The 576,716-nt window shown below is 36.3% G+C and overlaps 1 protein-coding gene and 1 pseudogene across 1 annotated transcript; both read left to right on the top strand.

Annotated features, from left to right (window-relative positions):
* Positions 1–116,888: 116,888 nt before the first annotated feature.
* Positions 116,889–384,319, top strand: GBE1 (1,4-alpha-glucan branching enzyme 1). Its single transcript, XM_041734884.1, has 16 exons — positions 116,889–117,360; positions 166,430–166,599; positions 198,805–198,920; positions 242,025–242,150; positions 242,957–243,092; positions 245,037–245,127; positions 248,560–248,769; positions 293,248–293,363; positions 297,857–297,984; positions 302,552–302,650; positions 307,025–307,135; positions 310,163–310,334; positions 346,302–346,486; positions 348,067–348,197; positions 372,907–373,024; positions 381,669–384,319. The coding sequence occupies exons 1-16, from the start codon at positions 117,227–117,229 to the stop codon at positions 381,723–381,725; spliced, it is 2,100 nt and encodes a 699-aa protein (XP_041590818.1). The 5' UTR covers positions 116,889–117,226; the 3' UTR covers positions 381,726–384,319.
* Positions 384,320–384,453: 134 nt separating this feature from the next.
* On the top strand, positions 384,454–392,995 carry LOC121479330 (annotated as a pseudogene).
* The last annotated feature ends 183,721 nt before the right edge of the window (positions 392,996–576,716 follow it).

Below are 576,716 nucleotides of genomic sequence, written 5' to 3'. Positions count from 1 at the left end.
TGCCAGGTGCGCCTAATTCTTTACTTTTTAATGAGAAGCTAAACTATACGTTATATGCTCTAAGCAATTATCCCCCAAACCACAAACTGCCTATGGAAATTGGAATGTGGCTCTCTTCCTCTTCGGAGGCGGAGAGCCCGTTTGCGCAAACGTCCAATAAACCCTCTTGCTAATTGCATCTGCCTGTCTGGGGTCTGAGTCTCTGGGGCGTCCGCCGGGACACGTTGGCACCCGTGAGCCAGGGTCCAACATTTGGGGGCTCGTCCGGGATCCAAGACGCCCCAGGCTCAATCCTAAGACCGGTAGGAGGTAAGACCGAGCTCGCTAAATGTCATATCTGTCTCGTCCGTCTGTCTGACTGGCCGGGTCTGTGCCGGGTCTGTATTGTGCCTGCAGGACGCTGTACTCTGTATTATTTGGACCAGCGGGGGAGGCAGACGTGCCCTGAGACCCCTGGTCCCCCTCTGGAGTCGGACTCCGGAGTGGTCTGGAAGAGGAACGGAGCCCCGGCACTCCCTCCTCTTCGGGACGGTCGTTGTTCGCGACCGCTCCCATCTGAATCCGCCGCGCCAGTCCTGTCATTCGTGTGCGTCTGTTCGTTCTGTGTCTTTCTGGTCCCGCTCCGGAGTCAGACTCCCGAGTGTTCTGGAAGAGGGAGGGAGCCCGGCACTCCCTCCTCTTCGGGGAGGGTCGCTGTTGGCGACCGCTCCCGTCTGAATCCGCCGAGCCGATCCTGTCATCTGTGTGCATCTGTCTGTTCTGGGTCTTTCTTCCTGTCCTCTTCCTCCCTGCTCACCTCTTTTCTACACGCGCGGGGCAAACTGTAACCACCCCTTTAAGCCTCGCTCTAGATCACTGGAAAGAAGTCGCCGGCCGGGCACACAACCTGTCGGTGGAAGTCAGAAGACGAAGATGGGTCACCTTCTGCTCCTCAGAGTGGCCGACTCTCAATGTCCGGTGGCCCAGGAATGGAACTTTTAATATTGATATTATCTTGCAGGTGAAGGCCCCGGTCTTTCAGCCAGGACCCCATGGGCACCCTGATCAGCTCCTGCAGACTCTCCTCACCACGGAGGAGAGACCCCGCGTCTACAGAAAAACGTCCCGGGGCGGATGGGAGGCCGCCCCAGCTGCCTGATGAAATTGAGGACGTTTCCCCCTTGGTTCGCCCGACCTGGGACTACGACACTGCTGCTGGGAGGGAGCAGCTCCGTCTCTATCGCCAGGTACTCCTAGCGGGTCTCAAAGGGGCAGGGTGACGCCCCACCAATTTGGCAAAGGTACGTGCTATAGTGCAGGGAAAAGATGAGACGCTGGCAGGTTTTCTGGAAAGATTAATGGAGGGCTACCGTATGTATACTTAGAGAGAGAGAGAGAGAGGAAACGCAGTAAAGAACTGACTGGGATACTGGCCACCGTAGTACAGAGCTCAGGGCAGAGTAAGTCAGGACAGAGTAAGGACCTGGGAGACAAAAGAAGACCACAGGTTGAACGAGACCAGTGTGCCTACTGCAAGGAAAGAGGACATTGGGTTAAAGATTGTCCAAAGAAGGGCCAAACGCAGGGACCTAAGAAGCCCATTCCCGTACTGTCCCTAGACGATGAAGATTGGGGGTGTCAGGGCCAGGAGCCCCCCCCCCCGAGCCTCAGATAACCCTTAAAGTGGGGGGGTCAACCAGTGACCTTCCTGGTTGCTACGGGAGCTCAACATTCAGTTTTAACTGAGGCAGAAGGACCCTTGAGCTCTATCTAAAGATGCATTCTTTTGCCTAAAGTTAAGCTCTCAAAGCCAGCCTATTTTTGTCTTTGAATGGAAAGATCCTGAGACGGGATTCTCAGGACAACTCACTTGGACAAGGCTACCACAGGGATTCAAAAACTCCCCCACCTTGTTCAACGAAGCCTTGCTGAGGACTTGGCAGAATTTGGAGTTGGCCATCCGGACCTCGTTCTCCTGCAGTACGTGGATGATTTGCTCATAGCGGCTAAGACAGAACAGGATTGTGTAAAAGGTACGGGGGCCCTGCTCGAGAGACTGGGAGGACTGGGGTATAGGGCCTCCGCCAAAAAGGCCCAAATAGGCCAGAGACGAGTGACCTATCTGGGATATCTCCTGGAAGGAGGCCAGAGGTGGCTGACAGAGAGCCGCAAAAAGGCTGTAGCCCTGATCCCAGCACCCACTGATGCCAGAGGGCTACGAGAGTTCCTCGGCAGTGCTGGGTTCTGCTGCCTCTGGGTACCCGGGTTTGCAGACCTGGCGGCTCCCCTATATCCTCTCACGAAATCCAACACCCCCTACCACTGGGGAAAGGAGCAACAATTGGCTTTTGACAAAATAAAAAGGGCCTTATTGACTGCCCCTGCCCTGAGCCTCCCAGATGTAACCAAGCCATTTGCGCTATATGCTGATGAACGCTGAGGAATAGCCAAACGGGTCCTAACTCAGAAACTGGGACCCTGGAAAAGGCCCGTGGCATATTTTTCAAAAAAATTAGAGTGGCATCAGGATGGCCCCCATGTCTCCGAATAATAGCGGCTGTGGCAGTCCTGGTAAAAGACTCAGATAAGTTGGCCTTCAGCCAACCCCTCACTGTGGTGGCCCCCCCATGCCATAGAGACAGTCATCCGCCAGCCCCCTGATCGATGGCTCTCAAACGCTCGGGCCACCCATTATCAGGCCATGTTACTGAATTCCGAGCGGATACGGTTCGGAACGGCTACATCCCTAAACCCGGCCACCTTGCTTCCAGAAGCCGAGTCCCCCTCCCTGGTAATGCATGATTGCCACCAGATCCTAGCCGAGGTCCATGGCACCAGAGGGGACTTGACGGACCAGCCTTTGCCAGGTGCTGAAGCAACCTGGTACACCGAGGGGAGTAGCTTTCTACGAAATGGTGAACGTAAAGCTGGGGTGGCCGTGGTAGATAATTCACTGTCCGGGGCATCAGCGAGGCAACGACCCAGTAGCAGAGGGGGACAGGATGGCCGATGAAACGGCACGAGCCGCTGCACTAGGCCCACAGGAGGATGGACAGAAGCCTTCCCCACCAAACGAGAAACTGCCCAGGTGGTTGTCAAGAAAACCCTAGAAGAAAATTTCCCCTGGTTTGGACTGCCCAAGGTAATAGGGTCGGACAACGGCCCCACCTTCGTCTCCCAGGTAAGTCAGTTGGTGGCCAGATTACTGGGGATAAATTAAAAATTACATTATGCATACAGACCCCAGAGCTCAGGGCAGGTAGAAAGAATAAATAGAACAATTAAAGAGACCCTAACCAAATTGACATTGGAGACTGGCACTAGAGACTGGGTCCAACTCCTCCCTATGGTTCTGTTCCGAGTCCGGAACACTCCCGCGCGCCATGGGCTAACTCCTTACGAGCTTCTCTATGGAGGTCCCCCACCAGTAACAGACTTACTAGATTCTGCTATTGACCCTCTTGCTAACACTCCTGGTTTACAGGACAGGCTAAAGGCGCTCCAGATTATCCAGCGCCAGATCTGGAAACCCCTTGTGGCTGTCTACCGCCCCGGAGACAACCCGTTCCAGATCGGTGACTCCGTCTACATCAGGAAACATCAGTCCAGGACGCTTGAGCCCTGCTGGAAGGGCCCATACACTGTACTACTGACCACCCCAACCGCCTTAAAGCTAGACGGCATTGCTGCTTGGGTCCACGCCTCACACGTGAAGCGCGCCCCATCAACGAGCACCGCTGACGCCAGCCAGGACGGACGGGGCAAGCCACCCCAATGGAAGCTCCACCGCACCCAAAACCCGCTCAAGATAAGACTTTCAAAAATTGTTCAATGACAGTTGTTATATTCCTACCTCTCCTAGCGCTCTTCATCTCCGCCAAAGGTGACCCTCATGCCCTCAAAAGGTTAACCTGGCAGGTACTAACGTCTGGGGGTGACGAGGTCTGGTCTATAACTAAGACCGCCCCTATGGGAACCTGGTGGCCTAACCTATATCCTGACCTATGCAAGCTAACCATAGGGGCCCCTAGCCCATGGGACCTAGCGGGATACTTCGACACCTCTAGAGCCCCTAACCGAGAAAGCCCTCCAGGGCGACTGGGATTAGACCCATGGGGAGGATGTGGCACGCCTGACAGAAGGGCCATGCTCAGCACTCTTCCCTTTTATGTCTGTCCCGGGTACCACAGAGATCGCAGGCTAAATCCCACCTGTGGAGGGGGGAACACTTCTATTGTAAAAATTGGGGGTGCGAGACTACGGGGGACACAGAATGGAGGCCCTCCTCCTCCTGGGATTACATCACTGTCAAGGCTAACTATACTCACCCGGGGTTACCAGGGACTCTGCAATACTACCGCCCCGATTTTAGGGACTGACTCTTACCTGGAGCCCCAGCCGGGAACTTGGTGGGCATGCAAGAAAGGCCTCACCCCGTGTGTCAGCTAAGGTTCTAAATAGCTCAAACGACTTCTGTGTCATGGTGCAGATCATACCCAGGGCGTTCTGTCACCCTGCTGAAACTCTAGAAAATCAGTATGATGAACATCCCACCCGTTTTCGGCGCGAACCTGTCTCCCTAACCCTAGCCGTTATGTTGGGACTAGGGGTCGCTACTGGGGTGGGTACTGGCGCAGCTGCACTGATCCAGGGCTCACGACGTTATATAGAACTCCAGGCAGCTGTAGAGGAGGATCTACGGGCACTGGAGCAGTCCGTTTCTAAGTTAGAACAGTCCCTCACCTCACTCTCAGAAGTAGGACTTCAAAACAGGAGAGGCTTGGATTTACTACTCCTGAAAGAGGGAGGCCTGTGTGCGGCCCTGGGAGAGGAATGCTGTTTCTGTGCAGGCCATTCTGGAGTCATCAGGGACTCCATGGCCAAACTCAGGGATAGGCTAAATAAAAGACAAAGGGACCGGGAGGCCCAGCAGGGCTGGTTTGAAAGCTGGTTTAACCAGTCTCCCTGGATGACCACCCTAATCTCTACCATTATGGGCCCTCTAGTTCTCCTGCTCCTGCTGCTGACTTTCGGCCCCTGCGTCCTCAACCGGCTGCTCCATTTCGTCCGAGAAAGATTGTCTATTACCCAAGCTCTGGTATTAACTCAACAATGTCGGGCCCTCCAAACTGAAAAAAATAAATGTTCCCTAAGATTTTAAGATTAAAATCAGCCCAAACAAGAGGAGGGAATGAAGAAACCTCCCCCCTTGTAAGTAGGGCCAGCCCTAATCCAGAGGCAGCCCATCCAGGCGCCTTCCTGAAATTTTAGCAACTAAAAGCATTCTGTTTACAATAAGAAAACCATTTCCCCCCACACCCTGATTGGAATGTCCCTGAATAGGTTCATGTTGACCCTCTGTGAAATCGATAACCTGAATGCTATGCGACTCCCGAGGTTCTTTTGTCTTTAAGCGTTTTTTTTCTTTTCCTTTTGCCTTTAAAAGATACCTGTAATTGCTAATCGGGGCTCTCTTCCTCTTCGGAGGCGGAGAGCCCATTTGCGCAAACGTCCAATAAACCCTCTTGCTAATTGCAAAAAAAAAAAAAAAAAAAAAAAAAGGAAATTGGAATGTTTGTTTTGTTTCTTTTTTCTTTTCTCTCTCTCTCTCTTTTTTTTTTTTTAATGAACTTGGTACCTAAATTTGGCTTTTTTCATCAATTTAAATGTTTTCAGGTAAGTCTTGTCTACCTAAAACACAGTTTGCTCTACGAGATCACCTTGTTTTAAAGACCACACTTACAATACTAAGTCACATTTTATTGCATTCAAGAAAAACTATCTCTTGCTCAGCCATGATACACAAAAGATTCTGAAATGAAGCAACTGGTGTTTTGTTTCATTTTTTTTAAGTTTTTATATAAATTCCCATTAGTTAACACACGGTGTGATATTAGTTTCAGGTGTACAATATAGTGATTCAGCACTTCCATACAACACCTGGTGCTCATCACAAGTGCCCTCCTTAATCCGCATCACCTATTTAACCCTCCCCCACCTCCTTTCTGGTTGCCTTCCCCTCTCTTTTGTTTCCCCCTGTGCTCCTGTTTTGTTTTTTTGAATTCCACATATGAGTGAAATCACATGCTTTTTTTCTTGCCCTGACTTATTCCACTTGGCGTAATACTCTCTATCTACATCCAAGTCATTGGAAATGGCAAGATTTCATTCATTTTTATGTCTCAGTAAGATTCCATTATATATACCACCTCTTCTTTATCCATTTGGCATATGATGAACACAGGCTGTTTCCATAGTTTGGCTATTGTAAATAATACTGCCATAAACATCTGGGTGCATGTATCCCTTTTAATCCGTATTTTTGTATTCTTAGGGTAAATACCTAGTAGTGCAACAGCTGGATCCTAGGGTAGTTGTACTTTCACTCCACTGGTTTGCATTCCCATCAACAGGGCAAGAGGTTTCCCATTTCTCCACATCCTCGCCAGCACCTATTGTTTCTTGTGTTGTGGATTTCAGCCATTCTGACAAGTGTGAGGTGATATCTCATTGTAATTTTGACCTGCAGTTCCCTGATGGTAAGTGATGTTGAGCATCTTTACATATTTCTGTTGGCCATCTGTATGTCTTCTTTGGAAAAAATATCTACTCATGTCTTCTGCCCATTTTTAATTAGATTATTCATTTTTTGAGTGTTGAGTTTTATAAATTCTTTGTATATTTTGAACACTAACTCTTTATCAGGTATGTCATTTGCAAATATCTTCTCCCATTCCGTAGGTTGTCTTTCTGTTTTGTTCACTGTTTCCTTTGCTGTGCAGAAGCATTTTATTTTGATGTAGTCCCAATAGTTTGTGCTTTTGTTTCCCAGGCCTCAGGAGACATATCTAGAAAGAAGTTGCTATGGCCAATGTTAAAGAGATTACTGCCTGTGTTTTCCTCTAATCTTAGTGGTTTCCTGTCTCACATTTAGGTCTTTCACCCATTTTGAATTTATTTTTGTATATGGTGTAAGAAAGTGGTCCAGGTTCATTCTCTTGTATTTAGCTGTCCAGTTTTCCCAAAACCATTTGTGGAAGAGCTATTCTTTTTTCCCATTGGGTAATCTTTCCTGTTTTATCAAGGATTAACTGACTATTTAGTTGTGGGAGAAGCAAGTGGTTTTAAATATTATAATACTATCTATTCTTTTTTAATTAAAAAAAGAAGAAAGAAGGAAAAACTTTAACATACAACAAATTTCTTAGGACTATTCCAATGTCAACCAAAAAGTGGTATCTTGTTTTCTTCTTCTTTCAATTTTCAAAATGTGCTTCTTTAAGTATTTCATTTTTTACTGTGATTGCTTAGAATAAAATTGACATTTCCCTTAAAGTTTATATTAATTTTACCATTCCAGAAAGCCTCCTGAACTTTATAGATGACCTTAGATTTCTGCAGTATACGTTTGGTTTCCGATGTTAAAAGTGCAGTTAAAATTTGAATCATTTAATAATAAATGATGACATAATATGGAAGAACTGTGTTGTATTTTTAGCTTAAAATACCAAATATAGTTACATAAAGAGAAATGCTAAGAGAGATGTGATTGTACAGAAAGAAAATCCTTAATTATCACCAGAATGTTAAATGTTTTTAAAAATCTACCCCCCTCTCTCTCTCATAAATAAATAAATAAATAAAATCTTTAAAAAAAAAAAAAAAAAGAGGGGCTCATGAGCGGCTCAGCGGTTGAGCGTCTGCCTTCAGCTCAGGACGTGATCCTGGAGTCCCAGGATTGAGTCCTACATCAGGCTCCCCGCAAGAAACCTGCTTCTCCCTCTGCCTATGTCTCTGCCTCTCTGTCTCTCTGTCTCTCATGAATAAATAAATAAAGTCTTTTAAAAAAATGTTTTTAAAAATCATCAGTCTGGTCAAGATTTTTCAGTAATAAAATCCAGGGTATTTTCCCTTTTATTGTTTCTTAATAAGAATGATTATTAATGCTATCTTCAGGAAATGTCCTATTTGAGAAAGGTAGAGAGACTATAGTAAAGTACACAGGAATCAGGATACAATGAATATTGTGCCTACAAATCATAGCTGACAGAAAATGTTTAACTCTCATTATCTGTAGGAGAGAACAATAATTAGAAAATTCAAAAATTATTCTTCTGCATGTTAATTCTAAAAATGAATTGTTTATTTAAAAGGGTTATGCTTTGATTATCAGCCATTATAGTGAGCAATAAATAAAACGGTATCTAAGTATCTAAGTATTTTAGAATCTCATGTCTTACAGGTTGCGGGAGGAGCCAAAGATCAGTCATCACTTTAATATGCTATGCTTATGATAAAGGCGTAAGGCTTTGTTTAAACAAAATTAGATTATGGAATTCAATTATAAACAGAAGGATAATTTATTCATTTACTAATCTGTCCTCTTTCTTTCTGACACAGGACCATTGGCCTTAAGGCATAGCTTATACATCTATCAAACAAGATCTGAAGTATCACCACAAGGATCTAGGGAGATTGACTGGCTCAGCCCTAGCTATCTTATATGACAGAACTAAAACAGGATTTATGAGAGAGGTTTAAATAGTTGAACATGCAATAATTAAAAAACAAAAGACAGTGAGTGATCACATGCCTGTAACAAATATAGTAGTGCCAACATAAAGTATCAAGAACAAAAAGTGTTAATGTTGTAATGTAATGTTCATGAAGTCAAATATTTGAATCTAAAATAAAGTTGTAATTCAAAGAAGGCAACATTGGAAATAAATCAACCAAAAATCACAACTTCAGAGTAATGGTAAAATTTTAAATTAACCATAGCTTTTAAAATAAGTTATGAACTTTAGAATAAAAAGGAGAGAGAGATTAAACTGGTACACAAAAGTTCAAAGCAGCTTTATTCATAATAGCCAAATATTGGAAACAGCCCAAAAGTCCATCAACATGTGAATGGATAAATAAATTATTGTATACTTTTGTATAAATAAACTACTGATGCACACAACATAAATAGCTAAAGCATTATGCCAAGTGAAAGCATAATTATATGAAATTCTAGAAAAGGAAAGAAACTATAGAGACAAAGCCTATCAGTAGTCATCAGAAGCAAGAGATCACAAGGATAGTTTAGTGATAAGAGGCTGAGTTAAATTACTGAGGTAGTAAAAATATTCTATTTATGATATATGACTATATTTTTCAGTATGTACATGCATTTTTCAAAACTCATCAGATCACTCAAAATTGATAAATGTTGTTATATATAAATTGTCTTAATAGAGTTTTTTAAAAAGATTTATTTATTTTTTGAGAAAGAGAGTAGGGGGAGGGGCAGAGGGAGAGAGACTTTAAAGCGGATTCCCCACTGAGCATGGAGTGGGGCTTGACCCCACGACCCTGAGATCATGACCTGAGCTGAAATCAAGAGTCCAACACTTAACTGACAGCCACCTAGGCGTCCCAAGTTTATTTTTTAAAAAAATAAATAAATAAATAAATAAATAAATAAATAAATAAATAAATAAATAACTTTTTTATTTTTGAAAAAAAAATTTAAAGAAATTTTTTAAAAGACTAGCAATCATTGTGACTAATGAAGAAGGATAAATGACAATACTTTATATTCAGCTTTACTATTCATTAAGACTGGAGTTAGAGAAGCATGGTAATAAGGCAAAGATCACATATTTAAATATAGGCTAATTGTTTTCATCTATTAAAACAAACAAAAGCAAACAATTGTAATCCATTTTGAGAAATTACACCTAAGGCTTATTAGATTTTTATGAGTGATACTCTGTACAACTATATACCAACTCTATAGTAAATAATGATGTGGCCTCTGAGACCATAATGGCTTTTTTCCTTGTTTAATCCTTTCCAGCTGTGTGACCTTGATCACAGTCAGTGACCTTTCTTTGTCACAGATTCATCATCTGTAAAATTGGGATGGTGGTAGTACCTATTTCAGAGGGTTGTAGTTGGAAGGATTGCTTGTGTGTGTGTGTGTGTGTGTGTGTGTTTCAGTATGGTTTGGTTTTACTTTCCTTGAAACATAGCATAGCAACCCACCACATATCATAATGATGATGATAAACTAAAAATTCCAATTAATAACTATGAAACATGCACTCTGCTAAGCACTTCACATACACTGTGATCTTATTCTTTACCATGCTACTACTAATACAATAGTGGATGCTCATACACCATTTCTATGTTCCAGTCACTGTTACATATATTAACTTATTTAATTCTGACAAGAAGACTTTGTTTTTTTTTTTTAAACTATTTTTTCTAATTTTTATTTATTTATGATAGTCACAGAGAGAGAGAGAGAGAAGCAGAGACACAGGCAGAGGGAGAAGCAGGCTCCATGCACCGGGAGCCCTATGTGGGATTCGATCCCGGGTCTCCAGGATCACGCCCTGGGCCAAAGGCAGGCGCCAAACCGCTGCGCCACCCAGGGATCCAATTCTGACAAGAAGACTTTGAAGTACATATATGTTATTATCATCACTAATTATATCACTATAAGTAATATATATTATATACCTGATAGAAAGTTCTAGTAATTTGCCCAAAGTTACTCAACTTTTAACAAGTTGAGATGTAAACTAATGCAGTATAGACAGAGGCAATATTCAAAATTAATACATTATACTGGCTCTCAATCCTACATCTGATATTTTTTATGCATTGCTAGTCTTATATTTACATGACCTTCAATTTATTTGCCATGAACTTTCTTATACAATAGTTGAACTAAAGACATGTTCTATTCTGATATTAAGTCCCTTGAGAACATGGCATATGATGCTTATTTTTGTATTCTCACAATTAACACAATGCCATTATATTAAGGTACTTGATAATTAAGGTCTTTAAATTGATTAGCAAATTGTGCTCACATTGCAAAAATATTCCAAAGTAGGGGTTGCCATTGAGATGGATGCTCTCCATGGAGGATAAAGGATTGCATCACGGGGGCAATTAGTGCTGAAAGTTACCACAAGTTATTGAAATTTGATCAGTAAATCCCAATTTATCAACAGGAGACTCCCCAAAAGCATCACAGTTTAATAGTTGAGACAATATAATAGTGTCAATATTTGAACCAGAAAACCACCTCATTATTTTTGCCATTATAACCAAATTAGACTACTTGGTGATTCAATTAAGTGTTTGATCACTAATGATAATTTCTGAAAAGAGAAAATCTATCTCATGTCTGCCTACCCCAAAGGATCTATACAATGAAAAAGTAACAGTTGAATTAATTCAGATATGATAGATGATTTGAGTCAAAGACTCAAAGGGCAAAATTTTAAATTTATTTAAATATACATGTTGCATAAACTTTTAAGGAAGTAAAACTTTTCCCCATATTTTTCTGACAGTTATAATTTTAGACTTATAATTGTTATTTCTAATTAGATACATTATTACTTTATCATATATACACTTATTGCCAGAAATGTTATCTATAAATACTTGATTGCAATCATCAACTCCCCTAAAGAACTAAATTAAAGAATGGCTATAGAACACCAAGTATCGTTTATAGATACGACCTCTCAAGACTAATATGAGGGTAAAAAATATAAGTGCTTAAACATTACATTAACCTAAATGAGGTCTTGTATAACAATAGTTCTTAACTTATAAATTGTACTGCTTTTAAAAGTTCCAACTAAATAATATATTCTTAGTATTGGCATTAGCAATTTATAAGACATCCAGAGGAACTAGACAGACTTCTATTTTAAGATGGATTTAAAAGTATGTTAGAAGTGTGTGCTGAATGAACCTCCTACAAGCAGAATTTTTTTAATAACATCTCAAAACAGAAATGATGCTTTTTATCCTTTGAAGCACAAAAATTTAACTCACAGCTTCTCTAGACACTAATAGGTTGGCACAGCCAATATGATCTTTTGATCAAAATGAAGGAAGGGCTGAATTTTGGGCTCAGCCATTGGCTGCAGAATGAATTAGACAAAATTCTGATGGTATATGAGCTTTCTTTTCTCTAACTGTATATACAATTAGCAAGGCATACTGAGAACCTTGGGTGAAAGGAAAAAAATAGGTGCCATTATTCTTATTTCCTGTGTTAATGCACTTACTAGTATGGTAAAATGGAAGGACATTGATTGGGAATCAATCCTAAGCCTGTGTCCTAGCTCTGGCTTTATATCTGAACTTGTCCTAATAATCTCTCTGAGCATTAGTTTCTTAATATATGAAGTGAATTTATTAGTCCCTGATCTATCTTATAATTATCACTTTTAGGAAATAATTCAGATTAAATTTTGTTTAATTATGTAATTTTCTCCCTATTATGTACTTTTGTATTATATACACACATATAAATACAGACATACATACACATAGATTTGTATGTTTGCATGCATATGTATACACATACATTATATGTGTACATATATGATCAATTTATTTTTTGAAAAGATTTATATATATACATGTATACCTATGTGTTTTATGAAGAGATTTATTTCATTTACTCTACAAAAGTTCATTGGATGACTTATTTAAATCTGATTTTGTGTTAGGCTTTACCTACACAGAGAATAAAAACTCTAGCTTTAGGAGGTACTACTATTCTAGTTAAGTTAGAACATTTAAACAAATAAGAAAGACCAAAATGTTTCAAGATCTATGACAGAATTATGTATAGACTAAAGAAAGGCACAAGAGAAAAAACTAAATTTACCATTTGACAGATCTGTGCTGGACACCATCCAAGACCTTTGTAAACCTAAACCATGGTTGTGAAAAGGACCTTGTAACAAGACTGTCTTATCTGTACAGCCAACACACAAAATAGAGACTCCAGTTTACTATAACTCACATCTAATGATCGTCCATTTTCCTTTATCTCTTCACTGAATCTAGAAACTACTTTCATCTTAATTACTTGTAGCATATATTTGTTTATACATTTATTTTCCCCAATTCCCAGTTGCTAGACACAGAGACTTCCTCATTCATCATCAGCACCTCGCAGAATGTATGAGTGATGAATAAATGAACAAATATTATTTATGACTATAGAAATCCAAAGACACAACAGGAACAATTAAGATAGGAATCCTCGATATGTAATTCTTAACATGGTATTAATCAACTAAGAGAAATACTTTGTGCTTAAAAAGTTTCCCAAACCTGTTAGAAAAACTAAGCCTCTCTGTGTGTGCACACTTGTGTGTGCACATGTCTGTGTAGGTGTATGTGTGTGTACCTGTGCATGCATGCATAATTGACAGGTTAATTTTAAGATGGTAAACTGGAAAAGAATATGGGCTTTGAAGTCAAATAGAATGGGAGCTGGAGTCCAGGTGATATACCTTGAATGAGAGAGCTCTCAGAACTCGTTTTATCTTGGAATTTAATGAAACCAAAATTGGAAATCAGAGGCTTTTGTTCTTGTCTCAATTATAGGGCTTATCCAGGACAGTGCAAGAGTCTTGAAATATTGCCCATTTCCATAGAAATAATTTACTTTTCATTAAATTTTATAAATGAAGGCCTTTACCACTATTTTTCTCCAATTGCTGGCCTTTGGACTTTTTAACTGCCAAAGCAAAGGTAGCAGTAAATTTGACTGCAATACTCCCATATCCCTAATTGGAGCTCTTTGTAACTTTAAAACTTCACATAACAAAATGAGCATGACTTCTTATTAGAAAGTATGGTCGTGCAATGAAGAAATAAAGGGGCAGTCTTATTCTCAAACTAGTATTGGTGATATGTTCACATATACATGTGCCAAGGGAAGCACTATCTCAGAGAATTAAATGAGTTCAAAATGTTAAAATTGCAAGGAATATTATTTAATTCCACCCAGATACCTGCGAATTTCCTTGATAATACTATTTAAGTTGGTCACATCCTTTTTTGGAATTTTTCCAGCTCTTAATGTCTATATTCTTTTATGAATGAGCCTTAAAATGATAATCAATTGCTCCTCACAATCCCAGGGCAGCTCTTCCCATGGGTCCTGTCCCCATGCTTTAATGAAAACATATAATGAATGAGCTTTGGGTACGCAGCTATGCAGCTTGTCTCTATAAACAGATTGTAAATGCTTTGAGGGAAAGTGCCACAAAACACCCCATATACAGGATACTTCTTACATCCAAACATTTGCTGATAATGATGTTGAGTCACATTGAGAAAAAAATCTCACAAATTTTCCTCTCAAAATTAGTTTCCTCTCAACCAAATTTGCCTTAGTATCCCCAAAGCACTGCACTATATATGTGGAACACAAAGAGATAGAATACATATTTCTTTCTCTAAAGAAAACAAAATTTAGTTAGGAAAATGGAAAACTTCATAAAAAAGTAGACTCATAGTAAAATCTAATTGTGAAGTGAGGGCTTAAAAAGAAAATTAAACCTAAAAAGGAAAATTTGTATTAAAAAGATATATGTGGAATTTAAGAATATGGACTTTTTCTTTTTATAACTTAGCAATTTGCACACGGGATATTTTAGTTTCACTGAGCCCTTAGCTAAGAAGAGTGTTTTCTGATATCAAAAAGGAAATTTTCGCTCATTCAGTTTAGAACAGAACATTAAAAGATAAATTGATCTTAGAGACAGGAATTCACCAACTATCAAATCTGATAAATTACTCTACTTACAGATACAATAATCTTATTTTTGTAAATCTCATAGGTATAGAATTATTAATATTTTATTTAAAATATATAAGGTATTCAAATGTAATCTTAATAACTGAAATCTAGTTACTTGTGACTCTCTTCCACTCTAAAAGTTAACATGTTAGTAAAAAATGTACATGACCATGAAATTTAAATTATGAAGTTCTAATCTTAGTTCCTAAGAAGTTTAGCAACTATGTCCTAGATCCATATTTCAAATTCTATTCTTTTGCCAGAATTATAAACTGAATGGCTGCCAATAATATAACAATGCCTGTTAAAGAGATTCCTGAAAATATGGGATCCCTGGGTGGCGCAGCGGTTTGGCGCCTGCCTTTGGCCCAGGGCGCGATCCTGGAGACCCAGGATAGAATCCCACATCAGGCTCCCGGTGCATGGAGCCTGCTTCTCCCTCTCCTGTGTCTCTGCCTCTCTCTCTCTCACTGTGTGCCTATCATAAATAAATAAAATTAAATTTAAAAAAAATAAAGAAGCAACGAAAGTTAGACCCATCAGTGAAAGTTCGAGGGAGTTCTAGAAGTTTCCTTGGGACTCTGGAGTTTTAGTAGACTGAAAAGTTTACATTGACAATTAAAAAAAAAAAAAAAAAAAAAGAGATTCCTGAAAATGTATGGAAGATTCATGGATAGAACTAACCTTAGCTAAACTGTGAGGTTATTGTTCTCCAGGCCTCTAGCCTATCGTATTCTTTTTTTTTTTTTAAGACTTTATTTGTTTATTCATGAGAGACACAGAGAGAGACAGAGAGAGGCAGAGGGAGAAGCAAGTTCCCTGCACGGAGCCCGATGTGGGACTTGAACCTGGGACTCTGGGATCACGCCCTGAGCCGAAGGCAGACACTCAACTGCTGAGCCACCCAGGCACCCAAATGGCCTCTCCTATTCTTATATGTTCCTCCTCCCAGAAAATTCTCCTCTCCAGTGTAATTTGTATTATTTCCCCATCAGAAACAGATATGACTGAGGAAGGAGCAGATAATTAGTTTGACCAGAACTATGGATACCAAATGGAGGAATCTGAACTTATCCTAGAGTCCAATGGATTTTTTTTTAATTTTTTTTTTTTTTAATTTTTTTATTTATTTATGATAGTCACAGAGAGAGAGAGAGAGAGAGGCAGAGACACAGGCAGAGGAAGAAGCAGGCTCCATGCACCGGGAGCCCGACGTGGGATTCGATCCCGGGTCTCCAGGATCGCGCCCTGGGCCAAAGGCAGGCGCCAAAGCGCTGCGCCACCCAGGGATCCCTGGATTTTTAAACTTTAGTGTATTGACATCCTATTATATCAGTATTGGTTAATAATAACAATGAATTAAAGTCGCAAATTATTCTTTAAAAAAAAAAAGCTTACCCTTTTACTTTCCCTTTTAGACCCTTGCATTTTAACACGCTTTTTTTGAGTGAGTGGGAAGAAAACCAGCAGAGCAAATAGCTAATGAGACTGAAGCTAATTGTTTCCAAGCTAGTGTGTCTTCCCTATGAATATGTACATTAAGACATTTTTTAAAAAATGATAAGTACTCCTTGAGGAAATAGGAGACCAACTATTTATTTCGACAATGAAGGAATGTTAACAGATTTTCATTAAAAGATAACCTGTCAGGACACTGGCATGGCTCAGTTGGTTAAGGGGTTGGACTCTTGGTTTCAGCTCAGGTCATGACCTCAGGGTTGTGAGATGGAGCCCCAGGTTGGGCTCCACGTTCAGGGGGTGTCTGCTTGAGATTCTCCCTCTCCCTCTGCTCTGCCTCTGCCCTTCCCCTGCTTGTGCTCTTGTACTCCCTATCTCTCTAAAAATAGGTAAATAAACTCTATTTTAAAAAATCTGTCTACACAGTGGAAGGTCCATGAGAGGAAAGCAACATTGAAGTACAGAAAGTGATGGAAAAAGAAGGGATTGTCAAACTCCAGTTGGAAGATGGAAGGTCTGATCTGATCTACAGTGTGAATAAAAAATGACAGATTCAAAACCAGATTCACTTGTCATTTTTCTAAGCTCTAAATCAATCCTGAAAATAACTTCAAAAAAAACCAAAATAATACAAGTTTCATAAGTAACTATTTGTACAGATGTTATTTACTGACCAAAGATTGCACAGAACCACTTTTTTGAAACTGTTCTTTGCAGCTCGAGCCTTATCCATCTCTTTGCTACTATTTCAATAACATAACATCGTCTTTTGTCTGAGGCTTTGATCTCTAAAGCAAAAAACTAGAAACTCAGTTTTCTGCTGAGGCAAGGCAGCTAATTAATAGACTCAAAGTGTGTTACTGCCCAAACTGATTCCAATAAACGAAATCTATTTGAGTCAGAAAAAAGTTGATGTTTGACGGATCATGGCAGAGAAATTTCAGTTGATTTCAAGTTTACAACCAAAACAACATGGCAGCACTAGTAAATATTTAGGTTTCCACGAATAGATGATGTCTACCTACTAATGTCTGCATTTAAGATTCAGACAAATAGAGACCCTGGATGCCTTTGTCAAGGGAGGCAGCCAGCCAGCCTTGCCATATACCACAATATGGTATATCTTCTATTTGAACCATTAGATAGTGGCGGCCATGTCTCCATTCTAATGAAAAACTTACATTGGTCTAAGATATAATTCTGTATTTCTAATAAATGAAGGTAGTCTTAAAATAGTTACTATGTATTGCTATGATTGGTCTTTTAATTATTGGTTTTTCATTGAATAATTGGCCTTTTAGGTACAATCATAAATAGGTGAACTTTTTTGCTTATTACATTTTAAGATAAAGCTGAAAGACTTGGTGAGGTTTTTATTCAACTGCTCTCTCTGAGTTTTATTTTATTTTTATTTATTTATTTATTTATTTTTAATTTTTTTTATTTATGATAGTCACAGAGAGAGAGAGAGAGAGAGAGGCAGAGACACAGGCAGAGGGAGAAGCAGGCTCCATGCACCGGGAGCCTGACGTGGGATTCGATCCCAGGTCTCCAGGATCGCGCCCTGGGCCAAAGGCAGGCGCTAAACCGCTGCGCCACCCAGGGATCCCCTCTCTGAGTTTTAAAATCATATTTTAACTTTAAAGAATAATAAGTTTCTGTCCTCTGGTGACAAATTTGATTACTTAGCAAAATGACAGATATGTCTCATTTTTAATCAGTTATGACTCATGGGGCAAACTGAAAACAAAACTGTATCTTTTCATGCCACTATTTTTTCTTTCCTATTGGGATTAGTTTTCACTTGATACTGGATGAAACATTTGAAGTTCTCATGATTCTTTTGTTAGTTCTAGATAATTGTAGGTTATACAGTCTATGTCACAATCACAGTCTTGCGTCAGAAGTCACACTGTTCAGTCCCCAGTGATCCAAACTCTGACTTTGGTATATCCTATCTTCTCTCTTCAGCCAGAGCCTGGCTATCAACTGGCCATATGGAGGGTAGAGTGTAACTGGTCTTTGTGTCTCACTCATCTCATCCTCTACTCACCTGAGATGATACACGTGGAGGCCAAATGGGGGAAGGGAAGTTCTTACTTTGACAGGTAGCATCACAAGATGACATTGCAGGAACTTGGCCTGGCATATGTTTAAAGCTTCTGTGGACTTTTTGGAGGCAAGCCACCTCTGACTACAATGCCTGTGACTACTTATGCAATAGCTTTTCTTCAGATGCCTGCATCTCCCATATCCCAAATCCCTCAGGTGTCTACTTTATACAGAGACTAGCAGTTAAAGTCCTATTGCCTATCCTGGAATTACAACTGAACAGAATTCAAAACAACTTCCAGGATGGCTCCACCCTTGTCATCTACATCTGACCTACAGGAAAAGCTCAGGAATTTTTTCTCTTCTCCTAGTAAGAATGCAGTTATTTCACAAACGAACCCTCTTCTTTCTCTCAACCCCACCACCTCAGAGAGCCATGACCTGAAGAATGTCAGGGCATTCGTCAGATGGCAGACCAAAGGATCCCTCAAATTGTGAGGGCATATCCAAGCTCTCCAAACACTTCCACTGAAGCTCCTCATTCTAGGTTTCAGGTAGAGAAAGGAGAAGTTCCACTCCTTATCCATGCAATGGGTGGTGGGACGAAGAATACAGAATTAGCTCTTAAAGAAAATCTCTACACAAATATTCTCTCCTTACTCTGCTTTCTTTTTCAATCCTTTCATTATGGGTTTTAGAGCCTTCTAACCAGATATTTTTCTTGGATGGTTTGCATTTCAATCTGGCATCTCACTTTAGAATTTTATATCTGTGGAATCACAGTGCTTCCAATTTTCACGTGCTATTATGTTAATATTGGTCATCTTGATAATAACATACCAGTTAAATTTATGTTAAATAACAAATGAAAACAAAGATCCTCCTTTATTATACAAACTGTTCTCCTTCAAATTTTACTTGTACTATAAGTCCTTTTGTAAAGAAATGCATACACATTTGAAGCATGCATTCTGTAGTTTTATTCAGATTTAAGAAAGATGTATCTTTTATACTCTCTGCTTCCCTTCATACAAACCAGAAATCTATATGCAGATGCTAGATTTACAGACTCTCTTAGGATGACAGATCAATAAAGAACCCCATTGAAAAATGCTTGCCTGGAGGAGGAGAATATAAACTTTTTTCTTAATCTCTATAAGGCTTTGCTCCCAGGACCAAGCACTTCTCGTCTGCTGTTAATAGTACTGAATTTTCTTACTGCTTTTTCATGTCAAAGGCACTCTTCAAATATGTACTTAATTAAGCTTCTCTCTTAACAGAGGTGGCCCTGTTCTCATCCCCTAGCCTCCCTTTTCTATCTCCTGTGTGGAGAGTTCTCTTTGAAGTCATGCAGGAGAGATGTGCAGGGATGAAGGGATGAGAACAGAGCCAAGGGCGCTTGTAATGAACTTTTGATGGAAAAGAAGTTTAGATTAATGTAGCTCTTCTAGCTACCCTTTATTTAGAATTCTTCTAAGTGGAAATACTAAATTACAGAAAGATAATGAGTCAGATTTTATATTAGCTTTGAAAGTCTTGCCCTCTAAATACATTTATGGACATCCTATGGATTTTTGAGGATTTAGAACTCGGCAGATTTCCAGTTTTATAGGACTTACTTATTTTGTATTTATGTTTATCTCTTATGATTGTCTTGAAGTTCACAGCTGGAACGTGACTTATTAAAAGTTATCTGTCTGTCTGAATACTGCTCCTTAGATTGATTCTTGAAGGAGGTCCATGATGATTTGTAACTATGCATATTACCCGTAACTACACTTTTGGAAATAGATGTTGATGATTTGAGAAAGTGTTTTCTAACTGCTTATAATACAGAAGCAATTTCAATAGTAGAACTAAATCTAATGTTATTATACAGTAGCTGCCAAATAATTCATTTTAATTTCTCATCTGTGGTTATCTCAGTCATTTCCCAGAAAATTATTTTCTTAGATTGCTTATTTAAAAGTTTACAAGAAGATGCAGCAAATATATACAGCATAAATAACTTAATGGTCATAAGGTTCATAATTATAGTAACTTTTTCTTCATTGTATTCTTGTGCAGGCATGCTGAATCTTCTTTGGGACATTAAATTTCATAGATTGGCTCATGTTGTATTATGGCAAATATTATTTTGATTTTTTTGTGCATTTCAGGCAGGATAGAGGTAAAGTAAGAGCCATCTTGCATGCTTGATTTCCAATTTACCTGAACTTATTAAAAGAACTATTGGAAATCATTTTTTTTAATCCTTATACTGTTTTCTAGGTCACAAACACTGTACTCAGCAGTGTAATTGTCCTTACTAGTTTCTGCAAGATACTGATTGCATTTCTTGTGATATGTTAATAGGTTTATGATTAGAAGTGTTAAAGTTCAGGTTTTGTAGTTTTTATGGAAAAATAGTTTGCATATCTCCAATATTTTTCAACAATTCCTAATATGTCAAGAGACACCTCAGATTTTCTACCTTTTGCTAAATTACTGCTATTTAATTATATTTATATCTATTAGATTTTTCATCTAAATTCAGACCTCTTCAACCTATTATGCAATCATTACAGCCATTTTTTGTACATGAAATTAAAAATGAAGTTGCAATTAACAAGATTTTATTAAGTTTTATTTATTTATGGGACATATGTGTGGCCCAGTCAGTTAAGTGGCTGACTCTTGATTTCAGCGCAGGTCCTGATCCTAGGGTCCTGGGATCCAGTCTCGCCTGGGTCTCCCTATCCAGCAGAAAGTCTGTTTGTCTCCCTCTCTGCCTGCTCCTCTCCCTGCCCACTCATGCGCACATGCACTCTCTCCCTCTCTCAAATAAATAAGCAAATCTTTTAAAATTTTTTGTTTTTATTTTATTAGTTAGTTAAAGGCAGTTGCATACCAATCATACCTATCAAACCTCATAAAATAATACTTCATAATGACTGGATTTTGCATGAAAAATAATATTAAAAAATAAACTCTGCTGAACAAGATCCTTTGTTTAAATATCATCATCTAAAATGAATTTTTTTAATTTTATTTATTTATTTGAGAGAGAGCAAGTGAGAGAGAACAGGAGGAAGGTGAGAGGTAGAGGGAGAAGCAGACTCCCCTCTGAGCAGGAAGCCTGACCCAGGACTCAATCCCAGGACCCCGAGATCATACCCTGGCCTAAATGCAGACGCTTAACTAACTGAGCCACTCAGGAGCCCTTAAAATTAAAAATTTTAAATGTTAACTCTTTGCCAGCAGTTATAAACCCTGTATACCTGATTCACACAACATCCAATATTAAACAAACTAAAGTTCTGTATATTTTAATTTAGGCTCTCTGTAGAACTATTGATTCTTTTGCTCTGTACTTTTATAACACTCATATGCTTGTTATTGTTATACAATAATTAGATAGATATCACATACATAACATCAACACTGAATTTGAATCCACTCAAAGACTTAGCACCTTTTGTTCTTCCTAGGCTCTTCAGCCAGTTCTCTAATGCCTGCCTTTACTTACCATCTAGATCTCAGCTTCGTATGACCTTTCCAGAGAGGAATTTGGGGGCATCCTATCTGAAGAACCCTCCTCCTGAGTCACTCCCTATTATAGCAGCCTGCTTTTTATCTCCTTCATAGTATTTATTGATATCTGAATATATTTATTTGTTTACTCATATATTTTGCTTTTGCCCGTTGAAATCCAAGCTCCATGAGGGCAGCAACTTTGTCTCTTTCATTAATCATTGAATCTCATCATAGAATAGTGCCTGACTCATGGTAAACTCTCAGTAAATATCTGTTCATTCATTCACTTAATATACATCTGCTGAATAAATGCATACATCATTAAATGAACCTGCTATCAGTTCACTTAAAGTCAAGGAAGAGATCATCCATACAACTGCCCAAAGCCAGGTGGACTTGAGAGATGATGTTAAGATTTTGAAGCCTGGTGGTCATGTAGAGTAGTATAAATGCAGCAAAGATCATGAAAAGTGTCAAGTGTCACTGGTAGAGAGCAGTGCTGTGTAAAACTAAGGAATTCCCAGTATCCTATAAAATGGAATTCGCATCTACACAGCACCTGATGATTGATTGTTCAATGTCCTAAATATTTTCACTCCAACTCGGCCTGAAATTCTCTCCAACAGTCACTCCAAAGTGGGATATTGTTTTTATATGGCTACTATTTAAGTGAATATATTACCTCCAAAATTATTCACCTTTCAGTAGATAAAATTAAATGTTCTGAGGGTCGTTTTCAAAGGAAAGATGTTCTATATCTAGAACAATGGGTTATAGTTTGGTTTCATTTGGGACTACGGTGAGTTAAAACTGTTGCTGGGCCCAACTGGGGAGACGCCGAAGCTGCTCTAGTAAGCTACTCCAGGATACAGAGGCTTCAAAATACAAATGCAAATTTTACTCTTATTAGAATCCCAAAAGTGATGCTACTGCAACTCACGGGAAGGGGAAAGTATAAAGAATTCACATGGCCAATATTTCAAGGCCCATAGCTGAAAGCATCCCTTTCAGTTCTAGTAACATTACATTTGTGAAAATGTACCTGAAGGACCGCATCTGGCTAGGAGGGAGTCCAAGAAATACAGTCTCTGGATGAGCAACCACAGGCCCAGCAACAAATCTACAATGGAAGAATGGGAGAAATATTTTTTTGACAGCTAGCTATTTCTACCATCAGCTAAAGGGAGCATGGGAATGGTGGCCCATGAGGAAAGTATTGGATGATTACTAAGGGCATGTCAAAATAAGAGACAAACGCACAAACAAACAAAAAATCAGAAGTTTTCAGTAACATAATGCACTATCGATGCCAATTTTATATTTGGCTTCTATCAATATTGAGATGGCAACTTATGCAGTGGTTAGCTACTTAAGGCCTTTTTGTAACTACATCAGAGAATCAAATTGAGAAACCGTGCCACAATGTCATGTACAAAAAGGCCTTTTTGTTTGTTCTATATAAAGGAGGTATAAGGCAAGGCATTGTAGAGCAAAAAGTCAGCTCCCATATGTGAAGTGTGTTCCTTAATACATACCATGTCAGGAACTGTCATATTTTAAGTCTACTTCTAAATATAACTTTCTATTACTCTACAAATTCAGTGGCACTTGATCTTTTAAAAAATGTAGGGGCCTAGCATCCCCTGATTTTTTCCTGTGACCCTCTCTTAGCTCTTCGAATTAAAATATTTAGTCATTTGAATTTTTCATTCAATTACTTCTGCCTTTATAATTGTATTTAAAACGACAGGGGAGGGATCCCTGGGTGGCGCAGCGGTTTGGCGCCTGCCTTTGGCCCAGGGCGCGATCCTGGGAACCCGGGATCGAATCCCGCATCGGGCTCCCGGTGCATGGAGCCTGCTTCTCCCTCTGCCTGTGTCTCTGCCTCTCTCTCTCTCTCTCTCTCTCTCTGTGACTCATTAAAAAAAAATAAATAATAAATAAATAATAAATAAATAAAACCACAGGGGAGTGCTAGATTAGAGTTTATGTATTTTTACAAATATTTGCCCTCCTACCATTTACAAGCTAGCTCTATTACAGGCACAGAATTAGAAATATATATATTGGATGATTTAGGAATCCTGCCTTTATTTATTTATTTATTTATTTATTTATTTATTTATTCATTTATTTACTTATTTTAGGATTCCTGCCTTTAGTGAAATCATGGTCACGGTCTTTTTAGTGGGGAAAGCAAAGAAGGTCTACTTGTCTAACATGCCAACTGAAGAAAAGAGAAGTTCTCTAGTTAGCAATCCCGACTATAAAGTTCCTAAAATTAGATTTCTTATTCTTGACCCTCTCTGTTTTGTATCAGACAAAAATAAATTCTGAAACGTATCTATATGGTGGCATTTTCCCTATTGTAAGTGTTTTATAACGTGTCACCGTTTAAGTAGCAGGTCGTATGCAGGCTGAGTGGCGTCGGGGTGCCCAGGAGGACGCACGTCCGCGGCAGATGCACGAGGCATAAAGCACAGAGTCAAAGTACACCGGGAGCTTCTGCTTCTGCCGTGAGAACCGACCATCCTTCATGCCAAAGACGGTCCTCGCAGGCGAGTGCATGGAAGTTCGCGGAGTGGGTCCCCGCACTTTTCGCAGGGGTCCCGGGGCCGCCCCCGCGGGGGACCCTGCACCTGCGCCCCCGAGCAGCGGCCGGATCCAGGCCAGGCTCGGCGCGGGGCGGCGGCCGGGACCCGGTGAGCGGGACGGGAGCGACAAGGACGCGCCCTGCGCTGTGCCTGTGGGTGCCTGTGGGGGCCTGTGGGGGCCTGTGGGGGCCCCTGCAGCGGGGCAGTCGGCCTGCGTGCGCCTGGGGCCACACGACTTCGTTTCCCGCCGGGGTGGTGCGGGCCCGGGGCCGGGGCGGGGGCGGGGGCGGGGCGGGGCGGGGGCGGGGGCGGGGCCGGGGGTGGGGCCGGGGCGGGGGCGGGGCCTGGGCGGGGGCGGGGCGGGGCCGGGGCGGGGGCGGGCCCGGGACGGGGGCGGGGCGGGGGCGGGGCCGGGCGGGGGCGGGGGCGGGGCGGGGGCGGGGGCGGGGCGGGGGCGGGGCGGGGGCAGGGCGGGGGCGGGGCCGGGGCAGGGGCAGGGCGGGGGCGGGGCCGGGGTGGGGCCGGGGCGGGGCGGGGGCAGGGCGGGGGCGGGGCCGGGGGTGGGGCCGGGGCGGGGGCGGGGCCGGGGGTGGGGCCGGGGCGGGGGCGGGGCCGGGCGGGGGCGGGGCCGGGGCGGGGGCGGGGCGGGGGCAGGGGCAGGGCGGGGGCGGGGCCGGGGCAGGGGCGGGGCGGGGGGGCGGGGCCGGGGGGGCGGGGCGGGGCGGGGGCGGGGGCGGGGGCGGGGCGGGGCGGGGGCAGGGGCAGGGCGGGGGCGGGGCCGGGGGTGGGGCGGGGGCGGGGCGGGGGCGGGGCCGGGGGTGGGGGCGGGGGCGGGGGCGGGGGCGGGGCCGGGGGTGGGGGCGGGGGGGCGGGGGCGGGGCGGGGCGGGGCTCCCAGCTGCGCGCTCGCTGCTGGAGGGGGGTGGAACCGCGCGGCCCCCGGGGAGGGGAGGGGGAGGGCGGGGGCGGGGCCGGGGCCGGGCCGGGGTTGGCCGGGCCGGGGCTGCCCCCGCGTGGCCCCGGAGCTCCCCCGCCGTCTCCGAGCCCGTCTCCGCACCTGCTCTTTGTCCCGCGTCCGCGCCATCCGCCATCCGCCATCCGCTGTCCGGACGCCGCCAATAGGGCGTCCACATAGTGGGGGGAAAGGTCAATCTTGAAAATGATTCTAATGGCACGTGACTCTTACCGAAAGAAATAAAACATAAAGAAGGATCAGTTTAGAGCAGTTCCTTAAAGGCCATCGGCCTTACTAGGCCTGGACTTCACCCAGGAGTCGCTTAAACGTCTCTGATGGGCCCCCGGGGGCGCAGCCGCCTTCGGCTCAGGTCGCGACCCCCGCCCCGGACGAGCCCCGCGTCGGGCTCCCTGCAGGGAGCCTGCTTCTCCCCCTGCCCGCGTCTCAGCCTCTCATGAATAAGTAAATAAGATATTTGAATACTTAGAGATTCCTGTGGACATCTCTTCAACATTTTCCTGTCTTAGGATTTTCCATGTCCTCAGCACCTAGCACTATCCTTCTCCTCGATGGCCTGGTTCCAGATATGCCTTATAGGATAATCTTAAGTTCAGTCCCAAACCATGACACACAAAAGCACTATGACATCATGGGTTCATTCCAAATACATGACTAACATGGCTGTCAACGTCAAAATTGTCTCGAAAGAAAGACAAGATGACATGAGCCTGCCTCATTTTGTCCCAAAATATTTGCTGAAGGTAAAAAGGAAAAAAACAAAACAAAACACATGATTGTCAAGTTAATAACATGCTGAAAATGCTACAGTTAGAGAAACCAGCTCTGTTGTCCCTGAGTAAACCGTGGAACCTAGAACAGCCTAATGACAGATGTTTGTTATTAACACAGCGGGAGTGAAGCCTTTAAAGTTCTACTTAGCTTCCTCTGTAAGAAGAGCCTGTCTAAATCCTGAAACCACACGGAAACAGATGCCTTGAAATGTTCCAGCCTATTTGACCATATAGGGTATATGGACGCTCCTCTGTCACCAGGACCTACCATGTAAACAACTGGTAGTTGACAGACTGTATCATCCATTTCCACCTGGAGAAAAAGGTCTCCTGGCTATTTTCAGATAGTCTCTTACATAAGGTGCTAAAATATACCCTATAAAATAAGTTAACACACATATCAAAATGCTCTTTTATTTCCATGGAGAAAATTAAATCCTCTGGATTTTGTGACTAAGAATCTCATGTTTCCCAGAGCATCTTTATTGTTCCCACTTCTAAGTATTTTTTCTCATCCTCACTTCCCCACCCCTCCCTCAACAGTTAAGACTAAAAACCTGAAGCACTTTTTTTTTATTCTGGCCTTCATCTTGGAAGACCATTTCTTTGCACCAAGCTGATAATTAAAAGTTTTGGGATATTTTCTGGTTGGCATACTGGGTGATTACATTGAACTGTGTTTCCACAGCCTTCTTTTGTAGTTCTCTGTTGCTATGCATCTTTTTTTTTTTTTTTTTTTTTTTTAATGTTTGTCTGAATTGAACTATATTTACCATCTGCGTTTCAGGCTCTCAAATGATCTGAAACCTTTGAATTTTGTTAAATCATTCCTCATTATTTTTTTTTCATTCCTCATTATTGCTTTTTTAGTAGTATCTATAAAGTCTATCTATTTCCCTCCTAAGGATTTCCTTAATCTCTATCATTTACATAATCTAGTCACTAAAATAGTGAGGCACCAAACAACTAGTTTCAAATGGAAAATCCTCAGCTAAACTACAATTGATCCTCTATTTTGAAGGAAGCTTTCTCTATCACTTTGCCATATTCTGTGCTTTGTCTTTATTCACAGGATGCTGATAAGAAGTCCTTGAATGACATTTTGATTGTTTCAGTGTATTAGATCCTTTGAATTTGTTTTAGCTGTTGTCCTACAATTACTTTTCTCCCACATGTCTTTTCTTTGATTGAGGGTAGGTTTTCCTAACTCGTTTTTGAAATAAATTCAAGATTTGGTAGAAATAAAGTTTTGTTCTGTTTTGCTTTTGTAGTTTGTTTGTTTTTAGTAATGGGCATGATATTGCCCTGAAAAGGGGCAGAAAAAAAGAAAGCTGTTCTGATCTGAACTTTTGAGGGCAACTCAACACTTTTTTTTCTCACTTTTATCTCAACACATGCAAGGATTCAGAACCTTTCTGCTGTCCATTGGTGTCCATAGGCAATCACAGGTGTAAAGGTAACACCTTTGTGATAACACACCCAGTGATATCCCAGGTAACATAATCTATTTCCATTTACAGAGGCTTTTGCTCTAATCATTCACTCCTTCGTTCTTTCATTGATTTATTTTTTTTTTATGTCTTTCGTTTTCAATTACTACGTGACAAATTACCCCAAAGTTGGTGGCTCAAAACAGGAACAATTTATTATTTCTCACAATTCTGTGGATTGACTGGAATCATCTAGGCTGTTTTTTCTGCTCCATCTGGTTTGGGTCACTCATGAAGCTTCATTCTGCCAGGGACTTTGCTGGGATTGGAATCTCCTGGATGACCTCATTCTCATATTTACTGAGATGATTGGAATAGCTTACCTCTCCAGAAGAGTAATAAGATGTCTTACACAGTGGTTCAGGGTTCTAAGAAAGCAAAAGAGAAACTGCAGGCCCATTAAAGGATAGGTCCAAAACTGGCACAGCATTATTTCTTCTGTACCCTCTTAACTGGAGGTAACAAATCCAGCCGAGATTCAAGAAGGTAATAGATTCCACTTCTTGATGAGAGGAGTGGCAAGTCTAGGCTTGGGAGGAATTTTTTTTCCTAGCCAAAATTCACATTCCTAACATAGGCAAAATGCATTCATCTCCAAATAAGAGCCCCAAAGTTTTATTCAACCGTGGCATCAGATGGCTCAAAGTACAAGATTTCATCATTTAAATTAGGTCCAAATATGGATGAGGCTTATCAGATACACCTTTTAACCTTAAAAACCTTTGAACTTAAAAATACAAGTTATCTGACCATTGCACAACCAACATGCACTGGTGAGACAGGGATGGCACAACTATAACAGACACTTCTATTCACAAAGGAAAAGAATGGAAATCATAGTCCTGAGTTCATAGCAATTTCAAAACTACAGCTGGGCAAACAAGGAAAGAAGGAAAGAATGAGCAAGCAGAGATGAAAGAGGCAAGAAAAGGGAAGGAAGGGAAAGAAAAAGAAGAGGGGAGGAGAGAAATGAGAAATGAATAGAGTAAAATAGACTAAAAACATGTTTTCAGATCTCCCAATCTCACTAGGAGCAGAGAACATTTCTTGATTAGTCCCATATTTGCTCTCTGGCAATGGTTCCCTAATCCATTATTCTCAGCTGGCTTCACTCTCTGGTGACTTGGCACCTCCCTCTGAAATACTTTACCTTCCCCCACCCCCCGCCCAAAAAAAGTCCATATTTTAATCTGAGAAGTTCTCTCAGCCTGCTTTCTGCTTATAGAAATTTGGAGCCTACAGCCCTTTTTCAGCTTAAAATGTCCTTTTTGGATCTGACTACATGGTATGTTTTCTAGTTAAAGCCTCTTTAAAACTTTGTGAGTTTTCTATAAATAGTTTTGAATTGGGGTGTGTGGGTGGCTTAATCAGTGGAGCATCCTACTCTTGGTTTGGGTTCAGATCATGATCTCATGGATTGTGGGATCAAGCCCCCTGTCAGGCTTCATGTAGGCCTCTTGAATTCTCTCCCTCTGCCCCTCACCCTGCCTCTCTCTCTCTAAAATTAATAAATCAATTTTTAAAAAAATTGAGTCTCACTCCATGCCCCCAAACTCTTATGGTTTCAGGTTTTGTTATGTTAGCACCTACTCTCAGACACTAATTTCTGTATCACTCAACATTAGATAAGGTGAGCAGAATTACACCTCACACAAATATAGGGAACATACTGCGGGACTTCTCAGCCTTCAGCATTGCTTAATCTCTCTTTTTCTCTCTCTCTCCAAAGTCTATAAAAGTGTACAATGCAACCATTGAGCAGGAAAACATAGGTTTGCATGCAGGCCTGGTAACTGTGTGAACCTTGGCAGTTCACTTGATCACACTTAGAATCTATTTCCTCATCTAAAAAATACAAAAAATATAATGCCTGGCTTTCAGTATTGAGATGAAATTTATATCATACACTTGGTTCATAAGCCCTCAATAAATGTTTTTTAGAACTAATAAATTCAACCACCCTCCTAATAAGGAGGCAGAGGCCTGAGGTCCTAGAAGCATCAACATAAATGTTTCTGCAAAAAATATTTCCTGATATAATTCATGAGCAAATTTGACATCTGATACCAAGTAGTACTGATGATTGTAGAACCCTAAATGCTGAATCCTCAGGCTCCGAACCAAGGCAGTAGTTGTTCCTTCCCTTCCCAATACAAGACAGATCTGAGGGGACATCCCAGCTTTAGAGCTACCATGAGACTCACTGAGGCGTCTATTAGGACTATTTTCTAGTTCAACTTCTCCTTCTGTCCAGTCTTGCTTTTTCTTTCTTCAATGGCTATTTAACCAGAGCACATCGTCCAATAAAATCACTCCATTAAAATTCTGCATCTCAAAGTCCTTTCCCAGAACAATCAGCCTGTGTCTGATGTTACTTTATAAAGTATTGGGGGTGCAGAGAGAGGAGAGAGAATGGGAGTTGGGGAGTCTTCCAACTTCAGATAAGTCAAGTATATATCTATAGAACTTTCCAGAGAATGCTCAAGACAAAGATATAGCATGTGGCATTTACAAAATAGTTTGCTTGGAGCAATGTTTAGATTAGACTACCCTATGGTAGAAATGGGTATCATTAATAACATAGAGATTAAAAACCAGATTGAGTCTCACGCCTCTGCTTCCGTTCTTTCTATGTCCATACCTAGGGACTCTGCCATCCTAGTTCACTTCCACTTCATCTTGGACCAAAATTGGAACCGGCAGTGGCATGTTACGGCAGACATAAGACGGCGTGGACGCTGGCCCCCACCCAAGCACCCCCACCGCAATAGAAAATGAGATGTGTTTCTCAAGGTGCTGCAGACTGGTTAAAAGCAAAGATTGTGCCGATGGTGCAGTGAAATGTACGTCTAGCCAAGAACAAAAGCCAATGTGCTGAGCAAGATGTTTATCTATAGAAAGTAAACACTATTATTCTCTGAGACATCTGCCCAGATATTTGATTAGTAGGTTTTTTAAACAACAACCTGCTAAAAAGTTGAGTCAGCCTAGATTAAAGGTGATCCCAGTTGAAATAACGGACAGGGCCCCTATGGCTGGCCAACATGGAGAAAGGTGAAGAACTACAATATTTTCACTACTCTGAGAGGTACCTCTACCCTTTGCCCACTCCTTTTTAATTACTTGTGTTGCTAAGAAGTGGTGTGATCCAAATATTAGGGAGTTATTGCTGAAAATCTTATAGGAATATCCTGAGGGAAGCTCAGGCAGAAATACATATTTAAGCAATTTTTTAAACTAGTATGTTTACACTTTAGAAATGATTCATCATATTCTATTGTGTAAATACATACTTAGACTAGTAAAACTCTTTAGAAAGCTATGAATTAAAGCCAAATGTAAGGATTGGAGTTAATCTTTTTTGCCTGCTTTGAGCGCCATTTTGGATGAGTGGGGTGAAATTGGACATTGTGTGTGTATAATGATGAAAAATGGTAGGCTACAATAAGGAATAATTATTTTGATTTCCAGAGCATAATGGCCTATGAATTATGTTTAAAATTAATGAAAGAGAGGATAGAGAATGATTTGAATCTCATCAGTAGCTATTTTTCTCTTTCTCTGAGGCAGCAATGAGCCATTTTCTAAGGGATTTGAACTTTTGTGAGCAAGTCCCTCTAAGCTTCTAAAAGGTCTTAATTTGAAGCTGAACCTTTTTAATGATGATTTGTTTCGCTTGAAAGAACAAACAAATAAGGAGTTGGACTTCCTGAGAGGTTTTCATTGTATAAAGACAATTTCTTTGCAAATCTAAATAAGTTTTTAACATTTGGAAGGACATGTACATTCCAGCATATCTTTTTGCCAAAAAAAAAAATCCCTTCTTTCCTCAACATTACAAACAGCTATAAAAAGAGAGGTTATTTTCCTGCAGAAAGCAACTTGGATTTAAAAAGGGAAAAGAGGTGTTTTTCAAAAAATTTTCTTTTACTCTAATTGCATCCTTTAACATTAAATAGAGAAAACCATTGTCTTTCAATACGGTTGTGTCAAATCTAGAACTATTGCTTGGCCCTATGTTTACCTGTTTCATCCTTTGTTGGAACATGCTTTTATTTCTTAGTCTTTTTAGGAAGAAACATGTCCCAGTGGAGATGGAAAGTAATGTTATTAAAGATACAACTGCATGGAATGCAAAACTGCAACACGTTTGAAAGGTGAAAGTTACCATCTCTCAGATGCTCTAATGTAAATATCCAAATTCCAGCTTAAGCATCAGAAACACTTAGGTTTTGTCGCTCATAGTTGCATCCTCCATTCTCTATACTGCAGCTAACCTCAAGGACAAGCTGATATATTCAGTCTGCTCACAGACTATCGATTCTCCTGAATCTGATTCTTTTCCTCAAACCTGAACTCCTTCAAGTCTTTAATATATATATATATATATATATATAGAGAGAGAGAGAGAGAGAGAGAGAGACAGAATGGCTTTTCTTAGTCTGTATTCCCTGAAATATAGTGTATAAACCACTGGGTCTCCAAACGTCAGTTTTCAGTGATATATAATATTCTCTTATTAGGTTTAGTAGTTTTCTATTTATTTTATAATTACCTTCTATGAATTTTTTCCATTTACAACAATAATACACAGTATTTTAAAGTGAGTCTAAATTATCAATTCAAAATGTGAATTAAGGTGATATGGCATATTTATGAAGAAGCTTATGCACAATACTGTTTGAAAATATAAGGCATCCCGGGTGGCTCAGCGGTTTAGTGCCGCCTTTAGCCCAGGGCCTGATCCTGGACACCCAGAATCAAGTCCCACGTTGGGCTCCCTGCATGGAGCCTGCTTCTCCCTCTGCCTATGTCTCTGCCTCTCTCTCTCTCTCTCTCTCTCTTTCTGTATGTCTCTCATGAATAAATAAAATCTAAAAAAAAAATGTGTTACTCTGCTTCTCACTCACAATATTTGACATTATAGACTCTCTTCTTGAATTTGTTTTTCTTTTCACCCTACCCTAAGATTCTGATGAAAGTATATTTTCTTTATACTTACTACTCCCTTGGCGGTTTTGCTTATTACGTGTTTATGTTTTATGGCTTTAGCTACTACCCCTGTGTAGATTGCCAAATCTGCCTTTTTCTCTTTCACCTTCCACTGGCACTCCTCAAAACATCTCTACAACTTGATCTGACTATGGCATTGTCATCCACTTATTACTGGCCATGTTGCCTTTCAGTTTCTCTCTTCCCCAATACAGTTCACAACATTGCCCGTGTTAACTTGTAAAATACCATTGCTTAAACTGCTACACAGTTTTTTAAAATGTCTTTAGTGACTCCTCCTACATAAAAAGTGTGTTCTCTAATCTTTAATAATAAATAGGATATCTTCACTAAGCTCATCCTTCACAGCCTTTGCAACCTCATCCTCCAATTCCCAGTACCTTTTGCCTTATCTTTTTCATTTCATTTCTGCCCCCCCAGTTCCATGTCTCTATCTTTCCTTAATATATTAATCTAGTTTGTTGCACATCACACAATTTCCTCTGTTTATATTGCTTTATCATATTTACTTGGTTGTATTCATTACATAAGATGACACTTCAAAGAATAGGTTTTGATGTTTCCTATTCTGCTACCAAAAGTTTGAATTTCCACCCTTATAAAAGATTGTAGTTTTCTTTCTTGTTCTGAAAATATGGAGGATTATCTTAAGAATGTGAAGATGGAAACTAACTTAATTTTAGGAATGCTTTACCTATACTATCTATTTTTTTTAATTGGTAAAAGTCAGCTTATAATAGAATCCATTCTCAGTTATCAATGGGTGTATTATCTAATTATGATATAATATTTAATAATTTTAGTGAATCACTTCACGATATAAACAAATATTAGTATTTGTTTAATCCAAAAATAGTTAAAAACTTAAGCCTATAGTAGAATAACAAAATCAAAGCTGAATTCCTTACCATTCTGGGTACCCTACAAAGGATTTAATTTATCCACATTGTTATTAAAATGAGGCAGTGAGACTGAGAATACTGTTTGACATTTGTTCTGACCATTGAAGCTTACAGTCGCTATATTACTTCTGTGGCCTGTGCCATCAGTAAAGTCTAATTTTTTTTTAGATTTCTGTAACACACTATGTTTTTTCATGATTCTTTTTTATTTATATTATGGGAGCCCCTCAAAAATTGTGTTGTAAGTGGGACAACTTGTAATTTTGGCCTTTTTTGTGTGGAAAATGCATTTTGAATTTTGTGTTTAGGTTCTGGGTACTAATAGAAACTAATGGACACCTGGAAGGAGGTATGCAGGAAGTAGAGCTGCTCATAAAATTATACAGAAATTAATTTTGAAAGGTTATAAGATGATAAAAGGAATTGCATTAAATGTTCATGATAGATCAGAGATGAGGCCATGATGTAGAGTAAATTTATGATCAGCAGCTCTCTAAAAAAGAGAGAGAAAAGCCTTATTTTTAGCATTTGTTAATTTCTATAGTATAAATACTCTCACCATGGCCAATTTCAAACTACCAATATGCTATCATTTAATGCAGGATTGGGAAGAGATATGCAGTAGCACAACAATATATAGTATTTCTATCATGCAACTATAGGTATAAATAACCTCAATCATAGATAAGAGTAAACTAATTAGGAGGTGATGAGCTGTATGTTATCTTTTAAATATAATTTATTTAAGTTTGTATAATTTAATTTTTAATAATGGCTAGTTTTAACTACCAGTTTGTAAACTTCCTAAAAATTTAAAAGATTAGCTCTTGTAACCTGGTATATGCCAGGTCTAGCAAACCACTAGATTAATAGAAGATATGATTTCTTCAAATATTTGAAATACACCATGAAGAAGGATAAGACTATTTATTTCAGAGAACATTACCAGAAGCAGTTGATACAAAATATAAAATGGCAGATTTGGAATTAATTTTAAGGCCACACTTTTTAACAGTGAAATATGCCAATGTGATTGTCCATTTGGGGCAATGAATTTTTGCTAAAAGTATTTAAAGTGACACTTTTTACTGAAAATATCCAAGAGGCTGAATGACCTTAGATAGCAATTTTGTAGGAGGCATCCAGAACCACTGTGGTTGGACCTGAATGATGCCTTCCAACTCTAACGTTTGAATGATTATTTTGATTATCAGGTATTTGCTTTTATAGGTTCCTGATTCATAATTTCAAATCAAGTATGCCAAAATTCATTCATGAAATTATTTTTGCTGAGTCACATGGGTAGAGAGAGGACTGCTTAAAAATGAACTGGGCAGGACAGTACACATCTCAATGTTTTTTACTCTTGGCAAAAAGTAGAAATATCAGGACTGGCTTATTATATTCCATTAGTCTGATGTTTCCCACAGATATAAAAGGAAAGCTACAGGAGAATCAATCTTTTTCCCCAGCAGTCTCTAAAGAGAAATAGGATAAGCAAGAAAAATAATGTGCCCACTCACCTCTCAGAGTCTATCCCTGGCCCTGGCTTGGACTTAAATGGTAGGGATGCTTACTGAGGGGAAAAAAGGTATGAAGTTAACAAGTGGAGCTGTATTTACAGATTTTTCTTTTTTTCTTTTTTTTTTCTTCTTCAGATTTTTCTATTTGTAAAGATCTCTAAAAGAGACACCAGAAATGGAAAAAATTGCCGGAATTCATGGCTCTGTCTATCTAGGTTTTGATAGAAAATTGAGAGGCATCCATAAATGAAAATTAACTAAAAATAAAACTGTCATTTCAGTAATTTGAATATGCATGCATTTTATCTCAAATTTCTTCATGATTTCCAGGGTATTTTAATACCATCTAGAGAGTCAGATTTGAAAGCCTTGAGATGATAACTTAGAGATTCACAAAAAAGAGAGTCTGAGTACAATCAAAGTGGAGAAGATGAGCTGGGCTGGTGCTAGGCTGGTAACTAACCATGCACAGCATAATCTATAAAGGTTCTAAGGACAATTTTGCATGTTTGATGCATTTTTGGTATTTAACTGTCAATCAGATGGTAATGCTTGAAACTCTCAAAATAACTAATAAATTTAAAAAAGAGATATAGATATGATCATGAGGCTGGTATATTACCCTTTTATCAAGTTGTAAAAAGATCAAGTTCTAATCTGCTACTCTCAAAGCAAAATTTTATTGAATCTAGATACATTTACCACTACTATTAAAAAAACATTGTTACTCAAGCTGTGATAATAACATGGCAGTGAAACCACTATTTCAGGCCATACATTTTACCTGCATAGAAGCCCTGAGACCATTGACATCAAGGTATGGGAAAAGAGAGTGAATGAGTGCCCCTGGAGAGGCACTGGGGGACCAATCCAAAGTTGTCTGAAATTCTTTTGAACTTACATCTTATTTATTAATTAATGAAACAATTTGTGATTCCTATTCCATAATATATCCATGTTTATTATACTAAAAATAAAATTGAAAATCAAAATGTATGTCTCTAATATATTTAGCATTATTGACAGGACAAGAAGACAGACCATGTGCATAACCCAGCTTCAGATATATCCTGGCATAGCACTCCGTATCCTTGGGGTCATGCACCTCCCAGTTTGAAAGGCACAGACCTCCAGGATTAACAAGCTATCTCTTATCCTATAAACCCATTTGCATATGCACAGGGTAATTTCATGTGCATTTGGCATTTTCACAAACACTGCACTTGGTGCAGATGATGAGATTGAATTGTGCACAGGTCACAGGATTGAAAGGGACCGTACATAGGAGGCTACTTTGTCTAGTCTCTGGACTTCAAGGATAATCACATTTAAATTACCAAAGACAGAGGAGGACACATTGTTCCATAACCTCTCCAGAAAAGGATTTCCATAAACAATCTTGGAAACTCATCCCATTTTAATCTCAGGAAGTTCCTTCTTCAAAATAGGCAAAATATATTTTAACTCTACATGTCTTGGGAAACCTATAAAAAATAAATTCTGATAATTTAATTTAAAAACTGTCACTTGTATTAGGGCCATCAGTTATATCCTATATGATGACAACAATTTTATTACATGGTATTAATGGTGAAATTAAAACCTGTTATATTTGAATTTTGTGTTATATTTGAAGCTTGATAGTTAATCTTAAATATTCTTTTCAATTGCTAGGTTAGAATGAAGATTTTTATCTAATAAAGCAAAATTTTTAAAACAAAAACTAAACATATGCTACGCTAACAGTTTAAATAAGCAAAAAAGTAAAGACAAATCCCCTCTTCTCATGGGCAAAAATAAAGAAAACCTGTTCTGCATTTACAGAAAAGAAGTGGAGTTCTCTGTTAGTGAGGCTTTGTCCAGATTTCTTCATCATCTTGTATCTATGATGTGCTTAACAAATATCTGATGAATGAATGAATACATAAATAATGCATATTCAACTCTGAAGAAGAATTTCTTCTGTTGAAGAACTTAACCAGTACAAAAGTTAAGAAATAAAACTCTTGGGTGGTTATAGTCAAATATGTTTGAAAAGGAGAATGAGAACAGTTCTCATTGTGACCATGTATGGACTCAAAAACATGATCTTAAAAAGACATAAATCTTTTAAAGTTACCCATTTCAAGATAAGGAGTTTACCTCTCCCTGTCTCCACCCCCCCCCCCCCCAAAATATCCTATTGGAGAGAAAGAAGCAATTAGAAAAGTATAATAAACTCATAGTATTGACCAGAAAGTTAAAGAACTTCTGATAATACAAAATATTTGGAGATAGATGAGAAAATTTAAAAGACCTAGTAACCATTAGTAGGATATAGGAAAAATACAGACTTGCTCCTATGTGACTATTTCCCTCAGAACTCCAGAATAATCTAGTCTGAGAAACAGACCCTGGGGCAATTTGTGATGTAAATTAATCGAGGGGCTATGGAGCAGCCCTGTGAGCTCCTTGCTCTCAGATTTGCCATAGCATTTGTCTCAAGGGTAAAGCCTTAGGAGGGGTTTCTAAAAAGAAAGGAATCTGGCATTGCTACTGGAGATACCAGAGTGGGTGCTGGAGGTTTATTCCAGGTTACTATTTGCTAATAGAACAGTACTTGAGGTACAATGACAACCTCTTTATGGGTCTTAAAACACAACCATCAGCTATGAACCTCTTCCATCCTTACCTCTGTGAGGCCCCTACAGTCTGAACCAATGTTCATAAGGATTTTCACATGTGCCAGTGATTATTAGACTGATGAAATAGAAACTGAAAGTGGAAGAAAGTGTTAATATAAGAGGCAGAAAATTTTAAAATGAGACAATTAATATACTTGATATTATTCCTGAGACCATCAAAAATATAAAATAAAACGAGGCAAAAAGATAGTTTAGAACTTTAAAAGCACAACTGCTAAAATTCAAATCCCATACAAGAGCTAAGGAACAATGAGCATGCAAAAGGACACAGAGAAGAAATATGAAAGAAATATCTGAGGAAAGATTCTCATACAGATGTGTTCCATAGATTAGATATTTTGTTTTATTCTTTGCAATATAAATTGAAATTTAACTGCATCATTTAGAGTTGTTTTAGTAAAGATGTTTTAGTAAAGATGTTTGTTTCTAACTTTTTTTTAGACTTTTATTTATTTGTTTTAGAGAGAGGTAGTGTGAGCAGTGAGAGGAGGGAGGGAGAGAGAGAATCCTCAAGTAGACTCCCCATTAGCAAGGAGCCAGAGCCCTGAGGCTCAATCTCAAGACCCTGAGATCACTACCCGCGCCAAAATCCAAAGTCAGCTGCTTACCCACTTAACCACCTGACTGAGCCACCCAGGCACCCCTGTTTCTAATTTTTAAAAACCGGGAATTGGGATCCCTGGGTGGCGCAGTGGTTTGGCGCTTGCCTTTGGCCCAGGGCGCGATCCTGGAGACCCGGGATCGAGTCCCACGTCGGGCTCCCGGTGCATGGAGCCTGCTTCTCCCTCTGCCTGTGTCTCTGCCTCTCTCTCTCTCTCTCTGTGACTATAATAAATAAAAAATTAAAATAAAAACCGGGAATTTGTGGTCTACTAATTCCCACTGCTATGAACATCTTCATTTAAATAGAGGAATGCTTGACTTTTTATTATCATTCAAAAGTATCATAGTTGCGTGTCAATTGCTTTCATCTAATGATTTCCTTCTTTGTACTTTCCAAATATTCTAGAAGGTAGATGTTACTATCCCGACTTTATATATAAGAAAACTAAGGCTGGAGAAGTATATAAATTGTAAAGATCACAAAACAAGTGGCTTTTAGGGTTTAAATCCAAGATTTACTGACTACTTAAGCTATTTCTCTAATACTCACATACTTTTTAGGTATTACTAAAATTAATGCAAAAATAACATTACAGTTTTCACAGAGCTTCAGTTTAAGCCATACTAAGAAAATTCCAGAGTAAAAATTCCTTGAAGGAGGCAAAATAGCATCAAGTTATGTTTTAAACATAAAGCTAAGAAGTATAGCTAGCATCCTCTGAGCCTGTGGGCTCAAAAAGATTTTTTATTTGTCTTGTTTTTGTTTGTTTATTTTAGAGAATCAGATAGGAAATTTTCTCAGAACACAAATCAGTAAAATTCAGATCCCAGATTACTGTCTACTGTTACACCTAAAATTTTAACAGCTTACGTTTGAATAGCATTTTAGTGACTAGAGTAAAAGTTCCCAAAATGTTTCCATGGGAGAACACTTTTCCAAGTAGTTGTGCTGTTTGAGGGCCAAACAAGTTTAAGGAACACATACGTCTTCTTGGAGGGTCACAAAACATGTTTTTTCCCATGGTCACATCTACCAACATCCATCAGATATAGTGTGGGGATTACTGATTATTTTATTTAGTCCTCAAATCCTGTAAAAGGGATGACCTTATCCTTACATTTTTTGAGACCTATCAGGGTACCAGGTATTAAGTAGCAGAGCAAGGATTTGTACTCAGATCTTCAGAGTAAGTCCAGAGATCTTTTCCCTTTCCACTTGGCTACAGTTCTTTTTTTATCCCAACCAGTACCTTTATGCTCTGTTTATTTTTAACCCATGTGTCCCACGCTGAAGGAAATTGCTTTTGCTGTCACTTCATGCAGCACTTTAGGATTTTGTTCCAATTTTAAGAGAGAATTCTTGATAACAGAATTGCTGTGTTGAGTATTTGTTTAAAGCTAAAGCAGAAAACCACTCGTGAGTGACACAGGCAGTTAAATGGTACCATCTGGAGCAAGAGGCATCTGTAAGTATCCTTATTTAAGAACCAGTTTACAAATAATAACAGACCCCTGGAATTAAGCAGTTAGCTCCTTTGTCGTGAGTAACAGCATTCAAGGGAAATATCTTGCTTCATTGCTTTTGAATCTTCACAAACAGAAATACCAGGATATTTTGGCTCTTTCCTTAGAAATACCAAGATGACGATCTCCAAAATCAATAATATTAAGAGTAACAGATAATCCAGTCTCATAGACATGAACCAGAATAAAGTCTCATATTTCGAAAGCAGGTGAAACTGCTTAAAAGAATGAAGAACAGAAATCAAAATGGCTCCACTAATGTTTCAGCGAAGCTCGATTTTGAAGTAACATTTTTCCTCTCTTCGGTGCACCTCCTCCCCTCTCTTCCTAGCCTTTTGTTTCAGTGAATCTTTTTTTTTTTTTTTTTTTTTCTGAAAACCCTGAAAATGACTAATTGATGAGGCTGGCAGCACATACACAATTCCTGTCAAAACTGGCTAGATCCATATTTCTCTATGAAGCCCTGCAGCCCCTTTCTCTGGAGGGCTTGAAGTTTTTTGAAGGCCGTAGCCTGCTGAAGCGTCCTTTGCCAGGCAAAGCAACAAAGCTATTGTTCCTCTTTATCCCAAACTCTGTCTTCAGGTTATATTTTGGCTCTGAAGCACAGAGGTTGATTTTCAACAATGCCAGGATATTAACCTTACCTAGGTTATGGCACAAGAAAGATGGGATGCATTTTTTTTAAATCAAAAATTCACTTTATAATAGAAATATTGTATAAATTAGACAAAGTGTCTAGTCATTATTGGTTGCAGATTGTGTTTTCACTTTATGTATTGCTTGTCTGCATTGCATTCATCAAAATCAGATTTTGATTATTTTATACTGTGGATGGCATATTGTGTGAGCTCAAGAAATATCTGTAGAAGAGATATAGATAAGAATATAGACCTAGACATAGGCATAGATACAGCAGGGAGTACAATCAAAGACTATTCCTTTCCAGAAAGAAATGCAAAGCAGTTCTCAGACCCAGGAAGTCATGGCTCCTTAGGGCAATGCTTTCCTATCTTAAAATGGTAATACATGTACTGCATACCACACTCTGAGGTAAACAGATACAGCTTAAGACCAAAGAAGACTGGCCAAGGGCAGTTGGGGAAGGGGGGTTGCTCTGGCCACTGGTGGGCTTGCTCAGCCATACCCAGGCCTGTGGGCATTAAGATCTCTGCAAGCTAGGCCCCAGAGACCAAAATTTTTCTCTTCCATTTGCTTTCTATCTGTCAGTTGTATAGACCTTATTGAAAACAGATTTTTTTGTTATAAATTTGCACATCTCCCGTAGGTTAGCATGAACAAGTGTACGACTGAAGAACCCAGGCTCACTTGTAAAACTCAAGTTACGCCATACCTAGTATCCGTTTTCATCTTCAAATGCTTTTTCTCTGTAGGCAAAAACAAAACAAAACAACAACAACAAAAACTTTTTAAGGCACAATTAGTTTCAAACATTTATAGTATCACTGTTAAACTATATACTGAAATCATACATATGCAGGGTCTGTAAAAAAACAAAACATTCTGAAGCTCCATCAGTGATTTGTTTATGATTTTGTATTTTTTTTTCACTATCACAGTATTCCCAAGTACAGTGTAAATCATATTCCGAACTTAAATATTTTCCTCTCATGCTTTTCTCAAAAGAAGACCTCATCAGAGTTAAAGGAGGTGAGGTAATGAGTAGCAGAAGTGATATGAGAACTCCAAGGGAGTGTAGAAATGTAAATACTGTCGAGCAAATGAACAAACCACACAGGACAATAAACTATGAAAAAAAATAGATATACACACACATATATATAACATGGATAAATGAAAGACTATTGAATATTAGATTGTTCCTTAATCTCCTTGCCTCCATAAATAGTCCATGTTTCTCTTTTTTCTCTTAATTTATATTGAGATGTATATTAAATCTAATTTAAATTAAATTCAGCTAGGGGATCCCTGGGTGGCGCAGCGGTTTGGCGCCTGCCTTTGGCCCAGGGCGTGATCCTGGAGGCCCAGGATCGAATCCCACATCAGGCTCCCGGTGCATGGAGCCTGCTTCTCCCTCTGCCTATGTCTCTGCCTCTCTCTCTCTCTCTGTGTGACTATCATAAATAAATAAAAAATAAAAATAAATCACCCAGTTATTAAAAAATAAAATAAAATAAAATAAATTAAATTCAGCTAGAAGTGCATTTTTATTTTAGTAATAGCCATCAGACAATGCTTCTTATGTGTTTTCTCTTAAATATTTTCTGTATCTGTACAGTGTATAAGTATCTGAGAGTATCTTGACTCAACAAAAGCACCTTTAAGTGGACAACGCTTTAGTATAGATAACATAATCTAAGCTCCTTTTCCTCTTAAATTCTTAAAAGATTTTTTTTTCTTTTCTGCACTCAGCTCTCTTGTGTTTTCTCCCTGATTCTTTGGCCCTGTGCAAACTTCCTCCCTCTACATGAATAACACAAAGCACTTTTCAAGTCCTTTTTTTTTTCTTAATTTTCTGTTTGCTAAATATGGTGGCATAAGACCAAAGATACAGAAACATCTTAGCTCTATCATATCCATCTCTACTCCTCAGAGCCTGTCCTATCACTGGGATTTTTGTGATGTCCTATGCAAGTAATTATTAAAATACAACTAACAGAATGAAGGGAACAGAGGAGAGAGGATTGGTGGATCAATAATAGTTCAAAAATAGTGACAGAATTGTCTGGAATATCCAAGCAACTCAGCTTTACTATATTTCCTCTGCTCTGTTTCTGAGAATCTGTTCCAACAAGTCTCTTGCCCCACCTTAGAAGACCCCAGGGAATCTGAAATGCCAACAGTTACTTTTGGAGCAAGTAAAGAGTAGGAATGGGAAAAAATCCCCAAAGCCTAGTTTCATCAAACTTCCCTCACATTAGTAGTTGGGCTTCAACGATTAAGTGCCTCTAGGTGACTTTTCCATGACATTCATGTTATTGTGCTTTTAACTTTTTCACAGTGCTTTCATTTTTTTTTCCATCTTATAGTTTCACATCTCTTTGGGTGTCTTGAGTGACTATACCATAAATTGTGCTTATCATAGCTTACACAAAACTCTCTATTTTGGTAACATTTAAGATGTCCTTTGTTGTGACACATTTTGGCAATTTGGGCAAAGAAAAAGAAAGCATTCACTAATATAGTGTATTTGCAAATGGGTACAATAAGCTGGCTTTGCATAATGCTACTCGGAATCAAAAGGTTTAATTTACAGAATGAATGACTGCATAATGTAGTCTTTAAATATATAGAGAAAAAAGCCCTCTAAAAATGAAAAGCAACTTGGACACCTTTTTTTTTGCATAAATTCCTTAGAAGCTTTCATGAACTCATCTTTCTTTCTCAAGGTAATTATGTTTAAAAGAAACCTGCAAAAAGCTAAATAATTGATCTGTATAGGCTTAAATGGAAACATGTACCTTTTCATCAGTGGGGGATGGGGAGAAGCTAGGTTTTAAAGGCATAAATACGATTGAAGCATTTATTATACTTAGAAGGGCAATGTTGATGGAGAGACTTCCTGATGTTCATGTGATTTGCTTTTGCAGAACAACATACACGCTTTGTATGAATTCAGATTATTGAATGATTGATTTGCGGGGTTGTTTGATTCTGATTCGACATTTTTAGTTCCAGCACTAACTCAAATTTTAGTACTAAGTTGGGAAATAGAGTTCTAAACTTGTGACATGAAAATAAACTTTATCAGAATAAAAATATTATCAAAACCAATACCAGATTCCTCCTGTGAACATATAATTTCCATAGGAGAGTGGAATGTGCAAATAAATAGGCATATATATATACAGAGACACACTGGCCTTAGAAGTCCTTACATAATTATGTGAGTGGGGAACAGGTTATATCATACCATTTTATTTCTAAATTATGTCTGGTTTAAATTCAAATTTACTTGAAAAACCTTAGTCTTTTTAATTTTATGAAGAAGATACATTCATATTAGTTCATAAGAATCACTTACATAACAATTATTATGTGCCAGGCTCTGCACTAAATATTTTATGTGAAAAATTAATTTAATTATCTCAGAAACTGAATGAGGGGTGTTCTATCACTATACCCACCGTGAAGATGAGGAAATAAGGTACAGAAAGTTTAAGGATTTAAACCTTGTTGGTCTCAGAGTCCACACTCTGAACACTACTTTATACTGTGTCTAGGTATGCCTTGGAGGTATGTTTTATAGCAGAAGTGGTTTATGTAGCTGAAAGATGGAAAACATGCTTGTTTATCTCCATGGTAGATGAATGCCAGAATAGGACCCAGCCAAAATAAGAGTTTGTCTTATTTACTCATTGTTGTTTCCTATCACCTAGACGTAGAACACCACAGTGAACAAAGTAAGCATTTAGTCAATTTTGGTGAATGAATAAATCCCACCAGTTAATTATCGGTGCCTCTCAGCAGAGTCCCAAGTTTTTAGTTTTGATCATGCTGGATCCACTGGTGACAAAAACAGAAATTACCAGTTCATTTTATGAATATAAATACCTGCTTGGTTGGGCCAACCAAATTAAAAGGAACAGAAAAGATCCCCTCTCCAAAAAAAAGTTTCAGACAGTGTTCTTTTGCCTAAATATTATTGATCTAAGCTTCCCTCTAAATCTAACATTCTAGGATTTTAGGGAGGATAAAATAAGAAAACTTTCTCTCGGTTCATTCTCTCCTCTCCCTCGTAACTTCCCTTGCCACTAGCCACGCTTTTTTTGGACTAAATAACTCATATCAACTTGTTTTTCTTATTTTTGTCATTTTTTTCTGTAGAAGTGGAAAGCAATAGAAATTCCAACTGAGAGTTCCATTTATTCAGATAGGCAAGCACAAATATCTAACCTCCTACATTCCCAATTTTAACTCACAATTAAACCAAACATCTTGAGAAACTAGATGCAATTGACAAAATCACCTCATTTTTCCAGATTCATCAGTCTAACTGCCTATGTCTCATGTATCTGGCCTCTTCTCTGCTTTTGCTTCTACTGAGGGATAGCCTCTTCGGTTCATCCTGATTTATCCATCTTGCCTATATAAAGACAATTGTCCTTCAATTATTTATTTGATCTCCCACACCATTAATTTCTCCCTCACTCTAAAACCATTTCTATCAGCATCCACACAGGCCTTAATTGTACCTATTTGTAAAAAGAAAAAAAAAAATCACTTGACCCTGTATCTTCTCCTCTGTCACAACAGAACTTCTCAATTAAGTGTATCAAGAAGACTCATTTCCTTTACTAGCATTCTAACCTCACATCACTAGCAGGACTAAAACATTTTGATAACTCCTACTGCACTTAGAAAAAAATCAAAATTCCTTATCAGGACCTATAATATTTTAAAGAATTTGACTTTTGACTTCCACTTATCTCTCCCTACTTCTTCCTTCTTTGATTCCACTCATTATGCTCTGCACACACTCACATTTCTTCTGTCCCTTGGAAAGTCAAGTTCTCCCTTACCTTGTGGTCATTATCTGCTACTGCTTCTGCCTGAAAGACTTAGCTTCCTAAGTGTCAAATAGCTGGTAACTACTCTTTGTTCAGATCCTACCAAATATGTCTTTAGAGACGCTTTCCTGGCCTCACTACAAAAGAAGCTTCTGTTACTGACCTACAGCTGTGCGACTAATCACTTCAAAATGAAGTGGTTCAAAATATCAACAATCATGTATTTCTCCTTCCATTTCTGTCAGGAATTCAGAAAAGGTTGGGTTGGGTGTTCCAGCTCAGACTCTTTAGGTTGCAGTCAGATGTCTGCTGGTGCTACAGTTACCCGAAGGCCCGGCTAGAGCTGCTGATGTACCTCCCCAGTGGCTCACTTACATCATAGCAAGTTGATGTGGGCAAATTGGTTCCTCTCCAAACAGCATTCTCCATGGAACTGCCTGTGCGCCTTCACAACATGGAGGTTGATTTTCTCCAGAGCAAGAAGTCCAAAAGATCAAGGCAGAAAGGGCAATGCTATTTATCGTATAGGCTCAGAAGTCACAAGCCATATTCTGTTGATCTTATCGACCAGTTATGATTAAATTTTCTTTGTTTTGTTTTGTTATCTCTTTACTTAAATTGTGTCATACTTTCCTCCTTTTTGTATAAGGATTCTTTGCTATTCTACTAACTCCAGTAGAGTGATAGAATATAACAGTGCACCTTGATCAACACTTGTTGAGATTCCTAGCAAGCAGAGGCTGGGAGAATAGGAAAAAAACAATATTTCCCAGATTCCCTTGTAGCTAAGCTTCAAGATATGATTTAGGTTTACCTATCCGGGTGTACCGTCTTAAGTCTCTAATTTAGAATTTAGTCACAGGTAGTATGATATCTGTATTACTGATCTGCCATGTTACTGATACAGTTTCTTGGCAGAGGTGGCTATTCTGGAGCAAGTACTTATAAGAGCAGCTTCCTGATTCAGCAAATTTCTGATCTTAGCAGAGGGTACTCTCCATTTCCACGGCATGGTTTTGGGAGTTGTCATAGCATTCAGTATTCAGCTCTCCCACTGATTTAGGAGCTACCATGTCTTTCCATAAATCACTTTCTGCTTTCATTAGCTAGAGTTCTGTTGTCTGTAACTAGAAACTCTGATTGTAATAAGTTGCATTAGCTGTATCAGCCAAAAGGTACGTAGGCAGTTTTAACTGGGCTTGTGCATGCGTGCGCATGCATGTGTGTATGTTACATTCTTATATGTAATGGCTTTTTATAAAAACAGCTATCCTATCTGTGAAGAGTGATGCCTACAGGAAATTTTATGCCCCCCCTTTTTCTCTGTTGTGGCTTTGAGATTTCTCTCTTGATTTCCTTTTCTGCTCCACTCGATTAATACTTCCTGAGACTATCTCTTATGCCCAAGTTCAGCCAGTAATAGGAAGATTAACGGTAGCTAGGAAGACCACAATTAACAACTGTGTCCATTCAATATACCCTAGACACTCAGTTCTAGTACAGAGATCTTATAAGGACAGGGATGGCATCCCCAACTCGACACATGTCCTACTTTTCTATCCTTTTTTCTTCACCTCAAGGTACCAGGTCCTTTCCTCTGTTGTATTAACATTTCCTGGAAGGTATTAGTCAAGATATATTCTGAAATATAAACTCTTCTAACTTCAGCACTCAAAAGTTATCACAGCATTCATATGCTCATAGATTTAAATAGAGAAAAATAGACACCTAAATTTTAGATATTCATGGGTTTTCAGGGAGAGGCATAAGTAGAAAGCAAAGTATAAATAGCAAAGACCAGAAAAATTTTTTTAGCCAACTTCCACTTCTTACTTCTTTATTCTTAGCTATTAAAGGCTCTAGAAAAGTCTCAAGTCCCATGTACTTGTATAACCATATTGGGACTATGTGAAAAAGTTAACCTGTAACACCAGAAATAACATGCTGCATAAGAAATGCCATGGCCTCTTTGTTTCTGCCCAGAGGGGCAGTTGTTTTCAGTTGGGACTTTTCCCAAAAACAGGACCTTAAAACACTAGTCCTATAGCCACAACATGCATTAGAGAAAGCAATGGAGATGCAATGACAAAATTGTAGCATCTAGCCAGCATTTGGCAGCATAATGAAGAAGAGTAAAACCTCCCATAGAATTCAAGTGATAAAGACTCAGTACTTAAAGACTGCTTCAAAGATGTATATAATAAAATACCAGTGTAATGCAGTGCCTGGAATGCCTAGTGAGGCAGGGCTTTAATTTGTTTTACTGAGCACAGTACCAGCTGCTCCTCTGTTTAGGCAGAGGTAAAAAAGTCATCTTAAAGCCATTCTTCTCTATTCTGTGCAGTTATGCAGCTATACAGACATAAGACAAAGTCGTTTCTCACTGAATAAATCTTTTGTTAGATTTAGCAGGGCTGCACCTAACTCTTGGTAATCAGAGCATCAGAAGTGGGTACACCAATTTACATTAGGAACCCTTGGTAAACAAAGGATGCAAAATCTCAACCACTTCTCCCTGATGATAGAAATTAAGGAAAACTATTTAATGAAGGGACATAGCCCTGTCTAAACTCTGAGAGCCCATTGGCACCCTAATATCCCTAAGGTGAATTCACTGGGAGGAAAGAGAAAAATATGTTTGATCTGGGCTCAGTGGGATTCCTTAAGGAGGCAAGGCTATAATTGTCCTGGTTTATGATTGTAAAAACAGTGACAGAAAGCTATAAACTTTGGGCTCCTGCATAGTTTACACAAGAATCTAAACCACCTAATACACCATCACTAGAAAACCAATCATATTCAATAGTAACTCTACAGTGGTAGAAGTACAATGAACTGATTAGACCCTTGGAGTAATCCCTCTCTCTACCTGGCTTTCAGGAGCAGGGCTGACTTTACTCTGGAAAACAGTATGGAGGTTCCTCAAAAAGTTAAAAACAGAACTACTCTACCACCGAGCAATTGCACTGCTAGTATCCAAAGGATATTTTGTACTATTTGTATCCAAAGGATACAAAAATAGTAATTCAAAGAGGCAAGTGCACCCCAATGTTTATAGCTGCAATGTCCACAATAACCAAAATATGGAAAGAGCCCAGATATCCATCAATCAGTGAATGGATAAAGAGGTGGTATGTATATGTGTATATATATATATATATATATATATATATATATATATACATATATATATATATAATATTATTCAGCCATCAAAAAGAATGAAATCTGGCCATTTGCAATAATGTGGATAGAACTACAGTGTGTTATGCTAAGCAAAATAAGTCAGAGAAAGACAAATACCATATGATTTCACGTGTATGCAGAATTTAAGAAACAAAACTGATAAGCATAGGGGAAGAGAAGGAAAAATAAAATAAGATAAAAACAGACTAGGAGGGAAACCATAAGAGACTCTTAACTAGGTGGAACAAAATGAGGGTTGCTGGAGGGGAGATAGGTGGGGGGATGAGGTAATTGGGTAATAGGCATTAAGGAGGCCACTGGATGTTATTATCACTGGGTGGTATATGCAACCGATGAATGACTAAATTCCACCCCTAAAACTAATAATAGAGTTAACTAACTTGAATTTAAATAAAATCTAATTTTTTGATTAAAAAAATAAAATGAAACAAATAAGAAAAGAAAAGAGAAAAGAAAGAAAAGAAAAGAAAAGAAAAGAAAAAAAAGAAAAGGAAAAGAAAAGAAAAGAAAAGAAAAGAAAAGAAAAGAAAGAAAGAAAAGAAAAGAAAAGAAAAGAAAAGAAAAGAAAAGAAAAGAAAAGAAAAGAAAAGAAAAAAAAGAAAAGAAAAGAAAAGCAGGGCTGACCTGTGGAACCTAGCAAAGCATTGCATGTCTAATGTCTTCTTGGCCTAATTTGTATTTGTGTACAGACTGCTCAGGATTATGTTGTTGAAATATGATGGTACAAGATGATGCTAATGACATAGTAAGAAATTGAGCCCAGAATCCAGATCTAGGATATGGGCTAAAGACAATTTTTACAGTCATATACTGCAATTATTTCAGAGTTTTAGGGTATAGTTGAGGTTTATTAATCTTGACATGGTAAATAGACTCTAAGATGATCCCTCAAAAATTTCCACTTCCTGATGTCTCCTTCTGTCCAGGCCTTTATATAAGCCCCCATCCTTGAATGTGGGTGGGACCTGTGACTTGCTTCTAGCCAGTAGAATATCACAAAGGTGACAGGAGGTCACTCTCATGATTATATTACATTACACAAGACTCAGTTTTAGCAGACTAGAGAGAGAAGGGATGTCTCATTGCTAGCTTAATGAAGTAAGCAATCATGTTGAGGAAGTATATGTGGCAAGGAACTGAGGGTATCCTGTAGGAACTCCAAGTGTCCTCTAGGATCTGAGGGTGGCCTCCAGATGAGAGCCAGCAAAACCAGCCTCAGTCATATAGCTATAAGCAAATCAATTCTTCCAACAAGGTAAATGAGCTTCAAAGTGAGTATTTCTCCAAATGAGGACATAGCCCAGTGGACACTTTGCAGCCTTGTGAAGCCTTAAGCGGGGGGCCCATTAAAAGTTGCCCAGACCCCTGATTCACAGATACTATGAATTAAGAAATATGTTTGTTTTAAGCCGCTAAGTTTGAAGTAATTTGTTACACAGCAATAGACAATTATTTCACTATTACACTTGGTAAACCTCATTGAGGCAGATGACCCTTGCTGGGATCCAAATATATTTCCTATGAAAAATAAGATCCTGGAGAAGCCTCACTGGGGACTTTCCCCAGCCTAATATATTCTCACTTACTTTTTGTGAGGATGTATTTCTTGAGCTTATTGTATAAAGCATAATTTTGCAAGATGTAATTGTAAGACTGCTTTTTTCATCAGTTCTCAGAATTCTAAGGAACTAATTCATGTCTCTTTCTTTAGTAGCTCCTGGAGTTAAGGATGTAGTATCCCCCAAAATCCATATGTTGAAATTCTGCCCTCCAATGTGATAAGTATTAGGGGGTGAAGCCTTTGAGAGGTGATAAAGATTAAGTCATGACAGAAGAACCTTCATGATTAAGATTAGATTAAGATTATAAAAATCATGAGACCATGTCTTTCTTCTCTATATTTCATCATGTAAGGATACAACAAGAAATTGGCAGTCTGCAACCCAGAGGAGAGCTGTCACCAGAATCTGACCATGCTGGTACTTCCAGTCTTCAGAACTGTGAGAAATAAATTTTGGTTGTTATTAAGCCACCCAGTCTATGGTATTTGTGTTACAGCAGCCTGGACAGGTTAAGACGTAGAAATAGAAGTGAAGGTCTAAGCAAAAGGAAATAGTGTTAAAATAGCAAAAAAAAAGGAATCATTTGCCTAATCCCTACTTCCTACTTTTTGTGGTTATTATCCGTTAAAAATCTCTAGCAATTCTCGAAGGAGCTGTGTGCATAAGAAATCCATATGATATTGGGTTTTGCATAAAAGAGACATTAAGTGCAGTATAGTAGAAATCATGTTCATATTCACAGGACTTGGTGAAAATTGGAAAAAAGCAGAGAATTCCTCAGATACATAAAGACATATAACCTTTTATATATTATTTATGTGTGATCAACTGTATATATTATTATAATCATTTTTATTGCCTATCACAAGAACTAAACTCCACTGCTCCCTACCCCATCTGGACATATCTTAAGTGTTCAGAGTAGGAACAGGCTTCAGATTTCTGTCAATGAATGCACCCTCTTATATCTTCATTCATGTCCTAAGCTTCTGAGAAAACTTCTGGAAAGCCAATCTCCCCCCCAGTTTGTCTACCTTCTCTTCTACAAATTTAGGCTTAGAGAGAACACAAATAAACAAAGACAAGAGTGGGAGTTGCCTTCAGCTCTTGGCCCTGCCATATAAGAGTGGTCAAGAAATCCACAAGCAAGAAGTTCATAACTCAGAACACAAAACCTAGCACGCTTCTTGAGTCTTAGGGAGAAGCAACCAACAGAATTCTCTCACCTTTCCAGTTCATTGTTTTGAACAAAACAGAAATTAATTTACTATTGGTAGAATGCCTTGCCACTTGATCCCAAGTTAAATATCCTCCCCCATAGCTCTACTTATATATAGATACCTTAGGTAGTGGACAATTTCTCACCATTAGCATGTAGGATCTGGTGTTCAGAGTGACAAAATCAAATGCAATATTAACATGACACTCTTAATTCTGCCTGAATGTGCCACAAGTTATTAATACTTCAGAGAAAAGAAAAGAAGATAATTGCTTTATTAGAAACAGTAGGTAAGGTTATTTGTTGCAATTCTGTGATATAAGTTGATGGTATTTCAATAAGGATGGCATTGAATGCATAGATTGCTCTAGGTAGCATAGGCATTTTAACAATATTTGTTCTTCCAATCCATAAGCATGGAACGTTTTTCCATTTCTTTGTGCCTTCCTCAACTTCTTTCATGAGTGTTCTATTGTATTCCGAGTACAGATCTTTTGCCTCTTTGATTAGATTTATTGCTAAGTGTCTTAAGGTTTTGGGTGCAATTGTAAATGGGATTGGCTCCTTAATTTCTCTCTCTTCTGTCTCTTTGTTAGTGTATAGAAATGCAACTGATTTCTGTGTGTTGATTTTATACTCTGCCACTTTGCTGAATTTCTGTATCAGTTCTAGCAATCTTGGGGTGGAGTCTTTTGGGTTTTCCACAGACAGAATCATGTCATCTACAAAGAGTGAGAGTTTGACTTCTTCTTTGCCAATTCAGATGCCTTTTATTCTTTTATTCTTTTTATTTTTTTTACGTCTGACCGCTGAGGCTAAGACTTCTTGTACTATCTTGAACAACAGTAGTGATAGTGGAACAAATAATCCTAAAACTTGTATGGAACCAGAAAAGACCCTGAATAACCAAAGGAATGTTCAAAAAGAAAACTGAAACTGGTAGCATCACAATCCCGGACTTCACGCTCTATTAACAAAGCTGTGATCATCAAGACAGTGTGATCCTGGCATAAAACAGACACATAGATCAATGGAATACAATAGAGAACCCAGAAATGGACCCTCAACTCTACGGTCAGCTAATCTTCACAAAGCAGGAAAGAATATCCAATGGAAAAAAGACAGTCTCTTCAACAAATGGTGTTGGGAAAATTGGACAGCCACGTGCAGAAAAATGAAACTGGAAAATTTCTTCTCCTTCACATCATACACAAAAATAGACTCAAAATGGATGAAAGACCTAAATGTGAAACAGGACTCTATCAAAATCTTAGAGGAGGGACACCTGGGTAGCTCAGCGGTTGAGCGTCTGCTGTGGGCTCAGGGCGTGATCCCGGGATCCGGGATCGAGTCCCGCATCGGGCTCCTTGCATGGAGCCTGCTTCTCCCTCTGCCTGTGTCTCTGTCTCTCTCTTATTGTCTCTCATGAATAAATAAATAAAATCTTAAAAAAAAAAATCTTAGAGGAGAACAGGAAGCCCAGGTATTTGACTTCAGCCCAGCTACTTCTTACTAGACACATCTCCAAAGGCAATGGAAACAGGCAAAATGAACTATTTGGACTTCTTCAATGGCAGAAGACATGAACAGACATTTCTCCAAAGAAGACATACACATGGCCAACAGACACATGAAAAAATGGGAAAAAATGTTCAACATCACTCGGCATCAAGGAAATACAAGTCAAAATCACAATGAGATAACACCTCACAACCTATCAGAATGGCTAAAATTAACATGTCAGGAACAACAGATTTTGGCAGGCATGAGAGAAAGGGGAACCCTCTTACACTATTGGTAGCAATGCAAGCTGGTACAGCCACTCTGGAAAACAGTATGGAGGTCCCTCAAAAAGTTGAAAATAAAGCAACTGCACTACTAGGTATCAATGTTCACAGCAGCAATTTTTACAATAGCCAAACTATGGAAAGACCCCAGATGTCCATCGACAGATGAATGGATAAAGATGTGGTATATATTTATACAATAGAATTCTACTCAGCCATCAAAACAATGAAATCTTGACATTTGCAATAACGTGGATGGAACTAGAGGGTACTAAGTGAAATAAGTCAATAAGAGAAAGACAATTATCATTTAATCTCATTCATATGTGGAATTTAAGAAACAAAAGGAGGATCATAGGAGAAGAGAGGAAAAAATAAAACAAGATGAAATCAGAGAGGGATACAAACCCTAAGAGACTCTTAATCATAGGAAACAAACTGAGGGTCACTGGACGGTAAGGGGATGGGGGATGGGGTCTCTGGGTTATGGACATTAAGGAGGGCACATGATGTAATGAGCACTGGGTATTATGTAAGACTGATGAATTACTAAACTCTACCTCTGAAACCAATAGTACATTATATGTTAGTTGAATTTAAATAAAATCTTTAAAATGCAGAAAGAAAATCATAGAACTGCAAAACAAAAGACAAAGAAAAAGTAGAGGTAGTAGCAAAGAAATAGAAACAGGCAGGTAAATTCCTGAAACTAAGGGTAGAGAGGAAAGAAAGCATTTAACCCTTCCCCTTGCCAAGCTTCTACCCTGCTCCTGTATGATGGCTAGCCTTTGACCCCTCTCAGACTGACTTTCAGGCAACAGAGGCCTTTTGAGATATGGGTTAATAACTGTCCCACTGACCAATCCTTAGCAAAGACAAGTCCTCAGTTTTATTGCTGTTGGGGTGATGATTTTCTGTTTGCCAAGCTAGATCTCTGAATTCATTTTTTTTTCCTGAATTCCTTTTCGTCCCAAAGGAAACATTGTTTTTCAAGGTGATTCAGTTCTCCTAGACTGTACAGATTTTGTGGCATTATTGGATTAAATAGGCCTTATGGGTTTACCTTGGGAACCTGGACACCATTTATAACATTTCTATGGGGAAATACATTTCAAGCTCTAAATGACCACATCCACAAAAAGCTCATTAGTAAACCAGTTATACCCTTTCTTCTTTGCCTCGCCTTTGCCTGTGAGAAAAGCAACCACACTGGTATGAACTGCATTCTTTTAACTTACTTCTTTTATCAGTTGGAATGCTTTAGTCTGTAAGTAACAGAAGACCCCACTAAATGTGGCTTAAACAATAAAGACATTTATTATGACATTCAGAAGAAGTCCAGAGAGAAGGATATCTAAGAATTGACTCCCCAGCCTAATAATGCCTTAAAATATCTATGCTCTTTCTAACCTTCGGCTTTGCATGCTCTGCATGTCCTCAATCTCCCTCATCCCCAACCCCTTAGGCAGCAGTAACTCTATGCATTAAATCCTCATAACAACATCCAAAGGCTGGAAAGGAAAGGGAATCGAGGTGTTTGTTCCTTACGTATATTTCTTTTATCGGGAAAAATACTTTTTCCAGAAGCCTTGCAACAGACTTTCATGTCCTATTGGCCACAGTTCAGTTACTCACAAATCCCAAGTGAATCCCTGGTTGAAAGGGGAATGATATTATGGCTGAGCTCCTTCATATGCCATACCTGGGCTAGAAGTGAGCTCTTCCTGGAGCACATTTTTCCTAAACTTGAACAAAATTAGGGGTTGATTAGGGAAGAAGAGAGGACTGGTTGTTGGTAGATAACCAATAGCATATGTCACACTGTAATTTTACTCCTTTTTATTTCCTCTTGCTTAAGAGGTTTACTCTAGACCAGTAACATATGGCACTGGGCTGTGAAGATGAGACTTTAACGGGATACAAAGCACATTAACAAAATGTGTGCTAAATTGCAATGCTATGGTTGTGCTGCAACTCCATGTTGTGAAATTATATTCCTGATTAGACAGTATAAACAGTGCAATGCCAGTTTGGATGTTAGAATGATTCATTGAATTTAAAGACATAAAGTGTAGAAAGCTCCCCTAGTGCTAGCTATGCTTGCTTTTCACTGACCTATGTCCAATAAGCCAAAAGATAAAACATGTGAAATTCACATACAAACAAGAATGTAAGTTATATGCCACTTACTATACAGATGGTCCCCTACTTATGATGGTTTGACTTATGATTTTTCAACTTTATGATTGTCTGAAAGTGCTACACATTTAGTAAAAACCTTATTTTGAATTTCGAATTTTGATATTTCCCCACGCTAGCAATATGCAGCCCAATCCTCCTGATGTGGGGCAATGGCAGTGAATTGCAGCTCCATCAGCCATGAAATCATGAGAGTAAAGAACTGATATACTAACAACCATTCTGTGCCCATAAAACTACTCCGTTTTTCATTTGCAGTACAGGATTCAATAAATTACATGATATATTCAACATCTAATTATGAAATAGACTTCGTGTTAGATGATTTTGCCCAACCTCAGGTTAATGTATGTGTTCTGAGTATACCTAAATAGGCAAGGCTAAGCTATGATGTTCAGCAGGTTAGGTATATTAAATGCATTTTTGACTAATGGTATTTTCAGCTTACAACATTTATCAGGGTTTTATCAGGACATAACCCTATCATAAGTCAAGGAAGACATGTACATTGAAATCATGGCAGCTTTTCCATGGTTAGTGATACAGAAAATGTCACTAACAGTCTAGGCGCTATTTTCTCAAAGCAATATCTCCTGAATTAGAGTCAGATATAACCAACAACACAATCACCCAAGATGACCTTCTCCAGTAATACTTTTAGACATCAGGTTAAATAAAGACCATTGCTCCTTTTGCAAAGATCTTACTCCTTTCCACAAGATTGTATAAAAATAATTCACAACTTGGAAACATATCTTAGGTCATTTTCTTTGTCTCCACAAGGGGGTCCACCATAGGCTCACTGTTGGACCCAAGGAAAGGAGCACTGAGTTCAAAACCCATAATCTGACACAGACTGGGTTATAATCAAATTCAATTACTTATGTCAAACACAAAGCTATGAATCTTATATATATACAGAACCACAAAGTCAATAGTCTATACTAGAATTTTCCTATGAATCCAATATGGTCCATAGGAGAGAGGATTATCCTTCCATAACCATATCCCTGTTTGGAGCTCTGTGATAAGATCTGAGTCTGAGAGAGGGCATACCCACTGTATCACCTCTCTCTCCTCTAACTTTGAAATGTCACATAGTAATGAAAACTGAGTGTCCTTATGACTTCCTTTAGCTCAACTTCCTTCCTATGTGGGATGAGGAGAAGAGAAGGCTGGGGTTCCCATAATTCTTTATTGAATGTAAATAATTGTTTTCTTCCCAAACGTTAGTGAGAGGGTGAAGATGAAAGGGTTGTTAAAATGGTAGTCTACTTCCTCCATCAGATTATAATGTGTGTCTGAAAGAGATGAAAGAAATTCTTATGTATCTTTCCTTTTTGCACAAAACCAAAGGAAGAAGAAAAGATAGTAAAAAGAAACACACAGACCACATTTACATGGAAAGAAATATTTTTTAACTAGAGTGAAAATTGTCTTATAAATTCTAGTCAGTAGCAATTAAGCAAGAGCAGTCTTAAAATTAGAAATAAATAATGTTGAGGTGACCTAAAGCTATTCACCTCAGCTTGAATTCCTAACAGATGTGTTTTTTGCAATCAATAATCTAAAGCTGCACTGCCCTATCAAATCTGAATTATGACCTTAATCAATTTATCAATAATTATTTATTGGATGTTCAGCAGTAGGCTTGGCTTGTATTAAAGAATACAAGGGGACTATAAAACATAAAGTCTGCTTCAAGGAGTTTACCTCATAGTCAAGGAAATGACTATCACGTTTGAAACAATACAGAACAATGCAGCAATTATATAATTTAAATGCCAAGTTGACGTGCAATCTGAAATATACACTTGTTCATACATTTCTAATATTTTATTTCTCATCTGCTTTCTTCCTTTGAATTTCTGTACATACAGTCTCTCTCCATTAGTGTGGCTATTAATCTTTTTAATGTGGGTGAAGCACCAGGCCTAATACTGTACATTTTGTCTAAAGCTGGTGTTTGTGACAGTTCCCGTCTGCCTTTACAAAGCCCAAAATAAAACTAAGTTAAAGTATTCTTGAACTTTTTATAATGTGCACAACTTTCTGCTTGCTTAAGAATTGTTTGGAATTACTTTTCAGGAAAGAACAGACGTTAGTAAAGCTGAAGAGCTAATTGGGTTTTGCTCAGTTCTGTCAATACCTGGGAAAGCTTCTGTCTATCTAGATAACTGCCAAAAAATAACAAAAGGTTTTTACTGACATGTAAAGCAAGAGTTTATTTAATTTTTCAGAATTCTATTTTTCAACACTATGTTCATTAGCTAAGTCTATCTTCCTTGTCCCTAATTATGTTGTTTTAAGTACTGAAATTTTTACTTAAAAAAATATATGTATAACTATTTACAAAACTATGTGTCTGTGTTTAATTGGAGGATGGATAGAGATAGCATATTATGATCTTGCAAAAAGAAAAAACAAAGTAACCATGATGTTCAAAATCCAAGAAAACCATATATGTTTAAAAAAGTGAAGTGTCTAACTATAATTACTTCCTTTTCCATCCAAGAATTAACCAACTAACTAAATATAGCCTTTATTAAATCAGTTCTATATCATAACCATAACTTTAAAGTGGAAATCTTAATAAACAAAAATATTTCACTAAGAACCTATTCAAAATATTTTCAGAAGATTTCTTCCTGAAACTGAGAAATTTGAATTACAGATGCACTATAGGAAAACATCTACTTGATGAGTTTATTATGTATTGATAGATAAATATGTAGAAAATGGTTTTAGTCTTCTTGAAAGGAAATGGTCCTAATGTCCTTGAACTTACTATTTCACATTTTATTGTGAAATAATATTTTAATTGTGCAACAATTACTATCTTACCCATGAAAGGAAATTGCCTCCTTAAAAAAGTAGGCCATATAAAATAGGCCAACTTGATTATGAAGCAAACTATTTTCATCCACTTACTCATAGTTCTTGGCTTTTGACAAGATGCCTTTGACATCTGAAATGAAAATATTCACCGTACAATACAACTTTATATATTTTTTTCCTGCTTAAAAAATTAAATGAGCTTATTTGAATTGTGTAGGCCATCCATTAAAATTGAGGAATTTATTTGATTAGGTCTATAATTCCTAAGTATATCCTCATATGACATTGGAACTTTTTCTTGCCAAATATTTGTACATAGTTACAAAGTCATAAAATTTTTATATGTAGTTACATCTTTTGGCCACTTATTCCAAATCCCCATTAGAACAAAGATAATTTATGGTCTGCATCATGATACCTAACAACTAAATTATAAAGAAATTACAATGCTCAATGATGAATTATCTAAATAGATAAGCAATTTTTTATGCTGTGCTTTAATTTAAGAAGGGGAAATGTATAAAATGTTAATTTGAAGAGTAGAAACTTTTAAATGATTTACAGCTTTCCCATGTAAATACTGTGTAGCCTAATCTCTTTTTCAGTTTCTACTTTCTTGTGGGGCCCATAAGAATAAAAATGGGTTCCAGAGGGGACGACTGGGTGGCTCATTTGGTTAAGTAACAGACGTTTGGTTTCTACTGGGTTTTGATCTTGGGGTCATGATCTTAGTGTCATGAGATCAAGCCCCTTTGGTTCTGCACTCTGCTCAGAGTCTGCTTGGCATTCTTTCTCTCCCTTTCTCTCTGCCCTCCCCCTCTCATGCTCTCTCTTTCTAAATAAATAAATAAATTTTTAAAAATGGTTTCCAGAGAAGACTGCATTTTTAGTTATCAAAATTGTATTACCTTTACTGAAACATATTTATTTTGAGGTACTTAATTAACATATGACTTCTTATAACAAATCTCATGTGCCTAACACCCCATTTATATTTACCATTATTTAGGAAACATAGGTATCAAAATTCCACAAAATAATACATGTATTAGTCAATGACAGCCACACTATGCTGAATAATAAGCAAGCCCCATATCTGTGATTTAAAAAAACAATCATTCCTCCCCCACCCCCCACCCCCACTGATCAGTCTGTGGATTGACTGCAGATCTACCAATCTCAGCTGGGCTTATCAGGGCTCAGGCTTGATTAAACTCCAGGCTTCAGGTAGGAAACAAGTCTGTTTCACTTGTCCTCATCACTCTAGGACTAGATGTTATCAGGGTATATTTTTCTCATGATAAATAGAAGACCAAAAGCTCAAGCTTAAACATACTGTTCATGTTATGGCTGCTGACATTCTATTGGTTAAAGCAGGTCCCATGTTTCCCAATATCAGAGTGGTAGGAAAATATACTCTACCTATCCTGGTAGGAGATAGTGAAAAATTACTTTGCAAAGGGCTTCAGTATATAATTCTATAACAGGGAAGGAATGAGAAATTGGGAGCAATAATATTCCATAATATCCCCATAATATTTTATAGTAGGCATTCATTGCTTTAAATTTCATAAATATATTTGCAGAGCTTGAGGAATGAACTCTTGATCACTAAGGTAAAATGACCCACTTGTAATAAGAATTTAAAGTTGAAATCTGAGCCAGAATTTATGCAGTTCAGAGTAAGAGTTTAGGTTAAACTCACATTTAACATGTGGTTGGATTGTTAATATATGTATGCATTTAGATTGTATCCACCAGAACCAAATGAATACAACATCCAACATCATTTGAAAAATTAAACTAATTAATGAGGGTGGCTCAGTGGTTTGGTGCCTGCTTTGGGCCCAGGGCATGATCCTGGAGTCCCGGGATCAAGAAGCACATCGGGCTCCCTGCATGGAGCCTGCTTCTCCCTCTTCCTGTGTCTCCGCCTCTCTCTCTCTCTCTCTCTCTCTCTCTCTGTCTCTCATGAATAAATAAATAAAATCTTAAAAAAAAAAATAAACTATTTAATGATAAATGCCATTCTTTGAAAATGTACTTTTCTTTCTTGACAAATGGAAATAACATTTTTTCTAAAATAAATTTGAGGCAAGAAGTGGCCAATAATAGAATCCTAATAGAAATCCTTCTCTTGTGTGTTAAGAAAAAATACCTTGCTAATATAATTTATAGTATGTTCTATTATAAAATTTTGTTACATAGGCCTGTTTTATTTTTTTAATGATAATGAATCTAATGTCAATAGAAATTCAAATACACTGGAATGTGATGTCCAGTACAATCACCATATACAGTCCCTTTGAGGGCTGAATGAAAACTTCAATAAATTATCCATTTGATTCTTTTTTTTTTTTAAGATTTATTTATTTTAGAGAGGGAGAGTGCACGTGTGAGTGGAAGGAGGGGAAGGAAAACAAAATCTTCAAGCAGACTCCCGTTGAGCGCGGAGCACCACATGGGACTTGATCTCATGAGGCATTAGATCATGGCCTGAGACAAAACCAAGTGTCCCGTGTGTACCCAACTGAGCCACCCAGCCAGCCCCTAATCCATTTGATATTAACAATGTTGCCGAGAGTGATAAGAAATGAAAAGGCTGATAAATCATTTTTTTTTATTTTGGTTTTGGTTTTGATTTATGTTTTCAGGGCATGAATTTCTAAGCCTTAAAGAATCACCCAATGTACCTGTGTACATTAAAGTGTAGTGGCTAGAAGAGAAAGCAAGATCTTATATTGTACTTTGAAGTAAAAAATGTTTGATGACTCCCAAATTGCCTATAGAATGAAGAACATTTTAACCGTTTACCTTTCTAAATTTATTTTTTACTGTTCTCCTATCCAATTGTCAAATTAAGCCATTGCCTATTTCTAAAATTTACTCTAAGCTCTCCTTCCTTTAATTTTTTTTCTGGAATCTTCCTCTCCTGTTATCTATAACCCTGTTGACCCTCCAGCGTTTACTTCTAGTAGGAACATAACTTCAAGGCCCAAATACAATTTGCCTGACAAACTTTTTCTGATAATCCTAAGACATTGAGTTCCCATTGCTTTTTTGCATCTCTCTAGTAGTACATATCATCATCTATCTTTTGCCCTATTTGACTTGTCAAGGCATTTATGAAATACCTGCCATGCTTCATTCTTTCAGAAACTCTGTCTTGTTTGCATGTTTTATGCATCCTCAGCAAAGAATGAGCTCTCTCAGATCAAAGGCTATCTTAACTCATCCTTGCCTTCTCTGTGGGGCCAAGCACATCTCCTTCACACAGTAGGTGCTCAATAATATTCAAATAAAAAATAGTTTTGTAGGAAAGAGTCTCAGTAATTTTTATTCATTTTGTCCAGGAGTTTTCACAAAATGATATAAAATTTTAATCTACGCTTCAGCAAAAGCACCTGTATTACTCAATAAACTGTAACAGGGTCATTAGAGGTAATTGGATCTATTTGAGCTGGGAAAAGACTGTGCCATTTGCCTTGAGGTATTTAAAATCAAAGATAGAACCTCATTTGTCTGGGATAATTTGAGTGTTGGTCTGCATAACAGTTGTGACCCCTCCAGACTATTATGGTTCTAAATTAAGGATTTTCAACATTCAAATAGTAAATAATAAACTGACAAAAATTAGGATACACACTCACTAACCGGTAACACTTTATTTATATGATTACAGATATCTACAGAGTTGTTAAATATTCTACTTATATAAAATAATAAAGTAGCTAAAATATATTTATAAAGTTTTTTATCTTCATTGATCTTTTTTCTATCTTCCTTAAGTATAGATTTTATATGCCATTAATTGCCCCAAAACATACTGTAGCCCATTATTTCTTTATAGGCTAAGGAAATTTAAATTTTAAAGCTAGAAGAGACTAGAAACCATTGAATCTTTTCTGTTAATTTCACAGAATAGCCAATAATTTCACTGAGGCCAATAAAATCATTATTGAAGTCTCATAACATATCAGAATTTAAACTGTGACTGGTCTCCTGATTCCTGATGTAATGTTTTTACTTTATCATCTTTTACCTTTTTAAACTATTCTGTTTTTCAAGATCTCTACAATAAGACACCTTTATAAGTACATGAATTTATTTCCAACTTTACCCTCAACACAAATCATTACTCAGGGTAAATTGCCTTCCATTATACAAACTTTTGTCATGAAAAGTCTTCCCTTAAATTCTCTTCTGCCCAAACTCAAAAGACTGTCTTCCTTCATGAAGCAAACTCTGCTGTTCCAAATCACAGGCATCTCTTGAGCTGTCAAAAGAAATATTCTGTATCTACATGTTTAAAACTTAGCTAACCTAGGTGCTTTACCAGATACCGTTAAAGAAGTTTATAATACTCAGCTGGGTATTACATATGAAACATATTCATGTAAGCAGGGCAAAAGATTATGAGTGTTTTATTTTTTTATTTTATTTTTTTAAGATTTTATTTATTTATTTGAGAGAGAGAGAGCACAAGCATGGGGGGAGGGGGCAGGGAGAAGGAGAAGCAGACTCTCTGCTGAGCAGTAAGCCCAATGTAGACTCCATGTGGGGCTCAATCTCACCACCCTGGGATCGTGTCCTGAGCCACAGGAAGATGCTAAACCAACCTCAGCTGGCACCCCAGATTGAATGTTTTTAAATGCCCACAATGAGTTATAAGAGCACAAATGAGAGAGAGGCATTTGGGAAATACCTGGTGGAAGCAATTAAAGATGGCAAAAATTCTAGAAAGAGGGAAGGACAATTTGAGATGATAGGCAAGCATTGCTCAGAGATGAGAATTGTAAAGTTCAAAAGGAAAGAAAGCAGCAAATATCACATTTGGCAGGGCCTTAGAGTTTGTTAAGCAGGGCAGTGAAGAGTAAGACAGGAGTAAGTCAGGGTGAAGTTTCATCTAGATGATATTAATTTCCAAGAAAAGGTACTTGGACTTCATTCCAGAACATGAAAAAGTAAGAAATAATTGAGAGTATTTGATAAAGGCAATTTCCTGGTCAGAATTCTGCTTAAGAAGATTAAACCAGCTGGAGTCTATAGTATGAACTGAAGAAGGACATAACTTGTGTCAAATAGACCAGTTTGGGAATGGAATGCTATAGTCTAGGAAGGAGTTAACAAGGGCCTGGATTAGAGCTGTTAAGTGGAAGAGAAAATAGGGTATCAAATGTGCAACAGCACTGGTGTATAATCAATAAGATTTGGTAATTGATTGGATAGAGAGAAGAGACAGTGGGGGTAGTTAGCAGACATGTCCATAAACAGAGAAAGGAAAAAAAATGAACTTCCAAGTGTCACAGAGGAACATTATTACATTTTTGAAAAGCATTGGGTTCTAAGTTAAATGTACAACATGCATACTATAATCTGTCCCACAAATCAACATGTATATTTAGATATAGTAGCAATTAAATGCTTAATTACGTACAGACATATTGTTCATTAATTATTTCAATCATTTCCATCTTCAAGGATAGGAGATACTTTTTGAGGAAGGGAAAAAAGGGGAGTGGGTGGAATGAGCCAACATGTACAAACTCTTAGCATGTTTTTCATTCAAGCATATACATATGCTGCCATTCCTGTTTTACAGATAAGGAAACTAAAGCTCAAAACTATCAGCTAGATTGTCTGTATTGCCAGAGGTGTATAATATGTCCCTGGTTTTACTGAATCCTAGAACTTAGACACTTTCAAGGTTACTAATGAGTTAAGGTTATCAGTGAGTTGAGGTTCTGGGAAGCAGATTTTGGCCAAATATAAGAAAAAAAACCTTTTCAACAATTACAACTGTGAAGCTCAAGAAGAGAACGGAGATCTACAGGGACATCCTAATAAGTTTATGCAGGTATGCAATCTATAAGCAAGGGAAATTCCAGAAGTTTTTGTCCCAAATTGTTTCAATTTATAATTGATATGTGAGCAAGGCACCCAAAAACAAAGATCAGTGTTTATGGACATATACTATATATTTGTTGAAGAATAAAAAAATTCAGAGATCCACGGAGAAAAGTAAATATATATTTTTTATTTTTTTAAAGATTTTATTTATTTATTTGAGAGAGAGTGAGAGGGAGAACATGAGTGCAGGGGAGAGCAAGGAGGAGAAGCAGACTCCCCACTGAGCACAGAGCCCTGCCTACAGGACTCAATCCCAGGACCCTGGGATCCCTCAGGACCTGAGCCAAAGACAGATGCTTATCCAACTGAGCGACCCAGGTGCCCCAACAAATAAATATTTAAAATACTGCTTGCCAAAGGAAAAATCTAAGAATATATTTTCCATTTGGGCAGCTTTCTTCTGATCATTTCCAAATCAGTGCACCAAAATTAGAAAGGATAATTTTTGTCTGAAACAATCTGTGATTTGTGGTCATTTGTGGTCAACCTGGTCATTTGAGATTAGAGTGGGCTATTTAGAAAGAGATTTCTCTGTTCATTTAGACTATTAACCTCTACACACACACACACACACACACACACACACACACACACCTCAAAATACATACACAAAAGCCAAGTATAAATTACTTTTTAATACGTGTCCATGTGATTCTGCATATTTGAATGACTCAGAGTACACTGTACCAGGTAAAACAGACTTTAGATTCTAAACTGAACTTTTTCCCTATTAACAGAAGGCCTGGAGAAGTTAGAAGTTAGTAATAACCTTGTGCCTCAGTTTTCTTATCTGTAAAGCAAAGGAGTTGGGATGGATAATTTTTAAAGTCATTTCCAGCTATATGATTATATATGATTCTCAGACAAGTGAGATGAGAAAATCTATGTGGTTGTATTGAATTGCCTTTGTCCTTGGTCATGAACAGCTTCAGACTTTAGGGCTGATTCATTACAGCCAGGAAGGAACATTTCCATTTCAATTTCTAAGATAATCATTGCCAGGTTTAACCCTTTCAGATTAAATGTTAATTTTCTTATTTTTCATAGACTCCTGTATTTGTTATCCTAGGACTTTCCTATAATTAGATGTCAGTCTTTTGATTAATTCTGTATTTGCTTCAGGAAAGTGCCTACTTTTAGGCCTTAGATTATTTCCAATGTGTGTGCTCTCTGCCCTATCCGTACTTGCTTTCATGTTTTTATGCCTTTTTCCTTACACCTAAGAAGCACTTTACTTCAGCTGATAACTCTCTTTAAGAGCCTGATCTTGCCCTTTAAGATTCAATAATTATGTCCCCAAAATACACACAATGATGCATTTCTAGTTTTTCTGTTTTAAACCAAAAACATTTTATCTCAAATATAGAAAATCTTGTTATTGCTTAATGTTCCCAACATTATGATTGTTCCCAAACATCTATGATTTCCCTAAAATAATGGTAATTAAAATTTCCATAAAATGTTTTCCAAAATTTTAATTAGATAGGCAAGAATCAATATGTTCCACTTATATAACTTAAAGATCATATCATGCTCCATAACTCAAAATTAGGAAAGTGTAGTAAATCAGCTTATACACACATAAGAATCACTTTGCCAGACTGTGAATTTAGTCATGAAGTAACTTAATTTAAAGGTTGAAATGGCTGACTCAGGTGGTAATTTATTAATGTGTTTTTACCACTCAAACACATGTAGTGATATATTGTTTTAATTAGTAAAAGGGATATAAAAACAAAAAAGAATACCTTCTATCTTCTTACTCTTTCTTGTTTTATCATCTAGAAGTTGTCTCTAGCCTGAAGGAGAAAAGGGTAGATGGAATAGCAAATCTTTACTGTATAGAAATTTAAATATGAAATACTTATCCTAACTAAAAGTCTCTGAATTTCTGCACTGATTCATTCAAAATAATCTAAATAACCTTACATTTAATTTATTCCATAATGTCTAATGTAAAGTCCCAAGCTCCTGGCACTAGACAAAGACACAAGCTGAGAATAGAATCAGAAACTGACTTTGTCAGGGAATGCTTAAATAGGCACTATCATATAATAAGCATGTAAACACCAATTATTGCAAAAACAGATGAGGATGACTGTGCCATTTTATATCTGCTTTCTACACACACTTCTGGAGAAATAGTTTTATTTCTTATTTTTTAAATTTTATTTATTTATACATGAGAGACACAGAGAGAAAGGCAGAGACACAGACAGAGGGAGAAGTGGGGTCCCTGTGGGGAGTCCAATGCAGGACTCAATCCCAGGACCCCGGGATCATGCCCTGAGCTAAAGGAAGACACTCAATAACTAAGCCACTGAGGTGCCCCTGAAGAAATAGTCTTAGTTCTTTTCTGAATTGTTTTACCCTTCAAGGCTATCCTTTGGGAGTATAAAGGTAAAGGTACAAAGAAAAAGGAAGTTAACATCATTAAGAAACACTTCCCTAGAGTTTCTCAACTAAAGCCTTTAATGCAACTCTTACAGTTACATACCTCAGTTGTTAATTCTATAAAAAATTTTCTCAAATTTTAGTGCTTTTCTAGAGTTTAGTGAATGACTTTAAGTATTTCCATTTGCTATATGTGAAAATGAAATGAGATTATAAGTTTCACTGGATAGTTTTTTAAAGTGATGTAAACCAGCAGATTCACCTTCCATTCCCAGTATTCTCTAAGCAAATTATTGGTTGCCTAGTGTAATTTATGTTTACTATGATTAGCTAATAGTTTGTAATATGTTAAATTTGATTGTTATTAATAATATAATATTTAATATTATATTAGATTGTAATATATTAAATTGTGATTTTTTTGCTATATATAGTTTATTACACACTAAGTCCCTTTTAAATAATTATTATGTAGAGTAAGTGTATCTATACTCATATTATGCCTTCATAACAACACTACATTTAAATTTCTCTAGTGTCATGAGTGCTTTTTGAATTTACTAAAAATATTTATGAGAAACTGGTAAATGTCAAACACTCTCAATGTGTCAGTAATATAGTGATGAATAAATCTTGATTTTAATGATTATTGTTGGTAAATAATATTCAAACTGTTTGAAATAGTTATTGTTCTCTTTAATATGGTATATAGGAATATACTGCAATGAAACAATTATTTTTTATAATTCATTTATGATAAAGCAGTTATTTTAATAGACAACCATTACTATTGCTAAATAATAGCCTCATAACCAATTACTTTTATAACATCTTGTCAGTGAGTTGTGTTGAAAATTCAGGTTCCACACGACCATTAATGCTCTAAATTTTATTGCTTTCATTTTATACATGATGGTTATGGAAAATTCTGCACAACCTGTTGAATCTTGCAGTTCCACAAGATGGTTCATCTTTTCACTTTACTGTGACTGGATAATATCCTTTCCATACACCATGTGATTGTTCTTTAAGCTCATCTCTTTATATTTTATTTCCTGTCCTCCCTCTTGAGTTTCCTATCATTCTTCTTTACCCTCCCCCCACCCCCAACAAACTTTCCAGCAAATGTGACTCCAGGGTTCCTTTGTCCCATCCTGAAGAGAAAACTGTATGTGAAATATATTCTAATAGCATGCCTTTACTGCCTATATAAAGAAACACTATAGGTAAAGTAATGTTGCATTTTTCTGACATATTGCCATTTGCAACAGGGTTGCCAAGCAACTGTAACTTTATTCTATTTTTTCAGTACCTTTACATGAAGCATTTAATAGCAAATTTCTCTATAAGCATATCAATGGAAAAATTGTTTATTATTCTTGATAAACTGGAAATGTCCCTATCATAAGCATTGTGAGATCAACTACATTTTTCTTTAATTTCCAAAAAACTTAAAGCCAGAAATCTATCCAAGCTTTGTGGATGGGACCTCAGATATATATAATTTAGGGAACCCTATTTAAGAAAAAGAATCATGAATACAAAATTAGGTACAGCGTTGTGGAAGAGTGTCATCCAAATTCAGAGATTTTAAAGCTTAGGCTTTATTAGCTACATGACAAATCCATGTCTGCTTGGAACTAAGTTTATACCCAAATGCTATTATTTTCCTCTATCACCATTCTTAATGCACTAGCCACCCTCTTCTCCTTACACAATTGGAATCTAATTGGTTGGTTAACTGAAATTTCTGGAAAATATGGAAATTATAAAAAATTACATACACATAAGTAAACATATGCTTTAATATAACACATAAATATTCATTTGTCAATCTTTTGATATCCAAGGATTTTGATTTGTGTAAAGAATTATGTGGAAGTTATTTAACAGATTTTTTTTCTTTAATTTCCCCCATCCTCACCTTTTACAATTTAATTTGTATATTTTAATTTTGGACTAATGGTTTAACATTTCCTATAAATGTGCTTATATAATAAACTCCCTCAAAATTGTTTCAAAATACATGGATTAGGGCAGCCCGGGTGGCTCAGTGGTTTAGCGCTGCCTTCGGTCCAGGGCCTGATCCTGGAGACCCGGGATCAAGTCCCACGTTGGGTTCCCTGCATGGAGCCTGCTTTTCCCTCTGCCTCTGTCCCTGCCTCTCTCTCTGTGTCTCTCATGAATAAATAAATAAAATATTTTTAAAAATAGAGAGGAGGGGTAAGACGGCAGAAGAGTAGGGTCCCCAGGTCACCTGTCCCCACCAAAGTACCTAGATAACCTTCAAATCATCATGAAAATCTACGAATTCGGCCTGAGATTTAAAGAGAGACCAGCTGGAATGCTGCAGTGAGAAGAGTTCGCGCTTCTATCAGGTAGGAAGACGGGGAAAAAGAAATAAAGACACAAAAGGCCTCCAAGGGGGAGGGGCCGCGAGGAGCCGGGCTGAGGCCGGGGCGAGTGTCCCCAGGACAGGAGAGCCCCGTCCCGGAGGAGCAGGAGCTGCACCAACCTTCCCCCCGGAAAGGGGCCCGCAGGGAGGTGGAGCAGGACCCAGGAGGGCAGGGGATGCCCTCGGGCTCCCGGGGACACTAACAGGCACCTGCGCCCCGGGAGATGCGCCGAGCTCCCTAAGGGCTGCAGCGCGCACGGCGGGACCCGGAGCAGCTCGGAGGGGCTCGGGCGGCGGCTCCGCGGAGGGGGCTGCGGGGCGGGAGCGAATCCAACAGCGGAGGCCCCGGAGCACAGGGCGCCGGGACACAGCCCAGGATCCGGCCTCCCCCGGGACAGGCAGAGGCCGGGAGGGCCCAGGACAGCGAGGACGCTCCTGCCCTGAGCTGAGCAGATCAGCGGCCCCGCCCGGAGCCTCCAGGCCCTGCAGACGGAGAGCCCCGGAGCTACTGCAGGAGCTGACTCCAGGGTCCCAGAGCTGGCCCCGCCACTGCGGTTGTTCCTCCCGGGGCCTCACGGGGTGAACAGCCCCACTGAGCCCTGCACCAGGCAGGGGCAGAGCAGCTCCCCCAAGTGCTCACACCTGAAAATCAGCACAGCAGGCCCCTCCCCCAGAACACCAGCTGTACGGACAAGTTCCAGGGGAAGCCAAGGGACTTAAAGTATACAGGATCAGAGGATAATCCCCCATGGTTTTTGTTTTTTGTGTTTGTTTTTTGCTTTTTGATTTGTTTGCTTCCCCCATCCCCTTTTTTTCTTTTTCTTTCGCTTTTTCTTCTCTTTTTTTCTTTTTTCTTCCTTTTTTCTTTTTTCTTTTTCTCTTTTCTTTCCTTCTTTCTCTCCTCTCTTTTTCTCCTTTTCCCAATACAACTTTTTTTTTGGCCACTCTGCACTGAGCAAAATGACTAGAAAGAAAACCTCACCTCAAAAGAAAGAATCAAAATCAGTCCTCTCTCCCACGGAGTTACAAAATTTGGATTACAATTCAATATCAGAAAGCCAATGCAGAAGCACTATTATACAGCTCCTGGTGGCTCTAGAAAAAAAGCATAAAGGACTCAAGAGACTTCATGACTGCAGAATTCAGATCCAAACAGGCAGAAATTAAAAATCAATTGAATGAGATGCAATCCAAACTAGAAGTCCTAACGACGAGGGTTAATGAGGTGGAAGAACGAGTGAGTGACATACAAGACAAATTGATGACAAAGAGGGAAACTGAGGAAAAAAGAAATTTTCTTTTTCTTTGTTTTAATTTAAAACAATTAAAAGACCATGAAGATAGATTAAGGGAAATAAACGACAGCCTGAGGAGAAAAACCTGCGTTTAATTGGGGTTCCCGAGGGTGCCAAAAGGGACAAAGGAACAGAATATGTATTTGAACAAATCATAGCTGAAAACTTTCCTAATCTGGGAAGGGAAACAGGCATTCAGATCCAGGAAATAGAGCAATTCCCCCCCTAAAATCAATAAAAACCATTCAACACCTCGACATTTAATAGTGAAGCTTGCAAATTCCAAAGATAAATCAGCAAAGATAAAGAGAAGATCTTTAAAGCAGCAAGAGACAAGAAATCCCTGACTTTTATGGGGAGGAGTATTAGGGTAACAGCAGACCTCTCCACAGAGACCTGGCAGGCCAGAAAGGGCTGGTAGGATATATTCAGGGTCCTAAATGAGAAGAACATGCAACCAAGAATACTTTATCCAGCAAGGCTCTCATTCAAAATGGAAGGAGAGATAAAGAGCTTCTGAGACAAGCAGGAACTGAAAGAATATGTGACCTCCAAACCAGCTCTGCAAGAAATTTTAAGGGGGAATCTTAAAATTCCCCTTTAAGAAGAAGTTCAGTGGAACAATCCACAAAAACAAGGACTGAATAGGTATCATGATGACACTAAACTCATACCTTTCAATAGCAACTCTGAACATGAACGGGCTTAATGACCCCATCAAATGGTGCAGGGTTTCAGACAATCAGACAAATAAAAAAGCAGGACCCATCTATTTTTTGTTTACATGAGACTCATTTTAGACAGAAGCACACCTACAGCCTGAAAATAAAAGGTTGGAGAACCATTTACCATTCAAATGGTCCTCAAAAGAAAGCAGGGGTAGCCATCCTTATATCAGATAAACTAAAATTTGCCCCGAAGACTGTAGTGAGAGATGAAGAGGGGAATTGTATCATACTTAAAGGATCTATCCAACAAGAGGACTTAACAATCCTCAATATATATGCCCCGAATGTGGGAGCTGCCAAATATATCATTCAATTAATAACCAAAGTGAAGAAATACTTAGATAATAATACACTTATATTTGGTGACTTCAATCTAGCGCTTTCTATACTCAATAGGTCTTCTAAGCACATCTCCAAAGAAATGAGAGCTTTAAATGATACACTGGACCAGATGGATTTCACAGATATCTACAGAACTTTACATCCAAACTCAACTGAATACACATTCTTCTCAAGTGCACATGGAACTTTCTCCAGAATAGACCACATACTGGGTCACAAATCGGGTCTGAACTGACACCAAAAGATTGGAATCTTCCCCTGCATATTCTCAGACCATAATGCCTTGAGATTAGAACTAAATCACAACAAGAAGTTTGGAAGGACCTCAAACATGTGGAGGTTAAGGACCATCCTGCTAAAAGATGAAAGGGTCAACCAGGAAATTAAGGAAGAATTAAAAAGATTCATGGAAACTATGAGAATGAAGATACAACCGTTCAAAATCTTTGGATGCAGCAAAAGCAGTCCTAAGGGGCAAATACATCGCAATACAAGCATCCATTCAAAAACTAGAAAGAACTCAAGTACAAAAGCTAGCCTTACACATAAAGGAGCTAGAGAAAAAAACAGCAAAGAAATCCTACACCCAGCAGAAGAAGAGAGTTAATAAAGTTTCAAGCAGAACTCAACAGAATCGAGACCAGAAGAACAGTGGAACAGATCAACAGAACCAGGAGTTGGTTCTTTGAAAGAATTAGTAAGATAGATAAACCATTAGCCAGCCTTATTAAAAAGAAGAGAGACAAGACTCAAATTAATAAAATCATGAATGAGAAAGGAGAGATAACTCCCAACACCAAGGAAATACAAACGATTTTAAAAACATATTATGAACAGCTATACGCCAATAAATTAGGCAATCTAGAAGAAATGGACGCATTCCTGGAAAGCCACAAACTACCAAAACCGGAACAGGAAGAAATAGAAAACCTGAGCAGGCCGATAACCAGGGATGAAATTGAAGCAGTCATCAAAAACCTCCCAAGACACAAAAGTCCAGGGCCAGATGGCTTCCCAGGGGAATTCTATCAAACGTTTAAAGAAGAAACCATACCTATTCTACTAAAGCTGTTCTGAAAAATAGAAAGGGATGGAATACGTCCAAACTCATTCTATGAGGCCAGCATCACCTTAATTCCAAAACCAAAGACCCCACCAAAAAGGAGAATTATAGACCAATATCCCTGATGAACACAGATGCTAAAATTCTCACCAAGATACTAGCCAATAGGATCCAACAGTACATGAAGAAGATTATTCACTACGACCAAGTAGGATTTATTCCCGGGACACAAGGCTGGTTCAACACTCGTAAAACAATCAATGTGATTCATCGTTATCAGCAAGAGAAAAGCCAAGAACCATATGATCCTCTCATTAGATGCAGAGAAAGCATTTGACAAAATACAGCATCCATTCCTGATCAAAACTCTTCAGAGTGTAGGGATAGAGGGAACATTCTGCAACTTCTTAAAAGCCATCTACGAAAAGCCCACAGCAAATATCATTCTCAATGGGGAAGCACTGGGAGCCTTTCCCCTAAGATCAGGAACAAGACAGGGATGTCCACTCTCACCACTGCTGTTCAACATAGTACTGGAATTCCTCGCCTCAGCAATCAGACAACAAAAAGACATTAAAGGCATTCAAATTGGCAAAGAAGAAGTCAAACTCTCCCTCTTTGCCAATGACATGATACTCTACATAGAAAACCCAAAAGCCTCCACCCCAAGATTGCTAGAACTCATACAGCAATTTGGCAGCATGGCAGGATACAAAATCAATGCCCAGAAATCAGTGGCATTTCTATACACTAACAATGAGATTGAAGGAAGAGAGATTAAGAAGTCAATCCCAATTACAATTGCACCCAAAAGCATAAGATACCTAGGAATAAACCTAACCAAAGAGGTAAAGGATCTATATCCTAAAAACTACAGAACACTTCTGAAAGAAATTGAGGCAGACACAAAGAGATGGAAAAATATTCTATGCTCATGGATTGGCAGAATTAATATTGTGAAAATGTCAATGTTACCCAGGGCAATTTACACGTTTAATGCAATCCCTATCAAAATACCATGGACTTTCTTTAGAGAGTTAGAACATATTATTTTAAGATTTGTGTGGAATTAGAAAAGACCCCGAATAGCCAGGGGCATTTTAAAAAAGAAAACCATAGCTGGGGGCATCACAATGCCAGATTTCAGGTTGTACTACAAAGCTGTTGTCATCAAGACGGTGTGGTACTGGCACAAAAACAGACACATAGATCAATGAAGCAGAATAGAGAATCCAGAAGTGGACCCTAAACTTTATGGTCAACTAATATTCGATAAAGGAGGAAAGACTATCCACTGGAAGAAAGACAGTCTCTTCAATAAATGGTGCTGGGAAAATTGGACATCCACATGCAGAAGAATGAAACTAGACCACTCTCTTGCACCAGACACAAAGATAAACTCAAAATGGATGAAAGATCTAAATGTGAGACAAGAGTCCATCAAAATCCTAGAGGAGAACACAGGCAACACCCTTTTTGAACTCGGCCACAGTAACTTCTTGCAAGATACATCCACAAAGGCAAAACAAACAAAAGCAAAAATGAACTATTGGGACTTCATCAAGATAAGAAGCTTTTGCACAGCAAAGGATACAGTCAACAAAACTAAAAGACAACCTACAGAATGGGAGAAGATATTTGCAAATGACGTATCAGATAAAGGGCTAGTTTCCAAGATCTATAAAGAACTTATTAAACTCAACACTGAAGAAACAAACAATCCAATCATGAAATGGGCAAAAGACATGAAGAGAAATCTCACAGAGGAAGGACATAGACATGGCCGACATGCACATGAGAAAATCCTCTGCATCACTGGCCATCAGGGAAATACACATCAAAACCACAATGAGATCCCACCTCACACCAGTGAGAATGGGGAAAATTAACAAGGCAGGAAACCACAAATGTTGGAGAGGATGCGGAGAAAAGGGAACCCTCTTACACTGTTGGTGGGAATGTGAACTGGTGCAGCCACTCTGGAAAACTGTGTGGAGGTTCCTCAAAGAGTTAAAAATAGACCTGCCCCACGACCCAGCAATTGCACTGTTGGGGATTTACCCCAAAGATACAGATGCAGTGAAACGCCGGGACACCTGCACCCCGATGTTTCTATCAGCAATGGCCACAATAGCCAAACTGTGGAAGGAGCCTCGGTGTCCATTGAAAGATGATGGATAAAGAAGATGTGGTCTATGTATACGATGGAATATTCCTCAGCCATTAGAAACGACAAATACCCACCATGTGCTTCAACATGGATGGAACTGGAGGGTATTATGCTGAGTGAAGTAAGTCAATCGGAGAAGGACAAACAGTGTATGTTCTCATTCATTTGGGGAATATAGATAATAGTGAAAGGGAATATAAGGGAAGGGAGAAGAAATGTGTGGGAAATATCAGGAAGGGATACAGAACATAAAGACTCCTAACTCTGGGAAACGAACTAGGGGTGGTGGAAGGGGGGAGGAGGGCTGGGGGTGGGGGTGAATGGGTGATGGGTACTGAGGGGGGCACTTGATGGGATGAGCACTGGGTGTTATTCTGTATGTTGGTAAATTGAACACCAATAAAAAATAAATTTATTTTAAAAATAGATGGATTAAACTTATCATTTACTTAACTTATCATTTATCATTTACTCTTTGTACATAGATCCTTTATTTTGTAGGTTGTCCATGGCAATTTTGTAATGTGTGGCTGATTACCTTGGACTTTTCTGATCTGTCCCCTTTGGTTCCATTTGGCATATGCTATGTAAATAAAATGCAGTTCATTCCACTCAAAACATATGATAAAATTTTTATTTTATATAATTTTGAACTACCTATGTTGCTTCAACTTTCCAAAATCCTAGGTAGTTGATAACTAAATACACATTAGGTATCATTTCTTATTCATATGGATTATTTAATCATATTGAAAAATAGCAGAGGTGGGAGATTACTTTTTAAACAGCAGGCAAAAGTAGAAATGAGTTTGTGTTGACACAGCTTTTGTGTTGTGATTAACATTTGTTTTAAATTTGCATAAAATAAATTGTAGAAATATTAGCTATTGCCAATCTGTCTTGTCACATAACAGCAAACAGCAAATGGTCACTGGTATTTTCATTTGACCTTGTGGTATGGAATTTTAAGAACATGTATCAGCACACAGTGTGTACTACCCTTTGAAATCTGCATCTTATCTTATAGGCTGTTACAGAACCCAGGGCTAGCATCTAAAACAAAATAGTTTTGGGTTGCTTTTGGTTTTTTTTTTTTCCATCTGTGCAACATCACAGAAGAATTTTAATCAAAGTCAGGTATGTATTCTGAAGGAAATCACTGTCTACCCTCCCATGAAAAAACTAAATTTCAGTACCTTACTTCAAATTTGAGTTGTGCAATAAATTAATTTCACACATCTTATGTTGACTCACCCAAGATAGAGTGATTTCATTTCTTAACAACCAAAAGATGGTTTGTTTCATGGTGTGTACTTTGCTATGCGTTATAGTAATTTTTGAAGCCCATTAATTCAGGAAATTTGATTTTATACCATTTTGCAGACAAATATAGCATGTTATTGCATGGATGAGAAAGAACAATTAAATACTTGAAGATATTTTCTGAGGGAAAGTGTTAGTTCAGGTTATATTGAAAATACTGCCTAAGTAATAGGCCTTATAAAACTATAAAATTAAAAAATTTGAGTTCTTTTAGAATTGACAATCTTAGTTTCTCTTCTGAACATAACATAATCCCACATTATTATAAGCTGTCATTTATGATACTTTGTCATTGTTTGAATGTGTGATAGCACAATAGTCTTAAAAGGATAATGAAACGGATGAAAGATTAAGAGTGATGCCATAATAGAGGGGCAGTCGGTTAGGAGTTTGCTTTCCCCTCAGGTCATGATATGGGGTCTTGGAGTCCAGCCCCATGCAGCGGGCTTCCTGCTCAGTCGGGAATCTGCTTCTCCCTCTCTCTCTGCCCCTCTGTCCCCCACCCCTGACCTCCATCATTCATGTTCTCTCTCTCTAATAAATAAATAAAATCTTTTTAAAAAAAAAGTGATGCCATAATAGAATGGACTAAAATAGTTGATGCTGCTAAGCCTGCAAAACCTAGAATAAAGAGGAAATGATACTGAAATAAATTAAAATATGGGAGATATTAATAGGCTGAACTGGGGAGGGGCGGGTAAGATGGTGGGGGAATAGGGTCCCCAAGTCACCTGTCCCCAACAATTTGCCTAGATAACTTTCAAATCATCCTGGAAGCCTATGAATTTGACCTGAGATTTAAAGAGAGAACAGCTGGAATGCTACAGAGAGAAGAGTTTGCGCTTCTAACAACGTAGGAAGGTGGAAAAAAATAAACTAAAAAAGAATCCAGTGGCAAGGGGCCCCCGCAAGGAGCGGGGCTAAGGCTGGGCAACAAAAGCATCCAGGAGAGGGAAGCCCAGCCTGGAGAAGCAGGAACTTTAAAAATCCTCATGGGATTCTTCCCGGACAGAAAGGCTCTCAGCAGAGAACATGGACAGAACCACAGGAGGGGCAGTAGAGTCTCCAGGTTCTCAGGATCATTAGGAGAGGAGGGCGGGGCAGCCCAGGTGGCTCAGCAGCTTAGCACCGCCTTCAGCCCAGGGCATGATCCTGGAGACCCGTGATTGAGTCCCACCTCAGGCTTCCTGCATGGAGACTGCTTCTCTCTCTGCCTGTGTCTCTGCCTCTCTTTCTCTCCTCTCTGTGTATTCTCATGGATAAATAAATAAAATCTTAAAAAAAAAAAAAAAAGGTATGAAAAAAAAAAAAGGAGAAGGCGCCCCGGGGAGAGCCCACAAGAGACAGACCAAGATTGGTGAAGGGCTGGAGGGGGCACTCGGTGGGGCCTCGGGAGAAGTTCAAGCGGCAGCTCTGGGTAGAGGGGGCTGTGCCCTGCTGTTTTGGGGAGCTGCGGCCCCAGGAGCACGATTCCACCAGCATAGGCCTCAAAGCCCAGGGCACCGGGGGACCCAGCCCCCAGCCTGTGGTTCCCCCCAGGGACAGGCTGAGTCGGGGAGGGCGCAGGACAGTGAGGATCCTCCTGCTGCCAGGCGCCCCAAAATTGTGCAAGTCAGCACCCCCTGCCCCCTGGGAGCATCCAGGCCAGTGCCCCCTGGGAGACTGTGGTAGTTACTGCAGGAGCTGACTCCAGGGTTGGAGAACTGGCCCCCGCCAGGGTGGTTGTTCCTCCTGGTGTCATCCTGTGCCTGGGAGGAGCAGGACCACCAGGAACAAGGTCCTCACAGGATAAAACGCTCCCACTGAGCCCTGCACCTGGCAGGTGCACTCACCTGAGAGTCAGCACAGCAGGGCCCTCCCCCAGAAGACCAGCTGGAAGGACAGGGGAAGAGCAAATTGTTGGCTGAGCAGCACTGGAAAGCTCCAGGGGAAGTCTAGGGACTTACAGTATATAGAACCAAAGGATACCCCTCCTTGTTTTTGCTTTTGTTTTAATTTTTTTTCTGTTTTTCTTTTTCTTCCTTTTTCAAACACAACTCGTTTTTAGCCACTCTGCACTGAGCAAAATGACTAGAAAGAAGAATTCACCATAAAAGAAAGAATCAGAAACAGTACTCTCTGCTACAGAGTTACAGAATTTGGATTACCATTCAGTGTCAGAAAGCCAATTCAGAAGCACAATTATAAAACTACTGGTGGCTCTGGAAAAAAGCATAAAGGATTCAAGAGACTTCATGACTGCAGAATTTAGATCTCATCAGGCTGAAATTAAACATCAATTAAATGAGATGCAATCCAAACTGGAGGTCCTAATGACGAGGGATAATTAGGTAGAAGAAAGAGTAAGTGACATAGAAGACAAGTTGATGGCAAGGAAGGAAGCTGAGAAAAAAAGAGAGAAGCAACTAAAAGACCATGAGGAAAGGTTAAGGGAAATAAATGACAGCCTCAGAAGGAAAAATCTATGTTTAATTGGGGTTCCAGAGGTTGCCGAAAGGGACAGAGGACAAGAAAGTGTATTTGAACAAATCATACCTGAGAACTTCCCTAATTTGGGGAGGGAAACAGGCATTCAGATGCAGGAGATAGAGAGATCCCCCCTTAAAATCAATAAAAAACGTTCAACACCTTGGCATTTAATAGCGAAACTTGAAAATTCCAAAGATAAAGAGAAAATCCTTAAAACAGCAAGAGACAAGAGATCCCTAGCTTATATTGGGAGAAATATTAGGTTAACAGCAGATCTCTCCACAGAAACCTGGCAGGCCAGAAAGGGCTGGCATGATATGTTCAGGGTCCTAAATGAGAAGAACATGCAGCCAAGAATACTTTATCCAGCAAGGCTCTCATTCAGAATAGAAGGAGAGATAAAGAACTTCCAGGATAGGCAGAAACTGAAAGAATATGTGACCATGAAGCCAGCTCTGCAAGAAATTTTAAGGGAGACTCTGTAAAAGAAAGAGGATGCCCAAATAAATAATCCACAAAAACATGGACTGAATAGGTATTATGATGACACTAAATTCATATCTTTCAATAGTTTACTCTGAACTTGAATAGGCTTAATAATCCATCAAAAGACACAGGGTTTCAGACTGGAAAAAAAGCAAGACCCATCTATTTGCTGTCTACAAGAGACTCATTAGAGATGTAAGGACATCAACAGCCTGAAAATAAAAGGTTGGGGAACCATTTACCATTCAAATGGTCCTCAAAAGAAAGCAAGGGTAGCCATCCTCATATCAGGTAACTTAAAGTTTATCCCAAAGACTGTAGTAAGAGATGAAGAGGGACAATATATCATAAGGATCTATCCAACAAGAGGACCTAACAATCATGAATATTTATGCCCCAAATATGGGAGCTGCCAAGTATATCACACAATTAATAACCAAAGTAAAGACATACTTAGATAATAATACACTAATACTGGGAGACTTCAACACAGTACTTTCTGCAAATGACATATATTCTAAGCACAACATCTCCAAAGAAACAAGAGCTTTAAATGATGCACTGGACCAGATGGATTTCACAGATATTTACAGAACTTTACATCCAAACACAACTGAATGCACATTCTTCTCAAGTGCACATGGAACTTTCTCCAGAATAGACCACATATAGGGTCACAAATCAGGTCTTAACCAATACTAAAAGATTGGGATTGTCCCCTGCATATTTTCAGACCATAATACTTTGAAACTTGAACTCAATCACAAGAAATTTGGAAGAAACTCAAACACATGGAGGTTAAAGAGCATCCTGCTTAAGATGAAAGGGTCAACCAGGAAATTAGAGAATAATTAAAAAGATTTATGGAAACTAATGAGAATAAAGACACAACCATTCAAAATCTTTGGGATACAGCAAACGCAGTCCGAGGGGGAAATACATCACAATACAAGCATCCCTCAAAACATTGGAAAAACCCCAAATACAGAAGCTAACCTTGCACCTAAAGGAACTGGAGAAAGAACAGCTAATAAAACCTACACCAAGCATAAGAAGAGAGTTAATAAAGATTTGAGCAGAACTCAATGAAATCGAGACCAGAAGAACTGTGGAACAGATCAGCAAAACCCGGAGTTGGTTCTTTGAAAGAATTAATAACATAGATAAAACGTTAGTCAGCCTTATTAAAAACAAAAGAGAAAAGACTTTAATTAATAAAATCATGAATGAAAAAGGAGAGCTCACAACCAATACTAAGGAAATACAAACGATTTTAAAAACATAATATGAGCAGCTATACGCCAATAAATTAGGCAATCTAGAAGAAATGGACACATTAATGGAAAACCACAAACTACCAAAACTGGTACAGGAAGAAATAGAAAACCTGAACAGACCAATATCCAGGGAGGAAATTGAAGCAGTCATCAAAAACCTCCCAAGACACAAAAGTCCAGGGCCAGATGGCTTCCCAGGGCAATTCTATCAAACGTTTAAAGAAGAAACCATACCTATTCTACTAAAGCTGTTCTGAAAAATAGAAAGGGATGGAATACATCCAAACTCGTTCTATGAGGCCAGCATCACCTTAGTTCCAAAACCAGACAAAGACCTCACCAAAAAGGAGAATTATAGACCAATATCCCTGATGAACACAGATGCTAAAATTCTCACCAAGATACTAGCCAATAGGATCCAACAGTACATTAAGAAGATTATTCATTATGACCAAGTGGGATTTATCTCCGGGATGCAAGGCTGGTTCAACACTCATGAAACAATCAACGTGATAGATCATATCAACAAGAGAAAAAACAGGAACCATATGATCTTCTCAATAGATGCAGAAAAAGCATTTGACAAAATACAGCATCCATTCCTGATCAAAACTCTTCAGAGTGTAGGGATAGAGGGAACATTCCTCAGCATCTTAAAAGCCATCTATGAAAAGCCCACAGTGAATATCATTCTCCATGGGGAAAAACTGAGAGCCTTTCCCCAATATCAGAAACAAGACAGGGATGTCCACTCTCACCACTGCTATTGAACGTAGAACCAGAAGTCCTAGCCTCAGCAATCAGGCAACAAAAAGAAATAAAAAGGTATTCAAATCGGCAAAGAAGAAGTGAAACTCTCCCTCTTTGCAGATGACTTGATGCTGTACATAGAAAACCCAAAAGACTCCACCGCAAGATTGCCAGAACTCATACAGCAATTCAACAGTGTGGCAGGATACAAAATCAATGCCCAGAAATCAGTGGCATTTCTATACACTAACAATGAGATTGAAGGAAGAGAGATTAAGGAGTCAATCCCATTTACAATTGCACTCAAAAGCATAAGATACCTAGGAATAAACCTAACCAAAGAAGTAAAGGATCTATACCCTAAAAACTACAGAACACTTCTGAAAGAAATTGAGGAAGACACAAAGTGATGGAAAAATATTCCATGCTCATAGATTGTAAGAATTAATATTGTGAAAATGTTGATGTTACCCAGGGAAATGTACACATTTAATGCAATCCCTATCAAAATACCATGGACTTTCTTTAGAGAGTTAGAACAAATCATCTTAAGATTTGTGTGGAATCAGAAAAGACCCCAAATAGCCAGGGGAATTCTGAAAGAAAACCAGAGCCAGGGGCATCACAATGTCAGATTTCAGGTTGTACTACAAAGCTGTGATCAAGACAGTGTGGTACTGGCACAAAAGCAGGCACATAGATCAATGGAACAGAATAGAGAACCCAGAAGTGGACCCTCACATCTATGGTCAACTAATATGCAACAAAGCAGGAAAGACTCTCCACTGGAAAAAGACAGTCTCTTTAATAAATGGTGCTGGGAGAAGTGGACATCCACACGCAGAAGAATGAAACTAGACCATTCCCTTACACCATTCACAAAGATAAACTCAAAATGGATGAAAGATCTAAATGTGAGACAAGAGTCCATCAAAATCTTAGAGGAGAACACAGGCAACACCCTTTTTGAACTTGGCCACAGTAACTTCTTGCAAGATACATCTATGAAGGCAAGGGAAACAAAAGCAAAAATGAACTATTGGGACTTCATCAAGATAAAAACTTCTGCACAGCAAAGGATACAGTCAACAAAACTAAAAGACAACCTACAGAATGGGAGAAGATATTTGCAAATGACGTATCAGATAAAGGGCTAGGATCCAAGATCTATAGAGAACTTATTAAACTCAACAGCAAAGAAACAAACAATCCAATCATGGAATGGGCAGAAGACATGAACAGAAATTTCACAGAGGGAGACATAGACATGGCCAACATGCACGTGGGAAAATGCTCCTCATCACTGGCCATCAGGGAAATACAAATCAAAGCCACAATGAGATCCCACCTCACACCAGTGAGAATGGTGAAAAGTAACAAGACAGGAAACAATAAACGTTGGAGAGGATGCGGAGAAAGGGGAACCCTCTTGTACTGTTGGTGGGAATGTGAACTGGTGCAGCCACTCTGGAAAACTGTGTGGAGGTTCCTCAAAGAGTTAAAAATAGACCTGCCCTACGACCCATCAATTGCCCTGCTGGGGATTTACCCCAAAGATACAGATGCAGTGAAATGGCAGGATACCTGCACCCCAATGTTTATAGCAGCAATGTCCACAATAGCCAAACTGTGGAAGGTACCTTGGTGTCCATCGAAAAATGAATGGATAAAGAAGATGTGGTTTATGTATACAATGGAATATTACTCAGCCGTTAGAAAGGACAAATACCCACCATTTGTTCAACATGGTTGGAACTGGAGGGTATTATGCTGAGTGAAGTACAATCGGAGAAGGATAAACAATATATGGTCTCACTTATTTGTGGAATATAAAAAATACTGAAAGGGAATAAAGGGGAAAAGAGAGAAAATGAGTGGAGAATATCAGAGAAGGTGACAGAACATGAGAGACTCCTAACTCTGGGAAACGTACAAGATGTAGTGAAAGAAGAGGTAAGGGGATGGGGTGACTAGGTGATGGGCACTGAATGGTCACTTGGTAGGATGAGCATGGGTGTTATGCTATATGTCGGCATATCGAACTCCAATAAAAAAATACATACAAAAGAATAATAGGCTGAGCTGTGACTTTTCTACTAACCTCAGTGTTGGAAGATGTTTAGAAAAAAAAATTAAGAATTATTTTTTTAAGCATTTTGTTTCATAATAAGTTCTAAACATAGGTGATTTGTGAACCTTAGGAGATGATATATAGTAAAAACACAAAACAATTCCTGCCAAATTTAGATATGTATGGATAATGGTGTATAATTTGGTTACTATTAGGAAATAAGCTTGGGAGAAGTACTTCAGGTCAAAGCAAGGAAAGCAACCATACCTTGGTGCCCCTGTGCAAATAACAATTTGTCTATAATTATTTTTTAAGATTTTATTTATTTGAGAGAGATGGAGAGTGAGCACAAGCAGCGGGGAGGGGCAGAGGAAGAGAGAGAAGCAGGCCCCCCCCCACTGAGTGGGGAGCCTGACATGAAGCTTATGAAGCTCATTCCCAGGACCCCGAGATCATGACCGGAATCAATGACAGATGCTTAACTGACTGAGCCATCCAGTGTCCCTGTCTGTAATTATTCCGTTTCTTTTTTTTTTTTTCACTGTGACTTCCGTAATACAGACTATCACAAAAAATGAATGATCCAAAGAAATATTATTTTGAATGAGTTTAAGGAATAATTGATTTATAAGACAATTCACTCTGGTTCTTCACTCTAAGTAAAAAAAAAAAGAAAGAAAAGATTATAATCATGCATACATTTACAATAAAGTTTAAGATAGTACAAAAATTCATTGTTATTGCTTGCTTCATAATGACTACTATGGTATTAGGTATTGACTTCATAAGTCATGGATGTGATTTTAGGATTTAAGTTCATCTGAAACAAAATTGGCAGCCTTATTATGCAATAAGCCAAAGTTGTCATTGAAGGCTAAAAATGAAATCTAAACCTGCCTGCTTGCTTTATCCAGCTTGCCCTTTAAAGGGCCACAAATTTTCATTTGTAATTCTTGTGCTCATGTGTCAGGGGTAGGCTTAGTTATCCTATAGTAACAAACAGCCCTAAACATCTCAGTGCTTAACACAACAGATGTTCATCTTTTGACTCCCTCTGCAGTTGGGGGGGGGGGGTTGCTCTTCATTGTCTTTTAATTTTTTTTTTAAGATTCCATTTATTCATCTATGAGAGACACACAGAGAGAGAGAGAGGCAGAGACACAGGCAGAGGGAGAAGCAGGCTCCCTGCAGAAGTCTAACGTGGGACTCGGTCCCAGGACCATGCTCTGAGCCAAAGGCAGATGCTCAACCACTAACCACTAACCCCTCTTCATTGTCTTTCAGAGCTCAGGTTGTAGCTGGTACCTGGAATCCTGGGGCAGCGCACAAAGGACAATTGGTGAGGATCTCACTCTGCCAATTAAATGCTCTCGCCCTAATGTGGCCCGTGTAACTTCTGTTCTTGCCTCCTTTGGCCAGGACTAGTCACATGGACTCCCCCTGAGGAAGCCAAGTCAAAAGGAAATCTGGAAAGAAAAGCCCCCCAGGCAGCCAGCACAGAAAGAGCTGGTGCAGAGTATAACGATTTCCACACTACTTACAGTGCCAACCTCACTGAGGTAAAGGCAACTGTTTTTTTTTTTTTTTTAGGGCAACTGTTATTGATTGAATAACCCATTTAAGAGTTGACCTCTTTAAAACACAACCGTAACTAAAAAAGTAATATTCATAGGACACTTTTTCTGGCCTGCAAAGGTAAAAGAAGGTCTCTCAAGATCCACCTCCTGCTGAGGAGCCTGGCTAAAGTTCCAGTGCACTTCAAAAGCCTTCTGCTAATTGTAAGCTTGGATAAAACTGCTATTTTGAGAGGTTGAGTGATGTCAGCTACAAAAACACTTCAGCAGGAGTGGTCAGCTCTTGGCAAGCAAGCTGCCTCGCTGGGAAACAAAGGTCTGTAACAGGGAATAACAGGTAAATACTGTTATCGTTCCTTTAAGCTAAGACTCATTTCAGTCTTTAAAGTTCTTTCATCAAGGCATTGTTGAAAACAGCCATTTTAAGGATAGGTGTTTTGCCTAAATACCTTTTGACTGGCCACTACCAGACAATGTGTAACTAATCAATTGAGAAATAGACTGAAGTCTCCAATACAGGAACCATATTCCGGTCCACGAAGGATATGAGAGAAAAGAATTTTAGGGATGGTTTAAAAAATAGGGACCCCCTGAGTGGTTCAGTAGGTTGAGCATCTGCCTTCAGCTCAGGTCATGATCTCTGGGTCCTGGGATCGAGTTCTGAGAAGGGCTTCCTACTCGGTGAGAAGTCTGTTTCTCCCTTTCTCTCTCTCCCCTGCCTCTCCCCCACTGCTCATTATCTCTGTCTCTCAAATAAATAAATAAAATATTTTTAAAAAATAAAATAAAAAATCCATCAGTGTCCGAATCTCAAAACATTATCTGTGTGATGCAAACAACTAACAGCATAGTTAGTTTCACACAGTGTCTTACGTTCAATTTCTTATTTTCTCTGGGATGATGAACATTTTAAAAATGAAATAGTGGTTTGAAGATCAAATAGCAAAGCATTTAGTGGATGTTGCTTTTGAAATATTGTGATCTGTGACATGCTGATTTTACATAATAGGTCACAGAAACCCAAAATATTACATTTGTTAAATAATACTTAGCATAAATATTTCAAACTTAACTATTTTAAGGTACTGGGAAGTTAGAATAAAAGGAGAATTTCAAAAAATTTTAGCGCTTTGCATTTTTAATACTATAATAAGGTAAAAATATAAAGAAAAAACCACTATCTTTTAGAATATAACAACCTAATAACTATTGTTATCATTAAACAAAAACACTAACAGCTCTCTTGGATGTTTATCATGTGCCAGGCATTATCAATATAAAACCTATATTCACTAATTTTATCCTCATAACAATCCTCTAGTGTAGGTATTATTATTGTTAGTAATTCACAAATGAAGACATATTAAGCAGTCTGAATCCAAAACCCTTGTATTGACATTCTTTTGAGAATATGGGTCTGGAAAGAAAGAAACTCAGGTTCCGATCTTGTGCCATTTAGTAAAAGTAGCAGTCACTTTGAATCAGTTATTAAACTTTTGTAAACCATTTTTTTCATTTGTAAAAATCATTAGCTTTAGGTGAGGAAAAGGTATAAGTAGGAGTGGCAATTGCTTTGTATACTGTCTTTCCCCCAGCAAATTGTCCAAAAAACATTAGCTATTATTCTTATTGTAATCACTAGATATAAAGGGAAGTATCAAGCACAATCTCAGGTCTACAGTAGATACTTAATAAACAATGGTTTTCTTTCTTGTGTGCTCAAAAATCTTAATAGACTGAAAAATAAAAGACTATACCACACGTGAAATGGAATCCAACTGGGATGGAATTCCACAGGATTATGAGAATGTGTCTGTGAATGACCTTGAAATGAAAACTCAGGGGCTATTTTGAATTCTGCTTCTAAATTTAACTGTGTCATCGTCTCATATTATTCCTCTCATTGCCAGGGAGTTTGGTGTTCATTTAATATACACTGGGTACATTCTTCAAAGTATCAGCTTTCAAATCCTGGCATTGAACCAGTTTCAATGACTATTCATATTTCCTACAGAGGCATAGTGGTATTTAATAAAAGAGATGTGGATTGGAGGGGGAATAGGGTGTGAGGGTATGAGAGATTTGTGACGGCTCTGATGTATTTCTTTACTCTTTTTAAAAGCAAAATTCACAAAGTGCTTCAAGATTACTGACAAAATTACAATGGAATATTAGCACTCTTTAAATACAAGCGTCACCACGGACTATTAATATAAATGTAGTGCTAAAGTGTATTTGAGGTTCAGTGCTCTAAAAAAGTTCTCTGGGAACCAAAGGTAGCTCCTGTACTGTCTGATTAAAGATACCTGTCTGCAAAACTAAATGAGGCATCAACATTGCAAGCTCAAATCAATTTAATTGATGTGTATGTATCATTATCCTATCTGTTATGTTTATGTTTTCAATTGTCAAAAGCAGACTTTGCCGATTAAGGGCTATGTCACAGATATAGCAGTTAAAGGATGGAGAGTCCAATCATTAGTCTATATCATACAGAACTGGCCAAGAACATTACTCTTCAAAAATGGAAAAATAACAGTTTGAGGAATAAGTCCAATGACACATTAACTCAACAAATCCAGGAAGCTAATGCAGAGGTAGTACCACACTTAAAAGCCTAGTTTGGTTTCCAGAACTACCAAGTAAAACTTCCAAAAGTTGACTGAAGTTAAATTTCACCCTATTAAGTTAGCTTTAGCAAGTTGAAAAGTGATGCCATATTAATTCTATTTTGAATTAGCTAATGTTTTTGTTTTAATAATTGCCATTAAAATTGATTGTTCAAGTAAAACTGAAAGTATGTGTGATCTTGCTTATTTCAAATAATAATTAGCCACCTACTATATTGTTTTTTTGTTTAGCATTTGTACTACGTTTTGGCTAGAATAAAACCAAACTACAAAATTTAATAACATTTAATCTCTGTATTGATGCTAACAGATTTGAAATTTAAAATTTCCAACTGTATAGGGGATATTTAAAATTATTTGAGGGAATCCCTGGGTGGCGCAGCGGTTTGGCGCCTGCCTTTGGCCCTGGGCGCGATCCTGGAGACCCGGGATCGAATCCCACGTCAGGCTCCCGGTGCATGGAGCCTGCTTCTCCCTCTGCCTGTGTCTCTGCCTCTTTCTCTCTCTCTCTCTCTCTCTCTCTCTCTCTGTGACTATCATAAATAAATAAAAATTTAAAAAATATATATTTAAAATTATTTGATACTATCTCAATGATGGACATGAGGAAAGGAGAATATATATATATGCCAAGCTATTATGGATGAAAAGCATTTTGATTAAAAAAAAAAAGACAAAGTAACAATCTTGTATAGGTTGGGTACTGCTGATTACAACAAATGTTTTATTTTCTAGTACTGCTAAATTTCATTTCATTTCAAGGCAACAAATAAAATTAAAATCTCCATGCTCAGCAAGTGTAACTTAAAAGGAAATAAGCCAATCCAGAAATCCCCCCTCCTCCCCGTTTCTCATCTTAAACATTCTGGAAAATTGATTTTTGAAGAGCAGCTCATTCTTCCAATGACAAAAATTAGGGTTGAAACTATATACAGAAGTTGAATTCTGCTACCTGGATCACAAAGTGCTATTCTTACAGGGTGATCCTACTCTTCTGAAACATAGTTAGAAAAAAGCAAATAAGCTGCACAGAAGCACTAGATCCAAAGTCCAGGAAGCGTCAGGACCAGCCAAGTAATAATCTGCCACCTCCACTGTGAAGTACAGAACCATATCTTGACAGTGTTAAAAATTAAAACCAAAGCTGGAACATTAGGGATAATGAGCACCATCACTCTTTTTTTGGTGCCACATAATGCTAACACACTGTCTCCTTCTAAAGCTTATTTGGTCAAAATCAACGGGAGGCTTTTTTACAGAACTAAAATAAATAATACTAAAATTCATCTGGAACCACAAAAGACTCTGATTAGCCAAAGCAATCTTGAGAAAGAAAACAAAGCTGGAAGTATCACAATCTCAGATTTGAAGATATACTACACAAAAGTATAGTAATCAAACAGTATGATAATGGCACAAATATAGATACAAAGATCAATGGAACAGAATGGACCCCTGCCATATACCCATGTTTATATGGTCAATCAATCTATGACAAAGGAGGCAAGAATATACAATGGGGAAGAGATACTGTCTCCAATAAATGCTGCTGGGATAACTGGACAGCTACATGGAAAATAATGAATTTGGACTTTTATACACCATACACAAAAATAAACTCAAAATGGATTAAAAACCTAAATGTGAGGCCTGAAACTATAAAAGTCATAAAAGAAAACATGGACAGTAATCTCCTTGGCATTGGCCTTAGCACATTTTTCTAAATATGTTTTCTTAGCAAGGGAAACAAAAGCAAAATAAACTATTGGGATCACATCAAAATAAAAAGCTTTTACACAGTGAAGGAAGCAATCAACAAAACAAAACAAAAAAGCAATAATCGGGGTGCCTGGGTGGCTCAGTTGATTAAATGTCTGCCTTCATCTCAGGTCATGATCCCAGGGTCCTGGCTTTGAGCCCTGTGTTGGACTCCCTGCTTAGTGGGAGTCTGCTTATCCCACTCCCTCTGCATCTCCCTCAGCTTGTGCTCTCAATTGCTTTCTCTGTATCTTTCTCTCTCTCAAATAAATAAATAAATAAATAAATAAATAAATAAATAAATAAGTCTTTAAAAAAAAAACAAGGGCAATCTACTGAATGGGAGAAGATATTTGTAAATGATATATCCAATAAGGGTTTAATATCCAAAATATGTAAATAACTCAAAACTCAAATAATCTGGTTAAAAATGGGCAGAGGACATAAATAGACATTTTTCCAAAGAAGACATATAGATGGTCAGCAGACACATGAATAGACACATACTTTACATCCCAAATCATCATGGAAATACAAATAAAAACCTCAAGATATCACTTTACATCTGTCAAAATGGCTAGAATCAGAAAGAAAGAAGGAAAGAAAAAGAGAGAACAAGAATGAGAGAGAGATAGAGGAGACGAAAGGAAGAAAAGAATGAACAAGTGTTGGTGAAGATGTGGAGAAAAAGGAACCCTCATGGCACTGTTGGTGGGAATGTAACCTGTGAAATAAGTGGAACAGAGAAAGACAAATACCATATGATTTCACTTATATGTGGAATTTCAAAAACAAAATAAACAAATAAATAAAAACAGCCTTAAATACACAGAACAAATTGATGGTTGCTAGAAAGGAGGTTGGTGGGAGGTTGGTGGGAGGTGAGGAGGTGAAACAGATAAAGGGGATTAAGAGATAGAAACTTCCAGTTATAAAATAATAAAGTAAAATAAATAAGTCATAGAGCTGAAAAGTACAGTATAGGGAATATAGTGAATAATATTGTAATAAAGTTGTGTAGTGACAGGTGGTGACTACACTTGTCATGGTGAGCTTTGAATAATGTATAGAATTGTTTAGTCAATATGTTGTACATCTGAAACTAATAAAACATTGTGTGTTAACTATACTTAACAAAAACAACAACAACAAAAAGTTTATAGTCAGTTCTTAATCTGAGATGGTTGGGAAGAAGGAAGAGGAGGAAGAGGAAGAGAAGAGGGGATGGGTGGGGGAAGGATGAGTAGCAGCAGCAGCTGTTTCTACCTGCTCTCAATTCTGATGTACTCAGGAGCTTTTTGTAACATGCAAGAGCATGCCATATTTTTAAAATCTTCATATCTTTGCAGGAAAAATACACACACATAATCAAGAGTCCACTGGGATAAGCCATTTGCCAGTCATAGCCATACCTTACTGAAAGTAACTTTTAATTGATAGTGACTTGTAAAATAGTGCACTGTGCTGTAAATAACATTTGTGGGAAGACAATGCTGAGGTTTCTTTGTGATTATTTCTTGCTCTTTGTACACTAAAGGATTGTTTTGTTTTGTTTTTTAATATTGTGCTCTTCTACTTTTCTCTGCTGTTCTTGAGCACAGCTGAGTATATTTTGATTATTTTTGGTGCTACCAGTTTGATAGTCATCTTTCTTTAAGTACAGTTCACAGATAAACACTGCTTGACAAGAAAAAAATCTACAAGAATTTCCTCTGAAGACACTCATATGCAGCATGTGTTAGATTTTTCATTTCATTTGGCATTTTCCAACTCAACTAATTATGTTATCACTCAATGTAAACTTTAAAAAAGAAAGTCCTGAGTAAGAAAAAAAAAGTCTTTCTTGCTGCCTAACTTCTTTCCTGTCATCTTTAAATAGAAGAAAACTATATTGGTGCTTTTATAAATCCGTGTATCATGTGCGTGCCCTCCCCCTTCACCCCCTTCCATCTCTCTACCTTCACCCCCTCACTTACCCTCCTTTCTCTATGTATCTCTAATGATTTATTTCTCTAGAATACAGGGTCTTTACTGATCCATTCAAATTCAAGAATTTATTTCCCTTTCTGGATTGCTGCTATCTGTGGAAGTTGTGTCATGTTATAACTCTCCATCAGATATATCTATTACATAAGTTTCTCATTCTCTTTCACAGGCTATAATTCATGTGAAAATTCTGCCAAAAATAAAAATGAGATGATCGATTATGACATGAACTGAAAATATGGCAGTGAACATATGGTACCAGTATATATATATATGTGTGTATATATATATATGAAAATACCTTATTTCAATAAATCATTCTAAGATGTCATTGAGTATAAGGCACATCATTATATGCACCACTAAGAAAGAACACATATTCCCATGTAAATTTGACATATTGTCAATTATAAGAAACACCCCTATTTCATAGATGAGAAACATGGAAAAGGGTGTAACCATAGAGTTGATGAAACGTGGTAAGCTTATGTACATTGGTGTGCCTTTTTTCCCTTGTAGTACTTCTAGTTCCAACGACTGAACACAGTATATTTTACTTACCTGCCTCTTTCATTTTTCTTTTTTTCATATCATATTTATGTGCAAGTTATTTTGCTGATTTGGCCTTGATTTTAAGATGCAATTTAAAGCCTGTGCTTGGGTGCCCTCCAACCTATATCATGGAACTTGGCACCATTTATTCCTGCAGAGTTAATTTCATTTATTCTGCCTTCAGTTGGCCAGTGACATAGATATCAGGGAAAGTTGGCACAAGGGTGCAGTGTCTGGGCACTACTCTTATTCCATATTAAAAGGATTACTCCAAAATATATATCCATTTCAAAGGCATTTGGGCTAGTTCTACAAAACTGTGAGGGAGGAAAAGTTAGTCATCAGTGCCATCCTTCATTCTGATTGCCAATTTTCTTACTTAGCCTTCCAAAACATAAAGGTCAGAGGGTGCCCTATTGTTCTGGGCTAAACTTACAGCCCCTAGTAATAGCTATGTATTCTCTCTCTCTCATATCCTCAAGGGTAGCATTTAGCAATTAGCGAATCTGAAAATTCTTCCAACTGGCCAGAGAAAGAGAAGTGGGATTCTGCCCCCAGAAAAAAATTGATACGCATTTAACACTGACCTTTTGGAAAACAATTAATATTTTGTCCCATAATTAAGAATTCCAAATGAGTATGATTGGAAACAGGGCAGTTTTAAAACAAATAGTAAGGAAGAGAGATGTAATAGGTTACCAGGTAAGATATTTTGGGGTGAATGGACCTTTCATCTATCCACAGAAGATAGATAGAACTTTAAACCATTAATGCCAAGCACCAACCTATGTTTAGGGAAAGCATTTGCTTCATCTCAAGGAAAAGTTTACAGTATTGTTTGCAAATATAATACAGTTTATCCTCACACAATAAATTCTGGAAAAAAATTCATTCGTTCATTTAATATTTTTAAACATCTGTTATCAGCCTGGCATAGGCTAGGTTTTAGAGACAGGGCAATAAGGTAGTTTCGGTTTTTGCCTTTATGGAGTTTATAATATAGAAGAAAAATGTAGGTATTAAATAAGTGTGTGCAATAGATGTTATAAAAGAGATGTGCAGGACTCAGCCAGTGTTTGGCAAGAGCCAAAGAGATGACAACTTACTTAAGACTTCAAGGATGGGTGCATATTAAACTTGGTGAGAGTAGGGAATGGGGAAGCCTGGGTGGCTCAGCGGTTTAGTGCCACCTTCAGCTCAGGTTGTGATCCTGGGGTCCGGGATCGAGTCCTGCATCAGGCTCCCTGCAACTGGCCAACAGAGCCTGCTTCTCCCTCTTCCTCTGCCTGTATCTCTGCCTCTCTCTCTCTGTCTCTCATGAATAAATAAATAAAATCTTAAAAAAAAAAGAAAGAAAGTAGGGAATGGTTTATCCAGGCTTGAGGAAGTACGTCTCTTTGGGGGCCCGTAAGCCAGAGAGCTTAATACCTTGCTAGAGCCGAAGGAAACAAAATATCTAAAGGAAGCATGTAAGGGATGAGATCGGAGATAATAGGTGGGGACCATCCACACCGTGGGAAGCCCTGTAAGTCATTTTAAAAGTTTGGACTTTATTCTAAAACCGTTAGAAAGTTGTTGAAGTGTCTTAAGCAAGAATTAATTCATTAATTCTTTAAAAATTTTTTTTAAAAATTTAGGGATCCCTGGGTGGCGCAGCGGTTTGGCGCCTGCCTTTGGCCCAGGGCGCGATCCTGGAGACCCAGGATCGAATCCCACGTCGGGCTCCCGGTGCATGGAGCCTGCTTCTCCCTCTGCCTGTGTCTCTGCCTCTCTCTCTATCTCTCTGTGACTATCATAAATAAATAAAAATTAAAAAAAAAAAAAAATTTTTTTAAATTTTTTTTAAAAATTTAAAATTTTTTTAAATTAAAATTTTTTAATTCTTTAAATTTTTAAAAAATCATTAAAATTTTTAAATTTTTAAAAAATTCTTCAAAAATTTTAAAAAATCATTCTTTAAAAGTTTTTTTTAAAATTATAACTGAGATTAAAGAATAGTTTAGAGAAAGAATCAAATGAATGGAGAACACTTAAAGATCACTGCAATAAGTCCAGGTGGGACCGTGATGATGAGAATCAGAGCAGTGAAGCTAAAGAAAAATAGATAAATCTGAGAGCAGTTTGCAGGTAGACTCAAGATTTATAAGGGCAGTAAAGAAAAAGAAACCATCAAGGATGACTACAGGACTGCATGAGTCCCAGTCTTCTCTCTTGAGTAACTGGGTATGTGGTGATAACATTTCTGAAAAAAAGAAAAGTAAAGGAAAAGAAAGAAAAGAAAAGAAAACCAGAGAGAAAAAAAAAAAGAAGAAGAAAAAGAAAACAGAAGGAGGGGAGGAAATTCCAGAGGAACTTTGACATTTAAGGTCAGAGAAGAATGAAAGTGTGACAAAGGAGATCAACAAGCTACAGCTGAATCAATACACAAAAAAATCTGGGAAAAAATTATTAAATAAGCCAAGGAAAGAATTTCTAAAGTGAGGATTAACAATTTCAAATGCTGCTGAAAAATCAAGCTAGACAAAAACTGGAATCATTCTTTCAGATTTACTGACTTGGAACTGACTGACAAGTGTGGTTAGACTGTTTTGGCAGCAGAGTACCAGTAGAAACCACTAGGATGACTGCAAAGGGAGGTAATGAAATTACAGAATAGAAAGAGAAAGAGAAGATATGAAACATGCATATGGGAAGGTGCCAGATATGAGAGTGTATGTTAGTCAACATCTTTTTGAAAACAAGTAATAAAAACTCACCTTAAATAATTTAAATAAGATGAGAGGAAATAAAAGCATAAAAAAGAAATCTCAATGAACCCAAGGGCAGGCAGGGAACACAATTTGCCAGAATCCAATCCGCTAACTTACTAATTTCTAAATTTATTTGTTTGACTATTTAGTTTTAGTTGACCAGATTTTATTGTGATTACATAAAGTATTTGTGGGAATATTTATTTATGTCTCTGCCCCAATTCTTTATTGCTAGAATAGAAGACCAGGGTAGAGAAGTTTGAAGGGCATAAGATAGTATAATCACAGAATGAATATATTTTTGGTACACATATTTTTATGAATATTTTTATAAATATAACAAAAAATTATGATTCTTGACATTGATACAATTTAAGAATATTTATTTATTTATTTATTTATTTATTTATTTATTTTATTTTTATTTATGATAGTCAGAGAGAGAGAGAGAGGCAGAGACACAGGCAGAGGGAGAAGCAGGCTCCATGCACCGGGAGCCTGATGTGGGATTCGATCCCGGGTCTCCAGGATCGCGCCCTGGGCCAAAGGTAGGCGCCAAACCGCTGCGCCACCCAGGGATCCCAATTTAAGAATATTTATATTCAAATTACACTCTTGTTAGTAGAGCCTTCTTACACCCTTCATTGTGTGACTTCATGTTAGTGGGCAGACATTAGGAGAATCAGTGGCACCCATGTGGAAGAAGAAAGAGGATAGGGCTGGGAACAGCAGGGGTAGCCAAGAGATGAGACATTTAAGAAACAGGACTACTGAGAAATATCTTCTGATATAGGAGTTAAGGGCAGAAAGCAAGGAAGGCTGATGGAGTTCTAATCTCAATTTAAAAAAAAAAAAAGCATTTCTGGGGGATCCTTGGGTAGCTCAGTGGTTTAGCACCTGCCTTTGGCCCAGGGCGTTATCCTGGAGTCCTAAGATCGAGTCCCATGTCGAGCTCCCTGCATGGAGCCTGCTTCTCCCTCTGCCTGTGTCTCTGCCTCTCTCTCTCTCTCTCTCTCTCTTATGAATAAATAAAGTCTTTAAAAAATAAAAATAAAATAAAAAATAAAAAAATAAAAAAAACATTTCTGATCTAGGATGAGATATCGCCTATTCTAGTAAGATAGATCGTTAATTTTCTCTATAACTGGTATGATCCAAAAAAAAAAAAAAAAAGGAGAAATGTACCTATTTATCTTCTGCCTTTCATAGCCAAACTCCTCAAATAAATATATGGTTTTAATAGCTAGTTTTACTGAACACTCACTAATGACAAGGCTTTTACTTGTCTTGACAACTTATGATGTAATTACAATTATATTATCCTCATTTCACTGGGACAGAAGGATTAAACAACTTGGCCAAAGTTGCAGCATTTTTAAAGGAGGAAATCAGTATTTAAACCTGAAAAACCTTAATCCAGAACTAGTTTGTCTCCATAGCATCAATTCTCTATCTGACCTCTCTACTAGTACTATGTTCTTACAGGTCACAAATAATAATCTATTCATCAACTCTTAATGTCCCCTTCTTGACTTCACTAAAATTTTTAATGAAGTCTGTTTTGAATCTTTTTTGTTCCTTGATATCTGTAAATATCCTGTTTTTTACTTTTTTTTTTTTTTTTTAACATCTCTGTCCCTGTTCTCTCTCTTTTTGGCTCTTCTGCATCTGCCCTCTAAGGATGTATTTGTCTCAAGTCTTCGACTGTGAGTACAAATATATATATATAGTGCTTTAGCTTCCTTTAGGAATAAGGCCCTTAAAGGAAATTTTCTGAACAAAGACCTCAGTACCCTAGTAGAACCACATACTGGCACAGCCACCTGTAGACCTTGTGCTTTGATCAGCCTTGCTAACTGGTCAAAGCTATGTCCATAATCTAATGAGATCGGTCCCCAGTGCCATGCTCCTGCATTGCTTTACTCTGCCATTTCCAATGATATTTCCTAGCTCCAGAATGCCTTGTGCTTTAACTTAATATTACACTTAGTATTGCAGGGTAGTTTCCATCTATGACTTTATTACCGCAGCCTAGATGGTCTGTGGATAATTCCATAACACTCTTTGTACTGTCCAGGAGACTATAGAGCTGAGAGTGTGTTCAGAAGTCAAACCACCTTATCATTGTTTTTTGTAAGTTCTATGTATTCTGGTTATAGTAATTTTTCAGATAAATACTTTGTAAATATTTTCTTTCAGTCAGTGTCCCATCATTTTAGTCTTTTAAGAGTATCTTTCAAAGATCAGAAAAGTTTAATTTTATTAGGTTAAATTTACCAATATATTTACTGACGGACCATGCTTTTCCTTTGAGTCAAAGAAATCTTTGTCTAACCCAAGGTCAGAAGCATTTGCCCTATGTTTTCTTCTACACTTTTAATAGTTTTAGGTGTAACATTTAGTTTTATGATTCTCCTTGATGAAATTTGTGTTTATCTAGTGATATGAATCATATGGAATACATATAAAAATCCAGGTATTTTGTATCAAAGATTATCCCTTCTGTACCAAAGAGCCTTAAAATCTTTGTCAAAAACCAAATGATTACTTGGTGTGGGTCTATTAGTAGATTTTCAATTCTGTCCCAACAGTCCATTTATGTCTTTGCTCCAAGGCACATTGTCATTATATTACAGAATTATAATAAGTATTGTAAATCAGGTAGTATGTATTATTTTCAATGTTTGTTTTGGTTAGTCCAAATCTTGTGAATTTCCTTACGAATTTTTAAGAATCAATTTAGAAATTTCTAAAAAAACTTTACCAGGATTTTCACTGGGATCTCATTGATTCTATAGATTAGCATGGGGAGAACGATCATCTTAATATTGATTCTTCTTTTTTTTTTTTTTTTTAAATTTTTTAATTTTTATTTATTTATGATAGTCACAGAGAGAGAGAGAGAGAGAGAGGCAGAGACACAGGCGGAGGGAGAAGCAGGCTCCATGCACCGGGAGCCCGACGTGGGATTCGATCCCAGGTCTCCAGGATCGCGCCCTGGGCCAAAGGCAGGAGCCAAACCGCTGCGCCACCCAGGGATCCCCTTCTTTTTTTTTTTAATATTGATTCTTCTTATCATTTTTTTTTTAATTTTTATTTATTTATGATAGGAACACAGTGAGAGAGAGAGGCAGAGACACAGGCAGAGGGAGAAGCAGGCTCCAGGCACCGGGAGCCTGACGTGGGATTCGATCCCGGGTCTCCAGGATCGCGCCCTGGGCCAAAGGCAGGCGCCAAACCGCTGCGCCACCCAGAGATCCCGATTCTTCTTATCATTGAACGTGTTGTGTCTCAAAAACCAAATGATTACTTGGTGTGGGTCTATTAGTAGATTTTCAATCCTGTCCCATCAGTCCATTTATGTCTTTGCTCCAAGGCACATTGTCATTATATTACAGAATTATAATAAGTATTGTAAATCAGGTAGTATGTATTATTTTCAATGTTTGTTTTGGTTAGTCCAAATCTTGTGAATTCCTTACGAATTTTTAAGAATCAATTTAGAAATTTCTAAAAAAACTTTACCAGGATTTTCACTGGGATCTCATTGATTCTATAGATTAGCATGGGGAGAACGATCATCTTAACAATATTGATTCTTCTTTTTTTTTTAATATTGATTCTTCTTATCATTGAACGTGTTGTGTCTCTATATTTAAGTGTCTGGAAACATTATTTTGTAGCTTTCAGTGTACAGAACGTGAACATCTTTTATCAGATTTATTCTGAAGTATTTCATATTTTATTTTTAAAGATTTTATTTATTTATTTGACAATGAGAGCACAAATGGGGGATAGGAGCAGGAGAGGGAGAGGGAGGAGCAGACTCCCCACTGAGCAGGGAGCTGACACAAGATTCCATCTGAGGACCCCAAGATCATGACCTGAGCCAAAGACAGACACTTAACTGACTGAGCCATCCAGGCACCCCTAAAGTACTTCATATTAAATGTTCTTGCAGTTGCAATATTTTAAAAATTTCAATTACCTCTCATTAATTGTTAATGTACAGAAACAATTGATTTTTGTATTTTGATCTCATATTCTGTAACTTCATTAAACTCACTAGTTCTAACAGGTTTTTTCCAGGTTTCCTTATAGATAATCACATAATTTGCAAATAAGTACTTTCTTTCCAATTTAGATGACATATTTATGTCCCAAACTGCACTGTCCAGAACTTTCAGTACGATACTGAATGGAAGTGAAAGAATGGATATCCTTGTGTTGTCCCTGATTTTAGAAAGAAATCATTTAGTCTTTTACCATTATGTTAGCAGAAGAACTTTTGTAAATGACCTTCATCAGGTTGAGGAAGGTCCCTTCTTTTCATACTTTGATGAGAATTATGATCAGAAATGGATGTTGGATTTTGTCAAATTCTTTTCCTGTGCTTATGGAAATTATCAAATGATTTTTCATATGGTGAATTATATTGGTTAATTTATAAGTGTTAAACCAACCTTGCATTCCTTAGATAACCTTACATGTTCATGATATGCTATCCCTTTTAAATATGATTAAAATTTATTTACTAATTTTCTAAAGAACTATTTTTTGCATATAGGTTTATAAAGGATATTGGTGTGTAGTCTTCTTTTTTTTGTAATATCTCTGTCTGATTTTGTTATAATGGTAATGATGGCTTTATAGAATGAGCTGGGAAGTATTCCCCACTCTTCAATTTTCTGGAAGAGTTTGTGCTGCATTGTTATTCTTTCTTCCTTAAAAGTTTGCTAAAATTAATCAGTGACATCACCTGGGCTTTCTTCACAGGAAATTTATTAGTACAAATTTGATGTCATATATGTACATATACATATTTGTGTGTGTGCATGTATATACATATATATTTATAAATTTTTTCTTCTTGAATAAGCTTTAGTAGTTTGTGTCTTTCAAGGACTTTTTCTATTTTGTTTCAATTATTGAATTTATAGGCATAAAGTTTCTCATAACAACCCTTTAATGCCTTTTTAATATTTGCAAAATCCATAGTGATGTTCTTGCCTCCATTCTTGATATTGGGATATTGGTAACTTGTGTTTATCCTCCCTCCTTTCCTTTTTCCCCTCCCTCCCTTTAATCAATCTGGCTATCGGATTACCAATTTTATCAATCTTTTCAACAAATTCGGTTTTGATTTCTTTGGTTTATTGATTTTTTTTCCATTTCATTGGTTTCTGTCTTCATCTTTTCATTTCTTCTACTCATTTTCGTTTAGTTAGCCTTTCTTTTTCTAATGTCTTAGTGTAGAAGCTGAGATCTCTGATTTGAGATCTTTCTTCTCCAACAGGTGTTTAATGCTATACATTTCCTCCTAAGTACTACTTTAGTGGCATCCCAGAAACTCTGTTATATTGCGTTTTCATTGCAATTTATTATAAAAAGTTTTCCAATTCTATTACTTCGTATTTAATTCACATGTTATTCAGAAGTGTGTTATTTATTACCAATTATTCGTGTATTTTCCAGATATGTTACTCTTGTTGTTTTCTCATTTAATTATAGTCACAGAATACACTCCTTATAATTTTAATCCTTTAAAGTTATTGAGACTTGTCTTATCCATAATAATCTATCTTGGTAAATTTTCCATGTGCACTGGAAGAGTATGAATTCTACTTAAATTGGAGGGAGTGTTATAGCAGTGCCCATTAGGTTAGTGCATTGAAAATGTTATACAAATATTCTATACTGTTACTGATCTTGTCTATTTATTCTATTGTATACTGAGAGAACAGTATTGAAATCTCTACTGATAATACTGTATTTGTCTATTTCTTCTTTTGCTTCTATTAGTTTTTGCTTTATTTATTTCAAAAATCTGTTATTAGATGCAGAAAGATTTATAATTACTGTGTCTTTTTGATAAATAAATCCCTTTATCATTATGAAATTATCTTCTTTATTCCTGATAATATTATTTGCCTTGAAATACTTGGTCTGATATTAGTTTGGATGCTCCAACTTCATTTTGAACAGTAATAGCATAGCATCTCTTTTGTATATTTATATTTAAAGTGAATTTATTATAGGCAAAATTGAGTTGGGTCTTCTAATCTGACAATCTCTTTTTCATTGGAATGTCTGCACCTATTAAAGTTAATATGATCATTGCTATATTAGATATAAGTTTATCATCTCCTATTTGTTTTCTTTTTGTCCTTTCTGTTCTTTGTTCCATTTTCCTGCCTTTTCTACCTTCTTTTGGACTCAGTATTTTTTGGTGATTCTGTTTCATCTTCTTTGTTGGATCATTAGTTATAATTCTTTGTTTTTTTTTAATGATTGTAGTAAGGTTCATAGTATATATCTTTAGCTTACCACATTCCACTTAAAGTGATTTTTTATATCACTACATGTACACAGAAGATGACAACAGTTTACTTTCTAGTCTTTACTATTTTTTCATTTATTTCACTTACACGTTATAAAACACACAGTAATTTTAAATGGTGAATTGTCTTCTGAAGAATTGTAAATTATAAGCAAAAACTCTTTTTTTCCCCCACTCATCTAGTTACCTTTCCCAGTGTTCCTCATTCCTTTAGATGTATATTTTCATCTGGCATCATTTTTCATCTGTTTGATAAATTTCTTTTCAGTTTATTGTAGCATAAGTCCCCTCAAAATTATTTTTTTCAGCTTTTATATGTCTGAGCTATTATTTTTTGCATTTATTTTTGAAAAATATATTCACTGGGTAATAAATTCTAGGTTGTCCTTTCTTTCACATTTTTTAAGATGTCCCTCATTGTTTGAATTTTTCCAATGAGAAATTTGCTGTCTTCCTTATTTTTGTTTGTGTACATATCCTTTTTGGCTGCTTTTAAGATTTTTCCTTTTGTAACTGGTTTTAAGCAATTTCATTATGAAGTGTGTTGATGTGATTTTCTTCACTTTTTTTGGGCTTAAAGCTCATTTAGCTTCTTGGAATGTGGGTGTTTAATTTTTATGAAATTTGAAAAAAATGGCCATTGTTTCCTTAAATTTTTTGTTTGCTTCTTCTCTTTTTACTACGTCAGGGATCCAATTACGTATTTAAAAGGTTGCTTGAAGTTGTTCCAGAACTCACTTGATGTGCCTGCATTCTTTTAAAAAAAATTGTATTTTCTCATTAATTTTTGAGAGAGAAAGAACGTGCTTGTGTAGTGGTGGTAGGGGGTGCAGACAAAGAGAGATTGAGAGAGAGAGAGAGAGAGAGAGAGAGAGAATCTTAAGCAGGTTCCACACTCAGCGCAGAGTCCAGTGTGGGGCTTAATCCCATGAACCTGAGATCATGACCTGATCTGAAATCAAGAGTTGGATGCTCAACTGACTGAGCCACCCAGGCACCCCATATTTTCTGTTTTAAATTTTGCATAGTTTCTATTTCTTTCTTCAGTACCCTAAATTCTCACTTCAGATGTAGCTTTCACTTCTACCAGTTTGATGTGGGTCTTTTTCATATCTTCAGTATTTCTATTTAACTTTTGGATACATGTATTCAAGGCAAAATAACCCATGTTTATTTCTTGGGTCTGCTAATTCTAACATTGATGTCAGTTTTAAGTCAGTTTGATTGATTGATTATTCTCTTCAGTATGAATCATATCTGCCTGCTTCATTGCATGTCTCCAAAGCTTTCATTGGGTGCCAGACCTTGTGGATTTTACTTTCTGAGTTTTCTTATTCATGTAAATATTCTTAAGCTTTGTTCTTCTATGCAGTTAAAGGATCTTGGGATTAGATCCTTTATAGTCTTGCTTTTATGACTTGTTAGGTAGCCCCAGAAAAGTACTCAGCACAGGGCTAATTATCCCCCATTACTAAGCCAAGGCTTTTCTGAGTACTCTACCCAATGCTACATGAATTATGAGTTTTTCTGGCATGGATATATGGAACAGGTAGTTTTCCTGGCCTGTGTGAATGTTGTGCACTGTTTGCTTTAATTCTTTTGGATGGTTTTCACTGCCTCCGGCAATCTTCTCAAAAGCAAATGCTATCAGTACTCTGGGGAATATTCATCAGAGACCTTCTACATGACTCTGGGTTATTTGTCTATACAGGTCTCTCTTTTGTGGTGTTGTCCTGTGAACTCTAGGCTGCTTTTCTCTCTGGATCTCCACTCCTCCAGGCCAGGTTCTGCCTGTATTCTTCTTCTCTGAACCATAGCTTAGAAATTCTCTCATGGCAGTAGCTAGGACATTTGTAGGCATTACCTCAGATATTTTCTCTCTCCTGGGATCACTGTCTTTGGTTGCCTGATGCCCAGCATCGTGATTTGATACTGTTGTTGTTTCCTTCAGGAGGGTAAATCAAGTCCTTGTTACTCTGTCTGATTTGAAACTGAAGTCCCAGCTGATCTTAATAATGGAAGTGGGACATTGGAAGATTAAGAAATCTATATATAGTTCTACTGCAGAAAATCCAGCTTATGGTAAAATATTGAATCCAAGTTTCTTTCTACATACACATACATATGTATATCTTTTTTATTTAAACTACATTATCCTACTCTGGGGAAGTATCAAGTTTAATGAGCATGAAATTCAATTCTAAATACTGTTTTCTTAAAGAATAAGAAGCAAACAAACAAACAAACAAACAAACAAAAACCTGATACTGCCAGAGTGTCTGTCATTTAATAGGTAGTGATAACTTCATAGAAATGTATACCTCAAATCCCTCCTCTACAATCCTTTTATATTAGAACTATTCTTAGATCTTAAAGAATTTTCTGACCTCATCCCACTAAGGAAAAATTTCAACCTTTACCTGTCAAATACTTTTTTTAGGATCAAAAGTATGGTATAACTAGTAGACTACTGAGTCAGGTGAAATGATAAACTCTCTCATGAAATAATTTAATAAGTTTGGCCTAGGAAATGTTACCTTCCTACACAAGAGTTAATTTAGGAGATGTTCATGAATGCAGATAATGCAGAGATATCTGCAAGATTAATTATCTCCGAAGAAGTTCCCCAAAGAAGTTTTAATATAGGTAAATTCATACTTAGATTATTAATTTCATGTAAAGACAGAATGTTTGTCTAAAAAAATCCTTAGTATTAAAACCAATATCAAATAAATAACCTTGGTTTCACTGTAATATCTTTGAACACTAGAAGTCTTTTCAAGTTTAAAAGGCATTGTTACAGGGTCACCAGGGTGGTGCAGTTAGTCTCAATTTAGGCTCCAGCAGTGATCTCTGGGTCCTGAGATCAAGCCCCGCCCCAGGCTCCACGCTCAGTAGGAGTCTGGGACTCTCTCTCCTTCTGTCCCTTTCTCCCCAATCTGCTCTTTTTCTAAAATAAAAAATTTTAAGGCATTACTGCAACTGCTAATAAAAAAAAAATGAAAATTTTGGAAATAGGATACATTTCCAGAAAAGCAGGAAACATTTGAATAAAAATTGATGGAAGCAAAGTGGAAGAATTAAATTAGAAAGAAACTTCAAAGTGTTCAATAGCTTAAGTGACTCAGTGTTATGAAAATTTTGTATTTGAAAAAGGGATTTTATTAAAATTGTTTTGAGAATCAAATAGTCTAAGGAAAATAAATGACCTTAAAGTAAGAAAAATAAATTCTTAAAATCTAGGTCATTTACCTTTCTTGTAGTTTTGTGCTTTAAACTTTTTGATGCCTCACCTAGAGACAGTCACTTTTTTTTTTTTTCACTGAAGATCAAGTTATCGGCAAAGTACAAAATGGTAATTAAAAATTTCTAGTTCAGTACCAGGCACACATTGTTCTTTTAATGAATCAGATTATCTCAACTTTGTAAGGATTAATTAGGCACTTGTAGCAGTTCCTTTAAATTTCTCAGAGCACTATGCCACCAGATAACTAAGCAGCAGCCTTGTAAACTCAGAGTTAACAGAAGCTCAAAAAATCCATTACACTTAATTCACTAGAAGAGTCAGAAGTTTTTTATTATGACGTTCTTAATATTATCATGTTTTCATTTAATATTAAAGCTTGTGTAAGCACTAAATACCATTAGCAAAGAGGGTAAAATTAATATTGCAATATTTTTCTTTTAGAAAAAAATTAAAATTATAGAAAAATACATATAACAATAGTTTTTGAAAACTGCATATTTTCTCTCTCCAAAACTAATAAATAGTAAGATTTTAGAAATATAGGTATTAGAAGTTTAAGAAGAATTATTTTGGAATAATTTCAGATTTATAGAAAAATTGCAAAGACAGTATAAAGAGTTTCTATATACCTTCACTGAACTTTCTCAATGCTAACATCTTTTACAAATGCATATATTAAAATTAAGATACTAACACTGGCACAATGCTATTAACTAAGCTGCAGATTTTATTAATACTTAACCTTTTTTAAATTCTAAGATCCATTCCAGAACATCACTTTACCTGTATGTATGTACATATGTATGCATGTATGTACTTTTATTTTCTATCAAACACAACTTTAAACTTTGTCAGAACTATACATATATTTTTTCTTTCCATTAATCTTTATTTTATTTATTTATTTATTTATTTGAGACTCATTTATTTATTTGAGAGAGAGAGAGAGAATGAGTGTGCAGGGGGGAGGGGCAGAGAGAGAGAGAGAGAGAGAGAGTCTTAGGCAGACTCCACACTCAGCTTGGAGCCCCACACAGGACTGGGTCTCATGACACTCAGATCACAGTCTGAGCCAAAACCAAGAATCAGACACTTAACCAACTACACCATCCAGGTGCCCCTATTTTATTTATTTTTAAATTGAATTAAATTAATATACAATATTACATTAGTTTTAAGTGTAAAAGATAGTGACGTTATTTTTATTCATTATGAAATGATTACCATGGTAGGTCTAGTTACTATCTGTCACCACACAAGGTTCTTACACAGTATTGATTATATTCTCTCTGCTGTATATTATATCCCTGTGACTTATGTATTTTATAACTAAGTTATTTTATAACTGGAAGTTTGTACCTCTTAATCCTTCACTGATTTTGTGCATCTCTCCACCAACCTGCCCTCTGGCAACCACTAGTTTATTCTATCTATGAGTCCGTTTCAGTTTTGTTTTGCTAGTCCATTTGTTTTGTTTTTTATATTCCACATATAAGTAGAATCATACAGTTTTTGTCTTCCTCTAAGTTATTTGACTTAATACAACAGCCTCTTAGATCCATCTACATTGTCATAAATGGAAAGGTTCAATTCTTTTTTATGGCTAAATAACATCTATATATGTTATCCATTTATCTATCAATAAGCACAGGTTACTTTCATATCTTGGCTGTTATAAATAATGCTGCAGTGAACATAGAGGTATATATATATTTTTTCTTTTTTAAAAGATTTTTTTTAATTTATTTATTCATGACAGAGAGAGAGAGAGAGACAGAGACAGAGAAATAGAGGCACAGACAGAGGGCATGCAAAGATCCTGATGTGGGACTTGATCCCAGGACTTGGGGATCACACCCTGAGCCAAAGGTAGATACTCAACAGCTGAGCCACCCAGGCATCCCATATATATATATATATCTTTTAAAATTAGTCTTTTCATTTTTTTCTTTATCTAAATACCCAGAAGTGGAATGGCTGGGTTGCAATAATTTTTTAAGGAATCTCCATACTGTTGTGCATATTGGTGGCACCGATTTACATTTCCACCCATAGTGCACCAGGGTTCCCTTTTCTCCATATGCTCACCAACACTTATTATTTCTTATCTTTTTGTTAATAGCCATTTTGATATGTCTGAGATAGTATCTCATTTTGGTTTTGATTTACATTTCTCTGATGGTTACTGATGTTCAGCACTTTTTATATCTCCGTTGGCCATCTGTATGTCTTGTTTGGAAAAATGTCTCTTCAGGTCCTCTATTTTTTCAATCAGGTTCTTTGTTGTTGTTGTCACCTAATTGTATGAATTCTCTTTTTGTTTTAGCTAACAACTCCTTATCAGATATATCATTTGCAGGTATCTTCTCCCATTCAATAGGGTGCTTTTTTGTTTTGTTGATGGTTTCCTTTACTGTGCAAGAGCTTTTCAGATTGATGTAGTCCCATTTGTTCGTCTTTTCTTTTTTCTTGCCTGAGAAGACATATCAAACAAACAAAAATCGCCAAGAGGAATGTCAAAGAACTTATTGTGTATGTTTTATTCTAGGAGTCTTATAGTTTCAGGTTTTACATTAAAGTCATTCATTAATCCATTTTGAGTTTATTTTGTATATGGTATAAGAAAATGGTCCAGTTTCAGTCTTTTGCATGTAGCTGTCCAATTTTCCCAACACCATTTGTCAGAAAGACTGTCTTTTTTTTCAATAATCTTCAAACATCTTCACTGGGAGTAGATTCCATTTGAAGAAACCACTTTCTTTGCTTATCCATAACTCTCCATCCGTTCAAGTTTTATCATAAGACTGCAGCCATTCAGTCACATCTTCAGGCTCCACTTGTAATTTTAGTTTTCTTGCTATTTCCACCACATCTCCAATTACTTTCTTCACTGAAGCCTTAAACCCCTCAAAGTCATCCATGAAGATTGGAATGAACTTCTAAAATTGATATTTTGACCTCTTCCACTGAGTCACAAATGTTCTTAATGGCATCTAGAATGGTGAATCCTTTCCAGAAAGTTTCCAATTGACTATTTCCAGATCCATTAGAAGAATCACTATCTCTGGCAGCTATAGCCTTATAAAAATGCACTCTTGGGGCACATGGGTGGCTCAGTCAGTTAAACTTCTGCCTTCAGCTCAGGTTGTGATCCTAGAGTCCTGAGATAGAGACTTGCATTGGGCAGAAAGTCTGTTGCTCCCTCTTCCCCTCCCCCTGCTTGTGCTTGCTCACTCTCTCTCTCTTAAATAAATAAATTAAATTAATTTTTTTTTTAAAGCATTTCTTATAGTTGCAGATTGGATGTTGAATTGACAGGCATTAATCTCCTTGTACATCTCCATCAGAGCTCTTAGCTGACTAGGTACATTGTTAATGAGTAATGTTTCGAAAGAAATCTTTTTTTCTTTTTCTGAGCAGTTGGTCTCAACACTAGTCTTAAAATATTTGGTAAACCACATTGTAAAGAGATGTGTTGTCATCCAAGCCTTGGTTTTCCATTTATAGGTCACAGACAGAGTAGACTTAGTATAACCCTTAAGAACCCTAGGATTTTCAGAATGGTAAATGAGCATTGGCTTCAATTTCAAGTCATCAGCTGCATTAGCACCCTAACAAGAGTCAGCCTTTGAAGCCAGGCATTTACTTCTCCTCTCTAACTACAAAAGACCTAGATTGCATCTCCTTCCAATAGAAGGCTATTCTACCTACACTAAAAATCTATTGTTTAGAGTAGTCATCTTCATTGATTACTCCAGCTAGAACTCCCGGATGATGTGCTGCAGTTTCTACATGAGTATTTGGTGCTTTACCTTGTACTTAATGTTAAGGAAAAAGCTCCTTTCCTTAAAGTTCAGGAACCTGCCTTAGGTATCTTCAAACTTTCCTTCTGTGGCTTCTGCTTTCTCAGCCTTTATAAATTTAAAGAAAGTTAGGGACTTGCTCTTGATTAGGCTTCAGCTTAAAGGAACACTGGCTGGCTTGATCTTCTATCCAGATGACTAAAGCATTCTCCAAATCAGCAATAAAGCTGTTTGTTTTGCTTTATTATTTGTGTGTTCACAGAGGTATCACTTTACATTTCCTTCAAGAACTTTTCCTTTGCATTCATAAACTGGCTATTTGGCACAAGAAACCTTGCTTTTGGCCTAGTTCAGCTTTTGATATGCCTTCCTCACAATGCTTAATCATTTCTAGCTTTTGATTTAAAGTGAGAGACATGTGACTCTTACTTTCACTTGACTCCTTAGAGGCCATTGTAGAGTCATTTATTGTCCTGATTTCAGTATGGTTGGGTCTCAAGAAATGGGGGGAGGGGAGGCGAGAGAGAGAGAGAGAGAGAGAGAGAGAGAGAGAGAGAGAATGGCCAGTCAGTAGAGAAGTCAGAACATATACACTTACCTATTAGGTTCACCATTTTATATGAGTGTGGTTCATGGCACCCCAAATTACAATAGTAAATCAAAGATCACTGATCACACAGATCACTATAACAAATATAATAAGAAAAAAAAATTGAGTTATTGTGAGAATTACCCAAATGTGACACAGAGACATGAAGTGAGCAAATGCTATTGGAAAAATGTCACCAATAAATTTGCTTGATGCAGGGTTGCCACAGACTTTCAATTTGCAAAAATGCAGTATCTGTGAAGTACAATAAAATGAGGTATGCGTGTACTACTAAGAGTCCAATACTACTATTATTTATTTTGTCACTCAAATGATTCCTTCTCTATCTGGGACTCTTTCTGGTTGGTTCCTCTGTCCTTCTGACTTATCCCCCTGTTGTTTCTATCTCCTCCCCCTCCTTTTCTTCTTCTTCTTCTTAACACTCTCTTTCTGGCACTCTTAAAATGCTCCAGGTTATCTTACATTTTCTCTACCAAGCCCTAGAATCCCAATTTTTTTTAAGGAGTTCTGGTTCTTTTTGTTGGAGAATGGTGTTCAGAAACTAAGATCTCAGTGCTGGGTATGTTTGTTGTTACTGTGATGTCACTGCTTCCATGTCCTCTCAGCAGGCAGAGCTAAGAAATATCCGTGTTATAAAATGCATATACACACATTTATCTCTTTGTAGGTGTGTATAGGGGGGTAGGTGAGCTCATATCACTACCTCTGACTCTGAATTCAGAACTGCAGTGTTTATTCTATCACTCATTTGTAACTTCTATCTCTGATGGCATGAAATCTGGCTCAAGTTATCCACAACTTATTTGCTCAACCAATTGTGGTATGCATGCAGAGGAGCCTTAGAATTCCTGGTCCACACTACTGTGAAAGATAAATTTACCAACTAGAATATAGTGTTTATGTACAGTTCATTTTGTTTTTAGCCTTAACGTAGCCAGTCAAAACAATATTTCCTGAATTTAATTTCGTTTAGCTTCTTTTTCTTCAATAACGTGGTTTCAAAAAGAATTATCTTGAGTAAAAAACATAATATGGGCAATATGGAATTTAGAAATGTAATGTTGCAAAAGTTCATCTTGAAGTTGTCATTAATTTTTACAGAACGGTACTCTAAAGCATTATAATCCATCAGATTATAACTCACTTCAATATCAGAGCTTTTTACCTTTTAAGTGGACCAATTACAGCATTGTACCAAGTTCTACAAGAGTGAAGGCAGACTTGGGGAAGACTACCTGCCGTTACTTTTATTAGATACAGCCACGATAGCACAACTCTGCCTCCTCCCCTCTAAATTAATTGAGTTGCTTTGGTCTGCTACCCTTCTTGTCATGGTCTTGATATAATATTTTAATGTCACGTCTTCCCAATGACGTGCTTTACTATATATTCTAGAAAATGAAACTGAGGTTCTAAAAGTGACTTGTCCAAGGTCATATGGTTTATAAATAATAGAGCTGAAGCTAGAATTCAGTTGTATCCAAAGTCTAAATATATGAAAAATTATATAAGTGTTAGAACTTCATGTACTGCAGAGTAATACAGTATGGTTGGGTGCATGATTAAGACACCCAGATATTTTGCTTTAGTAAATGGGCATTTTTTATAGTCTTTGAGTCATCTATTGTCTATTTCTTCACTGTCAGTTGGCTCAAACTCTGCAACTCTAGAGACGTTTCTACCTGAAGAATATAAACAGGGTCCTATTCTAGTCAATTTTGTAATAGTTTATAATTTGTCTTTTGTCTCTAGGTAACTTGGCATGGTTATCTTACAATATAATTTGAATAGATTGGCACTACTTGAATAATTTAGCTTTTACTTTGAACATGTGAAATAAAAGTGTAATTTCATTAAAATGTTTGAAGTTGCTCTAATTCCTATTCCATTTTTGTTTTGTTTTATGAGGATTTGGGAGCATCTAGCATGTACTCATTGGGACATTTGCACAGATAAATAATTTTCTGAGAATAGTTCTGGTTCTATCTAGCACCAAGCTTATCAAAGAAAAGCTTTTGTTTTCTTTTACCCGTATGAATAGTAATGGATTGATGGCTTCTTAAAATAAAATTAAAATATTTTTCCAAAGAAATAAAAAATTTAAAATGCCAAACACAAGATCCAATTTTGAATTGGTTATATTTTATATTTTTCAAATTGATATAGAATTTTTTCATTTTTTTTCTCAATATCTGTATTTTTCTGTTTGTGAAATGGTCCCAAGCATTTGTTTACCAGCATTGATCTATGGACCATATTGGTCACTGGTTAGAGGATTCCTTTAGAAGACCTCAGCTCAGTGTTAGTGCCCATCACATTCTAAGTCAGGTTTCACTGACATATTTTTTTTTTTTTTCACCTGGAGATGTGTTAACAATCCTCAAATCTTAACGCTTTCTTACTTTTGTACTAATCCAAGCTATTGAAAAGCATCCTATATGGAAGATATTTCTCTTCTTTCCTTAGTATTGCCTTTACAGAAATATAAATGCTACCATTTTATTAAATCATTATTATATGTTACATACAGTTTTAAATACCTTACACGTATTAAGTCATTTAATCCTCTCAATATGAAAGCAGGTACTATTATCATTCCTACTTTATAAAAAATGGAAACTGAGGCACAAAGAGATGGACTTCCCATGATCACATAGTGAGTAGCAGAGTTGAGATACAAGCTCAGGCAGCCTGGCTCCTAAGTCCGTGTCCTTGCCTTGTCACACTGCTATCCACAAGAAGAAACTATTTGGAAAGGTCATTGTGTTTATATAAAATAGGCTTCCGAGTACATGGTTCAAAACGTTTCTCAATACTTATCACTTACCGAGCCATTTTTTTTCTTATTCAAGTTTTTAAAATTTCAGTTAATTAACATATGGTGTAGTAGTAGTTTCAGTAATAGAACTTTGATTCATCACTTACATGTAACACCCAGTGCTCAATACAAAAAGCACACTCCTTAATACCCATCACCCATTTAACTCATCTCCCTGCGACCACCCCTCCAGCAACCTGTTTGTTCCCTATAGTTAATAGTCTCTTATGGTTTGCCTCACTCTCTGTTTTTATTTTCCTTCCCCTCCCTTATGTTCATCAGTTTTATTTCTTAAATTCTACAAATGAATAAAATCATGTGGTATCTTTCTCTGACATCTTTTGCTCAGCATAATGCCTTCTAGTTCCATCTATGTTATTGCAAATGGCAAGATTTCATTATTTTTGATAGCTAATATTCCATTATATATGTGTATATATTATATATATATATATATATATATATACATACATATATATGTGTGTATACACACACACACCATCTCTTCTTCATCAGCTGATTGATGTTTGGGCTCTTTCGATAATTTGGCTATTGTCAATGCTGCTTTATTTATTTATTTAAATATCTAAATATTTATTTATTTATTTATTATATATATATATATAGAGAGAGAGAGAGAGAGAGGGAGAGAGAGAGAGAGGCAGAGACATAGGCAGAGGGAGAAGCAGGCTCCATGCAGGGAGTCCGATATGGGATTTGATCCTGAGGATCTAGGATCACACCCTGAACCGAAGGCAGATGCTCAACCACTGAGCCACCCAGACATCCCTAGAAGGGACAATTTAAAGCTTATAGACGTATAAAAATTTAAACTGTCTTTTTAGCTTTTGCTCCTGGGAACCAGAGAACTAAGGTCTGAACTCAAATGCCCTAGACTTTCTCTAAGATTTTTTTTTTTTTTAATTTTTATTTATTTATGATAGTCACAGAGAGATAGAGAGAGAGGCAGAGACACAGGCAGAGGGAGAAGCAGGCTCCATGCACCGGGAGCCCGACGTGGGATTCGATCCCGGGTCTCCAGGATCGCGCCCTGGGCCAAAGGCAGGCGCCAAACCGCTGCGCCACCCAGGGATCCCCAAGATTTTGTTTTGTTATTTGCTTTTGTCATGTATTGTTTTACTCATTTCATGTATTTTAAAAAGATTTTATTTATTTATTTATTTGAGAGAGAGAGAGAGAGAAAGAGAACATGAGAGAAGGGGCAGAGGGAGCTGGAGAAGCAGACTCCCTGCTGAGCAAGGGGCCTGATGTGGGGAGCCATCCCAGGACCCTGGGATCATGACCTGAGTGGAAGGCAGACACTTAACTGAATGAGCCACCCAGGCACCCCCAAGTATTGTTATTAGCCACCTCAAATTACTTTTGCTAAATAGGTGGTATCCAGACATGCCAACTAGTGTCCTACAGCAGTTTTGTGTGTTTTAAATAACAAAAATCTATTCACTAATAGTTTTGGAGATCAGTCATCTGAAATCAATGTGTCAGCAGAGCCACATTTCCTCTGGAGACTCTAGGGAGAATTCATTCTTTGCCTCTTCCAGTTTCTGGTGCTTATTGACATTCTTTGACTTGTGTCTGTATCACTCCAATCTCTGTCTTCACAGTCACTTTATTTCCTCCTCTTGTGTCTGTTTGCTCTGCATGTCTCTTCTAAGGACAATGTCATTGGATTTAGGAACCAGCTAATCTAGATAATCCAGGATGATCTCCTCATCTCAAGATCCTTAACTTAATTATATCTGCAAAGCACCTTTTTCCAAATAAGCTAACGTTTACAGATTCTGGGGATTAGGACATGGGCATATCTTTTGGGGAGTCACCACTCAAGCCACCAGAATAGGTGATGGTAGTTGCATGAGGTTTTAATCCATGGGCTTTGTGACTTAAACATTTTTTTTTTCCAAAAGACTTTATTTATTTACTCATGAGAGACACACAGAGAGAGGCAGAGACATAGAGGGAGAAGCAGGGTCCCTGTGGGGAGCCCGATGCAGAACTTGATCCTAGGACCCCAGGATCATGCTCTGAGCTGAAGGCAGATGCTCAACCACTGAGCCATCCAGGTGTCCTGTGACTTAAATTTTACTTGTAAAAAGTCTTTTTATTTTCCATCTACTTCCTGGCTCTTTTGTTGTGGACCAGTTAAGTTTGCTGGGGACCTGGGTTTCATTCAGGTAAAGTTCATAGATATGTGGTGTTTTAAATTTTGTCCAGTTCTTGTCTTGAAGTCTTAAAAAAAAAAAAAAAAAAAAAACCTTTTACTTATTTGTCTTCATATTCATCTTTCTGAGAGGCAGGATAAAATAGTTCTTAAAATCATTGACTGTAAAAAAGGTATCTGGATTCAAATTCTGACTGCCTCTTCCTAGCTATATTAAGCAATTTTCTTCATCTTTAAGTACATTTGACAAATGTAGGGTTAACTAAGGATTTTACACGCACAGACATCCCACCATACAATGGTTAAAACAGTGCCTAGACTGTGGAAAGCAGTGTTATTATTATTAGCTATTATTGTAAAGAAGCACTAGAGTCTTCTTTCAGAATAAATCCACTATAAGTCCATTTACAAGGTTTTATGCCTAAAATGTTTGTAAAATTTTCAAATAAGGAACAGTTGAAGAATACTGAAAATTTCATACATAAAAAATAATCACTAGAGATAACATAAAGGCATAAAGGAAGTCTGTAACTCTGAGTTAAATAAAAACTGCCATTTTGCTTGGGTAGGTCTGAGACCAAAGAAAATTGTTTAAGTTTTAATGGAGAGGACAAAAAGTTCAGAGGATTTGTCACAAAAGTTAGAGCCTTTCACCTTTAGGTCACTGATTCTCCTCCAATTTGCGACCAAAGTAATTGAAAATCATTATCATCTAAAAAGTATTAAGTACTCTGAAAAAAAAGTCGTTTGCCTCATATTGACTTCCAGGTGGTGACAATTACCATCACATTGAACACCCACCACTTGGCCATCTAGAGAGAGGTTAGGGGGTGAACAAGTCTGATGATAAAATGACAATCTGTTCCTCCCGGGTCCTCTGAGAGGTGTGGCAGGTAGGTGTAGAGAGGAACTTTAGCTGATATTGCCTCTGCTGAATTTAATCCAAAAATAAATGGTTATCATTTGGAGACTGGGATATCAAAACTTTGTAGCCATTATGTACACTGTGAGTCTTACAGTCTTACATAAGAGAAAATTTTAAACTAGCTTCATAGAGTATACTTTACACTATAAAATTCACCTGTTTTAAATGTATAATTCAATGACTTTTGGTAATCTTATAGAATTGTGTACTTTCCCTCATCCAGTTTAAGCACATTTTTATAGACAAATTTATTTATTTTTTAAAGTTTTTATTTATTTATTCATGAGAGACAGAGAGAGGGGCAGAGATGTAGGCAGAGGGAGAAGCAGACTCCCTGTGGGGAGTCTAATGCGGGACTCGATCCCAGGACCCCGGGATCACGTCCTGAGCCAAAGGCAGATGCTCAACTGCTGAGCCACCCAGGCGTCCCTTTATAGAGGAATTTAAAGGAATACATATCCAATTAGGCATTGTAGTGTCATCCTAATAGTCTCTTTGCTCTCATTTTTGTAAACCTATAATCCATTTTCCATAAAGAAAACCTTTTTTTTTAAATGTAAATCAAATTAAATCAGTTTTCTGCCCAAACTCTTCAACAGCATCGTTATTATACTAAAATTAGAGGTCCTATATGATCAAACAGCTGCCTAGCTCACATCGTACTTCCATACTTCCTGGTATTCTCCTTCTCACTATCTAGCAGGTACACAAAAATTCTTTTTCTGTGACTAAATCAACTCATTCCCATTGCACAAACTCTTTACTTGCAATGCTCTTCCTCTCATGGTTTGTTCCTTGTCATTACACTTCAGTTTAAATGTCAGTTCTGAGAAGCCTTCCTTTATTACCAGAACTAAGCAGGCATATTAGCTTAATTTTAATTCTCTACATTTATTATTATTGCATTTATTTACAACTGGGCATTTGTGGGTTTTGAGAAGCATTTCTTATATGTTATTTGACATTCTCTCCCCTCCCACCCTCTATGTGAGCTTTGTAACAACTGAGGCTTGTCTTACCATTTAATCCCAGTTCCTAGGAAACTGAACTGGCTGTCACATAGGACTTCAGTAAGTACTTCTCAATAGTGAGTAACAGAGAATAGGTCCTAGCTCTCTTGGAGTTTACATTCTAAAGGGGGAGATCAATACATAAAAGAATAAAGGAGAGAGAAAAAATAACCACCTCAATCTTGTTAATTGTTGCATAGGAGAGAACATGCTGTAATAGATACTGGAGAATCTTATTTAAGTAGTAAAAGCAGAGGCTTCTCTAGATGAGTTGACATTTATGTGGAGACCTCAAGGAATGCTGGGAAGAAACCAGCCAAGGAGAGCTGAGTCATGAAGACAATTCCCAACAGAGAAGGGCAAATAGAAAGTCTCCAAGGCTACAAACTGCTGAGTCCCAAGAAAGTCAGTATTCTTAAAGAATGGTAAAGTCAGATAAGAAGAGAAAAAGTAGAGAGAAGTGGTGTAAAGATAGTTGGGGACTAGATTATACAAGCACTGTTAGGGAATGGTGAGAAGTTTAACTCTGGGTGAACCAGTATGTCATCTAAGTTGTATGATTTATTCCTTGTGGAGATCCTAACTGTTCAAACTGTGCCCCTACCCCGCAACAGCAGCAAACTCTTCAACAGCATCGTTATTATACTAAAATTAAATTAAAGCCCCTTAAACAGAGCTTGTTTAAATTGCAGAATCTGAGGTACCACCCAGAACTAAATTGGAGAAGCGCTTCTAATGACATCATCAGGTGATTCATATGCAGATTAGTTTGAGAAAACACCCTGACACAGGGTTAGAGATGAGAATGTAAAAAGGAAACCAGTTAGGTACGTTAGTCCAAATGAGACTACTTGTATGAGGGACAGCACACATAAGACTGATTTAGGATGTATTTTGGAGATAGCTGGTTTAGGTCTACTAGCCGGCTATAGGGGGAGATCACAGTTGGCACATAGTGAAACTGGATTTGTGAGAAAAGTTGAGGATTGGAGATACAGATTTGTGGTTTTACTGGGTATCCTGTTTCTGAGTGTCAATGTTGTTTTACAGGGTTTTATATTTTACTGACATTTGCGTGTTGTCATGTACATGGAAAATAGACTCGTCTTCCCGAGAGTTGTTCAAGTCCTCCACTCTCTCACCGGAGGTCCTCTGTTGCTAGGTGTTTCTCATCAAGTGCTTTATGAACCCTTTCACAAAAAGTGTTTTCAAGGCCAAGTTTAATCAATACTCTTTCTTTTCCACAGCCCCTAGGTTCTCCATACCCAAGTCTTAACGGGGAAAGAGACTTGAGTCCAGTTCCGAGGTTCAAAGCAATTTGGAGACTCCTGGGTGGGGGGCCCCATTCTCCCCACGTACACACGACTCTGCATTTTCCAAAAAAGAATAGTTGAGCTGGCAGCAGTGAGTGGGAATCCGAGAGCCGGGTAAGTTCCAATCGGGAGGCGTGCAGAGGGTCCTCTCTTAGGCCCAGGGCAAGAGGGATTTCCGGCGGGGGCATTGCATTAGGAAGCGGTGCGGCTCAGGATGATGCTCGTCCCTAGAGCATCTGCCTTGCCGAGGATACTTCACTTTAATCGTTGAAAAACGTTTCTTACAATCATAGACAAAGGCAAAAAGGTGTTTTGCTTTTTACCCCTTCGTGTCTCTTGGAGGTTTGGGAAACGGTGGTCAGTTCTCGCCACGGTCTCCGCTGTCTGCGCCGGCAACACAGGGTCGTGCCGGGCCGTGCGCTTCCGCGGGGCCCTTCCAGCGCCCTGACTTCGCCGGCCGAGCCGCGCGGCGGACAAGCCCGCAGGAGTTCCCGGCGGGGACGTGTCCCAGGGAGCCACGACCCCGCAGCCGCCCGCGCCCCTCAGTCAAAGGGGCTGCTCGTCCGCAGCGGCGCCCTGGGCCTCCGAACTCTCGGAAGGTCCCGGCCAGGAACCACACACCCGCCCGGCCGCGGCGCCACGAGCGGGAGGGGTGCGAAGGGAGGGGCGGGGGGGTGCGAAGGGAGGGGCGGGGGGGCACGGCCCGGCCCCGCGGCCGGACCAACCCGCCGCTCCCCGGCCCCGGCCCCGGCCCCCGCCCCGGGCCCGCCGCCTCAGTGGGCGGAGGGCCGGCGCCTCGCCCCCTCCCCGCCTCGGGACGCGCGTCCGGGAATCGCCCCGGGCCCCGCTCCGCCCCGCCGCGGGGAGGCGGGGGACAAGGGGGCCGACGGCCGCGCTCTGCGGCTATAAAGGGCCCAGGGCCGCCGAGGCTCGCCTCAGCGTCCTCCGGCTCCGCCCTCGCCGCCTTCCCTCCGGCGAGCGCTCAGGGTCCCGCTCAGGCTCCCATCGACCCGCTCGGGCTCGGCTACTCGGGCTGCAGCAGAAGATGGCGGCTTCGGCGGCTCGGGCCGACTGCTCCGAGGAGGCGCTGGCGGCAGCCCTGGCGGACGTGCCGGAGCTAGCCCGACTTCTGGAGGTCGACCCGTACCTGAAACCCTTCGCCCCGGACTTCCAGCGCAGGTACGGCCCGACGCCACCTCGGGGTTCTCCTCCCCATCCCCCCATCCTTCACCAGGGGAAAGGCGGCGGCGTTTCCAGGCGCGGGCCCCGCCCCCCGCCGGCCCCGCCCCCCGCCCCTCGCCGGCCCCGCCCCTCGCCGGCCCCACCCCTCGCCGGCCCCGCCCCCGCCGGCCCCGCCCGCCCCGCCGGCCCCGGCCCCGCCCCCGCCGGCCCCGCCCCCCCGCCGGCCCCGCCCGGCCCCGCCCCCGCCGGCCCCGCCCCCCGCCGGCCCCGCCCGGCCCCGCCGCCCGACCTTGCAGGGCTGCAGCGGCTCGAGGTTGGCGCCGGGTGGGCTCCGCGAGCTGGGTTCAGGGGCTGCGGGAGCGCGGGGGTGCTGGCTCTGGCCCCCGGACTAGACGTGGCAGCTCTGAATAAACTCTCCTCCTCCCCCTCCCCTGCTTCCGAATCAGCGGAGTTGCGCCGTGGCTCCCGCGCGGGCCTCCTGGGGGGTTGGGGGGTGGGGGGATGCCCACGAGCTTTCCCGGCGTGTGTGATCGCGCCTTTACGACTTCCGTGTATTTCATTGCAAATATTGTGATCTTGACATCCAACTGGATCCTTTCAGGCAGTTTCGTTCTTCCCTTGTTGCTAGTTCCCCTCCTGGGGAACAGCAAGTGTATCTTGGCCGCTCTGTTTCCCACCTCCGTGGGCCAACCTTGAGTCGCCGTTTGTCAGCAGCATCTGCCTGCGTTGGGCCTGACTTCCAGAGGTCGACGAGGCGCCTTTAGCTTTGTTTTGTCTCCTGTCGTGCTGCAATAAATTGGTTTAGGATAGGGGATCCCTGGGTGGCGCAGCGGTTTGGCGCCTGCCTTTGGCCCAGGGCGCGATCCTGGAGACCCGGGATCGAATCCCACGTCGGGCTCCCGGTGCATGGAGCCTGCTTCTCCCTCTGCCTGTGTCTCTGCCTCTCTCTCTCTCTGTGACTATCATAAATAAATAAAAAAAAATTAAAAAAATATATTAAATTGGTTTAGGACAATTAAGTCGCTAGGATAATTTTAGTCGTGTGCTCAACTTCCAAAAGTATAGTTTTTGAGATTACAATAGTTGTTATATTAGTGAAAGTAGTTAGATTTATGAGATAAGCGCATTATGACTTTATGGTTTCTGCCCTTTTAGCCACGTGACTCCAGCACAAAAACGTCCGTGGTAACAGAACACGCATGATCAAATTTGCAAGTAATAGAAGATGGCTAGTGAGGTATTGGCCAGACGCAGTATTGGGGGTAATGAAACAGGATTCATTTGGAATTTGGAAAAAAAAAATCTTAAGTTCATGTCTTGGCATTGTCCCTTACTACCTGCATTTAATCCATCAACTGTTTAGATCTTATTTATTTGAGAGAGAGAGAGAGAGAGAGAGAGAGAGCATGAGCAGGGGAGGGGTATGGGGACAGGGAAAGCAGACTCCCCGCTCAGCAGGGCACCGGATGCTGGGCTCAATCTCAGGACCCTGGAATCAGGGGCCAGGCTGAATGCAGATGCTTGACCCACTGAACCCCCGGGTGCTCCCCCCCCCCAGCAACCATTTAGTAAGGATTCCCTATGAACAAAAAAGGAACACAAAGTTCAATGTAAGATCTCATTGCAGAGTCTGTATATCCTGTTGAAAGAGCCCTTCTCAGAGTAGTCTGCTTGAGCTGTTGCTGGGCTCATCAGGTTGGGCCCTTCTACAGCTTTGTGAGATTGCTCTCAGTATTTACAGTTTATGCTTTCAAAGTGCATAATCTTCATAGTTCAGAATTGGATTTGATTTACAAATAGTCAAAAATCTTAGAGCGAAAGATGGTGGACAAACTTTAATGTGCTTATTTATGATGGTACTAATTTATTTCCATGCTTTGTAAATGATACTTAAGACGTTTCTAAAAGAAGAATTGTGAAATATTTTGTTTACATTTCCCCACCCCATAAAAAAAAAAAAAAAAGGTGACAGCTGGACAACCCTTGGTAAGTGTTTCTTTCATGTAATTCACTTCAGCTCCATTGGGATTGAAGCAGTTACGATCCTCTTTCATGTCAAAACTAATGAGAGGGACAAAGGCCAGGATAAAGATGGGGCAATCCAGTGTTCTTGGTGAAAAGGCTGGTCCAGTGGGCTCTTGTGCCTCATTCTGACCTGGATTCTACTTCTGGCCTTGGTTCTGAGTAGTTGCCATTTTCCAGCACACATGTTGCGTTTGTTTAGGCATATCAGATAGTAACTTGGCATTTGGCAGCGGCAACTTTTACTGTTAACATTTAAAGAATAAAAAATTCTTCCCTCATAAAGTTTGGTCCTGGTTACTTTTTAAATTTTTTTTTTTTAATTTTTATTTATTTATGATAGTCACACAGATAGAGAGAGAGGCAGAGACACAGGCAGAGGGAGAAGCAGGCTCCATGCACCGGGAGCCCGACGTGGGATTCGATCCCGGATCTCCAGGATCGCGCCCTGGGCCAAAGGCAGGCGCCAAACCTCTGCGCCACCCAGGGATCCCGGTCCTGGTTACTTTTTATATTTTCTGTTTATTTCTAATAAACCACTGAGGTGTTGTGTCTTCAGCCTAACACAAATATACAACCAGTCATTCAGGGGCAGAGTAGAGCTAACTAAGGAGTAAAAAAAAATTAGAGCACAAACAACGGTATTTAAGAATGATGATGAGGGAGACAGTTTCTTGTCATTGATGGACTGTCTCATTCTTTCCCAACGAAGGTATCTTTATTAGAAACTCTGTTAAGTACATTTGTTTACCTTTTCTGTAACTGTAAGACTGTTGAATCAAGTGTGAGGACTAATGAATTACTCTGAGAAATAAAAATTAGTACATAAGGGCATTGTGATAGCCCTTATGTCTCATTGATTACCTTCTAAGATGGGATTTTCCTTTTGGCTGTCCTTTTATCATCTGTTATTTATACTGCAATTAGCTGCTGTGATCATAATTTCAAAATCTTAGTGTTTTAAAACAGTAACATTTAATTTAATTGTCCCTGTATTACATGTCATCGTGAGTTAGGCTCTTCTCATGGCCATCACTCAAGGATTTAGGATGGTGAAGGCTTCAGTTCATCTTCTATAATGTTAGCTTTAGGGAACACAGAGCATGTTAAACTATACACTGTTTCTTACAGCTTTTGTTTAGGAGTGAGTCACTTCTGCTGACGCATTATATTGGCCAGTGAAAGTCAAATGTGACTTCTGAGCCATGGGTGTGAAGACAGAGAATTGACATTTGTGAATGGCTTGAAGAACAGCACAGTTGCAATAACACTTGTCTCTACCCCCTGTTTAAAGTTTACATAGTATTTTTAGATTTTGATTTAATCCTGATAACAAAACCATGAGGTAGGAAGGGTTTTTGTTTTTCATGACTTACAGATGAAGAATCTGAGATTTGGTCAAATGCTTAAGTTCACATAGTTAGTAGTACTGAGGCTGGGGTTGATCTTTCTTTCTAGAACTATTTTCAACAAGTTTACAAACAATGACTTCTTGGTAATTTAATGAATCCTCTTTATCTCTCGCATTGGACATTTTGTGCCAGTTTGTGGATCCCTGGAGCCATGAAAATCTTTTGCTTTTCTTCTATTTTCTCTAATGGTTTTTCCTCTATTTCTTTCTGACCGTTTAACTTGAGAGATTCTCAGGGCTCTTCCCTATGTCCTTTTTTGTATTTCTACTTTGTATACTTTCCCTGGGCATTCTCCCCTATCCTATGGATTCCATCTATCTACTGAGGCTGCCCATGTCTTATCTTCAACCCCAAATCTCCTTGTCTTGATCATATTTATAAATAGCTTCATTTTCTGATGTCCTAGTGGTACAAAATTCAACACGTATAAACCAAACTTAAGGTTTTTCATCCCAAACCTGTTTGTCCCTTTATACCCTATCTCTGTGTGTGGTATTCTTATTTACCAACTACTCAAGCCTAAAAACTTAACACTTATCCCTAATTATCACCTCTTCTTTCTTCTTATCTCCAAGTCTAGTCAATTATAGCTCCCGTTTTTCAACTACATGCCATTTTATATTTCTGCTGCTTTCATCCTACTCAAGTTTCTAGCATCTCTAGCCTGGTTTGCACAGTCCCATAGTTGCTCCCTCTTTTCAAATTTTCTCAATAATTCCCCATGGTTTTTAAGGTATTACAGACTATTTCTCATGATGTGCAAGAGTCTGTATTATCTGGTCTCTGTCTACCTTTATAGCCTCATCTTTGGACCTTCCTTCTCACTCTGTACCATCTAACCAGAGGGAGCCTATGGGTCTGGAGAGGTAGCTGAGATGTCTGAGAGCCATTTTATAAGGGGCACTAAATATCACTAGAATAAATTGGAAACATGATATCCATTTTACACATGCACTTTTAAAATATTGAAAGTTTTCATTTCTTAGTTTGTGTGGGCTCACAAGAAGTTAGGGGTCTAGAAAAATCACTGAAAAAAAGGCAAAAGATTAAGCACTGGATACATTTTTGATCTTTATCAAAAGTGACTCCTTTAGCTTAGTGGAAATGAATGAACAAGTGAATCCTTTTATATACTTTTTACTAATATAATTTTCCTCTACCCCATTAAATAGATTTTAAAAAATATTTATTTATTCATGAGAGACACAGAGAGAGAGAGAGGCAGAGGGAGAAGCAGGCTCCTGGAGGGGAGCCTGATGCGGGACTCAATCCTGGGGCTCCAGGACTATGCCCTGAGCTGAAGGTGGATGCTCAACTGCTGAGCCACTCAGTCGTCCTTAAATAGTTCTTTAACAAATGTTGAAGGAATATCAGTTGAAAGTGTACCAGAATATTCTGTGTTGGAGGCCACATGTTTTGGTCTAGATAATGGTTCTAGCTGTGCTTTTGTACATGCTGTTTGTTCTGTTTTACGCATACTTTGCTTATCTTGTATGTCCCTATACATGCTTCTGGAAACAGCTTAGAGACATAGACCTTTCTTGATTTCTCCCCATCCTATACCTTCTTCCAGGCTGGATGAGGAGCCTGACTTCTTAAGTATCACTTTGAACACCCCCATCCTATGGATGTTCATCCACTGTAATGTAATTATCTTTTTGCCTTTTTGTATCCCCTACTAGATTGTTTGCTCCCACGGGTGGGCACTTTTTCTGTATTGTTTGTTTAGTATACCTGGTTTATAGGGAACAGTATAGTATTTGAATGAATGTGTTCTGAGTCTGTTTATTTTTCTCTTTTTTCATAGCAATGAGTCAACTTACCTTAAGCTAAAAATGTTGGGAATGCTTGGATGAACAGAAAAGAAGCAGTAGTTACCAGGGGATGATGTATGACAGTCTAGGGAAGGGAAATATATGTCTGAGTAAAGAGTTGAAGATAACTAGAGAAAATCAAGAAAACCATTATTAATTAGATACTTTCACAGAGCCTAAAGGTTTAATCACTGAAGGGTATTCAGTTTTAGAGAGCCTGATGTCAGATTGTGTGCCCAAGAATGGGAGGAGAGGTTTCTGTGACCCCAAGTACACTATATGTTACAATTACAGTGAACATCTCTATTTTGTTAGAGATGAAAATAGCTTTTGCATTGGTAGCTAATCAGAGTGGGAAAGTACTTTGGATTTGGTGTATCAGCAGCCACACCAAAAATTGATTCTCACAGCATAGAAGTTTTATATCAAAGCCGCATGGTGCACTTTTTTCTCAGTACCTGGCCAAGTTGTTGGCTCTGAGGAAAGTCAAATGTCAGTGATTCTAGAAGGCAGGGAAAAATCTGAAGATTACAAGATGTATCTTGCCCAGTCTTCTGTACTAGTAGATTTATTTGCCCTTTGCAGCTGAGATCTGTACCAATTCCAGTTACTCCTGAATTTTCTACAGTGGTGGGCAAGAGGCTCTGACCTCTTTTCATTTTCAAAGTGCCTTAAAATGACTTGATGGAGCATTTTGGTTTAGTTTAGGCTCTGGTGCCTGCTGTACCACCTCCTGAGAAATGACTCTTTATGTGATAACTTCTTAGAGGATTCAGTTCAGCTCCCACCAAGCTGGCCCTAGTTAGTCAGCGAGATGTTAATATAGTCCCTGTGAAATGTGCTATAGTTTTAGACTGATAAGAATATCATGCTGCTGTTATTTGAAAGCATGGATTAAACTTCAATTATACACTTATAGATATTAAAGGAAAACATGAAAGTGTTTTCATTGGAGAGAATCGCTGCTACCAGTTCATTCTGAAGTAAGTTTATTTTTTACTGAAGAGTACATTCTCCTCTTATGATGTCTACCCATCAGTAGATGCTTACCACTGTTTTGAACCCAGGGTTCTTTTGTGCTTAACATCCCAAAGCAGCAGATTCTGTTTTGTGTTTAGAGTAACAGGAACTAAGTACATTAATAAAAGGTAAAGCCACATTAAACATATGTTATTATACAATCTGCAGTCATTAATTTATTATATAATTATGTTGCATCTTATTTGATGTTATTTAAGTTATAGTGACTAATTTGTAAAACTTGTGTTTTTGATGTTTAAGTAATTAGAATAATTTAGGTTCTAGATTTAGTTTCCTAACATGTAAAATGGGAAAATGTATACAAATATTGCTGTGTGTGTGTTGCAAAGTATAAGAGTCAGATGAAGCTTGAATTTGAGCTCTCATGTGTGCTAATAGCTTTGAATCTGAGAGCAAATTCACCAAACTCTGTGAGCCTCAGTTTCTTCTGGAAAGAATTGGGTGGGACCTATCTTCTAGGAGTGTCTTGGGGACTAGGGATATAATAAAGATGCTCAGTGAATAAATAATAGTTATTTGATGATGATAATAATATAAGCAACATAGCCTTCCATCATAAATATTCACTAAGATATTATTTTCAAAAGATTTTATTACTGTTAGCTTCTTTAATGCTATATCATAAAATCAAGCATCAGATAAATAACATGACCAGGAATTTTCCACAACTCTTCATTTTGTTGGATGGTGTCTTTACTTTTAGGGGTTCTTTCTCTTTCCTAGTAGAGCATTGTGTGAATGAGGTGAGGAGGTGGTAATTTTTTTTTTTTTTGGAAGTAGTAATTTTAATTATAGTCTAGTATACAAGGAAAAGAATATGTTTAAACTTTGATCCTTTAATTTGGGGAGGAAATGATAAGGCAATTGCCTGTTTACTATAAGCTGAAGGCAAGATGAGCCCTGGATATAATGAGCACAAAACTCCCTTTAGAGAGAGAGGTAAATGCTAGCCTGCAGAAGCTTACAATCACTCTTCTTTTGATCTTCCTTTTCTGTGTTTTCTCGTCTTTGATCTGACTGCTAACTGTTCATATTCTTGGGCATCAAACAGCTACTGGGATTTTCTTTCTCCTGAACTCTGGATGGTTGGAGGAATGGTTATATCAGGTTTATTGATAAACAGGAATAACTTTGAAAATAAGAGAAAATATGTAACAGCAGCTTAAAAGTTTGAAAATGAAAGAATTGTCCAGTGGAATCGGAACATATAATCTATTAGTAAGAATGAAACTTAAATCCTATATTTTGCCTTGTCTTTTCTCTCTCTTTACTTGATGAGTTCAGCTATTTTTGATATGTTTATTTTGCAATGAGATAAAAAACAGAAAAATGGAATATTCATGTATGTTTTAGTTGATCTGTTGAACAGAAATTACAATGAGTCACAGTCTATGGGTATGTACTCTAGGTCTGTAATCTATAATATGAGAATCAGAAACCAAGTCTACAGGTACACTTCTTGTATAGGTAACCTTGAAGTTTTCCAAATATTTAGCAAGTGAGAATTAAATATTTCTTTTACCAGTGAAATCATGTTACTCAATATCATATCTAATTTATTTTCATTTTCATAAATTGTAAACAACAGCCACAGGTTACATTTAATTATGAATAACTGCATTATACAGGTACGTTCTCTGTTGCAGAAGCATAATAAAATCAGTTATTTATGTAGGTCTCTATAACAGAAAACCCTATGTACCCTCAATAAACAGAAAATCCCACAAACTGAGTTATTAAAGTAGAACTTCGTATTTCTCACTAAGAAGGTGAAGGTGAATGGTTTGGGCTTTAGCACTGAGCCCTTTATCTTTCTGCTCTACTCTCCTTTGCCCACGGTCTTTATTCTTATGCTTAGAAGATGGTGTGGCACATCTAAACCTCACATCTGTCTTCCCAGTAGGAGCATGTTCATGCCAGCTTACTTTGTCCATTTTAGCCAAGCATACATTAGATTTCCTGTAAACTCCATCTAGGTCTTTCGCTTTAAAAATTATTGACCGGAACTGTCTCATGGTCATTGTTAGCTGAAAGTGAGCCTCAGTAGTCAAGGCTTTTAGTTATTCACATCTTTCTGAGAAAAGTCCTTTGGCCTTACCTAATGAGAGCATGCCAGAACTCTTTCCTTTTCTCCATAAAGGACACTCCTTCTGCCTAAGATGAAAAGCCCTGGGGAGAATATATGTTGTAGTTCTCTAATCTCACATCTGTATACAAAACCTTCTGAGCAGAACTCAGGTGTTTTCATTTATCTCAGGAGAAGTCTAGAGCCACATCCCTCAATATTATCAGTCCCTGAGTCATGGCTTTCATTTCTCTAAAACTTATCAGTATTTTTTTCTGGATTATTTTCTTAGGGGAATATAGAGACTTTGGACTGCTCTGGTCCAAAATAAGCTGATTGGGTCTCCTCAGCTACCTGGCTCCAAGACTTGGGCACATCACTATCTTTTCCTTTTAATTTCACAGATATTTTACTCTTTAAAATATGAGAATATTTTGGGAGGAAATGAATTTGTCAATTACTAGCACTTTTTCATGTATTCTTGGGTTCATTAAAAATGATCTGATTTATCTTCAAGTTATATTGTATTTGTGAGGTTAGAAAGAAGAACTAAAAGATGTCAGTTAATTTATGCTCAATCTTTAAACACAGATTGTGTTTCGTTATGTAATGACCTGTATGTTTCTGGGGCTTTAACAATATACCTTCATATGTTTTTCTTTTGAAAGCTTCAGATGTGTAACTGTCATTCTTACAACATACCTAGCACAGACTTTTTATATAAATATAGGATTTTATCATTATAGGCAAGTTTAGTGTTTTGTTTGTGATAATAGGATGAAAGAGCAATTTGTGGAAGAGTACAACAATTCTTTGATGTCAGAGTAGAAGATCATTGCTGTGTCTAGTGTCGTATTAGTTTTCTTTCCTAAGGGGCACCTGGGTGGCACAGTCATTTAAGCATCCAACTCTTGGTTTCAGCTCAGGTCATGATCTCAGGGTCCTGGAATCAAGCCCCACATTGGGCTCCATGCTCAGTGTGGAGTCTGTGTAAGATTCACTCTCTCCCTTTCCTTCTGCTCTTCCTGTTTGTGCTGGTTCTCTCTCTCTCTCTCGAAGAAATAAAATCTTTTTATTTTTTAAAAGATTTTATTTATTTATTCATGAGAGACACGGAGAGAGAGGCAGAGACACAGGCAGAGGGAGAAGCAGTCTCCCTGCGGGTATCCTGATGTGGGACTGGGTCCTGGAACTCCAGGATCACGCCCTGAGCCGAACGCAGATGCTTAACCGCTGAGCTGCCTGGCGTCCCAATAAATAAAATCTTAAAAAAAAAAAAAAAAAGTTTTCTCTCCTAAGAGATTATGATCTTACTACCCATGATTATTGTGTACCATTATTTAGATCATGAGTAATTATCTCTAACTTACTATTGCTTTTTAATTGCTTTATAGTCTTCTCTCCAGAGGGTTAGTTATTATTCCAGGATTTGGAGTTTCACGAATGAGTTCATGTTTGTCAATTCCATGTTTTTTCCAGCTCTCATCTTTCTGCATTAAAAATCTCTGAGACTTTTGTTATTTGTATATTTTTGTTGTTGTTGTTATTTACACATGGGAGTCTTCAATCCTCTTGACCGTTTCAGTTGGCAGTGTTATGCTGGTTGTTTAAAATTGTGCTTGCTAGCGATAAGAATGTAATGAAACTAACAGATCTTTTTTTGCTTCACTTCCCCAAGGTGCCCTTTATTGAAAACTATATGCTATTCATGCAGTAATAGGTAAACCTCTACTCATAAATACAATGGAGAAGCAGGAAGTACATAGAAGCAAGTGTATTAAAATAACTGAAGTTTTGTTGTAGCAGGTCCAGAGTACCTTTAGTGCTAGAAGACATTAAAAACAAACAAAAAACAATAAGCCAAAAGAAAAGAAAAAAAAAGGTTAGAGGACATTTAAAAATAGAGTGAATTTTGAGAACTGAAAATTGTGTTAGGCTGGATTTAAAAAATAAATATTTTGAAATAATTATAGACTAATAGGAAGTTGCAAAATAGTTCAAAGAAGGCTCCTGTACCCTTTCTCAAGCTTGCCCCCATGGCAGTATTCTTGCATAACTATATTGCAGTCTCAAAACCAAGAAGTGAACATTGATACAATCTGCAGACCTCTTTCAGATTTCATGAGTTTTTTTTTTTTTTACATGCACTTATTTGTGTGTATCTACTTCTTTGCAATTTAATCACAAGTATATATTAATGTAACCACCACCATGATGATGATGATATGGAACTATTACATCTGCAGTTAGAAAGGAACTCCCTCGTTCTTTTTTACTCACACTACCCTCTTACCCCATCTCTAACCTTTGGCAACCAGTGGTTTGTTTTCCATCTCTGTAACATTTCTTTTCCTTTTTTTAAATCCTACAGTATGTAATCTTTGGTCATTGACTTTTTTTCACTTAGCATAATGCTCTTGAGATCTATCCAAGTTGCATAGATCACTAGTTTGTTCCTTTTTGTCACTGAATAGTATTTTACTGTGTGTATATGTATCACAGCTTAACTGTTTACCTATTGAAGGACATATGGATTATTTCTAGTTTTTGGCTATTAAAAATATTTCAATAAATTTGAAATATTAATATTTACATACGGGTTTTACTTTTCTGGGAGAAATGCCTATGAGTGTGATTGTTGATTCATATGGCAAGAATATGTTAGTGTTATAAGAAATTGCCAAACTATTCCATAGTGTCTGTGCCATTCTGCATTCCAACCTGATATATGTGCAAGATCTAGTTCGTCTGCATCCTTGTTAACATTTGGTTTTAGTCACATTTTTTAATAGTAGAAGTTCTGTTAGTTGTATAGGGATAGATCATTATGGTTTTAATTAGCATTTTTCTAAGAGCTAATTATGTTGAAAATCTTTTTAAATGTTACTTGCTAATTATAGGTCTTGTTTGGGGAAATGTTTTCTTATGCTGTTTGTCCATTTTCTAATTGGGTTGATTATTATTATTATTTTTAACCTTTGAGTTTGAGACTTTTAAAAAAATGTATTCTAGATATAAGTTCTTTGTCAGATATTCGTTTTGTAACTATTTATCTTTGCATCTTCTAAAGAGGGTCTTTAACAGAAATGTTTTTAATTTTCATAAAGTCCAATTTATTGATTTTAATTGTTGTTGCTGTCTGGGTTGTGCTTTTGTTCTCATGTGTAAGAGCTCTTTGCCTAGCTCTAGAATCTGAAGATTTCCTCTAACATTTCTCCTAGAAGTTTTATTGGTTTACATTTTACATGCAAATATATGACCCATCTCGAGTAAATTTTTATGTAAGGCTTGAGGTTTGGGTTGAGGTTTATTTTATTGCCTATGGTTATTTGATTCTTTTTGAAGATCATAAACTGACAGACTTGTATTAGGAAGTCACTTGGCCCAAAAATAAATTAGCATTTAGCTAGGTATCACTGAAATATATGAATGATGACAATTGTTATCTTGTGTTACAGTTTTTTCAATATTTACTTTTCATATTTTTTCTTATACCATAACATTACTTGATATGTATTATAAATGTATGTAGATTGAATTTTAATTTGACATTTTAAGGTTTTTCTTATTTCATATCTTAGAACCGCTTGTCAGTATTACATATTGTTCAGCTCTATATTGTAAAAATGTTGCTTTAAAAAACAAGTTTCAAAGAAAAAGAACAAATTTCATTCATTTTGTGTTTACTTGGCTTAAATAAGAAGCAAATCTTCAAAAAAATTTTGCTATACTTTTACTTGTAGGAATGAATGTGTTAAATCTTAGCTAAGATAATGTTAATATTCCTTAAGATGAGCTGCTTTTTATCTAACTGAAATTAGCCTTTGGTTTACTTCAATCTTAATATTTACTTTGATGTTTGTCAGATTCATTGTGCTATTAATATAATAGAAATCAGAGCATGTCAACTTCCAGACAGAAATTGCTTAGATGTTGAGAGATGAAAGTTCTTAGCACATTTATTTGGCGAAATTTGTAGAATTTATGAGTGTGATAGCTAAAAATTTACCCATTTTTAAGCAGAAAAGTAAGTGGAACTTTTGAGGATTGTTCATTCTACATTCATTACTCACTGTGATGAATATGAGGCGCTGAGCATCTAAGAGATGTCTGCCAATTCTACTGATAATAAGTTGTCATCATCACAATAATAATAATAATAATTATGATTTATGTATGCATCATTTTATGTGCACTGGGTCTGAGATCTGCATTTCGAAGGAGCTCTCAGGTGGTGCTGATGCTGCTGTTTCACAGATATTATGATTAGCAAGGCACAGCATGACCCCAATCTCAATTTAAAACTGAGTTAGTAGTGGACCAAATTTTATTCTATAAATATTTAAGCTATATGCTCTAATTTTTTGAAAATGTATAGTCTATATATATCCATGTAGTTAACCAGATTATTTAATTTTTTAATGGTCAAAATGATTTTTCTACTTACTATTGGTAAAGGGAATTTTAGTTTATCACTATCAAAGTTACTTTTTCTTAACACCTGCATTGTGAGTTTCAATGTTGCATATAGGTCTTTAGGATAAGGTACAGAAGGTGCCTACATATAGAAAATTATTCCCCACACTGGTGTTCCAGGATATTTGTGTGCATCTGGGTCATAGGCTTCTTCATTAATTTGCTTATTTAACCTGTTTTCAATATCTTTATTGTCTTAGGCATTTCTCTATGTTATAGTAAGGCAATTTTGAGTAAAGTAGGCTTCCTCCCTGTTGGGAGCTTGGACTGGGGAGATGAACGAATAAATGCAGTTATAGTAGATATTTGTGTGTAAAATTCAGTATAAGACAGATGAAAGCATACCCTATTCTGTTAAGGAAGGGGAGTATGTGCCACATAGAAGTTCATTTGAGTTGCCTGAAATTCTTAAAACCATTTCTCTATAAAAGAGGGACTGAGGGATCTCTGGGTGGCGCTGCGGTTTGGCGCCTGCCTTTGGCCCAGGGCGCCATCCTGGAGACCCAGGATCGAATCCCACATCGGGCTCCCGGTGCATGGAGCCTGCTTCTCCCTCTGCCTGTGTCTCTGCCTCTCTCTCTCTGTGTGACTATCATCAGTAAATAAACATTAAAAAAAAAATTAATAAAAGAGGGACTGAGTCTTGACAAGTGTGGACAACGTCTGAGACTTTTTTGGAAGGAGTCAAAGTATATGATAGTTAAAACAATCTTCATTAAAACTATAATGAAGTTATCATATGACCTCTATACAGTTTTTGTTGCTTTTAAGTGAAAGTTGCAAAAATTGTTCAGTTGCAAAATATGCTTGTGTAAGAATTGCATGAAAGAACCGAAGCCTTTAAAATAGTTCATAAATCATATTTGATAACCTATCAGCATATTTCTTTAACAGATAAACCCATTTTGGAAGGGATTGCGGACTCTTTTTAGAGGCACTGAAGCAATTCCTAAGTAAGTTAAGGGCACCCATTCCTGAATTAGGGAGATATTTTGATGATTGTCACCCAGTCAGAAAGGTCTCAGAAATGCACATGAATGCTGAGGGCCTCCTCCTGCCCCTACCCTAAGTGTCTCATCTAGATCAGCACTACTGAAAGGAAATATAATATCAGCCACATATGTAATTTCAAATTGTCTAGTAACCTCATGGAAAAAGATAAAAAGAAATGTATAAAATGAATTCTTATAATATGTATTGTTTAACTCCATGTATTCAAAATATTGTATTAGGAGGAAGAGTTTTTCTAGAAAGAGGTGGTATGACTGATGAAGATAATGAAAGGGAAGACTAAGGAGGGAGAGAGGTTCAGTCAGCTTTGTGTTCTTGATAACAGAGGAAAGTATTCCCATAGTGATTCTGATTTTGCCTAAGAGAGGGAGTTAGCAATTATTGACTGGTGACTTTTGTTTTTTTAAATACTGAATACTTGAAGAGAAATATAAATGGATGATGTTGTAAACGTTAACATGGAGATATGCCACGTACTTAATTAACTGGGCCCAACTAGGTAGCCATGTCTTCCCCAAGTGATTTGACACGGCTTGTCCACAGTGCCCTTTTCATTTGGGTGATTCTTAGTTATGTCATATTTTCATATGCTAAATGCATTTAATCTGTCCCATAAGGCAAAAACAAACACAAAATGAAACTAAACAGCCAAAGTAAATCCGGTTTTTCTTGATAAAGTGAAATTAGGTAGCACCTCTGTGCTGTAATGGCCCAAGACCTTTCAGGATGTGCCAGCCTTACTTTGACTCAGCCTATGACAGCTGTTCCTAACTTTGTTGTCCTAAGAATCTAGCTTATTTGCACTGACTCATTATGACTTGCATTATTCCTGAGTTGGTCTCTGCTTGTAAGAGAGAAGGGTTGGAAGGATTATTCCTGGACCACCTTCAAACTATTGACAGACTTGTGGATGGGTGTGTGTGAATGAACACGAGTGTTTTATATTTTATGACTTGCTTTTCTTATTTCCTCTATATGCTAGTTTCTTCAGTGTTTATACTATACTGTTTATTTCTTTTGCTCCTGCTTACTTTGCATACTTAATAGTTACCCTTGTAATAATAAAAATGAGTTTATAAAAGTATTTGTGGTCATGAAGAAGTGCTAATCAAATTCTTCCAATGAAATGCTGTTTTCCTTCTCTCTTCAGTATTATGTTCTCCACCTTATAGCTGCTCCGTACATGCTGACTCACTGTGCATCTCTGAGATGCTGAAAGTGTGTCTTGAGTTTAAGAAGAGAAGAATATATTTAGGGAACACATTATGCCTTTTAGGTGTTTTCCAGAGAGCTTAGAATTAGAGGCTTTTATTCAGGGGGTGCTTTGCAAGTAGATATTGATGGGGGGTCTGGTCCTGCTTGTTCTATAATATTAGAAATACAGAAATATTTATTACCATAGTTGTTGGAAGGTCCCTGGAAATGCTTGAAAGTAATTCTTCTATCATGTAGTGGCCTGTGGTGGGCAAAACCTCTCTCACATACAGCTTAACCTTTCTCATGTCTAATACTACTTGTGAAGAAGATTGTAATTTGTGCATTGTGCTTTTATCAGGTTGCTGTTCCCAATGCAGTTAGTGTAATTTTTCATTTCCTAACCGTCCTCAGGCAATTCTATTTAACATGCTTTCTATTTCAGAACATTCTCCTATTTAAAAGACTTCTTTTGCCTCAGGCCCAACATGCTTTTCCAGCCAGGCCAGTAGTAATTTCTATCCTTGCTGGCTTCATTCACCTTCACTGTTAAAATTTTATAAAGATTTCCTAGGAACGTCTTTATTATTATTATTATTTTTTATGGCATAGCAAATGCTAGGATGTGTAAGCCTTCTATTTGCTGATATTACTTTGGTTTACCAAAATATCATTTCGTTTTTATTACTAAGGGGAAGGCGTGTGTAGTTTTTATTTTCTGTTTCAAATCAATGTTATTTAGATTGTAAACCAGACTTTGTTTTCTTAATGAATTAGAATTTTAACTTGTTACGTGAGCTGTTAAAGTCATCTACAAAATGTTCTTGAATAACAGTATTAACACTAGCACATGAAGCTGTTTCACTAACTTTAAAAAAGGGGTTATTCAAGTTCACTTAATAGGTAGCACATTCCTTTTTAAGGTGGTCTCTTAAAAGTGAGTGAAATAGATTATCTGGATTGCCATCCCAAATGATCACAATTCAGGCTTGATTTTGGCTTGAGATAAAGCAGCATTGTAAATTGAGGTTCTTGAGGGTGATTTTGGGTCTGAATTCAGTAATAATTATATCCTCTACAAGCACTGATTTAGGTTTTTCATGGGGTAAGTCTGGTAAACAGGCATTCAAAAGAAAACCTCTGGCTATGCTGTAAATACGTATTATATATTTGTGTATACATACATATTATATGTGTGTCTGTGTGTACATAAATGGCTTTTATATCGTGTCTCATCCGAGTCAGAATAAATGTTTTCCTATTCAGTGTGCTAATATCTGTGTAAAAACGGGGCAGAAAATGGGGATTTTCTTCTTTGGGGATAGTCATCATAGTGTTATAAAGGAGAAAGGAAGAGTACTTCTTTTTTTGGGTTATAGTTTGCATTTTAAATTTCATTGCTGTTCCTCTCAACTTCCATCTGTGTTGACATTTGGGAATTTTGTCGTTGCTCTTTCTCAAGTAGAGTGGAAAAGCTTAAAACAGAATTTACACTTTAAAATACAATGGAGGCTCTGTCACATCGTGATTCACTCCAGGTCTGAGTATTTTTTCTTTGGCCACCCCCCCCAAAACAAACAAACAAACAACAACAACAAAAACTGTTGAACAAAATATTTCTCAAGCTTATAACACTACTCATTATTATATATTATTAACAACAATTTTCATAAATGGAAAGTTAAGGATGAAAACACAATGATAAATATTAAAATTTTAGGCACTTAATATTTTACATCTAAGAGATGTGTTCATATGGATGTACCATGAACTGATTGCTATTTATTAATGACATGGTGGGATGCCTGGGTAGCCCAGTGGTTGAGTGTCTGCCTTTGGCTCAGGGTGTGATCCTGGATTCAGGATCAAGTCCCACATCAGGCTCCTTGTATGGAGCCTGCTCTCCTCCCTCTGCCTGTGTCTCTGCCTCTCTTTCTGTGTCTCTCATGAATAAATAAATAAATCTTGAAAAAAAATATTAATGACATTGTGGTTTTATTTTATTTTACTTTATTTTTTAATTAAAGTTCACTTGTAACCTTGGAATTGATAAAAAACGTGGATAAGCTGCGAATAGCCACAAATAGATTGGGTGCTGTATGATTTTTTTCCTTTAAACTTTCTAAATCCCAGAGCATTGGCATTCATTCATTCTTCCCCACACCTTGCACATGCATGTGTGTGTGTGTGTGTGTGTGTGTATGTGAAGGAAAGAGAGACTCTCTTGGCTGAATAATTAGTGGCCTACACCTCCGTTTAATTACTGACAGGTTTGGGTGATGGATTCCTGTTTTAGTCAGTTTGAACTGCTATAACAACACCAAAATGGCTTGAACAACAAAAATTTATTTCTCAATGTGGTGAACCCTGAGAAGTCTGAGATAAAGGCATTGGTAGAAGGAGTGTCTGGTCAGGGCACTCTTCCTGGTTTGCTGATTTCTGTCTTCTACTCATTTCTTCACTTGACAGGAGAGAGAGAAAAGCAGTAAGTTCTCTCCAACCTGTTTTCGTAAGGCCACTCCTGTTCATGAGGCCTCCGTTGTCGTGACCTACTCTTCTCCCAAACACCCTGCCTTCTACTACCATCACATTGGGGTTAGGGTTTCAACAAATGAATTTCAGGGGCACGCAAGCATACAGTTCATAACAATTCCCCAAGGCTTTCTAGCTCTTAATGTTTGTGATCGATATTGTGGATAAAATTAGTTTTTAGATTTTAAACAGTGTGTACGTTTATGCATGCATGTGTATTTTCTGGCACTTTTAGGCAATACAGCAGAAGGTCATTGTCATTGTCATGAGGCTAGTGATAATTTAATAATCACTTTTAATAATGAAGGCTACATGATTGAAATTAAGGAGTGGTAGGTTTTGGAGGCCATTCATTTTAAGTACTGTGAAAGGCAAAAAAAGAATAGTGCAGGCCCCCCAAAATTTGTTACCGTCAAATTGGAAAGACTGGGACCATTAAATGTTCCAGGGTTCGTGGGAAGCGAGGCAGAGGTCTGGTTATAGGTGGACGTAATTCATTCATCTGGTAGCTTGGGAAGGAATAGTTAAGCTATTTATTTCCTTAAGTTGAAAAAATTATAATGAAATTCTTTTGGAGAAAAATAAGAACGATGCAAATGAGGTTTATGTAAGTTCTGAGAAGGAACAGATATTTTAAGAGCATTTACTGCATTTTAGATTTTCTAACAAAAAGTAACAATAAATATAGTGCTAACTCTGTACTAAACAGATACAAGTGGTTGTCATACCAACAATTAAGCATTCATTTAATGTTTTTTGAACAAGATCCTTAAGGTACTTCTTTTCACCTTCCTCCTTGCCGAGTCCTTAGAAATCTGTAGGCGCATTTAACTTATAAAGAAGGAAAGGATGCAAATAATTTATACTAGATTTCTTTGTGTCTTATTTTGATGTTTCTGCATAGTGCAGTGTGGTAGGATTGGGATATGTTTTTGAATGTATTAAATAGGGAAGTATTTGCCTTTTTGGTGGATGTAGAGATGAAAGGTGGAGACCCTACTACATAATTTCTCAATGACCAATGACAGCTAATTACTAATTTCAGAGACAAATAAGCATTCATTAGATATTAGACATATTTTTGTGGTTAACTGAACCTTTTATTCTGTTTCCTTTCCTCCTGTTTGCTTTCCTTTGGTTCCATTTCTTTTTTGTGACCTTTAGTTGATTTTTTGGCTGATCAGCCAATTAGAGGTAAAGTGATAATAGCTGTTAATAACTTAATATTATATCGTTATATATTACATACATTTAAATGATGGTGTTTGCAGGCTAATTCAAGATCAGCCATTTGAGAATTGTTGAACTTTCAGCCAGGGAGCATTTTTTGTTTTTAAACTGGTGTTCACTTTTGTGTAATGCTGACCCTTTTGAAAAGCCAAAACAATACAAAAAGCCCAAAACAAAACAATCATGAACTGCACTATTGCTATTACATGTTGGAGACTACGTAAGTTCTGATTACTTTTTCCTAGTAAGCATACGAGACTGAATGGTAAGGAAGGGAAATTGCTCGCACTAACAAACCAAAGGCCACAAGATAAGGCCTGGAATTGAAAATGGGGAGTATGAGATAGCTAGAGCCATAATGAGATTTTGCTTTCTCTCCCTAACTATGCAGATAGCTAAGAATGGTGCCTCCGGATAACCTGTGGTGGGTTTTGTTAGATTGAAAATACAGTAGGCTTGGGCAGGGGCTGGCAAGTTTGCATTTGGACAAGTTCACAGGTGATGCTGTTGGACCACCCTTTGAGTGGCAAGGTCAAGGAGTGCATGAAGTTGTTGATTGTATTGACTGTCCATTCTGCACCCCTCCCCCCAAATTATTACTTATTCTTTTCTTCTTTTAGTTAACCAAAACATATTTACCTATGTTTCAATGAAATCCTAGTCTTTTAATTTATTATAAGAATCTAAAGTTTTCTCTTTTCCCTTTTTTCTTGTAGTGCTAGTAATGCATACAAATACATTGCTGCAAAATTCTTATAGATCTTTGGATTAAAGTTGATTTTATGCCTTTATCGCTATTCTATAATTAAGGAGCCAGTGCTATTGCCACTTGGAGTAGCCCATCTAAGAGGGTAGAATTTCTCTCTATAAGGGTTGAAACTTACTCTAGTAATCTTTACATTGTGCTAAAATATCTCATATTAAAACCAACAGAAATGTTCTAGTGATCATTCCTGTAGAAATTGCATTACTTCAGATCATATTCCTGATGTCTTTCAGAGAGTTTTTGCATGTGGAACAGACTTAACAGGTCAGGATTTCATCACAAATGAATCATAATTCAGATTTTTAATTAGAAAATCATCCACTTTTCCACCTGACTTTTTAAAAAAAATTATCCAGTATCCAGTATATGCCCACAAATCTAGAGTAGGAAATGTTTGTATTATAATCTGTTGGGGGAAATTAATGCAAGAAAATATATGTTAGCAAACTTCTCTGTAGAAGTGGTCATCCAGTGGGAGTTTGTGTTCTAAAGGGGGAAGATATGTATATAAGATTAAGAACATGGACTTTGGGATGAGATTGGGTATGAATTTTGGCTCTACCTTGGGACTTTTTTTTGTTTCACTGAACCACAGTTTTTTCACATGTGAAAATGAGGCAAAAAAAACAAAACAAAACAAAACAAAACAAAAAAACTTATGTGCCAGACTTGCTCCAGGAATTAACTTTAGTGGGAAGATGTATTAAAGGCATGCAGCATGTTGCCTGGTAGATACTAAACACTGAAATAAGTAGTAGTCATTGCTAATATTACTTAATATTATATTTTCTTGGAGCTAAGAAAAAATTCAAGTGTGAGACAAAAATGGAAAAAGTATAGGTTAAATAAAAGCACTATAATATATAATGTTTAATTTTTATTTTTAATTATTTATAATGGGCTGTAGTAAGGTATTCTTGAAAATTAGGCAAAAGCCATGCCTAATTTATATAAAGTTCGATATGTGTTTATGTTTTAAAATAAAAATAAAACTAGCAGAGATATTTTCTAAAGGAGTAGATTTATGAGTCAGTTCTTAAAGGGTGATGAGCCAGGGTAAAATTGGCCTAACCCATTTGGGAAACCTAATGGAAAGGATTCGAGTCAATAATGAGAACACTCTCAATAAAATCAAGTCACCTAGAGAACCAGTGTGATCACATTATTGTGTTGCCTAAGTAGATGAATAGATTAAACTATTTTTCTGTGAGGAAAAGTTAGCTTCTTAGATCCAAACTCTCCTGAAATATGCATTAATTCACTCAATGTTTACTAGGTAGTATGTTAGGTTCTAGAACATGTGGTTTTTTTTTTCTTTCTGAGCAATTATTGCCTACTTGGAAGTACTAAGAGTAATCCAGTGATAAATGCCAGTATACAAAAACTTTCCTGATAACCAAGATGTAAATAAAACCAAGATATAAATAAATTCCTAGTTCTGGAAGAAATGTATGCAGGTGTTTTTGCTGAGCTTCATGCAATATATATTTTTTAAATACATAAACTGTCTGATTGGTAAGTTGACAATATAATCATCCCCAATCCCTAAAAGGTAGGGTTTCTCTCTAGATTTCTTTCCTTAAATGATTGCATCTACTACCATAGCTTTAAATCAGTGTTTTCCAACCCATGGAGAAAGATTGGTCTTTTATATAAATTTTTTTTATTTAAAAAAATTTCTAATGTAATAAAGACTAATACTTTTATAAAATTCAACAAAAGTTATTAGAAAAATTAAATATAAAATGAAAGCGCTCTTTTAAAAATTACAATTACAATATATGAATTACTTTGTGCATTTGCTATAACAGTTTCTAGATGCTTATTCTCAAGTTCTGCACTTATGTCATCATGGACCAGTGATACATAGTTGGCGTCTCAGCACTGGTCCCTGGATCACACGTTTGAGTAGTATTGCTTTAATGTATATATTGATTTACTTTCAAATTTATATCTATACCCAGATATCTTTTCTCTGATCTTTAGATGCACACTTGGTGATGACCATCTCTTTTAAGTAAATTGTACTATTCAGTAGAAATCTACCTACCATTATTGATTCTTTTCTTTCCTCTCTGCTCCTCTCCCAACCAGCTCATTTCTGTCCTATTGAATCTCACCATTGTTTCTAATCTCTAGTGTTAACACTCAAGTTCACCCCACCATCAATGAGCCAATTTGGAACTTGCCTTTATGTTTCTTGTTCACCTCCCACCCTTATGTCTACAAGAATGATTTATCTTGGAAATAGTAAATCTTTTTATAAACTTCTGATGTCTTTATATTTTAATTATAATCTCCTTGGCTGAGTGGTATGTAACAATTACATTTTCAAAGGGTTAGGAGGAAATTGCAGCATTCTAGGCAAGTGATTATGATAGCTTAGATTGGGGTGGTATTTGTGTAAGTGGAAAAAAAATTACTGATTTAAAAGATTTCCAGGTATTAAAATCAATATAAATAAACCAGAGGTATGGAGACCATTTTTGCTTCTATAGAGAAAAGAATACAGTTCTTCTCAAGATCTATGTATGCCTCTTGGTTACTTCAGGCCCATAATGGAGTCCGATCCTAGCCTTTCACAGGGAAGATTGGCATTTTAGGTAGCAAGCTTATTTATATTAGGAGCAACCTGGAAATAGTGTACTGGGTTGAATTCTAAGAAATGTAGACCAAGGAGGAAGGAACATACTGATATGTGTATACTTAATTTAGATTGAGCCAAATTTATCTAATATGAGTATTCTTTTTTTAAAAATTTTATTTTATTTATTCATGAGAGACACAGAGAGGCAGAGACATAGGGAAAAGGAGAAGCAGGCTCCTTGCAGGGAGCATGATGTAGGACTGGATCCCAGGACTGCGGGATCACAACCTGAGCCAAAGGCAGATGCTCAACCACTGAGTCACCCAGGTGCCCCTCTATATGAATATTCTTAAGAATCTGGATTTAATGTAGATTTAATTTAATGACTCCAGCAGTTTTCTTGATTATTTGACTGGAACTTGAGCTCAACAACAGCTAACATTTAATGAGGTTGAGATGCCTGGCCATTCCTAGGCTGTGAAAGAGGAGAGAGGCATGGGAAGATGAAAATGGTAGACTGTATCCTGTACAGTCTCATCTACCATGTCACTCTGTCCTCGATAAAGGCACACCGTTGATCAATAATTTAAAAATGTAGTGATGAGAGGAATAGACCTCTGTGGTAGTAGCTACAGATTTCGAAATGTCATTGTGATATGCTGCCTTTGAACTGGATTCATTGATTTTAGTGGGGATTATGGGATCTGGTAGCAAAATGCTTTGACAGTGCTTAGGCTTCACTGATTAACTATAATTAGCATAATAGGCTTCAAGTGTAGAGTAGCAGTCATTGTTTTGAAATGTAGGGTTGTGTGGTGTGGGTAATAGATCATAGTGTCTTCAGGAATATGATATATTGGTAGATTACTAAATTGGTACCTGACCCATATAACTGGGGAAATTCTAGATATGTTGAGAAGAAGCTTGACTTGAAATAGGAAGAATCACTTCTCTTGAAGTCATTTGACTAAAAGAAAGGCTGATTTCCCTTGAGAAAGAACGTAAGATACCACCATATATATCTCAACCTCAAATGTACATATGTGTATAGATTTTACGTATAAAATATGCTGTATACACAAATATATAAATATTTTATATACAAATATATAAAATATATAATACATATGCAAATATATGTAAAGTACATATTTTATATACAAATATATAGAAAACATATATATTTAAAATCTTTCAACGCTTTCCCAAGGAGACCTGCTATTTACCAGGAAAAAGCTCAGACTTTTGAGAATTAATAAACACAGGATCTAGAGTAATCCTAGGGATATAAATGCCACAGTGTCATATCAGTTAAACTTAAAGCTTCTGTAGGTCACTTGATCTTTATCACTGTAGGTCCAAATGGCTTGGGAGACAGATATTGTAGTTAGTTTCCTGAGTGCATAGTTGGAACAGACTTGGGAATTGACACAGTTTTCACACTGACCTCTTATGGAGTTAGGACTGTTTAGGAAGAACCAGGTGGAAGCCTCTAGAATTGCCCCTCACTAACAAAAAAGAAAGATCCTAAGCAGTATTACATCTCTGGAAACATTGTAGCAAGTAGGGTCACTTTCAAAGACTTGAATGGTACAGCAAAGATACAAGAGTCCTATAACATTCTCTTGATTTTCTGATTTGATGAATGATCTCAGAACAACTGTGGACTAAATAAAGTAAACCTAATTAGACTGGCTCCAATTGTTTTGCTTTCTAAAATAGGTATCAGTACAGTCCTTGATACCTCATATGCAGCAATTGACCTGGGATTTTTTTTTTTTCTCTATGCCAATTATTAAGGACAGTCACAGACAGATGGCCTCTTCAACTTGCAGGAAGAGCTGAAAAACCTTTATATTTTTAGGATAGTGCAATGATGGTGTTCTTGATCTCTGTCATGATATGGCCCATAGTGATTTTATGATGGTTAATTTTATGTGTCAACCTAACTGGAACACAGGGTGCTCATGTATTCAGTTAAATCTTACCCTACAGGTTCTATAAGGGAAATTGTAAATGAAATTAACATTTGAGTTTGTAGACTGAGTAAAGCTGACTGCCATCACCATTCTGGGTTGGCTTAATCCAATCCATTGAAGGCCTGAATTAGGCAAAAAGATGTGGACTAAGGGAGAATTCTCTTTCTCCCTGCCTGTCTTTGAGCTGAAACATAGGTCTTCTTCTGCTTTCGGACTTGGACTTGGACCAGAATTTACACCATGAGCTCTAATTCTTAGGCCTTTGAGCTCTGATTGGAACTATACCATTAGCTCTCTTGGTTCTCAGGCCTTCATAGTTGAACTGGCAGAACTAAACCATTGGCTTTCCTGGTTCTTTAGCTTGTCCACTGGAGATCTTGTGACTTCTCAGTCTCCATAGCACATGAACCAATTCCTTATAATAAATCTCCTTAATAAATACCTATAATTTCTTATTGGTTCTGTATCTCTGAAGAACTCAGACTAATACAGATTTTAATCATTTGTGTCTCTAGAAAACATCATCATGTGCCAGTACAGTAGAGATATCATACTTTTTGAATCTGATGAGTAGGGAGTAGCAAGCAGGTTAGATGCCTTAGTAGGATTCACACATGCCAGATGGTAGATGTTAAACTCTGTGCTTTAAACTGGTAATCCTGCACAATTTAACTTAATATACTTTTCAAATATTGGTTTAACATTTCTGAGTCTATAAAGTTTATTCCTAAATGACTGGCATTAATTAAACATAGAAAAATGAAGTTTTACATTAATTTGGAAAGAGGGTACTCACTTTCAACAACTTATATAGTATTAAACCTCTGAAACATAAAAAGTTCTAGAGCCTTTTGACTTGTTTTATCTTTGTTTTTAAAGATTTTATTTATTCATGAGAGATAACAGAAAGAGAGGCAGAGACATAAGCAGGGGTAGAAGCAGGCTGCCTGAAGGAAGCCTGATGTGGAACTCCATCCCAGTACCCCGGGATCATGACCTGAGCGAAAGACTCAACCATTGAGCCACCCAGGTGTCCCTCAAGTTTTTTTTTTTTTTTTAATTGATTATATATATACTTATTAAGCAAGTAAAATTTCAGTTTTATTTAGTAAAATAACAAATGTCTAGGTAAGAGAGGCAAATCTTTCCATGTCCCACCCTCTGTTCATGTAAAGGAATGGAATTTATTTCAGCAGTTTTTTTAGTGTCTACTATGGGCTAAGTGCTGTTATTGGCATTTGTAATACGAGTGAACAGAAACAGACTAAAATCTGTACATTTGAGGAGCTTACTTTATAAGGAGGAGATAGGTGATACACAATAAATGTAACAAATATTGTATGATAAATACTATGGCAAAAGGAAAACATAGAAAAGTATAAAGGATACAGGAATGGGGCAGTAGTTTTATATAGGCTTTTTAAAAATTATTTATTTATTTATTTTTTAAGATACTCACTGCAAAGATGTGAAGGGAAATTGGTTATGTAGATATTGGGTGTAAGAATGTTGTAGACAGAGGAAATGGCTAGTGCAAAAGCCCTTAGGGGTTTGCCTAAAGTATTTAAGAAACTGTAGTAGAATAGTCTGCTTGGGACATAGTGAGCTAGGTAGGAGCAGAGCACTAAGAGATGGCATAGAAAGATAAATTGAGTAAGGCTCAGATTATACAAGTATTTGTAGATTACTGAAAAATTGGTTGGTTCTTACTGTTCGGACAACTTGAAAGTCCTGAGCAGAGAAATGACATGATTTTATGGTTACTGTATTAGGGTTCTCCAGAGAAACATCAATAATCTCCTTCTCTCTCATCCAACAAATAAATGAAAGTTTTATTATGAGGAATTTGCTTATGTGATTATGTACACTGAAAAGTCTTTGATCTGCTGTGTACAAGCTGCAGGCCCAGGAAAGCCGGTGGTATAGTGCCAGTAAATGTTCAAAGGCCTAAGAACCAGGAGAATGGATGGTGTGAATTTTAGTCTGACTCTGAAGGCCTGACCAGGCATCCACAAGTACAGATGTTATAAATCAGTCTGAGAGCAGGAGAAGGTGTAGCTCAATAGTTTGGCAGAGATATTTTTTTTATTTCTCACCTTTTTTTTCTGTTTAGGACTTCAGTGGATTGGATGATACCTAGTCGCATTGGGGAGAACATACTTCTTTACTCAGTGTAGTGGTTCAAATGCTAATCTCCTCTGGAAACATCCTCACAGACATACCCAGAAATAATGTTTAGCCAAATATCTGGGTAATAATAGATCTTAGGAGTCAGAAAATAGATTGTGGGAGACTAGGATGCAAGCAGGAAGACTAATTATGGCTGTTACATAATCCAGGTGAGCAAGAGGATGGTGGTTTGGACTCGTAATTTAGCAGTGGAGGTGATAAAATGTGTTTGAATTATGGATCTGTTACAAAATTTGAATCAAAAGGACCTCCTGATGGATTGGATATGAGAAAGAGAAGGGAATCAAGGATAACTCCAAGGTTTTTGTTACGAACAAGAGGAAAGAATTTAAGTGACTACATTTGTCAGTTTTTTTTTTATATAATTGAATCTCAGATTTTACTTCTATTATATGGAAATGGACTGGCTGTATATGTTTGCCTGATACAAAAGGTACTATATTATAGTCTAATGTCCTACTTTTGAGTGTTAATTATCTTCATTAATCGTAGGTTTCTATTTTATTTTACATACTGACCTGGCTCAATGCATTTCTCATGTGTTATGTATATTCATTGATTTTAACAACTATATTTCAATAGTTATTATGTCTCAGGCATCATGTTAGGTCTGGGCTAAAGAATAAACATGAAGTAGACAGTTGTCTTAATAGTGTTATAATCAGTATGTCTAAAGATTTTTTTGTTATCACTTTGTTTTTGTTTTTCCCATTATTTCCTATAGAATTGGATACAAAAATTAATGTTTATTTGGAGAATAAATATAAGTTTTTAGACATATCTGTCAGGGCTTCTACAGGAAATAGATGTCAATCAAAGCAGTATAATTTAAGCCTGATTTACTTATTAAGTGAATATTTATGAAGATTGGTGGTAGGGAAGCCTCAGTGGATAATACAAGGGCTTAGCTTCTGAGTTGCTTACATGGGTAGTCTGAAGGAATAAGGGAAAGGGAGTCAATATAACTCTAGGAGAATATAATATAGAGACATCCATTTTGAGAAGGGCAGTGATCTTAGGTCAGGGGACATGGTAAACTCAATTGCAGGGAGGGAGCTGGGAGCTGATATCCACCTCCTGATATCCACCCCCATGCCCCTTCTTGGATCTCTCTAGTGGCCAAACCCTATTGGCAGCCAGAAATCTGATAATATAGTCCATATGGGTTGGTATTGGAACAGAGAACAGTGTGCAGAATGGTGGAGAATGGGCCTGGAGGAGCAAATGAAAGATGTTTGGACAGTTTGCCCCTTTTGCCTCAGCCTACACTCAGCCTTTTTCAAGGTGAAATGTTTGTGATCCTAATGTAGGCAGTGCACAAAGTCCCATCAACTGTGCTACCATCAGGTGATGTCAGAGTGGTCCTATCCTCACTGAAATATAAAACATTGGCTACCGATAGTATTCTTCAGAGAAAAAAAAAAGGAGAGAAAATGACTAAGTAATATAAAACATAATTGCTACAGGCTATTGTAATCACCCTCCATCTTGGCTGAATGGCGTTCTTTGCAAGGTGAACCTTTATGGTGAACCTTTTCAAGGTTCTTTTCTATGGGAGTCCTTGGTAGCTTTGTTTTGATTGGGCTGTATCTTGCTGGGACTGTAAGGCATCCCAGTATTTCCCTTGATTTTAAACATTGTCTTCTTGGCCTCCATTGTGAAACTACAACTCATTTTCCTCCTAGTCTTCCCATGGTTCAATGGCAAATGGGGTATGAAATGGCCAGAGGGTAGTCTTAGCTTTCAGTAATCAAAAATATGACCATATTTTTTGTTGGAAGAATTCTTCCTCCCTTGGGAACTGGGACCTCCACACCCACAAAGCCCAAGTTGGTATATAGCAAAATTCTTCCTGTATCTGTTATCAGATATGATAATGAGAGGGGCTACGCCCATATCCTCTATTTGATTCCTGGACCTATATTCTGGAGAGAGAGAATACCATATGTTAACTGCAAATTTGAAACATGTACTGAATCCTCTAAGACCATACCTCAACCTCTCAGGCTGTTGCCTACCAGATGTCATAATTTATCCTTCAGTAGGCCATTCTACTATTTTATAAAGCCAGCTGTTTCCGGGTGACAGAACATGTAGTAGTACTAGTAAATTGCCTAAGAATTAGCTCATTATCTATATTATATATCTTGTTGTCAGAAGCACTGTTGTTTCATCCAACATGACAACTGATAAATTATAAGGTAAATCAAAGGTGGATCTATACCCAGAATATGTTTATCCTTATAAGGACAAAATACTGCCCCTCCGTGAATCCCTCCTTGAGTCCCTCCTTGATGTGATGTATCTAATGTAATCAGCCCACTACCAAGTACTTGATCAGGCCAGAAAATGGTAATTTTCTTGGATTTTTGTTGGGACAGCCTGCTCTTGGCTGGCTGCATACTCAGCTTGAGTAGTAGCTGGATTAGCCTTGGGGAGGGGAAGATGAATGCAGGCATCCATCACTACCACCCTAGCAACTTTGTACATGAGCATGGGATGAGGACGATGGCTGACTGGCATGAATATCATCATATTCTGTACTTACTCCTAGAAATCAATCAACATACCTGTTTGTCACTGATTTTTAAATTTGTTTCCAAATTGATGTCTTACTGGCTAGGCCCTGTAGTTACTAGCCTGTAAGTCAGTGTCAGACTGTACTTATATTTACTTCTAATTCCACTCAAAGTAGAAAACCAGATGTACAACTTAGTTTTGCTCACTGGGAAGGTTACTGCTGAATGGAATGATAGTACCCTCCTAGCTTATACAGGCATATTATGCACGTGCATTCATTATCCAAGCTCAAGCTTTTTCTTCCTGTTTCCTGGCCATTTGGGATCTTGGCCTGAGGCCAGATGTGCAGGTTGAGGGAGAGGCAGCAATGTAGTAGGAGCAAGTGCCTTGGGAGTCTGAGCCTCTTGTTTTGTATGGTTTGGTTTACTTGTATGTACTGCTTCAGTTTTGTAATGGAATCCCATCCTGTATGTCCAGAATGGAAGGTTTGGTGGATCAGATAATACCTACTTCAACATGAGCAATTATTATTATTATTGTTTTAAGATTTTATTTATTTATTCATGAGAGACACAGAGAGAGAGGCAGAGACACAGGCAGAGGGAGAAGCAGGCTCCGTGTAGGTAGCCCAATGCAGGACTGGATCCTGGGACTCCAGGGTCACGCCCTGGGCCAAAGGCAGACGCTCAACTGCTGAGCCACCCAGGTATCCCTTAACATGAGCAATTCAAATCTCATAGTCACTAGATGTTAGTGGGAAGGTGGTTAATCTCCACTAGCACCTAGTAGTAGTAAGCCAGGAGCTGCTTTTCAATTTAGAGCACTTGTCTGCAGAGAATGACATGAGTTTCCTTTGATGCAAACCACAAATATTAGCTTCTTGAGGTGAGAGGGCAAGGTAGAAAAGGTTGGACCGTGAATTTGGAGGGGCAAAGGGAAGATATCTGGCGTACTTTGAACTCTTTAAAGAATTTCCTCACCTTTTTAATGATAAATATTTAATCAGCACTTCTGTTGTATCTTTTTGTATGAGAGGACATTGGTAATGATTTGATTTGATATTAGAATTTAGACTTAATTTCAAAGGAGTCTTTTTTCTCTTGTGCCTTTTTTTTTTGTCAGAGACTCTTACTTCTTTTTCTTTCCTCCCTGCCCCCCACATGGCCAAATAATAATTAGGATGTATTTCAATTGTATATTCCATTGCAATATATGGCTAAACTAAAGCAGTGAGCTCAGACTAGACTGCTGATTCCCAGCTGGCAGATTTACCATTTCTTGTTTCCTTTCTGCTAATACCTGCCTGTTTCTGCTGTTCTGAGGGAAAAGTGAATGAGGTAGTTTCATATTATTTTCATTATCTATCTACATGGAGGTAGGTCTATGGGCAAGGTAATTAGAAATCCTATAGCTGGAATAAATCAGTTTCCCTAACACTATTGTAGTTCTTCCTCACTCCCAACTATAGAGCTCCTACTTCATTATTACTAAATTTTTTTTTTACAAAGTTCAAATCACTTTCAACACATTTAGCTATATTTAGGATGGCAGATGTTTTTATTTCTATAATATATGTGTGTGCGTGTGTATATATACACACACATATATATATAGGCAGATTTTTGCTCAGTGAGACCTTTTAAATTCAGAAAGTTTTCATATCATCCTTTTTTTCTCCTCAGTACTTTATCTTTTGATTCATTTTCAATGTTTTATAATGTTTATGATTTAACAGTCCCAAGCTGTACATAAAATAGGTATTGCCAAGAAACTAATTTTTACTGGTAACTCTGTGGTAATTAGGAGGTAATTGATAATTCTGCTATATAATTAGTTAATATGATTCTAAATAATCATAATATGAGCATCTTTAAAAATAATCTTTTTCTTGACAATTCTGGCTAGCTGTCAGGTTTCGTGAAAAAAGGCTACATTTAAGAATCTGTTACTTTGGAGGCCATCCGGACAGGCTAGAATTATGAGAAACCAAATGTCACTTCAATTTATTCAGCACGAATTTATCTTCCAAAAGAAGCTTAAAAATATACTGCCTACTTTTTCCCCACTATTTTTGCTGAGAGTCTTACTTTATAATGACATTCATATTCTCTTTTATATTTTAGCTTGAAAATTGTTGTTAAAGTTACTTATCGTAGGAAGAATTGCACTGAGATATTTAGCTTTATATTATGTGAAGATTGCTCAGTGGCAGGGGATTAAAAATTACTTATTTATAAACATTTAAGTATAGGAAGTTAACATGTCTGGTTTGATAATACTTCATAAAAAGTAGTTTGTTGTTCTGGGAATGCTTGATCAAATTCCCATCTATTGGCTTAAAGATCTCAACACCACACGATTGATGATTTTTTTCCTGTTCTCATAATAGATTAGTAATTTGTGACTTTTGATTTCAAATAAAGATATGATCTGTTAGCCTCTTTTCAGAAGATGCTACACATATTCCATCAAGGGAAGAGAATTATGATGATTACAAAATTCCTGTTAGAAGGGAATTTTGCCTAGGAATTAATAAGCAAGTTTACATTTTCATATTTTCATTAAAAAAATACCAAGTATCTTGCCCATTACCAAATTGTCTCAGTTTGGTAATTTGGTTGATTTGGATATCACCATGGGCATCATTTCTGCTTTAGGAATGAGAGCAGAAGGGACCAGAAACCTCTCACTCATATCCCTTCTCCTCCCTTGCCACCGCTCTCTGAAGTCACCAAGATAAGGCCATCTTTTCAGCTGGGCAACATCACTTTGTTTGGTGCCCAAGGTAAGTGCACATCATAAGCTCTGGGAAGTATTGCTGGGGCATTTAGAGTAATCCCTCTGTTGGTACAGACTTCAAACACAATTCATATAAAGCCAATGTTGCCTAGCAACTTCTATATATAACACTTTGAGTGATCTCTGCCTCTTCCTGTCCAGAATTGAACATCTCATTGTACTTAAAAAGAAACTGAAGGCCTACTTTGGAGAAGAGATATTTCTAATATCAATATTCTCAATGCTGATGTGTCTCAGGAGAGTCCCAAAGTAATTTTTAGTACAAAAAAAAAATATCCTGAGAGGGGATGAATTGAGACTCTTACCCTGAAAGGAGAAATATGATCTTGTGAAAAATAAATGTATTTGGATTTTACCAAAATTGGGACATTGGGTAAAATTGGGTTATTGATGTTTCATCTTATTCTTTTAAGAGGCAAAAAAAAAAAAAAAAAAATTCATTGTCAGTTAAAGTAGCCTTATTTGAGAAACAATCAACCTACCCATTAGTAAGCATTTAAAACTGATTGATGTAGTAGTAATGTGGAAAAGTTTTGTTTATAAGGCTGTTTGTGAGCCTCATCTCCAGAAATCACTTCTAGGAGCAGGCATTTTGGCAGTCATCTCAAAAATCTTGATTCTGGTAAGCACCCCATTTAAGTTGGATGCAGGAAGGACAGCACTTACAGGAACACGGGTTTTAGGAATTTTATGGAAGTTAAAATGCATTCATTGGCTGTAAATGATTTGTATGATGTAAATATCTAAAATTGGCATTAGTATTTAGTTTTAGAGTGTTTGGATATGAAGACGTTTTCTTTTTTCCCCATATTTAATATTTGTATTTTATACTTTCAGAAAAATTAATTTTTGCTTCCGATGAATGAGTTTTTTACCCCCCCCCCCCCCCCCCCCCCCCCCCGTTGGAAGACACTACATTTTCATGTGTGCATATTAAAGCACTATTTGCTAACCTAAGGTGTTATGACTACAAAGGGGTTTTCAAATTCTGTAGAGGAGTTGTGGAAACTGGACATTGAACTTTGGAATACTTATTTTGTAACTGGTTGAGACTTTTAGCTTTTTTTTTTTTTTCTCCTCGAACAACAGAAAACATTTTTTTCTGTCCTGAAAATCTGTCTGTGATTCTTTTTATTGACTAAAATGATCTTGGAGAGTGGGAGATTTTGGTTAAAGATGTTAATTTTAAGTCCCATCTTGATACCATAGAACTGTAGGAAATAATTAGTGAACAGTATCATAATTCACTTATGATCATACTTGGAAGCATTTTGATCTTTTATATTTAGAAAGTTAATATGAAAATGCTGGCAAATCTATTTTTAGTTTGAATTTGGAAACAAATCTAGTTTCATTTAAAGTGGGTTGTATAAAATATTTTAAAGATATACATATATATTTCCTGTAAAATGAATCTTTCTTTGCATTTGGACTTCTCTCAATTATAGCCATGTTCACTGAACCAGTACAGGACCCAAGGATGGAGTCTTGTGGAGAAAAATGTCAAACATACTTTTCTCAGCAGTTGTTGAGCTGCCCGGTTCTTGATGGGGTGCAATTATTGTTTAGGTGTTCATTCTAGTAGCAAGTTAAAGGGAAGGAATTTGAAACCCAGTGTTTTCCAGGGATGAAAAATAAAACAAAGCAAAACAAGCAAACACACAACCAGAGCTCAGGCTTTGACTTTGGGTTGATTTGTGAGATGGAATGACTAATGCCTTTCCTAGTACTGCATACTGTCTGTAAAGCAGGAGGCAGGGCAGATAGCAGGGCTGCAGATACATAATTACATGGCTGCCTCCGTCTTCTCTGGGGTTTTAAAATAGAAATAATGTTACTCTAGAGGGTGCAGAGCTGGACTTTTGTGCTCTGGTGGTAACCAGTCTTAGAAGAGAATGAGTATGTCATGCTTCAGTGCCACTGCTTTCAGTATTTATTGTTTGTAACCGTGGTTTTGAGAATGTTGCTGGAAGTAAGAAGAAAGGAGGGAAATAGGTATTGAAGGAAACAATAATAAAATAGATCTATCACTGGAACTGTCTGTGCAACAAGCAGTGAAGTAATTTAAGATGTATTGCAGTGTTTTTAAAGAAAAAAATATATGGTGAAAAAATTGAATGGTTCATTCTACTGTTCTTCGGGTGGTAGTCTTTATTTAAACATGGCACCTTTGATATTGCAGTCTTCTTTTTAAAAAAGTCATTAATTCGATTTAATAGGATGTGTGTCAGTTTCTGCTGTGGGGTGAGTTTGACATTTTGAGAGCAAGTAAGGAAGAATCAGGAATATTGTGGTAGGTTATATACTTCAGGAAGTGAGGCTATAAGCAAATAATACTGGAAGCCCTACCAAACTGAATTTTCTTGAAGACAGGCATTACATTTTATTTTATTTTTTTCTTTTTAGCTCAAGAGATATCTTCTTCAGGAGCACCTGCTGTTGTTAGGCACCTGATTAGGAGTTGGAGATTGAAAGTAGGAGAATTAATACATGGGTAAAGGGGGTGGAGAAATGTGTATAGGCAGAATCAATATCATAAATATTAATATCATATATTAATATAAATATCATCAGTATCATAAATACCACAGATCACTGTGCTGAAATGCAACGCACAAGCATAGTGCACAAGCTTTAAGGCTTTTAAAGGGCCTTGTGCATTCCATTTCAGCACAGTGATCTGTGGTAGCAGATCATATTATTGACTTAGGAGAATTATGCCTTCTATTACAATGATTTGAATAGTAGAAGAGCTAAAGAGATGGCAAGTTTTCATTATTTGGTTGTCTTCCCAGTATCTTCCTCATTTGCTTTTCAATAAGTTGCCTTTCAAACTTTTGTTAAATTAGACAATTAGATGAAATATACTCTACCTTAGAACTTTTAAATTGTTTTTTAGACAATACGCTTTAAAATCATAATTGTAGGTCCTTTCATAATTTATTTCATGTTCTGTTGTGTTTGCATTTTTATGACAGGAACAAATAGAAAAATAAACACAAAAATACAGTAAAGTTATTCATAACTTCATTATCTTGAGATGATAGTTAACATTTTGATGTATATAATTGAGATACTTTTCTATGTATTTATAATTAAATAACAAAAGACCTATTAACCTTTATTATTTTTCACATAACAGTGTGCTACAAACATCTTTTTATGTCAGTAAATACAGATTTAAAATGTATATTTTAGGGCAGCCCCGGTGGCCCAGCGGTATAGCACCGCCTTCAGCCCAGGGCGTGATCCTGAGTCCCGGGATCGAGTCCCACATTGGGATCCCTGCATGGGGCCTGCTTCTCCCTCTGCCTGTGTCTCAGCCTCTCTCTCTCTGTGTCTGTCATGAATAAATAAATAAAATCTTTAAAAAAATGTATATTTTATATGTGACATAGCATACATATTCAATAAAATCATACCTGTGATTTGCATGGGGGTGCTAAAAATTTTGAAGGTATTATGTATGAATATTAATCCCAATGGCCAAATTATTCCACATGAACTTTGGGAATTCTTTTTTTTTTTTTTAATTTTTATTTATTTACAAGAGTCACACAGAGAGAGAGAGAGAGAAAGAGAGAGAGAGAGAGAGAGAGAGGCAGAGACACAGGCAGAGGGAGAAGCAGGCTCCATGCACCAAGAGCCCGACGTGGGATTCGATCCCGAGTCTCCAGGATCACGCCCTGAGCCAAAGGCAGGCGCTAAACCGCTGCGCCACCCAGGGATCCCAGAACTTTGGGAATTCTTAAAAAGAATTTGAAATTGAATTGAATGTCCAGCCAAAAAATTAACCACTGTTATACATCATTACAGTTGTCCACCTTTTTCTGCTGGGGATATGTTCTAAGAACCCCAGTGGATGCCTAAAGCTACAGATAGTACCAAACTATATATATAGATTTATATATATTTAAATATATATTTACATATTTTTCCTATATATACATACCAATGATAAAGCTTCATTTATAAATTAGGCACAGTAAGAGATTAACAACAATAGCTAACGATAAAATAGAACAATTATAACAATATACCTTAATATAAGTTATGTGAATGTGGTCTCTTAAAATATTTTATTGTACTGTTCTCACTCTTCTTCTTATTATATGGGATAATAAAATGCCTACATGATGAGATGAAGTGAGGTGAATGACAGGCATTGTAACATAACATTAGGCTACTGTTCACTTTCTGAAGTCAGAAAGAGCATCATCTGATTCTGGACCATGGTTGACAATAGTTTACTGAAACCAGTGAGCAACAGAACAGTATATAAGGGGGGCTACTGTATTACAATGATGACTATTTTTAAGATAACATAGAATTAAAGAAATCTTTTAAAATCCTGTTTCTGATACAAATACTGTAAAATTTCATTTATTTTTGGAACTTAGGGAACAAAACAAATGAGAAAAGGAAGAAAAAGAAAAACAAACCAAAAAACAGACTCTTAACTAGAGAGAACAAACTGATGGTTAGCAGAGGGGAGCTGGATGGGGGTGAGTGAAATCAGTGATGGGGAATAAAGAGTACACTTATGGTGAGCACTGAGTAATGTATTAAGAGTGTTGAATCTGAGTAATGTATTAAGAGTGCTGTATTATATGCCTGAAACTACCATAACACTGTATGTTAACTATACTGGAATTAAAGAAATTAAAAAAAAATTGGTTCTGACAAGAACTTGCTGAGTGATCTTGATCAAGTTGCTTAGTCTCTGATGCTTGAGTTCTTCCTCATTTTTGTGTAATATAGAGTTTCCAGCACATAGAATTTAGAGAATTAAATGAAATATTGCTTGTAGAGAACTTGGCACAATGCTAGGTACATGGTAAGTGTTCAGGAATAATTAACAGTTACTGTTGAAATCTCCCCAGGCTACTAAGACAATTGTCTGTGATTGTAAATGCCTCATGGTGAAATTTACTGAGGGAACCATTTATTCAGTCAGTATACCTTAATGGATGCTGTACTAGATGTTGAGGATGTAAAATTAAACAAAAGATGATCGTTGGCTTTATGGTACCCATAATCTAGTGGAGAAAAACGTCAGCAGGGAAATTTGTAAAACTGTATAATTATACCATTGGGACAGTTTGGCCAGAGCTCTTTGTGAACTCTGCCTTGGAAATGGTTGGCCCATGAGCAATGAGAAATCTATGAGTTCACAATTCCAGTAGTTTTGATTATGAGTAGGCCATATTAATTATAAGTACCACTGTGTGATCTGGCCACAGCATTTTGGGAGCATCAAATTAGGAAACAGTGGCCCATAAGCAATAAGAGTTCTAGATGAATTTGAAGCTTCCATTTTACTGATGTTGAATAAGCTACCAAATTAAGCTTCAGGGTGGCATTATTAAACAGATTTGCTTGCACTTAAATGGAATTTAACGTTGGGTTTTCTTGCAGATCTGCTTATAGCAGTATGGTCTTGGTTATAGTAGTTTAATTTGGTGCAGGGTCTCTTGGTAATATGGTAAGTCAAATTTATAAATGTTCTTTTACATCCATACTTTATTATAAACTTACAGAGTAATATAGCTCAATAATAGTGAAGTACTTTAATCTCAATCTCAGTTTGGAAATATTTAAAAGAATAAAATATGTAATTTGGGAGAAATAGTTAACTGGGACACATAAACAATATAGCAGACCACCCTACACAAACTATACAATGGTTGCAGATCTATCCTGTTCAGTCTGTTTTAGGTCATTGAATGTAAAAAAAGAAATTTTCATGTGTGTGTATTTTTTATATATGATTTTATATAAATGCATAATATATATGTATATATAAGCATACATGATGCACACAATATATTTATAGTATGGATATATGGATGGATAGAAAGAAACTTGGATTTTTTTTTTTTTAACTTAAAAGAGATCTTGCTAATATGTTGGAAGTCACTGTGAAAGCTCTTTGATCTTTTGGTTTTGTAGCTGACAGAATTTTGAAACCTTTGTCTCCCTCAGTAAAGGCAAAGAACTGTCAGGGTATTTGATAGACCTTTGATATTTCACGGCTATTTAGTGCAAAAGATGTGGATTTTTTTGTTGGAGATATATATATATATCTCCTTGGATTCTTTGATATATATTAGTATAGTGTGTTCTATGCCATTGTCAAAATGAAAATTGATTCATTTATCCTGTTTCAAATATTAAAAACATTCACAAGGATAAAGTTCATGGCTATCTGGCTATATTTAATAAATTCAAGACTGATTGGATTTGTTAATTTGTTTTCAAGTGCCAGTATCTGATCTTTAGCAATTTTTAAGCTTAAAAAAAAAGTGTTAGTTTTTATCTTACAATTGATATAATTACCATCCAGTTTGAAACATATATATCAGAGGTATAAATAGTATCTGTTTGCATATTTTACTTTAGTAAATGAATTCAGATTCATTGTGACAGATACATCCACTCCCCAAATAAAAATTTCCAGGCATTTAGAATCCAGGACCAATGTAATTTCTGCTCTTTTTAGGCTTTAAAAAATAAATTTAAAAAATGCTTTCTAGATTTATTCAGTGTAAAGATGATGAGTTTTATTTTTTTTAAGTGAGTTTTCTGATGATTTTATTTTTTGACCATTTATACCACACTTAGAACAAAAGGATTTTTTTTCCTTCAGAAGTTTAGCATATTAAAATTATTTAGCAAATATTAAATAACAAATTCAAATTTAGTACAAAGTCCTAATCAACTGGGAAACTGTAAACTGCAAAATGTATTGGGTAGTATTATGGCTAATGGTTAAGGTCAGATACTCTGGAAACAAAATCTTGGATTTACATTTCAGCTTCACCCGCTTTATAGCTGTGTAACCTTGGCAAAATTATTTAACCTCTTGTTTCTTCATCTGTATCATGAGACTGACAGTAGTTTCCCTCATACTGGATTATTGTGAGAGTTTAAGTAAGTTACTACTTAATAGAACCTAGAACATAGTATAAATACTACACGAGGTTAGGGATTATCATTTATGATTTGTGATATTTATAATTTATTATAATTTTTTTCTGTTGACAGACTTTTTCTTGTTTTATTTGCTGTATGTTTTACATTTCATAGATGGCTTATATGCTGCTTAAAATATTTTAAGAAAAAAATATAGGGACACCTGGGTGGCTCAGTGGTTGAGTGTCTGCCTTCAGCTCAGGGTGTGATCCTGGGTTTAGGGATCCAGTCCCACATGGAGCTCCTTGCAAGGAGCCGGTTTCTCGCTCTGCCTATGTCTCTGCTGTTCTCTCTGTCTCTCATGAATAAATAAATAAAATCTCTAAAAATATATATATATATTTATATCACTTGCACAATGGTAAAATATACCCTTTTTGGCATATGTGGGTGATGCCTAAAATAGCCTTTGTATTGAAATGTGTTTTTTACTTTCTTGGTTGGAATTAGGACCCAACTTTGAATCAGAGAAGATTAGAGTATGAATTCCAGTTTCTTAGCCCTGGATGGAACTTTTCAATTCAGCTTCCTCAGTTTTACCAGAGGAAGTTGAAGCTTTGGGTGGTTATCTTAACTGAAGTTCATATGTCAAATGCTGTAGATTCCGTCTAGAACCTGTGTCTTTTGACTTCTTAACCTCCCTCTCTGTTTTGGTGAGTAAAGAACTTTTGACAGTGTTTGAGTAACAATGACATTCATATTAAGAGATGAAAAGACTTAACCATCATTGATTTTAACCTGTTGATACGGTGAGTCATGTTAGGAAGAAGATTCTGGTGGTGATTGGGAAGATTGGAATTGCTTCCCAGCAGATTAGTTGCCCATATGTTCTCAGTAACATAGTTTTTTGTGTAGGTTGTGGTCTCCATCATCATCTAAAGCCCCTCTCTAACCCAAACCTGTGGTCTTTGCCATATCATTTTTCCAAAAAGAGAAAGCTGACCACAGAACAGAATGCTATTTGAGCCAGGAGCTGTTGAAACATTAAGTTAGATTTCTTCCTAGAAATCAGTAGACTAAGACTGTGTTAGCTCATGTTTCATATTACACGAGAGAAAATAAACTGAAAGGTCAGTTGAACAGTTACAGCATTGCCCTTTTCCAAGGTAATCAGCAGAGCATGTAGCAAAGACGTGAACAGGAGCGTGACTGGAAAGAGAGTGGCTGATAAAGAGGCTGGCTGCTCAAAGTGCTTGGGACAATACTTGACACTTCCAGGCCTGACCAGATGGGCCGTCTCACAGGGCTTACCTTCAGTAATTCTGATTTATTACATTCACATGATATTTTTTCCTAGTTAGGCAGTCAGGTTTTCACGTTGCCAGAAGACCCCAGAAATTTTAATATTGACCATTAATCATACCTTGGTAAAATGCAAGGGCAATATATTATTAATTTGTTTGCAACCAAGAGACAAGGCACAGTGATTAAAATTAATTTCTAGCTACATTTTGTTAATTTATTCTAATTAATTAATCTGTTAAGAAGTGAAAATATGTTTACATTAATGGCTATATTGTAGGCTTTTTAAATTGTGTCATTAAATATCATTTCCATTATCTTAAATGTAGGATTCTAGAAATAAGTATTTTATTATTAAAATAAATAGGGTATTGCATATGGCTCAGTAACACCACTGAGCAGAGTATTTCTAGTTTTTCATTGATTAAGAATATTTCATGTTTTTGGTTTTGTAGGATTTAGAACTGGCAGGATCTCAGCAATAACTTCACCTCGACCCCTTCACCTCTATGATTGAGAGCCAGAATTAGGAAAGAACATTTAATAAATAACAACCACTATTTACTTTCAGGACCATATTTTAAATAGTAGCAACTAACTTTTAAGAGTTAATTTTTAACTCCAGCAGAAGTTTTGAAATGACCTCATTCCCTCTCTCCCCAAAAAAGAAGGGGTTAATGATTTCTATATAATCATGATTTCTACATCTATTTTATTAATTTGAAACTCAAAGTAGTCAAAATTACACTTAACTTTAGGTCAAGTAAGAATAAAGTTACTTAATTTAAATAGCTTTAAATTTAAACAGCTTTTATTCTATAACATCATAAATAAGAGATCAACTATTTGTTCTTAAATGTGATCTGATGATATATTTATCGGATTGGCTCAGTGCATTTGATTGTGTTGTAGATATGATACAAAATGCATAAGGTTTCTTTGAAAAGGTTAAAATTAATACACTTAATGCTTGCTTTAATTGAATTAATATTTAGATTTTAGTATTGCACTATAATTAGCATGATAGAACTATTTGATTTTTTGAATGTTTCTTTGATTTTCTAATTAGAAATCTCTTAATTTCTTTTTTCTTTTTTAAAGAAATATGCCATAAGTAATTTATTTTTAATAAATTTATAAATAATTAATCCAGTTAACCCTTGAATAATGACGAGGTTAGGGGAACTAAATCCCTGCACAGTCAAAAATCAGCATCTAACTTTTGACTCCCATAGCCTACTACTATTGACTGAAAGCCTTACCAATAGTATAAGCAATCTATTAACACGTATCCTGTATTGTATATATTATGTATTGTATTCTTACAATAAGGTAAGCCAGTGAAATAAATATTAAGAAAATTGTAAAGATGAGAAAATACATTTATAGCATTGTACTGAATATATAAAATATAAATATATAAATATATAAATAGCAGTATAAGTGGACCCACACAGTTCAAACCTATGTTGTTCAAAGGTTAACAGTAAGCACCATCCTGCCATCAGTGGGTGCTTTATTCTCTTTCTGCTTTATTACTGGGCAAGCTCTTCTCTCTTTATTCTCTTTCTGCTTTATTACTGGGCAAGCTGAACCTCTGAGATCATTAAGTAAAAAAAGCTAAGGGCAATTTGCTAATCAACTGAACCCTATTTTTTATTTTTTTAGTTTCTTTTTAAAGATTTTATTTATTCATGAGAGACACAGAGAGGCAGAGACATAGGCAGAGAGAGAAGCAGGCTCCCTCTGGGGAGCCTGATGTGGGATTTGATCCCGGGGCCCCAGGATCATGCCCTGAGTGGAAGCCAGACACTCAACCTCTGAACCACCCAGGTGTCCCGAACCTAATCTTTTATTTCTAAAGTCTGTTCTTTCTAGTATGCCAGCATGCCTGGCACATAGTAGGTGGTCCATACCATTTAGTCTTAGGCTCATTCCATATGTGAAATCATTATTTTAATTAACATCAAGTCCCAGTTGCATAAACAGAGGTATTGGTAAGAATTGTAATAGACAAACTACTTGAATAAAAACCACATATCTCATACCTGTGTATGTTGATTAGTTCTAAAGCACAGAATGGTTTGCATTCATCTTTAAAAGTACTAACTGCTGAGGAGGTTGGCTCCTGGCAGTAGTTGCTGTCTTTATTGGGTCAAAACATCCTCCGGGTTGCTGTTCACTTTTATGATTCTGTATATTGATCTTGATACAGCATCAAGTTGATGAATCGGCTTCTTATGCGAGATCATGTATTTCTTTACAAAGATGGTTGTTTGGTCACACAGGACCTTTAGGAAGAAGGGGAAAGGATTTCTCTGAGGACTCCTTCCCATTTTCTAGATCTTATTGGTCAAAGTTTGTCCCGTGAAGCCTTTATTCCTCCACACATCCGTGTTGTAGAATGTGACCTCCACTGGCAGTTGCTTGCAAGCCACAATCTCCATCAATCCAATAAAAGGAGTGCACGAAGCCTGGATGGCCAGTGGGACAGAGTGAGTCCATGAGTGTAGTCCAGTTACAGTGCATTGTAACTCTCTTATATTTTAAGAGACTCTTTCTTTATGTTGATCTCAAATGCAGCAGTCCTATTTAATACTTTAATTGTCCAAGTGGTGTTTATTCATTTCATGCAAAGGTATCATACTAAGCATTTTTAGATGTAGTATCTTATTTGATTATCAAAGCAACCTTATGTGAAGTGGGTTCTGTTATTATTCTTAGATTAGGACATTTATTAGTCTTAGTTATAGCTGGTAAGAGGTAGGATTGGGATTCAAATGCCAGCATAATAATTCTAATTTTAAACCTAAATCTAACCATTGTATCACTGTTACTGAGCCACAATCTGAATGTGTTAAGTGCTCACCAAAAATTTTTCATTGAGTACTTACTATGTGCTAATACTTTAGATGTTTGGTTACATCAGCATGCAAAACAGATAGTTTTTCCTTTCTTTGTTGAATTTATATATTAGCTACTTCTGTTTTCTGGTTAAAAGCCTTTACCAATGCCCTACGTAATGCTTTCCCACTTTGCTTTTTGTTTTACTGTCTTCTACACATTATGAAGAATGTCTTGAAGCCGTGGATGTTTTAATGTCTTTCATCTCTATGTTTGCAGTGCTTAGCATGGCAGTGGATCTATAGTAGATGTTCAGATGTTCAGTTCAGACATATGGAATAAATGGATGGATTTTGCCACTCCTTGTTCATCTCCTTTACTTAAATGGTCGCATCTCTGGTGTTTCCTGATAGGTGAAGTTGTGTATACACTTAATTGAATAGAGATTAGGAGAGTGATAGAGATTTTTAAATGGAAGCATGGAAATGCATATATTTGTTGATTATGACATTTAAACATTTAAAAATAAGGAAAAGCATTCAAAAATAAGAAACCACATGTAGTATGATACCAATCTTAAAATTCTTTTAATTGATCAATCTTGTATAGCAGAAGAGTCTACAGTTCCCTGTGCTTTTAATATTGAGTCTATTTTTTTTAAAGATAGATTTATTTATTTATTTATTTATTTATTTATTTATTTATTTATGAACGATAGACATAGAGAGAGAGAGAGACAGATAGGAGGAGGGAGAAGCAGGCTCCATGCTGGGAGCCCGACGCGGGACTCGATCCCGGGACTCCAGGTTCGCGCCCTGGGCCAAAGGCAGCTGTTAAACCGCTGAGCCACCCAGGGATCCCCTATTGAGTCTATTTTAATAAACATTTCATTAAATATGGACTCTGCCTACCAAATTTCATCCTTCATATTGCTCCCTTTAAAGCTTGTCTTTGATCGTATCAATTGTCTCCTTTTTAAAGTCTTTAAGGGTTTTGTTTTTTGTTTTATTGTCTAGTTGAAAACTGTCTTTTCCATCCTGATTGGCTTCTAGATTCCTACCTGTTCTCTTGCTCTGGTTACACACAGCTTCTTGTCATGTCAACAAGAACCTCCCAGTTTTTACACATGTAATGTTCTTCTCCGTCTTTAGCTTTCAAAATATACTACTTATCCTTCAAGATACAGTATAAAGCCTTTTCAACCTCCTCTTCTCTCACTAATTCCTTCTGGTGTCTTGCTTACTCTCTAGTTAATGCTTACTTATCCCAGCCGTCTTCTGTGGTGAATTGAACACTCTTCCATTGCACTAATGAGCTTCTAAAGGGAAGGATTTTTATTTTATGTAACTGAATTATTTGTACACAATAAATACTTTTGTTCTGTAATAAATATTTCGCATTTTTGTTGTAGAATATTTACCCTTAATTAAGAGACATAAACTGTTTACTTTAAAGTTTCAAATACCTAAATCTTCACTTGACAGTTTTAATATGTGGATAATTTTGCATATTCTGCATAGTTTTCCCCTGAGAGGAAAGTTTCTATGAGAAATCTTGAAGTCTTTTTAAAGACTGATTTAAAAAGCTATTTTTTTCTTTCAAAAATCCCATTCACCCCTCTTTTAACCATATTTTCCTTTTTTAGCTATTAAAAATTCCTGTTGAGCTTTTGCTTCTGTGCTTTTTCTTGCCTCTAACCCAAGTCTCCCTGGGGAAGCAAATGACAATATAAAATCTTGAAAACTAAGCTAGCAGGAATGGAATTTCCCCCATGGGTTCCTTAGGTTTCAAGACCACTCAGAAACACTTGAGAAAGGATTCTACATCCTAGACATTTCTAGATAATGTATGATCCATCTTCTTTGACTTATCTCCTGTGTTCTCAACTCTGCCTGAAATTAGAAATTCAGTACTGATCTAAGATGAACTATCTTCCAGGAAAGCACAGATTTCAGTTTGTTTCATTTTTTTCCCCACAATTTATCTCTTGCTACTTCTGTAAAATAACCATTTTTTCCCCAGTCAACCCAATCTATTTAGTTTTTTCCCCAAACTTTCCATAATCCACACATTAAAGTCAATATAGAGTACTTAGTAAGTGTTCTGTGTTAGTATGCCTTTATTTGTAATTTCCATAGCAGGAAAAAAGATGGTAAGATTCTCAAACACTTTTGGAATTAAGGGGAAAAATCCTTAATGTTTGCTGATAATTAACAGGTGTATTAAAATCTAAATAAGTGCTATAAATTATAAAGCATTTTACAGCATTGTTTCTTACTGAAGTAGAGAAAAGTTGTAGCCAACAATTACTGAGCACTTGCTGGCTACTGTGGGGATGGCTCCCAGTGTGATTTTATTAATTCCTTAGAGTCTATAATGTTTTCTCTGTTTAACAGGGGAAGAAAGTAAGGAAAAGGGAGATAAGTGACTTGTTCGAAATCACATATAGTATATAACAGTGTTAGGATATAGCCTACACTTTATTTCTAAAGACTAAGCTGATTCTCTTAATTAAAAGATTAATAGCTTTATGAATGAAACTTTAAGGACTTTCTTTAAATAGAAAATGTGACATTTAATTTGAGATTTTGGTCTCCTGACTCACTTCAAGTATACCTTTTGTAATGAATGATGCTTCACTCTCTATTGCTTTTTACCTTCTCGACCTTGGACAACTTAACATATTTATCTGTACCTCCGTTTCTTCCTTTGTAAAAAGGATTAAAAACATCAATGTAGAGATCAAATCTGATGATATTTATAGCATTTTATATCTGCACAAAATGCTAGTTGCTGTACTAACTTCATTTTATGTTCTTTGGTTACTAAGAATTTGACCTAGTTTTTAAATATCCTATAAATTCATAGCAAAATATTAAGAGAGATGACTGTAGTAGGAGAGGGCACAGGCATGATGAGCTTGCTGTATCCTCAGGCATTTTCTTTTTTCAGACACAGTGATTTCAAAGTGGAATGTGTATTTCTGTATCAGAAGCTATAGGGCTGACCTTGAGGGAAGTCAAGATATTTAGTTAAAGTAATATAATGCTATAATCCTGTTTCTGTTGAAATTTTGGTAAATGAGACATTTGTACATATTTTATGAAGGTTCTTATGAATGATTTTTTTAACTTAAACCTTAAATCTGAAGTGTGTTTTTAAGATATTAGTCTCATATTAACAATAAAATTATTGCCACATTTGTTTAATCTCCCAGAGTTGTATCTTTTTTTATCACTAATTTTCCTTGTATTATGTATATATGTGTTTGTATTCTTTTCACCCTAAGTCCAACTTAATTTTGTTGATTGGTCCTTACTGTTTATCATTTTTTTGAATGTTGTTACTATGTTGTTTAATATGGGTTAGAGTTTTCATACACTCAAGAATTATAGCTGAATGATAAATTTGTAACAAGTAAAAACAAAACAAAAAAACAAAAAATGCATTTTCTCATAGAACTCTGAGAATATGAGAGGGTTTGCATATTAGTATCTCATATCTATAGACCTTTTTTGTTTTGTTTTTTGTTTGTTTGTTTTTGGTCCAGGTCAGTATTTTAAGGATTTTTGAAACATTGCCAGTATTTAAATTTGGAGGGTTCATAGAAAAATCTCAGGTTTTTTTTTTTTTTTTTTTTTTTGGTTCTTGAATACTTTGATCTGGCAAATTACGCTTGGTAACAATGGGCTCAGGTATTAAGTAGAAGCTTTTGTTTTCCATGGGGTTTGTACTTACCATCTTACCAGAGTTCCTTTCTATATTATTTTCCATACTCTAAGGCCAACCTCATCTTTTCTCATCAGGCTTGCACTTTTGTGTTTCTTATGTGGGGCAGCTTCTCATATATGTGATACCTGTCTGGTTCCTGTGGATGGTTTAGTTTGTGTCCCTGGGAGTAAGGACTGCTAGTGAAACTGGGGTTATGCCACTTTGTTAAAAATCTAATTTGTTTTAGTTCATGGATTAAATATAATTTTTATACTTATAAAACCATGGATGTGCACATATGTGTGGATGTGAGTGCACTTGTATGTATTGGGTATATATACAATACAAAAGGGCAACTCAATACCAAAGACCCCCAAATAATCTGATTGAAAATGTGCAGAGGACATGAATAGACATTTTTCTAAAGAAGACATACAGATAGCCAACAGGTTATGAAAAGATGCTCATGAAAAGATGCTCAACATCACTAATCATCAGGGAAGTGCAAATCAAAACCATGAGATTTCTTACACCTGTCAGAATGGCTAGTATCAAAAAGACATATAACAAGTGTTGACAGTGATGTGAAGAAAAAGGAAGCCTTGTGTACTATTGGTGAGAATGTAAATTGGTGCAGCTACTGTGGAAAATAGTATGGAGGGTCCTCAAAAAATTAAAAATAGAAACAACATGATTCATTAATTCTACCACTGGATATTATACAAAGAAAACAGAAAGACCAATTCAAAAAAATATATGCACCCTATGTTTACTACAGTGTTATTTACAGTACCTGAACTATGGAAGCAACCTAATTGTCCATCAGTAGGTAAATGAACAAGGAAAAAGTGATGTGTACATACATCCACAATGGAATATTAGTCAGTCCTGAAAAGAGAATATAAGATCTTGCCATTTGTGACAACATGGATAGACCTGAGGGTATTAGCTACTAATGAAATAAGTCAGAGAAAGACAAATACCTTATGATTTCATTTATATGTGAAATATAAAAAAATAAATGAACAAACAGAAATAGACATAAAAATACAGAGAAATACAAAAGGGGGTCAAAATATTTCACCCACGCCTACCACTCCTATAGGCCACCTCACTCCATTGATCTGATTATGTGGTACATTTCTTACTGTCATTGAAGCAAATGTGACTGTGGTGGTGGTAGGAAGTCTTAAGGCCCCCGTCTACCTCAGGCCATTGGAACCCCACCCCTCAAGCTGAGAAAAAAGCCCTGTGAAAATGGATCTGTATCTGTATCATAACTATATCTATATTTTCTTTATGCAAATATATGCTTTTCAGAATACTATTTTATAACTTCTTTCTCTAAAAGCAATCTGTTTTTGGCATCTTTGCATATCAGCCCACTTCTCTCTACCTCTTCCTCCTCCTCCTCCTTCTTCCTCCTCTTCTTCCTTCTCCTCCACTTCCTCCTCCTCCTCTCTTCTTCTTCTTCTTCGATTTTATTTATTTATCTGATAGCACAAATAGGGGGATCAGGAGGGAAAGAGAGGAACAGGCTCCCTGCTGAGCAGGGAGCCCAATGTGGGGCTCCATCCCAGGGCCCTGGGATCGTGACCTGAGCTGAAGGCAGATGGTTAACTGACTGAGGCACTCAGGGGCCCCTCTATCTCATTCTTAATGACTCATGTAATTTATTGTTTGAATGTTCCACAATTTATTCAGCTAGTCTTCCATTTGCTGATCTGGTAGGTTATTTCCCATGGTTTGGTGTTGTAAATAGTGCCATAATGATTATCACTGTGTACATAAATGTCATTGCTTCCTTGTTCTAATCTGTTGGTATTAGTGACAATAGTAACATTTTTTAAGTGTAGCTGTATGGACTCTCTGGATCTGGGAGAGGGCCAGGAACAACTATGTGCTACTTTTGGTCCTACTTGGGAAGGAATCTTCGATTTCTTCTCATGGCCACTAGCTTTTACAGTTTGACATGATGTAGCATATTCTTCCCATGCTTAGTTGCTATATGCAGAACTTGGCAGAGTACAGCCTATAGACCAAATTTGGCCAATAACTGTTTCAAAAATAATATGTTATTGGCATCAGTCATACTCATTCATTTACATGTTTTCTACAGCAGTTTTCATGCTTCAGAGAGATAGTTGAGTATTTGTGAAATGGACCAACTATATACCCTTTAACAGGAAAAGTGTGCCAAACCCTGTTGTAGGGTAATTTTATTTATCTTGCTGGCTTTTGACTATTTTTCTTTTATTTTCTTAGGGTTTAGAAGAGAGAGACACATAGGGAGACACATAGGGAGGCTCCTTCATTATACTATTTTGACATAGAAGTTGCTATAATGCTGATTTTTAAAATTTCATGGAACATATAGAACAATCATATTTTCTCTCTTATACCAAAATGCATGAAATTGCCAAAAAATGTTAGATTGGTTCAGTTTAAGAATGGTTTTATTCTATGAGGTAACTGCTACCTATATGTGAACTTTTTCACATTATTCCTCTTTAATATCTTTTTTTCTTTCTTTTTCTGAATAAGAGTAAATAAAGCATTTCTTTTCCTGAATAAGAGTAAATAAAGCATTAATTACAGTAGCTTTCCTGGAATACAATTTTATTTTCTAACTTCCTTCTTCTGCACTTTTTCAAAGGTATAAGCGGTTTAATGAGACTTTGAACAACATTGGAGAGAACGAAGGTGGTATTGATAAATTTTCCAGAGGTTATGAATCATTTGGTGTCCACAGATGTGCTGATGGCGGTTTATATTGCAAAGAATGGGCCCCAGGAGCAGAAGGAGTTTTTCTTACTGGAGACTTTAGTAAGTGTTTGAAAGATTTAAAGTTGGTTATACTATTTTCATTTAAAAACATAGATTTGTTATATTTCATATATTTATATGAAAATTAATGATTACAAATATCTGACTTTTCAGATAGAGCTATATGATTTGTTAAGTCTTTACGTTCACGTGGTACTGGTGTTCCTGCTGAAATGTAATGCATGTGTTCCTGAAAAACTTTTATGTTCCATAAAATCATATACTAAAAGTAAGAGTTTATGAGAAAAATAGTGCGAGGCAGACTGCTCGAAATTTATCCGACTTTGTTAGGAAGCCCTGACAAAATCAATAACAGTCTGGTAAAAATACTGGTATAAGGTAAATCTGCACTAGCATTTGCACCTGGTTAGCTGACATTGTAGGTCTTAGAACCTTTAGAGCCTAATATCCTTTTTTGAGACCTCAGTAAAAGTAGTCATCTAAACTAAAGGGTAAACTTCTTCATCACTCCGTTCTTTTTGTTTTTGTTTTCCGTTTTTTATAATATAATCTCAATTTTTTTTTTGTAACAAGTATCTTCTCAGCCTTCTTATTGGCCCCATCAGTTTCATTAGGCAGGTAACCCTATGGAAAGCATAGTTGATCTAGACAGCAGGGTTCTAGCTTACAGTCCAGTGGGAAGAGGGACTTGTATGTAAATAACTATAATATAATTTGCTCAGTTTTATTCTAGTGGGTATAAATAAATTATTATAATAGTGACAAGGAAGAAAACTCAGTTTTATCAGAATAATTATCATCCTTTGGTGTTAGAGTACTGTAGTATTTAAAAGTTGATTTTATCAGCTTTAAGGGGCGATATGCTAGTATATTCGATTTATATAACATTCTAGAATTGGCAAAGCTTTAAGGACAGAAGACAGAGTTTTCAGGATTTGGAGGTAGGAGTTGTGAGTTGATTACAAAGGATCACTTCTTGGGGTGATGAAAATATTTTATGTCCCAGTTATGCTGGTTGTTACATGACTGCATACATTTATCAAAATTTATAGACCTATACACTTAAAAGACTATATTTTATGCATGCAAATTATACCTTAAAAAAAGCTGACTTTTAAAAAGTTTTGATTTTATATATGTTGCCTAAAAGTGTACTAATAGAAATATAATGTAAGCCACATATGTAATTCAGAACTTTTAGTAGCCATATTAAAAAAGTAAAAGGATGGGACACCTGGATGGTTCAGTGGTTGAGCGTCTGCCTTTGGCTCAGGGCATGATCCCGGAGTCCCAGGATCGAGTCCTGCATCAGGCTTCCTGAATGGAGCCTGCTTCTCCCTCTGCCTGTGTCTCTGCCTCTCTCTCTGTGTCTCTCATGAGTAAATAAATAAAATCTTAAAAAAAAAAAAAAAGTTAAAAAGTAAAAGGACAGTTGAATGAATTTTAATAATGAAAAATTTTATTTAATCCAGCATATCAAAATATTTTAATATTAATATAATCGGTATAAAATTCATTGTGCTATTTTTGTTCTTTTGCATTCGTTTAGCTCTGATATTTTTTCATTGGCAATACTTGATCTATATTTAGATTTAATAAAATTTTCAGTTTAACAATACAAACCCAAGTTTTTTCCAACATTATTAAAAGTGCTAGTAACGGAGTTGAATAATAGTTTTAAAATTTAAATTTAATAAAGTAAATTTAAATAAAATTTAAAATTCAGTTTCTCAGTTGCACTAACCTTATTTCAGGTGCTCAATGGCCACATGTGTCTACTGGCTCCTCTATTGGAAAACACAAGTCTAAGGACTTTAGTACCCCAAATTAGATGAGGCCTGTTTCTTCAGAGTTATTGAAAACTTCAGGGAAAGTTTTGAGAAAGACCATGTGATCTGCTGACTTAGATTGTTTTGTTTGCCTGATGAAAATTTTGAAATTATATAAAATTATGGGGATAAGAGACTTCTTAAATTATTGTTAAAATAGTCATTAATAATTTTTTTCTTACACACAGACATTAATATTTCTTCATCTTCTTTATACAGTTGCTTTGACTAGTATTTTTTTGTTAAAAGACTATTTAGATATCAACCTATCTTTAAGGCACTTTTTGGCATTCTATTTTATTACTTCTTTTTCCGGCCATTTATAAGACTGAGAAGTATTGATTGAGAATGTGCACAAGTTAATTTTTACATAGAGATACCAAAAGAACCTCAGTTAAAATTTGGTACCTGCGTCAGGTACCCCCTCTCACATAAAACACGTAGGTAGGTTTTAGAAACATAAAAATATGGGAAAGGAACTATATGAAAATTAGATTTAGGAACTAGCATAGGGATTACTGCTGATTTATTACAAATTGTGCCTTGTAATTATAGTTGGGCCATATGTGCATTTGGAGAACTGCATTTTGAAATTTTATTTAGGATTTTTTTTTTTTAATTTTTATTTATTTATTTATTTATGATAGTCAGAGAGAGAGAGAGAGAGAGGGGCAGAGGCACAGGCAGAGGGAGAAGCAGGCTCCATGCACCAGGAGCCTGACATGGGATTCGATCCTGGGTCTCCAGGATCGCGCCCTGGGCCAAAGGCAGGCGCCAAACTGCTGCGCCACCCAGGGATCCCCCTTTATTTAGGATTTAATGCTTATATATTAAAAGTATAATAATTAAAAAATTTTGTAAACAGAAAATTAAAAATTATCTGCTTATTTTAATGTTAAAATGCCCTCTATTAAAAAAAAATCTACCCTTTGTGAAGGTATATCACATAATTTAAAATCTCTCCATACTTGGGATAGCATTTGGTAAATTATTTTCATCAGCAAATGTATACTTCATGTCCAAGAACATGAAGAACATCAGATTTAATCAATGAGCCTTTATTTTTACTGGAGAGCTGGGAAAAACTAAGATACATGAAATTGTGATAGAAAATTGGAACAGGCAGTATGCTGGGAAAATTTAAGTGACTAATCTCTTTTCTTATCTAGATGAAAGAATAGCTTTTCTGCCTAAAGTTACAGGGTCTGAGAGTCTCTGTATACATAAGATCTCACCTTGTTCTCACTAAGGAGTTTTCACTTGAAAAAGTTTGAAAATTAAGAGTAGAGTCAAGCTTTTAGGTTAATAATGCATTTAAAAGAATGTCTTTGGAAAAAAGTGTACCTGTGAGTAGTGAGCATTAATTTGTTATGATTGTGTAGAGCACAGAATTTTGATGATGATACTTAGCTGAAAATGTACCCTAACATAACTGAGCTAACCATGCTTTAACACAAGGAATTCTATATTTTGCTTTTCCCTATTTACATTTTCTTTCCTTTTTTTTTTTCTTTAAGGAGCATTGAACAAGAAAAAAGTCATTTTTCTTTGTTGAGCTTTTTCTCAGGATCAAAAATAGATGACATAATTTTATTGTTAAGTCTTCTAATGCATAAATTTGTACTAAACCAAAAGGAAAAGAAAATGGATATTAATTAGCTAAACAGTTGCAGTATCTTTTTTCATTACAAAATGCATATGAAGATTAATTAGAATCTTGTTCTTGGTAGTTTTGCTGATCATATTAAAATGTTCTGAAAAAACATTTAAAAAATTTAAAACATTTAACTATATTCAGGACTGTATTCACATTTATCAACCGATAGGTTGACAACAATAAACTTAAAAGGTTCTATAGAATTAATCTCCAACTATAACACTGATCAGTTTTTAGAATTCTTTTTCCTTTAACACAGTTTTACTTTATATGTACTTGAAATACTGCTTTAAATAAAAACAATTGGTTCACCTACTGGCAGAGATTTAAAAAGTAACATAATTTTATTTATATTTTTACCATCAAAGTGTACTATAATTTAAAATATTCCCGGGATGGCTGGGTGGCTAAGCAGTTGAGCATCTGCCTTTGGCTCAGGGCTAGGATCCTGGGGTCCTAGGATCGAGTCCCACATTGGGTTCCCTGAGTGGAGCCTGCTTCTCCCTCTGCCTTCGTCTCTGCCATTCTCTCTGTGTCTCTCACGAATAAATACATAAAATCTGTAAAAAAAAATAAAAAAATAAAATACTGCTTTTGTGGCTACCTCTTCTCTCAACCCCCAAAGATAATAATATAAAATAGATCTTCAGACACCAGTAACAAAAACTTTATTTCTGCTAATAGTTAAATTGACTATTACTAATATATACCTGAAAATGGATTCTTAATTGAGTTTTTACCTACATGATTAGACATTTGTGGTATTTTTTCAGGAGAATTTAAAGAATGTCTAGACTTTAATTTTGTATTATGAAAAATTATAGTTGTAATCGAAATACTTTAGCTTACTGTGATGTCTTTCTCTTCTAATCATTTTAGAAAAGGACTGCACTCTGTGTTCTTTCTCTGGGCTTGTTCATAATATTGCTAGTAAATTCTTGTTGTTCTTTTTTTTTTTTTTTTTTTTTTAATTCTTGTTGTTCTATTGTATTTTTTTGCCAGCTGATTTGAAGATATTTTAGGTACAACTACTTAGAGCAGTTAAATACAAATGATCTTTAAGGAGGAAATTGCCACGATTTGATATGTAAAAAAAAAAAAAAAAAAAGTTTGAGATCATAGTTGAACTGTTGAAACACAGTTCTTCCTTTGGCTCAGTGAGGATAAAGTAATGATATTTATCTTACTTGTCTAAACTGGGTTGTTGGATACATTAATTAGATTGTAAATGTGAAAACATTTTTTATACCTATTCAGTGCTAAAGAAATTTTAGTTGACAAGATTGAAAAACTTCTCTCATTTTAAAGGCCTTTTTTTCGTATTAAATAAATTACTATTAACTTCAAAAGACAGTTGACTCTTGCTTGAGTCCAGTGGTTTAGTCTGTGTTGTCCAAACCGAAGTAGATCTAGCTTTTGCCATCCACATTTTTAAAACTTGGAAAACAACTTCACTTTAAATATATTACATATATTTTTATTTATTTGAGAGAAAATGAAACAATCATTTCTTTTCCTTTCAGTCATTTTGTTTAAAACTAGCTTTTTAAGCAGCTACAGCTGCTACAGCAACCCAGGACAGTGGATGGATAATGACACTCATCAGGATTGGAGTCTTACCACCCAAAAGTATTTCTGGGCGAGCTAGAAACTACTTAAAGTTTGGAGATGAATTTCTAAAACTTTGAATCATCTTCAATGCAGCAAAGATTCATTCTTTAGAAAATTAAATGTGATTTAAATTATTCTTGGAGTTTTGGAAGTAAACTGTGTTTATTGCAGGTTGCTATATAATTGAGGAAAACTAGGTGCTTCCCAGTAGCTAGGTGATAATAAGTAGAGAAAAAGGCAGTAAACTACATATGTCAATATAAAATAATTGGGTTCTATTTGCTATAACTGAAAACATTTCATTTAAAATTGCTAAGTCTGGGAGCTAGGCACTTTTCAAATAAGCTAAATGTCTATCACTGATGTACTAAAAAAAAAAAAAAAAAAAAAAAAAAAAAAAAAACCACCCTGATTTATGCCTGTAGAGGAATCACAGATATTTTTGCAGAGTAGGAAAAATATTAAGGAAAATTTTGCAATTTTGCCTGTTTCCTGGACAAAGTTAGTCTGTAATTTTGTTTTCAGTTATACATTTGCCCAGAAGTTTATATCATCATTAAAGCCTTTGTATTTCTTAATTCCCCATGCTCTGAAACAGTGCTACTGAAAGCATACTCTGTGGACCAGTGTGGTTCTGTGCACTGTAATTGTTTTGCAGTGATGTGTTGACAGAAATTGGGATTGCAAGCATTTAGAAACTTTAGTTGCAGTTTGACAGATAATTTTTTTTTTTTTTTTGGTGAATTTAATGATAATATAAAAATTGAGGCTTAAATTTTGAAAGTCTTTTTTTTTATTTTTTAAATCATTGCATTTTGCGTAAGATTTGGTCTAATAGATTGGAGATTTTTTTTTTATACATATAGGTAAGTCATTCATCACAGATGGTTGGAGAAACACTGATCTGAAAATTAGTGATTATTTATTGGTTTAGAACTTTTTTATGGTTGGAAGGTATAGTTATGGTGTCAACCTCCCTCCTTTATAGTCTTCCTTGAAATAAATCTATCATTGCTTTGATAGATAGATAGCCACTAACATGGCTGTGTTAGCTTTCGCTGTGGTATGGCATGTTACAAAAAACATAATGGTTTGCAACAGCCAAGACTACAATTATCAGCTGTGCACCAGTCCCAAGGGTCAGATTCTTCCCAGGATCAAAGATGATGGAGCAGCCCCTGTTTGCAACATGCTGATCTCCTGACAGAGAGAAAGAGTTATGACCTCCTGTTATGGCTTTAAAAGCTTCAGCTAAGAAGTGACAAATGTGATTTGTACTTCCATTACATTAACCAAATAGTCTGGCCAAGCCTTATGTCAATAGGGCACAGAAGCAGAATCTTCTTTTATGGAGGCTCATGAAAATTTGGGAATAGTATAAATGATCCCCATGCTAAAAAACACATATTCATAAAGTGTAAAATTTCTGGATTTTTTGATACTCTAGATATCATATAGTGTGTGTGTGTGCATGCATGTGTGTGTGTGTAAGTGTAATCAGAGTGGCGTTGGTTAGGTGGGTGCGGTACTTCTCTCTACCTTAATTGTTGAAGTTTTTTGCTGGAGTCTCTACTGACCTCTGGATTCAAGTGGAACTTTAAGGAGTTTTTCGTCAGGTTGATACTTTCAACTTTCTGTGGGTCCTCTGTGAATGCGTTTTTGTTATATGGGTTCTCATAAGTTTGGCTCATTGGAGATTGTGATGTTTCTAAAAAGCAAATTTCTGGGGTGTTCTGAAGACTCTTGATATTTATTTTGGCAAAGAGGAGGCAACTGCTGCGTAGAAGTAGAAAGCTTTAGGACTGTTAACAAACCAACACCAATACTGAGAAATGGCCTCATTGATGTATGTAAACTTAAAATAAATAATCAACCCAGGCGTTTTGTAGAAAGTTCTCCGAAGTTTCTCTAGCTTTCCAACCTGTTGTTGATATACTCACCCCCTTTATCCGTTTTTACTGATAGAATATTTGTTTTCAAGGAGTAGAGGTACAGTGGAGGTTCACTTAGCTAATGTCTACTTACCAAACTTAGTGAATTTACTTCTGCTTGACAGGCTCACCACAATGATACTGACAGCTTTCCACGGGATACTAAGCACACATGGGTAGTTGACTGTTGTCTACTGTATGTATGCAGTTCTGTTTATTAGTGGGCTAGTTTCCCACCCCCTTCAAATCCTCTGAATGCCAGTTCTTCTCATTATAATTCTGCAATATATATATAAAGTGATGAACTATTAAGTGTGACAACAAATAAAATTATTAAGTATTGGGAAACTCTCAGTAAGGACAAGTTGAAAAAAATGATATTGAATTAAGTGTGCACAAATGAACTGTGAGAAAATGATATAAATCTAACAATTTGACATGCGGATTACTTTGTGTGCACCTTTTAGCTTTTATTCCTCTATAAGTCAAAGAGAATTGGAAATATAAATATTTCATTGTATCTGTAGGTTCATGTACAAAAAATACTATAAAATCCTAATCAGAGGACCTAAGGAAAAATGGCTTTAATCTTATATCAGAGTATGAGTGAATATTTATATTTGTATTTTAAGTAAAAACAATTTTGTTTTTTTTTTTTACAATTTTGTTTTTATTGTTTGTGTGTGTTTAAACATGTTATACATATTTTATCATTCTCTGCTTTAACCAATATTTTTAATATATGTACCAACTCTGCCCCAATTGTGCTGAATCAGAGAGCTTTGTTATAATGTTTAATGGGATTATTTTTATAGGGAAGCATCCTTACCTCCCGGGATTTTAGGAAATTGCTGCTAAAGACCTTAATGCTAGAAGGTAGATTTTGAACTGTGTGACATAAATGATAATTTTCTAATCTCGTGTTGGTTTTTCATAAATATCCTGTTAAAAATTTATGCTGATTTGGATACTACAATACTTTTTTGTTAGGTTTCAGTTTTGGTATTTCTCTTGAAGTTAAGGTGTGTAAAATTATTTTGTTTGTGGTTGTTCATCAGCATTTGTCTTTTGAAAGTTTCACAATTTTATCCACTGAAGTGACTTTATTAAACTCACCATTTACTTACCCCAAGACAGTACATAATTAATATTCTTTTATCAAGTTAGATGTTTTCTCAAAGAAGTGTTTTGTTTTTTTCTTAATAGTCATATCTAGCCCCAGGTGCCATTGATGATAACATATGTCAACATCTCTGTATCCTGATCATAACTAAATTATTCATTTTATGTTCAAATTGCATTATTCTAAGAAGCTGTCACTTATGATAGACATTTTAGGCAATTCCAATTTAATTTGTTGATTTTTTTTTTTTTTTTTTTGTTATGCCACAGACGACATACCTGAGCATCATTTTGTACTGTGGAGAAGTTTATAGAAACGTAGTCAATCTGTAAAAGGTATATAACACTGTTTGTTTTTCTTATCCAAACAGTTGTCCCAGGCAGGTCAACTGAAATTTGCTGATGGGTCCTAAAGCTTTGTCTTGTTTACTGCCAGGCTTTGAATTTTGTAGCTCTCTCTTCACATCCTTTTTCCTACTACTAGCTTGTATTCTTTACATTTTCAATCCCTGTCCAGCTATTTTCTTCTTTAAGAAAAAATATGGAATGTTTAAGCTTGGGTAGACCTTGAAAAAAATTAAAAGGGAAAATTTTGTTTCTTTGTTGTGTGGCAGTCCCCCACATGAAATTGAAAATATTAATTTTAATTTTGACTGCCAGAGACCCAGCTGTCATGATAGATTCCTGAAAAAGTCACTTAGCCATCTTGGTTGCTTATAAATCGTGGCAGAAGTACCTCAGATACATTGTTTAGAAATTAGGAACCTGTGAAAATAATACTACATTTTCTCAGCAAGTGTCAGTGACCTTCAGTAGTGATATGTTGTGCAGTGTCACTGCCTAACAACCGTGGAGACTAAATGACGTTTGACCTAAATTTTGTAGGCTTATTACATACTCCCACTTCTCAGTGTTTTATTTTCTGTCATTATTTTTTTTTAACATTTTAAAAGATGAGCTGTTATTCACATATCATAAAGTTCACCATTTCAAAATAGACACTTCAGTGGTTTTTAGTATACTTGCTGTGTTGTACCACTATCACCACTATTTAATTCCAGGACATTTCCATCACTCTAAACAGAAACATCTAACTGGTAGCAGTTAAGTCTCAAATGTCCTCTCCCTCCATTCTCTGGCCACTACTAATCTATTTTTTTTTTTTTCTGTCTCTATGAATTTGCCTGTTTTGGACATTTCTTATAAATGGAATCATACAATATGTGCGCCCATCTTTCCAGTTTCTTTCACTTACATAATGTTTTCAAGGTTCATTAAGAGTGTAGCATGTGACAGTCCTTTATTCCTTTTTTGTGGCTGGATAATATTCTATGGCATAGATGTACATACTACATTTTGTTTATCCATTCTTCAGTGGCAGGACATTTGGGTTGTTTCCACTCTGGCTATTGCGAAAAATGCAATTTGTGCATTAAATTTATTAATATTTGTGTACAAGATTTTATATGAACATGTGCTTTCAGTTCTCTTGGGGCACCTTGATAATTGATGCTCTTATCATTATTTGCCCTAAGATCCTTTTATCTACCCTGCTTTGCTCTGTACCACATTTTCCCAACTCTCTAGGCCTCCACTTCTGTGGAGTTGGCTTAGTGGGAGCTGCTAGTGGATTACTTAAGGGTAGGAGGAGGGAGAAGCCAGGGACTTCTCCCCAATCCCTTGCCTACTCCTTTGTCTAAAGTGTACACTCTTTTCTCTCTCTCTGAGCTCAGCTCCCGCCAGCTAGGCTTGCCTTATTGCCAGCTTCTGTTGAATGGCCCTGGCTTCTGAGTTCCAGTTAATACTGCTTCTCCTTTAGGGGTGTCACCAGGTTCCTGTTCTTGCTCATCTCTATTTGAATTCTTATTCATTCTATTTGAATCCTTTAGGGGTGTCACCAGGTTCCTGTTCTTGCTCATCTCTATTTGAATTCTTAGTTCTTCTACTTTCTGTGTAAGCAGTTACCAGGCTCTTTCTTGGAAATAGGTAGCTTGGTTTCCACTCTGGCTTCTCATCTCTGGAATAGTATTTCCCTTCCATCAGGAGCACTGAGTTATGCAAATACACAGGACACCTTTCACATTGTATTGTAGATATTTTAAATCACCCCTGGAATGGTTCAGCTCAAATAACAAATCTTCTGAATCACAGTCTTAGGGTAGAGTTTAATGTTGATGATGTATTAACCTCCTTTTTGAGGATTGGTATCATTTAGATGCTAGTGGCTACTGTAGTATCATATATTTCTCCTTTTCATCTTCCCCCCACTCCCATTTTCGTGGGGAAGTTATAGACATAGTTTCTTTTCCTCACACATAGTAGCAATGTGCAACCTAAAAGAAGTGACCTATATATTCTTTATTTAGAAAGATTTTCTAGAAGGAGGAAAAAAATGTTTCCAAAGAATCAGATGGGCACATTTTAAAGTGGAAAGTGGAGAACAATGAAACATTATTTCAGATTCCTGGGGTGGAGGAAATTTGGTTATGCCCTGGCCAATTTATCATTGGTGTGTAGACAGAGTTGAGACATTTTCAGATATGTAGGGATGCAGAAAGTTTATCTTCAAAGCATTTTCTTTCTTAGGATGTTACATATGGATACCAGCAAAATAAGGGAATAAATCAAGAAAGAGGAAGACATGGGATGCAGGAACCCATGACTCAGGTTCAGGCAAGAGTAAAGGGGAAAGAGAATTTGTCAAGTTGTGCAACAGGGATAAGAGAACAGTTAGGAAGGGACCAGGTGGAGAAGACCCCACAATGTTCCCTGAGAGGAAAATGGCAGAATGGAGAAACCATCTGGGAATTTAGCAAACTTGAGGATATGAATCAAGCTTTGCAGTAGAAGAAAAAAGTAAGGCCCAATTTAAATATGATGCTGGAAAGAGTCTTCTTTAGGTGGCTGTTAAGGATTAAAGTTTTGTGTGCCTCGACTAGATTTATATGTTGAAGCCCTAACCCCTAATGTGATGATGTTTGAAGGTGGTGAAGTAATTAGGCTTAGATGAGGTCATGGGGACCCTGTGATGGAATTAGTGTCCTTAAAATAAGAGGAAGTAAGACTAGAATACTCTTTCTGTCTTTGTCCCATGTGAGGACATGGAGAGAAGGTGACAGTCTACAAGCCAGGATGAGGGCCCTCACCATGAGCCACAACTTTTGGCATTTTGATCCTGAACTTCCCAGACTTCACAACTATGAGAAATAAATGTCTATTGTTGAAGCCACCCATTTTGTTATGGCCACCCAGACAGACTAATAGAGTACACATGGTCATGTTATTTTACTGTGGACAAGCCTGCAATCCTAGCTTTCTACTTGGCTCTGCAATGAACAATATTTACTATAACATAAGAACCATTCATTAGTTTTTAACTTTTGATACCTATAGAGGTATCACTAAACAGAGTTTTAATTGTTTTTGTAAAAATAATACTGAAAGATTTTGGAAGATATTTTTAAAAGGCTATCATATGAATGACCATGACCACATAATTAAAGATTACTCATTAAAAATGTACATGGTGATAAATATTTATATCTATCTATTTGATATATATATCAGTGTAATATATCTAATATACTTGCCACTTGATGAAACAGATATGCTGGGAAGATATATGCTTAATTTAGATACTGCTTTATGGATGGAAATATGAAATATGGATGGAACTATTTATCCTAATTAAAAAAAAGAAGTGACAAAAGTTCTTAATTGGGAGTAATGGTGAATGAACCATGTGCAGATTGATAACCCTGGGCACATTATAGGATTTTATATGTTTGCTTTGGTTTTTAACCCAGGCTACTCTAATTTGCTTTCTCTATTCTTGCTATATCAATTGACTAATAAATGTGCTTGGCTCCAATGAACAAGGTGTCATCTCTAGGTGGTAATTATTTACAGACTTGCTTCTGTTGAAGAGTTTTAGTTGTGAGTCATAAGATTTTAGCTTCTCTATTAGTCATGGAGCAGTAGGACAGAGATGGCATGCTCAGGGGTTTCACTGGAGAGAGTTTAATGAAGGGCTTATTACAGAAGGCTGGTGAGGGTTAAGGGAACAAGTAGAATTGGAAGCTGTTGCCTCTTTGGGCATAGGTATGAGAAAGAAGGGAGTGGTTACTGGAACATAGTTTGGGCTGAAGTCATAAAAGTCTAGTTACAGGATCCAGGATCTGGGGCCAGAGAGAAAAGCAGCCACTGCCAGAAGGAATTAAGGATGGAGTAGGTGTTAAATATCTTCATTTCTCCTATTCCAATATCCACCATTGGCCAGTCACAACTTGCTGCCGGAGTACAAGGGAGTCCTGGCATTGCCATCTACTGACGTCAGCCTCAGAGCCTCGAGCAGGTCTGAGAAATTCAGAAGGATCTTAAAGTAGTTCCTAGCATGGAGAAATGGAGAATAACCAGGATCGCTACCCAGATTTCTCTTAACCTGATTTAGAGGGAACTCCGATTACTGGAGGCATTCTGACTTTATTTTCTCCTAAGTGATCACAACTTCTTTAAATAACATCAGTATATTAAGTGCATTTCCATTCAAAGAGGAAGAAAACATTTTTGGTACATTGGTTTCTTTCCCCCTTCCTTCCTGCCTTGCTTGCACCCTTCCTATCCCTTTTTCCCTCCCTGTCCTCCCCTCCCATCCTCCCTCTCTCTTTTCATTCTTCTCTTCCTTCTACCCTCTCTTCCTTCTTTTTGGTGGCTATAACATTCCTGAACAAGGCTAATAGCTAATATTAAGAAGCTGAAGAGTTTCAGGTTTTCAAAAGGGTTTGAATTCTTAGGGAAAAGGAGATGGGACTTTTATTTCTTAGTCTACATAAAGCAAGCAATTAACTTTGTAGCAATTTATCAAAGGCTTCTAAGATATTATAAAACAACGTATACACAATTACCAGTACATCTTAAATCTGAGCAAGTAAAATCTAGGTTTTTCTTTTCTCCTTTTCCTGCTGCAATTACAGAATATAGTCTTAAAGTGATTACTCTGTTAAAGTTGTAGTGTCTCTCAAATAATATTCCAATTCACTAAATATACAATTGCATATGAGTATATAGTGACTTTTTTAAAAAGTAGGTTTATTTAAAAAAAAAAAATTTAGGGATCCCTGGGTGGTGCAGCGGTTTAGTGCCTGCCTTTAGCCCAGGGCGCGATCCTGGAGACCTGGGATCGAATCCCACATCGAGCTGCTGGTGCATGGAGCCTGCTTCTCCCTCTGCCTGTGTCACTGCCTCTCTCTCTCTCTCTCTGTGTGACTATCATAAATAATAAATAAAAAATTAAAAAAAAATAAAAAATAAAATAAAAAAAATCTAGAGTCTTTGAAGTTAGGATATGGAATTTAAATTCTACAATTTCACCTTCATTTCTCCCTATCTTCCGTTCCCTTAAGTATCAATATTTATTGAACACTTTCTATGAGCACCTTCTACTGTGCTAAGTAATGGAAGTTCACTGATGCAAAAGAGAGGAAATAACCTTCTTATCCAGCAGGGGAAATGGGTGGTCTCCTTTTAACTAGCAATAATTGCCTAATGTCATCTGGTTGTGAAATTAAACTGGGATTTTGATATTATTCTAAGTATTGTGGGCATTGCTATATGACTTTTTAGGTAAAATAAATAAATGATTAAAGATACCACTTTACAAAGATATTTTAGGAATTAAAGAGTTATGTAAAGATATTTCCTTAAGTACTTTCTAAAGTTGAAACAACTCTTAGAATATACTTTAGTAATAAACAATATACTCTTTCAGGATACTAGGTTTTTTGTAAGATTTATTTTATTGCTTATTTAGTTCGGTGATATTTTGTGTGTTTATTTTTAAGTCAGAAGTATGAAAATGAAACTTTGAGGTATATTTCCAGATAGTCTGTAATTGATTTAAATGATACATGAGACATTTTTTTGTCAAACTGAAGTGAGCTAGAAAAAAATCTCTTAGAATAGCTGTATTTAGATTTTAATGAAACTAGGCAGAAAGGAGACTAAAGTGAATTTCCTTTTTAGTCTTTTAAATGAAAAAGTGCATCATTTGTCCTATATATCTTATTCATCATCAGTCATAGCAAAGCATTCATTCCCTTGAGGGAGATAATGGATTCAGAGAGCCGAGAGGAATGGAAGATTGTCATTCAATGCAGATGAGTTTTAGTAATATTTTTATCATGAGAAATTGGGTTGCAGAACCTTAAGATTTGGAATTAAGTTGCCATAGATATATTTAATTAAAAGTAGATTGCTTTAACCTTTCTTTAAGTTAGAAATAGGTTTAAAATCTTAAATTAAATTTATAGTTAGCTTGTATTTAACTTGTATTCAGGACTTGCCTTTAATAGGGATTCTTTATAAGGTTTAGCCCCAAAAAGGTACATTTTAATTGAACTATTACAGTGAACATATAAAGAAAGTTTCTGAAAGGATGTTATAACTTTGTATATTGGATCAAAATATGGTTTACTTTTCTGCCGATGGAGAAAGTAACCAAACTTATCAAACTGAACTAAAAAGAGAGACCAAAAGGGGATCTGCATCCTGAACTCTCCTAATGCTTCATCAACACAACTCCTTAATTAGTAAAAATTATATTTCCTGGTGCTTTTATTGTTAACACCTGATGGGTTGGTTTCTCATTCATAATACTGTTTACTGTTCAGTGAAGTTGAAATATATGAAGAATGAAGTTACCAAAGTAGAAATTAAATGAGCATATGTGTGTATGCACATTTGCATACACATGTGCCAGATTTGTGAACTCTGATACTACAGATTCAGTTTTAGGCTGATTAGAGGAAATTAGAATGCTCCAAGCTCATTCTGTGATCTTATCTAATTGTGCATCCTTAGTTCAAGGCATTAAAAACAAATAAGTTAAATAAAGAAGGTTGTATAGTTAACTACTAATTTTGAACATACCTCCCAGCCCTGGAAATACATCCTGTAGTTCAGGACCTCATTTACCCCCTCATCTGAGCAGGCTCAGAGGTTTGGGCTGTGTTTTGGGCCATGCCAATTCTCTTACTGAAGACAAGCCAGATGAGTAGAGATGGAGGATGGTCTGTCATCAGGCCCATGGCTCCTATGAATCAACTTTTTTTCTAATGGTTACAAAGTCAGAAGAGTGGTTTTATTTTGGATCTACTCCGTATTCTTCTCAGGAATTAAAACTTTTTTTTTTAATAGCTAGGTCATGCTGACTAGCACAGAAATATCTCAGATTAACTGTACATATTAAATCAAACTCTTTTTAAAGGTTAAGTCTATTCACTATAACTTTCATTTTCTTCTTAAAGGAAAAGTTTCTATAGAAAATAGTCCATATTTGTTCCCCCTTTCCTTCCTCTCTACGGGGTAAGGTAATCACAAACTGCAATCTCCTATAAATATACCACCATTACCCAGAAGGTAATTGCACATTATATAGTTGTTAATCTTTTCTAAATGAAGATTGAGATTCATTCACTCTCAGTGGCTTAGTAAGAAAGCATGGCCATGTTAGGCATACAGAAAATGGAAATTCATTGTTGTAAGCATATAGATTATCCTCATCTAGACTTTGTTTCACACCTTCATCATTAGCCATGTGAGAAGAGCCTGCTCTGTACAGTGCTATAGAGCAAGTAAGACCAGATGAAAATGTGTATGTGAGAGCTCCCAGCACAGTGCCTGACATCTTGTGCATTCACAACAAATATTTCTTGACTAACTCATTTTTGCCCTTGTCTAGTATTTTCCAGTTTAAATGAAGAACATGAATATTATTGTCCACAGATGGTCAAAACATGCCCTTGCTGGATTACTTTTTGAAGTTGTGGACTCTCTGGCTAGGCTCATTGGTGAGGATATTGTCTCAAGTTGAAAGCATAACAATTTTTTTTTCTATGGGATAGTTAGACTGTACCTGCTAAAACCACTCTTAAGTTTCTCCAGGATAATTCTTTTCTTAAGGAATTTGGATTCATCCCTTTACCAAATGTTTCAATATTTTGTTTAGAAGTCATTGGAATAATATTAATATAGAGTTGAAGATAGAGCCATGGAAAGCTCACATATAGGGGAATAGGATGATGAAGAGGTGGTAAAGGCATGAAAGAAGAAACAGTGTTAGGAAAATGAGGAGAGTGTCCTTTTCTAACACAGAAAAAGGAGAGGGCTTTCAAGGAAGAGATGGATGTATACAATATTATTATCTTAATATCTAAAAGATAGTGAACACTTAACTGTGCAGTAGGTGCTTAATATAGACTTGCACTAAATCTTCCCAGTAGCCCATTGAAGTAGATACTGTTACTGTCCTCACAATCCAGGAGAGTACACTGAGACTTAGACTCTGGAAGTAACACCTGCTAACTCATGCCAGAGTCAGGATTTCATTCAAGCCATTTAGTCTGTGTGTTCTAGCCACTGAACTAGAAGAGAATTGAGGACCACAGGTGTTAAGGAAAGTGAGTTTCATTTGCAGCTCTTCTGTGTAAGGATAGGAAATGTTCCGTAACAGAGAGTTGTTTCTGTATTTTCCAGATGTGGAAATTCAAATTCAAGAAGTTATATAATCTGCCAAAAGTCACATATCTAAATTAATAGTAATTGAAAGATTTATCTACATGTATTCTACACATATTCGTTCCATCAAGTCTCTGCTAACTAATAGAGCATCCCAATTTTGTATCTTTGAATGACATATAGTACCTATGATATACATCTGAAACTCATGTTTATTTATTTTTTTTATTTTTATTTTTTTTATGATAGTCACACACACACACACACACACACACAGAGAGAGAGAGAGAGAGAGAGAGAGGCAGAGACACAGGCAGAGAGAGAAGCAGGCTCCATGCACTGGGAGCCCGATGTGGGATTCGATCCCGGGTCTCCAGGATCGCGCCCTGGGCCAAAGGCAGGCGCCAAACCGCTGTGCCACCCAGGGATCCCCGAAACTCATGTTTATATCTCTCAAACCTGATTTATACTTTTGAGATAATTTTGTATCTAAACTTTAAGACATCAGTGTCGAGTGTGTGTGTGTGTAAGACGTTTTATACATATATAATACAATAGACATATAAATAATTAAATGGTTTACATTCTTTACCTTTGAGGTGTGAGACAAGAAAATCCAAAGTGGACTGACTTGAAAGAGAACTCCTATATATTTAATTTCTTTTCATTTTTTTCAAAGTATTTGAAGAATCAAACTTCATATCATTAAGATTACATTTGTTTTGGACTTTAGTTTTCCACTTTCAAATCTAAACTTATTTGGCTGTATCAACCACATACAGTTTCACTGGATTGTTCCTGTTGTATGAATTTCACCTTTCAAGGTAATTTTGAAACTTCAAGGAGGTTTCAAAGAAATTTTGCTTGTTGGATGACATGACCTAATGATGAATTGAATATGGTGGGTGAGGGAAAGGTGAAAATCAAGTTACAGAACATGTAACATGCAATATTATGCATTTATTTTTAGATACAAATATATACAACACAGAGAACCTTTTGTTTCTATAAATAAATATACTTATAAATATGTGTATCAAGTGTGTGTGAATTTATTGAAGTATGTGTGTATGTGTATGAAAACTAGGTATTATAGAAGAACCACATGACTTTTGGATTATTTTAGAGGAAGAGGGGGTTTTGAGGAGGTGGTCAGTTGAATTATGTTAGATTTAATCACACAACTATGGTAATGTCTAGTATAGCAAAAACAGGACAATAAAGAGAATCATAGATGCTTCTCATAGATGAATCTTGTAGATTTAATCACAGAAAATTTAAAAAACAATTATATCATTTAAAACTATGCTACTTTGTGGAATATTTTGGAGATATTTACTTAGTTAAGATAAGTAGTAATAATAAAAAAGAAAATGAATAATTAGCAAACATTTAGTACAGACTTTAAGATGAATAATATCACTATTGTAGTTTAAAATGTGTATTATTTAATATACATTTGTAACTATACAATAATGAGTAGTTTTGGTAACTATTTAATGCACACATCGATTTTCTTCTATGTGCCAAATCCACCACTAGAGCTGGAGAGATGTCTACCTTATTACTCTGTGGTTGCTACTTCTGTATCTAGCTCTTACTGTCTTAGTTGATTGATAGTGCTACATCTGAGATCTAGCTCATTCATTTCTTTGGGAACTTTAAGAAGAGGAATTTAGAGAGAAAGCATGCACATAGAGTTAGGTCTAAAGGGACGTATATATGACTACCGTTGGTGTTGAGTGTCCACCGAGTAGCAGAGAACTTGAGTCCACATAGCCTCAAGTAGGATAGCTGTGCCCATAACTGAGGAGATCTCTGTACTGTGTTCAGTAGAGACCAGGGGCAGGCACAGAGAAAGCAGATAGTTCTTTGTCTGAGTATCAGATCAGATTCAAGGGATTTGTGAAATGGGCAAATGGAGTGATCAAGAGAGGATGAAATGAGCTTATTCTGCTAAAAAAAAAAAAAAAAAGAAAGAAAGAAAAGTAGTGCAGTGGACTAGCCCTCCAGTGATGGGGGAGAGTGTTAATGGGATAAAGCAGGCAGAGCCTGGGCTCTGTTAGGAGGTGGTTAAAAGTGACAAACATTTTAATGATTTTGTTTCAAATTTTAGAGTTTTTGAATCTGTTCAGTCCAATAGTTAAGAAAAACATGATTATTCACTTTGTTTGACTTTAGATAAATGGGTATTAAATTAGAAGCCAGAAAACTTGGTAATAGTAAGTGGTTTCAATGTGCTTTATTTTAATGAAACTGCCTTAATGGAAGTCAGATTTATTCTTGAACATGTTAAACCTCCATATAACTTGCCAGTATTTTCCTGAAATTGGCTCTCTGATTTCTGAAATGGGAGTGGGGAAGATGTGAAAATTGATGGCCTCAAGCTTTTTAAAATCCAAATTGAAACTTGTACTACAAAGAGAGAAGTTTAACCTGAGAGTTTATGCCTATATCAGCATGACACAGAGCAGCAATTGAAGTTTTCTTACACCCTACAGATCTAATAAACACATTGGTTCATTTAAAAGTGATTCAATTTTCTTGGATTTGGAATTTCAGAAAAGAAGGAGCATAGCCTAATGAATTATGTGTTGTGTGTTTTATAAATGTAGAAATCACACATAGAGGTCTATTGTAGATGCTGCTTGTGTGTAGATAGGGATAATTAGGCATTTTGTGAATCGTTAGATTGACAGCTTATTGAACATTTAAGAAAATCAGCTTTGAGTGGTGATACTTTTTTTTTTTTTTTAAGTAAGCTCTATACCCAGCATGGGACTTGAATTCATGACCCTGAGATCAAGAGTCGTATGCTGTACTGACTGAGCTAGGCAGGTGCTCCTGAGTGATATTTTAATTATATGTGGTAGATTAATTATATATTTACATATTATATTACATATAATATATACACACACTTTTAAAACTGAGTTTTATAGCTTTTTTACTTTATATATTACATATAATTAATACATTATTAAATATTGCCACTCATAAGAAGGTGATCTTCTGGAATATGTGTATTTATTATATAAATTACACATAATGGCTTTAGAATTGAGAACATAAAGGAGAAAATCAAGATCTCTTTTAAAATACAAGTAAATACATTCATATTTCTTTTAATTATTATAATTTTGCCTTTAAGTCTACATAATTTAATTAGTGATACTTATTAATTGAAAAGATTAATAAAAAGGACTTACCTAGATGTTTGTGCTTCTTAATCATTTATACTACTTCCTAAATATAGAGATGCTTTTTAAAAATCTTAGTGTATAATGAAATCTTATTAAAGGAAATACTATTTATGTTCACTTGCAAAACTAAAAGGAAATGATTTTTTTTGTTAATTCTGTTCTTTAGTGAATTTGCAGTTGCCTAGTTATCTTATGAATCCAATTTGCTATTAAAAGATTGACGTATTTATTCTTTCATTAAAACTTGTTGAGTCCTTATTACGAGGGAGGTACTATACTAGATGTTGACATATAAAGATGGATAAAAATTGATCCTTACCTTTAGATAGCTTATAGTAAAAAAACAAATCAACACAGACACATGTTAAAAGTGCTGTAATAGATATAGATTTAGGCTACTTGTGGGGTGTTCAGAAAGGTAGCACATACTCTTACTTGGTACATAAGTTAGCTGTGGCCATACTAATGCCATGTAATAAACCATCCCAAACTTCATATGTAACAACAGTAGCATTTTACTTACTCATGTATTGATGGATCTGCTTGGGTGGCTTTGGTTTGTAGAGGTCTGGATATACATAGGGAAAATGATGGGGTAGCAATCAAGATTTTTTTGGTGGGGGATGAGGTTGCTGATGAGGGATGGGGGAATTGTTGCAAAGCATTATCAAAATTCATTGTGTAAACGGTGAAAGGAAAAAAAAAAGGTGCAAAGATTACAATAGTAGCATTTTCCTGTTCCAGACTCCAAGTTATTCCAGACTGAATGAGACCTCTAGATCCATGGTGCCTTCTGACATGAGTAGGTCTCTGATGTCTGCTTCAACTTCTCCAAATACTATCTTCCTGCAAGTTTCTTCTTTGAACATTGGCCTCCACATTTGCCCTGTAAATCTGTATCAGATTGTCTAATATCTCTGTTCCTGCACAGCTTCTAGGTCCTGTGAGGAATAATCACACAGCCATGTGTACTGCTGCTTCTAGGGGTGCATGGCCTTTAACACTACACAGAAACCATTTGCACACCCCCCAGCCTGCCCTTCCTTACACCCTCCACAGGAGCTACTGAGTTTCACTACCTCTTCTGAATCTCTCATTTCACTGCTTCTTCATTCTCCCTTAGCATATGACTTGCTCTTTCCTTTCAGAGAAAGTAGAAGCTACTAGAAGGGAAAGTTTCAACTTCCAAATCATTTCCCTGAAGAGATCTATTCATCCTTCCCACGTGCTTTCAATAGGTAGTAAAAGAAATTGATGTTATGAATCCCTATGTTGAATTCCTTTCTCTTTTCTCCTTCTTGTGGTACATCTGTTTACCTCTTTTTCTCCCATCAGCTTCTCGCTCTACTGCTTCATTTCTCTTTGCACGTAAGGTTTTTCAAATCTTTCCTTCCTCAAATATACTAGAAAACTAAAAACAATCCCTTCTTTAATTCTTGATCAGATTTCTAGAATGATACTGTAGATCATTGGTTATCAAACCTGTGTGGGCACAGCAAAAAACTAGGGAGCTTTATAAAAGTACAGTCCTACTCCTGGGTCTGATTCAAGGATCTGGGATGGAGTCTATTGATTTCTAAATTTAAAAGCAACCATGTTGAGGGGTGCCTGGGTGGCTCACTTGGTTAAGTGTCCGACTCTTGATTTCAGCTCAGGTCATGGTATCGGGGTCATGGGATCAAGCCCAGAGCTGGGTTCAGGGCTGGGTATGGAGCCTGTTTGGGATTCTCTCTCACCCTCTGCTCCCACCGACTTACTGGTTCTCTCTCTCTCTTTCTCTGTTGTAAGTAAGTAAATAAATAAAGTGTTTTGAAAGCAGCCATGTTGGGGAACAATGGTTTATGGTTCCATTGTTGGAATAATGGAACAATACATAAATGAATATGTATTGGTAGAAGTAACGCTGACTATTAGTAAGTGAATAAGGTTACAAAATGGTAAGTTTAAAAAAGTATGTGTATACACATGCTTTTATATATAATTCATAATGTGGAAACATATGTATGTGCATGTAAATACTTGTATAGAAAAAAAATTTATACTAAGATATTAATGAGGAGAGAGTTGCATTTATGAGTGCTTTTTTTAGTTGTACTTTTTGCCTTTTATTCTATACAGAATATATATTTCTTTTCTAGTAAGAAAAAAATAGAGAAACAATAGTACCCTCATGGACATGGTTTCCTTTTTTAAACCTCTCATGGTATAGATACCCATTTGGTATCTTTCCCATAGTATTTCACCTTACTGCAGTCATGTTGGCCATTTCTAGTCCTTTTGAACTCTCTTTTCTCTTATTTCCATATTCCCTGTCCTTTTTTAGTAACCACCGGAGCAAGAAATTATCACTATCCCCTCTAATAACCGAATACCTTCTTATCAATTTCAACTCTTAAATAGCTTTCAAATGCATTCTTTTTCCTCCCCATCTTTAATCTTGTGATATGAGAGAACCAACTGAGGTAGATATCACTGACCCCCAAGGAGCGAGTTACCAGGGGTTTCATATGCTTCTGAAAGCTCATGTAAGTTGAAGTCTGAAGAAAACAATTGGGATTGGAAGGTTGTAGGTCTTCACTGGTAAACTTTGCCAGAGTATTTCAGGAACATTTTAGGGGATGAAGATGTAGAGGAAGTGGAGATAGTAGTTAAAAAAAAAAAAAAAAGGGCTATCAGTGATAGGAGAAGGACAGTGACTTGGACCAAAAGGGAGGTTTTCTTCATTGTCTTTGATGTTATTTGAGAATTAGTGAGTGTATCAGTTCATCATATTTGAATGTTAAGAGTAACAAGCCTATAGAAAGAGTGTTTGAAAACCTCAGGACATGAAAAACAATTAAAAGCAGACAAAAGGAAAGAATGCAATGTAGAACCTAGCCTTGAACAAGAGAGAAAAAACTGCTAAAGCAAAACCCTCTTCTACAGACTAAAGGGAAGGAGGTAAAGATGGCTGCTGGTATCTGTTTTTTTAGGGTTGAAAGCAGAAAGCTGAGGGAGTTCTTGTCTGACGGCCCTAGTTTTCTCTGTGAAGTTGAAAACGAAGTTTTCTGCTGCAAGGAAGGAAGTATACATGTTTACCTCTCTGTGGACCTATTGGAAGCTACTCAATAGAAGGGGGTCATTTTTTATTTTTCTCTTTCTCCCCCCCCCCCCCCACCTTTCTGTCTCCTACCATCCCTCCCTCTTTCTTTCTCTGTTTTGCTGTCACTCTCTTTTTCTTCTGTGGTTGTCCACTCTATGGCTATACACTGAGGATAACAATGGGACTGTTGCTGACTGTTAAGGTTGAGTGTCCAGGGAGCAGCCTGAGTCACCTGCTCTGTGAGTTGCTTGGCTGGGAGTGGTGCTGTGGTCCAGAGTGCCTTGTATCTGGTGGACCCTTGCAGCTCTTTCTCTGCTGGGACTGCCACAGAGCTGCCTACCTGTTCCAAGGCTTGCAAACATTTACTGCCAAGCTTTTTATTGATGAAAAATCCACATGCAGAATTTATTTCCTAAAACATGAGATTCCAGAAGAAGAGCTTTAATTCATAGTGCAGGCATGAAATCTAGTTAACAGTCCAAGGGCTGTTATGTACATTTCCGATGTAGAGAGATGCCGGACTGGGTCCAGACTGTTTATGTATGTCCCTCAGGGTAAGAGTACACAGAAGCAGTAGTCCTACTCACATGGATTCAAATCCTTGCTCTGTCACTTAATAGCTATGGGACTTTGGCTTTATTGCTCTCACTCTTTGAGCTTGTTTCCTCATCCATCAAATGAAATCTGTACCGCTTTATAGGACTTTGGAGATAATTGAATTAGATATTGAATGTCAAGCTCTGAGGATAATCCGTAACTACTGTTGCTGCCACCAGTGTCACCAGGTCATCCTCTTTTTTGTTAATGTAATGACTTTTATTACTTCTTCTATCACAATAAAACTCTCCATTCCTGTATCATTTCAAACAGCCTCTGCTCAAATCATCTTTTTTAAGAGAGTGGGTTTTGTGATAGTTTTATAGATTTATTTTCTTTATAGGCTCTTCCAGAGTCCAACGTAGGTTCTAACATCAGCAGCAGCAGCTTGTATATTTATTTTGGTAATAATCCATAAATCTTGCTAATCTGGGCTCCAGAAGAAGATATATCTTTTTTTTTCTCAAAAGCCTGTTTTCCCCCTATCTTCTCATATCGTCAAGTTGTTCTACCTTTGTGAAGCCTTGAAACATTTAATCATTTTCTCTTCAAAGAAGTCTTCAGTTATCCAACTTGACTCTTTATTCTACTTATTGACCAATCTTATCTTCTCAGCATTAAATTTTTATATATGTCTCCCTACATAGTCTTTCCCTTGATATCTCTGATACAATCTGATCTTAGTGTAGGGCAAAAGCTCAGTAAAAATGAACAGATAAAGGCTATCTGACCTTTAAAATATGTGTTATTTTTTAACAACTTTATTGAGATAGAATTCATATACTATATAACTTAATTACTTAAAGTGTACAATTCTGTGGTTTTTAGTGTATTAAAAATAGTGTTGTGCAACCATAGCCACAATCAATTTTAGAAAATATTCACCACCCCATAAGAAACCCTGTATCCTACAACTATCATCTCATAATTCTTCTATCCCTCCTCTAGCCCTAGACAACCAATACTTTATACTTTATATAAATTTGCCTATCCTCGATATTTTGTATAAATGTAATTATACGTGGTCTTTTGTGCCTGGCTTCATACACTTAGCATGATGTTTTCAAGGTTCCATGTTGTAGCATGTTATCAGTAGTTCCTCTAAATGGCCAAGTAATATTCTACTGTATCAATATGCAAAATTTTCTTTATCTATTTCTTAATTAATTGACATGTATATGTTTACCTTTGACTATCATGAGTAATGCTATGAACATCCATATACAAGTTTTTATATGGATATATGTTTTTAATTTCTCTTGGGTATATAACTAGGAATGGAATTGTTGAGTTAAATAGTAACTATATCTTTAGCTTTTTGAGGAACTTTCAGACTGTTTTCCAACGTGGCTGTGCGGTTTTACATTTCCACCAGCAGTAGATGAGATTTCCAATTTACCCACACCATCACCAATAAATATTATCTATCATTTTGACTGTTGTCATCCCATTGTGAATGAAGTGATATCTCATTGTGGTTTTGATTTGCATTTTCCTACTGACAAATGAGGTTGAACAACGTTTCATGTGTTTATTTGCTATTTCTATACCTTCTTTGTAGAAAGATATATCTTTATCTGAATAGATCTTTGCTCATTTAAAAAAATTGGTTATCTTTTTAAGTTGTAAATGTTCTCTGCATGTTCTAGACCTAAGTCTCTTAATAGATATATGATATGCAAATATTTTCTCCCATTCTGCAGGCTATATTTTCACTTTCTTGATAGTGTCCTTTGACACAGAAAATTTTTACTTTTGAAGAAGTCCAATATATCGTGTTTTTCTTTTGTTACTGGTACTTGTGGTGCCATATTTAAGAACTGAATTGTGAATTGGACTTACCCCTGTGTTTTCTTCTATGAACTTTATAGCTTTAGCTCTTACATTTAAGTCTGAAAAAAAAAAAAAAAGATTTTACTTACTTGAGATGGAGAAAGAGTAAGAGGAGAGGGACAAACTGACTCTACTGAGTTCAGAGCCCAGCTCAGGGCTCAAGTCCATGACCCTGAGATCATGACCTGAGCCAAAATCAAAAGTTGAAGACTGAGCCACCCAAGAACCCCTATATTTTAGTCTTTGATTCATTTTGAGTTAGTTTTGTGCATATTTTGCAGTAAGGGTCCAGATATATCCTATTGTATGTAGAGATGCAGTTGTCCTTGTACTATCTATTGAAAAGACTATTCTTTCCCCATTGAATGATCTTGGCCATCTTTGTCGAAAATCACTTGATCACAGACACCTGGATTGTTACATTGCTGAACATAGTAGAAAAATATTATTTTGCTTTCATTGGTATACTTTTGAAAGTGGCTATAGGGTCAGAAGGGTCACTTGTATAATTGCTTTCCTGATTACTGTAGATCTCTGTCATGCATCCACCCCAGGGGCCAGTTCAGGTAGAATATCTTAAGGTGGAAGATGGTGTTGTGTAGAGAAGAGTTTCTAAGCTCAAATATGTACTAAACCAAGGGAAGTCAGAAATGGGTTAATTTGTGATCCATAGTGATATATAGCACGTAAGAATGAGCTGAAGTATGGGCTCTAAGAGAGCCTCTCTACTCAGCTCCAGATATTTACTGACCTGGAGGAATACAGTTCAATATACTAGTCAGTTAAAACATAATCAAGGGCATTCTTTGCCTATGGGATGATATTGCTGCCTCTGATGATTAATTGTAATGGATTAGTACCTTTCTCCCATTCTTTCCCTGTCCTATTTTGTTTTTTCCTATGTTCTTTTTAAGCAAATATTGTACCACTTCCTAGGTTTAACTATTCATTTCCCCCTGCTTTACTGTCAGTTAAAGATTATAAAATAAAAGGATAGTCAATTCCAGACCAAAAACAAACCCAGGTAAAATGGCATAGAAATCAATAATAGAAGTCACAGCAAAGATAAATGCCATTATCCCTAGGTCCCAAGTAACATTTACTTTTGGTCAAGTATAGATGGCAAGAACTGCTAGAAATTGGATAGGTTTTCAGACTCAATTGCCATGATGGAAATTAGTATTTTCTTAACTTGTACTAAATCAAGTAAACTAAAAATAAATGGAGGATTTAAAACAAATATTTTTCAAGGATATGGAATATCTACAAAGGCAGATCATACATCAGAACACTTTTTAGAACTGAGTTTTGAGTGGTAGGCTCTGAACGGAACAATAACTGGCGAGGTGGGGGGCCAGTTAGGAAAGGGCACTTCAAACAGAGCACTTCATATTTCCACTAGCAGCACATGAGCATGCTCAATTACCCATATCCTCATCAATACTGGGGATTATAATTTTAACAAGGCAATGCCAGCCTCGCTCAACCAGGGATCACTAAGAGAATGTAGCCTTAAGGCCCAAAAGATCCGCTGTATGCAATAAATTAATTTCTCTTCAGTACATCTAGAATAGTTCTCATGGCCAGAATTCAGAGAATTCAGAAAATAGACATTTGAATCATTTTCTGTGTTCTGTGATCAGATGAGGAACCAACATGAAAAAGTTGTCTCTCATTATTGTCCCAGCTATAAGAGATAGTTTTTGATACACAGTGTTCTCATTTCTTTTTAAAACAGGCTATAGAGATGCCTAGGTGGCTTAGCGGTTAAGCATCCTGACTTCAGCTCAGGGCATGATCCTGGAGTCCTGGGATTGAGTTCTGCATTGGGCTCCCTGCATGGAGCCTGCTTCTGCTTCTCCCTCTGCCTGTGTCTCTGCCTCTCTGCCCCCCCCCCCCCCACTCTCTGTCTCTCATGAATAAATAAAATCTTAAAAAAATAAAAAACAGGCAATAATTATAACTTTTGATTATTCTCTTTTCTCCTGTTATTATTTGGGAAGAATTGAGTGGTGGGTATTATATATTTTTTTCAAATATTTTCATTTATTTCTAGTTTCATTGAAATAAAATTAAAAATGTAGTGTACTTTATGGCCCAGTTTGGTGGTAATTAATCCAGCTACTAATTTACCGATCTATTTATTTTTAATAGTATAAACCATTCAGATACCCCAAAATAGACTGTGGAAAACTCCAGTATGAAAACTACATAAGACATGTGAAAGCAAGGCTGCTCTGCTTGAAGTGCCCCTTCCTAGCTGGGCCCCCTCCTCACCATTTATTGCTCTGTTCAGAACCTACCACTCAAAACTCAGTTCTAAGAGGTGTTCTGTTGTATGATCTATCTTTGTAGATATTCTAGATTTTGGTTTTGAAAAGAAGTGGTAGTCTTAACTAATATATGTTAAGAGGATTTCCCCAAAGAAATAATGCTGGAGGTTTTAATAAGCTTATCTCCAGAGTACCAGCTGCCAGAAGAAGTTGAAGAATGATTGTTCCCAGGCACCCAATTAAGGGAAAGAATTATCTGGGGGAGAAAGAAAGGAGATCAAAAAGTCACAGGGGTTTACATCAGAAAGGACCACTGTCTTCCGCCTATAAAGGCTGTGCGGTCCTCCCATAATCCTAAGTAGGCGCAATGCCATAGGAAGCTTCAGTTCTGAACATTGTGATTTCTTGGGAACAGAACAGATGATTTCTTGGCACAAGAGAACTCCCTAAAACTTCCATTTGGCAAGCTAACTTTGCATAAATCTATGTAAACTCTTCATGATATCAACTTGAAATAGTTAATACTGTATGATGAGGAAGGGTGTGTTGTTGTTTTGAGGAGGTGATATTCCAAATATTCTACAACTGTTATGATATAAGGGATATCCACTCAGATGGAAAATGACTGAAATGTGCCATACAGGTGGTGGCTTTATATTATTAGACTTATCTGCTGCATTCACCTGGGATCTACATCACTGCTGGGTGAAGTCTGTGTGGCAGGGATTGGCCGAAGTGTGGACCATGTTCTGTAGCACACTAGCATCCGCATTCAAGATGTAAGGCTCTACAGAGTAAGTTGGGACAATTCCAACCATACAGAGGAAATTTTGTATGAAACTCAAGAATTCTACAGAAACGAGGTAGCTAAGTGCTGATGAAGAAAAATACTTCACTGTGAGTTAAAGAGTTTGGGAATATTTGAAGGAGGTTGACATTTAAGAATTTTATGTGAGGACTATTACATAGAAAAAGAAAGGTTGTTGGGTTTGAGATAAATATAGAGTCTGTTCTCCTGATGCAGTGACCTTACATTAATGTTTGATGGCCTGTACCGAATGTGTGTTTGCAGTTCATATTAAACTGTGCATCACACATGGTTTCTTTTCCATATCTTGATTTGAATTTTGTCTGCTGGTCTCAAGTCTATGGACAAACAGAATCTTTTATATTATCAAATATGATGATAAATTTTAGCCTGTTAATAATAAAATACCTGTTAACATGTTTGCTTTAAAAATGTGTCATGTCATCATAACTTGATAAATATCAAGTGTCTTAAAAAATGTTATAATAAAATAATTTATGTAGGCAGGAAACATGATCTTGAAATTTGACTAAAATTAGAATAAGTAAACACATTGTTTTGGGTGTTCCTAACCCTTGAACCTAGCTATGTCTGTATTATGGTGAGAAATGAGACATAGAAAGGAAAATGAGTTAATATGTCAATATTTTGAAACTTTAATATTACTTTTCTAGATAAAATACTTCAAATTTTTATTCATGATCACTAAGCCAAACATTTTAACCAAGTGATCTCTTGATGAGAATATTGTAGAAAACATTATCTATACACATTAATAACAGTACATTGAATAACTGCATTAAAAGTAAACACCTGAGTTTTCATGAGTAGGAGAGGTGTTAATAAAAAAAAAGAGTCTTGAAGATGATAAAGAAATTCACAGTGTAGAATTACAAATAGTCAACATGTGCTTTAGGAGAGTTAGAACTTTAAGATATCATAAAAGGAAAATGTGATTCAGTAAAAATATTTTCTTTATATAAATATTAATACTTGTTTAAATAGACCTTAAAACTCAAGGGACTGCAAGTTGAAGAACCAGTTAAACTGATATTCAAACAGTAATATTCAAAAGCACATTGATTTTTACATTACTGAAAACATCTTTTAAATAAATCTGCATATGTAAATTACCCATATAATTGAAGATTCACTTTCAAAGTAACAAAATCTTATTTATAGTTGACTTTTTAGTGAATCTGCAAATTATAAAATTTATAATTATTTATAAAATTATAAATTTATTCATTTTGGTGTACTGTTTAACATTTTCTTGAGACGATGTGACTGTCATTCTGAACACTAATTTTGAGTTTGTCATTGAGCAGGGCCTGTTAAGCATTCAGTTCATATTTAATGAATGAACTAATGAACTGTACCCTTTATTTTCAGATCTAACTAACCAGGAAAAGATTTCCAGCTTGTCTTAAGTTTATTAATTGTCTTAAGTGACTAGCTTAAAAAGAAATTCAGTAAATGTATGAAGTATTACAGTACCTAGATATTTGTATTTCAAGCTTTTTTTGTTTTGTTTTCTAATTATGCCCTGAATTCTTTGCTTTGGTAAAGGAATGTCACACCGTATGTAGATCAGATACATTTGAGATTTTAGGAGCAGGAGAATTTAGGAACATGGAGCCTGTTGAGCTGTTTTTAAATATAATTCTTAAGCATTTTCAGAATGTTGTAATAATGAGGAGTAGGGAAATGTTTAGAAGGTCTTTATTTAAATATTGTTTCTTACACCCACTCTGTCCCCAATATTTGAACTGTCTGGGGGTGAAGATCCTTGGAACTGATGGAGTGAAAGAGTTGGTGTGTAAAGAGGGAAATCATGGCATACAACAAGCTTCTGGATTCTTTTATTACCTCCTCCGCTGAGAATCTAATATCATGGCACTACAGAAGAATGGCATTACAGTGAAATATTTTAGGTATAAACAAATCGGAAATAATGTAATAAGCACCCCTATACACCACCTCCCATAAGTTATAAACTACTACAGATATTATTGAAGCTTCCTGTGTTCATTTTCCTTTACCCAGTGGAGATCACCCATAGAATTTGATGTTTAACATACTCACTTTTCTTTTGATATTTTTACTATATGCATATATATCCATAAGTGTTACATAATACTCTTTTGCATATTTTTTCAACTTCATATAAATGGTATTCTTCTGTACCCTTTTAAAATTAACTTTTATGCTTTAGCTATTTGCCCATATATATTTGTTCTGTTTCATTTAGTCTATATTATCTTATAGCATTCCATTGTTTAATTATACCAGTATACGTATTTACTTGTCTAACTTACAATTTGATGGCTTCCATCTTTTGCTATTACAAACAGTTCTTTACCAAGCATTTGTGAATGCTGTCTTGTGCACATTTGTCAGAATTTCTCCAGGCTGTTACCTTAGGGGGAGGATGGTTGGACTTTCGAGTGAATGTATCTTCCACTTTTCTGTACAGTGCCAAGTTGTTTTACCAATTTATACTCTCAGTCACCGTGTTATTTTATATCCTTGCTGACTACCTGATATTTTCAGACTCTTAAATTTTGCTAATCCAACGGGTGGTAAATGGAGTCTCACTGTTCTTTTAATTTGTGTTTCCCTAATTACAAGTGAGCTTGAGTATTATTACATGTTCCTTGGCCATTTATTTGTCCTCTGTCAGGTGTCCTTGTCATTTTTCTTTTGGTGTGTTTTCTTTTTCTCGTTGAGTTATAGACATTTTTCATATATTTTGGATATTCTTTCTTGATATATTCATTATAAATGTATTCTCCCATACACAGAATGTATGTCATTCTGTCTATCTATGCATCTATCTGTGAAGATAAATTTATAATTTTACTGTTCAAATTTATCAGGCTTGTTCCTAATTTTTATGTTTGTATCTTGTTTAAAAAAACACTTTTTATACCTGAGATTATATACATATTTCCCTGTATTTTCTCGTAAACATTTTGCAATTTTGCCTATCATATTTAAACATCAGTCTGTGCTCAAATGATTCTTGGGTATAGTATTAGGTAGAAATTATTTCTTTCTTCCTTTCTTTTTTTTTTCTTTTTACATAAGGATAGCCAATTGTCATAGCACCGCTTATTAAGTGGTATGTCCTTTACTTACTGATTCTGTTTTCACATGTGCATGGATCTGTTATTCATTTTGGCTTTCCTCCAGGATCTGTGATCTACTTTTCCTTTGCTCCCTAGAGTTTGTAACCTCCTCCCTTTCTTGCTTTTCTCCATTTCTTTAGCTTTTTAACTCAGTTCTGTCTTACATCTGTAGATTTGAATAAATGTAATATGATTGTAATTATTTTTCATAATTTTTTCTAACCTGAGATGTGCCTTCTCTAATCACCAAGAATACATTGTTTTTTCATATTAACTTCCATTGTTGATGGTGTTTTCTATACGAGGACCCATTATTTTCTTTTACATTCTATTTATTGATGGACATAACAGAATTGGAAGGACAGTTGAAAATGTTGCGATTTTTAATTTTAAGATGCAAAAGGCAAAAAAAAAAAAAAAAGATGCAAAAGGCAAACTTTCAAATACATTTCTTAAAAATAAAAAAAAAAATAGCTTGCTTTTTTTTCCTAAGTAGCTAGTAGAGTATGTTGCCTAACACCCTAGAAAACTTAACATCTTAGGCAATTTGATTCTGTACAAGTAGGCAGCATATTACGCTTTGCTTGAAATTCATTAAATATTAGTCCTACCATGCTGTTGTTAACTGATCTTTTCTAATTTTTTTTTTTTAGATGATTGGAATCCATTTTCATACCCATATAAAAAACTGGATTATGGGAAGTGGGAGCTCTATATCCCACCAAAGCAGAATAAATCTCTACTTGTCCCTCATGGATCCAAATTAAAGGTACATTCTTCCCTCCTGTTCTTATGTGAACTTATATTTTCTTTTTGTTTCATTTAAAATTTGATTTAAAATTTTAGATTGTAAACTGATGCATGATAATTATGGGAGAAACAGTCTAAATGTTTAAATAGATGAGAACTTAAGAGACATGTCATCAACAGAGTGAGTTACACTGGGGCTGTTTATTTGGTAAGGCCCTGAACTTATTAATTGTATTATTATTGACTTTGGAAACATGATGTAAGGAGGGATTGAGTGATTGCAGAAATCTAGTTTGAAGAACAGAAATTTTAGTAGAAAAATGAAAACCTGTCTTCAAGTCGACAAATGTGGAGAGAATATTTACCTATAAAATTGATTCTTTGATGAGCACATGAATGGGGGAGGTAATACTGTGTGTTGCAGATCTGTGCGTTCTGGGGACATGATTTTCTTGGTTATTCTTTTTTCTGGTCTTTAACATCAAGGCTCTAGTTTTTCCTGTTCCCCTGTATTATGCCTGCCTGGATTAGCCTGGGGGCCTGTCAGAGGCAGGCTCATTGTCCTTCACATATTCTCTTCTTTGGCTAACCATAATTTTTGTATCCAGGGTTTACAGAGCCCACACAGCCAGCCTGTCATGTCTCCTCAAGGGAGGTTTGAAGGATGGGTCCAAAAGCCTGGATTACAGATTCCAGGCATTTGATTATAAAAAAGGTTATCTAAATTCTTTAACATTTAATTGATTTTATCCCATGCTCATGAATTTATATAATATTTCCATGTCTCTTTTTTTTCCCCTTGTTTGGACATATGGTTGCATTCAAAGCATTTATCATGATAAATCCTGTGACCGAATTGTTATTTTTATTGGTATTTATTATTTAACATTATTAACTCAGTTACTTAAAGTAAAATAAAAATGTATTTGTATGTCTATTTTACAGATGTTTTTTAACAATTCATGAAATTATAAGCATATCAGAAAATATCTGAAATACTGCCATACATAATACGGTTACCAAAAGAACATATAGTCTGGAATAAAGAGACATTTTGACATGGGATGGCAGCCAAGGTTCTTAATCTATAGTGAAAAAGGAGAAAAAACAGCTACAGTTATACAATCAGAGGAATTTACATTTAGTGTAAATAATCCCTTTCCAAGTCAGTATGAACTCCACGAGAGCAGGGGCCTCTATGCTGTTTTGTTTCTTAATATTAGCCATTCTCAATTCTTAGAGCATTGTTTGGCACAGAGTAGGCACTCAAGAAATATTTATTAAATATTAAAGCCATTTTTAGGCCCAGTCTTTGAAAGAATAAGCCAAAGAGCTTGATTTTTCTATAGTTTATGTGGCCTGATTTTAGGAAACTGTGAGGCAAGGCAATTTTTATTAGTACTGCTTTCATTGTCACTTTAGGTTGTGTGGAGAACTGAATTTACTAACTTTTTATTTTTTTGCCTTTTTAAATTTGCCATTTTAAATTAGAAAAATTTATGAGCTCTGACACCTTACCTACTTCTTGTGTTAAATGGTGACTGAATTAATTTTGACAAGTTGTTTTTATACATGGGGAAAATTGATTACCAGGAAGGAATGATTATTGATATATACAGGGAAAAATAGTAAACATTTGCCTCTCCCATCCAACTCCAAATCTTTTATACTTTGTACTGTGGTCTGAATGTTTGGGATCCTCCCAAAAAAGCATATGTTGAAATCCTGATGTTTGACGTCATGATACTAGTAGGTGGGGATTTGGAGGTACTTACGTCATAAGGGTGTAGCTTTCTGAATAGGATTAATACCCTTATAAAAAGGGGTCCAGAGAGATCCCTAGTCCTTACATCTAGTGAAGATATAAAAGTCTGCAACTCTAAAGAGGGCCCTCACATAACTAGGTTGGTACCCTGATCTCAAACTTCCAATTTCCAGAACTCTGAGAATTGGATTTTTGTTGGGTGTTGGGTTTGCTGGGTGTACCACCCAGTCTGTGGTATTTTGCTATAGCCGCCCAGATTAATATGTTTTGTACACTATATTATGTACTATAGTATGCTTTCTTTTAAAAATTTATTTGACTTAGATGAGATGAAATGATCCTATGTTAAAAAAAGTAGCTTTTACCTTTTCACTTGGCTTTGAAAATCTATGGTTAACATAAACAAATGTTCAACAAGTATCAAGTAAACTGTTGTGTAATCATTCTTCATTATTATTCTCTAAAAGTTTCCAGAAGGAAAAAAAATAAAAAATAAAAAATAAAAAAAAATAAAAGTTTCCAGAAGGATAATTAACTAGAAATTTAGGCCCAAAATATTATTCAGAGTGTTTAGATGTTTTCAAATATTGAGGAAAACATTCAGATGCTGTTAATATGGTGATATAATTAGTTTTTCATTTATGGGAAATGATGTATAAGATTTTCTTTGAGGGAGGAGTTAAATTTTCTATAAAAAAATCAACTAACTTAAGGTTTTGGTTTTTCAATTTCAAGTTATCCCTAGATAGTCTATCTTGGTAATTAAAAATCTTGTTTAAAATTGAACTTGAAAATTTATTTCAGTTCACAAGGGATTGACCTTTATAACTCACTTGAGGATATTTCTCTTATGAATTGTCTGGTAACCGCTAACAAAGAAATGTTACCTACCATTGAGATAATAGCTTTGTTTTCTCTGTAAAACATTTTTCAATTGAATACTTTGGAAGAAAATACCTAACTGTTTATGTGGCCGTGTAAATGACTCCTTTGTATGTTTATGAGTTTACCAAATAAAAAACATTTAAAAAAATTTATATAGTAAGGCAAATTAAATATTCAAGACTATAGAAATATAAAGAAAGAAGACTACATTCCTGAAGGAAAATGAGACATATGTTATTCATGTCTTCAGTACTTTTTCTTCCAGAATACTTAGCCAAACTAATATACCTAAAGGTATTTTTATTATTGTTGTTCATTATTTCAAAATATAAATCTTTAATAGCATTGTTACATTGAAAAAAAAACTTCTCAAGTTGTTTCATAGAAATTTAACATGATTATTGACTGCTGTATGTCAGCTGCTGTCCTTGATATGTGATGCTTGTACTGAATTGTGATATATATGTGGGCTGTGTGTACTTTTAAAATAAAGTGCTGTTAGAGCAAAATATTAGCGAACAGTTTATTTCTTCTGCCTTGGTAACAGGGGAACTAACAGAGGGGCAGCAACATTCAGGCCCCTGAATTAGAGGGAAGAAGTACTTTATGAATAAAAATATGTGTATTGATTGATGTCCCAACAGGAAGCATATAGCACACACACAGAAATAGGGCAGTTTGAATAATGTTTTTTGTCTGTTTATTTGTTTGCTTTTCCAGAGGCTATTTTCAAAGTTGAGTATCCAGGGGATCCACTCAAAAGTTCAAGGGAGGGTGGGTCAGCGGGCTTAGTAGCACCCAAATTGTTACCGTGCCCAGGCCACGGGGAACAAGGAATCAAGTACTAGAACTACAGGGGGAGAGAGCTGGCCATATTGAAAGAAGCCCTGAGCTCTGCTGAGAGCGCACACACACAGTTAATTTGTGGCAACCTTGCAGGGAAGGAGTCAGGGGAATAAAGAAACAAGTAGTCTCTTCTCTCCTTCCTCTCCCTCTCTCTGATCTTTTACTGGGACTGCACGTTGGCCAAACCCAAAGAGAAGCCAGTTTTCTGAGGAATATGGTCCACATGGGTTGGCATCCTGGGCAGAGCTGGCTGTGAAGTGATTCTGTCCTAACCAGTAAAATGTAGCTCAGGAGGAGGTCGTGAAACCTCAGTAAGAAAAAGTAAGAGGTCAGGGAAAGTAAACGTGGAAGGTGGGTTGGAGGCAAACTGAAAATTTTTTTCTTTTCTTTCTGATGCTCTTTTTTTTTTTTCTTTTCTCATTCTGATTAATACTCAAATGACTGCCAATAAGGAGAATTGTCTTCTTTTTAGTGTCTAGGATGTTTGTATATTTTGACTTTTCCTTGCCAATCAGTAACAAAACTGGACTACAACAGAGGTTTCTTTTCTTTCTTTTTTTCTTTCTTTTTTTTTTTTTTTGTTAACATTTTATTTATTTATTTGTGAGAGACAGAGAGAGTGAGAGAGAGAGAGAGAGAGAGGCAGATACATAAGCAGAGGGAGAAGCAGGCTCCCTGCAGGGAGTGGAACTCAATCCCAGGACCCTGGGATCATGCCCTGAGCCAAAGGCAGACGTTCAACCACTGAGCCACTCAAGCGTCCCACAACAGGTTTCTTGATACTAGACCTTTGGTATTTTCAGTGAATTTGTTTGTTAGTCAGCCTAGGATGCTATAACAAAATATCACACACTGTGTGGCTTACATATCAGGAATTTTCTCACAGTTCTGGGGGCAGGGAGTTTGAGACTACTAGTCAGCATGGTTGGGTTCTGGTAAAAGCTCCTTTCCTGGCTTGCATATGACTGCCTTCTTCTGTGTCCTCACATGGCTCTAATTCCATCATCAGGACCCCCATGCCATGACCTCATTTAAATCTAATTATCTCCCAAATGATCCATCTTTCAACACTATCACAGTATAGGGTTAGGGCTCTGACATATAAGTCTGAAGGTGAGCACGATTCAGACCAGACCATTTTGCTTTTCTAGTTATATGGAGATGTTACACAATCAATAAGTAGAAAAGGAACATAGAACCCGATACCTACATTTGCAATTTTCTTAGATGAGACACAATGAAAAACACCAGAGATTGCTTTACATTCATAGTTAATTTTTCTCCTCATGGTAATACCATAAGAGAAGGTATTGTTATTATATATTTTTGTATGTGACCTACACTTATCTGTGGACTTAAATTCAGGCTTATCTGACAGCTAAGTCCGCACTCTTAACCATTATGTTACAGTGTCCTTCAGCAATGTCCTCTGGCTAAAAGTTGCCAGAGAAAAGAAAGAAAAAAAGTGATACAGAGGAAATAAAACAGGAGTCATAGATTGAGCAAATCACTTTATACCATATTTGTCTTTACTTTTTTGTGTGAAAACCACTACCCCCAATTTTCAGGGTGCTGAGAAAGAGACTATTGAAGTGACCTTCCCTGAGAATAGAAAGGAGATAGGTAATTTGTAGACAAAGTTTGGATTTTAGGAGGTAAGATATCAGATTTGTTAAGTAAAGTGAAACTGCTAATTGAGAGCTGGAATGAGATTGCTAGGCAGCAGGTTACCATGGGGTAATTTGGGGCAGGGATATGGCATGTTAAAAGATTACTCTCTGAATATTTGGTTAAGAACATAAATTCTCATTTGTACATGAATGCTTATAGCAGCATTATTCAAAAGAGCCAAAAAGTAGAAATAGCCCAAATGTCAGTCAACTTCTCTACAAACAAAATATGGGAAACCCATACAGTGGAGTATCATTCAGCCATATAAACACATGGAGTACTGATACATGATAAATTATGAATGAACCTTGAAAACCCTATGCTTAGTGAAAGAAGCCAGTCACAATAGTCGGATTTTGTATGGTCTTATTTTTATGAGCATCCAGAATAGGCTAATCCATAGAGACAGAAAGTAGATTAGTGGTTGCCAAGAGCTAGGAGGGGATGGGAAATGACTGCTAAGGAATATATGGTTTCCTTTTAATATGATGAAATGTTCTGGAATTAGATCATGGTGTTGTTTGCATACCATGCAACCTTGTAAGCCATACTAAAAACCACTGAATACTTTAAAAGGGTGAATGTCACATTCTGTGAATTATTTCTCTGATACAATGAGACAAACATATTTGGTCTTTGTCCCAGTTCCTAGCATATAGCTCCTAAAATCCTTGGGGGTGGGGGGGGAGAAGAAGACAAATCTAAGAGTTCTAGCCTTCATTTCTGGAATATTTTCTTGTGTTATTTTTATGCCAGTTTTCTTGTCCCCTCATTCTTTGTTCACTGTTTCAGGAATTTCTAATTATTTGGATATTGAATCTCTTGTTTTCTTATCTTTTTCTTTCAAGTTGCCCATCATTTGGACTCTTTTTTCCACTCAAAGAAATTACTTTATCTTCTAACTACTTTCATTTTAATAATCATACTTTTAAAGATTTCTAATAACATGCCTTTGTTCTTCCTTTTGCCTGGATTCTGTCATGTTAAATGCCAGATAATTCTATTTTTTGAAAATTATTATAGATACTTTCTTTTCCTAAATTTGGTTCTTATTCCCTAGCCTGCTACTCTTTTTTTTTTTTTTTCAAATTTTATTCCCGTGTTTCTTTTAGTCTCTTTCATTTTGCATGCTATTTTCAGATACCTGGTAATCCATGGCTATATGGTCATATTTTAGAATGAGGTAGGAAAAAACATTTGAAAATTCTATGCACATAAACAGGGTTTTATTCCTGGTGAACTTCACTGTGGAGCAGTCAGAAAATGAGCCAGCCTTTAAATTGACAACAATAAATGAAGATTTTTCTTTTTTGTTTTCCTGTTTTTGTTTTTTAAGGATTTTATTTATTTATTCATGAGAGACACACAGAGAGAGAGAGAGAGAGAGAGAGAGAGAGAGAGAGGCAGAGGCACAGGCAGAGGGAGAAGCAGGCTCCAGGCAGGGAGCCTGGCGTGGGACTCAATCCCGAGACTTCAGGATCATGCCCTGGGCTGAAGGTGGCGCCAACCTGCTGAGCCACCCGCGCTGCCCTCTGAGATCTTTGCAGATGAATCTTCCAGGTCCCTATAGGGGCAGGTGGAAGGGGTGTTGAACTGGAGGACTTTATACCTGGCTGTTGGCATTCCTGGATAAGGACAGTGAAAGTTGGAGGAGGGTTCCACCTTGAAAGCTGACACTAAGACACGTAATCCTCCTACTTTCAATCATGTGACTCACCTCTGTCATCTGTACTCATTGTCTCTGGAGCCTTCCTAGTTCATTGTTTTTAAGATCATGAACCTCTGCTCATCTGTTTGAGGGGTAAGAGGTGGTTTTCTGGAGCTATATATGCTTGTCTATATAGGTTAGGTAGAAGGTGCATTCCAGAGCCCACAGTCCCCTCGTTTAACACAGCATCTTTCCTTCTTCCATGGTAGTATTAGGAGCTTATGGATGCCGAGCCGCTTCCTGGTGGTATGAAGCAGATTGACCAGTTCTCTTCAGGTTTTGCCTCTGCAGTATCCAGTTTTAATTTTTGCCTTAGTTCCTTCCCCCTTTAACTACTTTCTGACTTCCAAAAATTTGTTGGAATTTCTGTTCTCTTTGCCTCCTTTTCTGTTAATACTGTTTGTATTGCTTTGCTGTTAATTTCAACAGGCATTTGTTAGGCTTGTCATTTTATTTTTATTTATTTTTTTAAGATTTTATTTATTCATGAGAGACACACACAGACACACACACACACACACACAGAGAGAGAGAGAGAGAGAGAGAGAGGCAGAGAGACAAGCAGAGGAATAAGCAGGCTCCATGCAGGGAGCCTGATGTGGGACTCGATCCAGTATCAGGCCCTGGGCTGAAGGTGGTGCTAAACCGCTGAGCCATCCGTGCTGCCCTAGGCTTGTCATTTTAAATTCACATTTCTAAACCCCCTTTAAATGGAAAGAGAAGCAAAGCACATCTACTGGATAGAAGAATATTTTATAGTTCTGACACCTCAGTTAGGTCATTGTATTCTTATCATATGCTGTGATTATAAGATTTGTCCAAACTGATTATTTCTTGCTTGTGATATCTTTACATATTATTATATGTGATAAAGATTTTCTTCTTTATGACCACAGAAAATCCTCTACTCACTTCATTTGTTACTGTGTTCAACTTAATCAACCTTTAAGACCCTGAAACATCTAATTTGTGAGAGAATGCATAGTTAGATTTAGATGCTCCTTCCCTTACCACAGAGATTGTAATTCTTTGTGTTTGCAAAATACATTATGAATGTTAATAAACCTAAATAGCATATCAGGAAATGGTCCTCCTCTGTAGATACGAATAAAGGTTTGTTAATTGATTCATTTTCCTTTACTTTTTTTCTGAAGTTCTTTAAAATGTTGGTAGAAAACACAAGATAAATATCTAAATTTCCAAAGGTGTCTATTTGCCAGTCTAAAGAGTAACTCTTTTTGCCTAGAGAGGATGGGTGAGGTAGAAAGTGGGAGTGGGGGGGCAGGGCAAGATGGAGGAAGAGGAGGGTCCCCAAGTCACCTGTCCCCACCAGTTTACCTAGATAACTTTCAAATCATCCTGAGAAACCACAAATTCGACCTGAGACTTAAAGAGAGAACAGCTGGAACACTACAGAGAGAAGAGTTTATGCTTCAAACAAGTACAACTTGTTTTTATCCACTCTGCACTGAGCAAAATGACTAGAAAAAAGAACTCACTCCAAAAGAAAGAATCAGAAACAGTACTCTCTGCCACAGAGTTACAGAATTTGGATTACCATTCGATGTCAGAAAGCCAATTCATAAGCACAATTATAAAGCTACTGGTGGCTTTGGAAAAAAGCATAAAGGATTCAAGAGACTTCATGACTGCAGAATTTAGATCTAATCAGGCTGAAATTAAACATCAATTAAATGAGATGCAATCCAAACTGGAGGTCCTAAGGACGAGGGATAATGAGGTAGAAGAAAGAGTGAATGACACAGAAGACAAGTTGATGGCAAGGAAGAAAGCTGAGGAAAAAAGAGAAAAACAATGAAAAGACCATGAGGAAAGGTTAAGGGAAATAAATGACAGCCTCAGAAGGAAAAAATCTATGTTTAATTGGGGTTCCAGAGGACACCGAAAGGGACAGAGGACCAGAAAGCATATTTGAACAAATCATCAAAATTGGACAGCCACGTGCAGAAGAATGAAACTAGACCACTCTCTTACACCGTACACAAAGATAAACTCAAAATGGATGAAAGATCTAAATGTGAGACTAGAATCCATCAAAATCCTAGAGGAGAACACAGGCAACAACACCCTTTTTGAACTCAGCCACAGTAACTCCTTGCAAGATACATCCACGAAGGCAAAAGAAACAAAAGCAAAAATGAACTTTTGGGACTTCATCAAGATAAATGTTTTCTTTTTCCACAGCAAAAGAAACAGTCAACAAAACTAAAAGACAACCTACAGAATGGGAGAAGATATTTGCAAATGACATATCAGAGGGCTAGTGTCCAAGATCCATAAAGAACTTATTAAACTCAACACCAAAGAAACAAACAATCCAATCATGAAATGGGAAAAAGACATGAGCAGAAATCTCACAGAGGAAGACATGGACATGGCCAACAGGCACATGAGAAAATGCTCTGCATCACTTGCCATCAGGGAAATACAAATCAAAACCACAATAAGATCCCACCTCACACCAGTGAGAATGGGAAAAATTAACAAGGCAGGAAACCACAAATGTTGGAGAGGATGTGGAGAAAAGGGAACCCTCTTGCACTGTTGGTGGGAATGTGAACTGGTGCAGCCACTCTGGAAAACTGTGTGGAGGTTCCTCAAAGAGTTAAAAATAGACCTGCCCTACGACCCAGCAATTGCCCTGCTGGGGATTTACCCCAAAGATACAAATGCAATGAAACACCGGGACACCTGCACCCTGATGTTTCTAGCAGCAATGTCCACAATAGCCAAACTGTGGAAGGAGCCTCAGCGTCCATCGAAAGATGAATGGATAAAGAAGATGTGGTCTATGTATACAATGGAATATTCCTCAGCCATCAGAAAGGACAAATACCCACCATTTGCTTCAACGTGGATGGAACCAGAGGGTATTATGCTGAGTGAAGTAAGTTAGTCAGAGAAGGACAAACATTATATGGCCTCATTCATTTGGGGAATATTAAAAAAAAAGGAATTAAAGGGGAAAGGAGAAAAAATGAGTGGGAAATATCAGTGAAGGTGACAGAACATGAGAGACTCCTAACTCTGGGAAACGAACAAGGGGTAGTGGAAGGGGAGGTGAGCAGGGTGTTGGGGAGACTCAGTGATGGGCACTAAGGGGGGTACTTGATGGGATGAGCACCGGGTGATATGCTATATGTTGGCAAATCAAACTCCAATAAAAAATACAGACAAAAAAATAAATAAAATATAATAAAAGTGGAAGTGTTTTTTTCCTACTTTAAGTTTGCTCCACATTAATTTCTTCATCAAATTTTGCTTTTTCTTTCTTAATATCTCAGTTAACATATATTTAATTTGATGTTTTCTACACTTGATGTATTGTACTGTTTTCCCAGATGTATGTGAAAAGATAAATGATAAAATGCCTGCACTTTGTATTGATTGTCTGTTGGGAGAAAACTTCCCATAAACAAATGAGTTGCTTGGGCAATCTGTGGCTGGGAGGAAGGTAGAGGAAGAAGCATATATTTCTTGAGGAAGTTTTGACAGAAAAAGAGGAATAAGTAAATGGAATACGTGGACGGGGGGGGGGGTTCTTTTTTTATTTGTCAGTGATTTATTTCTCTTCACTTTGGGCTAAATATTGATGGGGCCACAAAGGAACCCAAGAGAGAAGATAACAGGGAGAAAGAACAAGGAATTAGAAATAGATTCTTGGGCAAGTGGACAGATGGAGAAGAATAAAGGTCACAGGTTTAATAGTTAGGGAATGATTATAGGAAGATACTTTTTAAGCTTTGTCTTGTGGGAGTTAATAGATGTAGATTAATAGGTTGTCAAGGGTCAATTAGGGAATGAAAGAATATAAAGTCAAGCAAGATTGAACAGGGATTAACAATTCTAGGTAGGAGACAGTGGCCAATTTGACTTATGAGGATATCATGTACCAGGAGACTAAGAAAAAAAATAATAATGCATCTCTTTGAGGAAATTATAGTCTGAAAATGTGCCAGACAACATAATTGCTAAACTTTTTTTTTGCTTTTTTTCTTTAATTCTGCCTTTTTCAAGTCCTTCATTTCTTAAAACTTCAATAATTTATAATTCTTTATAAAGAATTATTCTTTAACCTGTGTTTTCCTCCTCTCCCCCCGCCCCCAGGATTTTGACCCTTAATGATTTCATGGTTTTCCTCACAAAAATTCATGTTCTCTCTTCTAAAGCATATAAAAATAATCTTATTTCCAGTGGACAAAGTTAGCTACTGTTACTGGACCCTGAATGTTCTTTTTCTCTTGTATGGTAGAGATTCTTGGGAAGAAGAACCTACTGTCATGTACATGTGCTTTCCATATCCTTACTTCCCATTAGTTGGTTTTTATCCTCCCTTAAATCTCATTTAACAATATAAATCATTTGAACCATATATTTACATCAATATTTCGTAAATTCGTAAATGAGTTTTACTGCATCAAGGTCGATGATAGGGTCTCAATCTTCTGCAGTTTCTGAAAGATCATTTCTAGTTATGCTCTTGGAAGAAGTACATCCTTTTGCTGTGTACCACCTGCCAACTCAAACTTGTCATAAATCATTGTTTTTGTAGTTTACTTGTTAACACTTTCTTTTCTTATGCACATTACCCTAGAAATTCTTTCAGCAGTGGCTTGAGATCTTCTATATTTTACATTTTGTCTAGGATAAAGTTTACTTATTATGAGCATCTAGATTCAAAGTTGTTTAGATGAACCTAGGGGAAGGGGAGAAAAAGAAGAGAGAAGCAAACTATAAGATACTCTTATAACTGTAGATAACAAACTGAGGGTTGCTGGAGGGAAGGTAGGCAGGGGGATGGGTTAAATGTGTGATGACGATTAAGAAGGGCACTTGTGTTGAGCATTGGGATATTATATGTAAGTGATGAATCACTAAATTCTACTCCTGAAATACCCCAGTTCATTTTCATATTATAGCCATAGTCATCTTTCTAAGATTTGAAATCTGCTCATGTTATGCTTCTGGTTTAAACCCTTTGTGATGAGCTCCCCCAACCTCTAATTTGGTTATAGCCAGGGTTTTCACATTGTGTATGAAGAATCTGACCTGGTAAGTTTTCAGAGTCCCCAGAACTCTCTTGAAATAAGGAGATCCTTTTTCCATTTTACATTGGGCTCCTATGTATGATTATGTTTAAATAATTTTTCTGTTTTGAAAGAATTGAAAAACCCTGGCCTCTAGTTTAAATTCTGTACTCTCAAGCTTGACCTACCAAGCCCTCCATACCCTGACCTCTGGACCTCCAGCTTTGCCTTTATCCTTGCCTCAGTCCATTGGGGCTGCTGTAACAAAGTGTTATAGATGAGTTCTCAAAGTTCTGGAGCCTTATTTCTCAAAGTTCTGAGATTAGGATGCTAACATAGTAGAGTTCTGGTGAGGGTGCCCTTTTGGGTTACAGACTGTCAGCTTCACATTGGCAACTTCTCATATGGTGGACAGCAGAGAGAGGAAACAAGCTCTTGAACTCTTATAATAATGCTAATCCCATTCATGAGAGCTCTACCCTCTTGACCTCATTTAATACTCCTATACTTTCATTACCTCCTATATTCTCTGTCTTCTAATACCATCACATTGGGGGCAGGGAGGATTTCAATATATGAATTTGGGATGAGGGGGACACAAACATTCAATTCATAACAATCAAGTATATGGTCCACAGTGAAGTACTTGCAGTTGCTCAAATGCTATTCGCATCATGTCTCAGCAAATGCAAAGGCAACATCCCTTATACATGGAATGGCTTCCCCTGTTATGTGCTATTTATTTCTGGTGGGAGTTTTCCATAATGCCAAACTCTACTTTCCGTTAACCCACCCTACCCCTTCTGCCATGAACCTTTCTGGAGCCTGTTCCCTCCTTGTTCACTGTGATGATATATAGTTTTGAGGACAGGGTCAATGTCTTGGTCATCTTTATGTCACTGGGACCTAGTAATGTCTGATAAAAGGTACTTAATAAATGCTTATTAACTTTATGGATGAAACAGGTACAGACCATCAGGTAAGTCCATTTGCCACTGTTGGAAATATTTTTGCACATTATACAGAAATTGAAATAGATTTATAAAGTTGTATGTCAGTAACTTTATATTCTTTGAGCTTAGGCATCTTTGACCTATAGATTTATTATTTATAAGAATCCTATAGGTATCAGGGTTAAAAACAAGTGAACAAATATTAGAATCTGGAAATCACAGCTAGTTTTAATGAGTCTTTAGCATTTTTTGTGGTAATACAAAGATCCTTGTGAGTTATTGTTTAGGCAGCTCAGTATTAGAAAAAGTTTGCCTTTCTCCTGAATATTCGAAATGCTTATCTTTATCTCATGGTTATTCCCCCTTTTCTCTTGTCTGTCAGAAAACTTAAAATTAAGTGAAATGTACCTTTGCAATAGCCATCCAGTCCCAGAGCCTATACCATTATCTTGCCTCCTTGCCCTCTAGCCCTTCTTGCCTTCTATTTGCCTTGTAATTGTTGATTTTTCTTTCTAATTTTCTTTTTAAATATTACATTATATATACATATATATTTAATTATAAGTCTTTTTTTCCTATTTTAAAGTCAGAATATAAATTAAAGTATATAAAGCTGTGAATAGGGCTTGATTTTACTTCCAATCAAGACCCAAATTTTAATATCTCTTTATATCACCTATGAGTAAATAAATGGGGCCTAAATATTTTTCTTTATAGTTCAGAACCAGTCAGTTAGGAGACCACAAAATGGATTTACTACAGGATGTGCCAGAGGTCAGAATATTTAGATGAGTATTGTGAAAAGAGACAAGTCCAATTATGGGATGATGTCACTCTTATCCTATCCCAAATTAATAATTGTATGTTATTTCTCTCCAGGTGAGACACATATCATCTCTGTTTTAGACATTTTCCTCACTGAAAACTTTCTCTAACCTTGAGGAATACTTACTTTTGACACAATGAAATAGAAATGTGAGATGCACTGTTATTATATCTAGGTCTATTTTGTTTAAGCTACAATCAATTATGATGAAAGAAAAACATGGTTCAGGTCTTTTTTAGATATATAGATGCAATCTTATTATAGCTTTATATTAAGCATTAGAATTTTCCATGGCAGGATGAGGAGCAGCTTGGAGTATGTAGTTTTGTTTCCCCTTTCGTTTTCAAGCTAAAGCCCTGCAGAGTAAGAGGCTGTTAGTGAGATATCACTGGCTGTATAGGGATTGCTTTCTGAAGTCATTATGAATTAACAGCTAATGGGTAGCGTTCTTTGGTAGCTCGTTTATAATTGAGTGCAGATAGATGAAAATCAAACACAAAGGGAACTCAATTTTATCATTAATTTTGACTTTGTTTAACGGATGACTTCTGGGCACCACAGCAGCCTTTCTAATTTGTCTGTGTATGATGAAGAAACTAATCATACACAGCTCAGAGAACAAATAACATACGTTTTCCCCAAAAGGTCACCTTCAGAGACAAGCACAAGAAAAAAATCTCATAGACCTGTTGATTTTTTTCATTTCTCCTCTTCCTTCTTTTAAGAATTTAGTATATAAAATAATTCTTTCATAATTTAATATATGCAGTGATTGAGTATACAGAATTTATAGGCTAAGCTAGGCTATAAATATGTTTGTTTCTTTGTAAAAAGATTCCTTTGTTTATTTTATAGAACTTACTATGTCCCAGGTAGTATTTTAAACACATTATAAATATTAATTCATTTAGTTCTCAATGCAGCCCTATCAAGAATGTCCTATTATCATTATTCCCATTTTTCAGATGAGGAGAGAGAGAGGCACTAAGAGATTATATCGCTTGCTCAATGTCCCCTAGCTAGCTGATAGCTCATAGTGGGTAGAGCTGGGATTGAAACCCAGAAAGTCTGGCTGTAAAGGTTATGCCCTTAACCATTATGCTATGTTGCTGTAATTTATTAGTTTAATTACAATTCCTGCGACTTCTTGATGACTTTATTTAAAAACACTACTAAGCATAGCTCTTCACTTAAATGATAAACCTTTTGCAAATTCTGATATGTTTTTTAGAATACACGTTTTCCTGTGAGCAAGTGACAATGCAATGCCAGTAATAGATTTGGGAGAAAACAAAACAAAACCAGTCTGATACCTTTTTAATTGTTAGGAACATTCAATAAAACATATTGAATATACATGTATTTATATTTGTAAAGTATATATATATATTTCAAGTTAGGTATTTGTGGAATCATAACTACTATGATATGAGGGCAGATTACAGTGAAGGCAGATTATAGTGAAGATCCTCAAAGGAAGCTATGCACACAGATTGAAATAGCTTGATCTTACAATATTGCTAATCATTATGTAGTATGTATACATGGAAGTAGATATGTGTATAGTTAAGTTTTATAGCTATGTAAGCCAGAGCATTCTAAAGTAAGGTGGATTTTACTTCTTTTTAAAATCTAGACTAGTCTCTATCCCTAGTGTGACCATATATCCATGTCCTACCTTTATGACTAGACCTGTCAGCTTGGGCACTGACAAAGGAGCTCAGAAAGCAAGGACGTAGTGGTTGGGTGAGATCAGACATGATACCTGGAAGGACATTGGTGTTATTATAGAGTCAAAAAAGAAGGAGACTAACATATCCACACAGAAAAGCAAAAGCTAGAGGATGAAGTAAATTCCGTTGTTTGTAAAGCTTGTGTGGCTAAACAGTGGATGGTTGGAGAAGTCCATAATAAATGTGGTTCAAGAAACCAAACAAGGTGTGACATGAGCCAGGAATGGTCAGTGTGGTGAGTGGGGCTCCACCATGTTGTTCATTTTTGTTATTGGTGGGGCTTTTTTGTTTTTTGTTTTGGTAATGTGTTTTACTGGCCTGGGACTACACTTGGTTGTCTGTATTAAGGTTGTTTCAATGGGACATAGGCGTCTTTCTCAGTCACCATATTTTTTTTTTTAAAGATTTTATTTATTTATTCATGAGAGACGCAGAGAGAGAGAGAGAGAGAGAGAGAGAGAGAGAGAGGCAGAGGGAGAAGCAGGCTCCATGCCCGGAGCCCGACGTGGGACTCAATCCCAGGTCTCCAGGATCACACCTCGGGCTGCAGGTGGCGCCAAACTGCTGTGCCACCGGGGCTGCCCTCAGTCACCATATTAAGTAAGATATTGGTTATTTTGCTTTGTCAAGCATCAAAATAACAGTGTCTTAATCAATATAGATGATTCATTTCTCTCTGAAGTAAAAGTTCAAGTCAGTAGGTCCTCTGTGGATAGTCTGTGTCTGTCTGTTCCATGTGTATGTTTAGACCAGTGGCCTTGTTACTTCCTGTTGGCCTTCTGTCACCCAGAAGTATGTTACCCACGTGATAAACAATACTTGCTATCTCTGTGTTTCCTACAGAAAGAGGAGAACAAAGTCAAGGCATTCCCTTTTAAGTAAACACAACATTTCTGTACACATCTTTTTGACCAGATCTTAGTTTCATTGGCCATCCAAGCTGCAAGGAATGCTGGGAAATGTGGTTTTAGGTTGAGGGCCATTTGTCCAACTAAAATTCAGCAGGTTCTGTCTTAAAAAAAAACAAAAAGAAAAGAAAAGAAAAACAAAAAGAATTGCTTTTGAAATGCAATTAGTATTTACTGCCATAGCCATTTGAAAGGAGCTTTTTAAGGAAATGGAAGAATTAACCTTGTGCTAGAAACTTATTTTCATATACTTCTCAGATCAACTATCAACTATAAATAATATATCCTTTAAATCCTAAAATGTTTAAAAACTTATGATTCAATCATTATAACTTAGAAAAAGAGTGGTGGTTTTAAAATAAAATAAGAATGTAGAGAAGACAGCTGATAATACATACTCAAAGATATAACTAGTATTATAATCATTTGTTTTAGATCATTGTGAACTCCAACATTATACAAGTAAAGTGAAAGTAAAATCCTAAAGCAATCTGAAATTTGTTAGAAAATATTACTTGAGGCTTAAAATTTTGCCACTTTTTAAAGGATGTCACATTATCATGAAATGGTAGTCACACTTTTAATGCTATTTTTAATTTGACAACAACTTCTGCATAAAGTAAGAGTAGGATTTTAATGAAAACATTGCATGTAAATATCAGTGTGGAATGTAAAAGCATACTGAGCAGAATTTGCAATGGGACAGCAACCAGGCCCTACATTGGTTTTCTTGAATATCAAAACTGAGCACATAAACCAATCGCCTGTATAGCTGAGAATTCTTAGGACAACTGGGTTGGTACATTTAAGATACTTAAAATCTAAATTAAGGTTTAAGAAGAATGATTTTCCTTCCCTTCTTAAGAAAGCTAAATAAATATTGGCTCTAATCACTTATCTTTTGTATTGGTGGTGAGCATTTTTAAAATACATATATTTATTTAATTCTTCACTTTTTAAAATAAATTTATAGGAGCATCAGATAAGGAAAAAGTATGAGCCAGCATTTATCTGTAAAATTATAATAATGAGAGGACTTTTAAAAATATTTTATATGGTATCATTTTAGAAAGAGGACTGCTGTCTAAACTTGCTAAATTGGTTAAACTTTTTAAAGGCAACCATTAGTAAACTGAATCTTACTGAAATAAGAATTATATTTTCAAATTTATCTTGATTAAAAAGTATTTTAGGGAAAAAACATAAAATATGGGAAGGACAGAAGCATATCAGAATGTTTCAGTTGTACCCCTGAGGTTATTTATTTACTTATGATTTTATTTATTTACTTGAGACAAGGCAGAGTGAGGGGGAGAATCTGACTCCCCGCTGAGCAGAGAACCAGATGGCAACACTCTATCTCAGGGCTCTAAGATAAAGACAGATGCTTAACTGACTGAGCCACCCTGGTGCCTTGAGAGGATATTTTAAGGAAAAAGAATTTTGTTGATTTCAGTATCCTCATAAGAGACTGTCAGCATGCTACCCTTTCAGTTCCTCACCTCCTCTCTGCTTACTCCTCTAAGTTTTATGACTCTCAGACACCTGCTCTGGTGACCATACTGCAGATCTGTGCCTGCTCATAAACTCTTCACTGCCAACATGCATACCATGCAGTTGCCTGTTCACAACTGTATAACAGTACCCTAAAGCACTGGTCCTCACACTTCGGTGTCGATCAGAATCCCCTGGTAGGCGTATTAAAAGATATTGCTCAGGGTGTCTGATTCAACAGGTCTGGGGTGAACTTGAGAAATTGCATTTGTAAGTTCCTAGATGATGCCAGTGCTGCTGGTGTGGAGACCACACTGAAAACTGCTCAGGGATTCTGTTATTGTAGAGCATATGCCTCTAGTTGATGATGCTTTAAAAAGCCAGAATTGTGTCCTCATATCTTATTTCTTTTCCTTTTCTTTCTTTGGGTTTTTTGTTTATTTTGTAGATCTCAAGTTCTCTTGAAAAAATATGATGGGTTCTTTTTGAATTAGTTGTATACAACTGTTTAAATTCGAATTTTGAAGAATATGGGCAAGGTGCAATAAATGGGTGCTTGAATAAGATTTTATATTGAGCCAAGAAACTCAAGGGAAACTCTGTTAAATGCCTTTTTTTCCCTTACTACTCAAAGTATGCTCTTTTACTGTCCCATCAAATCACTATAATTGGTGAAACTCATACAATCACAGTTGCAGAATTCCTTAAAGTCATAGAGACCTTCTTCAGCCCTTCTCCCCTTATGCAATATTAGGATACATGAACTCATATAGTTACTTTATGTTAAGCCAGCCTGGGAATCCTTCTATAGGCAAAGCATCAGGGTAGGAGTTAAAATAACTAAGTCAATGTTTATGAAGAGTCCATTTACTATCTTATTAACTAGGTGTCATTGACAAATTATATAGATAATTGAATAAAAGACTTTGGAATATAAAAGCTTATTATATGCCATTTATGGCTTTGAGCAAGATATATGTCTGCACCTTTTGAGTATTCCCTAGTTTACATTTAAAAAATATATAACTATTCTTTTTATATATATAACTATTCTTTCAAAAACTTTTCAAATAAATGGTACTCAAGTAGATTTCAGCTTTCTGAGTTTTTCATATTCATAATAAATAAGAAATATGGTGATTGTTTTTATTCTCTCAAGGAATATATTTCATTTTTAAAATTTTTGTCTTCTCATAATACTCCTACAGAGCAAATTGTCTCTTTTGAGTACACTGCCCAATAACATTCTTCAAAAACAGTGCACCATGTCTCACCTGAATATCTTTTTTTTTTCTCACCTGAATATCTGAATACATCTGAATACTGATGCCATGTAACATTACATTACTCCTGTGCACTCTGCCCAGTGGAAGGCTTTGGCTTTATGTCCATGCCAGTCCTACCTGTATTTCAGAGTATAAGTTTCTCTGTGTTCTCTTGAGTAGTGGTAAAAGCATAATTTATATAAATATGGACTCCATATTTATGTTCGCTTACTGTTTACGTTCCCTTGCTGTTTCCAGCACCTGCTCTTGGTGTGACTTTTGGCTAATCATTCTTGTATCTCAGTTTCTTCCCCTAAACTGGGATTCATAATAGTACCCCATGGAATTGATGAGAAGGTGCAAGTATTTACAGCAGTGCTTGGTACTAGGTTAATTGTAATCTCAACTATATTTTTTTGCACACAAGTGCTCAGAGCCATGGTTATTATGCTTTCAGTAATCACATCTTTGCTGATTTTGTGAGTACAGGCCAAATATTTTATAAATTATAAAATAAGGCAGTATCCGATGAGTCTGTAAATCAGCATTGTCTGCCTCCTTTACAATGCTCTGTTTCCTGAGACTCAGCTGGTGTGTTCATGGGATCACCCCACCAATATCTGAAAATTCACAGGAGTGTTTATAAAAACTGTGTGCTTTGCCCAGTGCCTGTTCGTGTAAAGAATTTTATGTGCTTTTGAGCATTCATTTTCCTAATTCAAAGTTTACATTCTAAGAATCTTGAAACTATGCATAAAATCTCTGTACAACTTTAAAAGAAATCTTAATGAAATGTTATGGGAGAGATCAAGGAGACTCTGAGACCAAAATGAAGCTACCACAGTGAAGATGGATAGAGAATCCTTAATGAAGAAAGGAACTATTGGAAATGAGAAACTAGATGTTTTGAAACTAATCAAATACAAGGACTGGATGTGAATGATCAATAAGTTCTAATCAATGTGAAAAAACACATCATAGGAAATGTATTAAACTGTGAGCACTGGAATGAACTTGGATACTGTTCTCATATTGCACACACGTTTTTGCCCATCCGATAACCAAGAGAGCCTTTCATATTTCCGTGAAGACCATTCTTTTCAGTGTCCTCCAACAAGTCACAAGAACAAATGTGGCCGTTGCTGCTTATGCCTTCTGAAGGTTATCAACTATATATTGACTTAACATTTAATGCAATTATTTTGTGTTTTATATGTCCAAACATACTATTTTGAAACTTGCCTAAAAAACAAAAGTTGTCTTAATTTATCATAATTTATAAGCAATATACAAATACAACAAATTTCTTAGGCCAATAGGTAATGAGAATGTATGCTAAAAGAAAGATACCACTGCAAAAGGATCCTTAGCTTTAATGTGATTCAACTTTATTGAAGAATAGTTCACACGTGTATTCTGTACTACCAAGCAAATATTTGCTTTACTTAAACAAAGTGCTTTATATTGTTTATGAGGAGAAAGCTTCTACTAGATTTACTAGAAGGATACTAATTTAAATTAGACTAAACTTCGAAAATAACAAATATCTGAAAGTAAGGATTTTTATAATTTTAGACTTATTGAACCTTTTTTTTTTTGCTGACCTAATGAACTAAAAATAACATTTTTTTAAAAAGAGAAGTAAATAATGAAATTAATACAGTTTAACTCTTTAGCTTTGGCTTTTAACAGTTGTAAAACAGCATAAATTTTCATCTGCCTTATCATTCTCAAAGGGTCTGGCATCCTCTTAGTGCCCCCAAACTGTAAGGGTACAGTTCTTTTATCTCTTGTCTTCTATTACCATCACATTCAATCAGTCAAGAAATTTAGCTGATTTTACCTCTGTAGGATTTGTCAAATACTGTTCTCTTCACTTGTAAGCTTGGGCCTTTATTGCCTTTTGTCTGAATTACTGGAGTGGTTTTTCTTTCCCACCACAGCAGACAGTAGTCTTCAAAGGCAGCTTTTGTATCACCACTACAGAGGAGGAGGGATGTGTATTTTTAAACAGCTCTCAATGATTTTGGTGGATGGCAAGCTTAAAACTACCTCCCTTTGGCGCCTGAGTGGCTCAGTTGGTTGAGTGTCTGCCTTTCCCTTTTCCTCTCCCATTGCTACTCCCGCTGCTTCTGCATGTGCTCTGTCTCTCAAGTAAATAAATAAAGTCTTTAATATAAATAAGTAAATAAACCTACCGGGCCTTATAAAAATAACATTGGGCAAGGGGTCAGGCACTTTGGGTTGTTGTTTAACTATTAGTAATTAGCTATTTGATTTTATATCTTGGTTCCTCAGTTTTTGTGTTTAATCTATTTATATTTCACATGTCCCACCTAATGACTTTGTGAAGATAGCTTTTAAAGGTAAGAATGATCTAATGATCTGTCATTAATATTTTATCATACTGTTGGTGCCTTAAGGAGTTGGTAACTTTTTTTTAGCTGTTACCCAATCTTAAACTCCTCAGGATGGCATTTTCATTTTCTTCATTAATTTAATTAACTGCTGTTGTTTAAAACTTTCTTGTGTTCAGCTTGCCAGTTTCTTACTTGGAGTTTTGTGTGATCTTCTAGAATCAGGTTTTGCTATTCTCATTGAATTTGTTTCCACCTCTGAATATCTTATTTTATTTTATTCACTTCCTAGAATGGCCCATTTTCTGTGTTTCTGCCTTTCCAGATCCATTTCTTTCTTCAAAGGGGCTTAGAAGTCTCTTCTTAATGAAATAACACTGTGATTAAGCACCTATTTCACATAACCTCAGAACTTACATATGCTGTTTTTCTTACTCTTCTTATCCTTATCCTGTTCTTTCTCTGTATATCTGTTTATCTGTACATATGTAAATCAGTCCGTATGTACACATACACACAATATTTTCTCTTTTAATGAGCAATCCTAGAGTTTGCAAACAAGAAGGAACCTTTGAAATCATCTTCGTCAAATATTTTTGATTTAGTTAAGAAAACTGAATTTCAGGGAAGTTATAATTTGCCCAAGATCATTCATCTCTTCACATTAGTAAGACCTGAACCTACAAAATACCAGCTCATGCTTATTGCAAAATGAATCATCTGTAGTTGCTTAAGGTTTAAATAAAGAAATATTATCAATACAGTTGTTTTTCTTTGTATGTTTCCTGACCGTATATCGTCTTCCACAGATACTGTTCTTCTTTTGTGATTTTAAATTGTTAGAGCATTTTTGTTGAAACTTTAGAAAGTATTATTTTGAGTATTCAGTATGTTAAAGGTACATTTTATTTGTTTAACAGCTTGTTTTGCTTTATAACCCTTACTTAACAGTCCTATGAGGCATAGATACTATAATTATTCCTAGTTTTAGCTGAAGAAAGTGGATGTTCGCTAGATTAAGTGTCTTGTCCAGTGTCATAAGCGGCTAAAACAATAATCAAACTGAAATGTTAATCTTCCAGTGTCTTCTCTGAGATATACTGACTTACATGTTGAAGTTGAGGAGAACTGTGGTAATCAGCTAGCTCAAACCTTGTATTATATGTGTGGAAACTTAGTGATTTGCTCACATGCTGATTAAGAGAAACAAACCATCTATTTTTAACTGTAATTATATTGAAAGTGGATAAGATAAATAAATATGGTAAATAGCATTCTGAAGAAATAGGTGCCCTGTTTTCAACTGTTTTTGCTTACTTGCATTTCATATTTAAATGTATATGTGTGTGTATTTAACCTGGAACAATTTCACATCCTTTTTAGAATATAGTTTTCCAGAGAATGATACCAGTGCTGTTATCAAGTTGAATTAATATCTGGGATTTGATACTAATATCCCTTCTTTCATCATTAGTGTGTCTTCTTGGCTGTAACTCAAATATTCTTTTACTTTGACTTTTCTAATTCATTGGTTGATATTATTTTTTATAATCTAGAAACTAGGTTATGTTCTTTTTTTCAAGAGATGCAGTACATTTTTTAAAGATTTGATTTAATTTATGAAGTAGATTCTGTGAACATTGTTTTCAGTAGGAAGCCCCCAGGTACAGCATTTGATATTCATGTTTTTAATAATCACTGCAGGAAATGGCGTTCTGTCTCTAGTTCTGAACGATACTAAATCTTATTTTCAAATAATAATAAGAGCTCATAATTTTTAGTACCCATGACATCTGTGGTCTCTAAATCTGTGTTATTTTCAAATTATAACAGTGTAAGATTTCTGTCATATATTTTTATTCTACAATTGAGAGTTTTGTCAAAGAATTGGAGCAGCTTCCATTTTATTACTGTGAATCATGATATTTTTCATAGGTTTAACTCTGCTCTTTAGGCAATTAAAATCATATGGATAAAATAAACACATAATTTAAAGTTTTTTCTTAAAATTGTTTTTAAGTAACTCAGTAAGTTTTGTGTTTGAATATATATTTTATGCATCCAATCAATACATTTGTGGCAATGGAGTTATATCTCCCTCTTTTGGAAAGTCAAGGCATGGCATTTGATTGCAATTAAATTATTCTTCGTAGATTTTCAGTTTACAAAGTTTTCTGAGCAAACAATTGTAAAAATAACATATTTCTTTGGAATAATTTTTCCTTTTGAATTTTTTAACGTTAATGAAAAAGTAAAACTTTTGTTTGCACATATGTACGTATTTATTTGTTTAAGCTTGAGAGCTACAGGCCATTTGATGTGTGTTTGAACCCAGGAAAACTTTATTTCCATATTTGAAATGCTTTCACTTTTACTTCAAGAGAATCAGTTTTACTCTTTTGTCAAAGCAAAAATATTAAACATAATTTATAATGTCTGTTAAAAACATAATTTAAAACCATTAAGACATAGAGCAAGAGAATAGCAAAGTAGCTCTTTTCATAATTAACAGCCTGGCCTCTCCCTTCGCACCCACTGAGTTTTCGTGGGTCTTCTTTCTGATGTGTTTCTAGGCATTTATAAACTGTCTTCCTCCCTGTCACTCTGCTTCTTTGTATTTATATGTCTTTTACTATCATAAACTGTAATTATTCTGAAATGAAATTATTCCAGTTTCTTTCTCTTACCCACCACCTAACCTCCCCACTCCATATATCATACAAATCTCAAAAGGTATATTAGTGTTTTACTGACTTGAATCAACTCGATACTCATATCAGTCAATTGATGCCTACAAGCTAGTAACTAATAGCATTCTACCTTGGCCTAACAAACTATTACAAAAAGAAATAAAAGCTTATTAGTATACTTAATGTATATATATCACACAAATCTGTTTTAATAGCTACCCTAATTTTATAATAATTTTGTGCTTTCTTGAGGTATTAAAATCGGGACTTTACCTGTACCACCTTTGTTTAGAAGAACATTTTCTTCTCTGCCCTCTTTGCAGCCTGCATCTGCACCTTAGCAAGTGCTGAGGGTCTTGTTGGATACGGTATTAGATTTTGTTTTGTGCTCCTTTGCAATTTTGTGTACAGAATGTAAAGGGATTCAGGTTTAGAGATTTTCAGTTAACCATTACCATATCACAAGAAGACTGCTTACATGTAAAATAAAAAGACACTGTTTGCAAGAATCAAGTAGGTTCTTTTACTTTAAAAGTCACACGTCTTATATCAACTTGGTAGTTTTAATTTGTTTAATTTTCATATATTATTGTTAGAACTTAATGATTTAATCATCATTTCTAAGAGGTTGAAAACATTACTTCAGCCTACAGAATATACAATAGAATATACAATATATGCAGAATATACAATAATATATGTGAGATATACACACATAAATATGTAACTTATGAAACATGGTTGTGAACTGCCACTGAATTTAAGGAAAAAAACTGTTAGAATAGGCCTTATTTCATATACACATTAGAATTTAATGAAATAGTATAAGTCAAAGAATATACAGATAATGGGGATCCGTGGGTGGCTCAAAGGTTTGGCGCCTGCCTTTGGCCCAGGGTGCGATCCTGGAGACCCGGAATCGAGTCCCACATCGGGCTCCCAGCATGGAGCCTGCTTCTCCCTCCTCCTGTGTCTCTGCCTCTCTCTCTCTCTCTAGGTCTATCATAAATAAATAAATAAATCTTTAAAAGAAAAAAGAATATACAGATAATGCCTTTTGTTTGTTACCTTTGTAAATAACAATGTTATTGACATTTGCATATTTTAATTAAACTGGATTTACTCTGTCATTATGCTAAATATTGTTAGTTTATGATGGCCAATTAATTCTCTGTCATTGACTTAAGAAGTCACATTTACAAATAGTCATGTTGAGAGGTTTGTGATAATCGAAATAATGAAATCATAATTCATAATGTGATACACTTGTAATTACAGTGGGCGATTTTTGCAAATCTTTGTTTATGGGGATATTTTCACCATTCTTTCAAATGAATCTATAAGTCAGAGATGAAAGTAACACCTCACTCAACTGTCAAGCTTGAAACATTATTTCTGGCAAATAAGTAATTTTACTGTGGGCACTTTTAATAAATATCTGGTTAGTGATTGAAGCAGTTGTAAGCTATCCCATAAACATGGGCTTTTTTTTTTTTTTTTTTTTTTTAAAGCAACAGCTATAAACAGTTGTTTCTCAGCTGGGGGCAACCCTTTCCTTTTGTTCCTGAGACATGAACTTATTTTTAAATTAATAGCTATAATGGAAATAGTTTTAATGTCTGAAGAAATTAATCCTGTAGGTGTTTTCTTTTTCTTTCCAAAGCTTTTTGGTTGTTACCAAAAGCCAAAGGCCAATTTTCAAAAGACAAATTTTGATGGAAAGGAGTAAGAGCTTTATTCAGGAGGCCAGCCACCTGAGGAGAAGGCGGACTCTTGTCTAAGAGCCAACTCTGTGGTTTCTGCCTGGCCCAGAGATTTTTAAAGGGATTTAGGGCAGTTAATCAGTCAAGGGAGTTCAGGGGTCTGACAATTCTTGATTATGTGCAGTCTCAGTGGTGCCAAGTACAGATGTTATTGCAGTGCTTGGAGGTCATACAAGGGGATCTGGTTCTTTGGTGCCGAGGATGGTGCAAGAGAGCCTGGTGTCATGTTGCAGTACTCTGTTCTTTCTTGGAGAGAATGCACTATTGATAAATAATCCTAAAAAGTTTAGTTGATCAGTCACAGGGGCCAAGGGTGCTTGCTAAAGCTTAACAGACTACCAGCTTGGCTGGAGGGGTTGAGGAAGCTGTCATCTGAGGCCCAGGTTTGTACTTAATTATGCTGTTTGTCTTAGTACTGGCACTTTTTATTTTATTTTTTTTTAAGATTTTATTTATTTATTCATGAGAGACACACAGAGAGAAGCAGAGACACAGGCAGAGGGAGAAGCAGGTTCCATGCGGGAAGCCCGATGTGGAACTCAATCCCTGGACCCGGGATCACACCCTGAGCTGAAGGCAGACACTCAACTACTGAGCCACCCAAGTGCCCCATTGCTGGCACTTTTAAAGCACATCTTAGGAGTTTTCTGTTTTTTTCCCATCTAATCTCGAAGTTTGGTCCATTTTTCTCCAAATCTTTAGGTCTCCAATTTTGAAGATCTACTTCCAACTTTTTGTCATATGAGCCTGCTTATTCTATTTCTTTTCTCAAACTTATTTTGCATCTTCCTCTTATTTTTCATGATAAGAGCACTGCTTCAAATCCCAATTTAGATACAGATTATTCCTACCTCTCAATCCTCTTTTTGCCCCCTGAGGATTCCTATGTGTTGTCAATGTCTGTTTCTTTCCACATGACATTCTTATCAACTCTGCATATAAAATTTAAATTTTTAAATTTAAACTTTGAAACCAAATGCAGGGGGAAAAGAACTTTCTCCACGCCAAACACCTTTTTGTGATTGTGTCCCATCAACAGGCTGATTTTGAATGTATACATAATTATGTATAAGAAGGTGCAAATGGAAATAAGGAATGTGTGAGCTAATTAATTGTGGCATGTCAATTATCTTTGAGTTTTCCACTATTCATGCCTATGGAGATAATGGCATTTTATTAGTTTAAGCATTGTTCAGTGTTCTTAGGCAAAAAAAGATTGATCATATGACTTCTCTCATGCATTGGTTTCTTTCTCCCAAGGTTTATGTAGGTACATCTTCTAGGTGTAGAAACCTAGCTGCAAGGGAGTGTGAAAAATGTGGTTTTAAACTTTACATCCTCTGTGTTACAGGAAAGAATGTCAGAAAGTGATTTGACTGAAAGAGACAGTATCTGCTACAACTTTTTTTTTTTTTTAAGATTTTTAATTTATTTATTCATGAGACAGAGAGAGAGAGAAAGAGAGAGAGAGAGAAGCAGAGACAGAGGGAGAAGCAGGCTCCATGCTGGGAGCCTGATGTGGGACTCGATCCTGGAACCCCAGGATCTTGCCCTGGGCAGAAGGCAGGCACTCAATCGCCAAGCCACCCAAGTGTCCCTGCTACAACTTTTAAGTAAAAATTATAAATGGAACTCCTAAGAACATAGTGTTGAAAAGAAAATCATCCAGTTTTAGTGATGAAATTTAAAATAGCAATGATAAATCTTGTTTTGTGAAAATGATTTGTGTGATACATGGTAGAGAAATTGTGAAGTATTTTAAATAATGGGTAGCAACTATAGGGTAAGATCCAAAACTTGAATAGGTTCACCATATCCTTTTCTGAAGGCATTCCTAGCTACAGTGGAAATTTAGGAAAAGTAGATGATGTGAAGACATTCATAGACATACTCAGTGAGATTAAGTTTACAAGATGATTGAGAATAATAAATTGGTAGGGAGATTAGACTATGAAGAGTAAGAAAAGAATTGTAAATTATTACTGAATAAGAAATAAATGAAAAATTCAAAGTAGAGATTGAGACAGATCTTATTGCAAAATACTTTTTATCAACTGTAAAGGTATTTATTAGTATCAAGGTTTAGAGAATCCATTCCCTATAACTCTGGTGTGAGTTTTCCTTCCTTCCTTCCTTCCTTCCTTCCTTCCTTCCTTCCTTCCTTCCTTCCTTCCTTCCATTTTTAAATGGATTTGTTTTTTTTTTTTGGGGCAGTTTCAGGTATGGCTTTCATCTGCTAAGGCATGAGAGTGCAGATCACAGAATCAGAATCAAGGGTGATAGGTAGTGTTGGTGATACAGGTTATAAATAGGACTCTTTATTTTAAAATGTTCCTCAGGTAGTCCTCATTGCATATCCAGGCTTGAAAACTGCTGCCAAAGACACATATAAAAGTCCAATAGTCTCTTTACTGAATTCAGGGAGAAAATGTTCATATTTCAAACGTGTCACAGTTCAGCATATATAAATCAATTTCAACAAGTGTTTAATTCCGTTAAAGCCACAAGGGAATGTAAAATACATTTTAGAAAGATAACTTAAAAAATATTATTTTCTACCTCCAGCTTTACTGCTTATAGAAGTGAGTCACAGGTATCTAGAAAATTAGACTGCCCATAAATACCTGTTGCCTGATTGCTTTCTTGATGTCAACATTAATTCTAGAAATACTTTAAATGTATTAGCAGACTTTTTTTTCCTTATATCCATGCACTATGAAATATCTTACGCTTATTTTATAAACTTCTTTTGTCCTTCAGTCAGAGCATACTAGATTTTAAATATGATTATAAAGTCTGGAGAATTGAGTACTTTCATCCCTAGGAGTTTTTTTGTTTTGTTTTGTTTTTTTGTTTGTTTGTTTTTAAATAAAAGTAGTTCATGCTTTTGTCCTCTAAATTATGTAGGGATTAGGTTTTTTGTTTTGTTTTTGGTTTTTGGTTTTTTTTTACAGAGCTTTTACTTAGGATTTGGTCTTTTAGTACCGTGCCAGAAAAAGGAAGAAAATCACATTTTATAACTGTTAAGGTGAATATTATTTTGGGTTATATTTAATAGAAGTATTTGCACTTTGGCAAAGTCAGCCTTCAAATATTAGTGAATAAAGGTATGCCTATAGGACATAACCTTTCTCTCATGGTAAAGTATATACTATATAATCTTTTTTTGATTTAAATATTTACATTTAAACTAAGTTATTTTATTGAGTAGCACAGTTAAATGTATGTTAAATGTCAGCATTAATGTTTAATCCTCTTCAACTTAAAGTGGTTTCTTTTGTTTGTTTTTGTTTGTTTTTTACTCTTCCATCTATTCATCTTTACCTGTGCTTATATGCTAATAGCTATAAATTTCTCTAAGTGACTCCGTGTACTCTGATTGAGGGAAAAAAAAAAAAAGCTCATGGACAGATATAGATAGACAGATGAGTTTATAAAGTCAACTACAGGTCATGCATCTTCCCACATGTATATTCTCTGAGCCTCACTGAGAAGTCTGGTGGGCAGTTCTCTAACGTACACTTTATGGATTGCATTGTCAAAGAAGTTTCCCTACTTCTCCAGAGGTCTTGTCTCCTTCTCCAGAAGATTTGGAAGTTAAAGCTTATTTGCTGTCCTTTGCCTTTCTTTTCTACATAAGATGGGAGTGTCTATGTTTAATAACTTAAATACACTTGAACTAGGGTGGTTTAAAGTAAATAGCTCTGTTGTGAAGACTCCTGTTATTTACCACTATTTCTTCCTGTCATCACTGTTAATACCTCCAGTCCATTATCAAAAGGATCACTTCAATACTTTGCCCTATTATATGACCTACAAAAATGCTATAAATGCATATCAATCAATGTGATACATCACATCAAAAACAGAAAGGGTGAAAAGCATATGATCTTTTTAATAGACACAGAAAAAGCATTTGACAAAGTATAATATCCATTCATGATAAAAACCCTCAATAAGGAGGTTTAGAGAACATATCTCAACATAGTAAAGGTCGTATGTAACAAACCCATAGCTAACATCAGCCTTATTGGGGAAAACTGCTAGCTTTTCTTTAAGGTCAGGAATAAGGACAAGGATGTCCACTCTCACCAGTATAATTCAACATAGTCCTGGAGGTGCTACCCACAGCAATCAGACAACAAAAAGACATAATAATTATCTAAATCAGTAAGGAAGAAGTAAAGCTTTCACTGTTTGCAGATGACTTGATACTATATGGAGAAACCTTCAAAAATTCCACCAAAAAATTGCAGTAAGTTTGCAGGATAGAAAAATCAATCTACGGAAACTAGTTTCATTTCTATATACCAATAATGAAGCAGCAGAAGGAGAAATTGAGAAAATAACACCATTTACAATTATACCAAAAATAATTAAATACCTGGGAATAAACTTAACAAAGGAGGTGAAAGACCTGTACTCTGAAAACTATAAAACACTGATGAAAAAAAAATTGAAGATGACACAAATGAAAATATTCCGTACTCATGGACTGAAAAAACAAATTTTGTTAAAAGGTGCATACTGCCTAAAGCAATCTACAGATTTAAGGCAATCCCTGTCAAAACACCAACAACATTTTTCATAGAACTAGAATGAAAAATCCTAAAATTTGTATGGAACCACAAAAGATCCAGAATCGCCAAAGCAGTCTTGAAAAAGGAAAGCAAATCTGGAGGCATCACGATTCTGGACTTAAGTCCTATTACAAAGAATTAGTAATCAGAACACTGGTGTTGGCTCAACAATACACACATAGATCAATGGAACAGAATAGAAAACCCAGAAATGAACCCACAGTTATATGGCCAATTAATCTTCCACAAAGCGGAAAGAATATGCAATGAGAAAAATACAGCCTCTTCAGCAATAGTGTTGAGAAAACTGGATAGCTACCTGCAAAAGAATGAAACTGGACCACTTTCATTAAACTCCTAGAGGAGAGCACAGGCAGTAACTTCTCTGACATTGGCCATAGCAGCTTTTCTCTAGATAAGTCTCCTGAGGGAAGGGAAACAATAGCAAACATAAATTATTGGGACTGCATCAAAATAAAGCGTTCTGCACAGTGAAGGAAGCAATCAACAAAATTGAAAGACAGCCTACTGAATGGGAGAAGATATTTGCAGATGACATATCCAAAATATGTAAAGAACTTATAACACTCAACACCTGAAAAATGAATAATCCATTAAAAAATGGGCAGAAGACATGAACAGGTGTTTCTCCAAAGAAGACGTACAGATGGCCAACAGACACATGAAAAGAAACTTAATCATTACTCATCATTAGGAAAAATGCCAATGAAAACTACAATGCGCTATCACTTCACACCTGTCAGAATGGCTAAAATGAAAAACAGGAAACAGTAGTTGTTGGTGAGGATGTGGAGAAAAAGGAACCCTTTTGCAGTATTGGTGGGACTGCAAACTGATGTAGCCACTCTGGAAAACAGTATAGAATTTCCCCCAAAACATAAAAACATGCTACCAAATCATCCAGCAATCATGGTACTGGGGGCAGTTACCCAAAGAATACAAAAATATTAAATGCACCCCTACATTTACTGCAGCATTATTTACTATAGAGAAGACATGGAAGCAACCAATACCCATCGACTAATGAACGGATAAAGAAGAGTAAATATATTTCCAGTACACACAAACAGGAATATTATTCAGCCATAAGAAATAATGAATCTTGCCATTTGCAAAGACACAGATTAGACTAAACAGTATGATGCTAAACGAAATAAACCAGAGAATAACAAAACAAATATGATTTCACTCATCTAGAATTTAAGAAACAAAACAAATGAATGAGAAATAAAAGAGACTAACCAAAAAAACAGACTCTTAATGATAGAGAGCAAACTAATGGCTACCAGAAGGGAGGTGGCTTGGAGGATGGGTTAAATAGGTGAAGGTGATTAAGAATACACTTATCTTCATGAGCACTAATGTGCAGAATTGTTGAATCACTGTGTTGTACAACTGAAACTAATATAATGCAGTATGCCAGCAACACTGGAACTAAAATTTTAAAAAATAACTGAAAAAAAATGATCACATCCTTCTGATATACTGTATATCCACAACATTCAGAGATTGAGGTAAATGGAAAAGAGATTGAGTGATTCAATTAAGCCCATAAACTCCTATATTATGCAGTACTCAAACACTATGGAAAATAAAAGGTGATATCCTTCCTAGTAGCTTAATTAAGAATATACAGAAATCAGTTGAACTTTGAAAGCAATAATCTATTGATAAATTTTCATTGACTACCATTATCTTAGCTTTTCAGAGATTTTTAATTTTAAAATATGGTATCATAATTCAGTTTCTTTCTTTCATAAGAAACAAGAAATTTTTTCCAATGTTGAATCCAGTAACAATGGCTTAAGTAGAAATAAAGTATTTCTTTCAAAAACATGAAGCCAAGAAAGACTTTAAGAAAAGTCTTTAAAAGAAAAGATAAAGCATACTAGCTATGAAAAATAAATCTGTAATATGACACAGAGGAGTATCAGATCAAATTATACCAAACTTTCACATCAAGGACACCAATACAGAACAAAAAAGAGATTACATTTGAGACATAACACTCATAGCTACTCTGCTCCTGATTTAACACCAATTGTAGAATTACACAGATATAAACATTCATTTCTGTAATACTTACACATGGGAGGGAAGAGACTTCAGAATATTGTAAAAAAGAAATTAATGAGGATCAGTAGTTGCTTCTTATAAAAGCAGATCGTTATTTAGAATGATTTTTAAGGAGACAGACGCACCTGTACTTGTAAAAAGGAGTATTACTCCCTAAGGTTTCCACCCCACTTTCCCAACCTTCTAGTCTAGTTAAGAAGTATTACAACTATAATATTTTTACTTTGTCTTTTGACTGAAGCAAATCTTTAAAGAAATAAAGAAACAACTAAGTAGAACTGATAAAGTGTTTGCTTCATTTCAAGTACATTACCTGAACAAAAACCCTGTAAAGTGAGGTCACTATAAAAAAGACAAAATCCAAAGGGATTATGCAAGATTTAGGAAGCAGGCACTGAAAAGGATACCCCTGAGCAAGTGAGAATAACTACTCCTAAGTGAAAAGAATAGGAACAATGCTAAAATGTTGTAATCGGGTAAAGATTGATTAAGTGTCTTAGACTAGAAAACAAATGAATTACACATGATATAAAAATATAGGATTTAAACTTCCAAGATACTGAAAGATCAATACAGTAATAAAAGAAAAAAGCTATGAAAAGGGGAAAAAATCAGTGAGTTTTCATTACTGAAAAAGTGTGCTTCAAAGAGACTCATCCATGTGCAGTGAAGGCTAGAATTCTATTAAGTAAACAGAGTTATAACCTGGTATAATGCCAATAGAAAAATATCTGAAGTATTTTCAGAAGTGCTAGAATAGGGGGGTACTATCATAAGATGAGTTAAAGTTCTCTTTAAAAATATTTTATTGAGTATAATTACAAAAGTCTATATGGTGATAAATCGAATCATTTGAAGAAAAAAAATGTGATGCTTAAGCAATCATATGAAGTGCTTTTGCAATGAGGTAGATAGAAAGTGTGGGGGAGAAAAAGAAATAATTCAGCCCCTAGAAGATATGTAGAGAAACTATAGAGACTAGATTCAAAATACATAATTGTAAAAATTATAAGATTTGAGAAAACATACAATCATGTATTTAATACATATTGAGTCTAATATCTCCAACAATGTAATTGATGACTACTAAGCAAACAGTTAATGATGAAAATAATTCTTCCTCAATGTTTAACATTCTTTATATATTAAAGTCTCATAGATTAGAATGCTAACCCTCATCTCTCTTTTCATTCAAAAATACATATATTTTCCTAGGTATCCGTGGTATTAGGGGAAGATCTACAAATAGGCTAATATAAATATTGATAAGGAAATAAGTACACCCATCAAGAAATGAGACAGTGATTAAACAGATGGTTTAATAGGGAGAGATGACTATATGTGAAATGTTAACTTCAGATATGCATTTGGATAATTTCTTGTCTGCTGATTTCAAAGCATTTTTAAAAGTTTTTATTTTAATTCCAGTTAGTTAACAGTGTAATATTAGTTTCAGGTACATGATGTAGTGATTCAATAATTCCATATATCACCCAGTGCTTATCATGACAAATGCATTCCTTAATCCCTATCACCTATTTTCCCATGCCCCCTCCCACCTCTCCTCTGTCTCTACACTTGAGTGTTTTTTGATTTGTCTCTCTTTCTCTAGTCTTCACTTTGCTCATCTGTTTCTTAAATTCCACAAGTAAGTGAAATCATATGATATTTGTCTTTGACTGACTTATTTTGCTTAGCATCATACTCTCTAGCTCTATGTCATTGCAAATGGCAAGATTTCATTCTTTTTCATTCATTAGCTCTCCATTTGTTTGTGTGCTTTTCAGTTTCTTTCATCAGTGTTTCTTAGTTTTCAGTGTACACGTCTTTCACTTGTTTAGTTGGGTTGATGCCTATCTTATTTTTGGTGCAATTGTAAAAGTGATTGTTGTCTTAATTTCTCTTTCTGCTGCTTCATTATTAGTGTACAGTATAGTGCTAGAGATTGATTTTGTATTCTGTGGCTTTGCTGAATTCATTTATCAGTTCCAATATGTTTTTTGGTAGAGTCTTTAGGATTTTCTATATATAATGTCATCTGCAGATAGTGAAAGTTATGCTTCTTTATCAATTTGGATGCCTTTTATTCTTTTCTTTTGTCTGATTGCTGTGGCTAGGACTTCCAGTACTATTTTGAATAACAATGGTGAGAGTGGACATCCTTGTCTTGTGCCTGACCTTAGGGGAAAAGCTCTAAGTTTTCCGTTATTGAATATGATGTCAGCTGTAGGTTTTTCATATATCGCCTTTATTATGTTGAGGTATGTTCCCTCTAAACCTACTTTGTTGAGAGTTTTTATCATGAATGGATGTACTTTGTCAAATGCTTTTTCTGTGTCTATTGAAATGATCATATGATTCTTATCCTTTCTCTTATTGTTGTAATGTATCGCTTTAATTGATTTGTGAATACTGATCACCACTGCATCTCAGGAATAAACCCCACTTGATCATAGTGAATGATTTTTTACTGTATTTTTGAGTTCAGTTTGCTAATATTTTGTTGAGGATTTTTACATCTATGTTCTTCAGAGATCATGGCTTATAGTTTGTTTTTTTCCATTGGTGTCTTTATTTATTTATTTTTAGGATCTTATTTATTTGTTTGATAGAGAAAGAGAAAGACACAACAGTTGAAGTCCCCAACTATTACTGTGTTACTATCAATTCCTTTATATTTTTTAGTAACTGTTTTGTGTATTTGGATGCTCCCATGTTGGGTACATAAGTATTTATAATTGTGTCTTCTTGTTGGATTGTCCCCTAATGATTATTCTTCTATGTCTCTTGGTATAGTCTTTGTTTTAAAGTCTATTTTGTCTCATATTAGTATTGCTACTCTGGCTTTCTTTTCACATCCATTTGTCTGATAAATGGTTCTCCATCTCCTCACTTCCAATCTGCATGTGTCTTTAAAGAGGTGATAATTTTTGTAATGATTTTATATGCATATGACTTGTGTAAGGTTGTTTGATTAAATAAAATTATCTAAATTATGAGATCAAAAATGGAGATCTCTAAAATGTGTGAACTTTGTTATCCAGTTAAATTAGCAGAATTTTTTTTACAAAAATCAAGTAACAGTGCAGCCCGGGTGGCTCAGCAGTTTAGCGCCTTCAGCCCAGGACCTGATCCTGGAGACCTGGAATCGAGTCCCATGGCAGGCTCCCTGCATGGAGCCTGCTTCTCCCTCTGCCTGTGTCTCTGCCTCTCTCTTTCCTTGTGTGTCTCATGAATAAATAAATAAATAAAATGTTAAAAAAATTCATTATAAAAAAATGTAAATAACAAAATTCAAGTCCCCATAGAAGGCTCAATATGTAAACAATGGTTATGCCAATTATAATTCACATATAAACCTAACTTATATAAGTTTACCAATTAAATATATGTAGTTTTATGAAAGTATATCTACAAAATACTCATTTACATGTTATGGACTTATTATTATTAGAAAACTACCTTGATACTTTTATTGGTATCTTGTTTTTTTTTTTCCCATCAATTAATTGAAATATAAACTTAAAATTCACAATGAAATATCTTTTAATATCAGATAGTGTTTCTGATATCCCTAACTAGAAAATTCAGAATGAAATTTTTTCAAAAAACATTATTATTATTGCTGACTACCTGTTTATTGAAATACTCTCATCTTTATTTAATGAAGCAAATATATCAAATATAGGGTAGAAAGTAGCCCTTTAGGTTTTGTTTATGGTAAATTCAGAAATTTTAGTTGCATCATATAGAGTAATCCCTTTTATTCAATTTTTTAATATAATTACATGTGGGTAGACTAGCAATAAAAACTGCATATTACAAATCCGCTTTTTTTGTAGGCTCTTCTATCAGTTCTGAAGCTCAGCAACATTTATTCTGAAAGAGTTTGCTTTTCCTGGGAATTGTCAAGGAGACTTGTTTAGTGAAGGTTACTGAAATACATTGGTATATGCCTTCATTTAGGGAGTAGGAAGTTAGTAAGTGATAAAATATGTTATTTAGACTAATCACTAAAATAACTTTATCTTTTAACTCTAACACTGACATTTAATTGAATTTAAGTACATTCCATTTTATTCTTAAAAACTGATTGCCTCTAATTTTTTCCTTTTAATTTAGTTTACTGTAGCTACTACACAAATTTGGTGGGTTTAAACAATAGAAATTTCCACATTTTTGGAAGCCAAAAGTTCCAAATCAGTATCACTGGGCTGAAATCAAGGTGTTGGAATGAACACACTCTCTCTGGACTAGGAGACTGTTCTTTGCCACTTCCAACTTTTGGTGGCTCCTGGCATTCTTTGGCTTGTGTCAGCATCACTTCAGTCTCTACTTCCTTGGTCACATTACTTTTTCCTTTACTCTCTGTGTGTAAATATCCCTCTTTTCCTCTTATAAGGATTAATGTGATTACCCTTTTGGATGTTCTAGATAATCAATTCATTTTAATCCTTTTATCAAAGGATTGCTTCAAAGACCCATTTTTTGCTACATAAAGTATCATTTACAGAATCTAGAGTGTAGGAAGTGAGCATCTTTTGAGGGGCCACTTTGAGCCTCCCAAAATAGCAAAGAGATTCATTCTTATATAATGTTAGTGAATCTTAAAAGTGATCCAAGTGGGAAGAACAAACAAACAAAACTATGGAAAAAAGTATACTCATATGTCATTTTTAAAACAAAGGTTAGTAGGAAAGCCATAGTTGAATTAAAATGAGATTTAAGATGTCCTTTTAAAATTATATTAAGCTATTTTAAAGCTTTAGTAATTATATCTAAGCATTTAAAATGTTTATCTTATATTATTTATAAATATTAAAAACACTTATTTAGGATTCTGCTCACTGAAAGAATCAGCACATTCTCTGGAATATATCACTTATTTTCCTACTTAATTATGAACATTGATTACATTTTCTAAAAATTGATCTTTATTTTTGTTCCCTGAACTTTTTTAAAAAGTTTAATTTTAATTAACATACAGTTCAATATTGATGTGTGGAGTAGAATTGAATGATTCATCATTTACATGCAACACCCACTACCCATCGCAATAAGTGCCCTCTTTAATACCCATCACTCATCTAGTCCATCTCCCATACTTCTAAAAATTACTTAAGAATAAATTATAGTATGTTTTCTATGTGTGTATCATTCTCTTTCTCTGTAAATATACATATTTATATATACATATATGTATTTCAGTCACATTTTAAACCTACAAAGGCAGAGTATTCATATTCATTATTCTGCATTGTGTATGCCTGTACCCATTGTTTTATAAATGTTTTCATATATATTGATATGAATACCAAAGTATATGATATGTATTATATTTGTATATATTTATATGTATTGATATATTTTAGCATATAATATGTACTATTTCAACATATTATATTTATGTGCTTTCTATATATATAGTATTGATTACATTAGATATTATATGAATTAGAGGTAATTTAAAAGTGGAGATAACATTGCTTTATATATTAGAAATGACTCTGCTTGGTTATTTACTTTAAACTGTATGCTACTAAATAGTTATTTTTATTACTATATTTTTAATTAACCCTGCTTTTAACTTTTTTTAATTTTTATTTATTTTATTTATTTATTTTTTTAAATTTATTTATTTATTTATTTATTTATGACAGTCACACAGAGAGAGAGAGAGAGGCAGAGACACAGGCAGAGGGAGAAGCAGGCTCCATGCACCGGGAGCCCGACGTGGGATTCGATCCCGGGTCTCCAGGATCGCGCCCTGGGCCAAAGGCAGGCGCTAAACCGCTGCGCCACCCAGGGATCCCAACTTTTTTTTTTTAATATAAAGAAAGGTTTTCCTTGTATCACATAGCCACTATTTAGGAAAATTAAATTATAATATACAACATCTGTGTCTTTTCCCTTGGTATTCTACAATTCAGTCATGAAACCAAGTTACAGGGATATCTGGGAGGCTCAGAGGTTAAGTGTCTGCCTTTGGCCCAGGACATGATCCTGGAGTCTCAGGATCAAGTACCACATCGGGCTCCCCAGAGGGAGCCTGCTTCTCCCTCTGCCTACATCTCTGTCTCTCTCTCTGTGTCTCTCATGAATAAATAAATAAAATCTTAAAAAAAAATAAAAGAAACCAAGTTACATTCAAATGCTGTTTTCCAGAGTATGCTAATACTTCTAACCAGCTGAACATGTCCACTGTTTTTAAATTAAATTGTTGACCACCTGAGGAGCATGTTATGTCATAATTTTCCAGTCCATAGGAACAATAATCTTTGGCAAGAAGCATTTCAAAAGATACTCCTAGAATGAATGAATACATGCATACATACAATTTTTTTAAAAAATCTTCACTGTTTTACCCAACTATTTCTTATATTGTTTGAGTTCTAAGTGATATTTTCTAAATAAAATTTGATTTCAAATAGTTCACTCAGTTTTTTTTTTTTTAAGATTTTATTTATTTATTCATGAGAGACACAGAGAGAGAGAGAGAGAAAGGCAGAGGCACAGGCAGAGGGAGAAGCAGGCTCCATGCAGGGAGCCTGATGTGGGACGTGATCCCGGGACTTCAGGATCACACCCTGGGCCGAAGGAAAGCGATAAACCGCTGAGCCACCCAGGGATCCTCACACTAAGTCAGTTTGACTTTTGCACAGGTAGAGATTTCTTTTATATACTTGTTTATTGATTAATATCTTTGGATGGTAACTTCCCATAAGTCAGAGATAATTTGACTTATTAAAAAAGCCTGTTTATATTTTTACCATGTTACAAATGTTATAATTTTACAAAATATACATTTGCCCTGTAAAAAGCTCATCATGATATTGTATTCATTAGCATATTTCTTGAAGTAATTTGACATATTTTTTGAAGTTTTATTTTAATACTCTGGCAGTATATTTAAGGTACATACTATATGCAACCAGAATAGCACAGCTCCATAGGTGCATATGCAGTTATGTTGTTAATGTATTCACAATACTTACTAAAATATTTATTTGTTTCAGATCAAAAAAGTTGTACAGAGAAGGGATGTCTGGGTGGCTCTATTAATTAAGTGTTCCACTCTTTATTTCAGCTCAGGTCATGATCTCATGGTCCTGGGATGGAGCCCTGCAATGGGCTTCCTGCTGAACAGGGAGTCTGCTTGTTTCCCTCTCCCTTTGTCCCAACCCCCACTCACTTGCGCTCTTTCTTTCTCTCTAAAATAAATAAATAGATCTTTAGGGAAAAAAAAGTTATACAAATGAAATGAAGTGATATATACACACATACAACCAGGAAATAAAAGCTACCAATAATCTATCCATAGATAGATTCACCTAAATATTTTTTTCTATTTGTTTAAATGCTTTAGTCCATGGGTTTCTGTGCATTTACATTAGGAGACAATACATTCTTTTTCATAACGTGAAAGAATATTCTTATAACCTTCAATATAATTCAGTACTATAGTTTTACTACTATATATTATTTAGTCTATCACTTTTTGCCAATTAGCAGTAAGGTCAATAGACAGGGATATAGTTCTTTGGACAGATCTCCAATTACTTCCATGGCAAAGTTCTATAATTAGAATTGCTAAGTATTGAGAATTACTTTTTTTTTAATGCATATTGCCAAATTGCTATTCAGAGCTTTCATACTATTTCATACTTATACTAGCAGTATATAAGACTTTCAATTTGGTAGTACCAAGTAAATTCTTCTACTTCATCAGCTGTTAGACTTAATATCGTTGAAAGATCTATCAAGCTATCTCTTTTCAATTTGCTTTATAGCATGTGCTATTTTAAGGTTGTAAATTAAATGATGTAGTCTTATCTCATGACTTAAAAAACTTTTCATCTGAATCTGAACTTATGAAAGACAAAATCTAGGAATTGCCCTCTCCCCCAAAACATATGAGCAGAATTTAGTCAAGAAAGATTATATTCCTTATTCATTGGAACACCTCTCAAATTATATTTAGATTTACTAGAATATTCTTAGCTGGTCCATGACAATTTAAGGACAGCAAGTCAAAAACGAACTAAGTGGCTTCTACAGGGGAGTGCTTAAGAAACATTGAACTAATGTAATGAAGCCTCCAAAATGTAGGGGCCTAAAGAACAGAAATTTATTTACCTTTTATGTAACGATCACAGATAAATGTTCCAGATTTGGTGGGAACTTTTGCTTTACTATATCATTGAAAGACCCACCCTATAGTTCTGTTACTGAGAAGGAAAGAAGAAATTGGATATTAGAAGTTTCCACCCTAAGAAATAATACTAATCAAAATGACAGGGAAGAAAAAAACAGCGTTTTTGGAAAGAAGAATACTGAAGTCATTCAGTGAATGATTAAATAAATAATCATTCGTCAGGTGTAGAGTTTGATTTTACCCTACCTACAAGCTTGTAACTTGTTATTGTTTCATGGAATCTGGCAGAATACATACAACCCTTGGGTTAGAGACAAATTATTTTATTAATTGCAACACAGTAAGCAGTATGGTTCCCTTTGTCTTCCAAATATTATGGAGTGACACCAAGTGATCCAGATGGATGATACTCACACAGTTGGTTTGCATCATAGCTCCAGAATATTTATCTTGAATATTTATCTTGAATAAATATCTTGAATATTTATTCTTTCATAGCAAGCAATAAGCAAACCTGTTCCGTATCTTCAGAGGAGACATTTCCGTCATGGTTGCATGCTACAAACACAATTCTGAGAAATAGCTTCTGTCAATAACTGTCAGGACCTTGTATTCTTGGTATACTCAGCAACATACATAGGAACATGAGAGACCAATGAAAGGACTGTTCCTTCCAACAACAAGCAAATTAATGTTCTAAAGAATGTGAAAATTATTTTCAGCATGAGGAGATTTTTTATGTGCTCTACGTAAAGTTTCAAATATTCTCTCTGCCATCAGGCACCTTCACAAATAATTATGGGTATGTGAATATCCTTTACAGGGACTGTAGAGCCACTTTGCAAAAGAGAGAAAAGATAGATGGATTAAGCAGAGTGTTATTTACTGAAAACTGATTTCTGTATTTTATTTCCTCATGACCTGTTCTCAGTTGATGAGTGAGACAAAAGACCTTCTCTTAAGCATGTTACTATTGTATATTACACCCGAAATTCATGTGGCTCAAGGGACATATCTTTTGAAATGAACACTACTAAAATGGATGAATTCTATTCATTCATCTTTTTGTGATAATTATTTGAATGATAGCAATAGTTAGCTGTCATTGGCTTCAATAAGTAGGAGGCATAATGAAGGAGAACGAATTTTGTTCATGTAACTTAGACATTGCTTTTCACCACTTACCTGCTCTTACATCATAAATCATGATTCATTATTTTTTGGTATCTGTAGAAAGTGCTATGACTGCCTTTAAGAGCAAGAAAGTGAGTATCAGAGGCTCTGTATTTAGCTTTTGGCTCTGCTATTCAGTGACTTTTGTCAACTCAATCTCACTTGATATTTGGGTTATATTCTCTAGAATTGAGTTAAGGTATAATGATGAAAATCCTTTCGAAACTATAAAATGTTACATATTTAATTACCAAGAATTATGTATGCTAGAGCTTTTCTCTGCTAAAGGAGACTGAAGAACATACTCTCTCTTAATGCTAAGGGCATAATATAGCTCCTAATCTGAACAATTTTGACCATCCTATACTTACTTTTAGAAGATTTAATTTTTAAAAATCTCTTAAAAAAAAAAAAACCCTACCATCCCTACCTCACTTAGAAACCCTGCTCATGTGGCTCACTTTGTTATCTGTGTCGATAAATTCAAAATATTTTATTCAGTGTAAGTCTAAAAGGGTGTATTTACATTTTATTGTTTTTTATTTTTGATAACAATAGTGATACTATTGGCAAAGATAAGAATGGATATCTCAAAGAGGAAATGCTTGGTTTTATATGGTAAAGCCTACTATGAATAGGGTATAGAAGAAGTGGAAAAGAGATGGAAAATATTTGCAGGGTAGTATCTGTTTTGTGTGTATGTATGTATGCATATTTGTGTTTGCACAATATAAATGTTAATCAAAACACATTTTTCTCCTTTAGCTTCTTGAAAATGTTATAATTGCTATAAAAATGAAATGAAAGAGTTAGCAACATAGCTCATTACTTTTTTTAATATATAGTAAGATTATGTCCTCCTGTTGATTTATTCACGGTAGCTTTCAAACAATATTCTTGTCTTTTTACTATCTATTTCATGTTTACTTTAATTGACCACTCTAATGGCTGATTGACAATGATAGAAGGTGCCAGAGAATTATAAAATATTTCAAGTGGAAATGAGTTTAATTATCATAACTATAACAGATAAGAAAGTAAAGTCCATGGAATTTATACATCTTTAAGGGTACACATCTGTATAGTAGTTTAAATTCTTAAGACCATGCCTCCTTTTCTTACTTGTAGCAGTGCTTATAAACTCTTATGCATTATCTTAGAGTTTTCAAAGTGTTTTAAAGCAATAACATCTCATTCTCTTTTTAGGTAGTTATTAGGAGTAAAAGTGGAGAGATCTTGTATCGTATTTCACCATGGGCGAAGTATGTGACTCGTGAAGGTGATAATGTGAATTATGATTGGATACACTGGGATCCAGAACACCCATATAAAGTGAGAACAACAAATCTTTAAATAAATTCTTGTTCCAGTATTTCTAGGAAAATTAATTTTTACTTCCATAACTTTTATAGTAATGTTCAACTTCTCTCTTCACTGCCAGTTTTATATTTTACATCATAGTGTACCTGATATGCTATACATATATCAGAGTCCATCATCTGTAGCCAGTAAAATATAGAAGTGAGTTGTTTTATCATGTGTTTCGGGGGTTAGGAGGGAGAAAGAAATCTCTACATATGGACCTGAAAGGGATACTGTTTTTTGTTGTTTTTTTAATCATAATTTCTGATTCATCACAGATACCTCAGTGTTTAGAGTATTTCTCATTGTCATTGGTTTGAAGCAGGATTAGTGTGCTTTGAAGCAAGGGATAGGGAAGAAAGATATCTCATGATATCTCATGGTGTATTATTTAGGGTTATTTTTAAGGTTATATTATTGTCAAAGTTTATATGTACCTTTGAACTCACTTTTCTATCTTCCAAGTTATTAGAGCTTGTTGATAAATGCTTTGCATTTAATAATTATGCATTTTAAGGTTTTATGTTTTCTCTAAGGCTCAATGATAAGGTATAAGCCATTACATGATTACTCTTGTAAAACAGATCTATTAACATGAACCTAAAAAGGAATTTATTTTCAAGAGAAAATTTAATGGGTGTAGCCAAGTGCCTTTTATATGCGAAAACAGTTCCAAACTATTTGAGTTGATTCACGATTTCACTTAACATGCTTAATCAGTTAGTATCATACCTGAATTTCTGATCTAATTCTTTATATAATTTTATATTCTGTAGTTTAAGCATTCCAAGCCAAAGAAGCCAAGAGGTCTAAGAATTTATGAATCTCATGTGGGAATTTCTTCATATGAAGGAAAAATAGCTTCTTATAAACATTTTACATGCAATGTACTACCAAGAATCAAAGACCTTGGTAAGTAATAACTGTGATTTTTATTCAGATAAAATTTTAATGAGTCTGTTCTCTTATTAGAAAAGCTAATTACAAGTGTCTTTTTTGTGTGTGTTAAGAGATTAAATATGTAATAGAAATGCATTTTATTTTAGGCTTCTCAAATTGCCCTGTAATAGTGATAGCATAGAAAAGAGAAATGGAATAAGATAGAGCATAAGAATTCAAGATATTATTCCAATTTCAATTTTAAGTAATGTGAACTGATGGCTTCCAAACTGTAGATAAATATGTAAGCATAATTACTTTTCTACAGGAGAGAACTTTTATCAATTTGAGTGGTCATTGATTATAGCCTGTTCATTTTAGTCTGTTAGGGGAAAAAAATCTTACATTTTTTTAAGGTTACTGGAATTCATATTGTATGAAAGTATATACATATATATAGTCTGGATGATTTACTTGACAAATATTTATGGTGCATCTTCTAAGACACATTGTTCTAGATGTTTATATGTTGGACTGTAATGACACAGATCCTCGTCTTCAGGGGAACAACTAGGAGAGTTAGTGTATAATGCTGAACTATTGATTTGGTATGCTTTAAAGTTGTTATTTTTCTTTTTATGGGTAATGCTTTTTTTTTAATCATTTCACAGCATATTAGCACCTGCTCCAACAGCTAGGCAGGGAGATAAAGCACATTTAATTATTCTGTTTCTGGTAGGCAGTCCAAACTTTGGCTAGAAGAAAGGTTTACAACTCACTGTTCAAGTTTTTGGTTATACATGGATCTTAGTTATCTATAATGGTAAGGTCAGATTCCAGAAACTTAAATTAATTAAAAGTATGAAGAATTTAATATTGATTGTGTTTTATAGATACTATATTTGAATTATCGTGTTTGGGATATTCTACAATTTAATATTGTAACACATTGTTTATGCCCCTGGTCTTGCAGAAGCTTGCAGAGCAAGGATTTTCTTGTTCATCATTGTGTTTGAGTTGAAAAGCCCAGGACTCTGAACATAAATGAATCTAAGAATGAGTAATGCCATAAAATTAATAACAAAAACTATAGATTGGTGCTTGATCATAAGAATAATATTTCATATTAGAGAAATAAACTACAAAGTGTATATTGTTATAAAATATATAATTGATGTATGTTAATCTGAGCGGGAGTTTATACACATATTTCTACCATGATAGAAATGTGATAGAGTTAGATTGTTTTTACAATGAAAAAAAGCCAACAACAGCTATGACCCATAGTTTATGTTATTCTTTAAACATAAATCTCTAATTCTGAATGTGACTTTGCAATTGTTCCAATATTAGTTATGTACCAAAATATGTACCTGACAGACTGTATTGACATCAACTGGACTTTGAGAAGAGAGTATTTTCTATGTATGTTACAGCAATGTAACTTTCAGAGCAGTCAAACAATATTTGAAAATTTTGCCAAATTTTACCAAACTTGAAGAAAAAAATGGTTATCTCAGTTTTTTTTTAAAGGTCAAAAGTTTCTTCCTCTTTGATTATTTGCATGCTCCAAGTATGTGGCATGCAACTGGTTACTTTTTTTCAGCTTTCATAATCTATACTATGAATATTACAAGTGTAACTGAAGTTTAGCATATGTAGATTGCCATCTTTAATATTCTAAAGTCAAATTAAGACTATTTGCATATCATTTATTACATGTTAAATGAAGGCATTTCAAATAGCTAGTTAGAGTACAACTCTCAAGAACTAACTGTCTAATTTTGTGTTAGAAGGTCAAGACAAGCAAAATATTTTAAAGTAGAACTTTTCAAAGTGATCAGATCATTTATATATAAATGATCATATGTAAAATTTAATGTCTTTAGAAAAAGGATGCTGTGTTTATATATATTTTTTTCATTTCTTTCTTTAAAAATATTGCTTTTAATCTCTACTTGACATTTGCTTGTATAGGATACAACTGCATTCAGTTGATGGCAATCATGGAGCATGCTTACTATGCAAGTTTTGGTTACCAGATCACAAGCTTCTTTGCAGCTTCAAGGTAAAATGAAAGTCTGAAATATGACCATTTTTATTCGAGGAAAAAATAAAGTGAATTTTTACCTTTTATATGATGTTTCGTAACCTCATTTAGAGTTACCAGAGTTTAATAGAAGCTGAGAATTTCTTTTTGGACTGAGATCATAGTCTTTGCGTCAAGCCTTAGAGGTTGGCCGTGATTCAACATTGCTTTCCATAAAATGATTTCAGATGAAGAATATCCAGTTAACTTACTAAAATTGTCATACATTTGGAGGTCCAAGCTTTAGTCAGAAAATCATGTCTCATGGAAGTCATTATTGCTAGGGCTCACATCCTTTTCTGGAAAGAGATTGACTCCTGTAGAAATGTGACTCAGAAGGCTCTTGGACAAAACCTGAGAGACTCCTAGCTCTGGGAAATGAACAAGGGGTAGTGGAAGGGGAGGTGGGTGGAGGAATGGGTGACTGGGTGACAGGCACTGAGGGGTGGGCACTTTGTGGGATGAGCACTGGGTGTTATACTATATGTTGGCAAATCAAACTCCAATTAAAAAATACACACAAAAAAAGGATATACTACTATCTGTAGAAAGATTATCCTTCTTTCTAGGCTAAAATCCAAGGAATGTGTCTCTCTGGGCAGAAAGACACCAAGGAGTCCTACGTAATTGAAGAAGTGCTGACCTGAATGACTGCAAGTTGAACAAGTTTAACAGTGCTTCCACCTCATGGAGCTCACACTGTTGTGGCACATAGACGTTAATCCAGTAATCATACATATTGATTTCTTCCCATGATAAAAACTAAGAATAAAATGACAGGATGGTATAACAGCCTAGAATGAGGTATCTAATTGGTTTAGGTTAGATGTGAACCGATGTTGGAACTGAGATCCAGAACTTAATTAAGAGTGAACTGGGAGGAAGGATGAAGTGGGGATAGGGAGATAGCATTCCAGGCTAGAGAAAAAAATACTGATCATTTTATCTGTTTCTTTTGATAGTCCTTCTCCTTCAATAAATTACCTGTATTTATAAACTCTAAATCTTTCATTTCTCTTTTCTTTCTTGAACTCATTCCAAGTAGGCTCCTCACCTCTTCATTGAAATTGCTCTTGTCAAGTGTACTGATGAATTCCATGCTGTTAAGTCCACTGATCGTCTATTAACTTACTTGAACTGTCAGCAGCACTTGGCACTACTAGTTTCCTCTACCTTGTTAGGACATTTTTCTTTCCTTCAGTGTTCAGGAAAACTATTATTCTCCTGTTTGTGTTTTTCGTATCTCTCTTGCTGCTTTTTAATTTTTTTAAATTTCCTTTGCTTTTCCTGACCACCAATGTTGAACTTCCAGGTCTCAGGCCTTATTTCCATTCTCCTCCGTATATGAATAACATATGTTGGGGTGTCTCATCAAGTTTCATCCATTCTTATGGCCGAAATACACTTTACATTATACCAGACTCTTCCCTTTTTGCCCATTCCTATATCTAGCTTATCATAAAACCTAACCACCTGTAACTTCAAAGTGTATCCCAAATCTGGCTTTTTCAACTTCTGTCACCCTGGTCCAAGCTGCCATTATCTATAATGTGGATTATTTCAGTTAACTGAGCACTCTGTTTTCTCTTTTTCTCCTTCCCCTTCTCTGGCCTTTTCTCCCTCCACACACATGACTACTTTCTTCATAGTGACCAGAGTAACCACTTCAAAATACATAATGTGATGAGCACTGGGTATTATACTAAATGTTGGCAAATTGAATTTAAATTTTAAAAAAATTAAAAAATAAAAGATCATGTCACTTTCTTGCTCAGCACCATCTAATGATTCCTTAACTCTTTCAGGTTAAAAGTGAAAGGCCCTATATTGGTCCATAAGACCCCATATAATCTGGGTCTTAGCTGACTCTCTGGCCTCATCTCTATTGATCATTCCACTCTGGCCACATACTAACCTATTTGCTATTCTTCCAGGTGTTCCAGCTTATTTCGCCAGTACCCTTTCTCCCTAAATCTTCTATCTTTTAGATATTCACATGCCTTACTCCCTTCTTCTTTCATGTATTCCCTCGAACATTGCCTTCTTCATGAAACATTCACTTTGTAACCCTGTTTAAGATAGTAAACCCACCCTTTCTACCAGTGGCTTTGTTTTGTTTTTTCTTTAGAGAAGTTATTGCTGTCTGGCATCCCCCGTGTTTTGCTTATTTATTTGTAGTCCTCCAAATAGAATGTAAATTCCATAAGGGCAGTGATATTTATTTTGTTCACTGCTGAATCCCAGAGCATAGAAAATTTCATGACACATGGTAGATAGCTTAATAAGTATTTGTTGAAAAAAGCAAGTGAATGAATGAAATTTTGAGGCTATTTATTCATTGAACACGCTGTTCATTGCATGGGGAAAAAAAGGCTAGGTGGCTGGAATAGGGAAAGAAAACAGTAAAGTGTCATTAATCTAAAGTTATTGGAAGGAGCCAAATTAGACAGTGCAGTAGGTCCTGATAAGGTCCACAGTCTTATCCTAAGGACCATGGGAATGTAAATATAATTTTAGGTAAATATGAAATTATAACATTTGCATTTTTTAAAGATAGCTCTTACTGCCTAGTGGAGTTGGCTACCAGGAGACCTGCTATATACTAAGCGTTGTACTGTATCATGGGAAACCAGATGGTCACAGCTCCTGCTCTCAAGAAGAATATGGCCTAGTGAGGAAATGAGACAACAAATAATCACAAGGGTGATTGGGTGATTATTTATATAAAAGGCAAAGTTGATGCTATGGAAGGCCAATATTGAGATTTTGCATAGGTTAAGAAAAACCTTCCCCCTTAGGAGTGATTTTTATTTTCTATTTCATATAGACTAGAAAACTGCTATTAATACAAACACACGTGCCTTTGAGCTACCCATGTTTTCTGCTTGGGTGGTGACAGACATGGTACATTCTCTTGGCCTTCTAGTACCTGAGGGCATTCCAGTTTGGGAATAAGGAAGTGCAGGAGAGCTGGCCTCACTCAAGACACCAAGGTTATTCAAAGAAATACTCCAACAGTCCCCATCCTCAAGCATACACATTCACAGGAATGGCCAAGTATATAAACAGGGATGACCATTCTCTTCAGGCTATGTAGGCTTGGAGAAGGAAATCAAAATCTCTGAATATAGAAAGCAGAATTTACTGTATATCTACTTAAATTATGAATTTTTACTGAAACATAAGTCTACATCTAATAGCTGTATTTAAATTATTATTTTTTATCTAATGCCTTTAAATTTTGTTTAAGAGAAAATATTATGCCACTTTGACTTGCATCTAAATATTATATCATATTGAATTTGCATATTTAAAGTAGGACTGTACCGATAAAACAATTGATATGCAGTAAATGATTGGTTGTTTGCTTTAAAGATACAATTTTGCTTTTACTTTATTCTTTACCTTTAGTCGTTATGGAACACCTGAAGAGCTAAAAGAACTAGTTGACACAGCTCACTCAATGGGTATTACAGTCCTCTTAGATGTGGTGCACAGCCATGCTTCAAAAAATTCAGAAGATGGATTAAATATGTTTGACGGGACAGATTCCTGTTATTTTCATTCTGGACCTAGAGGAAATCATGATCTTTGGGATAGTCGATTGTTTGCCTACTCCAGGTAGGTACCTATCATATGGAAATGTCTTTGTTTAAAAAACATTTCAAGGAATTTTACTAACTTCATTGTGTGTGTAGTCTTTCACTGCTATATAATTTCTTAATCCGATTATTTAAAATTTTATAAGGAATGTTTACATAGAAGAATTTATCTTCTTTTGAATAGCATATGTGTTTGTCGCAAGTTGCACTAAATTTCAGGTTTACTAATCTTATGTCATTTAAAACATATTGGTTATATAGCATTTAAAAGGATTAATATGGGGGATCCCTGGGTGGCGCAGTGGTTTAGCGCCTGCCTTTGACCCAGGGCGCGATCCTGGAGACCCGGGATCGAATCCCACATCAGGTTCCCGGTGCATGGAGCCTGCTTCTCCCTCTGCCTATGTCTCTGCCTCTCTCTCTCTCTCTCTCTGTGACTATCATAAATAAATAAAAAAATTAAAAATAAATAAATAAAAGGATTAATATGAATATTTTTTAGTATATAAAAGAATACTTTCTAAGGTTGAATTAACTATAGTACATCTCTTTAATAAATATGCATTGTTTTAAGTAATCTTTTTAAAAATTGTACTTCATATTTTGCTATCTTAATAATATTGCCATGTTCTTGATCGCAGCTATATTAATATAACTGTAATAACAATTAACATCTATTAGTATGTAATACATCAGATATGATGTCAAATGTTTTAGATACATTAGCTACATATTTTATTTATTTTATTATTTTATTTTTTTTTAAGATTTTTTTAAATAATATTTATTAATGAGAGATACAGAGAGAGAGAAGGGAGGCAGAGGCACAGGCAGAGGGAGAAGCAGACTCCATGCAGGGAGCCCAATGTGGGACTAGATCCCAGGTCTCCAGGATTAGGCCCTGGGCTGAAGGCAGCGCTAAACTGCTGAGCCACTGGAGCTGTCCTAGCTACATATTTTATTTTACTTATTCTGCATAGCATCTCTATTTAAATGTGGGTAAGTCCTTTTGTTAGGACCATGTTATGTAAAAATAAACTAAGGCTTAATGTTGAAAAAAGATTAAACACATCTCTGACTTCTTTTGCCATTTAAATAAAGGGTGTTTTAGGTGATTAAATAGCATTACATGGCAAAAATATTTTAAAAAGCCAAAAATACTATCAGTTTATATCTGTTATTGATTATAAGTGAAAATATAATGAAAACATGCTGTCAGGAATATCAAAACCAGCAGAGCATCAATGTATAATTAATTTTTATAATAAATATTTTTGAAAGAAGCTTAATGAATTTTCTTTTGGATGTTGCATTATACACAAATATACACATGTGTGGAAAATGAGCAGTGTAGAAAAATGCTTTAGTAAGTACTTTGACAAAATGAAGATTTCTAATTTTTCACCACAAATTAGATGATTTTCATATGGAGGAAATTGTTTTCCTTTGCTCTTTCCTGAATAGTATACATTGTTTTATATTTCATAACCATATAGGACTCACTCACGCCAGACGAAGCAGCATAACATATGAGAAAAGACACAAGAGGTAGAAGCAGGGGGCAGGGTTCCAGGCCTACTTTCATTCCGAAACAAATCGATTAATCATTTTGGTTCTCAGGTTTTTCATTATAAGAGGAGGCAGTGTTTGGGGGCTAATACAATTCCCTTTATAACGGTATTTTGTATCTGTGTCACCTTTTTGAACATTGCTTTTTCTAGTACAGATTTTCAACAAGTAAAAAGAACTAAACCTGTGCTAATTCTATAGTATAACTCCACTATTGAAAAAATCTTATAAAAGTAGATTGTGGGCAAAAGATACAATTAATTGAACTCTCTGGTTCTTATTTAGATGAGTCAGAGTGGACTTTATACTATAGAACTGTGCCTTATGAAAGACCATTAAATGGTTAAATTTTTGTGTTATGAAACAATTCTGTAGAACTGTGTCTTTAAAAATAAATACTTTAAGTGGGTGGATTTTTATGTTACAAATGATTATTTTATTAAAATATTTATTATAGTGTGTTTTTCTGTACCTCGAGCTCTCATAGGCCACTAAAAGTTACACAATTTTCTAAATAAAAGGGATTATACGTAATTGTTTTAAAAAAACATGTCTGTTGTAGAAGTTAAGTCATATATAACATTTTATTTAATACTTGGTTTCTTTTGTTATGGAATTAACTATTAATCTTTCTCAGGTGCTTACTTTTGGCAAATAATATAGCATGGTTTTGGCTTATTATTTATATTATGACTAATTTTTTTTGGTTGCGTTATGTCATATAGGCTTAGTCCTTTGTAAATACAGTTTCATTTAAAATGCATTTATATAGTTCTGTTTGATAATATCTCTATTTTCCAATTTAGTAGAATTAGTTTTTTCTATATAGGATTATATTATTGGTTGTAACATCATTATATAAAATAGATACAACCCTACAAAGCAAAATTAAACAATTTAAATCACCAAATTTAAACAAATAATTTTTAATACTTAGGTTTCTCAGTATATAAAATGCTACAGATTCTGGGACTCTGAATTATTTTCTCAATACTTTATGTTATTTATTAAAAGCTTTTTTAAAACAAAATTTGTATTAGCTTGATAAAACTTATCAGGGTTTTTCTTTTACATTTTCTTTCTTCTCTTCTGATTAGAGTATATGTAACATAACATTGCTCTGCTGCAATACTAAAGCCATTTTTATAATCAGCATTCATGTTTAAAGTCCTCTTCTGTCCTTTCAGTTATTTATTGATGCTTAACAAACCAGCTCAAAATTTAGTGACTTCAGATAACAGCAGTTGTTTATTTTGCCTCCAAATCTGCAATTTGGGCATAATTCAGAGGGATAGCTCTTCCTTTCTACATGTTGTGTCAATTGGAGTGGCTCAGTAGAGGGGCGGATCTTTCAGTATCCATTTTAAAGATGGTTCACTTACTTGACTGACATAGTGCTGGCTGTCAGCTAGGAGCTCAGCCATGACTATGATGGGCCAGCAGGCCTCAGTTCCTCTTCTTGGAGCTCACTCCACAGGCTACTTGAGCTTTCTTACAATAGTGAATATTCCAAATGGCTTGCATTTCTTATGGTCTGGATGGAGAAACTGACCTAGCTTCATTTCTTGCTATAAACTGTAGGTCAAACACAATTTCAAGGACAAGGTACATGAACCCCTTCATTCAGTGGCAGGAGCATTAAAGAATTTTTGTGCTGTGTTTTAAACCCCCCACATCTAACAAGTTTTGACCATACACAATAAATATGCCACTTCACAAATTAAAAAAAAAATATTGAAATACCTGTCTGTGGAAATACTTTTTTGTCATATTTTTGTGATAGCTTTGTCTATAAGCAATTTTTTTTAAAAAATATACTTTCCATTATAAAAGTAATGTCATTGTTGATAATTAATTAATATAAAAAGGCACACGTTTTCCAAAATAAAAACTTATTTTTCTTAGTAAATATAAATAGCATTCTTTGTACATGAGTGCATTTAATGAGTATAAATTCATTAAACATGTAAATAAACGCATGAAAACCCAGCTACCTCCCCATAGAATAGCTACTCTGCCTGTGATTTGGGGTTTGTTCCTTATCCAGGTGAAATCAGAAGCTACATATTTTAAAAGATAAGTTCTCTTCAACCCCTTATCTTTGATTTGTTGATTTTTATTATACTCCATGGAAAAGTACATATGAAAATGGTACCTGGTTTATGTAAGGCCTAAGTCTCTTTTTTGAAAACTTGTAATAATTTTTGAAATTATATATTTACTGCTTGAAAAAAATAATCTTATATAAAATCAGCTTCTGTAGAGATAGGTTGCTGATGTTCATTTCATCCTATCTATATGTCACAACCTGTCACCGTTTATAATCTCTGATTCAAGTGCCATCATCAAGTTATCAGAATTAAATCTCTCTCTCTGAGTAATACCAGAGATCCTGACTGCACTATTTCATTACCTGCTATGAATAAATTTCCAATCAGGAGCTGCCCATGTTTTAATTTTCTGTCTACTCTGCTGAACTGCCTTCTAGCTCTGCTAAATTACTAATGACAGTCCATAACAGAGATTGGGTTGTCCTCACTTTAGTTGGTAAAGAGAACTTTCTGACAGATCTGACATCTATAAGTTTCTGAAGTTTATAGAGTTAAGAAATAATGGATACAATTTAGAGGTCTTGGTTTTAGATTCTGTTTTTGCATATTCTTCTGGCACAGATGAATTATATCTGGCATGTAAATGTAGTTGATAAAATAACAAGACAACTGCAGATTTGTTAAGCCTAAACAATTATTATGCCTTAACTATTACTAAAGCTTCAAATGAGTACCTTTTCTTTGTTAAATATTTCTATCAGAGATAAGATATATTGGATCTCAAAGGAGATAACATAGTAGAGCTAATGCTCATATTATCTCTGAACCTTACATTTGGGTACAAAGGTAGTACAATCATATTCCATCAGCATGATTTTGTGATGAAACAACTATTAGATAGGAAGATGCTCTACAGTTATCTTGAGTTACTAGAGTTCCTTCTAGAAACAAAAGTAAATCCAGTTTGCTTTTTAAGGTCTTAATCAAATACTTCATAGTACAAACACTATAATAATTGGGTTTTTAATCCTTTTAATAAAAGTTTAATAAAAGTTTTAATGACTTTTCCGTAATTTAGAATGTGGAATAAAATTCATGTGGGCTTGCCCTGTTTAGAGTGGATATTTGTATCTTAAGCAGTCTATGGTATCATATTTTTTCCTTTTTTTTTTTTTGATTTGTCAATATAGTAAATTACATTTGTTGATTTTTGAGTGTTAGGCCAGTCTTGCATTCCTGGGATAAACCCTCATGAACATAGTTGCTAATATTCTAAACAAAATTTTAGCATATTAATAAATGATGTTTTACCGTGACCAAATCAGTTCTTAATGTTGAATCTTAATTTAAGGATTATTGTGCACTGATATATTAGCTAGTAGGAGAAAGATGTTTAAAAACTAGTATTCAGGACATGAATAGAAACTTCTAGGGATGCTTGGGTGGCTCAGCCGTTGAGCATCTGCCTTTAGCTCAGGGCATGATCCTGGGTCCAGAGATCAAGTCCCACATGGGGCTCCCTGCATGGAGCCTGCTTCTCCCTCTGCCTATGTCTCTGTCTCTCTCTCCTTCTGTGTCTCTCATGAATGAATAGATAAAATCTTTAAAAATAATAAAATAAAATAATAATTTTAGAAGTTTTTTTTTTTTAAGTTTTTTTTTTTCATGAGAGACACAGAGAGAGAAGCAGAGACACAAGCAGAGGGAGAAGCAGGCTCCATGCAGGGAGCCTGATGTGGTACTCGATCCTGAGTCCCCAGGATCACGCCCCAGGCTGAAGGCAGCATTAAACGGCTGAGTCACCGTGGCTGCCCTAAAATTATTATTTTAAAGAGAACTTAAAAGTCATATACTTCTATGTGGTTTCTTAAAGCCAAAAAAATAAAAAATAAAAAAACATGTCATTGGGTGAAATGATTTCATTTTTTTCTGTAGTAGAAATGGCCATAAGACACCTCGGTGGCTCAGTCAGTCAAGCATCTGACTCTTGATTTCATCTCAGGGTCATGAGTTCAAACCTCAGGTAGGTCTCTATGCTAAATGCAGATTGGAGCTACCTTTAGGTTCTCTTTCTCTCTCTCTCTCTCTCTCCCATTGCCCCTCCTTGCTCCCTGCTCTCACATGCTCTTTCTCTTTAAAAAAAAAAAAAAAAAAGACTACAATAACAAAGAGATAAAAGCATAGTAAAAGTATATGTGTGAAACTACTTTTGAAAACAGTTTGGTATTATCTGGAAAACTTACAGTCATATGTCCTAGGATGTGTTACAGAGTATATATGCTTGGTTAACTCTTGAGCATATACTTATCAGAACTTTGGGGAAAAATAGACCCCAAAGTCATTCCCTTTGGGATACAGGTGATATTTTAAAAATTAGCTTGAAGTAATGGTCTTTAAATCTCTGCTATGAAGAAAAGATTTTGGGGAAAATACCAAGAAAAAATTTCTATCATTGTGATTTTATAGCCACATAAAATGTTTTAGTCATAAAAGTTCTTTGCATACACATAAATCTTGGAGGTAGTTTTTACCAAACTTTTAAAGTGGGTTCAGTTTTAGTATATCTTAAGCCCAATGGTTCTAAATATAAATATAAATGAATCCTTTTGTGGTTACTTGGCAAAAATAACCTAGCTTCAGGGAAAATTGAAATATACAAGTCACATTTCAGCAAAGATGGTAGATGATGAAGGGAGTTGAAAAAGGAATTTTATAATATAATAATCATAGCCATTGACCCTCTCATTTACATCTGTGTATTTTAGCGAGCTGTTACAGCCATGACAAGCAATAACATCACATATTAAAGTGACTCTTAATTTCAATGAGACTCTTGATTATTTTATCTTTATTTTAAAATTAGTTTCTTTGTGTGTATGACTTAATAGTCACTTAATGTATTAAAAAAGTGGCATAGATATACAATTAATAAATATATATATGGAGGAATGTGTTGAAAAGTTTTCACTGATAAGGCATACAACAAAAAAGTTTACAAATCACTGAATTAGACCATTTTTTAGGTAAATTAAGGTTAACATTGTAGATTTTTTAAAAATAAACTTGTTAGGTTGACATAGATCTTTTAAAAAATAAACTACTTTTTCTGAATAATTCATTTATTCTATTGACTTAACATTAAACATCTACCAAGAGTCATGTCTTCAGAGAGATGATGTTTTCAATATATTTAAATGTAGCACAAACCCTAAAATAAAATCCATGTTTTTAATTTCTTTGGATAGATTGCCAAACATTTCATACTTTTTAATTGAAGTAATACATCATCTTTTTAGACAGACAAGTATCTGTCCTATTTGCTTTGAAATTGACAAAAAGTAAAAAGATGATTTTTATAAAGCAAACGATAGATAATTAAAAGACAATTTTGGACATAGATTTAGCAAACAGCTAACTATTCCAAAGACAGACAATTAAAAAGAAACAAATAATAGCCTCTTCTTCATTAAGAATATTAAAATCTCACAGTAAGATTGTTAATAGCTTCAGTGAATGCTGAATATTCCATAAAAAGTCCTGTTTTCTTTTTTCATAGTATTTCTTTTCCTTTTCGTGTTTCTTTGTTGTATAAACCAGAACCTTATTTCAGCTTGATTAAGGAAAATGGTTAAATCTAGTATTTCAAAGAAAGTAAAGTTAGATTAAAAATTCAGACAGACTAATTCTCTTTTGTAAAAGAGATTAAGAAATTTGCTATATCAATCTAATCTGCCTGGAATTGAGTGTGAATAGTAGAAATGTAACTTCTCTCACAGGGTTTATGAGATTATTCAGCCTAGCAGAAAGGTTTCTGTTGATGCAGAGCACAGCACAGGGGTCAGGATTTACAGTCTTTGTATGAACTTTGTTCTTAGTATTATCTGCCCTGTTTATTCCCAAGTCTAAAATTTAGGTGCACAGGGGTATTGTGAAAATATCTTGAGTATTTAGGTCTTATTCACCTGTAACATTCATTCTCAAATCCAAACTTACTGTAAAGTAGGACAGTTCTACTTGGTAATTTGCCCTAAATTTGAAAATGCTGTGCATCGCTCTAAAGGTAGCTTCTTTAGCCTAAGGCATTGGTGGTCCATGTTAGTGAAAATAGCCTGAAAGTCCCTATTCAATGATTATTCATTTAAGTGTGGAAATAACATGGAGTTCATAATGTTAGTATCTTGTTTTGTTTATGACTTTTTAAACAAGCAGGTAGAAAGTGAAAACAATATTTTCCATCTGAGAGTAACAAACAACTTGTTTCAGCGTGTCTGTTTTCTAGGGTACGGACTAGCAGTTTTGAAGTTACGAAGCAATATTTCATAGTTTATTAGTCACATGATTTCCTTAGCATTAAGCTGCAGATAAATAATCCATATTGTATTGAACCAATTATTTTCAGAAAATATAGGTATCTCATAATTTTGGAAGGACACATTTATAAGTAATATAAGGATTATTCATATTTGAGGCCTTTCCCCTGTTCGTATAGATTAGCGATCAGGCCTATTTTTCTTTCATTGTTAGTAAGAGAAGCCCTCCACCTCAGGATTTATTTCATTGTCTCCTTCCAGGTTAATCTGTTTTCCAAAGATCAGATGTTTGCCTGTGTAGTCTTTCAAAATTCTGTCTGCTGAAAGCATCAGTAAACCTCAGGAGCAGTTAGAGTTAACATTTTCTCTGAGTGCTTCAGGAAACAAAATAGCATAATAGCCAACTTTTTAAAGCTTGAGTTCTGTTCCTGGTACTGTGTGAGGGGTAGCAAATGGGGCTGACTGGCTGTGCAGGTGTGTTCCTCTGGTCTCTATGGAGCAATGATGATTTCAGTGGTCACTGTTGGTAAGGGACATTCAGCTTGAAGGAATTATTGAACTTCCTTCCGTGACTACCTGACATAAGAAAATGACTCCTCTTGTCTCCCCACCATTCCCTCTCTCCTGTTCTCTCGTTTTTCTCCATTGTACTTATGTGTGACATTCTAAGTAGATACTGTTTATTTTTCATTTTCATGTCATATGGGCTGTTTGTATTATATAAAGAAGTGAAATAATTGTTTTTTTATAGAATATCTTTGATTTAAAGGAAAGCAGTCTTGAGTTTTCTCTATCTTATAAGCTTTTCACTATCAAATCTGCTTCCCATGAAAGTGATGCTGCACAGTATTGATTTGGTGGGGTTGTCTGTTCTTTCAAAATGAATTCAGTGAAGGAAGCTACAAAAGGTACTACCAGCCAATATATATATATATATATATATATATTAATTATAATAAAATTTATTCATTTTATTTATATATAAATATATATAATTATATATATAATTAATATAGTTATAATTAAAAATGGTAAAGATCTGGTGTAATATAAAGTAGGTGGTTTTGAAATTGGGTGATTTGGATCATGAGCCAAGTAGCTTAATGCTTGAATCCATTTCCTGTATAAAGAACTCTTAATGATATTTTTTATGTGCCATAAGGCAGCCGTTCAGACTACTTTAAATAATGTTTGAAAATGCACAGTAAACTAAAATACAAAGTGGAGCAAAATGAAAGTTTGGAGTTGTACTTTCAGATTTTTACTAAAGAAGGCAAACAGGGCTTACCTTACAAACCCAAGGTAACTGAGGGAAGCAGGCCAGATGGTGCCATTGGGAATCTGGTGTAAACAGGTTGAGTCTGAATGGGCTGCCACCCAGAGCTCTTGCCACTTTCCTTGAGACAGCGTGACCTATACATCCACATTTTATTTGAAATCTCTCCAGTTTTGGGACACCTGGGTGGCTCAGCGGTTGAGCATGTGCCTTTGGCAGGGACAGTCCCAGGATCGAGTCCAAGTCCCACATCAGGCTCCCTGTGGGGAGCCTGTTCCTCCCTCTGCCTATGTCTCTGCCTCTCTGTGTGTGTCTCTCATGAATAAATAAATAAAATCTTTAGAAATATCTCCATTTTTAAATGTCTCCATTGTTGGAAGGGGTAAGCAAGAGGATGTAACTGCAGATAGATCTGCATGCAAGACTCAGGCTCCTTACTACAGAATGTACACTGCCCACTGTTTCCGTAGTGGGAACTGTTGTGTGGACAAAGCTCTGAGATAGTGAAGTGTTTTTGAGACCATCTGGATAGTGTGTGTACCTGAGCACAGTTAAGGCCCCCTCTACAAACTTCTAAGATTCTGATGGGCAGGTATGGAGAGCCACTCATCTTGCAGCTGCCTGAGACAAGCCTTGTACGTAAATTCTCTTGCTTGTTAAAACTGCCCCCTCTCAATCTGAAGTAGCCTGCCTCTTTCTTGTCTCCCCACCAGATCATGTATTCCGGTCTCAGATCGTACCTAGAAGGTCCCTGAGATTGCAGTCTAATAGCAATTAATTTAAAATTTTGAAATTACCACACAGACCAAAGTAGCAACATTTGAGATGGATATAATCCCTGGGCCACTGGGGCTATCTTTGTACCCTAAGATACAACCTTGGGTTGTGAATATATCAGATTCTACCAAATTTCCGAAATTAAGTAATAAATTAAGTAGTGAGTCAAATATGATAAGGACAATGATACTTCTATAGAATAAACAGGATTCTTTGTAATTCTTTGTTTTTGGATTAGCAATGAGAATTTTATAAACTTAACCTGATTGTAGGATATTATCACTCAGAATTAACATCTCCTTGATTTCAAGTAGCAGAGGAATCAAAAAATATGCACCTTTTAAGACAGTCTCAGTAAAACAAAATGTACATTTATTAATGAAATCTACATAGTTAAAATGCAGTGACCTTTGTTTCTTTTAAGACCTTGCACCTAAGTTGTGATTTCTCTAAAAAAAAAAATTGTAAATGTGGTTATCGACATTTGGAGGCAGTACAGATATAGGGAATGGGAGGAAGCCTGGACTCAAATACTAGTTCCACCAGTGATTACCATGTAAATATAGTCAGATTCATGAATCTTTCTAAAATTTGATTTCCTCCTCTTAAAAAAAAAATTTTTAATTGTACCTTGCTCTTACGACTGTGAAGATTTAGTGACACATTTACCCCCATGTCTGACTTGCAGTTGTGATAATTGCATTTTCACCATCACTGCCATATCATCATTGTCATAATTTTCTTGTGGACAGATTAACCAGCCAGCCTCATCCTCTGAAACATAATTAGAAGCATGAAAACAAGTAATGGCATTTTTTTTTCATGAACCAAAATATGTCCCATAATCACTGTGGATCTTTCTTCATGTTGTCTCATACTATATTTTAAAAGCATGTTAAGCTATTTTGTTTGTGGTAGAAGCACAAAATTAGGAACATTTGTGGGAAATGACTGATGATGATCAACATCTAATGGTGCTGAGAAGTCACAGCCAAGAGCAGTGGTAGAGAGAAAACCCTTTAAGGTCAGAAACCAGAATGGAAAGCGCAGCAATGTAAGGCCACTTAGGTGCAACAGCAGACAGTTCCACACTCTGGTATCTCTCTGGGCATCATTAAACTGCAGTGTAGAATCATCATAATGAATGTGAGTCATTAATAAATGTTTTGTTTGAAAATTTTCTTTTAAGATGGCAGGCAAAAGGAAAATGTAACTTCGAAGTATTGGTGCTAAACATGTTAAAATTTTAAATGTTGTTTTAAAGGTTAAGTTAAAGTTATCTGTCAACAGTTTTTGTTTTTTGTTTTTTGTTTTTAATGAGGATTACCATGAAAACTTTGAGTGGACTTCTTTGTTCCCTTCCCATGTAGTAAGCAAAACATCTTTCTACTAATTATTATTTTTAAATTTTCTGGCACAAAAGGCATTGTATTAAACAGTGTTGTATTAAACAGTTAACTGTATTAAACAGTTAACTTTGAAATCAGAGACCAGCTTTTCTATTTTTCATCAATCAATATTTTATGGTACTCCATTCTGATTTTGAGTCTCAGAAGGTTTATGGTACATCAGATTGTTTAGTCTTTCCCAATAATGGAGTTGGGGTTTTTTGTTTTGTTTTGTTTTTGTTTTTACTGTAATGGCCAGGCTGTTTTTGATAGTAGTATCTAGACTAATTCACTCAGGAAGGGCCTACTTCATTCTTACAGTCCTCTTTTCTTTCTGTTTTGAGTGACCATTGATGTGGCCATGATTATAAGTGTGGAGATCATACCTTTATGCTTGTTATTCTGTGCCCAGTCTGGAATGGCATTTACCCCTGATGTTTTTCTTTCTGGCAAAGTGTTATTATTAAGAATTGCCTTATAATAAGCTAGCATGGACTTTGCTTGACCTACAGTTGGTCCTTCTTGATTCTGCCATGAGCTAATCTACTAGTTTGTGTGGTCACAGTTGAAAGGCTATCAGAAATAGTCTATCTCTCTATCTTTCCCAAAACTTTTCCAGAAGTAAGGTATCTAACGTCTCCTATACAAGAAGAGAATTCAGGGAGTTTAGTGATAAAATGATAGATAAACATAGCAGACCCTTTCAGACCATAGGGGTGGTGCAAGAATCATTGAGGGTGACGTCTCTGCTACCAGGCTGCTGGCTGGCATGGTTATTGGGAAAAATGGGAAATTATAGGGAAGATGTACACTAAATAAGCATGCAAAATAGAAACCCAACAGTCCTGCTGAGGCTCATATAGAATAATACTGTCAAAAAGAAATATAATGCAGACCACATACATAATTTAAAAATGTTCTAGTGTCCACTCTCATCTCTAAAGTAGTGATTAAAAAGAAACCTACCTCATAGAGCTGTTGGAAGATTTTAAATATTAAAAATATGTACAAATCTTAACATAGTTCCTGGACTATTATAAGAATTAGTTTTGTTTCTTAAAACTTCCATGATTTGTTTGCTCCACATCCAGACTAAGTTGTCGAGCTCAAATTTATGTATCAAGCAATCTATGAACATATATCCCTTTAGCAATTACAATTCCTCTTTATAGTATGTCCAAATTATTTCTCAAATAAAGATTGTCTTTCCTACTCCCCACCCTGAGTTATACGCTCTTATTCATCTGCCTTCACTCTTTGCTCTCTTACCTGTGAATATGTGTTTTATTTTATCAGTTACTGGATTGCATTATTATTATTAGTATTATTATTAATTATTATTATTATTTGGCTTTTCTCCTCTACATCAAGCATGAATGTAAGCTTCAACAAGGCAAAGACAGTGTTTGTCTTGTTTTTTTTGTTAGCCCTCAGGGCTAGAACAATGAGTGCTTGACTCATTTAGACACAAATTTGTTGGATGGATAAATAAATGGATGAATGTATTTACGCTTTCGAAGTCTTCCAAATGAGAATATAGGTCTTATACATCTTATAACCCCATAGTTAAGCATAATTCCTTAGAACCTACCAGAGTAGACTGTTCAGTGTTTGTCCAGCTGAGTAACAATGAAACCCATTATCTCTACCATGTAATGCTTTTGAATATTTTAGCTCCCTTTATACCCAGATATAGCAAATGGTGTTTCATTTAATTCATGAAGTAACAATAGCATCTAGGTTTGTCAGTGCCCTTTGTTGCAATATAACTACTTTGGGAAATGATCCACCAAAGAGGACTCAGCAGAATTATCAATGTGTGTCACATGAAGAGTGTTCAAAGCTCAAATAAATTTGGAAAACCCTGAATTAAATCAAGCTCAACACATTTCATCATAGTTGAAATTCTTGGAATATTTAATTAGCTAATGTGCATTTTGAACCTACAAGTAAGTCCTATAAAATAATACTTAATTTCTCAAATTTCTTTGACCTCAAAGTACTTCAATGCACTTTGAAAAGATTTTTTTAAAATCTTAACATGGTTTAAGAGGTTTTTGAAGGGCCTGGATATGATCTCATCTTAAATACTCTTTCTCTCAGTTATTAATCTCTTACCATCCCTGGTGCTTTTCCCACATCGGGACCTCTGTGCATGCTTCTCCCTCTGCCTGTGGTAATACCCTTGTATGACCATCTCCTATTGATTTTCTAGTCCACAGTGGAAAAGCCCCTTCTTAACTTTACCAGTGTAAATTCTCATGGATCCCTCTTTTCATCCTTCATTTATTTATGAGAATCTGTGGTTAAAATTTGTGATTGTATTTTCATTCTGTATTTTAAAATAGTTATCACTTACTGATTTTTCCTTTGATCTCAAATTCAGAAGATTTCCCATTGGATCAGCGTGCATGTGAAAACATCACATATGAACATTGTTGATGGTAGCTTTACATTTTTGTAAAGAATGTCCTGTTTGAGTGTGTCTGGGTGGCTCAGGGTGTTAAGCATCTGCCTTTGGCTCAGGTCATGATCCCAGTGACCTGGGATGAGCCCCACATCTGGCTCAGTGCTCAGCGAGAAGCATGCTCCTCCTCTCCTCCCACTTATGCACTTTCTTGCTATCTCTGTCTCTCAAATAAATAAAATTACAAAAAAAAAAAGAATATCTTGTTTGAAATCTGCATATGAAGTAAAACACAAATTTTCATTAATCCTTTAACCAATGAATGTATAGTGACAGTGACATGTGGTAGTTAGGGGAGTGAATTAGGATAGCTTGGCTTTGGCATTCAAGTTCTGCTGTGTCCAAGCTGTGGCTACTCCTTCTTGAGGGGTGCTTGTCATCATCTTTAATTGTTTACTTCACTGAGCTCTTTTCATTTCCATTTCTTCTTACCACTCCCAAACCCATCAACATGTAGTACTCTTTATTTATAATGTTTTTGGAAAAATGATGCTTATTTATTATTACTTTACTATTCTTTACAGTTATTTCCTCAAGCAGAACAAAATATCACAATCTGCTTCAGGATTTACACTTATTTAAAGAAAATAATAGGGGCACCTGAGTGACTCAGTGGTTGAGCATCTGTCTTTGGCTCAGGTTATGATCCCCAGGTACTGGGATCAAGTCCCACATCGGGCTCCCCACATGGAGCATAGGCTTCTTTTGCTGCCTATGTCTCTGCCTCTCTCTGTGTGTCTCATGGATAAATAAATAAAATCTTAAAAAAATGAAGAAAATATTTGAGAATATATCTGTCTCTGTCTCTCATTCTCATGTCTCTCTCTCATCTCAGCTGTACATTTGGCAATTTCAGCTTTATGATATTTAAAAGAAGATGGCCAAAAATAAAAAAAAAATAAGGATTTTATTTTTTTATTCATGCTTGTCAAGCTGAAGGAAAATTATCTGTTATGTTCTTTTTTAAAACTCTTAATATATAGGCTCCAATTGCTAAAAGAAATTAAGGTGTACAATATTAAAATAACATAGCGAATACAAAAATAAGAACCTCATTCAGAAACAAATACTCTTAAAAAGAAGCTATCCATTATAATCTCTGAATTAAGATTTAAGAATTTTTCCCATCAAGGCAGGAATGATGCACTGTTTTCTTCCTCGGTAACCTTTGTTCCTTTCTTCCTTCTTTCCTCTCTGGCCCTCCCCTCCCCACCTTCTTTCCTCTGTCCTTTCTCTCCTGCCACTTTTTTTTTTTTTTTAATAATAATAATACAAGGGAGGGCTGGGCACCTGGATGGCTCAGTGATTGAGCATCTGCCTTCATCTCAGGTCATGATCCTGGGGTTCTGGGATTGAGTCCCACATCAGGCTCCCTGAGGAGCCTGCTTCTCCCTCTGCCCATGTCTCTGCCTCTTTCTCTATTTCTCTCATGAATAAATAAATAAAATCTTTTTAAAAAATAATAATAATACAAGGAGGGCAAAGTTATAAGACAAAGGAGGATTTGGATGTGTGTCAGATTAACTATGGTTTTCTCTTTGGTCCTCCTTTTTTGTCTTCCTTGTTTGGTTTTGTTTTCTCCGGTGCTTATTATTTTAGCATGTGGTAGAAAAGGCTGTGGTGACAAATTTGCCTTAAGAAATGTGAACCTTTCAGGCCATTTGAGCATAAACCTAAAATGGAGAGATGTTGGGAACAAACCTAAGGGAAGTTTGTTCCTTTTATCCACTCTTTATGCAGGATGTATTAAAAATCCTGGAGAAAATAGAAAGGTGATTCTTGTATGTATTTATAAATTATATTATCATGTAAATATGGCATGTGAATATTGCACTATTCATATAGATATTGCACTAGGCATATAAATATAGCATATAGATATTGCTCATATGACTATGCATTTAGGTTGTGTTCTCATGATTTATATACATGTATATGTGTATAGACACATCTGAAATCCAAATATTTATACAGGTTAGTCAGAAATTAATGTTTTGGTATCTCTCCATTAACTATAGCTCATAATCTCTACACCCCTAAAATTGATAGAAGATAGAACAAGAATATGCATTTTTAAGCTGTGCAAGTTAGATTTGTTTTAAAGCAAAGTAAGTTTTGTTTTAGAAATGTATATGAAATACCTTTTCTGTGTTCAAAATGTCTGTAAATGTCTTTAGGGAACATAAGCATGTATGTATGTGTGTATATATAAACTGTATATAAAGGAACATAAAGTGAATTTCTCAAGGTCTTTGCTTTTTAAAATGAGTAAATAAGTGTTATGGGCCAGTGGCTTTATGGACACATATTAATGATTAAATAATCTGCTGCTGAGAATCACTTATCAAAAATATTTTTGGTATATGCAAGATCTTATTTAATGAAAAATGTATTGAGTAGTTGCTGTGTACCCAACATTCCTAAACACTGGGAATGAGGCAGTAAAAAAATAGTAGGACACCAATCCTCAGAGCCCTATCTGTGGGGAAGACAGACAATACAAAGCAAATTTTCAGATAGTGGCAGGTACCTGAAGAAACCCAAAGCCAACTAATTCAGTCGTATGTGCATGGCAGCTGTCTTTTAGCGTAGTCAAAGTAAGCATTTCTGAAGAGGTAATATTTAAATAGAGACCCAAATGTAAGAGTGCAATGTAAAATCCAGAATAAACTGTGAGAAGAAAAGCAACTGCAGAGTCCCTCTGTGGGGAATAAATGGGCTTGGTTTGTTCAAGAGAAATGTAGAATGGTAAGCAAGAGAGAATTTTAGGAAGATCCAGAGAGTTTGGCAGTTGTCAGATCATGGAAAGCCTGGTAGGCCCTTACAAGGAGTTTTGGTTTTCTTCTCTTTTATTAAATCTATTCTCTGTTTGATGGAAAGCTGTTAAAAGATTTGGATCACAGGAATGGTGTGACAATATTGAAAAAATAATTCTGCCTACTATAGGATAAAGGAGGAGAAGGTATGGAATCAGTGGGCTGGCAATATAAAATAAAAAATTATCTGTTAAGAGAAGTTATTTCAAGGAACATCTGGGTGGCTCAGTTGGTTGAGCATTGGACTCTTGGTTTTGGCTGTCATGATCTCATGGGTTGTGAGATCAAGCCCCAAGTTGGCTCCATGCTCAGCAGAGAGTCTGCTGGAGGATTCTCTCCCTCTGCCTTTCCCCACCCCCCAACTCTCTGTCTCTCTGTTTCTCTCAAATAAATAAAAAATAAATAAATGAATGAATGAATGAATGAATGAATGAATAAATAAATAAATAAATATTTTCAAAAGAAAAAGAAGTTATTTCAACTTATGAGATTATATCAGAAGCACTTGAAGAGTGAGGGTGAGGAGAGATATGGTCCAACCCTGAGCTCTGAGTTACTCTCGCATGCAGGGGTTAAGAAGACAAACAGAAGGCAACTAAGAGAAGAGTCTGCAAGTGAAATAGGAGGGAGTGTCCAACAATGCCAGCTACATCTGCAGAGCCCAAGACTGCTGATTTGGACTGATGGTCATTTGTTTGGACTAAAAAGGGTTTTTGGTGGAATAGTTTGGCTAAAATTCTGATTTTGTCATTCTACTAGATATCTCCCCAATAGTTGGGCTAAAATTCTAATTTTGTCATTCTACTAGATTTCTGCCCAAGGAATACAGAAACACTAACTCAAAGTGATATATATGTGCCCCTATGTTTATTGTAGCATTATTTATAATAGCCAAATTATGGAAGTAGCCCAAGTGTCCTTCGATAGAGGAATGGACAAGGAAGATGTGAGATATATATCTATATAGATATATAGATATAATGGAATATTATTTAGCCATAAAAAGAATGAAATCTTGCCACTTACAACAACATAGGTGGATCTAGAGAGTATCATCCAAGCGAAATAAGTCATAGGAAGACAAATACCATGTGATTTCATTCATATGTGGAGTTTCAGAAACAAAACAAATGAGCAAAAGAAAAAAGAGAGAGAGAGGTGAATCAAGAAACAGACTCTTAATTATAGAGAACAAACAGGGTTAACAGAGGTGGGTGGGGGGGATGGGTTAAATAGGTGATGGGGATTAAGGAGGGCATTTGCTGTGATGAGCACAGCATGTTGTATGTAGTATTGAATTCCATTCCTCTATCAATGGACACTTGGGCTACTGACAGAAGGGGAAATTGCTAAGTCAGTAGAGAATGGTAACGACAGGTGCAAACTCCTTCAGAAAGGAAGAAAAGATGGGATTTGGTGAACTCATGGAGAGTTGCTCTTGGAAAAGTGCAGGGACAATTTATCTGATATACAAAGAGACAGTCTATGGGTTTTAAGTAGCAAGGGAGGTAGATTTGATAGGAGTTTGAAGGTGTTTTCTATTTGCTTCTATTTTTCCAGTTAAATAAAAAAGCAGACAGTCAGCGGCAAGTGAAAAGTTAAGGGAAAGGTCTTGGAAATTCCAGGTGAGAAGAGGTATAAAATTGTCATCTGAGAGAGTGGGGGAATTGTTTCATCAAAGAAATTTGATGGGATTCCTGAGTAATTCTTAGGACCAACCTGGTCCTGGCTAAGCAGAGGGTTGGATTTGACGAGGGCTAGTTCTGCTAGGATTAGGAGCCTTCTCTTCAATCCCACTGAGAGCTATTTTAAAGTTGAGAGAAGGGCAGTCTCCTAAGACTCCCTCAGTAAATTTGTGAAAGACAATTTTGCTTTCTCCATTTCCCTTAAATTTTCACAGAGTTAATTTTTCCAGAAACTTAATCATAACAACAAAAAGAGTCACAGTCATTCAGGTCAGATCTGTTAGGTATTAAGTCTCAGCAGAGGGTATAATTAATGACAAGTAAGCCTGAGAGATAATTGATTGGAATATACTCACTTCATCACTAAGTATATTCTTCGTAGTATTATTGGAGTGATCTTCCTCAACTGCAAATTTGGTACTTGACTCACTAAGGTAAATCATTCAGTGGTAAACTAGCCTGTGGCAGTTGCTTCTAAACAGATGAATGCTAACAGCTTTGGTGAAAATGGAGAGTCTCTCACACTTGAGACTGGCTCCTCCTTATAGATGATGTCACGGCATGATACTTGATCACATAAGATAGAAGTATGGGACCCAAAGACATAGAAAAGAGGGTTTCATGTGCCAGTTAATCCATATCAAGTAGGATCCCAAGTATTCCTTAGACATTATCCTTACTGTTTCTAATCCCACTGACCAAAGATGGGATTCTTTGAATGCCTGAATGGTCCTGAGCACAAGAAAATGCATTGTTCACTAGATGGTTAGAATTTCAGTTAGTAGGAAACTACACAAGGGCATTGTCTGGTTTGCAGCTATGTCAAGAAAAGTCTGGTGTTTATGCATGTGTGTGCATTATGTAAAAATGTACACAAATGTCTGTGCGTGTGTACATGTGTTTGGGATAGTATGTGGAGTGTGACAGCAGAATCCTAGCTCCTTATATGGTTTTTATCCAGGGCAGAAACTCTAGTCCCTTGGATACATTCAATGACAACTTTTTGATATATAAAAGGACCTAATTCTAAATTTTAAGAAAATACACATATTAAAACAAATTGACACTATTTTTGAAAGGTGTTTGTAATAGGGATGTGGCTGCATTTCTTCCCCAGATCATAGGTGTGCCCTTAGCCAGCTCTGCGAAGAAGTACACACCTTAAGAACAACAGGCAGTAGTGACAATGGCTTATCCCTGTGTGTGTCTTGAGGCATCAAGGTTGGGTGTCTCCTTGACTGCCTATTCCTTCAGCCCCTTGATTCCTGTCCACTGGGTGCTGAGGTATCTCATTAAAGCCCTAGAGGGGGAAGGATCATATTTTTTTTTTTTTAAGGATCATATTTTTAAAGTAATTGTGCTAGAGGATGAATTCTAGGTTCTTGGCAAACTGGGAGCTCTAATTAATGTCTGACCTCTTTCTACCTCTCTAAATTCTACAATGTGGAATTCCTCTCATATACTGAGTCTCTGTGTCTTTACCCATGCTATTCCTTCTCCTTTGAAAGCTTTTCCTACTCTACTATACCTTCTGGAGTATCTTCTATTTCAAGACAAAATATCTATCTCCATTTGTAGGAAACTTTCATAAAAGCCTTCCCATTACCATCTCAGTCCCTGCCCCCTTAAATGCTCTCTCTCCCTCTTCATTGTAGCAGATTTAATCTGGATTTCCCCTTTTTAAATACTGCATTTATAGGCCTAATAAGGTATGACTTTGAAAAACTCCCCATATTAGTCTTTTCTACTAGACAACATGTCACTTCAGTGGCCTGCCTTTTTTGTTGTTGTTTTTAAGTGACACCATGCCCAAGCAGGGCTCAAATTCACAACCTTGAGATCAAGAGTTACATGCTTTACTGACTAAGTGAGCCAGGTGTCCTAAGCAAACTGTCTTTGACTTGATTTCCACATCATGTGTTTGCTCTTCAGTGCAAATTATTATTAATTGATAGAATTATACCTAAAATAGGAGCACCTGGGTGGCTCAGCTGTTGAGCATCTGCCTTGGGCTCAGGGCCTGATCCCAGGGTTCTGGGATCGAGTCCTACATCGGGCTCCCTGCATGGAGCCTGCTTCTCCCTCTGCCAGTGTCTCTGCGTCTCTCATGAATAAATAAATAAAATCTTTAAAAGCAAAAAGAATTATACCTAAAATAAAAGTATGTATCCTGAGATAGTAGTATTCTGTACATTTCTTGAGATATTTTATGCAAAATGCTCTGCCATTTCCTTTGGCTTTTGATATTAACAATTATTTCTATTTAAAAAATATTTTCATCTTCCTATGCTACCACATAGTACAGACTTTTTAATTGATATGTTTTGTATCATTCCATTTTAGTTTTATAAATGCTCTGAGTAATCTATGGAAGCAATACTTTTTGGAAAAAATAGGAAATGATGAGATATTTTTTAATATACCAACTCATTTATAAAGTCCACTTCTTCCTAAGTATGGAGATATTTTAGTTTATAAGTTTGTATACTTCTTAATGGTCATGACATTTTAACACTTTACTGTTTTACTTATGATGGAAAGGTTTTACTCTAAGAGACCTACTAAAAAGACCTATTACTAAAAAGTAAATAGAAAAACTTTATTTTAAATGTAAAATGATGCTTTGCTTCCTCACATTAAAATGCATTTTAAAATGTCAAAATAAACATGAACAACCAAGATTAAGTCTCTTGATTATATTTTTGAGAAGTGATAACTCTGTTTTAATTAAGTCCCTAAAGAATTCTTAAATGTGATATCTCTGACCTAGAAGATAATTTTCAAACAATTATGGGTGTAATTGTTTGCTTTACAGTTTTTCTCCATTCCACATAAAGTCATAATTTTGTCAAGTACTTATCTTACCTACCTCCCATGAAATATATGTTAAATGTTAAAATATTTATAAGTTCCAACAAACCATCTCATTATCTATCGTATCATGGCATATAATTAACTGCTATAATTATTTTTATTTATAAACACTATATAAATATAAAAATACAGAAATATGCACTTAAATATGGAATAATTGTGAATTTTATTTAATTAGTATAATAACCTGTAATTGAACATTTAATATGTGTCAGATGTATTTTTCTCATTTCTCTTTATTCTGACCTCAGCATGGGCAAATACAGTAGAAGACCATAAACCACTATGTTCATTCCAAGCTTAAGTGGAAAAATAGATTATCTTAATGTATCTATTACGATACTTTTGCAAGATAAATTTGAGTCAAGTTAATATAGATGTTAATAATGGGAAGGATGTTTTCCATAGAATGAATATCAGTTATAGTTTAGCCATAATACTAAATATCTACACAAAATCATTATTTATACTGCTTTTATAATGGCAGAGACCAGTGTGTCAATATCAGCACTGTTAATGACTTTACCACTTACAAGATTTCTTTTGAAAAATAAATGAATTAGAAATTAATTTTCCTTTAAATATGTGGCAAAATTATAATAATTTTCTACCTATTATTTTGATGTAAAGAATCAGTGTTTGAAGAGTGACTCGTATACAAGTTCAAACATTTTCAAGAGTGTATTAGGTAAGGTGTTTCTGGGTATGTAGCAGTTTTTCAGGCCCAGAAAAGTGCTTGATGAGTAGATTTACTAAAAGTTAAAAATCAATAATGGAACACAAGTATCTCTGACTCTAGTCATAACTTTTCCAGTAGGGATGTAAGTAAGTAATTTTACTTTCTCAAGGACTTATCCTATAGTTATAAAATACAGCATGGCATAAACCAATCCCTAACCTGTCTATACAAAGGAAAATGCAGTGTAGGAGATGTCACCAATGAAATTTCTGAGCTGTGGGAGAGAAGTTAGGTGATAACGTGAAACAGAGTGGGAGAAACAGGTGCTAAGAATGTCAAAGGCAAAAGAAACTTCTCACTAATACTCAAAGTTTATTATTCTCTGTCATTTTGATAGTTAAATTTTTGTATTAACTTAATTCACCTGAGGGATGTTCAGATAGTTGGTAAACATTATTTTGGGTAGTGTCTGTGAGGGTGTTTTTGGAAGAGATTAACATTCAGTTCAGTAACTAAGTAAAGAGCTCCCCCCAACCAGTGTGGGCCAGTATCATCCAGTACTTTTAAGACCTGAATGGAACAAAAAGTGAAGAAAGGGCAAATTCTTTCTCTTCTTGAGTTGGGACGTCTATCTTTCCCTTGCCTTGGACATGAGAGTTCCAGGTCCTTGGTCCTTTGGACTCTGGGAGTTATAGCAGGATCCCTCTGGTTCTCAGGCCTTCAGATTGGGATTGGGAATTACGCATCTCTCCTTGAACTGAAGTATATATATCATTGGCTTTCCTAGTTTCCAGCTGGTAGAAGGCAGATTGTGGGACCTGTCTGCCTCCACAACTGCATGAGCTAATTCCTATAATAAGTGTTCTCATAAACTTCATAAATGATGGGTGGTTGTTTTTCTATAGAACTTAGCTTAGACTAATATAGTCATGTTTAAAAATTAATATGATAAATGATCCTCAGTGGTATCATTTGAATCATTTTGAATTCATAGACTAAGGAGTTGTAGGGATCTTCTGAAGGGAACTAGTCCACCCTCTCTTTAGGAGTAGGGATAACTTCTGTGCATCACTTTTCACAGTATAGTTCTCTGCAATTCCTTTAGGAAACAATTTGTCAAGATTTACATTTAAAAAATGCTATAGCATGATTACTGAGTGTGCTCTCACCGTTCTTATGAAACACAGTGTTGGAAGGGAAGTCCTTGCCAATGAAAAAAAGAAAGGGAAGGGAAAGGAATGGAAGAGAAGGTGGATTGAAATAGAAGAAATAAAATTGTCCTTATTTGCAGAGATATGTAGAAAATTTCAAGGAGTACAAACAGATGTTCCAACGTCTTCTAAATCTTGCAAAATGCAAGAATAATATACAAAAATCAATTCTGTTTCTATATACTAGCAACAACTATATGATAATTAAAATTTAAATATAAAATGCCATTACATACATATGTACTATATGTTCCATTTATATAGTCAGTACATATATAAATATAGTCAGAGGACATGAACAGTAGATATACATATAAAAATAATAATAAACAGATGAGAATGCATTCAATATCATTAACCACTAAAACTACAATGAGATATTGCCTATCCAAATGGCTAAAGTAAAAGATAGTGATGACACCAATGCTGGTGAAGATACCAAAAGATGATCATTCTTGGTGAGAATGTGGCATGTTGCAATCACTCTGTGAAACAGTGTGATAGTTGTAAAACTAAATATGCAACTACCATAAACCCAGCAATCACACTTAGGGATATTTATCCCAAAGAAATTAAAACTGCCCACCCCCTGCCGCAAAAAAAAAAAAAAAAAAAAAAAAAAAAAAAAAAAAAACTACATCAATATTCATAGCAGCTTTTTAATAATGCCCAGTACCCAGAAACAACCCAAGTATGCTTCAGTGAATGAACGGTTAAACAAATTGTTGTATATCCATACCATGGAATACTATTTAGCAATAAAAAAGGGACACCTGCCTGGTGTATACAGCAATTTGGATTAATTTCCAGAGGATTATGCTAAATGGAGAAAAAACTATCCCCAAAGGACACATACATACTGTTTGGTTCCATTTATATGTCATACTTGTAGTGACCAAATAAAGAAATGGAAACAAGTTAGTGCTTGCCAGAGATCAAGGATAATGATGGGAAGGTAGGAGTTAAATATGTGACCATAAAAAGGCATCAATAGAATGCTTCTTTGATGTAATTGTTCTGTATCTTGACTATATCAGTGCCAATACCTTGGCTGTGATATTGTATGATAGCTTTTCAAGTGTTACCATTTGGGGAAACCAAGTAAAATCTACACAGGATCTCTCTGTATTATTTCCTATGGTATGGTAATCTATATCTCAAAATCAAAAGTTTAAAAAAAATTAAAGCCTTATGTGTTAACTACATGGAATTTAAGTAAAAACGTGAAAAAAATTTAAAAGCCTCTTTGCAAAAGAACGTGGCTGGGAGAAAATATATGAAAATGTTAATGGTTATGTAACTCTTACCTCTCATAGGGACTTGATAGTGATCTTCATTTTCAAAGACATATTGACATAGGTAATAATTTTTTACTTTTAAGAAGTAACTTGTGTTTAAACTTAGTGCAATCAGGACATCTGGTGTGCATGCAGGCTTAGAATATCAAGGCCAGTTAAAATCATTGTGGTTCAAAACTGATCCTCAATTTTAAAGTTCAAAAGTTCTCCCCATAGATTAGAATGAGCTATAGAGAAAATACACTGAACTCATAAGAGAAAGGTATTAAAAAATATGCTAATCTAATAATAGTAGATGGAGTATATGCCTTAGAAAGTTTTTGGGATCCTTGCATTCAATAAAGTAAGTTACCTTTGTTTTATTCCAAAGATTTTTCAATCCAAATAAGTAATTTTACGGATTTTTAAATGAGCATAAAAGTAACAGTATAATAGTTACATGATCTTATAAGATAGATAAACTTGGTAAAGTAAATTTCTGGGCAGCCTGGGTGGCTCAGCAGTTTAGCACTGCCTTCGGCCCAGGGCATGATCCTGGGGACCCGAAATTGGGTCCCACGTCAGGCCCCTTGCATGGAGCCTGCTTCTCCCTCTGCCTGTGTCTCTACCTCTCTGTCTCTCTGTTTCTCATGAATAAATAAATAAATAAAATCTTTAAAAAAAAAGTAAATTTATTATGAACCATTTGTGTCTGACGAGTGTTATTATCCCTATAAAACTGGAAAATTTGGGTTCATTAACGAGTGTTCCTTTTCTCACCACTGTTGGTTTATACTGGCTAATGCATATTAGTAATAGTAGGATTAGTAATAGTGTTTGCTTTCACCAGGCATAATGAAGATCATTGCTCTTGTCTCAATAAACTAATTTTCTTGAGATTTTTCTCACATTTTTTGGTACTTCCTAGTTTTGACAATTCATACTGGTCACCTTGATTATATTTGGGTATTCCCTAACCCCCCATTAAAAAAAAAGGATTCATAAACTGTATCTTAGTTATATGTATTTCTGCTGCTAGTTTATGTTATTCATTGTATGCTTGTATCTTTTTTTTTTTTTTTACTCTGAGAGGCTCTCTTTATCAGTCTGGGAGCTGTCTCATTGTAGAGAACTCTCATAGTAGAAAATTCATAGACACAAGATTTTGAAGAAGCCTCTGTATGATCGTTTATCTTTAGGCCTTTCTTCAGTAACCCTGATTCTGCTTGCCCTTACATGTCCTCATCAGTGTCAAACTTATCTCATGAGGTAGCCCACTTCATATTTGGACAGGTGTCTCAATTAGAAAAATGTTTTGTCATATGGAGTTTAAAATCTGTCCACCAATTGGTAACCCATGGAAGTTCACAAAACAGATCCAGTCACTTTTCTACATCCTGTAATATTCTACATTCTGTAATATTCTTATCATTTTTATGATAAGAATATTATCATATTCTTTGAATATTATAGCCTGGGGCTCTTTCTATTTTCAATGCATGTATTTCCATCCCCCTAACCCCGGCCGGGCCGCAGTTGTTTTTCTTCCCCCGTGCATTACAGGGTTTCAAATTCTTATTTATTTAGCAAATGTAATTTTATAAATGTCCCTCTTAAATGTGGGATCCTGAAATCAATGTCATATACCAGATGAGTTCAGACTATACCATGTTACATTTTAGTCAGAATATCTTAGCCATTGCCCAGTATAGGAATGTGTTGTATCCTTGTTGTTTGCTACTTATTTTATACTTCAAGACTGCAGCTGTGTCAAAATGCAAGTTGTGTATTAAGAAGTGGTGCTGTTGTGGCTTCTAGATTTCCAAATAACTTGTAAGCAAGGGAACAGGAAAAATCACTCTTTAGTGACAGTGTTTTGTTATGTTTTGTTTGTTAACCTCTTTTAATCTCCATGGAGAATATTGTAAAGATTACATTAAAAAAACGACTTGAATATTTAGTCAAAAATCTTAAAACTAATCACTGAATCATTGAATCAAATCATTGAGTTTGAATTCAATTCCAAAAGGTCACTAGATTAAATCGCCTGCTCTACTTAGTGAATGAATGGAGTATGTTAAAAGAGGAAAAGCAGATCCCATTTACTTTTCAAAAGGCTAAATTGGAAACTTGTCCATACTCACAGTCCAGTTTTTCAGAATTATTAAACTGAACTTAAAAGCACCCTGGTCACCTCTGACCCACTGTAGAACACAGTGCTCACCACTGAAGAGGAAAGTGGTACGTTTCTTTTCAAGTGGAGCCACCAGCAATCATAGGTGTTATCAACAAGTCTTGGAGCTTCAGAGAGCTATTGTATTTTTGCTTCAGCCAGCCATTGTGATAATAGCCTTTCAGAGGTTACTGGGCCACTTTCAAACTTCTGTCACTTAAAAGCCGCATTAGAAATGTATATTACACCTCTAATTTATCAAAATTGCTTTTTCTTTCTTGTTTTAATAAGATCATAAACCTTCAAAGAAGTCTTTCCTTATGAAGTGTTATGAATTAGGAGAAAAAAATGTAGCCCTTTATCTTACAAACATGACAAATATTTAACTCACAAAAATTAATTTGCTTCAACTGGATATTCCTCTATTTCATCTTTAAAAGACACACACTTTTCATGAAATAAATCATTGCCAAAGACTAACAAGTATCTATAAAAGAAAGCATCTTTCAAATTATTCTTTGATTAACTTGCTATATCAAACAAAGGTCAATGAATTGTATCCCTGTATGGTGATGGAGAGATGTGGAAACATCATGTTCAGACTTGCTTTCGCTGGCTTAATACTGCTGTTGCTCTAGTGATTGAGAAGGTGTATTTTGAACCAATGGGGTAGACATGTAACATGGGACATCATAATAGTTGGGGGAAAAATCAGAAAATTATGATAAGAATTTATACTTCAGAGCAATACTAATTTCTGTGTAAGGCCATGTTTTCTTGACCTTTCCACTTGCCTACATGTCTTTTTTATCCTCCATTCACATGTATATCGCTATTAATTTTGTATATCCTTTCTTTTTCTTTTTGTCTCATTTATCCCTCCTGTAACTGGCTGTGAATGAATCTGAATCACATTCTTAGGTTAATTACAAGTTGGCGTGCCAAATTTGAGCTATTTGACGTTCTGTTGTAAGAAATTTTTATGTTTACAATTTCTGACATCTGCATTAAACTACTCTCATAATTATTTCTTTTAAGATTTTTTTTTTTATTTATTTATTCATGAGAGACACAGAGAGAGAGGCAGAGACACAGGCAGAGGGAGAAGCAGGCTCCATGCAGGGAGCCTGATGTGGGACTCGATCCCGGGACTCCAGGATGATGCCCTGGGCTGAAGGCAGGCGCTAAACTGCCGAGCCACCCAGAGATCCCCTCATAATTATTTCTAAAGTTATGCTTGACCATTAACAATCAACACTATCAACAATGAAATATATCGTGGCAGTAATTAGTAAGTTAGAAGAAAGCATTAGTGAACAAGAGAGCTCTAGAAAAGGCAAGTTGAGATAGCTAGTAAAGTGGCACATTGGGGTACACTCCATGAGCTTCCTATAATAGACCTAAAATGTTATTAACTTTATCAGAAATTAATAACAAGCAAAACAAGAGAAAGCAAAAAAATAAAAATAAAAACAGAAAGCCTAGAAAGCAAAATTACAAAATAATTTTGGAGGCAGGGAAATCTATGGTTATAATCATTGGTATATTTTGCTGTGTCTGAGAATGAAATCTGAGGTAATTGGCTTTAGTCCTTGAGCATCGTTTTGAAAGGGGGATAGTTGGACAGATGTGGACCAGTGTCCCAGTCTTTCACCCATCCGCCCAGGTAATTTTGGAGAAGTCACTCAACATCTCTTTTTTAGTTTCCTCATCTATATTTCAAGTATACTAATCTCTACTATAAGTATAAGGAGAAAATTAAATATAATTAAAGGGATAAAGCATTTGATCTATTATAGATTCATGGTATACTTAGAGTAGTCTTCTGTGCTTTCTTTTTTTTTTTAAGATTTTATTTGTTTATTCATGAGAGACAGAGAGAGAGAGAGACAGAGAGAGAAAGAGAGAGAGAGAGAGGCAGAGATACAGGCAGAGGGAGAAGCAGGTTCCATGCAGGGAGCCTGATGTGGGACTTGATCCCAGGACTCCAGGATCATGCCCTGGGCCAAAGGCAAGCGCTAAACCGCTGAGCCACCCAGGGATCCCCTCTTCTGTGCTTTCTTTGTTTCCTCAGCATAAAAACTGCCCGCAGCCAAAGAGGAGAGGAAATAATCTTCAGGAGTTAACAAAATATATATCATGACTGCCAGTTATCTCATATTGCTTATTTGAGTGTCATTGAGTAATGTAGTGGAAACTGTTCACAGTGACAGTTCTATATGCCAGTGAAAAAGCAAATATCAGAAACCTATTCGATGACTTTCAGTGCACAATGTTGAAAAAGGTATTGAAAATGTAGTTTCGGAGGGCTTTTCTGAAAAGGAAAAAGATGCTGTAGCTCAAATAAAGAGCTTTCCTAAATGCCTGATTTAATCAGAGAATAACATTCAGAATTCATATTTCTTAAATAAAATTTCTCTCAAGAACAATATTCAGTGGAAGAAGCACAGTATATTTAACTACAGTGCCTGCCCTAATTTTCCTTCCATGTCATGCAAAAGTAATGTTATGTGGCATAGCCATAACCAGTGATTAAAAAGGAGAAAACTATAGGGCACAGGTTGTAGATTCCATCTTGGTGGAAATAAATGGTTCGTTATGAAAAGTTAACCACTGATCCAGAAAAACATTGTTGATGTAATGACCTACCGTTATTCAGCAAGTATCCAACTAGTGGTTTTTAGCAACAAGAATTAATTTTGGTAAAAGTAGCAGATTTAGTTCTGAGGAACTTGAGGGGCCACTACAAACTAATTGTAAATGAACAGCATTAGGGATGCCTGAGTGGCTTGGTCAGTTCAGCAACTGACTCTTGATTTCTTCTCAGGTCCTGATCTCAGGGTCCTGGGATCAAGCCCCACCTCTGGCTCCACAGTCAGCACTGAGTCTGCTTGTCCCTCTCCCTCTGCTTCTCCCCCTGCTCTGCTCTTTCTCTCTCTCTCAAGTAAATATATAAATAAATTATTAAAAACATAAATGAACAGCATTGTAACACTCCTGCTTAAGACATATTTCTTCTTATATGTGATCCCCATTTATCTGTACTCTCTGTGCTGTCCTACAATAAACTAAAAATTATAACAAATACTAAAGAAATAGTAAGAAATGATTAAAGGTCTATCAAAAAGTTAATTAAAACAAAGCTGAGGGATCCCTGGGTGGTGCAGCGGTTTGGCGCCTTCCTTTGGCCCAGGGCTGATCCTGGAGACCCGGGATCGAATCCCATGTCAGGCTCCCGGTGCATGGAGCCTGCTTCTCCCTCTGCCTGTGTCTCTGCCTCTCTCTCTCTCTGTGTGACTATCATAAATAAATAAAAATTAAAAAAAAAAAAAAAGCTGAAATTTTGAGAACTTTTTTTTTTAATCTTTTTTTTTTTTTTTTTTTTTTTTTTTTATGATAGTCACACAGAGAGAGAGGCAGAGACACATGCAGAGGGAGAAGCAGGCTCCATGCACTGGGAGCCTGACGTGGGATTCGATCCCGGGTCTCCAGGATCGCGCCCAGGGCCAAAGGCAGGCGCTAACCGCTGCGCCACCCAGGGATCCCAAAATTTTGAGAACTTTAATTACAAAGAGTTAAAGCATACTATAAACTGCATAGTTTCCATGAGGCCTAGACACTTTTTTTCTCTTCTTTGCTATGAGTGGTTCTCCAATGTTGAGTAAATAAGCAGGAGGGACCATGTGGTACAATGTGCATAACAGGCTGTGAGTTCTGATGCCTAAGTCTGGGCTCCTCTCCTCTCTCATTTATTCCTTCATTTTCCATATATGTGGCTCCTAAGTGCCAGGCACTCTGCTAGGCTCAGGGATGCAGCAGTTTTAACAGGACACCTCTACTTCAGAAGCATAGCTTTATTATGTTAAAGATAAAAAGGTAATTTTTAAAACCACACAGTATTACATATTTGTTATGTAGAAAATAAAGGAACAACAGTTGCAACAAAAAATTCAAATAATAAACCAGAAGGATCACTGTATCACATTACTGGTAAGCAAAACATAAACGAGAATGAAGATGTTGTAGTTGGTAGAGTAGCCTGGTGTCCAAAGAAGACCTCTCCGATGTCCTAACTAGTGAATTCTACTTGACATTTGAGCTGGGGTCCCACTTAGGAGCAGAGAATTTCAGGCGGAAGTGTGAAGTCCCTATAGTTGAGATGTGCTTGAGGCATCAGAAAGAAGCCCACTGTAACCAGTGCTTAGTGGAGGGGAGAAAGTCATGGTATTAGACAGTGCCAGGTTACACTGGACCTTGTAATCAGCTCTACACTGGATTTTATTCAAAGTGAGATAGAACTTGATTCAGTAGGTAGTGTCAGTCTGAATGGACAGGATTTTAGCCAAACTATGTGTCATTATTCTACCTGGCATCACACTGCACATTTGGAAAGTGCCTGGGCATTAGGAATAATACCTCTAGTACTATAACTGTAACTAAATATACATATATATTTTTCCCCAAGTGGTTTTAGTAGTTCATCCTGTGTCATTATATTGGAAAAGGAATCTTAAAACATACCATGAAACTTTAAAATAATTTTGTGACTTTTTAAAGAACTCATTTTGTAAGCATAGGTTAAATTCTCAGATCTTTCACCAGATATCCTGATATTCTGAGGAGCAGTTTTTTTTTTTCTACTCTATTGTTTTAGCTTTTACAAACATGTCACTTTACTTTTACTCTAGTATATATTTGTGTTTATTTTACTCTTAAATAGCTCCTTCAATTGCTGTCAGGAGAGAGAGAGATTCATAGTGGCCCAGCTGCTTTGATTCTGCAATGAAGGAGACTTCATCACCAGTCAGCTGTGTGGATGTGTGTATGTTACATACGGACACTGGTAAAAAGTGACTTTTAATGGCAGAAGGAGGCAAACTCTGGTCTAAATCTGTTGCCTATTTTTGTAAATAAAGTTTTAGTAAAATGCAGGCATGCCTATTCCTTTTCATATTGCCTATGACCTCTCTCACCCGGAAGAGCAGAGTCATTACAACATAGACTGAGACCTTACATAGCCCATAAGACCTAAAATGTTTATATCCGACCCTTAAAAAAAATTTTTTTTTCACCAACTGCAATTATACTGTACATGTCTGAGTGTGGAAACACTTAATGTAAGGCCTGGCATGTAGTAACTATTGAATATATATTTGTAATTATGAGAATTTTTAAACATTCATTTTGTTTACTTCCAAATTAATCATGTGAAATTGACTCTCAAGAAGATGGATCTTTATGTATATCTTTTGGGGGTACCCAGCATCCGAGTTTGAGAAGTGTTTTTAAGTTGTAGTATTCTGGTAACACTTGCCCATTTCTACATGAATAGATGTTGGAAATTTTATTTTGCCCACTAATCTGTCCTTGATATGGATATTATAAATTATATATAGGTAAAAGTCCTTGGCTATATTACAGCAATATGGGGAGATTGTTAAATTAATCATTGCAGGATCCTTTGAAAATCTAGGCAGCAATGTGCAAATGCAAAATTTATAACTGGAGCAAACAAAAAGAAACTGATGATTCCTTAAGGATACTGATGTTTTTGTGGTTTCTTCCTTTTGTTGTCATCACCAGAGATTTATATAACATTTGGGGAAATTTTCAATATTTAATCATAAGCAGTCTTATTCCAGTGTAGGCTATACATACAGGCCACTCTGAATTTACTGACTACAGTCCATCCAGCCTATAGTTAGAGTAAGCCTCTAATTTTTTTTTTTTTAATTGGAGTATATGTTTGAAAATGCCCATGTGTATTAAAATTTAAAAAAAAAACAAATACATGCATTGATAAGGAAATATGATTAGTGAAGAGTTTAATAATTGACTCTTCATAGTGATAAACATGTAAAAGTTCTCTAAACAAGAATTATAAACAGGGGGGAGTGGGGGGGAGGGGTAATCCTTTATTTGAGTATTCCAATTAAGTAATTTCTGAATTTGTTTTCTTCATGAGAATATCTTGCTAAAAGCCATACTAATTACAGAGCCACTTTCATAGGTATCCAGAGTATCATAATCATCATTTAAGTTGCATTTATTCCAGTGAAATAGTTTTTTGTTCTTACTTTCCATTTCCTATTTCTTTGACTCTGAAAATAGGATTTTTTTTTCTTTTAAGATTTTATTTATTTATATGATAGAGAAAGCGCACAAGTAGAGGAAGAGAGACAAGCTCCCTGCTCAGGAGGGAGTCCAATGCGGGGCTCAATATCAGGACCTCAGAATCATAACCTGAGCCCAAGGCAGATGATTTAACTTACTGAGCCATGAAGGCACCCCGAAAATAACATTTCTTAAGTAATATGTATTAGTTTAGTTTGTCTTTTTTGTCATTTTTTAGTGCTTCAGAATTAATGTTGGATTTTTTAAAATAAATATTATTTGAGTTTCTTCATGTACCTTATTAATCCAGGTCAATTTGTTTAAAATTAATTTTAAAAAAATATCTAGGACGTAGTTCCTACCACACAGACATTTATGGTTAAGTTGGGAAGACCAAGTTTATTATTTGCATGAACCAGTTTATCTTCTGTTGTCTTTTATGTAGCATTATTTTAAAGAATTGTCAAAAATATTTTGTGAAGCATCTGCCAGGTTGTGAATAATGAGTATATTTGGATAGGAGAGAAATAGCAAATGATTCTTTTTGATCCTTAAGGGGGTATACACTGGACAGTTTTAGTTTTGTTTTTGAATGTGATTTTTTATTTTTCCAGGTTATCCAGAATTGTGCTAATGTCTAAAGCACAGTATTTGATGTGATAAACCTTTTGGTCTGGATTCTGTTAGAATGTATAATGAAATTTTTCAAATTATTTAGTCTATACCGTAAAACTCAGATTTTTTTATCTTAAATTAATATTTTACTTTAACGAAAATTTTTTGAGATCAGGAGAACAAATAATAGAATACTCTCTTTTAAAAGTTATCACATTGGGATGCTTGGGTGGCTCAGCAGTTGAGTACCTGCCTTAGGCCCAGGGCGTGATCCTGGAGACTTGGGATACAGTCCCACATCGGGCTCCCTGCATGGAGCCTGCTTCTCCCTCTGCCTATGTGTCTGCTTCTCTCTCTCTGTGTCTCTCATGAATAAATAAATACAATCTTTTAAAAAATTATCACATTAAGATTCAGAGGGATTATATGTTTATACTCATTTTAGCAAAATTGGCTTGAATACAGTTTTCTTGACTCCTAATTTACTGCTGTTTCTTTGTGACTACAAATGTTTCATTAATTTTTATTAAGTGGAGTAAGGCATAATTTTCTGATAAAATGCATCAAACCAAAGTACCTAATATCTGTAACTTTTCAAATTCTTATATATATATATATATATATATGTATGTATATATTTAATGGATTTCAAGCAGCAGCTGGTTTCGTTTGATGGGCTTTCACTTTGGCTTCTTCAATGAAGATTTAAAAGGAAAAGAGGCTAACAAGAGAGAAAAGGGAGAGAAGAAGAAAGATTAAAGAAGGAAAAGGAAAGAGAAGAAAAGATCATATGGAAAGCTAGTTTAGGGATAAAGGAGCCACAGAGAGCAGCGGGAAAGAATGGATTCTCAAGATTGGTAGATCTGAGTCTGGGCTGAAGGAGATAAGAATTGGGAAGGAGTTAAGAACAGAGTGAAAGTTGATAGGGGATTTCCCAGGGATGTATATTGCTAAAAAGAATACTATCCCAAAGGTATTCTCTTTAAAGAGAAAAATTCTGGAGGAAACATGATTAAAACAGGGAAGAATAATCAGTCTTTATGTGGGGAGGTCAGTCACAAAGTGATCACATAAAAATATTCATCTTATAATTTCTTACTCTTACCTGTTTATTTGATGGCTAATATGATACCTTTCTACAAAATATGATTTTGTTGACCACATATTAGAATCAATTTTAAAGAATCAATGTTAAATACTATACTAAAGGAATGATGGTAATAGAAACATATTCCTGCTATCAGTCAGAAATGGATTGGCAGCTTTTCTGAACTTAATTTATTTCTTATAAATTTGAATGAGTGATATATTGTCTAATTTATCCTATAGAATCATCAGTATTATTATTCACTATTATAATTAAATGAATTTGTGGTATTATTTGTAAAATATCCATCTCTCCCATTAGACTCCAAACTCCATGAAAATAGATACTGTGTATTTCATACTCATTACTATATTCCCAGCACCTACTGTTGTGCCTGACACAATGTGGGTACTCAAGAAATAACTGTTGAATGCATCAATAAGGAAATATTACACTACTCCAGGAAAAAAAGAAGCTGACTTAAAAAATAAGGCTTGTTTTGTTTTGATATTACCCAAAACATGCTTATCTTTATGAAAATTTATTTTCAGTATAAAAGATACAGTACTAGAACACATTGGTTTATTCCAATTTATATTTAACCTATTATTTAAACAAATGCATATTTAAAATCTGTTTATTATCTAATGGAGCTCTCCTTAATTCCTTATTGTATATTAAACTGCTAATAATGTGATTATCCCATTATCTCATTTAATCCCCTTCAAGAGGGTGCTGAAGTTATCTTCCTTCTACAGTAGAGAAAACTGAGTCCCGGAGAAGTTAAATACCTTACTCAAGTTCATACAATTAATATAACTATATATAAGAGCAATAAATATGCGGGATTTACACAGTGTTAAAAAAGTTGGTGTACCAAGGAAATTGCCAAAACAGGAATTAATATATTCATGGTCGTACCAAATGTGGCAGTATAAAATTATACTTAAGAATTGCGGTTTTGGGGGTGCCTGGGTGGCTCAGTTGGTTAAGCGTCTGCTTTTACCTCAGGTCATGATCTTGGGGTCCTGGGATCCCATGTCAAGTTCCTTGCTCAGCAAGGAGTCTGCTTCTCCCTTCGCCCCTCCCTCACCGACTCCTGCTCTCTCTCTCTCTCTCTCTCTCTCTCTCTCTCTGTCAAGTATATAAATAAAATTAAAAAAAAAAATGAGAGATGCCTCGGTGGCTCAGTGGTTGAGCATCTGCCTTTGTCTCAGGGTGTGATCCCAGGTCCAGGGATCCAGTCCCACATCGGGTTCCCTGTGAGGAGCCTACGTCCCCCTCTGTCTATGTCTCTGCTTCTCTCTGGGTGTCTTTCGTGAACAAATAAAATATTTTTTTAATAAAAGAGAGAATTGTGGTTTTGGGCTCAAAAGATTGAGTTTCATCTGTACCTAGTACCTGGGTGACCCTGATCATTTTATTTAACTTTTCTAAATTTTAGTTTCCTCAAACCATAAAACATACTTGATATTACAGCCTTCACTTAAAGTGAGATCATATATATATAATATGTGGAGTCTGGAAGCCAGTAGACACTCAAGAAGTTTGAATTCCTTTTTATTTCCTATTTAATATTTACATTTCTCCCTTCTATCCTACTCCAGCCAGCTTGCCAAAATCAGTTCCCTTTGTTTGTAGGAATGTGTGCAAATATACATTAGAGATCTATATACTATTTAGCAAGTTCAGGGCAAAGTTGAACTCTGCTGAAGGGGATATGATTGAAATTTAAATATGACTAATACCAGTTTTCCCTGAACACCCCAGAACACACACACAGGTGCGCATGGGGTGCACACACACCCACTTACTGAGGAACTAGATGTCTCTCTTTTTATATCCTGCCTTACCTCTATCCCTATTAATTAATATGTTACTGGTATTCTTCAGTTCATCTCCTCTTTGGAGTATTTGTCTGGTTTTGGTCACAGAGTACATTGTTGCGTATTGAAAACAACTTACTTGGAGTTCTAAGTATCTATATTTAAATATCTAAATATCTGTATATAAACTATATAAACCTCGAATGTTGCCCTAAAATATTCACTATTGTGGGGTGATAGTCAAGGAAAATCTTCTTATAGTTACTATAGTCTATGAAATCATGATTATTTTGGACTAGAGAAGAAAACCAATTACCAGATGCTTTATGCTTATATATCTGCAAGGTTTTATTCTCCTTCACCTGTATTTTTTTCATTTATTTTTGCTGATGTTCAAATATATTTATCTGTAAGTTCCCTCAAATCATCTTTTGAAATGAATCTGGCTAAATAAAAGCAAATAAACATGTTATACCTAATTTTAAATTTTAATAAGATAATAGGCAATTATCAAGTTCAGGAATGTATTTTTCTATAATACAAGTGTTATAATAGCCTACTTAAATATCATAGTTAATTTATTAGAAAAAATCAATTAGAAGGGAAAAAATGAAAATCAGAAGCATATGAATAGTTAATGTCTCCAAATTTATACTATTAAAATAAGCTTTTAAAAGCTGGTTACCTATTATAGTTTAGTATTTATCAATGATGTATATGTATATACATTCAAATCACTGTCACTTGTTTTGATCTGGAGCAGTAATTAGCTTCATTCCATAAGTAACAAAAGGTTTTTTAACCTTGTTTGAAGACATGGATATGTGTGTATCTAGGTGCCTATGTCTATATGTATTCAAGTATAATTAGTTAATTTACAGTGACTTATTCTGGAGAAAAACAATGTTTTGTTCAGATGAGATGTCTAATAATTTCACAGAATACCTCACCTATGCTTCACCAGAGAGGGTGACATAGTTTGACTTTCTACTTTCTGTACCTTTGCCTACTCAACTTTTTGGATCTTCTACTTTGAAAAAGACCTAAGTTCTCTCCAAACTTTAGTAGGATATTTTATAAGCAGTAATAATTTGAAAAAAATCACTTTTAGTAACAGTCTTTGTGAGGAAGCAGAGATATAGGATCCAATTTAAAAACAAATGATATATTATTTTCTTAATCACCAAGGGCAGTCACTATTAGGTTGGGTTATTATTGATTTATATCTGTCTCTTTTTTTATATCAGACTGAAAACTTTCACTTTTGCTCTCACTGCTGATCCCTCTGGTCTCTCACTACTCCCCAACTGCATGCGTGCCTACATACACCGGTACAAACACACGCCCCTTCAAGTGTACTTTTTCCTAATCTTTTTTTTTTTTTAATTTTTTTTTTTTACTTTTTCCTAATCTTATTTGAGCAGATGACCAAGCTTGTTAAGAAATAGATCAAATTAGAGAAAAAAGAGACTTGAAAATTTCTCAAGTATTTTTTTTTTTTTTTAAGCAAAGGTTTAATTGGAAGCATTTAGCATCTACAAGTACACTATGCTGTCTTTTTATACTTCTTTCCTAGAGAATACCTGATTGGACTTATAAATACTAAAAATAGAGGTAATTTTTATACAACATTTAATAAGTTAAGTACAATTTAGGCCTTCAGGGAAAGAAAAAAATTTTATTATAATAATGAATGTAGATAACCAGGGCTCAGTGGATATAATATGATTAAACAACATATTAATTTATATAAAATAAAGTTGTGTGGGTTGAAATACAGAAAATAATATGATACTGAAAAGAAATCTTCAAAATCATATCTTATAACCATCTATGTTCTGAAATTTATATTATTACAGATTTTTAGTACATGAATTAACAATCTGTCTCACTAGAGTTTTGTGCTATTGCTACCTAATTTTATTTGAAATTACTGTATACAGTAGCCTCAGTATAATTCTCAGTGTCTGAAAAACCAGATGCATTTTATGATCAATAACACCACTGTCTAGTTTTAGATATGATCATTAGATTATATTGATCATTTCAAGTTTCTCAATCATTTTTCAATGACTGACAAAATATAATTTCTGTTGACAAATTAAAAACAAAAATACATTTTTCTTTAGTTAAAAATGAAATTTCATTAAATTAAATTAAATTTAATTTGATAGGTGAGGGTTTTTTTTAATTTTTAAAAATGGAGTAGGTAGATATTACCTGCTTTCCAACAGCAGCAGCTTCAATAGAGTATCTTATTTTTCAAAATGTTATTTTTATCATAATTTAAGACTTTGTCCTTTTATTCTACATGCTATATCTTCTTCATAAAAGAAAAAGTCTAAAAGTATCTTCTGCCTTCAAGGTCAACCTGCTGCCTGAATTGAAGTACCCAGATCAAAATGTGTAGTTTTGGTTCATGGTGTTATGTACCATTTGATAGCCACTCAGCTTCAAAGATATGGAAGAACTAAGAATTTACAAAACTATTTAGATTTTTATATTTAAAGACTCCTTAATAATGTCTCCTATTAATTATACATCACTAGTAGTTTTAATAACATCCAGTGGACAAAGCTGTTTATTTGGAAAATCCCAGAACCAGAATCCCAGAATCCCAGAATCTCAGGACCACAAATAAAAACAACATTTAGACAAATGGGCTTAAATTACAAAATGTAACTTCCTGTAATAAATATTGTTGTATCTGATTATACTTGTTCACCACAAAAATTTGACTGTTTTATTTCATTATAAAGTTCATTGGCAGAGTATGAAACAATCATTAGTTTTTTATTTTAAGGATATTTTCTAGAAACCTTAATATTGTAGCTATCTGTGTAACAAAATTTCCTTAATAAATCTTCATTACTTGATTACAGGGTGAATATTTCAGACAGCTACACCAATTAGAATCCTGATTATTTTGATTGCCAGAAATTCTTAAATGTATATATTATTTAGCCATATATTCAGTTTTTATATCAGACACCTGTGATTTAAATATTTTTAATGGTTTATGATTCATAGCAAAGTCAGCTGCATTTTATTATCTTTTTTCTGGATTGTAGCAGTTTTGCTTTACTTAATAAAAAATACAAGTAAACGAATCCATTTATTTGGCAGTATAGATGACATAATATTAGTTTCTAACAATTTATATGTTAAGAAAGAAGGCTAATAACTAAAATAAGTTACTTCTCATACACATTAGTCTTGGCCTCCAAAGTTTGGCATCACCTTCTAAAATTTAGCATCTAACTCTTCCAGGTGTCTGGAAACCAGGCTGCTCTTTGGTTTCTAAGAATAGGCCTTAGAAACCTTGCATCAATGGAGAAATCTTAAAATCAAAGGCCTACCTTGCCTGCTAGAACAGAAAAGTTCTAGCATTTTCTATGATCCTATGCTCCTAAATTCTATGCTCCTAAATTCTGCTTTATATTTTTATGGAACTCTAATCAACGGGATATATCAACTGTGTTATGGGCTGTCTGATGACATTTTCAGGTAGAAGAAGTAAATTGCCTTTTTTATTGTACCCTTTGCCAGACATTTTCACACTTTGATCAAGGCAAACCATACAATTGATGATTAAGTTCATTTATTACCACGGGGCATGTTGAGTTATGTTTCTAATTCAGTCATACTTTGGAATACATCATAACCTTTCTTCTTCTCAGCACCCCCCCTCAAAGAAGGAAAAATGGAATTGATGGGTACAGAATTTGAAAATTATGTTAGTGGAAATAGTAATAAACATCTCTCAAAAACCTGTGTTTCTACTGTGTTCCTTAAACTTGTTCTGGTGTCCTCTTTAAAAGGCAAATCTTAGATTCAGTGAACTAGTTCATTCAGGTACAGGCTTCTTGACTTCATTGTCCATGTGATGCTGGAAGGTAGCATGTAGAGCAGAGCCTCAACCTGGACTCCTTACATATTTAGATATTTTTTAAAGATTATTTCCTTATTTTAGAGAAATAGAGAAGAGTGAGAGAGGGAGAGGGAATCTCAAGCAGATCCCTGCTGAATGCAGAGCCCAAGGGGGGCTTAAATCCACCATCCTGAGACCATAACCCAAGAAAACCAAGAGTGGGAGGCTTAACTCACTGAGCCACCCAGGCACTAACATGTTTAGATTTTTAATATGTATTTTAGATTCTTCCACTGGGTTTTGAAATCTGAATACCCATGAGAGAAAATGACTTTAGAAGTTTTCTCCAGTAACCTATACTAAGTATTTTGGGATTATATAATATATCTTAGGCTGTGCTTCATGCAGAAAAGAGTATACCACAATTAAGATTGCTATTCTTAGAAATGCCTGCCTGCAAGATTGGCCCCTAGCTAGCCACTGGGGACTTGAATTTGGAGAGGGTTCTTGCCATTCCCAGTACTGTGAAAACAGTGATTCACTGTACCTAAACACTTAATACAAACAGTATGTCTTATGCCAAATACCCAGTTTCCTTCTGGGAATCTAGATTTTGATATTGCTAAGGCAGAGGATACCCAGTCACCAGCTTCCAATAAAATTACTAGGAACTGAGTTTCTAATGAGTTTCCCTGGTAGGCATTTCACAAATGTTGTAACAGTTTGTTGTTGGAAGGCTGAAGTGTGACTCCATCAGGAGAGGACTCTTGGATGCTTGTGTCTAGACTCCTCTGAACATTGCCCCATCCTTGTGCCCTTTCTTTTGCTTATTTTGCTCTTTATCCTTTTGCTATAATAAATCATAGCCATGATCACAAGTATATGCTGAGTCCTATGTGTCCTGTTAGTGAATCCTGAACCTGGAGGTTCTGAAGACCCCTGGCATAACCTTCTTCTTGTATTTTAAGTTCAGTAACCTAGGATAAATCTATTTATATAATAGTTAATACACTGTCTATATTATGTTGGACGTTTACATAGTGTAAGAAGCAAAGGGTGGGGAAGCTACATCTTCATTCCAATGACAATATAGGCTCCATGACCTACTGTTTTTCAAGTTTGAGTTCCAGATTGTGTCCATGAAAGGTCTGGTTATTTTATAGACTCAAATCTCAGTCTTCCTGGTTCTGTCTTGTTTAGATCTCTAAAGTTCTCATTCTGTACAAGCAATCTGTGTTTTCAAGTTAGTTTCATCAGGATACGGTGTTTACCAAGAGTGAATTAGTCGGTCTAGATTTATCTGGTAAGAGACACAAAACTGGGATCACAGAACTATTCAGTACACATTTATGAGTCTGTCTTTCCCCCTATTTCCTGCACTAGTAATTTATTTTTTTCTGAATCAACAAAAGTTAATTATAAAATATTACTCTTATAAGACTAATTGTTGTTGTTACTTAACTCTTCTTAATAACCTAATTTTAGAAAATGTATATAACCAGAGGATTAATATTTTTGACTTTTACTTTTCATTTGCTGCTAACAACTTCAAAATTTTAGGTCTGATTTTTTTTTTTCCTCTGAATGTGTTTCCTGATATTTTGTTATAAAAAATAAAGCTTTCTAGATTTTATTTCTTTACTGTTTTTGTTATAGATAATTTGGCCTTCCATAAAATTTTGTATGTCTCTTTCTGTCTTTACAGGTAATGCAGCTATTTTATGCTTCACCCATGATTTAAAAGATATAATAAAATGAATAATTTTGAAAGCAGCACAATTTGATTCATTCCTATCAATTCAATCTTACAGTAATTTTTTTCCAGGATTATTAATATGGATTAGACATTGTTTCAGGTTAAGAACATTTTAAGCTCTCACATGTAGGATTTAGTATTTTTTTAACCCATTAGATTTCCAAAATTTGGATGTTCCTTTGTCATTGTTGTTTCTTTTCAGATTATCACAGGGAATTATTTTCTTGTTTATCCATGCCAAGAATCTGTCTACTCAGCTAAATATGTCTTTTTCTTTTAAAACATTGAGCTTTTTTTGGTCAAGAAGAGAACACATTTTGCAGTGATAGGAATGAATAGGTCATTAATAATGCTGCCTATAATCAACTAAATGATATTGGGCAATACTTTCTTTTCACTTATTAAGTTTACATTATCCCCCTTTTTTGTTTATATTGTATTCCACTATCGTTGGCTCTTTTTTTTTTCTTTTATCTTTGTAGATATTAGGACACAGTTTTTACATTTAAATCTGTGTCTAGTCTACCTAGAAAACATTAAGTCCATAATATTTATATTATAAATTGATAGCAACTGTCCATAAGCCCAAGCTAGTTGTATAAATGAGTAAATAGGGCTGGAATTGGTAAACATGGAGTGACAGAGACTGGGTAGAGTTGGCATTCAAAGGGAGGATTTGAAGTACTGTACAAGGTAGACAAAACAGTAGTACATGCCACATTAGGCCCAGAGACAGTTTGTGACCTCTGGTTTACACATTCATATCTTCATTCATTTACCCAAGATATATAGTATTTAGAGTTTTTTTATTTTATTTTATTTTTTTTTTATTTATTTATGATAGTCACAGAGAGAGAGAGAGAGGCAGAGACACAGGCGGAGGGAGAAGCAGGCTCCATGCACCGGGAGCCCGAGGTGGGATTCGATCCCGGGTCTCCAGGATCGCGCCCTGGGCCAAAGGCAGGCGCCAAACCGCTGCGCCACCCAGGGATCCCGATATATAGTATTTAAATAGGTTTTGTTTCTACTCTTGGGTATTTATGACTAAAAATATCTTTCCATTTACCTTTCAGAGTTATACATTACCAGTTGAATAATCAAATTAGAAAAGTATGTTCTTTTCAAAATATTGTTTACTAAGGATTATTGATATGCTTCTGGAGTACTCCCATAGCAACTTTGTTTAAAACTTATAGACATGCTTCCTTTCTATTTTACTGTGAACCAAAATGGCTCTAAAAATAAGTTTTTTAATTTAAATAAAACTTCAAAAACTATGTAGATGGTAGAAAGTCCTATACAAATAAATTAATTTTGATTATGTTCAGTTGTGGAATACCTCTTTGTTTTTATTAGTTTCTTTTTGGTAAACATTTTGTTGTTGTTTTTGTTGTTTTTCCCTTAATTCCTAAATGAATATGCATTCGTAGAAACATTAGCAAGCAAATTCTACCTTCAGCATGACTTGGACCTAGCAATCTAAAACCTCCTCACTACCTTTTCGGATCTACTGGATTGCTTGTATTTCTGTTTTTTCATTTATTTATTTTTTTTATTTCAGTAAGTTTGCAAAAGTCAAAGTAACTTATTTAAAGCAGTTAATTATGAACAATTCATCTTTTCCCAAAGTTTGCATTTACTCTTCTGAAGTTGATTGTGTTGACTTAATATCCACTTATGTAAGATTGCTCTTTAATTTATGGAAGTTTTAAAAAATACATAAATTTTAACTGGGTTAAAGATTTGTGTTTGCTATAACTGCTTTGTCATTAAACTAAATGAGGTATTAAAGTCTTAAAACCAGAGTTATAATAAGATAGAGAATTCAACCATAGCTGTATGACTAAAGAAAATACTAATTGATAATGCCTTCTTTTCAATTGTCCGAAATAGGCTTGTTTTGTGTGGTGTTTTAATTGACTTATAACAGTTCCTTGTTTTCTTTTTGTTTTTATGGATGTAGGACTCTTTAACTTGATAAACTTGTTACTTTAGTACTCAAGTGTGTTTTAGTAATTAGGTTCCTTTTTCTTTATCCTCACAAAACATAATAGTCTAGTAAATGTACTATTGGTTATCATGTGGTTGACTTTAAGTCTTTTTTAAAATTTTTTATTTTTAATGTATGCTTGAAATTGTAGAATGAGGAAATATCTTAAGCAAACATTGAAGGTAGTTTTTCTAATGATAATGAAATTATATTTTCAAAAAGGAGGTACTATGTAACTACATATGTGACCATATGTAACATATGGTTATGTTGCATAAAAAATCTTGATAAAATTTAGAGATAAGTAACAGTCTTTTTTATTGCTGTTGTTGTAAGTAATACTATGTAGTAATCACTGTATGGTTGCTGAGGACACAGCATTGAACAAGAGAGTCCCTGTACTTTGAACCAAACTTACACATTTTTTCAGTCTTTCTTTGATATCAAGTGATTTTGCAACTAAAGAAATTTAATAACCTCTTAGAATGAATTTCGTCAAATGTAATAAATAATAGCTTTCTAGTTTTTAAATATTTCTTTGAACATCATGATTACTAAGATATTTATAATCATAATTAATACTCTTTGCAAACAATGTATAACAATCAAAGAAACCACTATATACAATGTTTATTTTTTTATTTTTTTATATACAATGTTTAAATATTTTTTTCTAATATTTTAGCTGGGAAGTTTTAAGATTCCTTCTGTCAAACATAAGATGGTGGTTAGAAGAATATTACTTTGATGGATTTCGTTTTGATGGTGTTACGTCTATGCTCTATCATCACCACGGAATGGGTAGGTAGCCTGATATATTACAGATGCAACTAATGATTTCATTTTTTGTTTTTATCTTTTTATTGGAAGATTAAAACTAGATTTAGAGTTCAGTTGCAGATTTGCAATGACCATTATTGTTGGCTTGATTTTTATTAGTTCCATTGTGTATGTCCTTTCTCTAGTGACTTCTAATCCTTTTTGGCAAGAGGTTGGATATAAATGCATTTTATAAGTAAATAAATGATAATGCTTTCTTTGAAATATATCTGTTTAATAATATGTTATCCTTAATATGTAGCTCTCCTTTAAAAATGTCTTTTTTTACATTTTCTTCTTAAATATAATTAACATACAGTGTTAGATTAAAAGTTTACAAAATAATGATTCCACAATTCTGTACATTACTCAATGTTCATTTAAATAAGTGTATACTTAATCCCCTTCACCTATCCATCCCCACACCTACCTCTCCTTTGGCAACTATCAATTTATTCTGTATATTTAAGAGCCTGGTTTTGTTTGTCTCTTTTTTCTTTGTTCATTTGATTGGTTTCTTAAATTCTACATATGAGTGGAATCATATGGTATTTGTATTTCTCTGACTTATTTCACTTAGCATAATAGTATCTAGGCTCATCCATGTTGTTGCACATGGCAAGATTTCACTCTTTTTATGGCTGTGTAGTATTCCATTTTACGTGTGTGTGTGTGTGTGTGTGTGTGTGTGTGTGTGTGTGTGTATAATCACAATTTCTTTATTCACCTCTGGATGGACACTTGTGTTACTTCCATATCTTAGTTATTATAAGTAATGCTGCAATAAACATAGGGGTGCATATATCTTTTTGAATTAGTGTTTTTGTATTCTTTGGGTAAATAGTAGTAGAATTACCAGATAATATAGCAGTTCTATTTTTAATTTTGGGGGGGGGGGGCTTCGTACTGTTTTCCACAGTGGCTGCACCAACTTACGTTCCCACCGACACTGTACAAGGGTTCTTTTCCTCCACATTCTTGCTAACACTTGTTATTTCTTGTTTTTTAATTTTATCATTCTGATGGGTATGAGGTGATATCTCATTGTGGTTTTAATTGGTATTTTCTTGGGATGCCTGGGTAACTTAGCAGTTGAGTACCTGCCTTTGGCCCAGGGTAGGATCCTGGAGTCCCAGGATCAAGTCCCACATCAGGCTCCCTGCATGGAGCCTGCTTCTCTCTCTTCCTGTGTCTCTGCCTCTGTGTGTGTGTGTGTGTGTGTGTGTGTGTGTGTGTGTGTATGTGTGTGTGTCTCATGAAGAAATAAATAAAATATTAAAAAATAAAATTGGTATTTTCTTGATGATTAGTGTTGACTAATCATGTGTCTGCTGTCTGTATGTCTTCTTTGAAATCTTTATTCATATCCTCTGCCCATTTTTAATTGGATTATTTGTTTTTCTGATGTTAGGTTATATAAATTCTTTATACATTTTGGATATTAACTCCTTATCAATACATCTTTATATATTTTGGATATTAACCCCTTATCAATACATCATTTGCATACATCTTCTCCCATTCTTTAGGTTTGTCTTTTTGTTTTGTTAATGATTTCCTTCACTGTGCAAAAGCCTTTTATTTGCATATAGTCCCAGTAGTTTAATTTGCTTTTGTTTCCCGCACCAAAGAAGACCTATCTAGAAAGATGTTTCCATGGCTGATGTCAAAGAGATTACTGCCCGTGTTTTCTCTAGACATTTTATGGCTTCAGGTCTCACATTTAAGTCTTTAATCTATTTTGGGTTTATTTTTATGTATGGTCTAAGAAAGGAGTCCAGTTTTATATTTTCTTGCCTTCTTTGTCATAGATTAATTGACCATAAAAGTGTGGATTTATTTCTGACTCTCTATTCTGTTTGTTGATCTCTGTGTCTGTTTTTTGTGCCAGTACAGTTGTGTTTTAATTACTACAGCTTTGTGGTAGATATTGAAGTGTGAGATTGTGATACCTCCAGTTTTGTTTTCCTTTTTCAAGATTGCTTTGGCCATATGGGGGATTTTGTGGTACTATGCAAATTTAGGGTTATATATTCTAGTTCTGTGAAAAATGCTATTCATGTTTGATAGGAATTTCATTGAATCTGAAGATTACTTTAGATAAAATATACATTTTAATTTTTTTAAAAGATTTTATTTATTTATTCATGAGAGATTGAAAGAGAGAGAGAGGCAGAGACACAGGCAGAGGGAGAAACAGGTTCCATGCAGGGAGCCCAATGTGGGACTCGATCTCCGGTCTCCAGGATCAGACCCTGGGCTGAAGGCAGCACTAAATCGCTGAGCCACCCAGGCTGCCCCTAGAATAGACATTTTAACAGTACTGTTTCTCCCATTCCGTCAACATGGAATAGCTTTTCATTTGTTTGTATTACCTTTAATTTCTTCCATCACTGTTTTTATAGTTTCAGAGTACAGGTATTTCACCTCCTTGATTAAGTTCATTTCTAGGTATTTAATTCTTGTTGGTGCAACAGTATGGGATTGTTTTCTCAATTTCTATTTCTCTTACTTCATATTAATGTATAGAAACTCAATGGATTCCTACATATTAATTTTGTTTCCTGCAATTTTACTAAATCCATTTATCAGTTCTATTAGTTTTTCGTAGAATCTTTAGGGTTTTCCTGTATATGGTGTGTCATCTGCAAATACTGAAAATGATGAAAAACTGAGAGCTTTTCCTCTAAGATCAGGAACTAGTCAACGATGTCCACTCTCACCTCTTTTATTCAACACAGTACTGTAAGTCCTAGCCAAAGAAATAAAATGTTTTCTAAGTCAACCATGTTTTGCAGCACTCGTAGAATTTGAACATGACATCATTGCAATGAGAACTAAGTAACAGAAATAAATAAATAAATAAATAAATAAATAAATAGGAATATTTGTAAATGTGTAGGTCCCTTTGCATATTAAACACTGACAAAAATGTGTATATTTGAAATATAGGTGTTCACAGTTAAAATTAAATTATACATTAATTTGTAGTTAAAGAACATTGATCAGAGATCTTCAGTTTAAGAACTGTTCAAAGAAGTAGGATCACAGATCCTAATCCCTCAGCAGATAATATGGTGAATAACTATTATTTTTAATGGCCAAATATTTACCAGCAATAACCAATCTGAAGAAGGGACTTTAAACTGAAAATCTTGAAAAGTGGCTGCTAAGGAAAGAAGCTATATTCAAAGTGTCCTGTTATCTGCTCCTAATCATGGTGAAATGTTCCTAGGAAAGAAGTTGTATCTATAAAACATGACAGGTTTCACTGGTAGCTTCGAGTTTGGAGAGAAGCTGACTTAAAGGATGAAGAAGGAAAGCATGGCAAAGATCAAGAAAGAGCCTCTCCTAGATTATAACACCTGCAATATCCCTGTAGAAACTTTCTCTTCTGAGGCCTTAGTATTTCCCAAGGAATTGTGTAGTTAGGGGAATGAACCAAAAAAAAAAAAAAGAGATAAAGCAATTAACATCAAGACACAAACTGTTCAATGTATAAAATTTAGTGATAAAGAGAAGTTCAGCAGGTGACAGAGAAAGCAATTTACCTGTGTGGATGAAAACAGTGGCTGAACTCATACTTTTCTATTGCCAAAAGCAATGTCTACAAAATTCTTAGGAAACAAAATTTGAATCAAGAATTTGATAATTGAATTGCTATTCAGATATTAATTTGAAAGAACTTGTGGAATAAAACTTCCATAATTATATTTGAGAATATCATTTAGTGATGAGATCCAGCAAACTGAAAAAAAAAAAGTGAGTCAAAATAAAAAATTTGGCATAGGGAAACAGGAGGAAGAAGGCAGGTGTTGGACACTAATTTGATTTAATTAAAAGTGAGTAAACAATTCAAAGAATTGAAAGTAAGTAGTATAACCCCATTAAGTGCTAAGCAACCAAAATTAGGAGTGTGGGAAGGGAAGGCAGAAGAAAATTGGGAAGATGTTAAAATTTTTTTCATATAGTAAATCTGCATTGCATAAATTGAAGCACATATTTAAAAAATATAAACTATTTCTCAATGTTATGATGGTTTTCATATTTGCCTTTCTTTACTTCAAAGGGATCTAATAGTAGCCAGCTAATAACATTAAAATCTCCTGACCCAAAAAGAAAAAAAAAAGTTTCTAAAAATTGAAATCTAGAACTCCCTTTGGTATCATTTCATTTTTTTGTTGTTATTTTAAAATTACATTAAAATTTTCAATTAAAATGCCTGTGTTTGCTTTTCAAAAACAAAACTTGACCTGCAGGATTATCTGAAATCTGAATGTTTGATATGTAGAACTTTTCTAAGCTAGAACATATATTTGCTGATGATAATATTTCGTGATATTAAGGCTTAAGGCTCATTACACTTTGCTATGATAACAAAACAGATCTCAACAAGCCGATTGGTGGGGGTATTTATGCTAAGTTAAGACTTGAAAGTTTAAAAAATGCATGTATATTGATTTTCTGTTTTCTAGGTGCAGGTTTTTCAGGTGATTACCATGAATATTTTGGACTTCAAGTAGATGAAGATGCCTTGGTTTATCTCATGTTGGCAAATCATTTGGTTCACACGTTATATCCAGATTCTATAACAGTAGCCGAGGTAAAGCCATGATCATCTCTACCCTCTGACCCCCTTTAATATAGAACATTTTGTCGGCATACAATATTTGAGCGATTAATCTCTTGTTGTCAATAATTGCATAACTGAAATTATAGCCTCACTATAGTGCAGCTATCTTGTATGAGTGGCACATTATTTAGAATTCAGTGTTTTCTTATTAGGAGATAGTGTGCACTAATTACTTGTTATCATTCCATTGTTACAAAAAAAAATGCCAGTGGTTAGAAAGTAAAATATCCTAATCAGTGGACAGGTCCTTCCATTGTGAGACCTTCAGCAGAGAAAATAATTGAATATTAATGTGTGTCTATTTATTTATTTATTTTTCCTTTTCTGTTTTAATCATTAGAGATGGCATGGCTCACTGCCTGCAAGCTTCTCTGAAGTCGTCTCTCTTGTTCTGATGCGATTACCTTTCTTGTTTACGTTATTGCTCTTGGATTGCCAAATGTTCACTAGTTATTCATGATTACTGAAGTTTCATGATTAACTGTCCCAAAGCTGCACTGTAATGATATAATTCAGTATATGCATAATTGACAATTCCCCTCTTGGTGATAAATGTGATAAATCAAGAAGTTTGTTAAATGCTTATGCTAATTTAGATTTCGTTCTAAAATCCCTCTGGTTTTCTGAGTCCTCTTACTAGAAATTATTATTAAAATTGAATTTAGTGTGTTAAAACTGTTCTGTACAAAGTGTAGTGGTTGGTATATGAAAATAGCAAGAATATTGTTCAAAGAGTCATAGTTCAGTTGTATTTGCACGTTGTCGACATTTAGTTCATGGGAATGAAAAGTAGTAGTGACAAATCTCCCTTCTGTGGTATTTATTATTTGTATAGACTTTTTTCTATACATCTTTTCTCAAAACCCTGACTCTTCAACTAGGTGGAATGATTTCCTTGTTTATCCCTGGATAGAGAGCAGTTATTTTCTTTAGACATTTGTCTTCTAAATATACTCTAGGAACAGAGAAATGGACCCTAAATTTCTAGAATAAATTCTTGTACAGAATTATAAAAAACACAATTATAATAACATTTTGATAAACCTGTATTATTCTACCCTCTGTACTTCCCTACATTTGGTCATATGTTTTTTTTTTTTTTTTTGGTCATATCTTATATCTCACTAATTACTTTATGTACCGAAAATCTTTTAATGTCAGAGTGTATTTTAAACTTTTATTCTGTCTTTTCTATATTTTTATCTGTCAAACATCAAAAAAACTTTTGTCAATTATATTTATGACAATTCAAAGCAGAGACAGTATAAATGAAAATTTACTACAAACAATTAATGACAGTACAAATCAAAAGTGGGTACTGGAGAAAAAGAAGCAATTATTTAATACATGAAACTTAAAATTGTTACATTGATCTTTCCGTTCATTTCAAGTAAAATACTTTCATCATCTAGGGAGCCTTGTCTGATTATCAGTGTTTCTACCAATGAAATTTTGAGACTTTAGCCTACTTTATATTACTTGGTTTTAGCTTTTTTTTTTTTTTTTTAACAAGATGTGTCTTCAATTTATTCTACTTAAATTGAAAACTACTTCAATTTCAGTACATCACTTTTCTGTCTAGTGGGAGTCTCTTCAATGTTAAATTGATCCTCATGAACTCTTTTTTTTTAAGAAAGGAATGTGGTATATAACATAAGTAATTTATATAAAGTCCTATAGTAGAAATTTAAATTTATTTATAATGACAATTACTAAAATTGAAGACTTTTTTTCTGGAACGTATCTACCATTTCCCATGGTTCTCTTTGCTACATTAATTAAAAATATTTTTTGATTGATATTTTCTTTCCCTTTTGGAATAGTCATAGCAAACCTTAGATATTTAAAAAAAAAGTATTTCAACTTTATTTGGAACACAATCATTTTTATATGCTATGTTGGTAGGTATTGAATTTTTTATATTTAAAGTATATTTATTTTAGTGACCTTTATGTTTACCTTTTTTTTCCTTTTTTTAAGATTTTAAAAGAAAAGTCATTAACTCTTCTCTTTCAAAAGAGAGCTATAAATGTCTCATGTGCGTTAACAGAGTAACTTTCTAGGATTCAGACAAGAGTCAAGACCATTTGGTGTCCACAAATATTTTTTTAATTTTTTTGTTTTTAGCTATCAAAGTATTTCCTAAAAATACCTTTAAAACAAATATAGAAAGCTCCTTAAGGTTTTTTGAGAAAAATTATCTTGGTCTTTAATACCAGCCTATCACCAGTCTTAGGAAAAGTCTTCTGGGAACGCGTTTTGTCTATAATTACACGAGAGCCTGATATTTACTACATATTCAACTAGTTTTTATAAAGAATCAAACTAAATGCCTACTATATTAGTGAAAATGTGACATATTTGGTGGATATAATCTCATTTACATTTTTTTCTTTTAAGCATTCATCCTTTTCACTTTTTTGTCCTTTTTTCAGTTATAAACTATGAAGTGCTATGTAGAAATAAGATATTATTGACAAATATTTCACTTTCTTACTAATATATTCTATTATGCACTATATTTAAATGCCTCTCTCTTTCATTAGAAAACAATTAAATTATTTTAGAAGTCCAAAGAGGTCATATACTTCTTTTTTCTAGCTCTTCTGTGTGAAGAGTTTGGGGATGGTGTTACAGATGAAGAAGCATTTGAGTCAAGTTTCAAAGAGCTCAGAGTGTGTGACAGTCTTTTCTAGAAAGTAAGGATAATAATACAAGGAAGAGTTTGGGCAGTGACATGCATAGAAGAGCTTGTGACAAGCACAGGAAAGAGTAAATATTTAAAAGTGAGTGATATATTTAGTACTTGAAATATAGCAGTAGAAATTATGGTGGAAAGATATAGATCTCTCCATTGTGCTTTCTGTGTACCTCAGTTAACAATTGTAACAACTATATTACATTATCATCTCATGATAATGAATGTGTATATGTTTATTTTGGTTCTAGTTTATGAATCCCAAAGGTCAAATATCATGTCTTATTTACCTTTAAATTCCTGACAGTGCCTTTACTCACTCACTCAAAAATTTTTATTGAGTTCCTGCTTTATTTCAGGCACTCTTCTACTACTCTGAATTCTTGGCATATATCAGTAAACAACAATAGCAACAACCACAAAACCCTTGCTTTGTAGATCTTACATTCTAACAGCCAGTAAGGAGGCAGATAATCAAATAGGAAATTATATCATCAGTACTTAAAGCATGATTGTTGAATTGAATCTTTAGCTAAAGAATTTGAGGTTTTGATTTTTGGGCTGTTGGAAGTTATTGATGGGCAGTGATAGGGCACGGTCTCATAAATTGTTAATTTGTGGGGCTCCTGGGAGGCTCAGTTGATTAAGTGTCCCACTCTTGATTTTGGCTCAGGTCATGATCGCAAGGTGGTGAGATTGAGCCCATGTGGGGCTCCATGCTTAGTGGGGAGTCTGCTTCTCTCTCTTTCTCTCTCCCCTTCTCTCTCTGTACCACCCCTCCCCCCAGCTTGTGCTCTCATGCTCTCTCTAAAGTAAATAAATAAATCTTTAAAAACAAGAAATGTTAATTTGGCTGCAGTTTGGGTGAAAGGAAATTGGAGATGGGGAATTGCATTTAGAAGCATAATGGTCTAAGTAAGGAGTAATGAAGGTTAAATAAGACAGTGGCAATAGAAATGAAGCAAGGGAAAAGGATTTATTTGAGAGATATTGTAGAGTTAGAGTTGCTAATATGTGGCTCATATTTCACCATAGTTGCTGGTATAATATATTTTTGCTACATCTGGGGTTTTACACCATCTTTTTTTTTTTTTCCTCTTGTGTGTTTTTTCGATTATCAGTAATCTAGTGGTAGCATGACAGAGGAAGAAGACACTCTGTCAAGTGGCCTGACATCTGAGTCCTGACTCTACCATTGAGACACATACCTTTAAAGATCCCTTCACCTGAGTGAGCTTCAGTTTCTGTATCTTCTAGATGAAGAGGATCCCCCAGATAACCTTAAGACCCACTTCAAGTATAGCTGACTATAGTGAAAGCCATCTTATTGCTTCATTCTTAATGTACTGTCTTCTTTTAATCTCCTCAGAAGCTAGGTGCTCACAAAATACACTCCATGTCAGTACTATATACAAAGAGAATAAGTGTTACAGATAAATTGCACGTGCATTTTTGTGTTTGATGAAAGCAATAGGAAAATGTTCAGACAGTAGCTCAAAAATAAGTCTAAAAAACTGTATTTTAGCAGTAATCGTCTTACTCTTTTGTGTCTACTTTATGATACTAAGAAAAAGAAAAAAAAAATTGCCTCATGAGATTGAAGCTGTCCTTACTTGGAAATGAGATATACTATACTCTGGTTTCTCTTCAGATCGAATAAATCTTTTGCCTTTTACTGTCATAGTTGAAACTACCATCACAATTATCCTGCTGAAACATTCCAAAAATACATGCTCCCATTTACTGTTTTTATTTATTGGCCTAGAATTTACCGTCAGAGGAATATTTAGCAAGAATCTGAGCGATATGAACTGATAATGCTGGTGTATTTTGTTTCAGGATGTATCAGGAATGCCAGCTCTCTGTTCTCCAATTTCCCAGGGAGGGGGTGGCTTTGATTATCGATTAGCCATGGCAATTCCAGATAAATGGATCCAGGTAAGATTTCATATGATTTATTTTTCCTGTAAATACTATGTATTATGTTGGTTTATTTATTATGTCTTTGATTTATCTTATAATTTGTGGTCATTGGTTATAAATATTATTAACTATTCTAATTGAAATATTAAATCTTCCCATTAGTGTGTTGATTCTTGTGCTCTTTAATAAGGTACTTAAAGTTCTAAAGGTTCTAGTTTAAAGTATTCATACTTGAGTTATTCAGGCAAGGGAAAAATATTAAAATAATGTTTAGCTGTGTACATGGAATTGTGCAATTATCAATGAAGTTTTATGAAACTTTAGTGCTCTATTTTAAATACATTAAACATCATTAAGGCATCCATTTCTGCTCCAGATCATCAGTGTAGAAGTTACTCCTTAATTCCTACTACTTGCTTCATAGTATTTGTTTTCCTCAACAGATTTGGATTCATCTACTCCTTTATTTAACTTATAGAAATTCTTACCATGTGTCAAGCCCTAGGAATGAATACATTATACTTTGCATATAATTTCTAATGCAATTTTATTAAATTTAATGACGCTTAAGTACCATGGATTATATTTTGTTTTATTTAATATTTGCCTAAAAGACCAATGTTGTTATATAGACTTAGATTTGACATAGAACATTTCTGAGTGGCTATGTCCATAATCATAGTATGAATATGTATAAGGAAATATCCCAGTGTGGGCTGTGACTGGGGAATAATTCTAGGTTGATGTACACCTTGAAATATTCTTGAATTTGCACAAAAATACCATGATCTTCAGTTCTCTCACCTTGGTTTAAGGGTCTTTACCCACCATCTTTTAGGATTTCTAATCTTCCATGCAGACTTTTTTCCCTTCACAAGCGCCAAATCTTCCTTTTTGCACCTCCTACTGAAAAGCCTTTACCAGTTTTTGTGCAGATTCAAGAATATTTCCTTTTCTGAACAATGATGACAGTTGTTTAAAAAATAAAATTAATTTAACTTATAAAACATTTTTGTACCTTTTATCCTTAAGGTACTGAGTTAGTACCTCATACGAATGGAAAAATGTATTGTCCTATGTTTAGGATATGACCATCATGTCTTGTTAGATCATGAATTCTCTGAAGACAGATGTCATCTTCTGTTTTATGTAATTATTTAAAAATCTTTTTGTATCACCAAAGCAGGAAACTCAGTTAATAAGACAAGAGATAACTAAAATAATATTTTTTAAAAATTCCATGATTTCCTCTACTTTTATAATTTGTACATTTAAAAAGATAATTCCATAAATAACTGTTGTTTCTCCAAATGTCAGTAAAGCACACAAGAGTATCAATCCAAATGATAGCTGTACTCAGAATGTATATGCTAATCATCGTGATCTACCCATAGGGTCTGAGTTAGATTTGAACGCTAAATTTCATTCATGTTCTTGTTGTTCAAAAACAAATTATTTACCACTTTCTACTTCTATTAGTTCAAAGTCAGTAGTTTGGAATATTGTATTTAATCATATTTAATCACTTACTGAACAAATACTTGCCTATCTAAAATATGCCGAATTTGTAGCATCTCTTTTCATTTAGTTGATCATTTTTATTATCTACCTTTTATCACCTTTTTATGTTAAATTAAGTATTTAATTGAATTCATTAACTTAACCAAATATTTATTAAGCATTTTGTATTTTTATGATATAAAATTTCTTTATTAAGCTTTTTATATTAAGGTAATTGTAGATTCCCATGTAGTTAGTTGTAAGAACAGTTGTAATACAATGAGATCTGATACCCTTTACCAGCATTTTCCAATGGTAACATCTTGTAAAGTTATGGTATAGTCTCACATCTATGATACCGACACCTATACCATTAAAGTATAGAATATTTCCATCACCATAAAGTTCTTTCATATTGTCCCAATCACTTTTTAACTGGCAACCACTAATCTGATCTCCATTTCTGTAATTTTTTTTTCATTTCAAGAATGTGATATAAATGAAATCATATAATATGCAACCTTTTGGGATTGCCATTTTTCACTCAGCAAAATTCTCTGGAGATTCATATTGGTTGTTGCATGTATCAGTAGTTGATTCTTTTTTATTGCTGAATGATATTCCATGGTATAGATATACCACAGTTTGCCTAATCATTTGCCCATTGTAGACATCAGGTCTGTTTCTAGGTTTTGGCTATTATATATAAATAAAGCTGCTATAAACAAGTGTGTGCAGATTTTGTATGGCCATAAATTTTAATTAAGATAAATGCCAAAAAGTGTGATTATTGGGTCATATAGTAGTTGAATATTTATTTGAGTAGCTAGATATTTAATTTCTTAAGAAACTACCAAACTTATCCAGAGTAACTATACCATTTTACATTCCCATCAACAATGTTGGAGAGATCCAGTTTCTGTATATCCTTGCACCTATTTTTGTCTTTCTATAATAGGTGTGTAATGATATCTAACTGTGGTTTTAATTTGCATTTCCTTAGTGGCTTATCTTTTCAGGTGTTTATTTGCCTTCTATATGTCCTCCTTGATGAAATGTCTATTCATATCTTTTGACCATTTTCTAATTGGATCATCTGTTTACTGTGGAGTTTTGAGAGTTCTTTATATAATCTAAATTAAGCTCTTTTGTTGGATATGTGGTTGGCAAATGTTTTCTCCCAGTCTATTGCCTTTTGATCCTGTTCATATAGACTTTGACAGAACAAAAGTTCTTTGTCTATTAAATTTGACAAAGTCCAATTTATCTTTCTTTTTTTCTTATAAAGACCTTTTTTGGTGTCAAGCCTAAGAATTCTTTGACTCTCCTATGTTTTCTATTAAACATTTTATACTTTTATATTTAAATCCATGGTCCATTTTGGATTAATTTTTGTTCAACCAATGTTTAAGACTTAGTTCTATATTTAAGTTTCTTCCTTCCTTTCTCCTGTTTTGACAACTTATGCCCCCTTTGGAGAAAGATCCAAAGGGGGATCTAATTACCTCTAATTACCTTGGACCTATCCAGGTTATCCAGGATAATCTTTCCATCTCAATGTATTACAGTTTATTCCATCTCTAAAGTCCTTTTGCTTGGAAGACAACATATTCATTCATAGGCTGTGGGCACTAGGATGTGAACATCCTATAGGTGGCCATTATTCTGCCTAACACAGTCTGCTATCTCATGCTCAGTGATTCACACTGTAATTATGAGAGATGGCTAAGCACATCTGAATTCTGTAGGGCAAAAGTCAGAAAATAAAGATTCAAGAAGGCCTGAACCCCATTTCTCGTATCAAAATCTGCATTAGTTTTGCATTAGTTGCTCTTTGACAAATTACCAGAAACCTAATAACTTAAAACATTACTCAGTTGCTATCTCATGGTTTCTTCAAAGGACATCCATCATATTACCTCCACTGTAGGTAAAGAACTGATTGCACAGAGATGTGAATATGGAGAAGAAGGAATCATGAGGACGATCTAGAATTCTGCCTATTGGAGGGCAGTTGACACTTTGGACAGAGAAATGAACGCATGCAGAAAGAATGTATTAATTAGAAAAGAGAGGTTATTTTTAGGAACAGCTTCCAGGAACATCAGCTTTATAGGATAGGCAGAAGAAGAAAATGCAGGATGCCTAGAGTGGTAAGAAAACAAAACAAAATGATCAAGAGTTTCACACCAGTAGACTAAGAAGAAAAGTCTTTCATAGGAAGGGATGGAGTCAGTACTCTCAACCTGTACAGCAAATAATTGCCTAAGGAAGAGAAATTATTACCTAAGAGACAGTCATCTGCAATCTTGGCAAGGTCTTTGCACCGAAATAGAGCAGAAGCCAGATTGTAGTCTGAGTGTTAACTGAAGTGGAGAAGGAAATGTCTGGTCTGTTAAGATGGTAATTATTTCATGATAATTAGCCTTTAAACTTTGAAATAACAATTGTCATTGTTTAGTTATTATTTTTTTTTTAAAGAATGGAACAAAACATTATTCCTGCTAAAATTTTCTTTATTCAAATGTAGCAAGAATATCTCTCCTTTGTGAAAGTTACAGAAAGATACGTGCACAATAACACTTCACTGTGGTCATTAACCAAGAGGTAGCAGTTGTTACAGGGGGAAAAAAGGTCGAAAAAATCCTAAAGTGCAATGATCTGCACAAAACAAACATACCCGCACGGACACACCATATAACTGTCATTGAATAGTCTGTATAAAAGCTGTGATTTTAGTGAAAGTTTAACCAAAGATATTTTTGCTACGTGGGTGCACTTGTATCTATATGTCAAATAGCTTGAATTGATATGATGAATGCCCTCAGATAGTGATTTAAGGTAAGAACAGTAATGGTTTATTCAAATTATTTTCTCTCTTGCATTTAGCTACTTAAAGAGTTTAAAGACGAAGATTGGAATATGGGCAATATTGTGTACACACTCACAAACAGACGCTACCTTGAAAAATGCATTGCTTATGCAGAGAGCCATGATCAGGTAAATGAATATGTGTATAAATTAATTGTATCTCTTTATTTATTAACATATCTAACACAAATATATCTAAATGCAAGTATCTATTGTTTAAAACAGCTAATAGAATTATACCTTTATGTGAAATTTTTTCATATTTGAAAAACATTTTAAAATTATTTTGCAGATCTATAAATTCCAGCTTCAAAATGAAGTACTATTTTTATTCTACCAAACTGTAATTAAAAAATGGTAAATGACAGTTGCAAGTGTTCTCTTATGTGTTTTCCTTTGTTGTAGCAAGAGGAATATTGGTGCTGATCCAGATTAATTTTAATTTCCATTTTAGGGTTCCTTCTAAAGGTTTTCTTTTATGCTTTTTGACAAGCTTTCATCATTTTTGCCCATAATCACTGAAATCTCTTGCTAAGTAATTACCCTGACCTCTGTTTGTCCAGCTTTGGCCCATCCTTTCTAATGCAGTCTGAGATATTTTCCGAAGAGCAAAGCTCATTTTGTCAACCCAGATCTTTGATTAAATCTTTTCATTCAAGGCTACTCATATTCTGGCCTAAGCCAAAGTTTCTGCCTTCATTCTCTGCTCAACTCCCCAAGCATTTTATTCTTCAATCTGATAAAATTCCCAACCTTTCTTGAATAAGCCAACCTTGTTCCAATCCTGTACTTTCCCACACACCCCTGCAAATGCCTAGTGCCCCTGGGAAGTTTCTATGGAGTCCTGCCACCTTGCTTCAGATGTCATATTCTCCCTCAAGATTTTGTCTAGTTGTATAGGGAAAAGTAGTTGCCTCATCCTTCATGCTTTCATCACATTTAGGCAGAATATTTGTTTCCATTAGCTTTATATTTCCAGCCTTACGTTCAATAAACGTAAGTATTATGTTTATTGGTGACTCTAAGCTGACTCTTGGTTTCAGCTCAGGTCATGATCTCAGGCTCCGTGCTCAGCTTGGAGCCTGCTTGAGATTCTCTCTCTTCTCCCTGCCCCTTTCCCCTCTCCCTGGCTCACACTCTCTCCTTCCTCTCCCTCTCTCTGTCTCTTTCTCAGATAAGTAAATAAAATCTGTAAAAAAATTATTTACATTATGTGTATTAAGAAAATGGAAGCTCAAACAATAAGCCTGTTATTTTTGCAGAAATTGACCATTTAAGGTAAACAGGTAGAGTTTTAGTGTCACCTTGATCTTGGATTTCTAACCTCCAGAACTGTGAGAAATAAATTTCTATGTTTATATACACCCTTTCTGTGGAATTTTGTTATGGCAGCCCTAGCAGACTGACACACGTACCAATGAAATACAGCTTCAATCTGGCATATAAGATACCACCATGTAAGTGTAGCTCAAAAATAGGCTTCATTGTTAAAGAAGTTTGGAGACCGCGTATACATGATGTATTTGCTAAATAATTATTAGACAGTACTGGTTCTTGAACAGTTTGTCCTTTCCCTTGTTTTGAATCGTTTAAGTTGGTCCGCGGGCTGTGGGTTATTGTTAAGCTGAATCGTTTGATTATATTTTATGTGTAAATATGTTTATCTCTTTAATCTATGATCCTATTACAAAATTATTTCGATATTTCTGCTGTATATTTTTTGTATTATTCACTTAATAAGCATACATATTTATAATTTTATCAGATTCAAGATTTAAGATGTCAGCAGGTTTAGTTTCTCCTGAAGAGGCTTGCAGATGGCCATCATCTTTCTGTTCTCAAGTAGTCTTTTTTTTCCATGCACACTCATCCTGGAATTTCTTCCTCTTCATATCAGGAATCCACGCATATTGGATTAAAGTCACAGTCTTAATGACCTTCTTTAATCTTGATGACCTCTTTACAGGTGCTCTCTCTAAATGTAGTCATATCGGAGGTTATGGCTTCAACATGAATTTGAAGAAGGCACAGTTTAGTCCATAACTGTACACATTCACTTTATATTTTTAGATTTAAAATACTTACCTCTAAGAGAACAAAGAGTCTACATTGATAAAGTAAAATAATTTGAACTCAAGTAATACAGATGACGATTACCATCTAATCAAACTCTGAGAATTCTAATGCCCGGAACCATATTCTGAGGCAATTCTTTCTTGGCCCTTAAAATAAGGACAAAACCACAGAATAAGTAGATATTCTTCTAACAGAATATTAAAGAAAAGTCATTTTAATCAAAATTGTTTAGAAATTATAACAGGTTTATAGGTAAAAATATTTTTCTAAAAATTAAAATTATTATAATAGAGTAAGGATATTATGGTTTAATCTTTCTTATATGTTTCACTATATATTATTTTTTGTCAATGAAAAATACTTTGCATTAGTTAGCCAATTCTTAACCATTAATAATTAAGATTTTTAAGAAGGCTCTCTTCTGCTACTCAAGATGTTTCTAAATTACCCATCCTATTTATCAACTGTTACATTTTCATATAAAATAAACTAATTTTAGATCAGGTGCCAAATTCAATGAGAAAGCAAACTTTACATTTTAACAAAAACCTGTCAACCCTCTGCTGAAGGGTAAATAGGGTCCATTTTAGTGTATTTATGTACCTATGTTTTATATATAAATACACATACATAAATATAAATACATATGCATATAAATCATTTTTAAGAAGTCTTCCATTCTTTCAAAACAAACAAAATCATAGTAACACAAACTATTTTAAAATTTATGTAGTATTCTGAACATTATAATAAATATTTATTCCAAATTGTGAAAACTTGAAACATCAGCTCAGGTCTAATATTCAGGTGGCTCTTATATCCTGAGTTTTCACCAAGCTCTTTAAAAATAAAAATATATCTTGAAAATAGATGATGTTGATCTCTGACCAGCTCACCTGATTTTACCACTTCACTTTCTGTGTAGAAAGCAACAATTGGAAAATACCTGAAATTAATACTAATTCAAACACCTCCTACATTCTTTCCCAACTCATGATTAATTACATGTTATTCTAGTATAAATCACAACTGCTTAGTACCTATTCTTTGTACTTATCTCAGTGACTTCTATTTCCCTAGGCACTTGTAGGGGATAAGACACTGGCATTTTGGTTGATGGATGCTGAAATGTATACCAACATGAGTGTTCTGACCCCACTTACTCCAGTTATTGATCGTGGAATACAACTTCATAAAATGATTCGACTCATTACTCATGCTCTTGGTGGAGAAGGTTATCTCAATTTCATGGGTAAGTATGAGTTGAACACATATCCCATCTACGTTCAGAACATTAACTAAGATTACATGTGACATAAATCATGTAGAATAGATTGAATTGGCTGTTCAGATTTGAAAATAGAAAATTACAGCCCTGTTTCTTTAATGCACAGTCATATATGACCTGAACAAATTAAATTACTATAAGATCACTGTTATACTAATAAACGATAAAAAGCAGTCTGATAAGCTGGCATTTTATTTAATGCTTTTGTCAACCAGTGGAGTGAACTATTTTTAAAACTTAGAATTATTATTCTGAATCTAATCACTAGAGGTTGTTTTATTATTTTAGTATTTGCACATTAAACATAAGAAAGACATAATTGTCATGTCATAACATGTCAAGCTAAGATTATTGGTCTTTGAGGTAATTGTACACTAGTATATTTATATTATAAATGTGAAAAATAAAGCAAAGGAGATATTTATATATATATAATAGGAAAACTATCAAAGGAGATATTTATATATATATAAATATTTATCATCTTTCGATGGATTTGCTATCTCCTTGGATCACCAAAATTTGTTAATATCCCTCAGCTGTCCAGAAGTGACTTTCCTGATTTGGGAGACTGCACTCTGCTTGCCAGGCTGCTGCCAAGTTCCCTGAGTGAACTTTGCAGGCATTATATCCATAAGTAAAATCAGCCTCATTTCCTTAAAAGCAACTGGTCCTCCCTGACTCAAAGAACATTGTTCACAAATACAGCCATTCCAGTAAGGCCTTACTTGCACAATCAATTCATTCAATTATATACTGATAAAAAGATAGGGCCTATGAACCTGTATAAATATGTCTCCATGGAAAGTAAGGAGAAATGGGAGTTTAGTGAGTGATTTTTTTAATGTTTCATTTCATTTACAAATGCAATTCATTTAGTTGTTACAATCTAAGATGGCTTAAAAAGAAACTGAAAGGTCTCCCTTGTGTGTGTGGAAACTAATACAGTTTTCTAAACAGAGAACCAAAATAAAGCCGCTGAGTTTATGCAGTCAGTCCTACATCATTAATTCCTGAAACCCACTGCATTCAAGAATTCTAGTAATCTTGGGATGTCTGGCTGGCTCAGTGAGTAGAGCACATGACTCTTGACCTCAGGGTTATTGAGTGTGAGCCCCACACTGGGCATGGAGCCTACCTAAAAAAAATAATTGAAAAAAAAGATCCTTTAAAAAAAAAAAAAGAACTCGAGTAATCTTGACTCAATTTACTGCTTTGCCTGGAAGTTTGTAGGCAGTCATCTCGGTGGTGGGAGGAGAGTGTCAGTAGTTGGAAGGAGTTAATAAAGTCCTTATCCTGAGACTGTCCTTTTTGTTGAAGAACATTTCTGGCCTATATGCAGCATGTAAGAGAACCTGTAGGCAAGCACTTGACAGATTTAATAGCCGAGTTAAATTAATATTGATAACTTCTAAATAAGAAAGGTCCAATAAAAATTCATAATAAGAATTATTTCCCCTAATCTAATCTAATCTAATCACTAGAGTTTGCCTTATTATTTTAGTATTTGCTCATTAAACATAAGAAAGATAGAAAGAGTCTTGGTGTATATTCTATGAGGGTAAAAATGGGTCATGGACAGCTAAGACGTTAACAAATCTCAGTAACTTCATAAGCTTTGTGAAATATTTTTATTAATGATCACTTTTTTTAATAAATTTATTTTTTATTGGTGTTCAGTTTACCAACATACAGAATAACACCCAGTGCTCATCCCGTCAAGTGCCCCCCTCAGTGCCCATCACCCATTCCCCCCCACCCCCTGCCCTCCTCCCCTTCCACCACCCCTAGTTCGTTTCCCAGAGTTAGGAGTCTTTATGTCTCCCTTTCTGATATTTCCCACACATTTCTTCTCCCTCCCCTTATATTCCCTTTCACTATTATTTATATTCCCCAAATGAACGAGAACATATGTTTGTCCTTCTCTGATTGACTTATTTCACTCAGCATAATACTCTCCACTTCCATCCACGTTGAAGCAAATGGTGGGTATTTGTCGTTTCTAATGGCTGAGGAATATTCCATTGTATACATTAACCACATCTTCTTTATCCATCATCTTTCGATGGACACCGAGGCTCCTTCCACAGTTTGGCTATTGTGGACATTGCTGATAGAAACATTGGGTGCAGGTGTCCTGGCGTTTCATTGGATCTGGATCTTTGGGGTAAATCCCCAACAGTGCAATTGCTGGGTCGTAGGGCAGGTCTATTTTTAACTCTTTGAGGAACCTCCACACAGTTTTCCAGAGTGGCTGCACCAGTTCACATTCCCACCAACAGTGTAAGAGGGTTCCCCTTTCTCCACATCCTCTCTAACATTTGTGGTTTCCTGCCTTGTTAATTTTCCCCATTCTCACTGGTGTGAGGTGGGATCTCATTGTGGTTTTGATTTGTATTTCCCTGATGGCAAGTGATGCGGAGCATTTTCTCATGTGCGTGTTGGCCATGTCTATGTCTTCGTCTGTGAGATTTCTCTTCCTGTCTTTCGCCCATTTCATGACTGGATTGTTTGGTTTTTTTGGTGTTGAGTTTAATAAGTTCTTTATAGATCTTGGAAACTAGCCCTTTATCTGATACGTCATTTGCAAGTATCTTCTCCCATTCTGTAGGTTGTCTTTTAGTTTTGTTGACTGAATCCTTTGCTGTGCAAAAACTTCTTATCTTGATGAAGTCCCAATAGTTCATTTTTGCTTTTGTTTCTTTTGCCTTCCTGGATGTATCTTGCAAGAAGTTACTATGGCTGAGTTCAAAAAGGGTGTTGCCTGTGTTCTCCTCTAGGATTTTGATGGAATCTTGTCTCACATTTAGATCTTTCATCCATTTTGAGTTTATCTTTGTGTATGGTGAAAGAGAGTGGTCTAGTTTCATTTTTCTGCATGTGGATGTCCACTTCTCCCAGCACCATTTATTGAAGAGACTGTCTTTCTTCCAATGGATAGTCTTTCCTCCTTTATCGAATATTAGTTGACCATAAAGTTGAGGGTCCACTTCTGGGTTCTCTATTCTGTTCCATTGAGCTATGTGTCTGTTTTTGTGCCAGTACCACACTGTCTTGATGACCACAGCTTTGTAGTACAACCTGAAATCTGGCATTGTGATGCCCCCAGCTCTGGTTTTCTTTTTTAAAATTCCCCTGGCTATTTGGGGTCTTTTCTGATTCCACACAAATCTTAAAATAATTTGTTCTAACTCTCTGAAGAAAGTCCATGGTATTTTGATAGGGATTGCATATTAATGATCACCTTAACTGTATATATTCCACCTAAGGCAGGTTGAGCGTGTGTTCTGTTTTGGAAACTCTTCCCATAGTAATAATAGATAGATAGCAATAATAATATATTTAAAACTCAATGAAAATAGGGATCATCTGTATCTTATTTACTATAATATCTCCAAGAACTAGTAGCAACTAGCACAGTATCTAGCACATCACAAGGTTTTCACATTTTTCTAAAAAAGTTTATCAGGTAGATGTATATATATGCAATAAATAGTTAAATATATATATAAAATATTACCTTGTAATATTTTTAGCAGTAGTTCATTAGCTGCAATCACCAGTTGTAGTTATAAGCAGACTAATTTTTTCAAGTGGCGTATAAGAAATTAATATTTAAAAGATCAATTTAAGAAATTTTCAAGACTGAGGAACAACCTGGTTGTTTATTCATTTTTCAGGCATTTTTAAACTTGTTAGCTTTCAGGAACTTTAGTTTTATTTTTCTTTAGTAGAGGAAGAATGAGTTAAGGGAAGAAAACACATTTTTATAATTTTTTTTTATTAAAACATGTTTATATAAATTCATTAGGCCCTTAGATATGTGTTCTGTTCATAACAAATCATTAAGATGAATACTGATTTTCTCATAATGATACCAGTTTGGCTGATTTGTTTTGTTTTGCTTGTTTTTTGTCATATATTCCTAATTTTGCATTTCAAAAAAAATTCTTTCACTCTGGCTAAGGCAGAGGAATATTTGCTGTGATTTTTTTATTTCCTAGATTATTTTAATTGGCTGTGAATAAATACATTTATATTTCTTATTCTTCTCCCATGTAGTCATCTGAAAGATCAAATAATGGCGAGGCAAGCAGGGAGGGCTACATTATTTTTATATTTTTATATCATTGATCATACGAGAGTTAAAATAAAAAATATGAATAAAAGTAAATTTATATTGATGTGGCATTCTATACTTTGTAAAGCACTTTCATAAGCATCTTCTAACTTAATCTTTATAGCTTTTTTTTCTTTTCATCGTGTCTTAGTTCAAAAGAAGCCTTGGGGAAAAGTTAGAGGAGTACTAAGGTGTGCTAGGTGAACGTCCCAAGTCACATTTTGCCAATACTGCAATTTGTAAGGGTAAAGGGACACGTGATATGTTGTACAGCTACAAAATACAGCAGCTGGTTGGTTGTCTTTTTCTTATGTCCAATTTGAGAAATTTTTTTAAAAAATTCTTATATCAGTATGTAGATTAGCTACCAAAGTCTAACTAATGAAGATTTTTTAGGAAAAGATAGAGCAGAGTGGTTAAGAAAACGAACTGGGACTCCAAGACTTCTAGCTACATGACTTGGGTAGGATACATTGCCATCCTGGGCCTTTGTTTGCCCAGTGATAAAATGGAGTACTGCCTGCCACAGAGGACTATTTTGAGGGTGAAATGAGTTAATATGGTTACAAGACTCAGAATACTGCCAAGCACATAGCTCATAGTTAACTTGTATTTAAATTAAGTTGAATTTAAAATTAAATTTACTATTAGCTATTTTTAATATTATGAATTATTCCATTAAATAAATAGATCCTGAGTGTTGATGTTCCAATTCCATCTAATAGAATTTCTTTAGAATCTTGCCTAATGGTAGATTGTTTAATGTAAAAGTTTCTTAAAATGTTTAATTCATTTCATTTTTTTAAACATTTTATTTATTTATTCATGAGAGACACAGAAAGAGAGAGAGAGAGAGGCAGAGACACAGACACAGATTTGAGGGAGATGCAGGCTCCATGCAGAGAGCGCAATGTGGAACTCGATCCCAGGACCTCAGGATCACGCCCTGAGCCGAAGGCAGGCGCTAAACCGCTGAGCCAGCCAGGAATCCCTTAATTCATTTCATTTTTAAAACATTAGTAAATGTAATAATTCTTTGTTAGAAATCAAAGGACACTTTCCAAGTTGATATATGTGGTAAATTAAACCATTTCTATAGTGAGCCTTACTAAGAGTGAATATTACTTCTTTTGTTTTTAATTCATAGTGACATTTACTGAATGTTGCTGCCAAAACCCCTTACTTAGCTTTCATGTCCAATGAAGTCCGAGGGGTACCTCAGCTAGTTTCCATTTCTAGATGATTTCTAGGATATATATTTGATCAGTTAGCATTTATTATGTATCTGCTATGTGGTATTCATGTGTTAATCTGTGTAGGCATTAGATAAAATTTAATAGGTTTTTCTGGCATACCTGTACAGAGAATTTCTATATACACAGAAACAGAGAGAAAGAAGGCAGATTGACTCAAATGCAATTTTAAAAATCTGAGTTATATATCGATTTAAACTATAAATCTAACATATGCATAACACATTCTAGAAAGCGTTCTAACACAATTTATAAAATTCCTTCATGCTTCAGACATGTAAATGTTATCTACTATGTACCAAGTATCGCTAAGTGGCAGATATTCTGAGGTGAAAAACAGTTCTTGCCCTCCAGGTCTCAAAATCCAAAAGGGAATAGAGACAAGCAAGCAGACAAGTATCTTTTTACTAGTACATTCCCTGGATACTGTGACAAGGATAAGTAGAAAATGTCATATAAATATGTAGGAAACTGGATTAGGAGATTGGTGGTGGAACTTATGAGCAAACTCAGTTAGACAAATGTAGAATACAAAGGCACAAGGAAGCCTGGCAATGAAATCAGAAAGTCAGATAGGAATAGAACTAACATACCAGAGTGAGATTGAAGTCATTTGGAAATATTAAACTTCAAATAAATGAAAAAAGTGGGGTCTAAGGAAACAAATTTTAATGGTCATTTGTTGATTAGAAAGTTGAATGAAAAAATGTGGTTGTCATCACTTTAACATATCATGAATCCTTTAGTAAGAAAGACTGGGTGTTGATGACTGAATGGCTTTATGGTTTACCTTCTTCTGTATCTATAACTAAATATGTGGTTATATCTTGCTCCCCTTTGTAAACACAGGTTATTTAAGAATGTTTAATAGATGGCTAAAAATAAATATAACATAAAAAATATCTGCTGTACACATAGGATAACTAATATATGTTCACTGCATGTAGATAAACTGCTAAAGCCATTCAAAGGAGAAGAAAATGAGGATAGGGATATATTTTGATCAGATTTCTAGTAACTACTTGGTTATGCTGGAAGTAATGCTATTTCCAAATGCAGTCACCTGAAACGGACCAAATGCAGTCACCTGAAACGGAGTAGTCACAGACTTCATCATGTGACTCATCAGGAATTGCTATAAAGAGGTGTGGCCAGGCAAGCATGTGGGGTACTATATCTACTAGGGAAGAAGTACTGATAACAATGGTCCCCCTTAGGTTCTGCTTTCTGCAGTTTCAGTTTACCACCCAGTTAACTTGAATCCACATGCAGATGATCCTCTTTCTGACCTGTGGTTAGAGAATCAGTAGTAGCCTAAGGCTATGTCACATTGCTTAAGTCATTCACTTCATTTCATCTGTAGTATAGACATTTTATCATCTCACACCATCACAAGAAGAAAAGAGTAGATACACTACAATGAGATTTATTGAGAGAGAGAACACTTTTACATTGTTTTATTATGGCATATTGTTATAATTATTCTCTTTATTATTTGTTATTTTTGTTAATATGTTACTATACCTAATTTATTAATTAAACTTCATTATAGATTTGAATGTATGTATAAGAATAGTATGTATAGTATATATAGGGTTTGAGACTATCTGTGATTTCAGGGGTTTTTGGAGAATATCCCCCATAAATAAGGAAAGACTACTAGAGTATTAATTTCATATAATGCCAAAATAATGGCATTGATACTGTTTTTTTATTAAAGACTGTTTAGAATTCTAGAAAAAGAAGAAACATTTCACTATTTAAATATAAATGTATATAAACGTTTTACAATACCAACTAGGGCAAAAATTAAAATCTAAGCCTTAAGCACATCTCTGGCAGGTTTAAAATACTGGCAGACAAAGCAGAATGAAATTTTAAGAATCAGGTATCCAAACAAAATGAAAAAAAAATTCATCATAATTTTGAAAATGACAATATCATTTAATAGTTTTTTAAATGTAAATTTTAAAAAGAAACTGCATTAAAATGTCCCCATCCCTGAGTTTCAAGTTGGCTTTTGTGAAAATGTTGTGGCTTTTCAGAAAGCTCTTTGTAACCCCATCCTAAGTGTAGGCAGTGGTACAGAGAAAGTTACACCGAACAACTAACTCCAGATACTTTCTTCATCCTCAGGTAATCAAGTGTTTTACCTAATAACTTTAAGAAAATCCTTTTAAATAACTTTTTTGGGGGGTAGAGAATGCAGATCCTTTTACTGAGAACTTTTATTGAGAAGTGCCAGTTTTGTTTCAAAGAAAGTTGTTTCGTTTCCCCCCTGATTTGACTTCATCTTCTTTAGTTTTATCACATATAGATAGACATTCAAATGCAGAGTGAATGCATCACTTTCAGTACTGTCATGTTCACAATCCACTTGTTCAGAAAGCCTTTGAACTAAAGTAAGAATTATTCCTGCAACAGAAGCTTTGCTTTCTCGGTTGTCATTTTCTTTCTTCCTCTTGAGGATAGTGTTATAGAAGAACATTTTCTAAATGAGTACACCTTCATTCAACTTGAAATATTAATGCTGCATATAACTCTCAAAACATAAATGATTCAAATTTCTCATTTAAAAAATACTGAACTAGCAGAGTTAAATCAACAAAACTGGTAATGTTTCACTAATATAGCACAATAGTCCAGAAAACTGAAAACTCATGTCGTAATCATAAAACACATATTCTCCATGACATCAGATGTTATTTTTTTTTAATTTTTATTTATTATTTATGATAGTCACACAGAGAGAGAGAGAGAGAGAGAGGCAGAGACACAGGCAGAGGGAGAAGCAGGCTCCATGCACCGGGAGCCCGACGTGGGATTCGATCCCGGGTTTCCAGGATCGCGCCCTGGGCCAAAGGCAGGCGCCAAACCACTGCACCACCCAGGGATCCCTCCATGACATCAGATGTTAATGCCTAAACTGAAATGTCAGAAATAATCTGGAATCAGTGGCACTCATTGACTCATTTGCTCATTCATTCATTCATTCATTCATTCAAATTAAACTCATTTCCATTTCAGTTTCTGGATACAGGTATAGGGTAGTTATAAGTGGAGTTGTATGAAAGCGAAGAAGTTCAGGTTTGATAGCTTTATATTCTCAAGTGAGGTCATCATCTGGGAATGGAAGGAATAACTTATGCTTGGGGAAAAAAAGTAGAAGCAAAAAATAAACCACTCCAGGTATGAAAATACTAGGGAACCATAGTAGGACGTCTAGGTAATATTGAATCAAGGCTGTAAATTGCATCAACCTTTTGATTGTGTGACTTTTTTCTAGAAGGCATGTTTAATAAAAAATAGGAATTTTGTCAGGCATCTGTCAAAAAGAAGGACACATTTTGAAGGTATTAGGAAAAGAAACTCACATAATATAGAACCAGTAAGCAACTGGTTCTTAAAATTGCACATTGAAATAATCTGTGGAGTTTAAAAAAACAAACTAGAAATTGTGATTGAATTAGTGTTGGACATAGCCTGGGCTTTGGAATTTTTAAAAGATTCTCAGGCGATTCTTAAGGCTACGATGTGAAGAGAATTCCAAGATGACATAAAAGATACAGGAAAGTCCCCTGGTTCTAGGACAGAAACCATAGAAGGCACATGAGGAGGAGTAGGGGGAAGAGGCCAGCTGGGACAGATGGTGGTGTGTCATGGGTGCCAACTGTCAATCAATGACCAGAAGGCTAGACTTGGATTTCCTAGAAGTAAACAAAGCAGGATTGGGGCTACTTCTGGAGTTTTCCTGATTGGTATTGAGAAGCTTTCTCAAATACATTTTTATCAATAGATAAAATTTAAATCAGCAGCATTTTCTGCTTTTCTTAAACTACTTGCTCTATTTACGAACAAACTAAAATCATGAGAATAGAGAACAAACTCTATTTTGTCCATAATGTGGGTCGTCTGATATGTGCACATGTGTTTTTACTACTTTCTTGTTTAGGAATCTCATTACCGTGATGTTATTCTAGTTTCTGTAATGAATGATACCTGTGGAGAAAGAGGCATAATTACAAACTGGCAATTTTCTCTCTCAGCAGTATAATGAAATTTGTATGACTAAATTTGAAGGATTTTCTCAATATGATTATATTGTATTTTGACATTTGAAATTCTGGGGGACATTCTTTAATGAGTATGTCACATTCTCACTGAAGTCACCAGGAAAGTTGGATGGATTTTGTCCTAAGTGTCCGTCTGCATTCAGTGATAGCTCCATTATGCTTCAGGGTCAAATGTGTGATCTTACTTCACATTTCCATCTATGATTGTTTAGTGTCAGACTTGTAAATCCTTCTTTTTTCTAGTAGATGGGAATACAATAAAAATTTAAATGCCTTCCTGCTAAGTGCTGGAATTGAAGCAGTTACAGGAAGACAAAATACACTCTCCTGAACAGTAGGAGTGCTAATTTTTGGCATTTTCTCATAGCTTGTTGAGGCAAGTTTACTGAATGTAACAGGACTAGTAAATGTCTATAAAACTGAGCTGTGAAAAACTGCAAAATTCTCAATATGAGCAGTTGTGAATGGCGTGAAGCCCTGTTAAAATGCTCAAGAGACACAAGTAGCATCTATTTTAAATGGCATAGGACTTAAAAGTAATGGCTCTGGTTTGATTCATAGCACACTGATAACCAGTATCAGCTGGCATTAGATGAGAACTTACCGTGAGTTTGACATTGTGCTAAGAGTTAAGGAAGTGCTGCTACAGTTACCTGGGGAGCTTTAAATACTGAAGCCTGAGCCCCACACCAACCATTTGAGTCAGGATCCCTAATGTGAGGTTCTAGCGGTAGTAGTTTTTAAAAATCTCACCCATTGATTTTAATATGTGGACCTACTACATAGAGGTCCACTCCATCGATAGAGGGAAATATAAAAAACAAAAACACTGGGACAGAAATAGATCTAGAATCACTGGAAGTTAGCAGATGGAATCTCCTCTTCATCTCCCCATGTGACTTAAATGCCCTCCTTAGTACTGGATGTGTTCTTTCTGCCAGGTTACTTTTCATAAAAGAACCTTCAAATCTTTGCTGACAATCAGAACCTAGAAGCGGAGTCAATTTTGAGAAATCATGTGTTAAACTAGTAGGGAATGTTTCTGATGTAACTTAATCTACCTTTTTCTCTGGCCTGCTCACATTGATCAAATTGAATACATCACACCTTTACAATAGGAAAAGGGTCTACTAAAAATCTGAATGTTGAGAGGAAAAAAGAAGCAACTGAACCTAACTCTCTGTCCTTAATTCTTTCAGCCTTGGTCTCAGGGTAGGATACTTGTATGGTCCCTGCATTTCTTCTTTTGGGATGTGTGTGGTCGTCTCTGGCCCCCAATGTGTGCCTGTTAATGGCTCCTCCTGAACTGCTATTCAGCAGGATGACCTCCTACTGAAGTTCCAAAGAAAGAGAGCAGTGGGATGGGACCCACCACAGCTTTTCATCTAAGCAAGGTCCATGCATCTGGTCTGCTGCCTCTAAGCCTCTAAAAGCAGGAACTTTCTCTTTGGTTTATTTCTGTAAAAGCCTGCCAGAAAAGTGGAGATAATAATTATTGCTATTAGTTTCTCATCTTCATTATAAAGACTTGTTGGTAAAATAAATTTTTTTTCTGTGCAGGACATGCAAAACCTATTCTATATGATCCCTCACATGTCACAGATTTTAAACCAAATCCTACCATCTAGAGAAATTGATTTTTCTCCTAGTGAAGGTATATCATCATATCATCATAAAGAAATAAAAGCCCTATATACAGGAAAGCACTTGTTTTTCTTTTCAGCTCTGTCTCTTCAAGATGAGGTCATCAAAAATAGGAATTTCTACCTGGAGGCTGCAGATCATATTTCCTAATCTAACAAAATGATAAAGTGGGATTGGATTTTAGAATAAGCTACATGAAGAGAGTGCAATTTTTTCTAAAGTTAACATCTGAATTCTTTGCTCTTAGGCCAACACACACACAAACACACACACACACACACACACACACACATGCACATGCACACTGAATATATGCAGATATATGTGCACACATATGCATAAACAGACGCACCATCAATTAGACTCACTTTTACATAGCCCTGGATTAAGGAGATCCATAAACCTCACCAGCTCCATTGCTGAGTTATAAACGGTTGCATTTGTAGTACTTTAGCAATTTTTGGAAATGTTTAGAAATACAGAAATTTTATCAAACCTTCTTTATTTATTACCAAGCATTTTGGAAGAACTCTAGAGCCTCACTTCATGAACTTCAGTGTCTCACAGAAGCTTCTCCTAAATCCAGAAAGTCAGCTAGGTCCAGGATCCTCTGTCAAATAGCTTGTCTTCCTAAGGAAGGAAAAATAGGATGTTATGCTAGGAGATGTGAGTAAAAATAAATTAATATGTAACAGGCATTATACCTAGCCCTGAATTCCTTTTTTTTTTTTTTTTTTAAGATTTTATTTATTTATTCATGAGAGACACAGAGAGAGAGGCAGGGACACAGGCAGAGGGAGAAGCAAGCTCCATGCAGGGAGCCCGACGTGGGACTCGATCCCAGGACTCCAGGATCACGCCCTGGGCTGAATGCGGCGCTAAACCGCTGAGCCACCCAGGCTGCCCAGACCTGAGTTCCTAATTCAGTCTTACATCTTCAACTAAACTTCCTCCCAATCTAATTCCAAAGACCCATTTGATAAGCTCATCTCATTGGTGGAATCATCCTAAATGAGATGCCAGTGAATGAATAGTATCCCACTCACTCCAACCCATCCCATGGTGTATATTTTCTTCATGCTTTCCTAGTATTTCTTCTGTGGTGTTGGGCTCTTGGATTATTTTCTACCTTCACTGATTCTCTCCTTTGTAGTTTCACTGTGTATTAAGTTTCATTATTTGGCTCACAGTCTCTTAGAAGTTTCCATAGGTTTCTAGAGGTTATCAAGAAAACCACAGATTTTCCTTCCAAAAAGAATTGATCAGGGAGTATTTTTAGCTAAAAGAGTACATGCTGATTCTTCCAATATTATTCAAGCAGGCTGTAAAGATCCTTGTGACCACAGGATGCAAAATGTGATTGATTCTACATTGCCAGAGCTGGTGAGCTATATGGTTGTCATCTTTTAAAATGTGATTGTGAGTGCTCTAAATACAAATAATCTGCTCTGGCAACCTTTCTCCTGAGCTACTTGCCAACAGGAGACAAGAATTTAGAAAATAAATTCCTCTGCCTCTAAAACTTTAAATCATTATCTGAGTCTTACCTTGCCCCAGCTCACTCCCAAAACAAAGCAGAAAGATGAACTATACACAATAATCTCAGTTAATAGTAGAGAAGAGTAATTTATAATTTCTGAGTTCCTTGGAAAACATCTTTTTTTTTTTTTACTTTTTTACTGGAGAAACTTAAGTTTCTCTTTTGGGAATATATTTTCGGTGAGCATTTGGGGAATGCAGATTGTTTGTGTGATCTGTCTTAATTTGTCATGCTATTGTCAAATTAGTATCTTTGAGTGTACTGTTCTTAAAATAGCTACGTCTGTAATATTTACCCTGTCCAAGGCAGTATGCTAAATGCTTTACTTATGATATCTCATTTAAATTGAGTTGCAGCCCTGAGAAGTAAGAATGATTCCCTTCATTTTGCACATGAGGAAAATGAAAGACTAAATCTTTAATACAGAAGTCAGAATTTGAACCTCGGTCTATCTGCCTCCAAAACACACCATCCCATATAAGCCAACATTATTATTTTATCTGAAATGAGTGCTAAGATTGTCTGTGGTATTAGCAAATTTATAACTAGAGATATCCACCAAGAAGAGATGAATCAAAGAGGAAAACAGCAAAATAAATTTTGTATTGTGTAATGATCTGTAACATGAATCAAAGGAGAAAGTGACTTATTGCCAAAGTTTGAGCCAGTCTTACAAATCACTTGTTAGTCCTCTTTGCTTATTCTTACTGCTGGGTCAGGCACTAGCCAAGGACCTGAGTAAGCAAGAGAAGACCTAGCCATTCACTCAAGGGGTCCATGTCCAGGAAAGAGACAAACAAAGCAGACAGACATGTGTCATCTTCACAATCTGCACAGAGCACATTCTAGAAGACACTGAACTGATACTCAGGAAAGGAGTAGGTTTGGGCTGTCAGAGAAGGCTTACTGCAGTGGCTTGAGTTCAGACTATCCCTTTCTCCTCTATCCTGATCCCTCACTGGAGTGGTACCTACACAAAGCTGAGAAGGTGAAACGGAATAAGGGACCCATTAATTTAGAACATGAATGATGAGAGAGAAGGCTATAGATGGAAGCAGAGGCCAGGTTATAGAAAGCTATTGAAGGGTTTTATAGGAGATTGGCAGAGTCAGAGCCACAGTTTAGATATGTTACTCAACTAAAAATGTGAAAGATAGATTTGAAGGGGCAGCCACCTCAAGCTAAATATAGCACTGCAAGATTTTCTGCTACTGGAATTCTTTAAAATTGGTTCAAAATTGCAGGTCTAAATTCTTTCCACACTGTTCACATAACTCCATAAATTGAATATATGCCCTGTACATGGGTTCAAAATCATTTATTTTTTTAAGTAAGATTTTTCTTAAGAATATGGGGAAAATAAAGTCACCATTTTTTAGGGTCACACAGATACTAAGATCCATCTGATTATGAACCAAAATGAAAGCGATATTTAGTGGTTAACTCTGCCTAAATTATGTAATACAAAATAAAAATAACATTATATTATTTAGGCAAGTTATTTTTACTCCATATATATATATATATATCTTATGTAACCAAACACTTGAATGCTGAATATTGGTTTGTTTGGAGTTTTTTTGTCCAATGTGGATTATGTAAGAGACATGTTTCTTTGAGCAAGTTTGAATCAACATATGCATTTTATTTCATAACTCAGAAATGATCCAGCTAATTAAGTAATTTTGAAAGTATAAAGTAGTATAGGTATAACTCATTATACAGTACTATCATTTGGAAATTTTTTTCTTTAATATTGAGGTTGTATAACAAATAATTTGAGGTATAAATGAAAATGATATTTTAAAGAATTCTGTGATATAGTCAAGAGTTATCACCTGACTTATCTTTCCTGAAAACATTTTCATACATTTGTTTAAAGTAGGTTGTACCTGTAGAAGCATAAATTACAAATGAAAAAGAGTAATATAGCTTTAAAGCAAAAATATAGCTTCTAATTATATTGTAGAAATGCCTACAATAATTATCTTCCCTTTAGAACTATATTTAAGAAATCTGTTGACAATTAACTAAAAAGCTTATGTGATTATTCTTGAAAATATAAGCCAACATTCAATTTTATAGAGGAATTTTATAGCTTGGGAGAAATAACCCAGAAACAAACTTTACAACTTTGCTTGCACACCATTGTCTAATAGACTCTTGACTTTACCTTTAATAAAAACAAATGATCGGTGTTTGAGCCTCATCAGCACACACAAAACCACTATCATTTGACACATGCTGAGATGACCATTTTGTGTTGAAGAAATGAGATGAGAAAAATAAAAGTCTGAAAATCTAGATAATCCACACCTTTTTGATACTTTAACTATGTATATGTCATGCTTGATTATGTATGGGTCATGAGTTAAAGTTTCATGTTACACTTAGTAACAAACTGATGGCGTGGGTAAGTAAATTTATTGTGAGGTTGTTATACTGACTTAATTTCATGATCTTGCCTTCCCACCACACTAGTCAACCTTAATCACACCTTTCCACAAACAAAACATCTAGATATCTTGGATTATCATTACAATAAATTATATACAGTTTAATAAAAAATATTAAATTATGTGGTTAAAAATTCACCCCACATCTTATATTCTTTCCTTTCCTTTTTCTTTATTATAATGTGAAAATGCTGTGCACTTAAAAATATTTTTTTAAGGATCAGCTTAATTTTTTTTAAAGAATTTATTTATTTATTCATGAGAGATACACAGAGAGACACAGAGACACAGGCAGAGGGAGAAGCAGGCTCCTCACAGGGAGCCTGATGTGGGACTCCATCCCGGACCCCGGCATCACACCTTGAGCCAAAGGCAGGCATCCCAGATCAACTTATTTTATCCCTAACCTTAGACTTTAAAATAGTAGTCTGATGTGGGAACTTAATTATTACATGTTGAGCAAATAAACATTTGTAACCCTGGTATAGTTTTAAAAATCCATTTATTGACTTTTTGAAAGAAGACATTTTATTTCTTAAAGCCAGAGTCTTCTGAAAGCTATGCGAACTAATAATAATCTGTCTTTTAAGTAGGAGACTTAAATTCTGTGTGTATACGGATTCTCTTATAAATGAGACCAAATAAATATTAACAGAATAAATAAAAATAGTTGAACATATTTTTTTACCTACAAAATTGGATAGCTACTACTATGATATTTGTTAGTCAGTCTCAGTATTTTTGGATCCAGACCCTTTACAACAGCTCTTCAAGAGAGCTTGATGGGGCTAAAATCCAGGGGCAGTGATCACATGGATGAGGTAGGATCCCTTTATATGTTCTTTGAAGACACATAATCAAACAATTTCTTGACTACCTGAGGCAGACAGCATGTACCTTCTATACATAGAGAATATGTGTACCCATTTCCAGGAAGATGTCTAGCTTCCTAGTTTCATAAACATGCCTTTACATGCATTCTCAGCAGGGGTGATATCACTGAAGGGGGTAAAAATCCATTATTAAGGGAGGGAAAAACATAATTAATGATAATCTTATATATTTTGACAGTTTTTGTCCTTCAGAGCATCACAGCATATAAACACCTCTGCAGTACATCTGTAGTATTTAAATTTCATGGGGTGGAAGCTATTAGGAACAAAATGTCTGAAAAGGCTCCTCAGTGTGTGTGGAGTTGGGAGGGGAAGGGAAACAGTGGCAGAAAGGTTGGGAAACACTGAACACTTCTTCATTGTCACTTCTGGGGCTTCTCCTCAAGTAGTGCCCATCAGGTTCTGTTTCTTAAAATAGCATCTCAGAGATAATCATTTCCATTTTCCAGTTTGATGTGTAGCTTCTACTTTTAGGATAGACAGGTAAGATTTTAGTCCTGCCTCAGCCATTCCCATGCAACTAGATGTTCTATTGTGTAAAATAAAAAAGGCTTTGCCCTCATATTTTTCCCAGTAGGTATTGATGAGATCTTATTCCCTTGGAAAATATTTCTCAACTAACTATAAATGAACAAGTTTAGGTTTTAAATGTTTTTGAAAGTGTGGGGGGTGGGAAGGGGTGGGCAGGTTTTTCTGTGGCTGCCAGTTTACTTCCAACTTAATTCTTGTATTCTTCTTGGCTTTTTTCTCCTTCCCTTCCTAGCATCTGCTGCCACTGACTGAAGGAGGGCAAGAGTTGCCTGAGCAAATATAACATCAAAGCCCAATACAATTTAAGATAAAGAAAGGAAATTTTTAAATTCTAATTTTCCTTCCTGTAGACACCCATCATTTTTTTTAGTAAAAGAAAAAGATATCCATTCATGTTGAATCAGTTGACTTTAAGGTCACATGTTTAAATTGGAAGCAGTTCTAATATCTCTATATTATTATATGCATATTGTAAAAATTATTTACTTTCTTAGAGATGAAAATACTGTAATCATTGTACACATTAGTATTTAATATTGAAATCCACTTGTATAAACAGTTTTGTTCCCAATATCATTTTCTGTATAAACAGTTTTGTTCCCAATATCATTTTCTATCTATGTAAACTTGGTACATAAAATGCTTGTTTTCTTATGAGTCAAGAATATTTTCATAAGTGATACCTTGTTTTGTCTTGGAAAGATTAAGTATGAAAGGCAAGTATAATTATTATGACTTACTGGTAGAAAAAATCTTTTTGCATTTTAATAATTAGCAGCAATTTGCTCTTTTCTGACCTTAACACAAGATATTTTATACTAAGCAGCATTTCCTCTGCAAATTGGTGATACACATTAGCGACACCTAAGTAGTTTTTGTCTTTAAATTGTAGTTAAATGAAACAGTAAATATTTCCATTTGTGATATGGCTAAACATGCAATGTCAACAGTAGGCATTGGACTGGATGTGTTTTTTTTTACCATGATTTTGATACACATTTAATTTTCTTAATAATTATAATAAAATAACTAAGAAATGAATCTGAGAAAATATTAGAAACTTTAGAAACATTACTTTAAAATGCACATTTTGCAAATTGAGAAATAGGTTACTAACATGTGAAGCTAATCTTTTATCTGTTTTCCCTCTACTTTGCCAGACTCCATTATATAGTTACGTACGCTAACTCTGCTTTCTCATATTCAACACTCAGACCATTGCAGGTATCCTGCTATCTTCTCTACAAAGGGGGAAAATCTGGTTTCCAAGGTCAACATTGGCTTCCAGGTCTTTGTACCCACTCCCTGAACTCCCTTCTTTACCTGGTTTGGTTGACTTTCCCTGTGTTTTCCTTCCCTGCCTTCTCTGTTCTACCAACAGTGCCTCCCTGTCTCACACACGTCTTTTCATCTTGTTTCTCCTGCCATGTTCTCATTTGCTCCCTTGTCATCCCAGGCCTCTATTATGTCGGCCCTATTCCTTACTTCTCAGAAAGCTCATCTACTTTTTAGACTTTGGACATCCCTTTAAATAGATCATCCTCAAATCAACATCTGAAAATCCAACAAAACTTTTGCTCTAAACAACAAATATAAATTTTGAAACTATGTGCCTGAGATCTCTACATGGTATCTTGTGGCTCCTCAAGATTACTGAACCCAAACTGAAATCATCCCCCCTACAAATTACAATGCCTTTTTAAAATTATTATTACTATTAGTATCATCATCTTTTTCAGGTAACCAGTGTTTGAACTCTAAGACCCATTTCAGTTGTTCCTTTCTTTTCCTTATTCTTAACATTCATCCAGTAGCTAAGTCACAGCATCCTCATTATCCATGTCCTTTTTTCTATATGCATTCCCACATGATTTTCTATGTATATTGCATTTGTTTAGACTTTTAAAGTTTTCAGGCATTTTCACATACATGATTTCACACAGTGACACCTGTGAAGTCAGTATCCTTTTTATAATGTCAATTTGAGGCAGTGTAACATAATGGTTAAGAGTTGAGGTTTGGAGACAGTCTGCCTAGATTCTGATCCTGGTTACTTTACTTCCTCATTGTTTCATCTTTGGCCCATTACTTGATCTTTCTGTACCTCATTCATAATCTCGAGAATAGGGATTATAATGATAACTATTTTATTGAGCACTTGTAAAGAATTAAAATAATGACGGTAAGAGTTTTCAGTAATGTCTAACATGTACTAAATGTGTGATAAACTACATTATATTTGTAAGTTCTAACTATATTACAAGTAAGAGAAAGTTACAAGGTATCATAAGTGAGAAATTGAGTCCTAAAATTCATATCTTTTGTACCCATATCTCCTGCTTCCTATACTCTAATGACACATAATTTTGTCTATTTTCTAAAGAGAATTTTTTAATTTATTGGATGGCCTAATTTATAGTCAGAAAAGTGTTTGAAAGCCTAAATCCGAGCAATAGAATTTGTAGCTTTTTTTAAGTGACCTTTTTTTTAATAAAGATTTTTATTTCTTTATTCATGAGAGACACACAGAGAGAGGCAGAGACACAGGCAGAGGGAGAAGCAGGCTCCATGCAGGGAGCCTGATGTAGGACTTGATCCCAGGACCCCGAGATCATGCCTTGAGCCAAAGGCAGACAGTCAACCACTGAGCCAATCAGGCATCCCAGAATTTGTAGTTCTGTACGTCAGTTAGTAGATTTTACCTTTTTAATGTGTTATCACTCTGTGCTCCCACTATTCCTATAAACTTTTTTTAATGGATCCCAGGAATAGCATTAAAGCAAATATGTATATATTCCTACATGGTTGTTTAGAATGTCTTCTAACTTATGAATATTTAAATATTCATGAGTCTTGACATCTGTCACTTGGAATGTTAAAAGCTTCTTTTTCCCACCCAAATACCTGACACATTTAATGATTCTTTTTTTTTTTTTTTTTTTTTCATTAAATGATTCTTTGTTCAGCTCCAAGAAGTTTGGGGAAAACTTTGACAATTCATGAAGGATCCAGATATTATTGCGCCATAATTTGGATGTTTATTTTAATCTTCTTTTTAGTATAGAGTCTCTTGGATATTTCTTTACCTTTTAGGCAAACTGTAGCATTTATTTCTAAATAGCTTTCTTTATGTTGTTCAAAATTTAATACAATATATTTGTTTCATACTGACTTTAATATGTTCTTTGGAAATAGCATATTTTATATTGTTTCCCTCTGCACTATACTTTATAACTTGAAGAATGGAGGTTCACTTAGATATCTGTTACACCCTTAGGCTTTTTGGTACAGTTATGTTAAATTCACCTAATTGTATGCCTGTATGTACAAACATTTCACTGTACAGAATGAAAGGCACAAAACCAAAATGCTGCCCTTCCTGTATGGTCCAATCAAATTGCCAAGACACCCTTTCCTCCAAGGAAGCAGGAAGAGGAAAGAACAAAAAGTGAATATCTCCCATATATATCAGCTCTCTTAAAACAATCTTCTCATAACAATTCTGCTTGTATATCACTGGACGAAACTTAGACCCAGAGCCAAAAAGGGAAGTTAGAAAAATGTGTCTTTTCTTGAAAGCAGTTTAGAAAAAAAATACAAACTGTTTCTCAGACTGAAGGAGAGATGTATTTCTAACATAGGAGATGACATTTAACCTGGTTGTTGAAGAATAGACAGGATTTCTAGAGGCAAAAACAAGCGTTACAAGTCAAGAACTGACTAGAAAGAAGATGTACAGGCAGGAAACACTGGCCATGATCATATTACTTGGGTCATCTTTTTGATTGAAGCAAGATCTGTGTATTGGGAGATAAGGCTCAAAGGCACAGAAACGTCCTCAACCAGAGACAAATAATAAGTATCTCTAAATGGAATGGTTAATGAAATTCTTGGATATAAATACAAAGCTGATCAAATTTATTGCTTTGTTTCTGTGTTCTTCTCTTTACCAAACTGTTTCTCTTATTTAGAATTTTAACTTTCATGGAAGTGCAGAGAATGATTTAAACCAATGGAAAATTTTCTGGTTTATATGGAGAGTGGAGGTGGCGGTAGTTTACGTTGTATCAAATCTCTCTGGGACATTTGTGTATGATAATTTAACTTTTAAGACCTTAAAATTGTTTGTGTGGTTTTGAACCCTCTCTTTTTAAATTGCCTTCAAAGACAGTTGATAGGCTAATTCAAAACGTCCTTCTATTTTTGAAATTCAAAATCAGGGTTAGCCAGAGCAAAGGGAGACACCTGAAGCAAGTCAGTGCAAATACTGAGAACTTTTCTTCTTACTCGGGGAAGAAGTTCACAGTGTTTCCCCGCAAGCCATCATGCTGTTCTGGAACTTTTTTCTCATTTATTTGGCACCAGTGGCCTGAGAGGAAGCAAGAGCTGACAGCAGGGAAGCAGAGAAAGCTAACTAGCTGTTGGCAGGAACTTGGAGCAATAGAAGCATCTTCCAAAGGCAAACTGATACTGGCCCTTTGATTAAGTTATAAGCAGGTAGTTAAGTCTCTCTACTAGGGGGTTGGAGTTGCTGACTACAAAAGAAAGGCTGTGGGAGATTGAAACCTAGGAAAGCTGTAGCAGGCTGTGTCTTGAAAGAGCCTGAGGTTCTTAGGCTCATCTGTCTAGCCTGGAATGATATCAGGATTGAATTAACCTGATGTCAGTTATGCCATACAGAGGATTTAAGTGAACAGTTTCTTTCCAGTCTTATTTCCTGTGGTTATATGCTTCCCCTTTAAATGTCTCTGCTTAGCTCTCAATAATCCATTAGGGAAATTTGTTACTCTCTATCACTATGTATGTTGGATGTGATAAAAGGAACTAACTCTGAGGCAGTGAGTGGTAGCTTATCCTAATTATAGGTAAATTTTAGGGAAAAATAGCACAATTCGACTCAATTACTAGATTTGGGGGTCTAAGCCTAAAGTTAGAATAGCCACAAAATCCCATGTGTATAATCAATTTTGTAGTCATACATATATTATTTTTCACATTCCTGTTTTCTTGTTTTCTACCACCAAAAAAGGTGTGGAGTCTTTCAGCTGGTGCCCTATTCACATGCAAAACTTTTACGCTTTTTACAATGCTGTCCATTAGCAAATCATTTTCTAAGGCATTTGTAATTTACTTGTGAAAAATACAAATTCAGTTAGGATTGTATTAAATAACCTCGGGGTTTTTTTTCTTCCCCACCATCTCTCTTCCTTAGTGTGGGTCATTCTCCCTCTTCTCCCCCTTAAAGAATACTCTGAGTCTTCTGCTTCATGCAGCATCAAAATGGTTTCAGAATGAAGGACAAAGTCCACCACTGTTGCTGTGAATTTTTTTTAAGAAAATAATGTGTAGTTTTTAAGAAATTACTTTTGTCCAAAAGTGACAGGTTTTCTCAATTTAGTCTTGTTTGTTTTGTTCATTTTTAGTTGGTTTGATTATACTTTTATTATTTGTTTTAAATCAGAACCATGCCACAAAAATTGCATGAGGTCAAAGCACACATAGTAACATGAGCCCTTTGAAATTCTACCTCTTATTGGCTTGGCGTGGCATTCAGAGTAGGAAAGGACCCAAGGAAGCCTCAGGAATACAGGACCCAAGTGACTCTATATTCTCTCTCCTGATTTACATCCCCTCTTCTCCCCACATATCGATGGACTCCTTCTTTGCACCCCTTTCTATCCTTTAGCACTTTCCTCTGTATTTTTTAAAGCCCTCATTTTGCAATCAGCGAGGAAGCATCTGTTACACTTTCTCTGAGTCCTTCCCCTTTGAATTGGGTATTCAAAAATAAGCTAGAACTTTCCCTAAGTAGTATATAGTCTGCTATAGGAAGCAGACATGATTTCCTTCATTTTCTTCTTTCAACACGTGTTTAATAAATCCTCGAATGTGTGCCTACAATTACATAAAGTAGGCAGTAAGGATAAAAGATAAAAACATAGTGTGTCTATCCTCAGTTGAGTAGAGACAGGCAAAAGCAACGAACACACAAAAATCACACTATTTAATAATTGCTTTAATAATGAAAAAATATACCTAAGTATAAGTGGAAACACAGACACCAAAGTTTTCCTGCAAGATTTTAAAAAAGCCTCATGGAGACTGAACAGCTGTAGCATGGAGTAATAACATCAAGATAGCAGAACGTGCAAAGCACAAAGGGAGCATGGGTCCATAATAAATATACTTTATTTGTATACTTCATAGTGAAACTGGAAATACATCTTTATACATCTTTTTGTAGCTCTTTTATTATCTTCCCTAATGTCTATGTATTTGTAATAGGTTTCAGCTAATGTTGCTCCACTCAAGTACCTAGTGCCAGATATCATGGAAAGAATACAGACAAATCTAAGTTTGAATGCTGACTTTGCAACCTTGTACCTGCATAACTGTAGAATGTTGCATTACCTTCCTGATCTTTTGTCTTAACATGGGAATAATGTCCCCTCCCAAACTGAAGGGTTTTTGTGACTGTCATTTGAAATGCTAGAATTCTAGCCCAGAGTCCATGTACATAGAGGGCCCTCAAGAATTACTGTTGCTTTTATTATTTTAAGATAGTTTTATGATTTCATTTATTTAAAATGTTTTTCCATAGTCTTGGTTTAAATAAAAGCATTATGAGATATATCATGACCCTTCCATATAATAAGGCTAATTCTTTAGTGTTTCCACTAAAACTGGTTTATAAGTGTGTCTTCATTTTTACTGCATATATTTGCAATATAAAATTATTCTTATTTTGTACTTATGGACATTGATAGTTAAAAATGTTTTACATTTGCTTTATTTTGACAACCTTCTCATCAGAATGCTTGACCGGAGTATTTACTTCCTCTACTACCCTGTTCCTTGCTGATAGGAACTTACCATTTAAAGCAGTGGTAATCTTGTAGATAAGTAAAGGGATTGATGGATTTGGCTGTGGTCCAAGCATAGTTCAAGTTGGAATTTTATTTTTTTTTTCCCAAAGTTCTCAGAGGTCATTTGGCCATTGCCTCAAGACTTCTTATGCATAATTTATCAAGGGGAAAACTGGGGAGAGCAGAACACAAGGAGGGTATTGACCAGCCTTGCTACAGTGGCTTTAACCTTTAGCAACGTTCCTGGCCTCTTACCACTATCACAGGGTCGGAGGCATGGCTGGTAATGCCAGGTGGAGTGGGAGAAACAGGTATACGTGTGACTCAGGCCACCCCTGTCAAGGGGATGAAGAACTGGTATTTATCATGTGTTTTATTTTATTCAAAATATTAGTTTGTAAATGTATTATAGGAATTTTAAGGAAACCATATAGTGTACTAGTCTTAAGATATGGCCCGTATTATATACCATAAGACACCTCAGAATTCAAAATTCATGAATACAAAGTTTACTTATGGTTAGGACAGACCATCCACTCCCAGGAATTTAGTTAAATACTACCTGTCATAATATCCTAGAATAAACAAAAAGGAAAAACAAAGCACTTCATACTCACAACACAGTTTTCAATTTTTTAGTTTTACCCCAAACATCACTGCCATTGCTTCCTTTCTGTTCATGAATGTTCTTTTATTACTCAGTGTATTTATTCTTCAGGTTTTACTTCAACTACCAGCTCCTATTACCGCTGACCATTGTTTCTTCTTGGATCCTCTTCTCTCTCACTGGCCTTTTCTCCTCAGGCCTCCTTCCAGGCCTCTCTTCCTCTGCCCCACCTGCCATGGTAGGGTTCCTTGGGCTTTGTCCCACTCTACTCTTTCCTGCTTGCTCTTGCCAGGCAATTCCATCCACTCCCGGGGCATCAGTTACCCCACAGGTTTGTAAAAGCCACTACGTGCCTAGTATGGAAAGGTGTTTTTTGTTTCTTAACACCACAAGTAATTTCTAGAATTCCAAGATGGACTTTCTAAGACGGTCATTCCCCTGCCGCCTGCATGCCAGCAGAGTTCTAGGCCTGTCCTCTCTACTTTCTGTGCCACCATCTCAATGCCTTTTCTTCTTCTTCTTCTTCTTCTTCTTCTTCTTCTTCTTCTTCTTCTTCTTCTTCTTCTTCTTCTTCTTCTTTTTCTTTCTTTCTTTCTTTCTTTCTTTCTTTCTTTCTTTCTTTCTTTCTTCTTTCTTCTTCTTCTTTCTTCTTCTTCTTCTTCTTCTTCTTCTTCTTCTTCCTTTCTTCTTCTTTTCTTCTTCTTTCTTCTTTCTTCTTTCTTCTTCTTTCTTCCTCTTTTTTTTTTTAAGATTTTATTTATTCACTTGACGGAGAGAGCATGAAGGGGGGTTTGGTGCAGAAGGAGAAGCAGGCTCCATGCTGAGTGCAGCACTGACCTGGGGCTGGACTCCAGGACCCTGGGATCATGACACTTAACTGATTCAGCCACCCAGGCGCCTCCACATCTTTATGTGGGTAGAGGCATGAACATGAGGAGATTTGCTAGTATTCTCTCCTTTCCGCCCCTACTACCCCTTAGTTGTTTTTACTTTTATCCTGTCTTTCGAGCCCTCTCCTCCATACCCTCTCAAAAGGAAATAGGTATGTTTATACTTGTTCAATTCTGCCTCTCTCCCCTATTAGATTATAAGCATTATGAGGGTAGGGATCATGCTGACCTACATCAAACAGGTTGTCTGACACGCAGGATGCACTTCAGTACTTCTGAAGTTATAATCTTGTATTACAGTTGTGCATATGACCAATAGAGCATGTCCTGGGGCTCAGAATATAATAAATGACTTGTACTTTTTAAAGGAGGAATGTGCATGAGAGGGACCCCACAAGAGAACCTGGAGACCTAGAGACCAAAGCATTTGATTTCAAAATAGTCTTTCAAGAGGGTCACCTGGGGGGCTCACCGGTGGAACGTCTACCTTCGGCTCAGGTCGTGATCCCGGGGTCCTGGGATCGAGTCTCATATCGGGCTCCCTGCAGGGAGCCTGCCTCTCTCTCTGCCTATGTCTCTGCCTCTCTGTGTCTCTCATGAATTAATTAATTAATTAATTAATTAATTTTTAAAAAATAGTCTCCAGGATATTAAGAGGAATAGGCATTGAAGTTTGTTTTTACTGTTCTCATCAGGACTGTCATACACATGTGTACATGCACACACATATATATTCATGCACAAATCTATGTTTAATATTTAAAGTGCATATGTAGATATACTTGATATCAACAATGAGTTACTGCAAGTCCACAGCACAGAGGCACTGGTAGACTTTAATGTTTAAGCTCTCAGCGGCACTGATGAGTTTTGTTTTGCTTGCCTCAGGTAGGTGACAGGCCACCTTTATGTCATCTTCTTTATCTGAGTTATTTTGTTTCTATTTCTCAAAAGAGATTATGTTAGCTCTTTAACAATTGTAGAGGGAATAATCCAACTTTAACAAATATTAAGGCAGCCCCTGTTGTAGGTTTAGTGTAGTGGAGCATACTATGGAGGAAACAAAAAAAAAAAATTAGGTGTGGCCCCTGCTCAGAGCCATATTAATCAGTATCAAAAGTGGGTCAGAGGAATGATAGCAAGTTGATTTTTCTAAAAAGGAATACCACAGTCTCTGATTGGAAAAATATTCTATGTTGTGCCCCACCCTTTGAAGAGTTGAACACCCAGTAAAAGACTAGAGAAAAACCAAAGCATTTGATTTGAAAACAGATACTTCCTTTTAAGAGTTGGTCTTCAGTACAATTAAGAGGAGTAGGAACTAAAATTTTATACATTCTTGGGAGGACTGTACCTTATTCTCATATATACATAAGCATAGTTTCAACAAGGAGTTACATCATATCCACAGCATGGAGGCTGTGATAGGCTTTAATTAATTCCTAGGTAAAATTAGTATGCATTACAGTTTGGAGAAACAAAACACACAAACCTGCTAATCAAAATGTTCAGCTAATAGAGCTGGGGCTTTTTTCATTAGTTGTATTGTCTCGAATTCCATCACTGTACCAGCTGACTTCATGTCAATTTATAGTTTGGACCTTTACATCAAACAGCAAAAAATTAATTACAGGAAAAGCAATCCCAATAGGAATTTTGTGCCTAGAGGTTTTACACAATTAACCAGACACGAATGGTGCTGTTTACAGAGAAAATGGAGAGAAGAAACTCGGTAGAATTTTCTGGAATCATTAATTATAGCAATGTTAGTCACTTGCTTCCCTGTTTTGGTTTTAAGGTTACTTATTACCCAGAGCTTTCTGTCTTCTCATATCTGGAAGCACCGAGTTCTGTTATTATAGTGAATGCAGTGAATCACGGCATGAACTGTGAATTTTCTTACAAAGTATCCCAAGTGACAGCTCAAAAAATTACTGTCTTCCCTTCATTCTGAAATAAGTAACATTCTATGTATTATATTAGTGATCATAATCATAACTTAACAAGTAGAAATATCTCCTTTGATGGTTAGTGCCAGGTTACTTGCAATGCATATTTTTGATTTGGAAGTATTGTTCCCAAATGTCACAGTCTTTGCCTCTTTGTGCTAGAGTTAGTTTAAATGTGATTTTTCTAAGCTTCTTATCTGTTGAATAAACCAGCCCAAGGTTTGAAAAATGCTTCCCTCAATTTAGGCTTTCACTTTTTTTTTTAATTTTTTATATAGCTTAGAAATTTACCTCTGACCCATTCTTTAGTTACTAATATTCTAATACAATAAGTGGTACTTACCCTTTTTAAGGCTCAGGTTCCTAGAAAATGTAAAGGAAACCTTTCTCTGTCCTCAGAAAAGCACACAGATGAACATGCATACAATGTTTCACATGAAATATCAGGAAATCAATACATGAGCTCCAAGTTACAAATGCCTGTTGCATTCATTGAGGAATATATACATATATTATATATGCATGTTTACATAACATTTGTATATAATTTAGAAATATATATACCTACATATATTTTTTGTTTTGTTAAATTACTTATTCATATTATATGTTTCCTATTCCAGCAAGTTATCTATACTAAAACAAATCAACTACCTTTTTTTGCCATCACCTGAATACATTTAGATTTCTTATCTATCTTTATATAGCAGCCCTTAGTTATAAGCTTATTTGGGTGGCCATATTTCACTGTACTGTCTCAAGTGCTGCCACATTTCCTAAGTAATTTGTAGACCATAGCTGAGAAGAACATTCTTAACTTGTTTTAATGATAGTATTTTTCTTCATTAGGTTTGTGAGCTGTGAGCTAGTATAAGATACTAACGGGCATTTTCCAGTTTTCTTTGTTCAGTCTGAGAACGGTTCACTATTATTCCAAGGTCACTTTGAAAGTCTTTCTGTGATTTGCTTCCATTTATTTTATGCTTGTGTTTACAGTTTTGATCCAAATATGAAATTTAATGTTGCGTTTGTCTACATTAAACTTAATTTGCCCCTTGTCAGCTCATTTACAACAGAAATAACATTCAAAGCCACCCTGTAGAATGTTTTGTCTGCAATCACTAATGTAATTTTTCTATCTATTTCTTTGTTGTTTGCAACTTTCTATGTCTTCCAGTTTCAAAAGAAGCCTCTCCAGGAAAAGATTTTCAGAAGATCTAAATTAGTCTCTAATAGAGATTAATAAATAATTCTCTAATAGAATAGGGTCTTCATCATATCTTGAATTTTTTTAAATAGCTCTTTTTTCTAACTTAGAATTTCAGTTTTGTATTCCATAACATATAAATATGCATATTGGTATATATATTAAAGTAGTGACTTTATACTTAACAAAGGATAAATGAAGTGAAAATCAAAATACATAAAAAATCCTAAATTGGATTATGACACCAAACATTTGTCTTGCTTTCATCTTTTTCCTTTATTTTTCCAAGCACTTAACTTCATCTCATGTAATAAGCTTTTTTATTGTTACTAATTTTTAGTTATGCTATTAAAAAGATGAATGTTTAAAATTGACGAGTCTTGGAGTGCAATAAAATGAAATCTTAAGTTTAAATGATGAAAAATGAACATATACATTAAGGAATATAATTTTGTGTGTGTGTTGAACATTATTTCCAGTAACAATTTGTTAACTTGTACCTGTGTCTTCAAATGATTAATGTTCAAAATGGGAAATGTTATCTTTTAAAATCATATCTGCTTTTTACCTTCTCAACAAGTATTCTACATATTTAGTTTTCTTAGGGAGACACTAGACAAGTGTACAGAGATGGACTTATAAGATTGCCAGTGTTTTATAATACTAAAGTAGTAGAGAAAGCCAAAATGACTAACATGAGGAAAATGATTAAATAAAATTGTGTTGTATGCACCTAAGAGGTACCATCATGGAGGAGATATACTTATTGACATGGAAAATGCTAATATCAAAATTCAAAATAGCAATATAACTCTATTTTTGTTCAAAACAAGTTGTAGATAAGATAGATGGGTTGATGGATATGTATGGATAGAGAAATGTAGGCTTATAGTTATAGATATAGAAAATAAATAATATATTGACCAGAAGGAAAGCAGTGGTATCTTAGTCCACTTGGGCTGCTATAACAAAATACCCAGACATGGTAGCTTATGATAAAAAACAGAGGGATCCCTGGGTGGCGCAGCGGTTTGGCGCCTGCCTTTGGCCCAGGGCACGATCCTGGAGACCGGGGATCGAATCCCACATCAGGCTCCCGGTGCATGGAGCCTGCTTCTCCCTCCGCCTGTGTCTCTGCCTCTCTCTCTCTCTGTGACTATCATAAATAAATAAAAAATTAAAAAAAAATGTTTTAAAAAAAAAAATAAATAAAAAAAATAAAAAACAGAAATTTATTTCTCATGCTTTATGGATTTTGGAAGTCCAAGGGCCAGGCCAGGATGGTTGAATGAGGACCCCCTTCCCATTCGCAGACTTTTAGTTGTATCCTCACATTGTGGAAGGGTCTAGGGAGCTCTGTGGAGTCTTATTTAGGAAGAACGTTAATCCTATTCAGGATGGCTCCACCCTCATGACATAAGCATCTGCCAAAGTCCCCACCTCCTAATACCCTCACAGTGAGGATTAGGATTGCAACAGGAATTCTGGGGGGAAAGTAACATTCAGACCAGAGCAAGCAGCTATTTTATAAGATTTTAGATTGTGTGTGTATATTAAAAAAATATGTCTATGTGTTTGTTACTTATATAATAAAATAAGAGAAAATATAATACCATAATAATAGTGACTAATACTCTTCTAATTTGTACATCTTACCCCATTATAATTGCACTATTCTTAAGTCCTAATGTATGCTATAGATCATAAGGATGTGAATTTTCATGCTGGAATGTTAGAGATAAATCGTAACAATGTGATTTCACATTGTATTAGTTTTCTTGTGGAATTTGTGAACCCTTAAGGTTTTATCCTGTGTGTGTGTGTGTGTGTGTGTGTGTGCGTGTGTGTGTTTCTGGAGAGCAGATACTTAGCTTTTAATCAGATTGTGAGATGGGTTCATACCATTCTAAGTAGTTTTGGTCAAACTATTCGATTCTATACTAATGAAAACTATACTTCCAAGGAGGAATACCAAGAGAGCAAGTAAACCATACAGTGGAGAATTTACATTTTTACCTTCTTGGTCTACCTGAGACAGTTAGAAAAGATTGTAAGCAACAAAAGCTATAACCTGAGGTTATATTTTCGGAAGGGTAGAGAGAAATCAGAAGATGGGGAGCCTCAAATGTCAGTAGTGTTCCAGCTGAGGGAGAACTCTAGTTTTAGAAGGTTCCTAAAATGTTAAGTAGAATATAATCAACTATATACCATATATACAAGTATATATAATATAGAAAATAAGTAATAAATATGCCATATAAGTAAGGTATATAAATGTACATGCTATCTATAGTATTATGTAATACATATACTAAGAATATATATACTATAAATATATACTTTAAATACACTCGCTCCTTGAGAGCTTGTTCAGAGGTTTTGTAAGATGAACATGTAAGAATAATGAAGGAAGAGACTGAAGAGGAGATTCCTAACGTAGCAATCTGGTTTGCTCCATCCCTGTGGGTGTCTTGTAGCAAAATTATTTTCACATTCAGTTATGCCTCTTAAAAATCTAAAATAGTGGATAACTCAAAGGTCATTAACACTGGGCTCAGGGAAATTTATTTGTATTATTAAAATATGAATAAATGCATCAGTGTACAATTTCAGGACTTTAAAGGAAGGAATAAAGTTGCACTATGAAAACTAAGTCAAGAAGAGCCAACTTCACTAGTTGCCTGTTGAATTCATCCCAGTTACTTGTATGTTTGCTGCACAGTAGGGCTGGTCAGTTCCTTCACTCTGATTTTAGCTTTATTATAACTCTCATCTATTACCCTGTAGGTAATTCTTTCCTGAACAATATCCGTAATAAGTAGACATGTGTAACATAAAAGCTTCCATACGTGAAAGCTGATGGCTGCCAGACCCTGTGCCCAGTGCCTCACTTACCATGTTTGAATTTTAAAAGAGCCTTTATGAAACATATTGTCCTATCTTGTAGATGAGTAAACTGAGCACCAGAGAGATTAAATTGCCTAAATTAACTTGTAAGTGGCTCACTCGAATTAAAACCCAAATCTCACTGTGTCCATGGGCATCATGTTACGTTAACTGCCTTCTCCTTAGACATATAAAGAACTTTCAAATCTGTACTCTCCTACCTTCAGGAAATGGCCTTTAGCCCACCTACTTTCAGTACAGGGAAATTGATGAAAATGTAGATTTCTGCCTAGGACTGGCTCCAAAGGGAATGAATCAGGTAATGAATGTTCATAGGGAAGATGACATTTTTAACAAGCTTCCTTGGAATCTGTATGCTTGCTCTGGAGCATACTATAGATTGAAAAGCACGGCTGTACATTATTTCATTCCCATACCAAATGGGTGGTAATATAGCAAGGTCTGGGTTTTGGGTTTTGTGTGTGTTTGTAGCATTTGTCACTGACCATCCTTTTTGAAACTCTTCTATATATAGAAGGCTAAGAAGAGTTTCAAAAAGGATGGTATACATATTTTATATATATATTTCAAAAAGGATGATATATATATTTTATATATATAAACAAATTTTATATATAAACATATATGTATTTGTTCCATCCATATATAAATATAAATATAAAATATAAATATAAATATATATACATATATATATATATATATAGTTGTTGATGTCCCCCTTACTTTGCTAACCGTCATTCCTCAGTCTTTTCTAATTAATCTCTGCCTGCAGTTCCTTAGGATGCTGTCCATTTACCTTTGTCCTTTTGTGGCTGCAACCACTGTTTCTTATGGAGGCCTTAACAAGTTGCTCTCGGTCCTCATCCCCAGTTCTCTACTGAATTGCAGTACCTTGTTTTTATCAATGGTACTATATATCCATGAATGCTTGTGTATTCTTCCGATGTTAAATTTAGCATGCCCAAAAAACTCATTATCTTCCTCCCACACACTTCCCCATCACTGCATTTCCCCAGTGTGGTTAATGCGGGCACTACTCAGTCACGTGAGCTTGAAACTTTACAATTGCACTCAGAATTCCCTTTTCTTTACAACCTACATTCATCAGGCAGTCATCAAATCCTGTTGTTTGCCTCCTCAGAAATGTCACTTGTTTTTTTGTTTGTTTGGTTAATTGGTTTGAGTTGAGTATGGTTGACACACAATGTTACATTAGCTTCAGATATACAACATAGTGATTGACAAATTTATACATTATACAGTGCTCATCACAAGCTTAGCTACCATCTAGTACCATATAACACTATTATAATATCATTGACTCTGTTCCTTATGCTGTGCCTTTCATTCTTGTGATTTATTCATTACATAACTGGAACCTGTATCTCCCATTCCCTTCACCTATTTTGCCCATCCTGCCCCAACAACCATTAGTTTGTACTTCTGTATTTCTGATTTTGCTTTTGTGGTTTATTCTTTTTTTTTTTTTTACATTCTACATCTGAGTGAAGTCGTGTGGTATTTGTCTTTCTCAATCGGACTTGTTTCATTTAGCATAATATCCTCTATGTCCATCCATAATGTTGCAAGTGACACAACCTCATCCGTTTTATGCCTGCATAATATTCCTTGTTTTTCCCCCCATACACACACACACACACACATACATACATACACATACATACATATACCACTTCTTCCTTATTCGTTTATCAATTGACACGTTGCTTCCTTATCTTGGCAATTGTAAATAATGCCCCAATAAACATAGGGGCACATATACCTTTCAGATATAGTTTTTGTTTTCTTTGAATAAATACCTAGTAGTAGAATTATTGGCTCGTACAGTAATTCTACTTTTAATTTTTTGACGAACCTCCATACTGTTTATTACAGTGCTTCTACCAATTTACATTCCTGCCAGCTGTGTACAAGACATGTTATTTGAATCATTCTTTTCCTCATTCCCACTGCATCTTGTCATCTCTTACTTTATACTTTGGATTCCATGTTAGCTTTTCTGTTTATCCTCAATATCCAGTGTCTTTTCACAGCTTTATAGCTGTTTTAATAATAAATGCATCTGAATTTCTCATTCCCCTACTTAGAAAATAGCCTTTAGTTCCCTATTGCCTGCAATGTAATGTCCTAATTTTCTGAGGCCTATCCTAATCTAACTTTGTCTTGTTTGTCTCATCTTTTATCACCACTAACCCTTTTTGATAGATAGCTAAACCAGACTCCTCACTACATCTCACCTTCTTACTTCTGCACATGACATTCCATTAGCTTGGAGTCTCTGTCCATGTATGGGAGGCTGGTCGTTCTTTGCATGGTATTTCCATGGTATTTATTTCTGATGATATGCTGGAGTAGTAAGAGTCAGGGTGCTGAAACCAGACTGTCTGGGTTCTTGGTCCCAGTACTGAATAAATGTCTGTGACTCAGCTTCCTTACTTTGAAACTTGCAACAATAATACTACCTACTTTAGTGTTGCTGAAGATGGAAAGAATAAATTGACGTACAATGCATGTGCCTAACAAATACTAAGCAGACATTAAGCATATGCCTGCTGCCTCTAGTGTGATGATCATGATGACAGTGATGTAATATTCTCCCCCAGAAAAGGTGAAAGGAATTGCTTATTGATACTGTGGTCAACCCAGGGACACCTGGGTGGCTCAGTGGTTGAGCATCCGTCTTCAGCTCAGGGCCTGATCCTGGAGACCCAAGATCGAGTCCCACATCAGGCTCCCTGCATGGAGCCTGCTTCTCCCTCTGCCTGTGTCTCTGCCTGTGTCTCTCTGTGTCTCTCAGGAATAAATAAATAAAATCAGAAAAAAAAATTTTAATTCTGTAGTCAACCCAGAGTTCACGGTCATACCAAAATAAAAGTATTGTGCTAATAGAAAGCCTGGACCTAGTTTGTAGGCTAATATACTTGAGCTACCTCATATCATTTCTAGTCTTTCTAAAGTTCTCCACTAGTTGAAATCTCACTAGTACTTAAAACATACAATTTTCCTTATCAGTAAGGAATGTGCTCCTTACCATCCTGAAGGTGTATGAGTTTGCCACTGGAGTGGATGAGAGAGCAGGCTGGCTATGACTACCCTATGGCAGAGGTAAAGAATGCATCCTCAAGTCAACAGAGTCAGAATTTCACCCCCCTCCTCTGTCACATAGTAGGTAAAATTGCAAGAAGCGTTATGTAGGCTGAAATACTAGAATTTAACAAAATATTTGTAGATATTTGAATTCTTAGGAAACTGCAGCAGACATATTTGTTTGGATGCTATTTTTATTTTGATGACTACAGTCCCAAAAAGTTCAAAGCAAATTCCAGTGTTTCTTAGCAAAGTTTACCATTTAAAGCAACCCTACAATAAATCATTTTGAATTACACCCTAGTTTACTAGTTTTTATTAGAATATTAATACATTAGTTTCTTTAAAATAGGACATTCTTGAGACTCCTGGGTGGTTCAGTGGTTGAGCATCTGTCTTCAGCTCGGCATGATCCTGGAGTCCCAGGATCAAGTCCCACATCGGGCTCACCATAGGGAGCCTGCTTCTCTCTCTGCCTGTGTCTCTGTCTCTGTCTCTGTCTCTGTCTCTCTCTCTCTCTCTCTGTCTCTCATGAATAAATAAATAAAATCTTTAAATTAAATAAAATAAGACATTCTTATATTGGCTATACTTTCTGACACAAAAGAGAAGTTCATGGCTTAGAAAATTGCAGCATTAAAGTGGCAAATCAAAGTAGATTTTGGAAAGCAGTATTTAATTTGTAAGGGAAAAAAGAAACTGTAAAGTTAGAAATCCACCTTAGGGACAACAATAGGATCCAGTCTACTAGACAACCAATATCTAAATTTAATTTTGACAATGGATAATATTTTTGTGTTACTATTTTATTTCACTTTTTTCAATGTATTGAGTTTCTGGTTCTTATCATTATAGTGATAAATAATATTTAAATGGTTCCAAATCAAGTGTCCTAGCTACACACATGCACATGCATATGCACATACATGCAGATACATTTGAAATTAAAGATACACATCTAATGGTAAAGTGGAGATATGAGAAAGAAATAGGAAAAATGAAAAAAAATAGGAAAAATTAGTAATAAGAGTGATGACTTGGGTTTCTGTGCCACTGGAATTTATTTTTTAATTTACTTTTTTTAAAATATTTTATTTTATTTATTCATGAGAGACACATTGAGAGAGAGAGAGAGAGGCAGAGACACAGGCAGAGGGAGAAGCAGACTCCATGCAGGGAGCCCAGTGTGGGACTCGATCCCGAGACTTGAGGATCACGCCCTGGGCCAAAGGCAGGTGCCAAACTGCTGAGCCACCCAGGGATCCCTGGCACCTGAAGTTTAAAATGTACCTGTCTATTCTGTGGATGAAGTAGAAAGAACCTCATTAAAATTTTTGGATTTTAATCAGAACTAAATTTTAATGGTTGCTTTTGCACTTATTATCTGTGTGAGCTTGGGCAGATCTCTTAACTGTCTAAAACTTTGGATTTCTCATCTGTGAGTTAGATATAATGAAGAGTCCCACTGAGGATCAAAAGCCTTGGGGAATTGTAAAGCATTGTATACATTACAGAAATTATGGAAAAACAATTTCAGAAATTACTCTGAGATATAAGAGATTGTTTCAGAGAGGATTTAAGTATGATAGAGATAGCTTTCTCAGTTCATGCATGAGGGGAAGAAGACGCATCCCACAGGCCGCAGGGCTGGGCTAGAACTGGCCCCTGGTATTCTGAGTTCAGATGCGGTCACTACTCATTGGGCTACGCTGTGCTGTTTTTGAACTGAGGTTGGTCGTATATCCTTCACAGGGCACAGCTGTAGTAAATTATAAACAGATTTTAAGGACTTTAACATGTAAAATTACAGAGTCACCTTAAGAAATGCTAATATTACTGGGTGAGGCATATATAATATATATATATTTTTTTTTTTTTTTAACACAGGTAATGAGTTTGGGCATCCTGAATGGTTAGACTTCCCAAGAAAAGGAAATAATGAGAGTTATCATTATGCCAGAAGGCAATTTCATTTAACTGATGATGACCTCCTTCGCTATAAGTTCCTAAATAACTTTGACAGAGATATGAATAAATTGGAAGAAAGATGTGGTTGGCTTTCAGCTCCACAGGTAAGCTCTTTATTCTAAATGTTATGTTTTAGTCACCAGTGTTGTACATGCTTGGAATGGCAATCGATTTAAATCTATATGCGGATCTTTTAAACACTACTTTATTATTCAGTGTGTAGTGCCCTGAAACATACTTCAGGTTGTCAAAACATGTCACTGAAGTCTCTCCAACAGATAATGAAAATCTTAAGCACAATGCCCTGCTTACTTTCCTGTTTAGTTTGTTGTTGGTTAAATTTAGTAATTTTTATTTCAATTGGTTAAAATAACAAAAGCTCAGCATGGAGTCCATTTTGGAAATTGCTGTGGAAACATCTTAATTGTTTTGACTGGTTTTCTTTATATAAATAATTTTGCCGTCATAAAGAGTCTACTTTGACAACATGTAGATTTCTTTATTCCTTTTTTTTTTTTTTCTTTTGCCCCTTCCTTTACTTGTCTCTAACTTGTCATCTCAATAGATGCCGTTAGACCTGCATGCTGTTTTGTATTTTTCATGAGCCTGACTCTCCTCTGGAATTAAAATCTCAGTTTTCAATAAGTTTTAGAAAATGTAATTAACAGGTGCAAATTTTATACCGGCTTTTTTTCCCTTGCAAAAATTAGCATATAGTATGTATTACTTATAATCCATTTACTTTTTACTGGTGCTGTTTGAAATTACTGTTCGTGTGTTTTTACTTTGCTGTCTATGATTTTTTTTTAATGGTTGAACAAAGGTACTTATATATTCACCAAGATTGGCTACATGACACGAATGCCCTAATCACGTTTATTAGTAATGCAATTTCCAGAAGAGAGAGCAAAATGATGCTCCTTTTCAACAGGAACAATGTTGAATACCAAAAGGCATGCTGTTTACTCTAGAGCCTTAGTTCACATTGCTAAATTACTAAGAGTGGTGGTGCTGATATGCATGGAAATAAGTCTCTCAAAGCTGGAGCTGCAAGAGGTTGGTGTTGAAAAAGCAAAGGCTTCTCACTGCCTACTATAAAACATGGGTTATAAAATGGGAGACTTTGTAGACATAATTTTTTTTCAGATCTTCCCTTTTATGAGAAAAAAAAAAGATATATTGTAAAGAACATTAGGTTGCCATTGAATCTAACAAAGGTGTGCAATAAGGTAAAGTTTTTAAGATAACTACAACTTCAGAAATCTCAGTACAATAACAATGTTACATTTTTTAAAGTAACTTCGTGTACCTTACCTCATTGATCTGGGGACTAAAAATCTTAAAGAAAATTCACTTGTAAACAGATCCAGTATACACTCACACACACACTTTATATGTAATAGGTACTGTGTTCTTAAAACCTGAGCCACAATGCTAATCCTCTGTGCTTTGTCTGAAGTTGTCAATGGCTAGTGAGATTTTTAGACTCTTTAAGCTGTTTTTGAGACTTTTGTTAGTGTAGAGTTTGATAGGGCAAATTGCAACAGTTTCAAAAAATATAGTACATTTTCATTTGTTGGCTTAATAACAAGGTTACTAATAAGGACAAAAACAATTTTATAATTAATTTGCTTATAACAGCATCTATAATGTCATAATGTAATATATGTGTTAATTCTTGCAGGCCTATGTGAGTGAAAAGCATGAAGGCAATAAGATCATCGCTTTTGAGAGAGCAGGTCTTCTTTTTATTTTCAACTTTCATCCAAGCAAGAGCTACACTGATTACCGAGTGGGAACGACATTGCCAGGAAAATATCCTTTTTGTTGCTATTGAATGTAACTGTCTGCATTCAATTATTTATTACATCATGAAGAATAAGAAAGACCAGTGCAGATCTTGGTGACAGTAGCTCTCAGTTCCTCTTTTGAAAAATGAGGGCCTTGAGATAGTTGATTGGTAAATCTTTGCTCTGCTTGGTTATACTGAATCAATCCTAAGCTTCATTCTGGTTCTAAAATGATTCTGAACATTTTTTTAAACAATATTTTGAGCCAGTATGCAATCCTGGAGATAACTGTAGTTTTTTTCTTTATGAAATTATTTCATAGGTTACCTTTAAGAATTGTCTCCTTTCCCCTTCACCACCGAGAGAGCAGACAGTAGCTATAAAGGTAACTTCCTCCCCTCTTCTTTCCTGTCTCCTCAAATGCAGGATGTAGCTTATTTTTGAAGGCATGAACTGAGAAGGAATCAGGGCATGGGAGTGTGAGCAAAGGAAATAAAGAGAATGCTGTTGTTATTTACTCATTCGTGTTTCACAGATAATTGCTGAGCACCTTCTTACTGAACGCCTGTGTGCCCTCCCTGTGCTAGGTTCTCCTGGTGCATGTAGTCACTGCCCTCATGGAGCTTTTAAACTAGTGAAGAGGAAAACATTAGTAACTCTAGGTTTGATAATTGTTGCAAAAGGAAAAGTGCAGTGTATTTTAAGATTATAACTTACCAGATCGAGGACCTAGCAACAGCCCAGCACAAAATTTTAAGCAGACCCTATAAACCATGCCCTTCTCCCCTGACGCTCTGACAATGATTAACGTCTGCCACCTGAGCAAGGTGCCTGATGCCAACATGAAGTCTGATGCGTCAGGGTATCTCTAGCTACAATAATAGAAACTGTCTGCTCAACTGGCTCAAAGAGTGAGGAAGATATATTTTGCCACACAAGAAAAAGTCTTACGGTAGGGTGACCTCTGCACTGTGACAATGTTATCCAGTTCCCTGGTTCATTCTGTCTTTCTGCTTTCAACTTTCAGGGTGCCACCAATGTCCAAGGGATGGCACCTGATAGAGTTGCAAGACAGCAGCTATGGTTCTGGATGGAACCTTCAGACGCGACAAAAGCCAAATAGACTTTCTCTGTCTCTCAATCTCTCTCTCTCTCTCTTTTAAGATTTTATTTATTTATTCATGAGAGACACACAGAGAGAGGCAGAGACACAGGCAGAGGGAAAAGCAAGCTCCCTACAAGGAGCCAGTTGTGGAACTCAATCCCAAGACTCCAGGATCACAACCTGAGTCAAAGGGAGATGCTCAACCACTGAACCACCCAGGTGTCCCTGTTTTTAAGAATAAAATCACTTTACCAAATTTTCTTTCATTTTTCTGTTGACCAGAATTCAGTTACATATCCCCAAAGAAATTTCTAGCAAGGAGAAGTGTATTGCCATGACTGGCTGAATCCCGGGAATTACCCTGGAGTTTCCAGGAAGTGGAAAGTGGGCTCAGGAAGTGAAGTCATTGGAGAAGTGGTTCCTCAGACAGACCGTTTCTCCAACAGTAAAAGAGAAGGGGCCCATGCCATCCAGTTAAGTAGCTGGCAGCACCTCCCACTACCCTCAGTGAAGGCAGTGAGAGGTACCTTTTCTTGCCCTGCAGATCACAGTGTCATGTGGCATCAGAGCATCTGGGTTAGGTGGCTGTGGCTGTGGCTGATGGCCCACATGTGCCTCAGGTAACACAGGGGATGCTCCCTTCGGTGTGATGGGATTACCTGTGCTAAAGAAGAGCTGCACTGTTCCAGGAAGCAGATATACTCACTGTTTCTATAAAGAAATGCAAATACATGCTAGGTATGTAGCCACTCTACGTGACCCCTCTCAGCTGTTGAAGTAATGCCCCTAGACTAAATTCCTATTTACCTGGAAGTTTAATATAATCAATTTGCAGTCAATATTTTTTTATGATCAAACCAAAATACATTTACAGTACACTTGGGATCTACCCTGCAGTCTTTGTTAAGCATTATCCTTGACCCTAAGTCAGGAAGAGAGAAGAGATGTATAGAAGCAAACTAAGGCATCATGCAATAAATGGGAAAGGGATAAGAATGTTCCATGGGTAAAGAAGAGATAAATAAAAGAAAGAGAGAGAGAGAGAGACAGCCAGACAGCCAGAAATTGATTGATGGGTTGATTTAGAAAAGACCTTTAAGCCTAGACCTTGAGAAATGGATAAAATCATAGTAGAAAAAAATGAGGAAGGCTATCTCAGCTGTTGGAGAGCATAGAATATTCTCAGATAATGAATAGCACAATGTATTAATTGGAGAATGATGACCCTAAAAAGGAATAAGAGATAAAGCTGAAAAGATAGATTGGGATCACATAATAGAAGATTTCAATGCTATATTAATTAGTTTAGACTTCTTCCATAGTTCTATATTGAATCACTGAAGGTTTTTGAGCTATGGAACTACTTGATAAGAATGTATGCTTTAGGAAAAATTCTCATGTACCCAGAGTGTAGGAGAGCTTTCTCGAGGAAAGAGATTGGAAGTATAGATATTAATTATGAGAAATTACAGTACATGTAAAAGATAATTAAGGCATGAGCTAAAGGAATGACAATAGACTAGAAAGAGGTATATGAACATTTTCTTAGAGTGAAAGAACTCAGCAATTGTTTGGACTTGGGATGTAAAAGAGAAAATATAAGATTTCATTTTGACCAAGGGGAAGAATGGTAGTGTTATTATTACTTAGGATACCAAAGCAAGGAAGCAAGGAGGAATAACCAGTTAGAGGAATAAAAATATAAGTTTGGGGGTTCCTGGCTGGCTCAGTTGATAGAGCATATGCCTCTTGATCTCAGGGTTGTGATTTCAAGCCCCATGTTAGGTATAGAACTCACTTAAAAATATACATATATATTTATTTATATATATTAAAATATAAGTTTAATTTAGGATTTTGATAAATGGAAATACATACAATTTCAATGATAATATTTAGAAGAAAAATCTTGACTCAAGCTACATTCATCTCCTATGTAACTACGTAACTTTAACAAATATTATTAAGTGAAAATATAAATAATAACATAGCACATTTTATGAAGTAGAACCCACTCCAAAGTTAATTTTATTTAATGATACAATATTACACTATACATGAAAATCTACTTTGCTTTTTTGTATTTTGTTTTGCTTTAAAGTGATCTCTACACTAAACACGGGGCTTGAACTCACCAGCTGAGCCTGCCAGGTACCCCTCTGGTTTGGTTTTGATAAAACTTTGTCACAAATTGAGTATTCTGAAATTTGGTTTATTTATCTAAATGTCTATAGGCATCTGTTATACAGAAATTCTCTGTATCAAACACTGAATTAACACTGTATTAAACACTGAATGCTTTAGGTTAGTGACCCCTTTCAGAAACTGTACTATTAAAAGCTCTAATGATATAGACACCTTGGAAAATTGGGCCATACTTTCATATAAGTAATACCTGAAACCTTGGTTCTATCAGTTGGATCTCCAGGAAAACCTTGCAGAAAATACTCTTGGTTCTTTTCCTATAGGGATTTTGTTTTCTACCGATTTGTGCCCACTTAGACCTTATTTATTCTTGCTACCTTTCTCATTCTTGTCTTTCTGTCGACAAGCTGTATGTAACTAATTCCCATATGTTACTGCTTCCTCTGAAGATACATACCTTTTAATAATGGTCTCTTTGAAAACTCAAGAAATATACAAGACCTGATGGACTGGTTATTTAATGAAATAATTTTTTTATAACGAAGATTTTTTTTTTTTGAGGGGAGAAGAGCAGGAGAGGATCTCAACATACCTTAAACCATACCTAATTAGCTGAAAGTTTATAACCCCAGCTTTAACTCCTATAGTGATCTTAAAACCTCTTGGATTTGTGATGTTCTATACTCCAGTAACCCAGTTCAGTGCAGAAATACCATTTAAGAGTTCCTCCCACATGTGATAGCTAACCATCATGAGAACACATTCCAGTCAGGAATCTCACTATTTCATAAGGTAAACAATTCAAGGTGGGTATTTTTTATTTTTTTTTAAGTATTGCTTTAAATGTATTAAAAGAAATGCATAAATTCTGTACTCTGGACCCAACACCTGTTGTACATGCCGCTACTCAAGTCAGAAAGGCACTTAGCATGCTGCCCACAGTAACTGCCTCCCTAGTCTTTCCTCTTCCAGACCAAATGCCTCTGGTTTCTTCAACAGATTCTTATGATATTTTCCAGACCTCTTACCATCCTGTCTCTGATCAAAATGCACTCAGCATGGTGCGCATCCTTCTTACAACATGTCTCCAGAACTAACAGCACAATATTCCAGGGAGGGTCTGGCAAGTATGATGTAGTGTACCCTCATTACCTCCCTTTATCTTGCTACTACTCTCTTGTTAATAGGGCCAAAGTGAAAATAGCTTTATACTGGCAGCCATCACATTTTCTACTTGTATCTGCAACCAAATAAAAATCTTTAGTTTTTCTTAATGTGTACTTCTCTGATGTCAAGCTCCCTTATTCTTTATTCAGCTAATAACTTTAGCCTAAAACCTGAAATTTAACATTGAACATAAAAAAATAGAGATGTTGTTTTTTGCCTCTAACCTAGTAACAGGGAAGGCAACAGTTCTCTCTTATTGTTATGATTGTACCATGTTCCATAATAGCAGATACGTCTGTGCTTTCTTGCTGCTCTTTCTGTTCCAAGCTTAGCTTTAAGAGTTCTTTTTATTATCCTTAGCATTTTACAAGTCTCAGTTCTTTTTGGTCTTTCATCTTTCTGACTTTATTCTTATACCTTTACATGACATTGTAGCTCAGCATTATAGAACCATTTCAGATATGGAAAGTACAAGAAATTAGGATTTCTATGCTGTATTTTCTCATTTTGCCAAAGTGTTCTGTGCCATTGGTATTTCCAACTACTGAGCCAGTGAATTGAATACAGATTTTTCACTGTGAAAAATACACAGTGGCAAGATGGGATATATTAATCAAGTTAAGAAATTCATCAAATTTTTAATTCCCTGGAGAGGAGGATTTGGTGCCAGAACAAATTGAAAGTTTCTAAAGAAGTCATTTGAACATCTTCTGTGTTCAATATAAAATGTGAACACTGTGAAATATAAACTGCAAATGGGTAACATATCTGAATTCTTGAGGAGTTCCATTTTTTGAACCTGTATATCCTGTATGTCAATAGCAAGGCATCAACTTTCACTCAAATCTGTAGAGAATAGGTGGTAACTATCTTCCCAAGAAACTGTTGTAAGGTAAACTATTTTGGGAATAATGTCAGGTAAAGTAGAAGAGACACTTTAAGGATACCCTTTACCTATCACTTCAAAATAAGATGATGCATTTTGGAAAGCTAAAAGGGAAGTCTGATTTGTATCACTAAGGTTTTGGAATGTGGTCTTAGTGGTGACTGCTAAAAGACAGTGTTGTTTGTGGAAAAAGAATCTATAGCCATATTCTAGAATTTTTTTAAAAAACACAGCAAAACCCTTTACTTATACACTGTCTCATGTTGGTCTTTTTGCTACTAATCTTCAGTGTAATACCCACCAACATTCTTTAATTAGTAAATATCAATGTAGGAGATGCAGAACTCAGATCTAAACATACTAGACAAGTAGGTAGGTCACACATTTCATACTATGAAGATACAACACACTTTCTTAATGTATTATTTGCCTATGATTTCACATTTTTTAGCTGTAGAGAAAGAAAGGGAAAAAAACATAATGCCATTTATATTATCAGAATCATTACTGTCTTTCTTCCATTGCATTTCTTTGCTTAGAACGGTATCAAATCAGCATTAAGTCAAAAGGAGAACTGCTGAGTCCCCAAGGACAAACCTATCTTTCTAATCCCTTTTGAAGAACATTAATGGTGGTACCACATTTTGAGTGATATAAAGGAAAGTGGGTGTTAGGGGACCTATTCTGAGGACCTTATGCTTGCTGGCCATTTTTTTTTAAGATTTATTTATTTATTTATTTATGGTAGAGAGAGAGAGAGAGAGAGAGAGAGGCAGAGACACAGGAGGAGGGAGAAGCAGGCTCCATGCAGGGAGCCCAACGTGGGACTCAATCCCGGGACTCCAGGATCACGCCCTGGGCCAAAGGCAGGCGCTAAACCGCTGAGCCACCCAGGGATCCCCTGCTGGCCATTTTTAATAAGTATCTAGTTTAATATCCCCAGTGACCCTATGAGGTAGGTTTTGTTAGCCTCATGGAACAGGTCAATAAGCCAAGGCCTTTGTAACTACCTAACTTCACTCCAGGACACAGCTACAAAGGTTGAGCAGTGTACTGTAAAGCTCGAGTTCTTTCTACTGTACCTGAGTGCCTCTTTCTGTTCATGGGTGCCTATGTGTGGTTGGTGGTGGTAACAGTGGTGATATTGCTGATGATGACCTATTTCTGTAATGCTCAAAATAATTTTTGTATTGTTTTGGGGAATAGGTAGCATAAGAAAATGAACCTGGATATCCTGCATATCAAATACACAAGTTCATGGCTCAGACAAGCTTCTCTCTCTTCAACTAACTTCTCTCAGCACCCACCATAACCCACACAAATTCCTCCCCAGAAATTCTTTCTTCCTCATGATCCCTGACATCATCCTCCACCAGATTAAGAAAAAAAAAAAGTGGAATGTACATGTACAGGTCATGTGATTTCTCTATATTCTAGAGTAGAATATAAATGTATCCTCATTCCATGTCCAAAGTTAAACCCCTTTGATGCCTTCACATCAATTTAAGTATATTGTATAACATTCAAAGTGAAATTTAAGCCTTCACACTTTGTTTGTAAGGTGTGTGTCTGGGTATGTGCAGATTCATACTGTTCTGAGAACATAAACAACACTAAAATCAAATGTTTTTAAATTATTTGTCACCATGCTGAGATGGGGGTGGAAATAATAGTGTAATAGCAGCCCCCTTTCCAAATGGCGTTTCAAACTGTTACAATACTGAAATGTTAAGAGGAGTGATCATAAAGTATGTCTTGTGAAAAATATGTGAATCCCAGCCAAAAATATTTAAAGCTAAGGGAACAGATGAGTAAATAGTTGAATTTGACCTGAGATCTTTGAAATATTTTCATTAAACTGCCGCAAGATGTACTTTTTAAAATGTAAATTCAGACTCTGACATTTGCAACCTGTACACAGAGTTTCTAATGAGCAAATAAGGTCACTTGGATGATTCACTGGAGTGTGATTGCTGAAGGCAGAGATGTTGCTGTGAGTTGCTTAGTTTACAGAAGCCTTTGAAGCATGGTTATATAACACCCTGTGTTTATTAGAATCTATGCTTTATGCAACAAATAAAAACAAAAGTCTTAATTTAGGATTAGCTAAAATGCCATATTCCATCCAGAATTTATATATAAAGGTTAATTTCTGAACAACAACAAAAAATAGAGCATCTCAACTTTCTAGTTTTCTAGGTTACATATGTTTTGATTTAAAAAAAACTTTAAAAAAATACAAGGTTTTCTCAAAGAAGATCTACAACAATCACTTTGAACAGATGCAAGCATGTTTCTTTTCCTTGTGTATGTATGTTTGCTTTTACTCTATGCTACAATTTAATGATGCTATTCTTTATGTGAACAGAGATGATCCTACTAACAATTTCATATTTAATATAGGTCCTACTTTTGTTTTTATAGCTTCCAAGTGGATGTGTATTCTTTGCCAGGTTAGCCCTCTTTAGTTTCAAGAAGACAGTAATACTTTTAAACATTATCTAGAGGGCTTTTTGATCATTTTTTGTTGTAAAACACTATCCAGATATCCCTGTGATTTAATGATAATGACAGATGTGTATCCCCACCTCCACTGGCAAGAAAGAGCCTGTTATTTAACATCATTTTCTACCCAGGAATTTAAGATGAATCACAAAATGAGAAAAATATTTTGCATGATTAAAATATGGCTACAGTTATAACAGTTTTAGGTTGGCTTAATATATATTCATAAGACTATAGGCAGTAATAATGAGCAAACCCTTAAAACACAAATGGTTTTAGATGTGGGGCTTTTTTCCCTTTTTTTTTTTTTTTTTTTTCTTCAATATCTGAGCAGTATTCCAGGGTCTCAGTGTTCTGCGGTATTCAACAGCATTTCTGGGTTTGTTTTGCTTCATAGCTCAGTTGTCTGGCAATGGTCTCCTAGGTTCCAGAAATTCATCTAACAATAGCTCAGTCAAGATCTCTGCCCTCTATTTCTTGTCCTTCTATGGGAAAAAAGAAATCAGAAACATTATGGTAACTTTTAAAAACAATACACACTTACATAACAATTGTATTGCTAATAGGGGGAAAACCATTTGTGCTTAGGTTGATTATTATTACCAATTTGTAAAAAGAGGTATGAGTATATGGAAATTGACTCTGAGATACATGTAAGACTCAGAGTCTTACCTGCACATTAGCAATTATATCTCTAGTTAGAATGTATTAGGTTCTCACACAAAAAGCTAAATTTCTGTTGGATGAATGATGAATAGGATGGGCAGACAGAAGCAGCAGATGGATAGATGGACAGATGGGTGTTGGAGAGATGAATGTATGAACAGAGACAGATGGATGGATGAGGTAGATAGATGGAGAACACAGCTACCTAATGACAAAAGAACCCCTAGGGTTGTTTAAAATTAATAATTAAAGCACAAAAATTGCTAGAATTTATTGGGTTTCCCTTAAAGTAGATATTTAATTAAATGGCAGAAAGGAAAAATTGATTGAAATATTATCAATAAGATGCATCGTGATTTTGTACGACTCAAAATTAATACACTAAAATGTATTGTCAGAATACTTGCTGAGCAGACTTTCATAATAAGGTCTACCATCCATTACAGACTTATTATATGCCTGCACTCTGCAAGCACTTCACACTTATTATCTCATTTAGTAGACCTTTTCATTTCCTAGCAAATAGTATTGCAAATATGAAAATCTATAATGAGGGCACCCGGGTGGCTCAACCAGTTGAGTGTCTGCTTTCAGCTCAGATCTGGATCTCACGGCCCTGGGATGGAGTCCTGCATCAAGTCCTGCATGGAGCTCCCTGCTCAGCAGGGAGTCGGCTTCTCCCTCTCCCTTTGCACCTCCTCCCTGCTCCTGCACTTGCACCTTCTCTCTCTCAAATGAAATATTTTAAAATTAATTGATTGATTGATTGATTGAAAGAAAAGAAAAAAATCTACAATGAAATCATTGACATAAAAAATTCCATATCTAACCTTTTCTTTAAAATAGTCCTTTTAAAAAAAAAAAGTCCAAAATACATCATTCTCTACTGTTTAAAAGAAAAATAATTATGTAATTTTATTCACCTTTCTTTATATCTGATGCCAGTGTTTTTTATTTTTATTTTTTAAAAGATTTATTTCTTTATTTATGATAGAGAGAGAGAGAGAGAGAGAGGCAGAGACACAAGAGGAGGGAGAAGCAGGCCCCATGCCGGGAGCCGGACGCAGGACTCGATACTGGGACTCGATCCCGGGACTCCAGGATCGCACCCTGGGCCAAAGGCAGGTGCCAAACCGCTGAGCCACCCAGGGATCCCCACCAGTGTTTTTTAAATAGAGCATCTGTGTCTAAAATAAATTTTCTAAATGTTAAATTACTTTTTCCTTCTGGATCTCAGTAGAAATTAGCCTTTTTTTTTTTTTTTAGTAACTATCTCCTGCCTGCCATAAAATTGTTTAGATCTTCTATAAATGAGGTATTTTCATTTTCATTATTTTCTGTTGAGCTATTCTAACTCAGAATCTCACAGGGCCAAACTGAGTAGTCAGTGTTTCACTTATATGTGCAAATGGTACCTGAATTCTCCAAAAAATTCATAAAATGAAGCCATGATATAATTACTGGTTCACTATAATTATTTAAGTCCTCCCAAGAATATATGGATGCTGCAACCAAAGGAGAATTTCCATTTCTCCAGAGAAAAGTAGAAAAGGTAGAGCTATGAACAATGTGTTCTTGGAGACAATGACTTCAGTTATAACCAGGTGGGAGAATCATTTCCAATTCTATTAATGTAGTATTTCTTGGCAAAATGGTAGAAAAATACCAAATTAATTCCTATTATGTTTGTGAAGTTTATTTGTGAAATCAGTTGCTATATGGTATTGAATAAGGAAAGTATTCTTTAGATGTTATTGAAAAAAATTATTTAATGTGTAACTTAATGAAATGCAATCACATTAGCTTTCACTGACACACAATAAGTGTTTCATTAAAGAACATTAGAACAGAAAAATATTTTGTCTGTAAAATGATAAACATCATTGTAATTTTTTTCTTCATACATTTATATTTGGAGATAGTCCATTATTTTCAGTTTAGTACCTTCCCTTTCAACACTCTTCCTGTCTTTCCAGCTAAGGAAAAAAGAAAAAGAAGTTTCTCTGATGGTAGCATTCTTTTCTGATTCTGAAACAGTATTTTCTTCAGTCTGTTGTCTTACTCTAACATTTTTGTCTCCCAGAGGCTCAGTAGTTATAAGTGTTTCCAGTTCTTGTAGGTGTGAACATAGAGGAATTTGTTCACATTACTTAGGATAGTGGCTAAAAGCATGGGCTCTTTAGATGGAACCAGACTGTCTAAGCATTCAAGTTCTAAACCTCCCACCTATTCATGTTATGAAAGTAACCTCTGTTTCTTAGTTTCCTCATCCACAAAACACCTTCTTGTAGAATTATTGTCAGACTTAAATGAGTTGATGCCTGTGAAAGGCTCAGCCGCAGTGTCCTGCTCATCCTGTAAGCTCAGGCAGTGTTGCCTGCTGTGGTTATCACTGCTGCCCTCATCAGCACTCTAAAAGTGCCTTAGAGATTTTGTAATAAAAAGAAGGAAAGGAAGGGGTGAGAGGAGTAGATAGATCCTAATCCTCTCGATTACCTACAATTCTCTGGTCCTGCTTTGTTCATTTCCTATTCACCAGTTCACCACCACAAGGTGACTTCTGTCCTGTCACAGTCTTGGAATGAAGTCTCCTGCTCCTGGCTAAATCCTTCCCACACACTTGCATGATTGGCTCACCTTTCTTCCTTACCCCCTTGCTCCATATGCTGCGGCGTTATCTTGAGCCCCCTCTCCTCTCTTGTGCTATCTTGTTCTCTCAGGTCCAAATCCAGTTATTTATTCTGTTTCCTTCCTTGCACTTTTCCCTTGCAGAACTCACTCATACTCATAGCTCCAGCCCTGTGAAGATGGGCCCTAATCACCTCTCCTACTTGGAGGTGTGCCCTGTTCACCGACTATAATTTTGTGATAGTTAATGCCCCTTAGGAAATACCCAGCAGCATGGAATCATAGCTTTCTGACAAGGGGAAGAACTCTAGCGGGACCTGGTTCAGCCCATGAAATTAGATCAAATTGATTGGGTTAGAACATGTGTTTTAGGACATGATTTCCAAATTAGTACCAAAAATTAAATCTGCATAATACTTTATGGTGTGTAAATGCTTTTATTTACATTGAGTCCACTTATCTTCACATCATCTTAGCGATACGGATCAGGCAAGTATTCTTATCCTCAACCTAAATATGAGCACTAGAAAGATTAAAAACTTTCACAAGATCATATTCCTAGTAAGTGAACAAATACTATTTAAATCTGCTTCCCCTAATTTCAGCCTAGTTTTTCATGTGAGCACCAGATAATTCACTTGTTGCCCTGTTGAAATGCCATTAAAATAGGTAAAGCATGTCTCACACTAATTACTTATAATTTTATGTTTTCTTTGCATTTCTTTGTAAGAGCTAATGATGCCTCTGACCAAATGTCATTTCTCTGAAGTGTTATACTCTCCTAGTTTCTAACACACTCATAAACACAGATCAGTTTAAATGGGATATTTTTAAACCAATTGCTCATTTTAAAAAATAAACTTTTTAGGGGGCTCCTGGGTGGCTCAGTCAGTTAAGCATTAGACTCTTGATTTCTGCTCAGGTCGTGATCTCAGGGTCTTGAGATGGAGCATTGGGCTCTGCTTTGGGCATGGCACCTGCCTAAGATTCTCTCTCTCCCTCTCTCCCCTTCCCGCCCCCCACTCCTGTGTGCTCTCTGTCTCTCTCATATACAAATAAAGAAACAAACTTTTTAAGGATAAAGTAACTTTTTAAGGAAAAAGATGGCTACTCAATTTTTTTTATTAAACCAGGATATAAACTAAGTGTATTTCATCTTTCAAGCGCTGACTGGGAAAGTGTAGATCCTGAAGGATATTAGAGGACAAAAGGGTTTGGGGACTAAACATCCCATAAAACAGAGAAAAGAACACTTTGCAAAGAGGTGAGAGATAAGAGTTCTGCTTTCATCAGCTTTCTTGATAAGCTGTTGCTTGTGTTCTTCCTTGAGTAGTGGGAGTTATGACCTGTGTGCTAGTTCCAGATTACCAGCACAGGTTTACAGCTCTATAATTTGTTTTAGCCACACACAGTGGTCCACGACAGATTTAGGGAGACGAGCCTCCATGTCGATTTATATTAGAAGCATATAAATGTATATATTTCCTTTTCTCACCTTAATTTTGAATGTAGGAAATTCATCCCTGGTGACATTTTGTCTGCTGGCTGCCTCAGGCAATTTACCTAAAGGATACATAGAATCATATCACTGTATTCGAGTAACTCTCTCATGACCATAATTGTCTCATCACTTTGGAATTTAATAATAGTTGGATAGTTTAAATAAAATCTAAATAGGGACGCCTGGTGGCTCAGCGGCTGAGCATCTACCTTTGGCTGAGGGTGTGATCCCGGAATGCAAGATCAAGTCCCACATCGGGCTCCTTACAGGAAGCCTGCTTTTCCCTCTGCCTGTGTCTCTGCCTGCCTCTCTCTCTCTCTCTCTCTCTGTGTGTGTGTGTGTGTGTGTGTGTGTGTCTCATGAATAAATAAAATTGTTAAAATAAAATCTAAATAATACTCACATTTCTGAAATAAGTTTGAAAATAAATAATTAAATAGAAATTGATTCAAAACCTCCAGAAATTTTGCTCATTTGGATTCTATAGGTCATTTCATGTCTGACTATAGCCAAAATATTTGTTGATTTTGTTTTGAACGGTACAAACATGAACTTTGCAGAAATAACTTAGCAACTTTACTCTTTGCTTGTATTACTTCCCATGTTTACCTAGTAAGATTAAACCAATATGATTGTTTTAAAGATGATCGCAAACTACCATATCAGATTTATTAGGCCCCTGGAAAATAAATTTATTAGCAGTCACATGTATGTTTAAAGCTCTCACACTCATTATTTTAGTGCCTGTGGGGAAATGTTTACTTTGAATCTTTTCCCTCACAATCATTAATCTAGATACAGTTATGAGAGTTATGGGCTGGGTGCCCAGAAGTGCTCAGGAATAACTGGGGCTGATGGGGCGCATATGGGTGCATGCATGCACACACACACGGCTGCAGTCTTTTCTTTATAATTTTTCATAGGAAGCTAGCTCAGCCCATTCTCAATCAGTTTTCTGAAGCACTGAGTGAACCCTAGAGTATTATGATTTTCTCTTTGGCCTGAAACTTACAAGAGAAAGAGGAATATATATTAACTATACGTGTAAGTTATGACTTCAAATAAAAAAAAAATGTTTACTACCAAATCATTTGAAAGCTGATTACTAAGATAATCGGCTTTCAAATGATTATTTTAATGTTCACAAACTTTGCAGTCATTCAATGGCAGATGGTGGTAGAGTGCTAGAACTTATTATGAGATGTACATCCTGGCCCTTCCAAATAATTTTTAAAATATTTTTGTTATACATATATTTTTATATTTTGTATATTTTTGTTATATATATGCATATATATATATAAGTATATGTATGGTTTTGATTACTCGTTTTGATGTTCTATGCTTAAGTTCAATCATCTGTATAAAGAAAGCTAATTGACCAGGTTGATAATGCCTGTCTTTATATGCTGACTTTAGTAAATGTGTAATCAGTCATCCACTTCAACTAACCACATATACAAAATGTCTATCTCCAGGGCTCGTACCAATCACAGTTATTCACTTTAAGAATTAACTACTTCAAACCGATATGCATTTGTTTTACTATTGTGACTTCTCCAAAAAGAAGGAAAAAAATCTTTTAAAATGTCCAAGTAAAACTGTATAGATAATGAAATGGGATTGTGTTAGAAGGGATATTGTACAGATCTTAAATGTTAACTCTAAAAAACAAGGAAAGAAAATCAAGGTTGCTTTTTTTATAACCAAAGTAGTATTAAATTATTTATTCAGGTTTAGCAAAAATGTGCATAGATCAAAACCCAAGAAGGATACAGTTATGTCCCAATAATGAAAAGATCCACTCAATAAATATGCTAGCTACAAATCTAGGTCCTAGGTAGCGAGGAGGTGAGGGGTGGGATGGGTGAAGACAGAAATTCCTTATGGAAATTGTAGTTTAATAAAAGAAGACAGGAAAATGAAATAGGTTTATAGTGTGTCAAAGGTTGCTAATTATGTGGTAAAAACCCAGGACATGTACGAAGAGGGTGTGGGGAGGTGTTTAGTTCTCAGGGTATTCAGAGGTAGCTTCTCATTCTTTCTCAGTAGCTTAAGGAGATTTTTCTTTAAAAAAAAAAAATGCCTAAAATTTAAAAAGGCATCTAGTTCTCAAACAGTTGATGTTCTGTCCTATTAATCTTTAATATTACAAATTTTTTACAACAGGAAAAATGTTTGAATCCTAGTGGAACAAAGAGAAGGAAAGAAGAGACAGAAGTATGGGTCATTATGGAAAAAGAGGCCAAATTCAGTGTAAAAAAGTAGAAGAATAAATGGACCCATTTTATATTTTCATCACTTAAGATATCAGTTGAAATGATCCAGGGTCAATAATAATAATATAAATAGCAGCTAATAACTTGAGAATTTTCCCCCACACTAGACACAGTGCCAACCACTTGCTTCGCAGCAACCCTCTACTATGGGCACCCGTGTTTTAACAAATGAGAAACTGAGCCACTGGAAAGTTCAGTTGCTTTCTTAGGGACACATAGTTAGCAATTGCCAGAATTGGTATTAGAATGCAATTGTTGACTCCAAAGTGCACAGATGTCCCCACCATGTTTTCCTGTTGTAGGTTTGCAGTCTGTCTGCAAGACATAGCTCAGATGATACTTTCTTACTGCTTATAATTGTCATTATTTTTTAGGGACTTTGAAGTTTCCAATTATCTTTTTCCATTTATATATATTTCATGGATTCCATTGAAGGCTATATTAAAGTAAGTTTGGGAAAAGGCATTTCTTTATAGCCTAAGTCAAAATTATTTTGAGTTCAAAAGCACAATGTGTTTGTAAAAAGTGTTGAAAATCATGGTCAAAACTCATTTAGATGACAAAGTAGGTGGTTATAAGGTGAAGAAAATCTTTTTTTTTTCTTTTTCAATTCTAAATAATTGCTATTGCTTCATCAAATAATTGAATTTACAAGTTCTTTAGCTAATCCTTAATGGCACAGACAAAAAGCAACAATTTTAGAAGATGGTTAGGCTAGAATTGTGGGCATATTTTTTCATTATTATACTTTAACTGTGGGCACATTTTTTCATTATTATTCTCTCTTCAGTATTGAAAAACAATGACATTGTTTATTTCAAATTATATAATCTTCTAGGATAAAGAAAAGTTCCTAGTTGGGTTAGTCAAAGTATTCTGTAGAACATTTAGAGTAATTTTTCTATTTGCATAGAGAAATATGTGGTACTCAATACTTGCTATTGTCATTCAATTTGCTATTTACTGGTATATGTCATTAAGCATGCCTAAGCATAAACTAATAATTTGCATGAAAATTTGTGTCAAAAAACATAGCAATCATTAATTAACATGGTAGATAATACTTGAGCCCCTCATTCTTTGAGTTTCTTTTATTGCTATTCTGCATTATACAGTTCTTAAAAATTTACAGCCAAGAAAGTAAACTTGAAGGAATTGTAGTTAATTGCAGAAACCTATTGTGGATGAAACGAGCACATCCTAGAACATACTAGAAATATACTTCTATTAGGTACTTAATTAAAACATGTGGTTGTCATTTAAACTTTTAATTAAGACACTGCTCACAAACTTGAATGCATATGTAGCTTTTTACAAAAACACCAAAATTTTAATATGAACTAATAAGAGTTTTAAAAAAAAGTGTTCTCTTGAGAGAAGTTGTGTTGGCATTTATAAAATCTTAAATTACACTTTAGTTATAGTCAGTAGTAAATTCCCTTATTTATTTTCACATTATTCTCTGTGTTTTTTTTTTTAACATATCCCAATTTCTTTTATGAGGCCAGCATAACCTTGTTATCAAACCAAATGTGATACCTTGATATCAAATCTGACAATGACATTATAAGAAAAGAAAGTTACAGATCATTATTTCTTATGAACTTAGATGCAAAAAATTCTAGATAATGTTATTAGCATATTTAATCCAGTAATATAATAGGATGATATATCATGGCCAAGTTGAGTTTATTCTCTGTTTTAATTTTAAAAATATAATATTTGGGATTTTTTTAAACTGCAGTCAAGACAAGAAAAATTTTAAATGCATATTTTCCATTGAAAGTAGCATAGTCACAATTGCCACATTGCCATAAAATAGTTTGGGAAAAATAATTAAAATATCAGAATTCCTTTTCAATGATGAATTTTTAAGTTCATATATATATTTTAGATGACAGAAGTAGGGAATGCCTAAATCAGACACACACACACACACACACACACACACCTACCTCACATTAACACACAGATTCATAAAATATACAGCAATACATCACAAGTCTTTGCTACTTTTGCATTTGGAAAAAGACCAGAGAGCAACTAAGAGATGTAATGTTTGGCCCAGTATATTGCCTAGGCATAATTTAGCTATATTTATAAAGTAAAGGGACATCTATTTAAGATAGTATACAGTTATAACTGAAGATTTTGTGGATGGTAGCTGGCAATAAATAAAATTCAACTCATGATACATAAAAAGAGAAGGATTATGTTAGAACACTGGAGCTAGTGCTGTGCTGATAATTGTTTTTAGACTGGTAAAAAGATAAAATTGTCTTTGCTTTCCAGCAACCTGTTTTTACTTTACCAGCTTCCTAAAATTTCATATGGAATGTTTCCTGCCTGTGATATAGTTTCTCTCTCCTGGGGTCTTTGAGATCCCAGAAGAAAATTACAATTATTATAATATGGGTGGGTTGATTAAAGAATCAGATCTGAAAATGACATAATAAATACATATATTCTAAGGTACACTTTTTTCACATTTTAGCATGTCTTCAATTGGGATGTGTCCTACAATGAATGGCATGGTAGTGATATTTTTTTTTTCTCTTTATTGGGGATATATAAAATAATTCATCTTAAAATTGATGAGGCCTTTGATGTAAAGGTAGATGGTAACTTACCATCTTTGCCATCTTTATGGTCATCTAGTGACTGGAGAACCCCTTTCATTGTCACTCAATTTGAAACCTCAGGGGTTGTACCTTACAATAAATTTCCTTAGCTTCATCAGCGGGAGTGAAGTGAGTGTAGTGCAGAATGATATAAATGATAGTACTTCTTACAGCAAAATCCTTATACTTTGAACAGACACTTTATCAAGTGGCTGAGCAAACACAGCAGCTTTTGAAGTATTTGAAGAGCCATTGAATTTAAGAGTCTTCATGCCTTCACTCTGCTTTAATCGTATTAGTACAGGTCTTCAGAACATGGCTCTTTCTTGGTTCAAATTTAAGGACATAGATTATACAATAATGCTTAAAACTTCTTATCTATTTCAACCTGTTGATAGCTGTGTCAAATACTTAGGAAGCTCTTGAATTTAATATAAGAGGAAATCATAATATTTTAAATGACATTCAAATGGATAAGGACCTATTTGATCTCTTTTGTAGAAAAAAATCATCATAAGATAATTCCATCATTCTTTTTTTTTTCTTGCTGTATTTTCCCAAATTGAACGAGGTAAACTTTTTGTTCCAATATTTTGTATTCACCAATAAAATGATCAAATGAATCTAATGAACAAAAATGGATCTAGAACAAATACAATAAACTTCAGATATCCAGACTCCATAAGGAATGTTAAGAATTCAGTTTTTTAACATCAGTCTTTTGAATTTAACTAGATTAAATCATTTAAATGAATATCACTTTATCTGCTTTTTAAATTTGTATTCCTCTCATGTCATTCTGGCATTTTTATCCTAAGAATCTCAACTTTAGAATTAAACAAGGAACTGTTTATGAAAGGACTTTGGCTGAGTCTCCATATAAAACAGGTGCCCAGGTGTAGAGGGTAGGGTAATTAGATTACATTTGACTGTTGAGTATGTCCCACCTCTGCCACTGAACTAGCTGTGTGTCTCTGGGCACACACATTGTCCCCTTCTGCTTCTGTCTCCCCAAATTGTGCATCAATGTCCATACTTTTCCATCCCAAATCTCATTGATGTTTCTGTGCCTCTCCATTCATCCTCTCTGAGTTTAGCCATACTACTCTCCTTACCATGGTAAGACACCTGACTTTTCTCCCTGACCTGGTCCTTTTCTTGTCCATCTTATTCTACTCCCGACTTCCAGGTTAATTTTCTTGGTTATCATACTCTTTCTCACCAATCTTCAACATTCTCATATTTAATTACCAAACTAAATCTTAACATCCTAGCCCAGCCTTGAAAACTCTTTATAGACAATCAATCCTACCTTTTTCTCCTTGGCTCCAGCTCTCATTGCATATTGCTTTCTGCTTTATTTATTGACATTCATGAGCATGTGTTATCTCTCCTTACAGCTGTAAGTTGTATGTAAACTAAAACCATATCTTAGTCATTTGTTTTTATCTTGCACAGTTCCTTATACATTGTGTGTATTTAGTAAATGAGTGGGGGAGTAAAGATAACTTATTCTACTTTCCTCGAATACAAAAATGTAAGATATGGAATTTGACCTTTCTTGGTGAATCAGAATTTTCCTGAATATTTCAAAGATGTATTGAGAACTTTTTATGAAAAGACATTCTGCTAAGTGTCGGGAGGTAGCTATGAATGAAAGAGAGGCTTTTGAGCTATCCTGTTAAATTTATTCTGTCTGCTATGGAATTGGAAACCATATTTAAAAAAAATAATTTAAAATAGGTGTAAGTTGGTTCAGTTATATTTTCAGAGAGATATTCTTTAGTGAAAGATGGGGGTTTGCAGGGATTTGAGTGTTGTGTGGGTGCCCTATTGTGTGTTTGTTCATGAGAAGGAATAAGGGAATGCCTGAATGAGAGACCAGAAATCAGTCAATCCAGTTGCTCAAATAACCACTGTAAAATTGTTCTAAGCAGTGTCCCTTATGGTTTTCTAATACTCAAATAATATACATGGTTAGTAATTCACAAATATGAGGCTCTTCCACAATTATTACTTTTAATCTTGTGTTTTAAATTATTGTAACTTCTGGAGTTTAAGGGTTGCTTTTCTAAAGGAAGCTATTATGTTCCCAGAGTAAGATAGACACAGGGCTGGGTAATTCCAAAAGTGGCCACAGCAGAATTTTTTTTTTTAATTATACATCAGAGAAACAAATCCAAACTGATGTTTTAAAACTTTCATTATGGCTTTTGTAAGCTTTTGCTTTAGGACTACAAATTATATATATTCAGTGGTTAGATTCCAACCATTTTAAGTGTGATAATCCCTTTCAATATCAAAAAGAAAGGGACTCTTTTATAACAATTGTTCTTTCAGTATCCTTTATTGAAAAAATATATAGTTTTAGTTTACTCTAAAACTTGTGACTTTTTAAATGAGTCTGTATTTTAGTAATCAAAAGAGATGCATGTTATTTAAAATACAGTATCAAATGTGTATAATAACATAATTTAATCTTTAGACAGTGCCTGATGCAAATATAGATTCTCAGTCCCTTATAACAACATAATTACTCATTCAGTGAGATTTCATAACACAGCTACCAGTGAATATCAGCTCACAGGTTGGAAACTCCTGATTCTGATGAGATACTTGCTTTCTTCAGACACTACTACCAAAAATCTGTGACCTTACCTCATAATTTAATAATTGATACTATATTTCAAAAGTTTTGAAAGTACTCTGGAATTGTTTTGTTTTTGTTCTTCTTTTTGCATTTTGAATACTTGTACAAGTATTTAACAAACTGAGGGTAAAACTAGGGTAAAAAGAACAAAAGCTAAACTTTTATTTTAATTGTTTCTTTCATCCCACATGGCTTCATTTATTTACAATGTCTCCGGTTATCTATTTTCACTATCTGTTTTTTGCCATTAAGTGATTTGGTACACTCAAGTAATTTTCAGCTATATTGAGTGACTTTAAAAGGTGCCTGTGCCCAGTAGTCATCTTTTGAATCTCAATCTTTCTTTATCCCTCTCTTGTTAAATACTAACATTCAAATTACCAGTTTAAATTTGAGTCAGAGCAGGCTGACCTAAATTGAGTGAAATGGAGCCACCCACTCCCAGCAAAAGCTCCTTTAGGGAGTTTGTCTGCATCCCATATCCAGACAGACGTGTTTCCTAGGCGTGAAAATGATGGTCACTGTTTGTCACCACGTGTACTTTTAATGTGGTATTGTTTAATGAAAATATACAAACATCTCTGAGTTAAAAATTTATGTACCAGATGAAGAAAACACAGAGCACTTAAATCTCTTTGTATCCCTCCTGAAGCTAGAAGAAAGTTAAGATTTCAGTGTATTGAGGTACATTTACTGAAGGAGTTTTGTATTAAATATCATGTCTAGACATTCAGAGCATAATAAATTTGAATGTAATAACCATCGCTTTTGTTTTGTTGTAAATACAATATAAAACATATCTAATAACTCACCTGAAAAGCCAGGTTTTAAATTGTAGCAGACCACATGATTACAACATGAATCTACCTGTAACATGGATTTAGTATGTTTGCATGATCTTGTGTGTTAGCAGGAGGAGGCCTGCTTGGTTCTGCACTCTTCAGACCACACACGGACCCTTGGTTCATATTTGTATTCCTCAGTTTGATAACCAGGAACCAAAAAACTGTAATGAATTCGGAGATAAGGAAGGAGTAAAAAGCCGTATTAAATGAGAAATTCTTAAAGGTCCTGGGATTGCATTTAGTATGTATTTAATAATACGTATGTATACGTAGAGAACACATAGAGATAGCATAACTATTATTAAATATTTGTCTTTTTTTCTTTATTTTTTCTTTTATTTTTTTTAATAAATTTATTTTTTTATTGTTGTTCAATTTACCAACATACAGAATAACACCCAGTGCTCATCCCGTCAAGTGCCCCCCTGAGTGCCTCTCACCCATTCACCCCCACCACCCGCCCTCCTCCCCTTCCACCACCCCTAGTTCATTTCCCCGAGTTAGGAGTCTTTATGTTCTGTCTCCCTTTCTGATATTTCCCACACATTTCTTCTCCCTTCCCTTCTATTCCCTTTCACTATTATTTATATTCCCCAAATGAATGAGAACATATAATGTTTGTCCTTCTCCGATTACTTCACTCAGCATAATACCATCCAGTTCCATCCACGTTGAAGCACATGGTGGGTATTTGTCGTTTCTAATTGCTGAGTAATATCCCATTGTATACATAAACCACATCTTCTTTATCCATTCATCTTTCGATGGACACCGAGGCTCCTTCCACAGTTTGGCTATTGTGGACATTGCTGATAGAAACATCGGGGTGCAGGTGTCCCGACGTTTCATTGCATCTGAATCTTTGGGCTAAATCCCCAGCAGTGCAATTGCTGGGTCGTAGGGCAGGTCTATTTTTAACTCTTTGAGGAACCTCCACACAGTTTTCCAGAGTGGCTGCACCAGTTCACATTCCCACCAACAGTGCAAGAGGGTTCCCTTTTCTCCACATCCTCTGCAACATTTGTTGTTTCCTGCCTTGTTAATTTTCCCCATTCTCACTGGTATGAGGTGGTATCTCATTGTGGTTTTGATTTGTATTTCCCTGATGGCAAGTGATGCAGAGCATTTTCTCATGTGCCTGTTGGCCATGTCCATGTCTTCCTCTGTGAGATTTCTCTTCATGTCTTTTGCCCATTTCATGATTGGATTGTTTGCTTCTTTGGTGTTGAGTTTAAGAAGTTCTTTATAGATCTTGGAAACTAGCCCTTTATCTCATACGTCATTTGCAAATATCTTCTCCCATTCTGTAGGTTGTCTTTGAGTTTTGTTGACTGTATCCTTTGCTGTGCAAAAGCTTCTTATCTTGATGAAGTCCCAATAGTTCATTTTTGCTTTTGTTTCTCTTGCCTTTGTGGATGTATCTTGCAAGAAGTTACTGTGGCCGAGTTCAAAAGGGGTGTTGCCTGTGTTCTCCTCTAGGATTTTGATGGAATCTTGTCTCACATTTAGATCTTTCATCCATCTTGAGTTTATCTTTGTGTATAGTGAAAGAGAGTGGTCTAGTTTCATTCTTCTGCATGTGGATGTCCAATTTTCCCAACACCATTTATTGAAGAGACTGTCTTTCTTCCAATGGATAGTCTTTCCTCCTTTATCGAATATTAGTTGACCATAAAGTTGAGGGTCCACTTCTGGATTCTCTATTCTGTTCCACTGAACTATTTGTCTGTTTTTGTGCCAGGACCACACTGTCTTGATGACCACAGCTTTGTAGTACAACCTGAAATCTGGCATTGTGATGTCCCCAGCTATGGTTTTCTTTTTTAAAATTCCCCTGGCTATTCGGGGTCTTTTCTGATTCCACACAAATCTTAAAATAATTTGTCCTAACTCTCTGAAGAAACTCCATGGTATTTTGATAGGGATTGCATTAAATGTGTAAATTGCCCTGGGTAACATTGACATTTTCACAATATTAATTCTGCCAATCCATGAGCATGGAATATTTTTCCATCTCTTTGTGTCTTCCTCAATTTCTTTCAGAAGTGTTCTATAGTTTTTAGGGTATAGATCCTTTACCTCTTTGGTTAGGTTTATTCCTAGGTATCTTATGCTTTTGGGTGCAATTGTAAATGGGATTGACTCCTTAATTTCTCTTTCTTCAGTCTCATTTTTTAGTGTATAGAAATGCCACTGACTTCTGGGCATTGATTTTGTATCCTGCCACACGGCCAAATTGCTGTATGAGTTCTAGCAATCTTGGGGTGGAGGCTTTTGGGTTTTCTATGTAGAGTATCATGTCATCGGCAAAGAGGGAGAGTTTGACTTCTTCTTTGCCAATTTGAATGCCTTTAATGTCTTTTTGTTGTCGGATTGCTGAGGCGAGGACTTCCAGTACTATGTTGAACAGCAGTGGTGAGAGTGGACATCCCTGTCTTGTTCCTGATCTTAGGGGAAAGGCTCCCAGTGCTTCCCCATTGAGAATGATATTTGCTGTGGACTTTTCGTAGATGGCTTTTAAGATGCTGAGGAATGTTCCCTCTATCCCTACACCCTGAAGAGTTTTGATCAGGAATGGATGCTGTATTTTGTCAAATGCTTTCTCTGCATCTAATGAGAGGATCATATGGTTCTTGGTTTTTCTCTTGCTGATATGATGAATCACATTGATTGTTTTACGGGTGTTGAACCAGCCTTGTGTCCCGGGGATAAATCCTACTTGGTCACAGTGAATAATTTTCTTAATGTACTGTTGGATCCTATTGGCTAGTGTCTTGGTGAGAATTTTTGCATCCGTGTTCATCAGGGATATTGGTCTGTAATTCTCCTTTTTGGTGGGGTCTTTGTCTGGTTTTGGAATTAAGGTGATGCTGGCCTCATAGAACGAATTTGGAAGTACTCCATCTCTTTCTATCTTTCCAAACAGCTTTAGTAGAATAGGTATGATTTCTTCTTTAAACGTTTGATAGAATTCCCCTGGGAAGCCATCTGGCCCTGGACTCTTGTGTCTTGGGAGGTTTTTGATGACTGCTTCAATTTCCTCCCTGGTTATTGGCCTGTTCAGGTTTTCTATTTCTTCCTGTTCCAGTTTTGGTAGTTTGTGGCTTTCCAGGAATGCGTCCATTTCTTCTAGATTGCCTAATTTATTGGCGTATAGCTGTTCATAATATGTTTTTAAAATTGTTTGTATTTCCTTGTTGGTAGTGATCTCTCCTTTCTCATTCATGATTTTATTAATTTGAGTCTTGTCTCTCTTCTTTTTAATAAGGCTGGCTAATGGTTTATCTATCTTATTAATTCTTTCAAAGAACCAACTATTATTAAATATTTGAAAGGTTACTGTTTTTTGAATTTATTCTTGTTGGCTTTTCTGTGTTGAAAAGTCTCAAGAAGTCAAATTTCCATTCACTATAGAGGTGAATTTCTAATGAATGGGATGGGCTGTATTAAGAGAAAAGTAGATTCTCTGTTATTAATAGGTATGTCAGTCCCAGGTTGGATGATCCTGTGATAAGCTGTGATAGGATAGCAAGGATCCCATGGGTGTTTGGGCCAGATGGTCTTTAACACCCCTTTCAAACATGAGTATATCTGAAATGTTAGAAAAGGCGTGGGTATATAACACAAATCATGATTTCGCAGCGTTCAGAATACTCGCTTTTAAATTGCTATCTCAGAACAAATTTATAGTGTTTCATTTCACTCCTGTACCATTGTGATTCCTTAAAAGTTGTACATTCAAAATTGTGCTAGATACAGACGCAGCAGAATATGGAGGACACCAGAGATTGGACCACAATACCGATTTTTTTTCTGAAGATTTTAAACATAATGAGCGTCCCTTTTCTCTTTTGGTAAGTAAGGTCTTTAAAAAGATCTTTTCATTGCATTTTCATTTAACCCTTATTTTTAAAGCAATGTTTTTGTTCAAAGAAACAACTCTTCAACAAGTGAGTGGCATGCAAAAAAACAAAACCAAATCAAAACTCGGTGGGGTTGATGGAGAAGTGAGCTGAAATACGGGGCTGTGCTGAATTTGGTGTTGGAAAACTGATAGTAAGGGGTATTTGGTGGACAGTTGAGGAAGTTTGGACATTAATATGATTAAAAACTATTTCTCAAAAAATAAAGGGAAGGCATTTTTTTTCTATTTTTTATGCAATAGTTTATTTCCCTTCTATTGTTGCTTTTTTTTTTTTTTAAGATTTTATCTATTTATTCAGGAGAAATACAGAGAGAGGCAGAGACACAGGCAGAGGGAGAAGGAGGCTCTCTGTGGGGAGCCCGATGTGGGACTTTATCCCCAGACCTGGGATCACTACCTGAGCCAAAGGCAGATGCCTAACCACTGAGCCACCTAGGTGCCCCTATTGTTACTTTCTGTATAATATTTTACATCCAGCAGATTTCTATATTACTGATTCTCTAATGAAGTTTAATTTAAAACACCTTTATGAGATTCTAAAACAATCTGTTTTTCTTTCCTGTAGTAATTAAAGACTGAATTTATTCTACTTACAAAAGTTTCTTATTTCCTCATGTCACTAAGGAAAACTTTAAATCATATGACTAATTTTTACTTTGTGTTGTTAACACATATGAAAGAATATTGCTTTAAACTACAAGGTTTCAATTTTTTAAAAAATGTAGAATTTAGAAACTCTCCAGATTTGGAGGAAAATTTGTTTAATTTACATCCAGATAGTAAGCTCAGGTCTAAGGTCTATATATCTACATTATGTTTTTTTTTTTTCCTTTTCCTGACTAGTCCTATACCTCTTTTCCTCTCCCTCTCTCTCTCCTCCCTTTTACTCTCTCTCTCTTCCTCATTCTCCCTCCCTCTCCTTACCTCCTTCTTTCTCCCTCCCTCTGCCTCTCTTTCCCCCTGTCCTTCCTTCCTTCCTCCCTCCCTATCTTTTGCAACTCTCATTTTCTTGTCCCTTTCCTCTTTTGCCACTCTGCTTCAGATCTGCATTTTTTTCACCATGAGAGGTCTTGGATTAAGATTTGTTTCACTTTTGTGAGGCCAGGATGTATCTAACATATGTATAGATAGCTTTATCACAGCTGTTAAATTATTTCATTTTCCAAAACTTTAGGTATAAGTCAAAAGGGAGCATCTGTAAGGGACCCTTGGTTCCTTCATTTTTCTATATATTCTCACCTCCTAAAATGGTGGCAAGTACATCACTCTGTAAGTCACCTCACCATATTATATACAGAATTGGCTTGCCAAAGACAGTGGCATAGAATAAATGAAAAGAGCAGAGATGAGCAAAATTGAATTGCTGATTGCAGGTTCTGAGGAAAGTGTAATGGCCACAGGAGACTTGCGTATTATCCTATGTGTGTGTGCATATAGGTGGTGTTGATGGTGATACTTATATAGCTTTAGATACAGATATAGATACATACACATTTTTAAGAGGGAGGACTTAATGGTACTATCAGATTTTTTCCACAAAGAATAATTATTGTAGTTTGTCAGAATATTCAGTTTTGCCATATAAAGATTGATAAAACACAGTTTTTGAAATGAATTTTATTTTTTAAGACTTTATCTAGCAAGAACACATGAGTAGGGGGAGGGGCAGAGGGAGAAAGAGAGAGAGAATCCCAAGCTAATTCTGCACTAAGCTAATTCCCTCGGAAATGAATTTTTAAAATTATCTTAGGGGGGTCCTGAGTGGCTCTGTCAGTTAAGCATCCAACTCTTGGTTTCGGCTCAGTTCACGATCTCAAGGTAGTGAGATCAAGCCCCAAGTCCAGTTCCATACTCAGCATGGAGTCTGCTTCAGATTTTCTACTTCTCTCTCTGTCCCTCCCCACCCCATTCATATGCTTTCTCTCTCTAAATAAATAAGATCTTAGGAAAATTATCTTAAAGTTCTGCAATAACCAAGAGTTAGAAACCCCTGAGGGATTAAGGAAGATCATTCAGCTTGCAAAGAGGAATCTTGGCTGCATTAAAGTGGAACTTCAACCAATCAAACCAGGCTGAAAGGAATTTGGAAGAGGCAGGCAAAATTCGTAGGTAGCAAACTTTATAAACTTCGTGTATCCAGGGAAGATTCTGTAGGTTAGAGAGGCCTGGTAGTACATTGAAAAGACCACAGAATGTTGTGGCAGCAAAATTGGGATCAAGCCCCCTGTCTTCTACTTACTCACTATGAGAACTCACCTTTCTGTGCTGCATTTTTCCCTCACCTGTGTAGTGAGGATCAGTAATAGTATACTTTCTACAGCAAGAGATTCTTAGGCGGCATAAACTCATTAACATGGCCAATATTTTTGGAAACTGCAACATACTATTGCACATGTACTTTTAAAGTTAAAATTGTCATGGCTATTCAGTTATGTTTTTAAGCATTTTAAGCCACATCAAAATACTAGGTGCTTTGAGGACACATAGTTAAAAAGACTTTCTCCCAATTTGAGGGAAATTATAATCTTAGGCAAGAGCTCACAATCTTTGGAGATGGGCAGAAAATATCTTGCCATCCTTTCAGTTTTTGTAAGAGTAAAAATATTCTATCATAATTAAAGCAAGCCAACTAACCAGTGGCAGCAACAGTCAGGAGATTATTTGGCAAGTACTTATTGAATTTACCTTGCAAATAAGGAATGCACAGTTCTAAATTAGCAGGTGGAGTGGAGAGAGTCACATAAGGCTTGATACCAGTTAGGGGAATACAGTGCTGCAAGCACACGAAAAATAGAACATAGCTTAACCACTGCCTGCATTAGAATTCTGATCCAACTTGGTCCACAAAGGTGATAATTAGTTCTGTCTTCCCAGCAGCAGCATCTTGTTTCAATAACTTCAGGTGCTTGGGTGCCTGGGTGGCTCAGTGGTTGAGCATCTGCCTTTGGCTCAGGTCATGATCCCAAGGTCCTGGGATCGAGTCCCACATCAGGCTCCCTCTGGGGAACCTGCTTCTCCCTCTGCCTGTGTCTCTGCCTCTCTCTCTGTGTGTCTCTCATGAATAAATAAAATCTTTAAAAAAAATAATAACTTCAGGCATTCAGGAAACACTCATTTAAATGTCTTTGGGCTCCAGGTGAAATGATCACTGGCTTTAATATAGGAATAAGGGAGCCCAAATAGACCAGAAAATCCAATAAAACATGTTCCTTCTTGCCAGACTTATCCTTTGAAGAGCCAAAGGGGGGAAAATCACATTAAAAAACAAACCTATTCTAAGAATGCCTCATTATAATAGAATTCTTTATTAAACTGGGTCATATGTGCTGGGATCCAGTCAGGTTTCTTGAACATGACTGTCGGCACTACAGGTCTTTTATTCCACCACCATTGAGAGATCACGTTTGCCTCTCACATGCCTGGAATAAGGGGGAGAAACAAAGCCTTCTTTCCTCCTCCGTGAAATTTCTGCCCATCAAAACAAGTATGCAGTATTTACTAAAGCTTCATTTGCAAGCTCAATAATCCAAAGGATCTGCTGAATATGTGTCAAATCTGTCTTCAAAGATAGTAACAAATACAGCTTGAAAGAATCTTAAAATATGAAGGAATCTTAAAATAACCATACAAGCTGCAGCCTCAGCAGGTACCATTCTAGCATCTTCCTTATTATATAGTCCATAAGGTGAAACTATGAAGCCAGAGGAGAACTGTATGTGTACTACTGTTGAGACATGTTTGCTAAGGTCAGAGTATCCCACAAATGCCAAGAAGCATTAGGGCAGAATTTCTCCATTCTGCTTTACTGGCAATTATTGAAAACTCCATTTTAGCACACCCATTTCTCGATATCTTGATTTCTGATAGAGGAACTTGTATGTTACTTATGTGTCGGTCAGTGCACTGGAAGCAGGGAGGTTTTCTTTCCCTTCTCTGGTTCATAAATTCAAATTCCATGGCACAAATGGAAGAACAGATTATTGAACCTAAAATGAATTTGTTTCTTTTATAGTAACTCAAGTAGTCTCAAGGGTGATATATGAATAAGGCAGTAATTTTAGCATTTATTACTTTGCCAGTTAGACTCCTTATCATTAAGAAGTAGATCTGTTTATTCTTATTCTAAATTTGGGAATTCAAAAGTAGACTTTTGGTTTAAATAGAGAATTCGGTATAAATGCTAGGTATTGAACATACAGTTTAACAATTGGGAAATGTCTCTTGCTCTATCCAAAATCACGAACATGTTTAGGTTTTTCAGATAAGAAAAAAATCAAATTTGATTCTTAAAGCTTATTCTTTTTTAATATTTCTAAATTAGATAATATAGATTTCTAAACAGAAATATTTATTAGCACCACTTTTCTCTTAATGCAAAATAATGAATTAGAATAAGATTTATTTTTTCTCAGAAAACACTTTATGAACTAAAACACATATGTGAAAATTAAAATTATTTTATATATCACACTTATTTTTCAAAATAATTTGTAATTATTTTATGATAAATATGTGTATGTAGACTATTAAAGGTCTGATGCCCTTTTCATCAAATGATGTTTTCACTCTTGAATTATGTGCTATTACTAAATTTAGCAATTTCTAAGAAAATTTAAAATTATTTTTTATTTAAAAGTTATCTTAAAATTTAGTTTTCAAATTTGTGACACCTGTTTTCAAAAACTGTATAATTACTTTATGACTCAATTATTTTGCAATCCTAGAAGAACATAATACTTTGCCTTTATAGTATAGTAGATTATTGTGTGATCCATTTTGGTTTTGTTGTTGTTGTTATTGTTGTTGTTTTGGCCATGTAAGTGTTCAGCATAGTGATTAAGTCATTAAGGTAGTCAAAATAACTGGGTAGATTAGTATGCATTTTGTCTCTCTTGATAAATGAATTGGATTATACTGTTGCATTCTGATTCCTTCTGAAGTGTTGACTATAAATATAGCTAGAAAAAATTAAATTAAAAAAAAATCAAAAAAAAGAAAAAAGAAAAAATTAAATTCATGGCCATATATTACATTGTCTCATATGTCCTTAATGTGATCCTAACTATAAAATCTTTAGGGCTTAATGCTAACACATGGGCATGGTAAATATGTTGATCAGCATATATTTTCTGTGATATGCCTACTAAACAGTTTTTATGTACATGTACTTAAATATAAATTGTTTATATTTAAATATGCTTAAGAATTTTTATGTTTAAACCTACTTAAATTAGGTTCATATTTCTTTTTACTTGCTGTATGAATCAAAACTATTTTTAGAATTAAAATTATAAAATGAGTTACAGAGCCAATACTTAGCACTAAATTATAGAGCCCCCAAACTGTTCATGTCTGTAATTGTCTCATCATAAGGATTAGTTCTGATTATCTTAAATCCTTTACTATAATTGCTAGTCATTTCCTAACCACTAAGAAAATTGATTTCCATACTCAGAACCCTAATAAAAAAGAAAACTCAAAATTCCATAAACAGCCATAGTTAAGAAAAATCACTTGCTTGGGGAAATTTTTTCATGTTGCCTATACTGCAAGGGCTCTAGAGCAACATAAACACATTCTAGTAATTAATACTGTGGTGAAAAATATAATTACACAATATTCTTGTTAATGATACTATACAATTATCAACTGAAGGTTTTTGAGCAGATAATATTAAGAGGTCTCTGAGTGTGACTGGAATTGGCATCAGAAAGCTCCTTACGTAAAATGACTGGCCTCATTTAGTAAGAGTTCTTAGAACATTTTTTAACCATCAAATGCCAAAATAGGAAATTCAATGCATATATTGCAAGCCTTGAACTTCTTATGTCATCCCTTTTGTTTTCTTCCTAAATTTGAGGTGGCTAAAATACCAAAAGATCACAGAAAGTAAGATTGTTTCTAAATTACAGGTTTATAATTATCATCTGTATTTTATTAATGAAATTAGTTACAAGGTTATGCATCCAACAGAGTAGATACCAAAACTGCAAGATTCAAACAGGAGATTGATGTGACCTGTCCTGATAGATCCCTGGGCCACACTGAGCAGAGACCTGTCGTTATATATTTGTTTAGGTCTGACTTGTTTGTTTCATGGCACCTGCCTAGAGAGCCTTGGACTTACCAGAATCCTTTCATATGCATATAAGACCATATCTAAAATCAGAGACAAAAAAATTAAAAATAAAAAAAATAAAAATAAAATCAGAGACATGTTTTTAATGTAAAGGGAACTGAGATCCTTTTGTCCAGTCTTTGGTGCTACTGAAAAATGTCTTCTGTTTTAAAATGCTTAGTTCAGAATCATTTTCTTATAACCTGCTGCACCACTGATTAGCTCCTCCTAGTTCCTATGATTCCCCAAACTACCCACATAGAATACAGTAAGTACATGGCAAACTCCTTTGAAAGGGCACAACACTGTCTCTCAACTGCTGCCTATTTTGATGAGAGTTGGAGAGAGATTTGGTTGAACCTATAAATTATAAGGAAAATACAGGGAAACAAATTATGGCATTGACATACAGGGTTTCTCCACACTTAATGACTTCAAGGATATAATGTTTGTCTTTTGGGAGTACTGGAAGCAAATCAAACTGTGAGACATTGAACTACCCAGTGGCTGTTAGCATTTGTGAAATTTTTCTCAGATAATGATGATCATTTTCTAAATCACTATTAACTGAAGATTAGAAAAACTCTTCTCTAGTTATTACAATCATAATATAAATTTCTTAAAGTGCTGTCATTTTACAACCACTTTATTGTTCAAAACCAACCAACTATGTTAGTGTATCTGATTTTTTTTTTTTTTAGCATTGTCAGAGTTCTTTATCACAAAAATCTTAGGGGAAAACATTGTGTCCATTTGCAGCCTTGAGATGTATTGGGACATACCATAGTCTCATTCAGTGAAAATCAGCTGTTGTTCTTTTATTTGTTTCTTCCTTAAGCTCTGCCTGCTTTGCATCTTTCATCCTGATTTTAAACTATAAAGCTTTTTTTTTTTTAACTCATCAGTCAGACTTTCCCTTAAAGATAAGATGACTGAAATAATAAAATACCAGCAGTGTTAGAAATGGAGAGATACTGTCACAGTAACAGTAGTCTCATTATTTTTGCTCTTTTTGTTTTGTTTTAAAGATTTTATTTATTCATGAAAGGCACACAGAGAGAGAGAGAGAGGCAGAGACACAGGCAGAGGGAGAAGCAGGTTCCCCGCAGGGAGCCCGATGTGGGACGAGACCCCTGGACCTGGGATCTTGCCCTTAGTGGAAGGCAGACGCTCATCCACTGAGTCGTGGGTGTCCCTGTTTTGGCTATTTGTTAATAGTAAACATGTTGTATGTAAAATAGGACATAAATATCAAGCAGTTCAGATCACTTCTCAATTTTATAAGAAAGTATTTCATATATAAGTAAGTATATTAAAGAATATCCTATATGATATATGCATTTATTGGTCCCACTTTATTTATTCTTTTAATTAGTCATCATTGGCACCTACTTTGCCCACTGGCACCTGCTAAGTTAGAAATATGAAGACATAGGGCTTCTGCCCTTGTAAAGTTCATAGTCTGATGGGGAGAACCGATCATAAATGTGAAAAAAATCACAACTGTTAGATGTTCAGAAAGAAATTACAATGCCCTTTAACCGGAGAACTCGGATTCAACTCTTGTCTCTGCCACTAACCAAGTGTGTGACTCTGGGAAAACTATTTAGCTGCCCCATGCCTCCATTTCCTCATCTGAAAAACAGAGGTGATAGCAGTACTGCCTCCTAGGGCTGTTGTAAGGATTGAATGAACTAGGACTTAAAAGAAAAAGACCCATAGACTAATGTCGCATGTGTCCCAAACAAGTACTGAGCAACTGTTAGCTGCTGTCATCGTTTGGCATCCTCACGTTACAGAAGGGAACTCTGGACCCGGGAGGCAAAGCAACATAGCCATGGTGACCCAGATTAAAAAAAGAAGGAAAATATAAAAATAAAAATAAAAAAGGAGGAGGAGGAGGAAGCAAACAAAAATGGACTAATAGCAAACGAAGTGGAGAAACTATCTAGCGTTGTCAAGGGACAACAGCTCTGTGGAGCTGAAACTTTTTAAAATGCAAGAGCTAAGGGGCTAGCACAGCAAAGAGCATTCAGAGCAGAGACCAAAGTTGGGAAGATGTGCCGAGTTTAGGGAGCGAGGGGTGAGGGGAGAGGAGATGCGTCCCCCACCTTGAGCCAGGATGGGGGACGGCAGGGTGGGTGGGTGTGAGGGGGGTGCCTCCGTCGCAGGCTGCGGGGGGACGGGTAACACTGCGGAGCCCTCTGGGGGGGTGAGGGGGTGCTCCTCTGCAGGCTGGGGTGGTGGGGGGGGACACTGCAGAGCCCTCTAGGGTGACTGCCTCCAAAGAGACTCAGGTGGACGCCAGGATGGTAAAGATGCCTCCTGGGAGCCCCAAGACTCCTAAAGAACCCGTAACCTGAAGCAAATGTGAGACTGCATCTTGTCCTTTTGACATAACGTTGTTGTGTCCGGTATTTCTTCCTGTTGCACTGACACGGTTGTGTTCCCTTAGGTGTACATTCCGAGCCGAGTGGGCCTCATCCTGCAGAATGTGGATATGCCCAACTGAACCGACGGGATTTCAGCTTCCAGGAAAATGTGCGCTTGTTTTCGTCCTCTCATTGTCACAGAGCTTCTAGTGTGTAAGCTTTTCAAACTACAGTTGTCTAGACGAAACGTCAGATGTCTGAAATTTAATATTGGTTTATGCAAATGAATGTCACATTTTGCTTTGAGAAGTGCAGGGGGGAATAGTTTTTGAAATTTCAAGGAAGCTAGACTATATTTTCCAGGCATCTGAGCAGCTAAGATTCCCAAATGAAGTATTATATGTAATGTCTTTAAACAACTTTACTTTCTAGGGCGATATATGATACTTAAAGTTCAAATTTGAATCATGTGTCATGTATGATAATTACTGTTGAATGTACACAGTACTTTTTTAAGATGAACAATTGATGACTTTATTTGTTCTAAGTATATCTTGGTTTAAAATACAAAGCACCAAGGTTGTTACTATGTTTTTTTTTTCCAAATTGTGTTTAGAAATACTGTAATAAGTATGTAGTAATAATATAAAAAGAATTGGATCAAAGATAATATAAAGTCATTATAAACTCATCCATGCTTCATTTTGTATAAGTTTTGTCTTGTGATCTCTGCTTCACTTAGTATCTTGGTGCATGCTGATATGTCCATCTTTCTGAAGACCTGAATTAATAATTGTAACATTTCAGAAAATGTCTTTTACTTTGGATCAATTAAAAAAAATGCAGAATTGCCTTTGCTAATGTTTACTTAGCTGTACTACCGCAGGGATGGATTTGGAATGAATGTTAAAATGCTTATCTTAACTCTGATACCTTCCCCACATATATGCACACCTGCCCAATGGACTAGGCATTGGGATTAATAATGTTTTCTTTAGGTACCATTTTGTAATGTAAAATCATACTAATTCAGATATCCAAGCTACCCTGCAGCTGTAAACCTGAGCACTTGTAGAAGTTGAATTTACTATCTCAACTCAGTGGGATACTCAATCATGAAATTGCCAGTCAAGTCATTAAATAGAAGGCTACACAGGTCTAAAATCATTGATACATAATTCATTCATAACTGAGAAATTATGATGCATTTATAAGACAAAGTATCTGTCACATTTTTAAAGATCTTATTTTCCCTTTACAATAATACATTAATAATGACTGCTCCTTTTTTTTTTTGCTTTTAGCCTGATTATTTGTGACTAATGAACAGTACTTGGAAGTCTGTCTATTAAAAACTTATACAGTACTAGAAAAGGTTAGTAAAAGAGACTTCTGTAGCTAAACCTATCATATATTTACCATTTTTCTTATAACTTAGGTCTGAAACATGTTGTTTGCTATAACTTCAAAGTAGAATAATGGTTTGATTTCCTGAAAGAATCAGTGATGCCAGCTAAGGATTATACATCCTAGGAAGCATTGCTGAAAGCCTCTGTGTTGCTTTGCCTGTTACAGGAATGTTATGAATATGTTAGCACTGCCATGATCTCTGTACTATACCCATTATTGATAACAGTACAACGTACAACCATGATGTTTTGTGTTCTAGTTTATAATTTCTTACTTTTGCATATCTTTTGTTTGAAGAGACTGGGAGTTTTCTGTCACAGCTCCTTGAAAATAACAAGAAGTTGCTTCACACCTTGAGCCCATTTTCATTCCCTTGTGACCTCTGTGGCAAAATCAAAAAGACCAGAAAAAGTATAATGCTATGTTTTCATTATATTGATTGACTTTACTAATATGAGTTTTAGATTTTATTGGTCTAAAATTCAAATTTAATAAAGCAATCTAAGTTGCCTTTGTCAAATGCTTCCCCCCACAAAAAAAAGAACAATAAAAAGATGTCACGAGGTAGAAATTATAATACATGCAAACAAAATAGTAAGAGTTCAAAATAGAATGTAGTTTTGTTGTTAGTGTTTTTCCTATCAGAGCAGACAGCCTTTATAGAACATTCTAATAATATTATATGGTGTTTCTCTATATGGGTCTTCATTTTTGTATCAAAAACATTCTCATCATCATGTACTCTAGTGAGAAGTTCTGTGTTTTTACTGGTGAAACATTTTCAACAATCACCACAGAGAGATACAAAATTTTACTCTCTATGCCTTATAGTGTTTTTTTGTCCTCTAATGTGATTATCACTCACACCAAAACGGAGAGTCCTCTTTGTTGACTGTTTTAGAGCAAATATTTTTACCATTCTGATCCTGTATGTTCTAGAAAACATAAGATGATTACAGATATCTTTCCATTGTTTTTTAATATCAGTGAATGGCTAGCAATTACTCTTTTATCCAAAATAGAATTTACCCCTAATGCCAATGATGTTGAATGTTTTAACAGTAGCTCATGTGGAAAATACCAGTCTTTAATAATCAAAAACTGAACTGTAAACATTTTCCCTAGAATGTTTCCCACTTGATATCACTTGAACTCTGAGGGTCAACTCCTTTCATATGATTTTTTCCTGTACATTTGATGTTTCTTACATTGTCCCATTCTTTGCTGATGCATTCATCTCTAACATAAAATGAGGGATTTAGCTACCATGTTCCTCAAGTTCAAAAAATAACCAGTGACAATAAATTGACTTTTCTTGAGGCAACTGTGAAAGAATGCATGTATTTTTTCCTCTTGACTCGAGCACTCCCCTTAGCAATATCGGTTCAACATTTGTCAACCATCAGGGTTATAGCCATTGCTATGCGGGATCATACAGGAGGTTGTCTGAATAAGGAGCCTGTTCTTCAAATAATACAGAAGAGAATGCAGACAGATCTCGGGGAAGCGATGAAGGGTAATATGTTTTCCTCTCATGTTCAGCTGCGGCTTCAGGGCAAATATCTTTTCACTGTCTCTGGTCCTGCAGCCATTGAATCCTGTGATGAAAGCAACATAAAATAGGTTTCCTGTTGCTCTTCCTGTTTAGAGCAAGCCAAAGCAGATATACCTGATAGAAACCAAAACAGTAAAGCAGCTTTCTGACTGGCCTCACACCTCTGAGACGATTTATTTTTGCCTCTTTTGAGTCATGTCCTGAACTGGGGTTCTTTAGAGTCTTGGGTTTCATTAATCTGTAGATTCCTTTTAGGGAAACAAGCCCTGAGCTAGGAACTTTGCTACGTAGAATATTTGATGAAAGAAAATAGAAATCTAAGCCTAGCAATGTCATGTCCTTTATTCAGCAGAGTTCATTTATCATTCACGATGCGTTAGAATTAAAATGTAGATAAATTTTCCCACTAAAGCCAGCCTTCAGGAGGAAAAAAATCAAATGAACTCCCTACTAATTTTTCTGCTCTATTATCTTATTAATGGTGATTTGTAGAGAATTGCAGAGAAACATTCATACTTAAGGGCAGCATTTCTTAATTGGTAGTGTGAGAAATTAAGATACAGTAGCTCTAAGTGTTTTTGCCTTTCTGTAATTTAAAACATTACATCTGGATTTTAACTCTTGGCAAAAACTGTGTAGAGAATGTAATGTTTATTTACATGAAAAAAATGTATTTTGTGATAGATATGCTTATGCTACAGGGCATGTCATTCAGAAGTTGGCTTATGATCTACGGTTTTTCTTGTGATTTGTGCCAGACCAGAGAGAGGTATTTGGCCCTCACATACTCTGGATAGACCACTTCACCTAGAAGCCTGCACTGTATTTTAAAAGAGCCATGGGATACAATGGTCAGAAGGCCTGTGCTCCAGTTACAGCTCTTCCTTTCAGAGCCTCATGTCAGAAAGGACTCACTGACTCTTAGTTCTTATCTAGGGCAATAAGACAAAGGGGAAAAAAACAACAACAACCATCGGTTTTATAAATGCTATTGTTTGATCAACAGCCAAATGAATGGTGAACATCTTTGAAGTCTGAAGTTCATTGTCAGGGACACACTACCTCACCATCACCTGCCATCCTTCAAAGCTTCTGCACTACTGAGTTATCCGCCCTCCCCCAGGCAGGAATGTGTGGGCTCCTGTAAAGAGAAAGGCATTTTGCATTTCCTCCCCCAATGCAAGTGACCAAAATGTCAATCCTCCTCCACCGCTGCTTTCCTTTGCTTATTTTAGCTTTCTCTCTGAGTGCACTGGGACATTCCAGTGAATTCCATTCCCCTGCAGCCAGTGTTCTGCCTCCTTAGTGGTCCATTACCCTCTGAACTTTGCACTTGCATAACTCAGCCTTGTGAATGGAAGTTCACAGCCCATTTCTGGTACCCAACAGGGCAAGGGAAAGTGTATATGCAATGAAATAGCCACAGGTGCCCTCCAGTGAGGGATGGCAACCACGTGCTAAAGGGGTCTGTGTTTCCTCCTTCCCCTTCTGCTCACACTACTAACAGAAGGAATTAATTGCAGAGGAAACCTAAGAATTGCACAAGAGAGCTTAGGTTAGAAACACTTTGGCCCATCATTTTTGGGATTGAAAGTCTGTACTCTCTCAGACATACACATATTTATTACATAAATGTTTGCACAACTAAATAGTAATTTTTTCAAGAAGGGGGAGCTTGACCTGCAATTCCCACAGTTGTTTGCTACTTACAATAAGACAATGCATAGCAGAAAACTAGCAAAAAAGCTACCACCCTAAATTATCTTACCACATGAGGATGTAAATTAGGTGACATGTCTTCAAACTGTTTGTGCATGCTTGCCTAAGGTCTTACAGGAAATAGTCGTAATGTTGGACCCTGGCTCACTGGTGCCAACGTGTCCCGGTTTCTTCAGTAAATGCATGAATAAAGCGATCCAACCTATATATGTATTTATAACATATATATAGGGCTCCATGAATACATGCAGTCATGCATACAGAATTTGTAAGTAAACTGAAAACCCACAAAGTTTACTGATTCTAATATTTATCTTGAACTAATGAATTGTGTGATCTTTGTGTGATACTACGTAATGTAGGCTACTTTTCTGGTCATAATATGAACATCAAATCTAAACGTGATTTTATTTGGATTTAAAGAAGTTTTCAAATCTTGGAATGAAATGCAGTAAGTATTTCAATCCCTTTAGAGAATTTGTCACTTCAGACTACTTGGCTATGAGTCTTTTATTTTTCTTCGAGAAAAAGAAGAGGAGGGGAATGAAATACCTTTATTACTTCTTTATGTATGTCCACTAGGGTTTCTTTTTAGCTGAGTTTGTAATGTCACTTTCCATTCACTCCAGCAATATATATATACACCGTATTAGCTGTCATGTACTAAGTGCTTTCTTCTTACCCCATACCCTGTGCTGGTACTTTATACTTATCACTGAGTCTCGTAAACTCTGCAAAATGCTTATAATTACCCTTGTTTGCGTCAATGCTGCTCCTCATCCTACTGCCCTCTGCCATATTCCACAGCAGAACCTTGACAATGTCTAAATCAGGACCCAAAATTTGGCTCCCATTTGTATTAGTTTGTCTTTGATTGGATTTGAATGTCTTTGGCGAGGGAATGGGGGGACTTGTGAAATCACACTGGGGTGTGTAATGCCCCACACTCTGTTTGATGGTATTCAAGTTCCAGCAATTATTTTTGTCATGAATTGCATTAAAAAAAAAAAAAAAAAAAGATAAAAGATCTGGGAACCCAGTTCCCAGATCCTGCTTTCTAATGCTCTTCTCCAATAAAAGGAACTAGGACTCCTTGCAGAGATGGCTGATTCTACAGCTACAAGGAATATACAAGATGAACCTGAGGTTTCTTGTAGTGCTAGGAAATGAAGAAGTGCCCCCAAATCAAAAGAATGGGAGCATCTCAAAGGGACACAGAAGCCAATTGAAAGGCACCCAACAGCTACACCTGAAACCATTTGAGCAACATAATACATAATACATAAATAATGTATTACTGCAAAAAGTATAAAGTAAGTACCCATACCCATGAGTTCATACTGATATAAATACTTGAATAAATAACTTAATGGGGGGGAGGCGAGACAAATATCCTGCACAGAAGAATGCTAAATAATTTGTACCCCTCAAAAAGGGAGAGCTTGACTCTCCCTAACCTGAACCCCAACTCTCTCCCTTATGTGTGGACTGCACTTAGTGATCCCCTCCTCAAGACAAAGAAAGGAGAAAAATAAATCTTAGTGGGAAAAGCTGAAAAACTACCTCAGCCAGGTGACTGTGGTTAGCATCATCAGTGAGTCACGTTGGTAGCATGTACTCCTGATATGATGTGATGAAGTGAGGAGAATGACAAAAATGCAGTCCTCCAAACCTGTAACTCTAGTCTTACCATAAAAAAAATTATAAAAAATTTGGGGGCTAGTGTGTCTATCAATTATATATCAGGAGATTATGCATATAAGATTGTGTGTATTAGATTTCATATATGTGGGTGTATATCCCTGTGTATAATATGTACAACATATATAAAGAGTTTTATTTTGAGGAATTGGCTCCTGTGATTATGGGTGCTGACAAATCTGAAACCTTCAGGGCAGGCTGGAGAATTTGAAACTTGGACAAGAATTGATATTGTGGTCTTGAAACAGAGTTCTTTTCTGGGAAATCTCAGTTTTTGCTCTTAAGGTCGTCAACTGATTGGATGAGGCCCCACCCACAAAATCAAGTAATCTTTACTTAAAGTCGACTCTTTGAAGATGTTGGACATTTTATTAACAAAAATGACCAGGTGTCATAATTTAGCCAAGTTGATTTAATATAAGAGTAATCATCATAGAGATATCTGCGCAGGTAAGGAATGCCAAACAGGGTAGGTCTAAGAAGTTCTCACAGTCCAGAGTTGGTTAAAGAAGTGTGACAACTAAATGCACTGTGATATCCAAAATGGGATTCTGAAGCGAAAGAAACATTGGGGAAAAAACTAGTGAAATTCAAATAAGATGTAGCTTAGTTAATAGTGTATAATAAAATTATGTAAAAGAAGACAGGTGCCTAAACAGTCATGTCTTCTTTTACATAATTTTTATACACTATTATAAATTCTTATATAAATTCTTCTTTATAGTGGAAAGGTAGTGTTACAACAGATCACATCCAGTGTTCCCTGGGAGACAAACCAACACTAACAAAAGACTAAGCATAGGAGCCTAAAAACATGACTGTGAGGTGACAGAAATAGTGTTGGCCAATTGTCTTTTCACCATCTTCTTTCCTGACCAACAGATAAAGCAAAAGTCTAAAATCATGACTATGTGGAAGTAAATGTCTAAAACGTACGTCTTGTTGGTTGTTATTGGATTATTTCCTCTGAGACATTCTACTTTTTATATGGGTCATGCCCTCCAAGGGCACAAATAAAACATTATGAAACCAATACTCAGGATTCTTGGTAAAATGTCTTTCAGAAATAACTTGTTAGCAATGCTATAGGGAAAATCATTCATTTAGCTGATTGGACATATAGCTTTCAACCATCTATCTTAGAACAATATTTCATGTTAAGAAATAAAATGCTAATGAATGTTCTCCAAAAATTAAGAGCTTACTACAATCCTCAGGCTGGACAAAGTTAGGCTGAAATTACACATAAATCCTAAAAATCACTAGACAAATGAAAGTTTACTTTTCACTCATATCACATTTCAGTGCAGGACAGGTAACCCTCCATCTTGTAGCTATGCTATCTGGAATATGTGGCCTCCAGAGTCATAATAAAAGAAGAGAAAACTGAAGAATTGTAAAAACAAGACCAGGTTTGGAAATAGTTTGTGCTCCTTTTGTCCCACCTTGTTAGAATTGAGTTACGTTGTCCTGACCTAACTGCTGAGGAGCTGGATCTTTCTGTGTCCAGGAAGGGGAAACAGTGTAATAAAAACATAGCATTGCATCTGCCAGAATTGTCAACTAAGTTTGGAAAATCTTACATACTTAGTTCCCCCTTACAGGTTTATAATGCAAATTAAATATTAAATACCCTGTGAATTTCTATAGTAAGGAAACTAGTTTAACATTGTTTCCCAAACTTTTTTTTAACATTGTTTAGCTCAGTTCTTATCCTCAAGGAACATCAATAAATATCTTGAAAAAAAGCACTATGTTTGCTTAAGCACCATTTGGATGCACTAACTTGAAGATACATAGCTCTCCTTTTTCTGTGCTTCAGTGTACAACAATTCTTCTCAAAATCTGTGTGTGTGTGTGTGTGTGTGTGTGTGTGTTCACTTCACTTCCAAGTCAGCTTATCTAGGAGTCAATGTTCCCATCAAAATCTTTTCTTGATCTCATAATTTAACCACTAGTGGACAATTTTATTTTCCCAGATTCAGAAATCTCCTGATTGGTAGGTATTTAATAGAATCCTCCAATACATCCTCTTATTGCACTTCACAGATAACAGTGTTGGTTTTGTGGCGGTGTGTCGTCCCCCCCCCCCCCCCCCCTGCAAATCGAAGGTTTGTAACAACCCTGAGTTGAGCAAATCTATCAGTGCAATTTTTCTAATGACAATTGCTTAATTCATGTCTGTAACATTTTGGTAATTTTCACAATATTTCAAACTTTTTCATTATCATATTTGTGATGGTAATCGGTCATCAGTGGTCTTTGATGTTACTGCTGTAATTGTTTGGGGATGCCATGAACTGCACCCCGAAAAGATGGTGAATTTAACAACTGTTGTATGTGTCCTGACTGTTCCACTGACCTGCTGTTTCTCCGTTTCTCTTCTTCTCCTTGGACCTCCCTATTCACTGAGGCACAATTATACTGAAATTAGGCCAATTAATAACACCACAATGGCTTCTAAGTGTTCAAGTGAAAGGAAGAGTCGCATATCTCTCTAAGTCAAAAGCTAAAAATGACTAAGTTTAGTAAGGAAGCATATTGAAAGCTGAGATGGTCTAAAAGGTAAGCCTTGTGCACCAATTAGCCAAGTTGTGAATGCAGAGGAAAACTTCTCAAAGGAAATTAAAAGTGCTACTCCAAGGAACACATGAATGATAGATAAGAAAGCAAAAGAGCAATATTGCTAATAGGGAGAGTTTTTGTGGTCTGGATGGAAGATCATATCAGCCACAACATTTCCTTAAAGTCTAATCCAGAGCAAAGACCTAACTTTCTTGGAAGCAGCAGCAAGTTATCCAGAACATAAAGTGAAGATCATTATTGCAGGTGATTACACTAAACAACAGATTTTCAATGTAGATGGGACAGTCTTTTCTCACATACGTAGAGAAAAGTCAATGCCTGGTTTCAAAGCCTCAGAGGACAGGCTGACTTTCTTATCTGGGGGCTAAATGAAGCTGGTGACTTGAAGTTGAAGCCAGTGTTCATTTACCATCCTCCAAATCCTAGAACCCTTAAGAATTATGCTGAATCTGGGAATCCCTGGATGGCTCGGTGGTTTAGCGCCTGCCTTCGGCCCAGGGCCTGGTCCTAGAGTCCCGGGATCGAGTCCCACATCAGACTCCTTGCATGGAGCCTGCCTCTCCCTCTCCCTGTGTCTCTGCCTCTCTCTCTCTCTCTCTCTCTCTGTCTCTGTCAAATAAATAAATAAATAAATAAATAAATAAAAAATAAATAAAAGAATTATACTAAATCTACTCTATCTGTGCTCTATAAATGGAACAGAAAGCCTGGATGACAGCACATCTCTTTACAGCATGTTTTACTGAATATTTTTAGCCTACTGCTGAGACCTACTGCTAAGAAGAAATGATACCATTCAAAATATAACTGTTCATTGACAATGCACCCAGTCACCCAAGACCTCTGATGGAGATGTATGAGATTAATATTGTTTTCATGGCTGGGAGTACAGCATCCATTCTGCAGCCCACAGATCAAGGAGTAATTTCAACTTATGAGTCTTACTATGTAAGAAGTGCATTTTTTAAAGCTATGGCTGGCGTAGAAAGTGATTCTTCTGATGGGTCTGGTCAAAGTCAGTTGAAAACATCCTGGAAAGGATTCACTATTCTAGATGTCATTAAGAGCATTCATGACTCATAGGAAGAGGTCAAAATATCAACATGAACAGAAGTTTGGAAAAAGTTGATTCCAACCTTATGGATGACTTTGAGGGATTCAAGCCTTCAGTGGGGGAAATAACTGCAGATGTGGTAGAAACAACAGGAGAACCAAAATTAGAAGTAGAGCTCCAAGATGTGACTGCATTGCTGCAATCTCAGGATAAAACCTTAACAGACGAGGAGTTGACTCTGATGGATGAGCAGAGTGGTTTCTTCAGATGGAATCTACTCCAGTAAAGATGCTGTGAATATTGTTGAAATGACGACAAAAGGTTTGGAATAGCATATAAACTGTTGATAAAGGAGCAGCCAAGTGTGAAAGGATTGACCAATTTTGAAAGAAGTTCTATAGGTAAAATGTCATCAAACAGCATTGCATGCTACAGAGAAATCATTTGTGAAAGGAAAAGTCAATTGATGTGACATTATTGACTGTTGTCTTATTTTAAGAAATTGCCACAGCCACGTCAACCTTCAGCAGCCACCACCTTGATCAGTCAGCAGCCATCATCTCTGAGGCAAGACCTTCCACCACAAAAAGATGACAACTCATCGAAAGCTCAGATGATAGCATTTTTTTTTAGAAATAAAGTATTTTTAATTCAATTATGTACTTTTTTTTTTTTTTAGAAATAATGATATTGCACACTTAATGGACTATGGGATTATGTAAACATAGCTTTTACATACACTGGAAAGCCAAAAAATTCATTTGACTCACATTATTGAAATGCTAGCTGTATTGTAATGGTCTGTACCTGCACCTGTGATATCCCTAAGGTCTGCCTCTCCTGACCTCACAGTTCTGTGAAGCCAGTTTCCCCAGATTCTCAGAAATCTTAGAACCAGATTTATGGTTGACTTCTTCTAGAAAGAGAATAAAATTTCATGGTATGCATGTCATTTAATTACCTAATTCCTGAATTGGTTTACTCTTAGTTTTCCTTTGCTCTGATTATTTTTACCTGTACATTTAAATTTCATTTTTATATCACTTATCATAGTATACATTTGTAAGCCACCTAAATCATTTTTGGGGTAAGGCAGTAAATAGATGATCTGTAGATAGATCATAGATTAGATAGACAGGTAGACAGATGAATAAATATTTTAAATATGGCTTTTGTTGTTCTGATTGCACAGTCTGTAGCTATGTGTTTCTGTATTTTGTGACTAGTTGCTGAGGAACCACTTAGAGTTAATGAGAAGTATAGGAGTTTCCCTTGATATTTCATTAGTCTAAAACTTGGATTTTCTAGATTCATGAAGATTTCTATGCAGTATTGTGGCAGCAGAATGTTCAATCTAATTATGATGTGTGAAACATTAAAATATATGTGAAAAAATGATGAGTTTTCCTTGTGTGACAAAAATAATAAATTATTTTGTGTACTTTATCAAACTTCATACACACACACACACCTCTTAAAATGTATTATAGTAGAAATACGAAGGTAATGTAAAAAGTTAGGATAAACTCAATATTGGACAAAACTAAAAATTAAATGGGTAAAATAATACGTGTTTATTGACAGGCAGTTACAGAAATGAAGTTAGTAATATTCAGCTTTAGTTTCTGTCTTTTGAAGGAGCATTCCCAAATAAAAATCATTCTTGTCCCCCTTGGCCAGTTATTTCTGGTACTGCTCAGAGTCCTAGCATGATGTGGGCCCCTTCTTGACATTCTGGCTGGCTAGCCAAATGTCAGTTTAAAAAAAGATAAGGTTGTTATTCATTCATTATTATTCAACCATGTATTGAGATACTGGGCCAGGTGCTAGGAATGTAAAGATGAATAAGTAATAGAATTTCACAAATTAGTATGCTGACTGTAGTCTCAAAGGAGCAAATAGATTGTCGTTGTGGCAGAGTCTACAGGTTTTCTATCCAATGTCCATTCTTCTGTCTTCCATAATAATAGAATCATTATTCAGGTGCCAAAAAACATCATTTCCCAGGCATGTGACTAACTTCCAAGCAAAAACAAGAATCTGGGTAGAACTTTCAGGAAGACTTCTTAAGATGGAAAATAGAAAATTAGGGTATTTACTAATAACAACCTCTACCTTCTCCCTCCAGCTCCTTGGTGTATAGACAAAATGACTGGAGGTCTACATCCCTCTTAGTTCATGAGACACCTTTACATGCTAGATGATAGAAGAGAAAGAAGATGCTAGATTCTTGATGATTATACAGCCGTGGGCCACCTTTACTCCGGATTCATTTTTTTTTTTTTTTTGTAAAAGAAAAATAAGCCCTTACATATTTACTCATATATTTAAGATTTTCTGTTACATGCAGCAAAACACATAAATGATTCACTTGTAGTGAAACTAAATGATCTAACTGATGAAAAAAATCAAGAGTTAGGTCTTGTGTGTATAAGATTCCAGTAAGTAGGTGAATAAGGCTGTCAATACACAGAGAGAAGGTGTATTAGTATATTAGAAGTAGGAAGTTACATTGAGCATTCTCTAAACACATTAATTCATTCAACATGAGTTACTAGTTCAGAATCTATGAAGAAAAAGATAAAGAATAACAGAGGAATGATAAGTTAGAACCGGTTTCTAAATGGCCTTCAATGCGTAAGCTAAGAAGATTGGTTTCTGTTTTACTTATGAAATGGTCATTAGAATTATTTACAAAATAAGAAAAAGTAATAATATTTAGAGCTGAATAGACCTTAAAATTGGCTACTCTAGTGGTTTTTAAAATGTGCTATGGGGGACACCCATTTTTATGTTTGTAATTCCACATGGTGCTTTTTTGAAGAGACTATTACAAGGCTAAAAGAATGTGAAATCTACCAACCAAACCCTTCTTTCTACTTTTGGAAAATTTTGACTCAGAGGAGCCTTTTGCCCATGATCCCACTGCAAATTAGGACTTAACCACACGTGTACAGAATATTAGCCACACTCCCCATTATGTTAAGGTATTCAGAGAGCTGTGCCTCGAGAAGATGCTCTGAAGTATACTTTGCAGGGGAAAAATGTTAGAGGCTGGGAAACTGGCTACTGAAGAGAACCAGTGAAGGAAACTGAGCTTGTACTGTAACTTTGCAAACTGGAGCCTCGATTTTTCAGTCCAATATTTGGACTCTTCAGTCCTGAGGCTATCAGACATGAAAGATTATTTCAAGCTAATTTCCTGATCATGTTTTGACCTGTGACTCTAAAACCCCGAGAATTTTCTTTATTAATCTTAGTATGCTTGGACATAGATATTGTCCCCACGGTCCTCATGCTCATCTGTATCATGTCATTGTTTTCCAAGAGGCACCTGGAGTCTCCTTATTTGCTTTCATTGGGCTTCACATTCTGATAACTACCAGTGATAATTTAAATAACTGTCTTTCACCGTATCTTATGGACTACCATCTCATTTTCCACTAATGATGGAGTCACTATTACCTTCAATTCTCACTATGCAAGATAACCAATACAGAGATCATCTTTTGGTGGCTTTTTACCTAGGATATTCTTCTGATGCCAAATATTGCATCAGTCAGAGGCAGTCAGGAAAACACACATCACTACAGGCATTAAAAATACAGGGGATCCCTGGGGGGCTCAGTGGTTTAGCACCAGCCTTTGGCCCAGGACGCGATCCTGGAGTCCCGGGATCGAGTCCCGCGTCAGGCTCCTGGTATGGAGCCTGCTTTTCCCTCCTCCTGTATCTCTGCCTCTCTCTCTCTCTCTATGTCTATCATAGAAAATAAATAAATATATATTTTTAAAAAATACAAAGCGATTTATTTTAAGAACATGAAAGGACTGGTAGAGCAAAGGTAAGAAAGACTACTTCTGGCTTTCAGAAACCCCAGAAATACAAGACTTACAGAAAAGCCACTACTAATAAACTTGGGCTGTCTGCAATACCAAAGCCAGTGACTCTCAGGAGGATGCCCAGATATTGCTAGAAGCTGCTGTTGATTATTGCAGCTGCCTATAGCACTGAAGTAGGTAATTCTCGGGAGAATGCCTAGAAGCCCCTGGCAAACGTCCCCTTGTGCCATCTGTTGCTGCCCTTCTGTGAGAAGAGTAAGGAAGTTCCTGAGCAAAAATACCAAAATACAGGACAGGACACATGCAAAAACTATTGGAACCGAATCGACAGTGTCTGCAGTTCTTGTTTTGCATACTAATAAGAAATCATAAAGATGACTCTACAAGCTGAAACTATGCAAAAGGACCTCCTAATCCAGAAAGAAAAAATTATCACTGTTCTACAGCCTTTCGAAATGTTCGTCAAAGCATTAAAACTTCTATTACTCTAGATTATAAATGTAAAGGGAAGTGGAAAAAATAGCAAAATTAATACTTATTTAGTACACAGTAATTTTAAACATTTGAAACATTGAAGATGAGTGTTTGATTTTTCTCTGTAAAACATTTGATGAGTAGTTTGAACAGGGCTTGCCTTTGTGTCATGTAATGTGCTGTATGGCAAAAACACCTTTTCTATGCCTGGGTGAATTGTACCCCTTTCTAGGTTTACATCAGCTGCCAACATTTTATGCTTTGAACTTTTGGTGCCATGAAATATCTGAAAATTCCTTGAATGTAGGTTTTGTTGTTGTTTTGCCAGCATCACTTCCTCTGGAACACCTTTATCCTTTTCATCACAACCACTTGCCTCATTTATGTCAATAAGCCACCTGTAGTAGACTAGTGAGTATCTGGCTACATATCTAGAGTCTCTTGAATGTCGGTGGTGGCAACTTTCCCACAGTCAGCAATGTTTTTATATAACATCATTTGCATTTGATTCTAATTTTCCTTCCGTCATTATCACTTACCTTTTCTTTACTGTACTTTCACCATTGTTGGCCAATTCCCTTTTCGAACTCTTCATTTCTGTAAAATAGCCCATAGATTTGTCATGAAAGACAGAAGTCAACACAACTACATGTGATTTGGGCATGAATGGAAAACCAGACGTACAGTGACCAATAATCAACATACTTTGAAAGAAGTGTTGTTACTGGCCACTAGCCATGATGCCAAGCCATTACTTACATAATGATGAAGAGCTATCAGAAAGTTCCGACTTTATGCAATTACACAGTAAATATACCATGGTAACTGAAATTTGAACCTTATTTAGAACTGGTATTATTTAGCTAAAACATAATGACCCAAATTCTTATATATCGGAACCTTGCAAAGGGAAGATTACCTGGCGTGGTGATCAACTGGAGTCCTGTAATGATGTGGGGGGTAACCGTTGAAAAGAAAAAACATCAATGACAACTTCAAAAATGTAAAGAGGAAAAATGTTAACACAACTACATAGAAACAAATGGTAGAGTAGTTAAGGAAAAAATGAGAATATTGATTTTGAAATCCCTAAGTTTTAGATCCTGAAGAATAATCCATGTGGAAGTAGCCAGCAGGCTATTAAAATTTCAATTCATATTTCAGGAGATTTAGGAACCAGAGATATAAATTTGAATGCCATCCATAAAGAGATGGTAAATGAAGTTAGGAGATTAAATTGCTGAACGCAGACCTTTCCAAGATCTGACACATATCTGGTATGTAAAAAATAACAAACCAAGAGAATGGAAGATAGTAGCATTCCAAGAGACAATATGGATCCAGAAAAGGTAAAATCATGTCACAAAGGAAAGTATTTAGAACAGAAGTAACAGCAACAATGACAAAAGGTAGGCAACAGTAAGAACTGAAGCAAGACAAGTTCTAAGTAAAAACCCATTATTAGATCTCCCATTTAGAATGTCCATGGTGATTCTTTAAGAGAAAACCAGCAATAAAAAGCTAGGAGGTAGGAGGAGAAAGAGACTGGAAAAAAATTGAGAGATGAGCAGTAGATGTTGATGACCAGCAAATGTGGGTTATACTTTTGAGACATTGGTTAGAAAAAGAAAGGAGAGTTTGGTAATGCACCTGGACAAGAAAGCATAGTCTCTTTACTTAGGAGAGGAGAGGATACATTTTACTACAGAGAAGGAGCCAGTGGAAAGAGAAAAATTGAAGATGTAGGTTCAGAAGAAGTGGAGATGTCTGGAGTCGAGAACAGATTGAGTATGACTTGGACCTGAGTAAGGGTAATATTTCTTGAGAGAGAAAAAAGGAGATATCAAGTAAGATTCTTAGGTGAAAAAGAAGGAAACAGGTGGAGCTCCTCTCTTCACCTTGAAAAGTAATAGTGTGGCGTCTAGTTGAGAACTTGTGGAGAGCTGAGAATGGTTTATACTACTCATTATAGGAGCTGGTAAAACATAGCCAAAGGAGTTGTTCAATATTACTTTAACCTTCTCTCATAGGTCAGATTACATGACTTTGACCCACAGATAAGCTGAATTTTTATGATTTTTTTTTTAATTTCAGTTCTTAGCTACCTGAAAGTTGAATTGGAAAAAAAGGAACAATAGTATTCCTAGAGGGATAGTGATATAGCAGGAAGTTAAGTGAGAAAGTGATCTTTTTTTTTTTTTTTTTTTGAGAAAGTGATCTTTTAGTGTTAGGAAACATTTTTTAAAACGATGTCTGAATGAGAAGTGTAAAGCCAGTGTGAAAGAACTGAGAATGTATGTTGACTATAAGACAGGGTGATAGGGAATATCAAGTTTATTAAGGAGTGGCAAGCAATTGTTTGTTGAAAAAAAAAGCATTTCTCTTTACAGGTGTCAGTGAATGTTCGCCAATGTCAAATACTTTATCTTCAAGTTCAAATACATAATAATATTCATATAACTCTAGGGTGCCTGCCTGTTCAAGCCCTGCATGTGTTTATCTCTTTTTCAGAAAATTATGTCAGACTATTGGATCTTCTGCTTTTTTCTTGGGAAGCTTTTTTCTTTATGAGATTCACTTCTGACATTATTCAATGTAACTTCATTTTAGTTTCTTTTCTATCAAATAGATTATTCCAGAGCTTTTTAAAAAAAACTTACTATTGTGTGAAAAGAGAGATTTTGCCTTTTGTTTGTTCATTCATTTGTTTTTAAGAAAACCCAATAGCTTTGTGTCTTTTGGTACATGAACTGGACAGAACAAGTTACAGGTTATCTTTCCTTCCACATGACTATTTTCATTTGAGTATGGTGTTTGATGACCACAAACAAGGAAATGAGCCATATCTGTTTGTGTTGAGAGTTTGGTGTAGATGTGCGCACTTCAGTTTTAGCAGTGAGTTTGCCATTCTTGCTTTGGAACCCTGTGGAAAAGATAACTTTTGACTAAAAGAGAAAACCTAACTGGGATGAAGCTTTGAGCTAATGAGGATAAAGAGAGATTAATTCTTTTACATATAATGTCCTAAATGGAGGTTAATCAAAGAACTTAACTTACATACAATGTACATGTATTAAAGATAAAAATTGGAACCCTAATATATTCATGAAAGGTGTAAGTGAATTCACAATAGACCTGAGGACTCTGCATGATTGGCAAAGTTCTAACAGTAATTTTCTGGATTTAACTACTGTTCCCAAAAGGTTTTTGGCCTATGAATGACGTTTGACTGCAGCACACTTTGAGGGCAGGGGGAGAAGAAAAGTTGCACGCACTGAGGCAGCCAACCAAGAGACTGAGCATGAACAAGAAATAGCTGAGAAATAAATCTACACATGAATATGTGCATGCAACATATTTATATTTATTTATTTATTGGCACTGGGATGCATAGCAGTTCACAATTATCAAAAGATTGGATAAAAAATACTTTTATGTGGCATTTGCTAGTGATGTATTGAGTCAAGCCACAAGGAAAGAATACTCACTATACAATGCTTTTGAAACCCCCAAAAAAGTACCTTTAAACCTTTGACAATGAACTGGTGAAGGGGTCTCAGGAAGACAAAAATTTGGCAGCTATGAAGGGATGAAGGTATCTCAATTTCTCCGTACAGCCCTAGATTAATTTCCAATATGCCTCTACTTCCAGAATTATCTTTGCTCCTGCTACCTGTGCATGCTCAGCAGTCCCATCAGACTTCTGACTTCAATCTTCCTCTTGTGCCAGAGTCTTCTTGCTCAAAACCCACTCTGAATTTCCTTAAAGAAAATAATGTATGAAGAGCATCTAGCATATGGGATGCAGTGGTTTTCAATACAACAGCTGAAATGAATTTGATTTCTTAACTCACCAATTACCCTGAACTCGTGGTGTTTAACATTTCCTAATGATGTCTGTTTTTTAAGTGTAATAGTTCATTGCTATGAGCATTTCATGTATTTGTGTCTTGTTTCCTTACCTATATTACAGCTCTTTCCCAACTTATAATGGGGTTATGTCCTGATAAACCCATTGTAAAGTGAAAATATCATAAGTCAAAAATACATTTAATACTCCTAGCCCACCCAAGATCATAGCTTAGCCTCACCTACCTTACATGTGCTCAGAACACCTACATTAACCTACATTTGCGCAAAATCATCTAACATAAAGCCTGCTTCATAATAAAGTGTTCAATATCTCATGTAATATATTGAATGCTATACTGAAAGTGAAAAACAGAATGGTTGTGTGGGTACAGTGTGGTTGTTAAGTGTATGGGTTGCTTACCCTCAGGATCCCATGGCTGGCTGGGAGCTGTGGCTAGATGCCACTGCCCAGAGTCATGATAGAGGAATGGACCACATATCACTAGCCTAGAAGATCAAAATTTTAAATTCAAAATAAGATTTCTACTGAATGTGTATTGTTTTCACACCATCGTAAAGTAGCAAGATTGTTAAGTTGAACCATTGTAAGTCAGGGACCCCTGTATTATGAAATCTTGAAATTCAATTCCTAATATTGTGATGCCTGCCTGCCTTCCTTCCTTCCTTCCTTTCTCAACTCACAATGCAATGTATTGCACACAGTGACAGGAGAATATGCTCAATTTTTTGTGTGAACAAATAGTTTTTCCAATAGAAGAGAGAATTTTCACCTAACTGTCTTATATTTTCCATCAATATTTTGCCTACAAAAGGCTCATGTAATGCAGGTCACTGACTCTGATATACTGAGACAATAATCTAATTTCCATTTTGCAGTGGCGCAAACCAGGAGGGCTGATTGGATTTAGCTCTTTCATTTTGCAGGTGAGGGAGCAAGAATGTTTACTCAGATGACTTTAATGTCCTAAAGACATTGGAGGAAAATAGTAGCAACAACCAAGACAAAAGCCACATAACATTTATGCAGGGTTGTTGTCTATCCTGAAATATATTGTTTTCTGACTTGAATGGAGAAATTTCATTTGTTTGGATTTTCTACAATATGAATTTGAAGCATAGGAATAATTTCATTACTTTTGAACCCGAGTCACTTTCACACTTAATTCTTCATAAAAATGTTTTCCGGGGTATGAAAAGAATTAGAATTTCTTATGTTTGGACTGTTTTACAGTAAAGAGGTGGAAAATAGAATTAACTGCAACGAAATGGTGTGTTATGCATCACTTTAAATTATTCATTTTTTTAATTTCTTTTATTGAGCTTGAGTTTTTCCTCGTGATTGACCTTCAGATGCTTCTGAATATCTTTCTGCCACAGAACTGAGTAGACTAGCATCTGGCCTTCCTAGGTTATGAAGTACAAATTAGATTGATTCTCTTGGGGCGTAAGGCTGAGGTCACAGGGTGTCTTTTAATGGAAACTTAAGAATTGAATAGTCAAAGCTTGCTCTTTGAAAGTTAATGTCCAGCTATAATCAAAGTCCATTTGTGTTTTGGCCTTAATAATTTCAGTAGTGACTTTATTATGAGCTGACGTTAGCAGTATTTGGGGGCAAATTCTGATACAAAGAAGAACCGAGCAACATAAAAAGTAGTCAACAGTTGATGAAATTCTTTAAAAACTGTCAAGGTAGGGATCCCTGAGTGGCTCAGCAGTTTAGTGCCTGCCTTTGGCCCAGGGCGTGATCCTGGAGTCCCGGGATCAAGTCCCATGTCGGGCTCCCTACATGGAGCCTGCTTCTCGCTCTGCCTGTGTCTATGCCCCCACCCCACCCCCACTGTGTCTATCATGAATAAATAAAATCTTAAAAAAAAAACTGTCAAGGTAATCATTCAAGAGATGTATTGAGTTTTTTTGTGGTGTACTGAAAGCACAGTGACAGCTGGGTGTGATTCACATAGACTACCAATATCATGTTCCTGGACACCCTGGCCTGGACAAGAAGTACATGACACTTTCCTTCAAATAGCTCAAAATCAATTTGGAGATACAAAATAAGAGAATGGTTATATGTATAAAAGCAAGAGAAGGGAGAAATTATAATAGGCTGGAATATTTTTAAAAAATTTTTTCTTGAAACTGGGTTCTAATTTGGGCACAGGGTAGGGCAGAATTTGGACTCATCTATGAGAAAAGCAAGGTCAAGTGAAGCAAATGAAGCAACACCAGCAAAGACAAATGTGAGCATGAACATTGTATGTCAGAGGATGGAGGGAGCATCAGCCTGCCTAGAATAGACCGTGCTTGGGGGGGTTTGGGGGGGGGGATAATGCTGAAGACATCCACCTGCAAAGGACTTAAAAAAACTAAATACCGTACTCGGTGGAGAATCAATATTGTGTGTGTGTTTGAGCAGGGAAGTGAGTTAGTGACATCACCCTCCTGCAAAGGTTAATCAGATTGATGCATTAAAATGATTGAAAAGGGAGAGAGGTGACAGTTGGAAAAAACAGTTACAGGTTTCCAACTCTGAATGACTGCTGAGAAAAGGGACTGGAGAGGAATGTATAAATGTAAGAGAGTTTCAGGAAAAAAAAACAATTGAGTGTTATGACTTAGTTGAAGAGAATGGAAGTGAAAATACAGTCAGCAATATGCCAACCTTACAAATGACCAAATATCTCTAATGAGTAATAAAATGTTCGGTGTGTTTACCTAGCTCTGCCACCTTGACTGTTCAATGAATTTATTCATTAAAAAGTAATGTATCAATGTCAACCCAGTCTGTAGGAGGCTAGCAAATAACAGGAAAGTGGCCTCACCTGATACTGCTCGCAGCCGAGGGAATGCGTACCCACTATGTTTTACAGAAGCCCCTTCGAGACTGCCAAAGAGGGATCAAATCTTTTTTTTCACTATGATAGAAAGCATTACAATTACCCAAGATTTATTCCCCTACCCTTGTACAGAATCCCTTCTTCTTTTGAATTTCGTGCCACACTCTACCCTTGTCATTCTTTGATTATCTATTACCCTTAAACATTTTTGAGATATTGATACCTTAATCATTGCTTCCTTTCTCCAAGATCTGACATGAAGAGCTACTATTCCTCCTCTGAAATTCTGAAATCCAGCATGTCTTGGTATAACCACAATATATCTTCATTCCATCTCTCTCATACCTTCACTCCTGATATCAATAATTTCCCAATGACAGCTGTTTTTGCCTTTACCAAAAATACTTAGTGACTCACTTACACTCTCAACTCCCTTGCTGACCTTCCATGATCCCAGCAAAGCAAAACTCCACTCCTGAATTTGTGCCAAAATCTACCACTTCCTCTTACCTATTCGAGACTCAGTATAAGAATGTCCACAATCTTTAATCTCAGTGAATTCTTCATATTCAAGAATACATCTAGAGAAGAAAATGACAAATATTTTCTATTTTTAGTATCTCTGTCCACTCTCTAAAAAAAACAACAAACTGCCAGTGACTGTTTCTCTAATCATAGCTCTGTGTGTACGCACCTTTGTGGGTGTAGATGTGTGTGTTCCTTCCTAGGGAATAATATAGATCAAGTGAAAGCAGAATCAAATTGCTCACTTTATGCAAATCAACCCTCACACTCTGCACCCCTCTTCAATTTCCTCTAATCCTTTTACTTCTCAAATTTCTTCCCCTTGCATGTCCACTTTTGTGCAATGTGTGATCGTTTTACCCCTAAAATAAGTGTGCCTACAGGCTTTCCAGATTATGTGTGGCAGTGTAGGCATTACAAAGGTATTTAGGTCTTGAAAACTGTTGAACAAAATTTCAGATAAAAATAATGATAGGTGTCAGTGTGTGTGTGTGTGTGTGTGTGTGTGTGGATTATTGATGCTTATAGCCAACCAAAATATACAGATAAGGAAGAAACTAGATTAAATGTAACACCATGTTTGCACGTCTCTACTATTCTGAGTATTACAATATTCTTTTACTTAAGAAAACCAGAGTCCCAACATGGTTCCTTGATTCTCTCATCAGAAGGGATTAACGTACAAGTTTTCTTGACCTGAAAAGTAACCTTTAGCTGACAAAGCATGTAAGGAAATGAAAAACAGCAGTGTTTCTACTCTTATCCATTTTTTACTGGTCTCTTCTGATGTAAAAATATTTCGGCCTTCAAAAAACTATTGTTTTATATCTGCATATGTTAAGGAAAGCTTTAAATAATTAAGGTGCTTTCCCGAAGTGAGCATACATATAAATTTAAAATTTAAGGCAAGCAATAAAGTATTCTGTTTGAATTAAAGAGAACTTGCTGAAATGATTCATTAAATCCTTAAAAATAATTCAAACTTCAAGAATATATACTAATGAATATTTCTTATCGAGCTTGCAAATTAACTTGAAAAAATTCTACAAAAAATAGATTTGAATATAAGAATGCTGATAAATCAGATTTATTATTTTATTATAAAATTTGATTAACACATGAAATTTATATGATTGTATACATTTTGAGTGTATAATTGGGAACTTCACAAAGCCAGTGATTTCACACAGGTAGATCTTCCATTTTTCTAAATGTACCCTCTAATCCCCAAAGATATAAATTTGTTGCAACCAAGTATTATCAAAAGGAGCAGAGAATATAAAGATTTGAGACAGTTTTCTGAGAAATACCAAAACCTCATGCATTTACCACCTTGGACTTAGCTTGATGATGACTGTCCAAAAATTATATAATAATAAGCAGGAGTAGAGTTTTGAATTCAGGTTTGCCTGATTCTGAAAACTATATTCTTTTCACCTTAACAGATTTCTTCTACTTCTACTTTTCTGTGATTCTATGTGCATTTCAGAGGTATTTATTTGTAATCTCTTAAATAACCAGTACATGCTGATTTATGACAAAATACATTGTGAGTCATGACATTTTGGGAAAGTAAATTGGCAGTATATAGCAGATATCTATTTAAGTAACTGAAGACAAAATTTCTGGAAACTGCCTACCTCAATAAATGGGAAAGGCTAGAATGTTGCTGGACACAATTAGAATTAGGTGCTTGGATCTTGCTAAAGAAAAAGACAAATTGTTCAATGAGACTGTTAAAGATGATAAGGAAGACTTTAGTCGAGGGCTTTCACTATGATAGAAATAAGGAACATTGGGGCACCTGGGTGGCTCAGTGGGCTAAGCATTTAGCTATTGATTTTGGCTAAGGTCATGGGATCCTGGGATCGAGCCCCACATCAGGCTCCCCATTCAATAAGGAGTCTGCTTGGGATTCTCTTTCTGTGTCTCCTTCCCTCTGCCCCTCCCTCCTCTCTAAGAATAAATAAATCTTTAAAAACAAGATTTGTTTATTTATTGAGAGAGAAAAAGAAAGAGAGAGCATGAGTGGGAGGGGCAGTGAGAGACAGAGAGGGATTCTCAAGCAGACTCTGCCCTGAGCTTGGAGCCCCACGCAGGGGATTCCAGGACCCTGAGATCATGACCTGACCTGAAACCAAAAATTGGATGCTTAACCAACTGTGCCCCCCAGGCACCCCTGCAAATAAATAAATCTTAATTAAAAGAAGGAAAGAAAGAAAGAGAGAAAGAAAGAGAAAGAAAAGAAAGAAAGAAAGAAAGAAAGAAAGAAAAGAAGAAAGAAAGAAAGAAAGAAAGAAAGAAAGAAAGAAAGAAAGAAAGAAAGAAAGAAAGAAAGAAAGAAAGAAAGAAAGAAAGAAAGAAAGAAAGAAAGAAGAAGGAAGGAAGGAAGGAAGAAAGGAACCAATGCAATGGGGTCTTGCAGTGGGAGAGATTGGCCTCAACTCCAAATACAGCATAGATAATTGAAAATTCATAGGAAAGGAGCAAAGTGTGTATGGAAAATTGCTGAGACGAAACATCAAGAGCGAGGGAAGATTCTGGCTAAACCAACGTAAGAGGCGTCTTGATGAAGGAAGGCCAGGGTGATCAGACATTTTCTGGGGAATGGTGAAGGATGAGGAACTCAGTGAGATATCAAAGGTGATCAGATAAAGATAAGTAGAATTCTTGCTAAAATTAGATGAGGCAAAGATGATCATGGAAGCCCTAAAGTGGAGGCCTCATTGAAAAAGTTCAGGGAGCCTGAGTAGAATTTGGTAGAGGAGAGAATCTTTGTCAACCACATGTCTATCCCCTGGATGAATCACAATCTAGCCAGGGAGATAGGGAACTAGGATAGGCCAAACCTGGATCAGGTGCTCATTTTTCATCCAGTCACTATTGCTGGGAAAGTACAAGCATGCAAACGACTAATAAACCTGCTCCCTTCAAAAAATTTTCCCAAGGAAGGAGATAGGGTACTGTTTTGGAAAAACAAGATGACAAATGTATCTCACATAATCCAAAATGTTTCCTCATTTGCTTAAACAGATTCAACTGGGTTCCAGTCATTGTGACCAAAAAGACTTAAATTATTATTTTTTATTATGTATAATAAACCATACTAAAGAAAAAATCCAAAGAAAAGAGAAAGTGCTTTACATACACTGTCCATTTTATTTATTTTTTTTTAAATTTTTTTATTTATTTATGATAGTCACACACAGAGAGAGAGAGAGAGAGAGAGAGGCAGAGACACAGGCAGAGGGAGAAGCAGGCTCCATGCACCAGGAGCCCGACATGGGATTCGATCCCGGGTCACCAGGATCGTGCCCTGGGCCAAAGGCAGGCGCCAAACCGCTGCGCCACCCAGGGATCCCCATACACTGTCCACTTTAATGTAACAGTCAATATTTGTTACCACCTAAAATTCATTTTTCCCCCATCATTTTTGTAACCTGATTTTCATGTAGGTATTGACTCCTCTGCACTCAAGGTCATTTTCTGAAGGAAATGTCCTCGTGATTAGTTTGAGGAGCCAGATTTGAAGTCAATCAGTGAAGAGCCTTCTGCTGGCCACAGGGCTCTGGTACCAGGATTTATGTAACTCATGACCATGAAATTGGAGGGAGTTTTCCTGGGAGTGACAGAAAAGAAGTCTACTGAGTTTTTACATGAGAGAGGTCGGGGTGGGGGGAAGTTCACTGTTCTGCTTCCTATCTTGATTTGTGGATCTGTGAAGTCTGGTACTACTGGAGACATTTCGTAAGCACTGAAGAAGCCAGTCCTGTGGCCGATGGCCCTGGAAGGGCACAGCTGAGAAGTCACAGAGGAATGAAATCAGCACCATTGTATTAAAAGCATGGAAGTTTTTCTTATTTTTGTATATACAACAATCTAAACAAATGCTTGTCCTTCCGATTTAAGTTATCTCTTGCCTTTTCTTGCATTGCTTATGTTACAAAACACCCTGAGACATGGAGCTTTAATTACAATATCATTGCAAACAACATAAACGACCAACCAAAGAGGAGGGGAAAATAAATGTTTAAATATTCACTCAAAGAAATATTTGGGTGACATTAAATGTCATGTCCATAAAGACTACAGACTACAGAGATGTATCCCACATCTACATAGGATACTTTTCGGGTGAAAAATAAATGATCTGTTCACATTTCATTACCAGAGCTATCAGGGGGCATCTGGCAGTCATATCAAAATTTTCATATTCTGGTATGAATGTGCTTAGGCCTCAGAGGCCTGACATCACTGGGAATGAGCTATCTCCTGGGAAGCTGACCCAGAATACTCAAGCTTTCTTCTTTTTGTTTTCTTTCTTTCTTTCTTTCTTTTTTTTTTAAATAAGCTAAGTATTTTTATAGGAATTTTTGTCTGAGGTGTTAAATACTTCCTGCCTTATTGGGGCAGGATGCACAATTTCATGTTTCCTTGGTGACTCAGAGCCCTTGCCATGTGCACCAATTGTACAGTGTGTAGTAAAGTAACTATTTGAGGAGACATTTGCGTCCAGATGCTCTGCCTTTTAAATTCTGGGTTTTTTGTTTTGTTCTGTTTTTTGTTTTTTTAGAGGGGGGTTGTATTTACTCTTTGTAATTATTTTGTTTTTTCACCTTTCCTCTGACTTGCCCCCTCCCTGTCAGGCTGTCACTTGTCATTTCTTGCTGCTCTTTGATGTCCCACCAATACAGTCATGCCCCCTTCTAATTTTCTGCTTTAACCTGTTCTAGATTAGAAAGTCAAATCGGCACGCCTTTTAGAACTGTGTCAAAAAAAAAAAAAAAGTCAAGAGTTTTTAGTAAAGGATTTGTCTAATATTACCAAGTTCTGGAACAAAGACATTGAGTTATTTCATTTGGGCTATTTAAAGACGTCAGGACAGATGGGAGTCAGGAGAAACGATCTTACCATTTGCTAATTACAAAATAAAGAGCTCACTTGTGTGTGAAAGGGATTTTTCTGTTAAATCTCTTAAAATTGAAGGGATTGTTTTGAGTAATATTTGCACTGAATTAATTTGGATTTTGCCCTGAAGTAGGCTTGTTGCCAAACTGACATGTAAATTTCAGATCTGTGAGGAATCTTGAGCTAGAAGGCACATTAGTCACCATCTCATTTGATCCTTCAAATTACTGAATGCACACTCAGTTGTCATGGGTTTCCGTTAGCTATTCCCAGCTAATGACGGGGCTGGTCTGTTAGCAGGGCCACTTTGTCCACAGTGTCCTGATCTCCCACACAAAAACATTGAGTAAAATGTTCCTTTCCTTTCACGAAAATTACACTTGGTTCAGCCAAATGAATATTTCTGAAAGGAAAATGAACTATTGGCCTAAACACTGTTTAAATCTGAAATACTTTGAATGAACATCTTCGGATAGAGTTTGGCTTTCAATGGATAGTATTTAATATGACATCAGTTTGAAACTCCAAGAAGACCATATGGAAATGATGACTAGAATATTTACTCAAAGCTTTAAATACAATTATTTTTACGGTTATCTTTAATGTATCTACTTTGTTTAATAGCAGCTTGCTCCAGCGAAGACACATAATGTGCTGTCTGGTGTAACAAAGTGTTATTAGAAGCAAAATCTTTAATATCTAATTTGCTCACTCCAATTTTACAGTTTTCGATCTGAAATGCAGATATAAATTGGATCAAGGAAAAGACATTTCACTTGGAGAAATTTAACCAGAAGCTCTTAAAATATCTTTCTTTTCCTTTTTTTTTCAAGAGGGATGAAACTTTGCTGAAGTCCTGTGGAGTTTGAACCTCCAGACAAAGGGGAAGATTCTAGAACTCTCTGGTTCATATGGACGGTATTTGCTTCATGGGAAATTTCTCTCAGATTCAGTCCATATGGATTATCCTTTGAAATGTTTTCATCAGTTTTGCCTTTCTGCCTTCGATTGAAATGAGCCTACCCTTTGAATGTTGCTGAATTTATAGCTCTAGTAAAACAAACTCTTCTGGCATTTCATACACACAATTGGTTTTTTTAGCTGCTCCAAAGATTTGAGCTACAGTAGTTTGCTTCATTATTAAAGACATATGATGTCTGTTGTACAGATTTCCCGTTGGGCAACAGAGCTGATAAAAGAATAAAGAATTTCAAGAATCTGTATCTCGAAAATAAGTCCCAAGGTATCTTTCTTTCATTTTTTCAAGTTGTAGGAAGGCTTGCAAAATAATTTCCATTTTTATTTAGCTTTGTACTTATCGTACAAAAGCTGTGTGAGTACACAGCATTTATCAGATAAAATTATCTACCCTATGAAATAAACACGTGTTATTTTACCTTTTTGCCCACCACTGTTGATATTAATGAGAACTTCCTAAAAATGAGTATTTGAAATCAGTTCCAATCAGAATCCTGATTGCAGGTACAGTGTAATTCCAAAGGGAGCAGATGTGATTTACTCCTGAATGGTTCAGACCCTTCACTAGAACACTATTTATCCCAAGTTAAAAAAAAAAAAAAAGAAAAAAAAAGAAAAATAAAAAATTTGCGTGGCCACTCATGAAGTGTTTTAATGGTGACAGCTTTTATACATTCTGATGCCTTAATGTCAGTCCTGTGGTCCTGTGTTTAGAATGTCATTGTGTTAAACCTATCAAGTTGCCAGGCCCTTCACAAACAACCCTGAAACAGAGAAAGTAAGCCACATGAAGTACTTTGTGCTTGTATGTCAGGGGAGAAATGCAATCCTAATCTGGATGTGTTTCCATCTTCTGATCTACATAGCTTTCCACAGATGCATTTGGTGCCCTGGTGACTCCTGTTGCTAGTGCCAAGGAGGGCAGTGGAAGTAAGGAGGTGGAATTCACAAGGCAAGGACATCTGTCAGAAATCCACCTGGAAGCAGGAGCTGGTGGTGTTCCCAAAGTTGTTTTCCAGCTTCTGCAGAGTCGGCCAATGGCTGATGGACTTGTATCTAAATGTCACAAGGGACAAAAACAAATTCTAGAATTTCATATTAAGGTCCTTTACCTGTCTAAGTTGAAGATGCTAGAGCTAGTGCTACAGCTGGTGGTGCCTGGCTGGCTCAGTTGGTAGGGCCATGATCTCAGGGTCACGGGATCAAGCCTTGTAATGGACTCTGCACTGAGCATGGAGGCTGCTTGGCATTCTTCCTCCCCTGGCCCCTCCACCTGCCGCACATGTGCCCCCTTCCCACCTTTCTCTCTCTCTCTCTCTCAAAAAAAAAAAAGAAAAGAAAGAAAAAAAGAATAGAAAAAAAGAAATGCAATAGTTGTACAAATAAGCTGCTGTACTCATTGCTTTAAGATGTTTTTTTAATAAATGTAGAATATCATTTGCAATATAATCCCTAAATTGGCAGGAATCCTTTTGTGTCCCAGCCCTGAGCCCAGTGCTTCAAAAAAAAGCCTTGCTAATGGGAAGTATTCCATAAGTACTAAAGGTAACAACCCCAAACTTGCTTGACTTCTGCCTGAGTCTTTTGCATGATTGGCTACTGCAAAATGCATTTTCTTGCCTTATTCCTTGCCTCTAATTTTCCCCTTTAGTTTTTCTCAATTTTACAAATCTTCCCTGGTTGGAAAGCTATTAAAGTTAGAAAATCATGGAAGTTAGAGTTTGAAGTAGACTTTAAAGAGAAAGGGTATATTAGACTTTCAGTTTATTGTGGCCCACAGAGGTGGAACATTCTAGTAACAATCACAAAGGTAGCTGGTTGTAGAAGTTAGGACTAAAAATCTTGTTTTGTAAACCTCAATATTGTGTTCTGTACTTCTTAAATAATTAGAATATGTCCGTATTTCTCAACATGCTACAGTATGAGAAAATGATTTTAGATATATTATCCTAAAAATAGTAAAAAGTATTTATTGAGCACTTACCTGACAAGTAATACTTTCTATATAAATTATTTCAGTAAATCCTTATAATAATATCATGAAGTAATTTATCTCAAGTTTACACAGGCCATATTGGATATATAATAAATATTTGTTTACTGTCATATATATTTATATCTATCTTTCTTTTCATCTACCTAATTGTTTTATGGCCAATAATAGGTAGATGCCAAACTGTTTAAAAATGGTGCAGCTTATGTAAGAAGACTCACTCTATTTCATTCAATAAACCAATGCAAATGCCAGAAGTTAAGCATGAGCAAAAAATTGTCAAAATGGTAGGACTGAACCACACTATACTCAGAATACACAACACCTTAATTTCAAAAAGAAAAAGTAAAAAGAAAAAAAAAGAAATTCAAACAATATAAATGAACACAAGTAACTGATGCATACCTAGTATTTTTAACAAATATACACACATTTCCAAAGATTATTAAGGATCTTTATTGCGCTTAAAACATAGTCATTGATTTTCTGATTGAGTTTTGAAAATTCAAGACAAGATGTAACTCAGAAAAAATGCAAACTTTTTTACAAATGTGATCATAGTAGTCTATTTGGATTCACGTTGAACAATCCTCTCACGTAGTCATGATGATGTAAACAGTAAATACACTGAATCAAATATTGGGGTAGAAGTCCATTTGGTAACTAGGGATGGGATATAGGTGGTGATAACAAAAATGTAAAGCTAAATGTTCAATCATCATAACAGGCAAGAAGCAGATGCTGTAAGTAGCTTATCGCACAGTCCAGACTCAATAAGCTCAAAACAGAGGAGAGATGGCTTTTCCCTATCACCATGTTTAAGCCCACTCTATCAGATCTCCTACCCCATCTCCTTCTAGTCACTTTCATCTGTAAGAGCAAGTTAAGTGTGACCACTCTTGGGTAACACGTCCCCACCACTCCAACACAAACCTGCAGCATAACCTCTAATTCAATTTTCCTCCTGCCTTAAACTCAGGAGGCCTTGGGCTAGGCTCAGACGCTCGAAAGGAAAGGGGTTGTATGCTCTGCTCCTTCTCTTTCTCCAGCTTTCACCCAGGCCACATACTTGCTGGCTCCTACAGGAGGAGAAGGAGATGGCAAAAGGGGTCAAGGGCAAAAGCGGCAAGGGCCTTATGTCACTGGCACTTCTGTAATTTAGCCACTGCAATTTCTGTATGATTTATAGTCCTTTGTGCGGCAAGTATAAATGGCCTGGTTCTCTGGGGGATCCTATTAGAGATTTTCATGGAGACTTGGTGGTGATCTCCAATCGGCGCGGTTGCCTCTACTGAGTAAAGTACTGTCTGATGATGTCTTGTGACCCCGCCCTCCATTCGGGTCACATGTAGTACACAGTGACCATTCTGAGACTTCCTTGTGTCCCTTCCTTGATCCCAGTGGGATTCCCTGTTCCTAAGAGTGGTGGCTTCTTAACTCCTCATCTACTTCCTTGTTTGCTTGAAGCACTCCAAGAGCTTCCTAAGAATGTTACTTAGTAAAATTCTTTGAGTTTTTTTTTTTTTTTTTTTGCCTCTGAAAATGTTTCTATTCTAGTCACTTTGTTAACAAATGTGCTGAGTCTAATATAGGTTGAAAGCCCTGTTCCATCACAAGTGTGAAAACGTTGCTCCACCAACTCCTAGAGCAGGAAGGAAACAGAGGAATGCACATGAGAATTCAAGTTCTGGTTTCCTTGGTTTCAATCTTATATCCTGCTTCCTGCTGGAGCTAACATATTACACAGAATTCAGCTTTTTCAGTCTTATAACACTCGATCACTTGATTTGCTGGCATCACAGATTATTAGCCACAAAGGCAACCTATGACCTTCAAATCTTTTTGTTTTTTCCAGTTAAACAAACAAAAACATTGTTAAACACATCAATTTTCATTATTCACTAAAGGAAAACATATATATAAGGCCATGAAAAGTCCTTAGGTATACAAATGAATGAAATTTTTAAATGTATGCACTCATGTATCCAACACCCCAGTCAAGGTCAGGAATCTTTCCATCACCCCAAAAAGTCACCTCCAGTTCTCTTCGAGTTTGTTTCTACCCAACACAGGCAGCCACTGCTCTTATTTTACCACCAGAGGTTAGGATTACCATAGTCTTCCCTTCTTGCCTAGTTTTTAGGTCAGAAATAGTAGCAGCATTCACCGCTGCCCTCTCAAAAAACCAGTATCTACTCAGTGCAGAGTAAAGGCTCTTTGTTGCCCCTCATCTTAAAAACTTTTAGTCATAGAATGCATCAACCACAGCATTTCCTTTTCTCCTTTACCCTATCTAGGGTAGGAAATCTGGGAGTGTAGGTGGAGTCGGTATGGAATATTTTGATTTGGAAGGCCGCAGAAAAGTCTTGGACATAGGAAAGCCCGGTGTTGGGGAAGCCATATTATTAAGGACGGGGTTAGGGCTAAGCTAAGTGCTTTGGGGTTTGCTTCAGAACACGCTCTGTTCCTGAACCTCATAGAAAGGAAAACATGAAATAGGTGATCTTGTGTGCCTGGATATTTTTGCTCAACATATTTTGAGAATCATTCACTGCATTTTATGTATCAGTAGTTGCTACAGTTGTTGTTGCTGTTGAATAGCATTCCCGCGTGTGACTACCACACAAACTGGCTTCTAAATTCCTGCTGAGGGGTACTTGAACTCTTTTTAGTTTGAGATACAATTGACTAGAGCTGCTATAAACCTTCCTGCATGGATTTTGGTGTGTGAATTTTTCTTCATTTCTCTTTGGTAAATACCTAGAGAAGGAACTGTTTTGACATAAGTTAATGTCTGCCTTTATAAGAAATGTGAAACATATTTCCAAGGTGGTTCCACTTTCTACTGTCTCCCCCAGCAATGTGTGAGATTCCAGAGGTCCTACATCCTTGCCAACATTTGGTACCATTTCCTTCAATTTGTTTCTAATTGACCTGATGCTGTAGCTCACTGTGGTTTTAATTTGCCTCTTCCTGATGACTAATGATACAGAGTATCTTTCTATGGGCTTACGTAGCAACTTAGATTTGTTATTTTGTGAAGTGTTTTCCAATATTTCACTCATTTTCAGTTCTATTGTTTTTCTTTTGAGTTGTAAGACTTCAAGTATTTTGCACCCAAATCTTTTGTTAGACATATGAGTTACAAATATTTTCCTAGCCTTTTCATTCTCTTATGGTATATTTTAAAGAACAGAAACTTTTAAATTAGATAAAGTCCATTGCATGCTTTTTCTTTTTTTGGTAGTGTTTTGTTTTTTGTTTTTTGGGGTTTTTTTTTTTTTGTTTTTTAAAAAAAAAATCTCGTCTCAGAAATCTTTTGCTGCATAAGGTCCCCAGAAATATTTGTCTCTTTACTTCTACAAATGTTATGGTTTTGGCTTAATGTTTTAGGTCTATGAACATCTCAACTTTTTTTTTTTTTTTTACTTTTATGAGATAGTGCTTAAAAGTCCATATTTTTTCATACATCTGTGCCATTTTCCTGGCCATTTGCTGGCAAGACTTTCCATTTCCCCATTGAGTTGCTTGGATAAGCCTTGTGAAAAATCAGTCTATTTCTGGATTTTCTTTACTCTTCCATTTATCTATTTGTCATTCTACCAATACTGACCTGTCTTGATTACTATGATTTCATAACAACAAACAAATAAACAAATAAGAGCAGTGTTCTTTTTTACCTCATGCCTGCGGTTAGGTATGCCACATTTGGTCACGTGCTTTATCTTTAAGAACATAGGATAAAAGATTTAGTTGTCTTCCTGATATTTTTACACCTAGTGACCTAAAATTCCAGCTACAGTATACATCACCAGACTCCTGAAAGATCGCTAGAGATAATTTAACCACACTTTGTTACTGCATAATATATCATGTCAATCATCTCCTTGGGGTAGACAAATTCGAGCTTTCTCATATTCCACTTTAACTCAGCTAATTCAAAAGTTTGCACTTTACCCCCTGCAAGTGTCAATTTCTGTACATTTAAAATTTTAAACTGTAAATGACAGAATCTCAATCCTAAACTTGCTTAAGATAACAATAAATACAAGGAGGATCATTATGAATTTATATAACAGAAAAATCCAGAAGAAGAGAGCCAGCTTGAGGAAGAGCTCCATATATTTGAAGAGTACCCTCAGGCCTTCATCAGCTTCTTCCCATTTCCCACCCCTCTTTCCAATGACCACTTCTATCCATCTCTTAGCTCTTTCATTCTCCATGTTAATTTCATTCTCAAACAGGTTCTCACCATACAGTGGCCCTCAGCTTCTCTTTCCAATTATTTCTTCAAAAAAGTCTTGGTCTTGAGGCACCACTTGAGTGGTTCAGTTGGTTAAGCATCCATCTTTGGCTAAGATTATAATCCCAGGGTCCTGGGATCCAGCTCCATGTCAGGCTCCCCACTCAGCAGAAAGTCTGTTTCTCCCCCTCTGTCACACCTCAACTTGTGCTCTCTCTCTAGCTTTCTCAAATAAGTAAACAAAATATTTTCAAAATATATTTTTAAAGTTATTTATTCATGAGACAGAGAGAGGCAGAGGGAGAAGCAGACTCCCTGCGGGGAGCCTGATGCAAAACTCAATCCTGGGACCCGAGGATCACAACCTGAGCCAAAGGCCGACTCTCAACCCCTGAGCCACCCAGATGCCCCTAAAATCTTTCTTTCTTTTCTTTTTTCTTATTACTTAAAGTCTTGGCCTTAACTCCCTGACTTAGCCACATGCCTGTCCTTGAGCTACTCATTATAAATCTGTTTGACTGGGTATAGGTTACTTCCCATCCCTCAGAGTAAGATGGATTAGAGCCAGGTTTACCTAAATTAATTTGCAAAGAAAAATAGAGTTGCTCATTTCCAGAAAAAGGGACAATGCATGCTAAGCAGACAAAAGAGAAGACTATTACTGCAGTTTGAAGATATCAAGTAGTCAAATTAGATAAACATGCTGAAGCATTTATTTTTAAAAGAAGTCTCATTCCATAACTTTCTTCCCTACTTTTCACCTCCCTTCTGTTCCAGAGCAAGAAAACATCCAGTTTCTTCTTGCAACATATTTCAAGGTATCTCTGATGTACAATGAGTACTCAGAGTTTATCTGAAAACATTGAAACTATATCACATTTATCTTATTAAAACTTGTGACATATATGATTGGATATCAAACAATGGATATTTTTGACTGTTCAATAACATTTCTGGCCAGTAGCAATAGTAGTATGGATACATTGATCTTCTTTTTTTTTTTTTTTTGGATACATTGATCTTTTATAATCAATTCTAGGCTGGGTTTTGATAGTTTACAATGTAATTTCTCTGAAGGAAATTTTAGATAAAATAATTGGCATTCTGATTTCTGCAAGTATGCTTCATCTTCACAGTGATTAAAAAAGTCCAGTTAGCTGATTTCTCAGCCTTATAAGAACTTGATATTAGAAACCCATTGGAAGTCTTTGGAGAAGGGCATTTTATATGGGTAAAGAAGAGGAGAGTTTAAATCTTTCTGAAGTTATTTTTCAGTCTCTGATTCAAATCATCCAAAGTCCACATATTAATTAACTCCAACATTATCTCAAGGTTAGCAAACTTGTTTTAACATCATCTTTTGATCTTATTTTGACAAAATAGCTTTGCATTTCTGTGGATCAATGTGACTACCACAATACGTCACTGTCCTTGGGATACTCTACGGGTTATCTTCAAATACCATGGCTTAATAAAAAATAAAAAAATAAAAAAATAAAAAAAAAACATGCTGGAAAATGAATTGCTATGTACTTCAATACTATCTTTGTTTGGTTTTAAGAACTTGCCTTCCTAATTCCATAGTCAGGACCAGAGTGTCCCAGAATAAATTGGACACCACTCCAGACAGTGCCTTAGGCAATCCATTCTATTGGCCAGCACTTAACTCAGAGAATAGCAGTCTCAATTACCCTTTTCTTACTTGTACAGATAGTTCCCTAATAACGCCAGAACATACCATACCATTATATAACAGAACTCTCTGGAAAATTCATTTATCTAATGGCCATTAGCATCTGATTTTTCAGCTTCCCCTTGCATGCCCTCTGTACCTGTTTGCAGTCTCAGCCCCTTTCACGCATAACCAAGTACCGTTTATCTCTCCTTTGTTGCTGTAGGTATTGCTTTCCATCTTTCTATCTCATCTTCCTTTTTTTTATTATTATTTTACATATACTCCTAAATATGAAAAACAGGTTGAAGACATGTTTTCAAAGATGCTCTCAAGATGAATAACCTCATGCAAGCTATTTCTCTCTGTCTCACTTTTCCCTTGTAACCTCTGCCCCAGCCTCCACCCGTTGTGACATTTATACAGGGAGTGGGGAGCATCCCATAGTGACATCGCTCTTTGACTTGGAATGTGTTTGCCTGTCAATGAGAAGTAAGAGGATAGGCTTTCAGTAGCCAGCTGGTTCAGAGCCTTGCAATCCAGGAGTGTTCACAAGACATTGAAAAAGGAAGTGGAGATTCCCAGTTCTCTCCTGGACCTCTGTGGACTGTGGTTCTCCTGATTGCTGGGGTCCCTGTTTTTCCGCAGCTGCCTTGAGGATTCTCTAAGCTTCTAACACAAAGGTCCCTAAGACTTGCCTTGATAATTGTTTCTTTTTTGACCTCCTGGGTGTCCCAGGCCCTGCTACTTGACAACTTCCTCTTCTATCTAGCATTGCTTTAAGGTGCCTGTAGCTCCTAGTCAACACATTAGACTGTCAAACATGTAGTAGAAATATGTGTTCATGAAATATTTTATTGCTTACACATAGGCATTCCATTGTCTTACTCCTAAACCTGATTATTTCAACATCTATATAAGAAACAGAATAAAATAGTGGATAGAAATGATAGGTCTTGGCGACAAACTGCCTAAATTGAGCTCAGAACTCCAACTAGCTGCGTGACCTTAAAAGAAACTCCTTAGCCTCTCTGTGCTTCAATTTCTCAACAAAATAAATATAATAGTAATACTAAATCAATGGTGATCGGAAGCACTTAGTGTCTACAACTCTTGTCTAAAACCCTTGAGATTAGATGTAGCCTAGAATTAAGAAATTTTTTATTTTTTAAAGGAAGTTTATATGAAGTATATACAATGTATTACACAATGCCCCATTGGCATTGGGTAGCATAGTCAAACATATTGGCAATTCTGTCAGAAAACATATGGATATGATGGATATGCTTACCAAGACTAGAAATAGCCACATAGAAGCTTAGGTCAGGTGTTACTATCAAATGAGTTATAATATATATGTTTCAACGTTGGAACCACATGAATGTAAGTGTTTAGCCAAGTGTTTAACACATAGTAAGTTCCTCAAAGACATTGTTTATTATCATTATTATTCAATAAAAACATTTGTTGAGGGGATCCCTGGGTGGCGCAGCGGTTTGGCGCCTGCCTTTGGCCCAGGGCGCGATCCTGGAGACCCGGGATCGAATCCCACGTCGGGCTCCCGGTGCATGGAGCCTGCTTCTCCCTCTGCCTATGTCTCTGCCTCTCTCTCTCTCTCTCTCTGTATGACTATCATAAATAAATAATAAAAAAAAAAAAAATTTAAAAAAAAAAAAAAAACATTTGTTGAATGCCTACCTTACACTATTTATTTTAGTATGTTATTGTTTTGATTAAGTTCAGGGCCCCTCCCTTCTTGTCTGGTTCTGATTAATTAATACTTAAAATTTTAAAAAAGATTTATTCATCTATTTTAGAGTAAGCAAGGCAGAGGAGGGGCAGAGGGAAAGGGAGAGAGAACTTTAGCAGATTCCCCACTGAGCACAGAGCCAACACTGGTCTCAATCTCATGACTCTGAGATCAGGACCAGAAGAGAATCCAAGAGTCAGGTACTTAACTGACTGAGCCACGCAGGTGCCAATACTTAATTTTTTAAAGATTGAGCGAAACCTTCAGAAGTTGAGGAGCTGGGTATCAGAAAAGTTTTTCTAACAAGATCTTTTCATTTTCTCCTCTGGATAACTTTTTTAAATACAGTCCACATTATTTTCTTTCAAAAAAAAATTTTTTATGATGGATAATTGACAGATAAAATTGTAAAGTATTTAAAGTATGTGTGATATGATGATTAATGTATATAATGTGAAAGAATTCCCTTCATCAGTTAACACATCCATCACCTTATATATTTATATATATATTTTTTTGTGTGTGTGAGAACATGTAAGTTGTACTCTCTTAGCAAATTTCAATCCTACAATACAGTGCTATCAACTATAGTCAACTTGTTATATATTTGATTCTAATCTGGCGGTGGTAGGGCTCCAAGAACTGGAACTAGCTGCTGATCTCATCTCAACCACTCACTCATCCAGCCCCCTTCACAAGAGTGTTCAGATATCCTCAAGTTCCTTCAAACAACTGGTTTCTGCTCCTGAGATGACTTATCTCATATCTTTGTACTTGACATGGCAGGCAACGTAAATATTCAATTACAGCACTTTATTTCTTTCCTGGAGCCTCTGAGAAGTGAGCCTTCTTGTGTCTGCTATTGGACGTTACATGGTAACAGTTTTGTCATGAAAAATTTCATGACAAGTTACAAAATATGCAGAGGACAGAACACCCCATAGTCTTCATTTCTTCTCTGTTTATTTAATATGAATTATACCTTGGTATTAGGGCATAGGAAGACAAGACACTATCCAAAACAATAGTTTATTGAATCTATAAGTTCAGAGATGAAATAATCCTATTCCAAGAAAACAGGCCAAGGCTTTGACCAGTAGGGCAGATCTTATATATTTTAAACCCATATGTATTCAATGGCCTACCTAAATTATAGAAGTCATTGTAAATTTTTTTCAGGAAAACTTACGTAAGTAGTATAGTCCCTAGTTTTATTATCATAATTATTGTTATATATTTTTACTGTCTTATAATTATAGACAAAAAAAGAGAAATATCTTATCATTTAATTTTGTGTAAGCAGGTTGGCGTCTGGTTTTCATTTTTTGTTTAACTGTTAAATAACCATAAATGTATATAAGAAATTATATATGTATATATACACACATATGGTATTTTGGATATATAGATCTAAAAATATCTATAGACAGACAGAAATCCAGATATCTCTCATAGAAAGGACCACCTAGACTTTTTCCCCTAAAAGCTTTATTTGAGGACACATCATGATCTACTCACTGAAATGTGAAATTCACTCAGAAGACCACTTTATTTCCAGCCTGAAATTCCCAATGTTTTGAACATTGGACATGGTGGCCTTTAGGCTTACTGCCCGTTGAACCTAAATCCTATGGCCATTACCCTGAAAAGAACATCAGGCTGTGAACCAAGCTTTTAAAGGAAAGTAGTTTTTCAAGCTACATTATGGTGCTTGTAAAGGGAATAAAATCCTTAATGAGAAAATGAGTCTCCTGAGACTTCTGGCTCCAAGGTCAGCTCTGCATACTTGCCCTTTTAGTTGGCAGAGAATCTGTTAAGGGAAATTTCAGAGAGCCAATTCTGTAAAAGGTCCAGGATGAAATAAAATGACAGCCGGTTCTCTGGAGTCTCTGTTGGGCAACTTTATAATTCTCTGACAGATTTTCTCTGAAGCTGTTCCTGCACAATACCCAGTAACCCGGCCTCTCCCCCTGCTACGTTCCAATGGAGGAAAGAGAAATTGTGTTGCTAAGAAACCTGTTGCAATCACACCTGATGGAACCAACACTTGTCAGCTAATAACAGTTTAGTGCGAATACATTTATCAAATCTTCCCAAGTGGATTAATACGTTGTCAGCTTCTGGAGGGCTTGGGCCTTGTATTTATTTATCTTTATTTCTATTCACATCAAGTGCAGTGCTAAATAAATGTTTTGGCGTGCCAACTGAGGTCAGCTTGTGCTGCAGTACTGCTCTCAGCCGGCTCTTCCAGGTTGGGGGTGAGGCCAAGGAAGAGGGTCTTTTCCTAGTCGCTGGTGCTCCTTGTTCTGCTCAAGTCTACACCATAACAGTCCAAAGATAGGGCAGCTTTAAGAGGGGCCCTAGAGGGTTCTAGAACTTTCCTGACCTTGCAGCAGGTAAGGGGAGATTAGGGGAGAAAGGGAAGCTTAGAATCGTAATCATTCACCCATCACTAAGAGGGGTATTGTGAATATTTCTGATTAAAAGATAATGGAAAATCTCTAAAAATTACTGTGCGTGAGACTTTTGGAGTTTCTCTAGGTGATCTCCATTAACGGGTGGTATGATTCTGGTACGACTGCTCCTCCTCTAGGAGAGCGGTCAAATGAAGCTTTCTTTGATAATGGGATACAGAAAACCGCATGGGAATGACTTTGGTCATTCTGACTTCCCATGCACCACATTTAAGGCTTCTGGGTAAGCTGAAATGAACACTGCAACATTGTGAGAAATGGAGATGACAGTAAAATGTAATTACATTTAATTTATTGAATGCAGAATAATAACTTTCTGTGAACTAGGACAAGTAAATAAAAAAGGGAAAATCTGATCTGGTTCCCTGAGCCTCTCTCCGCTCCATCTCTTTAGCATTAACCAAGGCTCGTCGTAACACGTATTCTAAGGAGAAGAATTCATTGGTGTGGCTCTTTGTTATTTTACCTTCACCCAGAAATGTAATTAAGAAGCAAATCATATTACCTAATGACAGAAACAAAGTATGTCAGAAATGGCATTATTACTGCAAAATTACAGAAAACACAGGCTCCATTCCTGCTTCTAATTTATCACAATAGTGATAAAAGGTGTAAATGCTCCTAAACGGCAAAATTGATTGAGCGTTATCAGCTTTGTTACTATGAGCAGAACTAATTTCTTTTCACCCTTATGGAGTTAATTATGTAATGAACGATGCATTTTTGCTGCTTTTGGTGGTAGTAGTGTATATAACAATCACAATCCTGGGTGTTCTACTTTGAAGAACTTTTTCTCAAGCTCTTAGGTGCCTACAAATTCACAGAATGAGCTTACTAGTCATCGAGGTGGTAAATAGGGTTCTTGATTAAGAAAATGAAACACAAGGAGTTCAAAGGTTTATGAATTTTATTCAAGTTTATGCAGTATTTATTTCCCAGGAGGGAAAAAAAAATATCACCACTTGCTTAATTTCAGATGCCTCCTCTCTCTGAGCCTCTGGGACATAATAAAATCACTGGTATATATTTTCTCACTCTGATGAAATCTCCTGTCAGATGTTACCTCTTTCTGTTCAGACCAAACCCGGTCACCAACATGTGCCTGGAAGAGTCTTCAAACCTCCACTTAACTCCTTGTATGCTGTGTTTTCTTCAGCCAGCCTGCCCAGAGGCTGCATCTAATGCCTCCCATGCTCAGAGCTCTGGAAATAAGCCACACACCCCAGCAGCGACCCTCTGATCAGCTGAGGGGACTTTATGACATGATAGGTCCCTCAGGCTTTTGTGTGTTGTTAGTGGAACCCCGATTATTTTAGGAGGCTGTTCCCAGCTCAGCTACTGTTGTCCCAAGGAGTCCCTTTCCTCTGTAAAGATTTTCCAATGTCTTTCTTCTTTCCTGACCTTTCCCCTAGCACTTTGGTAGAGGGAACTGGTTCTTCCAGGATCTTTCTGGCAGGAGAGGATGAGGGAGAGTCTTTCTTCTTTAGGGCAAGTTTAAGGAAAAAGGCTGAGTTGAGAGTGACATCAAGACTGACTGACGGGATTGAAGTTTTACCCCAGCCCCTGTGATCCTGGAACACAGAGGAGATTAAAGAAATTCCCCTCTCCTTTTTGTTCCAAAGAACAATGTCCTTCGGAGAATGAGGCTATGAAATACGACTTTGATATACATCCCCTTGTTTACCTAGAACAAGGCCAGACAGATTCTCCAGACTTCTGTTCTTTGTCTCAAACCTGTTTAGCTGACCTGTTTGTCCCCTCTGAGCAATCAGAACAAAATGATGGTTAACTAAACATAAGTGTCTTAACTATTTTTCCTCCCCCAGGTACCTGAACCTTGACTCACCTTCAGCCTGAGTGAGCATATGAACAGACCTGAAGGGCAGCTGGTCAAGAATAGGCTGGTCAAGAATAGCAAAACATTCTCTGATCCACTGTCCCATCAGGACAACCCAATCCTACGTTACCACACCTGGTACTTTCTAGCCTGTTTCCTTCTCCCTGGAAAAGAAAATCCCTTTTCTGCTTAACATGTAAGACATTTGCAAATATCTGGTTAGAGCATTCTCCTGTTTGTGATAGACCCTAATCTTTACATTAGACCAAATCAGATGTCTACACACTTCTTCCCCAACAACCCTCTTCCTCCCTCTCAATCTCTCGTAAACATACCCTCCCCCCCACACACACTCTTCACACATACTCTTCTCCAGAAAGACTCCAATATGGCTATTTCTATTTCTCTAATAAAAGAACAGGTGTGGTGATTGAGCAAGTTACAAGGAGATTACCAAAGAAAAGCAAATTTTTCTTTATCTCTGAATTTCTGTGTCCCTTTGATGTTCTCCCAAATTGCTTGGCCATCTCGAACCTTTATTGAGATCTCCATTTAACATAGAAGCGTCCTTCAGAACCCATTGGTAAAGCCAATCCGTTTGCCCCAGAGGAAAAACAAGCTTAGAAAATCCTTGTTTTAATTGTTTCTTTCCCCTTTCGGTAAACAGAGCATGATTTACCACAAAAACGCTAGACTACCATATCTGACTAAATAAATTCTGAGGAGTGTAGATAAAATAAACAATGCTTATTCTAAAATGGTATTGTTTTGGTATTTTTCTTTCTTATGGGAGAGGATCCATTCATGTCTTTTGAGTTAAAAATAGTATTTGTTTTTCTTAGCATTCATTACTAGACAGGGTCTATGTGGACTTTCACGGTTTAAGCCTTTTCAAATTAAATTTGAAGGACCACTATTCTTTCCTATCAGAGTAAAACACATTCTAAATCCTAATAAATCTATTTCTTTAATATGCCACTTGATGTATAATAGTGCAAACAAAAACACATAATGGGTTCCTCTTGAGAAAGAAAAATGTATTCACTCCTGATGAAAGATCTTTTGATAATTCACTCTTGGCTTCACCACTTGATTTATATCATCTTCCCACATTAATTTGTTTTTAATTTTTTTCCTGCCTTCTAAGGTTTTTCTCATTTCAGTGACATATACGTGACAGATAAGGTTGATGAACTACAGAAGATCCTAACTCAGATGAAAAGCTTAAATTATTCTGCACTCCCATAGAATCCATGTAAGAAACTGAGAAGTCAGGATTTCCAAGGGCTTGATCATAGCATTTTCAAAATAAGTGATAAAATCAACAACAACAACAAAACCCCATTAAAACAGAGTGTATTTTTTAGCCAATACTAAATGGCTCCCTGAAGTGTATTTTTTCCAAGCCTTTAGCTGATTCAATTGTGTACTCTAAAAATGGTGGCAAAACTATAGAAGCTCTGTAAAATCCATTCTTTATTATAGATCTTAATTTCAAAAATATATTCCATCTATGAATTTAATTTTAATTTAGGGAAAAGTACTAACTTGCTTAACTATCTTCAGATAAGGAAGAAAGCAGTATAGATGACAATGCCTCAAGGTGAAACTCACTGTTTTTAAAAACAATACCTAATCCCTTTACAAGTTTAGCCTATGTCCCTTCACATGGAAGCTCAACTACTTCAGTCCTGTTCTGTGTCTCACCAATCAAGTTAGATGCCACCTACTAGATCATTTTTCTTTATTTAGTCTCAGTAACAGGAAATACATTTCAGTCACCTTTTCTCTTCCATGATCAGATTGCATGAGTGTATCTCCTCAATAGTCCTTTGACTTCCACTTATACCCTTTGCAATGATGATTGATTTGAGGGTGTGACCTTAACTAGAATACTGACATTCCATCACTGCCTCCTGGTGTAGGAAAGGCTCACAATGTGTCAGTTTCCTCATCTGTAAAATGATGGAGAAGATCTTCACAATTGGAATTCTTGTGAAGATGGAAAAATAATGATATGCTTAAAGCATTGAACAATGATGATTTATTTTTTTGCTTATTATTTATTTATGCTTCTAAATACTTAATTGAGGATTATATATTCTACTTATTTAAATTATTTTTTCCCACAAAACACTTATAATTATTGTACTTATACTATTAGTCTACATTGTATTTGAAACATCTAACTTAACTGACAGTGTACTCACTGGATGCTAAAGATGTCCTGGTCCTGTTTTGAAGTAAGTCTGGCTCATAAAAATAGGCAAGCAATGCAATTTTTTTGTTAAAAATACGTGTTTTTTTTCTTTATGCCTTCTTATAAATAGACTCCAAGTTAACTTCATTATATAACAATAATTGGAGGAAATAAATTCCTCAGGAATGGATAGGAATAGGAATACTTTTAGACAGTAAATTCCTGAGGGAATAAATCAACTTAGTTAATTTGCTACTTCACATCTCTGAGGGATCTTCGGAGCCCTGGACTAGAGGCTTTGGGCTTGTTTGCTTAAATTTAAGGATCTTCAAGCTGTAACTAGAGCAAGGTATGACAAAGACCATTCCTGTTAAACAGTGAACATCCTCTCAGCTCTATCCTGGGTATGTCTTTCAAGCAGAAATCACCTGGTTATTATAGCTTACAAGTGGGATAGTTTGTACAATCTGACAGTAGGCAATATCTCCAAAATATGTACGTGTGGATGGCTTTGACCACTTAATTCCTATAATTTAATTTCCACATGGACCCATGTTTTCTAAGTTATAAAATAAGTACTTTAAGTTACAGCATTCCCTAGCAACCCACCCACACTACTGACTTATTTAGATGTGTTCTATGGAATTGTGTGTGAGGAGCTTTCTGAGAAGCCCCCACTCTTTCTCTTTTTTTTTTTATTACTAAGAATGGATATATTTCCCACTGATTAATGGTCTAATAATTAACAGTTAGCAACGTGAATTTGGGAAGAAACTATTTAAAAATAGTCTTAGTTTTATGCATCTATGCTCTAATAGACTATTTCAATAAAAAGCACCCCCATGTTTTACTGAAGAGTTATTTTTTAATCTGATCCAATATTATTTTATTTATTTTATTTTTTTAAAGATTTATATATTTTATTCAGAGAGAGAGAGAGAGAGAGACTGAGAGGCAGAGACACAGGCAGAGGGAGAAGCAGGCTCCATGCAGGGAGCCCGACGCGGGACTCGATCCCGGGTCTCCAGGATCACACCCCAGGCTGCAGGTGGCCCCAAACCGCTGCGCCACCAGGGCTTGCCCGATCCAATATTATTTTAATTTGTTGTCTGATCACCTATGTTTTTGAAATTAAGAATTTACGTACATGTCCTGATTACCAGAATTCTTTTTCAGAGTAAAATGTAATAATATGAACACACTGGTCAAGATGCAATACCATAGCTATCATATTAACATTAAGTGCTATTCATAAGTTTTCATTAATCCCCATGACAACCTTGCAAGCATATCTACTGTATGGAACAAGAAATACGGCTTGGAGAGTACGACCTGCTCAAGTCATACGGTCTGTCACCAGCAACACTGGGACTCTAACCCTGTCACCCTAATTCCAAAGCCCATTCTTGCTCTTTGCCATGTGCTCCAGTGCCCATATGTGTTGTATGTAACACAGTTTTTGGCACAGAAATTGTTTGTTGAGGGGTGAAGAGTAAGTACTTGATAAAGCAATAGAAATGTACATATATTAAATCTCTATATTACATTTTATATTTTTCTATTTTCATAAAAACACATGCAAGTGGTCAGACCTTACACATACCTGACCTGAGGAAGTGTTTATTTAGAACATTCACAAAACAATAGGAGTTGCAGATGTGGGTTTTTCTGCTGCCCATTCCACTCTGGCTGAAATAGAGATCAGACTTGGAAGAGAGACCTCAGCGCTTACGCTGTGGGGTTTTTAAACAGTCATGATCACAGGTCCAACCCCTGTGGTGACATACTGGTCGAAGGCCTGTCCTGCCAGCTCAGCCGTCTGGGTTTGGGGAGTTCCAGCTCTTGTCTGATGCAGTCACCGAGCAGAGTTTCTCTCCGCTGTTACAGTTACAGTCAGGTGTAGACAGTGGCCGAATACCGCTTCAGCCCTCTACAAGCATTATTTGCCTTAAGCACCTGCACCGCCAGGTTTCATGGAACTTTGCAAGGGACCAACATGCAGGAAATAGATTTGAATAAGTTGCTTCATACCTTCTATGTACATTACCATATTGTTTGTATAATTTTATTTTATATGTGTTCACAAAAATTGCCATTGGTGCCATAGCTCCTTGATACCATCTGCTTAATCCTTCATTGGGTTGAATGCAACTTATTTCTTCTTCTCCTTAGGGGAGAATATATAAACTTTCAAGGTGGAAAAAAAAAGATTCATGAATGATAATAGTAATAATAATGGTTACAAAGATAAGACAGAATTGGTATAAGAACTCCTTCCGCTTCATTTTTTTTTTTTTCTGCCAAACAAGGCCTGATTTGTTAAAGGAGAGAAATGGAGTGGACAGTCACCTCTGTGGCACAGTCAGAGGCAGCAAGGAAACTTCCCCTGTTCCTCAAATACTCCCTTTTCTATCGACTACATTTTGAAAAATCCTGCACTGAAAGATTGTTCTGTTTAATTAAAGGCTTAAAGTGACAGTTCTCCTGGGAGGGCTTACACTGAGCAACTATCAATCCCTTTTGTGTGAATACATTTCTGAAGAGCTAATAAGAAAAGGAATTTAGAGGGAGCCAGTGACAAGGAGAGCTTCTACAAAGTTCCTGAATAATAGAACCGGATCGTGAGGGTAGCCACTCAGTAGGAAAATTCGTTGATGTCACCAAGACCACATTTGCCTCTGCAAAGGTTTTTCTATGCGCAATGCTGCCTTAATCTATGACTTATCATGTGGCAGTTGCATATTCTATTTTTAAGATTTATGTATATCCAATGTCTAGATAATTGAAAATTCAGTTAGACACTCAATATATTTAAGTATCTGGAAGTAACTGACTAATCAACCACTCTTCTTTCAACCTTCTTTCCAGATGGAAAGAACCATAATCCTAAATGAAATTCCAGGATCATCTAAGCATTTTTGTTTAATCTACTTACCAAAAGAATAAACATGGAAATGATAAAATGAATAATTTTTCTCTAAACTAAATATTATGGATAAAATTATGGAGCCATTTCATTCAACTAAGATTACATATGATTTTAGTTCTACTGTATGTCCCAAAGGACTGTAAAGGCAGCATTTGAATTTATTTATATTCTATTGCTTTTCATTCAGCAGCATCAATAACACAAAGTGATAGGGAGGTTGCATATATTGTGCTTTGAACAATTTGTTGCCTTTTCTTGCTTGCTCTTGAGCTACCTTCTATGTATATATCTATATATTTTAAAGACATAGTGTATTATTTGCTTAGATGGAACAAAATCCAACCATAATTACCCAGCAAAACTTGGAGCAATCTTGCCATATCTCAGGAAATCCAAGCATGAGGAGTGCAGCCAGACCCTGAAACCTAGGCAATCAGGACAACCCAGAAATCCTTGCCTCTCCCTCCCTCCCTCCCTTTGGAACTATGTGGCCCTTTCATTCTGCTTTCTTCTGTGCTTTACTCTTCTGAAATTCGACTTTCACTGCTTGCCCAACAAAGCTGGTAGGCAGGCATGATCATCCCAGTCCTAATTATACAGGATCTGCAGAGGCCAGCACCCAAAGCCAAATAGAATCTGTTCCGACTTAACATTCTTGAGAAAGGGAATTTGATTGGCTGAACCTGGTCAAGGTATTACTCATGTATAATCACATTTTATCAACATTACCTGAACCATTTTTGAATCACCAAGAAGTTTTCTAGGTTACCTATATTCATCTGTCTACATATTTTAAAGTACAAAAATATTTGAAGTGGTGCACAATGTGGCTGCTTGATATTTTATTCCACACTACAAGTAGTCATTCCGATCATTGGTATTTGTTGATATTTATAGTGTATATTGCAGTTTCCTCAAAATAAATAACAAAATAAATAAGCATGAATTTTATTTTTTAAGATTTTATTTATTTATTTAACAGAGAAAAGCATAAGCAGGGGAAGTGGCAGGTAGAGGGAGAAGCAGCCACAGGGGAGCTCCGAGCGATGTGGGGTCCATCCCAGGACCCTGAGATCACGACCTGAGCTGAAGGCAGATGCTTAACCGACTGAGTCACTCAGGCACCCCTACTGCATGGATTTTAAAAGCTATCTTACATGGCTTTTCTGTCATAGCACCCAACCCACAAAATTAAATTTCCATATTTTGGGGGCACCAATTTACCTCATTCTAATATTTTCACTTGATTCTGTCAAATTTCTTTAATGTAGAAAAGGAACACTAAAACACACACTCACACATACACAGGAAACAAGACAAAAAAATCTTACCACAACATTCCTTTCCATAAAATTTAGTCCAGTTATCACCCACCTCTTTGTGAAGATGTCCCTTCTAATGTTCCCTACACATCCCCCTTGCACAACCAAGACCCTGCCTCCCACTCCCTTAGCACATAAAACATGCCACAGATTGCAATATTCACGTTTGTAACTATTTAATTTTTCTCTTATTTTGGTTTAGGCAATCCACTTTGATAGGGCAGGAATTCTGTCCTGGTCAGTTCCATCCTCAGTGCCTACTTACCACAACGGGAAGTACTAGTAGATGTAAGTAAGTCAGTGATGACTTAGGAATAGCTAAGTGTTGCACACTTGGCTGAAGTATTATGGTGTTCCATGACCAAATGGAGTTCTTGTATTCTGAGTTACAAATTTATCCAGAAATGGCACACTATTTATCTTGGATATAACCTTTGTTATACAGTTATCTTTTCACACATTTTGAAGGACTTTCAAAAGTAGAGGGATTTTTTTTATAGAGAACAATACAAAGAACACCAGCTTTATAAATGACAATTGTGTGAAAATCTGTGTGACACCTGTAATATTCACATGTGACATAGATCAATCTATCACCATCTTTGGAGTACAGGGAAATGAGGAGTTAACTACTTGGTTCCAAAAATATTAGCATAAAATCACATTGTTTTTGACCCAAGCTTTTATGATAACCTATGTTATATTTTTAGGAATCACCTTATAATTTTCTTAAGTTATAATGACAAGTCAGAATACTTTAATGGAGAGTGAGCAATGAAAGAAAAGTGAAGTATAATAATGTCACGTTTTTAAGTCACAAACTTAGCAATTAAATATATCACGGTCGATTTCAGTTTAACAATTTCTTTCTGCTTTTTTCAAAATCTTTGTGGTACCTATCCAGATTTGCATGCTTTGCTTCCATCTCCCCTACTTCACTCTTTTCTCAGGATGACATTTAGGCACACTGAGAACAGATGTAATGTTACGTCGTCCTTCCCATTGGCTTCTGGGTTGCGCCAGTGGAGATGTAGATCATCTTGCCCGGTTTCCAGATCTGATTCCTGTCCTTGCTGTATCTTCTGGAAGTGTCTTAATGTATCTCTCTCGGCACAAGAAAATTCCTGGAATGCTGGCCATCTCCTTCTGTTATCCATGACAAACACCTCAGTTAATTCTAACAGAAATCCTCACAAAGATTTCTGATACTATGATGTGAAAGTCTCTGACTTTGGGCTATCTACCATACAACCACTGAGATGTCAACTAAAAACCTCTAGATTTCTTTCATACTTTTCCCAGGCTATGGAGAGTGAAGGATCTGGATCACTGCTCAGGATCTGTTCACTGCCTATCTGTGTTATGTCACCATACTATCTTGTATTGTCAGGCTGCTTCTTCAAAGACCTTTGAAATTTTGTAGGTTATAATCTAAAAATGAGGAATAAGTCTTTGTCCTTGAATATGGGTAATTTTAACAATCTAGCCTAGAATTTTGATTCCTCAGGCAGATGGGATTTTTGTTTCAAAGGATTATCTTTCCCTTTCCCTATGGATTCCTTTCCACCAAGACTAGAAGGACTCTTTTAGGAAGGGTATCGCTTCACATTATGCTCTGGACTGAATTATGTCCTCCCCAAATCCATATGTTGAAGCACTAACCTAACGTGGTTGGTATTTGGAGAGGAGACCTTTGAAAGGTAATTAGGTTTAGATGAGGTCATGAAAAAGGCCTCAGGATGGGAATTAGTGTCCTCATGAAAAGAGGCATCAGAAAGCTTCCTTTCTCTCTCTCTCTCTCTCTCTCTCTCTCTCTCTCTCTACCTTGGGAGGACACAGCAAGAAGGTGCTGGCTGAGTGACAGGAAGAGATCTTTCACCAGAATCTGATCATGCTGCCACCCTGATTCTGACGTCCAGCCCCTAGAACTGTAAAACAATATATGTATATGTGTGTATATGTATGTGTGTGTATATATATATATATATATATATATATACACACACACACACACACACTAATTTAAGCTGCCTGGTCTTGGTGTTCTACTATGGTAGCCAAAGCTGATGAAGATATGTTATATCTTCTTCCTACTACTGCATGGCTTAATCTTAATAAGAGAGATTGTTGTGGGACTAAATGCAATTTACCAAGAAAGCAGCATACGCTAGGGCTATTATCAAGTATTATTGGTGTTATGGATAAAAGAATGCAAAGAAGACCTCAAATTCAGAGTAAATAATGAGAAATTATGTATACATTATTTTTCAAACAGTAGGATACAACCCATTAATGGATGATGAAAACAATTAAGTAGGTCATAATTATCCTTCCTCTTAATGATTTAGAATAGAACAAAACAAGGTAGAAAATAACAGAATATTGCTTCGTGAAAGGTTTTATTATTTAGTTGTGTGCACGGGCATATTTGCTTCATGTGTGTGTATACCAGTTCATAATACAACAGATGCTTCTTCCTGAGACAGCAAGTATTAGAGCCATGCCCAGCATACTCAAAAAGATAAAGATGTCAGTAAATCCTCTCGTTCCAAGCCTCCATGGCCTTTAACAAGGAAGCACTGGCAACAATGCCTCTGAAAGGGCATCAGTCTTGGAGACCATTTGGAATTTTGCCCCCCAGTCTGTCCCCTGTACCTCAGATACACATTGAATTTATCTGTATCAGATTTCAAAAATCGATGGTGACACCCTCGCAACTTTTTTTTAGTTCTTTTGTATTTTATTTTATAAATTTTCTTCAATTTTTCCCACCCTCCTCAATTTTTTTTCCCACCCTTTTCCTCAAATTTTCCCACCTTTGGAAACCTAGTTCTGACTCCTTTAACCTCCACTGCACACGGTTCTTCTCTGAACCATCAGAACTTCTCTGAGCATCATTTTCTTTATTTAGAAAATAAGAGAGTTAGACTTGCTTTTATTTAATGTCGATTCTATCCCTAAAAATTCTATTTTTTTTTTTTTTTTGCTTTTAAATTAGCGTATTGCATCTATGACAGTGTTTCTTAACCTGGGATTCAAGACCAGCCTCTCAGGGTCTGAGGATATACACTCAAGGATTGGAAAGCTTTAAAATTTGTTGCCATAAAGTTTTTTTGTTGTTGTTATTGTTTGCTTGTTTTCATAGCCTTGGGAACTTGGGATGCACTTTTCTGGATGAGTGGCTTATGCAAGGGCTCAAGAACTTCATGGTGTTCAGCATAAATTGAAACACGTAGTACTGTGTGGGGATGCAGAATGAGGCAGGAGCTATCAGCAGAATGTATACGTAAACAGCCTTGTAAGCCAAGTTAAGGATTTTGAACTTTATCCTAAGATCAATATGTATATGTGTGCAGTGGGGGTGGGTCATGAGGCTGTTTATGGTAGAAGACAATAGAGAGAGTTCATTAAAGAGAGAAATGAAAGGTTTTGATTAAAAACTCCACCAAGGGAGAACCAGGTTGAAGATGACAAAAGCCTGGGTCTGGTCAGGAAGGCTTTAATATTAGCAGAGTGAGAAATAGTATTTGCCTCCACTAAATATGAATAGAGTAGTGGAGAAGCAGAGACGTGGAAAATTTGGAAAGATGTATTGTAGACAGATTCATCAGAACTTGATATTGGGCTCGATTTGGGGTTTCAAGGAGAGGGCTATGGAGGATGACGTGGACATCTGGTTCATGTAATTGGTAAGGTGATGAAAAGATGATCTTCTGAGAGTGTTAGAAAATTGTGAGGTAGGAGGTAGGGAGAAATTAGAAAAAAAATGTTAATGTGGACCGTGGGAGAGGAAACTACCTACACATATTCTAGTACTAACAGGCAGGGTGCCGGGCTCATCTGGAACCAGACCTTATGAATTTGTACATGGTTTCCCCAGTGGTATTCAATAGCCAGTAGGAGCTTGGTAGTTTTATTAACCCAGAACTAGGGAGAATGCAAAAGATACACATAAGCTTGGGTGGCATTTTAAAGATGTGTGTGTATGTAGCCAAGTGATGAAAATCAAGCATAGTCCTAACTATTTTAATATTTTAATGCAATTCAAAGAATTGGCCACTACAAAAAACTTCACTAACCACCTCCACCTCATACCAGTTATTGGCCTTGCATTCCTTCATACTCCCTCAAAGCTATTTGAACTACATTATCCTACTCTTGCAGTCCCTATGTTCCCTAATCAAAACCAAACCAAAACAAAACAAAAAAACTGTTAGATAGGTATTTTAAACAGATCAATTTTGGTCTCACAGAACATGTAGGATCAACACCAATAGGGGGAGAAGGGGAATATTGAAATTGTAATGCAATTTGCATTTGCAAGGAGGCCTGGCTTTTTTATACTCCCATTCTGGGATCTGGGCAGCTTCTGTGGAGGAAGGTGTGACTTTGGATGAGGCAGCTCTTTTCAGCTTAGGGCAGTGGTTCTCAAAGTGTGGTTCCCAGAACATCAGCATGAGCATCGCCTTGCTGTTTAGTAGAAAGGTGGAATATCAGCCCCCACAGTGGACCTACTAAATCAGAAGTCTGGGGGCACAGCCATCTGTGTGTTAAACTCTCTGTGATTCTAATACAAGTTAATGTTTCAGAACCATTGGCTTCAGGAAATTTTGGAAAGAGACTTGGCTGAAAATTGCCAGCAGTCTAGACTCTCAGAAACTGGGGAATACGTGTATAGCTCCTGAAAGGGAGGCCTGTGGGCAGCACCCCTGCATCATCAGTATGTGATGTTGGAAAGACCAGTCTGCTGGCAGCAGCTTCTATTCTGAGTTAGGAATATTTAAGACAGTTTGAGCAGGAAGGACAGAGAAAACAAATTAAACAATTTGAATATGAATTATGAAAATGTACACGGAACCTCCTTTTCCATTCACCTTTTTCTTAATCTCAATTATTCATCTAATATATGCAATTAATTAAGCATTCTTTACTATCAACAGCTCTCCTGAAGTCAACTATGGTTATAATAAATATGGATAAGGAGTTTTATGTTGTGATTAGGCAGTAGACTATCTTACTAGTTCAAAAAGTTAACAGTGACTTACGACATTTTTTCCTTTATTATGTATAAGCTGGCAAAAGTTAAAAGAGGAACTTCTGAAAGTAAATCAAGTTATATAGAAGTATTAATCTAAAGCAAATGCATCTTCTCTTAGTTGATTAGCATAGAAGTCAAGTTTCCGTTAGAATAAAACACCTAATACTTCATTAAGCACTTGTGAGATTGTGTAAAACTTGCTTTTAAACCCATATTCAATCAATTATTTTCCAAGGCTATTGACTATATATATTCACTTTTATTGCCGAGCTTCTGCATCTTAAATCCTTGTAACACCAACCTTGACTACAGAAATATTCATTGCCAACATGTAATTTATTTAATGCACAGAACAGCTTGTTGGTTCAGTTCAGTGAAGTCTAGATGCTATGAAGTGAGCATCTTGAAAATTTCCCCCCACTCCTAGCTAGAAGTACCTGGAAAATGGCAATCCATCTTGGAAGAGGATAAAGAGGAGACCTGTCAAGTCCCTTTACCTTGTTTTCAGATTACATGCAAAAGAACTTACTTTTGCAGGAACCAGTAAGGTTTCTGTGCCACTTGAAATAGAATAATGCTTCCTGGCAAATGGAAACAAATAAAGATAGAACAGGTTTAAATAGCCCCGAAGACAGAGATTCAGACTTTTAGTTTAGTCACTACCTCAGGAAAATTAGTAGCTCTTTAGGAAAAATTTAAGGTGTAAATCTCTCAGTAGAAGCAATTTAAAGCAAGGTAAAATATGAAGCAAGCAACAAACAGCTATAAAGTATTACAATGCAGAAATATGTCTCAATTTTCTTTTTTTTTTTTTTAATACTTTTTTTTTTTTTTTAGTTTTTTATTTATTTATGATAGTCATAGAGAGAGAGAGAGAGAGAGGCAGAGACACAGGCAGAGGGAGAAGCAGGCTCCATGCACCGGGAGCCCGACGTGGGATTTGATCCCGGGTCTCCAGGATCCCGCCCTGGGCCAAAGGCAGGCGCTAAACTGCTGCGCCACCCAGGGATCCCTATGTCTCAATTTTCATGCAATAGATGCTTTCTGGTTTTTAAACAACCAAACTTCCTAATCAGATGCAAACTCAACACCCTGGAGTTAGGAGAACCATTTGCTCCTTGCCAGTGACTAGGGGCTTTTTATCATTCATCATTTTATGGTGTAGAGAAGGAGGATGGCAGAAGATAATAAGCAAAACTGGACAGCGGGTTTGTGAATACTTAGAGTCTGAAAAGAAAAGTTGAACTGAGCTTGCAACAGGTATTGATTAGCAGTGGTAATCTGGGATCTCCTAAAGACTGATGGAAATGGTTATGGAGTTCTGTTGTAGATGAAGGTAAACATCAATGACCTCAATCTAGCCCAGTGAAGTTCTCTCATTGTTCCCACTAATCCTTTTTTACAAGTGAATTTTTAAAAAATTTTTAATTGAAATAGTTTTCTTTGTGTGCCCTACTCATGTTGCTCAAATGTATGCCTACAAGCAGTAGTAATATTTTAGCAGGTGTATTTGATGTTAAAGCCAGAGCATGAAGTCATTTACCTGACTCCTGAATTTCTTTCCTTTCTTTTTGATTTTAACGAACATCTCCTGCTCCCATGAAGACTGCGTGTTCAAGAAGCTGACTCTAGGGGTGCCTGCATGCCTCAGTTGATTGAGTGAGCCACCTTTGGTTTTGGTTCAGGTCTCCAGCTTCAGGTTGTGAGATTGAGCCCCAGACAGCTTGGGGCTCAGTGCTGAGTCTGCTTGAGATTCTCTGCCTCTATCACCTGCTCTTGCATACACTTTTTTTCTCTCTCAAATTAATTATTATTTTTGAAAAAAGAAACTGACTCTATTGTTAGGTACAGAGGTGGCACGTGGGCTCCCTGGGCATAGTGATTTATTCAGAGATGGATCTGCACTTTAACTGGTCTGATCAGAATGAGTCTCTGGACATTTATTTGGAGATTGTAGCAGAACCGCTCTCTTTCACTGGCTAGCAATGCAGAGTATGATTTCTTAGGATTCACTGTCATCCATCTTGGACTATGAGAAGAGAAGCCTTTAACGAGTGAAAGACACACTGAGAAAAAGGAATAGTAACATACAAAATGAATAAAATAAGTCCTGGTAATACATTTTAAGCTGTGGTTCAAGACTATGTGAAAGACTTTTTAGCAACAGAAGCAATAAGTTACCTTCATTAATTAAACCTATGTAAGCTGTGTTTTCTATTATTTGCAAACAAAAGCATTCTGATAAATGTGACAATCCTCCATTCTCTAATCCCTAAATCATATATGGAAGAATAAGAATAAGAATAAGAATAAGAAGAAGAAGAAGAAGAAGAAGAAGAAGAAGAAGAAGAAGAGGAGGAGGAGGAGGAGGAGGAGAAGGAGGAAAAGGAGGAGGAGGAGGAGGAAGAAGAGGAGGAGGAGGAAGAAAGGGGCACCAAGGTGACTCAGTCAGTTAAGCATCCCATTCTTGGTTTTGGCTTAGTTCGTGATCTCAGGATTGTTAGATCAAGCCTCACATGGGGCTCTGTGTTTAGTGCTAGGTCTGCTTGAGATTCTCTCTCCCTCTCCCTTTGGTCCTCCCTCTCATGCTCTCTCTCTCTCTCTCTCCAATAAATAAATGAATCTTTAAAAAGAAGAAGAAGAAAGGGAAACAGGAACAGACCACGTAAGCAGTAATATTTCTATAGAAGTGGAAACTGTCTTCTGACCACCTATGCGTAAATCATGGATACATGCAACACCTTACTTTAATTGCTTATCTCATAGCGACATAGTTGAAGTCATAGTCGATCTCAATGAGCAATTTGGAGATTGGTTACTTTATTTTCTTTTCTTCATTCACTGCCAGGGAAGTATATGGAATATAATCAAAGTATTATTTAGGATTCAGGAGGGTTTCTCCACATTAACAGAAGACAGTCATCTATAAACAAAAATCCTGTTTCATTCAAATATTTTGCTCACTGTAATAAAGAGCATAAGAAAGACAATGAGAAATCACAGAACAAACAAGTTGTTTCTTCTTCTATTTCAAAGATTACCTGGAGGTATCCGTTGCCCTTTACTATATAATTAGAAAGATGCATTACTTGAAGTTAAAATTTCTGGTGAATAAAAAACACGTTTTCATGAATATATTGATCTAAATAACTTAGAGGAAACTCATATGCTTTTATCGCAGGCCAAAACTCACCAGTGAAGCTCCATCATTAAATACCCATAAAATGTCTTTTTATCCTTTCAATTGACTGCATACGTGTGTTTTTATAATAGTTGTTGAATACAACAATACACTTTAGTATTCTTGTTCTTTTGTTTTATTTTGTTTTCTTTCTTTTCTTTTTCTCTTTCTTTCTTTCTTTCTTTCTTTCTTTCTTTCTTTTCTTTTCTTTTCTTTTTTTTTTTAGTGTTAAGAAGCTACAATAAGGAGCCCACTAGGGATGTTGACAATGAAGGAAGTAATTGCCTCTCAGAGAGGTAAATGATAAAATCTATATTAGATTACAGGTCAGCAGATTTATGAGAGACCAGATGGCTTCTGGTTGAAGTATTAACATATTTAAAGAAAGAAGGTGCTGCACAGAAGGGGCATCAGTGAACCATGGAAATGCAGGAAAAGCAATGTCTTGGGGCAAATGGTAACCATCATGAAATGAAAAGAGGACCTTAGTCACTGGATATCAAGTTATTTATATCCCACTAGCAAGGCTGGCCCTTAGATTTGGAGCCAGAGGGCCTTCAAGTCTTTCTGATCTGAATGGATAATCCAAGTTTATTTTGAGATGGAACAACAGCTATTCTCACCTGTTGCCATTAAGCGTTGAAATCATCTGGCAACTAGTTTTGATCTCATGCTCACCAAGAAATCTGATTCCCATATCTTCCTCCTTTTCTGTTTTTCAGTCCTGTCACTACAATTTCACAGTAAATCAATAAAACAGACTTTAATTATGCTTATTGTATGGCCATATAGTTTGGCCACTGGGAGCCAATGTGCCAACACTAACTCAAATATGTATGGTTTGTGTGACTGTTGTATTTCTCAGTACATATAAATAAGTTGATCCTTTGTATTTATCTTACATATTGTCTATTAGTAACCGTGAACCAGTCCATTCAGGACCTGATCCCATTCTGAGACATCAATAAGACAGTGTCTTTGGGGACTTCAAAATGAAGAAATGTTATAGAAGGTTTGATACCACTTACTTATTTTTATATTAATTTATAAAGTATCCATCAAAAATAATCAGGCATTATTTATAGTTTTTATGCAGAGTTTAATAGTTTTTCAAAAATCTTTCATAACCTCCTATTGCTTTCAGGATAAAGTTTGAGCTATTTAGGGTGATATGTAAATCCCTTCATGATCTGACTTCCATATCTTCATCCCATGACATCCTGCAGCATGTAATGGATGTTATATTCTTGATCTCTTATAAACTACCTACACTTCAAGGTCCACCACAAACATTATTGTAGCAGAGTCACTCACCCTTTCTTCTTTCCTCTGTTTAAATATAACCTTTCTTTGGAGCTTCAGTCTTAGTTGTCATAATATTCATGGCAACACTATGGCGTGTTGTAATTATTGACTTGGCTATAAGATTACAAGCCTTTTTGAATGAGAAATTCTGAATTTTACCTTGATATGCCTAGGATGTAAGGACAGTGCTTATATGAAATTAAAGGGAGTTTACTGACTGGATGAATGAATGGGGAATGAATAGAATTTTGCTCCCAATCCAATTCACTTTCCTTGTACAAACTATAGTAGACTGACATATGGCCCAATTCCTTACCTCTCCCTGTGTCCATATCTATTATCATATACTTTTGATATGACCTTCACATTGTGATTCTTAAACTCAGCCCTGTGACTTGCATTAGGTCAGTGAAATGTGGGTACACAAGACATAAGCGGAGATTTGTGGAGAAGCATAGGAATTAGAACCACTTGACAGAAGAATGAATGAGCTCAGCCAAGCCCTGTCAAGTCTATCCTACATCAGCTGAATCCCAGTGATGCATGACAAATAAATGCTCATTATTATAGGCCACTGAAGTTTTGGGTGTTTTATTATGCAATGTTGTCACAATATAGAAGTGATACACCTATGATGATTGGTGATCTTAATGAAGCTATACTCCTGGCAAAAACAAAGCCATAACTAGTGTTGACCATAGACAGTATGGAGTAAATGGTTAAAATAGCATGCTCTAAATCCAGACTACTTGGCTTTAACCTCATTTTTGCACTTATTAATAATTTGACGTCAATGATCTTACTAACTCATGATAGGCTTGTTTTCTCATCTATAAAATGTGGAAAATAATAGCAAGTACCTCACAAATTTTGTTATGAGTATTAAGTTGTGAAAATATGAAAAACACTTAGAACTGTGCCTAGCATGAGGTGCACGCTCAAGAAATGCTGTTGCTCCTGTGCAAAAAAACAAAAAAAAAAAAACAAAAAAAAAAACAAAAAACCCTTGTTTAATGAATTTCTTTCTTGTTCTTTCCCTTGATGAGCTATGCTTTTCTTAGCTATGATGTATGGTTCTGGACATCCTTGAAAAGTATCAAAATATTAATGTTTTATCATTCTGTTCAACAACATGGATCTTTCAACTCAGAAATAGAAAAACCCTAAATTGTAAGCCACACATGACAGATTTGCTGTGATAGTCACACAACGTCTCCTAATAAAATATGGAAAATTAGAAGCTAAGAAAATAAAACCTATTCATGACAAAGCTCAGACCCAAACTCCAAACTTTTAAGCTTGAAACTAAGCCTAAGTTGCCTTCCTTTCAAAGAAAACCACTCATCATGGAAGATCAGCTCTGACAGACTGTTAAGGGTCAAAAGGAGCAAACTTTCACACCTACTGTGAGGGAAAAGCCATTTCTGGCTTTTCTCTATATTCCCACACCTCTGCTGGGCTCCTCCTGATTTGGTACCCTGAAATATCTTATGGGAGCAAGTGACAGAAATGGTATGGGGTTTACCCCTTCACTATGAGGGCCTTTGGAGAAGGAATGCTGAATAGTAATAATTTATCAATCTCCTTAAAGGCTTCTACCATCATGCATCAGGCTCTCTGTTACACAGAAAACTCAAGAAGCTGCTGAGGATAATTTTAAACTTTGCTAGAAGCTGACAAGGAAGGTGTATGAAAATAGGGAAGCCATCGGACTTGGCCACATCCTTGCCAAGGATTTCTAAACAAGAAGGGGCTTCTTCGACATTTCCAAGGATTCTTCCCATAAAGCACTGGTACTGTGTTTCGGGATGCAGCATGCCTGCCACCACCATCTGTAAAGAAGAGAGTAGAAATGCTGATGTAGCAATTGGCGGGACTTATCATCTCTCTCCAGCAGTGGCACAATCCCTGAATGGGCTGCTTTCAATCAGTTACCGTGCAGGGTGAAATAACTATGTCAGAGTCATTGGTAGTTCCTGCCTGCAATAGGAAAGTATTTTCTTGCTAGGAGGGAAATACAAGAAATAATTTGAATAGTTAGAAACGTGTCTCAGAACTTTGTATGGATCTGTTTTCAATTATTAGCAGGCCAAAACTGTGGTACTTCTAAATAGATATGGGTATGAATAGAATTAATTATGATCCAAAGCTAGTACAGGAGGGTATGGCCTTGTGGGTGATAATTGAGGGCTGTGTTAGAGCCACTGCCCATTGCTAATGGTATAGACGTATAAATAGCTTGTAGATTTGGCTTCAGGATCATCTTTTCCTGAAGGTCTGCTTAGGGAGATGAGAAATGAGGATTATGTTATTAGAATATAAATTTGGCCTCCGGGGAAGCCCTTCCAGCTCAAAAAATTATGGACATCTTTACGACATTCAGAACCATTATGCATACACTATAACTCACCAGAAATTCAGAGCCAGCCACACACAGCAGAAACACAGAGGAGAGTGTCTTCATTTGGAAAACCGAAATAACATCATCACCTTGCACCACGATGACCATTCTCAAGGCCAAGGATAATCCTTGGAGATGCAGACATGAAAGCTGTCGGTATTGCCTGTTGACTTGTAAGCCTTCTGACAAATTACTGTTAATAGCAGTAGGTGAGAAAAGAGATCTAACCTTTGGTTGGGGGTGCTAAAATAGCTTGAGAATTCATTGGGGGCCAATGAAATATCCCCCTTTTCAAGGCCACCCTTTGATACGGTGAAAAATGAGGCAGTAGAGCAGGTCATGGATGCCAACTTTTCACTCTGGGTCCACTTGGGGAACTCATCCAGAGTGGGACAAACTCATTAATCTCCTTTAAGCCTTCTACCTTTACTTACAAGGCTTTAAGTGGAATGCTCCAATTTTTTTTTCTGAACAGTGGTGCTCTATTTACATCAGAAGGGACATGAAATACCACAACAATCACGAAAAATGAAATCCTACAGCTTAGCCTGCCAACCAGCATGGAAAGTGTGCAGCTGGAAGTGAGCTTCATAAGGCAAGTCACGCACAGGGGAGAGAAGACAGCCAGATGCCAAAATAGCTTATGGATAGCATGAGAAAGGGGCCAGCCTGAGAACGGCAGGCAACAAGACCTAAAAAGACTCACAGAGGAGAAGTATTTGGCTTAGCTCCCTAGAAGCAGACAGACAGAAAAGAGAACAGAGAATCCACGTTGAGGATGCAGGAGCCGTGTCAAACGCAGAGATAAGACCTGCCCAGAGTGCCTGCAGCTGTAAATGCAGGGTTGTGGTCATTTGAACCCAGGGGTTACAAGGATCCCTGGGTTATCTATCAAACTTGACAGCTGTATTTGATGCTGTCAGTGTCATCTGTGTCATTGTTGAATATAAAGGTCAAAAAACTAAAGAGCTGTAGAGACATCTTAAATATGAAGGCTATCCAAATGACACTCTCCACATGAGATCACAACCATACACATTTCAGAAAAGGTCGTCTAAGTGCTCTATGTAGCAGATATTTTTATGTACACTGCCACCTCTTGTGGGCCATGAAAAAAATGGGAAAATACGTTTCAGCTTAGGTTAGCCTCTTCCCTTCTCTTCTTCTGTTAATGTGTTGGCCCCTATTTCCACTAATCGGAGATATTAAACACGAAGAAACAACAGTACATGTGTGAAGATACGATGGTGTGTTTATAGGCAGCACATACCTGTATCTTTATTTTCTAAAATCTGAGCGCATCTGTACCTGGCAGGAATTCTCCTTGTTTCTCTCTGGTTCTTCTAGTACTTAATGTCTATTCATGTGAAACAAGAAACAACGTCCCTCTCATTTTATTCCAAAGCCATTTTTAATGCCAAAGATGAATGAGGATATGGGGGAGGTTGACATTTACTCAGAATTATTATTCAATCAAAGTTCTATTTTCTTCTTATGATGATTTCATTTGTCAGAGTAGTTTTAATGCAAAGCTTGTGATCAGGTTTTGTTTTTTTTTCCTTAAACAATTGGTACTACCATCTGTGTCACCTGAGGCTTCTTTTTGTTGATTATTTTGCATTGTAGCCTCATGTAATGTGACACAATGAAAACATAAATAATTTGGGCCCTGTTTTGCTGGGAACGAAAGCTCCACACAGTTGTGTGGTGCCAGAGTGCTGATTCCAGAGAAGGTAAGGCAGCATAATATTCTTTCCACAAAAACGCGCTACTTTTTTCTTCTTTTTTTCCAATCCTCTCTTTAAAATTCTTTGTTTAGTTTGATTGGAGATCCACATCAGAGGTGTTTTCTAGGGCACTGGACCTGCCTGCTTGGGAACTTCCCACTGTGCTGATGAAGCACAGTTCACCTAGTCTGAGCCGCTGGAGTTCAGAACAACCCTAGGGCATTTTTGTTTTCTGTTTTATATCTCGTTTGTTCTTTCTCTTTGTTCTCTTCCATTCAGAGAAAGGTGTGTGCTAATGCCAACTTGTTAGAAGTGTACCCAGCAGGAGGAGAATGTGAGCTGTTTGGATTCTTTAAAATACTTCTTGCTTATTTGCCCACTGCATTAGATAACAATTAGAGGGTAGTCTTTCCATAGATACAAGGGGCTCACTCTTCAAATAGCTGAGGTGAGAAATGTGTTACCTCTGGACTTTGATGGTTTGCCCTGATTCTTTCATACTTTACTCTTAGGCTCCTCCTCCCATGCCCAGTAGAAATGGTTTTTGGCTATCCTTTTCATAATAGAGCTATCTTCAAAAAAAAAAATGAGATAGATATATTGGAGATTGATTCTGAAATGTTCTATTTGGAGAATGCAGGATTCCAGCATGAGTTATATTTTCTGCTATCTTGCCAAAGCAGGCGCTCTCTGGCCTTGCCTCTTGGAATAGCTTGAAAATAGGAGTGCTGAGCTAAGTTAATAAATTAGTAGCATTTTTTTAAACTTAATTTTCAGACTATGTCATCAGTAGGGGAGGGAGAACAAATTAGGATCCTTGCAAAAATGTTTAAGGGCTAGAATTTTGGATCAAGGTTCATGTTTAGCTTATTGACCAATGCAACTTCTAGATTAGCTGCTTTTGATTGGTTAATTTTGTGTTTACATGTGCTAGAGCTAGTGCTCTCACTAGGACAGAAAGAAAAGCATCTTCTGAGATACTGGAAAGCATTTAATGGTGATAAGAAGAGGACTCCTCCAATTCTCTCTTATGCCAGAAAAGCCACCCTGATACATTCATTCTCCTCCTTCAAACATTTTCCTCCTTATATCCGTAAAAGAGCTGGATTTTAAGTAGCAGGACTTAGAGCCAACAGACACCAGAGATTTTGATTGCCTACATGCTTATTACTCAGAAAGGTTGATTAAGTATGTTTTACTCAATTAACCACAGATGTGCCCTTGTGCACGACTAGTTTGTAATTGTCCTAATTGATTCTGAGGAGAGATCTTTGGTCAGAGTCAAGCCAGATGTAGGCTTTGTTAGTGATTTTGATAGAATGACCCCAGGAAACTCCATTTTTACAGCTTTGATATAAAAAAAAAAAGCCCAAGAAGCTTGCCCAGGCTTATCTGCTTGCTTAATTATATTTTTGGTAATTTATTTTACCAATTGACTTGTAGCCAGGCCAGGTTATGTTTAATTTTGATGATGTTGCACGGACTTGCAGGAGAGGAAGAAATGTCCCAGCTCATTACCTTCTCTTCTTGCTTTATCAGATCCATTTTCTGGAAACTGTATGCAAATTCTGGTTATCAGACACTTTCTTCGAAAAAAAAATTCCTTTCTATCTCTCCCCTCTTCTGAATCCTTTTGTTAGCATAGGGTAAATAGTCTGCTTCCTGTCTTCTAATCACTGATGTTGGAGATTTCACCATTAGCCACTCATTCTGCTTTCTGTAGTACTGTCTTTCCAATTATACCCACAAACTAATATTATTTTGGTAAAGTGAGGCTTTAAGATTGGGTTAAGATAAAGTTTCATTACATATAGCAATCAGATCAATTCAGAATTCTCAATTAATTCTTAGAACTTTACTAGTAAAAACAGTGGTAGACAACATTTTGAAACAGAATTTTATTTTTTACATTTCCAAATTAAATTCAGCATCTGTAATCTCCTTGTCCTTTCCCAGAAGGGAGACAATAATAGAAGGCAGAGAGTAGGCAAAGATGTGTTTTGTCATAAGAGAAAATGAGGAGAGTAGATAGAAATTAAGTGATGAAAAAGTTTTGTTTTTGTTTTTTTCACCTGCATCTGTGTACTATGAGATCTGTATCTCTTACAGTAGTTTCAGTTATGTTCTGTTATAATTGTTCTTATAAACATTATTACAGGAGTTCTACTTTTGTTTGCTCACACAGGCATACTGTCTTAGAATGTGGCTAAATATAAAGTCCTTTCCACCCCAATATCCATCCACATGTAGTTCTTGCAGAAAAAAACAAGAGATACCAGAATCCAGGAAGTATTCAATACACATGTGTGGTTACAGATGAGCAACGTGTATATTCTATGTATATATTTTGTTAGCCTTAAAAACAAAAACTGCCAGTTGTTTTATCAGCAAAGGATCGGTTTTATTTGGGTCAAACAAGCTGTGGCAAGACTGTAGCCAAGTCCAGGGAACAAGAAGAGAAGTGTGCTTTTATGAGGGGAAAGGAATACATTGGGAAGGCTGCTAGAAACTAAAAATCCATTAGTGTAAAGTGGGAGTTTGAAGTGTGGTGCTTTCTCACAGGCTGAGCTGTTCGGGCACTGGGGACAGGAAAGCATCTTTTTTCTGCCGCTGGAGAAGGAGAGTAGAATCCATGTGTAAGGTCAAGTCTATGTAGGTCAAATTTGTCTCTTCCTGTTGGGTCTGCAATTGACTAGGAGTGGTAGAGCATGAGCTCCCCCAAACTAACCTCCCAACTCCATTTTAGTGAGGTTTCCCATTACTAATCTTCACAGTTTCTTCAGAGAAGAAGGCATAAGTTCAGAGTGAGAGGGGAGGAATATGGTCCTGACAACACGGAAGTATTATATAAGTGCATTTAGAACTCCAGATGTTGTTGTTTTCTCAGTCACACTTACCAGGCAATTCATAGTCCATGGACATGTGAATGAGTATTTTATGCAAGACTTTTTAACTTTATTTTTGAAATTTTACTGTCTCAACCTTTACTTTGGTGGATTTTGTGAATGTTGTCACTAGATAAAATGTCAGACTGTGCAGGTGTATAAGGTTTGTACCAAGATAGTGGGGGCAGTGTTGTCATGTAAGGGAGGAATAAAAAATATTTTTGCTCTACCTTCTTAGTTTCTCCAGCTATAGCTAAATTAGACAGAATGTGGGGAGCAAGAATTTCTGTCCCCTTTAAGGGCCTTCTAGCTGAATTAAGAATCAAATTGTCATGAGATAAACAGGAGAAAACCGAATGTAATCCTGTACACATGCAGAATTCACACAGACATGGAAATTGCAAAGACAGCAAAAAGAGGCATATATGTTACTTTGAACTAGAAGAAGAGGGTAGTGGTCTGACACTTCAAAGGGAAGAAATGCAACTCACAGAAGATGAGAAAGGTAAATATTTGGTAAGCAAATGTTTGCTGGCTACTGAGAAACAAAGGGACACAGAGAACTTTGGTCAAACAGGCCTTGCTAGGGTCCTCCTTATCTACCATACCTAATATATATCATAATGTAATTATCTATAGTGATAGCGCTCTTCCTAGAGCAGGTCTTCTATCTATACTCTTTTTAGGCAATTGTAGGGGAGGTAAAGAGATTCTCTTGAATCTGCTGGGTTTTGAGTGCTTTTCTTTTTTTCTTTTTTTTTTTTTTTTTAAAGATTTCATTTATGTATCTGAGAAAGAAAGAGAGTGTGTACACTCAAGTGAGCACGAGGTGGAGGAGGGGCAGGGAGACAAGCAGATTCAGACTCCCTGCTGAGTGGGGAGCCTGATGTAGGGCAATCCCAGGGCTCTGAGATCACAACCTGAGCCCAAATCAGACTCAACTGACTAAGCCACCCAGGCACCACTTTGAATGCTTTTTAACTCAAAATAATCTTCATGCCAAAGTGGCCCATCTTGGTCTGGCTTGTCCTTGACCCACACACTGGTAAATGACAGATTAACAAGAGAAAAACTAAGAGAAGTCTATTAACATATGTATCATACATACACATGGAAGCATCTAGTGATGAGTAGCCCAAAAGGATGGTTAGAATTTGGGCTCATTATCAATTTAGGCTAAACAAAGGAAAAAAAGGTTTTGGATTTCTGTCCCAGGGTGGCAAGTTCTAGGAAAGTGGTTAGGAAAAGTATGGTAAATAAGGGTTGTTAGTAAGGTTTGTTATACAGATTTGTCTTACCTTCTCTAATGAACAACTGTTACCAGTTCTCCACAGTTATGGTACAGGAGAGGGAAAAACCTTTACAAATGGAGATTTCCTTCATAAATGTAAATATCTTTTACAAAAGGAAAACTTGTGCCCTGTCTTTGTAGCTTTTCCTACATATACTGGTTCTCAAAGTCTTTTAGGTCAAAGTAATCAATATGCCAAAGAATATAGCAATGTATTGCCTATTCTGACTTTCATTCATTCCCCTCACTTGCATTGTTAAGATGCTTTCAGTTACAAGATAAAGACAAAAGAGCTCAAACTGTCTTAAACAATAAAAAGAAATACAAAATTTGAACTCTATGATAGGTTTTTTTTTTTTTTAAGATTTTATTTATTTATGAGAGACCACAGAGAGAGGGAGAGACACAGGCAGAGAGAGAAGCAGCCTCCCCGCAGGGAGCCTGATGTGGGACTGGATCCTGATCCGGGGACTCCAGGATCACACCCTGGGGCAAAGGCAGACACAACCACTGAGCCATCCAGACGTCCCTATGATCGGTTGAATATCAGGTTCAATCCACAGACAACCCGGTTATCAAGGACACAGTTTTGGTTTATTCTTCCTCTCCATTTTTAAGGGAATAAGCTCCTAGGCTGTGAGAGTTTTCCTCATGGTCATGTATATGAAGATTGTCAGGAGATTCTAGGGCCAGACACCTACAACAGAGGGAAGAAAAACTTGGTTTTCAAATTCCCAGCAAAATTCCTGATGGCGCATTTGATTGGTCCAGAGCAACTTTCTGATTTCACACTAATTGACTTAGCTTAAGTTATGGGCCTGTCCCTTAAGTGATTTTTTTTTTTTTTAAGAGCAGGAAATTCAATACAGGGTGGGTTTAATTGAGGGCACATTCTCTAGTCCTGAATAATCCCAGCCCAATATTCAGATTCGACTGAAAAACATGGACATAGAATGGGGATGAATGGTTCCCTTAAATTTTAACCTTTTCTTCTTGCCACAAGAAAGGTGATTAGTGCTGGAAAAGGAACAACAATCATTGACTACACTATTTTTTTGAGAATCACTGGTTTAAAACTATATACATATATCATATAGAAAGGAAATCAAAATATGTTTAATATTTGTGTGGGTATTAAACAAAGGTGATGGAAACTTGAAAAGATAGCTTTTTATCTAAAGAAAAATAGAGCAAAGGAAATATTGTCATAGGCTAGAATGGGCACAGCCATTGGGATAAAATCATGGAGATTTCATGTCATAGAATTTTAGGGTTGAACCCAAGAAAACTAGAAGAAAACTCCAGTTTTTAAAATCTTCTTTCTTGTATTGAGCTGAACTTTCTCCCTTTAAATGTTACCAAATCATTTCCCCTGGTGCTACCATTTGAAACTACTTATAAAAGTAATATTTCTACTTTTGGTACTACCAGTACCAGAGTACTGGTATTTCTCTGACCAGACAGAAGGCAGAGAAAATGAGCAATATCATCATATATCCTGTTGTCTGGCAGTGCCCACATTATGACTTGAGGGCATTAAAGTACACGCTGTCTTATAGAGTGAATTTTTCTAGCCCACAGAAAGGCTTGGCCCAATGAAAGGAATCTCCCAGGGCACATGGACTCCTGGAAATCTATAGAGAAAGTTCAACAAATTTTAAGGTAGTTGGGAATGAGATAGGCCATCCATGCTCCTGTCTTTGAATGCCTTGATCATGTTGTATTTACTGAAGGAATGAAAGCTAAGATAGTCTGGAGTCAAGCCCAAGCATCTGGTATGAGATGCCTATATCCATACTGAGACCACTTATGGGACAAGACTTTTGTTTAAGATTTTATTTATTTATTCATGAGAAACACCGGGAGAGGCAGAGCCACAGGCAGAGGGAGAAGCCTGTGGGAGCCTGATGTGGGATGGAGTCCTGGAACCCAGGATCACACACTGAGCCAAAGGCAGACACTTAACAACTGAGCCACCCAGGTGTCCTGGGACAAGACATTTTTGATACTGAGCAATTCATTGCTGATCTGTTAGAAACTGACAAATCCTAGGAGAGGTACAAACTGTGAGAAAGACTCAAGGCAGAAAGGGAGCTCAAAAAGCCAAAACCAATCCCAATTAGCTGTAAAGGGGCTGGTAAAAGTCACTCAGAAGTAAATGTGGTTTGATCTCATTGCTGCTAGGATCCCACTGAAAAAGTAGACCGACAACCTACACTAGGAGTTGTTTCCAGGACATAGCCTTGAGAAGGTACGATGTTGAGACCATCTGGGTGGTATACTCAACTAAAGCTCATTAAGGTCTCTATATAAGCTTTTAGGATTCTGAGGGGTGGGTAGGCAGATCTAGTCATCTTCCAGCCACCCAAGACAAGACTCATATATAAGTTCCTTATTAAAACTGAAACCTACCCAACCCGGAGTGGTCTGCCTCTTTCTTTGGTTTCTCCTCATTCTCTGTGTATGGAGGTTGGTTTCAGATTTCACCCAGGAAATTCCCAAGGTCCCTTATACACAAGGTTGTGTCACAGTTGCCATATGGACGGTGGATAGTGTCTTGGACAGGCTGTTGGGAAAACAGTCACACTATGATCTATTATAGCAATCTCATTCTAAGGATGGAGAAACTGATCCACAGAGATATCAGGCAATCTATTCAAGATGCTCTCTTGCGGTTGACAGGCCAAAAACTGCAGGTCTTTTGACATTATGTTCTTTTTTTGGTCTTTCCCCACAGTTTTCTCTTTTCTAATCTGCATTACTTCTGTTTTTTACCTAAGTGTCCTAATGTGATCTTTCAATTACACTTTTCTGAAAGTGTTCCGGTTATGAATATCTTGGTACTCAGAATTTAGCAAAATTATATTACAAAGTAAGGGAAACCAAGGAAAATAGACAAAATATTCCCCTTAATGTCATTATTTTTTTTTTTATTTAAAAAAATTTTTTTTTATTTATTTATGATAGTCACAAAGAGAGAGAGAGAGGCAGAGACACAGGCAGAGGGAGAAGCAGGCTCCATGCACCAGGAGGCCGATGTTGGATTCGATCCCGGATCTCCAGGATCGTGCCCCGGGCCAAAGGCAGGCGCCAAACTGCTGCACCACCCAGGGATCCCTCTCAATGTCATTATTAAACTGTTATTATTTCATTAAGCCACATTAGTCATTTTGGATATCTGCAATAATCTAAACCTTCCCCCCTCTTTTTTGAGGTTTGTGGTCTTTGTGTGTTTTTTATTGTAATTACATCTTTAATTGTAATTTCAGTGTAGTTAATTGGAATAGCTAACTGGAAAATCTCTCTCTAATATAATGTTTTATATGAGTTTTGAGTATACAACATATTGATTCAATAACTCTATACATATAAACATATGGTGTTTGTCTTTCTCTGACTGACTTATTTCATTTAGAATTATATCCTCTAGGTCCATCTGTGTTGTTGCAAATAGCAACATTCCGTTCTTTTTATGGCTGAATGATATTCCATTGTATGTGTGTGTATATATACACACACATGTATGTGTATAGACCACCTCTTAATCCAGTCACCGACTCATGAACACGGCTGCTTCTGTATTTTGGCTATTGTAAACAATGCTGGAATAAACATAGGGGTGCATGTATCCCTTAGAAATAGTGGTTATGTATGTTTTGGGTGAATACCCAATAGTGTGATTATTTGCCCAAAGGGTAGTTCTATTTTTAATGCTTTGAAGAACCCCCATATTTTTTTCCACAATGGCTGCTCCAGTTTGTATTCTTACCAACAACACACAAGGGTTCCTTTTTCTCCACATCCTCACCAGCAATTGTTATTTCTTGTGTTTCTGATTTTAGCTATTCTGACAAGTGTGAGGAGATATTTTATTGTAGTTTTAATTTGCATTTCCCTGAGATGAGTGTGTTGAGCATCTTTTCATGTGTCTGTTGGCCTTTTGTGTGTCGTCTTTGGAGAAATGTCTGTTCAAGTCTTCTGCTCATTTTTAAATTGGATTATGTAGTTTTGGGATGTTGAGTTTTATAAGATATTTATATATTTTGCATACTAACCCTTTATTGGATATGTTCTTTGCAAATAACTTCTCCCCTTTGTAGATTGTCTTTTAGTTTTGTTGATTGTTTCCTTTTCTGTGCAGAAGTTTTTATCTTGATGAAGTCCCAATAGTTTATTTTTGCTTTTATCTCCCTTGCGTCAGGAGACATCCCTAGAAAAATGTTGCTACAGCTGAAATAAGAGAAATTACTGCCTATGTTTTCTTCTAGGATTTTTGTGATTTCAGGTCTCAAATTTAGGTCCTTAATCTATTTTCGGTTTATTTTTGTGTGTGTATACATAAGAAAGTTGTCCAGTTTCATTGTTTTGCTGTTCAGTTTTCCCAACACAATTTGTTGATGGGATTTCTTTCCCACTGTATATTCTTGCTTCTTTTGTTGAAGTTTAATTTGACTATATAATTGTGAGTTTGTTTCTGGACTTTCTATCCTGTTCCATTCCTCTGTCTATTGTCATGATAATAGATTACTGCAGCTTTGTAATATACCTTGAAATCTGGAATTGTGATGCTTCCAGGTTTGTTTTTTCTTTTTCAAGACGTTTGGCTATTTGGGGTCTTTAGTGGTTCCATACATATCTTAGGATTATTTGTTCTAGTTCTGTGAAATATGCTGGTGGCGTTTTAATAAGAATTGCATTAAATGTGTCCATTTCTTTGGGCAGTAAAGATATTTTAACAATATTTTTTCTCCCAATCTATGAGCGTGGAATATCATCTTCAATTTCTTTTCATCAGTGTTTTGTAGTTTTCAGAGGGCAGGTCTTTTCAGCTCCTTGAAAAAACCCTCTGTGTTTTTCACTTGAAAATATGTGTTAGGTTGGATTCACTAATCTTATGTTATAAAATAAATATCTTTGAGATTTCATATTTCAAGTATCGACCACTTTTTCCTTTTAGCTTCTCAAAATTTTTAAAGACCATATTGGATTAATCGTTATATGTCAATAAGATTTTTCTGAACACAAAGGTCTGGATATGTAATCTGATGTATCTTTATGCAGCATCTACATTTGTAATTCCATCTAGCCATCAGCATAACAAGAATGATTTTAAAAACACAATTCAGGGGAGCCCGGGTGGGCCAGAGGTTTAGCGCCACCTTCAGCCAGGGGTATAATCCTGGAGACCTGGGATGGAGTCCCATGTCAGGCTCCCTGCATGGAGCCTGCTTCTCCCTCTGCCTCTCTCTCTCTCTCTCTTTCTCTCTGTCATGAGTAAATTTAAAAAATCTTAAAAAAAAAACAAAAAAAACAAAACACAGACACAATTAGGGGCACCTGGGTGGATCAGTGGTTGAGCATCTGCCTTTGGCTCAGGTTGTGATACCAGGGTCCTGGGGTTGAGTCCCACATCGGGCTCCCCACAGAGAGCCTGCTTCTCCCTCTGCCTATGTCTCTGCCTCTCTCTGTGTGTCTCTCATGAATAAATAAAAGAAAATATTTTTAAAACACATACACATTTGATTTCTCTCTTATCATCTAGCTCTGATTCTGCTCTTTGGAGCCATGAAGAATAAAAGATTCCATTGAAAACTTTGAGTCGGAAAAGTGGCATTTGACTATTTTTTAAGACTCCTTTGGTTCCTAAGGAGACCATACACAAGGTTTTGATAAAAATAAGAAATTATTAGCTCATATAAATGTAGTCAAAGAACAGAACTGACTCAGGCACAACTGGATCCATGTGCTTAAGTGATATCTTCATGGCATGGTCTTTCCACTCTACTTCTTTCTGTGAATTGACATAACTCTCAGGCAGTTGTTTGCCATCTTGCAGGGCTTTAGGAGTCCCTCGTGGAAATCATTTGCACTTTTCACCATCCAAAATTAAGAGAAAATCCATGAGCATCTAAAAAAAATCTCAAGGTTTTGTGTTGAAAAGAGGAATTCTATCACTTGAAAATAATATGAGTTTAAAAATTTTTTGAAAGAACACCCAGTTTGTGACTAGAAGAGCTGTACTCAAACCAGGGCTCAACCTTTATGCCTCATTTTAGTTGACATGCACAATCTAGCTCAAAATATTTTACAAGAGCTATAAAAATTCTCAGTCTTTGTTTTTCTAAGATGTTACATATATGTATCCCCTGAAAAACTCATTTACATTTATAATGTAAATGAAAGAAAATCTTACAGTCTTTTTTTTTATTTAACATTTATTTATTTATTTGAAGGTGGGGAGGGGTAGTGGGCAGAGGGAGAGGGAGAGAGAGAGAATCCCAAGAAGCCTTTCCACCTAGTGTGGAGCCTGATGCAGGTCTCAATACTACCACCTGGAGATCATGACTTGAGCTGAAATGAAGTGCCAATGCTTAACTGACTAAGCCACCCAAGCACCCCAAAACCTTACCATCTTTATTCACTTGGGTTGTCTGTACATTTCTATAGTCGCAAACTTTTCTTCATATTGAAGTCTCCTAAGTTAAATGTATTATTTCATTGCTTATAACTAATAACTAATATGCTTGGATTTTATAAGATGGTATATCTTGCTTTTGTCATATTTTACGGTGGGTTCATTCTCAGTTAATATTGGCATAAATAAGAATTTAAAACTTAGCAATTTAATTTACCTCTAAAATGATTTACCTTCAAAACTGTAACTACAAAATCATAAAGAAGATTACTTAAGATTCTTTTAGTTTCAAGTGTTCAAAATACAATTGGAGCAAGCTTAAGTAAAATGCAAACTTAATGGAAGCTTCTAGTCTGTCTTACAGATTGGAAGGATAAGAATATAGCTCAGCCTCACAAAAAACTGGAATCAGGGGCCTAATACCCTCAGAACTCTATCTGTCTCTCTCCCGGTCTTTCCCAGTTCAACCTTCCCCACCTCTCCAATCCAAATCCAAAGTGACTGCCTCTAACTCAAAAACCTTACATCTTTATGTATAGCATAGCTTCAGGCACTAGTGAGAAGTTTGTTCTCCTTTGTCTAGTTTTATAGTCCTTGGAGAAAGACACTTATTGGTTCATTTTGGATCAGGGAACCATCCTAGTAACCAGAAGTTGAAATTTGAAAAGAACTTTGTCCCAGCTTTTGTCAGATGTTTATGCCACTTAGGTCAGATGCCCAGTTCTTGTCAGCCAATATTACATCGTAGTTCCTATGTGTATAGAGGACTATCTCTCTTCAGAAACAGGGTTCTCCAATATCCAGCACACTAAGTAATGGATTTTCTCATAGCTAGTGGTAGCTTTAGGGTATTAGTTCAAGCTCCCGTTGAAAATTTAACATGTGTATCATAGCTGTAACTGGATTTTATACTTCAACATTATTGCTGACAATATTACATGCAAAGTAGACTTGTTCTTTTCAATGCCTCTTGCATACTTGTTAATGATCAGCTCTCTTACTAATTTTATTTCTATTCATTCCACAATTCTTGAATATAGTTGGCATTAAAATAAATATTTTTAACTCAACTAAAGGAATAACAATGATTATAGAATTAAACAGACATGAATGGCATATCACAGAAAGATACATGCTTTGGAAATTGATTGTGTTATATGTTTTGCAAAGGACATGCTTGGGTTGGAAAGGGTTCTAATAAGACTCATACACTTATCTTCTACTTTAGATTTTTAAGAAGACCTTGTTACTGCTATTTGAGATCTCTGAAACCTCTATAATAAAAACTGTAACTAATCTTTAAATTATAAAGGAATAGTTGATTTTAGAAGCCAGCTGAAATACTTTGTCAGGTCAAACTTTTCCAGGCTATGCGGTGCACCAAAGAGACTAGGATACCATTTTGGTACAATTAGGTTTTCCAAAAATAAAGGCTTAAATTTTAGAAAAAAAATTATAATTCAGTTTCTCATGCATTGTTCCATAAGAGCACAAATACATCTGAGCATATTATTAAACAGAAAATCATTTCAATAGGTGGTTTAGACAGAATTGGTAAGAAACTGAATCCAGTCCTAAACATTTGCTAAAGCTTGCCATCTAGAGGCCTTCAGGGGTATATATTGGAAAGTATTTTCAGATGCTTTTTCTATAATCTAAAGTCCGGATATTTAAATGTTTAATGTCTTAATATGATAAAGATTAAGGTAAAGGGAGAACATTTACTTTATTATTGAATCTACACAGGATATTTTAAATTTTGAACTTTAAAACTTAAATGAAAGTACATTTGTTTCTATTTTTTATTTATATAACCATTTTGGTAGTTACATTATAAGAAACCTTTTAGTTGAGACCAATTACAAATTTCTTCACCTCGTATAAGAAAAAAGGAAATAATACATTACAGGTTGGTAAATGTACCAAGGCGCATATAATGATTCACATTTTCCTGACTATCAGGGTGGACTGTCTTAAGGTTATTTGTATTCTTGGTCAGTACTACTGCTTGATGGATGGAAAGAAAGTTGTTCATGTTAAATAACTGGAAGGGTAGGGAATGCAAAAGACAAAGGCATCATCTGAAGCCAAGTTTTAAAGCCTAAAACTCTATCCTTCTGTGCGTGTATGTAGGCTCTCATGTGCGCCTGTGTAAACAATGTGTATTTGTGAATCTCTGGTACTTTAAGAAGTAATTGTAATGCATAGATCATTGCCACAATAGATTACACAGTGGAGGCATTTATCAAGATTGCAATTGTGTTTTCATGAATGTTTTACAGTTGTCAGCTTATCAGTGCTAAAACAGAGGATAATGAGCTTTAAAATGTAGGTTATGGGGCCGCAGTACAACCTACTTCTAATGAAAACTTTCCAATCAACTGAGTTGAAGGTTGGGAACTTTTAATTCTCACTACGTCCCAGGGTGCTGGTTCTGGCAGTAAGAGAGGCAAGACGTTATGGCTGCTGCCACTATCGATGCTTTCGGTAGTCAGGAGGAGGTGTGAACATTCCATGTGATACAGACAAACATGCTTAAGCATTTTAAGCAGCAGTGGAAAACACTCAAGGGTTTTCTTTAGATTTTTAGAAATTATTTCTATACCATACTAATACTGTATTATTTCATTTCTCCCCCCCAACATCCCTCAGTTTTAAGAGGCCCTCTAGGTAAGATGGACCTTAGAATTATAATCAATATTTGGGGATAGGTATCACCTCACTAAATGTTTACATTTACATCTGATTTCAGGATGTTAAAATGCATTCTGGTGTCAGACATTCTATATGGGAGGGGGGAGTGTGTCTTAGGAACAAGAAATTACTATGATAAAAATGATTTTCTCAGTGGAGGTAATAGGTACCTCTGTAATTAAGTATCTCATGTTATGGTGTGATTACTCCACGTCCTCACACTGACCTCCAGGAGAAGAGTGGCTAAATATTACATTATAATTTTAACATTTGTCTTTTTAAATTGTATAAGTTCCTGTGAATTGCAGCGCATTGTGTTGATAAAATATCCAAGGCAATTTACCGATAAAAGGGTATGTCAGCAGCAGTGAGCTTCCTCCACTTCATTCTAGAGACCTCTTATATCCTGAAATCGACCTAAAAACAGTAATAAGGTTGAACAGATAGCTCAATCTCTGTGCTCATCAGTGTTTGGGGACTACATGAACTGTGGCTTCCCGTGGCAGATTGTTCATTATGCACTATTCACAGCCCACTAATGACGGCAAACATTTTATGTTAACAGTATCAGGATCTGATGATGAGGAAAACTGGTTTGGAGTGTTGCCTGAAGGACAGACACTTCTTGAACCTAAAGCAATTCCTCTTACTCCAGTCCAAACACGCAGTTTATCATAGCAGGAGTCTATTTACTAGTAAGTTGGTAAGCGTAATGCCACAAAGGATTTTCCTGACCACAAGAGGACATTTTACCACTGCGATTGTTAATAGTGTATATATGAGTGTGTGCATGTGTTTTTTTTAGTCAGGATGCTGTGCTGCTTTGTTTTCAAAAATAGTGTTGTATATATTACAAAAGTCTTATTATATATTCAAATTCTTGCCTTATCAAGGAAAGGTAATTCATTTTCTTTTGAAAAAGGAATCCACTAATATACGTCTCATGGATTTAGGTCCTCATGAGTCTTACATATTTAACTCCTTTAAAGATTTTCTCAGCCTGGCCTAATGGTTAATCTCATGGCTCTGGAATTAGATTACTTAAATTCATATCAGCTTCTGCCGAGCTCTGTAACTTTGGGTAACTTACTTAAAACCTATCTGCTATACGATTATCTGATGCAAATAGGGATAATAATAGTACCTTCTCTTTAGGATTATTGTGAGAAAAGAATGACTGAAACCTATTAAGAGGCCAATAAATAATCACCGTTAGATGGATATTTAATCACCAGTCAATAGCCTTGAAACCTACCAGTCTAGTTTATTTCTCTGTGTCAACAAAATCTCGATTACTCTTTCTGACAAGAGACTCTTAGGTAAAAATCAACACCTGGATTTTACAAGAAGGTTTTGAGGTTATTAAGTGTAAGAGGCAAGCTGAGTTTCAATTTGACAGTATTCCGCAGTAATTTTAAAAATGCATGATTTTCTAAAGAACTAAATATACACTCTTGAATAAGGAGCACAATACTGAAAAATAATGAAAGTCAGTGTGGTGTTATAACAATGGGCGATAGCACCATACCTGAGTTACAATTACAGGTCTGTCATTTTTGGCCAGCATCTCTACGTCTTACATGCCTCATCTTTAACTTAAGATAATGTAATTTCCTTAATTAGGGCTGTTTTGAGGCTTAATTGAGATAATATAATTAAATTTAATAAATAAGAACTAATAAGTAGAGGTTTTATTTTAATAGGGAGAAAAGGCAGCATGGTAGGAGTTGGCTACATGTAGGCATATTGCTCTGACTTTCCCTTAACAATTCTGATTCTATTTTTCTATGTCTACAAAAACTATTCTCTGTTGCCCTACTTATTTACCTCTTTCTTTCACTAAACTTCCTCTTATTCCATGTGAATATTTTCTCTTCTCTTCCCTTTTTCTCCTTCTTATTTTCCACTAAACCCAAAGTAGCATTTTGATGAAAGCATTTTTCTAAGTTTGCTGAACAGAGATTCATATTTAAAATTACTCACAAAGTAGAATATAAGAATAGCTAGCACACATTGTTTTGAATAAAGGGAAATATGTATATGCTGTAATTGTCTACTATCAATTGACATGATATTCTTTAGGCCAGGAGTTGACAATATTTTTGTAAAGGACCAGACAGTAAATATATTAGACTTTGTAGACCATATGGTCTCTGTTTCAATTATTCAACTCTGCTGTTGTGTGAAATCTGCCATAGACAATACATAAACAAGTGAGCATGGCTATGTTCCAATAAAACTTTATTTATGGACATTGAAATTTGAATTTTTATACAGTTTTCACATATAGTGAAATATCGTTCTTTTGATTTCTTTTCCAAGTGTTTAAAAGTGTAAAAACCAGCCATTTGCAACAATATGGATGGAGTTAGAGAGTCTTATGCTAAGCAAAATAAGTGCCCGAGAAAGACAAATAACATGATTTCACTCATATGTGGAACTGAAGAAACAAAACAAAGAGGGGAAAAAGAGAGACAACCAAGAAACAGACTCTTCGCTATAGAGAACAAAATTATACCACTGGGGACCTCGGGGAGGTTGGATGATGGGGATTAAGGAAAGCACTTGTGATAAGCATCTGGTTTTATATGTTAGTGTCGAGTCACTCTATTGTATACCTGAAACTCATGTTACATTGTATGTTAATTAACTGGAATTTAAATAAAAACTTTAAAAACTCATCAAAACCATATTTAGACCACAGGCCATACTAAAACAGACAATAGGCCAGATTTGATCCATAGTTCGCAGGCCATAGTTTGCAGACCCCTGCTTTAAGCTATGGGATTTATGCTACTGTTAAGAAATTACATATTAAAAACCCACACTAATTAAAAGTAGATTAGAAGAGACTGTAATATCAGGTTGAGTGGGAACAGATTACGGAAGGCTTTGAATAACAAAAAGAGGCATTTAGATAAATGATGTTGTCAGTAGATTGCTTTATTTATTCTTTAAGCAGAATTAAGTGATAAAAACAACTTTTGAAGAAGATTCATCTGGAAATGCTATACAGTGGAATGGAAATGAGCTAAAGTGAATTCCTAGCATACTCATGTCAGCTAGTCAGGTGTAAACTAAAGAGGGCCTTGCCTTGGGTGGCAGCTTTGAAAATCATGAATGAAATGGGAAAGGAAGAATCAACAGAATTTGATGTTTAAAAAATCAGATTTAAAAGTAAATGGTGGAGATAGCTAAATAAAATGGCGACTTTATTAAAGTCAGCAACTGGGATAAAACAAGAAAGAAAAAATGGGAAAGAGAAGTCATAGTTTGAATTATATATCTTTTCTAGACCAAATGAGTAGTACACTAGAGCTTCTCTCTTTTCCAAAGAGATTCACAAGAGAAAATCCTCATCCTCTGAGGATCATTTTTTAGAGTTTAAACTGTTATTTTAGTTTTTATGTTGTAACTAAGTCAGTAAGTCAGCTAGTAAGTGGTGAATAAGTATGACCAGTAAATACCTAAGTGTGAGTAAAATAAGAAAAGTTTCTCATAAAAATGCCATAGGCAACAACTGAAGTCATGATAGTTTAATAAAGCATAGAGTATATAAACACATTTGTTTTTCTTTGCTCTATTAGTATGTAATGGAAGAAAAATGGCGTGGTTCAGATCCCATTTTCTGGACATTTTTACAACATAACCTTCTAGGATGTGCATTCCAAGTAAAAACATTTACCAATACTCTGAATCACTGAGAATTAAATAACTCAACTTTTTCAATAGAAAACTCAATTTTCAAGCTATCATATCTCATTTCTTACTAGAGACATGCTACCCTACTCATGGCTCCCCTACGTGAACTTTTTATCCATCAACTGAGAGAAGTGCTGTGCCTCTAAGAAGAAAGCATATAATAGGACCTTAGGGCTATGAGGTTCTAAGTTCTTATTTTTCCCAATAAAAAGTGTTTTCATAAAAGAAAGTATTCCCCTAAGCGCAGACTGAGTTTAAATAACACATTTGGTTATTTTCTAGAAGATGGGTGGTATTATGTGACAAGTTAAATTGTACTCATTTTTATAAAGTAGTTGACAAATGTGCATGTGTGAAGCAGTTATGGTCCTTGTGAGTTCTTTGTAATTTGAATGATCACTTCCCATTTCTTTGTTCACACTGGGAAGTAAAAACATTTTCTCTGTTTTTTTTTTTTTTTTCATTTTCTCTGTTTTAAAGTAACAAAGTAATATCCACACATAGAGGCAGTTAGTACATAGCATCTTTACGCCATATCTGTGTATCTTTAGGCTTGTCTGTGGCTAGCATAGCAAAAAGCCTTCCATCAGAAGCAAGCAGTGTAGGTAGTAAGTAGGCCAATTAACTAAAAAAGTTGATTACAGTGAGAAATCATGAGATAATTTGTTATATGCATACATTAAAGTTTTTCTATTAAGCTAAAACCTATAAATATATGTTCATTAATATTTTTTAAATGTTAGACCAAAGTGGTTTTTTCTTTTTAGTTTTTAAAGGATGGTTCAAAGTGCCAAGCATAGCACTTGGTATGCTATGGACATCAGGTACATCATCACAGAACTAATTAAGAATGTTGGTTAATAGGATGATATATGGTAGTCGTATGGCATATATATCAGGTTTTAAAGGTTGTTCTATTAATGTTCTTTAACAATTTTTGAAAAATCTAGGAAGTACTTCTAGGTTTTCAGCTCTTGAGAGTAAAAGATGAATCTTGTTCATAACCATACGAACACTGCCTACCATAATGCCTGACATATAATAAACATCCAATTATTTTTTTTTAATTTTTGCTATTTTATTTATTTATGATAGTCACAGAGAGAGAGAGAGAGAGAGAGAGAGAGGCAGAGACACAGGCAGAGGGAGAAGCAGGATCCATGCACCAGGAGCCCAACGGGGGATTCCATCCCAGGTCTCCAGGATCATGCCCTGGGCCAAAGGCAGGCGCCAACCCACTGCACCACCCAGGGATCCCAAACATCCAATTATTATTTGAATGGATGAATCAGTGGATGGTTGAATAAATATCTATACCAAAGGGGAAAAGGATAATATACTGACTTCTACATGGTTTCACAGGACATAAATCTAGGTTACTAAGTTACTTTCACTGCAGAAATGTACTCGCCTTTATATTACTATGGGAAATGTTTTCTTTGCTCATTATATAACAGTATAGAAAGTCATGCTCAGTGTGATTTTTTTCTGTCTTTAACTAGCTCAACTAACCAGATCCTACAATTTGTAATTTGACTTCCACTTTCAATAGAATTGAAATAATTTAAAGGTTAAAAGTAATAATCTAAACATCTAATTACATACTTACAGCAAACTAGGTCAGGGAGATTGTCTGGGTAGCTGGTCATAGATTTTCATTTCTTCACTTTTTACACTCCTACCCTTTCAAGCTATACACAATTTCCAAAATGCAAAACATTCAGGCTACATGCAGGCGAAATTACCTGTAAGTAGTCTGATTTTCTGCCTACTGTATTTTATAAGTCCATCTACTTTTCTTCATAAAAATAGTAACCACTGATTCCAAAATAGCATGCAGGCTTCTTATTCCTGCATCAAGAATGATTTCCCATTGTAGTTTAATTGTGATAGTTGGTGTAAATTTTCTGACTTTTAAGAGTGTTAATAATGATAGGTTTCTAAAAAAATTTCTATTATAAAGTCATAAGAAAGTGCAAAATCTTTATCTAATGCACTATTAAAATGGTGTCACTGTGCAAATCATAGTAATATATTGAAATTGCTTTGAATAAATGCTTTCTTTTCAGTCCTTGTACAGCTATTGATATATCATATTACTTTTTATAGACTCTGTTCTGTGATATGATGTTCCTAGATCTAAGTATACCCAACATGGGGAAAAAAACTTTCCTTCTGTTAAAAGGCCCTTCATTCTGACCCCAAATATTTTTTGATAGTATGCAATGAGCACAGAAGTAAAAAATCTAATAATTTTGTTCTTCTTGATCTCTCTTCTATCTCTTTTTCCATTTGGTCTTCTGACAATAAATAAACTTCTCTAGCTATTCTTCTAATTTTTTCAATCATCTGTATTCTCATTTTCTTTCCATCCCTTAAATAGGTGTTCTTTAATGTTTCTGCTTTTTGTTTTGTTTTTGTTTGCTACTTTTTATTAGAGCATTCCTCATTTCATTTTACACAGCATTATGTGGACTACCCTCAAATAACTTTCTAAAATCCTGGCTTCCTTTTTATTTCTATTCCTAAATATGCAAACATTGGCCAGAAACTTCACTTGGCCGTTCAGAGGTCATCAAAACTAGAGTCACCATAATCCCCTTCTCAAATTAAGACACCTCATTATTTTTTTTACCACCCATCATTGAAACTTAAATTCTAGAAGTCAACTTGGCTTCTAAACAGCTTCTGGTACAAATTTCAAAGTGAGAAGTTTGGGGGCATCACACATAGCACCAAGTACTCTCCAGATACCAGCTGGGTATCCTATAGTTCAACTCAATTCTGATGCTATCTACCCAAAAACAGTAGATACCACAGGTTGAAGGTTCAGTCTTACAAGACTACCCCCCATCCTCAACTTCAGCTGCCAGTCACAAGTCTAAGTTATTATCTCTGCTTCTGATGAACTGACTACAGGTTGGAAGTTCTCATAAACTCCTTCTCTGGTTCCATTACTTTGTCAGAGTGGCTCATAGAACTCAGAGGAACCTTGTAGTTACTAGATTACTAGCTAATTAGAAAAGGATGTAACTGAGGAAGAGCCAGCTGAAGTGGTGTAAAGGGTCAGGTATGGGAAATGGGTGTAGAGATTCCATGCCCTTCCCAGGTGCATCACTCTCCCAGCAGCTCCATGTGTTCAACAGTTAGGAAGCTCTCCAAAGCCAGACTTTTTTATGGAGGCTTCACTGCATATGTATGATCGATTAATCATTTGCCGTTGGTATTTTATTCAACCTCCAGCACCCCTGCCCTTCCCTGGAGGTTGGGGGTGGGAGAGAACATTCTAACTCTCTAATTACATGGTTTGTTCTTCAGGCAACCAGCTGCCATCCTTAGGTGAGGTCCACCAGTCAGCTCATTAACATAACAAAAGAAATCTTGATCATTCTCTTCACTTAGAAAATTCCAAGAGTTCTAGGAGCTCTGTGCCTAAAATGTTGAGGGAGACCAAATCTAGAGAGATAGATAGATACATACATACATACACAGACAGATAGATAGATAGATTTTATAATTTTATAAATAACGACTTGACAAGTTTTCATTTTTCCTCACTCTTCATATTCTAGCCTGACCATGTGTGTTAGTGACTATTATGTGCCAGTATCATATAAGGTCCTGGAGAACGAAACCCTGCCAATTCATTGTTCCTGATCTGGAGAAGTCTTACAATCATGCAAAGTGAAAACTGTTATGGGAAGAAGACAATCAAGAACAGAAGGGAGAAAATAAGTAGTCAGTTTAAAATTTGTATTAGATTTTGAAGAAAGAATGGGATTTTAGCTGACAAAACAAAAAGAACAAAAGAACAAATCAGATATGATGTTTTCATTCTCTGGCTATTTGTTTGTGTTATTCCTTCTGCCCCTAATTCTCTCTCCTTAATCTCTACCTATCAAAATCCCACTGAACTCTAGAATCTGTGGCTGACCATCTTGTTCAATATTTTCAACAAATTGCAAATGTGTGTGTCAATCATATTATTAACTTTAGTATCTTCTGCTAACACTAGCACTGTGTTTGCCACATGGTAGCTATTCAAAATATATTTGCTAAATTAATAACTAACTGTATAAGAAAATGAGCTATTGAAGGAAAACAAAAATACAGTTTATACACTGAGTTTCAAATTGCCCAGGCTTTTTCCACTGTATTCACATATGAAATCAGGAACTGACATTGGGATCCTAATTGTGAAGTGTACTCAAGTATTCTGATGTCTTGTAGTCAGAAACAATCAGTCTTTTCACATGTGGGGATCTCCACAATAGATGTTATGACCTATTATTCTAGTATCTTCGTAGTTATGAAGAAACTGAAGTTTAATCACAAATGGAAATTCAATTATAGTGAATAATAGTTATCTGGATCTTCAGTTTCTTGTAATCTTCTGTTCTACTTTTTTCAAACTGTAACTAATGCTTGCTCCATTGTCTGAATTAAGGAAAAGTTGATTTTTACCAATTCATTTACTAAAACATTTTGTACTTGTAGAAGTGAAAATATAATGACATTTAATATTTACTTAGTGCTTGTAATATGCTACTCACTCTACATATGTTACTTCACTTAATCTTTATAGCCATCCAGTGAATTATCCATCCCATTTTATGGATGGAACTCAGGATGAGAGTGATAAAGTAATTGCCTGTTTATAGTCCTAGGAGGTAGAGGCACTATACTTGGGAACTAGGTATAACATCATAAACCAGCTCTTATTACACCCTTACCCTCAACCACATAGTAAACACAATAGCACATAAGGGGACATGAATGTTCAATGGGTTGCTGCTCATGTACACAATTATCAACTAAGAAAAGTGTATTTGCTTTATTCATTGTATATCATGAGATAAAATCATGATTTATTTTAGAAGTTATATTTAGATGGGGCCATTTTCTCAACTCTAGCTTAGCCTTTGAAATATTCAAATTGGATTTGAAGAATTGTATAGATCCTTCAAGCTCTAACATCCATAAGTCTCCCTTGTGAATAGATAAAAGTGTTGTTGTGCTTAGCTGTAGGTTGAATAAATGTTTTCTTTCAGAGGTTAAAATCCATATTAGTTGGATATTTAAGAGAAGGTGATATTTGTCAATTATACCTCAATAAAGCTGAAAAAAATGAATGCTCTTTGATTTCATATAATATTCTATCAACTGTGGTTTTAATTGCTCTGACACCTACAAAACAACCAATGATGAATACTTGAGCATGAAAAAGTCAGTCAGTGTTTTGCACTGTGTTATGGAAATAATGAAGTTGGAATTCTTTTCATTCTCTTCTTCTCACTGAATTAATTTATGGTTTTCATTTCATATCAACACATTCACTGAAAAGCTACTCAGACTCGGCAGTCACCCTTCCTCCAATACTCCTACGTACAATGGCTTGAAAGGTACATTTCTTTAAGCTTCCTTTTTTCCTCTCCCTTTTGTTTTCCTGGGGTATTATATATCTAAGTGACAGGAGTCTTACAAAAATTTAGGAAGATAAACACTCTGCATCTGTTAGGTACAACAGAAGGATTCATACATCATTTACAAATTTCCCTCCTCACCTGTCTGGTGCAAGGGAAGACAATAACCCCAGATAGGCTTAGTACCTTAAGGCTGATTGCTGTCCAGGACATCATTATCAGTGATCTTGTCTTGTCATTCGTTTATGGGTGTCACAGAAGATGCTGGTCTCGAACTGGGATTTCTGCAGGAGGGCCAAGAATCATTATAGGTTATTATCCACTTGCAGCATGATGAATGCTATGTTAAGATTCATGCTATGTTAAGATTCTTCTGGAAAGAATTTTCAAAGAAATATACGTTTTATCATTTTTCTACAAAATTTCCAGTTTAACAAAGTAGATGGCTAATCACTATTCCATAAATAAGTTTTGATATTTAAATGTCCTTACTGGTCACTTCTCAAAATCCTAGTCAACTCCTTTTTTCCTGGAAACTAGAAATCTGGAAAACATGTCTGTAACACTCTTGGTGAAAAGTCCAGGACACCAATTACCCCTGATTTTGTATGAAACTGGCATTTATTTATTTATTTATTTATTTATTTATTTATTTATTCCCCAGTGAATTGATTGAACTGGGGCTAAATTCCTTGCTCGATTACATGACACAAGGTTCTGAGTCACAACAGGCTTCTCTGGGAATTTAATCACAAACTTGAACTTGTGCGTTACAGATCCAATGCCAGTTTTGCAGCTTCCTCCATATTTATTTAGCATGACAGTGAGCTGCCACTGCCAATGCTGTCTATCTGAAAGGCATTGATTAAGGGGTTGGAGGAGGATTGCTGGGAAATGTCCACATCCAGAGGTTTGGGTGACCCTACTATGTGCACTATCTTCTCCCAAACCACAAATGTTGCCCTCTAGTCATTATTATTTTTACTCAGGGGGAAAGTGAAATAAATTAACACCATAGGTATTTAAATGGTAGCCAGATCACAGAGGCCTTCTGCCTTTGTATTGGGTGTGTCAAATGTGGGGATGGTTTGTGGGCCTGTCCTATCCATAGGAGACATCTGAGATTCAGAGATAACTCTGCACTTGCTTGACAAAGGAAGCATCCCTAACCCTCACTTACACGTCTCTGAGTAACTAACAATCACCTTTCTATAACAGCTTTTCCTCCTCAAATACATTCTATATTAAAACCCTGTTTTATACAACCTTTGCATGGCTCTGCATATGAAATACTAAAACATCATCAGTTTTAATGAAATAGTCAACCTACTACTTGAAGAATTTATATTTATGGCCAGCAGACTAGCAACCCTCCAACATGAGCTAGATGATGCATTTCTAGGAACTTCAAATTAATCCTTTTCATTACAGAAGTAGGTACCCATGAAAATGAATAGAAATAGCTGATCTCATTAAAGGCTGAATTGAAACCAATTCTTATGGTGGCAGTAGCTACAACCTGTGATAATTTCCCTAGCTGCTGTATGAGTTAAGTCCTGTAATTACTTTTTAAAAATTCTAAATAGCATAATTTTAGGTTATATTGTATTTTTTATGTGTATATTTGTATGTATGTTGGAGAACAGGGTATAGAGATGTATTTAAATAAGCTTGAATTTTAATTGGGTTGGCTTGGTTTTTATATGCATAGGGCTTTATACATGTCTTTCTACAGACACAACTTTTTCCCTCTAATTCTTTTTGATTCTCATTCTCATTTTGTGAGACTGATCCTTAGATTATGACTCTTGTTATAAATGCATACTATGCTAGAGGGCTATTTTTATGCTCACAGACTCAAATCATTCTGGGATTTTAATTTCTCTTCTATAGTTTGAAACAAATTTTTAAATTTAAAAAGATGAAGACATTTGTCCTTGCTCTAGGGCCCTGATTTAAGGTTTAGACAGAAGGTTAAATATCAAAACTTTAATATAAATCAAGTGCATACATTTCTGAATAAAGGTCTGGCACCATCTGCACAGGGCATTGATTCCTCTAGCCAGAGGGCTGGAAAGTCTGTTTACAAAAGAATATACAATTTAGACAGAACAAGTGCCCTTCTATCAAATAGAAAAGAAGAGTCATGTTCATTTGTCATTACAAGCACACCATTTCCTTTTTGGTGAGTTAATGCCCTTCCTTAAAAGGAGATTAGTCCTTTAAAGTAAAGAAATTGATGCTGGCAGCTAGCATCCAGGAGTAGATACAGATTCGAAATTCTTTAAAAGCCTGAGTTCCATCTGATCCATTCGGAATCTTTTAAGAACAGAGAATATTGGTGTATCCACATTCACCCACCAGGATTATTTCAGAATCATGACCACATAACTTTTCACAGTAAGAATCTGTATGCAAATAAACATCAGTTCTCAATGGACACTCTGGAAACTCTTTGGTTAATGCAGCAAGAAAGTAAGCACAAAGACCATGAGGGAAAGATATTAATCTTAAGATATGACAGGAAGGGTCATACCTTGATTTTAGCTAAGGTCTGTCCTCTACAAGTAGATGACCCCAGTTTCTGTAATAACTTACCCTCAAAATTAGATGCAATGGGTAATTATCTTGCTAGAGAATTTAAATTCAGCCTTTGATTCCTTTCACAGATGAATCTTATACTATGAACACAAGGATACTAATAGGCCAAGGAGTATTTAAATATTTATGCAGATTCTACTTCAATTTATTTTGGAAACTTTGCAACCCTGGTAGAAAGAATATTTCTCTTCTCACTGCGTACTATAATTTCTAGGACTTTAAAGGTAAATATTTTAGTACAGAAAAGCAGTGGAGAAGCTCAGTGACCCTGTAGCTTTGAATAAAGATAATTCTATTAAACTTTTATTTATAAGTCACAATCAGGGTATTGGCCAAGAATAACAATATGCACCATAAATAAATTGAAAATTGTTCTGAGTATTACAATGCAATAAAAATACACAACACCAATACCACACTAAAGATATTTTAATATTTCCTTAATGGCTTCAAAGCCACTTAGAAAATTTGCATCAATTTAGGATCATCATTAATGACATTGCAATCTTGGGGAAAAATTAGTTTTTAAGTTATCTGGCTGTTTGAATTTAGGACAAAAGCCTGATTGTTAGGGTAATTTGTTTTATATAAACCAAAGCTTTAGACTTTTTTTTCCAACAAGTTATTATAAGGTATATTATTTCAATAATGATAATACTGCGCTTGTTTTTTCAATAGTTGTGATAGAAAAACAAATAGTAGAAAGTGTAGAAAGGCATATTATTATAGATGGAAAAGCAATGAGAAAAAGGGAAGCAAGTATGAAAGGATGTACTGTAATATGAAAAAAAAAAAAAAACCACCCTGTTATGTTTTATTCCCATCCTGGCCTTAAAACAAACTAGCTGTGTGATTTGGAAAATGTTAGTTCTGAGCATCATAGTTTCTTCATTAATAAAACATAAACATCATTCATATTGCATTTGGTCATTGTTGGCATTAAAGGAGATGATATATGTGATGAGCTTGGAATATAATGTTTATATTATATTCCACTACCCTTTTAGGGGATAGAAAGGTCAAGCTGCAACAATTACTCTCATCCTAGGCCACTTTAAGTCTCGGAAGAGAGATTTCTCCATTTCCCAGTTCTTGGATTTTTCTTCCAGGCAGATGTGCCAACCAGTAGGCCAGGAAGAGCTTTGTGGGTATACAAGGTCATTTATTATGGACACTCATATGGTGAGCGTCAGTAGGCAAAGCAAATGGTATGCAGTGTTCTGGAGCTCAGGTGAACTTATGATGTAATTCATCCTACTTGAAATTAACTCAAATTCCTCTCCTCGTGACCTTCCAGCTTGTCTGCAACATAAGCGCCTATGAAACCTGATTCAAAATCTAATCCCCAAGGTAGATCTAAATGTCCTCATGTGATTCAACCTGTATTATACACTTAATTTCCAAGCACCATTATAATAGCACTACCTCACAGATGAATACCACTGCCAGGTAAGTGGGGTGGATCCTACACTGGGCAGATTTTGCTGAAAACAGTACCAACATGCTTCATCTTCCACATTGTTTACAGTTCTCTTCATTTGTGACTGTAAGAATTCAATAAACTGGTAGTAAAATGTTGTGTAGATAATGCTGCCACACTTCAAGCATCTAGTCTTCGGTCTTGTGTTGGTCAAAGAAAAAACAGACACTAGCCACAAAAAAGAAATATCAACATAAATTGATTACATGTCTCAAACTCCACAAAAAGATACAAGGCTCATTGTGATGTTACTCTCCTATCTATCTTCAACAAAACCAATATCAAACCCCAACATCTGAATCACCTATAATAGTACCTTCCCCATCCTTCCAGCCTCTAGTCCAATTTTTTCCAATTTCCCCATAATATTGTATCACAATAATACAAAGATATGTTTGGAATTTCAGAATGCTCTTCATCATCTAAGAAAAAGGAAGAAAATTAGTAGGCAGACCAAGAAATATCTTTCATGACAAGGGGATACGGAAAGGCTGAAACCATTGGTATTTTTATTTTGGTTTTTAAATCTGCAAGCTTCAGCTACCATAGGGCAGAAAGAAGAGTAGAAGAACCAAAGAGGTATGTTGGACAGTGAGTGCTGTCAATGGAGTAGTGAAGCAACTTAAGTAACATGGGAATCAAAGAGAGACAAATGTTTCTGCTTTATTAAGGTTTTGTGACTTAAACTCTGACAGAAACAGATTTTAGAGATTATAAAAAAGACTTCAGACAACATAGATGGACATAGAGGGTATTATATTGAATGAAATAAGTCAGAATGAGAAAGGCAAACAACATGATTTCACTCATAAAGTGGAATATAAAAAAAACATAAACAAAAACCCCAACAAATGAAGAAACAAAAAGCAGAATCAGACCTATAAATACAGAGAATAAGTTAATGGTTGCCAGAGAGGAGGAGGGGGGCACCAAGTGGGTGAAGAAGAGTGGGAGACACAGGCTTCCAGGTATGGAATGAATAAGTCACAGGAATAAAAGGCACAGCATAGGAGTATAGTCAATGATAATGGTAATACTGATGTTTTTGGACAGGTGGTAGCCACAGTCATGGTGAACATAGCATAATGCTTTAACTTTTGAATCACTACGTTGCACACCTGAAACTAATGTAATATTGTGTGTCAACTCTGCCAAAATAAAAACAAACATACAAATAAGTGAATATATACATATATATGTATGAATTAAGAAGACTTGAAACCGATTTCTGTATTCTGGCTGAGTGCAGTTTACTCAACATTTCTGTTGTTTGGTGATACTAATTTTCTTTTTCTTTTTAAAGACTGATCAATTAAATCAATGAAATATATATATAAGTTTTTATTGCCCACTGCCTTAGTAAATAAAAAAATAACTGATGTCTGATGGTAATTAATAAGTTATGATTAAGTAGCTTTTCTCCAATAAATAATTCCTGAAATAGCTTAAGATCAAGGAAAGTGTTTTGTGTAGTCCACTATCTATGTTGCCTGTCTTCATTATGCTCTAGAAATGCTTCAGTCCTGATATAGGCAGAGAGGTTGACCGGATAACTTTATGCTCCCTTCATTCTTCCATGTTAAGATTCTATAGTCCAAATATAAAAATTTATAAATTTAAAATGAGTATTTCAAAAGGGCATTATCCCCAGTTTAAACTAGTTTTCTCATAAATCCTATTTTTTTTTTTTGTTGGGTTCCTTGGCTTCTTAATTTTCTATTTAGTGTTTAGAATCTCAGGGTTGATTTTCTCCTTGCATTTATTTAAGCCTTTATTCTCTATATGCCAACATTTATTTCTGTATTCAGTACTAAACAGGTTCTTTTCAGGGAGTACTTCTTTTTTTTCCATATCATTATTTTTAATGTCCAACGTTTATAATATGAGGGCCAGGGCTTTCTCCTCAACTCAAGTTTATAAATTTTCAATTGGCTTGTGAGGCCAATAGGGATACTTCTTCTTGTCTAATTTGGTTTCTGGGAAAACTTCATTCAGGTCCTCAATGGTCATCTGATCAAATGGAATTATGTTCTTCATCTTCTCCAGCTCTTTTTCATATTCTTCAATCCTGGCCTTTGAGAGGGACAAAAACTCAGCACAGCTTTTCACATCTTCTTTTTCCTCAGCATCCACCTGGACAGTATATTTATCCTCTGGCACAGAAACCTTCAAGGCATTAAACTTTTTCTCAAAGTCATCTACCAAGCCAGCCTTTGCCACATTGGCCTTGTAGTAAGCCCAGTCGATAGCAGGTGGTTTCTCAGGAAGAGTAGCCAAACTGGAGGTATGCATCTCATTCCAGGATTTCAGGGAGTTGGCAATGGCCTTCTGGTTTTAGGGTATGATCTCCCCAAAAGCTACCCAGTCAATGGTTTTTAGATCAAGTTTTCGCCCAGCCATCTTGAGATCCTTCACCGACCCCGGCGGCCCACAGTCCACAGCCTCAGGGAGTACTTCTATTTGCCTTCCACTGCCCTCCTAACTTCCTTCAAATCCATCAGTGCTAATGGTCTCTGAATTTACAGCTTTTCAAAAAGGTAAATCTGCCAAACAAGAAAAAACATATTACTTGATTCATTTAAAGTGATTTCAAAGGCTGTCAAGATAACGATTTAGATGACATAAACAAACAAAGAAATATTAACAGATCAAGAAGTCATAATTGAAACACAGGAATAAACATTGATCTGATTAAAAAATGACTTAATTATTTTATCAATGAATCCTTTCTATGCACAGCCATAGTGTAATTGTCTTTTACAACTTGTTTGTTTTTTTTTGTATATATTTATTTTTATTTATTTTAAATAAGCTCTATGCCCAACTTGAAGCTCAAACTCATGAACCAATATCAGGAGTCCCACATTCCACCAACTGAGCCAGCCAGTCATGCTGCATTTTACAAATTTTGAAACATTTTCAGTAATATAGCTGTTTATAAGTTTTATTTCTACTGATTTATAGGTGTTGTAATAGCAGCTATGTATTGTGCACTCACTCTTTGCTGAGAATTATATTAGCATTAAGGTTATTTTACTGATTTCTTACATTATGCCTATGTAATAGGTATTATTAGTCTTGTTTTACCAATTTAAAAAAAAAGTACTTTCAAAGGGTAAAGTAAATTTACTAATTTATTTATTACATAAGTAATAAATGTCAAATCTGGCATTCAAAGTCAAGTCCATAGGTCTCCAGAGTCCAAGACTTGCTTTTACACAATGATAACCTAATAAGTTGATTTCCAAATATCAAGTAGAAAATATACTAAAAATTAGTACTTCTTTTTTTAACTTTTTTTTCTTTGATCTATTGTGAGCTCATTCAATTATGGAATCTTAATAAGCCCTTGTTTAAACCTTTCATTTGATTCAGGAATCCTCTCTACAATATTGGTGATAGATCTGTTGCTTCTTCTAAATGTTTCTAATAGCAGTGAAGTATTGTTCTTTTAAGGCATCTGTGCATCTACACCAATCAGAGACCACTGTAATTTTTTAATACCCTATTATTGAGTAGGTATTTGCCTTTATTAACAGCTACCTATCAATTCCAATTCTGCAGTAACCAAAATATGTAAGAAAAGTCTCTATGAAAGTCTGAGACTGAAGAAGTAAGCAAGAGAGTAAGTAAAGCTTGATGTATAGGTATTCTAAACACAAATAACAATAAGTTCATAAAAATATTAAATCCTAAGATGGTTGGGAAAATGAATTATTTTCTTGCCTTAAAAAATTTATAATCTGGAATCCTATCTGGAGTGCATTATTATTTTAATGCAATATTACTGTAGCAATAGAACTATGATAATCCTGTGGAAAATGTGGAGCATTGTCCTGAGTCAGATGTAGCCAAGGTTATCTGGTAAAGAAATCATTTTAAATCAGATGCAGAAGTGCCGAATGGCAAAATAATAATAATAATAATAATAATAATAATAATAATAATTTTTTCAAAATTTTTCAAAAATAATAATTTTTTTCAAAACATTCCATGTGACATTTGATAATATTTTTTTAATAAAGAAACATTTCTGGCATAGACAATGTTTGGTGGAAATGCTTTGGAAGGATGAATAAGTCAAATATATGACATGTTCCACATTATCAGCATTCTTATGCAGAATAGCCAGTAGCTTTTAATAGTATGTATAGTTTACAAAACTAAACAATTAAAAAGGAGGCAAACATGATATTTACTTTTTATACTATTGAAAATCTGCTTAAAAGGAATGCCGGGGTGTTTAGAATAGACTGACCAACCAGTTGCAGGACTGTACTGAAGTTGGAAGAGACTGAGAGATTAGCAGTTCTTCAGAACCCTGTACGTAAAGTGTCATAGATGTGCAGGGCAGAAGAGGACTAAATGCAAATACAGGTTGTACATGATTCACCTGAAGCAATGGTTCACATTTTTTAGTGGAAGTGCCTGATATAATATATAATAGTTCCAATCAACTACCTGGGTGGGCACTGCTGTGGAACATTTAGTACCTTCCTTTGATCTTCTAATCCTTTCTATGTTCATCTTTCATTTCAGTTGTTCACAACCTATGTTGTATCTTCCTCTCCTGACTCCTTGTCCCTACATTCACCTATACTTCCATCACCAGAATCACTCTCATCAGAATCATCAGTACTTTTATAAAGTCAGTGTGGAGGTTCTGGTGGAGGCATCTCTGAATCACCAGTTCCACCCCACTTCCTAATTATGTGATCTTGGGAAGATGACCTATGTGTTTGGGCTTCTATTTACTCTTTTACTAAATAATACTCTATTTCTATACACTAACTTACTTAATAATCTTTAGGATCTATTAAGGTAATTTGTGCTATTATTTACATTTTACTTATTAAGTAAAGAACTTGCCCAAGTTTATAAAACAACTGAAATTTGCAGAAATAAGAATCACCCCCAGGGGGCAGCCCCAGTGGCACAGCGGTTTAGCGCCTCCTGCAGCCCAGGGCGTGATCCTGGAGACCTGGGATCGAGTCCCATGTCAGGCTCCCTGCATGGAGCCTGCTTCTCCCTCTGCCTGTGTCTCTGCCTCTCTCTCTCTCTCTGCATCTCTATGAATAAATAAATAAAAAATCTTAAAAAAAAAGAATCACCCCCAGGTAATCTAGTTCCAGAGTCCAGGAATCTTGACCGTTGTGCTATATCACTTCTGTAAATATTGCCTGGATGCTGTAACTTTGCGGCTTAAAAAAAAAAAAAAAAAAAAAAACTTCGAATCTTAATACTATTTGGGTTTATCTTTAAAGGGAATGAAATTTTGTGTGCTCATCTCTATCTATATCACAAGAAACTGTAATTTAGATTGCCAAAGTCTTTAACCTTATGGGAATAGAGGAAAATAATCTCTAACCTCTATTAGTAAAACCTAATGTGTTCTGTTATGATGATTGTTTTTTTTTGCCGAGTGAATTCAAATTTCATTTTTCATTCAACAGTTGGAGTCATTCTTGGACCTTCTTCCACAAGTCCTCATGAATTTGTTCCTCTACTAAGGCTGGGAACTGGGTAGTAGAAAACATCTGTTGGAAGACTCTAACTCACATTGGAACCATCACGTTATACGTAATGGGATAATGGAATAGGTAGCCTTTGGGACTTCCATCCTAACATAGGATTTCATCATCTACAATAATTCTTACAATTATTATATAATAATTTATAGTAGATCAGTAATAGTTTGAACTACAATGTATATCTCTATTCCGTTAGATTTATCTGTATTATCATGTTAAATCTAACCACGCTTCTGATTAATCTCCTTCCATTTGGCTTCTTCAGTGAATCTTTTGATTTCTGGATAGCTGGCATATCCTCTAGAGATGCTTTTAGAAAGACTTTCTAACTTTTGATATCCACAGGGAGGTGGCATGTAACTGCCATAGGATATTCATGGAAGATGCTGCTACTAGATCTCCAAACATAGCCCTCTTTTGAAGACAACAATCTTTATTTTTATAGTTGGTAGTGCCAGCGTTGCGAGGAAGAACATGAGTGAAACATATTACACATTATGAAAATACCTGAGACTCTGAATCTCTGAGAAGGTATTTCCATCCCCTTCCTTTGTTTGCTTTTTTGCTTTGAGTGTTCTTTCCAGTCATACTGTAGAAACCTACCAGGAGTTTATTTGTGATCATGGCTGGTTTGCACATTTCAGTGCCATCCGGGCTATAGAAGGGATGGTCACAAATCTAAAATGAACACATTCCCCAGCACTTACTGTGCTCTCACTTAGCATGCCTTCATGAATGTGTAGCTTTTTTCATTTTCCCAATTGAGTGCCCAGACCTATTATTAGCATTATGATTTACAAGAGAGTGGTTTTTTTTTTTAAATAACAACACTGAGAAAGCAAAACCCATTTGTTCATCCAAAGAGGTTTGAGAGCACATTATAAGCACAGGGTGGTCAGAATAAAAACTGACACAAGTACATGGTCCATGATTGTTCCTAATCGAAGAAAACACCAAATTAGAGCCAAAAGGCTGGAAACAAATTGTTTACCACAGTGAATCATTCTCATAAATATAATTATTTAGAACATTTGAACTCTATTTAGGGATATAAACAGTGATATGGGTTTCACAAGGAGCACTAGACAGCTGGTTGGCTTTAAATCTTAGTGGCAACCACACTGGAGGCTGCCAGGGGCTTCTACTGTTCCCTTTTAGCTAAAGACAGGATTACTGAAGCTGCATTATATCCTCCATCTCATTTTCAGCTCTATTGCACCAATTATGCTGCATTGAGGCTTATAGGGGCTTACACTGAGTCTCAGATAGATGGAAGAAGCCAGTCTATATTCTTTGTGATAAAAATAGTCATTAATTACTGAGACTTGTAAACCGCTTAGCATCCTTCTTAATGTGGGCCTGTCAGGTGCTTCTTCTCATTCTATAGCTAATCAGCAAAAAAGGAGAAAAATCCTCAGGAAGAAGATGATCTTTTTTGGCTGAAACAGAAAGCCAAGGTTAAAAATAAATCTAAAATACACCATAAATCTAAGCCAATGTGCACTCACTGGCAAAATACTGTCTTGTTTTCTTTTCAATCAGTGTTGATGAAAGAAAATTTCTTATAGTGTTGTCCCAGGGGGAAATTAATTATCAATATAATTTTTTTCCCCTCTCTGATGGAAAACAATGTGTTCTGAGGATCTGGATGCATGAAAACACATTTACAAATAGCTAAAATGGAATTAGATAATTATCTGATTAAAGAAAAGTAAAATGTCACAGGAATTAATGAGCAATTCAAGAGAGAGGGAACCCAACTAGTAAAAGGTCTGCAGAAAGCCACAATGAATAGGTGCCCCTCTGAGTGGACAGCTTAAATTTGCTGGCGGGATTTCAGTGTAGTTGTTTCAGAATTGATTGCCTTCTCCAGTATTTTAATTTTTAACAATAACCTTATGTTTAATTGGCAAAAATGCCCATTATGCTTCTTTGTGAAGGCACTCAGAATCATGGGGTAGTAAATGTCAGTGTGATAAACTATAACAACCTTAATTTGGTAGACAAAACAGATAAATGGCTTTTGTGTGTAAAAGTAACCTACAGATTGGGAAGATAGAAAGCATGCCTATAGGGAGTGTAAGCATGTATGGAGGGCTTCTTCCTGTGATGTGCATATTCTGTAAGTAAAAGCCATGCTTTAAGGCATGTCGTACAACCACATTTCATGCATTTTGATATGACTAATATTTGTGAATGGGAGCACTGTTTTTCAGAGCAATGGGCAAAGAAAATTGGAGAGATGTTATATTGACTAAGTTGATTTTTATAAAAGCCTTGTAGAGAACTTTAAAAATGAACAGTATGTGCGGGGAGGAAGAAAACAACTATGAAAGAAATTACAAGTGGGTTTCACTACATTACAAGCTTGAGAGTGCTTATTAAATACATAACTTGTTTTTCTGCTATACCAGTCATTTTACATAAGTGTGTGATTTGGCTTCCATTTATAATGTGTAACTGCAGCATGCTTCAACAGTGCCACAGGGAATATTTGTTATGGGTTGCATATTTGGTTAAAATCTCTGGAAAAATTCCAAAAGCATCTACATACCCATGGCAGCTTTGGGTAAGCAGCTTTTTTTCAGTTCACTTCCCTCCTTGGCAAGTCGGAAGAAAACAACTGCCCTCCAGACACAGGGTAGATAATATATCCCCATTTCCTTTCTTTGCACTCCAAGTTTTTATGAATTGGTGGTATCTGTATTTGGAAGTGATTTGAATTTCTACCGCTCCTTAAGAAGCAATTTACAATATTTTCTGTCTGTAAAATGTTGAGCTATTAATGTGCTTCATATATAGTTATTTTAATCATAAATAACTATGCTATTTAAAACCAACCTTGAAATATTGCTTCTTGCCACAATTTCTATGTAAAATCTCATTGCACAACAATTCTGATAGTCAGGGAGAGGTGGAAAAGAAGTATAAAAACAGATAAGCAAAAAATAAATTAATTAATTAATTTAAAAAAACAGATAAGCAAGAAGAAATTTGCACAGAACATAGAGAAATGGATCCTTCATATGTTAGACCAAGTATAGGTTCTGGCACAAATTTTATAATGGACAATTGTATAATATGTATATTATATACGTATATATAATATATATATATGACTTTCTACAATTATCCATATATATATATGCAACAGGTATTTTTTTCATTTTAAAGCTTCTCTTGTGAAAATGATATATATAGCCTTCAGATCAATGATTTATTGATTTATTATAAAAGAGGCAAAGACACTCTCAAAGGGTGCCAGAAGTGGGACTCAATGCTGAAAGAGTGGAGAAGAAATGTTTAAACATGTTCTAGGACTGTTTATTTTCTAACTGCCTTGCTATGACTTGCACAATTTAAAAGGCTTTGCAGGAACAGTCTGTTAGTAGAGGGAACACAATCTTATTTTTCATAAAAAAGGAAAGCACACAGAGACTATAGATGATACAAAACATTCTTTTCTTTTTACCCTGCCACCTTTCAGTGTACACAGGTTGTGCCTAGGTAAAATGGGCATTTAGAAACCATCTTTCTCCGACATACTTTCTTTTTCTCCATTGCTTCCCAACTCAGATGCCTTAGTTTCTTCTGCATTTTTCTAGTTATCTGTGCCCTTTTCACCAGGATCTTGGGGCCTTGGCTCCATCGTGGCAGGGAGGTTTAAGGTTTAAGGCCATGGAAAATCCTGGGCAGGCTCAGGTGTACTTGACAGCAACTATGTCCTCATGTCTTTGGTAGGAATAAGGCCTAAGTCTTTCAACATAATCACAGTGAAATATCAAAAGACTTCCTTATCATCAAGTGTGAGAAAGCAAAGGAATAAGAAGAGCAGAAAACTTCTACCTGCGACTCTCTTTCCCTAGTGGTCTTCCTTGAGTTTTTGGAACAGATACCACTGTTTATCTTTTCTCATTGAGTGGACTTGTGTTTTGGGAGTTGGAGTAAAATATCTAAGCACCACATACCATACTTGGCAGATCTTAGGTCAGTTATGCATGGAACTGAAAATGTAGCAAGCTAATGTAAGTAAAAGAAAAACATTATTGACTCACATAATTGAATAAATCTGGGCATAATATGGTCTGAGGCTGAGACATTTTCATCATGGACTAAATATCTTCTATATTCTTTTTTACTTCTTTCTCTTAGTTTTGGCTTCCTTCTTCAGCTTCAAATGCCACAAGATGGCTGTCCAACCTTCTGGAGTTTCCAATACTCCAAACCCTGTGGTTAATATATTGTGTCTTGGGGGAATATAAGTCCCAACACTTGAATATCTGCTGAAAGATTAGCTTCGTTATGCTGTTTGCAACTCTGAATCTTACTCCTGAACATTTTATCCATCCACCTCCCTCATCTAGGGTGGAAAGGAGCAAAGATAAATGGGGACAGTGAAATCATCCCTTTTGTGGCATATAGCATGGGATGGCCCTAGGCTGCCAGCCCTCTCCTATAAAGGAAATGATTCTCTATTTTTGGGAGATGGTTGGCAGCCCATCTCCACATTTTTTAGCAGCCTGTTGAGGCCTATGAAACAGAGAATTTGCACTGATAGTGCTTAATCTTGATTGATAATGAATTATCAAATTAGAGAATGTTAAAGTCTTCTTTTAGTGCTTTCCCATAGGGTCTAATTCAGCCCTGGTAAGGGCCTAGAAAAGAGGATTATTTTCAATTCACATTTGAAAGATACCCTCTATACATACTTCCTACTGATCAAATCAATGCTTAAACCCAGTTTATGAAAAATTTAACTACTCTCATGCCATGCAGACATTAACCAATAAAGTCCACAGGTTTCCTGTAGATCAGCACAGCCAAATACTCCAAGGTTCACTTTCATGAATACCTACTGGATGTCTTCTTCAAGAATGCATTCATGATCTGGAGGCCTGGCTCCTGCTGACACAAAGGAGCTCCAGGATGATTTCCTGCAATGAAATTATGCCAGGTTGCTAGAGATCAGTGTAAGCTTTGATAGATCAGCTATGATGACTACTGAACCCCAACATGTGTTTAGTGCTTCAAAGTTGTCCAGAGCATGTTTTATTATTGAAGTGTAATGGATAAAGACATATTTCTACATCTTCTTTAATCTAAGGATTAGGAAAAGGAAATAACTAGTCCAATAGAGCATGTTTGGATTGACAAGGGATAGGTGTGATGTTATAGGTGCTTTCTGAAAGCATGTTTGAATCCCTGGCTATTCCTTAGTAGGCAGAAGATCAGACATATAGTTTTTGATTTTGTGTGTGTGTGTGTGTGTGTGTGTGTGTGTGTGTGTGTTTTCCAAAATAGAGTATCTACAGGCCAATAAAACTTTCTTGTGTCAAAATTGATTATCTCTCTTAGTTTAGATTAAATGAAGTAACTTTAAAACCCTCCCGCCAGGGCACAACACAATATGACTGGAGAAGAATGAGTCTCTTTCCACTACAGATTATTTATTAATCCCACAAGTATTTATTAAGGGCCTACTATATACCAACTATACACAACAGCAATATGCTTCCTGGCTTTATATATCAAATGGATATTAAGGTCTTTTGGTTTACTGAAACATTTTTTGTTGTTTTTGGATCTTTCTGAAGTTCAGGTGAGAACTAATGCTCCCAGAAAAAGAGACTTGCTATTCCCTTTGTGAAGACAGTGTCACCTTCGTGGGAAGTGTGACTCATCTTCAGTCAGAAACAATTGTCAATGCTAGTCAGCATTTGAGGATCATGGAAAACTTTGAAAAATAAGAGCAGACCAAGGCTCATCAAGCACAGGGATTCTTGGGAGGATTGTGAATATTGGGGTTGGGATTGGGATTTGAGTTTGAATCTATACTTCTAGGTTGCCTCCAGAAAATCAAAGATACATCAGTGGCAGTTAATTGGGACAAGGTTGATACTTGATTTGAAGTTTTACATAGATATCTTAAGAGCTTTTTAATAAGCATTTCAAATAAAGTAATTTTTTAATGGAAAATTTCATTGTTTTGCTGAAGTTGATGATTTCAATTGTCTGAGATGTTCTCTGTCAAAGAAGAATATCATGGACTGTTGAAAGATTAGTGACTGCTTACCTGGCTTATTGGAGTCTGACTAATCAAAAGGAATCTGAAAATAACTTTTTAAAATTATGCAATATAAGAAAGTGGTCAAAATGTGTATGTGACCTTGAATAATAAATACATTTGTAACCTTCATCAGTGGTTACAATAAAGAATTCCTTTACTGAGCCCAAATGGAAGTTACATCAATAGTTGATTTTTGGATACTTATATCAGACGTTGTTCTTGTCCTCAAGGAATTCATATTTTCACAGGGAAGATTGATCTTATTCATGAATTATCAAGTGCCTAACATGTGTCAGACCCTGCACTTAGTTCTAGGGAAACAATGATGAAAACCAATGACTTTGTCCCTGACCTCATGTTGCTTAGACTCCATTGTTGGGAGAGAGAAAAGGAGTAATAATTAATCAAATAGTACTGGGATAAGTGGTGTCAAGAAAAGTTCATAGTTCCAAAAAGACCATAGTAGAGGGACTTAATCTTGTTGGTGAGGTTAGGAAGTGTTTCTGGGGACAAGATATTTAGCTGACATCTGAAGAATGCTTAAAATTTAATTAGAAAAGATGGGAGAGACCAGTGGGCAAAATAGGTGGGAGCAAGTATAAAGATGCTGTGATGGAAGGAAACAGATCTTTCCTGGAGGTGAAAAAGCAATGTGTACAGATGGTATGTGGAGTAAAGGCCTGAGTGAGGGGTGGTAGGGTACTTGGCTTGAAGGGCATATTAAAGATTTTGAACACTGTCCCAAGACTTCTGAGAGGCTACAGAAGTGTTCAAAGCAGAGTGTGATGTGATACATTTAAATCATTATTTCATTAAGATTGTTTTTGTGGTCATATATGAAGAATAGATTTACAGAAGTAAATATGAACAGAACTTTCAGGCAATACTTGCGATATCTCAGAAGAGAAACAATCATCTTGCAGAGCAGTGGCAGTAGTGATGGGAGTCCTCTTTACAGATCTGAGAGATATTTAAAAGTTATAATCATTAAGACTTGGTAAAGTATCCGACAAAGGCAGTGAAAGGGAGGGAGGTATTTTTTAAATTTATTTTTTTTAATTTAAATTCAATTAATTAACATATGGTGTATTATTAGTTTCAGAGGTGGAGTTCAGTGATTCATCAGTCTTATTCTAGTCCTCATTACATCATGTGCCCTCCTTAATATCTATCACCCAGTTACCCCACTTCCCACCCATTTTCCCTCTAGCAGCTCTCAGTTTGTTTCCTATGATTAAGAGTCTCTTATGGTTTGTATCCCTTTCTGATTTCATCTTGTTTTATTTTTCCCTCCCTTCCCCTATGATCCTCTGTTTTGTTTCTTAAATTCCACATATCATATGAGTGAGATCATATGATAATTGTCTTTCTCTGATTGACTTATTTCACTTATAATACAGGAGGGAGGTATTTTAGATAATTCCTAGGTATTTGCCATTTGTAACTGTACTCTTTATTGACCAATTTCATCGAAAAAAGATGCTGAGAAGAAGGGTCAGTTTTGCTACCATCATAGGCCCAAGTTTCTAGAGACACTAAAGGGAGTGGCTGAGATGTAGCAGTGTTGGAGAACTCATACTGAGTTTTTCATACACACACACATGAACACCCACACACGTATGTTGTTAGAGGATTGAGATAGAATTGTCAGCATTGGGGCCAATTATGATCTTGTGTATGAAATTTTTTTAAGTTCTCTGCCCAGTGTGGGGCTTGAGCTCACAACCCCAAGATCAAGAGTTGCATGCTCTACCAACTGAGCCAGGCAGGTGCCTCTTGTTATGAATTTTGAAACTTTTGATTGCAAATGACAGAAATCAACTCAGGTTAAATTAAGCAAAAGTTAATTTACTGGCCAAATAATGGGGGATTACAGAATTTATGGAATGCTACATGTGAACATAGGACTTGGAAATTAAGCAGATCAAGTAGCCCCAGAGACCCAAAAAGCAAGAAGCACAACAAAAGTCTAGGAATAGTAACAATCTGGGTGAGTTATAGCTTTTAGAGTGTATGGATTCCAATGATCTCTGGTGTCTTTGTTGGCTCAGGAGAAATATCTGATTGACCTAGCTCATGGTGTATGTCATCTACTGAATGTGGCAACAGCAGATCATACTGGAGAAGATAATTTCTCAAAAGGATCTCAAGATTCAATTCAAAAAGGGAAGTGAAATCTGAAATGTCAAAAACTAAGCTCTGCTACACCTTGGAAGGCATTTACCTTTCTCTCTTTTAAGTCTTCACTGAAGCAATGCAGCAATGAAGCAACCCTTCCAAACAGTTGCTTGATCACTCATATTAAGAGGAAGCATCTTTTCTTAATTGGCAGTGACTGTGACTGAATTATTAATTGAGCTTATCCCTCTCTGCATCCTCCTTTCCTTTATCTTCACTTCATAGGTTCTAGGGTTGGCCAGGTTTATTCATCTTGATTTTCGCAGCTACTGAATATTCTGCATTATAGAGGGACGTTAGTTTGAGTGGTGGGAAGAACCTTCTTTTAGTACACAAATACAAGCAGGTTAAGTGTACAAATAAACTTTAATAAAGTATGTTTACATGGTTGTCATAGTCAAATTGAATTCTAAAAGCACTGCCTCATGATGCAGAGAAACAAAAATATGGCTTTTATATATACTGTCTTTTTCTCTCCAAGAAATAAGTACTTCCATATACTTCAGCCCTAACTGTTCTATAGTTACATACCTTAAAGAGTGGGCACTCATACCACTGTTGATGTCCATATATTTCACAATACTGATTCACAATTCAAAGAGATTCATCAGAACGTACACAGTTGCGTATAGAATCATTGTAGGAGTTTTGTTCCTGCCCATCACTTCCCTGTCAGTACAATTCTCCTCACTCCTCTCAGGGAAATGCGAATCTCTTTCTGAACACAATTTTGGTTCCTAACTGTGTTAAGTAATTTATCTCCAGTTGTTGTCCCAAATCCTGCATCAAATTACCTAAGTTGTCAGTCAGGTTTCCACATATTGATTCAGCAAACTCAGCCTTGTGTCCTGCCCAACTCCAGCAGAGAGTTGATTGCTTTACTCCAAAATCCGTTGAAAAGTTAAATTGTTAACAATACAAATTCACTAGAAATTGGGATAACTCTTCGCCTTAGCTTCAGTCTCTTCACCTTGAGCCCTGGGCATTTAACACTCATCTTGGGGCAGCAGGGCAGGGAATTGGAAAGGAAAGTAGTAATGCAGTTACTGCCAGGAGTCAAAGGAGTAGTTAGAGTCTACTGATTCTGGCAGTGGGTGCTGGTGATGCTCAGACACTCACCTGCCTCCCAAAGCAAACAGCTACTAGCAGAGTCAATTAAATATAACCTGCATTTCAGGGTCCCTGCTTATACTTGGCCAAACAACCAGAGAGAGATACAAATAAATGGGCCCAAGAAATAAGGGAGTCATTTACTTTAACCCAAATCTTCATCTTGATTCAGCTCTTGCTCCAAGAGAAACATTATCTTATAATGCCAATTAAAAACATTGTTCTCTGGATTATTTTCCTAATAGCTGATGAAAGCCATATCTGTTTGCAAATACCATACCTTTATAAAAAGGCACAAAAGCCTTAAATAGCCTTGAGTGCTTTTTACTTAATGTTCAATTTGTAGCAAATACACTTTGGGAGTTAAGTGCTAGTGTTTAACCAGTTAAGATATTATAAGCTAACTTGGGTGTTTAACAATGAGTTGTTTTGAAGAGTATTATAAGTAAGCAGGTGTTTGAGGAAGTGGATCATAATTTAAAGTGCTCGACTGAAAACTAGGAATCCTTTTTAATGGCATTTATGCGTTAAAGTCTTTGGTAAAAGCTCCCTATGAAAAAAAATTAATCCAGCCAGGCAGAATAGTGCATTTGTGTTGCTGTTGTTCACTTGATCGTGACATGAATCTTGAAGTTCAAAGGGAGCCTAGAGGTCATTTATGTCATCTTTTTCATCCATTCTGTTTCTCCATTTTATCTTCAGCAACTCTCCAACTTCTCCATCCTCTTTCTAACAAAGATCTTCAAAGGAGTCAGCTATAGATGTGACCTTATTTGATCTTCTCTTATATCCACTCCAATAGGTTTGTTGACAGTGCCAACTGTGAAAATACCCCACCAAGGTGACCGATGACCTCCACGTTCCAAAATCCAACTGCTAATTGTAATTCTTAGTTGGTAAAAATGTTGTAATTCTGATTTGATAAAAACGCTCCACCAAGGCTACCAATGACCTCCACATTCCAAAATCAACTGCTAATTGTACTTCTTGTTTGTTTGGCTTATGGCACACGTGCTCAGTTGGTTCCCCCTTTCCTCACTGGCTGCTCATTCAGTTCCTCTTCAACAACCTGATGTTTTAATGTTGGAAGCCCACAGACATCTTCGTTTTTCTTTCTATACTCACTCCTTCATCATGTCTAATTTCATGGCTTTCCTATTTTGAACCTTAACAAAGGTAGAGTGAATGGTTATAAAATAATAATTATTATTGTTATAGCTATGCTATACTAAATACATATTCATATTGGTCAATTCATATGCATTATCTGCCTTCTAAATATGCACTTTATCTCACTTATCTCAGGAACACCAGAGAATCCATATACTTTGTCATGGATATAATGTTAACAAGCAAAGACTTGCCTGTGCTGCAGAGCATTCTGAGGAATTTGCTGGAATATCTGTAAGTGAGAGGATGGGCAGTGAAATCGTATAAAATTCAAGGCCCAGACAAAGTTTTGTCAATCTTAAGACTAAGAATGAAGATAATATATTAAGACTAAACCAAAGACATAGAAACACCACAAAGGACAATTGAGATGGAAGCTTATAATAAAATGTTTTGTTTTGGTACTTGGAAGAATGTTGGAGGTGGCCAGTGACAAGATGTGACCACTCCCTGACCTAAGAGTGGGACCTGGACAATCAGAGACTCCTTATCTCCTCCCCTGTCGTTGGAATGTACAGTGGGTGCCCATCATCTTACATTGGGAGCTGTTTCAAAAGTGCAAAGAGAGCAATGTATTGTTCAGACCAACCAGTTGGTATATGTGACTGACCCATTTAAGACCTCTGTATAAACTTTTACAGTCTTGGTGAGCAGGTTCAGAGATCTACCTGTCTTGAGGCTATCAAAGATAAGACTTGAATCTAAGTTCCCTTGCTTATTAAAACTGCCAGCTATCAGTCGGGAGTGGCCTAGGCCTACTTCTTTCTTTAGTCTCTCCATGCCCTCCTGAATGGCGGCCAGTTTCAGATGCTATCTAAGAAATTCCAGAGTTTGCAAAGCAACAGTTGGTGAGTCAACCAGGAGGCTGAAGAAATGGATCTTGGAAAAGAGGGATTTGCAGGGAAAGGCTCGGGAGAGGTACCACATACATCAGATGCTTGCGAACTACCACATGAGTGCAGGGCCACCCTGAAAACACAAGTCTAATTCACTTGTTTGAGGAAATATACATAGGACACTGTGACAAAGAAGGGAATGATTGCCGCAGCAGGCTGGCCTCTACTGTGCATGGTTTGGCTGGCCACCTGATGACCTACCTGCTCCAGTGGAAGCCTGAGAGATTTAGTCCTGGTCAGGTGGATGCTTTCCACACCCTGCATATAGGGTGCAGGCCACAACTGACTCCAGTGGGTGCTGTTGGAGGTGATCAGAGGCCTAATGTTAAGCTCAATATTCACTGGTCCCTCAGAAATAAAATAAAAGGGATGGTTCTGGCTGATGGTGCAGCTGAATGTACTCTAATGAGGGTTATTCATGGTAACCCTCAGGAGTTTCCTCACCCCTTCAGAGCCATCGATGGTTACAGAGGACAAACCGTTATGGTCAGAAACCTCAAACCTGGCATATTTTCCTCCATGAATATAGATTTTTATCTTTCCAACACCAGAGAACACATCAGGCACTGATATCCTACAAGGCCAAATCTGTAAACCAGAAAGGCCCTAAAGCAGAACATTAAGGGAGAACAACGTAGGTCCGGTACTCTTGATTCATGAGATATTGTCAATGCTGATTCAGAAACTTGGCCTGTGGTATTAACAGTGTGGTTAATAACCCTGGACATGAGTATTCTTTTTCTGTTGGTCAAACTACATAGGCAGCTCATCAAACTACTGACTGGAAAAATATCACCAGAAAAATATTACCTAAAAAATATCACCATTAGAGTTATGCATGGCTGTGTGCTGATCTGGGATGGGTTCATATGGCCTGGCTTATGGACATTTGAATACCCTGGTACCCCTATGTTGGGAATTGAAAAATCACTCTAAACAGAACTAACTCAATGGTACAGGAATATGGAATGGATATCACTGGAACCATGTATCAGTCTGTCATATTAAAGGATTATTACTACTTTGGCACTGACCCATCTTTGTGCCAGCATTTATTAGGTAGACCGAAAAGGGGTCCAGGATTGTATAACACAAATCTTTGACCATGGCTTCTACTTGAGTGGTTGGGCTATGGGTTTCCCTTGGACACAGGGAAAAGCTGCCCCACAAGTAACAATTTTCAACCTCCTGCTCAAGGCCAGATGGGCACATTCTGTATTGCACTGACCACCTTCTTTGTCCCTTGCATTGGTCTAAAGGGCATTCTAGTACACGTGCATGGCTTTACTCCATTCCCCCAGCAAGCCTTAAATGATAGCTGGCAAAGCCTGTCTTTACTGAAAACACTGAAATATCTCTAATGAGAAAAACTGTCCTCCAAAATAAAATGGACTCGGACATTATTGCCTCTCAAAGAGGAACCTATGCCATTATCCAAACCGAATGTTGTGTGTTCATAACTGGTGAACCTGCCAATGCATCATCTTTGCTAAATCATCTAAGGACCCAAGTGAATGCACTGAGTGATCAAAACCCCAGCCCAGGGGACTCAGTAAACCAATGGTTCGGATCATGGCACTCTTGGTAGAAAAAAAAAAAGTGGTTACTTACATCGGGAATCATTATCTTTTCTGTATTTTCTCTTGCTTGTACTTACACTGTTACTGTGGCATCTGCTTCCACTGCAGTCAAATGGCCGCCACAGAGCCGCCTCCATGCCAATAAGATGCCTCACTGATGCTCAGGACCATTGTGGGGAGCCTTTGGGAATGTAAAAGTTGGGCACGTGGGGTAGAGTGTGGTAGGAGGTCATTGGAAGGACATGACCCTGTGGTGACCTGAGAGCAGTTGGAGGCTCCTCCTAGCCCCTCCTATCCTTGGGAGTTACATTTTGCCCTCCCTTCCCACAGTGAGAACCATTTTCAAGGATACGGCCTTATGAAAATAGGGTGTTGTTTGCCAGTATATGTGGTTCAACACAGTAATGGGTCTTAAATGAACGCCAAGATCCTGGTGGGCAGGTGCGCAGATTTCCTCGTGCACGTGGCTGCCCAACACAAGACTTGCAAATAAGTTCCTGTTAACAGCTGCCTATCAGTCTGGGCGGTGGGGGCTTGATTCTTTCTCTGGTCTGTCTCTGCCCTCCGTGTCTGGGGGCTGGTTTCAGATTTCACTGGGGGAAATTCTTGAGGTTACAAACTACTGAAGCATTGGATAGCTTTACACAGGAGAAAACTCTTTCTCGGAAGTGCCCAAAATCAGCCCAAACACTTCCTATCGAATATGCATCTACTATAATCTACAGGCAACAAAACAAATACCTTCTAATTGCACGTTAATTCTTGGATCCGTTTTCTATTTGAACTGTTTGAGTGCAGTCTGGTAATCTTGGAGGCAGTTGAGATGCAATTTGGATTCAAGATGTATATTAGAGAGGGAAACTTGTGTGGGCAGAGGGCAGAAGGCAGATTGGGCAGACGGAGAGTGAGACTAGACAGGCTCCCACCAGACCAGTGCAGGCTCTGGAGCAAGTTCACCTGCTCGAGTGTCGCTATCAGGCCGAACTCTCTGCACCCCCTCCTCATGTAGTAACCAGTTATGGGCTGCCCGGAGTGAGTGTGACCTCAGGGTGGGCTGTTCTTTACTACTGAGGCAGACCTGAAGCCTATAACAGCTGGCCAGTGTCTGTTGGCCAGTGTCTACGCCCCATGTCACGTCTTCTTTCAAGGAGGATGCGGTGGCTCATCTCCACATCTACCCCTGTCCCCTTGCACCACAGGATCCACTCCGTACATATTCAGAGAGAAGCTCTATCTCATGTGCCAGGGTCCAAGGTTTTCCTAGTCAGAGCCCTGACTGGAGTGAAACTGACTTGCCTTTGTTGAGCATTTTGTTTTTGTCAGTTGTTGGGCATTTCACCACTGGACTATTAGATCCTGTACTTGGTCTTTGGCTTTTTCTGCCCTGCCAAGCAGATGATAAGACTGCCTCTGTAGGCAATGATAAGAGTGACTTTGTAGGCTTCTGGCATTCCTATTTGGCTTTTGGTTGCCTGTAACCTCAGCTGTTTGTTTCCTTCCTAAATGGAGCATTGGTGGCCTGTAGCCATAGCCACCTCATCTGGTTTTCCTTATAGCTGCCGGTTCCTCCCTAAGTTGTAGCACCTGATCTTCACCTGTACTAATGTATTCCCTCCTTCCCTGGTATAGCCTCCCAGTTTAGCACTTGGAAAGCATTAATTGCCACCTTACTGGAGGAACATTCTTGACTTGCCACCAGTGATGGGTTCTCATTGCTGAGTCAGCTAGCTCCAGGGCTTCTTATTATGGCCTGTGTACTTGAACCCCATTTCTGGGTACTCCAGGAGCTGATTTAGAGTTTGGGGTACAAAGTGTTTATTAAGGATCAACTTCTATGAAAGGGAGAAGAGGAAAAATCTTGCTATGGAAGTCACTGAATTGCAATGTAAGCTTACAAAACCCCAACCAACTTGGTGTGAGTAATGACCACCAGAGTCAGGCCCAATTCCTGGGACTCTATACCCTCATTTTGCTCAGTAATAAGTATGGGCTCAAAAATGATGTGATTTCTGAAACAGAGGCAGATCCTGGAGGAGCTAACAACTGAAGGCTACTTCTTGAATATGCTGTAGTTTAGCAGCAAGTTCATTCTCGAAGCAATGCCTCTGGCAACACATATTTGTGTCTTCCGTACAACTCTTATTATATTTTGTCAGTCAATAAATACACTTGCATAGATATAAGTAGATCTTTGGGTTTTAATATTTGTCATTTCATTTTTTGGAAATTGTGTTCATCCTTAGCATTGTAATTAAATGCTCTTTTTTTGCCCCCAAACCTCCTTCAGACTCATAAATTAATCTGTTTTTCCTTTCTTTAAATATTTTATTTATATATTCATGAGAGACACAGAGAGAGAGGCAGAGACACAGAAAGAGGGAGAAGCAGGCTCCCTGCAGGGAGCATGACCTGAGCCAAAGGCAGATACTCAACCACTGAGCCACCCAGGTGCCCCTTATTCTGTTTTTCTCATTTATTCTTTCACAGCATTGACATTGTCTTCTTCTGCCATACTTATGATGAGATTATGTCCTAACAGGGATAATACTTGCAAAAAATTTCTGTATGTGTTTTGCTTACTGGAAGGAAGTGTTTCTTCCTAAAATCTGGCCATAATTAGGGTTAAAGTATGTGTCTATGCCTCTTGGAAGTAACATGAGAAGAATAAAATATCTGCCAACAGAAAATAGTGTAAGAAAGTTCTTTTTCTCTAGAGGAGTGTGAGATTTACAGAATAGACACGAGAGATGTAGTCAAGTGTTTTGTCAAGGAAAAACAAAAAAGAATAGAGGGACTGCCCTTTTTTCCCACTTCTAATTTGAAATCTAGGATGAAAATTCCACACGAGGCATCTATATCAGAGTAGAAATCCATGTCTATCCTATTTGATCAAGCAGAGAGACAGAGCTGGAGCAAGTGGTGGTCTTGGTATGCATGCAGAATGGGTAGAGATGTTCCTCTATGAGCAGGTGACTGGCACTGTTGGCTGATGAGCTTGAAGGAGGATGAGGAAGGAAGCTTGATCTGGTGGGGCACAGTACAAACATGGCCAAGGCAATACTGAGAACCAAGGGAGAACCCAAACAGCAACAAGAATTGAGGTGTTGATGGGGGAGCAAAGGAGAGCTGGGTTCAGCAGGGAGCAGCCAGGATTCAGAGGACAGGATGTAAGTTGGAGGATGTCCAAATTCTCGTCCTTTAAGCCCCACCTCTCCATATATGCACTGGTTTCTTATGAAGAACTGGAGGTAGGAGAAACAGCAATGATGGATGTTTAACTTTGAATTAACTGAATAATTAATAAAATATCAACCAAATTCAAGAAACCAGTCTCGTCACTGTTATGCACCAGGGTCTTGGAGACTTGAAGCAAGGTTAGATCAGACATGACAAATAAAGGTCCTTCATTTTCTTGGCATACATGAAGAATGCAGTATAAACTGCAATGGGTTTTTATACTTAATATCCTCTAGGGGATTGTGGGCTCTTCCAGGTCAGACATGGCCCCTCCTCATCTTTCTTGTTCCTGGGCCCAGCATTTATAGGTCCTCAGTTAATGTTTGCACCTTTAGAGGAAGGGACTTGTTTTCCTTTTCTGTATTCCTTACAGCGTCAAGAACTGAGCTGCACAAATAGAGGTCATTTAGAGAAAGCTCTGTATTTATATGATTTCATAGTCATCTAGTTTCTTCTTCTGTGAGAATATGGATCTACCATTTTTGGAAGAAATGTACTTAAAGCATTTTGACCATCTTTGAGATTAAATGTATCTATTCTTTTGTATTTCTAAGTTTTATAAAGTGTTTGTGTTGCTACTTTCCATTTCACCTAAAATTTTCTCTTGGTTTTAATTTTAATAGATGGCTTTGGTAGTCCTAATTGATTTTTTCCTTGCTTATGTACTTAAAAAAACTCCAATACTTCTGAGCAAGACAATGGGCTTAATAAGAAGTATTTATCTCTAATTCACTTAATACTTAATATTTCTTTACCAGATTTTTAAATATAAATGACACCATTTACTGGAACAGAAAATTTCACAAGGTTTTTACATTAATTCTTCCTCTAATTCTTGCCAATTTGCTGCAACAATGTAATTGCATTGCCTACATTATGGTTAACAGGAAAGATTAGGTATGTAGCATTTTATTGTCTTTGACAGCTTGATGAATTGTGACTTGAAGTGAGCAAGTGCCTTTGTTCTAATTGTCTCTTTTTCATTAAAGCTGAGAACTGTACTTGGGCATTGGGGGAATACTCTTCTTACTGCCTTTAAGTAAGAGCTGTTCACGCTGATGAATGTTCTCCACGTAAATATTGTGCAGGCAGCTCTTTGTTTATATTCCACCCTTTTTATCATTTCAAGGCTAAAACTGATGAAGATCAATCAATACAACAGACTGAAAAAAATTGTCAGGGAAAGTGATTTCAGGAAACAAAATACATTTTCCTGCTTTTCAAAAAAGTAGGAGAATAAGATAAAAGAATTCTTGGCATTGTGCCATTCTTTTCCGTGTATACATATGGATGTTTTTGTGTATCTGTGTAGGGTGAATCTGTGGCTCATTAACTCAGTTATCCAGCATGGTTAATGCAGGTTAACATCATTAATTTGATTCCTTGGAGTGCATATTTGCATTTCTCTTTTCCAGAGCTATAAGTTAATTCTAACTAGTTATCCACTCATTCATTCACGATTAATTAATTTCATTCAATTGGCACAGTCTTATTGAGGGTCAACCATGAGCCAAGCTCTGCACTAAAGGCAGTATAGACAAAAGATGAATGCCATCTAGCTAATCCCTAAAAAGGTTATGTTCTGCTTTTAAGGGAGATCAAATGAAACACTTTGACTCCATCGATGAAAATTCCATTATTTTGCTTCAAATAATAATGATATTAGTGTGTGATTAATGTCTTCTGTGGGATGGAAGGGCAGCTTCAATCAGGGAACAGCTGAACAGAACTGTTGCAAATTTTCAGTGTACTGTCTAATTCCAGCAACCACCTTTCATACGGGGCCAGTACACAAGGCCCCACTGATGTGGAATGGGGAAGAAGAAATGTTTGCAATGCATTATCCTTTTTGCTAGGGGAAGGAATTTGATGAATTTATTCTAAAGTTGGGAAGAGCCATTAAGAGTTTTAAGGGAATGAATGATGGGAGTGTTTCTCAGTTTTAAAAAGCTAAATGGCAGCATCAAGTGTTATTTGAAGGCAGGGAGAATTTCAATATTCCATTTGAAATAAGATGAAACTAAATGTGTTTAATATTTTTGTGGTGAAAAAATGGCAAATGTATCAACTGATTCAATTCCAGGTAATAGCGCATGTGGTAGAAGGAAGGGAGATGGTTGGCCTCTCTCCTTCCCTTTCTGCTTGATTTCACATGCCCATCTGCTACTTTTATTTTCCCCAGTTACTCTGGAGACTCCATCCACATGCCCTGTTGACTTGTGCTTACCTCCTGAGTGGCCTAAAAGGAAAGCATCAGTCTCTAAGACTTGATAGCTTTGCAAAAAAATTTTTTTAAAAAAAGTGTGAGACTCAGTTAATTGGCATTAATCAGGATGAATTTGAACTACCAATTAAAGTATGTTTTAAGGGCACTCAAATTAAGGAGAATGCAGCTGTTATAAGAGTGGACCACAGACTCCCTGGAAAAACTATTTTGATGCCAGAGTCTTTGAAGAAAGATGCCAAGGTTGAGGTGTTCAATGGCTGGCAGAAGAACGTCGTGTCCTGAGCCAGGAGATGTCACATTGATATTTGGCTCCCTTGCCAAATGTGTGTGTCATACACATCCCATGTTTTATTCAAGATGGGTAGTTTTTGGATCCTCCACTCCTGAATTACTTCTGACTTTATTTCTTAGGCTCAGTGTTCCTGGCTCTCTGAATAATAGATATTTACTTGAATAGATCAGAGTCAGAACTTAAAGCCAACTGTCCATTCATTCACAGCTTCCAGGCTGGTGACTGTAAGGTCTAGGCAGGACATCTGGTACCCAGGAAGACCTTAACGTTTGCCTCAGCTTGAATAAATTTAGACACGTTTTTTTCTAATCTCCAAGTCTCTGATCTCCCCTTTCTTAGAACAATTACTTTAGAAAACTAGTAAAATGGTAAATTCTTTCCCTGCCCCTTTGAGGTGTAAATCTTTAAAAAAGCTTCTTGCCAGTTTTACAACCCCGCATAGTCATTCTCAAGGACCTGAGAGCCATCCTTTTGAAATGTAATCAAGGAACATAACGCCTCTGTCTTGCAGTCTCTGTAGGAGAGTAAAAATTTAATTTAGGTGGGATACCTTGCTCTAAATTGTGAAACTACTTCCCATTATTGCTTTTCCTCTGGGTAAAGCAAATTAACAATTATAGCTGACCTCTGATTCCCCATCCCACCTATCTCATTGCCTTTGAGTTTCCTCTAAAAGAACTTTATTTTACATCTGGAGTGGTGGGTGAATGAGTCTTTTACATAATAACAAGCAACCTGGAGGGAATTTATACCACTCTATTCTGGGTTTTATGTTTTGGGGAATAGAGGAGCTCAGCTATATTCCCTTCCAAACTAAGGAAAGTGGGAGAGCTCAAAACTGAGTAACATAGACCCAGATTAGGTGAGCTACCCTTTGTGTCCCAAGCTCTAAGGACAATAGGTTCTCTGTGGTGTCTTTCAGATCTATACAGTGGTTGGGAAGATGGCAGCAAAATCCCGTGATCTGAAATCTCAGAATGATGGATTTCCCAGGAAATCAAGCTGTAATGAAGCTGTCAGTAAAAGGTGGGAAGGAGGCAGGATTGAGACTGGGTGGGTTAGGATGAACTGGGTAGTGGGAAGAGTCCCATTCAATGTAAATGAGCTGATGGTCAGAGAGTTGATACTATTACAGAGAGGAGCAATGCTGGGGCCAGTGGCTGTGTTTAAGGATGAAGGGGCCTAAAAGAGATTTAGGAATATTAGCACTCTGGGGAAGGAAAGACAGAGACTTCTAGAGAATAAAAATACTTGGGATAAAACAAGGTAGGGGCTGCTCAGAAGTACATCCAGGCTGATTGGCAGATATCAATACCTGGAATTTATTTGGCTACATTTGCAGAGAAAAATGTAAACAACCCAATTGCATTAGTATGAAAATGTGGATGATTAGATTTAAGGAAATTATGAGGAAATCTCATTCTTACAAGTTGTCAATCATTTTGTTCGGAGGAGGGTATTCTGGACTAACAGAGAAGGGGATTCTGGACTGTGCTTGTTCTTCTGTGTTATCCTACCTTTAATTAATATGGATGTTATGAGTACATGGGTATCTGGACCTACTGATCAAAGTACATTCACTGTGACTCTTGGTAGCTTCTCAAGTGTTTGAATGCATGGCTTGCATCTACTTGTAAATTTAAGGTTGCCAAGGGTGTGACACTGAAATAATGTCCTTTTTCACATGAAGCAGCAAATTTTACTCTTCTCATACAGCTTCCTTGGAAGCTGTAAAAACAACCTCCCATTCTGGCCAGTGAAAAGTCATTAAAAGTCACTGGTACTTAGAGACTTACTCTGGAGTGTTGAGGTTTATAAAGAAGGAACTGCTGGGGGTGCCTCCGTGGCTCAGTGGTTGAACATCTGCCTTCAGCTCAGGTCGTGATTCCAGAGTCCCAGGATCGACTCCCACATTGGGCTCCCCTTAGGGAGCCTGCTTCTCCCTCTGTCTTTATCTCTGCCTCTTTCTCGGTGTCTCTCATGAATAAATAAATATAATCATTTTTTTAAAGAAGGAACTGCTGTTTTGTAATGCAGCATTTCATTACAGTGACTAAACAAATAGCTGTCACCAATGAATGATATTTTGTATGTAACCTTAGGCATTGCTAATGCTCTCTTTTCCGTAGTTCTTAACTAAAAATCCCCCAAATCAGTTGTTCATTACTTGACAAGTAACACAGTATGTTTTTACTCACCCAAACCTTCTTGGGAAGTGTCATCAGGAATTGGACAAACTTAGGTACAGTGTAGATTTTTAGGTGAGGTCTAAACAGTCTAGAATATTGTTGATATTTTGATAGCAGTCCCCACTGTGAAATGTCTTGTTACATGACATAGCATCCAAACACAAGTGAGTAAATATGAATGGAACCTTAAATGAGGGCAGACTCTAAGGCTCTGCCATACAACTAACTTTGGGGGTTAACTGGACTGCTGTCTTTACAGACATTTCATGACCTATTAAGTATAATTTGCTAGTCTTTCTGTCTCCCACTGTAAAGGAATTGCTGCGTCCTACCAATTGTTTGACCTGTTTGGATATTGGAGGAAATGTATGGAGTTTTATTAAAATCTCCATCCCAAGGCACCCAATTAGTGGCCAAACTTGACTGGCAGGCCATAATCTTGAGAAGTGTTCAGATAACAGTAAGACAAGTTCTATCCTTGGGTTATCAATTACTTTAGATCCCAAATTCAGATTCTTAGAACCAATCTTATGACTATAATAAGCCTTAACAAAAACAACCAAAATCAGATCAAAATAAAACAAACAAATAAAACTCTCCACCGGTATTCAGTGGCTTCTGGGCTTTTGTACTTGAAAACTTTATTCTGAGATCTAGCAACAGTTGCTAGCCTGTGTTTGGGTCCTACTAAAGGTAAATTATTCTCACTAAAAGAAGATTGTTTTTCCTGTAAAGCATCTTCACTCAATCATGTCTTATAAGAAAAGATGATAAACAAATCAAAACAAAACAAAACAAAACAAAACAAAACAAAACAAAACAAAATGAAACAAAAGACATAACCCTCCGCCAAGGTGAGGGAATCCTATGGAATGCCCTAGCTATCTGCCAAACTTAACGAAAGCAAGTTGTTAATAACCCACAGCATTAGTAATTCCATGCTATGGAATAAATTTTAGTCCTCCTAAAATTTATGTTCCTGATAAGGACCTGTTTTCTGAACTCTTCTCAAGATTATGTCCTGCCAGTCAAGTTTGGCCACTAATAGGGTGCCTTGGTCCTTATGTGATAGAGTTGCATTCCTAAAATTGACATAAACATCCTCATAGATGTGTAGTATATGATAAAGAGTCTCTACTGGACCAAACTTCACTCAGGCTCCCCTGAATTTTTAACTGGACTTTCATTTTTGGACTAACATGTTTGTCTCTGTGTTGTCCATTTTTTAGCGAAATCCTACTAGGTTGGTTAATCTGACTAACTGTAAAATTTGAAATACACAGGAGCTGAGTGAATACATTTGTTGCTACTTAGAATTCTAACCTGCTAGTACCAGTTTTAACATATTCTTTTGTTTCTTATTTAATTACAGCTTACTTATTTTGTAGGCTTATAGGTTTATCTGTTGTATCATAACATTATCACATGTCAACAGTGTGGCCCTGAGATTTATTTGTATAAAACCCAAGTATTTATCATGTTGTAATTTAATCTTTATTTTCCATTTTTAACTGCTAAAATGAATACTGTATTACCACAAAAATGTAGTGGTATAATTAGCTGGCCATTAAAAATGTACTTTTACAGATTAAAAAAATGTTTTATCCGTATCCTCTCACCCTCAATAACTAATCAAGCTCTTCATCCTCCACTATGCCCCCAGGTAGTTTCTGATCACCCTGGCCTGATTTCAGCAAGAATCCTGTTAGATAGTTTAACCATAACCACCCCCCCCCCCCAAACTCATGATAATTCTTTATCCATGGACCTTTACCCTGTTCTTTGGTTACAAATTTCCTTTTGCCAATGCAGTATTTGGATTTGAGTCTGGTTTCTTTCTACAAGTTCCCATTACATTAGTTCCCCATATCCATTGCCATGCTCCTACTGAATATTTTTCCTTAGTATATTTTAATAGTGGAATAGAACTGTTAAAATCTGAACTGAACGGGGATAATTGATGATAATGCCTCATGGGAAAAAGCTTAGACATTCATAGAACCCTGTTTTTGTCACTTATTTTAGCCTCTCCATTAATTATTTCTGTCTGGGCTTGCTGGCTGCTGCTCTTAAAAGTTGTATATTGTTATATCTGCTTTGCACAGCAATGCACCCAGAAGTCATGGGTCATGGGGGTAAAAAGCCGGGTAAGTTTGAAGAGGAACATTTTTGCCATTTTCAATATCTTTAAGATTGGTGATTGCTTTGGCAATGGTATATGGATGAACAATTTATGACCTTGGTGAATGGATGGATAGGATATATAGTCCAGATTGAGGACATCTGGAAAGACATAATTCTGAATAGTGACTTTGCTCTCATGGTTGTACAAAAATGTTCTATGTCCAGAAATTGCCTTAATGACAAAAAATAATTCCTAAATTGTGGAAGATCTTGTAATTTTTTAAAGTGGTTATACAGGGGATCCCTGGGTGGCTCAGTGGTTTGGTGCCTGCCTTTGGCCCAGGGCGTGATCCTGGAGTCCTGGGATCCAGTCCCATGTCGGGCTGCCGGCATGGAGCATACTTCTCCCTCTGCCTGTGTCTCTGCATCTCTCTCTCTCTCTGTGTGTGTGTGTGTGTGTGTGTCTATCATGAATGAATGAATAAAATCATATAAATATATAAATAAATAAATAAATAAAGTAAGTAAGTAAGTAAGTAAGTAAGTGGATATATAGGGACACCTGGGTGGCTCAGCGGTTGAGAATCTGCCTTTGATTTAGGGCATGATCCCGGGTCTGGGGATAGAGTCCCGCATCAGGTTCCTGCAGGGAGTCTGCTTCTCCCTATGCCTGTGTCTCTGCCTCTCTCTCTCTCTCTCTCTCTCTCATGAATAAATAAATAAATAAATCTTAAAAAAAAAAAGTAAACTGGATATACAGCCTAACTTATAAACAGAGAGGAATGACAGACCTTAATTAGTCATGCACGAACACTTCGGAGCCCCAGAAAGTGTCTGGTGTCTGTGGATTTCCTATTTCAGATATGGATGAAAAGGCTGAAATTGTCTTTCACGATTGTTTCAAGCAGTGGCTTGCTATCTGTCCCAGCTGCAGGAGACCTTCCAGGCAATTATGCAAGAATCACTGTGAACCAGTATCCATGAGAGCTAATGGAAAGACTCACACTTAATGAGCCACCAAGGACCGGGGGTGGACTGAGAAGAGACAAATTTGGATGGTTCTGGGGCTCATTCTCCCCCGCCCCCTGCCCCCAACTCACTCTTTTTGGTAGCTTAGCAAGCAGCTAGCACAGCAGTTTTGAATTAGCTCAATGGTAAAACAGCCTGATACCAGAAGCTAAGCTCAAAGGCTCTCCAACTGTGCTCTGCCCAAGCATGCCCCTCCACTCAATGCTGAGAGGATGGAGGAGTCATGAACTCGGCTGCCTCTCTGCTTGTGAGTTTTCCCATTAAATCCTCTTTCATTTTACATTTATACCTCATAGTGCCATGGTGTATGTGTGTCCATGCATGACAAATGCAGAAAAGATATAAACATTATTTTTACTCATGGACCTTTGTTTAAACCCTGATGGTGGGGAGGAGGAAGATCTATTAAAGACCCAAGAGAAACCATAGATTTGTCAACATTATTTCAAGTAGATGTGGATAATTTAAAACCTGTGAATATGTAATGTGTAACTTAAAAGATTTCAAATATAAGATGTAAATACATTGTAATAGGCCTTGCCTCAGAACACAGGGGAGAATATTACAAGGCCTTTAGTGCATGTAGATAACTCTGCTTCGATTACTGTTAGATTATAACTGTAAAATCCAGATACGAAGTACAATAAATCACAGTGCAGGGTTTCAGCTCAGTGAACAATGTTTCAAATAAAAGCAATCTTACATACTGGAAAGAAATACACATGAGTTTTCTTTCCAATGGGATTTCCATAAAGATGGCATACTTACTACAGATCATCCGAGTTCATACTGGTAACTACAAATCTCATTTTGTATGGTTATTGTGAGATCAATAACGAGAGTGGTGTTTCCATATGGCATTGAATGGAATGTTTGTAACTTCAGTGCAATTCTGTGAGTTATCAAAGAGTTTTTTTTGTTGTTGTTTCATTTCGGGAGATCAGGAATCATGGCTAATAAAGAATGGATTGTGTTGATTCTGAGCTTTTGCCTATGGTGGTGTATTTAGAAACATCAAATATAAGAGGGCAGTTCTAGAGGAACTCTGCATTACTAGTACAGGCAGGGGGAGTTGGTGGAATTGAAAGATGGAATGTGGAATGATTCTCTGAAGAAAAGGGTGTGTTTTGGAAGTTACTAGCAGCTGAAGTCATAGTCAGGTAAAGAACTCAAAGTCTGAGAGACAGTTATGACAAGCATAGCCACTATTCACTTTAGTCACTTTGAAAGAACTGAAATGATAATACTCCTCACTATTGGACTTATTAAAAATACATTGGGAGAAAAATGATTACTTCTAATACGAAAAATCAGAAATAGTTACAGATAATGTGATTCATGAATCTTCAGGAAGAAACAGAATAAAGAAGATAGTTAGAGTTTTATCTTAGTGGAAAAAATAGAGCACTTCTTCAATCTCATGAAAATTACTAAACATTTTAGTGGCATAATTTCGGAAATGATTAACAGCAGGACTCAAAGGACCAATAGCTATTGTCCTTTAACAGGAACAGAATTGAACCTGAGACAAAGTAAAGGTTTAAATATAATGATGGGCTTGGCCTGTCAGTTGTTAAAGATTGAGCCAACCCATTCCATCAGAAAATCATGAAATTCCTTCTATTTGATGAGGCACTTAATAATATTCTTGTTCAATTTTCATGAATGCTATTCTGGTGCATGTTCTGTAAATTATAGTTATAACCTGGATGGATAGCCAGGGGTCCCCACAAATGAAGCACTTATATTTTTTTCATACAATTTGGAAATATTTTCCAATTGTAAGGAAACAGTCCCAGTAAAGAATATCCACAAAAATCGCAACTTCTTGGAAAATTATTGAATCCTATCAATGAATCATTTTAGTTGGTTAAAACATTCTATTTCTATTAACTATTTCTAAAACATTTTTACTTTTGGGGGGTGAGTTACATTTCAAAATCTCTATACAATGAAATTCACATGCTTTGGTGTACAGTTCTATGAATATGGACACGCAGAGTTGTGGATCACCGATCCATCATCCCAAAAAAGTCTCTCATGCTGGTCCTTTGAACCACAACTTTGCCCCATCTTCCAACACAACAAATCTGTTCCTCTTCCCTCTTCCCAGTTCCTGGTAATCTCTAATCTCTGTTTTTAGGAAATTACCTATTCTAGGTAGTTTATATAAATGGAATTAAACAATATTTTCCTTTGTGAATGGCTTATTTCACTTTGTATCGTATTTTCAAGACTCATTCATGTTGTAGCATGTATCAGAACTTCCTTCTTCTTTACAGCCAAATAATATGCCATTGCATGTATAAAACCACATTTTGTTATTCATTCTGTTGGTGTACCCTTTGGTAATTTCTACCTTTCAGTTATTGTGAATAATTGAACATGGTATACAAATATCTGCATGAGGGATGCCTGGGTGGCTCAGTGGTTGAGCATCTGCCTTCAGCCCAGGGCATGATCCTGGAGTCCTGGGATAGAGCCCCACATCGGGCTCCCTGCATGGAGCCTGCTTCTCCCTCTGCCTATGTCTCTGCCTCTCTCTCCCTGTGTCTCTCATGAATAAATAAATAAAATCTTTAACAAACAAATATCTGCATGGGTGCTTGCTTTCAGTTATTTGGGGTTTATACCTAAGAGCAGAATTGCTATGTTTATCTTTCTGAGGAATCAGCTGCTTCTACAGCAGCTACACCATTCTACATTCTTACTGGCCATGTACAAAGATTCCCTTTTCTTTACATTCTCAGCAATACTTATTTTACTTTCCTTTTTTTTTTTTGTCTGCATGATGGCTATCCTAGTAGGTGTAAAGTGATACTTCATCATGATTTTGATTTGCATTTCCCTGATGACTAGTGATATTGAGCATCTTTTCATGTGCTTATTGACAATTTGTATATCTTCTTTGGAAAATGACTATTCAAGCCCTTTGCCCATTCTTTAAGTTGTTTGGTTTTTTTGTTATTCTTGTGATTTAAAATTTCCTTACATGTTATGAATATTAAATCCTTTTTAGATATATGATTGCAAAATTTTCTATTTTTTAGGTAAGTCTTTTTTACTTTTTGTATAATGTCCTTTAATGCACAAAAATTTTAAATTATGATAAAGTCCAAATTGCTGATTTCTTTTTCTTTTGTTACTCATGCTTTTGGTGTCATGTTAAGAATCCATTGCCAGGGCACTTGGGTGACTCAGCTGGTTAAGCATTTGCCTTCAGTTCAGATCATGATCTCAGGGTCCGAGGATTGAGCCCCAAGTTCGGCTTCCTGCTCAGGAGCCTGCTTCTCCCTCTCTCTCTCTCTGCCTGCTGCTTCCCTGCTTGTGCTCTCTCTCTCTGTCAAATAGATAAATGAAACCTCAAAAAAAAAAAAAAAAAAGAAAGAAAGAATCCATTGCCAAACACAAGGTCATGAGGTTTTACCCTTGTTTTCTTCTAAGAGTTTAATAGATTTAGTTCTTATATTTAGATCATTGGTTAAGTCTTAATTTTTGTACAGCACATGCTGTGAAGTAGCAATGCAAATTCATTATTTTGCATGTGAAAATTCAGTTGTCTTGAAATCATCTATTGAAGAGACTATTCTTTCCCTATTGAATGGACTTGGCAATTTTGTGAAAAATCAGTTAGCTATAAAGAGATAGGTTTATTCCTGGATTCTCAGTTCCATTCCACTTGTTTATATATCTATCCTTATGCTGGTATCCCATTAATTTTTTATTATTGTAGCTTTGTAGTAGGTTTTAAAATCAAGAAGTTAACTCCTTCAGGTTTATTCTCTTTCAGGATTGTTTTAGCTATGCAGGGGTCTTGCAATTCCATGGGAATTAGAGGATTGGCTTGTAATAAATGTAAATGCATGAAGCACACACTATTAAGAGACAGAAGTTGTCATATTGGACAAAATATGTGCTGTCACAAGAAGATCACTTCAAATATAATGTTAAAGACATTAAATATTAAGCTATAAAACATGTCTTAATAAATTTTAAAAGATTGAACTTTTATTAAGTATTTTCTCTGATCACAATGGTTAGGATTCAATGACTGAAGGAAAACTGGAAAACTAAAAAACTGTGAAAATCAAACAATATTCTTTTTAAAGAACAATTACTCCATCTTTTATTAGTATTATTATTACAGATGACATGAAATGTTACACTAGTTTCAAATATATGACACAGTGATTTGACAAGTCTATATATCATGCCTTGTTCACCACAAGTGTAGCTGCCATCTGTGAACATCTACTATTATAATACCCTTGACTATATTTCTATGTCATACATTTTATCCCTGTGTCTTATTCTTTCTGTAACTGGAAGCTGTACCTCCCATTCTCTATACCCATTTTATCCATCTACCCTCCTGCTCCCTTCTGGCATCCATCAGTCAAACAACACACTTTTAAACAACAAATGAGCAAGTTACAAATCACAAAGCAAATTAGAAGATACTTATGGATGAATAAAAATGAAAATACATCTACCCAAATTTATGGGATTCAGCGAAAGCAATGCTCAAAGGGAAATTTCTAGCTATCTATGCCTCGATAGGATTTCTCTCACGGTTTTTGTGTTTTGTCTTCCTACTTTTTTATTTTGAGATAATTGTACATTCACACACGGTATAAGAAATAACACAGTGAGATACCATAGACCTTGACCTGGTTTTCCCCAATAGTAGCATCTTGTATAACTAGAGTAACAATATCACAACTAGGAGATGGATGCAATCTACTGACTTATTCAGATGTCACATTTTACATGCACTGATTTATGTGTATGGTTGTGTGTGTGTGCATGCGTGTGCTTATTCTAGGCAATTTTATCATGTGTGTATAGATTTGTGTGACTATCATAATACTTAAGTACCGAACAATTGTTTGACAAGGATCCGTCGTCTGCCTCTTTCAAAATCATAGCCATTGTCTTCAGTCCCCCTTCCACCTGCTGTCTAACCTCGATCAACTGCTAACCTGCTCTCCATTTCTATAATTTGTCATTTAAGAGATGTTACATGAGTGAAATTATGCAACATGTGACTCTTTGAGATTGTCTTTTTCACCCTACATAATTCCCTTGAGTTCCATCCAGGATGTTGCATTTACTTTGTTTTCCCCCTTTTTATTATGGAGTAGTGTTCTTGGTAAGGACATGTCACAGTGTAACTATTCATCTTTTGAATGTTATTTGGGTTGTTTCCAAGTTGGGGCTATTATGAACAATGCTGTTAGGACTATCTCTGTGCAGTTTTGTGTGAACATAAGTTTTCATTTCTTCGGGCTGATTACTCAAGAGTGCAAATGCTGAGTTGTATGGTAAACACACGTGTAGTTTTGTAAGAAAATGCCATACTGCTTTCCAGAGTGGTTGTACCACTTTACGTTCCTATCAGTAATTTCTCTTCAGGCTTTAGGTGTGTCTCCTGATGTTTACTAGTTACCATTGGCTGAGTGGAGAGCAGGTGTAGGAAAGAAACAAATTAAAAAAACCAACATGCACAAATATCAAAGACAAACCAGACAACAACAAAACCTACCAGATTTTCCTCCTGCCTTCTCCCCCTGCAGAGTTTCCTTTTCCCAGTCCTAGAACTTTGAAAATGGAGTTTTTCTGGGAGAGTTTCCTATCAATGTGCAGTTCATCCTCTGTCAGTTCTGGGGTTCAGCTTGGTCTCAGATCAAACATGAGCAATAAAGAAGGGAAAAAAGCCATTAACTCACCACTATGCTGGACTTTCTTCAAGTTTTGACATCCCTCCTCAATCTGTTGTTTATTTTTGAGTCTTTACTTTGTTTCTCTGTGTATTTTATCTAGGTTTGGTTACTATCATTGGGAGCTGAAGGCTACAGTGAGCTTACTTCATCTTGGCTATTACCAGAATCATTTCACACAACTTTGGGAATTGTCAAACTATTGGTACATTTTTAGATACATTGCTGCTCCAGCATTTTTTCAGATGTCTTAGATCTCTTTCTTTTGGCCAGCTGGGAAAGATATTTGTCTGTTGTTCTAACGTAAACAGCGGCTGAGTGATAAATGTCATCTAGCTGATGATCTAATAGATAGCAACTCCTGATAGCAAAGAGGATGAATAATGTGAAACTTAACGGTATGTCCTGAAACCAGGGCATATTCGGAATTTTTTGAACATGACTTGCATTGCAGTACTTAGGAGTTTTATATTCTTCAATGGGAGATGATTAAGTGAAAGGCTTGCAGAATAAATACTTTTATTTTAAAAGAAGGGTAAATCCAGTTTCTATTTTTGTTTCTTCTGGTGTTCTGCCATTTAGCTCATCTTTGGGTGGAGAAAATCACTGCAATTTCAAAAGCGTGAGTTTAATCTGTGATATATTAGGGTGTTCAAATCCCTTCTGGGATTCGAGTCTTGCCCAGAAGTGATAGTCAACCTCTGAGAGTGTCACTTACGCAGTTTCATCTGGTGGTTTGTATTAAGAAGTTACTTATCTCATTTACTTTTCTGACTAATCACTTCAGGTTGAAGGCAGGAAGGATAAGGATGTAGAAAAAGAGGTGCTCTCACCAGGACACTTCAGCCATCAGAAACCCTAGGTTTTACATTCTAGTGTTCAATATTTTAGTTGTATGGTATCTTTTGAAATCATAGTTCTAGGATACTTTTTCTTTCCTGGTGTACTGGAAAGTGCGTGGGACTTCTACTGTGAAGGATTACATTTGCATGGAGTTCTACTTTTTGCTAATTATGTGACCTTGGCTAATTTATTATCATGAGCCTTAGATTCCTCATATAAAGATGTGGTTAATAATATTCGAACAAATTCTGAGTTCTAAATTTTATACATATGTATTGTAAACCTAAATAAAGAGATAAACTGAGGCAAGCTCAAATTTCAGAAACTGAGTTTATTTGGGAATGGCAGAAGAATTGCAATTTAGGAAATGCATGCTGTAGCAAGCTATAGGTCAATCCACTGAGAATTAGAGGTGGCTGTGTTTACCAGGAGGAGAACAAAAAGGCAGAAGTCCAACCAGAGTCCAAGCTCATTGGCTTGAGAATGGGGAGAGATTCCTGGCAGATGTTCATTGGTACAAAGACCAGTCTCAGTTTTCTCCAAATCAAGCATTTACAAAAAATCAGTCTCTCAGTTCTTAAGTTCTGTTTTTCTATAAGGTGCATATGTGAGATTTTCTATTTCATATCCTCTGTTCAATTTTAGACTAGTTTCTTCACAGTATGCATACATGATGTATTATACATATGATATATTGTATATATTTTTATCTATAGGATTCCTCTCTATCTGAAGGTAGTGGTACTATGAAACCTTTCATAAGCTGAGGTAGCATAAAGCAAGGAAACAATGAGCATTAATTTATATGGAAAAGTGTTTTTAGCATTCCCAGACCCCCAAAATAACCTCTCTTAGACTTCCATGATATCTTAGGATACATCTTACTGATGGATGTACAAAACATTTTGAGATAAAAGCACAGATGCTCACAGACACAGTTCAAGGCCATGGTGGCTTGATGTTGAGATGCTGAGGACAGTTCCCAGCGAAGGAGCTTGGTGAGGCCACTTTCACTGCTTGGGGTATACACTGCTTCTGTAAAGATTTGCTGCAAGACAAATACTAAATTCTACTTCTGTTTTTTGCCTGTTTTGGTAAAAGTAAATCCTCTCTGGATTTCTTTTGGTTAGTGGAAAATAGGCAGTAATGTCGGTCAAGTGGCATAATGTGAACTTTCAAAAAACTAGTTAGCTTAATATTCAAACATATATATGAGTGATATAAAAGATTTTAAATGAAAAAGAAAAGAGTATTATTTTTCTGTAAATAATTTATGCCTGAAAAGCAATGATTTCTTCCCTGGTAGGGAAAGGAGGCTTAAAAATATTAGTCAATTTTCAGGAGTAGTTATTGGAATATTCACAACATTATATACTATATTTCTACTAGTAATATCTGTAGGTTGAATGCAGAAACCAAGGATTCCTTCTGTTCCAGTTTATAATTACATTTTGCGAGCTCCCTTTGAGATTCTGACTCTTTGTACTCACCATTTTAGAATCTACATATAAATTGCTGTGTACTGTCAATTTTACTATAGTCAAATACATTTCAAAGCCAAACATCATGATGTTTAAAAAGGGACAGAGAACAATTATATTTGACAAACAATTTTTACATGACCTGAAAATGTCTTCGGATTAAAAATGATCCTTTTATACTCTGATTTGCTTAGAAGTGTTTGTTGAGTTGAAACTTGTGGAATCATTTCACTTTACTTTAGGGCTGGCTGAAAAAGTTGAAGAAGTCTCAACAAAGATTTTGAATTTTGCCTCTGCTCACTGAGATGAGTCTTCCTAGCAGAAGAATCACCAAGTTTGTATTGAACATATTGGGAGTTACAACTAGCATTGTAATCATTTATGCAATTTTTATGAATACCCAGGAGATGGTGGTACTTTTCAGTTTCAGAAGAATAGATTTACTGCCCAAAACACTTGACATAGCTATAAGGAAACATCTAATGTTGAAAATGGAAAGTAGTTATCTTTTTGTTATGGTTAGCATCAAACAGAAGTATTCATGTTTTCCTCACAGTTTAAAACTAGGCATGTAGAAATTTTTTCGTCATTCAGAGGGAGAATAAAATAATGATTCCCACTAAACATGAACTGCCCTAGAATCTGGGAAATTTCCCTAAGTATGAATTTCAATTAACTGTATTTTTCAAAATCTTATTTCAATTCTTTATACATACTTATTTTATTATTATTATTTTTTAATTCATGAGAGACAGAGAGAGGCAGAGACACAGGCAGAGAGAGAGAGAAGCAGGCTCCATGCAGGGAGCTCGACATGGGACTTGATCCTGGGACTCCTAGATCACCCCCTGGGCCGAAGGCAGGTGCTAAACTGCTGAGCCACCCAGGCTGCCCCACACTTATTTTTTAAAGTGATTTTTAAAGACTTATTTATTTGAGAGAGAGAGAGAGAGAAGACATGAGTGGGGGGAGGGGCACAGGGAGAGGGAGAGACAAAATCTCAAGGTGACTCCTTACTGAGCCTGGAGCCCAATGCAGGGCTCAATCTCAGGAGCCTGAGATCATGACTTGAGCAGAAACCAAGAGTTGGATGCTCAACCAACTGAGCCACCCAGGTGCCCCCATGTTTATTTTTCAGTGAAAGTTTTTGAACCAATGAGAGAGTTAAAGAAAACAAAATTTGACAAAGGTTTGAGAAAGTTTGAGTTGTGCAGTATTTCTTATTTGTGTCCCTGGTTGCCCTGTTTGGACGTTCCTTTGATAGCCTACCAACCTGCAACCCTTTCCCCTTTTTTTCCAAAGAGAATATTTTAGATTTTACATTTAAAAAATTTTTTTAAGAATGATTTATAAGATTAAAGTATTTGGGAAGATTGGCTCTCAAAACACATAAAAGAAGCACTTTTTTTCTGAAAAGAATTGGAACAGTTTTGATGTTCTCTTCCTAAGAATAAATAACATGTGGAGACGGGGCAGTACCTTCAAAGCCTGCTTCTTTAATAGAGGTCCCATAACATAACCACCTCTATTCTTCCAAGTGAAAGGTTTTGCTAGGCTTGAATTAATTCATAAACACTTTGGAGATTAGTAAAAAGGCCACCTCTCACCCCTGGAAGGGAAACAGAAAAAATATTTTTTTTCCAAGCTTAGAAAAGATAAAGGATAGGCTGTTAAATCCCTAAGTAGAGTTCAGTGTTTGATTTTCTAAACCCGGCAGATAGAGGTCAGATTATTCTTATAACACCTCACATATACACACCCAAATGCATGTATACACACACATGTATGTGTCAAACAATCTTTAGTTGTTCCCTTTCCTATGAGAAGTCATCCAACGGGAGATGCCTTTGGCTAGTTGTTTGGTTGTTAGTTATTTATCCTTTGGCTGAAGATAACAGGTACAAGCTAGCACAGTTAGTGGTAACATAACATGGTACATATGGTAACATAGCCTGTAGTTAAGAGTGTCAGCATGAAGTCATTCTCCCTTGGTTCAAATTCTGGTTCTGAAATTGTTGGTATGACTTTGAACATCTTACTTGAACTCTTTGTGCCTGAATTTTCTCTTTCACAAAAGAAGATGTAATAATCATACATAACCTGTAAGGCTTTTAGGAGATATAAGTGATGCAACATGTAAAATACTGGCATATGTTTAGCTTCCAATAGATTTAGAAAATTTTATTATTATCATCACCATTTTAACAATCATCAGACCATTATCATTACCAATCGTCTTTATTATATACTGATATTGTTTTATTAGATTGTATCAACCTTTTATCTGAGGGGATTATTTTTGTTCCAATATTTAGTAGAGGAAAGTGCATGGATTTGTATGTTGTGTTTTTGTATTTAATAGTTCTTTAGATTTTCAAAAGACTGAACATAAGAGCAAAATGTATTAATATATAATACTGTTCCTCTTTATTTTTTTATTTTTTTTAAATTTTTATTTATTTATGATAGTCACACAGAGAGAGAGAGAAAGAGGCAGGGACACAGGCAGAGCAGGCTCCATGCACCGGGAGCCCGACATGGGATTCGATCCGGGTCTCCAGGATCGCGCCCTGGGCCAAAGGCAGGCGCCAAACCGCTGCGCCACCCAGGGATCCCTTACTGTTCCTCTTTAAATGTACATATACACTTAAATAAAATGATTAAGTTATTAGAGTAAATTAAATCTTTGTTCCAAAGTAACTCAAAATGCTTTATTTTTAAATGCATTAAATACTAATACATTTTGAGGACTTAACTATAAAGTTCTGTAAGTTTCTTGTAAGTGATGCTTACAAGTTTCTCTTTGAACTTTAGTTAGCCCAGCTCATTACAGAAAGTTTACTGTATATATTGAAGTTAAAATGGAAATTTGCACCTTTGCTGAACACAGTCAAGTGAGGAATTGAAATGAAACAAAATGAAGGAATAGAAATCCAATTTTGTGTACCCTAATTTTATTTTATTTTATTTTTTTAAAGATTTAAAGATTATTTATTTATTTATTTATTTGAGAGACAGACACACATACACACACACACACACACACACACACAGAGAGAGAGAGAGATAGAGAGAGAGGCAGAGACACAGGCAGAGGGAGAATCAGGCTCCATGCAGGAAGCCTGACATAGGATTCAATCCCAAGACCCCGGGATCACGCCCTGGGCTGAAGGTGGTGCTAAACCGCTGAGCTACCAGGGCTGCCCATGTACCCTAATTTTAGATTCATTCCATCACCATCAGTATAACTTCTATAATGCAACTCATGACTGATCTCAAATACATAATGACTTATAATAAAGTCAGATAAAAAAATACATACTGTATGAATCTACTTACAAGTAGTTGAAAAGTAGACAAAACTTATGTGTGGTGATAAGGATTAGAATAGTTGCTACTCTGGGGGATTTAATTGGAAGTTTGGGTGCTGGAAATGCTCTATACATCTGTGTGTATAAAAAGTCAGTCATTGAACTGTATGCTAAATATTAGAGTATATGATTCATTCCTCACTAGGAAAGGGAGAAGAAGAAAGAGAGAGAGCAAGAGAGAGAGCAAGAGAGGGTATATGTGTTGTGGGGAAAAATAGATGTCTAATTTTACTATAAGATTTCTTTTTGCTGTTCTTATCTTTTCCTATTCCAACCTCCCTTCCTGTTTCCTGGGACATTGATGTTTCTTTTATTTTAAATTTGAGAAAGAGTTTTCATGATTATTCTGGCTTATCTGATTAATCTTGCCATATTCTTAATTTTTTTGAAAAGGAGTGGAATCTGATTTGTCTATTTCATTCTTTGCCAAAGATGGAACCATAGTTAATGTTATTTACCATAAGTAGGTAAAATCTGCCAGAAATAAAAAATAATTTGATACTGTAACACACATCATTGCTGGCATTCCTTGTGTATCTTACCCTCTTGGAACGTCATTATAAAGTGAGATTTATTTTCAGGTATATACACTTTCTGGATATGAGTGATGTTTCATTAACTGGCATAAATACAGATGCTGGTGCTTTGTAATCCTTATATATCCTTGCTTAGTCAATTAAGCAATACTGAAGCCATCTTGCTTGTTCTTATATTTTCCTCATGAGGGTGGAATTCAGATTTTTAGATAATTTTATCAGTTGCCAATTTTTTTTTTTTTTTTTTGCTGCAGCTTTTATTTATTTATTTTTTTTTTTAAATCTTTTATTTATTTATTTATTTATTTATGATAGTCACAGAGAGAGAGAGAGAGGCAGAGACACAGGCGGAAGGAGAAGCAGGCTCCATGCACCGGGAGCCCGATGTGGGATTCGATCCCGGGTCTCCAGGATCGCGCCCTGGGCCAAAGGCAGGCGCCAAACCGCTGTGCCACCCAGGGATCCCATTGCTGCAGCTTTTAAAAACCCATGTTTCTCTGCATTCTTTGTGTTTTCTGGCTCAGCAGTTTATCCTTCACTTTTCTTTTTTATCCTTCGCTTTTCTTTTTACTTTCAGTATTTATACATCATCAGAGAATGGATATCATTCAGATTCAGGCTATACGGAACCAAAGAGAAATATTTTGAACCCAAATTGGAAAGCACACCTAAATATTTGTGTTCAGCCTGGAGTCTCAAATAGATACATAAGGTGACATTGTTAAAATAGAAAAGAGGCTGTCAGGCCCCTGGAGAATGCTTTTACCTCTCCAGTCTCCAGTGGTTATACTTAAACAGAATATAATCTTTGATTTTTATATGATTCCCTGTATTTCCTTAGAACATTACTATTTATTTTGCAAGAGAGGGATCTTGACTGGTAGAGTATCATGGGATTACTAAATCTATCTCTGGTCATCACTATTTGACACCATCCATGATCTTTTGATAACTTCTTTGATTCTAGGTCTTTTCTCTAGTAGAGCTTGTTCAAGATAGATAGTTCTGGGGATCCCTGGGTGGCGCAGCGGTTTGGCACCTGCCTTTGGCCCAGGGTGTGATCCTGGAGACCCAGGATTGAATCCCACGTTGGGCTCCCGGTGCTTGGAGCCTGCTTCTCCCTCTGCCTGTGTCTCTGCCTCTCTCTCTCTCTGTGTGACTATCATAAAAATAAATAAAAATTTAAAAAAAGATAGTTCTTAGAATCATCTGAAATAAAAATACTAAGGCCAGAAAGATGATTTTCTTTTGTTAAGCAGCAAACGCTATTATTCACTCAGATGCTCAGTTGCTCTTGGGGCTACCTTTAACCCCAGGGAGCCTGAAATGCTTGGAAGGGGAAAGGGGACTTACGTCTAACAGGCCCTTAGCCCATGACTGACTTTAGGAGACTATGATCAGCCAGCTGGGACAATTCTGAAGTGCATACTCCAGAGTCCTGCAGTAGCAGGCTGGAGGTACTCTTCTGGGTCATGGTCTGCAAATCCCCCCCTCATCACCTTCTTCCCTTTTTCACTCTTGTCTCCTCCCTCCCCCCACTTTCCTTAGTGATCTCCCCTGGGATTATTTCCTTAATATATATTATTAGCAAAAGAATCTTTTTTTAAAAAATTTTATTTATTTATTTATTCATGAAAGACAGAGAGAGAGGCAGAGACACAGGCAGACGGAGAAGCAGGAGCCTGATGTGGGACTCAATCCAGGATCTCCAGGATCACACCCTGGGCTGAAGGCAGGCGCTAAACCACTGAGCCACCTGGGCTGCCCAGAATCTTCTTCTTAAACTCTGTTTCTGGGGAATTTGACCTAGGATAAACCATATGCCACATAATGGTGAGCTCCTTCCAGCCCGGGTTCATAAGTTTCTAAAGAGAATTTATTCCTCTTTAGCAAAATTTCACAATATTTTTGAGACTGTGTGAATGTTGACATTATAGATATTATTTACACCGATACCCTTCTAATACCATGGCTGATATTTTATATACTGAAGAATAAGACTACTGACTTTCTTCTGACCATAATCAGTGAACTTCTTATATTCTTCAAGAAAAAAAATGTCAGCCTGAATATAACTCTTAATTTGCTTATTCTTGATAGTGTAGTTATGCTTCCTACTTCGAAAAGCAGGCAGTCTTATTTCTGAAACTTTAGAAATAATACATGAAATATTAATTGTTATGCATTTTTGATATGACAGGTTTTTGATGTGATAATAGTTGACTGCTATTTGAGAGCTGCAGTTTATCCATACAAAACAGGCGGCTCTGGGCAGAGAAACTTGTTGCATTGTTGGAGGACTGAGCTGGGCCATAGGAGCAATCCACTGTAGCTGAGGAAACTTCCAGAAGATTATTGCCACTGGGCGACCTATATACCCATCTACTGAGAGCTGCAACCTAAGAGTGTAACCAAAGGAACAGGAGTTCACTCCTTAGTGAGTTGTAGGTAGAGACTACAGCAGGTGGAATTGTCACACAAACTAATCTTTGTTAGAAGCAAATAAGGAAATCACAGGGAATAATTTCCAAAGCTGTGACCTCCCAAGCAACAAAATTGGGAATGTTTTAAGCTAAGGGTGAATGCATATTCATCATGGAAGAGCTCGACAAAGGAAAGTGCACTATAGCATTGGGGCAAAAGTCATCCTTTTTTTTTATTTTTATTTTTTTTTAAAAGTCATCCTTAATTGACAAAGCGTCCTACTTGATTGAAGTCACAAAGACCAGGAAGGGTCAGTATCCTCAGGTTTCTGGCTCCAGTTAGTTTGGTGTTGGAGTGTTCACGAGGAATCAAATCCTGCCAAAAACAACTGCAGAATGTGAATTCGGTCAATCTCTCCTTTTGAAAAAGCACTTGGAATTTCACCACTGATTTACTGTGTCCGACATGGTTAAGCTACCTCCCGGTCTTCTAGAGACTATGTTTTTGCATTCCTTTTGTTTCCTGAAAATTCTTAATACTGAGGTTTTTACATTCCTTTGTAATTCTAACACTTCTTAGTAAGTTCTGCAAGTTGTATGCCAGGGCAAGTAGTACCAGTGGGGCATAGATCACAAAAATAGCTAAAATCACTTCTTTTGTGCCATGAAAGCTAGGTCTCCTCTTTCTTTTTCTGGGAACCCCTAACTCTTTCTGCTTGCAAGAGTTTCCTCAATTTGGACGAGAAGCTGCTTCTTCTCTTTTGGTCTTACAGTATCCCTCCAGCACCCTCTATTGACAAAGCCTGACATGGTGCCAAGTGGCACAGGGAAATGTTAAGTCCAGCTTCAATGCCACAGAGTCAAGAGAGTAGATTTGGAACTGAGAGGGAATAAATCGATAACATAGATACAATTCTGTTTATCTTACATTTAAAATAAAGCAAATATTCAATTTTGTGGTAGCGATTAGCTCTGTTTCAAAAAGCATAGAGCTGCTCTCTAAGTTTTGTTTTCAGTATAAAAGTAAAGTTACAAAGGTATATAGAAATAGAGAACAGTGTGCTATTTTTTGATAAGGGTCTAGTAATGTGGGCTTAATGCTTGATGATTCGAACGCTCCTTTATTTTTTTAATGTTTATTTTTATTGTTACTGAACTTTTCCCTTCAGTTTCCTCTGCTGTGGTGCTATATGAATAAGAAGAGATGTGAAATACATGTATATATTAAACTCGGGGCTTAACCTGGCTTTCAGAGCTGCTAAAATTCATTTTCCCAGTCAAATAAGAAGTGCTAATCTGTGGAGCACATACCAGTCATACTTTTTGTTTGCTTCTTCTTAATAGAAGGGATATTTAAAAATCTTTCTCTCTCTTTTATCCTTGATGGAGTCGTGAAGCTAAATGTGGCATTGTCTACACAAGGTAGCAGCTTCTGATTTTACACGTGAAATGCTTCAGAACTGAACGACTTGGCAGCAGTCACAGAGCCTGCCTGTGACGGAATCCAGGCATGCAAGTACCCAGGATTGCAAACTCTTTCTGTGAAGTCACATGATGGAGGTGCAAGTGTGGCGTAGCTATTGATGTACAGTAAGTCACCCCAATATTTAGCAACTTGAAACAATAAGCATTTAGTTAGATCACGATTTTATAGTTTTTCAATTTAGGTGAGGCTTAGATAGGTGGTCATCTGGTTTTCCCTGGGCTCTGTCACCCGTGTTGGGTGGGCTGCTTTACTGATTTCAGCTGGGCTTATCTGTGGGCATCAGCTTTGAGAATAGGTCGACTTGGGTTCATTACACTGCCTACCACAGATGGCTAGCAGTCCAACATCTCCTGTGAAATATTAGCATTTCCTCACTCTCTCTGTCTCTCTTGCCATCAGGGTGTGTTGCTTATCTAGGCTAGTTTTGTGGAGAAAATTGCCAACAACTTTGAAAGATGGGAATGATATAGACAGAATACACTGGAGTAGGAGTTCAAAACATATGTTGCAGGCATACTCCACATCCCCTTGACTTACTCCAGATATCATCTGCAGATAGAACAAAGGAAAACAGAAGTCCATTTTGCAAGTGAGAGTGGCCTCAGGAGCAGCAAGATTAGTTTAAAATACTTGTTTAAGGAACTTGCCTCCAGAACAAGAACAGGGTCCAGTGAAAGGATTTATAGCAGTGATCACGCACACAGATGGTACATGCAGATATAGGAGGTAGAGACTAGAGAAATCTTCAAGGAGTCTGTAGGGGGTGGGTAGTTGGTGAGGCATGAGGAAGCTTTTAGAGTTCGGGGGAGTGATGCAGAAGCAGCTAGCTGTTGAAGACTGAGTCTGAGTCTGTGGGCACAGAAGCAACTGTTCCCTAGGTAAAATCTAGAATGTAGGTATAATTAATAGAACCATATAACCTCCATTTCTGTGGATGTATGAATACTGATTGGTTCCCTGATTCACCATCTATTATATTTAATTTGTTTTCTTCCAAGCCTTTCAATGTTTATCTGCAGTTGTAGCACAGCTGGCGACGTATAGTTTTCTTTATACAACTTTCCTGGTGTAGATTTTCTTTCATTTTCACCCGTGGCTTAACCATTGGTTTCAGTGACTCTCAAGTGAGTGACCATTTCTTCCTGCCAATTTATGAACTAGAATGAATGGTTTGTAAGAAGCCTAAAATCTTTTTTTAAAAAAAAACATATACTAATAGCTGTATTTCACCTTCTTTAACCTATGGGATAGCTTTAATTTGTCTCACACCAGTATAGGAACAGCACATAATTGCCAAGTGGAAACCAAGCTTCTTTGATACTGTTGTTTGAGAGCAAATAAAACCCAAGTATTGGAAAAAGAAAAACTGGGAATTTGATTAAGAAGTGGAGGGCTTTCAGTGACACTAGTGCCTTGGGCTGGAGTTTCAAAAAGTTGGCAAGGGAATTGAATCCCCCAGCGCTCAGGCTTATGACGGCAAGAATAAAGCTATTTTTGTCCTCTAGGCAACAGCTTTACTCTGCCAAATTTCCCAAGACTCATACAATGAGAGCATCCATCCCAAAATGATTAATGCAAATTTAGTAATTGTGCACATGGATCATTTCTCTGTCACCCATTTTATCCATAAAATGTGCCTTTCTCTCTATGCACGCATTGCTCATGTTTTGTGCCACTCACCTGTTGCTGGGGGCATAGAACAAATTACCTCTTTGTGTGAGGCTGTGGGGAGAAGAAATTATCACATTTGTGCCTGGCACCCACTATTAAGCCAAGCATGTAATTATTTGAATCAGGATGATCGTACACACAGAGTCCGATTTATCTTGGCTATCACAAGGACAGCATATGAGGTGTGATCCACAGCTGGACAATTTTCTGAAGGAGAGATAGTGGAGAGGATATAGGCCTCTGTTAAAGAAGATAAATTTTTGGCAGCAAAGGCAAATTTCAATAGAAGCCAATGAGACCTCAGGGGTTCTGGCTTTTGAAAATTTTAAGTGCAATGCGTACAAGTGCAAGGTTTTGAGTCGAGAGCCCTGGGGAAGTTAATCAGCAAAAGACGTATTGTGTTGCCCGTCTCACAGTGTGGACTCTCCCAAGCACTTCACACGAGACCCTCATACTTAATCAACCAACATGGCTCAGAGGAATAAACTGGAAAGCCCCTCAGGCTTGTGATAGCCCTTTCAAGTTTCCAGGAAGCATTGATGCCTGCCTAATAGGGCCTTTCTGGAAACTACTGGCTCCTGTTCAGAGGGCACCAATCAACCCGCAGCTGTGTTCAGATAGGGCTTTAAATTGACAGCGTAAGGTAGAGGGGCCATAGTCAGGTATGGGCCTTCCCCACGGAAGCCATTTGCTGGTTAAACATCCCACTGCTTGCTGACACTCCCAGTTACTTATTTGAGAAGCTGTATGCTTACTCTACACTCTACTGCTGTGGTATAACAAAATGTCCACTGTATTTTTCTTCTCCACTGCAGGCTGTCAAGCAGGTTTCCTGAAACAAACAAAATCTTGTACGTGCCAATAAATGGTAATGGATTAAAAACAAATGAATTTTCCAAGTGAAGAATTGGAAGGAAGCTGTACAAACAATCCATGGCCACTTATGGGTGCTACCACGTTAGGCATAGAGAATACATCCCTTTCTCAAATGCCTGGCAATTACATTTTTTGAAAAGCAGTTGACTTGAAACCCCACTTTTATGGGAACTTGACTATCTTTCTCTTCTTTTTACTTTAGGATGAATTGGGAAAATAATGACAACAAAACCAGTAAAATACACCATACAAAACCAGAAGATTTTAGTTGATACAGTGGCAGAGAAACTTTGCCAAAAGCTTTGAAATGGACAAAACACAAAAATCACTGAGTGTCCTGGTAGTACACCTTTCCTGATTATATGATTTTATCTGGTCCTGGTCCATTTATCCTCTGTTAATAATGTAGATGATTCTTTTTTTTTAAGATTTTATTTATTTATTCATGAGAACACACAGAGAGGATTGAGAGAGAGAGGCAGAAAGAGAAGCAGACGCCATGCAGGGAGCCCGACGTGGGACTTGATCCTGGGTCTCCAGGATCACGACCTGGGCTGAAGGCGGCACTAAACCACTGAGCCACCCGGGCTGCCTGTAGATGATTCTTATACATAGAAATGAAGATGAGTTTGGTCCAGTAAAGTTCAACTGATCATTGCACTGTGCATATTTATCAAATTTAGATCTATTTGTAAATTAATTTCATAATTCTTGATTGCTATATATGTGTGAGTAGTTTGAATTCTTCTTTGAACCATTTGTAATATCTTACAGTATTTTTATTAGTTAATGACTTAATAAAATATTTGGCACATACTCATTTTATGTGAATTATGATATTAATTTAAAAATACATATTCATCATTAGCATCAATTCAGGGGATTATTTTTAAATTAATACTAAGGAGAACTATGGTTTTAAAAATGTTCTTCAACTTCTGGTGGGAATGCAAGCTGGTGCAGCCACTCAAGAAAACAGTCTGGAGGTTCCTTAAGAAGTTAAAAATAGAGATACCCTACGACCCAGCAGTGCAATTTACCCCAAAGATACAGATGTAGTGAAATGACAGGACCCCTGCACCCCAATGTTCATAGCAACAATGTCCACAATAGCCAAACTGTGGAAGGAGCCTCGATGTCCTTCATCAGATGAATGGATAAAGAAGATGTGGTCTATATACACAATGGGATATTACTCAGCCTTCAGAAAGGATAAATACCCACCATTTGCTTCGACATGGATGGAACTAGAGGTTATTATGCTGATTGAAATAAGTCAATTGGAGAAAGACAATTATCATATGGTTTCACTCATATGTGGGCTATAAGTGAAAAGTACCATAAGGGAAGGGGAGAAACTGAGTGAGGAAAAATTAGAGAAGAAGATAAACCATGAGAGACCCCTAACTCTAGGACACAAATAAAGGGTTGCTGAAGGGGAGGAGGGTAGGGAGATGGGGTAACTGGGTGACAGGCACCAAGGAGGGCACCTGATGAGATCAGCACTAGGTGTTATCTGTTGGCAAAGTGAATTTAAATAAAATACAAAAATTAAAAAAAAGTTCTCCAAAAGAAACTACTGCCACTCTACTTCATGTGAGAAAATAAACAACAAATAACTCTGGAGGGTGACTTGAAAATGCCACATGCCCATTAATGGAACAAAGCTATCAAGCTACCTTTAATAGAAAAATGATATATTGCAGTTGTCTTTTGTTTAGCATCAGTCTGATTTTAATGTTTAATCAAATGAGCATGCAATAAATAGAAATTTGGTTTTCTTTTGTTGTTTGTATATTTTTGTACAGGATCAAAATAATGTCTGTGTTGAGTTTTCTTTTAAAGTCATTTTAGACTGAGGACATAGCTTTGGAGATGGAGATTAAAATCACTGGGTAGCCAAGATACAGGATCAGATTGCTTTTCCCTTTCGTCCTTCAGGAAGTAAGGAGTAGCTTAGGCAAGAAACTCCATGATTGCTTCTAATCAAGTCTTCTATTTGTATCCTTTGATGCAACTTCACTATTATGAATATTGTAATCGAACAAAAGAAAAGCAAATGAATCTAGGAGATCATTGATTTGGTTCTTTAGAATATGTCTGCTTCATTGTAGTTTACACACCCTCCAATAGCTATTTTTGACTAAGAACCAAGGAAAGGCCTGAGTTCAGCTAGTGGATCCTAGACACATTTTTGAAGTTCATATCATACCAAAGTATTCACTTGAATGAGATTTATATTGAATGCTTCAATTCATGTCATAAGTCCTTGGGAATCTGGCTTTCCCTAAAGGCTTTTCTCTTTTTCTCTTGGTAGTCCTGCTTCCCTCCACCTGGACTTATCAAATATAATCTCTTGATAAGCCAGAATGAAACCTTGCAAGACAAAGTTATTAGGCTTTTTTTTTTGTTTTTTTTTTTGTCTGTCTTTTCTGTATACCTGATGGGTAACTGTTCAAAACCTCATTTTTTGAGATGTTTAATGAAATTTGGCTTTGAAGGTAATGCTCTTTCTCAAATCATTGGTTATATAAGGAAATATACCAGACTACAAGGTAGCATTACTATTTGGCATTGGTCATTCCTTCTGGCTTTGTATAGATACGTGATGAGAAAGTTAGAGGACACAAAGGAAAGATCACTGGTTAGAATCGTATCAACTAGAACTAACCTGTTATCTATGTGATGGTTTGATTTTTTTATGTTAAACTTTTCTTGCCTTAAGTTCAGGAAAATTTTCTTTAATTAAACTGTAGCATTCAATACTTTTTTTTTTTTTAAAGTTCCATTCCCAGTTTGGAGCCCAATGTGGTGTTTGAACTCACAACCCTGAGATCAAGACCTCAGCTGAGATCAAGAGTCAGATGCTTAACTGACTAAGCCACTTAGGCACCCAGCATTCAAAACTTTTTAGAGTTATAACCTAAAATTAATTTACAACCTCTCGACCTTTAAAACCTTTATACACATACATTACACTTCAATGAAGTGTAGACTACATAATACTTCTTGATCCTAGAACAGGTGTGGTGTTTTGCATTGCACAAACCTTGGGCTGCCTTCCATGTTTGTGTAGAACTGTTATCTGTCCTCGAATACACTGCTTCTTAACCTCTCTGTGGTAAAGGGGCAGTTTTTTGAAAGTTCAAAAATTTTGAAATTTTGGTCACATTCCAAAATTGCAATACAAAAAAACTAATCGCTAGGCATATGATATAACTATAAAGGCTTGTTAAATGCAAGCCTTAATTGGTTATTATATTCAAAACATATTTTCAAATGGCTCAAAAAGTCTCTACACCCGTTGAATCTCTTAACTTAGGTCTTCACAAATCAGTAACAAACAATTCAATGACTAGAGGCAGTGGCATAATTTTTGTCACAAATGCTATCTGCTGTAATGTTTCTTCTGTATCTCTCTAAGTAACAATGATCTAACCTTTACTGGAAAGTAGTGGTTCAATGTTGTTACTTTTCTTATAACAATTGACTTAATTGTATTAGAGTTCTTGAATAATTATAATTTCCTTTTGAGGAAAACTGCAGCACTAAATGTTCAAATATTTGTTGAATTGCAATTTTATTGAATCTGTTGTTGGAAATAGGTTTTATGATTGATGTTTCATGCCTGTTTCCCCCCCTTTTCTGCAACAATTAATTATAACAGAGAAAAATAGCATACATCAAAGTTGGTGTTTTTGAAATGCTTTCTGAAAGAATGATTCCCAGCAAATCAAACCAAAGAGTTTAACTATCTATTGTGATCGACAGTTTTTTCGAGTTTATTGAACTTGTGCATCAGACCTGATGTGCCTGCCCATTTTACTTTAAACTTAAGCCAAGATTTTATCTATGTGTTTATTTATTTATTTAGAGAGAGAGGGAGTGCACATGCAAGCAGGGGTAGGGTGGAGGGGAGAGAGAGAGAATCTCAAGCAGACTCTCGCTGAGCTTAGAACCTAAGCGACGGGGGGCCCATCTCAGGACCCTGAGATCATGACTGGAGCCAGAATTAAGAGTCTGTTGCTTAATTGATTACACCACCCAGGTGGCTTTTACTTTCATTCATCGATAATGATTTTACATTTCCTCCATCATTTGAATTTACCAAACTTAAGGCCTCTTTCCTTCACTTCTTCCTAATCTCATTAGCTGTATTCAGTAAGTTGTCCTTCGCTATAAATGTTTATTGCTCAGCAGTTCTCACATCTGTACCTTCCCTTGCATCTCTGTTGGCCATACATTGGTTCTGGGCATCAGCTAAGCTTAGGTTGGTTAATAGCCTTCACTGGTTTTTCATTATTATTTAACGTGCACTGGTTTTGCCTTTCTTTGGAGGATCTTTCTTTGCCAAATTTATTTTTTAAATATTTTATTTATTTATTTATTTATTTGAGAGAGTGTGTGTGTGTGTGTGTGTGTGAACAAGCACACAAACTGGCAGAGCAGCAGGCAGAGGGATGGGGAGAAGCAGACTCCCCGCTAAGGAAGGAACCCAATGCCAGGCTTGATCTCAGGAGCCTGAGATCATGACCGGAGCCAAAGACAGATGCCCAACCAACCGAGCCTCCCGGCACCCCTCTTTGCCAAAAATTTTAAAAAATTTCTCATGAGAGTTCCTAAATAAACTCAATACCAAAAACCTCAAAAATTTTAAATGAGTTGTAGAGACTGGATTGGATTATTCAAGCATGAAGGGACTCAACTCCCTATACCAGGCTCATCGATGTTAGGTTTCTTTTTTTCTTTTCTTTTTTTCCAATAAGTGGAAATAGTTCTCATGGCTATAGAAGTTAATGGGAAATTGATATAAGGGTAGAAATGGTTCATGTAAATGCTCTCAGGAAAAATTTACTTTTAGATGTAAGGCATTCTATAAATAGGGACACCTGGAGAGCTCAGTTGGTGAAGTGTCTGCCTTAGGCTTAGATCATGATCCCAGGTCCTGGGATGAACCCCACATCAGGCCCCCTGCTCAGCGGGACTCTGCTTTTCCCTCTCTATTTCTGTCCCCTGCTTGTGCTCTCTCTCTCAGATAGATAGATAGATAGATAGATAGATAGATAGATAAATAAATAAATAAATACTTTTAAAAAAACCTATAATAAATACATTATGATTATAAGATTAATCATAGTGATGGTCTATCTTGTTACAGAATATTGAGTTTTAGAAACAAATTTCTGTTTCTAAATGTTAATGTTGAAAGCTTTGAAATCACTGTACAAAGTTTTATTTTTCATTTTCTAAAATTTTATTTATTCATGAGACATACAGAGAGAAAGGCAGAGACATAGGCAGAGGGAGAAGCAGGCTCCCCACTGGGAGCCTGATGTGGGACTTGATCTCAGGACCTGGGGATCATGCCCTGAGCTGAAGGCAGACACTCAACCACTGAGCCACCCAGGCTCCCTACAAAGGAGTTTTAGATAGAAAATATTTCATCTTTCAAGGAATTGCATGGGAGTAAATGGCACAATACTAATAATTTTGAAACTGACATTAGTTGTGAGAACTGTTATTGCCTGATTATTAATTCACAAGCCATGTAAGTTTCCTGCAAATTAAGAATCTTACAGATTTGTTGACTATAATTACTGGAAACTTTTTGCAACTTATGAATGCCGTTTTTGAATCCAGCTAGTAGTCTTATTTGCAGTAGGTTTTGTGGAAGTTGTTAGAATAGTGTTGGGAAGGTGCCAAAGGTTATTTTACTGACAGCTATCAATAAGATATGTTAGCCTGGGGATGTCATTTTTCTTTCAAGAATAGAGTAAAGCTAATCAGATACCAAAGTCCATTATCTGATGAGAAGTAAACAAGTGACAATATCATAGCTGTCAAAATGAAGTATAGTCCTGTGAGAGGGTTGTCTAGGAAAATGAAGAAAAGTGAATATCAAAAAAATCTCTGAAATGAAATGAAAAGAACTAGTCTTTTTCTTTGGACATAACAATGGGTCATTTTTTTTTTTTTTGGTATAATTATAGTAGGGACAATCTGGGAATTGAAATATAGGAGTTAGAAAAATCAACTGCTAAGTTACTAAGCCATTCAAAAATAAAAGTTGCAAATACTATTGAAATATTCATATTGGTCAAATAAGTAATAACACTGACACTTGGATTACCTTAATTTAAAATATACTGGTTTCCTTGATCTTGGAATTTGAAATTTAAACTATATTTAAAATAGAAAATATGCTGTCTTTGTTAGGGGATAGGCCAGGCTGCTGTGAAGATATTTCAAAATGCAAGAAATTACACAAGACAGGAATTTATTTCTCTCTCTGGGAACAGTTCCAAAGAATAGATAAAAATCAGATAGATGGACTCCATTGTACTCAGTTCAGCTTCACAATGCACTATCACCCAGGTGCTAGCCTCATCTGCATGGCCAAAGCTGGCTAAAGTCTATCCCACAGCCTGTTGGAAAAGAAAAAGATTGGGACACAAAACAAGCAATTTTGTTATAAGGAAGTGCCCATGCAATTACATGCCTGATTTCTGCTCTTTCCATTGTAAAAACCTTAATCATATGACCCTACTTTGTTGCAAGAGAGGCTGGGAAATGTAGTTTCTAACCAGCTTCCTTTAAACCTTAATAGAACTGGGCAAAGGAGCAGGAAGAGGGAGATAGTAAATACTGGAGAATAATAGTGTTTTGTTTTTTTTGTTGTATATGATTAAAATTAAGTATGAGTTTAAATTGGAAGAAATAAGTTATCCATTCCTAGTCCTACTGCTATTTTTTTTAAAACAGATTTGTTTTCTTATTTTAGAGAGAGAGAAAACACAAGAGGGGAGGGGCAGAGGGATAGAGACAATCCCAGGCAGGCTCCATGCCTGGCACAGAGCCAGATGCAGGACTCGATCCCAGGAGCCTGAGATCATGATCTGAGCCAAAGGCGAGAGTCAAATGCTTAACCACTGAGCCACTCAGGCACCCCAGTCCTACTGCTAATTTTTTTGTGTGCTTTTCAGGTACTTTTATGCTGAAGGGGTTCAGAACATACCACCCCACAATATGCCGTTTGGCATATTGACTATTTTGAGGTGAAGGCATGTGAGCAACAGCGGATGCTGGAAGGGCTCTCTAACCTCTTCCTTTCTACCTAAAAGCAGGTCATGAAATTTCCTATGAAAAAGGTGCACCCTTTGTACTGGGAAGAGAACATTCTTAACACCAGAGACTTCGAGTCGGCCCCAAAATGGATCTGTTCAAACAAATCTACTGAAATAATCCCTGTCTTCCATTAGTTTCCCCCATATATTTCCTTGTTGCTGTCCCACAATTTACTGTCCTGGGCCCAAGCCACTATGTTTGTCACATTCTCATGATCTAATGTTCTTTGTTTCAAAAGACATTTTAGCTCTTTTGGGCCTAATGACTCTTTCATGTCTTCATTTTCCTTTTGAAGACTCCCAAGTACACATAAAAATATTAAATAAGATGTATATGTTTTCTCCTATGATCTGTCTTATGTCAGTTTAATTTTCAGGCCCAACTACAGAAGCTAAGAAGGTATAGAGAACTTTTTCCTTCTCTACAATATTCCTGGAAGAACATATAGATGATAGCACTCCCCCCCTTCTTAAAGTATACCTTACTATACATATAGTTTTGTGTTTTGTTACTTCATGCATCTTCAAAATATTTCCATATCAGTACATGTACATGTTATTTTTCTCTATTTTATTTGTATATATTCTTTCATGGCCGTACAGTGTCCAGTTGTATGAATTAACCATGACTTTCAACTTCTGCTTTTGGATATTTTGGTATCAGCAAGGTGTTTGTTTTCTTCTTCTTTATTTTTAATGACCATTCTGCAATGAACTTCCTTGTATATACTTGTTTGCATATGTGTATGAATATATCTGTATAATTCTTTTGTTAATAACTTTATCGAATATAATTTATATTTCACAAAATGCACCCATTCTAAGTGTTCAGCTTGATGAGTTTTAGTAATGTATAAAATCATGGAAAGATCATGACAGTTTAATTTTAGAGTACTTGTATCATATCTAAAAAATCTGTTTGTGCCTCTTCACAGTCAATTTCTGCTCTGACCCAGTCCAGGGCAACCACTTATCTGATTTCTGTTGCTGTAGATTTTACTTTTCTAGAAGGTTTACATGAGTAAAAGCATGCTGCATAACTCATGTTTTGTCTGGCTTTTTTCATTTGGTATTATTATTATTTAAAAAATTATTTTAAAGTAATTTTAGACTTCTAGAAAAGTTTTAAAATAGTATAGAATTCACATAACTTTCCTTTATGCTAATAGCTTGCATGCCCTAGTCCAATTATCTAAATCATAAAATCAACAGTACAACAATGTTTTAATTTCACATGTATTGTAGAAAGGACCAAAGCTAAGTCAACACTCAAATGTATTTATGTCAGTAATTATAGCATATAGTCTTACAGAAAATTAATAAATTGTTTTAATAATGGAATAATAAGTAGAACACTAATTTATTGATTCGACTTCTATTATTTTTTTGTCAGCATCCTACTTGGTCTTGAAACATAATATACATAATTTTTGAAGGGATTGAGGAAGTTCTCAGCTAATAGCAGTACTCATTTTGACTAAAAAGGTTGAGTTAATTTTGTTCCAGACTCTCCCAGTCTAGCTTAGCAATACATAACATCCTATTATCATGAGAAAAACTTTGCAATTAGGGAAGAAACTGAATAGTTTTCACCTTCACTAAATTTCCCAGAAGACTCAGATGCTTAGATGACACCTAAGTGTACCTTTGGTTACTGATCTGTAGATTGGAAAATCAGTCTGGCTGGTGTACGGATCAGCATAATTATTCTGAGATTAAGTCCTACTGTTTCATGTGATACTACTTCCTTGTTTCTGTTAGTAGTATTTTACTATATGGATATACCAGAATTTTGTCAATATAACAAGTAATAAAGAAAGAACAAAACTTACCTAAAATCCTTTTATCAAGGAATAACAACCACTAACATTTTGGGAGTATATGCGTGAGATAGTTTTCTATGTTTACATACCAACTAAAGAATATTTACCCTTCCCCCTCTGAGCAAAATGATATATACAGTTTATATAATTTCCTTATTCACTTAACAGTATTTTGTGAACATTTTCCTATTTAAATGATTTTAGACCTCTTTCATATTTTAAGATTTTAACAGTCCTATATAATTATTTTCCCTTCATTATTATTATAAAAATGACATGATTAAGAGCTTTGTAAATGTAATAGAGTGTTTCCAGAGTATTGCCTTAGCACTATTTTTAATTCATGTTTGTAGCAGTATCTGCTCGGATTTATTTGGTATTGAAAACAGAAGCTTGGCCTACTGGGGATCCAGAGCTCCTGCTAATATTGAGGTACTGATCTGTCATTATCATTTGCTTATTTTTATCAATAGCAATTGGGGGAGGAAACAGCAAGTGCCAACGCATGTACACATGTACAAAAGCTCCCACCCATATCCTCCCACCTGAAAAACCTTTATGACTAATTGAAATTCAATTCTTTTGTTTTTCCCATTTTAAGAAAATATATTCAGGCTTTTTAAGTCTACTCCTGCTTAACCATAGCTAATGAAACATTACATGAGCGAAGCCTAGGACAAGTCCCTTGGGCAAGAAGCTACAGATATGTGGAACACCAAGAAACTAAGTCACTCCTCAGTCAGGGGCAATTACACTGACACCTAAGCAAAATAGCATTAGAGTCGCTTGACAGTTGGAATCGAGTAAAGGATTATCAAAAATGCTGTATGCCAAGTTCATGCCTAAGGCAGATGACCTGGTTGACAAGCTTGCCCAAGCTAACTATATTAATGCTTCAGATCAGTGTAAAAGGAACTAGCAGCAGTTCTCCTTAACTAATCATGTTAAAATTGTTGACAGATTTTATGTCTGCTTTTCAGTTACATAACTATTCATCAGAAAGGTGAAGAGAAAAATTCATACAAATTGATTAGAATATGTGCATCTTTTTTTGTGTTGGCTCTGTGGGAATGTGGGAGGTTTCTTTCCTTTATTTTCTGGTTGTTTCTTTAGTAAGTAAAATTTTCCTACACCAGCTAATCTTTTTATTTAAAAAGAAAAAAAAAAAAACAACTGCATGATGTATCTGTCAGTTCTGAAAATTGTGCTACGCAAGTTTTAAGCTTCAAATCTGGGTCACGTGTATTTTCTGTTAGGAAAACATAGGGTTCAGAATTTGGAGAGTCAAGTGCTATTAAGATGTGTTCAATATGAATATAAATCCTTAACTAATAGTTAAGCCTTGGGGTTTAAAATTGTGACTATCAATTAAATGTATGTTTGACATTGATTAGTCATCTTCTTTTTCTCTATGGCAAAGTATTTCAATCACATTTATTCCTGAGAATACCTGGTTTTTTGAATAGTATACAAATTGTCTTAGAAGATGGTTTTTAACTCCTAAAACATGTCTGTACATGATTTTGCTATATTAGGATCTGGCTTTACTTCCTGATTTCTTAGGGAAATCATAATTCTTGTTGAAGGTAAAAAAAAATGATATTCATGATAATGTTTCACATATTCAAAATACATGAAGTTAAATCAACCTAAATCACCCTAAAATTTTTAGTTTGGAAAGAAGATATTGAGTCAACTCATAGAAATAAAATTAGAAGTAGCTCGCATGATATCTTCTATTAGCATGAGTGCCGCATTTCTCTTTGGACAGGACTTGGATTGGCTTTTATGAAAAACATAAAAACCTGCTTAAGTCTAATCACCAAATTCTTACTTTTTCTCTATCTTAATACTGAAGATAAATTTGTGTTTGAATAATGACCTCTTTCTCTGAAGATGAGAAACTACTATATCCGCCATCTAGTTGCTTCTACAGACTTTCTAGTTTTTCTAGTTTATTTCTAGTACTGTAAACCCGTTACAGGAGTAGTCTTGCTATTTTCTTTTTATCCACTAGGTGACATAATAGATGCAGCTTTTCAATGTCTGTGAAGGTGTAGGTGGCTGTGTAACATGTTTCAGTGCTTAGTAATCTTGGTTGTTTGTTAACTGACAACATAAATGTAAGTATGCTGGCCCAGGAGGGTTTGTTCATGACTGCTCACTTCAGTGTTTTTGCCTTGCATCTTGGGACTGGTATGGAAACATAATGATTGATCAAGAAAATACTAATTTTCATTTTGCTCTACGATTTGACAGTGATTCACAGGAGAAAAATAAGAAAACCACAACTGACACTGACTTAAAGATTTTGAGTGTGAAAACCTGCTTTGCCAAATTTGGTTGAAACATAAAGGAAAAATATGCAAAGACTAGCAAATGTTACCACAGACTCTATTAGTGTTTTCTTGGGAATGGGATTTAAGGCATTCTTAATCTCTTGCTACCCATAAAGCCCATTCTTAAAGATCAAAGCAATGTGTTGTAAGAACAATTATTACTGTTTAATATCTCCTCTTATTTTTGTATTATAGCTCATTAAGATTATGATTCAAAGCAATCTTAAAAATAGTAATATTTTGAAATAACTGGAAAATGCTTAAGAATGTCTTATCCCTGCTAATTAAATGGAAGTCCTCAAATGAAAAACATAAGCAAAGAAAAGGTAATGGAGCACTCCCCCCAGTGCATTTTCTCTATTTTCTAATAGTCTTTTTATTTAACACCCTCTTAGAATATGGTCAAATTAGAGTTTTCATGTCTTTCATAGGTCAATCAACTTGCTTTTGAGTTTGGTCTGAATGGCCACAGAACAGAACAATTAAACCTATTTTTTGGAGGAGGTATCAATCTGGCATGCACACCTACTTAATCTTTATCAGGAGGAGTTGCTTCAGAGCTAATACCCATGAAACTACTGACTATATATAGTGTTTTATCTTCATGCAGTTCCAGGAATGCATTTTTATTTCCACCAGTTTTTGAATCTGTGACGTATTACCTCAATTACAAGGTAGTAGCACATTTTAATTAGACTTTATACTATAGTTTCTGGTAGTTACTAAATGTTATATAATTATGGATAAAAAGTAGTTGTACATAAAGCAGAATCCTGAATAATAATAATAATAGCTAACATATATTAAAGGCTTGACTTGATTAGGTGCAGTGCAAATATCTGAGAATATCCTCTTTAGCCATGTCCTGAGGTGTAGTTCAATGTGACTGTCATACTTTCCTCATATATTTCATAATTTTATTTTTATTTATTTATTAATTTATTATTTTTTTATTTTTTAAAGGTTTTATTTATTTATTCATGAGAGAGAGAGGCAGAGACACAGGCAGAGGGAGAAGCAGGCTCCACGCAGGGAGCCTGATGTGGGACTTGATCCTAGGAATCCAGGATCACACCCTGAGCCAAAGGCAGATGTTCAGCCACTGAGCCACCCAGGAATCCCTATTTTCGTAATTTTAAATATGATTTCTAGATGTGTATGTCCAACCAAGAGCTGTCACCTGAGCACCAAATTTCAGTACTCATCTCCATATGTAAATGTCCCAGATGTTTATTTAGCACCTTAAATATATCCACAACAGAGCTTTTATCTTTTCTCCAAAACCAGTTCTTTCCCTGATTCTCTATCTCCATTAATGGCAACTCCATTCCTTCTGGGGCTCAGACCAATAATCTTAAGGTTATCCTTGTTTCTTCATTTTCTCTCATACCCCAAATCCAATAACCAGTAAATCCCATTGACTACCTTCCAAATTCAGTAACTCCACCCCCGCTGCAACAGTGTTAATGGAATGCTAGCAATGTCTCATGCTCATCTCACATCCAGCTAATTGTGATAACATCCTAATTTGTGTTCTTGTGTCTACCCTATTAAAATGTGTCAGATCATGTGAAATCTATCCATTCAAAATGCTTTATTGGTTTCTCTTTCCACAGATTAAAAGTCAAAATCCTTTGAATGATCTATAAGGTTCTCCAATCCGTGTCTTTCTCTCTTTCTCCTCTTTTCCTACTATGATTTTTCTTGGTTGCTCTATTTGGTCAAGCTGGCTTTCTTACTATTCTTGGAACAAACCAGGGTTCCAGAATGCTTTGACCAGAGTCAAGCAAGCAAATAAGGCCTTGCTTCTTCACCTTCTTCAGAATTTTGCTCACCTAACACACTTCCAGGAAGTGATTTCTTCACTACCCAAATTTAAAGTGAAACCTAGCACCCTTACCTACATTGTTCTGCCCTTCCTTATAGACTACCCTTGGTTATTTTCTCTCTATGGTACAAATTAGCATTTAACATAGTACATGTTTTGTCTGATTTTTTAGTTTATTATCTATGCCATTAGAATATAAGAACATGAGGACTGGATTTTGTGTGTTTATTCATAACTAAAGGAGCAGTGCTCAGCACATCATAAACCCTCAATAAATATTTCATGACTGGGTGAATGAATAATTTTACAATGGGTAAACTGAGGCTAAGGATGCTAAAATTATCTTGTTTATTTTTTTTATATTGTCTGTCCACTAAGTTCAAAAGAATAAAGCTGGCTAAGAGCAGGCATCTTCTTATATGTTCTCTGTTACAAACCCAGAATGTAGAGAACATTTGCTACCCTGATTTACTAAAACAATGATAAGGAGATACAAACTTAATAATGAAAGAAGTTACATCTTTTTCTCATTTCTACAGTGGCTGGATTAGTATGTATTTATTTTGGAATTTGCACACATATGTATATACATATATATACATATCTATTTTGTATGGAGAAAAATATGTTTTCATGTTTAATCATATTGGTGACAGGTACTTCAAAAGCAGGTAGATAAACAACTAATTGAAATTATATTTTGAAATCTTGTAATTTAATAAAAAACTTGGAAGAGCAGAAAAAACAGCAAATGCAGATTTGATAATTAATGCATTTTTTAAATAATAGAACTAATAATCCAGGCACCTAAATTTCAAAGCTAGCTGCTGAAATAAACTGTATCAGACATTTAGTTGTACTTCATCCTTCATGGAAGAGAATAAATTAATTAAAAAATAAAGTCTTAAAAATTCAAGTGAATATTGATATGTGTAAGTAACATCTTTGTATAACCTAACCTTTGATGAAAGTGGACATATTTTTAATGATTTACATTATAATTATTTCAAACATATTTCGATTATACCTTGCTAGTGGCCTTTAAGAGCTATTTTTCCCTGGCTTCCCTTTAAGTAAAATGTAATTTTTATCAATGCAATAAATCATTTTTAAAGCAATTAATTCTTTTGCATTTTTGTAGCTGCTAGAGAAATCCTATTTGAGCAGAATGTCAGCCAATTCACAACAATATTCATAGTTTTCTTGGGGCATGAGTTATAGATACGGGCTTACCTAAAATGAATGTATGGTGTCTCGTGATAGCTGAGTAGTATCTCTACTGGAACCCATGTTTACTAAGTAAGCTGTTATTTGAAATAACATTTCCTCGTTATCTCAGGATAACACTGTAAATTATATGTATTATTCGGAATACTAAACAAATATTTTCAGGAGCTCATCAAGCACCTGACTTACAGCTCTGAAATTGTCCCAGTATTACTCTAAGAACAAATCCTGTTTGTGTATATATTATGAAATTAGACTATACCAAGCCCAGAAGGCAGATACAATCATTCTTTGAACTGTACAATAAATCCTGCTGCTCTGGAAAGTTTGAAAGCCTATTTGCATATGGCAGAGGTAATGAAATGCATCTTAATAGACTTAAACACGCAGCTTTAATAAATATCAACCAAATATGACCATTTCCTGGGTGTGGGCACCCAACATTCAGCTTTGTTTCTTTAGTTAGCTCTTGTTTATTTTTCCTATTTGCACAGCAGCAGATATAAAGCATTAGATTTGTGGATGGATTGAGCTTCAAAATTATTTTCTTGTGGAAATAAACAAGAATGACTTGTTTAATGAGCAAATATATGTTTAATAAAATGTATTATGCTAAGCTTTTCAGAAGATCTGCTGTTAGCTTGATAAGTGAAAATACCTCTTTTCCCAAGTCTCTGTAATCTCAGGAACAAAAAATGAAATGGAATCTGTGTTCCAAGGGGGTTTGTGTGATTACCTATAATTACAGAAGGTTCCTTTTGCCATAACAACTCTATCTATGGATCGACATCTGTTCTTGAAAAGTTTTTCTTTTAACAGAAGTTGACATTGGGAAATATGTATTTCCTTCTTTTCAATATTTCTGGAGAGCTTTAGAACTTCAGATAGAACCACTGAGAAAATACTCCCTTACTCCACAGCAGACAAAGGGCAATTTGAAAATTAGTATTGTGAACTCACTCATCCTATTCCAGTTGGAAACCTTTATCCAAACAGGAAGAAACCTGTCCCCACTTCAGAAATAGAGCTGGCAGAGATTTAACTGAGAAGCTTTGTATGCCTGTTTGTTCTAAATATTGCTTGTAAAATCTAAACACAATGGCATAAATAAAAATAAACGTCCTTCAGAATAACAAGAACATCATGTTCATCACACCTGGATTCATTCTCATCACAGCTGATGTGTAGAGGAATGATTAGAAATCATATAGACACTGATGAGGAGTGAGAGGAAGTTATTTAAAATTCTGCTGCACCTTGTGCTCAAAATATCTCCATCGGCATATAGTCACTCTTGTAAACAATTTAGGAAACCATGTTTTTTTTATACTGAAACAGCTTAATTTTATGAATATTTTAGATACATTTAGCCAGATTGAAATTTACCGAAAAAAAAAATCCCAAAAAACAAGAATAACATTTCCTTCTCTATTTCGTAACAGGTGTAACTGAAAAAAAGTCAATGAAAAACAAAAGATCAACAAATGTTTCCTAGAAAGTGTAGCTTTTTCCTATGCAAAGACAACTCTTGTGTTGGTCCATGGTTGTTTTAGAGTATTGCACTAATAATTAGGACATAAGTCTGGTTTTTTAAATGGTATAGCTAAATTATTTATCATATTTTACACCTATAAACCCAAAACTCAGCACAAGAGAACCACCCTGAAATGCTTTTCAACACATCTTTTATATGAGATGTTTCACCATCACCAATTATTTGCTTAATGGTAAAGTTTGAAACAATATCTAGCAGTTAGGAAGGTGTTCACAGGGAGTTGCCTGGTTGACTATCATTTCTTAGACACAAAGTTGGTTTTTTATCCAGGCATCAAGATCATGACCTGACTTCACCAAAGTTTAAACATTTCCATTTTAACATCGATCTAAAAGTGAATTACATCAGAATTACATATTATTGGTCAATAAATAATAATAAATTATGAATTAATGAGAGAGAATAACTTGTGAGTTAATTAGCTATGCAATATAGGTTTGCAAATAATTTATACCTATAAGTAATCAATAGTGGTTAGACTCCTTTTTGTTAATCACTAATCCTTTCATGATTAATGGATACACTCTGAGCTAATGGTTCTTACAAGGAAAAATCTTCTCTATTTTATTCTCTTACTATTCTTCAGGCAGGCTGGCCATCCCCTTATGCTGGTAGAAATGCATCTGATGGTTGTAATGTATGCTGTGAAATCTTTTTTTTTTTTTTTTTTTGTACAACAGTGGATCCTGTTACAATCTTTCTGTATTTCTTAAGTCTCTATTATATTTTCTTCTTAATAAAAAAGCCTACCTGGGCTGCTGATGTTGCTACTATACTGATCTTTTGACTATACCATTTCTGACTTTTCCATTAGTACAGATAGAACTTCTGTAATATTGCTGACTAAGAGGCCTACTGCTCTGTCTCACCCAAATACTGAAATTTGTCTTCTTGTTTGTGACCTTTGAATTTTCAGTACTGGAATGATAGGTCCTGACCTCAGTTGTACACTGACTTCCAAGTAACTCTATGACCAGTGTGTCCATCTTCCTAAACGTAGTTCTCTTGTGTCTCCTTTTGAGATGTATGGTTACAGGGTCAATGGCTTTATTTTTCTAGTTTTGAAGACCATTTTAAATAGAAGCTTTCAGTAGCCTCACTGGTCAGTTTGACTCAGGAAAAAATAGCATCTCTCTACAAAGTCCCCTTGAGCACATCTAAGTAACATAGCTCAGGATTTCTCAAAGCACGTTCCAAAGATTACTCATACTATTTTATTTATTTATTTATTTATTTATTTATTTATTTATTTATTTTAAAGATTTTATTTATTTATTCATGAGGGACAGAGAGAGAGAGAGAGAGAGAGAGAAGCAGAATCCATGCAGGCAGCCCAATGCCAGACTCAATCCCAGACCACAGGAGCCGAAGGCAGATGCTCAACCGCTGAGCCACCCAGGCGTCCCTCATATTATTTTAATGCCATAATAATCCTGTAACAATATAGATCATATTAATTGATAGCATCGAATATTTTTTTCTGTAGTTGCACAATTTTGTAAGATGGTACATTAAAACAAGTTGATCAGGGCATTTTATCATAGGGTCTCACTGATTTCGAGAATCTTAAATCCTTTGTGAATATCTAGAAACTTTTCCAGGAAGAATACCATGCGTTTTGTGAAACAGACTTTGAGAAATGCTGGCGTAATGTTTTTCCTGCTCTCCCTACTCCTAGGAGTGACACAGAGAAGATTTAAATATAGCCTGTTTTATCCAGCCTGTTCTTCCATCCTTAGATTGAAGAGGATGTTCTAGGAATGAGATATGATGGAAAATTAATCCTATTACATATAAACATTACCTTCTATTTTGGAGCTTAATCTCATGTCTTTCTTTATCAGCCACCATGCATTACTTCGTATCCTGTCTTCTTCAGTCACTTCCTTAATTTGCTTGTGTGGATGTGTCCTTTCCAAATAGACTATATGTATTTTTGAGAAGTCCCTGCACTATACTTCTTTACACTTCTATCCTGCAGCATTTCACAGGTATAAAATAAATGTTTAAGTTAAAAAACTTAATTAGTATTAATATTTTTACATAATAATATTAAAAAGACATAGTTATTGAACTACACTTTTCTTGATGTAAAAATCCTTTTGTTCTTCTTGCATTTTAAAAGTCTGTATCCTTAGATTATCTAAATCCCTATTGAACTTTTGGGGGGAGTAACTGAGTAGTTTTTGTTAAGATTTTTATAATGTGGGAATCTGAAAATAAATAATGGGTTTACTCTCTGACATTAAGAACAATGAAACTGGGGGATCCCTGGGTGGTTCAGCAGTTTGGTGCCTGCCTTTGGCCCAGGGCGTGATCTGGACAAAATAAACAAAGTAACTGTTTTAAATATTAGACAAAATTTTGGCTAGGACTTTGATCCTTAAGAGAGAGGGAATTCAGAAAATAAACTCCATATTTGCTTTGCTTTCTGCCTAGAGGCACTTCTCAAACTTTAGTCCAGGAAGCGGAGCCCAGATCGACGTCTGTAGCTTCATTGGATGGAGGAAACTTATCAGTTTGGGCTACTGAGGCAGCTTTAATTTCCAGGGCAGGTTATCAGCAAGTTATCACAGAGAGTGGTCCCAAAAGTAGCATAAGGATGCCTCCAGTCTTTGAATGATATTTCAGGACTCTGAGAGGCCAGTTACCAGGAGCTGTGAGCTGAACAAATATTCTATGAATTGAACAGTGATGGTAGAGACTAGAATGCTGAACATGTAGAGTGGAGAGACCCTGAAGCAGCCATTTACTCAAGAGTCTAAAGAGACCACAATACAGTGTAGTTCTTATTTACGTTTTTGGCTCACCATTTTAAAGGCCCTAGTTGGGGTCACAAAGGATAGGGTCACATGGGGTCAACATGTCCAATCATGCTCTGAATTCCCAGATCAATTATAGAGGCTTACAAAGTAACAGCAAGCCACCTGCCAGAGCAATGAGGTTTATCAGACTCATGTGCCTAAACTCTGGATTTACCATTTTTGTCACAACAAATCTGTACTTTCCTCTTGTTATACAATTTGCTCTTCTACTCAGTATCAGAAACAAGATTTTTGGTAATCACAGTTGGCTTCACCTTCTTACCAAAGTCAAATCATTTATTAAATCCTATTGATTTTGTTTTTCCATACATTTCAATTCTGTCACTTTTTCTGCACCTGTCATAAATCAGGAATTGTTAATATATGGATTATGGATAGAGCCTTATACTTCTGAACAACCAGTGGGTCAAAGAAGAATTCAAAGAGGAAATAAAAAATACCTTAAACAAAAATGGAAACATAGCATGCCAACACTTATGAGATACCACAAAAGTAGTTCTCAGGGGGATGTTTATAGCAATTAATGCCTATGTTAAGAAAAAAAATGATCTTAAACAAAGTAAATTTACATCTCAAGGAACTGCAAAAAGAAGAAACTAAGTTCAAAGTTAGCAGAAGGGAGGCAATTACAAGGGTCAGAGCATAAGTAAATGAAATAGAGACTAGAAAAATAATAGAAAAGATCAATGAAACTGAGAACTGGTGTTTTGAAAAGATAAACAAAATCTACAAGCCCTCATCTAGACTGGAAAAGAAAAAGAGAAAAGACTCAGATAAAATCAGAAGTGAAAGAAGAAACACTACAACTGAAAGCACACAAATACAAAAAAAAAAAATAAGAAACTGTAGGAATAGTCATATGTCAACAAATTAAACAACCTAGAAGAAATGCATACATTCCTAAAAGCAGACAACCTACCAAAATTATCATGTAGAAATAGGAAATCTGAACAGACCAATGAGTAATGAGATTGAATCACTAATCAAAATATTTCAACAAAGAAAAGCCCAGGGCTAGATGGTCTCATGGGTGAATTCTACCAAGAATCAGTACAAATCCTTCTCAAATGCCTCCAAAAAGTTGAAGAGGAGGGAACACTCCCAAACTCACTTTGTGAGGCCATGATTACCCTTATACCAAAGCCAGATAAGGATACTACAAGAAAAAGAAAATTATAGGCCAATATCCCTGGTACATATAGATGCAAATATTCTCAACAGAGGATTAGCAACCAAATTTAGCTGCATATTAAAAGGTTCATCCCCCACAATCAATGTGATTTATCCTTGGGCTGTAAGGATTGCTCTATATGTGCAAATCAGTAAACATGGTATGGAGTGATCTCATGAAGATGAAGGAATAGGAGACTACAGCCTGTTCCCCAACAAAGACCCTCAATCAGACAATCGTCTACAAACAAAAATAGCTCTGGGAGAGCTCTGGAGTCCACTTAAGAAACTTCAGCAGCACAGTGGAACAAAAAAAAAACAGAGAATAACTGCACAAAAAGGTAATAAGGAGCAGTTTTATTTTGCTTGTATCATCTCATTTCTTAGGCCAGTACTGCCCAGCACCAAGAAGGAATTCTTTGGCTGGAAAGAGCTTCCCTCTCCAGAAATGGAGAGTATGTGAGCAACCAGCTTTCCCAGACTTTTGGGGCGGTGCATGAGGGACCCAGTTCAGTTTCACCCCACATGGAGACCATTAAAACTGAGATAAATAGGGATGGCTTGGAGTAAGGAAAAAGGGCGGGGGCTACCAGTGTCAGCCACACATTGGGAGTGGCCTGGTGTGAGTGCAAGATGCCAGCCTAGACCCCTGCAGCTGAACCCCACTGCCCGTGCATGTGCCAAGAGCTCCTCTCCAGCTGCTGACCTGCATTACTAACAACAGACGAAACATGGATATAACCTTAGTGTTCATTGATGATGAATGGATAAAGAAAATGTGAGATTAGATAGGTAGGTAGATAGAAAGATAGGTAAATATTATTCAGCCATTAAAGAAATAAATCTTGGCATTTACAAGAACATGGATAAGCCTTGAGGGTATTATGCTAAGTGAAAAAAATCCGAGAAAGACGAATAATGTGTGATTTCACTTATATGTGGAATCTAAAAGAGCCAAACTCATTTGAACTGAATCAAATGGTGGTTGCCAAGGGCTGGGGGGAAATATGAAATGTTGATCATTGGTTATCAACTTCCAATTATAAGATGAATAGAATATGTTTTGGGGGTCTACTGCACAGAATGGTGACTATAGTTAACAGTAATGTATTATAGTCTAGTCTTGAAAATTGCTGAGAGTAGATCTTAAATGTTTTCACATACACACACAGGCGATTATGTGAGGTGATGGAGATATATCAAATCATCGCACTGGACACGTTAAACTGAGACAATGTTATATACATTATTTCTGAATGAAGATGGGGGGATAAAAGGAAAGAACCCTATAATGGAATTTCCTAATTTCAGAATTGTTGCCTATCAACCATTTTCAACATTTTAACTAGAAAGATTGTTTTGGAAATACAAATACCCTTGCTTAAAATCCAGTAATGTTTTTCCTCAGTGATCCACAGTGAAAAGTATACATTTCCAAGCACAGTCTTCAAGACACTTCATGACAGAAATAGCCTAACTATAACTTTTTCTGTTGCTACACCTTAATATTTTTTCTCCAGCAACATTCAGCCTCTGAAATGTTCTTATTTCTTGACTCTCTGTGTCTCTGTTCAAAAGCCTAGAAGCAGCTCCATCTGCCCAGAAAGGCTTCATCATGCCCTATCCTTTCAGCCAGGTTATCTTCTCTCTGTTTTCTAATATTCAATTCATGTTTTACCTTCTTGGAATGTCTTTCTTTTGACATCACATATACCATATGCTGTATTAAACAAGTGAACCGAAACCTTTGTCTCTTAGTTTCCTCACACATAAAATGGAAATGACAGTAATGAGGATAAATTAATGAATCAGTAATTATAAGGTATGTGCCTTGAGTAAGGAGCTGTACCTATGTTAAATCAGATTTTCACATGCTGAAAATAGTGATAAACTTCCTCTGGGCATTTATTAAAAAAAAAAACTTTTCTAGTTTAATGAGAAGATCAACACTTAGGCAAAGGTCGAAAGTTAGTGCAAATCAGTTTTAGAATATCATTTAAGTTTGCCCAGAATCTAGCAAAACCAAGGATATAATTGATGTATTTGCTTGGGGATTAGTTACCTTTTACTAATGAAATTACTCTAAATTTGCATTTTCTCTTCCTTTTCAAGTTTCATAAATCTCCCATCACAATGTAATTACTTAGTTTTCTCAGATGATCAGGATTTATCCTGTTATTGCATTTACCATTTTGCTATTTTGTATATTATGTTTCTTGGGTCTCACATGCCCAGGACAACCTCATAATTTCTGTTACTTGTATATAATAAATAGTAGATCTTTTGTGACTAATCACTTTGACATCCCCAATAATGCTATAGAATTATTATTTTTTTACCTTTCTGAAGGGGCCTGTGTAATAATTTCTTATTTTCCTCTAATTATTTGAGAATAACGAAACTTGTAGACATTCTCATTGCTAATATAAGCCTTCAATTATAATCATCTGTGTCATTCCACTTGCACAGGTGGGATAAAGGACCCTACTTTCAGGTGAAGGGATTTCACCTGGTTATAAATTCATCTACTCACTCAGGAGATACAATATCCTTCCCTCTCTGAAACGTTACACAGGGAGGAGTAGGTCTGACTTTGCTTTTCTTGGAAGAGTTGACATTATCTGCAAGTAATTTTATTTTTTTCAGGCCAATTTTGAAAGTTTCTCTTAATTATTTTCCTTTTCATAAAGATTGAATCCTGTACTGAATTCACTCACACTCAGAGTTATGGTTCAGTTGGCTTATCCCACTCATTTTTCTCTTATAAATCAGTGAAATTTTGTGATTCCTTTAATGAGCATTAAACCAGTAGAATTAGATTAAAATGTCCTAAGGAATTCAGTGATTTCCCAACACTTTCCCCCCCCAGAAAGTTACTATTTAATGTATACCCAAGTGTAGTTGGGGTATCAAAAGTCACATTTATTATTATTATTTTTTATTTATGATAGTCACAGAGAGAGAGAGAGAGAGAGAGGCAGAGTCACAGGCAGAGGGAGAAGCAGGCTCCAAGCACCGGGAGCCCGACCTGGGATTCGATCCCGGGTCTCCAGGATCGCGCCCTGGGCCAAAGGCAGGCGCCAAACCGCGGCGCCACCCAGGGATCCCCAAAAGTCACATTTAAAGAAATAGTTTTTTATTGTTAAAAACTCACTGTCTTACGGTAATGCATTTGTAAATAATACTACCAACTTCAAATACCTTTTAGCTACCTTAGACTCTCTATTGAGAGGTCTTAGAGACTAACTACAGAGGAGTCTTCAAAACTATAGAGGAGTTTTAAAAAATGAAAATCCTTTCATTTTTGCTTCTCTTGAAGTAGCAATTACAATATTATATATTTGTGTATATGTACATGCATGCATATATATGTTTATTATTTGCCATGCTTTGTTTCTAGAAAGCTTACATGAAGACATTCATTTACTATGAATGATGAAATGCAATGATGAAATAAGTCAATCTATGGCAGACTGGAGCATAGATGTAGGTCTTTGTTATCCTAGTCCAGAGTGTTTTCAGCCACACATGTTTCTGATAGCATTATCCTTAGAAGAAGGGCCAACTTATATTTTTGTAACATTATAATTTTCCTGGGAGGTTCTCTACAATGGGTAGCCTAGTGCCTTTCCTTTGACGATATGTTGAGTTCTATTTACCAAAAGAAAGATTTGTCAAGAACAAAAGGACAAGGATATGTTGCATCACCAGTTGCCATAATCCACCTTCTTACAACGTATTCCTAGAATATTGCCCTGTACTGTTATCCAGAAAACTTTAGCGCCATACATTGTCAACTCTGAATTGATATACCTTCTCAACTCCTGTACCACCCTGAACTGCCTAAGGGTGTTTTGGGTCCATATGATGCATAATTTCTGACGTTGAATTATGAATGTCAAGTTGGGTTTATCTTACTACCTTTGAACTTCATGCACAGCTTGTGGCTTGACACAGTTTCTAGGGGCCTTACTGATTTTCCCAGCTTTTAAAAGAGAACTGTTCAGGATTTAAGAAATTTCTGTGTTTGTTCTAGAAAAAAATGAAGTTTCAGCCAGCCTTTTGGTTAGCTAGGTTTTATCAAAGCAAAGAAGTTCTCATTTCTTAAGATCTTCACATATAATATACTCAAGGCCATGCTTATGCTTGTCACACTACCAAAGGCAATGAGTCTGATTCATGGTCACCAGTGCAAAATTCCAGTCAGGGTTCCATTTCCAACTGTCTGATGAAGGTTGATGTTACTTTGCACATATAGAAAGTGGCAGATCTTCCTAGTCATTCTCATCAAGCACATAGGAACATTGCCCAGCATTACTAAGGGTGTGTACTGAAAGGGGTCGCCTTACTCAAACACAGTTAAAAGATTAATTGTCCAGAGAGCTGATGCTGTCCTTCTCTATTAATGAAGGTCACATTTGTATTAACCCTTGCCACCCATTCATTTCCTGAGGGTTTCTCAAATAAAGCTATTTTATCAACTAAATACTAGATTCCAAGACTAATTTGATCAGCATGTGTATTTTTCATCTCCCTTAACGTTGCTGATTTTCTCTCCTTCTGTTTCTTCTTCTTCTTCTTTTAATTATGGTCTTCTAAAAGGCTTTGTGATCAGTTTGGATTTCTTTCAAAGGATTAGCTATGGTATCTGCACATAATTCTGCCAAAGCCCATGCCATCTTTTTGTGTTTTGAAGGGTGAACATGTGTTGTTGTTGCAAATCAAATAATGGTAAAGCTTTGTCTGATTGAGTGCAATTTATGTAATCTGTTTTAATAGATAACAGGGATTATATGGTCAAATGAACTCTTTGATCCCCAACCCTCATCTTAACCCTTTTTATAACAAGAAATTTGAGACACTACATCTTAAGCAGTGAAATTATTCCTTCAGAATAAGTCTATTGAACCTACACAAGGAAACAAAACTTGAGTTTCAAATGAGCAAATAGCTTTAGTTTGTATGCTGGGGATGGTAAGGAGGGTGGAGGGATATTGTGTCTACAGGTGGTGAAAAGAACATGAGCATTTTTAAATTAAAAAAAAATGTAGACTTGAATTCCAACCAGGATTATCTTTGGGAGTTGATTAACCTCTCAAAGCTTTAAATTCCTCGTCAGTAAAATGGAGTTGACAATTCTTACATATTAGAGTTGTTTAAGTATTTGTTAATATATATTGCCTAGTGCCTTCAAAAGATAAGTACCCAATGAATGCTAGCTGCCGTCTCCTTTCTTTTCCTCAAATCTTCTTCCTCTATATGGGACACAATAGGACAGGAATCTGTTCACATTACTAAAGAATGAATCCCAAGGATAATACTACTTAGGCAAGATAGGTTTGGTAGAAGATTGGTTTAGACCTATGTCAGAATTAAGGAGGCATTTGGAATGCAAAGACTATATTCTCTGAAAATAAATATGGTTTATTACAATTACAGCAGCTTTGCTCTAACCAGCATGCTTCCATTTGGGTTCCCATATCAGACTTTTTGTCTGAATTACAAGAATTTGAATCCATATTTAGCTTCTTTCTAGCATACGATTTATCCTGTGCCTTGGTTTTCCTATCTGCACCATGTCATATAATTACAGTACCTTTCTCAATAGGGCTATATGAGGATATACTGAGAAAATCCATGTAAAGCACTCAGCAAAGTGCCTGATTCTTTAAAAGTAATTAATAAAAGATGACTTGTTATATTTTGTATTATGTTAACATATATTTGGTCATATGTCTATTTTCCCGAAAGATAAAGATTTCTTTCTGTTCCAGCCACTTCCGTATCACTAGTCTTGCTAAATGAATGATGGAGTGAATAGAGGAAAGATGATTTAGGCCAGTGCATAACTACTCCACTGAGATGTTAAACTCCAGGAGACAAGTCACAATATGAGAAAGGATGCTAGAACTGTACTGGATGGCTATTTTGGAGAATTAATTATAAACAAGCAAAGAAGAAGTGTCTTATTCATAATGTCCACATTCACTTTCTACAATTTCCATCTTTTATTATTTTGGTCTAGAAGATCTATTGATAGGAGCAATGGTTCAATGACATGTGTTAGCATAAATCCAAGGGCAGAGAATATGAGGAATCAGATATGATTACAAAGTGACTATCCAGAGACAGGATGATTGGAAGTTGCCTACTGGTTATGTTCAACATTCAGTGGTCTTTCTATACTGATCATTAGTACACCAGGAAATGTGACTGGTAGATTGTCAAAATAGAGTTTTTTTCGAAGAGGCAGACCACATCCACCTTTTTTGTACGCTCTCTAAATACCTAAGTGATTTAATGTTTACCATTTTCTAAGTGAGAAAAGAGGGTTATCTTTCATTAGCAACCACGGGTTTACAAAGGTACTGTGTGAAAGGCAATAGAAGTAAAAAGTACAGTCTCATTTAACCATTATGTCCTTTAAGTCAAGCATGTGGGTAAAGAGAAAATATCAGTATAAAAGGGTACATATAGGGGCACATATTGAGACATACATTTCCTAGTAAATTTCCAACTGATAAGAAGCTAGATTTCGGCAGAAAATATTTCAGATGTTACTGACTGGAAGTAATGAGGCTGAAACTACTAAAAATTTAAGTGACTCCTAAAGTTGATATAACCTTTTAGTGGCAGACCAGGTTTTAAAATTCACTCGTTGATTCCATTAAGTCCTAGAGCTTAGTCCATTAAGCCATGCTACCTCCATTTAAAACCTATTACCAGATCTTAACATGCTTAGAATTCAGTGTTTGGAGTAACTAAATCCAACACACCTGAAGTAGCGTATTCCTGGAAAGATGCACACATATTTGTGTATGGGTCTCTACTCCCTTATCTTTCCATGAGTTTTAAATTTATGAATTGGTGATGGCTCTATATGGCTCAGGATTTCTTTCTCTGTTGTTACAATGCTTTGTTTCATGATTATTTCCAGAGTGACTGATGTTAATTTTGCAGACTGTGTAGGCTGAACTGATATCTCTTAAATCACAATGCTTGATAAACGGGGGAGGTTAATAAGGCATGGATCATTACAACTGTAGACCCATCCTAATTTATACTAATGACTAACAGGACTCCTAGCAAATAAGACTCTCTGAATTGGAAAGTGAAATGGCCTGATTAAAACAATGAATTTTATGTGTTTTGGAACGATACAGAGAGAATAATAATTTTGATGTATCTATCCCTGATAGAGAAACTGTCAATACAGAGAAAGAGGATTGCTTATAAATGGCTTCTGTGAATGAGAGTATTTACAGGCTCATAATAAATCAGGTCCTATTACAGTGAACTCTACAGGAGACTGACTGTGGTCCTCATTCTACAATTTTGTTGAAATATTTTCTGAAATAAAGGGTAATCAGCTGGGTATTTTTGTGGTAAGGGAAATATTATTGAAATAGTTTCTGTCATAATAGAATTTGACCTATAGATGAAGTACCATTTAGTTACTTTCTTTGGGAATCAGCACATAAATATTCTTGTTAGGAGTTTTCTTTTATTGGTAATATCAACAATGTTAAGAGCCATGTGATTAAAGGGAGCCTGGGGCTTCAGAGTATTTCCAGAGAACAATCCTGCTACTACAGGCACTAGAGAAGGCCAGAGCTGTTGTTCTTTAGAACATGTGCAGGGAGGTGGGGAAAACTTGCACTTCTGTTTCCAAAAAAAAAAAGCGGATTCCAGTGATTGACTATGTTGACTTTTCCTACATCCAGGAGAGTTTTATATTATGCATAGATGCTAGCTTTTGTGTATGTGTGTATGTGTGCGTATGTAAGTATATACACATTCATATGTTGGTATGGTGGGAAGGGGGTAACATACAAGGTAACTTTTGAGAAATTAATCTTGTGCTTTTCACTAACCAGCCTATCCATTGGCCAGGTAAGATACAACACGGTCAAAGAAGACATTTTAATTTTAACATCAGCCATGCCAAATAGAAGCAAAAAGAATGAAGAGGAAAGATACTTTTAGGTGTGGAGTGACATAACCATTTATTAGTGTCCTTGCAATATTAAATTGGGTTCTATGAAGCTCTCCTGGGGAGAAGCTCTTGTAGCTTCTAATGACATTTATTATCAGTCTTGGCTTAGCACAAAAGTACCACAGCTATGTTGCTTTAATGTTAATTTCAGGTCTCTGATAGCATCTCTGGCCATTATGTGCAGGCTATTTAGGGGAAGAAAAAGGACTAGGTTCTTAGGCGGGTGGTGTGGGAAGCTGTAAATTATTTAATTCTAAATCTATCCTTACTGTCACAATGAGAGAGGATGACTCATGTTTGGAAAATTTAGAACTAGAAACCACAGTGTTGAGAAGTGAATCCTTTCAAAGATGTTAATTGAAGCCTTTTCTAAAAAACGAGAGTTCTATTCTTGAAAGAAGAACTAATGAAGTGTGTGTGTGCACGTGCATGCACGTGTACATATAGATACAGATGTAGATACTTATGGGAGAGGGATGGAGAGAAAGAGAAGGGGGAGTGAGCAAGCACAATACCTAGTGATGTCTGCAGCACAAGTTGCTACTTCCTCAGAAACAATGCCCTGTTGCATTAAGAATGATTCATGAAATCCTGAGAGAACAAATACAGATAATTAGAGTATATAGTTCCTAGGCAATTAGAGTAGATAGTTCCCCTGGCCCAATATTGTGGAGGAGATTGTACAAAAAAATTACATATTCAATTGAAAATCAAATATTACCATCATTCTCATAATTGTTTAGCTGTGGTTCTTTTAGAGGTCTTAATGCTCACCAGTATTTTTTTTAATTTAAATTCAATTAGCCAACATAAAGTACATACTTGGTTTCTGATGTAGTGTTTAATGATTTATCAGTTGTGCATAACACTCAATGCTCATCACATCATGTGCCCTCCTTAATGCCTATAACCAAGTTATCCCACTTTCCTGCTTCAACACTCTGTTTCCTGTAGTTAGGAGTCTGAGGTTTTTTTCTCCCTCTCTGATGACTTCCTGTTCAGTTTTTCCTCTCTTCCCTTATGTTCCTCTGTGCTATTTCTTATATTCCATTTATGAGTGAAACCATATGATGATTGTCTTAATTTCACTCAGCATTGTTCCCTCCAATTCCATACACATCAATGTAAATGGTAAGTATCTGTCCTTTCTGATGGCTGAGTAATATTCCGTTGTATATATAGACCACATCTTCTTTATCCATTCACCTGTCGATGGCATCGTGGCTCCTTCCACAGTTTGGCTATTGTGGACATTGCTGCTATGAATATTGGGGGGCAGTGCCCCTTCGGATCACTACATTTGTATCTTTTGGGTAAATGCCTCGTAGTACAATTGCTCTAGGGAATGGAGACACCAGAAAGTCTATAACAAAATCTCTTGAGAAATCTATTATATACTATACAAAAGTATGTTGTCAGTCCTTTGTATAGTGTATGAGTTAATATTCTATCCAATAAAGAATTAAAACTAAAGAGGCACAGCAGAATCTCTTTTACTAGTATTCGCTCTTCTTAAAAATCATAAGAAAACCATTCTACGTTCTGGAGGCCCCTACATGGCCTAATGGGGCTCCATTCTCTAGAATTGGTTAGTTCTATTTTTTTAACTTCTTGAGGAACCTCTGTACCATTTTCCAGAGTTTTAAAAAAGATAATAATGGTATTTGTATTCATGATTTAATTGGCTGGGTTTCATTCTCAAATTGTTTTTTTCAAGAAGGGTTTGCAGATTATATGCCTGAATTCTTGCATGTCTGAAAGTATTTGTCTATGGTTTTCATTCTTGAATAACTTCACTGTCCATAAGAATCTTGCATCATATTATGAAAGTTGATTTTATTTTAAATATTTAGTAAAAACAAAAAATATATGTAATAAAACTTAAATTATAGAGTATGATAATAAATCAAACATCAGTGACCATACCAACCAACTTAATATCCTGAGCGTTACCAAGACTTTTACCCTGAATACTTTTTGCTTATGTCCTCCAAAAAGTACCATCTCCTGCAGAGGTTGCTGGGAACTCACTACATTGAATAACCTCACAAGGACAAGGAGAACCCCACAGGTGGACAGTGTTGACTTGAAATGATGGAATAGTTTGACACTCAGGTCCTTCTCTGCTAAGTGAGAGAGGAAGAGGAGGAGCAAAAATTCTTTTTGATGTTTAGGGTTCTAGTAGAATGACATGCTATAGATCCCAATCTACCCCTACTGCCTATCCCTATTACCTACCCCTATTGCTGCTGTCCCTCCTGGGCCTCATATCACCTACCTAATATATAATAATGGAGTGTTTGTTAATTCGTGCAGTCTATTTTTTACCTCAGCTTTTGATGTGAACATATCAGCTATTGACTCATTTTGCGCCTCTCCTGTCCCTCTACACACACTGAAGAACTATGAGACCTAGGTCAAATCACTTCACCTCTCATGGCTTCACTTCTTATGTGTAAAATGAGAAGCTTGAACCATAGGACTTTTGAATTTCTTTGAGTTCTAACTTCTTTGAGTTTTAGGAGAGTTTATTTTGTACTTTTACATTAAGATATCTCGCCCACAGCAATATGGGAATATAAATCTGCCTAGAGATGTTAAGTTGATTAAACAGCATAAGCTATGTAGATAATTTTTCTCAGTTGCACAAAGCTAATATTCACAAAGATCTGAGTACTATGTGGTTGGAGTACGTGTGTGTATCTAGTTGACTATGCTGGATTGTAATGGTCCACGAAAGAGAAAATAAGTTCCAGGAAGAAAACAACAGTGGGAAAGTGAGTGAGGGGAATCAAGGGTGAAGATTGATATGCAAAAACTCTCCATCTTTTTTTTTTTTTTTTTAACCCTGGAGAGCAAGCATTTCATTTAGTAGAATCGTTAGTTGGAGATCCTGTCAACTCCTCATCTGGTTTCATACAAGAGAAAGGGAAGGAGTAATGTTTTAAGAAAAAGATTGGAGACTAAGAATAGCAAAGAGAAAGTCTGAGGAAGTGTGGTAATGGTGTAAAATGACTTGTAGATATCCATCATCATGTACAAACACACCACATTGGATTTGAAAACGTTATTATCTTCTTGCCTTTACCTCACAATCTCTTTCTCAGTTTCTCATCCAGCACAGGGCTTATATGGGCAGGATCTAATGCTGATGGTGAGTGATAGAAAGGTCCAACAAAGACAAGAAAAAAGTGACACAGAGAATGTTCGCTTCACTGACCATGGGATGGATGGCCATGTTAGGTGCCTCCAGAATGTGGAATGGTTTTCTTATGATTTTTAAGAAAAGTGAATACCAGTAAAAGAGATTCTGCTATACCTCTTTAGTTTTAATTCTTTATTAGATAGAATATTGTATACACTATACAAAGCACTGGCAACATACTTTTGTATAGTAGATAATAGATTTCTCAAGAGAGTTTGTTATAGACTTTCTGGTGTCTCCATTCCCTAATTGAGGATATAATATAAAAATTATGTGAGCAAAATGTTTCAGAAATCTTTAATGATAGAAAATTTGTACAGATGCTAAGGATAGTATTATAACCAGCATATTGAAAGTATTGTGATACTGTCCATTTGACACCCTGCAAAACAAAACAAAACAAAAAAAAGGAAAAAAAAACTTTTTTGTATGTGTTTCAAAGTGGTATTATTCCTATTAAAAATTCTATTGAAAAATATCACATTCTAGAAAAAGTAACATCCCATGGGGTTTTATAAAATCACATTCATTTTGAAAGTAAACGAGTTTAAGTGGAATTATCAAGGTGACTTCCACTATTACTGTTATTGTTGTCTTCAGTAACTAATGACAACCTTTTCCTATAGAACTGAACATAAATTAAATGAAAGCAATTCCACTGACTTCCAGTAATAAATAGAAGGGAGACAGTAATGGGGACTCCCTACTGTTTTTCTTTGCTAGCATGTCCTAGGAATGCAAAAGAAAGAGTATCTAGTTCATCACTCATATTTTTATGAAATGTACTTCTTTTTACACTACCCCAAAGATAGAGCATCAGTGCATTTTAAAAATGAGCTATCTTCACATATAATGTGACAATTCACAACTTAAAACTTAAGAGAGAAATCTGCATTTTTATACAACTCAGATTCTGCTGAAAGAATATCAGTCTCATAAATTCAATGAATGAAATATATCTTTCTAAAATAATCATCAGTTTCATCTATATTTGAATTTTGAAGGCTAATTCCTCAGTTCAGTTAAAAATATTTGAAGGTGAGGCAACATATCACTTTAGTCAGGTGATGACGTTGACAGACTTGGAAAGTGGAATCAGAGGCAATTGTTTTGATTCTTTTGAAAACCTGTGTGCCCTTGGGAAAATGAGGGTTTCAGTGCCTGAAAGACGAGATGAGGATAAGGCAACTTCTCTGGTTTGCCTGGTTTGTTGTGACACTTGGTTTGTTCTGACACTTGGTGGACATCTTATTTGTGGTGGACACCTTATTCAGTCCATCCATTCATGGTAGGACACTGGCTATTTTGTAGGTCTGCCCATCCCTCATCCATAGTTGACTGGATGGTAGTGAGCATGTGGCTCAAGGTAAGCCAAAGAAATTTCTATTATTGGACATCTGGGGTTGTGAGAGAGAGGGAGTGACTTGACTGTTTCACTGATGCCAAATGCTTGTGCCTGGACCTATAATATGCAACTCCAGGTACGACTCCTAAACTCACTGTATGGACTGCAGAAGTGGAAAAGACTTAGGGGAGAGAGAAAAACGAATCAGATCTAGACACATGAGGCCTGAGCAAGAGGTTGGACAGCTTTCCATGCCTTCTTGATGCTTACGACCCTTTCTGTCTTTGGGTTTCATCTGGGTCTTCTGTATAGACATCTTATTCTTGCCAAACTGTCTTGAATTTCATTCTTTGATTTGTTACCTAAGAAGACCTAACCTAGGAAGGTTTGTAATATAAGAATTACGTGAGAGGGTAGCCGGGGTGGCTCAGCAGTTTGGCCCTGCCTTCGGCCCAGGGCGTGATCCTGGAGACCCGGGATCGAGTTCCACATCGGGCTCCCTGCATGGAGCCTGTTTCTCCCTCTGCCTGTGTCTCTGCCTCTCTCTCTCTCTCTCTGGTCTCTCATGAATAAATAATTAAAATCTTAAAGAAAAAAAATAATTAAGTAAGAATGTTCATGGAAACAATTTTTACTATAGAGCAAATTTGAGGGCTTGTTACAGGATTTCAGCAGATACAGAAAAACACTATAAACTCCTGAGTGCATTAATTAGTCTATCATAACAAAATTCTAGAGACTGGGTGTCTTAAACAATAGAAATTTATTTTCTCACAGTTCTGGAGGCTAGAAGTCCAATAGCAAGGTGCCCCAGGGTTGGTTCTATGAGCCCTGTCTTCCAGGCTTGTAGATGCTTGCATTTTTTTTTAAATTTTATTTGTTTATTTGAGAGAGAGCAAGAGGGAGCACAAGCAGAGGGAGCAGCAGAAGGAGAGGGAGAAGCAGACTCCCTACTGAGCAGGGACCCAGATGTGGGGCTCAATCCCAGGACCCTGGGATCATGACCTGTGCTGAAGGTGGAGGCTTAACTGACTGAGCCACCCAGGTGTCCTGAGATGCTTGCCTTTTGTCTACATTCTCAAGTGGCCTTTTCCTGTGTGTGTGCATGGAGGGAGAAAGATCTCTTTAGTTTCTCCTTGTAAGGGCACTAGCCCTACTGGACTGGAGTCCCACCTTTATGAGTTCATTTAACTTTAATTAGCTCTCTAAATGTCTAGTCTCCAGAGAGTCACATTGGTGGTTAGGGCTTCAACAGATGAATTTGGATGGTGGTGGTGGTGTGTGGGGCACAATTCAGTCCATAACAGAATAAGTAAATGACAATAGTTTACTTTACACATAGATACACAGAGCAGAATCCACCGCAGTGATTCCCTTGGAGCTTCCTGGCCTTCAGCTAATGATTGTCCTCTGCTATCTGGAAAATCACTGATTGAGATGAGGATTCTCGAAAGCCCTTTGAGTAGTTCCATTATGTGTTAGAACCATTAAAATTTTTCAATACTTCTTGGATTCCTCCCAGTTATTTTCTCTTAGCTCCAGCTATTTACCTGCTGGCTTAACAGCTGAGAATAACTGATGACAACTCTAGTTTGTTCATTTTTTAGTGAAACTATATATTTAGGGTCAATTTCCAAGAAATACCATCCCTTAGCAATTTCAGGGTTTAGCTTATTTGTATCTATTCCCATACCTATATAAAGGTAAGGTATTATCATTGAATTCATTCAGTTATAGTGATTAAGAGCTTCTCCTTGGAGTCAATGACCCTGTCAGTGTGAGTACCTATTATTATTTTTCTTTCTGTAGCAAATATGGTGGGCTTGAAATAAAATATAATATTTATATAAATAGTATTAGTGGAAAACTTGGGAGCATGTCAATCTAACATTTCTATAGTACTACCTAGGATGCTGTTGTTTTTAGAGAAATTGGAAGTAATGTATTGCAGGAGGTTCTTAAAACAAGCAAAATCTTACACTCCACTCCCGCCTCACCCATTACTACCTTTAGGAACCAGAAGAAAGCTCAAAAAGACCTGCTTTGGGAGTTAGCTGGGAATCCCAAATAAGTCTGAATGAGTGGGTTTCTATCCCAAGTTCTTCCTCAACATTACTGGCTTTATTATCTTGTCTAATAGCTGAAAATCTTCCACTGTGTCCTCTGGCATTCACAGATTGTCATAAACAAAATTCCCTATATTCTCCTCCTTCACTTTCAGAATGTCTTTCTTGATCTAATGAAATGTGGTTTTCTCCCTGAATACATTATTTCACTGGAAACTCTGAACTGGTGACTCTGTAAAACCTCTGAATCTCTACCACAATGCTTATATAATTGGTATCTCTAGATTTCCACTCTCCAATATGGTAGTCACTAGCCATGTACAACTCTTTAGCACTTGAAATGTGTGAGTTCCAAATGGAGATGTGCTGTATTTGAAAAACATACACAGGGTTTTGAAGACAGCACCAAAAAGAAAGAAAGTGTAATATATTTCATTAATAAGTTGCATATTGATTGCACATTGAAATGATGCCATTTTGGATATATTAAATTAAATAACATTATTTGGCTTAATTTTACTTATTTCTCTTTTCCTTTTTAATGAGGTTACCACAAAATATTAAATTCTGTATTTCTTATATTTCTATTGAACTACTTATTCACACTCTCTTTTCCTTTCAAAAAATTCCCAGCATTTAATCTCATATCATCAGGCACTTGCTATACTTTTTTTACCTCCAATGTCTACAGTCAAATACTAATCCCCAAAGCATATTCTTTCACTGTATCATTTTTTTCTTTTTCTTTTTTAAAAGCTTTTAGCTGCTGGTTCACTATCATTCTTTCCAATATTCTGTCATAAAGTCCTTGTGATTACAAGATTCATGCAGATAAACTTTCAGCAAATATGGTCCCTCACTTCCTTGACTTTCTTTTTTCCAGTATATATATTCTTTTTTTTCCCCTCAACTTTCCCTCAGGCACTCCTATCATGGTCATATGCTAGAGCTTGCCAATATAACACCTCCATTTCCTTTGGGATTTCAATTTTCAAGCAGTTTACTGTCTCTTATATTTAAGTATAATATCCAGCTCTGGTATTCTTTCCACTCCATGCATTGATCTACTTCTCTGTTCACTCTCTTTAAGCCACTCCTGTGCTCAATCTTCCTTACCCAATTTAAAAGTCATTGTCCCTTGTAATCACTCCTTTGTATACATTCTCTACCCCTTTGTCCTTCTCTCACTTTGTCTTATTCATCAGGCAAAACTCCAACTCTGTTTAAGGATTTGTTAACTTGTTTTAGAGAGAGAGAAGGAGCACGACTGAGGGGAAGGCCAGAGGGAGAGAGAATCTCAAGCAGATTCCGTGCTGAGCGCTCAATCCCATGACCTTGAAATCACGACTTGAGTCAAGACCTGTGCCAAAACCAAGTGTTGGAAGCTTAATTGCCTGTGCCACCCAGGTGCCCCCTCAACTCTATTTAAATGTAATTACCTATCTTCTCCATTTTTGTATAATTGAAGCTGAACAGATATGGATGGAAACCCCCAATGATCCTACGCAGCCTCACATCAGAGCTGTGACTGTGGGATGCCTGGGTGGCTCAGTGGCTGATCATCTGCCTTGGGCTCAGAGAGTGATCCCAGGGTCCAGGATCAAGTCCCACATTGGGCTTCCCACAGGGAGCCTGCTTCTCCCTCTGCCCATGTGTCTACTTCTCTCTCTGTGTCCCTCATGAATAAACAAATAAAATCTAAAAAAAAAAAAATCTATGACTGTAGCTGAAATATGTCTCTAGTACTGTTGAACAATCATTGACTGTCCCCATGACTCTTTTATACCCTTTCCTTTCTCACTAAACCTTAACACCAACTCTCTAGCCTCACTTTAAGCATAAGACTTTGCTTTTCAGTTCGTTGGGAAAATGGAAATAATTGGAAGGGTGTTGTCACAAGCCTTTACCATCTTATCTCCCCAAGATCACATCCAATCCTTTAGAAAACTCTTCACTCCACCTCAAAAATATGTCCAAGATATTCTTTTCTCCTATGCCACTCCCACCCCTTCCCCTGTGTTTGCTACACAGTAGCTAGAACAATCTTGTTTAATCTTGACAGGCCAAGTCACTCTTAGTCAGGTGTTTTCAGTAGCTTCCCATCATACCCAGACCAAATTCACACTTTCCCATGGCTTTCACTATGTCCTCCTCTTTTCCATCTCTAACATCATTTCTTATGCCATTTGTCTTTATTCACTTAGCTTATGGCCTCCTTGCTATTATTGAAATAGATAAGCACATCCCTTCTCAGGGATTTTTAGTGGGTGAGGAGATAAAACTAGAATGCTCACTAATAATTTACACTTTATCCTGTAAGCCCTGGAGAGTAATTATAGATGAAGGGATAGGTCAGTTTGCATTTCAGAAAGTAAATAATATGTTAACATCATGTAGGATGGGTTAGAGATGGGAAAGACTATGTCAGTTAGTGAAATTTAGTGATTTTTTTTTTGAGGTTTCTGACTAGGTTTAGGAATAGAGATAAGCTGGATTTGAACAGCATTTTGAAAATAGAATGAAAAGTAAGTCTTACTTAATAGCCTGGATTGAATGAAGAAGAGTCAAAGATACCTAGGGTTTCTTTTTGCTCTGAGTAACTCTGTGAGCAGAACAAGTAGACAAGGTGTCTCTCAATTTGAGTTGCAGTAGCCATCCACTGGCTGACTTCTAAACAACAGAAATCTTTCTCACAGTTCTGGAGGCTGGATGTCTGAAGTCAGGCTGTGCTCTGGTGAGGGCCCAGGGCCCATGTCCAGGTTGCAGACTTATTTTTTTTTTAAGATTTTATTTATTTATTCATGAGAGACAGAGGAAGAAAAAGAGAGAGAGAAGAGAGAGAGAGAGAGAGAGAGAGGCAGGCAGAGACACAGGCAGAAGCAGGCTCCATGCAGGAAACCACTGAGTCAGGGGTCCCCCAGGTTGCAGACTTTTTATCTTATCTTTACATGGCAGGAACAGGCAAGCTAGCTCTCTGGCCTCCACTTTTAAAGGCACTAATCCCATTTTTAAGGGCTCTACCCACGTGACCTAATTGTATCTCAAAGGCCCGAGGCCCTACTACCATCATATTTGGGATTGAGATTTCAACATATGAATTTTTTGGGGGAGGAATAAACATTCATTCTGTAACAATAATGTTCCATGTCTACTCCTGACATTAGACCGCTTCGTGTAATGTTTTGGTTCTAATCTATACCCAGGTCTTGACCTAAGGTTGGTATATCAGGACCCTATGAAGACCATTTTTGGGGAGGTTTCATCTGTATTAGAAACATCAGGGGATCCCTGGGTGGCTCGGCAGTTTAGTGCCTGCTTTCGGCCCAGGGCGTGATCCTGGGGTCCCGGGATCGAGTCCCACCTTGGGCTCCCTGCATGGAGCCTGCTTCTCCCTCTGCCTGTGTCTCTGCCTCTTTATCTCTCTGTGTGTCTCTCATGAAAAAATAAATAAAATCTTAAAAAAAAAACAAAAACAAAAGAAACATCAACATAATCTAGCACACCGTTGTTGTGTTTATGCTCTAGTACTTATAAAATGGGGACTTAATGCTCCAGGAAATCATATTTCACAAACAAATGCCATTTAAATAAAATTATGAACCAATAAGCTGAAAACACTAACAAGTGACTGACCCCTCTGGACTACAAAGTGTCAATTTGAAATGAGAAACATTTCCTAAAGTCTAAGGTTTTTGTAATTCTTGAGAAGTAGTAGAGGACTTTTTGATGCTCCTGCCTTTTGGATCACTCTCTCAGTGCCTTGTCCCTCGGCAGTTGTCACTGGCTCAAATGTTCCTGTGTCCTCACTCTGCACACTGCTGGTGGGGCCTGGTTTCACTCTCTCTCATGATTCTCTATGCCTGAGTTATCTTTTTAGTACTGGAGTCTGATCTTGGATCCCAGCTGCCAAGTCCACACCCTCTCAGGAGAAATCTAGCAAAAGCTTCATTTATATACCACTCGAGAGAACCACTTTACGAAAAACCCTACCATGCATGTCAAATATCCTCTGACTTCCTACAAGGCCAAGAATCTTTAGAAGGAGACTCAGAATTGTTTCATCTGCAGAAGCTGTCATTTCTGAAGCAAACACTTTTAAAGCTTTGAACACCAATACTTATAGCTACTGCTCTTGGTCCTAAGGACCTGAAGAATCAATGGTGTTACCTAGGTAGTTTATTTAAACACAGTTTTATGTTGCTGTGCAACCTGAGTGCTGTTCTGCATGACAGGTAATTCTTTTGTAGTAAAAAATTGTTTTAGTTTTCATAACACATCACATGAGCTCTTTTTTCCTTTCTGCATTTCTGTGCATATGGACATAGAGAAGCAAAAGCTTTATGATGCAATTAAATATTTCACAAAAATTTATCAGCTACTATGGAAATGTATGAAAAGGAAAGACAGAACTTTGTTATTTAGATTTACTGCCTTCACTGCTGATACATTGTAGGGTTATTATTATTATATTACTGGACTTGGTAATAACTTTTACTTATGCATTTCTTTATTGTAATGCATAGTTAGTGTAGGAAATGTGGCAAAAAAACAGAAAGTAAAATCGTTAGGAGTCTCCAAAACCAAAAATAAAAACAATCACTGCTTTCATTATACACACACCCACACACGTTTTTGAAAATAAAATATGCTGTTTTATGACCTGAACTGAGAATGTTCTAATTGAATTCATTACTTAATCTACAAATAGATTTATTTTCTGCCAGGAACCAAATGATGGGAATGATAAATTTTTATAATAAGAACTGAGTATGTGGTATTGTGACATTGGGTGTGAGGTGCTAAGGTGCAGATGTCTGTAAGATAGCATATAGTTTGAACTTTTAAAGGGGTTCAGACTGGGTCTCAATGTGACATGTTGACCATATTTAGAGACAACACAAATCCTTGTAAAATTCTACATATCCAATGAATTAATGTACACACAGATTAAACATAGTACTTGGCATGGAGGAAGCACTCAATAAATCTTAGTTGTTGTGATTCAACTTATTCATGCTGCCAGGACTTCAGGGGATTGTGTGTGGGAGATTCCACATGAGTGAAGTGGAATCTTGCTGCAGTGTCTCTAGTTAAAACTCTCTTTGCACTTTTGCATAGTATTACCCTTCTTCCTTAGATATTGCTATATCTAAGGACCTGATGTTTGTGTCTGTCCAAAATTCTATTGTTAGAGTTTTAATCCCCAGTGGGAGGAAAGTAGAAGGTGAAGGCTTTGAGAAGTAATTAGGTCCTGAGGGTGGAGCCCTCATGAATGGGATTGTAGTTTTATAAAAGAAACTCCAAAGAGCTCTCTCCTGCTTTTTACCATATGAGATTACATGGAAAAATTAGCAATGGGCAACCCAGAAGACGGCCTTCACCAGAAACCCAATCAGGCTAGCATCTTGATATAGGACTTCCAGACTTCAGAACTGTGAGAAATGAATTTCCATTGTTTATAACTGATCCAGTCTATAGTATTTTGTTATATCACCCCAAAGTAATGCAGATGTATTATTTATGAATTTTTAATTAATTTTGACTTTAAAAATACTTTGTGTACATACTTCTGAATTATTAATTGGCTATAAACAGTTCCAGGATTCTCAGAAGTTGGTTTTGGTAGTTCTAGGCTTAAAAAATTGTAGTAATTATTATGACCATATGGATAAGGAAGAGTTTGAAAAAATACAATATGGTTAATTTTATGGACTTTGCTAATAATATAGCAGAAACTAGAAGACCCAGAAAAGAGAGGACAGATTAGTTTTGAACCTATTAGCATGGTTATGTATGACTATCTTTTTCTATACTGTCTGTATGTATAAGCCCGACTATATGATTTGCTAACCTTTCTTTTGCTTTTAAATGAACTACCAGCTCATATGAAATGTTGTATCACTTCACTTAAATGATTAGCAGGAATTGTTTTTGCTTAAGCCTGCTTATTTTCAAATATAAGCATTACAAAAGATCATATCTGAAAATAGTTTATGCATTAAGAATATTACTTGCTTCCAAATGCAACCCAAATAGGAGGACTGTTTAGTAATTTATAATACTTTGAAAAATAAGGTCTTTATGTGCAATGTAGCGCTTCTAAAAGTAAAAATGTTTCTGAAAATTTCCTTATATTGCTTAAATATATGGAACTACAAGGCAGCTGGATATTGCAAATAGCATTGCATAAATTATATAAACTTGAATAGAGCAGATTTAAAATGAGTAGGAAGAGCAACTATCATTGGCTTTTCAAAGGAAGTGTTGCTGTTTGACAAAACACCACACACTTCCCAAAAACATATGTTAATTTGCAGAATTTGGATCTATTCCTCATGGATCGCATTTCCATAGGGGAATTAGAGACATTTATCCACTGAAATTTTAGTGACATATCAGCATCTAGCATAATTTTGAGTTAGTGGGTAAGTAAATCAATTGGTGATGATTGAAGCTTCTAATAACAAATAATAAAGTGAAACATATTCAAAGAGTGAACTAAACTTGGATTTCAAGCCTGAAAGGTATTCTTAGATATTGATAAGTTAACTATTTAATAAAATAAACATTTGAATTCGTCTGATTTTGAAATACATATTATATGAATTCAGGCATAAACATTAACTTAATGCTTTCTTTCTTTTTCCTTAGAGGATCAGCTACATTTTTATTAAAGATGTTCACCAGTTAAAATAGTTATATGCTTTTCATAACATTAAATTAGCAAATAATGTTTTATACGTTTAAATTGCTTAAGATAAGGCTTATTTTAATGGGTATCTTAGTAACTTTGAATATGTAATCATTTGATTAGACCTAATCTTTGGTGAATATATATATGTATATATATTTAGGGAATATATAAATGTCTTTTAAAAATGTGTTACTTATGAAAAATCTTCTTGGAACAATTGCAATGGAGATTATCAGTCATTCCTAACAGTATGAAAATCATATGTCTTAAAACTACTCATCTGACATAATTGTAAACTAAATTAAAAGTTTCTAGACTTCTCAACAGCTGTTGGCAAAGATACGGAAAAAGGAGAATGCTTTTGCCTTGTTGGTGGGAATGCAAACTGGTGTAGTCACTCTGGAAAACAGTATAGACGTTCCTCAAAAAGTCAAAAGTAGAACTACACCACAACCCAGTAATTGCACTACTAAGTAGTTGTCCAAAGGATACAAAAATACTGATTGGAAGAGACACATGCAGCCTGATACTTATAGCAGCATTATCAATAATAGCCAAGTTATGGAAAGAGCACAAATGTCCATCAACTGATGAATGGATAAATAAGTGGTATATATACAATGGATTATTACTTAGCCATCAAAAATAATGAAATCTTGCCATTTGCAACAATGTGGATGGAACTGGAGTATATGATGCTAAGCGAAATAAGGCAGAAAAAGACAAATACCATAGGATTTCATTCATATGTGGAATTTAAGAAACAAAAGAGATGAACATAGGGGAAGGTAAGGAAAAATAAAATAAAAACAGAGATGGAAGCAAACCATACTCCTTTTTTTTTTTTTCAAGAGAGAGGATGCACGCGAGCAAGCAGGGGAGAGGGAGGGGCAGAAAGAGAGGAAGAGAGAAAATCTTAAGTAGGCTCCATGCTGTGTGGAGCCCACCATGGGGCTCAATCTCATGACCCTGAGATCATGACCTGAACCAAAATCAACAGTCCCACACTTAACTGACTGAGTCACCCACGCACCCCAAGAAACTCTTAACTATAGAGAACAGAGAGAGGGTTGCTGGAGGGCTGGTGGGTGGGGGATGGGCTAAATGGGTGATGGATATTAAGGAAGGCACTTGTTGTTATGAGCACTGGGTGTTATATGTAAGGAATGAACCACTAAATTCTACTCCAGAGCCAATATTACACTGTATGTTAATTAACATGAATTTAAATTGGAATAATTTCTTGAAAGAAAAGAAAAGTTTCTAGGTTTCTTTATCTAATAATCTTTGATTAAAAATAGTTTGATGTCTTCCTAAAAATGAGACTTACTTCTGGTAATAAAGACTTGAAATTTGTTAAATAAAATCATTCTTTGATTTTTTTACTGTCACTAGAAACTTTAGCTTGACTATATCTTTACATAATAGAACTTCTGACCATACAGTTCTGCTTATTGTGATCAATAAATCTGTTAACCTGTAGATAAAAAGAAGAGTAAGTGAAAGAATTTGGACCTTTTCCTTGTTCCTCCATAATTTCATATCACTAATTGCACTTGCTTTTGTCTTTTTGATACACATAGTTTAAATACCATTTGAGCTTATTGACTCAAACTAAGATACAGGTGAATATACCAAACTGAAACAACAGACTATCTGCATTTCACAAGGATAACTGAAAACTGCTCTTAGGCCAGAAAGTCTAATTGAATAAAATAAGATGCAAGAAGCTATAGCTGAAGCACATGCAAAAAAGACTCAGGATTTTCAATTTGACTGTAAGCTCAATATGAATCAAGTGTGATGTGCCTGCCTTGAAAAGCTAATGCCTTTGAAGACTCTATTAGCTTTGAAATGTGACTGAGGTTGGATGGAGGCTGGGTTGGGAGAAGGGGGAAGAACCATATATTAAGAACAGTAGAAAGAAACTAAGGATATTTAGCTTAAAGGAGAGAAAACTCTAGGGGCAGGTATGATAGCTGTCTTGAAATAGTTGGAGAATTTCAATATGGAAGGATAAAACTGCATCAGGAGGTTTAGGCTATTATACATCTGAGGAACTTTCAATTCTGAGATTATATCATTTTGTGATCAATGCTAATGTCTTCAGGAAACAATGATGATGATCACTGATAAATTATAATTAACTTAGTATTTAATGACCTGTTTCAAGCATTCCTTCATTGGTGACCCCAAATGTTATCTGTGTTCACCAGCAGTGGTGAAAACATCTGAAAAATGATGCTGAAGCAAAGAAATATAATTGGGCCTTGGGGATTTAGAAAGCTCAGTAGGGTTAGTCCTTTTTAGAAACTGTGCTAAGCATAAGCTTAGAATGCCCCAAATCTTGGAATACACACACACACACACACACACACACACACACACACACACACACACTTCAGGGCTGTACCTGAGATCTAAAGGATGGTATCTTGGGCTTAAATCATTCAGTTGAAGACTCTGAAGGATGGATGACAGGCCAATTCTTAAGCCTATTAAGTGAAAATTATGGTACTGCAGACTACAGACTCTAAAAAATCTCAGTAATTGCCACAGTGATTTAGGATCATCTCCCAATGCAACGCTGTAAAACTCATTGCTGTTGCAACCCGTAACAGTGTAGCCTATAAACATAGAAGATACTTACACATCTATATTTTTCCACTCATAATTAATTAATTGAGTCATTGATCAGAAAGGCCAGATTATGCCTATTATAAATACTGACAATGGCCTTGCCGTTCTCTTACTGTGGGTATATGGGGATATGTTTCCTTGGTGATAATGAAGTTATCCAAAGCTCATTACTAATGGCGTACAGCATAAGGTTCAACTGCTAAGGACAAACTCCAGTTAACAAAGAATTGCTTTTCATTAATTTAGAAAAATAGGATTTGCGAAAGCCTAAACTGAGAGAGAGCAAAATAGTCATTTGAATTAAAAGGAGAATTTCTGACACAGCACTAAAATTACATAGAAACAACAAAATTGTCTTTAAATAAACCATCTAGGTAACATCATTGATTCTACAGTTCAAAGAAATTATGATCCTTGGGGACTGGGAGCAATAGATATAAATGCTGGTTTTCAGAGCATCAAAACTGTTTGCTTCAAAGAGGACAGCTTAAGGAGATGAAACAATCCTGAGACCCTGTCAAAAGACCTTTTGGCCTCTTAAGAAGTCGATGGAATTTGACATGCACTGCAGGATTTGTAAAGTGGCTCCCTCGAGATATATTCAACAAGAGTTTTTGACTGATGGTAGTTGTTCTAAGCCATCCATTTCCTTAAATCTTTAAGAAGGTTTCTATTTATTAAAGGAAAAGAGGAAGAAAAAGAAAGGCAGGAAAGGAAAGACATGCCCTGGAAAAGGGTATTTATTTCATGACACATGGTACCAAATGGCCCTGCTGTTCTAGAAATGACTCAAATGAACAAACAAATCAAAGAAACCAGAGAAAACCCTGATGCTCAGGGACTGCTGATTTTATTTGTGTTTCTGGGGTCTTAAGGGGAGCCACATAAAAGCTAGAAAAAAATAAAAGTGTTTATAATAAAAAAGAAGTGATAATTGAAGGTCAGCCGGTGGCTACATTCTGTTTCTAACATTCCTACCAATTTTCCTCCTGTTGTTAATCAAGGAAAACTTACATTTACCATTTAAATGGCCATGTGAAAAGTAAAATCAATACTATTTTCAAATCTTTTTTCCATTTTAAAAAAGTCAATTGACCTTACTGAATTTCTTCTCTAGGTAGAGGTAAATGGCTTATTCCAGAGAGGGATGTGCTTTTTAGGATGTGGACAGTGGGGGCAGTAGACTGCTTCGTGCTCATGTCCGCTCTGGGGGTTGGATACCACTAGTGAGTGTATCACGTGAATTGAGCCCCAACTAGACAGCTGTTTGTGGGTGGGAGCCCTCTCCTGGAAGAAGGTTTCCTCAGCTTAAAAGGAACAGGTTTCCCTCACTGCAGGGAGGTACAAGTAGGCAGTTTTTATGAACCAATTTCTAAAGTTGTGTTCTTTTCTGCCCCAGGATTTGTTAAAGCAGATAAATATTTATAGCATCAACAGATTTTAGTTTTGTGCCTACGCTGTATAAAGCCAGGTGTTGGAATCTGAGAAATAAAAGGGAACACAAGACATTGCCTGTATTTCAAAGAGGCAAGAGGCAAATCTCAAATCCTTCCCACTCCTGTCAGTTTAACTAGGAGCTGGTAGGGACAGAGAGTACCCTGGATATTTCTTAGGGAGCAGATCACTGCATGCTCTATGGTAGCCTCTAACCACATATGGCCTCTTAAATTTAAATTAATTAAGATTAAATGCCATTAATGATTCAAATTTTAATTCAGTCACACTAACCACATTTCAAGTGCTCTGCAGCCACATGTGGCCTGTGGATTTTGCATGGGATAGAGCAAAAATAGAGTATTACCTGTCATTACAGAAAGTGTTATTGGGCAGCATTGTAAGGTGTCCTAGAATAATAAGAATAATAAAAAAGCACTGGCCTGAGTGTTAAGAGACCATGGATTGAGTCAGGCTTAACACTATTTTGTGTGGCTTGAAACTTCCTCTTTCCCGAATTCAATTTCTTTTTCAAATGAGGAGGTTGTTCGAAAGCCCACGAGGTCTCTTCAGCAGTGATGCACAAATACTGTAAGGCTGTGTTCCAGAATAGAGCTAAGAGTCATCCTGAAAGCAGGCCTCTTTTTCAAAAGTTTCTGAATGAATAACTCCCTCTCAAACTGAAATTTGACCTTGGTTTCTTTCAGGGGTCAGGCCTGTTTGGCTTCTAATAAGCAAACAAACAAAACTCTAAAGTGTCACTGCCGATAAGACAGTATTGTTCAATACATTAAAATACAGTGCTAAGAGATTTTTCATAATCCGTATTATCAACCAATCTACTAGCGCCATCTGAATTGTAAATATTAAGCTTGTTTTGGTAGCCATGGCTGAAATGAAACTCTAAAAGTATACCGTAGTTACATTTGTGATTTTATTGAGAATTGTTTTCACTAGGGAACTCTCAGCCTGTCGGATTAAAATGGTAAAGAGACCTTTTACTGCAAGAGCTCTGACAGTTATCCCCTTAGCAAAGTTTGCTTTTGTGATAATTACACCTACTCTTGTTTACCAAATGAATCACTTTTCAGTGCTGCTTTTAACCTTGACTGGTTTCCTTTTATGATTATTTTTTGCCATGAAGAGATATTTAGAAATATGGTGCACATTTTCTGCTACTCCTTTTCAAGTGATACTTATTCTTGATTTTCTTTAAAGCAGATTTCAAGGTTCATTTTAGGGGGCAGTTAAGGTGGGGGGAAATATCAGTAATATGTCTTTCACTTACAAGAGCATGAATGTGCAATGGTTAGTGGGGAATAATTCTACTGAATTTCTATGTCTCCCTTGGGGACACGGTAGGACACACAGGCACCGCCTAACCCACTAGGCATTATGGGAGGAAGAGTTAAAATGATTTAGAGACACAGAGAGGAGAATGAGACAACTGGTTTTCTGTAAGTGATTTGGATTGGGTTTGGTGGGGTAGGTTTCTCCAAAAAGCAACAAAAATCACTCTAAGGTAGAAGAATGCTGAGATGCTGAAATCATGTGCTGAATCAGATGCTGAATTCAAGTCCGTGTTTTGTATGCACCAGTGATTTTTACTTTTTACTTTTTATTTATTTATTTATTTATTTATTTATTTATTTATTTATTTATTTTGCACCAGTGATTTTTAAATATAACAGTCAGTAATAATCAAATGTCCCAAGTTCTAACATAAAAGGCCTTATATCAAATTCAGGACCTATGTCCATTTATTGGGGCACTAAGATTTTTCTTTATGATAGTCATGTAGCAATAGAGAAGGCAGAAAGGATATCAGAAAGTATCAAGAATGTTTAGGGGGTGCCTGGGTGGTCAGTCAGTTGAGTGACCAACTCTGGGTTTCCATTTTGAGGCTCAGATCAAGATTTAGGTCTGTGGGACTGGGGCTGGTGGGGCTCTGCACTCAGTGTGTCTGTCCCTCTCCCTGCCCCTCAGCCCCCTCCCTATTCATCCACTCACTTTCTCTCTCTCTCAAATAAGCAAATTAATGATGATGATGATGATGATGATGATGATGATGATGATGATGTTTGGAGGTATTTAGGAGTGGTAAGCCCACGGGACAAGAGACAACCTAGGACATAAGCACAGAAGGCGCAGCCTATGGGCAAATCCAAATAGCACTGAAGCAAAGAAAACGGTGTCAGAGGCTGTTGAAATTTGGGACGACAATCTGTAGTACAAGGACGTGGAAAGGAGAGGTGAAGTCCCATTAATTTATTATTGCTCCTCCCAGGTGAAATGCCCTGAGGCAGCAAGACAAGCATAGGCACATCCAAAGACAAACATAACTGCATCTATAAAAGCTTCCGTGTATTCCACGCCCCTCCTCCCACCACCACCATCTATCTCTCGATTTTCACCATCACACTTAAGTCATGGTCCATCCCTCTTGCAAGTGTTGGCTTCCTGCTCATTCCTTAGCCACTACACTGTGGCTTCCACCACACCCCTGCACTGAAAGTGACCTCATTAAAATCACCAATGCCCTATGTAGACAACAAAACCACACACAATGGATTCTGCAAATGCATACCTTTCTTCATTCGGTGACCACTTTGCCTTTTTTGAGATACACTTCACTCAGCTTTCAGGGTGCCATGGTCTTTTGGTTTTCCTACTTCCCATCTTCTTTGCAAACTCTTTTCCTTAGAGTTACATTCTAATTATTGGAATCTCTGATGTGGAAAACAAAGGCAGAGGAGAAATTATTAAATTTCCTTACAACCTACAGCCCATTGACAAGTCCTTGAAACAGGCAGAGTGACATTCCTCTAGGGACTCAGATGTTGATACTTTCCTATGGGCAAAAGGCAATCTTAGCTGACCCCCAGGACCCTGTACTTTAACATATAAAAATTCCTTTGGGATCTTCTATCATCTCTACCCTCAGCACCCCAGATATATGTTGGCAATCATCCCCCAAGCATATGATCCACTGAGAGACATCTGAAGGATCTCACGACTGAGTTTTTACTCAATAGAAATAAATGCCCTTTCCTAACAATAGCTAGCCCCCCTCAGGATCCTGGAAACCTTGTTTCCAAAGTACTTGGGAGGCTTACATTATCCCTAACCCCCTCCCAACTTGAGAGTATACAATGGGCCACTCTCATGACCCCCAGCGCAACTCTCTCTCCCTATGGGTCCTGTCCCTGTGCTTTATTTTTTAATTTTATTTTTTAAAGATTTTATCCATTTATTCATGAGAGACACAGAGAGAGGCAGAGACATAGGCAGAGGGAGAAGCAGGCTCCATGCAGGGAGCCTGATGTCGGACTTGATCCCGGGACCCCAGGATCACGCTCTGGGCCAAAGGTAGGCACCAAACCGCTGAGCCACCCAGGTGCCTCAGTCCCTGTGCTTTAATAAAATCACCTTTTTGCAACAAAGACATCTCAAGAATTATTTCTTGGCCATCGGCTTTGAACCCTAACATCTTTCCTAGATCAATATCCACCTAGGGTTTCTTCTTTTCTCACTCTATATACTGTCTTTGGGCAATTGTAAGATTCAAATACCACAAATATACTAGTGATACCCAAATACACGCTATTTTCTTTTGACCTTCATATAGAGCATACCCATGACTTGAATTCATCTTTTCACAGTCTATTTATTCCCTTTCCATTATTTCCCATTTCATTAAATTGCTTCATCCCCAGCAATTACTCAGACAAAAATACCTAAGGGTACTTGATTCCACCTTAGCCTTAAATCCCTACCTCCTAACGACAATCAATTAATTGCCAAGGCCTATTATTCTACCATCTAAAAGCCTATTGATTCTACCATCTAAAAGGCCACTTTTTTTTTCTATCCCTTTTTCTACTGCCTTTGATCAGGCTATTGTCTTTCTAAAAAAATGTATGCAATAGTTTCCTGTCTCCAAAACTTTAGTATTTTGTATGTGCAATTTACTTATTGTCAAGCCAGAATGATCTTTTAGAAACATGAATCTGATTCAGACAATCTCATCCTTAAAATCCTTCAGGAATTCCTATTGTCACCAGGATTAAAGTGCCAGCTCTTTAAGGTGGTTGGCAAAATTACACAGGATTTTGCCCTCTGTCTTCTTACCCCATCCTTAGGAATATTTCCCCTCAAATTCAGTGCTTCAAACTTTGATTTTTTTCACTTCTCTGGTTTTTTTTTTTTTTCACATTGTCTCTTATCTCACCAACTTCACACCTGTTGTTTGTCTTTCACCTCCACCCCATTCTTCTGACTACCTTTAATAAAGATAGTTGGGAGAAAGGCAGGCAGGGACAAAACCCCCCAACCCAAGAGGAAACCACCCTTAAAAGGATTTTACACCACTCTGGAAGAGCCCTCCACCCTTTCCCACATGAGAATTGGATGACAAAAACCTGATTGGGTGACAGGTGCTTGGAGGGTTAATCATATCAAAACAGCCTGCCAAACAAGCCCCCAAACCTCCTGGTCTTAGAAGCTCCAGTGGAACCCTCTTAGGTCAGCTCCAGCTTTGGGAGCTTTGTACTATTGCTCGATAAACTGAAAGCATCACTGTGTCTGGTCTACCTCTTCATTCTTCCAAGTAGTGTGACCAAGGACTGCGGGCACCAGAGGAAAAGAAATACTGGAACACCTCCTCAACTTTTCAGATCTTGTGGCAGACACCGCTTTCTTCAGGAAGAGATTTTTCTTGACCATTAGACCAGGTTAGACCCCCTCAGTAAGCAGCTTTCCAAGAAAACTTGAACCTCTACTGTCACACAAACAAGACTCTATTTGATTTTTAATTATCTACCTTTCCTACAAGTTATAGGCTCTGTGAAAGCATGAATTTTGTCAATTTCACTCAGTATCATTTCCATTAATTGAATGAAAGATTCTTTCACATAGGAAACATTGAAATCAGTACACAAGATATAAATATGCACAGTTATATGTACGACACATAATATGCATATACATTCATTAGTTTAGCACATATCAGTGTTGTGTGCTAGAGACTCCTGTACAGAGATAATTTCATATACAATTTATGCAGTTTATCAGGCATTTCTGCCATGCACAACATATGTGTTCTTGGGTAATTTTTGTTCTGCAAAATTGCGCACTGAAAATAACAGGGCTTATTGGAAAAAATAGAGTTGGGCAGAGATTCAAACCCGATGTAACTTTTTAACTAAAGCATTAACTAAAATATTAATTGGTAACTAGGACTAAAACACAAAGAGCAGAGGCAGGCAGCCTCCGTGTGGCTGGAGTTAGTTTTTTTAAAAAACCACCAGAACAATGGATTGGAAATGCTGGTTTGTGGGCACTGAGATGCTGCAGACCAACTGAGCCCTGAGCTGCTGGGGCTGCCATTTAGGGGTAATGGGAGGAAGAGAAATGGGCCAGGAGCTGAAAGCTGTACGAAGCTGGTGGCGAGCCTCTCTGGGAAAAGAGCTCCTCATGCAGGTACTTGTTTTTTTCTTAAAGTACAGCTGTAAGGGTAGCAGCTGAACTGAGGGCTTTTTCCTTTGCTGATGACAGTTCTAATTCTACTCTGGCTATTCTGGCTCCCTTTTTCTAGAAAAAACCTGCATGCAAACTTCCATTATTTCCAAAGTCCTGACCATGTATAAGGTAATCAGTGTTATAGAAACACACACAGTGTTAGAGAAACAGACTGTGTTTGCACACGAGGCAAGTGGTATCGGATTGTGTTCTCCTCATGCCTGTGGATTTTTATGATCACATTCATAAGAAAAAATATGAAAAGCTAATCAAGCTAATTAACCCTTTCTCACGACTGTGACATAATATGTCCTTTAATAGAGGTAAACACAGAAGTGCTTTGGAAGCAAATGCGTGGGAAAGAGAGAGAGACCGAGAGAAGGAGGAAGAGGGAGAGGCAGACAGAGTGAGTCTGGGTGCAACAAAGGAGGCAGAATCACCGTGAGTTTTGTGGAATATGGGATTTACGATAAGAATAAGACCTTACACAATCAGAGATGCTGGGGATGTCAAGGGTCTTTTGAGAAGAGAAATTGCAGAGGATTACAGAAAGTTAGTCCCTAAGACTTCTGATGTGCTGTTGTGGGTAAACAAATAGAAACTTGCGAAGGGATCTGGGAAAGCTGGTCTCTGCAGCTGACGGAGCAGGAAGGAGCAGGGCAGGGCAGGAGAGCTGCTGAGGCCTGTCACCGCTGCATCTGGCAGGGGCCCTGAGGTCCTATCAGCAGAATTGGCTGTTGGGAGGAAGAGCTATATGTAGAACAGGGAGATCGAAGACAAGCTGGAATTTGCCAGCACTTCTGTGCCTGTCTCTTCTCATATCCCACTGCAAGGACTTTGGGAGAGGAACGACGATATCTTCACTGCACCTTCCAAATCGTGCAGATTCCTCTTGGGGCGAGTTTAACTTAGAAGCATATGAAAGAAGGGGAGTCTTGGAAATAGAGTCACAGCTAAGGCAAGCTGACATGGTAAAACACGCTTTGTAAATTAGTCTGCAAAGGGAGGCAAGTGCAAATTTTGGAGAGCCTAAAGGCCAGGACTCAGGATTTGCATTGTGTTCTCAGGAGAGAGTGTCTTGCCACCATCTTTACTTTTTAAGATAATTTTAGCAATGGTAGGATGAGCTGAATTGTAGAGGCACTGGGAGTTTTGGAGTCCAGTTATGAGCCCCTGAAATGGTGCTGCGTAAGAGGTTATGAAGAACTGAAGTAGAGCGTGACACTGGAAATAAAGAAAAAAAAACTATTTAACATTTTTTTTCAAGGAAATTCCATTCAAACCAATTGTTTGGGTTCCAAGTGGCACATGGTCCTAAATGATGAAGAAATTAGAGTCATTTAGGATAGCACTGCTCCCATGTGGCTCAAGTATCTCTGGGCCTTTGTTCTTATAGTTGTTCTGAAACAATTTTCCAGATATTTGCATTCTCATTTCCCCTCAAGCCTGAGATCAAATGTTACGTCCCCACGGAGTAAATTAAAATAGTATGCCTATGTTTTCTTTCTTTAATTTTGTATTTCTTCATAACATTCGATACCACCCGATCTTATATATTTATCTTTTTTTCTAAAACTTTTTTATTTTCTTCCTTCTCCACACATGTGAGGGAAGAGATATGTTCTTTGCTTATAGCTGTATCTCTGACCCTTCAATAAAGAGTGATGGCCCCTGTGACCTGGTCGTGAGTAGTGTTGGCATTTCAATAACAGACTTTGTAATAAAGTCAGGAAGTGCTGTGAATAGAGGCACTGACCTGTGAATGGAAGTACAGTCATATCCTTCCCAAAGGGATCCGGTTTTTTTATATTGGTACATTATAGATCAAATTTGTTGGGATTTCAGGACATAGTGATATTCATACTAGGTGTTTCTGTCTGGATCAATAGATGTCATCATCTAAAGCCCAATTGTGAGAGGGACAAGGCTCAGGTAAGTTCTAATTCCAACTTGAATGCTTAGAAGGTCTAGAAATTCATCTAGTCCATACCCCAAATTGTTGGAGTGCTGAAGTTCAAACTCTACCTACTACTATTGTGGTTGGACTTCTAATTCCTTGCCAGGTATTAGGTTAACTGTGGTTGATGGTTTTGATGGAAAAATCTTCCACACCCACATTTGGGCAGGAATTCGTCATTTGTGAAATGACAAAATGTCATGAGGTGATTTCATGAAAAACTAGAATTATTCAGTCATTATTCTGTACTGAGGTTCTGCACATGAGCCAATCAGCACATTCCCTGCAGACATGAGACCATGATTGCCTGCATCTGTGTGCCCTACATAGGTAAGAAAATAAGGTTTGGCTTGAGGACAGGGGATTCAAATTCTACTAATGGGACTGAATGGTAGCTTGGGGACAGTTGGTGAGCAGAACAAGGACACGGGACACAGTACAACAAGATGCTAGGAACATCTCACAGAAGCCTCAGAATTTTTGTTTGTGGTTGAACCTGAAAACAGCATGAAATAAATGTTATCTGTGTTCCCTTCCAGAGTCAGGGGCTTGGAATGGGATCGTGATCCTCTGAACAGGAGATTGCCCTGGGCATTGAAAGCCACATGGACAAAGCAAAAATATCTTGGCTGGAATGCTAAAAATAGACCTAATCAAATGCCTCCAGTTAAAAGTCACAGATCAGTGTTGGGCAGTGTTGATCACAGTGAAAACTGACTGAGTATGTATGGTTCAGGGTGCCAGGGTGATTGCTGTGAGCAAAACTGGTATGTGAGCAGCATGCCTTCATGTGCTGGCAGGTGTGTGATATTTTTGAGCGCTTGTATGTATTTGGGTGAAAGTTTAATTGTTTTAAGACCGGGGACAATCCTGTAACTCTCATCTGCTGTGAATTCAGCTATGTTGCTGACCATGTCATTTAGTCTGCTATTTATCCTTCAGAAAATATAGCCTAGTGCTGCAGAAATGGGCCATCTATATTAAGGTACAATTACTTGATTCATCTCAAAGAATTGCATATGCATAAATGGATGAGTGTGTGTGTGTGTGCATGCGTGTGTGTATTTGTAAGTGATGTGAATCTCAGAGACATCCAGTCCAGGCTATGGAGAAGGCTCCGCTACTGGTTCTGATATTTTCTGCTTCTCCCCTCATGTTGAGGGTGCTCCATGTCACCAAGATAACTTTGAGGTCATCATGATCAGCTGCATTGGCTTTAGTGGGTCATTTGTAAATGTCAGAACCAGGGCCCCGGGAATTATAGTAAGCAAAGTTTCCAGACCAGATAACTCTGCTGGTATGTTCATTAGTCTTTTAGTGAATGGATAAATTTTTTATGCTCAAGATGTGTATCAGTGCTGCTGTCCTGTTTAATTATAGAGACAAGAAATAGGCAGACACACTGATGCGGCATTCAAGTGAGGGGGAAAAAAAGTAGAGGAATTATTATAGACGTCTGGATGGTGTCCTTAATTCCCCCTCCAGCTATTGAATCTCAGCTGTCTGCAATCAAGAACTGAGTCACAAAATGGCTTGCATTGTGTTGCTATTTTAGTTTGACAGGCAGTCTTTCAGCATGGAAATTGTGAACAATTCACCAGGTTTTTAAATTTCTATAAGAAAAACATTTGAACACTGTTAGAACTTCAGCTATAATAGCACTAAGTATAACTTTACAAAAATATTTTAATAATTATGTGAATATTCAGTAAAACCTTATCAAATTGAAAACAAAGGTGCAAACTCCCCTACCACCAGCAGATTTTAAATTAACTGTATTCAGATAAATCAGTAATTTTATCAAAGGAAAGTAGGGCAATTATTTTGCATAATATACAATTGGGGGGGGAGATACATGATTAATTAGGCATTTCTGAAAGCAGCAGATATTTTGAACCACTTATCTGCTGAAAACGTTTTACTGAGTTCTCATTTTCCTAGCTGAGACAAATATTCAAGTCTGCAAATGTTTATATTTGCGGTGTGCACGCATCATATAGTTTTACCTAGGGATTTGTGTATTTCTCTCTTCGGCACACACAGGTATGCACATGTAGGAGGGATCCAACGCCCTTTGGCTGGGTGTGTGGGGAGACTTACCCATCCGGGTAGATTGTTTCTGACAGATTTTAGAACGTCGCTGCCTCCCCTCCTGCAGGAGTCACTTTGGAGAAATGTATGAAAGGGACCTCAAGTGCCTGGAGAATATAGACTCCTTATCATATCATTCAAATACACCATTGTATTTTAAAAAATGCAATGAATGCTTATTTAAAAGGACACCGAGGCGGCGTGCTGATTCCTCAGAAAGGTGGTAAGCTCTTGAGGCTGCCTGAACGGAGGAGGCAGACAGAAAGAGTAATTTAAAGATCATTCTAATCTGTTCCTAATGGAATTTGTGGTGCTTTTCTTCCTATTTCTTTTCATTGTTTTTCAACCTAATCACTAATAGGAGGCTGAAATGGAGTCTCTTAATTGTTTTTCACTTTTTACAAATTCCAAACGCACAGTTTGGAGATTGTCGTTTGTGATTGGTGGCTTTTCCTCACTTTGCTCACCCTGACCGGTGGATTTATTTATTTTTTATTCTTTTACTTCTTTTCGGATTTTGGTTTGCAGTCTATTTCATCTACCTGGGGGCAGTTGGAAATAAATAAAAAGTTGTCTCATTCAGGAATTCTTTAAAGTAAATAAATAAATAAACAAGACTAATAATTAGGCAACTCATTGACTAGGCTGTTGAACCAGGTAAAGTGGGAAAGAAATTATTCAAGTTCCAAACCTTTCTACTTGCAAATTAGCCAAAATCAATTGTGTTTTAAGCGTTGCATCACCTTGATTGATTTTAAAATGGATAGCACTTTGCTGTTCACATTTATGGTGAGCCGTGAAGGACTTGGCAATAGGCATCCTTCTACCGTGTTCTGCATTAAACTTTTTCAGTAGTGCCTACTTTTTTAATGTCGAACAAACTTCACTGCAGAGTGCAGTTTGGTTTTTCTGGACGTTGAAATACAATCTTCAGATTGTATAAATAAGTAAATACAATCTGAAGATTGTTTATTTTTTATACAGCATTCTTGTATTTCCATAGAATCCCTAGCAGGTTCTAACTAATTCCTTTAAGTCAAAAGAAATATTTTTGAAGTTTTAGGGTTAAAATAGGTAGGACAAAATGCCATACGGGGAGATGAGTTAAAGCCTAAGATTTATATGGTTTAATGAGAGTCAAAAAGAGAAAAACTAATTGGTTTTGAAATCAAAAGATAGAAGTTGTCTGGCATAGAGAACACAGACCAGCTCTAGACATCTTTACCCCCACCTCACCTCTTTTTTTATTTTCTCGTCATGTATTGTTTTGAAAACTAAATTAGAAAATGTAAACTTATTTGACAATATTAGGCACAAAAAGAACAAGAAGTAAATTCAATTTTTCTTCCTTAAATACAAACCAGGACACACAATGAATTAAGGGAATGATTAATTAGATGCTTAGTGTCTTCTACATTTTCCCCTTTCTTTTGCCCTTTCTTACTTCTTTGGTACACTCCATTTCACCCAAAGTGTGGAATTATCTCTAGCTCTACTACCACAGAATTTTTTCTTTTGCTATCCTGCCAAGCTCATGCAATGAAAACGGCAAGTTAGGGATTATGCATTACACTGGTGGTAATAAGTGGTAATTACTATGTTTGCAATTGATGGAAATGTCATGGTTATATAGGTTAAAGAGGAGAACCCAGATTTTACGTTTTTGGCATATATGAAATTCTTGAATACATGTTCATTTGTTAGAGTTAGGGATGTTCCTAAAGTTAAAGACATTTGTGGCTACTTTGCTAGAATGTTGCACGAAGAATATACATTTTGTACAATGGGATGAAAGTTAGATGGGGCACGGTTTGAGCATGTGATATCATTTCTAATGATTAATCGTTTATAAATATTGATAATCCAGCTTATTTTATAAGACACTCTCTTGGCTGAGCTGGAATTTTAATTTGTAAAAATTGGCTGGAAACAAACATTGGTAATTAGTTTCTAGTTTGCATAAGCCTTGCTTCGCAAATATTTGCTCTTCTAAAGAGTTAGCAACGGGTGTTTGCATATGTACAAGGATTTGTGGGCAGTAACAGTGAAACTCATTATGACTTTGGTAACTGCCATCATGTATTTTACATGGGCTTCATATTTGATAAGACCCACCTGCTTCTCCTCATCTCCTAGTAATCCAAATTTGACATTTTAGGGAGCCAGTTAATTTTCTCTCTGAGAAGATATGTTCTCACCTGCTTGTCCACATTCCCAAGAAAGCTCTTTTTTTGTTGTTGTTGCCATCATAGCTGGTAAAAAAAGAGTTCAAGCTACATTTGGAATCTTGAATAAAGATATTTTTTTCCCTTTCACATCCATTTTCATTTACTTATTAATAAAAACCACAGTAATTAAAAATTTGTTTCATTTTAAAGGCAGGGGTTGAACATTCTTTCTGAAGTCCAGGGAGGAGGCCTCAATCAATATTTAAAAATAAATACTTCTGGTGTTTCTGACTAACTCAGGGATCTCACTGTGACACAAATGAATATAGAGAAGGTAGTCCAGAATAAGGCATATTTGTCATAGAAGGCTTGAACCAGGAGAAAAGATTAGAACTTATATTGCTATATAGTTTTATATAGTTATATATATATATTTATATATTTATAATATATAAATTATATAAATTTATCTATCTATATCTATAGATTGATCTGTATCTATAATCCTACGCATCAGACCTTGAGCATAATTTCTGGTATCCCAGTACCCTGATAGCCTCCATTATGCATTTTCTAACCACCCTTCTTCCCTTCTTCAAAGAAGGCAAGTATAAAAATAGTGCAAAACCAAAGGTATGGTGCAGTGAAATAGTCTTTGCCAGTAGGATTTGCATCTGAACCCCCCTATGCACATCAGCTCCTTTCTATTGAGCCTAGCTGTGTTTAATCGAATTCTCTGAGATTATATTTTTGCCTCATTGGCATCTAGTTGTCCTGGAAATCAGGGTTTACAATGTCAGAGAAGCATAATGGGAAGAAAAATACTTAAGTTTTTGATCCCTGATGTTTCTTTGTCATATTTTAGCCAGCTTTGCTGTATAAACTCAGTTGGAGCTTCTACTATATGAGCACATATTGCTTTCTCAGCCTGGAATGTCTGTGCTTGGTGGAGCTAAAATAGTTCTCCATGAACCCACAAGAATGAGTGCATGTCACCTTTATGGAACCACAGAATACTTTTAACTTGCTTATGTAATTTTTCTTTTAATAATTTTGTTAAAAAATTTTTTTTTAGTTTTATATTTAGTATTTGGATTTTTGATGCATGTGGAATTTTTAATAGCTTTAATGAGGTGTAATAGATGTATAATAAGATGCACACATTTGGAAAGCATAATTTGAGCAGTTTGATATCTGTTTGTATCCATGAGTCTGTTACCTCAATGAAGATCATGAACATATCCAGTGCCTTCAAATGGCCCCTCTTATCCCTTTGTGGCCCCTCTTATCCCTTTGTAACCCCTCTATCCTGCACCTTCCCTCCACTCCAGACAACTGCTGATCTGCTTTCCATCACTTTAGTTTTAATTTCATAGAATTTTTTAGTAATGAGATATAAAATACATATTAGTTTTCTGGCTATTTCACTTGGCATGAGTATCTTGAGATTTATGAACGTTGTTATGTGAATCAATAGTTCAATTCTTTATATTTCAAAATAATATTTTATTATGCAAAATAACATAGTTTGTGTGGCCATTCACTTGATGGCTGTTTGCAAATATTTTTGCTTTTAGATATTTAGGTGTGTGGAGATAGCACATTGAAATTTTAATTTGCATTAAATGCCTAATGACTGGACATATTGAGCAGTTTTCAAATCCTCTTATTTTTCAGCCTAACATCTTTGATAAAATGTGTTAAATATTTTGCCCAATTTTTGTTTTGTTTTGTTATTATTGACTTTTAAGAGTCCTTTGTATGTTCTAGATATACATCCTTTATTGGGTATATGATTTGTGAATATTTTTAACCAGGCTTACACTGCAACTTGGATTTTCAGTATTTTTTTGAAGAACAGAAGTTCTTAATTTTTATATATTTAAATCTGTGGTCCATTTTGAGTTAGATTTCGGTATCTTTCAATTTTCTTTTTTGTCTGAGAGATCTTCAATTATTCCAAGATCACTGATTTAAAAGATTATCCTTTTTCCACTGAATTTTATTTGTTTATTTGTTTCTTTGTCAAAAATCAATTGACCATACATGTGTGAGGTTATTTCT

Source organism: Vulpes lagopus, chromosome 20, assembly GCF_018345385.1.
Source record: "Vulpes lagopus strain Blue_001 chromosome 20, ASM1834538v1, whole genome shotgun sequence".
NCBI classification, from domain to species: domain Eukaryota; kingdom Metazoa; phylum Chordata; class Mammalia; order Carnivora; family Canidae; genus Vulpes; species Vulpes lagopus.
Note: the sequence above shows the minus strand (reverse complement) of the source record. Positions and strands in the feature narration are given on the sequence as shown.

Coding starts and splice junctions, on each gene's coding strand:
- GBE1 (XM_041734884.1), top strand. CDS start 117,227: ATGGCGGCTTCGGCGGCTCGGGCCGACTGCTCCGAGGAGGCGCTGGCG. Junction 243,093..245,036: donor ACCAAGAATCAAAGACCTTG/GTAAGTAATAAC, acceptor TTGCTTGTATAG/GATACAACTGCATTCAGTTG. Junction 348,198..372,906: donor GGAACGACATTGCCAGGAAA/ATATCCTTTTTG, acceptor TAAAAGTTGTAC/ATTCAAAATTGTGCTAGATA.